General features: G+C 39.2%; 5 protein-coding genes and 3 pseudogenes across 15 annotated transcripts in view; 4 read left to right on the top strand and 4 right to left on the bottom strand.

Annotated features, from left to right (window-relative positions):
* The window catches only part of TLR10 (toll like receptor 10), a 17,631-nt gene extending 10,328 nt beyond the window's left edge, over positions 1–7,303 (bottom strand). For 3 of the 4 annotated variants that reach the window (XM_058299655.1, XM_058299654.1, XM_004459376.3), the window contains exons 1-2: positions 7,224–7,303; positions 5,225–5,283 (exon numbers count right to left, since the gene is read on the bottom strand). The gene's annotated coding sequence lies outside the window, so the exon portion shown is untranslated. Of the gene's footprint in view, positions 1–5,224; positions 5,439–7,223 lie in introns of those variants that run through there. The other variant, XM_071216975.1, reaches the window with a different exon arrangement.
* Positions 7,304–14,280: 6,977 nt separating this feature from the next.
* TLR6 (toll like receptor 6) lies at positions 14,281–84,680 on the bottom strand. The gene is given in 4 exon segments (NM_001281307.1): positions 14,281–15,353; positions 83,381–83,410; positions 83,412–83,417; positions 83,420–84,680. Coding segments are annotated over 4 exon segments (2,370 nt in total).
* Positions 39,836–41,097, top strand: LOC101432691 (tyrosine-protein kinase Lyn pseudogene; annotated as a pseudogene).
* A 17,203-nt stretch (positions 84,681–101,883) lies between the features above and the next one.
* On the bottom strand, positions 101,884–103,761 carry LOC101429774 (protein regulator of cytokinesis 1-like; annotated as a pseudogene).
* Positions 103,762–119,692: 15,931 nt separating this feature from the next.
* FAM114A1 (family with sequence similarity 114 member A1) lies at positions 119,693–209,691 on the top strand. Of its 2 annotated transcripts, XM_071216958.1 has the most exons (15): positions 119,753–119,776; positions 122,234–122,399; positions 128,906–129,261; positions 141,017–141,104; positions 164,813–164,926; positions 165,054–165,160; positions 167,850–167,984; positions 180,219–180,371; positions 190,073–190,196; positions 195,116–195,207; positions 196,948–197,109; positions 197,958–198,097; positions 200,546–200,618; positions 204,458–204,511; positions 206,275–209,691. In XM_071216958.1, exons 3-15 carry the CDS (start codon positions 128,914–128,916, stop codon positions 206,374–206,376), a joined length of 1,692 nt encoding a protein of 563 aa, XP_071073059.1. In that variant the 5' UTR covers positions 119,753–119,776; positions 122,234–122,399; positions 128,906–128,913; the 3' UTR covers positions 206,377–209,691. The 2 variants fall into 2 exon arrangements, with proteins under 2 accessions (XP_004459437.1, XP_071073059.1); XM_004459380.4 differs by lacking the exon at positions 122,234–122,399 and having other exon boundaries at positions 119,693–119,776.
* Positions 209,692–228,682: 18,991 nt separating this feature from the next.
* Positions 228,683–273,869, bottom strand: TMEM156 (transmembrane protein 156). 5 transcript variants are annotated; one of them, XM_071216954.1, is made up of 8 exons: positions 273,794–273,869; positions 267,414–267,510; positions 250,037–250,303; positions 248,134–248,394; positions 245,132–245,251; positions 242,712–242,795; positions 231,709–231,814; positions 228,683–229,208 (listed from the first exon to the last, which is right to left on the bottom strand). In XM_071216954.1, exons 3-8 carry the CDS (start codon positions 250,296–250,298, stop codon positions 229,196–229,198), a joined length of 846 nt encoding a protein of 281 aa, XP_071073055.1. In that variant the 5' UTR covers positions 250,299–250,303; positions 267,414–267,510; positions 273,794–273,869; the 3' UTR covers positions 228,683–229,195. The 5 variants fall into 5 exon arrangements, with proteins under 5 accessions (XP_071073055.1, XP_071073056.1, XP_004459442.4 ...); XM_071216955.1 differs by having other exon boundaries at positions 267,414–267,506; positions 273,794–273,860; XM_004459385.4 differs by lacking the exons at positions 267,414–267,510; positions 273,794–273,869 and adding an exon at positions 262,197–262,420 and having other exon boundaries at positions 231,709–231,811.
* Positions 273,870–274,164: 295 nt separating this feature from the next.
* Positions 274,165–381,026, top strand: KLHL5 (kelch like family member 5). Of its 3 annotated transcripts, XM_058299645.2 has the most exons (13): positions 274,165–274,336; positions 298,838–299,314; positions 300,442–300,540; positions 313,694–313,873; positions 321,536–321,672; positions 322,208–322,404; positions 327,731–327,943; positions 353,265–353,451; positions 358,527–358,751; positions 362,623–362,785; positions 367,166–367,378; positions 374,707–374,878; positions 379,821–381,026. In XM_058299645.2, the coding sequence occupies exons 2-13, from the start codon at positions 298,932–298,934 to the stop codon at positions 379,875–379,877; spliced, it is 2,226 nt and encodes a 741-aa protein (XP_058155628.1). In that variant the 5' UTR covers positions 274,165–274,336; positions 298,838–298,931; the 3' UTR covers positions 379,878–381,026. The 3 variants fall into 3 exon arrangements, with proteins under 3 accessions (XP_058155628.1, XP_058155634.1, XP_071073120.1); XM_071217019.1 differs by lacking the exon at positions 300,442–300,540 and having other exon boundaries at positions 274,205–274,336; XM_058299651.2 differs by lacking the exons at positions 298,838–299,314; positions 300,442–300,540 and having other exon boundaries at positions 274,184–274,336.
* A 3,001-nt stretch (positions 381,027–384,027) lies between these two features.
* Positions 384,028–387,501, top strand: LOC101411143 (oxysterol-binding protein-related protein 9-like; annotated as a pseudogene).
* The last annotated feature ends 39,525 nt before the right edge of the window (positions 387,502–427,026 follow it).

The raw sequence follows: 427,026 nt of genomic DNA, 5'->3' as shown, positions 1-427,026 counted from the left end.
TTTTAGAATTGTTGAGAATTGATGTCATTCTGTGATTTTTCGATCTAGCTCCACCATTTTAATTCTTCACTTGCTTATTTTTGTAATGCAACTGTGTTTTTTACAGTCAACAAAATCTAACACGTGTAGCACTTTGTGCCTTTGCTAAATGTATGAAATGCATTTGTTATCTAAGTCTTGTCTTTGCTCATTCAAGATTTTCTTTATTTAGAAGTGTTTCACGTGCATATGACCTAAATTTCAAATATAAACCACCAAATAGTTTCATTGTGAATGATGTACAGTGAATTTAGATGCCAATGCATTTAATGGTTTCCAGGAAGGGAAAGAGATTGGGTTACTTGATGGTGGTGCATATGAGGAGGGATGGCTATTTACCATAATTATTCAATCTCTTAGAAGTAGTTTTCTTTAGTTAGAGATGTGCTTTTGGATGGAAGGTCCCAATATATACCTTATAGTTCACCTTTTCACCTTGGGACATTGTTTAGAAATGCAGCTTTCAAAGGCTCCAGCTGAGCCTTACTAAATCAGAACCCAGTGGTGATGGGGTGGTGGAGGTTGCAGAATTTGGATTTTAAAAAAGCTCTCTGGGCAGCAGACTTGGCCCAGTGGTTAGGGCATCCGTCTACCACATGGGAGGTCCATGGTTCAAACCCTGGGCCTCCTTGACCCATGTGGAGCTGGCCCATGTGCAGTGCTGATGTGCGCAAGGAGTGCCGTGCCACGCAGGGGTGTCCCCCGCATAGGGGAGCCCCACATGCAAGGAGTGCGCCCCGTAAGGAGAGCCGCCCAGCGCGAAAGAAAGTGCAGCCTGCCCAGGAATGGTGCTGCACACACAGAGAACTGACACAGCAAGATGACGCAACAATAAGAAACACAGATTCCCATGCCACTGACAACAAAAGCGGACAAAGACGATGCAGCAAATAGACACCGAGAACAGACAACAGGGGTTGGGGGGAAGGGGAGAGAAATAAATAAATAAATAAACAAATCTTTGGGGGGGGGGAAAGCTCTCTGTATTAGTCTGCCAAAGGGGTGCTGATGCAAAGTACCTAATATCTGTTGGCTTTTTAAAAGGGTATTTATTTGGGATGAAAACTTACAGTTACAAGGCCCTAAAGAGTCCAGCTCAAGGTTGCTTTCTCACCAAAGTCAGTTGCCACCTGTTGAAGGAAGATGGGCGCTGATCTTTGCCTGGTTTCCCCTTTCCCTCTGGGCTTCCAGTCCTCTCTTCTGGTTAGGGCTTATCTCTCAGGGCTTCCTATATCTCAGCTGCAGGCTGGCACAGGGCTGGGTCTCTCAGGGCTTCCTCTCTTTCCTGGCATAGGGCTCATTTTTTCCCAGGTTTTGTACATCAGTCTCAGCTTTCTTCCCAACAGCTTCTGTATGCTATCAAGCAATTGGCTCTTCTCTCTCAGGGTCTGCAGGATCAAAAATGACAAAGCTCTCTCTTTTTCTGTGTGTCTTCTTGAATGATGTCTGTTTATATAGCCCACCAAGGGGGCGGGGACTCAACCTGTGTCATGCCTTATTGATGTGTTCAAATCAAAGCCCTAATCTTAACAGGTAATTTAATCAAGAGCCCCTCAACTGAATTCAATATAATCAAATTGTATTACACCCAGAATAGATTAATTTATAAACAATCTTTCTCTTTGTGGGATTCATAAATAATCTCAAACTGCCACACTCTCCAAATGATCCTAATGATGAATTTGTTAGGAAAGTATATTCTAGCAATTTGAATTTTAGAGAGAACTGGAATGTAATTTAGATACTATAACTAGGTTCTGGGAGGTTGGTAAGCAAAGAAAAAGGAAGAGCTGATGGGGTCCCCGAAGAGTAGCACAACCCTTGACCACAAAGCAACTTTTGGAAAATCCAATTTTGCTTGGTGCTGGCCTTTATGCCCTGATCTTGACAGGAGATATTTCTAGGTTATTGTACTGTCTACTGTGACTAGGTGTATTGTCATTAGTTTTCACTAGTGAATAGCAGAAAAATGAGGAGACTTGGAAAGAGAAAATTTGTTTTTCCACTTGCTTTTTCCAGCAACTAAGAAAAGGCAGCTGCAAACTTGGAATTTTAGTTTGCTCAAATTAGGTCAGTCCTTATCTCTGACAATAATATCTTGAGTTTATACAGCACTTTCTAAAGCCCTTTCAAGTCTCAGACAGGTAATCACAGAGATTATCATTTCATTTTCCTATTTGAGTCTCACATGAGCCTCATGTCAGAGTCAGGTAGATGTAATCACCCCACTGCAAAAGTAGGGGAGAAACTCAGCATTCTTTCCCAAGCCTTCTGCAGGACCATGCTTCAATGTAAGTGATTATGATGTTGTTGGGGGTCCAGCCAGTGGAAGGTATCAGCCACCCATGCAAGAAAGGCTCTTGGAACCTGGGACTTCATGGACTCAAATCACTGCAAATAAACTCTTCACCTGGCTAAACTCAGGTCTTACATTTCAATATCTTCTTCTATGATATCTTCCAACATTGCCCCAAACCTGGGTGGTGCACTATCCTATATGCTCCCCCAACACCCTCTGTATAGCTCTATCAAGGCAAACATTACAAACAATTTTCCTGTTTTGGTATAAATATCTGTTTACATGCTGTCTCTTTGTGAGAAAGCACTTTCTGTGAGAAAGGGATTCAGATTACATTACAATATAGTCTTCCCTTCTTCCTTAGCAGTATTTGTTTTGCTGGGCACATGCTCACACTGCTAACGACTACAATCCCAGCAATTAGGTGTGGCCACATGCTTATATTCTGGCCAATGGATAGTGAACGGAAGTGAAATGTGCGCTCCCAGGAGATGCTTTTAAAGGGAAAGGAACGTGCCCCTCCCTTCAACCCCTTCTTGTTTTCTGTACCCTGGACTGTAATGTAGACATGGGAGAAAGCTGTTTTTAACTACACAGAAAGGTCAACATGCAGAGATGGCAGATCAACAAGATAGTAGGAACTTGGGTTCCTGACCCTGTTAAACTGCCATTACACTAAGGTCATATATGATAGAGAAAAAAATCACTATCTTATTTAAGCCATTGTATTTTGGGGTCACTTGTTAGAGCAGCTAGCCTGAGCCCTAACTAATGCACTATCACACTTAGAATAAAATCCAAACTCCTAATACTGACTGCTTACAACACCCGCCATGAGTTGCTCTTGCCTCCTTCTAGAACATCATTTCATACTGCTCTTTTCCCTTGCCAGCCACACTCTCTTCAAACTGTCTTTCTTTTTGTTCCTTGGCCAATCCCAGCTTATTCCAACCTTAGGGCATTTGCTAATTTTCACCTCGGCTTCATGCTCTCCCCCCTTGATCTTCCCTTGGCTGTCTCCTTCTTTTCACTTAGATCTTGACTTAAAGTTCATCTCCTCTAAGAGACCCACCTTGACCACCTAACCTAAAGTGGCCAACTTACTAGTAGTTACATAACCTTATTTTATTTCTCTATGGAGCAGAGTACTTACCACTATCTGAAATTTTGCTCATTTATTTGTTTTTTGACTGTCTCCTTCACCCCTTGCCCCCCCATGAGAGCAGACACCTGTCCATTTTGTTCAATGCTATATCCCCATCACATAGAATAATGCCTGGCCTATGGCACAAGCTCAGTAAACACTTGTTGAAAGCATGTATGTATGAATAAATAATGAATGAATGCCTTCAACTTTTTAATCCCCTAGTGCAAGGTGGTATATAATATACTTTAAAAATGTGTTGAATGAATGAATCCGTATTGTGAATTCCTGATATGGTATAATGCCTGGCAGTTAGAGAATGAATTAGGTGTTAGGAATGGATATTATTATGTTCAAGTTCAATGTTAACCACTCAGTCTCTGTGTAACTTGAACCTCTTAAAGGCTTAGTTATCTCATCTGTAAGATGGGGTTGATGCTGAGGAGTAAATCAGATAATATATGTAAATCACATAGTACAAAGCCTAGCATAAAACTGTTAATATCTTGTACACTGGCCCTTTCTGTCACTTTTACTGAACCTATCGTTGGTGCTAGGGTTGGTGTATACTCAGGAGACTTGAATCTTTGGACTAGTCATGTGCCAGCTGGGCCCTTAGTCTCAGCAGAGTTGCAACGCCTACTCTCTGGTTCATTGGTCTTACCCAGGTCAGCTAAGAGAGAAGTGAAGATGGTCAACTACCACACCAGGGAACTGAGAGTGCCTACAACTGCAAGCAGGAGAATCACATCCATCAACCGTGTGGGATCTAAACCCCCTCTCGATTTAGACATGGAGTGGACATTACCATCCCAGGGTCCACAGAATGGAGGAATAAAATATGAATTTGAGTGGACTCACTAATATTCTACTATGAAACTATTGTGACTAGTAATGGAAGAAATTGTGGCATTGATGTGGAGAAAGTGGCCATGGTAGTTGCTGAGGGCAGGGAGAGGGAAGAAGAGATGTGATGTTGGGGCATTTTCGGGACTTGGAGTTGTCCTAAATGATACTGCAGGGTCAGATGCTGGGCATTGTATACCCTGCCATAACCCACTGAATGTATTGGAAGAGAGTGTAAACTACAATGTAAACTATTATCCATGTGGAGCAGCAGTGCTCCACAATGTATTCACCAAATGCAGTGAATGTGCCACAATGATGAAAGAGGCTGTTGATGTGGAGGAGTGGGGTGGGGTGGAGGTGGAGTATATGGGACCCTCTTACACATTTTTTAATGTAACATTTTTTGTGATCTATGTATCTTCAGAAAAATACAATTTAAAAAAAAAATGTTGCATTAAAAAAAAGTTTATAAATGGTAGCAGTTCTGAGGTCCAAGAATTAGGGTAAGACAAGAAAGACACTGGTTTCAGCCACAAAATTTAAGGGGGCACCAAAAAATCTCATTAGTAAAAAATATGATTTTTAAGTGCAAAAAGTCCATGATGAAAAAAGTATCAAAATTTTAAATAAAGACAGGATCAATATCACCAATATCCCTTTTGCCTCAAGCTTCAGTATGACTTAGAGTTATGTCATGCCACTTGTAACTGACAGTTATAGTCTTTAAGTCGTCAAAGGTACTTTCAAATTTACCATCTCAGAGTACTTAAATTTGCAGCAATTTACTTTAAGTTTCTAGGTCTGAGAGCTAAGGCCTAAAGAAATGCAGCAGGATCTCGCCCTCTTGATTTAGCCCATATCTGGGTTGAGATGCCACAGCTTCCATCTCTTACCTGACCCTGCAAACCCTCTGCTCAGCACCACCATTTCGTCTGGAAACCTTGTTGACTGCCTATAAGGAAGGGAAGGAGAGAAGCTAACTTTTTTTGAACTTCTCTTAATGTACTTAAATAAAAGGTATCTATCTCACAGGCAATGCATAATTATTACAGCATTTCATTGAAACTTTTTAAAAAATAGCACATAACCTTTGATTAAGGATACATTCAATAAATATTATATAGTATTATCATGTTACTACTACTACCACTATGCTGAAAACAAATGAAAAACAGAAAATGACTTTCCTTAATAGTTTATGATCTAAAGATCAGGTCAAAGACATCTTGAAATGTCAAAGAATATTTAATCATTCAATTTCTCTTTTCCCAATGATGCAAAGAAACAGAGAGGTGTTAAGTACCCACTGAATGTTGATCTTTGCAATATAAAGGTTAGAATGACTAACATTTTTTCAGTGTGTCCTATATGCCGGGTATAGGACAAAGTGCTTTCCATACATTACCTTCTTCAATCCCCTAAACAACACTGAAATGGTGGCCATTGTTATCTCTGTTTTATAAATGGAACAGCTAAAGCCTGGAGGTTAAGTAATTTGCCCAAAATGAGCCAGTGAAAAAGTGGTAGAGCAGGGATTCCAAGCCAGATTTTTCTGGTCCCTTCGGGATGGTAGACAAACCCAAACCAAAGGCATCTCAAATGCTGGGATGAAGTGGCTTAGGCTATGATTACTAAGGTCAACTCCGTTGACCTGGCTAGAAGCAAAGGTGGCCTCTTCCTCTCTCTTCACCCCTCTGCCTCTCTCCAAAGCAATATGCAGCTGCTCTGTGACACTCTTCTAGGTGCTCAGAGTTCAAGAGGCTTTGCCTTTGTGTAAATATATTCTTAAAACAGTTATAAATTTACAAAAAAAATTGAAATAAACTCGAGGAGTGCACACAGCCCTAATTAAGAGCTCTGTTTACACAATCTCTGAGAAACCCCTTCTAAGAATTAAATGCCTTGTAAAATAGAGCTATCAAAAGGTTGAACTGAAAAAATAAAAATACAAAGAAAAAAAAGGTTGAACTGAAGAAATGGAGGAGAAAGGGAAGAAGAAAAAGATGATGATGAAGAAAACCAGGATGGTAGACTATGAAAGTCCTCATCATGTGAAGTGGCATCATAATAATCACAAAAACATTAACTTTGACTGTCAGGGACCAAACATAGCTAAATCCAGCCAGAATTTTGTGATTTAGAATTTTAGCTTTTTATTGAAAAATATTTGAAATTCTGAAGTCCAATAAGATGATCTATGAAGAAAAATGTTTGAAATTCTGAAGTCCAATAAGATGATTTATGAAGAATATCTAAAATCATCGCATTAATGAAATGAGTAGGCATCAAAAAGGAACAGATAGTCTCTGCAATAAATACGAAGCAATAAAAAAGAGGATTAAATGCCTAGAGGATTTGAATCACCCTCCCCTCTACAGCAAGCACATGACCTTCTTTGGCCACTTTGGAGTTCTGAGGGAAACTGAGCAAGAACGACATTGCACAAGATCCAGCAAGATACCCTCGCTTTTGGAGGCACAACACAAATGCAAAACTTTTAAAACTGGCTAAAGAATCAACAAATATGCTTCAAATAGCCAAAGATCCCATCTATCAGATGTTGTTTACATGTATGCAATAAATAAAAAATGGGCAAAAACTTGCCACAATGTCTGGGAATGTCCACTCTGGATAGAAATGCTACCTAGAGCTGATCAGCAACCTGTGAAAGGAAACCCAAACCCTCACATACCTACAAGAAAATTCCTCATATAAATAGCCCCAAGACCACTAAACAGGCATCTTTAGATTATCGTAGGCAAGATAATAAATAGTAAGAATATTTATAAGACTACTTACGTGCCATCTACATTAGTGGAAGCTCTCTCCTTTTTAGAAAAGACCCAAGCTACTCATTTCTTCTCCATGAGTGTTAAAGATAACAGCTCTTACCTTCAACTTTGTGCCTTCTCAGTCAGAGCTGCAGGTGTGTGTGATTCAATGACAGGACCAGAGTTGTCTGTAGAAGCAGACTCAATCAGGTTTTACTGGAAGCTTTAACCTCCTTTGCCCTCTACTGCCTGCTGGTGGCATTACGTGTCACGTAAGTTCATTCTAAACTTAGAGCACTTCAGTGCCACCTTACCTCCAGACCAGTTATACCACTAATCTAATTGTTTGGCATGGTCAAGTGGTGATGAGAAGGAGTAGGAATCATGGCTCCATAATTTCAGCTATCTGATTGGAACAGCTGGGAAGGGGTTAGCTACAGGGCTTGTCTCGAAGTGAAGTGGTAAAACAAGCATGGTATTTTTCATGTATAATAGATTGCAGAACACAGATCAATTTTTAAAAAGCAAGACTTTTTGAGATGTTTTTATTTTTTACTGGACATGCGATTCAGGTGATGCTAATGGAGATCACTGGTGAAGATGGATTTTCCAAATGGATTTGTCTGCTGCAGGGTTGGGCATTTTAAAAAGGAATAATTGTAGTAGGTTTATGTAAATAGGAAATTGGGGGGTACGGTGGGTTCTTAAAACAAGAATTTCCTTTTTAAAGTATATATCTATATTTCTAAGTAGAAATGTAATGAATGCATTTCTACATCTATTGGAGGGGGAAATTAATACAATAAGTAACTGTATAAAGCAAAACAACAACAAAAAACAAACAGAAAAAAAAATCCAGTCCGCTCTACTGCCAACCTCTCTACGTAAATGTACACATGAAGACAGGTGCTGCAAGCATACCCATCAGGAATGTTGGAGAAGATATTCTTCATTCATTTGATGAACTAATCTCTAAAATCTCTTTAACCTCAGAAATTCTCAAACTACTATGATTAGTATACTCTCATTCTCTACTTGCTTCTCAAGAAAAAAACAATCATTCAGTGTTTCTGGTGTCCAAAGATGTGTTCTTCCTTGTCTAAGAGCCCAGCATGTTCAAACACATGACAGTGATTGGAGAAGGTTTCTTTAGCCATTTTTAAATTAATTTGCAAGAAGTTGATCCAAGTTAAGGAAAAGTATTCTGTGTCATCACCATTGTCTTCATCATCACCATTACCATGCTTGTCTTTATTTCCTAAATACTGGAAGTGTTACAGGACAAAACCATGATTCCTATTTGAAAGATGAGAAAACAAGAAACTTGCCCACGGTTGCCATCCAGTTAGAGATGGAGCCGAGATTTTGTATCTTATCTGTCTGTTTCCAAAGCCCCTGATTTTTTTCACTGCTCCAGGGCCCCAAGAGATTATATTCCCCTCTCTGTGCCTTCACCTGGAATCTTATTCCCAATTATAAAGAATAGTATGTTCAGAACATGAGCACGTACCGATAACCTTGTAATGAAATATTTTTATTCCCTTTCAATCTTTCCCCCATTCTCTCCTTTCCTCTTTTATTACCCTGTGCTTCAGAAATATCTGCCATGACCTCTCCCTGTGTGTGTGTCTGTCTTTCTCTCTGTCTCCTGTAGAATTTTGAAGATATCACTCTATTATTTTCTAGTTTCTAGTAGCATATTGAGAAGTGCCATGCCATTTTTATTTCCAAAACTTGTATGTGACCAAAGTTCTTCTCTCTCTGGAAGTTTTTCATTATCCTTAGTGTTCTAAAATTTTATAAGGAAGTATGTGGGTTGAGTCTTTATCCTATGCATTTTGCTAGGCACTATGAGGAGATTCTTATCCTTAAGTGGAATGTGCTTGTATTATTTCTTTGAAAATGTCTTCCCCTCCATTTTCTCTATTCTCTTTTCCTGGAATGCCTATTAGATGAATATGCACCTCCCAGGTTTAGTGTCTAATTTCTTCTTCTTCTTCTCCTTCTTCTTCTTCTTCTTTGTTCTAATTTCTTAGAAATTTCCTTAACACAACTTCCAACCCCTCTATCTCTTTTTGGGAGGAGATATAACAAATGTTTTGAGTTCCAAGAAGTACTTGTAACTACATATTGTCTTGGGAGCGAGGCAAGCATCTTCAAAAACTCTGTGTCTATCTCATCAAACACACAGTACTCCTAACCCCCGATCTCTCTTCTTCCAGACTCAGAGGCAGAGGACCTGAGAACATGTTAATTGACTTTAAACATGGATTTTCATGGAAACTTGGTGCCCTCCTGTGTGGATGTTGACTTGGGGAATGCAAGGAGGGGCTTTGTGCTAGTTTGAGGATGAAAGCTATCAGAAGGTCTGGAAGAGTGAGGCAAGGCAGTAAAGAACCAACTCAAAGTGATGGGAGCAACTGGAACAAACAGTTCCAGAGGAGAGAATGGGGGAGACAAGGGAGCTGAACTCAGCTCTCTTCCCAAAACCCCAGCAAGTACTGCTTCCTGTAAGCATGCAGATGAGGAACTCAAGTTATTTTACTTAAAAATAAAAGGAAGTGGCAACTCTGAGGGCATATGAGTGGCACTAGTGAGGTTAAAATTTTGCATATGTTTCTTTTCTAACTGAATCCTGTTTTGAGCTGTCCATGCTCACTGCCAATATATCAGTTGGCATCTTAGTGCTTTCCTCTTAGCTCTTTATATTGAAAAAGGAAAAGAGCATTTTCTTTGTGATATATGCTACCTGTTTACTCCCAACTGATTATTTCCCCACTTGCCATTTTAAACTGATTTTTGTTTGTTGACCCTTTTGCTTGTTTATTTAGACATAGAGCTGTTTCCAGTTTTTTATACAGTTATATTTTCTATCTTTTCTGATTTTATTTAATCTTATAAAGCCCAGGACAGTCTACAATGAACATGAAGAGCAGTTCAGGTCCAATTCCACATTTGGCAGAACAGGATAATGAGGATAGTAATAATAAAAATAATGATGGGGAAAGCAGATTTGGCCCAGTGGTTAGGGCGTCCGTCTAACACATGGGAGGTCCAAGGTTCAAACCCAGGGCCTCCTGACCCGTGTGGAGCTGGCCCATGTGCAGTGCTGATGCACGCAAGGAGTACTGTGCCACTCAGGGGTGTCCCACGTGCAAGGAGTGCACCCCATAAGGAGAGCTGCCCAGTGCAAAAAAAGTGCAGCCTGCCCAGGAATGGCACGGCACACAGAGAGCTGACACAGCAAGATGACGCAACAAAAATGAGACACAGATTCCAGGTGCTGCTGACAAGAATACAAGTGGACACAGAAGAACACACAGCAAATGGACACAGAGAGCAGACAACTAGGGGCGGGGAAGGGGGGAAAAATAAATAAAAAATTAATCTTAAAAAAATAATAATAATAATGATGGCATGGCAATAGGAAGAACTAACATTTATTGAGCTTTTGCTTTGTGCCAGGCACAAAAATACACATCTTATGTGTATTAACATCTTTAATCCTCCTAACAACCTGATGAGGCAGATATTATCCTCATCCTTCCTCCATCTGGGATAATAAAAGTAGAGAGCAATTAGATAGCCATCTGGGATCACCAGTTGGAGGTGAAAGAGGCAGAATTCAGGCTGAGGCAATGGTCTCTGGAGTGCTCCTCCTACCCACTGCCCTCTGTTTCCTCTAGAAGGAATAGCCACCGGGCATTTGCTGTGTGCCAGACCTTGACATAGTTGCTGTACACATACTCCACCATTGATTTCTTACAATGACCACATGAGAGAGATACCATTATTACAGCCACTGTCAGAGGAGGAAAGGAGGATCGGAGAGGTGAGGGGGTTCACCCAGCAGCATAGAGCTACAGGGAAATGGAGCCAGGATTTAATCCCAGAATGACTGTGTACAGAACCAAGCCTTACAACCTTAACTTGCTACTGCTCCCAGCTCTGGAAGGGAACTAGTTTTGATCCTGCCTTGTTCCTGGGCCCCACTTCCTTATTTGTTGGCTGTAAATTTTCCAAGTACAGAGCAGTATAAAAACGGAAACAAACAGCAACCAGCTGAGCAGCAATAATGTTCTTGTATATTTTCATGTAATCTTTTTTATGCATATTTTAACATAATTGAAAGCATACTGTACATACAGTTTTTATCCCTATTTATCATTTAATATTGTAATGTAAGTATTTCATGTAACTGAAAAGAGTCTTCATATGCATTATTTTTAACGGCTGTGAAATTTGTCATTAAAATGAGCATGGGTACTTTCCTCCCTTGTAGGAAATTTGGAGTGTTTCTCATTTTTTTCACTGTTACCAGCAACCCTGCAATTAACATACTCATGAATATTATTTGTTCACATTTCAACTTATATGAGTTGAAGATTCAAGAAATGGAATTACCAGGTCAAAGAGCATGAATATTTTTAAAGCTCTTGATGTATAATGCTAAATTACTTTGCCCTCCTGTTATCACTGTATAAAATGTCTATTCCCCTGTAATCTTGCTGGTATAATAGGCTGATAAAATGGAACAATTTTAGTCTCAATTTTGGCTGAGGGCCCCCAGAGTTAAGTGTGAGACCAGTGAACTGGTATTGTAACCCATTTCTGACCACCCATCTCTAGCTTATAAAAGGGGTTGGGGAGGCTGAAAGGTTTAGAAGAGGATTTTGGAGAGAGTTTTCCACATGTTATGAATCTCATTTACCAAGAAGAATGGGCATGGAGGCTCCCTCTTACCTCAATCCTAGGAAAAGTGTTTCAATGGTACTGTGCAGAAAGCTTGCTGTGTAAACTCTGCAGTATGGATACACATTGGACTGGTCTCTAACACATACTTGGAAATCTAAAGGGCTTTACTACCTACATTAAGAGTTCATTTTGCAAATAATAAAATGTAAGCTTAGAAAGTTTAAGTAAACCGTCCAACTTTACATGCAAATAAGTAGAAGCTAGAGTTGAAACCTAGACTTGCTGAATCAGAGCTTGCATATTTACCCATTCTTCAATACTTTTTTTCAAGTACTTGTAAAAAATCTTCCTTATTTTCACTACTATATATTTGTTTATACTTTGAGCTGAAATTTTCCTTTCCCAACCTGTAATTCTTTGACATGAGACTCCACTAATGCAATTTCAACTTCCTAGCAGCCTCCTAAAATTCACTTATGAGATCAGAGATTTATATATAGGATTGATTTAACTTGTTTTCTCAAAATCTTGAGTTTGTTAGATAACCTCTAAGTGACTTTATGCCTTCCGCTGGGGAATTTTTTTTTAACTTACAGTCAACATCTGCTACTTCTGAGCAGTCAAAATTTGGTTATGAAATCTTGAAGTTCAGTACAGGAAGTGCAATCATCTAAGAGAAAACAGGAAAATCCAATTCTAACGAATGTTGCGACTTCCATTACAGAACAAGGGTTTTCATACTCTTTTGCATACTTTTTATGGTTTAAATTTGCTTTTCACTATTATCCCTCTTAGAAGTTTAAATGAAGATTTCCTATTATACCAAGGTTCTTGACTTTCAAGGCATTTGACAATATGGCCCCAAACTAACTTTCTGTGCTTATTCCCACTGTCATTTTTCACAAACCTCATTATCAAGACAAATTGGGAGACCAGTCACAGAATAGGCTGGGTATATTCCTGCCTTTGCTTTCTTCATCTCTGTTTAGAGTGGTTTTTCCATTCTTCATCATCACACATTGAAAAATGCAAATTTAAAGTCTTCCTTCAAGACCCGGTGCTAAAACCATCTCTTTAATAAAGATGTTTTCATTCAATCTCATTGATCTCTGAAATTTCATTGTATATATTTGATTCACCGGCTTTTATTTCAATTTGGATATGTACTATACCCTTTGATTGATTGTAATTTCCTTAAGGCAAGATGTTATTACTATATGTCTGTCTTAACCGAGTTTCCCCCACAAAGTGGAGACTGAAACAAGAGTTTGTGTGCAGATGATCTGTTTGGCTAAGTTATCCCAGTGTTCAAAGGGGTGGGGGTGGGGAGAAAAACAAAGAAAGAGGGGAAAGAAAGAGGGAAAGTCAACCCAAAAGGGAGTTATTGCCCTGATTACACCTGTGGATAAGTTGGGGACCCTTTGAGGAATGGGGTAGATTATGCCTCGCTTTTCAACAAAATTAAAAGAGAGGATTATTTATCTGTCTCTCATCCTCTAATGGTCAAGGATTACATCAGGAGTTGTCCCTGGCACTTTCTGGCTTGTGCATTACAAAAAGACTTAACAGGCTTCTATAATCATCCCATGCAATGATAATAGTGAAGCCGCAGGCAAGGAATGACAGGTACAGGATGCAGCTGAGGCAAGCTGCTGCCAGACTACATTTGCCCAGAAGTGGTTGTAGTAACAATGTCTGAAGCAAAAGGTAGACTGAGAACATGTTTGATGGGTATGAAAAGTATCTGACACATTACTTTCTTTGAACTGTTCCAATATGGTCATGCTCTACTTAAATAATTCCCCCAAAGAAAGGGATACCATATATAGAAGCACTACATTGACTATATTCCTCCTTGTGATTTAAAGAACACAGGCTCTCTTGCATGCCAATTCATGCAAGTAGAATCCCAGAGAGGTCTCCAGCAATAAAAAATCAAACTCAGATGTGAAGCACTCTCTTGGTTTGGGTTGCCCCAAAAGCAGACCCTTAGACAAGTATTCCACTGCAGGTAGTTTATTTCAGAGGTAATCCCAGGAAACACCAAGAGAGGAATAAGGAAATGAGACAGAAAAAGAAGGAAGCCAATAAAGAGTACTTTATCAAGCTATTGCTACTGTGGGAAACCAGAGTTCAACCCTAATGGGGAACTCAGGGAGAGTAGAGAGCATACCCCAGAGTTATCCCAAAAAGTAGGTGAGAAAGTTGGTATATTTATTGAACAAATTTGACATTGGTTATCCAAGGGCATTAACTATCCAGCACTTCTGAATTGCCCTAAGGATGGGCCAAGTGTGTTCCTTTGGGCCTGGAAAGACATCTTGTAGGTATAGAGTCTCCATCACTTGTAATTGGCAGTCCTCATGTAGAAGTGAATCCTGAGTGAAAATGGGGAGGCACCAGCAGTATCTGCTAGAGAGGCCCATCAAAAGGTGCAAAAGTCATAGGGCTTCCAAAATTAGCAATATTGAAAAGAGGAATAGCTATTTCTTTTCTTCCATCAACTTAATATTAATGGCTGCTCTTAGGTTAGCCCAAAAGAGTCCATGTTTGCTCTTTTCTTTGGGCCATTCCAAATAAGTCCTCTGTGCTATAAGAGATTTGAGCTTGTGATAGTTGTTAGGAATGGAGTACTGTGGAATGGGTTCCAGCAAGATGAGGATTAAGTTATCAAAAGCCTCATGAAAGAGATTGTGATGGGCAAAGTAGAGTTCATAATGGCACCACTCACTCTGGACAAAGTTGGGAGACAAAACAAAGATGGACTTGTAACTCTTCTCAATGAAGTTTATGATATTTTCAATGATGCTCTTACCAGGAACAAAATTTCTCTCATGAAGGCAAATCTGTATATCTTCTTTCTCTAGGTTTGGTAGTAATTCAGTCTTCACCCAGGCAGAATCATGCCCGCTGTATGAAATAAAAGCATGGAACTGGAGAGTTCTCTGGAGTTCTTCCAGGGGTATGTTCCTAGCCCTGCGTCGGGTCTGTGTCCACTGATACACCATCCTGATATACCAGGGCAGATCCAAGTAGATGCAGAGGAAGGTCACGGTAACAACCAACACTAGCATGGTGGCCCCAATGGTGACAGTCAGCAGAGAGGTGCTGCAGGATAACTGAGAAATGTGAAAGTCCTGTAGGAGGGTTCCCTTATAACTTTCTGGGTAGTCACACTTATAAGAATCAGGCCAGTCCTTAACCACTTCACTGGACATTTGACTTATGGTTTTGATAAATTCTCTTAAGTCACATGTACATTGGAATGGATTTTTCCCTGCTTTTATTGATGTAATGTTCTGGCAGCTCTGGATGAAATCAGTAGATGGGTGGGAAATTAAATTATAGTCAATGATTAGTACAGAAAGGCTGCTGAAGGTTCCACATCCAGGAAGGTCAGTTAAAGAATTGAAAGCAATATTTAGTTCTTGCAAAGTTTCCAGACTGGTGACATCTTTAGGGATGCTCATTATTCTGTTATTGTGAAGATCAAGTACTGTGACCCTGGGAGGTAAACATCTGAAAACCAGATCTGTAAGTAAATTTGAAGACATATTTAAGGTTAATAAGCTTTTAGTCCAAAAGCAATTTCTTTCATTTTCATCATACCTCAGAGAATTCTGGCTAATATCTAATTGTTGTAGAGATTTCATCTCCTTGGTCATATAAATGATATTTGCAAGTTCTTTTAATTGATTCATTTGTAAATTAAGGGTCTCCAGTTCAGTCAAGCTTCCACAGTTTTCAAAAACTACGTCTGTTAAAAGGTTATTGGAAAAATCCAAATATCGAAATGGGCTAATCTGGGATGGGCAAAGCATATGGACCATGTGTGTACCAGACACTGTGAAATTTCGAATGTTCATATTTGAAAAGATACTGTAGATATGACTCTGTGGAAAACTGAAAACATCACTGACAACTTGGTGTATAGACAAGGCCTTCAGTGAAGTACCAGAATAATCAAAATCTCTGAAATTAAGTTGACCATGTAGTTTCACATTTGAAATTGAGAAATACTCTATTGTTGTATGCCAAACCAATTGGAGGATTGTCATGAAAGAAGTCCAAGTTGTTTCGATGTTGTTTAACGTAAGATTTAATAATTTTGCATTATTTTGAAGTTTTGACAAAACATTTAGGAAATGATATATGTTATCATTTGACACACATTTGATATTAGACAGTTCCAAACTTACTGCATTGCTGACTGACACATCCAAAATAAAATGGAATTCCTTTCTTATAGGGAAAACAATGTGTAGACTGTCTGTGTTAAAGTCTTGAAGACTCTCACGGTCTTCATTTTCCCCATAAAGTTCTCCTAAGACCAACAAAACCTTACGGATATGCAAATGAGCAATTGGCAGCATGCTAGATTTATCTAACCGTGTAGCACTCAATCCCAGAAAATCTAGTCGAGACATGTTGCCAAACTCTTTGCAGATGGGCAGGGCATCAAATTCATTAAGTGAGAGGTCCAAGTGCTTGAGGTTTACAATAGGGTGGCAGGAAATCTTCCGCAACTTGTTGTAGGACAAATCCAAGTATTCCAATTTCTGGTTGAATTTGAAAACGCTGATATTAAGATACTGGATTCTATTATGAGAGAGTATCAAAATCCTCAGCTTTGATAGTGATGAAATGTCAGAAGTCTGAAGCTTGGATATATAGTTTTGTGATACATTTAAGACTGTTGTTCTCAAAGATAGGTCTTTGGGAATTTGGGTGAGACCTGATTTTGACCTATCAACTACAAATTCAGTGTCATCAGAGAGCTGGATTCTGATCTTGAGCATTAACATGAAGATGATGGAAAAATGGAAGATGCTAGAGTTAGTTTTAGTCATTTTGTAACAGTAGACATTCCTATGGGTAGTAGCTATTCTTCAAAGCATCGTGATACAGATACATACCCTAGAAAATAAATCCACATTAAATGATTATATTGAATCAGGCAGATTTGACATTAAAACTTTTTATTAAAAATTCATAAAATGAAGACTATGTTTGTAGGGGTTAACAATCTGAAATGAGGAAAATATAAATGTTGATAAATAAGCATTCTAGCTATAAACAAATAACCTTTAATACAGATAGTGTAGTAGGTTGAATGGTGGCCCCCCAAAGACATGTCCAAATTCTAATCCCCAGTGCTTATGAATGTGACTTAATTTGGAAAAAAGATCTTGCAGATGCAATTAAATTAAGGATCTTGAGATGAGATTATCCTGGATAATCTAGGTGGGCCCTAAATCCAATGAAAAGTGTCCTTATACTAAAAAATTCCAGTGGCACATACAGCCAGGGAAAGTTGTGTTGAGAGGAGCTCTAGAGAGTATATCACCACAAGGGACACTTTCACCTGAGGTTGTATGGCTACCCAGCTCTTTTAAGGAGTTTATTAGAAAACCCCTACAAGTGCATTAGGCAAACAAGCTTTCAGAATCAGCAAAGCATCAAATTCTTCTTCACATGTCTCCTCACACATCTCAGTGGGCACAAAAGGGCCTAAATAACTCAAGTCCCTGAAACAAACCAGGATTGCAAAAGTTCCCCAAGGAATGCAACTTATCTAGTTTTCAGAGCTTTCCTTGAACTTACCCTTTTGTAGAGCTGTCTAAGGATACATTGGTTGTCCTGATTTCTTCTAACAGAAGAGGGGATGGTACTCCCATCAGTGTTTCAAAGACTCTGAGAAACCAAAGGGATACAGGCATTAAAATGTTTGTTGAAAGTAAAGGTGGAAGAATTATATAGCATGATCAAGTGGGATTTATCCCAAGAATGCAAGGGTAGTTCAACATAAGAAAATCAATTAATGTACTACACCACACTAACAAAATGAAAGATGAAAGTATGATAATCTCAACTGATACAGAAAAGACATTTGAAAAAATCCAGCACCCTTCTTGATAAAACACTCAGAAAACTAAGACTAGAAGGAAACTTCCTTAACATGAAAAATAGCATATATAAACAACCCACTGGTAACCTCATATTTAATGGTGAAAGACTGAAAGTTTTCCCCCAAAGGTCAGCAACAAGAAGACAAGGATGCCCACTTTGACCACTGTTATTCAACATAGTACTGAAAGTTCTAGCCAGAGAATCAAGGCAAGAAAAAGAAATAAAAGATTTCCACATTAGAAAAGAAGCAAAACTTTCCCTACTTGCATATTATGTGATCCTATATATAGAATAATGCCCAAAAATCCAGAACAAAGCTACTAGACTAATAAATGAATTCAGCAAAGTGGTAGGGTACAAGAGGGACATGCAAAAATCAGTGGTATTTCCATATGCTAATAATAAACAAACTGAAAAGGAAACCAATAAAAATATTCCATTTACCATAACAACTAAAAGAATCAAATATCCAGGATTAAATATAACCAAGGCTGTACAACATTTGTTCATGGAAAAGAAAGAAGTTAAAGAAGACCTACATAACTGGAAGGACATTCCATGTTCATGGATTGGCATGAAGACTAGATATTGCTAAGATGTCAATTCTACTTAAAGCAATTTACAGATTCATTGCAATCCCAGTCAAAATCCAATAGTTTGTGAAGTGGCTGTGGCTCAATTAGTAGGGCTTCCATCTCCATATGGGAGGCCCTGGGTTCATGTCCCAGGGCCTCCTTGTGAAGGCAGGCTCGCCCGCACGCTGTGGAGCACTGCCGGGCCCACAAGTGCCATGGAGAGCCAACACAGCAAGGTGACACAACAAAAAAAAAGGGAGACAAGCAAAAACACAGAAGAGCACTCAGTGAGTGGACACAGAGAGCAGACAGCAAGAAAGCTGCAAGGCGGGGGGGGGGGGGGGGGGGGGGAATCCAACAGCTTTCTTTGCAGAAATAGAAAAGTTAATCATCATATTTGTAAGGAAGGGTAAGGGGCCCTGAATAGCTAAAACCATCTTAGAAAAGAACAAAGTTGGAGGACTCACACTTCCCACTTTTAAAAACTTGTTACAAAGTCACAGTAAACAAAACAGCACAGTACTCAAAGGACAGACATGTAGGCCAGTGAAATAAAAGTTCAGAAATAAATCCTCACATCTATGGTCAGTTGATTTTTCACTACGGTGCCAAGTCCACTTAATGGGAAAGAATAGTCTCCAATGAATGGTGCTGGGAAAACTGGATATCCATATATATAAGAATGCAAGTGTACTCATACATCATACCATATACAAAAAATTAACTCAAAATGGATCAAAAACCTAAAGATAAGAACTAAAATTATAAAATCCCTATAAGAAAATACCACTTCCAGTTATATATCCAAAAGAATTAAAAGCAGTGACTCAAACAGATATTTGCACACAGATGCTCACAGCAGCATTATTCACAATTGCCAAGAGGTAGAAGCAACCCAAGTGTCCATTAAAAGATGAATGGATGAACAAAATGTGGCATATACATACATGACATATTATTCGGTTGTAAAAAAAGAATGAAGTTCTGATACCTGCAACAACGTGGATGAACCTTGAAGAGACCATGTTGAATGAAATAAGCCAGACACAAAAGGCCAGGTATTGTATGAGCTCATTTATATAAAATAATTAGAATTTGCAAATTCATAGAGTAAGAAATTCAAATACAGGTTATCAAGAACAGAGGTGGTGGTGTGGAATTGGGTGTTAATGTTTAGCTGGTATGGAATTTCTGCTTGGGGAAATGGAAATGTTTTGGTAATGGATGGGGGTTATGGTACCACAACATTGTGAATGTAATTAACACCACTGAATTTTATTCTTGAAAATGGTTAAAATGGGAAATTTTATTTTGTATATTTAATACCAGAATAACTTTTTTAAAAAATCCAAAGAACTGTACAACACAGAGTGAACATTAATGTAAACTACGAACTATAGTTAATTACATGATTATACTATAACAAAGGTACCACACTAATATAAAATGCTAATAATAGGGAAAATGGGGGCATGGTCGTATATGGGAACTCTGTTCTCTCTGCATGATTTTTCTGTAAACCTAAAAATGTTCTAGCAACAAAAAAAATCTACACTTAAAGAGAGAAAGAAGTAAAGGTAGTATTTTTTAAAAAGACTTATTTATTTATTTATTTATTTCTCTCCCCTTCCCCCTCCCCCCCAGTTGTCTGCTCTCTCTATCCATTCACTGTGTGTTCTTCTGTGACCGCTCCCATCCATATCAGTGGCACAGGGAATCTGTGTCTCTTTTTGTTGCATCATCTTTTTATGTCAGCTCTCCGTGTGTGCGGTGCCATTCTTGGGCAGGCTGCACTTTCTTTCGCGCTGGGCAGCTCTCCTTACAGGGCACGCTCCTTGTGCTTGGGGCTCCCCTACGTGGGGGACACCCCTGCGTGGCACGGCACTCCTTGCATGCATCAGCACTGCGCGTGGGCCAGCCCCACACAGGTCAAGGAGGCCCGGAGTTTGAACCGCAGACCTCCCATGTGGTAGGCGGATGCCCTATTCATTGGGCCAAGTCTGCTTCCCAGTAATTATTTATTTATTTATTTTTATGGCATTGATTGTACTTTGCTGGAGGGTTCAGAAATTTCCCAATTCTTCTCCAGCTTTCTGAAAGAGCTTCTCACAGAGGGAATGATAGTTAAATGAGAAGCAAAATAATACCCAATTATTGTCCTGAACCAGTGCCTAATTTCTCAAATCAAAACCATCTGATAAGGGAGCAGAGGTGGCTCAAGTGACTGAGTGCCTCTCTCCCACATGGGAGGACCCAGATTCAGTTCCCCATGCCTTCTAAAAAAGATGAGCAGACACAGAAAGTGCACAACAAATGGACACAGAGAGCAGAGAAAAGAGCACAAATCTTTAGAAATAAATAAAATAAATCTTTAAAAAAAAAAAACCTTCTGATAAAAAGCTGAGTTAAAGTAAAAGTGGTCAGGACTTATTTACTAGGGCTGCCATAACAAAGTACTAGAAACTGGGTGGCTTAATACAACAGAAATTTATTGGCTCACACTTCTGGAGGCTGGAAGTCTAAAATCAAGGTGTTGACAGGGCCATGTTCCCTCAGACGTCCATAGGAGTCTGGCAGAGGCTTCCTGGCAACCCATGGTATTCTGTGGCTTGTGGCATAACTCGGACTGCCTCCATCATATGGCCGTCTTCTCATCCTGCTTCTACCTGTCTATGCCCAATTTCTTCTTCTCGGGCACCATTCATATTGAATTGGAGCCCACTGTCATTCAGTTTGGTCTCATCCTAACTAGTACCATCTTCAAAAATTCTATTTCTAAATAGGATCACATTCTCAGGACCAGAGGTTAGAACTTCAACACATCTTCTTGGAGGACTCAATTCAATTCTTAACAGAACTTAAAACCACAAGTTGAGTTTCCTACTTATTCCTCAGCCTGAATCCAAATCTGGGGATATTTTGACCTTCTGGCCAACTACAGAGTTCAAGGAGTAGAAGCAGCTGTCAGTGTAGTCAATGTTGGTATTAGAGAATGAACGGAGAGACTGAGGGGTAGAGAAAGGACCTTGTGAATGGATGTGAGTACTTGGCACAGTGAACCCAACCACAAGCAAGATGAAATTGCCTTTACTTCCCTGACCACCACCACCACAAAAGATTTAAATTTATAAAATCAAAGGTTCCTGGCCATTTAATGAAAGCACTGCTTTAAATCTAGTTTTAAAGGTAGCTAAATTACCTTATTGATCCAAATACCTTCTATTTGCCTGACCTCTATTTTGCCCTTTCAATAAGATCATTACTTTGAAGTACTCAGTTTATGTAACAATCTCTATTTCTGTAATTGGGAAATCAAAATATTGTACACACGAGGAATTCATTTTTAGGAACTTACCAGGAACTTTAAATTTTATATACCATACTTGCTAAATCAATAAAAATCACTCTCATTTCCCCTGACCAAACAAAGTAATTAATTTTTTATCTGAGTCCTAATAGACCATCCCAGAACCTCATCTATACCAGAATTTCAAAACTATTTTTACAACTAAATAAAATAATTATTTGCTAAGTTGATTAGTTAAAGGATGCTTTAATTTTGAAAGTATGCGATATCTCTAGGAGTGTTTATGTCAATTTTCATGATTATGGTAGGTTTAGCTTCACATTATATGATACAATGGGTCAATTGAGTTACATTTGTTTTGGAGACTTAGTTCAGCATAAATCAGACCTATGACTGGTCTTAATAGATAACATCCATCCATCAGTTTGGCCCATCAAGTTCGGTCCTGCAAATATTTTTTGACTCTTCTCTGCACCAGACCAACCATCTATTAACCACAGGTTGAAAGGGTCAGGACCAATTCAAGAGCGTGTCTGCTTTGTTTCCCATGTGGTTTTGCTGTTTTGTCGTACAGACCCACTCACTTTCAAATCTTTTGACCTACTTGGGTATAGCCTGGGAAACATTTTCAAAACCAACATTCCCACCTGACTTCTAGGGTCCCAGAACAGTGTCATTTGGCTGAGAAAACAGAAAAGATAGATGGTGGGAATAGCTCAGAGGAATAATTAAAGTAAACCTGTCCATAAAAGAGGAGTTGTAGGCAGTGTGCCATTGCCTCCAGGGGTAATTTGCTTACTTTTCATTTTCCTTATCATTCGCATTTCAAAGACAATATGGGGGCCGGGAATGAGGGATGATGGTGCAGAGAAGCAAGGATGTCTTAAATAAAAATCTAGCAGCTCTGTAAGAAATCCACAAGAAGACATTTGTGACCCAAATATTCTTCTCTTGACTTAAAAATATCTTTTGAAAGCAAATCATGTGTGAAATGTCATTCAGAAAGAAAAAAAGTCCTTTGTCTGACTGAGAACTAGGAGTTGATAAATAAATGCTAGTTCAAACCAAACAATAAGTATATATCAGAAATAAAACCCACTTGGAAGAATACCCAGGACTAAATCATAGAAACTTTTGAGATTTTTGCAGATGATGACTAATTATACTAATACTTTATTTTGTAGAATAATAAAAGAAGATTGTGCTTACCAAGAGATGCCACCCTTCTGAGGCCCATGGGCAGTCTGATGGAAAGCGAAGCACTTCCGTGAACATTTATTTCTCTTTTGGTAACCTTATTTGGTGTTTGGGGGAAAAGAAAGTGCTTTTATGCCATCTACTGAATTCCACTGAAATTACATTAGATAGTGAGCGTAAACCTATTTTCTCTTACTCATAGACAGGCTAGAGTTTGCCGGTTAACCGACAGACCTGCTTTAAAATAGTACCATGTTTTTGTGGTTCTGTATTTCACTACAATCAACTCACTATTGTCCACACTGACAAAGCGAAGGAGGCAGTGTTAATAATCCACAGACCACTTTTGGCTGAATCCAAAATGCTTATGGTTGTGGCCCTGGTGGTGGAGTTAAAAGTGAGGGCCTGGGCGTGTTTCAGGCACTTTGCTTTTCCTCTAGCATTTTGATTGGTTTACTCTGGAAAGTGACCGCAAGTGGAAAGAGAGAAGGCTTAAGATCAGAGTTTTGCTATAGCTCATTCATAAAAAGATAATTCATGTGCTATGGAATGGAGGCTAATCGTGTCATCTTAGCAAACTTGTTTTCAGGCAAGGCCTTGCGTTCCGATTTATTCCTATTGATATCTAATTTTCTTCAAAAAATGACTTTTTAAAAACTCAGGAAAACATGCCATCTAGAAATATCCCACTCAGATAAGGTCTAAGACAATTTCTTTAGGCTTTAAAAACTCCTAATATCTCTTACTCCGTTTTGGAGAGTTAGTTGTCAGCATGCTCAAGGAGTCCATTTGATAGTGCCACTCTTGTCTCTTAGAATAACAACAACAAGAAAATAACAGGAATGGGGGAGAGTGTGGGCCATGGTGTGAACCGTTGACCATGGGGTGCGGGGGTGCCCAGAGATGTACTTGCCAAATGCAATGGCTGTGTCATGATGATGGGAGGGAGTGTTGCTGAGGGGGGGGGAGAGGTGGGGTGGGGGAGGTAGGGTTCAATGGGACCTCATATATATATATTTTTAATGTAATATTATTACAAAGTAAATAAAATTTAAAAAAAAAAAAAAGAAAATAACAAAACAACAAATAGGGAAATAAAGCTAAGGAATGTCAGTCTGCTTCTGCACTTGCCCTCAGCCTGGCATTGAATGGTGTCTAGTCAAACTGGGCGTGAAAATGACAGAACGCTTTGCCTTCTTTCCTTTCACCATTCTCTGTTATAATGAGCTTTTCTACCACAGTGAGCAAGGCCTTGTTCCCTAAACTAAGAACTTCGGGATTCTTTTTTGACTTGTAATAGGCTTTTCTCTCTTTCTTTCTCTCTACACACTTAAATATATATGTATATATGTACATATGTGTGTGACTGTATATATAGATATATATAAGTATATATCTATATATAAACTTATATAGAGATATATAAGTATAAATCTATATATATACTGTGTATATATTTCCCTCCACCATCACCCTTCATCATAGTAAGTTTTTATAGCATTAAAGAATAAAGACAGTTCAAAGGGAGAAAGTCTAGTTGGCAAGCAAATAGAATTTTAGGAGTTAAATCCTGCTTAAATCAGTAAGTGCATACAGGTTTCACTATAACATCAAATTTTCCTGATGCAATCAGTGGATTACCAAAAAAAAAAAAATTTGTTGCTTTATTTCCTGATTATGAAAGTAATTCATGCCCATTGAAAGCATTTTAGAAAAAAATGGAAAGCAAAAGAGAGGGAAATAAAAGTCATACCTAATCCCACCAGTCAGAAGCAACCATTGTTACGCTGTTACACACTCCTCTTCAAAAGTCTGTATCTATAAGATTTTTAAAAATTGAATTTTCATAATGGTTATGTAATTTTAAATCCACTTTTGAAATGTTAAGATTATATTCAGACCACATCAGCAAATATTCTTTAAAAACATCATTGTCACTGCTGCATAGTATTCCATCTTTTGGTTGTAGCCTGACTTACTTGTGATGTGGGCTATGGGTGGAAAGCTCTGTGTCTCTTCAGAGATAACTAAGTTGTTTGACTTGTGGGTGTGGAACGGTAAGAGGCTGCAGTCCTGCCCTTAGGGACAGTGACAGCGGCTCCAGTCCCAGGAAATGTTTAACAATGCAAGGGCTATAAACTTTAAGTATTTAGGGGAAATGCAAAAACCAAGGCTTATCTAGAATGTCTGGAGTCCATGCTAAAAGCTTACCTAAGATGTGGAAGAGATATATGCTAATTGAAGCCTATTGAGAACTGAAACAAAGGGACCATTTGGCCTTTCCTCTCTGTATAAAAGACGTTTGAAAATCTTATTCGGGGCTCGGGATTCAAACTGAAAGCTCCCGAGTCCGGCCGGCCGTCAATAAACCATTTTTCCTTCTCAAAATCATTCCTGAGTCCTGGCCTCTCTATACTCAAATAATTGAACTTCTCTTAAATTCCACAACATTTTTGGCGACCCAGATGGGACTACAAATGAAAGCCAGAGACGGTAGCATTTTGCTGCCCCTTCCAAATCCCCAAGGAAGCCGGGAGGACTCGGGTGAACCCCAAATCTGGGCGCCCCTGGATTAAATTTAATCCAGAAAAGATGTGGGCTCCACCGGAATCTTCCCGACAAAAATCGAGGGCAATGGAAGGTCTGAAGAAAAAGATTCTGGGAACGAAAAAGAACTCCGAACATGGAAGAAGGTAAGACTCCCCGGGTGAGCACAGTCTGGAAGGCCCTAGCTTTAATTGCTAGGAAGGGGAGGCTGATCACCTCCCGAGAGAACCCTAGTAGCCCCAGAAGGCTGGGGGGAAGCCGTTCTCTCTAGGCTTGGGAAAAGGAGAAAAACTGGGGAAAAGCCCTGGTGTTTTGGGTTTGTCTAACTGCATGTTAGAATCTGGTACTGGTCTTATATCCACTAAAGGAGTGGAGTCTCGATTTTAATAGGAAGGGCTATTTATAGGTTCAAGTCCTAATGTCCTAGAAATTGGTCTAAATTAAGAGAAACAAAACTTGGTTACAGGAAAATGGATCGGCTTTTCTGGTGGAGCTTGGTCTGGGTGTAAAGTTTAAACAGTGGAAAAGTCTAGCTGAAATCTTTTGTTATGGTGCTAATTTGTGAATAAATTCGCTTTATACCAAATGTTAAGTGTTCTGAGGTTTGTGATAGCTGTGGGGGCAGCCATGGTGAAAATAAATACATAAACTTGTGGGTCAGATTAGTGACCTTTGTGCTTCTGTCTGTGTCAGCTCAAAGCTAGTGTTGGAGTTGTGTCCTTATGTAAAGTAGAATTACAGCTGAGCTGGAGCCCTCCCTTGCCATTGGCAAGGGAGTGAAATGATTCTGGGGCAAAAGCTGAGGAGTCTGGATGTTTGCGGAGTCTAGACGTTTGTGCATGCTCTGCTGTCTTGTCTCTGGTCTGGCCCTTTGCCGGGGCTTGGAGGCCATCTGTGTCTGCGCCACGCACCCAAGTTTGTTGGGGATGTCCCAGTCAGGGTGGCTGGGTCCCTGGGAGAGTTGCCAAATTAGAGTAAGTTCTGTCTGCCCATTTTAGCTGAAAGCTGGAAAGGGGGGAGCAGCTTGCCCCTTTCCAGTGAGTCCACCCTTCTATTCATAAGCCGCATTCCTGTTTGTTGTGCGCCTGACTGCCTGGAAGGAGGGAGAAGTGAAGAGGGTGAAAAGCAGAATCAGAATAAATGCGGTAAAGTTCCCTCCTTAGGGTGTCAAAGCCAAAATACGTTTGCATTCTGCTCAGGTTCTTAGAAGGTATTGTAGTAACCTTAAGTAAGAAAATGTGTTCTGTGAAGGTACAATTTGTCGTAAGGGTATAAATATAAAAGTTTTACAAAGCATTGTTTAAGGTATTTAAGTGGCTAATTGCAAAAAGTCATTATTTAACAAAACTGAATTAATAATAATAATAATAAAAGGCAATTTTATAACAAACTTATTCGGCAGCCAATCTCCCCTGCCAACTTGCTTCAAAAAAACTGTTTCTGGTATTACATGCTACTAAGTATTTAAAGTAAAGAAAAGTTCATTATTTTAACAAACTTGTTTAGTATTAATGGCAATTATATGTTGTAAAAAGTTTGCCTGGTAACTTAGTTTGTGAGATATATGGAGTGTGTTTTTATTGTTAAAGAAACAGAAGATGATTTTGTCCTAAGATAAAATGATTGATTATTAGAAAGAGTAGAGTGTGGGACAGAACCTGAATGAATACTAAAAGTGTAAAAAGTTTGTAGAAAGAAAATTTTTATGATTAAAATTGAGTAAGATCAATATACAAAGAAAATCTTTTATCAATAGCTTCTTGTGCTTTAACCTCATCATATCCTCAATGTTTGAAGAAGAGTCTTACCTCTTTTAAAAGAACATTTTATGTTCTAGAAATCAAATCCTGAAAAGTAGCCTTTTATTTCAAACTAACTGCAAGAGATTTATTCTTTTACTTTAAAAGAAAAATTAAAGTAATGGTTAAGTTCATTTAATATGTTATAAGTTGAATGAAAAGTATTTAAAGGTGTTATAAAATTAATAAGTTTTTAAAAATTAATAAAAACTGTAACTAAGACTTAAAATCATTTATAAATGCGTTTATATTATAAAACAGTAGAAAGACAATAACTGAGATTATAGGTGGGTGAATTTAGCCTGAAACTATTTAAGTGTAAATTCTACACTAACCTTTCCTTTGTTTATGGTTACTTCAAGCCTAACCTCACCCTTTGCCTTTGCCTATGGTTATTTCATAATTGAGAAGAGATGGAACATCACTGTCTCCTCTCCTGTTATTAGTAACCCTTTCTCTCATGAATTCAAGTGTAAACTAAATAAATTGCTGCCTGATAGAATAAGGTTAAATGGCCACTGGAGTTTTATTATCTCCAAAACCAAAAAGGGGGGTGGAGAGGGAGAAGTCTCCTGCCTTGACAGTCAGTGTTCCTAAGAGTGGCAATTCATGAGAGAAAGCAGTCTGTCTCCCTGAGGCTTCAAATAGCCTCAGTAAATATATATAAAATTAATCTTGTTGCTTATCCAAAATTCTGCTAATTTCAAAGTAAAATATAAAGTTCTAAAACAAAATGGTGCTAAGGCATTGAGAACATTTTGGTTATTACAATCCATTAAGTAAAAAAGAAAATTCTTGTGGTAGACTGCATGGTCATAGTGCAAATTAAGAAGAGTTTCAAGAGTCTTTAAAATGTTTGCAGTCACACTTGTTTTGTAAAAATTAGAAGTTTAAAGTAATTAAAGTTATGTTTTTGTCTCAAACTATTTATATCTGCCTATTTGCTCAAATTGTTAAAAATTAAATATGCAGTTATATTTATAAATATTCTTAAAGCCCAAATTGAACTAAGCAGGATGAAAAAGTCATAGAAATCTGATTATGGAAACAATTGAGAAAGGGCCTCCTCTTTGCAAGAGCTTTTAAGGCAAGACTAGGTGTGGCAGATTAAACCTATCTACTAGGCTAGGGAATTAAAAATCAGTTTGCCTAGTAATTTCCCAGTTTAAACCTTTGTCAGCCATAAATTGCAAAAAAAAAAAACAACAACAACAAAGATTAGGTTAATTTTCACATAAGAAAAATGTTGATGTAACCCGGCGGCCTGCTGCCTCAGTCTCCCACTCCCGGGTTAGACAGCAGTAGAAGAGACCAGTTTTAGGCCAGTCCTATGGGCAGTGGAAGGATGCCCAAGAAGGAGCTAACTAAGTCGGTGCCATTTCAGCACTAAATTCTATTCCTTATTTGAAAAAGGAGAGAGCAGGTAAAAACTAAAATAGTTGGAATGTGATAGAAGAAGCAGTTAAATCAAACTTTTGCGTGGGAAAGTTAAATCTCAGATAAGCTGTAACTTCTGAAGTATCCAATCTATGGAAAAACAAGAAGAGCTTGCATGCTAGGCTTAGAAGTATATATAAATTGTGTCATTTTTCTTTGTTCGTGGCACCAGCCATATCTGGCTCTGCACCCCTTCTTGCAAGATTGAAAATAAATTATTTTCTTCTCCACAATCTAGTGAGCCTTAATTTCTTCCAGAAAATTTCTTTCCAACAAAATAAAGGTAATTAGTGGCTCTATTAACAAATTTCAGTAAGTAAAGGAAAGTCCATAAAAACTATGGAGAAATCTTTCCTGAGTTATGATTTTTAAAAAATTAAGTAATTGTGTAATGTGTTTTAAAACCTAGTAGTCAGTATGCATGTGTTTTAAAACCTGGTAGTCAGTATGCTTTTAATTTAATAATTTTCATAACTTAAAAAAGTTTTTAGCTTCCTGTAAAGGAAAAAGAGAACATTCCTTGCATAAACTATTATGGTTTCAATTTTATTTAACTTGAGTGTAATCTCCCATAGTTAATTTATAAACTAAATTAACATTATATGTACAAAATCTTTACAGTAATGAAAATTGTAAGTTCACATTGGTGAAATTAGGCTAAAAAAAAAGATTGTAGATATGCTCTCTTAAATAAAGAGTAAATTTCTTTCATTAGTAATTGTAATTTAGTAAGTTTATTTAAACATGAGGTAGCTAGTCAATGTGGTTATAATCAATTATAAAGAGTTTGTAAAACATCTTCCAAACTGAAAATGTTTAAATAGTTCTAGTTGTAAAAGTCATTGTTAACTAAAGAAACTTAGATTGGTATTGGTAGCAAAAATAACTTCATGATAATAAACCTGTCTGAAAGCCACTGCAAAATACACATTTAAGTAAACGGTAATAAAAAGTTGTCTTGATTCTATTAGAAATATTGTTTTCATTCTAACAATGAAAAATAATATTTTTCCTCTATTACTAAAGTAAAGTACCTACTGTTATCTTCATAGTAAAATTGTGTAAGTAAATAGTCATTTAATATATGTATTGCGTTGTTGTTTAAAATATATATAAAACAAAAAATAAACTTTAACATTGTCAAACTCTTGTGCATTCGAACCAGGCCTTGTATACATTACAGGTGGCCTCTCCATGTGAGTTATTGGCTAGGCTAGTCACTGACCCCTCAATTAAAAATATGTGCTATATCAGTCTCTGGTTCTGCTCCTGAAGTCGATGGAAACTATATTGCAGTTTCAAGCTCCTGCAGCAGCCAATAATGACTCGGTACAGCCAAGTGTACAATGGATATCGCCTCCAGACTGGCACTGTTCCATGGTGCCAGAGAGCACTATGCACCAGGCTAGTAAAATACTAAAAAATCTCTCTAAGATAAAAGATGCTGCAACTTGCTCACTGCATTGAAGAACATGCTAAGTAGAGCCATGATACCAGGATACTGTAAGTAAAACTTAAACACAATTAGCATTATGGCCTGCTCTCATGGAGAGATAACATGTAAAGTATTACAAACCTTTAAACTCAAAACTAATAATTGCAACTCTGAATCCTTATGCATTAAGTAATACATTAGTTAATATTAAGTGCTGTACTTTTATCCTGTACTAAATATATGCCTAATAATTATAATGTTATCTTTTCTATTTTAGATCAAGTGCAAAAGTATATTAGACATGTTAAATTCCTGGTAAAATCATTTTCTAAACAGTTAATAACATGTCTATAGAATAAGGTGGCAGTCTCAGCCAGTCTCAGTCAACTTCTATATTCTGCTGTACTCTGCTGTGTAGCAAAAGTAAAGCTTGCTTGCTGATAGTGAGTCACCTATTGAACAAGTCAAAATTGCTAGAAATTGTACAATGAAAACCAAAGTGTAAAAATCTTTATTCTGTAGTTCTGATCACTCCCACAAGTGAAAACTAAGAGTATTTCCAAATTAGTGTTCTAATCCTGAGTAAAGCCAGTTGCCCAAGGAGTGCCAGTTCACCAGGAGCATCTGACAGAGCGAATGAGTGTCAATCATTGAACAGCTTGGAATGTGTCTTCAGACAAAGCTAAGTGTCTGTTGCAATTTCTCTCTAAAGATAGATAACTTAAAAAAGAATATATATGCTGTTCCCACCAGCTTTTAAGAAATGCCATCTTTATAAGCACCTAACCTTGTCTACCTCTGTAATCCAATGTGTCCTCTTTTAAAAACAGGTATTCCAAATTTTTAATTAAGTTTGTTTCTTTCAGAGTAAACATCTTATTAACCATATAAAAACTTCATCCAACTTCGTACAGAATGCCAGATCCATCTTCCTCCAGTTAGAATAAATTAAAGAGTTTTACACCTTATTAGGCAATGACTACAGCCCATGGCCAGCAGGAAGCAGTTACAAAAAAGAAATCGTCTCCCTTCAGCACCCCTTTTAAATTAAAGGTGTAAACTCTTTAAGAGTAAAATAAAAGTAATAGATGAATCTGAAACCTGACTGGAAATCCACGTGAGTGCCAGTGGCAGCAGAATAACTGCAGGAGGCCCCTGCCCAAGATTCTGCTGTCCAGAATGAAAAGTTCTGAACTTCTAAAAACAGTCCTAGATGCTGTACTAAAGACTGATAAATAATCAATCAAGACAACAAACAGCCATCCACCTCATAGCTCCAACAATAATTATGCCAAAGCTTAGCAAGTAAACTTTGGCAAAAGGGGGGAATGATGTGGGCTATGGGTGGAAAGCTCTGTGTCTCTTCAGAGATAACTAAGTTGTTTGACTTGTGGGTGTGGAACGGTAAGAGGCTGCAGTCCTGCCCTTAGGGACAGTGACAGCGGCTCCAGTCCCAGGAAATGTTTAACAATGCAAGGGCTATAAACTTTAAGTATTTAGGGGAAATGCAAAAACCAAGGCTTATCTGGAATGTCTGGAGTCCATGCTAAAAGCTTACCTAAGATGTGGAAGAGATATATGCTAATTGAATGAAGCCTATTGAGAACTGAAACAAAGGGACCATTTGGCCTTTCCTCTCTGTATAAAAGACGTTTGAAAATCTTGTTCGGGGCTCGGGATTCAAACTGAAAGCTCCCGAGTCCGGCCGGCCGTCAATAAACCATTTTTCCTTCTCAAAATCATTCCTGAGTCCTGGCCTCTCTATACTCAAATAATTGAACTTCTCTTAAATTCCACAACACTTGGACTGTCTCCTTTTCTTTGGAAAGCAGTTTGCAGGGCTTTGAGTTATAAACGTTGACTAAGCTTGAGCCTTTCTTATTTGCAAGTCCTCCCATTAGCAAATATGGAGAAGAGAGTTCACCTTCTGCCCCCTGGATTGCCCACTCCACAGTTGCTCCTCAGGATTGGGTGCTCCTCTGTGGACCACTCTTCCGTCTGAACAACCTGGAGCTTTTCAGCAAAGTCCCCAAAAAAGATGTCCTTCTTCATCAGAACCACCAGGCAGGGGCAGGTAGGTTAGGCCATATTTCCCTTTACTTCCCCTTCCCTTTATTCTTCATAAAAACACTGCACAAGGCTACCAGGTATGTCACACCCTATTGAAGGGTTGAAAGGACAGAAAGGAACTACATTGCAGAAGGGGAGAGTTGAAAGCAGTAAGCACCCTTCAGTCCTGAACCTTGCTGCCTTGCCTTCAGGAAGAAGTGCTTCCTTCTTCCAAACTCTGTCACCCAGCTCTCACTCCACCTTCCTGGAAATCCATCAAAATTGTTCTACCTTAGGAACCATCTGTCCTCTGGCTGGCAACACATCTCCTGACTAGGAAAGAGGTTTTGCAAGCCAACCATCTGTGGGCTGAATTTGGCCTGCAGACATGTTTCATTTACTCCACACAGTGGAGATTTAAATTTGAATGTCTTTAAAACAATGTTATTCATACTACAGGTTGCAATCCAATACAGGGGTCACAGAATCATTCCATGAGTGAGTTAAGACCAGAATTTTGTTGAATAGGATAGAATAGGAGAAATGTGTGGTGACCTTTTGAGGTTCTTTTATGAATCCCGAAAAGACAACTAGTCCCTTCCCGTGGGTGTGAGACCCTTTGATCTGGGTTACCTCAGTGAGGCGTGACTCAGGTTGAGTCTCTGCCCTCTTGCTGGGTCTGATAAAAACGGAGACACAGAGAGGGAGACACGTAGGATAAGGGAGCTGCCATATTATATTGATCCTGCCATGTGAGAAAGAGGACTCCAGGAAAACAGAAGCCCCGAGAGGCTCAAGGAGCCGAGGCCCAGGGAGAGATGAGCCATATGCCTGATAACTCACAGCTGAACTCAGGAAGAAATTGGGGCAGACCAGGCTGAGAGAGGAGGCCCTGAATGAGACAAGCCCAATGCCTGGTTGTTCACGCTGAGCAACAGAAGACGGTAGATTCTGGACGGGAAGGCAGAGACCTCAGCAGAGCTGGGTGGTCATCTTGCTTCACCATGTGGCCACACAACAGGATCACCAGGAGCTGACTTTGGTGAGGAAGCACCTCTGAAGGTGCCTTGATTTGGACTCTTCAGAGCCTTGAAACTGTAAGCTTTTACCCCAAATAAATCTCCTTTATAAAAGCCAACCTATTTCTGGTGCTTTGCATTGGGAGCCCTCTGGCAAACTAAAACATGTACTATAAATCAATTTCTGATTTATATGCCCCTTCCTTTTCTCTGATCCGTAATTGGGGATGAGGGTGTTCTTTGACTGAGCTTTTAGTTCTTGGTTCCGACAGGGATTGTGAGTTCAGGTCTAGAGAGTAAAGCCCAGAAAAGTGTCCGACAGCAGGGCAGTCATTTACGCACTTTCCTCTCCAAGTCCTCTGTGTTCCTTCATCCATCCCCATTGCTCTGAGTTGCCCACTTGCCTCTTTTTGTTACTCTACTGATTGCCCAGTGGATAACCATTGAACATACACACACTGGCAAGTGCGCACACACACCTAGACAAGGAAAAACTTTAATTCTCAGGGTGTGGTTTCTTAATCAATAAGGAAGAAAATACATGCCCTGACCACAGCGTCCTAATTTGCGTAGCACCTCCCACAATGGGGTCACTGGCGTGATGATGTGCAGAGCAGTCGGTGTCTTTCCTTATGTCCCTTCCACTCTCCCCCCACCCACCCAATGCCACAATTCCCCGAACCGAACCGATCCCAGCATTTCAAAGTGTGCCTCATAAAGCTTGTGGGCATGAGAAATGGCATTGCTGGCACATTTACCACTTAATGAATTCCTCCTTGACAAATCAGTTTTCCAAACCAAAATTTTGAAATCACCACCAGTATGTCAGGACCCAAGGAATCTTAGGCTGAGGCCAGTCTCATCCCCTGGTATCTGCCTGAGGCAAGTTTCACTCTTTCAGTTGCACAGAATGTCAACAAACACCTGTAGACATTAGCTTTGACTTTTTTGCTATCATTTTAGGATTATGTCAGGGGAAAGAAACACCTGTTACCACCTCCAGGGTAGGGAGTCTCGTGGCATGGAGAGTTGCAAGAGCATAACAATACCTGCCACCAGGAACAGCAGTCCTGGGACTCAGCCCACCTGCACCATGGCTTGCAGGTGTTGGGGTCATCAACGAAAGCATGACTCACACAGGCCCTGGAAGGAACAATGTTTTCTCACGTGAAAAAGAGGCAACATGAGGCCCGCTTCACTAGTGGGTGTCGGTCCCCCATGGCGAGTGGGTTCTGATCCACCACCAGTGTAGGGAGATGGTCTATCTGTACCTATCTTGTGCCATAGTGAAAGGATTCCCCTCCCTTCCCACCAGGAATAGGTAAAGCAGTGGGGGTGGGCCAGGTGCCATAAAACTTACCCACTTAGCCTGGGAATGTTTACCTGTGCTCACCGCAAAAGGGAAGGAATGCATGGGCAGACCATTATCTGATGGGGATGTGTTTTGCCCCAAGACACTCCCTGGATGGCACTAAGCCCACATTTAGCTCCTGTCCTAGGAACCAGGCTAACACATCTGGTCCTGAGCAGAGGGCTTCTCTGCAGGCCACGTGGAAAGGCAGCAGGCTGCACTGGGACCATCCTCTAGCACAGTCCACCTCCTGGCTTTCCCTAATAGACAGAGACATGACGTTAACTAAAAATCTTGGTATGCTCGCCGTCCTTTTAGGTCTGTGAGCTGCATGTCCGTGGCACTTCTGTGCACCATCTATTTTACTTATTTTTTTTTAATTTTTAGGCAACATTAGAAGAGGGCAACTAATGATTCAGGGTCTTCCTGGCCCCCCTCCAATAAGAAATTCTTCGCGGAGGTTCCTGAGGAAGGCTTTGGTCTGGGATGACAGATAAGCATAAGAGCATGGCCCAGGGGGCCCTGTGACCTTGACTGCCACTCCCTTCAGAGACTGCAGTGCGAGCTGGGTACCAGCCTGCCTGGGGAGGACAGCTTTCCCCCGCGAGGCCTCCAGGTGAAGCCAGTGCTCAGGCCTGAAAAATCATGCATAGGATTTTTTTAAAAAGCAATTTATTGAAATATATTCACAAACCATACAATACATCCAAAGTATACTTTCAACGGCTTTTGGTATAATCACAGAGTTGTGCACTCATCACTGCAGTCAAAATTACAGCATTTTCATTATGCCAAAAAGAAGCCCCCACACACACCCCTTAGCAGTCACCTCTCAATTCCACTATCCTTCCCCTGCCATACATAGCCAGTAAACTAATTCCATCTCTATAGATTTATTTATATTTACATATTGTATAGATGGAGTCAAACAATATGTAGTACCTTGTGTCTGGTTTCTTTCAATTTGTATAATTCTTTTTCTATTTTTCTTTTTTCCTTAGGATTTTAATCAGGAGCCAGACTCTTCAACTCCACGACTTGATTTATTTAAGACCTGAGCAAGAAACATAGCTTACCCCATTCTGGACACAAATGGATTAGACTTTCAGGGTCTGTGTCAAAAGCCAAGTAATTAATCTAAGGCCACAGTACCAGGAATTTGATAATAATCACTCCAAGCAGGATGATCAGGCCTCACTGGAGACTATAACACAACCAGAAGTCCCAACTCTTGCCGAGCTGGAAAATGCTGCCTCATCTTTTTTTAAGAAATATCAATGTTATAAGTTACTCCATTAACACAAGATAATAACTATAATAACAACAAATCTGCTTTGGTCTGCAGTTACCCTCCCTGCTTATTTTTGTTCATTCTTCAATCTTGAGGGATTTGGGACTATGTCCACTCTGACTGCTTCGGGCTAAGAAGGGACATAGATATTATGGGGCAGAGAAAAGGAATTATTTTTCTTACAGTTGAAGATATTCTTTGTTTTTCAGGACAAATATGGGAACATTCTCTCGTGAATTATAACACATGTATAATACTAATACAGGGCATTAATTATCGAATGGGTTGGGAGAAAAATACACCAAATGTAAAATATGGGCTATGGTTAGTAGTAAAAATATTTTGACAATGACCTTTCATAGTTTGTAACAAATGTTTCACAACAATGCAAGGTGTTGGTGGGGGGGTGGTGGATAGGAGCTCTGTGTTATGATACACAGGTTTGTTTTGTAAGTTCACAACTTTTACTATGAACTTATTGTTTATGTAATGTTCATGTATGAAGGATATGCTTCAATAAAATTTTATGTTTTTAAAAAGAGACTCTTTGTTTTGGGGATGGGGATGGTCCATCATCATAACTTTGTTAGTTGTCCAGGACAAGCACAAAGAACTGGAAATGAGGAGTTGGCTGCAACTCTGCTGGATTCCAAGGCTCAACTGGCATATGAACAATCCAAAGATCTGTCTCTGAGAAATATATTTAACAGGTAAATTGAAAATTATATGTTAAATAAAAGGAGTAGAAGAATCATGATTAGGGGAATTATAAATGAGTATAATTACGTTATATTGGGGAGATAGATTTTCATATATTCCCAGATAGGGCCTGCTAAGGGGGTATTGATTTCATGAGGCTGTGTGGCTTGCCTATGAAGTCCAGACATCCCTAGAGCCCTCAGGAGCACTTTTGTTTGAGATTTTGTTTACTGTGGCAGTTTGTGAAGTCTGACTGAGACCTGCATAAGTGTAACCTCTAGAATGACCTCCCGACTGACTTTGAAATCTCTTCCCATAAAAACTCTGTTTTATTTACTAGTTCCCACTTTTGGTCAAGGTCTTTCTCCAAATGCATGGCTGATTAATGCTTGGCAATAACCCCTTGATGCCGGGGGGTGCTCATCCCTGGGAGTCATGTCCCGTGTTGGGGGAAAGTAGTGAGTTTATTTGCAGAACGTGGCTTAGAGAGAGGCCCCATGTGAATAACAAGGAGGATTTCAGAACTCTTAAGAGCTCATTATAAGCAGGCTTAGTTTCTTTATTACAGGAATAAGGTTCAAAAGTGCAAGTGTTAAGATCGAGGGCTTGGCTTATTGGCCTATTTTCTTTTATGAGGCAAGGCTTATATATTCCAGAGGTTTATGTCATTTTATTTGAGAAAGGAGCAGGACTTCTCCAGGATGGAAGCTTAATATTTTGTTAGTACCTTTGTCTATCCAGAAAACAGACCTGGGCAGCAAGGATACTTTTATATCCCATGGAAGTATGCTTCAGATGCATTTCCCCTCCATGTACCCACCCCCTTGATCAATCCTTTTTTAACTGACCTGAGGCATCCATTCAGGGACAGTAAGCTGACCTGAAAGTCCTCCAGAGCTGAGGCAGTGCTACAACAGTCAGGGTACACACAGAAGTACAATTTCAGGGGGTACCTATGTTTCCCTGGAAACAAAGAGCTTACAGTGTTAGGGCCCCATACAGGACACATATTTATCAGGCAGTCAGGTTAACAGGACCCAGCATGGTCTCCCATTGTGGGAGCCTCTGCCAAGGGTTCTGTTTGAAGCTGAATGGACCCCAGAAAATTGTGTTCTTTTTTTTTTTTTTTTTTAAAGATTTATTTATTTATTTAATTCCCCCCCCCCCCCCTCCCCTGGTTGTCTGTTCTTGGTGTCTATTTGCTGCGTCTTGTTTCTTTGTCCGCTTCTGTTGTCATCAGCGGCACGGGAAGTGTGGGTGGCGCCATTCCTGGGCAGGCTGCTCTTTCTTTTCACGCTGGGCTTTCCTCACGGGCGCACTCCTTGCGCGTGGGGCTGGCTCCCCCACGCGGGGGACACCCTTGCATGGCACGGCACTCCTTGCGTGTATCAGCACTGCGCATGGCCAGCTCCACACGGGTCAAGGAGGCCCGGGGTTTGAACCGCGGACCTCCCATGTGGTAGACGGACGCCCTAACCACTGGGCCAAAGTCCGTTTCCGAAAATTGTGTTCTTAAAGTCAGTCTATTCCTGTGGGTGTAAACCTATTGTAGGTGGAACCTTTTGATTAGGTTATCTCAGTGGAGGGTCTTTTGATGAGGTTACTTTGGTAAGGCATGACCCAGGGTGGGTCTTAATCCTCTTACTGAAGCCCAGTTATAAGAGAATGAAACTCAGAGGAAGAGAGAGAGAAAGCCACAGAGACAGAAAGCCACAGCAGCCAGAAGCTGAAAGCAACAAAACCCTGAAGAGAAGGGAGAGACCAGGTGACATGTGCCTTGCCATGTGACAAAGGAATCCAAGGATCACTGGCAACCAGTTTTCAGGGAGAAAGGATCACCTGATGAAACCTTGATGTGGACATTTTCACAGCCTCAGAACTGTAAGCTAGTAAGCTAATAAATTCCTATTGTAAAAGCCAGCTGAGTTCTGACATCTTACCTTCGGCAGCTTTAGCAAACAGGTTCTGTTTAAATTTAGTTCAGTCCTTGGTTCAGAGGGACTGCCTGAAGCAGTCAGCTGCAAAATAATCTTATTTGCCCCTATGTCAATTCCTTTGTCCCACGAGTGTGAACGACATCTGGAGGTGTTCTGAGTGGAAAGTGTAGTTGCTGAGGACATCTCGGCCGTCTTGTAGTCAGCTGTGTCAGCTGTGACTGGAGAACAGCACTCGGTCTCACCCAAAATGTTTCACAGCAGTTTGGAAAGGCAGCATGGGGGGCTTCTCTTCAGGAGGAAGGAAACATTTTTAGGAATAGTTTTGAGAAGCAAAGATCATCAATGTGCCTCCCATGCCTGTTTGTTGTTGTTGTTATCAACAAACACACGGTGTAGGTGGGAAGTGCTCTCTTCCACAGCTTTGCTGCACTGAAACTCCAGGCTTTTCCCTGGATATGTGTGATCCAGGCCTCCTATCAGCCGCTTTAAGCCTGTCCTTTAATTGTCCATCACACGCTCAATCACCCCTGTGGCTTCAGCTTGAGCAACAAATCTAAGGCCATTATCAGATGTAACGTGTTCAGGAAATAACTGAACAGGAAACAAATGTGGTCTTGCAGAGCCTGGACAGTGTGGTCCAAGTCCAAGGAACAGGAAGGAATGCCAGGCCAAACCCACAGAAAGTGTCAGCTGCGGCCAGGATCCAAGGAAATCCTCTTGTTTATGCAATGAGCGGTCAATGAGAAATGACTTTGCCGTTGGGTGGGAAGTCTATCTCTGGGCAGTATTTTTAGCCCTGGCCAGGGTCTGGCAGGCAGAACAGTTTTTCCATGTGTTCCAGTCTCTTCTGATGACTGCCAGTCCCGACATGCAGTTACAGTCAGGGATGTGTCTGAGCTCCCATGGGCTGTCCAGGAGGTGATCCCAAACACATCCGATTTTTTGAGATGGAAGATATCCCCTCATCAGATGGGACTTTGGGATGAGCATCCATGTGGGTAACAAAAAGCTTATTAGGAGCTCCTCTGGACCCTCAGGGCCTCCCCGCTGCTCACTCCCTGCAGTGGCGCCTCCTGGCTGGATGTGCTGTAGCCTCCAGCCCAGGGCAGCCGGGCAGCATGCCCCTCGCCAGCCTCCTCTCCCATCTGCCAACCTCTGGCTGTGAGCTGGGCTGGGCTGGGCCGCCCTGTCGCGTCAGCTTCCAAGTCACCGAGGAGCTCCACCGTCACCCTTCAACTTGCACCACAAACAGGAAATACAGGGTGTGTAAAATAAAAATGGAAAGACACTCTGTATGACAATGGAGTATATTTGAAGACCCAACCAGTATATAATACTGATGCAACTATTCATGTGAGAGATCCAGAAAATGTCAAAGGTCGGTTCCAGAATCTCAGCTTTTGCCAGGACAAAGGTTCCAAATAAAGATCCAGAGGAGCAAGGGAACATTTGGTAGTCCTATACACGTTTGATGGCATCCATCTGATGACTTGTCTTTCAAGAAAGGAGAGAAATGAAAGTTCTGGTGGAGCAAAATCTCTTTCAACAGAGAAAGAAGGCTTCACCCCCAGCAATTACATAGCCAAAGTCAACATCTTAGAGACAGAAGATCTTTTCAGATGGTTTTTTAAGAATATAACAGGGAAAGACACTGAAAGGACAGCTTCTGGCTCCAGGAAACTGCTGGAGCTTTTCTTAAGAGAACATAAAAATTAAAAGGAAGCTTCTTTCTGTCTGTCAAAGATTTTGACCTTCTACATGGTGATGTTATGAAACACTACAAAATTAGGAATCTAGACAATGGTGGCTACTACATCTCTCCATGACTCACTTTTCCCTGTATCAATTACATAATTAAGAATTACCAAAAGCAGTCAAATGGCTTGTGTAGAAGACTGGGGATGGTATGTATTAGTCCAAAGCCACAGAAACCATTGGACAAAGATGATTGGGATATCCCATGAGAGTTGATTAAGTTGGTTAAGAGGCTGGGTGTTGGCTGGTTTGGAGAAGTCTGGATGGGTTACTGAAATAATAATATCAAAGTGAAAACCCTGAAGTCTGTGCAAGCATTACTATGAGGCAAATCTCATGAAGACCCTTCAGCATGACAAGATGGTGAGGTGCTATGCTGTGGTCACCAAAGAGGAACCCATTCCATCATAACCAAGTATAGGTCAAAGGCAGTTTACCAGATTTCTTGAAGAACTAGAAAGGTGGCAAAGTCCTGCTTCCAACATTAATTGACTTTTCTGTGCAGATTGCAGAAGGGATAGCATACATCAAGAGAGGGAACTACATTCATGGGACCTAGAAGTGGTGAATGTCCTTGTGGCAGAGTTGCTAATGGGCAAAATTGAGGATTTTGGCCTTGCTTATGTGATTAAAGATAATCTATACACAGCAAGGGAAGGTGCTAAATTCACTATTAACTGGACAGCCCCAGAGCAATCCATTTTGAATGTTCACTATTAATTCTGATGGGTAGTCCTTTGGAATTCTCCTGTATGAAATGGTCACCTACAGGAAAAACCCCTACCCAAGAAAAACAAATGTAGATATGAAGACCACCCTGCCTCAGGGCTACAGGATGCCCCACATGGAGAACTGCCCAGATAAGCCCTATAACAAAATGAAGATGTGCTGGAAGAAAAAGGCAAAAAGAGAGGCCAATGTTCGATTATTTCCAGAGCAGGTTGGATGACTTCTACACAGTATCAGAAGGGCAGTATCAGCAACGGCCTTAGAGCACAGGGACACTCTGTTTGGGCATGGATAGCCACCTCATTTAAAAGGAAAAAATAACAAACACTGGTCATACTGACATTTCATGTGTGGGGGGCATCTGTCATGCCTGGTTCCAGAAAGTCGAGGCTGAGGTACTCAGGAAGTTACCCTCTACAGGAAAAACTGTTTCTTTTCTGCTAGATTGTTTTTGACCACTGGCTTGCAGCTAAGATAGCTGGTCATCTTGCTCTGCTAGACCAATATCTGAATAATCTTCTGAGGAAAAATCCCTGTCCTCTCCCAAATGTATGCACCGTGGGTCGCAAACAGCCCAAATCAGGTGGGGCTCTTGTGACGTAAGTGGAAGGACTCAGCTCCCTGGCAGCCAGGAACAGATATAGCAGTGGGGGGGTGGGTCAGGTGCCATAAAACTTACATACTTAGTCTGGTGTCAAGCTGTAAAGCAACAAAAAGGCATTATTTGGGGTCTTAGAAATGCAATTTAGGGAGCACAGTTTCAGATAGGAACCTAAATTGTGTCTCAAGTTGGTGTGGTCAGGTGTGAGTATTCAAAGGGAAAAAGAGGAAAAAGAAAAGAGAAGTTGGTTAGGGCCAGGGTCTTTAGAAATAAGTTTTGTTTTCCCAGAAGGAGTTTTGTTTTTTGTTTGTTTGTTTTTGGTTTTGTAAGTTTTTAGGTTTCACTTACAATGGTGGTTTTGGGGGCAGTGGGGAGGAGAAAATCATGAGGGCCCTCATGTATACATTGCTTTCCGACTCCATTTTGAGTCAGTCTATGTTAGACCATTTTGTTTTATTTCTTTTCACATTTCCCCCTTTTGGTCAAGATCTTTCTCTGAAAGCATTTCTGATCAACACTGGGTTTTAATCCCTCAGTGCCAGGGAGGCTTACCCCTGAGAGTCATGTCCCATGTGGGGGGAAGTAGTGAGTTTATTTGTAGACTTTGGCTTAGAGAGGTCACATTTGACTAACAAGAGAGCTAGCAGTGGGTAGGAGGGTTCTTAGGCATTCTTATGGATTTTCATAAGCATGAGTTTCAAGATCAAAGGCTTGGGTTTTGTGTGTTAGTATGATTCAGGAGATGGCTGCAGTTGCTATACTGGAGATGAGACAGTGAATAAGTGATACTGTAATGATTATAAGAAGAAGAAGGACTGTAATATCTGAAATATACTGTGAATCCAGTTTCCCCAGGTTCCAAGGTTTAGCCAACTAAATAAGCCCTGTCTTTTAGGTTCTCTATTTCATGTAATATTTGAGTTTTCTCTTTGGTGTTTTTAATGTTGTGTTGAACTTTGCCAGATTGAGTTACATGGAAGCAACATTGTTCTCCCAAGATAGTACATATTCCTCCTTCTTGGGCTGTAAAGATATCAAGTGTTCTGTGATTTTGTAGGACAAACTTTGCTATACTATCTACTTAGATTTGTAAGTTTTCAATTGATTTAAAGGTATAATTAATAGTGCTTCCAAGAGTCCTATATATGTTTTTGGATGTTTTTTCCCTACTTGAAATACCATGAAACCAAATAAAACTTCTTAGAAATTTTTAGACATCACCAGGTATTTTTAAAAGTGTGTTATGTGCTGGTTCTGTGTTGTCTCTCTTAAATCTGAAAAAAAATCTTTAGTTCAATAAGCAGAAGATCTTAGGTTAGTTATATCTTTTGTTTCTAATTTGTCCTTCTTCACTAGATCAGGGATTAAGGCTGTTATTGTATAGTTGCCACTACAGGCTGGTGATAAGGCTAATTATAGAGACATTTTTTCCACATAGGAAGAAATAATCTGTACCAGCCAGACTGAGAGTTAAAGTGTTGCTTTTAATCCAGTGGTTTGGTTCATGCCTTTCTCAAGCTCCAGATATGGAGGCACCTGCATCTTTACAAATAAAAAGTAAAAATTTGTAGGACTTGGTAGGATACCAGTAATGGACACTGTGGTGTTTTTAATGTAATGGCTGTGTGAATGATTGTAATGGAATGAAGAATGATTAGGAACTTATGGCTAAGTGATGCCTGAAAATTGATCTAGATGATAGTATGATTGTCAGAGTTATTAATAAGGAGGATACTGGCATTCCAATGCCCTGAAAAACTTCCTGTTGTAGAAGAGGCTGTTTCAGTTAAGTTGAGGTAGTAAGTGTCAAGTTCATCTTCATCAGAGTTGTATTTGATTTTGTGTTATTGTAGAGAGGATACGTTCTGCCTTCGTCTTGGTCATACCAAAGGGTTTCATTACAGAGATTTTCTGGGATAGTGCCTAGATAAGGTCTTGTGTCAATATTTTTGTTTATGCAGAGAGAGAAGTTCATTATAGTTTAAGCATTTTATGTTACAGGGATTCTTTTCTCTTCAATATAAAGGTGTGTCCAATGGGGTGACCATCTCTGATATCTATCTATTGAACATCAATTCTTCTTGACCCAAATTTGAGCTAAACTGACTATGCCTTCTATAATTTTATAGGCGTAAATGTCTGTGGGGGTGCACTATAACTGGGGCCTTTCTGTGGAGTCTAAATTAGCACAGACACAGCAGTTTGATATATTGCCTAGATCAACAACTCTTTGTATGGCTGGGAAAAAGACGGTAGATGACAAGGAACCAGGAAGAGAGGGTAAAGCCAAGAACGGAAAGTTTAAGAGGAATAAGATGCATTACAAGAGAGGCAAAGATGGAGTAAGATACAAAAGAAGGGGTGGGGAAAGAAAATTCAAATAAAAGGGATAAGAAAATGATGACGATTATGGCAGGGATTATTGAGTCCATTCCCATCTGATGAAAATCAGGTCTGGTTTTAGCCCTTGGGTTAGCTATCTACACTAGATGTTGAATACTTCTGGATGACTGACTTAGCATAAAATCACCAGTAAGTATTAATTATATAGGCCTTGTCCTCATTCTTGGGTTAGTTGTCTATCTTGGGTGTCATCTGCTTCAGTTGCTTGGTAATTTTGAGCTTTAGGTCCCCAGTGGGAATGGATTTCTAGGGAGGGCTGGGAGCTTTCTTTAAATGGGAAATATGAATCCTAGAATCAATTTAGCTACACGTGAGTTAGTTAAAAGTACCTGATCCAGTCCTTTCCAGCAAGGTTTGACTGCATTTTATGGAAATGTTTTTTCTAATACACAAAGTCACCAGGCTGAAAGTTATGGTTTTGAGTTGCTTCATCTCCCAGAAGCACACTGCAAAAGAATTCTTCTACTAAGGCTTCATTTTTGTTTAAAGTTTTGATTAGTTCCTGGCAATATGTTAGCATATTTCCTTTATGAGGCTGGGCTCATATATTCCAGAGTTTTTGTGTTTTTTTTTTAATTATTTATTTTTTTTAAATTTACATTAAAAAAAATATGAGGTCCCATTCAACCCCACCGCCCCCCCCACTCCCCCCACAGCAACACTCTCTCCCATCATCATGACACATCCATTGCACCTGGTAAAGTTCATCTCTGAGCATCACTGCACCCCATAGTAAATGGTCCACATCATAGCCCAGCCTCTCTCACGTTCCATCCAGTGGGCCCTGGGGGGATCTACAGTGTCCCGTAATTGTCCGTGAAGCACTATCCAGGACAACTCCACATCCCGAAAATGCCTCCACATCTCATCTCTTCCTCCCGTTCCCCACACCCAGCAGCCCCCATGGCTACCGTTCCCACACCCATTCCACATTTTCTCTGTGGACATTGGATTGGTGGTGTCGATTGCACACCTATGTCAAGTGAGGGCTTAGATTCCACATGGGTACTGGATGCACTCCTCCCGCTTCTAGTTGTAGACACTCTAGGCTCCATGTTGTGGTGGTTGACCTTCTTCAACTCCATGTTAGCTGAGTGGAGTAAGTCCAATAAATCAAAGTGTAGGAGCTGAAGTCTGTTGAGGCTCTGGGCCTGGGTGTCATATTATCAGTCCAGAGATTCAAATCCCCTACATATATCTCAAACCCAGAACCAACTACAATTCCAATAAAGTAGCATGCAAGTCTTGTGAAAAGAGATCCCCTCTGAGTCCAATTCCATCACGCAGACTCAAAAGAACCAATACCTGGGGTTGTATCTACCTTATCTGTCTCTTAGACTCTGTTCAGTTGTACATAGGGGTATTCCTTGTGACAACCTCCAGACTCTTTTTTAGAGACTCACAGCCTTATAATCTCATTTCTCCTTTCCATTTCCCCCTTACATTAGGTCAAACCGCTTCCCGAAGTCATGTTATTATATGTAGACAGGTATATTCTGCTGTTCCATATTGAATCTTTAATTCAAGGTCATTTTCTAGTTGCTTCTTCAGCTGGTATGTGGTAGTGATCCCTCGGTGCCAGGGAGGCTCATCCCCGGGTGTCGTGTCCCACGCTGGGGGGAATGCATCACATCTACAAGCTGAGTTTGGCTGTGAGAGTGGCCACATTTGAGTAACATGAAGGCTGTCAGGAGGAAACCCCCAGGCACAATGCTACTCTAGGCCTTGTTCTTATTGCAGATGTATAGGCTCAAAAGTGTAGCCATTAGTATCAAGAGCCCACTGTTGGGCCCTCCTTCCTTCCTGGTTCTTGCCGTTGCACCTGGAGGATTGCCACTGCTCTCCCAGGGCCCACAACAGTGACCCCCCAGCCAGGAGCCCAGTACCCCCCCAGCTGTTGTTTTTAATTGTTTCCACTATAAGTATATATAGACATTACCATATACCCTGGGCATATGCCCTGTATAACTCCCTGTCAACCATATATATCTTGTCAATAACATCCCATATCAGTATTCCTCCGCTGCCATTGTTGAACCACTCTGTGATCCAAAACTTCCTGTAAAGTGAATCCCAACATAATGTCAGCTTCAGAAGAGTCTTAGATCACCGAAATTCATATATACAATATACAGTATTTCCCCAGATCCACCATAAAACCTTTTCCCTTCCACAGCAATAATCTTTTAACTTATTCATATCATATTTCCTGAAACTGATGTACAGATTCCGAAACTATAGTTTTCAAACAAGGTAACATTTGTGCTTACTATGTGGTCCATACTTTAGGTTGTACAGTTTTCTAAATTTTTTAGTTATCCTATGTTTTGTCTTATGGATTTCATTATTAGTCTGTCATCCCCTATATGTTTTTGGCGGAATATTAGCTGTTTTATATTCATCCTCGTGTACTCTCACATAACTCCTCTTTTGCCCCCTTATTTACCTTTGTTCCATCCATTGCACATCCATTTTCCCCTCCCCTTAGGGCCCACAACGCCTGCCAATCTAATGCCCTGGGAGCCATCCTTTCTCACGAGAGATACAGCTCTCTCTATTCGACAGCATTAGTCTTCCCCAGGATATGGGTCCACCCCACCCAATGGTAGAGCCCACCTTGGCAAAATGAGCCTTCAGCCATTCCCTCCGGAGTCCGTGCCGCATCAGACCATACCCCCTGAGCGTCCTAACCAGGTAACCCTCCTACTTATACTTTGATACGTTTTACTCAACATTTAGTTCTCAATGAACTTCTGACACTCTCCCATGTTTGTATGTTGCCCCTCCCTCCCACCTATTTCTTGGACCATATTACCCCTCTTCCCATCCCCAGCCACCCTCAAACCCAGAAAACCCCACCCGAAGGTAACCCCTTGCCCCCATTTTGTCCCTTCTTTGTGCTCATACTTACCGCCAGCTCATCACAGATTCCACCCCTGCAGACATTAACTCACATCCTTCCTCCACCCCCCGATTTCCAGTAAGCCACTTTTCCAGACTCTAGCTCTCTGAGGCAGTTAACTTATTTCATATCATTGAGGTCATATAGTATTTGTCCTTCAATGCCTGGGTTGCTTCATTCAACATAAGATTCTCAAGGTTCATCCATGTTATCACGTGCGATTGTAGTGTATTGGTTCTTACAGCTGAGTAGTATTCCATTGTGTGTATATACCACATTTTATTGATCCACTCATCTGTTGATGGACATTTGGATTGATTCCAACTTTTGGCGATAGTGAACAATGCTGCTATGAACATTGGTGTACATATATCGGTTTGTGTCCTTGTTTTCAGATCTGATGGGTATATACCCAGCAGTGGTATTGCTGGGTCATATGGCAAATCTATGGATAATTTTTTGAGAAACTGCCAAACTGTCCTCCAGAATGGTTGGATCCTTCTGCATTCCCACCAGCAATGGATGAGTGTTCCCTTTTCTTCACATCCTCTCCAGCATTTGTATTCTACTGTTTTTTTCATGGCTGCCAATCTTATGGGAGTAAGATGGTATCTCATTTGTAGTTTTGATTTGCATTTCCCTGATAGCTAGAGATTTGGAGCATTTTTTCATGTGCTTTTTAGCCATTTGTATTTCTTCTTTGGAGAAGTCTCTGTTTAAATCTTTTTCCCATTTTTTAAATGGGTTGTTTATCTTTTTGTTTTCGAGATCTATGAGTTCTTTATATATGCAAGTTATAAGTCTCTTATCAGATATATGGTTGCCAAATATTTTCTCCCATTGTGTGGGTTCCCTTTTTACTTTCTTGACAAACTCCTTTGAGGTGCAGAAGGCTTTAATTCTGAGGTAGTCCCATTTATCTATTTGTTCTTTTGCTGCTCGTGCTTTTGGTGTGATATTCATGAAGCCATTTCCTATTACAAGGTCCTGTAGATGTTTCCCTACACTGCTTTCTAAGGTCTTTATGGTCTTGGCTCTTATATTTAGGTCTTTGATCCATCTTGAGTTGATCTTTGTATAAGGTGTGAGATGGTAATCCTCTTTCATTCTTCTACATATAGCTATCCAGTTCTCCAGGCACCATTTGTTGAATAGGCCATTCTCTCCCAGTTGGGAGGGTTTGGTGGCTTTATCGAATATTATATGGCTATATACATGAGGTTCTATATCTGAACTTTCAATTCGATTCCATTGGTCTGTGTGTCTCTCCTTATGCCAGTACCATGCTGTTTTCACTACTGTAGCTTTGTAGTATGTTTTGAAGTCAGGAAGTGTGATTCCTCCTATTTCGTTTTTCTTTTTCAATATGTCTTTGGCTATTCGGGGCCTCTTTTTATTCCAAATAAACTTCATAGTTAGTTTTTCTAGTTCCTTAAAGAAGGCTGTGTTGATTTTTATTGGGATTGCATTGAATGTGTAGATCAGTTTTGGTAGGATAGACATCTTAATAATATTCAGTCTTCCTATCCATGAACAGGGAATATTCTTCCATTTATTTAGGTCTTCTTTGATTTCCTTGAACAATCTTGTATAGTTCTCGATGTATAAGTTTTTTACCTCTTTAGTTAAATTTATTCCTAAGTATTTGATTTTTTTATTTACTATTGTGAATGGTATTTGTTTCTTGATTTCCTCCTGATCTTGCTCATTATTGGTGTACAGAAATGCTACTGATTTTTGCGCATTGATCTTATAACCTGCGACTTTGCTAAACTCATTTATGAGTTCTAGGAGCTTTGTTGTAGATCTCTCAGGGTTTTCTACATATAGGATCATGTCATCTGCAAATAATGAAATTTTGACTTCTTCCCTTCCAATTTGAATGCCTTTTATATCTGGTTCTTGTCTCAGTGCTCGAGCAAGTACTTCCAAGACAATGTTAAATAGGAGCGGAGACAATGGGCATCCTTGTCTTGTTCCTGAGTTTAGAGGGAAGGATTTCAGGATTTTGCCATTGTAAACAATGTTGGCTTTAGGTTTTTCATATATACTCTTTATCATGTTCAAAAAGTTTCCTTGTATTCCAATCTTTTGGAGTGTTTTTATCAGGAAGGGGTGCTGTATTTTGTCAAATGCCTTTTCTGCATCTATAGATATAATCATGTGGTTTTTTTCTCTCAATCTGTTTATATGGTGTATTACATTGATTGATTTTCTTATGTTGAACCATCCTTGCATACCTGGAATAAATCCCACTTGGTCATGGTGTATAATTCGTTTAATGTGTTGTTGAATACGATTAGCAAGTATTTTGTTAAGTATTTTTGCGTCTAGGTTCATTAGAGAAATTGGTCTGTAATTTTCCTTTCTTGTGGTGTCTTTGTTTGGCTTTGGTACTAGGGTAATGTTGGCATCATAGAAGGAATTAGGCAGTGTTCCTTCTGTTTCGATTTTTTGGAATAGTTTCAACAGGATTGGTGTTAGTTCTTTCCGGAATGTTTTGTAGAATTCACCTGTGAAGCCGTCTGGCCCTGGGCTCATCTTAGTTGGGAGATTTTTAATGACTGATTCTATCTCTTTGCTTGTGATTGGTTTGTTAAGATCATCAATTTCTTCTTTCGTCAGTATGGGCTGCTTATGTATTTCTAGGAATTTGTACATTTCCTCTAAATTGTCATTTTTGTTGGAATATAGTTTTTCAAAGTATCCTCTTATGATAGTCTTTATTTCTGTGGGGTCAGTGGTGATATCACCTTTCTCATTTCTTATTTTGTGTATTTGCATCTTTTCTCTTTTTTTCTTTGTTAGTCTCGCTAAAGGTTTGTCAATTTTGTTGATCTTCTCAAAAAACCAGCTCTTGGTCTTGTTTATTTTTTCAAGTGCTTTCTTATTTTCTATTTCATTTAGTTCTGCTCTTATCTTTGTTATTTCCTTCCTTCTTCTTCCTGTTGGGTTACTTTGTTGTTGTTTTTCTAATTCCGTCAAAAGTGCAGTTAGTTCTCCAATTTTTGCTCTTTCTTCTCTTTTGATATATGAATTTATGGCTATAAATTTCCCTCTCAGTACCGCTTTTGCTGCATCCCATAAATTTTGGTATGTTGTGTTATCATTATCATTTGTTTCAAGGTAGTCATTGATTTCTTTTGAGATTTCCTCTTTGACCCACTGTTTTTCTAAGAGTGTGCTGTTTAATTTCCAAATTGTCATGTGAAGTCTGGGTCTCTGTCCCTTGCAAATTTCCAGCTTGACTCCACTGTGGTCAGAGATACTGTTTTGTATGATTTCGATCTTTCTGAATTCATTAAGCCTTTCTTTGTGGCCTAGCATATGGTCAATCTTGGAGAATGTTCCATGTGCGCTTGAGAAAAATTTATATCCTGCTGTGTTTGGGTGTAATGATCTATATATGTCTATTAGATCCAGCTCTTCTAATATACTGTTCAAATGTTTTGTTTCTTTAGTGATTCTCTTTTGAGATGTTCTGTCCAGAGTTGATAGTGGTGTATTAAAATCCCCCACTATAATTGTAGATGCATCTATTCTTTCACTTAGTTTTTCCAGCGTTTGCCTCACATATTTAAAGGCGCCCTTGTTAGGAGCATAAATATTTATGATTGTTCGAACTTCTTGACAGATTGTCCCTTTCACTAAAATATAGTATCCTTCTTTGTCTCTCACAATTGTTTCGCATTTAAAGTCTATTTGTCTGATATTAATATAGCTACTTCTGCCTTTTTTTGGTTGTTGTTTGCTTGTATGATTGTTTTCCAGCCATTCACTTTCAACCTCCATGAGTCTCTGGGTCTAAGATGTGTCTCTTGTAGGCAGCATATAGATGGGTCGTATTTCCTTATCCAGTGTCCCAGTCTGAATCTTTTGATAGGTGAGTTTAATCCATTGACATTCAGTGTTATTACGTTTAGAGAGTTATTTATGGTAGCCATATTTTGGTTGGATTTGTGTTTGTTATATTTTGTTTGTATTATTTTATTTTCCCCTTCTATTTTTGTCTTTCTTGTTGCTTTTACACTCTCCTCCATCTCTGACTGTCCTGTTTCTTCCTTTCTTCCTGCAGAACTCCCTTAAGAATTTCTTGAAGGGGAGGTTTCTTGTTGATATACTCTTTCAGTTTCTGTTTATCTGTGAATATTTTGAACTCTCCATCATTTTTGAATGCTAGTTTAGCTGGATAGAGTATTCTTGGTTGGAAATTTTTTTCCTTTAGTACCTTGACTATATCATACCACTGTCTTCTTGCCTCCATCGTTTCAGATGAGAAATCAGCACTTAATCTTATGGAGTTTCCCTTGTATGTAATGGTTTTCTTTTCTCTTGCTGCTTTTAGAATTTTTTCTTTGTCTTGAGCATTGGATAATTTGACAAGTATATGTCTTGGGGTGGGCCTGTTGGGGTTTATGACCAGTGGAGTGCGCTGTGCTTCTTGGATATGTACATCTGTCTCTTTCAGTAGATTTGGGAAGTTTTCATTCATTATTTCCTGCAACACTCCTTCTGACCCCTTTCCCTTCTCTTCTCCTTCTGGAATGCCTATAATACGTATGTTTGAGCGTTTTGCATTATCATTCAGGTCCCTAAGTCCTATCTGGATTTTTTCTACCTTTTTATTGACCACTTCTACTATCTGTTTGATTTCTAATGCACTGTCTTCCACATCACTGATTCTCTGCTCTGCCTCTTCTAGTCTGCTGATATTTGCTGCAAGTGTATTTTTGATTTCTTGAATTGTGGTGTTCATTTCCATCATATCTGTTATTTTTTTGCGCATGTCTGCAATTTCCCCTCCAAGTGTTGTCTTCACGCTGTTAACCTCTTTCATTACTTCATCAAATTTGTCGGTGATAAATGTTCTGAGATCTTTCATTGCTTGTGCGAAGTCCTGCCCCCCTTCCTGATTTTTAGTTTGTTCATTGGATTCAGCCATGTTTTCCTGATTACTGGTTTGGTTTGTAGATTTTTGTTGCTGTCTTGTCAACATTTTTTCTTGATGGGTTTAATCAGTTCCTTAGCTTCTTTGTCTAGTCTTGGAGATTAATTAGCTGTTCTTTTTGCGTAAGTGTTATATCTTCTCTTTGTCACTTTGTTCTTCTTATTCCAATTTCTTATTGCTAGTTAAGCTCACTTTAAAGGAAAGTATTAGTGCTGGGGAAAGGCAATTGTGTAAGGAAGGAAAAAGTGTGAAGTAGTATTGGTGATATATGTTAACAAAGCAACAATATGAGTTCTGGGAGGATGGAGGTTAGATTATGTAAATTGTGTAGAGTTATAGTAGTAGGAAAGTACCTATAATGAGGTAGACGACTGAATATGGGAGGAATGTGGTACGTACTAAGAGGCTATTGTGTTCGTGAGAGAGGGAAAGAGAAAAGAAAGGTAATAGTTTCAGGGACGAATACCAGATGGAAAACTAAACAAAGGTATTAGAAATTAAGAGTTAGACACTTTGTGGATCAAAGAAAGGGAGATGGAATGTAGGAGAGATAGCAGATGGTGGAGGATATCAAGTTGTAGGGGAAAGGGGATAGTGTAGATAGGCTAAATCTATTCACAGAGAAATGAGGCAGTGGAGGGTGAGGAAACCCAGCAAATGTGAGGTATTTCCTGCAGGACCTATTGTATTGTTAAGGTAAAATAGTATAAGAAGAATATTGGGGACAAGAAAGAGAGGATTAAAAAAAAAAAAAAAAAGAACAACAACAAAAAAAAATAAAAAATAAAAAATAAAAAAAAAACAAAAAACAAAGAACAGAAACCCCGCTGCCAGGCTCCGCTGGGCTCGGCTGGGCTCCGGACCCCCGCCCACCACCCGCCGCGGCTCGACTGGGCTTGGCTGGGCTCGGCTGGGCTCCGGTCCCCCGCCCGCTGCCCGCCGCGGCTCGGCTGGGCTCGGCTGAGCTCGGCTTCCCTGCCCGCCGTGGCTCGGCTGGGCTCGGCTGGGCTTGGCTTCCCCGCCCGCCGTGGCTCGGCTGGGCTCGGCTGGGCTCGGCTTTCCCGCCCGCCGCCCGCCCCGGCGCAGCGCGGCTCGGCTCTCCTGCCCTGCCCGGCGCGGCGCGGCTGGGCTCGGCCGAGCACGTCTGGGCTCGGCTCCCTCGCCCGCCGCGGCCCAGCTTCCCCGCCCGCCACCCGCCGCTGCACAGCGCGACTCGGCTCTCCCGCTCGCCGCCCGCTGCGGCGCGGCTGGGCTCGACCGAGCTCAGCTGGGCTCGACCGAGCTCAGCTGGGCTCGGCCCCTCCCGCCCACCGCGGCTCAGCTGGGCTCGGCCGGACCCGGCTTCCCCGCCCACCGCCCGCCGCGGCGTGGCTCGGATCCCCCGCCCGCTGCCCACCGCGGCCCAGCTAGGCTATCCTGGCCGCCGCCCGCCGGGGCTCAGTGCTGTGCTAGCTGCCTCGGCTCCGCCTACCCAAGGAGGGAATCCTCCACACGTAGCTGGGATCTCCGTGTATATTTCACAGACGGATCCTCTCTCTTACCTTCCCTCAAATTCGATGTCCAGACACCTCCGAACCAGGAAAAATCCGAAACAGCCCGGTCCTAAAGAGTCTCCGACGCCTCCCAGCCGATTCCCCCCAGTAGCTAGTAACCGGGAAGTTCACTCAGCCGCCATCTTGTCTCCAACTCTATTCCAGAGTTTAATTTCATAGATCTTCCTGTTACAATTTCCAATGGGGATAATTTATGTTTTTCAAATGGGGTAGAACTTAAATTCAATAAAATTGTAGATAGAACCTTTGGCCTTGGTCAATTGAAATGTTCTGTAAATTTTGCTAATTAAGTTTTTATTATGCCATTGCTTCTTTCACTAGTGATTAATGCAATGAAAATGTTGGAGAATGAGCCATATTTTACATACGTTTTTCATAATTTGTCCTGTGAAATAAGTTCCCTGGTCACCATGGCGATCTGAGGGTATTCCCCAGATAGGTATAATTTTTTCTAATAATATTTTTGCTCTAGTTGCTGCAGTGGGCTTGTCTGCAGGGAAAGGCTTCAACTCAATGGGAAAATATACAAATCATTACTAAGACTTATTGATAGCCTTGGGATGGGAGTAGTTGAATAAAATCCAGTTGCCAAATTTCAAAAGGTCCATTTGCTATAGGAAATACCCTTGTGAACTCTGAAGGGGCATCCCTGAATTATGTTTACAGCAGATTAAGCAATTGCAATGTTTTGTAGGGCAAGGTTTCCAAAAATATTACTTTGCCAGTCTATCATTTTATCAGAATCCAATGAGTCATATTGTGAATAATTCCCAAGATGGTTTCCTGGAGGCAATTAGGGAGGGCAGGTTTTCCAGTAGGACTGATCCAGAGGATGACTCTCTCGTCCTATGAAAACCTTTGTGAATCCATTTTTGTTTCTCCTTAGGTGGGTCATTTTTGTGGGCCTCAGTAAGCATTGATTTTAGTTCCCTGGTGGGGTTATAATTCTTTGTAGAGGCAGTTTTAGAGTTTAAAGTTGTTTGTTTTGCAGCTTTGTCAGTCTTATTATTCTCAGGACTTTCTTCCTACTTGCCTGAGAATGCAAGGAATTTTGATTATAGCTAGACCTTTGTTAACAATGTAGCATCAGATAGTGCTGTGATATAGGAACTATTTTTAATTTTTCCTCCATTTGAGGTCAGAAAACCTTGTTGTTTCTATGGCATACCAAGACCATGAATAACTCCAAAAAGATATGACTGTCAGTGAATATGATGGCTATTTTATCTTTTGCAAGAGCGCAGGCCCAGGTAAGGGCAAAAAGCTTTGCCTCTGATGTGGTTTTAGAAAGCGGCTTTGCTTCTATTTTTTTCATGGTTTGAGGTAATGGCCTATCCAGCTCAATACTTTCCTGAACTATTCTTTAAATAGGAACTATTGGTATGCCAGAAAATATCTGCATTATTGATTGGGGTTTCTTTAAGTCCATTTTGGGAATTAATAATTGGTCTGTTAAAGTTATACAATCATATGGAGTTTCATCAGCTGTAACAGGAAGCAGAGCAACAGGATTAAGTTTGTGACAATGAACAAAGGAGACATTGAAAGGGAAGTGCAAAAGACTTCCATAGGAAGTTAATCTATTTGTAGAGAAAGGTCACGTGTGATGAGAATTAAGAAGGGCTTCAACAAAATAAGGGACATACGTGGTTAACGGAGGTCCCAGATTAATTTTTCAACTGATTCTAAGAGTTTCGCTGTCACAGCAATGGATCTCGTGCAAGGGGAAGTCCTCTGGCTACAGCATCCAGTTGCTGACTATAATATCCTGTGGTCTTTGAGTAAAGACATCAAGACATTCCCTTCTCATTCATGGACAAAAAAGAAAAAAAAAATTGTAATTAGGAGGTCCTAGAGCAAGAGAGATGAGAAAACTATGCTTTTTCTTTTTTTCCTTAAAGAAATTTTAACTAGTCTCATCCCAAATAAGGGGCGCAATTTGTCCATCTTTAATCAGGGTGTATAAAGGTCGGGTTAGTAAAGAAAGGTTAGGGATCCAATTCTTAGACTACCCTGCAAGGTCTAAAAATCCTTTAATTTCCATTTGGTTTTGGGAAAAGGAATAGTAAAAATACTCTAAATTTGATCAGGTCTAAAAGGAGGTCATGAGGGGTGATTAAATGCCCTAAATATTTAACTTCTTAGGAATTAAATTGGAGGTTTCCTTAGAGACTTTATGGCCTTTTGCTACTGACTGAGTAGGTAAATGTCCTCAAGACAAGCTTCTTCAGAAGGGGAGCAGATTAACAAATCATCTACATGTTACAGCAAGGTTGATTTTTTTCTGAAAATATTAAATCTGCTTTAAGAATTTGGGAAAAATAAGTTGGACTTTCAGTATACCCCTGGGGCATGACTGTCCAGGGGAACTGTTAGTGGCCCCATATAAAAGCAAAAAGGAATGGACTTTCTGAAGCTACTGGTATACTGAAAAGGGCACTACAAAGGTCTACAGCTTTGAAAACTTGCTTTCTGGTAGAATGGCTATAAGCAAGGTATGTGGATTAGGTACAAGCTGATGGCAGGGAATTACTATATTAATAATTGCTCTTAAATCTTGTACAAATCTCCATCCACATCCATTAGGTTTACAGTTGGGGAGAATGGGGGTATTGCATGGGCTCATGTACGGAATAATTAACGCTTTTTGCATGTATTCTTTCATTATGGGCTTAATTCCTACAATTGATTCTGTGTTTAAGGGGTATTGTTTTATATAAGGGAGGAGGTCATCAGGGTCTACTTAGATTTTGATAGGCGGGGGCAGAGAGAAGGTGGTGGTTAGACTTTATTTCTTTGACTGAAAAACAGGTTACAGATGGCAACCAATTCCTTATCTTGGTCTGTTGAACTTGGTTCTAATGATTTTAGGAGTTGTAAATTAATTTACCCTTTTTAGGAGAAAGATACATGGACTTGGAAAAGTCCAAGAAAGTCTTTGCCAAGAAGGTGAATTTGGGCGGAAGGGACTAGTGACAATTGATGAGTACCTTGGAAAGGTTCTAGTTGGAAAGGAACTGAAAGAGATCTTTATTAGAAATCCCCTCCATTTGAACTGTTTCAGTACTCTAGGGAGGAGGATCTGTGAAGGCAGTGGGGTTTAGGACAGAGAAGGTGGCCCCAGTATGTATTAGAGACAGTATTTCCTCATTTCCAATAGGCTTTTGCCTATTGGGGTGGTGTGAGCAATTGGAAGTCCTCTCTTTTATCTCCGGAGCATCCCTAGCAGTCGCGTTTAAAGCCTCCTGCTTTTCTAAGAGGTTAAAGAGGGCATTCAGAAGACTGGGAAACTTGTTGCTTCCTTTGATGAGTTTTGTTTTGATTTTTAAGTTTTGGGCAATCTCTTTTCCAATGCCCAAGTAGTTTACAGTAATGGGCATGTGCCAGTGCCTTGGACCTTGGTTCCAAAAGGGTTTAGGGGTAGTGCAGGGTTGTTTAGCTATTGTTGAAAACTCATGATTTGGGCTAATTAAATTTGAGCTATTTTGTTTTGGGATGATTTTCCTTTCTTTTTTTTTTTCAAATGCTAAATTTTTCTAATTTACTTTTAAGATAAAATGAAAATTCAAAAGCTCCTGTACTTTGGCTATTATCTATTTCAAATCACTTTCAATTCATTTCACAACTCAAGATATAATCTAATCCAATTATTCCTTTTACAGATGAGGAACTTGAAGCCCAAGATTGATTCCCCTGATCTTCCTTCATTCTTAGCCATTGGAACTTCGGTCTCTTTTCTCAATCAGAGGTTTAAACATTTGGTTTTTAAGCTAGTGGTCACATTTCCTTAAGGAATAATCTTTTCAAATAATGAACTAATTCTTCTACCAGTAATCCAAGTCACCTAGGGAGGAAGTATTTGGACCCATTTGGCTTCTGGTCCCAGTTCTAAGGCAGGGCTGCCACTGCAATGCATGGAGAGCTGCCTGGCTGATTTGGCAGCTTGAGGGTCTGATTACAGGAAAGAGGTCAGAGTGGAGGAGAATTTCAGAAGGCAGTCAGGTTAGTTTCCCATTCTACCACTCCCACATTTGGGCTACTGCAGGCTGGTATGCCAAGTACCTCTCCATAGTGGCTTGGAACAGTTCGCACAGTGGATGGCAAAGTTAGGGGCTGCCCAACGGTTCCCTTCTCTTATGATTATTCTCTTCTTTCTTTCCCAGAAAAAACAGAACACACTCCATTCAAAAATGGCTTTCACCAGACTCCTTGAGCTCCACAACACGTGGCGGGGAGGGGGGGGGTAAGGGGGGCACTATTCCACTGCTTTTTATGGAGGTGGGCCCCAAAAGAACAATTCTTTAGCATATAATATGGATGATATCCCTCGAATTAGGCTATGTAGCAATCTCTAAATTATTGGGGGTGGGAGGTGGGTTTTTTTAATACATTTCTTTTAAAAAAATTTTTTTAATTAGAGAAATTCTAGGCTTACAGAAAAATGATATAGGTATTCCTATATAAAAGTCCCCCAATTATTAACTCTTTGCATTACTGTGGTACCTTTGTTACAACTGATGAAAGAATATTCTAACTATATAGTCCATAGCTTACATTAAGGTGTATTTTCCCCCAGTATACCACCCCATTATTAACACCTTGCATTAGTGCAGTACATTCATGAAAGAACATTTTAATAACTGCACTATGGACTATAGTCTATCATTCATAATAGGGTTCACTGTGTTGTCCAGTCCTATGTTTTATCATTTAATTCTCATTCTACTAACATATATATGGTCTAAAAGTTTCCCCTTTAACCACATTCACATATATAATTTAGTGCTGTTAATTACATTCACAAAGTTGTGCTACCATCCCTACCATCCAGTTCCAAAACTTTACAATCAATGCAAATATTAATAGAAATGTGTGCAAATTAAGATTAACTCCCCCTTCCCTACCCACAACCCAGATCCCAGTACCTGATATTCTAGATTCTAACTCTATGAATTTGCTTATTTTAATTATTTCATATCAGTGAGATCACACAATATCTGTTGTTTTGCATCTGACTTATTTGACTCAACACAATGTCTTTAAGGTTCATTCATGCTGTTACATGGACCAGAACTTCATTCCTTTTTAAAATTCTTTCTGTTAAACATATTTATTAAGATTTATTGAGATGTAAAGTTCATACCCTTACAGTATCACCCTATATAGAAAACTGGTATCATTTAACCGTCATCCCCCATTCCCTCCTATTCTGTGCATGGCTCAGCCTTAGGTTATCACTCTACTTTCTGTCTCTATAGATTTGCCTATTCTTAACATTTCATATACACATGATCATATACTACGTGGTCTTGTGTGACTTGGCCTCTTAACTTAGCATAATGATTTTGAGGCTCATCTATGTCATAACATGTATCAGTACTTCCTTTTTATTAATAATATTGCATTGTTTGGATATACCACATTTTCTTTATCGATTCTTCAGTTAGTGGACATTTGGGTCATTTCCAAATTTCAATACTACTGCTGTGAACACTTGTGTATGAGTTTTTGTATGGAAATGTGCTTTCATTTCTCTTTGGTGGAGACCTAGGAATAGAATTGCTGAGTCATATACTAACATTATGTTTAACAGTTTGTTCAACTGCCAGACTGTTCTCAAAGTGACTGAACTATTTTGTATTCTTACTAGCAGAGTATGAAGGTTTTGATTTCTCCACATCCTTGTCAATGGTTATTTTCTGTCCTTTTGATTATAGCCATTCCAGGAGATGTGAAGTAGTATCTCACAAAGGGTTTGATTTGGATTTCCCTATTTACTGATTACTGTTGAGCATATTTTCTTGTATTTACTAGTCATTTATATATTTTCTTTGTAAAAATGTCAATTTAAATATTTTGTCTATTTTTTCAATTGAGTTGTTTGTTTATTATTATTGAGTTGTAAATGTACTTCTATATTCTGGATTCAAGTCCCTCACTACAATTGCAAATATTTTCTTCCAGCCTCGTGTTGTGTCCTTAGCAATTCCTTATGAAAGACATGGGCTGCCTCAAGTAGTATTCCTAAACCCGTTCTCCTTCTTCCACAAAGTCCCTGTGGTAAATAAATGTATCAACACATCATTACCTGGTTGTATTTCATTTTTAAACACTTCTCTTCTCAATTTCCTACAGTAGCTTGATTCAATGGCCTACTCCTTGTTTTCATTCTTTTCTTAAAAAAGAGCCTTATTGATTTTATAAAATTAATACATATACACTACAAACAACTCAAGCAATTCAGTAAAGTGACAAGAAAAAAAAAATCACTTCAAATTCCACTACCTGAACATAACCAACATTAAGATTTTGATGAACTATATTCCAAATGCATTACATGTCTATGTACACATAAAATATATATATAATATGACTGTACATAAATGGGCTAACCATGCATGCAGTTTTTTAAGCTGCTTTTTTTAAATTAAGGAAGTTGTGAGTTTACAAAACAATCGTGCAGAACATACAGGATTCCCATGCACTACCCCACCAGCAACACCTTGCATTGTTGTGGAACATTTGTTACAGTTGATAAAAGAACACCCAAATATTACTACTAACTATAGTCTATAGCTTACTTTAGGTATATTTTCCCCCAAACCACCCTATTATTAACACCATGCACATTTGTTATGGTTCATAAAAGAAGGTTCTCATATTTGTACTGTTAACCACCATCCATCATTCACCACAGGGATGGATATCATATTTTGTTTATGCGTTCATTGGTTTATATTCATTTGGGTTGTTTCCATCTTTTGGCAAATGTGAATAATGCTGCTATGAACATCAGTGTGCAAATATCAGTTCAAGTCCCTGCTTTCAATTCTTTAAGTATATACCTAGTAGAGGGATTGCCAGATCATATGGTAATTCCATACTTAGCTTTCTGAGGAACTGCCAAACTCCACCATTTTACTTTCCCTCCAGCAATAAGTGTTTGTTCCTATTTCTCCACATCCTCTCTAACACTTGTAAATTGCTGTTTTTTGTTTTTTAATACTAGCCCTTCTAGTGGTTGTGAAATGGTGTCTCATTGGGGCTTTGATTTGCATTTTTCTAATAACTAATGATGTTGAGTATCTTTTGAAGTACTTTTTAGACATTTATATATCCTCTTTGAAGAAACATCTGTTCAAGTCTTTTGTCCATTTTTAAAAATTGGGTTGTTTGTCTTTTATTGTTAAGTTGTAGGATTTATTTATGTATTCTGGATATTAACCCCTTATTAGATATGTGGTTTTTCAAATATTTTCTCCTGTTGAGTAGGTTGTCTTTTCACTTTTGTGATAAAAGTTTTTTTATTTTAATAAGGTCCCATTTATCTATTTTTTCTTTTGTTGCTTGTGCTTTGGGTGTAAAGTCTAGGAAAGCACTGCCTAACACAAGATCCTGAAGATGCTTCCCTGCATTTTATTCTGTGAGTTTTATAGTCCTGTTCTGATATTTAGGTCTTTGATATATTTTGAGTTAATTTTTGTATATGATGTGAGATAGGGGTCCTCCTTCTTTCTGTTGCATGTAGATTTCCAATTCTCCCTGTGCCATTTGTTAAATAGACTATTCTTTCCCAATTGAGTGGACTTGGCAGCCTTGTCAAAAATCAATTGGCCGTAGATGTGAAGGTCTATTTCTGAATTCCAAATTTAATTCCATTGGAAGCAGACATGCCTTAACTGATAGAGCATCTATTTATCATATGGAGGATCCAGGGTTCGATCCCCAGGACCTCCTGACCCATGTGGTAAGCTGGCCCACATGCAGTGCTGCCGCATGCAAGGAGTGCCATGACATGAAGGGGTGCCCCCGCGTAGGGGAGCCCCATACACAAGGATTGCACCCCGTAAGAAGAGCCACCCCATGTGAAAAAAGTGCAGCCCACCCAGGAGTGGCATCACACATACGGAGAGCTGACACAGCAAGATGATGCAACAAAAAAGAGAGGCAGTTTCCCAGTGCCCCTGGATAATGCAAGTGGACGCAGAAGAACACACAGTGAACGGACACAGAGAACAGACAACAGGAGGCAAGGGGAGAGAAATAATATATATATATATATATATATATATAAATTCGATTCCATTGGTCTATATGTCTGTCCTTATGCCAGTACCATGCTCTTTGACCACTGTAACTTTGTAAAAAAATTTATTTTTTTAAAAGATTTATTTACTTATTTCTCTCCCCTCTCCCCCCACTCCCATTGTCTGCTCTCTGTGTCCATTTGCTGTGTGTTCTTCTGTGTACACTTGAATTCTTGTCAGGCGGCACTGGGAATCTGTGTCTCTTTTTTGTTGTGATGTCATCTTGCTGCATCAGCTCTCCACGTGTGCAGCACCACTTCTGAGCGGGCTGCACTTTCGCGCGGGACAGTTCGCCTTGCACAGGGGGCACTCCTTGTGTGTGGGGATTCCCTACATGGGGGGCACCTCTGTATGGGACACCACTCCTTGCGCGCAGCAGCACTGCGCATGGGCCAGGTCACCACACTGGCCAGAAGGGCCTGGGTATCAAACCCTGGACCTCCTATATGGTAGGCGGAAGCTCTATCAGTTGAGCTACATCCGTTTCCCTGTAATATGCTTTAAAGTCAGGAAGTGTGAGTCCTCCAGCTTCATTCTTCTTTTTCAAGATTTTTTTGCCTATTCAGGGCCACTTAACCTTCCAAATAAATTTGATTTTTGGCTTTTCCACTTCTGCAAAAAAGACTTGGAATTTTTATTGGGATTGCATTAAATCTGTAAATCATTTTGGATAGAATTGACATCTTAATATTTAGTCTTCTAATCAATGAACATAGGATATTATTCCAAAGATCTTTGATTTTTTTTTTTAGCAATGGTGTGGAGATTTCTGTGTATAAGTCCTTTACATTCTTGATTAAATTTATACCTAGATATTTGCTTCTTTTAGTTGCTATTGTAAATGGAATATTTTTCTTGATTTTTTACTCAGATTTCTCATTTCTAGTTGTGACAGTTTGAATTTTGTGAATCCAAGGAAAAGATTATGTTCTTAAACTAATCCGTTCCTGTGGGTGTGGGGTCATTTGATTGCATTAGATTCCATTAAGGGCCTTTTGATTAAATTACTTGATAAGATAGCTTTAGGGCTTTTGAACAGGCTATGTCAGTGAGGGGAAGCCAGCTTGGGTGTCTGTCCTCTTGCTGGGTCTGATATAAATGGAGACACAGAGAGACACACACACACAGAGAAAGGAAGCTGCCATTTTTTATCCTGCCATGTGAAAGAGGACTTGAGGGTCGCTAGCAGCCAAAGTTTAAGCATGAAGCCCTCTAGAAGTTTGGCCCAAGGGGTAGCACAAGCCTGAAGAGATGAGCCCTATGCCTGGTTGTCCGCAGCTGTGCTCCAGGAAATGATAGACTCTAGAAGGGAACACGGGGAACTTGGCAGAGACAAGTGGCCATATGTTTTGCCACATGGCAGGACCTCAGGATCACCAGTAGCTGAATTTGGTGAGAAAGCATCTCTGGTGACTCCTTGATTTGTACCTTTCATGGCCTTGGAATTGTAAGCTTTAACTCTAAATAAAATTTCTCCCTCACTCCTGGTGAAGTGGAGCCATTTCTGGTACTTTGCATCCATAGCCCTGTGGCAAACTAAGACACTAGTGTATAGAAACACTACTGATTTTTGCATGTTGATCATATACCCTGGTACTTAGTGAATTCATTTATTAGCTTCAGTAGCTTTGTTGGAGATTTTTCAGGACATTCTATATATAGGATCATTTCAACTGCAAATAATGAGTTTTACTGCTTCATTTCCAGTTTGGATGCCTTTTATTTCTTCTTCTTGCCTAACTGCACTGGATAGAACTTCCAGCACAATATTTTATGACAGCGATGACAGTGGGCATCCTTGTCTTGTTCCAAAACGTCGGAAAGCTCCCAGTCTTTCAACATTGAGTGTGATGTTAGCTGTGGAGTTTTCTTATATGTCTTTTATCAGGTTGAGGAAGTTTTGTTCTATTCTTATTTTTAAGTGTTTTTATCAAGAAAGGATTCTAGATTTTGTCAAATGCCTTTTCTGCATCAATTGAGATGATCATATTTTTCCCTTTGTTCTGTTGATATGATATATTAATGGATTTTCTTATGTCGAACCACCCTTGCATACAGTTGGATATAATTTGGAAGTATATTGTTGACGATTTTGCATCTATATTCATAAGAGAAATCGGTCTGTGCTTTTATTTTCTTGTAGTAGCTTTATCTGACTGTGGTATTAGAGTAAAGTTGGCCTCATAGTATTAGTTGTGTAGGGTTCATTCCTGTTCAATTTTTGAACGTGTTTGAGAAGGGTTTGTATTCATTCTTCTTGGAATTACTGGTAGGATTAATGTGTGAAGGCATCTGGCCCTGGGTTTTTCTTTTTGGGGTGATTTTTGATAATTGATTCAATCTATGTACTTGTAATTGGTCTGTTGAGATCCTCTAGAGTCAATGTATTTTGCTCCATTTGTCCATTCCAGCTAGGTTGTCTAATTTGTTGGCATACATTGTTCATAGAATCCTCTTATGATCCTTTTTATTTCTGTTGAGTCAGTAGTAATGTTTCCCATCTCATTTCTGATTTTATTTGCATCTTCTCTCTTTTTTTTTTCTATGTCAGTTGAGCTAAGAGCTTGTCGATTTTATTGATCTTTTCAAAGAACCAATTTTTGGTTTTCTTAATGGTCTTGTTCTTTTCTCTATTTCATTTATTTCTGCTCTAGTCTTTGTTATATCTTTCCTTCTTGCTTCGTGTTTAGTTTGGTGTATTGTTTCTTGTTGCTCAAGGTGTGCAGTTAGCTCTTTCTTCTTTTTTTATTTATGGATTTAGAACTACTAATTACCCTCTCTGCACTGCTTCACTGCATCCCATATGTTTTGGTATGATTTGGTCTCATTTTAATCCACCTTAAGATATCTACTGACTTGTTCTGTAATTTCTTCTTTGGCTCACTTATGATTTAAGAGTGTGTCAGTTAACTTCCATATATTTGTGGATCTTCCACTTCTCTTTCCAGTATTGATTTCCAGCTTCATTCCATTATGGGCAAAGAAGATGCTTTGTATAATTTCGATCTTTTAAAAAGTATTGAGACTCATTTTGTAACCCAACATATGGTCGATCTTGAAGAATGATCCATTTCCACTTGAGAAAAATGTGTATCCTGCTATATTTGTTTGCAATGTTCTGCATATGTTTGTTAGGTCTAGTTCATTTATCATTTTATTCAAGTTCTGTTTCCTTATTAATCTTTTGTCTAGATATTCTTTCTATTGATGAGAGTGGTATATTTTTGTAGAGGTATCTATTTCTTCGTTCTGTTTGCCAGTGTTTGCCTCGTGTATTTTGGGGGCACGTGGTTAGGTGCATAAATATTTATGCTTGCTATTTCATCTTGGTGATTTTCCCCTTTTATTAACATATATTGTCATTCATTGTCCCTCATAACAGCTTTGGCTTAAAGTCGATTTTTTCCAATATTATTATATCTACCCCAATTCTTTTTTTTTTTATTATTATTTGCATGGAATAACTTTTTCCATCCTTTCACTTTCAATCTATTTGTGTCTTTGGGTCTAAGGTGAATATCTTGTAAACAACATGTAGTTGGATCTTGCTTTTTTGAAAAGAAGTAATTCTTCTAATTTGTGTCTTTTGTTTTTGTTTTTTTATTATTATTATTTATTTATTTCCCTCCCCTTACCCCTCCCCCAGTTGTCTGCTTTCTGTGTCCACTTGCTGCATGTTTTTCTTTGTCCGCTTCTGTTGTTGTCAGCGGCATGGAAATCTGTGTTTCTTTTTGTTGCGTCATCTTGTTGTGTCAGCTCTCACTTGTGTGTGGCACCATTCTTGGACAGGCTGAACTTCCTTTCGTGCTGGGCGGCTCTCATTATGGGGTGCACTCCTTGCGTGTGGGGCTCCCCTACGCGGGGGACACCCCTGCGTGGCATGGCACTCCTTGCACGCATCAGCACTGTGCATGGACCAGCTGCACACGGGTCAAGGAGGCCCAGGGTTTGAACCACGGACCTCCCATGTGGTAGATGGACGCCCTAACCCCTGGGCCAAGTCCACCTCCTAATTTGTGTCTTTTGATTGGAGAGTTTAATCCATTATCATTCAGTGTTGTTACTATATACTCAAAATACAACATTCAGATGTATATTGAGGATATAGTACTCTTGGGTTTTCTTTTACCCTTTTAGTTATCTTTAACCTTTTAATTACCTTTACTTGAGATCTTCATTTCTTCACAATATTCCAAGCCACTCTTTTCTGATTTTAAAATTTCATTCTGCAGAAACTCCCTTTATTAATTCGTGTAGGGCAGATGTTTTGTTGACAAACTCTCTCATTTTTTTGTTATCTGTGAAGATTTTATTTATTTATTTAGGATTATATACTTTAATCTGATTGACATGGAAGGAATGGGGAGGACATGAAAGAAATTCAGTTTTAGTTTTGCTGTATGCAAAATGAGATGCTCTAACCAAAAATAATAGTGAGGCTTTTGTTGTTGTTTCTTCCCCTCCCCTCACCCTGCTGTTTTTGCTGTCTGACCACCTGATGTGTGATGTTTTGTATTTGTTTCTTTTTGTCTTCTCTCCTTGTTTTCTCCTCAAGGCTTACGGGATTCGATCCCAGGGACCACTAATGCAGGAGAGAGGTTCCCTGTGGTTTGGGCCACCTATCTCTCCATGACTCTCCCCTGTGTCTCTCTTTTGTTGCATCATCATCTTGCTGCGTTGCTCACCCTCATTTTATCAGAATACCTCTGTGAATATTTTAAACTGTCCTTCACTTTTGAAGGACAGTTTTTTTTAATAAGGAATTTGAGGCCAGCAGTTTTTCTCTTTCAGTGCTTTAAATATTATCAGACCAATGCCTTCTCATACCCATGGTTTCTGATGAGAAATTGGCACTTAGTCTTATTAAGCATCACTTGCATGTGACAAAACACTTTTCTCTTCCTACTTTCATAATTCTTTTTTTATATTTGGCATTTAACATTCTTATTAGTATGTGCCTCTGAGTAGATCTATTAGGATTTATTCTGTTTGGAGTACGTTGCAGTTTTTGGACATGTATATTCATGGCTTTTAAAAGAGTTGGGAAATTTGGGGCTATTATTTCCTCAAATATTTATTTTTAATTTTTATTTTTTAAAGGTACTTAGATTACATAAACGTTACATAAAAAATATAGGAAATTCCCACATGCCCCACTTCCCATATCTGCCACACTTTACCACATTAACAACCTCCCTCGTTAGTGTGGTACATTCATTGTAATTGATTAACACATTTTGGAGCATTGCCACTAAGCATGGCTTACAGTTTACATTGTAGTTGTAAGTTATGGCGAGATATATAGTGGCCTGTATCTGTCATTGCAATGTCATTCAAGATGATTCCCAAGTCCTGAATATGCCTCTGTACTACACCTGTCTTCCCTCTCCTTGCCCCCAAAAACCTCCAGTGGCCACTGCCTCCACATCAATGATATAATTTCTTCCATTGCTAGATCTACAATGAGTCTATAACAGAATAGCAGTACGTCTACTTTAGTCCATAATTCATTCCCCAATCCTGAGGATTCTGGGATGGTGATGTCCACTCCATTTCTAATGGAAAGGGGGCTTCAGTCCCATAGGGCTGATGGAAGGGGCTCTCTGCTTGCAGAGTAGACTCTCTCAGTTCCTTGGTATGGTGGTTATTCATCATCACCTCCTTGTTAGTTGTTCTGGGTGAGACCAATGAACTGGAGAGCAGGTGTTACAACTGCCCTCAAATATTCTTTTGCCATTTTTCCTTTCTCTTCTACTTTTGAACATTCATAACACAAATGTTTGTATGCTTCATTCTGTCACACAAATCCCTGAGACACTGCTCAACTTTCTCAGTTCTGTTCTCTATCTCTTCTTCTGACTGTATGATTTCAATTGTCCTGTCTTCTAATTTCCTGATTCTTCCTTCTACCTGTTCAAATCTGCTGTTATATGTCTCTCATGTATTTTAATCTCCAATATTGTGCCTTTCATCCCCATAATTTCTGTTGTTTCTTTTTAAACTTTTAAATTCTTCTTTATGTTCACACATTGTCTTCTTTTTTAAAAAAAAATATTTTCTCACATTCTTTTTTTAAAATTTTATTTATTTCTCTTCCACCCTCTCCCCCCAGTTGTCTGCTCTCTGTATCCATTCACTGTGCATTCTTCTGTGTCTGCTTGCATTCTTGTCAGGCAGCACCAGGAATCTGTGTCTCTTTGTTGTGTCATCTTGCTGCATCAGCTCTCCATGTGTGTGGCACCACTCCTGGGTGGGCTGTGCTTTTTTTGCATGGGGCGGTTCTCCTTGTGAGGGTGCATTCCTTGTGCATGGGGGTCCCCTATGTGGGGGACACCCCCGTGTGGCACAGCACTCCTTGCACACATCAGCATTGTGCGTGGGCCAGTGCACCACATAGGTCAGTAGGCCCTGGGTTTGAACCCTGGACCTCCTATGTGGTAGGCAGATGCTCTATCAGTTGAACCAAATCCACTTTCCATTAATGTCCTTTGGCTCTATATCCATATTTTCTTTCATCTCCTTGGACTGTTTTAGGAGACTTGTTTGAACTTCTTTGATTAGTTGTTCCAAATTCTGTGTTTTCTCTGAAGTCTTAATTTGTTCCCTTGACTGAGCTATAAATTCTTGTTTCTTAAAATGGCATGTGATTTTTTTTTTCTCTGATGTCTGGGCATCTGATTATTTTAATGTGTTAACTGTGAAGGTCAGTTTCACCCTCTTGTCTAGAGTTTTATTGTTGGTTGACTTTGTGTTAAGACTCTTCTTTAATGCTTGGCCCAACTTATCCTAGACCTTTAGAGTAGCCTGTGTGTAACCTTTCAGATTTCCTCAACTTTTGTTCTTCTGTTTCTTGCCATGGATATATGGTACAATTTTTAAGATTGTACTTTTTGTGCAATTGTTTCACTTCCACAAGAAAATTCATTTCCTCTGTTCCTTCTCCAGAAATCTTTATTTGTTGTATTTAATTTTGTGCAGAATTTTCTCCCCATCATATGATTTGTTAAATTCTCTCCTTCACCCAGTGCCCCCTTTTCCTTATACTTTTCATTTCTGGGACACTTCTTGTCTTGCAGCACCTCAGTTTCTCACCTCCCTTTTTCTTTTCCATGAGGCTTTTCTGCTTCCCATTTCATCCCTGCTATGGTATCCCATCCCAGGTACCCAGATGGGGTCAATCCATAAAGAAGAGTCAATCCAGAAATGTCCATTTTGCATTTAGGTGGTCTAGCAAACAGTGACTAGATTGAGCAAGCACACCTCTTACCAACGATTCTGTTGAAGTCTCTCTCTTTTTTCTTTCCTCTGCATGCCCTTTTGTATGTAGCACTCCTCAGTGGCTTATGCTCCCTCTTGGGCCTCTGTGTACTTGGATCCCTGTGCCTGGATATTTATGGGGTTCTAACTCACTGCAGTGAGTGATTCTATAATCTGCATCCACAGCAGGATGTACCTGGGCCATCCTGACTCTCACAACTCCCAAGCTGCATGGGACTGAGGGGGGTCTAGCCTGTGCCTCTGGGAAGAAAATCTCCTACCTGCTCTTGGAGATTCTTCTTCTTTTTCTTGAAGTTAGCATTTGTGGAGTTCTCCGGTCTCTAACATCCTCCAGAATTCTAAGCAAGTAGTATTTACCCTTTTATTCACTGATTCCGAGGGAAAACTTTTCCAGGGGATGTCTTATGCTGCCACATTGATGATATTACCTTGGGATGATTTTCTTTTTTCTGCCCTTTTAAAGGTGCAATCTAATTGGTCTGCAAAATTTACAAAGTTGTTTGGTTCTATTGTGCCCAGTTTAATTGTTTGCACTGGAACATAGCACTTACGTCTTCTTAGAGGTCATTAACAAAGGTGGAATTGGATAGGGTAGAAGTTTCATAATTAATGTGGTCAAGACCTGACAATTATTTAAAGGTTTTGTCTACTCTATTGTTGTAGTCATATATGGGTTCATCAGGTTTTTTAATACATTGTTGAATTTTTTCCTAATCAATGATTTGAGGAAAACTGTCAGGTATAGCTTTGTATAGTTCTTTGGCTAGTTTAAATTCTTCACTTTCATCATTAGTCAGTCATTTAGGAAAATAATTTAGGAGATCTTTCCACATAGCTTTGTTCACTCAAATATTAGCATGACCTTTGACAGAAGTCATGTGAATTAGTTGGTAAAAGTCTGAGTATTCCTTCTTCAAAGATTTGGGTAATAAGATTAAATTTCTTTGCACAGCCTTACTAGGTCTTCAGTAGGAGTTGAGAAATCTTTGATAATTCTCTTAAAATCTGCCTTTGTCCAGGAGATATATGTAACAGATGAAATTTTGGTCCTCCCTCATCTGGTTCAGTTTTAAACGGGGCAAGGAGATGTAGAGGGTTTAGAGGAGCTTCACAAGGGTCGTGGAGAAAAAGAAGTTCAGCTAAGGTAGTGTGTAGAGGGGAAGAAGGACAGGAGGTTGGTACAGAGTGGTATACTACTAGAATTTTTTTAAAGAATTAGAATCCATTGTTTTTGACTGAGATCATCTAAAGGCTAAAAAGCCTGATAAGATTTATCTTAGGGTTAGGTTAATGAGATTTTTTACACTGTGCCTTACACAGGATACTCCTTTGACCTGAAGACAGTCTGTGCTCTAGTTGTCCAACCCATGACCAGGTATTCTAAGCTGCAAAGAAATTGTCTTGAGGGTAGCAGGTGACCTACTGTCAATCTTGCCTATCTGTGACCACCTTATCCTTAGAGCGGCGTCTTATTTAGCCCTTAAAACCAAAGCTTCAAAGAATGTAGCACATGCTCTAATAGTGTTGAAATACCCAAACTATGCCCACCCAATAATAATGTGATTGTGCTCAGTCAGGACAAGGTCAATTAAAATATTAGTGGGGAGCAGATATGGCTCAAGTGGTTGAGTGCCTGCTTCCCCTAAGGAGGTCCCAGGTTTGGTCCCTGATTCCTCCTAAAAACAAAACAACAAACCACAAACAAACGAAAAAACCAACTCAGGAGAGCCAATGTGGCTCAGTGATTGAGTGCTGGCTACTCACATACAAGGTCCCAGGCTCATTCCCTGGCCCCAGTACCAAAAAAAAAAAAATTAGAGAGGTTTCCCTCCATATAATTTCCCAAAAAAGGGGGGTGAGGGAGGAGAAAGAGATTCTGAATATGTTGGATACTCACCAAACAGGAGAAATATCTGTAAACCAAAAGGGGAACCAAAAGGACTGCTTCCACCAGTCCAACAAACCAAAGTTCAAAAGCCCTTAACCAGAAAACCACCAAAAAAGGTTAGACCCTCAACCAAAGAAAGGGAGGCTTGGAGTCAAGAGGATTCACCAACAGAAACCTGGGGACATTGGGAGATGATAGAGTACAAGGGGCTCTAGCAGTTACTGTGCTCAAATCCAATGGTAGCTCCAGATTTCAGGTGGCAGTCACTTCAGATCCTACTTCTGACATCAGATATGTCGACCAAGAAAAGAACTGAGTTGCAAAGTAACAAAAGGTGTTTATTTGGGGTCTTAGAATTACAATTCAGGGAGAAACCTAAATTGTATCCCAAGTTGGAGTGATCAGGTAAGAGTGCTTCAAGGGAAAAAAAGGAGGAAGTAAAGAGAAGTTGGTTAAGGCATAGGTTTTAGAAATAAGTTTTGTTTCCCCAGAAAGGGATCCTTTTTGTAAACTTTTAGGTTATTACTCTCAATAAAACTTCTACCAATTTGCCTATCCTCCCAAGGTGTGTTAGAATGCACATTCTATGTACCCTCCACAAAGGTAACATTTTAGAGAGCTGTTAATCTGATAGATGAAGAGTGGCATCTCATTATTGTTTAACTATAAATGGGCTTACACATTTTTTAATGTTTTTTGGCAATTTATAAGCATTTAGAAAATTACCTGTTCATGTCATTTGCCCATTTTTGTGTCAGTATTGTTTTTACTATTGAATGTTACTGACATTAATCCTCTGTCCAGCTTTCTGTAAACATTTCCCCCATTGTTTACCTTTTCATTTTGTGCTCTTTCAAAACAATAAATATATGTATTTTATGTATGTAAACAAGTTGACTTTTTCTTTGCTATTACTGTCATTCAGTAATGTAGCATTTGCCATTTTCTGTGGTATAAATATTCCCACCGAGGCTGATTTTCTAGTTATCAACTGACCTGTTTGCAAAATTCCTGAATATTTTACAATTAGCTCTCACAAGCTAATAGTCTGTAGTCTGTACAAGCCAATTCTAGTATACCACTGATATACTGCTTTATATTTAAAAGTTCTTCATAACTCATAATTTATGTATATATTCATCATAAACATTAGTTTTTAGTTTTTCTTCATTGTCCAAGTGATAAATGTTTACTAAAGAAATCTCAAGAATTATAAAGAGAAAAAAATTAAATAAAAAATAATCTTACCACCTAGAGATACACCATTATTATTTTCAAGAGCAACCATGCAGAATTTTTTTATACATATAAGCATGTTTTAGTTCTTGAGGTACACTGTCAACTTCCTATCCAGAAATTTTGTACCAGTTTGCTAACGTACATACACACATATGTATGTATACACACACATGCATGTACACACACACATACACTTGGATGGTATCATATTATATATACTGTTTTGTATTCTGCTTTTTTCAATCCACAGTACATCATAAATATCTTTTCATATTCACAAATATCCATCCACAATTTCATTCTTGTTAGCTAAAAATATTCCATTTTACTTATAAGTTCTTTTTAAATATTTTATTTGCAATTTATTTAACCAATCTATTGTTAAGTATTTAAGTTATTTCCAATTTAGTTATTATAAACACCTCTGCAATAAGAAGTATTGTTTATACATTTTCTCAGGATGCATATGAACAATTATTTTATTAGGAGATATTCCTTGAAATGTACTTTCTGGACCAATGGACATAAATCTATGTGTTTATTCTCTGTCCTTTATCCTATTATTCTGGATATGTATTTTTATTGATTATTTAGCATAAATTTTTGTATTGATCATCTGCCTACTGTGCAAGCTTGAATTATGTACCTCAAGCTTGAATTATGTACCTCAACTCACATGGTCTTTTTTTTTAAGATTTATTTTTTTATTTTTTATTTATTTCTCTCCCCTCCCCCCATTGTCTGTTCTCTGTGTCCATTCGCTGTGTGTTCTTCTGTGACCGCTTCTATCCTTATCAGCGGCACTGGGAATCTGTGTTTCTTCTTGTTGCGTCATCTTGTTGTGTCAGCTCTCCATATGTGCGGTGCCATTCCTGGGCAGGCTGCACTTTCTTTAGCGCTGGGCAGCTCTCCTTATGGTGTGCACTCCTTGAGCGTGGGGCTCCCCTACACAGGGGACACCCCTGCGTGGCAGAGCACTCCTTGCGCGCATCAGCACTGCGCATGGGCCAGCTCCACATGGGTCAAGGAGGCCCAGGGTCTGAACTGCAGAGCTCCCATGTGGTAGGCAGATGCCCTATCCATTGGGCCAAGTCTGCTTCCCCTCACATGGTCTTAATATTAATCTGCATGCATGTGGGTATGACACGATCATAAATATGACCTTTTTTTTTAAGATTTATTTTTATTTTTATTTATCACCCTCCTTGCAGCTTGCTTGCTATCTGCTCTCTGTGTCCATCCACTGTGCACTCTTCTGCTTGTATGCTTCTCTCCCTTTGTTGCATCATCTTGCTGCACCAGCTCTCCATGGGCGTGGGCCGTCAGCTCTCCCCGGGTTCAGGGCAGCCTGCCTTCACAAGGAGGCCCTGGGATGCGAACCCAGGGCCTCCCATGTGGTAGACGAGAGCCGAATCGATTGAGCCACAGCTGATTCCCAAATATGACCTTTTGATGTCATTTTTGGGTAATGTGTGGCTAACTAAATTAGGGTGGGTCTTAATCTATATTACTGAAGGCCTTTTAAGAGAACTCATAAATCACAGAAACCAGAAAGAAGAGGACATCATAATGTCAGAAATAGAAGCTAAGGAATCCCAAGGATTGCCAGCAGCCAGCACCAGAGCTATGGACTCAGGGAGAAAGCATAGCCTTGCCAATATTTTTACTTTGGGTTTCTTGCCTCAAAACTGTGAGCCAATAAATTCCTGTTCCTTAACTAACCCATTGTGTGTTATTTGTCATAGTGGCCTGGCAACTTAAGACACCAAAAATTTTGGTTTCCCTTCCCAACTCTTGGTTCTACCTGATTATGTTATAGAGTGATGACAAGAAGTTTTCCTGTGATTTAGGCAAAACGGAGGAAAAACGGAGGAAAAAGTAGTGTTTCCTACCCCATGTTCTAAAGAGAACTGCCCACAATTGGGGTTAGGCATGTCCCTCAGAGTATTTTAAGGAGCAATTGAACCCAATTGTACCATTCCTACTGTCGCCCAATCCTAACTTTCCCAGTTCACCTAAGTAAGCTGGAAAGGGCAGTGAGTAAGTCATAGGGGCAGCATTGGGATTCCAGTGTTTATGATATAAGGCTGTTCCCTCTTCTCCTTCTCAAACCTAGCAAATAGGGAGTACAATTAGGATCACAGAAGATGGAAAGGGACACCAGGCATCTCTTTCTTCAGAAGGATGCTGACTTTGATGCAGAAATGTGCTGGAGCACCCTGGTTTCCCCCATTCTCTCCATAAGCAGTCATAGGAGAACATTACACATTTCACAGGAGTATAAGTGAATAGAAGGGCTGGTGTCTACTTCTAACCTGGAGATTTCGTTGGAGCAATCCTTCACAACAGGTAATTAGAGATTGTGGTATCATGTATCTGGAAAAGGTGGTTGTTTTAGTTTCTAAAGGCTGCCAAAGCAAAATACCAGAAATGGATTGGCTTTTATAATGGACATTTATTAGGTTAAAAGCTTACAGTTCTGAGGCTGTGAAAATGTCCAAATCAAGGCATCATCAGAGAGCTGTTTTACCATAGGTCAACTTCTGACAATCTTGGAGTCCTGCCATGTGGCAAGGCAAAATGGTGGCTGGTCTCTGTTTGCTTTCTCCTCCAGGCTTGCTTTCTTCCCAAGCTATGGGAAATCAGGCACATAGCTAGTTTCTCCCTTCTCTGCCAGGCCTCGTTTCTTTGAGCTTTGAGCTCAAGTGGCTTCCTCTCAGCCTCTGTGTCCATTGATTCCAGCTTCTGTGTTCTTCTCTATCTCTCCCGCTTCTTTTCGTGTGTCTCTGTGCTTTCAGTCCTTCATTTATAAAGGACTCCAGTAAGAGGATTAGGACCCACCCTGATTCCTGCAATCTAATCAAAGGCCCTTAATGGAAGTGATCTAATCAAAAGATGCCATAACTAAATCTTACCATAAGGTCCCACATACAATAGGTTTATATGCACAAGAATGGATTAGCTTAAGAACAAAATTTTCTGGAATCCACAAAGGACTCAAAGCAGCACAGTGGTATATCTCTACCTCAGCTTTCCTGGGTATATGACACTCAGAGAAATTTCAGGAGGATTTTACTAGTTCCTGTGACTCCATGTAAAGGATTATTTAAGAAAGAAGCAAACTTCTACTTTCCTTAAGCCCCTGTGTTTGGGGTCTCCCTGTCCTACAGCTTAACCTGTATTTTAACTAACACAATTTTATATAAAAGGCTAGCTGCCTCTCATCCCTCATCTCTGGTCTCCACTTGAGAAAAGCCAGACCTGGAACAGAGAAGGGCAGGAACTGTGTATCTCAGAAAAATATGCCAAGCCTCTATATACACTCCAAGGTCTAGCAGTAAGCCCAGCCTAGGGCATAAGTAGAAGCTATGAGAATTAGATGGAGTTAGAGATAATTTTTTTAACCAGATTGAACTATTAATATCTCAAGGTGATTAGAGAGATATGAAAGCCACACGAAATGTCATTAAGAGTTGGGAAGGGGAGAATTTCAGAATCCAGTTGATGGACCTACTAGAAAAAAATCAAAAATACTTCATACTTAGACTTGGCAGTGTTGAGATTTTTAAAAAACTGACTATAATTTAAAACCCTCAGAAAGTCCCCATGACTTTAGAAATCCTCTTGGTTCTCTTTCACTGCTTGTAATTTATTCTCATTCCTTTCTAATCAAATCCATCCCCAGAAATCCAGACACAAATAGACTTCCTCCTTTCCTGGGATTGTTTTTTGTGCTCTCATTCTCATTAAAATTTATACACTCTCCTCATTCACAGCCTCTTCCCTGGTCTCTCACATACATCCATTCTATACTCTTTGCTTATCCCTCTCTTCAATCCACCTATGACTTCCTAATCATCTTCTTTCATATTCTTCTTCCTCCCTAAAATACAGTTTATTTTTCTACTGCCACAACCTCCTGAGTCTCCAGCCCCCCCAAAACAGTCTTACCCAATGCCCCAGGATGCATTTATCAATTGCAATGAAGGTGCTACGCTAATGAAGGATGTTGTTTATGTGAAGGTGTGGGAGGGTGGGGAGTGGGGCATATGGAATCCCTGTGTTTTTGGTGAAACATTTATGTAACCTAAATATCTTTTTAAAAATAAATATATATATTATTAAAAGCAAAAATAAAAACAAAACAGCCATACCAATTCCAACAAAGGACCCAATTTGATGCTTTATTTGCTCATGGTGGCTTTTCAGTTCCATCTTTTCTCCCACTGTTTACCCTTTGAAAGACCGTCCCAGTCAAAGGTCCACAACCTTCATGCTGCCCCAGGGTGGCCCAGAGACCTTTCCACAGGGCTCATCCCAGCAGGGGTCCCTGGTGGATACCAAGGTTTCCCATCCATTTTGCCATCAAAGCTGGTCTTTGCTGTGTCCCATTTCTTCTAATCTAGCACGTTCTTTTTTCTTTTTTATAATACATTTTTTATTTATTTTAAAAATATACATAGATCACACAAAATGTTACATTAAAACCTATAGGAGGCTCCCATTTACTCCATTCACACACCCCCACTTTTCCCACATCAACAACTTCTTTCCTTAGTGTGGTATATTCATTGCATCTGATGAATACATTTTGGAGCACTGCTACACAGCATGGATTATAGTTTACATTGTAGTCTACACTCCCAGTCCATTCAGTGAGTTATGGCAGGATATATAATGTCCTGCATCTGTCCCTGCAGTTATCCAAATCCCAAAAATGCACCCATATCACACCTCTTTTTCCCTCTCCCTGTGTTCAGCAGCTTCCATGGTCACTGTCTCCACATAAATGATATAATTTATTCTATTGCCAGAGTCACAATAATTCTACAGTAGAATACCAGTAAGTCCACTCATCCATATTTTATTCCTCCATCCTGAAGGCCCTGGGAGTCAATGCCCACTCCACCTCTCAATTGAAAAGGGGCTTTGATCCCATATGTCTGGTGGATGGGATTCTCATGCCTGCTGCTGTAGACTCTCTTGGTTCCCTGGTGTGGTGGTTGTCCTTCCTCACCTCCCCACCTCCCTGTCAGCTGACCTAAGTAAGTCCAACAAACTGGAGAGTAGGTGCTGCAATATCACTGAGGCTCAGGGCCCAAGCCGGCACATGGACAGCCCAGAGATTCAAGTCTCCTGGGCATACACCAACTTCAGCACCAACCACAGTTTCAACAAAAGGGACAGAAGAGGCATGTATAAAGAAGTCATATCTGAGACCAACTCCCCCACACTCAGGAGCACAAATCCCAAAGTAGGACCTACTGGCAAGGCACTAAACTCTGGAGCCATCCACCGTGACCATAGGACCTGGGTGTCTCTGAAGCCCTCAGGAGTACCATTACCTAGGGTTGTATCTGCTTTGGCTGCTGAGAAGTGTTTAAGCAAGACCCTTCTGATGACCTCTCAACTCATTTTGAAGTCTCTTAGCTATATAAACTCATTCATCTTTACCATTTCCCCCTTTTCATTCAAAGGTCTTTTTCTAGTTGCATCACCAGTCAGTGCCTGGTGATAATCCTCGGCACCAGGGAGGCTCATCCCTGGGAATCATGTCCCATGCTGAGTTTGGCTTAGAGAGTTAACCTATCACTTTCTTAAAGACCTTGATTTTGATTTTCTTATCACAGTTTTCATAACTGAAAACATCTTAAGGCAAAATTTGTAAATTGTGGTATGACCAGAGATGCACAGCAGTCAATCAGGGCCATTTGAAGGCACAGAAATGTGGGTGGATGGAGGACAAGGAAACTGTGTCTGTACGGGTTTTTTTTAAGGAGGCACCAGAGATTGAACTAAGACCTCATACACGTGAGGTAGGCACTCAACCACTGAACTACATCCACTCCCCTGTATGGGTTTTTTAAATGAAACCGAATACTTCAAGGACATTTCATGCTTGTGGCCATTCAGAGCTATTCCTTCATCCAGTTATCTACAATGGGCCACACACTGTTCTCAGCACTGGGGATAAGAAGTGAACAAGGCAGAGAAGGTTCCTGTTCTCCCAAAGCTTATATTCTATTGGAGGGAAACAGACAACAAGTAAATGATTAAATAAACAAGACAATTTCAGAGAGTGATTTGTGCTGTAAAGAAAATGGAGGATAATGTGATGGAGAGTGACAGGTAGGGAAGGGGTATACTACATTAGATTGGAAATTCAGTGGCGGCACTTCTCTGAGGAAGGGATAGTTGAGCTGAGACATGAATGGCAAGAATAAGCTAAGCAAGTTCTAGGGAAAGAATATTCTTAGCAGGAGTGGAAGGTGTAAAGTGCAGGCGTGGCAGAGGTGGCAGAGGTGGGGGAATCTATGTGATGAATTTGAGGAACAGCAAGAAGGCACGTGTGGCCAGAGTGCTGTGGGCAGGGGGAAATTGGGATAAGAGTCAGGGGTAAGTTCAGAGGAGGAAGGCAAAGCATGGGAGCAAAATGGACCATGACAAGGAGCTTGACTTCTATTCTAACTGCAGTGGGAAGTTACTAAGAGGTTTACACTTTAAAATCAATCACTCTGATTGCTTTTTGGACAATGTGTGAGGCAAAAGTGAAAACAAGGAGGTCATTCAGAAGTTTATTGCATTAGTCCATGTGAGAGGTAATGGCAGCTTAGCCAGGATGGTGAATGCTCTGCTCCAGGTCCCAGAGGGGACCACATATACCTTCTTCATAGTGGGTAGATATGGGTAGAAAATCTGAGGCAACCATGCCACTAACAGTGTGTTGTAGATGTGTGTATTCAAGAGGGTACAGACTAAGGATCTCTGTCAAAGGGATCTAAGAATACAGTGGCTTAAACAAGATGCAAGTTTATTTCTCTCACACATAACAGAAGTGAGCAGTCCAGGACCTGTTGGGAGGCTGGCCTGAAAAACCCCAAATGCAGAATGAGTAGTATGCCCTCAACAAGTGGCTTCCATCTCTGGGTTCCAGATGGCTCCCCCAGTTCTTATCTCTTGACCAGTGGAAAGTGGAAGGGACAAAGGAATCCATGCTTATCTCCTTATGGACATGGACCAGAAGTGGCACATAGGTTCCAGCTACATCCCATTGTACAGAATGTAGTCTCACATCCACATGAAGCTGCAAGAGAGGCTGGGAAATAGTCTCTAGATGGGTTGTTGATGCTGTGATAAAACCCAATCTGTCTAATATTAAATGAGGAGAGAACAGATTTGGGTGGGCAGCTATAAATCTCTGTCACATTTTTCAATTCATCTGCATAGCCAGCCTTCTCAGTAATGATCATGGGGCAGACTCTCAGCAGTATTGCTTATACAGTCCCACTTCCTCCTCCTTAACTGGACCCCCACTCAAAACCACCCACAATGGCAAATTGGTTGGGGCTGGAGAGATTAGTGATGGAGGGAAAATTTGAACAGTTTATGATACCTGCTTCTAAACTTTCCTATAGCTCAGTTGTGCGCCAGCCTTTGGATGTTGCGAGATACTTCTGTAGGCTTCAAATAAACTTCTCTGATCTTAAGTTGGTGTTCACTACTTGCAACCAGAGAATTCAGCAAAGGAAAGGGAAAACTCCTGGAGATAGAAAACCTTTACTTAAAGAAGAAATGATTCCCTTATGACAGAACTTTCAAATGTGTAACAAAAATTTAGATTGTGTTTAGTTCTATTTTAAGATGCTAAAATTCTATATTTTCAACATCAACAATAATTTGGAGAAAACATACTGATACCTTTTCAAAGCATTTGATCATTTGGAATATGTGATATAGTTTTTGGTTTTTGGTTTCTTTATTAGTGAAATTGTAGGTTTACAGAACAATCATTCATAAAATACAGGGTTCCCATATACCACTCCACCATCGACACCTTGCCTTGGTGTGGAACATCTGTTACAATTTATGATAGTACATTTTTATAATTGTACTATTAATAAAAGCCCATGGTTTAACTAAGGATTCATTGTTTCTGTAGTATAGTTCCATGAATTTTAAACTTTTTCGTTACCATATATACAATCTAACATTTCCCCCTTTAATCGTATTCATAATAAATATCACCTGAAAAAAAAATCGTATTCATATATATAGCTCAGTGTTGTTTGTGATATGTTTTTTTGTTGTTGTTGTTTGGTTGGTTGTTGAATTTGTATGTACTTGTGGGTACTAAAGGGGTGCTGATGCAAAGTTCCAGAAATCTGTTGGCTTTTATAAAGGGTATTTATTTCGGGGAGAAGCTTACAGTTATCAGGCCCTAGAGAGTACAACTCAAGGTACTCTAAGAGGTTTTCTCACCAAGAGTCTGTGACTATGTGTTCATGCAAGATGGCAGGCAATGTCTGTGAAAGTTCAGCCTTCCTCCTTCCTCTTGAGTCTCCATGGTCCCAGTTTCTTCCCATTTCAGCTGTAGGCTGGCATGGAGCTTGTTTCTTTCCAGGTTCAGCTGCTCTGGTCTCTCCAAAAGGTCAGCTGTAGACTAAGAGGCTCATCTGTCTTCCTGGGGCCATGTCTGTGGGGCACTCTCTCCTCCTGAGTATCTGCTTCTGTGTGTATTTACTTCCATGTGAGAGTATGTATTATCAGCCCAAGGGAGCTGGGACTCAATACTGACTCTCACTCTAATGACGTGGTTGAATCAAAGCCCTAATCTTACCATAATTTAACAGATGTCTCAGCTGAATCTAATTCAATCAAAGGATTATCATGCCAGAGGAACAGATCAGTTTATAAACATAAGCTATACTTCATTCTAGAATTCATAAATAATATCAAACTGCCACAGAGTGGTTGTTTTCTGTTTGTTTTGTTTTGGAAACAATCCAATAGAGGCTGTGGAAAATTTACCAGTTGGAAAGAGCTTATGAAGGAAAATAAGTCAGGAAGGGCAGAGCTAGGAAGGGCAAACAGAAGTTGGCTATAATCCTATTCCATTAAGGCTTTCTTTACAATTACTAATTATGAAGTTTGTTTACTGAATGAACTTAATTCAGAAGAAAAAAGATTTATTTTTCTCTAACCATTGCTTTACAACCAGGTTCTGTTGGACCTCCTTCCATCACTCCTGAATATTGGGAAGATCCCACAGATTTTAGTGACAAGTCTCATTTGGGTAATTATAACTCTATTTCAGACATTAAAATATCCAGGCCAGTCCAATTTAACATCAAATCTCACATCTAATTCAAAACTTCTGCTCTACCCCAGATCATGCCCTGCCTTGCCAAGAAGGAGGGAAGGAGTATGGTCAGTTTCTTTGCTCAACTTCCATCTCCTCTGTATTCTCTATATTCTGGATATCCCCCGACCACTGCAAGTTAAGCCTGACAATGAGGGGCAACTCACCCTGCAGTTAAATATTGGATAAGTTACATGGGTCACCAGGTCCCTCTATCCTGTTATAACAAGTCCAAATGTTGGCTCTTTTATGGGGTACATCTGTGGGTCACCCTAAAATGGAACTCCACACTACACAGTCCCTTGAGGCCAGTGGTAGACTCTATGGCTGACCTCTTGCAGCATCCCCTCCTGACACACCTCTTACCCCTGATGACATGACTTCTTACTGTTCAAATCCCTTTGTACAACAAGCTGCCGGTTGGTTGAGCGCTCATCAGGACAATTCGAGCTCAGCTACTTTCCTCATCGTCAACATGACCCATAGGAAATTCATGTTTTTGTCATTCTAAATGGTGGAGGTACAGGCTACAGACACAGCTTCCCTTCTCTGCTCAACCTGTCATTGTGGGTTGCCCAAGCCAGTTCTCTTACCTTCTAAATTCTCCAGGTAAGAATAAGGACCCTTTCTTCTACATCTTAGTAAATCTAGCAAGGCTGTGTCTAGTACCTCTGGATAACATGTAGGGCCACTTACTGCCTTTTTCAGCATTGAGACTTTAGCCTAAGACAACCAGAAAGGTCCCATTCAATATCCAATTACATAGGAATTTGCCTCTGAATTTCTTTGACAACCAGGTAGGTCCCATGTCTTTGTCCTCAACAGTCTATGACTATAAGCCAAGGCTATATTTCCCTTTATACACATAAATTATTATGCCATGAGTCCCATTGGTCAATTGCATGTTAGTGTAGCAGGCTCAGAAATTTAATAAACTATTATTCAATATGAAACAAATATCTTCTTTTACTTTCCATTACTGATTTCATTTTTTCCCAGGCCCCAAAGTTGAATAGAATGATGAAGTTCACCCAGAGTCCAATGTGGATCATTCCAAAGATCTGTACATATAATTCTGAGGGGGATTCTTTCTTTGTTGCCATAAGGATAATAAAATCCTGCATTCACACAGAATACATTTGGGAAAGGAGAAGAGAAGATAAAGTTCCTTTATGACTGAGTATTTACTCAAAAGAGACTATTTCAATGTGAAAAAGAATGTTTAAACCAGATGAGACTGAGTTATCTCTAACCAGGAAGTTTGAGCACGACCTCACCTGCCAGCCTGATTCTCCAGCACTGAGATACAGTTTTCAGTAAGTCTTTCTTGAAAGCACCAGTAACTTAAAACCAAAGTGCTCATCAAAATTCAAGTGGAAAATGCCTTCTTAAGTTCAAGTAGACGTTCTAATTTTTTTTAAGTTTTCACATCATTGTTTTCAGTGACTAGTGTTAATTTTGTACTAAAAGCAGCTCTAATATTAGCCCAAAAAAGTCCTTGCTTGCTTTTCTCTGTGGGCCATTCCAAGTAAGTCCGCTGTGCCATGAGAGCCCTCAGCTTGTGATACTTGCCAGGAATGCTGTTCTGTGGAATGGGTTCCAGCAAGATGAGGATTAACTTATCAGACCCTTCATGAAAGAGTTTGTGGTGGGCAAAGTACAGTTCGTAATGGCACCACTCACTCTGGACAAAGTTCGGAGATAAAACAAAAATGGATTTGTAACTTTTCTCAATGCAGTTTATGATATTTTCAATGATGCTCTTGCCAGGGACAAAGTTTCTTTCATGAAGGCAAATCTGTACATCTTCTCTTTCTAGGCAAGGTACCAGCTCATTCCTCACCCAAGCAGAATCATGTTCACTGTACGAAATAAAAGCGTGGAACTGGAGAGTTCTCTGGAGTTCTTCCAGGGGTATGTTCCTAGCCCTGCGTCGGGTCTGTGTCCACTGATACACCATCCTGATATACCAGGGCAGATCCAAGTAGATGCAGAGGAAGGTCACGGTAACAACCAACACTAGCATGGTGGCCCCAATGGTGACAATCAGCAGAGAGGTGCTGCAGGATAACTGAGAAATGTGAAAGTCCTGTAGGAGGGTTCCCTTATAAATTTCTGGGTAGTCACACTTATAAGAATCAGGCCAGCCCTTAACCACTTCGCTGGATATTTGACCTATATTTTTTATAAATTCTCTTAGCTCACACGTGCATTGGAATGGATTATTTCCTGCTTGTATGTTACTAATATTCTGGCAACTGGAAAAGAAATCAGCTGATGGGTGGGAAATTGAATTATGGTCAATGATCAATACAGCAAGACTGCTAAAGACACCACACCCAGGAAGGTCATGTAAGTAATTGAAAGCAACATTTAGTTCTTGCAAAGCTTCTAGTTTCATGATTTGTTTAGGAATGCTTTTTATTCTGTTATCATGTAGATCAAGTACCTTGACCTTGGGAGGCAGACATCTGAAAACAGATTCAGTAAACATATTTGAAGACAAATTTAACATTATTATACTTCCAACCCAAATGCAATTTCCCTCCTGTCTATTAAATTCCAAAGAATTCCAGCTAAGATCCAGTATTTCCAAAGACGGCATGCCCTTAGTCATGAGACCTATTTTGAAAAGATCTTTTAACCCATTCTTTTGTAAGATAAGAGTCTCCAATTCAACTAAAGTAGAGCAATTTTCAAAAATACTATCTGTGAAAACATTCTGGGTAAAATTCAAAAACTTAAATGTGCTTCGTGTCTTTGGACAAAGCATGTGTATAAACGGTGTATCAGTTATGCTTAACATCATAATGTTCATCTCAGAAAACAGTGTGTATAGCGATGACCATGAAAAGATAAAAACTGTTTTTGTAATATGTTCAATTTTCAATGCTTTCAATGCAGTTTTACAATAAATAAAATATTCTTTATTGATGTCATCAACTATTGTTAAATTGTAAATATTGAGATATTCTACAGGTTTGGTCCAAAGGAACTGAAAAACTCTAACCAAGCATTTCCAAGTTGTTTCCATATGGTTCAGAGTAAAATTCAGTAAGCTTGGGCCTTTGGTGAGTTCTAATAAAAATTTCATTAAAAAGTAACAGTTCTTATCATTCAATTTAATATTAGTCATTTCTAAACACCCTAAAGTGTTAACTGACATATTCACTTGGACAGAGAAAAAACTTCCCGTATGAAAAACAAGGTGAAGTTTTTTTGTATTCAGAATTTGAAGACTTTCCGTCTCATTTTGTTTCACATAGTAGCCCTTTAAATCCAGAAGGATGCAATTTAGATGCAAATGAGCAATTGGCAGCAGATCTAATTGTTGTAATTTAGTAGCACTTAATCCCAAGAAATCCAGTTGTGTTAAATTGCCAAATTCCTTACATATGGGCAGAGAATCAAAGTCATTGAATGAGAGGTCTAAATGCTTGAGATTTACAAAAGGGTGGCAGGACATCTTCTTCAACTGATTGTGAGATAAATCCAAATATTCCAAATCCTGGTTAAACTTGAAAACACTTAAATCAAGGAGCTGGAGTCTATTGTGGGAAAGTACCAAAATTTTCAGTCCTGACAGAAAGCTGATATCAGAGATCTGTAGCTCAGATATGTAGTTTTGAGACATATCTAAGACTTTAGTTTTTGGTGGCAGGTCTTTTGGGACATGAGTAAGGCCTGTTTTCGACATGTCTATTGCAAATTCATCTGCATCAGAGAACTGGATTATGGTTCCAACTATTAAGGTCACAATGCAAACTAAATGAAAGTTTTTGACAATAGGTTCTTTGTCTTTGGTCATGATGTTGCAGTTGGTATCCCGAAGGATTGTTGTTATTCTTCAGAATATCTTGGTATCAGTCCAAATTCTAGAAATATAATATACATTGTTATAAAAAGATGGATGATTGCCCCCAAATCTCCACTTATTAAACTCAGAATATCAGTGATTACTTTATTCACTAGGGAAATAAAGGTTTTGAAAACCTCCTGCATATTCCAGGGAATATAGACCACCAAACGCATGTGCATGGCTGTGTGTCTACTCAGAAAACATCTGAGAAGACCCGAAGCTTTCACCTGTGACTGATCTTTAGGCTCCATGCAAATAAGAAGTGATGGCTCAGGTACAATGGTAAATGGCCTGGCTAATCATTGAAGGAGTGACCCAAACAGAGCCAATCTGCACAGTTTGGGGGAGCTTTGTTTTTGTTTGCTGCAGGCATTAGTGTCAAATCAGTAGCTGACCACAGAGCTAACAAAATAGATTTCAGTGGCCACACATAAGAAAGTATAAAGTCTTTACAAAAATAGTGTAGAAAGTCAAAAAAACAAAAGCTATAACTTGTAGCAAAAGGCAACAATAAACTGGGGAGGAGGAGAAACTGATTTCCAGAGTTACCACATTATACTATTCAAAATTTCTTGTTTTCAACAACCACAAAAAAATGTGAGGCATGCAACGAAACAAGAACATATCACCACAAGGGGAAAAAAGGAATTAAAAGAAAGCCCCTCCCCCCCCCCAAAAAAAAAGAACAAAGCAGAGGCTGGACACTGCCCTCTTCAAGACTTACTATAAAACCACAGTAATCAAGATGGCATGGTATTGGTGAAAGAATGGACACATAGATCGAAGGAACACTATAGAGAGCCTATAAATAGCCTACACACAAAAAGTCAACTGATCTTTGACAAAGGAGCAAAGGAAATCGTGGAAGAAGGATAGTCTTTTCAACAAATGGTGCTGGAACAATCAGATATCCATATGCAAAAAAACGAATCTAGACAGTCCTCACACTTTTCACAAAATCTAAGTCAAAATGCATCATATACCTAAATACAAAATGCAAAACTATAAAACTTCTAGAAGAAAAAATAGGATAAATTCTAGATAACATTGGGTTTGGTGATGACTTTTTAAATACAACACTAAAACCACAATCTATGAAAGAAAAACTTGAAAAGTTGCATGTCATTCAAATTAAAAACTCCTGTTCTATGAAAGACACAGCTAAAGGAATGAAAAGCCAAGCCATAAACTAAGGAGAAAATACTTGCAAAACACATATTTGATAAATGAATATCCAAAAACAGAAAGAAAAATAAACAAATACCAAAAATACAAAGAATTCTTAAAACTCAGCGAGAAAACAAACAACCTAATTTAAAATGGGCAAATGATCTGAATAGATAACTCACCCAAGATAGCCAATAAGCATGTGAAAAGAAGCTCAACATCATATATTATTAGGGAATTGCAACTTAAAACAATAATGTCATACCCATACATGTCTACTAGAATGACTAAAATCCAAAAATTGACCACAGATGCTGATTAATATGTGGAACAACAGGAATGCTCATGCATCAGTGGGAGAGCAGAATGATACAGGAAGAGAGTTTGACAGTTTCTTTCAAAGTTAAACATAGGTTTACCCTATGATCCAGCAAGTGTGCTACTGAGTATTTACCCAAATGAGTTGAAAACCTATGTCCACACATGAAACTGCATGTGAATGTTTAAAGGAGCTTTATTGATAATCGCCAAAAACTGGATGTGGCCAAGATGCCCTTCAAAAGATGAATATATAAACCAACACTGCGGTACATCTATACAATGGTGTGCTATACAAAGACAAAAATAAATGAGCTATCGAGCCATGAGGACATGCAAGAACTTTAAATGCATATTCTTAAGTGAAAGATGTCTGTCTGGAAAGGCTACATGCTATATGATTTCAAATCTATGATACCCTGAAAAAGAAGAGAGACAAGGAAAAAAGTCAGTGGGTGCCAGAGGGTCAGGGGGAAGGAGGGAAGCATGAATAGGTGGAACACAGGGTCACTTTCAGGCCATGAAACTATTCTTTATAATAATGTAAGGGTGGATACATGACATTGTGCATTTGTCAACTTCATAGAACTGTACAAAACAAAAGTGAATCCTATGTAAACTATGAAATTAGTTAATAATAATGAGGGTTTTTTGGGTTTTTTTTTTTTTTTTTTTTTTTTGGTTTGTTTTGCTAGGAGGTACTGGGGATTGAACCCAGGACCTGGTACATGGGAAGCAGATGCTCAACCACTTGAGCTACAGCTGCTCCCCTAATGTTTTGCTATTGGTTCATCAATTATTACAAATGTACCACACTAACGCAAAATGTTATAATAGGAGAAGCCTCTGGACTATCTGTTCATTTTTTCTGTAAATGTAAAACTGCTCTAAAAAACAGTCCATTAATTAAAAAGAAAAAGAAATTAATAGAAACTATCCTTGAGGAAGCACCAACATTGGACTTACTAGAGACAATAACTTTAAATCAACTCTCTTAAATATTAACTACATGAACACAGTCCCTTTTAACTGGGCTCAGAAAATACTCCCTTTGAAGAGGCAGTCCTTTTCTCCACCCCAAAATTTAGACAGTTTGAACATCTAAAGTTGTGGCCAAGGAGCCAATCCCAGAAACCATAAGGCCAATTTAGGAATCTAAGCTAGGATCTAATTTAGCACTTAACTCAGCCATCTGTTGTAATCAGTGATTCCTTGCAGGTGAAGGGTTAATAAAACACTTTTTCTCCTTCTCCAGGGACTAATCTGACCTCAGGTTACCTTTCTAGCTCAGTTCTCTGAAAACCTGATACAAGTAGAGTGTCAGCTGTTATTTAGCAGCTTTGCTTATGGTAAGAAGGACCCCTGGCTGGTAGGCGGCCTTTGGGCTGGCAGGACTATGTATGAATATAAATGCGAGTTAGGAACCCTGAGCTAGGATTCCTCTCAGTCAGCTGGCATAAGTGTGGTCTGTTTGGGACTTGTGAGTCTGAAATTTAGCTGAGCCCGAGATGTCCTAGTGGGCATGCAGAGTGGTGCCAGTAGTGGGCTAGACTTTCTGATCCTCAACTCAATTTGGCCAAGGCACCATGATGCGAAAAGGATGGGGAGGGAGATGCTTGATAAGATACTGATGTCTGGGAGGGAGGCTGAGCCCCCTGTGGATTGGTGGCTAAAGCTCTGTGACATATGATGGGGGATAAATACCCTTGTGGGGACAAATGATGGCTGAAATGAGGCCAAGGTTGTGTCATAAGGAAAAACTACCTCCTCCCTTCATCTCCATAAGTTGAACCTGACTAAAACCAGCTCTGTTTCTGGAGTCATTTGAGTAGATAGAATAATATAGGCAAAATCTGTATTATTGGGTGGAACCAAGTGCATAAGCCCCAGACCCTGTGTTTATGCCTGGAACAAAGAGGTGGGGCTGCCAGGTTGGCTCAGACCCACTCAGGCTTTGATTCAAGGGTTAAAAACTGGCAAGCTTCTATGTGCCATCCCAGGAGACCAGACAAGGCTCTATGGCCACTAACTTCCAGAGTCACATCCTAAGAGCACAACATAGAAGCATTCCTGCATATTCACAAGAGTGCCTTCAACCACACCTGCCTAGAGGAACCTACAGGTATTAAAAGTTTGAAGTGCCCCTGTAGACTGGCGAGGTGCAGCTGAGACAACACATACCACTCTTTTCGATGACATAGAAGGATCTGCCGCTCTCACTTTGGGGGAACATAATTTCCATAAAGATGGATAAGTGTGTTTTCCAACCCACATAAGACCAGAAGCAACAAATGCAGGAGGACGGGATTCCACGCTTGATAATCTGAAAACATCAGGTTCTTACCGTTGACATACTGACAGAAAGGGAGAAGTCAGAGAAATATTAAAGGATCCATTGAAGAACTCAGAAGGGATGTCAGGCCAAAGCTGCTGTATGTAAGAGATCACAGCTTTCCCAGAGCACAAAAGGCCTCACTGCATTACAACAGACCATGCACTGATGTTTACTGCAGCGATGCTGAGTGGCCGAGAAGAGATTAGCTGGCTTAGGCGTGGAGACAGGTGCACCAGTCCACAGATCCCATGTTTGACCGAGACACAAGGGCTAGAGCTCCGACCCCATTCAGGCACTACACAGAGAAGCATCCATGACTCCCCTGGGGAACAAAAGCAGGCAACAGCATTTGTTAAAGCAGGGCCTAGTATAGCGTGAATAATTGAGAACTGATCTTTAGTGCTTGATGTTCAGTTTTATTTTCAAAAGAATCCACTTTTCATTACCAGCAGATATGTTGCAAATAATAGGCAAGAGATGAATAGGGTTTCAGTAAACCAAACTTCCTAAGAATAAAAACTCTTCTGGGTTGGGGAATTTTCATTACAAAAATGGTTAAAAGCCCCTCATCGCTCCTCTCTTAGCCTCTTCATTGGTATTTCCATGAAGCCACAGAAAGATTTCAAAACCCATGTTGTCATTAAAAAAAAAAAAGGAAGATGGAAAATTAATTGCAGAATTAAGGAAAACCTGGCATGCCTGTGTTTTGCCTCGGGGAAAAAGACTACCTGCCAAAAGATAGGATGAAATGTTGGCCATTTCTTGATCTGTCTCTGATTCAAACATCAACAATGAGTACGAACCAGGTAATTAAGCAGCATTCCTTTTACCCCAATGGTACAGATATGAGTGGGTCAGAATACTGTTTTCCTTCTATAGACCACCACCCTCCACTCCCTCCAAAATTTCTACACCCAGTCAATGATAGGCAATATCAGGTAATAACTGGGCAAGAGGTTAAGGACATACTGAATTCTGAGATGTGTAGTTATAGATGAGGGCAGAAATAAGAATCCTAGTAGCTATGTGCATCAGAAATTGCAGTTTGCATATGTAATACTCCATAAGGTCCAAGTACCAGAGAATTGGACAATAGGGGTAGGGTAAGTTATTACTTCATATTGTTTAAATGGCCACAACAAATAGTTCACAACAAAGATATAAGTGACAAGAACACTTACGCAATAATTAAAATTGTTTCAAAATATGTAAAGCAAAAAAGGTTGATAGTAAAATGTTTAGTAAATTTCTGAGTATTAGTTAGATCAAGTAGCGAAAAATAAGCATATATGGAGGATTTGAATAAAATAATAATAAAGAATTTTATAGGTACCTATAAACTTTATAGCCTACAAAAAGAGAATACTGTATATCTACATGCCCAGGTTTATGGAGTATTTACTAACATTGATTGTTTATTAGGTCAAATAAACTGTACAAGTCGTATTTATAACTACAAAAGAAAGATTTAAACCATTTTTAAAAATTATTCTAAATAATTTCTTTTTTTTTTTTGCCTTTTGTCTATTATTTTATTTTTTGAGGTTGAAATAAAATTAACTATTTTAAAAAAAGAAAACAAAAATAATCCAATAAAATAAACTTCACAGTAAGTATCTAAATTTTATGTGAAAAAGTATATATGTGATTTTTAAAAATATATTTTTTACTTATTTTTTAAAGATGCTTAGATTACAAAAATGTTACATAAAAGAATATAAGGGATTCCCATATGCCTCACTCCCCACATCTCCCACTTCTCCCACTTTAACAACTTCTTCCATTCGTGTGGTACATTCATTGCAACTGATGAACACATTTTGTTTATTTTTTTTTTTTAATTTCATTTCTCTCCCCTTCCCTGTCCACCCCCGCCCCCCCCCCCCCCTCCCCAGTTGTCTGCTTTCTGTGTCCATTTGCTGTGTGTTTTTCTGCGTCCGCTTAAATTCCTGTCAGTGGCTCCAGGAATCTGTGTCTCTTTTTGTTGCATTATCTTGCTGTGTCAGCTCTCCGTGTGTGTGGTGCCACTCCTGGGCAAGCTATGCTTTCTTCGTGCTGGGCGGCTCTCCTTATGGGGCACAATCCTTGTGCATGGGGCTCCCCCACACAGGGTGTCCTGCATGATGCACAGCACTCCCTGCGTACATCAGCACCTCACATGGGCCAGCTCACCAAATGCGTCAGGAGGCCCTGGGTTTGAACCCTGGACCTCCCATGTGGCAGGTAGACACTGTATCCGTTGAGCCAAATCCACTCTCCTGATGAACACAATTTGGAGCATTGCCACAGAGCATGGATTGTATTTACACTGTAGTTTACACTCTCTCCCACTCCAATCTGTAGGTTATGGCAGGATATATAATGGTCTGTATCTGTCTTTGCAATGTCATTCAGGACAATTCCAAGTCCCGAAAAAGCCCTCATATTACATCTCTTTTTCCCTCTCCCTGACTTCAGCACCTCCAATGGCTACTGTCTCCACACCAGTGATATAAGTTCTTCCATTGCTAGAATCACAATGTCTACAGTAAAATACCAGTAAGTCCACTCTAGTCCATATTTTATTCTCCAATTCTGAGGATTCTGGGATGGTGATACCCACTCCACCTCTAATTGAGAGGGGGCTCTAAATAATTTCTTGATCAATAAAATCATGTTTTAAATTGCAACCATTAAAAATTAAGAGGGGAGCAGATGTGACTCGAACAGTTGGGCACCCACCTTCCACAAGGGAGGTCCTGGGTTTGGTTCCAGGTGCCTCCTAAAGAAGACAAGCAAGAAAGAGAGTTGACGCAATGGGCTGGCATGGCAAGCTGACACAATGAGCTGATGCAACAAGGAGACACAACAAGAGATACACCAAGCAGGGAATGGGTATGGTTCAAGCAATTGAGCACCTCCCTCCCATACAGGAAGTCCTGGGTTTGGTTCCTGGTACCTCCTAAAAGAAGATGAGCAGACACAGAGTGCACACAACGAACAGACATAGAGAGCAGACAGCAAGTGTAAACAATGGTGTGGGGGAGAAATAAATAAATCCTTTTTTTTAAACATAGTTTTTTTAAAAGATACTTTTCTAATAAGTTTTCTTTCATTTCTATGTGTTTTGTTTTTTGTATTTTTTTTAGATTTTTTATTTTATTTATTTATCTTTCCTTAACCCCTCATTGTTTGCACTTGCTGTGTCTGTTCATCTTCTTTGTTTCTTTAGGAGCACTGGGAACCACACCCGGGAACTCAGATGTGGAGGGAGGCACCTAATTGCTTAAGTCACCTCCATTCCCCCTAGAAATAAATAAATCTTAAAAAAGAAAACTAAAGAAATAAACTTTAAGAGGATTGAGAGGGCAGTGTGTACATGCTCTGGCCTCCTTCTCTTGCCTAAGTCCCTAAAATGAAAAAAAAAAAAAATACAAATATAAAAATTTTAAAAGTCTAAATGTGCTAAAAATCCAAGAGGGAAGCCCTTAGGGGAAAATGTACTGATAAATCCTGATAAGTAATGACAACAAAAATTTTAACAACAATCTGGAATTAAAGTTGCTAATGTTAACTAGGGAGGGAGAAGGTGATGGGGGAAGAGGGAACGCTTGAGCCAAAAGCATGTCGAGATCCTTGCCTGATTGAGTGGAAGATCTAGATAACAGTTAACTCAGGATACTATTAGGAAAAAATGTTTAAGTATGGATATTATGAAATTTAGAGTAATTAAGGGAAAATAGTAATAAAAACATAAATTCTAAACATTTGAGGGAGAGAGGATCAGAATGAAGAAGCCCAGTCAATCTAGCTCTATATGGAAGCAATAATGAATTAAAATATTTCAGGGATTGTTAAGAGTGGTTTAATATTAGCAATTCTAGAACAATAATACATCAATAAGTCAAAGAGAAAAACAGATGAGCATCTCCATAGATGCACTTGATAAAATTCAGCATTCATCTTTATCAAAAATAAAACTATAATTAAACTAGATACTAAAAAGATGCCTTGAAAACATAATAAAGATTACTTCAAATACCTAACTTAAACCAATACCAACCCCCAAACATTTCCATTAAAGTTAGTGTCAAAGATGCCAACTATTATTTAACACTGTTCTGGAATTTCTAGTCAATGTAAAAAGGTGGGAAAAGGAGATGTAGAAATATTGAAATGGAGGAAATAAAATAACTATTTTAGATTATATGATTGAAGTGGAAAGCATTAGAAGCAATTGAAAACTGTTACGATCAAATAAAATAATTCAATACAGTAGCCAGGACAAAATTATTTTTGAAAAAGAAATCTAATTGTCCAAAAATTGGAAGTTGTCAATAAATTATGGTCCCTCCATATAAATATTACTATGTGGCCTTTAAAAATAATGAAAATCTAATACCAGTATGTGATGGTTAGGCTAATGTGTCAATTTGGACAGATAATTGTGCCCAGTCATTTGGTCAAGCAAGTACTGGGCTAATTGCAATACAAGGACATTTATGGACTTTAGTCACCAGTGAGTTTACTGCATAGATAGCTGATTGTATCTATGTCAATCAAGGAGATTTCCATCAGCAATGACTGCCACTTTAAACAATCAGTTGGGGAAGGAGACTTGGCCCAATGGATAGAGCATCTGCCTACCACACGGAAGGTCCGCGGTTCAAACCCCGGGCCTCCTTGACCCATGTGGAGCTGGTCCATGCGCAGTGCTGATGCGCGCAAGGAGTGCCCTGCCATGCGGGGGTGTCCCCCGCATAGGGGAGCCCCATACTCAAGGAGTGCGCCCCGTAAGAAGAGCCACCCAGTGCAAAAGAAAGTGCAGCCTGCCCAAGAAGGGCACCGCACACATGGAGCGCTGACGCAACAAGATGACACAACAAAAAGAAACATAGATTCCTGGTGCTGCTGATAAAGATAGAAGCGGTCACAGAAGAACACACAGCAAATGGACACAGAAAGCAGACAACTAGGGGGGAGGGAAGAGAAATAAATAAAAAATAAATCTTTAAAAAAATAAAAAATAAACAATCAGTTGAATACCTTAAAAGGGAAGGTAATTTCAGCATTCAGAAAGAATTTCCCAGCTTGTCTTTGGACAGTCAATATCTCATGGAAACTCATCAAGGACCTTCACTGGACTTCCATTGGAGCCCTGGTTTGCAGCCTGCCTGCAGAACCTAGACTTGTGCATCCCCACAGTCACATGAGAGACTCATAAAATTGCATGCTATTTACACATACCTCCTGTTGATTCTGTTTCCCTAGAGAATCCTAATACATACAATATTCACATTTTTAAAAAATGTTCCCGTGGTTCCTTGGAGTTTTGATGCTGGAGTTTTGAGCTGCAGCCTGGGAGTGAGCACACAGCAAAGCAGATGAGCTGAGCTTGGAGACAATTGAGCCCCGAGGAGAGAGACAGAGCCAGTCACCTGATAGTCTACGGCTGGCCTTGTGGAGTGAGACAAAGCCTAGAGAGCCTCATGGTGTATAGCTGACCTTGTGGAGAAAACAGAGGCATTGAGCCAGAGAGAAATGTGCACTGGGAAGAGAGGAACCCAGGAAGCCTGAATCCTGGCAGACGTTGTCAGCCATCTTGCTTCAACACATGGCAATAGACTTTGGTAAGGGAAGTAACTTCCGCTTTATGGCCTGGTAACTGTAAGCTTCTACCTCAAATAAATACCCTTTATAAAAACCAATCAATTCCTGGTATTTTGCATCAGTACCCCTTTGGCTGACTAATAACACGGTACAAATTTTTTTTTAAAAAAACCATGGAACCATACATATAAAAAGTGAACCTAATGTAAACTATGGGATATAGTTCAGAGTATAATTATAATAATATTTTTTCATCAATCACAGCAGTAGTATCACACTAATGCAAAAGTGTTAATAGGGAAAACTGTGTGGGATGGCAATATTTGGGATCTCTCTACTTTCTGCATGATTTTTCTGTAAACCTATGCTTCTCTAATAAAGATTAAAAAATTTTTTTTTAAATAAAGAAAATCTAATTCCATGGAAGAATGCTCACTCTCTATAGGCAAGTGACAAAAGCAGTTTAAAATAGAAAATATACAGAGGTAAATATATGTACGTACATGTGGAACATTAGGAAGATACAAAGATATTACCAGTGATGATCTCTGCATACTTAGATTATAGGGTAGTTTACTTTTGTCCTAGTTGTTACCTTTATTTTTCAAATTTTCAACATTCAAAATTAAAGACAGCACATTATTTACTCAGTAATTTACATCCTAAAATGCCAATAGCCAATAATATGAATAATGGCCAATATCACACAAAAATAAAATGCATAGTGAAACAAAATAGTACATAACACCTAGGTGAAACTCATGATCTTGGGTTGGATCTCAGTTTAGACAGAACCACTGTAAAAAATATTTAGGTAACAAGGGAAGATTTTTAAATGGGCTAGGTATTAGATGCTATTAAGAAATAATTTAATATTTAATAATGCTATTTGACTATGTAGGAAAACATACTTTTTTAAAGTAATACAGAATAAAACATTAAGGGGTGGAATGTCAGTAGGTCCATAATGTACTTTAACATATTTAAGCATAAACAGGTAAAGTGAGCCTAATGGGAATTTTTTTCTCAGAGATATAAAAAGGTACTTTTTTTTCATATGTAAAATTTAAAAATACAGTTCCGAGTGTTGGTAGGTAGGAACTAAAAAACACTCATTTACTATTGGCAGAAATGAAAAATTAGCATAACCTTTCTGAAGGACAACTTGGTCATTTATACAAATTCCTTTAAAATATGCCTACCCTTGTTTTAGGAATTTCATTTGTAGGAATTTTCTTCTAAAGAAATAATCAGGAAACATGCAAAAATATGATCATGACATTCTTCATGACATGATGAAAAAAATTTTTTAATTAGAATGTCTGGTGTAGAAAGTGGCTAAATGAATTATGGTACACCCAAAACAGGGAAAGACATGCAGCCTCAAATATTGTGCTTTTGAAAAAAAACAAAATGCCTATAATATAATATTAAGTGAATAAAAAGATACAAAACTGCATATGTAGTAGGATTCTCATTTTGTAAAATATGATTAAAACTCAATTACACAAAGCCTAGTGGAAAAATAAAAAAATGGGAAGAAAACACACCAAATGCTAATAACAATGGCTATGTCTAGATCCCTGAATTGTAGATGAATTTAATTTTTTTCTTATCCTTCTGCATATTTTTGAGATTTTAAATTTTAAACATCTTTTATAAGCTGAAAAATCTTAGGACAATTTAAGAGTTATCTTAAAATATAGCTAATATATAAAGGTTTTATGTTTAAAGGAACACTCAAATTATTTGCAATATTAGGATATAGAGAAAGAACCTCTATGATGCTAGATCATTGACATTCATGGATAAGACCCACCCAAGAGGTCTCCTCACAGTGTCTGTGGGAAAGCTGCTCAGCTGCTTTTATAGCCTTCTGCCTGGCCATGCATAAACCTATTCCTCTTGGGAAACGGACTTTGGCCCAGTGGTTAGGGCGTCCGTCTACCATATGGGAGGTCCGCGGTTCAAACCCCGGGCCTCCTTGACCCGTGTGGAGCAGGCCATGCGCAGTGCTGATGTGCGCAAGGAGTGCCGTGCCACGCAAGGGTGTCCCCCGCGTAGGGGAGCCCCACGCGCAAGGAGTGCGCCCGTGAGGAGAGCCGCCCAGCGTGAAAAGAAAGAGCAGTCTGCCCAGGAATGGCGCCGCCCACACTTCCCGTGACGCTGACGACAACAGAAGCGGACAAAGAAACAAGACGCAGCAAATAGACACCAAGAACAGACAACCAGGGGAGGGGGGGAAATTAAATAAATAAATAAATCTTTAAAAAAAAAAAAAAAACCTATTCCTCTGGGACTATTTAAGCCCCAGGTGGTTCCTGGTGAACACCCTTAGTTAAGGAACAAGCCAGGGACTTTTAATATTTAAGAAAGAAAGGAAAAGAAAGAAGGCAGATGGGGCTGCAAGGGTAGAGTCCATAATTTTTTTTTCAGGGAAGTGGAAAGTCCTTTCTCAGCCGGAACCAGTCAGAGCAGACATCACCCCAAATCTCTCAAGTTTAAGAAATGAACGTTTAAGGGGGGGGAGTGTAACCATGGACCAAAGTAAATTTGCTGTTATTGTGGATGTGATGTTATTGTGGAAGTACTTCAAACATTGATATAAACACAGTGGTTGCCAGGGGTTCAGAAGGGAGGGGGAGGGTGAAGAGGTGGGACATGGCATATTTAGGGCAGTGACACTGTTCCATATGGTACTACAGTGACAGGCACATGACATTATACATTTGTCAAACCCAAGAAAACTGTACGGCACAAAGTATAAATCATAATGTAAACTAAAGACTTTGGTTAGTAGCAGTGCTTCCATAGTGGCTCATCAACTGTAACAAATGTACCACACTAATGTAAGATGTTAGTAACAGGAGAATGGTATGGGTGGGTGGGTGTGGGTGGGGATAGATGGGAATTCCCTATACTTTCAGTGTAAGTTTCCTGGAATTCCACAACATCTCTAAAAATAAAATTAATTATTACCAAAAAAAAAGAGGTGAAAGAGATAAAAGATTACTTTTAAATGCATCGAATGAAAAGAGGTAGAAAAAAAGGCAGATGGATGAAGCTCTATTTGAAGAAACAAACAATGGTGGATGAGACCTCTGAAAATTAGAACTACCAAAAAAAAGGAAAATAAATAAATAAAAATAGCTACAAGAAAGGAAAGACCAGGAAAAAGAAAATTAAGAGTAGAAAAGATGCCATGATCAAGACAACATGCATGCAAGAGAAACATCGTTTCGTTTTTCAACATTAGGCGAGAGACCTCCAGACTCAAGACAAAAGCTAGAGGCAGTGTGGGATTCAAATTTAGGAAGAGCCGGTCCCCTCCACCTCCTCCAGCTAATAATTGTTTATTCAGGCTACTACGTGCCAGCAGTGTACTAGCAGCTAGGCGCTGGGGTTATAAAAATGGACCGACATAATCTCTGTTCTCAGAGAGCTTGTAAATTAGTGATAGATATAATCTAGACAATTATAGTCCCATGTGACAGAGGACATCAAACACACAGTTCTACTAAAAAATTATGTCATATGTGATCAGTGCTATGTGACTAATAGAAACTGAATGTTACTAAAAACAAGGGACGAGAGAAAAGTGGAAAGAGAAAGTGTAATCGGTGAAAGTGCAAGAAATAAATGAGTTGTTTTTTCCTTTACCACTTCGAGTTCTAGTTATTCTTATACCTTTTAAAGATAACTATAAAGGCACCCTATTTTTTAAATCTTTCACACACAATTGGAATGACTTTTACAACATTTAGATAACACTTAAAATTATGTAGCAAAAACTTTAAAGAAATGCTATTTCCCATATAATTGATAGCAGTTTCTTATTTTAAGTAATTATACAATAATGTGAAAGAGCCACAGAAGTCATCTTACTCACCAACATTTGTTTCTCGGGAGAGAAAGCGTCCTAAATGCGTGGAAAAGTAAGTGCTTGATAAATCCAAGTCCTCAGTTGAAATTTAATATCTTAGAAACGGTTTATGCCATCTATTGGACCTTACTGGAATTACACCTACATGGGAATTTCCCGTTCAAAAGTAACAGCAATAAATGCGGGATTTTTTTTTTCACTTCTTTGTGCAAGCAGCTTATGATAATTTCAGTATGAAGGAAAATATTTTTCTAAGGTAATATTATTCTAAGGTAAGAGTTTTCATTCTGAATATTAAATTGTCATTAGAGTACAGTTATTGAATTTTGCCTATTTTTGGTTATCACCATGTTTAGCTTCTCCAAAATAACTCTACCTTCCAATTATCCAGCTATTTTGGAACATTATTTTAGTTGGATAAAATACTTTAAAATAAAATAAGCTTCGGTCCAATCATTTTTTTTAATCGACTTTCAAGGATAGTTGATAAATATTTAGCCATACCCAAGCACCAGACTAGGAGAAACTGCACCCAGTTTCCTACCATTTTGACCAACACTGGCATTATTACATGTTTTAATTTTTAATTCTTGAATAAGAAATAACATTGTAATTTTAGAACGATATCAACAAGGCTTGATACAAAAAGGGGATGTCTGGTTAACTGGATACTTCAGTTAGCCAGAATACCCTATTCCAAAAGACTTTTGACTTTAACTGAGGTTGTATAAAGAACTTAACATATGAACTAAACAGTCATTCCATAACTAGTCCGATTATCTGGCTTTATCTAATCTCCACAGAAAACAAGTTAAGACACTGAAGTCTGGGCACTGGCAAATTGGCCGTCTGGGTAGGAACCACTTCTGCTTTCAGCAGGCGGGGCAAGGCCCCTTCTTCTAATTCTTCCTCATCAAATGTGACAGGAAGTCTTTTCAAGTGGGGGGGGGGTAGCAAGGAGTGGTTGGGTCTCTGCCTGACGAGAAAAAGGGGAGAGAGAGGGCGCAGTGGGAATTTATAACAGCGGGAAATCAGATTTGTGAAACAGGCAGAGGAGAAAGAGCCAATGGTGGTTTCCAGGGAATTTCAAGCAACACTGGGCTGAAGTCTTAAGGAAAACACACACACACACACACTTCCCTGTAGCTTTGGTCACAACGCACAGTGACTTTTCATAAACTGTCGGTAGGGCGTTGCATCATAACACTCGTGCCCAGGAACAAGGGAACTATTCTTGTTGAGGCAGTTACAACTGAGAAACGTCTTTAAGGGAATCACAAACCCACAAAACTTAGCTAATACAGAAGACGACACGGCAGGGGAGCACAGAATCAAACGGAACTGATGTTTCAGCACTCTGCCACGTAACAGCTGTGTAGCTCTGGGCAAGTTACTTACCCACATGAAGACACCTTTTATTCTTCCATAAAATGGGGATATTTGTGATTTTTAGGGAAGATAATGAATATAAAGTGCCTGGGATATTGCCTGGCACAAGAAGAGATATCATTATAGTAATTAGGTTTTTTTAATTAAAGCAGATTTACAGAAAGATCATGCACAAAATACAGAGTTCGCATATACTTGTGCCTGTTTGTTTGGGTCTTTTTTTTACCCTTTGCAGTAGTGTGGTACCTTTGTTACAAGCAATCAAAGAATATTATGATAATGTACTATCAGCTATAGTTCACAGTTTACGTTAGGGTTCACTGCTTTTGTTGTACAGTCCTATGGCGGAAGCAATACATTTATTATATGTTGATGTGGAAAGAGCTTCAGGATATACAATTAAGTAAGAAAAGTAAGGAGCAGAACAGGAGGGAAAGTATGCCACCATTTGCATAAAATCTGTTCTATCACCCATTTACAACCTGCCGTCTGGCTAGGCACTGATTTGACTACCCGACACGAATTAAATCAATCCCCACGAAGTTCCTGTGAGGTAAGTACGGATGGCTATCCCAGTTAACAGATGGGAACACTGGGGCATGGAGCAGTTAGTTAACTCATCCATACTGCAGTGCTGGCCAGCGGTGGGGCAGGAGTTGGAGCCCAGGTGGCCCAGCCCCAATGCCTGTGTGTTTAACCATTACAGTGTTGCAGCAAAGCCAGGAGTTCTGAACCGCAGAAAAACCCAAAACTGGCTTCTCAGAAGTGGTGGAACAGATTTATTATGTGTGGGCCCAGTGGAGAGTCAGTCTCCAAATTCTGAGCCCTGTTTTTCAGTTTTCATAGGTTTACATTGGATTTTAGGTGGGATCAGCATTACTTTTGTTCATTGGCTAACATGTTGCTAGGCAAAATTTTGCAAGCGGGGTTACAGAGGCAGAAGGCAGCTACAAGGTGGCAGGCTGATTTACAGAAGTGGGGGGAGTCACTCGTTTGATATCTTCCTACTAGGCCATGTTTTCACAGGCTGATTTACAGAAACAGGGGGCAGGAGTTATTTATTTGATATTCTTCTGCAAGGCTATGCCCTCACAGGCCAATCCACAGAAGCAGGGTCAGGAGTGACTTGTTAGATATTTTACAAGGTTATGCTTTTTATTTCTTAACAACAACAGGCTATCTCCCAGATTTCTAGGAGGCACTACATACTTATGCTGCTATACACATTTTTTTTTTCCTGAAAGGATTCTAAAGAAAATGTTAACTTTGTGCTAACAAAATAAGAGTGAGACCTTTTTTCCCCACCATTTTATGTCATCTGTCCTCGCTGCGTTTTTTGACTATGCCCATGCTTTACTTTTTTCTTTCTGAAATATAAGTATACACATTTTGGTTTATTTTTAACAATATATTTATATTTAAAACAAGACATGTATACGTATAACTAGACAGCATGGCTGCCACAGTCCACACAGGTAAGCTTCCGAGAGCCATTTACTTTGTTGCACATAGAATTAATGCAAGCAGACAGAGTGAAAATAAATAATGGTGCTTTGGGGAGAGCAGTAATGACTGACTAGGTAGAGAAAGAAGGAACCGCACTGCGGAGGCTCTAACAGGAACACCTCCCCAGCACTGTCATGTGGAAAGTTCCACATCTGCACAGCAGAAATGGCCTAACCCATCCAAACAGCCTCCCAGCTTGGCTGGCAACTGCAGCAGGGAGAACTCAGGCAGAGCAGGCACAGGGATGCGGGGCCCGGACCCGGGGAAAAGCTCTATAATCAGAGAGTTCAGACAAGCACACGTGTTCACACCCACATAACCCCGCAAAGGGCATTGCACTATAATAACAGAACTGTACGCAATTTAACAAAGGTGCTCCCAGCCGGTGTCACTTCTTTGGCAGTAGGTCAGGTTTCTCAATTTCTGATATACAAAGCCATGCTCATGAGCAGGAGGGCTGTCCTGTGTGTGGGGCACAGGCCTTCAGGTGAGAGCAAAGCTAACACAGCTACAGCATTAATTGAACATCCCTAAATTTAAAAGATCTTAATTGTAAATTACATATACAAGCCAGAATTACCTCATGCCCCATACTCCAAGGATGGACCCAGCCTATCACATTCTTCCACTATGGAGATAAATAATAAAACAAACCCTTGATCATGTTTTAGTAATTTCGAATTATGGGGTAGATCAAGAAAATAGGTCACCACATGCAAAAATTTCCACTTACTGATATAAACTAAGTTTTAATGTATTTCTTGAGTGAAAATAAAACCAAGTCTCTAAAGGACCAACTGAGGAAATGATATAGCACTCATTTATGTCTCTAAGTTAAGCCCATGGTCATGGAAACCACCCAGGCTTTCAAGCAAACCTAAATTGAAGAATAATTAAAGCTACCCCGTATCATTATGTCCAGTCAAGGCACAGGAAGCCACAGCTGGCTGGCCAGTGAGGGCTTCTCAGGACTGGAGGTTGGTCAAATTGAGGATTCAAGAAGTAGTCTCAGATTTGTCAGCCTTTGAAAGGTCTTGAGCAAACTCAGAATGGCAACAGAATCAACATTGAGTTTGTGTTGGAAGGGAGCCGAGTCAGACCCACCGCTCAGGATGCTGCCCTTGACCTCTAGGTTCTCCTTGATGGCTCCATGCTTCATGGCATGGGGCGTTTTTCCTCCCTTGAACAGGTGGAAGTGACAACTGGCTTGCTGCTAGAAGGTGGAAGTCGAGACACCGGGTAGGGGTAGATTGTCCCCCCAAAGACAGATGGAATGCTGCTATTGGCTGTGGCACTGGAGGTGGTGGTAACGCTCAGCTTGAGAACTTTGCCTGGTGTGCAGAGCATCTGTCCCTGCCGCTTGCTGGGTGTGCAGGGAGCACTGCCATAGAGCATCTCGGACTCTGTCTGCTTCTTGTTCTTTAGTTGTCTTTCCTGCTGGCCTTTCTCCAAATGATGCCATTCCCATTGGTTCTGTCGCATACTCCATGAGTTTCTGCTCATTCACCACAAGTGCCTTTGAATGCTCCCGTTCCCACACGTCAATCTGTGCCTTCACCTCTTCCAGTTTAGGGGGTGCTTTTTGGAGCTTAGCTTGTTGCTTTTCTTCTTTTAAAAGACTTCCCCCATGGTTTGTAAACCGGCTTGGATCTGAAGCTTTTCTCTCAAACTCCAAGAAAAGTTCCCAGCTTTCTTCCCACTTCTGAACACCTTCAAAGAGTTCTTTGTGAACGTCATAGTAAAGCTTTAACCATACATTTTCAGAATCATGCAGCTGAAGCAGATTTTCTCTGTAGTCCTCAGCACAGTGAGGGGCAAAAGCTTGACTCTGCTCCTGCCTATGAAAACACTGTCCCAGCCCTGAGGCAGCTCCACTCAAATTGCCTCAGTCACTTTCTTCACGTTTTCATCTTCAATTCTTCCAAAGGATCCACTTCCAGTCGAAGCGCTTCTTTGACCTTGGCCTTTGACCTAGTCATAACCGTGATCACTGCGTCTCTCTCTTCTGCAGGTACTTGCAGCCTGTCCCAGAGCTCGCCGGTCCAAGCCCAACCCCTCACACACAGCTTCATTTTGGAACTTTAGCATCTCCGCTGCCATAGTAATGTCTGCAGCATTGCAGTATTCTCCAAAGATAAACAAAAGGCATCTTCATCTTCACACACTACATCTCTTTCAAAACTTGTGTCTGGGGTGTAATCTAATTCTTCCATACACAGTATGATCTGTCTCGTTATGTTGGCAAACTCTTCACGTCTAGGTGCCTTATTCCCTCAAAGTTGCCACATGTTGTCTGAACATGCCAGCTCTTCTAAGGCGGGAACTGAGGCGGTATTACAGTGGGGCACGCAGCGAATTTCACATAGTTCTTGATCTTGTCCTTGAAGTAGTTTCAGCTCCTGTTTCCTCTCCTGTTTTCACATCAATTCCACCCGTGTGTGCAAATTCTTTCTATTCATAGTTGCAAGATAGTTGTCTCTCCTTCCTGACATGGCTTGAAGTGATATATATAACTCATTACAGAGGGTATTCAGCTCTTCTGACAGACCTATATGCTTTTTTTTCAGGAGGTACCAGGGATTGACCCTGTACCTTGTACAAGCGAAGCAGTGCTCACCCACTGAGCTACACCCGCTCCCCTTAATAGGCGTCAATGAGCCTTTCCTTCAGGCTTTTCTCTTCAGCAGTCATCATATACAGGAGGTGTTTGATATGTTTCTTTACAGCCTCAGTTCTCCGTAACTGCTGGTCCTCTGAATCCTAATTAACTCTCATATTTCCCAAAGGTGATTCAGGGCTTTCTGGAGCCATACTGTTGCGGTCAGAACCTCACTTCTCCTCATGGCTGACACTCCAAGCATTGGACCTGCTCCACAAGGGCCCAGATGCAGCATCCACCAGCAAGCACCAGTGATCTCACTCCCAGTCACCACTCCACGTGCCACTGGGCCCCGGGGAATTTCAAAACAAGCCTGGAGGCAATGCAGCCTGGCAATTGGTATGCACATCTTGCTCACAGTAAAGCCCTGCCTTCACCTAGCCCTGTTAATATCAGGCCACACGTGCCCGTGCTTTACTTTTATTTAAAAAATAAATAAAGTTACATCTCAGTGGTATAAGTAAAATATCACAATGTAAGTTCAGCCAATATACTGTCCAAATATGGACAGAGGCAATACATTATTTTGATGCTTTTCCTTATTAAAAACTGACTTTCTGTGGTTACTAAAGCACAAGCAACAAAGAAAAGAACAGATAATTGGGACCTTATTAAATTTTTTAAAAACTTGTGTGCATTAAAGGACTTTAAAACAGAAATGAAAAACAACCTACTCAATGGAAGAAAGTATTTAGAAACCATATATCCAATAAGTGTTTAATATCTGGAATATGTAAAGAACTACTACAGTTCAACAATAAAAAGACAACTCAATTTAAAACGGAGCAAAAGACTTGAATAAATATCAAGAAGATTATACAAATGGCTAAGAAGCACATAAAAAGATGCTCATCTTGGAAGATGGTGTCTGAGTAAGTAGGTAGGGCTCAACTCATAAAAGCAAAGGAGGAAGGGCAAAAAACTGAGTGAGCTGTTTTAGGGATCTACAGACCAGGAGAGTGCTGTGCATCATCAGGAGGGCAAGGCACAGAGACATGAAGAAGCCGAAATGAAAACCATTAGTTCCTAGTCCCCACGGTGGGCAGTGGCACCCATCCCGCATCCTCAAGGTGAACAGCTTGGATAAAACCTGCAGCTTGGGAAGCAGACTTGGCCCAATGGATAGGGCATCCGCCTACCACATGGGAGGTCCGCAGTTCAAACCCCGGGCCTCCTAGACCCATGTGGAGCTGGCCCATGTGCAGTGCAGATGCACACAAGGAGTGCCGTGCCATGTAGGGTGTCCCCTGCATAGTGGAACTCCACGCGCAATTAGTGCACCCTGTGAGGAGAGCCACCCAGCATGAAAGAAAGTGCAGCCTGCCCAGGAATGGTGCCGCACACACAGAGAGCTGATACAACAAGATGACGCAACAAAAAGAAACACAAATTCCCAGTGCCACTGATAAGGATAGAAGCAGTCACAGAAGAACACACAGTGTTCTTTCCTTCAGGCTTGGACACAGAAAGCAGACAATTGGGGGCTGAGGGGGGAGGGAAGAGAAATAAATTAAAAAATTAAAATAAAAAAAAAAAAAACCTGCAGCTAACTCTAGCCAACTAAGAGGGAAAAATACATACTTCTCCCTGGAAAGAAGGGGGTTGAGGAGGCCAGACAGTGGTTTTTCTTCAGTGAATTTGGCTAGCAGAGCACACTTTGCATCTGACCTCTGGCCAGACCAGAATCACTGGCTAGTGGAGGTTGAGACACCACCAAGGAAATATTTGCCAAAAAGTGCCATCTGCTGGCCACTAGGGAAACTGCAAGAAGAAGAACTGCTTTTAGGATTCTCTCATCCCAGCCTTAGAGGGGAGTTGCACCCCATTAGTGGGTCTCTGGACTTATTTTGATAACTTAAGCTAGGAAATTTTAAAGACTTAGAATAAGTTGAAACAAAAATCAAAGAAGAGCTGTGAAATAAAACCACCAGGCAGGGGGAGGGGCAAGATGGTGCAGAGATAAGAGCTCCAAGAGTTAGCTCCTCCTACAGGGCAGTTAGTAATCACTTAGAGCTATCTAAAGCACCTGTTTGGGGGGCCCAGGAGACCAGAAAAGCATCCTGCAACAACCTTGAAAGAATGGAAGATGGAGACTGCCCATCTGCAGTGATGATTCATGAGTAGAGCCCTCCATACTGAGAAGGCTGGTGCCCATCCTCCATTGGAGGCACAAGCTGCCTCACGAGCTCCATTTCCCAAAAATGGGGGGAGGAGGAGACAGTCAGGCACCAACTTCAGCTGGCTAAAATATAATCTTAAGGACAGTTTAGTTTGAACCTGTTCAGGTTGGAAGGAGACCAGTAGCTGCCATTTTAACTCTGTCCCCAACATGAGGGGAAGCAGGGCAGATTGAAAATCACACTGATGGTAGAGACTGGCTTTTTTCCATCCAGTTCAGATTGCAGCCCTAGTCTAAGCTCCAGTCCCTCCTCCCACAGGGAGGAAGCTGGGGTGTCCTGCACCAGCCTTTCTGGGTAACAGGCACTTTTGACCAGCACAGACTCAATAGTTGGATACCTGGCACTCCATCCCTACATCCCAGTAAGATAAGAGGAGAGTTGTGTTTCTTCGGCCTCTCTGGGAAACTGCAGGTGCTTTCAGTCTGCACAGACTGTTGGTTGAGCACTTTCTATACCATCCCTGCCCCTCCCCATAGGATAGGAGGGAGCTGGTGTTTCTTCAGTCTTTCTGGGCAACTGCAGGTGCTTTTAGCCCACACAGATTGTATACTCAGACACCTGTAGCTCCATCCCCTCCTACAACAGGATTGGTGGGAAGGTGTGTTCCCTCAGTTTCTCTGGGCAACTGCAGGTGCTTTCAGCTCACATGGATTGGTTTGTTGAGCACCTGAGGTCCACCTCTGCATCCCCCACAGGATAGGAGGGAGCTGGTGTTTCCTCAACCTATCTGGGCAACTACAGGCACTTTGGGCCTGCACAAATTGGACTGTTGGATGTGTGTGGCTCCACCCCTATTCCCAATAAAGCAAGAGGGAAGCAGTATCTCCCCAGACTCTCTGGGCAACTGCAGGTGATTTAGCCCACAGAGATTGAATAGTTGGACACCTGTGGCTCCAACCTGCCCCAACAGGATAGGAGGGGAGTGTGCTTTCTCAGCCTCTCTGGGCAAATGCAGGTGCTTTCAGCCTGCATAGATTGGTCTGTTGGGTGCCTGTGCTTCCATTCCCACACCTTAAAGGGCAGAAGGGACAGTATTCCCTCCACCTCTCAGAGCAACTGCAGGTGCTTTCAACCCACAGGATTAGATTGTTTGGGCACACTGATGGGTCCATCCCCACCCCTGGCAGGGGAGGAGGGGGGATCAGTGCTACATCAGTCTATCTGGGCAACTGCGGTCACTTTTGACCCTCATGGCTTAGTTTGCTGCCCACACCTGTAGAGCTATCCCCCCCCCCCCCCCAGGCAGGGGAGGAAGGGGCATGAATATCCATAAGTCTCTCTCCGGGCAACTACAGATGGTCTTGGACTGCATGGCTTGGATTACTACAGCCATGCAACTCTGGCTGCATCCCTACCCCTGGCAGAGTAGAAAGGTGGGAAGACTTCTGGGACAATGGCAGACTAGAAAGACATGGGACTCTCTTCTCTCTCAGAAAAAAATAGCTAGAGGACAGTTAGAAACAGCCTGGGAAAAAAATCTTCTAGGGTTTACGACACCAGGGGAAGGCTGGACACTACCCAGAAGAAAGAGGGGTAAAGGAAAAGAATCACAATGGCAATGGCAGCCACAGCTGCCGACACCCTACCCCTTACTATAGACACTTTGTAAGTACAGGTCTTGGGGTTGGTGGCTACAGACAAAGGGGCTGCCAGGGACCCACATCCCCAGGACAGGGGAGGGAGGAACATAGCCTAAGGCTGACTCCACTTTTGATTCAAACATTTGATCTGCTGTGTCCCAAGAGCCCCTTCAGGCTGGGTAGGCTGTACCATTGTTTGCCTTGGGAGCTGGCAAGAGACTAAAGAGATCTCCTTCTCTACTGACCAGGACTGGTTCTTGAGGGTGCAGAGGGAAGTGAAATTACTTCCTACCTGGGAAAAGGGAGAGGACTGCCAGAAAAGGTTGGAGAACTGCCTCTGATGAAGTTTGAATTATGAGGCTTTAGCCCCCAGGAAGAATCATATTGACCCCGTCTGTGTTATAGCAAACATGCTCTGACAAGACATTGACCTGAGAGGACTGCCAAAGAGCATCATCTGCTGGCACACCAAGGAAGCAAATGTAAGGAAATTAAAAGTAAATAAGAGGGAAGCGGCTGTGACTTAATCAGTTGGGCTCCTGTCTACCACATGGGAGGCCCTGGGTTCACATCCTGGGGCCTCCTTGTGAAGGCAGGCTTGCCTGCATGCTGTGGAATGCCACCCGGCCCCCAAGCACCACAAGGAGCTGACTCAGCAAGGTGAGGCAACAAAAAAAAAGGGAGACAAGTAAAAACACAGAAAAGCACACAGCAAATGGACACAGAGAGCAGACAACAAGCAAGCTGCAGGGAGGGGGGGAGGGAATAAATAAAAATAAATACAGACACACAGAAGAACACACAGCGGATGGACACAGAGGGCAGACAGCAAGCAAGCTGCAAAGGGGGGGGATAAAAAATTTTTTTAAAGTAACGTAAATAAGAGATTTTTTTCTGATCTCTACAACCTCCCTCCCCAAGACCCTAGCAAGTGGGTCTGAAACCCATTACTGGGTCCAAGGCCCAGATTTGAGCAACTAACTGGGACAATCCTGAAAGACCTAGAAAAGGTTGAACAAAGAATCAAAGAACAACTGTTGACACACAGACTTGCACCACTAAATCCCTACAAAAGAGAGAGGAATTGAGCATCTGAGTAAACTCACCATCCTAATCAGAGACCTAGATATCAGCAAAAATTACAAGCCATACTAAGAAAATGGAAGAAATGTACCAAAAAAATGAATATATCAAAGCCCTAGAGAGTCACAGGATTTGAGACAACTAAACAGTGAGGTGCAAACAAATTTCAAAATCAAATTAATGAGCTGAAAAACAATATTGCTAAAGAGATAAAGGACATCAAGTTGAGCAAGCACAAGGAAGAATTTGAAAACCTGAATGGAAAAGTAACAGAGCTCATGGAAATGAGAGACACAGTAGGTGAGACCAAAAACATTTCAGAGGGGAGTGGATGTGGCTCAAGTGGTTAAGCACCTTCTTCCCACAAGAGAAGTCCCAGGTTCAGTCCCTGACATCTCCTAAAAAAAAAAAACAACAACAACAAGCAAACAAATGAAAAAACCAACTCAGGGGAGCCAATGTAACTCAGTGGTTGAGCACCAGCTTCCCTCATTAAAGGTCCTGGATTCAATCTCTGGCCCAAGTACCTCAAAAATGAAACAAAACAAAACAAAACAAAAAAACTTGTTACAGGAATAAAACAGCAGATTCTGAATGATAGAAGAACAAAGCATGATACAGAAGACGAACAGCTGAAATAGAAAAGGTAAAAGAACAGAGAGAGAAAAGAAGGGAAAAATTGAGCAGGGACTCAGGGAGTTGAATGACAACGAGAAACGTAGCAAGATACATGTCATGGGAGTTCCAGAAAAAGAAGAGAAGGGAAAAGGAGTAAAAAGAGTATTTGAGAAAATAATAGCTGAAAATTTCCCAACTTTCATGAAAGAAGTGAACTTACATGTCCAAGAAGTACAGCGTACCCCAATTGGAATAAATGCAAACAGACCTAACCCAAGACACATACTACTCAGAATGTCAAATGTCAAAGATAAAGAGAAAATTCTGAGAGCAGAAAGGGAGAAGCAAACCACCACATACAAGGGATGCCCAGTAAGACTTAGGATTGATTTCTCATCAGAAACTATGGAGACAATGAGACAGTGGCATGGTACAATTGGGATACTGAAAGAGAAAAACTGCCTGAGAATTCTTTACAAGCAATATTGTCCTTCAAATATGAAGATGAGTTTAAAATAATAACAAACAGAAACTAAGAGAGTCCATAAAAAAAGAATCCACCTTTGCAGGAAATATTAAAGGAAGCCTTAGAGCCTGAAAGAAAAAGACAGGAGAGAGAAGCTTAGAGGACAGTATAGAAGAAAGAATAGCAGAAAGGATAACCAAAAGAGTAAAAAGACAAATGAAAATAAGATATGACATATAAAAAGCAAATAATAAACTGGTAGAAATAAATAATGCATTTACAGTAATATCATTGAATTTGAATGGCTCAAACTCCCCAATCAAAAGATATAGGATTATAGAATGGATTAAAATAAAAAGACGAGCTATCTATATGCTGCTGACCAAAGACTCACTTTAGACCCAGGGATACAAACTGGAGGAAAGAGAAAGGTTGGAAAAAGATACTCCATGCAAATAGTAACCAAAAAAGTAGGAGTAGCTATACTAATATTGGACAAAACAGACTTTAAATCCAAAAATGTTATGAGATACAGAAGGCCATTATATATTAATAAAAGGGACAATCCACCAGGAAGATATAATAGTCATAAATATTTATGCACCTAATCGGGGTGCTCCAAAATACATGAGACAAATTCTGGCAAAACTGAAGGGAGAAATAGGCATCTCTACAATAATCACTGGAGATTTCAACACACCACTCACATCATTAGATAGAAAACTAGACAGAAGATCAACAAGGAAACAGAGAACTTGAACAATAAGATAAACAATAAGACCTAACAGACATATACAGAAAGCTGCATCCAAACTCAGCTGGTTATACATTATTCTCAAGTGCCCATGGATCCTTCTCCAGGATAGATCACATGTGAGGGTAAAATGCAGCTCTCAATAAATATAGAATTATTGATATTGTACAAAGCACCTTCTCAGATCATAATGGAATGAAAGTGGAAATTAATAATAGAAGGGAAAGAAGTAAATTCACAAATGTGTAGAGGCTGAACAACACACTCCTAAATAATTAGTGGGTCAAAGAAGACATTGTAAATGAAATTAGTAAATATATTGAGATGAATGAAAATGAGAACACATCAAAACTTATGGAATACAGCAAAGGCAATCCTGAGAGGGAAATTTATAGCCCCAAATGCCTATATTTAAAAAGAAGAAAGACCTAAAATCAGAGATGAAACTGAAAACTGGAGAAACTAGAAAAAGAACAACAAACCATTCCCAAAACAAACAGAAGGAAAGAAATAATAAAAATTAGAGCAGAAATAAATGAAATTGAGAACAGAAAAACAAAAGAGAAAATCAACAAAACCAAAGGATTGTTCTTTGAGAAGATCAAGAAAACTCACAAACCCCTATGTAGACTAACAAAGAAACAGGAGAAAAGATGCAAATAAAATCAGAAATGAAAGGGGCAAAGTTACAACTGACCCCACAGAAATAAAAATGATCGTAAGAGGATATTATGAGAAACTGTATGCCAACAAATCAGACAACCTAGATGAAATGGACAAATTCCTAGGAATGCACAAATTTACAGTGACTCCACAAGAAATACAAGAACTTATCAAACAAATCACATTTAAAGAGATGGAATTCATCATCAAAAATCTCCCAACAAAGAAAAGTCCAGGACCAGATGGATACACAGGTAAATTCTAGAAAATATTTTGAGATGAATTAATATCAATCCTGTTTAAATTCTTCCAAAAAATTGAAGAGGGAAAATTATCCACCACATTTTATGAAGCTATCATCCTAATACCAAAGCCACATAAAGATACAACAAGAGAAGACAACTACACACCAATCTCTGTAATGAACATCGAAGCAAAAATTCTCAACAAAATACTTGCAAATTGAATCCAACAGCATATCAAAAGACTTATACATCACGACCAAGTGGGATTTATTCCTGGCATGCAAGGTTAGTTCAACATAAGAAAATCAATTAATGTAATACACTACATTAATAAATTGAAGGAAAAATGCCATTTGATCATCTTGATGGATGCAGAAAAGGCATTTGACAAAATCAAGCATCGTTCTTGATAAAAATATTTCTAATGACAGAAATAGAAGGAAAATTCCTCAATATGATAAAAGGCATATATGATAAACTCACAGCCAACATTGTACTCAATGGGGAAAGATTGAAAGCCTTTCCCTCTAAGATCAGGAACAAGACAAGGATGCTCACTGTCACCATTGTTATTCAAAATGTGCTAGAAGTTCAAGCTGTGGCAATTAGACAAGAGGGAAAAAAGGCATCCAAATAGGAAAAGAGGAAGTAAAACTCCCACTATTGGCAGATGACATAATCTTATAATTAGAAAACTCTGAAATGTTCACAACAAAGCTACCACGTGAGCTAATAAACAAGTTCAGCAAAGTGGCAGGATACAGGAGCAACATGCACAAATCTGTAAAGTTTCTGTACACAAGTATTGAACAATCTGAGGGAAACCAGGGGAAAAATTCCATTTACAATAGCAACAAAAAAACTCAAATACTTAGGAATCAGTTTGACCAAAGAAATATGGGAACTATATGGAGAAAACTACAAAACAATGTTAAAAGAAATCAGGGAAGACCTAAACAAATGGAAAGACATTCTGTGTTCATGGATTAGAAGACTAAATATAGTGAAGATGTCAATCCTACCCAAACTGATTTATAGATTCTGTGCAATACCAATCAAAATTCTAACAGCCTACTTTATAAAAATGGAAGAGACAATTACCAAATCTGTTTGGAAGGGAAAGTGCACCCCAATAGCTAAAAGCATTCTAAAAAAGAAGAATGATGTGGGAGGAATTTCACTGCTTGACCTTGAAACATATTCCAAAGCTACCGTGGTCAAAACAGCATGGTATTGGCATAAAGATAGATCAATTAATGGAATAGAATTGAGAATCCAGAAATAAACCATCTCCCCTACAGCTAACTGGTTTTTGACAAACCTACCAAATCCATATTAATGTAACAAAACAGTCCGTTTGACAAATGGTGCTGAGAGAACAGGATATCCATAACTAAAAGAATGAAAGAGGACCCCTATCTCACTCTCTATACAAGAGTCAACTCAAAATGTATCAAAAACTTAAAGCTAGGACCATAAAACTACCAGAAGAAAATATAGGGAAACATCTTAAAGACCTTCTGGTAGGTAGTGGTTTCTTGGACCTTACAACCAAAGCACAAGCAACAAAAGAAAAAGTAGATAAATGGAAACACCTCGAAATTAAACACTTTTGTGGCTCAAAGGACTTTGTCAAAAGGGTGGAAAGGATATGGGAGGTCCGCGGTTCAAACCCCGGGCCTCCTTGACCCGTGTGGAGCTGGCCATGCGCAGCGCTGATGCGTACAAGGAGTGCCGTGCCACGCAGAGGTGTCCCCCGCGTGGGGTAACCCCACGCGCAAGGAGTGCGCCCATGAGGAAAGCCGCCCTGCGTGAAAAGAAAGAGCAGCCTGCCCAGGAATGGCGCCGCCCACACTTCCCGTGCCGCTGACGACAACAGAAGCGGACAAAGAAACAAGACGCAGCAAATAGACACCAAGAACAGACAACCAGGGGAGGGGGGGAAATTAAATAAATAAATAAAATCTTTAAAACAAAAAAAAAAGGGTGGAAAGGCAGCTGACTCAATGGGAGAAAATATTTCAAATCACATATCCAATAAGGGTTTAGTATTCATGATGTATAAAGAGATGCTACAACTCAACAATAAAAAGACAAATGACCGGATTTAAAAATTGGCAAAAAAAGAATGGCTGTGACTCAAGCAGTTGAGTGCTTGCTTCCACATTGGAGGTACCAGGTTCAGTTCCAGGTGTCTCCTAAAAACAAGAACAACAACAATAAAAACAACAAAAAACAAGCAAACAAATGAAAAAACACGATGCAGCTCAGTAATTGAGCATTGGCTTCCCACTTACAAGATCCCAGTTTCAATCCCTGGTCCCAGTACAGCAAAAAAAAAAAAGCATTTGTCCAAAGAATACACATGACAAAAAAATACATGAAAAAATGTTCAATATCACTAGCAATTAGGGAAATGCAAATCATGGCTACAGTGAGATATCATTTCATACCTATTGGCCACTATTTAAAAGAGAGAGAACCACAAGTGTTGGAGAGGATGTGGAGAGATAGGAAAAGCTTATTCACTGTTGGTGGGAATGTAGAATGGTGCAGTCGCTGTGGAGGACTGTTCAGCAGTTCCTAAGGAAGTTGAATATAGATTTGCCACATGACCCAGCAATACCACTACTAGGTATAAACACAGAAGAAATGAGATCAGTGACACAAACAGACACCTGCACACCTATGTTCATAGTGGTGTTATTCACAATTGCCAAAAGATGGAAACCACCCAGGTGCCCATCAGCTGATAAATGGATACACAAACTGTGGTGTATACACATGATGGAATATTATTCAGCCAGAAGAAGAAATGAAGTCATGAAGTATATCACAGCATGGATGAACCCAGAGGGCATTATGCTGAGTGGGGCCAGCCAGGTACAAATGGACAAATATTGTATGATTGCACTATTATGAACTAAATATACTGTGTGAATTCATGAAGTTAATAATTATAATATAAGTCACCAGAAAATAGAATGTGAATAGAGAATGGAAAGCTGAGGGTTAATCTGTGAAGAATTGGTAAAAAGATTGTACATTAGTCTTTGGAAATGAAGAGAAAAGATGAAAGTACATCATGGTGTCTGTAACCAGAAGTGCTATTAACAGTGGTTGAAAAGGAGGTCTAAGGTCTTGTAAATTACTAGACAGAAAGCTAAAAAATACAACATGGAACGGTATAGCATAGTGAAACCTCATATGAAATATGAATTTGGGTAATGCACATATAAGACTGTTTATCTTTGAACAAATGTATTTTAATGTTACAAGTTGTTAATATAAGGGGGGGAAAACATTATACTATGTGAAAGAAACCAAACACAAAGTACTACATATTATATGAGTCAATTTATATAAAAAGTAAATATAAATCAATTTATAAAGATGAAATTAAATGAGTGGTTATGTAGGGATGGGGAAGGATAGAGGGGTTGAAAGGTGGCTGCTAAGGGGTGTGGAGTTTTTCTTTTTGGAATAATGACATTGTTATAAAAATTTTTGTGGTGACGAATATACAACACTGTGATTATACTAAAAGCCATTGATTGTACACTTTGGATAGATTGTATAGTATGTGGCTATATCTCAGTAAAACTGCTTTAAAAATGAGATTAATTATAAAAGTGTGGAAAGTAATAGAGTTCACAGCATGGTTAGTATAACTAACATTGCTGATTCATAAATGTGATTGTGGCTGAAAGGAGTATACTGCCTGTGGACATAAATGACAATTCAAAGGAAGCTAGAGAATAATCTAGGGACTGTATAACAGTGATTTCAGTGGTAGATAAAGATTGTGCTATAATGTAAATATAAGAATGCTCTTGTACAAAGTGTTAAGAATATGGTGATACATGGGATAATTACAACTAATGATGGATGACAGTTAACAGTAATATTGTAATATTTTTCCAGCAATGGCAAAGAAGATATATCATTTCTAAGAGACAAAAATAAGGGGATAAAGGGAGTGTATTAGTCAGCCAAACGGGTGCTGATGCAAAGTACCAGAAATCAGTTGGCTTTTATAAAGGTCATTTATTTGGGGTACGAGCTCACAGCCCTAAAAAGTCCAACTCAAAGTAACTCCCTCACCAAGGTCTGTTGCCACGTGTCAAAGCAAGATGGCGGTGACCTCTTCCTGGTCTCTCCTTTCTTTCTCTTAAGGCTCTGTGGGCCCGGCTTCTCATGCATGCGGGGAGATTCTGATTTAAGAAGTTTGGGACGGGGCCAGACATGAGTCTTATTTTAAAAACAACTCCGGTTATTCCATTGAAACCCTGGGAAAATCCAGGCAGGCAGAGACGCATGTACGTACCTGCTCACGGTGCTCTCTAGCAGCGTCTGTCTTCTCAAACTTGCGTCTGTCTTCTCAAACTTGCCCTCACACCTCAGGGTCTAGGGGTGATGTAGGGGACCTTGATTTTAACGGTACATCGGCAGTCCCTCCCTCTTCCCCTCAAAACTCATTTCTCCCTCTTGCGGTCATCCACAGACCCCAGCACTGCCTCATTCGTTGAGTATTTTAGCACCAGCTTATTGGTTAAGTCCAACAACACTCCTGTTATAGTTCTAGTGATTTCAACAGCTATTCTTACACTCCCCTGGCTTCTCAGTGCCTTGACCTTCTGTCCTCTGATGAACTTGTCCTGCCCTCGACCTCACTACACATTCCATTAGGATACCCTAATATTGTCATTGCCAATGGCTCCACCCATTCATGATCTCAATCACTAGGTTCCGCCTTTCTAAATTCCATCTCCAACTCCTTCCCACTGATGCCGTACATTCCCCAACCCCACTGAGCTTAACAATGGACTTAACAATGGTCATCATTCATCCTTTTAGACATCCCTCTGCTTTCACTCTCAACAACTTTCCTTCTCTCTCCTCAGCCCAGGTTAAATCTGACTCTCTAGCAGCTCCAATGAGCTGAGTGGCTGAAAGTAAGGAGAGAAGATAACACACCCCTGCTGGATGCCTCAGTTTAAATTCATGACTTCTCTCCGAGTGAAAGCCCAACTCCTTACTGTGGTTTGCAATGCACTACACGGGCAGCTTCATCTTTTACGCTCCACTTCCTCTCTGGTTTCAGCTCCTTCCACTCTCCCCCAACCTCCCTCTGCTCCAGCCACACTGGCCACCATACTCCCCTTTGAGTGTACCAAATAACCTGCCACATTTGCTCTTGAAGTTCCCTCTGCATAGAACTGTCTTCTCCCAGATACTACCATCATTCCCTTCCCTTTCTTCCGTAAGTCTACACTGAAATGTCACTTTATGAGGCAGGCTTTCATTGGCCACCCTATATATGAGATCATTCTCATCCATCCTTCTCTAGACCCTATAGACCCTAGACTCTGTTTTATTCCACTGCCTGATATGTTATAAATTTATGGTCCATCTCCCTTCTAATGGAGTGAAAATTCTTTAAGAGCAGAATTTTGCTCCCTATTTTATTCCCAGTATCTAGAGCAGTTCTTGGTATATTGGACATGCCCAAGACGGTTTTGTTAAATGAATGTTTGAATCACAAAGGAGGACAATTTGGGAATTTCCAGTAAAGGTGACCCAGCTATTCCATTTCCAGTGGGGAATATAAAAAAAGCATATACAAAGATGTTCATTGCAGGTATGTTATGTACTAGTGAAACACAAAACACCTGAAGTGTTCATCAATTGGGGAATTCATACAATGGAATCCTAGACAGACTTGGAAATGAATGTACCAGAGCTACATGGACAAACATGAATGATTCTTAAAAATACAGTGTTACATAAGTATACAATATACAGGATCTAATTTATAAAATTTTAAAACATTAAAATATAATTCTGCATATAGGGCTTGTGGAAGAGGATATGTGTGATAAAAATATAGAAATATGGATGGGAAGGATACGCAGCAACCTCAGGATACTGGTTACCTCTGGGAAGGTGGAAAATGGAAGGGAGAACTGGTTTTAACAATATCTGTAACTTTTTTTTCTCTTACAAGGTTCTAAAATAAATATTTCAAATTAAAGTTAAATCTGCATATTATCACAGTAGTCTCTTTTTTTTTTTACTAATAAGTATTTGTCACATTGCCTTCTACTTTACTATATATTTGAAATACTCTGGCACTTTTAAAACACATTTTTAAAATTTAAGGTGCAAAAGAATAAAATTTTTGGTATAAAACCTGATGGACTCAGACAAGGGACATAATTTGCACTGGGGAAAAAAATTGTGGCTAGAATTGATTGGCTGATTTTTTAATTGGACAGGTGTAGCTTGGATCAAAGGAGAAAAGGAAACCAACATTTAGTAAAGGAATGTCTGGGTGGGCTGTTACGGCTCACACAGTAGGGGGAGATACTTGCTGGCTCCAGGCGCTTTGGGGTCCCACGTCACAGGCATGATGGTCTGTGTTCAGGGTACATCACACATCTGCCACACCTGGAATACAATTTGACAGCCCGCAGAATTTCAGAACTGGAAGGGATTGCGCAGAGCAAGGTTCTATATATTTTAGAAGTGGAAAAAGTAAGGCTGAGAGGCAAAGTTTTGTCTAAGGTTCTAAGCTCTGGCTCAACTCAAAAAGGTTGATCTCAATTTAAAATAATTTCAATTCACCCCTCCCGCATCTTCACATTAAGATAATGTTCCAGTGTTTGTCTAAATAAAAAAACTTTCATAATTATAAAAAAATTTTTTTTCTTTGTAAAGTAGAAATAAAATAGAGTCACTATGGCTAAGAGATTTTAAATGGGAGTCTGGAGAGTATTCTGGAGGTTACTCTTGTGGATGTCTCAGTCAGATACCACAAACTGGCAAAGTAAGCCAAGCCTCCATCCACAATGCTCCTCAAAACCCTAAGGACAGCTGGACACCATAAACAAACCACAGGATAAAGAATTCAATAAATACCTAACCTGAAGGAACTCCCCAAATATCCACCAAATACAAACAGCTTATTTAATCTTTTTCTTTAAAAACCCTTGCCTGGAAGTGAAAGTGTCAAGACTAGACACAATTTGGGTGGCTACCCGAATCTGTGCCCCTGAATTGCTTTTCAAAGACCCCAAATAAACACCGATGTTTCTTTGCAGCTTAGTTTGCTATTTCCCAGGTGACTTATTCTATACAGAAAGTATAAAGAAGGAACTGAAAATTATCTGTTGTCCATCAATAGGCAGATGACTGAATAAATGGTGATGCAAATATATTATGAACTACAAGGCAAATATTAGAAGAATAATTACATATTAACCAAGAAATATATAATAAAGTAGGAAAAACAATTTACAAAATATTTCAATATCTTGTCATTTTTGTTACTAGCAAATAAAAAATTATATACGTACACACGTGTTTATACGAATTTAGAAGGTAGATGGCAGGAGTCACACAATATTAAAAATGATAGTGAGGAGCGGTGTAGCTCAGTAGTTTCTGTGGTTGCTTCCCATGTACAAAGTCCCAGGTTCAATCAGGTTCAATCAGGTTCAATCAGATTCAATCAGGTTAAATCCCCAGTACCTCCTTTTAAAAAAAAAAAAAGTGTTGTTCAAGGGAAGAGAGTGGGACTATTTCCATTTTTTTCTTTAATTTTGAATTCTTGCAATTGGCATGTGATACATTTACAACTTTTTTTAAAGAAGAGGGTGTGAAGATTCGCCTTGAACACATCACACGGAAAGAACCATTGTTTTTTTAAAATTATATCTTCCCTAGTTTTTATATAAATATACAGATATATATTTACAAAAATACGTTCATATTCTGCATACACTTGTAATCCCCTCCTCTCCTCCACACACATTCTTAATATTCCTTTATTGTCGTCCTCCCTTGTCGACAAACACAGATGTGGCTACAGCATATCCGAATGTTTTGAATAGCTATAGTTTACTTCCTCAATCCCTTACTGTGGGACATTTAGATTATTTCCGGTTTTCCCAGTTATCACACACAAACACACACACACCCCCCTCGCACATACGTATTTGCACATTTGTCTGTTTACTTAGGACAAATTCACAGGTGTGGAATTCCTGGGCCCAAGCTAATGCTTAGGAATTCTGACCCACTTTTCCAAATCGTCCTTCTAGAAAGTTCGTGGTTGTTGCTAATCAGATTACACTCCCCCCTACACGGGTAGGAAGAGCTGTTAAATGCAGAATCAGAAGAGCACAAAGTCTGGTTGAATTGAGCAAGTACTTCCCGGTGAAAACGCCTGCGGGGTTTTCCGGGCTTTTAAAAGGCTGGAAAGGGATTGGCGAGCCCCGAGGCCCGCGCGGGTCGGGGAAGCGTCCCTCAGCCCTGCCCCGGGGCGCAGAGCTGGGAAAGGCTGACTTTCCCAGGGAGGGCGGGAAGGCGTGGCCCGGGTCGCCGCCCGCCTGGCGGGAGCACGCCGGTGCGCGCCGGCTGCGCTCCCGGCTGCGGTGGGGCGCGCGGCGGGTTGGGCGGCCTCTCCGGCCCGCCGCGGGGCGGGGCAGCTGGCCCGGCCTCCCCCTCCCGGTCCCCGCCCGCCTCCGGCCGCGTCCCCGCCAGCCCTGCAGACGTGGCGGGGCGGGACCCTCCCGGCGCTTCTGCGCGCACTCGGCCGCCTGAGCGGTAAGAGCCCCGGGCGCTCTCTCTCCATCCCCTTCCCCGGGCGGGCCTTTGGAATGCGGGGCGGCCGGCAGCGGGGTGGTGCGGAGACCCGCCGTTGCTTCTTGCCCGGGACCCCCCGAACCTGGCGAGCTGCGTTAGCAAAGCGCTGTGGACAGGGACTTGGACCCGGCTTGGGGGTGAAGGTCCGGCGAGGCGCGAGCGGCGCGGCCGAGGGCCCTGCGTGGGTGCGGGCGTGTGAGTGTGTGTGTGTGAGTGTGTGTCGCTCCGAGTCCACGCTCATGCACACACCCACACGCCCGCACGCCGGGTCTGCCCCCTCGGCCGGCGGCAGCCAGCATCAGAACCTCTGTGGCGGAGCCTGTCTTTGCCTTGCAAAGTATCCAGTCCTGGCACCGAGCAAGTCGGAAAAAGTTTCCCCAATGTCCCGAGGCGGGCTGCAGAGTCTCCGCAGCCCGGGGCACGGCCTCTGGCGGGCAAAAAGGCCTCCATCCCGGAGTGTGCCTGGCCTTGGCCGCAGGCAGCGGAGCTCGGGCCTTGACCTTCCACCCCTGCTCACCACGCCTCCGCCTGCAGACCGACGCCCTGTCTGCTCTTGCACCCCAGCTAACACCTGCGGCGGGCACCACCTCTATTCACAGCCCTCGGGTTGGGTTCAACTCCCCACCCCAACCTCCAACCCCACTTCCACCCAATCACGTCGTCTTACCCACGAATCTGGTGAGTATTTCCAGCTACCTCAGATCAGGTGCCTGAAATTTACTGGCTTTCCCTGGATAAAAACACGTCTCTTAGGGAGCCGATGTAGCTCGTGTGGTTGAGCGCCTGCTTCCCATGTACAAGGTCCTGGATTCCATTCTGTTACCTCCTGAAAAAAAAAAAAAAGATATCTCTTGGTATGGCGCTATGAGGGCAGTACCTGTGCCGGGCTGATCTTGAGGTCACTGTGATTGCCATCCTACACATCTTGAAGACATACAAGCCGGTGGCTTTTTAAAATCAATGTATTATGAACTCATGCGACCTCGGTCAACCGAAGGTCACTGTCAAGGAGACAGGCTTAATCTTCAGAGGCCTCTTTCTACCTTTTCCCTCCCAGCTGCCCTAGTCCTGCTCCACCCATGTTCCTATGCTCCTGGCATCCTTTCTTCCATCAAACCTGAGCTCAGGAAGAATCTGATAAACTTCTTACACTGTAAGCTTTCTGCAAAAAGAATAAACTTTAATGGTGGAATTTGAAGCACGGTGAGCCAGGGCAGAAGGGATTTAAGCGCGGGAGGGGGGACCTCTAGCATCTCCGGGATTCAGACCCTATACGTAGCTAGCCATTTATTTCTAAGACCAGACCTATCTCAGACATTGTCTCTCTTTAATTGATATCAAACAACATTTTTCGTTTCAGCAAGTATTTGAGGGGTCGATTCTAGTCTAGGCGTCAGTTGGTCACAGTCTTGGAGGACAGACAGACATAGAAGCAAATCCTTATAAATGCAGGAGCAGAAATCTGCACAGAGCATCGCAAAAAAAAAAAAACATAGAAGAGGGAGCAATTAAGTATCTGGAAGGAGCAGGGCAGATTAAGGAAAATTTCAGAGGAAAAGGTGACCTCAGACATTGAGAAGGGAAAAGGAATGTGCCCGGCAGTTGGCATCAGGGCTGCTCAGAGGAGCCTGCAGCGGGAGCAGATGAAAGGAAGTGTGCAAGTTTGTGTGCTGGGTAGGAAAGGATGGAGTCTGGTGAGGCAGAAGGGTGCTGTGTGTTGAGAGTGGCAGGAGGTGGACAGAGAGGTGGGGGGTGGATTGTGAGGGACCACGGAGGCAGGGGAAGATATTTAAAACGAATGATTTTTAATTGGGAGCAAACAGATCCCATCTAAGTTTCAGAAAAAAAGGCCTGAGAGTCTCGTGAAGGCTGGCCTGGAAGCCTGGGCCCAGTGCTTGTTAAGCTTCTGAGGAACTAGAGTTTTCATTCCTGGTCCTTCACAGACCAGCCCTTTTTTTTAAATTGGGGGAGGTGATCTCACATAGGCCATCGCCTTACCTAATTTTTAGTTTGCCAAGTCAGGCCATTAAAAAAAAAAATCCATCCACTGTCACCACCATTTCATAAAATAAAAGACATTCTCATGCCGAGAAAGGCGGGAAGGCCAAACTTTCAAGACAAAGGCAGTCCTTTACCCTTAATAAATTTAGACTTATGGAAAATCCGCTATCTTGTCCTCATTTTCCTCTGTCGTCATGGACTGGCTCCTGTCCTGCAGTCTGACATGTGGGAACCACATCTCCAGATCATTTTGTCCAATGTCCTTGCTTTGCAGAGGGGGAAGTGGGGACGCACAGTGAGAATGAGTGAGTTCTCTACCCAGGAAGGATGGAGGGACCACAGGACTAGATGCCACAGCTCTTGACCCCCAAGGCAGGTTCTTCCCACTGAGCAAACCGCCTCTCCCACCCCTTGCAGTATCTCTACGTGGACCCTTGGCCCAGCCGCCCAGATGTCCATCCTGAATACCTGGAATTCGTTCCTGATGCTGGACATTTGCATAAGCTCTTCTCCTGCAGTACCTTGAAATAACCATATCAAACCCCTTCGGGGCCCTCCCTTGCATGAGGTCTGTCTAGTTCAGGTACATCTTTCCCTTATTTGATGTGCTGTTCTGCATCAGTTTTATTTTGTGTTAGCGCCTCAGACAGATTAGGCATTTTCTAAAGCATAGTGACCATGTCTCTTCTGTTTAAACTTGTTTTTCACCATTGTGATGTTGCTGCTTCAATACCTTGCATAGTTCTGGGAGCGATTTAGGTGATGAATGAATTTACTCATGAGAAACTATTCCCAGCCCTACAAAGGCATCTTTATACACCACCCTTCCTTTCCTTAGAGTTTACTGAAGAAGCCTCCTTGTTTCCATGGATTGAGTCTCCCCAGCATCAAAGCCATGAGACATGGCTGCAGTGATCAATGTTCCAAACCCAAAATCAGAAAAGGTTTATGAGGTGTCGGACTCTGCTTATGGGGCACCCAGGCAGAGTTGGGAGATGTCTCAGGAAACACATAGTGTATCAGGGCAGAAGTTCCGGCGCACTCCAGCAGTTCCTGCTCAGAAACAGGTGTGTATTTGGAACATACGATCTCTAATGGCTTGAGACAAATGGGCATGGTCTGAAAAACAATTACATTTCCCCTGTCATAATAACACCTAAAGTAGATAAAAGGCATACCAGAACAAACACAAATTTGTCTTATTTTTGTGGGTTTTGTTGTTTGTTTTAGTTTTTATTTAGGGGAAAGGTAGACCTGCTACAGGTAGAAGTAAATACAGTATTAGAGATATGTATAATTAAAAGTTGAAATAGAGCTGATGTTATGGTGAACATTTCTCTTTTTAAAAGAAATTTACAAATCTAGTCTTTCTGAAGTGTGTGGGTTTTCTGTAAATATTTCTTAGCAGTATCAGCTTAGCACATTATAGCTGATTCAGGGGCTATTTCTGAAGGAATGACTTTCTGTTGCTGGTTGTCTGCAGAGCAGCTGCTGAAGAAAGGGAGGTTTCCTTGCAGCACTTTTGCTGCCCTTGAGGTCAGCTGACCTAAGGCAATTGGCCAGACATGGTCAGAGGTGGGTAGGGTTGGAGCCTTCACCAGAGCTGTAGTATCGTGACACCAAGTTCTCAGATGGAACTCTGCCACCCAGTCACACATACGTTAGCAACCGGGCTTCTTTATACACCCTTACTTGTAAGTGTGATGAAGTCCTAGCTCCCTGTCCTTTTAGCCCTTCTGGGGAGAAACACTGTTGAGGCAGCAGGACTCAGCTAACCTGGTCAGCTTCAGGCTTTGGAATTCTCCCGTAAGCAGCTAGATGCTCTAGAAAATACTCCAAAGGGCAGTAGGCTACTGTACTCTATATACTCTCCAACCCCAGTCATCCAGGAGCAGAGGCCCCTGTACATTGTTTCTCACCAATCCACATATCTTATGCACCTTCCGTCTCACAAATGGAAAATGATTTTAATATTCATGATGTTAATTAGCATACTCTGGAGAGCTGATTGGAGAAGATGATAGTTGAGCCCTCTCTGAGAGGTAGACACCCAATAACAGATTTTGAACTAAATACCCCTGGAAAGTACAATCCTGAAGAGAGAACTTCAGATGTTAATCAACCACTTGTAGGCTGTAAATTAAACTAATTAACACACACGTATCACATGGTACCTGCTGTAAAGTAAATTGTGAACAGTATAGGGCAAAGCAGTGTACAACAAAGTGTACGTGGTGCTTTTTATTTGTCCATGAATGTTTCTCAGTGCCAAGTTTATTCTCTTGTTCCTGCTTGTAGATAAGTATAATAGTTTGGAGCATCTAAATAATCCAGATTAATAATAGGGATTTTCAAATCACACTGCAAAGATATATAAATATCAGACAATATCTATGTCCAGCCACTGATGAACAAGTCATGTCGAAGCATCATTTTTTCATGGATCCATCCTCCTTATGGCCCTGCCCCCAGGGCCCAGATGAAGATAGGATAAGTTGAGGCAGGGAGATCTTTGGTCTAGGGCAGTCAAGCAAAGTTCTTGGCCACAAGTCAGCAAAATGTTTCTGTAAAAGGCCAGATAGCAAATATTTTAGGTTTTGCTACTTTGAGGTCATATAGTCTCTGTTGCACCTGCTCAACTCTGCCCATGTAGGGGTGGAAAAGCCATAAATAATATATAAACAAATGGGCGTGGCTGTGCTCTTATATAACTTTTTTAAAAATTTCCCCTCCCCCCTTGCCGCTTGCTTGCTGTCTGCTCTGTCTGTCCATTCGCTGTGGGCTCTTCTGTGTTCCTGCTTGTCTCCCTTCTTTTTGTTGCGTCACCTTGCTGAGTCGGCTCTCTGCGGTGTCTGCAGGTGAACCTGTCTTCATAAGGAAGCCCCAGGACACGAACCGAGGGCCTCCCATATGGTAGATGGGAGCTAATCTGGTTTAGCCACAGCCGCTTCCTCCGATACAACATTTTTACCAAAATGGGACACAGACAGCTTTGGCCCCCCAAGACTGTAGTTTGCCTACCTCCTGTCCTAGGCCAACCCTGACTCAGAGAGGTTTTCACAAAGATTTTATAAGCCTCCAAATCATAATAGTTTGTCAAGTACCCTTCCACCAATCCCCCCAACCCTCGCCTTAGACCATAATAACTGCCTGCATCCACAAAAGGAAGAGCCAGAAAGCAAAAATGAAGTGTTTCCAGGACAGAGCTTGCTGATGTTTATACTAAGACATTTCTGACCCTTTTCTGTACACTAGCCTCTCATCATTTTTTACTATTTCAGCTCAGCCTTGACTAGACTCCTTGACAGCCCATTGCCAACCTTGAATACCATACACTTAATATATCAGCTAAAGGAAAGAATATAATTTTTGACTTTAACATCTATAGACTTGTTCACAGAAGTGTTATCACTGAGTTCAAGGTCTGACGGGCATCTTTGTTAAAAAGGAGACATTCTAACTCACGTTGGGAGAAGGAACAAAAGACAGTATGGAAATGTTGAGTCATTTGGAACCGCCTGTTGTGAGATAGCTCCTGAGCAGTGAATAAGGGAAAGGTCTTTGTGCTTGCTTTCACTTCAAATTACATTTTTAAAAAAATATTTATTTCTCTCCCCTTCACCCACTCCCCCGCCCACCCAGCCCGGTTGTCTGTCCTCTGTGTCTGTTTGCTGTGTCTTCTTTGTCCCCTTCTGTTGTTGTCAGCGGCACGGGAATCTGTGTTTCTTTTTGTTGTGTCATCTTGTTGTGTCAGCTCTCCATGTGGGTGGCACCATTTTTAGGCAGGCTGCACTTTCTTTCGCGCTGGGTGGCTCTCCTTATGGGACGCACTCCTTGCGCGTGGGGCTCCCCTACAGTGGGGGAGACACCCCTGCGTGGCAGGGCACTCCTTGCGCGCATCAGCACTGCGCATGGGCCAGCTCCACACGGGTCAAGGAGGCCTGGGGTTTGAACCTTGGACCTCCCATGTGGTAGATGGACGCCCTAACCACTGAGCCAAGTCTGCTTCCCTCAAATTACATTTTAATTTTAAATCTCCACACAAATATTAATAAAGACCAGACACGGATTTATTGAGCTGCCTGCTATGCACAGGAAACCGTAAGTGCTGTGTCAAAAATGAAGAGAAAGAAAACAAGACAGACCCTTGCCTTCATAGAATTTACAGTGTAATAGGAAAAAGTACAAACAACTCTAATCAAAGTAGATTTTAACTACCCAAGTTAAGATAAATGTAAATCACTCTGGGAGTTCAGATGAAGAAAAATTATATCCTGTTGGGAGGAACAAAGAATGGAGGAGGTGGTTATTTTTAGCTGTGCCTTCAGTGTTTAAAAAATCAACATATTGAACACTGGCTACCTGAGGGTCTATTCTGGGTGTGTCAGGCATCAGTGGATGCTTGTATTGTCTCATTTAAAGTTGGGGAAGAGAATAGTGGAAGATAAGCCTAGAAAGCCAGTTGGGATCAAAGTACAGCGGTCCCTGTGTGCCAGCTCAAGCATATGGCCTCACATCAAAAGGAAGAAGGGAGGATGTATGAGCAGGAGAATGAGGTGCCTCGAGCTGTGGGTGAAGCATAGGAGAGTTAGGGGGGAGAGCAACAGTGGAGGGGAAGGGGAACCACTGGAACACTGTTGAAATAGTAAAAACTGTAATGACGGCAGTGAGAACAGGAGTAAAAGAATGGACATAGACTCTAGAAAAAGAGCCTCTATGATTTGGCCACAGGTTGACTATGAGAGGAGAGGCAGTCAGCATTGTGGATAAAGCTCTGGATTCAAATAGAAAATCTGCCACTTACTCTAAACTGGTCTCTAAGCACAGTTTTCTAATCTGGAAAATGGAGCTCATAATCTATCTATCGTAAGTTAGATAACTTACAGGAGAGAAGACATTTATTTTTTAATTTTTTAAAATTATCTTTTTTTAAAGTTAATAGGTCACACGATACAAAGAGCCTGGACAGAGTAAGCACTCAAAAAAAAATTACTATCATATTATATAATATTGAGATGGTGATGGTTTAGTCAGTGACAGTTCTGAGATTTTAAGCCTGCATGATTGGGAAAATCTAGATACCATCAACAAAAACACAAAAGTCTAGAGGAAGATCTGTTATTAATGGTAAGACAACAGATTTCCTTTTAGACAAGAAGAGATGAGTCCAACTGGTTGTTGGAACTACTTGTCTGGAGGTAGATTTTATATATATAATAGCATTATTGAGACAATTCACATACTTTAAAATTCACCCTTTATATTTCATAATTTTTAGTATATTCACAGAATTGCACAGCCATTATGATCACCTAATTTTAGAATATTTTCATCATCCCCAAAAGAAAACCCACACCCATTAGCAATCATTACCCACTATCCCCTTCCTTCAGCCCCTGGAAATCACTAACCTATTTTCTATCTCTTTGGATTGGCAGTAGATATGTGAGAGTCACAATATAGAAGTGGTATGTGAAACATTGAAAAAACAATGTATTTCACCAAGGGAGAGAATGTAGTGGAAGAGAACCTAGCCAGATAACCTTGGGGAAGAGCTTTGAGGATACAAGAGGGTTTACATAAGATGTGTGAATTCTCAGCCTTTCCACCATGTGACCAGGATGATAAATGGCTCTTCACATACCATGATTTTAGCAGCAACCCGAGATTTGACCAGGTGGTAAGCACTGAGGTCAACAAAAAGACCCACTGATTTGCCTGAGACTTGGCTTCTTCTGTATCTTTATTTTAGCCTGAGCAAATTATCATCTTGATCCAGCCTTCCAAATCCATGCTGTCCAATAAGGTAGCCACTAGCTAGCTACATGTGGGTATGTAAATTTAAGTTATTTAAAATTAAATAAAAATTTAAAATTGAGTTCTTTAGTTTCACTAGCCACATTTCAAGTGTTCAGTAGCCATGTGTGGCTAGTGGTTACCATATTGGACAGTGCAGATACAGAACATTTTTATCTTCACAAAAAGTGTATTAGCACTTTCTAGATGATATCAATGACTTGGTAGGCTACTTTGTAATGACTACATTCCTCTTTTGGCCACCTGCTCACTTCTTCCCTTCCATATCATCCATTGTTTCTCTCTCTCAACTATTGTCTGATCACTGTCCAGGCCTTCACCAGGGGATTGGTACTGATAACCAACATGGCACACTTGTGTGTATGTCTCTTTCTCAGGATGAATCTCTGGCATTGCCAAGCTAAATATCAAGTATTGTTTGATAAGCTCTTGGGTATTTTCTGTGCCTCTTATTATTATTGCTACCAATACAGTTAATAAAGTCAGATTAAATAAATAATTGTGCAGATACAGATAATTCTCTGAGTTCCCATATGCCTATCCCTTCATGCCAAGTAAGAGATCCATGAAAGTTTAAAGATGGTACTGTAGGTTTGTATTAGTTTCCTATGGCTGCTCTAACAAACTTAAGTGGCTTAAAATAATACAAATTTATTCTCTTACAATTCTGGAGTTCAGAAAACTGAAGTCAGTTTCATTGGGCTGAAGTCAAGGTATTGGCAGGACTGATTCTTTCTGAGGACAGAATCATTTCCTTGCCTTTGTCAACCTCTAGTGACTGCCTGTGTTCTTTGGTTTGTGGCCCCTTTATCCATATTCAAAAGACATTACTCCAGTTCCTGCTTCTGTCATCACATCACCTTTTTTGTTGTTGTTAGCTTTGTAGAATGCTTTATTTTTTTTTTCATTAAAAAAAAATTTTTTTTTCATCACATTACCCTTTTGTCTTCACAATCAAATTTCCGTCTTCCTACTTGTGATGACATTTAAGGTATGCCCAAATAATCCAGGATAATCTCCCCATTTCGAGATCCTTCACTTAATCACATCTGCAAAGTTTTGCCATCTATGGTAAAGTTCAAAGATTTCAGAGATTAGGATGTGGCTGTCTTTAGAGGCCACTATTCAGCTTACCCCCAGGTGACATAATGTTTCTTATTTGTAGAAGCAAGCTTACCCCTACCAGATTTAATCTAATTATCCAGGACTTTGAATTAAAGATCAGCAATTCAGATGAAAGCTGAAGATGTTTGTTTTAATTATGTTGAACAGGTGTAAAAATGTCTGATGATGCCAGTGATACCTTTGCCACTGGAGACAAAGCAGAAAGTACGGAGATGCCCAGTAGTGATCCTTTACCCAAAGATGCAGAAGCACACTGTGATTCAACTCCGATTTTAAACGAGCCAACACCAGCTGATCACCAAGAACATGTGCACGGGAATGCATCTGTTCAAGGTGTGGAAATTGCTGACACCAGACTCCTTGAGGAGCCCAAAGACGCCGGTGCCATGGAGCCTCCCCTCAATGGAGAAGTGACTGAGGACACACTTGACGAGTGTGTTGACTCAGTCAGCCTCGAAACAGAACCTGGATCGGAAATACCCCTGAAAGAGCAGAATAACCTGGTAAGAGTGGTTCACTCTATTCAATTCAGCGTCAGCTTATACTGATACCTACCATGTGCATAGCTTGGTCCTAAGCTCTGGAGGCGGGGGTTGAAGGCTCAAAATATAATATGACATCATCTTTGCCATCAAATCTCGGGTACGTGGTGAAATAAGACATACACAAGAATATCATTACATATTTGCATTTCGATAATTGTATTATTAATGATAATACCAGCCTTAAATTATTGGAAACATCCCATGCACCAGGCATTATGCTAGCCATTTTATATGTTACAGAATTATTTTCATACAACAGTTCTTTGAGATTCTAAGTAGTTGTTATTAACAGTAATAATAGAGGAAGCAGCCAGGTTCATAGGTGTTAAGCAACTTTACTGGACCACCCAGTAGTAAATGGAAAATGTAATGTTGAACAGAATGAGTCCAAATTAATAATGTGCTCTTCAAAACTACCTTAAACAAGTCAACGATTCTCTAAGATCACTTAAGTTCTAATGCATATTTGCAAACCACGGTGAAGGTTTTAAATGTTTTGCTTTTATCGGCTTTTTTACTACATATCATATTCAAGGGAAACAGGCAGAACACACTGCCCTTTCCCCTCAGTGCCTGTACCCATGTGTCTCAAGGCGATAAGATAGGCCAGTGTCTCCTATGTGTACCTCATGCCACACCAGTCCTACTTCCAGCTGGGTTCTCCTGGCATCTTCATCTCCAGCCATGTGGGGAAAAGCACTTTCACCTTCCTTAAGTGATGACGGCTGGGTGGGGAGGCACTCAGTGTGAAACCCGTCAGGGTTGGACTGCTTTGTAGGGTAATGGTACAGAATGGGCGACTTGGGGTGCACTCAGCTGGCCCCAGCCCTGTTCACCCTGAAGTGTGCCACCACTGTTACCTCCACAGGGTGAATTTGCTGCATGCAGTGAGGGAAGGGAACTAGACAGGAAACTGGGGGACCTGGACTCTTATGCCTCAAACTATCATTAACTCTGTTAGTTTGGGCAAGACACCTGATTTCTCTGTACCTCAGATTTTTCCTCTATAAAGGAAGAATCCACACATGACCTCTGTGTAACCTAATGTTTTGTGATTCTTTTCTTGACAATCAGGCTTCTTGTGCCTCAGTTTCCTCAAGGGGTTTCTCTCAGGACTGTTTAAAGATGAGATAGGCTGCCTCAGGGAGTAGGGTGTTTCCCATTGCTGGAAATGTTTAAGCAAAAGCCAAACAAGCGGTTACAGAGATGTTTTGGAGGGAATTCAAGGGCCCCCTGAGAGTTTGGAACACATATGGTGAACATACATGCAAAATTTTTGCTTGTGAGTTCAGGGAGTTCACAGACCCTTTGAAGCCATCCAAAGGTCTCAACTCTGACTCAACATTACAACCACTGGGAGAGCTTTAAAAAGTACTGATGTCGGTCGCAGCCTAGCGATTCTGATTCAATTAGTTCAGGGATAGGGTTCGGATATCAGTGCGCAGACTTCTCCCAGGAAACAAAACTAACAGGGTGTATGTACTTGTGTGTGTAAATGTAAAGAGATTCCTTACAGGGATTGACTCACATAACCATGGCGTTTGGCAAGTCTGAATTCCATAGGGCAAGCTGTAGTTGAAAACTCCACTGAAGGTGACACTGAATTCCTCAGGAGAAGCTGGCTGGCTGAAGTAGAGGCAGGAAGTCTTTCTGGCTTCTGACATCCTCTGTTCTGGTTTTAAAACCTGCAACTGATTGGATGAGGAGACTCCCCTCATTGTTGGTTGTATTTACTATAGATGCAATTCCATCTATGAAGTACCCTCACAGTAACAACCAGTCCAGGGCTTACTTGACCAAACAAGTAACAGAAACAATCGGTCCAGTGCTTACTTGACCAAACAACTTGACCAAACACAGAGGAATAGAGGTGGCTCTGTAGACATGGCACCATAACCTAACTGAGTTAGTGTGTGACATTAACCATCACAATCAGTATTTTTTTCCAAGCTCTCCAGCCAGGATTGAGAATAACAACTCCAGCCTAAAGAACCAGAAAGCCTCTTTTATGACTCTTTGACTAGGTAATCTTTCAGTGTCATTCTAGCTCTAAAATTCTATAGTGCTAAAATAACTTTTCAAAAATACTTGGAGAATAAGCACATTCATTATTTTGGGCCACTAAGATATTTTTTTCTTACATTAATCTTAAAAGAAAATCTCCTTTGTAAAGAGTCTCTCCAAAATAGGCAAGTTGCAGAGTGTGAATTTGACTCCAGAACCTGTTTCCCCCTTGCTATCTATTGTGGGGAAGCATGGGTTGCCAATTTTTAATACAAGTGCTGCTGTTAATAAATACCTTTGTACACTAAAAAAAATACCTTAGCTGCACCATTCTGATGATTTTAAGGAACTGCACAAGCTCCACTAATTCAAAATTTATACGCTGTTGACAGATAGGTAAAGATGGCATAATGAGAAGTTAATACACTTCTAACACATCTGTCTTTTCAAATGTTTTTGGCAAGATTGACTGCATCCTGCTTTTGAAAGCACCTTATAAACCTCCTTAATGAATGCTATAGGTGTGGAGCCAATTGGCAGGCAGATACTCCCCCCCTCTCCGTATAACACTGATAGCATTTTAGGAACTTTTTAAAATGTGAGAACATTCTTAGAATGAAGTATCTGGATACAAAGTACAAACATTGGCCACAGAGTTGGGACAGTGGTTCTGGATGTATGTGTTTGGCATTACATCATGAGCTCAGCTAGAGCCAGGGAGCAATAACCGTGAGCATATTTGATTTGCACCAGGCAGAAAGCTGACACGGCTGGCTGGAAGAGGGGAGAGGATATCTCTTTCACACAGGTCACATTTAAACCCTTTCTAAGTGTAAATGTTTCTTTTTAAGGATTAACTGTAAAGAGGATTCTGATCCCTCTTGGTAACCTATTCTTTTATCTTAAATTAATATTAGAAGTCAATTTTGTGCCTAGTCCTTGAATGTTAGTCATATCCTTTTTAAAAATAATAATAAAAAACTTTATTTTTAGAGAAGTTTTAGATTTACAGTAACATTATCCTGAAAGTATAAGGAGTTCTTCTATAACCCGCCCCCCCCCACGTACAGTTCCCCCTATTATTAACATCTTACATTAGTGTAAGATTACAATTGTATATCCTTTATTTTATTTGACTTTTTTTGATGCTTATAAGAAGTCCTGGAGAGCATGAATTCTACAAAAATTCTTGAGTTAAAAGTTCATTTACTAGTTGGTTATTTGGATCTTGCACATAGTTCCCCTAAGGAATGGTAGGTTCATTAGGAAAATAGCCATGTCCAAAAGGTTATATTCAACCCCAGGTATATCTGAACCTAACATAATCTCATCATCACTTTAAAAAAGTTTATATGGGAAAATGTCTGCAGAACAGCCTTTGAGAAAGTACATCCAGTATCTTCTACGATACACTAGATTTTGTGATGATGTGCACACGGGGACATATTTTTCTATAGTGATTTGTATCTGCATAGTTCCTTTGGGTCTAGGTGCCCTTAGAATCCACACCATTAACTTCACCTTGTCTGAGTCAGTATGGTGGCTGCACAACTTGGCAGGTAGGGTGGTGTGACTAGGAGGAGGCCCTGAGCAGAAGGTAAGGCCGGTGGTTCTGCCAGCTGCTCAGCTGTCACCTCTGCTTTGAAAGATTATACCATTCACACTTATGCACTCAGGGAAGCTATCTCTGTCTTTGGGGTGCCTTCTCTCTCTCGTACATCTGATGAGCAGATGTAGAAGTCATTGAGTTGCGTCTTCCTGCAGGAATCCAATTCCACAACATCCATGAGAGGTAGTCCCCACCTCCACTTCAGCACTGGAGGTTGAATGAGATTCTCTCAGGCTTCTACCAGCGCCATGAAACCATGTATTGTGTCCAGGAATCCAGGCGCCCCCAAGTCTAGTTGGGGTAGGGCAATGTGTATAAAAGCAAATATAGCATGATATGTGCTAGACAGGACAGGCACAAGGAAAGCCTTAGTTGGAACACTTAACGTAAAAAGTCAAGAAAGGCTTTAGACTCAGTTCAGAAATGTTTGTCTTGGGTGTTGATCAGGGGTGTCTTGTTCTCAGAGATTGTAGGACCTTATACTAGCCAGTTGACCCAAACTAGATAGAATTTCTCTAAATTCTTAACATAGAGAAATGTTGCCTAGAATGAAAAAAAAGTTCTCCCTACTATCCAGTACCAATACACAAGGCCAATTATGGAGAAGGTAGAGAATTTCAATGTTACCAATAAAAGTGCTCCTAAAGGAAAACATAGACTGTCTATCACTGGATGGTTCTCTCCCTAGAAATGGAAAAGTAGAATGTTAAGAGCCATAAAATTGCTGGTGAGGAGAACAAAGAGGAGGGAAGATAGGGCAAGACAGCTGGTAGCAGATTTCTGCTCTTAAACTGAGTGAGGATAATTTGCTCCAGTTTTGTTTTTTTTTTTAATTATTTCTGCTTTTATGCCTGCCCTACATGATAACACCCAATTTTTGGCTTAGGCAACCAGGTAGATGGCAGTGGTGCCCAAATCTAGTGTGCACTGGAGTCACCTGGGGGGGCTTATAAAATACAGATTCCAGGTTTGTACCTTGAGAAATTCTCATTAAAGGATCTTAATGGAAGCCAGGACTCTGTATTTTTAATAAACTCCCCCCAGATGAGCCTCTTGCAATCATTCTTTGGCCAGGACACACAAAGAGCTATTTGTGTGCTGGGGTGGGGTTGAGAAGATGGTGAGTTCAGTATTGAACATGCCATGTATATTAGTCAGCCAAAGGGGTACTGATGCAAAGTATCAGAAATCTTCTGCTTTTATAAAAGGTATTTATTTGGGGTAGAAGCTTACAGTTACAAGGCCCTTAAGAGTGAATCCAACTCAAAGTTGCTTCCTCACTAAAGTCTGTTGTCACATGCTGAAGCAAGATGGCGGGTGACCTCTTCCTGCTCTCTCCTTCTTTCTTCCTCTTAAGGCTATGTGGGCCCAGCTTCTTCCCATCTCAGCTGTAGGCTGGCATAGGGCTCATCTCTCTTCCCTGGACTTTAGCTGTTTGAGCCTTCTCCTTTCTATCACATGGCAAGACTGGAATGACCAAGTTCTCTACTATTCTGTATCTTCTTCTATGTTCTCCTGTGTGTCTTCCTGAGTGAGTGTTTATATAGCCCACCAAGGGGCAGGGACTCAACTCTGAGTCACAGCCTGATGATATGGTCAAATCAAAGCCCTAATCTTGATCGAATCAAGTAAACATAAAACCTTTGAATTTAATACAATCAAAGGGTATCATACCCAGAGGAGCAGACAAGTTTACAAACATAATTAATATCTTTTCTTGGAATTCATAAATAATAACAAACTGTTACACTCCACTGTCTGAATTCCAAAAAGGAAATTATAATATTTTTTTAAAAAACTAAATCAGTGTAGCAGTTTGGCATTGTTTATGAATTCCAAAAATGGATACTGGATTATGTTTGTAAACTGTCTGTTCCTCTGGGAGTATTACATTGTATTATCTTCAGAGGTTTCACTTTTACTTGATTAAAATTATGATTAGCGCTTTGATTGGGCATGTTAGTTAGTTGTAGTCTTTGGATGCTGGAGCCCCAGAAAGTGTAAACACACAGGAGAAGAACACAGAGGAATAGAAATGGCTCCATAGACATGGCAGAGGCCCTGGGAAGAGAGAGAGCCTGATAGGCTACAGCTGACCTTGTGGAGAGAACAGACCAGCTGAGCCCAGAGAGGAATGTGCCCCAGGAGAGAGACAAGACTTATCTCAGCCTACAGCTGATATTGAAGGAGCTGGGACCAGGAGCCTTAGGAGGAAGAGGGAAGCTGAACTCTTGCAGAGACTGGCAGCCGTCTTGCTCCAATACGTGGCAACAGACTTTGGTGAGGGAAGTAACTTATGCTTTATGGCCTTGTGCCTATAAGCTTCTTTCCCAAATAAATACCCTTTATAAAAGCCAACAGATTTCTGGTACTTTGCATCAGCACCCCTTTGGGTGACTAATACAGGCAATAACAATGTTATATACAAAATCACATCACAATTAGTTTAAAGGAATCAGTTTGTCTTGGGGCAAATTCCCCTCTGTCTGTAGACTTGTGAAATTGACAAAACCATTTATCTGCTTCTAATATACAAAGAAACAGACATGTGATAAACATTTGCATTAGCATAAGGAAAATTCAGGAGGGAAACATGAGTCACCAGTTCCCTATAGTTCCAAAAACCTGCTGGGCATACTTGTATGGATTTCAAAGTCTGAGAGTCATTCTTAAGATGGTTTATTCTCCCTGGAACCTCATGGGGCCCACCCTTTCCACAGGCTTGTCCAATGGCCATTTTCTTGGTTTCACCCTCATTAAGCATCTGGGTGGTAACTGAGCTCCAGGCACCTTCCAAGGGGGTGATGGCCACTGTATCCAATCTCTGGGGTACAGTCTGAAACCCCTTAGTACAATGAGGTGGTAGCAACATTATCCCTAATCTCTGGCGTACAGGTCCAACACTCTGAGAACAATGGGGTGTCGACTTCACTCTCAGACCTATGGGGACTAGGTCTACCCCTTTCGGAGTACCAGGGTACCACCCTCACTCTCACCAATGCTTGGGGAATGTGCTTCATCCTATCTGTAGCCTGGAGTGGCAAAACTCACTGAACAGTGGGCTGAAACATACACCCTCTTCAACTGCTGGGGCAAACTCACCCTCTCTGTACACAAGGGAGGGATTCCTCTCTTGGCCCAAGGAGATGTCTTAATTCCAAGCTCAGTTTCCATGGTTTTCCTCTTAAAGTTGTTTTCCCTTCCATCTCTCCCCTCTACATCCCTTTCAGTCCAGGCTGCAGTGGTTTTGTTCATACTGCTCTCTCAAAAAGCTTGTTGGTTTAGCATGTAGAAAGCAGGGGTCCAAGCCATCAGACAGTAAGGCTTTCCACAAGTCTTTCTTGGATACTTGCATTTTCAATCCTGACTTACAACTTCCAAGTTTAGTTAATTCCTCATATGGGGCACTATCTTCTGGAGACTTGATTGCCAGAGGCTTAGAATTTCCAGAATCAGTTTCTCATTTCTTTGTGCCCAACAATTCAGTAATATTTTGGTGATGTTTCTTTCATAATCTGTAACAAATATTCCAGAACAATGTAAGGTGTGGGTGGGGGCAGGGGTGAGGTATGGAAATTCTTCACATTATCCACATTGTTTTATCAGCTCACAACTTCTGTAATAATACAAAAACAAAACAAAACAAAAAAGGTGAATAGAAGAACACTTAGCACAGGGCAAATCATTTCCTGTAGTTTACTCTATGAAGGTAGGAAGAGACTCTAAAGTATTTTTAACTATCTACTAATTTTGAAAACCTTTAATTTCACTACTAAACACCTTTCAGACATTCAGAATGCTAGTCAATAGTCCATCATGTTCACCAATTAAAACCCATCTCTTCTGCCTGAGTATTCTAATTAGGAAAGCATCAAGTTTCACTAGAAATATAGATAATGGAAGCATTAAATAGTAGCATGCCAGCCAACCACCCTGCATATTTTATTGGAATGCTGGCAGCACTTGGTTTGTAGCTTAATCTAAGAAGCACCCATAATACCAGAATGTTTATGTAGAAACATTCGAAAGTAAATAACTGAAATCATAATACTAAGGGATAGGCAAAAAATAAGTCAGGAGACAGGCATGGAAGCCATGGGAATAGCGTGTTTTAAGGTTGTGAAAGTGAATAAGCTTCAGATGCTATTGACAGGTTGAAGTAATGAAACCACTAAAAGGAGCTATGGGCTTTGACAACAGGGAAGCCCTTGTGACCTTGGTGGGTGGAGGAGTGATGGTAGATGGGTGCAATGGGTGGACACCATTTTTTAAGAGGTGATGGAGAAGAAAGACATGGAACAGAAACCAAATAAGACAACAAGTTTGAGAGAGAGGTTTTGTCATGCTTGTTGTCATTTTCACTTATTTTAGGAGACAGGGATTTCTTGCATGATTAAATTTAGAAAATCACCAGTAGGGAGGGCACGGTTGAAAAGCCAGGAGAGAAGAGATAACCAACTTACCGAGGACCAGAGAAGTTTAGGTGGAGGTGATGAATGAATTCAGAGGAAGACTTCACTTGCAAAATGGTAGAAGAGAAGGAAGTAATTATGAATGGGAGTGTGGTGCAGTAAAGTTAGATTTGGGTTGAGATGGACTTTTGGTGTAGGGCAGGAGGGTGGGTTTTGGGCATTAAAAGAGCTACTCAGATGTTTAATTTGGTTTAAACAATTACTGTTCTCTTTATTAAGGTTGTAGTTCTCATAAAACCAATTCTGCCTTAGACTTTATGTACATCTCATAAATCTTACTCGATTTAGAAGTCTAGCAAAATTTATCAGTCACTTTCAAGGGGCTTTGATTAATGTTTGGTCCTTTTTACCAACTTAAACACCTTCACATATTTTAAACTGTACTTATAAACGTAATAGAATCTATTTCCTTTTTAAGTTCAACTTTGTCAGAAATTTAGTAATTCAATTATTATTTTAAATTTGTTTTCAAGAACTTTCGCTCTAATAGGTCAAATTCCCTTAAATGTTGGTAGTATAGAAAACTCAAACACACACAAATATTAATAGCTTGGCATCGATGCTTTGAACCATTCCATATGTCATTTTAAGTCTTCCCAGAGTTGGAAGTGCATACCTACCAAGGAAGAAAATTACCTGGAAATAGTGAGTCCATTTTCAACCAGATTTTGATAAAGCAGTAAGCATCAGGAGCAATTTACATCATCCCAACTGCCATACCGAGACTTTTCTTACAGTCCCTATATCATGAGTTACAAAACTTAAAAAGGGTTTGGTCTCATAGCTTACATCACCCACATCCCTGGATGCAAGTTGCATACAATATCTAATTCTCGAGCTACTCAAGGAAAAGTTGATCTTTGATGTTTAAGATAGGTACATATTTTTTCCATCTAAATGTTTTAGGCCTTTGAGTTTGATGTAATTCTAAGATTTGTAAATATATTTTCTATTTAATGTTGTCTTTGAACTTGATATGAACCTAAAATAAATATATTTTCTATTTTTTATAAAGACATTTGAATAGGATACTTGATATATAAATGTCCTTTCTGTTTAACTTTAGAGAATTTTGAAATTGATGGAGTCTTGCATTCTTTCATATTCTTAGGTCTACACAATGGTTATAGATATTATATTATGAAGTCATTCTTCTGAGAGCTTATCTGGAAGGTGCAGGAAGTTGAGAGTTCTCATCTGATGGCTTGTTTTCTCTGTGAATTAGGATGTGAAGTTGCTAAAGGGAGGGGGGTTTCAAAAGGGAATGGGGTTGATAGTGAGGAAAAAAAACCTTCAAAATAATCCTCTTGGATAATAGGAGATCAGAGTAGATTCATGTTGCCTACCATATAAGCTCATAAATGTGTGCCACTAAAACCGTTTGAATTGGAGACTATATTCATGAGATTTATTTATAATACATGGTTACCATTTAGTTTATATGGTTTTTATATTACATTTGTGCCTTTTTAGTCTAAATTTGGGTATTTGTCATTAAAAACAAATATTTTTTGCAGTTCAGCAAGAAAAGTCACAGCTCAGTGTCAAGGGAACTTTACTAATAAAGCAATTGAAGTAGTCACTTTTTATATAGCAAAAAGTTCTAGACTTATTTAACATTTATTTCCATTTGCTATTCAGTTACCAACTGTCAGAGCATATTAAGTATTGAAAACTTGAGTCAGAGTATTAACTCTTCCTAATCACATTGGTAGTGATTTCTCCCATGAGAGAATATTAATCACCAAGTTACATCTGTCTTCATGATGGTATAAAGTTGCCACTGGCTTCCATTACTGAAGTAAAGTAAATCAGTGTAGACACCAAAAACAAAAAGCAGACGGTCATGAGTCATGAGTATTTTCATTCATGCTAACAAGCTTCTCATAGTTTCCAGATTGAAAAAATGCCAGCACTGTCAAAGTGTTTTGCTTCTTAATCTTAAAAATGTAGGTTCTTCTTACTATTTTATTACTAACTAACATTTATGGATTATTTATTATAAGCCAGGCATTATGCTCACAGCTTCATATGAATGATTTCTTTCCATCTTTACAACATCCATGTAAGATACAGTACTACCATAACTCACATTTTGTAATGAGTAAATGGTTTTTAAAAGAAAATAAAAAATTCTTCGCTCAAATAGCAGAATCTGGAGTTGAACCCAAGCAATTTAATTCCATAACAATTTCCCCTGACCGGTACTCTACACTGATGGGTGATGTTTGATATTTACTTGGTGGATCAGTTAGGAATGCAATTGCCTGCAGTAACAAAAATCCAATTTATAGTAACTTTAAAATACCCATTTATTTTTCTCAGTTAACAAAAAGCATGAGCTAGGCAGCTATTTGCAATGGTGTAGTAGCTCAACAATGCCTGGACCATTGACTCTGGGATTCTTTCATTGATGGCAACAAAATGACTGCTTGAAACTTCAAGCATCATGTACACATTCAAGGCAGGAAGAAGGGAAGGGAAAGAATTAGGACCAGTCTTAACTGTATCTTTTATTATGAAAGCAAAAGGCTGCCTATTTATATCTCATTGGCCAAAACCATTTCCCATAGCCATCTTTTTCTGGAATTTCAGTAATTTATTCAACAAATATATATAAACATTATATGCCAAGTACTCTTCTAGGCTCTGAGGATAAATCAGTAAGCAAAAGCTTTTTTTGAAAAAATAAATAAAAGAATATGTGGGAAATTCATGGAACCTAAAGGTAGGAATACAAGAGGGCCTCAGAGAAGGCTGGCACCCATGTCTAGATGTCTGAGAAGCTATCAGGAATTTATACAGCTTCTCTGAGCAGATTTCCTTCAATTTGCTCACCCTGCTTTCTCTAATTCTTAGTCTGCATGGTGGGTAGAATATGGTAACACCATATTGCCTGAGTTTTCATCTTCTGTTCAAGCAACCAGCCCAAGCTGAACCAGAATCTCTCCATCCCAATTCCAGATTCCTAGGCAAAAGAATTTGCTTCAGCCAAGGCTGGAGACAGTCTTACCCCTGTGGGTAAGAGATGTACTTAGAGGTATCTTTGTGAGTAGAGCGGACACCTCAAAAGATGCCCACCTTGCAGGGCTTGCTGTGGCTATAGCTCGTCTCCAGGCTTATTAAGGTTTTTCTGTGCACTTTGCCCATCGGCCATGCTAAAGCTCCCTTCTACCACCCCAGAGGTTTGAAAGTTGACTGTATCTGGGAGAGCACAGGTGTTTGGCTCTGTCAGAATTTCCTAGGGTAAGGTGGGTTTAGACTTTTCCACATCACCCTTTTGCTCTTGTGTATTTTATCTTTTTCCCCACAACAGTCCTTGTCTTTGTCTTTTTGTGCCTGACTTCCAGATAATGGGAGAACTGGGGCTCAGGTAACAGTGAACTCCTTTCTTCTCACTTCAAATCAAGCCCTAACAAGCCAACTCCAGCACTAATCAATTCGATTCCAAAGTTCACACCGCAGTGTGGGTTGGGATATTTTTATGGCCCTTACAAACTATAAGCCAGGAACATACAGTGGTTGCTGATTTTTTCTTTAACTTTGTCTTTATTTCAAACCAATGAGTGTTTTTCTAGTCAGGGATAAACGGAATCGCTGACATTGTGACTAATTTGTTTTCCTACAGGCTGTGGAAGCCTCTCCGCAAGGAGGGGGATGGGCAGGCTGGGGCTCCTGGGGCAAATCTCTGCTCTCCTCTGCATCTGCCACAGTAGGTAAGCATTCTATGTTGCATTTGAATATAATGATAGAATGTAACATTTTGATCATACCATATACTGATAGAGTTTAACATTAATTAGCCCATGAAGTATAGGAAAAAAATTTTTAATGCTTTCAAGGTATTGGCACTCTTCTCAGTGCTTCACATATGTTAATACATTTGTTTGCTAATATAACCCTATAAGGTAGGTACTCTTGTTTTCTTCATTTTACACATGAGGAAGCTGAGTCACAGGGAGATTAAGACCTTTTCCAAAGTCAGCAGTACCTGGGCTGGGATTTGAACCACTTAGTATGGCTTCAAACTACTGTATCTTGTTGCCTCTCAAAATATAATGTTTGAGCTTCTATAATAAATCCTTTTTTAAAAATTATAATAATATGTTCTTAAAGTTTTGTGTTTATCATCCCACTTGAATTTTTTTAAATGTACAGCTCACCTACTCACTAGAAGGATTTGACATATCTTGGTAAAAGGCACTTCACCAACAAGGCATTGAAATAAAAATAGGAAAAAAAATGCAGATAAGATGGCCAAAGCTAATTAATAGAGTTACTGTTATTGATTACTGACCTTGACTCTGAACTTCTTGGATGCCGGTAGATTATCTTTCTGTTTCTCATTGGTGGATAAAACAAAATTTAGTTATCTAGGTAAATTTTTTCTGGTATTAAGTTTTCAAAGAAATTTACTGTATTATTATACAAAGAGAAAGCATAGTGGACAATACCTTCATCAGGACGTTTGTGAAAATAATCTTCTTGTTACCATTTCTTATATCTACGCTTCATGAAAGCTGAGGGCATAACTCAAAATGTCAAAGATAATTTAGCAAAGGTATTTCATCTGGAAGGTAGGGACTGAGAAGACCAAAGCAGCTACAGGTAATATTACTTAAAGATCATTCAGCTCACCTATTCCCAGATATAGTTCACATTCCACAGCTCTTAAGTGTCTTGTGATGGCCCAGGAATTGGTCCATTTTGTTGTTATTACTGAAACCAGGAGGGATAAGAAGGCCTTGAGGTCACAAACAGTTCAATGGCCAGGTATCATTTAATGCAGCTTAGACTTTCTGGAAAAATGGATAGGGTGCATTCACCTAATTCCATCTCTGTCAACTATCAGTTTTCTTAGGAGGGTTCTTGCAGGAACTCGATAGTGGACAAATCTGTCTGGTGAGAGCCTGGGGAGCGAATTTACTCTTGCTAATTGAAGGGATGAGGTATGCCTTGAATACCATACATGCAGATGACAAAATGAACCAAATTAAAGCAGAGGAGCTTGTTTCATTTTCTGAAGAGAACATCATCTGTCCATGAGGATGAGGTATAAGCACTTGTAAGCATCCTGCTTCCTAGGAAAAACATTTGAGTCTTTAGTACCTCCCTTTGAGGTCTCACCATTGCATTTCTAGCCCAGATGTGATCTCCTCAGAGAGGATGTCCTTAGCTGCCCTACCCAAAGGTGCCCACCTACCTTCAGTTGCTTTCTATCATATTTCCCTATTTGATTTCCTCCATAAATACTATTACTCCGCGAACTTCTTATTTACTATTTGTTTACTTGCTTATATTCGGTCTTCCTTCACTGGAAGGTAAGCTTCATGAGAGTAACACCTTGTTTGATTGTTCACAACTGCGTCTCCAGTGCCTAAACACTGCTTGACACTTTGTAGGTACTTAATACATTTTTGTTGATGAATGAATGAATTTGGTTCCCGAGTTCAGAATTTATTATAATTTATTTTATTTTTCATGAACTATTTTATTTACCTTTCTGCTATAATAATATATTCACATGGTACTAAACTCAAGAAGTACGAAGCATTGTACAATTAAAATGAAGTCTCCTTCCCCTGTCCCTGGCCAGCCACCCAACTACCCTCCTCCAAGAGGCAGCCACTATTTTTAAAGTCCTCATTTTAAATTTGATATTGTCAAATTCATTCTAAGTGATCCCAATGTATTTTAAATTTTATTATTTCCAAATTCCCTCCATGGAAATTGTAGCTCTTTACATTCCCTATTGGCAAAAAAAAATGTGATCCTTGGTTTCCTACACACTCACCCTTATACCATATGATCAAACATTTTGATCTTTGCCAAACTGATAGGTAAAATACAAGTATTTCTCTTTAGGAAATTAACTTTTTTTCATAAGTTAACTTTTTTTTCCCTGTGACCTATCTGTTCTAATTCGTTCTTTATTTTTCTATAGGTTGTTGACCTTGTTTTAGTTTGCCAAAGTGCTGCGGATGCAAAGTACCAGAAATAGGTTGTCTTTTATAAAGGGGAAGTACTTGGGATAAAGCTTACAGTTCCAAGGCAATGAAAAGCCCAAATCGAGGCACCGTAAGAGGTGCTTTCTCACAAAAGTCAGCAACCATGTGGTGAAGCAAGATGGCCACTGATCTCTGCCGAGGTGTGCGCTCAGCTGAGGGCAACCAGGCATAAGGCTTGTCTCTTTTCTCAGGACCTCCTCTGTCCATCTTAGCTGCTCCACATTCTTCCTGAGTTCAGCTGCAAGCTATTGGGCATATGGCTCATCTCTCCATGAGCATCAGCTGTTTGAGCCCTCAGGGGCTTCTCTCCTGGTAGCTCCTTGGAGTTTTTTCCTCCCACCGCAGGATCAAATATGGCAGCTTCCTTTTCCTGTCTTGGTTTCTCTCTCTCTCTGTTTTTATCAGATCCAACAAGAGGGTGAGACACAACATGAATCACTCCCTACTGACTTGATCCAACCAAAAGCCCAAAATCGACCTTAGCAAGTAATCTAATCAAAGGACCTTCAACTGAATTTAATGCAACCAAGGGTGTCACACGCACAGGAATAGATTCATTTAAAAACATAATCTTTCTCTTTTGGAGATTCATAAAATAATTTCAAACTACCACAACCTTGATTATGAATTGCTTATAGATTAAAGAAATTAGCTCTTTGTCCCATGAGTTCCAAATATTTTTTCGATTTGTTGTCGTCTTCCCATGCATAATTTAAAAATTTTTAAGTTAAAATTTATCAACTTTTTCTTTTGTGGCTAGTGGGTTTCTTGTATCATATTTATACAGGCATTTTTCACTGCAAGATTATGAAGAAATTCTTACATGTTTTATTCTATAATTTTACGGTTTCATTTCTACATTTTATGTTTGAGCTGTCTGGAATTTAGTTTAATGTATCGACTGATACAGGAATCTATCCTTTTCTCTCTCTGTCTCTTTCTGTCTCTTTCTCTTTCTCTATCTCTATATATATATGAATTTTTTTGGATTGCTAACCATTTGTCTTAACACCATTTATTAAATAACCCTGATCTTTTCCCTGTATGAATGTCCCATATGTATTTGCATTTATTTCTGGACTTTGTTTTCTGTCCTTTTCTGTTTGAACATTTTCTCTATTCATGTCATGCTTTAGTAAATATTATGTTTTTACAAAATTACAACTACCCTATTGAAACCACTCTGGCAAAAACCCCAAATGTCTTTTTAATTGTTAAACCCAATGGCCACTTTCCGGTGTTTGCTATATCACCATCCCTCCCCACTCTTCTCCTTTGCTTTACATTATTCTAATCTTTCCTTCTCCAGTCTCTCCAGTTTCTCTTCTGCGACGGCTTGCTCAGTCGGTAGAGGTGGGGTCTGGCTGCGGACGAGGGGTCGGTCCAGCTCTGGACGAGGGGTTGGTCCCACTTGGGACGAGGGGTCGGTCCCACTTGGGACGAGGGGTCGGAGCCGGTGGGGCTCCGACGGTGGTCGCGGGCCAAGAGAAGGCCCCGACGAGGGGAGGGCGGGACGACGAGCAGTGGAGCAAGGCAAATGGGAGCAAGCGCAGAGGGGAGGAGGCAGAGGTGAAGGCAGGGGTGGAGGTGCTCAGGCACGCGCTCCTGAGAGTTTTATTGGCGCCTCTTAATCATAGCGGGTCGGTATAAGCCCCCGACATGGAAGGAGAAAGCCATCCAGCGATTCTCCCAGACCGCCGTGGATCGTATGAGGTCACCAAGGTTCAGGAGCAGCAATGCAGAGCGAAAAGATAGGGCTGAGAAGAGAGGAGGGCTTAGGGCTATGGTAGGGTTACTTCAGACGTGCAAGCGCGTGCTCCCGAGAAATCCAAGGCTCCTCTTAATCATAGCGGGTCGGTATAAGCCCCCGACATGGAAGGAGAAAGCCATCCAGCGATTCTCCCAGACCGCCGTGGATCGTATGAGGTAGCCAAGGCTCAGGTAGCAGCAATGTTGCACAAGAGAAGTCCCAAGGTGAGAAGAGAGGAGGGCGTAGGGCTGTGGTAGGATTACTTCAGACGTGCAAGCGCGCGCTCCTGAGAAATCCAAGGCTCCTCTTAATCATAGCGGGTCGGTATAAGCCCCCGACATGGAAGGAGAAAGCCATCCAGCGATTCTCCCAGACCGCCGTGGATCGTATGAGGTAGCCAAGGCTCAGGTAGCAGCAATGTTGCACGAGAGAAGTCTCAAGGTGAGAAGAGAGGAGGGCGTAGGACTGTGGTAGGATTACTTCAGACGTGCAAGCGCGCGCTCCCGAGAAATCCAAGGCTCCTCTTAATCATAGCGGTTCGGTATAAGCCCCCGACATGGAAGGAGAAAGCCATCCAGCGATTCTCCCAGACCACCGTGGATCATATGAGGTAGCCAAGGCTCAGGTAGCAGCAATGTTGCACGAGAGAAGTCCCACGGTGAGAAGAGAGGAGGGGGGGCCGCCAGGTTATGGAGTGAGGCTGTGGTGGGGTTGCCTTGCCCCACGTTGGGCGCCAACTGCGACGGCTTGCTCAGTTGGTAGAGGTGGGGTCTGGCTGCGGACGAGGGGTCGGTCCCACTTGGGACGAGGGGTCGGTCCGGCAGCAGACGAGGGATCGGTCTTACAAGGGGTTGCGCGGTTCGGCTGATGGGGTCGCCCGGCGAAGCCGGCGACGAAGGGGTCGCCCGGAGAAGCAGGCGACGAACTGGGGACAAGGGAGGCCAGGCCCTTGTCGGGGGCTCTCAGGACTGGAGGGCGCACGGCAGAAAAACTACCGTGGAGACAAGGTAAACACGTAAGTCCAACTTTATTGAGGGAGAGGCAACAGTTTTATAGGGGCTGGGGAAGGCTGATTGGTCGAAGCCATGCCCTGTTCTGATTGGTTGCCGGCGAAAGGTCAGTGGGCGGTACCGGACGGGGGAGGGGTGGTGGTTAGGGATTGGCTGTCGCTGTTGCTGGGGGAAGGGGCAGGGTTTAGGGATTGGTGGCTGCTGTTGCTGGGGTGGAGGGCAGACTTGAGTTTCCCGCCCACGCCTGGCTGTTGCTGCTGTCGGGGGGAGGGAAAAGGGCAGACTGGATTTTTCCGCCCACGCCTGGCTATTGTTGCTGTCGGGGGAGGGGAAAAGGGCAGACTGGAATTTTCCGCCCTGCGCCTGCGCAGGGAGAAGGAAGAAGAAGGGTACTGCCCCACAGGCATCGTGTGGCGCCACCCGGGAGGAGGGGCGGCCGCGGAAGCATGGCTGCCGAGAAGGGGAGACCTGAGGGCACTCTGCGCCCATGCTGAGCTCCCTTCAGGGGTGGCGGTGAGTCCGACCAACCACCCTTTTATGGGGGCAGCGGAATTAGGCCTACCGCGGCCGCTCCCCTCGCCAGGCCAGCAAACCACACTTCAGCCCGAGGGGTGACCGCACTCTTCCTCTTCACAACCCATAATATTGCTATTATTCCACACACGGTTCCTACTGCTCTTTATTTTTTACTGTATAGTCTGTGTAGCAGTTTGATATGGTTATGAATTCCAACAATAGATATTAGAATATGTTTGTAATCTAGTCCGTACCTGGGCATGATTAAATTATGATTAGGGCTTTGATTGGGCAACGTCATTATGGCATTGAGTCCCCATCCTTTGGTGGGTGGGGACTCACAGATAAAAGGCATGGCAAAGGACAGAGTTGAGGGTTTTTGATGTTGGAGTTTGATGCTGAAGCTTTAAGTTGGAGCCCTGGGAAGTAAGCTCACAGAGGAAACAGAAGCAACCCCCAGGAAGAGAGGAACCCAGAGTCCAGGAAGAAGCAAGCTCCGGGAAGAGAGGAACCCTGAACCCAGAGAGAAGCAAGATCCTGAAAGAGAGGAACCGAGGAAACCCGAAACCTTGTAGATGTCGGTAGCTATCTTGCTCCAACACGTGAAAATAGACTTTGGTGAGGGAAATTACTTATGCTTTATGACCTGGTATCTGTAAGCTCCTACCCCAAATAAATACCCTTTATACAAACCAAACAAATTCTGGTATTTTGCATCAGCATCCCTTTGGCTGACTAAACTTACCTGTATCTCATTGACTGATAAAACAAAATTTAGTTATCTAGATAAATTTTTCCTGGTATTAAGTTTTTAAAGAAATTTAAAACTTAGTTTTGGTACCGAGGAGTGGGGAAGTGCTTTTGCAATTACCAAAATACTGGAATGGTTTTATAAATGGATAAGGAGTATTTTTTGAGGGAATCGTGAGACGCTTGGAAGAAAAGACCTACAGTGCTTTGAAGAGACTGTTGAAAGCAGTATGAATGCTAAAGAGACTTTTTATGATGCCCTAGAAGTAAATGATGGGAAGCGAACTTGGCCCAATGGATAGGGCGTCCGCCTGCCACATGAGAGGCCTGCAGTTCAAGCCCCTGGCCCCCTTGACCCATGTGGAGCTGGCCCATGTGCAGTGCTGATGCGCGCAAGGAGTGCCATGCCACTCAGCGGTGTCCCCCGCATAGGGGAGCCCCATGCTCAAGGAGTGCGCCCCGTAAGGAGAGCCACACAGCGTGGAAGAAAGTGCAGCCTGCTCAAGAATGGCACTGCACACACGGAGAGCTGACACAACAAGATGACGCAACAAAAAGAAACACAGATTCCCGGTGCCACTGATAAGGATAGAAGCGGTCACAGAAGAACACACAGTGAATGGACACAGGGAGCAGACAACTGGAGAGGCAGGAGTGGGGAAGGGGAGAGAGAGAAATAAAAAATCTTAAAAAAAAAAAAAAAGTAAATGATGAAACTATTACTGGAAACTGAAGAAAAGGTGATCCATATTTTAAAGTTGCAAAGAACTTAGCAAGATTAACTCCTGGTGTTTTATGGAAGGCAGAATTTGAAAAAGGAGAGCTTGGGCATTTAGCTAAAGAAATTTCTAAAGTAAACCTGGAGAATGCTACTTGGCTTCTGCTTGCAGCTTATAGCAAAATGGTAGATGAGAGAGAAATACTGAGGACTGAACTATCAGGCATAAAGAAAACAAAAACTGATTCTGGAAATTCCAAGCTTCTGGAAATCAAGCTCCCAGAAAAAAGTGCCCCATTGAAGGACTTAGCTAAACTTGGAACTTGTAAATCAGGATTGAAGATGCAGCTGTCTCAGAAAGACTTATGGAAAGTCTTACTGTCTGTTGACTTGAACCCCTGCTTTTTGCATGCTAAACCAACAAGGTTTTTTGAGAGAACTGTATGAACAAAATCACTGTCAGCTTGGACTAAAAAGGACATGGAAAAGAGAGATTGAAGGAGAAACAGCTTTAAGAGGAAAACCATGGAAACTAAGCTCTGGAATTAAGACATCACCTTGGGCCAAGAGAGAAACCCCACCCATGTGTACAGAGAGGGTGAGTTTGCCCCAGCTGTTGAAGAGGGTGGATGTGCCTGCCCAATGTTCTGGGAGAGTTTTATCACCCCAGGGTACAGAGAGGGTGGAGCACATTCCCTAAGGATTGTGGTGGTTAAGGTCAGCACCCTACGGGTCTGAGAGGGGTGGACCTGTCACCCATGGATTAGGGAAGGCCAGGTAGTCAACTCGTTGCTCTGAGAGAGTTGATCCTGTTTGCCAAAGGTTAAGGAAGGCCAGGTGGTCAATTTGTTGCTCTGAGTGGATTGAGCCTGTATGCCAAAATTTAGGAGGAATATTGTCTTCACGTCACTGTACTAGGGGGGTTAAGACTCTAACCTAAAAATTGGGTAAGGTGTGGCAATCACCCCAACATTCTTGGAGGGTGAGGTCTGGAGCTTGGTGGACCTTCACATACTTCATGAGGGTGGAACCAAGAAAATGGCCATTGGGCAAGCATGTGGAAAGGGTGGGTTCCCATAAGGCACCAAGGAGAAGAAACTAGCATCTTAAGAATACTCTCAGACTGAAATCAAATGGAGAATGCCCTGCAGGTTTACTGAACTATAAAGGACCCATGACTCATGTTTCCCTCCCAATTTCTCCTTATTGTAATGAAAATGTTTATCCTTTGTCAGTCCATTTGTATATTGGAAACAGATAAATTGTTTTGTAAGTTTCAGAGGTCTATAGCAGACAGGACTTTGCCCTAAGACAAACTGTATTTTCTTAAATTGATTGTGATATGATTTAGTACTTGCATTGTTAACTGATTTAAGGTTTTTTCAAATATTGTAATGGCTTTTTGGAATTCAGAGGGTAGAGTGTAGCAGTTTGATATGGCTATGAATTCCAAAAACAGATATTGGATTATATGTTTGTAATCTGTTCTGTACCTGGGTATGATTAAGTTATGATTAGGGCTTTGATTGGGCCACATCATTAGGGTGTTGAGTCCCCACTCCTTCATGGGTGGGGACTCACATATAAAAGGCATGGCAAAGGACAGAGTTGAGGGTTTTTGATGGAATTTGATGCTGAAGCCTTAAGTTGGAGCCCCAGGAAGCAAGCTCTCAGAGGAAACAGAAGCAATCCCCAGGAAGAGAGGAACCCTGAGCCCAGGAAGAATCAAGCCCCAGGAAGAGAGGAACCCTGAACCCAGAGAGAAGCAAGACCCTGGAAGAGAGGAACCCAGGAAGCCTGAACCCTTGCAGACGTCAGCAGACGTCTTGCTGTAACATGTGAAAATAGACTTTGGCGAAGGAAGTTACTTATGCTTTATGACCTGGTATCTGTAAGCTCCTACCCCAAATAAATACCCTTTATAAAAACTAACCAATGTCTGGTATTTTGCATCAGCACCCCTTTGGCTGACTAATACAGTCTGTATACCTTGGGTAGTTTCATCCACTGGTAGATGTTGTCTCTCACTTAACTGAATGGCTACCTCTACCTAAAAGTCCCATGGACATCTCAAACTTATCATGTCCAAGCCTAAGCTCATTTCTTCTTCCAAAACTTGCTTCTCCCCCTACCTCCTCTAATGACATCATTGCCATTCAGCCTCAGGACACTCCACAGTTAACCTTTGTTTCCATCCTTCACATCCAGTTGGCATGGCAGCCATGTATCCTGCGTCCTTGGTACAGACTAGTTTCTTATTATTTTATTACTCCCAGTGAAGAAGATCTGTTATATATATATCAAGTTGTTATTTAGTTGTATGCTGTGTAAGGCTAGCTATATCACTCATTTTTCGAAATTCAGAAAAAAATATCTCATGTCCTTTTGGCAAAGGTCAATATTGGATGAGACCATATTGGGCACCATCTTTGTCCAGTCCTTAGAAATGTTGTTCATATCCATTCCTTCCTTTGCCTCCCATCAACCACTGCCCTACCTCAGCCTTTATCAGTTTTTGCTTCAAAGATTACAGTAGCCATCTCTATTCCACAGCCCCTACGCTACTACCAGTTTTCTTTTAGAAACACAGATCTCCCTCTGGGAACCACCTTCCTATTCAGGCTACAAAGTCAACAACATTTTTAAAGAAGTTATCTATAATTCATATTTTTTTCCTAATTTATCTTGACCTTCCCTTCTAATTCTCCTAAATTAGTGTTTTATGGGTGTTTTTTTCTGCTACAAGTCTATGATGTTTATCACAGCATCACTCATTCATTCATTCATTCAACAAACATATATTGAGCACCTACCAGGCACCTTGCTAGACCCTGAAAATCTGGTGTTGAATAAGATCAATAGTAAGCTTCCTATGGAGCTGACATTCTACTTAATTCATCATTCATGCAGTAGACATCTGAGCTAGCCATATACATGATTTTATATAAAGTCCTCAAAAATATTTTACAGCTTAAAATATATCCCATTGTATATTCCATTCCCTATAGCAAAAACAATTCTGATATCATTTTAAGTGGAAAACAAGTACTGTGGGTCAAATTTTAAATCATTGGAATTCCTTATCTGCTGTGTTTCTGTCCAGACCAAACTCTCCAGTCTCAGCCTCCTCCTCCTTCCCATTTATGGCGTACTTGCTAAGGACTAGGCATGATGCCTAATGCATTACTGTAAGTGATAACTCACTGATGCTCATGAAAAACCCACTGGGTAGGTAGAGTCTGTAGTTATTATTCCCATTTTACAAAGAGGATGAGTAATATATCCAAAGCCATATTACTGCCAATAAGAAAGCCAAGAACTGAGCCTTGGGCTCCCCTCTCCAAAACCTGTGCTCCAAACCATTGGGCCAAACTTGCTGCTCCAAGAGGCCATGGTAGCACTTAGGAGTGGCATGCTCTCTAAACCAAAAACTAAAAACTTAGAGTCTAAAAGTTTGTTTCAATTGGAATAAGTCATGGAAAAGTAAATGATATGGTCGTCATAATTATACTGCTCTCTTCATGGTTCGTGTTATAAAATAGCAAAATTTTCCAAGTGATTCTAGTTATAATGGTATACAAAACTGCCCTGGCTTATAATGAATTCAGGGCTTCATCAGGTTTTATAATAGATGGAGGACTTTTGTTCTTACCAAAACTTTAAATGTAAGTTCCTTCCACAGTAAACACAGGGATCATCTGCCCCATGTATAGCAACACAGATGTATTTGGTCACCTGTGAATTTTCCCCTTTCTCCACATATGTTATATGGAAGCTTTTCCACAAGAAAGCCCTCCTGCCTGTAACAGCTCTGACCCTGGTTGGTCTAGTTGCTGTGGTTTCTCATCAGTCAGAGTTCATTTGACTCTGTGCTTCACTGGGCCCTTACAAGGTTTTCTATGCACTAAATGACAGCTCATCGATTGAGTTTACCATCCAGCATCTTCTTTTGCGTCCTGTTGTAATCTGATTTTCACATGTGTGGAACCTAGTACAGCCTTGGACTGGCTGTGCTCCAAGGCCTCTGGGTTCTGTTACCTGGTTCAAGCATAACCAGTAGATGATGCTGGATTTATTACGTAAAAAGCTGGATGTGATTTCTGTGGTCAGGTCCTACCCCTACACAGAAGACACTCAATATTTGGCTTGATTTGAAGTCAGTGTCTTCATCTGTATCCTGTGCTTGTGTTTGTGTTGCTGTAGAAGTTTCCCTGTGTCTGAGGCACCACAAAACTTATAAACAGTCTCTTGTTCTTATAGCAGCCCCTTTAAAATTATGGTTCTCACCTGGTTCTGTGCAGTAATTTATCCAAAAGAGTCTAGAGAGGGTCTTGCCCGTGGGCCAGCATGGTTCATTTTGTCAGTCACTTTGACCGCTTTCCTTCTTGTGGTTGGTAGACATGTGGTCTCTCGGAGATTGTATGACATTTGCATGTTGTTCATGAAATACCAGAATGAAGTTCAGTATACCCACTTGCTTTAGTTTCTATTGCTGTGTAACTCTTATGGGTTGAATTGTGTCCCCCAAAAAGATATGTTCAAATCCTAAGCCCTGGTCCTTTGAATGTGACCTTATTTGGATATAGGGTATCTGAAGATGTGATTGGTTAAAATGAGGCCAAGCTGGCTTAGAATGAGCCCTAATAACATGACTCATGTCTTTATAAGAAGGAGAGAGGACAGGTAGACACTGGGAAGAAAGCCTTGAGGAGATGGAAGCAGATATATCTATAAGCCAAGGAACACCAAGACTTGCCAGCAGACCACCAGAAACTAGGAAAAGGAAGGAAGGATGGTTCCCTAGAGCCTCTGGAGGAAGCACAGCCCTGCTAACGTCCTGATTTTGGGTTTCTGGCTTCCTGAACTGTGAGACAATACATTTCTGTTGTATAAAGCCAGCCAGTTTGTGGTACTTTGTTACAGCAGCCCTAGGCAACTAAGACAGTAGCCAGTTACAACTTCATGGACTTAAAACAGCATATATTTATTATCTCACAATTTCCCTGGGTCAGTAGGCCAGGTAGGGTTTGCTGGGCCCTCTGCTCAGAGCCTTACCAGGCAAAAATCAGGGTGTCAGCTGGCCGCATTTTTATCTTGGAGTCAGGGTCATCTTCCAAGGTTGTTGGCAGAATTCATTTCCTCACAGTTGAAGATCTGATCTTCCATTTTCTTGGTTGTCAACCAGAAGTGACTCTCCATTTCCCAAAGGGTGTCCCTAGGTCTTCCTTCAAAGCCAGCAGGAGAATCTCTCATGCTTCAAATGTTTCCCTTCAGGAAGGGTCCAGGGCCTTTTAAAGGTCCTCCTGATTAGATAAGGCCAACCCAGTAAGATCTCTATATTGACTAACTCAGATTCAATGGATTAAGGACCTGAATTATATCTGCGACATCCCTTTACCTTTGCCATATAATGTAATCTCTACTCATAGGCATGAAGTTCCATTATCTTCACAGTCCTGCCCTTTCAGGGGAGCAGGTGGCACAGGGTGTGTGTTCCAGGAGGCAGGACCCTTGAGGGCCTTCTCACAAAGCTACCTGCCATACTGTTTGAAATCCTCACCAGTTACACCACCAATTCCAGAAGCTTAGTGTTTTTTTATGGCTCTGGCTACATACTGGACTTTTTTAAAAGGGAGAGAATCTTGGCATTTTTCTCTTGTTTGCACCTTATATGAGAAAGGACTCATGAAAGAAATCGTGAAGATTTTGAAATGTTGCTTCCCATTCTAAGAATCCCTTTGGAGACATCTTCAGAAAAGCAGGTACTAATTTGTTCATCACCACTGGACATCGCAACCCCAGTGAATGAATTAGAAATATAACTATGAATACCATCCCTAAATTGCTTCTAAGGCATATTTTGGAGAATTTGGTCAAAACTTGCTGTGACTTTACATAGTAATAGTAGCCAAAATAATAGTAATATGTACTTGTAAAACTAGATAGTATCTTTGTGGACCTGATACAGAACGAACACATGTAGTGCCAAAAGAGACTGAAGTCATAGGTTGCAAAGCTGGCAACAGGCAGAGGTGGATGGGAATTTGACTCCCAAGAAATAATAGAGATCACAAGTACTCTTCAGTGGAGAGGTGCCCTACCAGGCTCATAGCCTGAACAGGGTATTGATTGGGATAGGGCTCAACCATCTGTGAACAGAGGCTTAAAAAATTACAGGTGCCATCCTAGACTGTGGTCTATATTGAACTGCTTCTCGGGATTACAAGGAATAGGAACAATTGGGCAACCAGGACTTGGCCAAGCTACCCACTGGCTCAGAAACTGGACTGAAATATCCCCATGGGATGGGAACCCCAGTCTACCATCTAGGGACCCAGGTGGTCTAGGTGGAGGGGACCAAATCAAATGTGAAAGGGTGAATGTGAAGAAGGAAACCAATCATACAAACTCATGCACAGACAAGAAACTCCTGTTTAAAATGTTACTGCAAACTAAGATTCTCAAACATCATGAAATAAGATCAATAAACTCAACAAGTGGGAGAACTTACTCCTGAGGTACAAAAAACAATAGAGCAAACTTCTGAAAAGGGCTTTAAAATATATATCCTTGAACTGCTAAAAAGATAAAGGAAAGGATAACATCCATAAGGCAGGAACAAGAGATTCTGGAACAAAAGCAGCTTATGTGAACGGAAACAAGTCAAGAACAGGTGACAAAAGAATTGATCAGAAATCCTGGAAACAAAAAATGTGGTCATTGGAGTTTTAAAAAGAAATATATTTCAATAGACAAGATAAATATTAGACTAGATACAGCTGAAAGAAAATCCATAAATTAGAAGATAATGATAAGGAATGGACTGACCCAGATGGCAGCCCAGAGAGATAAAGAGATGGGAACAATCACAGAGGAGTTAAGAGACCTGGAGAGTAAATTGAAAACTCTAACATACCCTGACATAAGTACCAGGAGAGGAGAATAAGGGGAATGGTAGAAAGGTAATATTTTAAAAAGTAATAGCTGAGGAATTTTCCTGAATTAAGAGAGAACAAGAGAGAAAAGTACACTGCACACAAAAGGCAGTGTAAGATAAATAAAAATAAATCTAAATTTAGACATCTTATAGTATATCAGTCAATTATAGCCACAATAATGCTGTGTGACAAACAACTACAAAATATTAATGGCAAACAATAGTAAGCATTCATTTCTCATGTATCTTCAGCTTGGCTGGGTCAATTCATGGAGGCTGGACTTGGCTTGGCTGGGGAGACTGCTCCACATATGTTCATACTGGAACCCAGGCAAAAGGGGCAGCACCTGCCTGGGAAGCAGCATTCAGCAGCTACCCACTCCAGGGAGGTTCTTATGGCAATGGCCAAAGTACAGAGGAGGGCATGCCTAATATGCAAGCATCTTGTCTACTGATATTCCATTGATCAGGGCAAGTCACATGGCTAAGCCTAAAGTCAGAGAGTGGGGAAGTATACTCCAACCACGAAGAAAGAATTTCAAAATTACATGGTAAAGGGAAGTGGCCCAATGGATAGGGCGTCTGCCTACCACAGGGGAGATCCAAGGTCCAAACCCAGGGCCTCCTGACCTGTGTGATGAGCTGGCCCACGCGCAGTGCTGATGCACGCAAGGAGTGCCATGCCACACAGGGATGTCCCCTGTGTAGGGGAACCCCACATAGAAGGAGTGCGCCCCATAGGGAGAGCAGCCCAGTGCAAAAAAAGTGCAGCGTGCCCAGGAATGGTGCCGCATACACAGAGAGCTGATACAGCAAGATAATGCAACAAAATGAGACACAGATTCCAGGTGCCACTGACATGAATCCAAGCAGACACAGAAGAACACACAGTGAATGGACACAGAGAGCAGACAACTGGGGGGGGGGGGGAGCAGGGAAAGGGAGAGAAAAAAATAATCTTAAAAAAAAAAATTACATGGCAAAGGGCCAGGATATAGGAGTGTAGGGCCGGAGACTGAGGCTGGTTATTCAATCTATCACATGAAGTAGACGAAGTGGATGAACATTAAGAATTAGAAGAACCTGAGCAGAGTCTCAGAGACAGATAAAGTAGATACAACCCCAGGTATTGGTTCTTTTGAGGGCTTAAGAGACCCACGGGTTCTATGGTCATGGCAGATGGGGTTCACTGCCATGTCAGTTGGCCCTTCTTTGGAGCTGGTGTTTCTGCGTGATGGAACTGGACTCAGATGGGATCTCTTTTCACAAGACTTTCATGCTACTTTACTGGAATTGTAGTTGGTGCTGGGGTTTAAGATATATCTAGGGGATTTGAATCTCTGGACTGACAATATGATAGCCACGTCCTGAACCTCAACAGACTTCAACGCCTACACTCTGATTTATTGGACTTACCCCACTCAGCTAACATGGAGTTGAAGAATGTCAATCACCACACCATGGAGCCTAGAGTGCCTACAACTGAAAGCAGGAGGATTGCATCCAGTATCCATGTGGAATCTAAGCCCCCTCTTGACATAGATGTGCAATGGACACAACCAATCCAATGTCCACAGAGAAAATGTGGCATTGGTGTGGGAAGGGTGGCCATGGTGGCTGCTGAATGCGGGGAATGGGAGGAAGAGATGAGATGTGGATGCGTTTTCGGGAATTGGAGTTGTCCTGGGCGGGGCTTCACGGACAATTACGGGACATTGTAGATCCCCCCAGGGCCCACTGGATGGAACGTGGGAGAGTGTGGGCTATGATGTGGACCATTGACCATGAGATGCAGCGATGCCCAGAGATGTACTTACCAGATGCAATGGAAGTGTCATGATGATGGGAGAGAGTGTTGCTGTGGGGGGAGTGGGGGGTGGGGGTGGTGGGGTTGAATGGGACTTCATATTTTTTGAATATAATATTTTTTTTAAAATGAATAAAAAAAAAATTAGAAGAAAAATTATAGAATAATCTGAAAGGTCAAATATTACCCCAGTGAAGTCTTCCAAACATAATGGCCTTTGCGTTGTTATTATTGACTCAAACCTATGTGACATAGTGATCCACTAGAGATGAGAGAGGCAGGCTAGACTCAGTGTCTGTTATGTAGAAATGGAATATCAACCCCAGGGTTTTGCAGCATTAGCAGTTCATTATCATAGGGCAAACAAACATACTGGGACACAGAGCACTCAACAGCAGTAGACAAGCTCTTGAAGGTTTATCAATTGCCTATGGAGAGCAAAGGGAAAATAACCCTGGGTTCAGTTACAATTGATTCCCACTTGGAAATCTCGTGTTATCTCCCAGATAATTCCACTTGTACACAGGTGTGCAAAAACACATAGTCCTTTAGAAAACCCAGCACTGTCAATTGAGGACCAGAAATAGAAACCATTACTTCTTATAGTTGTTGAAAAACTGCAGTCACAATGGTAGAACTGTTCAGAGTGGGCAGGAGAATAATTGGAGAACAGGAACAGTGGAAGGTGGTCCTCTTTTGGAAAGATCACTGTATCAGGAACCATAGACCTGAAACCTGATCTTGATCCTGCTGCAAACTTGTGATCACAGGGGACTATCACGAACTAGCCACAGTGAGCACTTAGCCTCTCTTAAGACTTAGTTCCTTTGTTTGGAAAAGTGTGAGTGGGGAATGTGATAAATTCTAAGGTTCCTTCCAACTGCCAGAATATGATTCCATATTCTTTGGCCCTCTAGAGAAGGGGAAAGATATTTCTAGCCACTATGCTAAGTGAAAAGAGGCATAAAGTCAAATGACCTTTTGCTACTCTCTATTTTTATCTTTTGTCTTTTGCCTCAGTACTTTGGGACTAAGGTTAAGAGAAAATGAGAAAAAGCAATCTCCCAATGTATGAAACCAAACATTTCTCAGCTAACAGTTATTTCTGTAAACACCGTAACTCTTGCACTGGCTTCATACACAGCCTCCCTGTCATCGCATTTTAAGAAGACTCGATCAACTGTCACCCATGCCCTTGGACAAGTTCACGAAATGCAATTAAAAATGGGTATTGTTTAAGATCTAAGCAGAAACCACAGTGTGTGAGAGGAAAAATATTTTTAAATGATTTTGATGATAATTTCAAAGCAATGTTGTAAGAACTAGATGTGATTTCCCACAAGCGTAATAGACCTGACATATTCCTAAAATATATGGCTAAGAGCAATAGAACAATAATAAAAATGAAAGTCAACAATGCTGAAACATATACGGATATACCAAAGTGAAGGCTTTGTGGAATGTGAGTACCTGAGTAAGGGAAATAAATGAATCTTCACCTTTTTAAAATTACTATTGTTCCCCTTCCTCACTGTCACCCAAGGTACACAATCTTCTTCTTCCACACTTTTTAATGAAACCCTTCTACCAGCACTGTCACAAATAATGACAGAGACTATTATGGAGAATGGCAAACTTGTCAAAATAGTACTATAATGAGAGCACTTTGATAGCGATAAATCGCTATCAGTATCTCCTGGATTCATTTTTTAAGGTGACATTACTTATAATGTGAAAATTCTCAAGGATCACTGATACAAAAGATAGTAGGCCTGATGCATTGAGTTTGTCCACAGTCCTTTACAATCTTTGAATAAGGCACAGGGGTTAATGAATTTCTATTTGAGGGCAAGGTAAACATTACCAGTCCACTAATACTTCCTGTCATTTTAGAATCTAATGAGAAGTGAGTACCTGATTACAGAGTGGACACCAACCATTATTATGGAAAGTGAACACTTTTCTAAAAGGAAAGGTTATTGGCTCCTTCTCTTTTTGCTGTGCTGTGGTTTGTTTTAGTTGAGTGCAGCAACATCAGCCATGTGTTTTTCTGGACAGTTGCTCTTTACAGCTTTTTCTGTCTTGAATTCTTTGATAGAAGAGATCAGAAATGCAGTCAGTATTTAAAAATCACCCTATTTCTCTAAAATTCAGCTATAAAGGATATAAATTGGTGCAACCTTCACAAGATCAATTAGAACTATCATTTTTTAATGCACTGAACTTTTAACCCAGCAGTTCCTCTGTTGAACCTTTACAAAAGTTCATTAAGATATATGTACAAAAATGGTCAATATGGAATTCACTCAGCAAATAACTTATTGGGCCAGGCACTTTTCTAAGCACTTCAACCACAACAGTGTACAAAAGAGACAAAGATCCCTGCTGTGGTAGAGCTTACATGCTAGTGCAAGGAAATAGACAATTAACATTAATTATAGTAAAATGTGTGTGCAATAAACAATAAAGTAATGAGTAAGGAAATTATATAGAGTGCTAGAAGGTCATATGTTTGTAAGAAATTAAAAGTAGAGCAGGATATGAGGAATCAGGAGTACAGGTTTAAGTTTAAAAGAGGGTGATGAGGGGTAGACCTTAGTGACAAGGTGATATTTGAGCAGACTTGAAGGAAGTGAGGGAATTCTCCGGGAATATAAGAAATACGTGAAACAATCAAAGTATTCACCCATGGGGAGCTGGTAAAATATGATATATCCACTCAGTGGAATAACCCACAAAGCCATCAAAAAGAATGAGGTAGATCTACCTACGTCCTAGGTCGGATGCCTGGGAGAGAAACTGAGGCAGAGATTTGGGTCCTGCAGCACTCTTAGGAATAAGCCTTGCAAGAAAGTGAAGAATTGGGAAATGGGATTGAGCCAAGGGAGAAGTTGAACTGTGATACAGTTGTAGCTGACGTCTCAGCCTGTTGTTCCACAGGGAGCTTGGGGCTCAGATGACTCTTCAGTGATGTCCCCCATTGATGCACAGGTCCGTGCTTTTGTATCACTCACTTCCCCATTTACCAGTCACGGTAGTTCAGTCGTAGGGAAGCCCCTCCCTTTGACCAAGGGCAGTTCCCAGGGAGGGCCTCAGCTGAGAGCTGTCAGCCAACAATGGTCCCAGCAGACTGGGGAAATAAGCGCAGTGATTCCGGCAGCACACCTGGCATCCGCCACCATCTGTATGTGCTGAGACCTCTGAAATGCATTCCCAGGTGGAAGGAAGCCAAGGTCAGATGCTTATAGGTAGACATATGCCTTTTTTATTGAGGGAAATCAAAAGAAACAAATTAGAGTTGTTGACTTTAGAAGGAAATTTGGAGGGTGGGAGGAAGGCAGTGCCACTTTAATTGCTTTAAAGGTTCCAAACACTACTCCTTTTGGAAGCCCCCTGCCTCCCAACAAATAGCATAAAATGTAACCACGTCCCTCCCTAAATATTATTTATATATCATGATGTATGAGTTGAATGTACTAAACTGTAGTTGACTTAATATTTACATTTCTAGTACATTTAAATAAATATTTAATTTCTCATTTGCGACCTTTTATGTCGGTGGAAGCTAATTTAGAGAGAAAAGAGCTGGTCCACCTTCTGTTGTCTGTTTATATACTCTTTGGACTTGCTCATATTATCAGTATTTTTAATTTAAAAAGCAGAAGATATATCAGGGAAGTCAGATTATGGATTTTTTTAAGTTTTATTATATATTGTCATTTTTCAAAAGAAAAAAAAGAAAGGGGAAATTTATATTAAAGTTAAAGCATCTAAACAGGTAACCCTTAATGTATTAACTGGTGACCTCCTAGGGTTCATTAGCATATGAAACCAGTAGAAAATACCTCATAGAGCTGCCCAGTCATCAAAGGCACTGCACAGAACTGCAGTTGTTCTCTAAATTACCCTTCTGTCAGAAAGAACCAACAAATTATTTCCATCTGGAAAGAGGTAGCACATCTCTCACAGGGTTTCTGAGTTTAGTAGAACTCACATGAAGAGGACTTGGTGAAATCACAGGGCCTGCCTTTATTTATTTATTTGTTTGTTTGTTTATTTATTTATTCAACTCCCTGCAGCCCCACTTGTCTGCTCTCTGTGTCCATTTGCTGTGTGTTCTTCTGTGTCCACTTGTATCCTTGTCAGCAGCACCGGGAACCTATGTCTCTTTTTTGTTATTGTTGTTGCATCATCTTGCTGTGTCAGTTCTCTGTGTGTGCGGTGCCGCTCCTGGGCGGCTCTCCTTATGGGGCGCACTCCTTGCGCATGGGGCTCCCCTACGCGGGGTACACCCCTGCGTGGCACGGCACTCGTTGCATGCATCAACACTGCATGTGGGCCAGCTCATCACATGGGTCAAGGAGGCCCTGGGTTTGAACCCTGGACCCCCCATGTGGTAAGCAGACGCTCTATCCATTGAGCCAAGTCCACTTCCCCACAGTGCCTTTAGAGAAGAAAAATTAAAGTGGAGGTCTAAGATAGCGCCACACAGTGTCTCAGCCTACGCAACACATGCAAGCCCAAGGTATTCTTTGGAGGGAGTCAGAGCAAAGTTTCACCATGGAGTAACGGTAATGTAAGTCAACCTAATTTTTGCGGTTTAGTTATGGTAATGTAAGTCAAACTAATTTTTGCCTAAACCAATGTTTTAAGTAGGAGGAAGGTCCTGGCCAAGGATGTTATTTCCACAGAGTTATAGAAATAGGACCGAAATGATGTTTAATCAACTATAAATGGTATATAAAACGTTCTAAGTGTAACATAGTGACTGAGGATGTGGGTTCTAGAGTCAAAGGACTGGATTCAAATCCTGCCTCTGTCATCTCTTGGCTCTGTGACCTTGGACGAGTGATTATGTCTTTTCATGTCTCAGGTTTCTGAATTGTGAAATGGTTATAATAATAACCTTTTCTCGTAAGGTTGTTGAGAAGAGTAAATGAGATAATTTATGCAAAAATATTTGGTAAAGTGCCTGGGACATAGTAAGTGCTCAATAAGTGTTGGCCATACCAGGGGTTTCACATGTTTCTTCTTGGGGTCCCCACAAAACCATGGGAGGTAGGGATTAAAATCCTCCCTTCACAGAAGATGCAGCAGAGACTCAGAGAGATTGGGAAACTCGTCCAAGATCACCCAACTAATAAAACGATGAAGCCTGAATTCTACCACAAGACTACTGACTCCTATGTTTAGAAGTTTCCACTAGAGCATAGGTGATAAATCAAGCACCAAACAATTGTTTAACCTTTGTTTTAAAGTATCACAGCATTTACACAACATCTTTATCTTACTTCTTTGTAGTCCTTGCCTTCTTTTTACTGTAAAAAGTCAATGGGTAAAGGATATCCCATCTTAGAACTATGAAATTTAGAAGCGTTTGTGTTCCTTAAAGGTACTTGGGGTTCATGATGGCATGTTAAGAAACTAAGCCATGAACTACATCATATGGTATTATTTATAGTTTTTGTTTTTCTCTGTCACTGCTCTGATCTTAACTGCCGTAGATGTTGTTGATGCTACCGGATCCGTGGCTCTGGGAATGAATCACTCCAAGTCTAAAGGCTTCAGCGACTCCATTGTATTAATTGCTCGTTGTGAACACTAGATGTCACACTAAGTAAAATGATAGAAGTTACTCTTCCAAGTAGGGTGTGGCATAGTATCTAAACCTTAGCTATGAAAATCCATAGCTTTGTATTTCTAATGGAATGCAATAAAGCTGTACTTTCACCAATAAAAGTAAAGTTCAGCAAGTTTTTCAGAAAAAAAGAATTGTTAATCAGAAAAGATAGTTGGAGGAGAAGCCAGGTGTCATGACTGTTAGACACATCCCATTCCTATACATATAAAAAATGGTATCGCTTTTCAGAAACAAAGCAATTTTTCTACAGACGTACATATGTGTGATAATTCATTTTCTGAGTTGGTAAGAAGTTGTTCTTCCCTGAGAAAAGAACAAGACATGGCCTTAACCTGCAAGGGGTGGAGGAGGTGGAAGAGGAGGTAGTGACAGTGAGGGTCATTAAACCATGAAATAGTCTTAAGGAAGGATGTAGGGTCATCTCTGAAAAGATGAGAGCTTCATCTTTCTTGTATGGCTTAAAAAAAAATGATGGACAGATGATGTCTCCTAACCTTCTCAAACTCATCATGTATTCCTTGAATTTAGCTTTCAGGATTTTAGATGAGAATCATGGGTTGAGATTTGGATACACATTATTTCCTTTTGGAAAAGATATGTATTATAAAAGATGGCAAGGAATTCAGACTCAATATGTGAATAAGTTAGATCATTATATCCTGTAATGTAAATGTATTGCTGCAACTGCAGTAAGTTTCCATTGAAATGTTTGGACTTCATTGGAAGCTGGAGAGAATGAATTCAAGTCTTAATTTTAGCAATTAAACTAGAAGTTGATTTTTTTCAAGTAAGTCAATAATGACTTTAAACTGTGTCTAATGATCTTCACATAAGTGTAGACATAGCTTTGGTTTATATATTGTAAATAGTATTTCTTAAGTTCCAGGGTTTCCTACGTGATATATAATGGGAAGTGATTTCCATTGGATATAATTTGTCCTCTGTTTGGTAGATGCCAGTGCCCTGAGTATGTTGAGACCACTCTGATAAATATGGATACAGTTGATCATACACTGTCATTTGAGTTTGGGATTCATTCATGTCTTTTTCTTATTCAGGCAGTGGGCAGTGGGTCATTGTAACAATGCCTTCTAAGAAAGTGGCGCTTTAGCTCCAAATCCTGCCGTGCCTTGGGACGTTTTCCTCATGTGTTAGTGCTGCTGCTGCCTTGTGCTTTAACAACTGAGTTTGTCCAGGACCCTAGAGATAGCTTTCATTTTCTCCCTGAGTGCTAAGGCGGTAGGTGTACGCTGTGATAATGGCAGCCTGTGCTATTCCTCCTTGGAGAACTCAGATAGCCATTTGGACCATCAGCAGGCTATTAATTCTTTCATTCGGATCTGAAAAACACTGTCGCTTGTCATTGGGACTTCTGAGGGGGGAAAAAATCTCTCCAAAATAAAATGTAGACAAGATGTTCTCTGTCAAGTCAAGGGTTTGTTTTTCTGGATCTGGATGGGAAGGGCAGCTCTGTATTCACCAAGTATTTGTTGAAGCCCCATTTTGCTAGGTTCTGAGGAATACAGGTATCATCCCTGTTCAGAGGGAGTAAAGCCGGTGCCCTCCCTCCCTCCTTACTACTTTTATAAATATGTTTGGACTGTTGCTGCTAATGACAGCTGAGCTGTCGACAACCGTTGGGAGAACTGTCTCGTTTTCTTGCTGACTTGCCTTTTAATTTTGGCACATCAGCTCCAAACCTTGAAATCTCCATACCTAAAGGAAACGAACTATTAAATGACTAACACCCTGAAAGGGCAAGTTGAGGATCAACTGATTTCAGTTCAACAAATATTAATTGAGCACCTGCAACATGCTAAGCCTGCAAAGGATCCAAAAATGAATGAGCTCCTTAAGGAGCCCTGAAAGAATAAAGATTATAATACAGGTACACTATTCAAAGATAGTGTCTTGGGTTTGTAATCCCAGGTTGATAACTAGGTGATATAAGAAGGAAAATGGAATAATAAAGCATCTGTGAGCACTTTATATATATTTATCACTTTTACTCCTCCCAACAACCCAATGAGGTATAGGTGCACATGAAGAAACTGAGTCACAGAGGGGTTAGGTAACTTTTCCTGGGTCATTCAGTTAGGCAGTGGTGACACTGAGCTCATATTTGAAAACCTATATCTGAGCAATCCCAAAGCCTATGCCGTTACCCACTGTGCTTTTCTTAGGATCAGGGTATGCATCTGCAATTTAAACAGCTTTGTAAGATTAGCCATAGGAATTGCAGTCCGTAGATTTTGACTGCATGAACTGTATTTTAACTTCCCAACAGGTCATGGACTGACAGCAGTCAAGGAAAAGGCAGGGGCCACCCTACGTATTCATAGTGCAAATTCTGGATCTTCTGAAGGGACACAACCCGACACCGAAAATGGAGTCCCTCCAAGTGAGTGATGTGTTTACTTGGGGGTTCTTGGGCTTGTGCTTTATTACGTTGTGTGTACAGTTCTGAAGGGTTTCAAGTGAAGATCAACAAAATGAACTCTGAATGGGTTGTTTTTTTTTCTCTTTAGCAACAGATGCAGCCTCAGACCAGAGCCCCACAGAAAGCCCCCCCACTTCTCCTTCCTCGGGGTCTCGGGGTATGCTGTCAGCCATCACCAATGTGGTTCAAAACACAGTGAGTCGTTCGCTGCTTCCTGTTTTCCTTTGTGTTTCCAGTGACTTCTTTTGATATTTCTGTTTATCAGTGACCTAGATACATCAGAGAAAAAATGGCCTTGCTCATAACTTTGGATTATGTTTTCTTTTATGCTTTCAACTACGGAGCGGGCATAACCTTGGAACAAAAGTAGTAAGGGCAAAATGAAATATGTTTTAGGTTAAAAAGAAAGGAGCTGTTTAGAAGGAGCATTTTCCAGTCTGATTTAACAGTATCCTTTGCAACTACTGCCAAGGACAGCCTCTGGTTGGGGGCAGAGAGACACTTTCTCAGAGCTGAGACAGCTGTTTTACTTAGTTGGTCTGTGTCTCTTAACCTTCTGTTTGAAAAATTATTACACCATTTCAATTAAAAATTCCATCAAGGAGTCAGGAACTACACCCCAGAGATGTTTCTGAAGTGCTTCCAAGCAACTGAGATCAGTTTTGCCCCCTCCCTCCATCCTGACTTCTCACTTCCCACCGTCCCCTTTCTTCCCTTAGCCCTAGGTAGGTCCCCCCAGATTCTTGCCTCTTAAAGGAAGCTTGTTAAGCCACAAAACACTGATGAATAAGGAGAAAAGAGGAGGCAGTTAAAGTGAGGTGAGGCAACTGGCTTTCTGGGTCAAAAGGAAAAGACTTATTTTCTCTTACGTAGAACCACCTACTAGCTTTTCAGGAACTATGACTCATGTCCCTTATATTCACTCCTTCATTTTTATAAAGCTGATTACCCTCACTGCGTACCAGGAGCTCTTCTGGGCATGTGCTGGTAAACGAGAGAACACAATATCCTAGAAAGTGGAGACAACTCAACAGGCAAATAACAGTGCTATTTGGGAGGAACCGGAGGCTGTGGACAAAGGGTCAAGGCATGCCAGAAATACAGAAATGATTCTGCCCCTCTCCTTGTTACTGGAGGACCTCTAGGCTGGATGGGGAAGGAGAAGCAGCAAAAATGTCATTGGAGTCAAATGGAAGTACAGCTCAAGTACTCCCATGGGGAAGTTTGTAGGGTTAGGGATGGAAGGGACTTCCTTGAAAATCTGTGGTATAAGAAAGAAATTCAGGGAAGCAGACTTGGCCCAGTGGATAGGGCGTCTGTCTACCATATGGGAGGTTCGCGGTTCAAACCCCGGGCCTCCTTGACCCGTGTGGAGCTAGCCCACACGCAGTGCTGATGCGCGCAAGGAGTGCCATGCCACACAGGGGTGTCCCCTGAGTAGGGGAGCCCCACACGCAGGGGAGCCCCACGCACAAGGAGTGCGCCCCATAAGGAGAGCTGCCCAGTGCGAAAGAAAGTGCAGCCTGCCCAGGAGTGGCACCGCAGACACAGAGAGCTGACGCAGCAAGATGACGCAACAAAAAGAAACACAGATTCCCATGCCGCTGACAACAGCATAAGTGGATAAAAGAAGAACATGCAGCAAATGGACACAGAGAACAGACAACTGGGGCTGGGGGGAAGGGGAGAGAAATTAAAAAAAAAAAAAAAAATTCATGGCCTCTCTCAGCTACAATCCAGGGTACTCTGAGTTTGTCTTTAGCATCCTCACATTCCTTTTTGTGTTCGCTCCAACCTTCTGGTACCTTTTTTTTCCCCAAGCTCTAAATATCTCCCTCCAGGTGTGCCCTTTTTCAAAGTCTGTGTGCTGCCTTCTTGCATTTTATTCTCAGCTGAAGTAATCCTAGGAGCTGAGGAGGAAATAAATCAAATTATGCTAAAGTGTGAATTACTGATATCCCACAATCCTCCCAGAGTATGTGCATTTTAAAATCTTTCTTTAGCTTGAATATTGATTGACTCCAAATTCTGAAAACAGCCTGCATATCCAAAATGATAATCACTAATAAAGTATATTAATTCAGTAAAATTGAATTTTGCTATTTAAATGATAATTTTGAAGATTGGAAAATACATATAAAGTATATAAACTCATACAAGGTGGGAAACATCACAGATAGATATAGATATTTAAATAACAATTATGCAGGAGAATTTGCAGGAAAATGTAAGCAGTTCCGTTAAGAAGAACATCTTACATAAGTAAATCTTGGTTGTCTTAATATTCTTTTAAAGAAAAACAATGACTGACAAAGGAATTTTCTGGAAGATAACTGTATAAGAGAACTGGAAGTACATGGAAATCAACCTGTCTTATTTCATGAATTTACTAATTTACAGGCAGTTCTTGCTGTTTCTGAAAATATGCAAGAGCCACTTGAAATAGCCTGAGGGTCATATACTCCAGGGCCCTAGATTAAAGAAATCCTGAAATTGGCAAGAGTATTTGACATTTTAATAGACTGCTCCAAATAAATCTGTTAACTTTGGTTAAAAATTTTTCAGTAATTGGGTCACCGATTATTAATTTTATGTCTTAGACAAGGATCTGTTTATTCACATAAAGCCAGTGAAATTAATCTCTACTGTGCTTTGTTTTTTTTCCTAAACATCATTTTAAAATAACCTTGTTTGTCCTACAAATTGTATGACATATGCTCTTCTAAGGAAAATAAAATAGGATTAAATTATGACAAATCTCACAATGAGAAAAAATTTTTGACTCTATATTGATTTTAATACTGGAAAATCATGCCAATTACCTAGGACTTGATGACTACTGCAAAATGTAAAATCTAATCTCATGCAATTCTCTCATCTGCAGGGTAAAAGCGTCTTAACTGGTGGTCTGGATGCTTTGGAATTCATTGGCAAGAAAACCATGAATGTCCTTGCAGAAAGTGACCCAGGCTTTAAACGGACCAAGACGCTCATGGAGAGAACCGTGTCCTTGTCTCAGGTTGGATTATATACTTTTACAATTTTTTCTCTCAGTCATATTTCAATTAAAATTTTTATATCTTTTTTGAATAGGTATTATAAAGTACGTGACTCAAATTCAAATAACATATAAGGGCAGAGTGAAAATTGAATTTCGATTACCCCCCTTTTCTCAGCCACTTAGTTCTTTCTGAGAGAGAGCCACTGTTACCTGCTTTTAATGGATACTACTAGAGAGAGAAAGAAAGGGAGAGAAATAGAGAAAAAGAGAGAGCGTGCTATTCATAGACATAGAGAGATATATACACATATGCACGTTTATACATATATACTTTTCATCCCAGTGTTAGCATACTAATCACACTCATTTACACCTTGCTTTTTTCACTTAATGTCTTTCACTTTCATTTATGCCATTGTATGTATTCCAGCTCTACTGTACTAGCTGCATGACCTTGAGCAAGTCACTTAATCCTTCTGTGCCTCAGTTTACTCATCTATACACTGGGGATAACAGCAGTACCTAACAAAGGGAATTAAATGAGTACTCATAATAAGTACTCAGAAATGTTGGCTATTGGTACTGTCATTATTACATATCAGTGTAATAGGTGGAAATGCTACCTGATGGGAATTTTAATTTATATTTCTTTTAATATGGGTAAGGATGGGCATTCCCTCTCACACTTCTAGTTATAAAGTTTTCCAGTCCCCCTGGACTTCTCAGGATTGTACTTTAATATTCTTTCAATTATTATGTGGGTCACTACAATAAAGCAATGCCTGTGACCACTTGAACATATTCATATGCCATAGAGGCATACCTTAGGTGCACCCCTACCCGTACATCCCCCCATGACCGACACCCCACACCTGAACTCTACCCCTGCCACAGTTGTGACTCTTATGGGATCAAAAAACCTCCCCAAAAAACAAAATTTAAAAAACATAATAAATAATATTATTATAAAAATAATAATAAAATAAAATAATAAGTAACAAAATAAAAATAACAAAATTTTTAAAAATTTCAGTGTGTCCTTCATCACCATAAGATCTGTTATCCTTTTTTAAAATATTTATTTTATTTTTTTCTCCCTACCTTGCTGTTTGCACTCGCTATCTTCTCTCCATGTCTCTTCATTGTGTGTTCTCTGTGTCTGCTTGTCTTCTTTTTTCTTTTGTTTGTCTTTTAGGAGGCAGCAGGAACAAAACCTGGGACCTCCTATATGGGAGGGAGGCACCTAATTGCTTGAGCCACCTCCGCTCCCTGCTTATTGTGTCTTTCATTGTGTTTCCTTGTTATGTCATCTTGTGGCATCATCTTCTTGTGTCAGCTCACTGTCTTGCTCCTCTTCTCTAGGAGGCACCAGACTCATCTTCTTTAGGAGGCGCCAGGAACCGAACCTGGGACCTCCCGTGTGATAGGCAGGCACCCAACTGCTTGAGCCACATCTCCTTCCCAAGATCTGTTATCTTTAATGTACAGTGACAGTTTCTTCTGTATGTTCCCCTAGTGTCTTATTTTTTCACTTTGTCTTCAAAGAAACTTTAAGTTACAGAAAAGTCACATAGAAAATATTGCAGATTCCCATATACCCAAACCCCTCCCCCTCTCTCCTCTCCCCTTTTAATAACATTTTACATGTGTATGGTACATTTGTTACAACTGATGTACAAATATTGAAGCATAGCTACTAACCATGGTCAGTGGTTTACATTATGGTTTACATTTTGCCCATATACTTTTATAGGTTTTGACAAATTTGAAAATGGCCTGTATCTGTCATTGCAAGATCATGCAGAGCAATTCCAATGTCCTAAAAATGCCTTATATTCCATCTATTCTATTCTTCCTTCCCCCTCCCCTCACAAACTGTTGTAACCACTAAGTTTCAATTTTTGAAGAATGAAGTTCATAGTTACATGCAGTAGTTTTGAGGACTTGACATATTGGGTATGTTTTCTTTTAATAGGCACTGCCTTTGTTCTCAAAAGATTCTTGCCCTCTAATTGAGAACATAGCAGGTCTCCCCAGGATAGGAGTTTAATATTTTCTTGTTTATTGTGTGGGTCTCCACCCACTGAAATAATACTTGATGACAAGATGAACACTTACATGTTCCTTAGTGGGATGCCCCATGTGCACCCTATCTCACATATCCCCCCCGCCCCCGACGCCTGACACCAGTGACCCTCCCCTACCATATTTGCCAAAAGAACATTTGTACCATTGAAGATTTAACCTGCAAATCCCCAGAGTTCACCTGCTCCTTCTTCCATCCCTCCCCCAAGTTCCATGGATAGCCCAACACATGCACCCACCCTGCTCCCCTTCACATTCCTGCACCATGAAACCCAGTCACATCGCTGCACCACTATCACCCCCATCCACTGCCCATCCACCCCCTTCCACCTTATCACAGATCTTGCCCATATTGAGCATCAGCTCACCACCCTCTACTCCTGTTCTGTCTCCTGATAACCCATCTTCCAGACCCTAACTCTAAGTCTGCTCATTTTGCTTAAGTCATATCAGTGAGGTTATGTAATAGTTGCCCTTCAGTGACTGGCTTACATTACTCAACATAAGGTCTTCAAGATTCATCCATGTTGTCTCATGTGTTACTATTGCATTATTTGTTACAGCTGAGTAATATTCCATTGTATGTATATACCACAATTTGTTTATCCATTCATCTGTTGTTGGACAATTGGGTTGCTTCCAACTTTTGGCAATAATGAATAATGCTGCTATGAACATTGGTGTGCATATCTCTGTTCATGTCCCTGTTTTCAGTTCTTCTGGGTATATACCCAGAAGAGGGATGGCTGAATCATGTGGCAGTTCTATAGTTAGTTTCCTGAGGGACTGCCAAACTGTCCTCCACAATGGCTGCACCATTCTACATTCCCACCAGCAGTGGATAAGTGTTCCCTTTCCTCCACATCCTCTCCAATACTTGTAGTCCTCTGTTTTTTTAATAGTCGGCAGTCTAACAGGTATAAGATGATATCTCATTATAGTTTTGATTTGCCTTTCCCTTATAGCTAATAATGTTGAGCATCTTTTCATGTGCTTTTTAGCCATTGTATTTCTTCTTTGCCCATATTTTAATGGGTTGTTTGTCTTTTTATTTTTGACATGTAAGATTTCTTTATATACGCTGGATATTAGACCCTTAAAAGATAGATAATTATTAAATATTTTCTTCCATTGAATAGACTGCCTTTTCACTTTTTTGCAAACTCCTTTGAAGCACAAAAGTTTTTAATTTTGAGGAGGTCCCATTTATCTATTTTATCTTTCACTGCTCACACTTTGGGTGTAAAGTCTATAAAAGCATTTCCTTCTACAAGATCTCATAGGTGCTTTCTACATTATCTTCTAGGAGCTTTATGGTCTTGGCTCTTATATTTAGGCCTTTGATCCATCTTGAGTTAATTTTTGTATAGGGCATGAGATGGTGATCCTCTCTCATTCTTTTGAATGTGGCTATCCAGTTTTCCAAGCACCATTTGTTAAGAGGCCATTCTGTTCCAATTGAGTGGGCGTGGTGGCTTTATGGAACAGTTGACCGTATATATGAGAATCTGTATCTGAACTCTCAGTTCTGTTCCATTGAGCAGTATGTCTATCCTTGTGCCAATACCATACAGTTTTGACCACTGTAGCTTTGTAGTATTCTTTAAAGTCAGGTAGTGTGATTCCCCCGATTTTGTTTTTCTTTTTCAATATATTTTTGGCTATGCAGGGCCCCTTACCCTTCCAAATAAATTTTGTAATTAGCTTTACCAATTCAGTAAAAAATGCTATTGTAATTTTTATTGGGATTGCATTAAATCTGTAAATCAATTTGTGTAGGACAGACATCTTAATGAGTTTAGTTTTCCAATTCATGATTATGGAATATTCTTCCATTTATTTAGGTCTTCTTTGATTTCCGTCCCCAATGTTGTATAGGTTTCTGTGTACAAGTCCTTTACATCTTTAGTTAAGTTTATTCCTAGATATTGGAATCTTTTAGTTGCTATTGTAAATGGATTTTTTTTCTTAATTTCCTCCTCAGATTGTTCATTGTTTGTGTACAGAAATGCTGCTGATTTTTGTGTTGACCTTATATCCTGCCACTTTAACTGAACTTGTTTATCAGCTCTTGAAGCTTTGTTGTAGATTTCTCAGGGCTTTCTATGTATAGGAATGTGTCATCTGCAAATAGTGAAATTTTTACTTCCTGTCCAATTTGGATGCCTTTTATATCTTTTTCTTGCCTAGGTGTTCAAGCAAGTATTTTTAACACAATGTTAGCTAAGAGTGGTAACAATGGGATTCTTGTCTTAATCCAGATCTTAGAGAAAAAGTCTTTAGCATTTCACCATTGAATGTGATGTTAGCTGTGGGTTTTTCATATAAACCCCTTATCGTGTTGAGGAAGTTTCCTTCTATTCCCATCTTTTAAAGTGTTTTTATCCAGAAAGAATGCTGTTTTTATCAAATGCTTCTTTTAAATCATTAGAGATGATCATGTGATTTTTTTCTTTTGGTCTGTTAATGTGGTGTCTTACATTGATTGACTTTTCTTGTGTTGAACCATCCTTGCATACCAGGGATGAAACCCACTTGATCATGGTGTATAATTTGTTTGATTTGTTGTTGAATATGATTAGCAAGTATTTTTTTGAGGATTTTAGCATCCAGGTTTATTGGAGAGATTGGTCAGTAGTTTTCCTCCCTTGTGCTATCTTTATGTGGCTTTTATATTGGGGTGATGTTGGCATCATAGAATGAGTTAGACAGTGTTCCCTACACTTGTATTTTTTGCAAGAATTTAAGCAGGATTGGTGTTAATTCTTTCTAAAATGATTGGTAGACTTCACCTGTGAAGTCATCTGGTCCTTGGCTCTTCTAGTTAGAAGGTTTTTTATGACTAATTCAATCTCATTACTTGTGATTGGTCTGTTGAGTTCACCAGTATCTTCTTTTGTCAATGTCGGCTGGTTGTGCGTTTCTAGAAATTTGTCTATTTCATCCAAGTTATCCATCTTGTTGGCACTCAGTTTTTCAGTGTTATCTCCTTAATGATATTCTTTATTTCTGTGGGATCTGTAGTTATATCCCCTCCCTTGTTTTTTATGGTTATGTATTTGTATCTTTTCTCTTTTTTTCTTTGCTAGTCTGGCTAAGGATTTGTTAATTTTACTAATATTTTCAAAGAACTAGCTTTTGGTTTTGCTAATTTTTTCCAGGTTTTTTTAAATTCCCAATTTCATTTAGCTCTAATCTTTGTTATTTCCTTCTTTCTGCTTACTTTGAGATTAGTTTATTGTTCTTTTTCTTATTCCTCCAGATGTGCAGAGTAAAATCTTTTAGCTCTTTTTTCTTTTTTAATATAGGCATTTGTGGCTATAAACGTCCCTCTCAGTACTGCTTTTGCTGCATCCCATAAGTTATGATACGTGGTGTTCTTATTTTCATTTGTTTCAAGATAGTTACTGATTTCTTTTGTAATTTCCTCCTTGACCCACTGATTGGCTAAGAGTATGTTGTTTAACTTCCATATCTTTGTGCCTATTCTGGTTCTCTGCCCCTTACTGATTTCCAGCTTCATTCCATTGTAGTCAGAGAAATTGCTTTGCATAATTCCAATCTTTCTTAATTTGTTGAGATTGCTCTATGACCTGGCATGTGTTCTATCCTGGAGAATGATCTGTGTGCTCAAGAAGAATGTATATCCTACTGTATTTGGGTATAATGTTCTGTATATGTCTATTAGGTCTAGATCCTCTAATGTATTATTCAAGGTCTCGGTTTCTTTATTGACCCTCTGTAGAGATGTTCTGTCTAATAGTGATAATGGTGTATTAAAGTCCCCCACTATAATTATAGAGGCACCTATTTCTCCACTTAGGTTTTCCCATGTTTACCTCATGTGTTTAGAGCACCCTGGTTAGGTGCATGTTTATGATTGTTCTTTCTTCTTGATAGATTACCCCTTTATTAATATATAGTGTCCTTCTTTGTCTCTTACAATAGTTTTGCATTTAAAGTCTATTTTGTCCCATATTAGTATAGTTACTCCCACCCTCTTTTGGTTATTGTTTGCATATAAAATCATTTTCCAACCCTTCACTTGCAACCTCCTTGCATCCTTGTGTCTAAGGTGAGTTTCTAGTAGACAGGATATAGGTGGGTCATATTTCCATATCCATTCTGTCAATCTATTTCTCTTGACTGGGTAGTTTAATCCATTAACATTCAGTGTTATTACTGCCAAGGTATTATTTACATTAGCCATATTTTCATTTCCCTTTTTATCTTTTTAGTTATTCTTACTAATAACCTTCCTTTCTACACTGTTCTCCAACCCTCCTTTTCCTATTTTTTTTCCTTTCAACCTGCAGAATTCCCTTTAGTATTTCTTGAGGGGCTGGTAACTCTCTTAATTTCTGTTTATCTATGAATATTTTGAACTCTCCCTCATTTTAGAATGATACAGAATTCTTGGCTGACAGTTTTTTTCTTTTAGTACCTTAACTATATCATACAGTCTTCTTACCCCCATGGTTTCAGATGAGAAATCAGCACTTAATCTTATCAAGCTTCCCTTGTATGTGATGGATCTCCTTTCTCTCACTGCTTTCAGTATTCTCTCTTTGTCTTGAGCTTTTGACAGTTTGATAAGCATATGGCTTGGGGTAGGCCTGTTAGGATTTGTACTGTTTGGGGTGTGTTGTACTTCCTGGACGTCTACATCCATGTCCCTCAAAAGAGTTGAGAAATTTTCAGCCATTATTTCCTCCAACAGTCATTCTGCCCCCTCTCCTGTCTTCTCTCCCTCTGGGATGCCCATAATGCTTATGTTCGTGGATTTCATGTTTCATTCAATTCCCTGAGTCCCTGCTGAATTTTTTCTTTTTATCTATCTGTTCTGTCTGCCTGATTTCAGGTGTACTATCTTCTATGTCACTAATTCTTTCCTCTGCCTGTTCTTCTATTGCTAGAATCACAATGAGTCTATAGTAGAATACCAGTAGGTCTACCCTAGTCCTTCGTTCATTCCCAAGTCCTAAGAATTCTGGTATGGTGATGCCCACTCCACCTCTAGTTGAGAGTGAGCTTAGATCCATGGGCCAGATGGATGGGACCATATTGCTTGCAGTTGCAGTCTCTCTCTGTTCCTTGGGATGGTCATTGTCCATCATCATCTCCTTGTTAGTTGTGCTAGATGAGTCAAATGAACTGGAGAGTAGGTGTTGCAACCCTATTAAGATTCAGGGCCCAGCTGGCACATGGACACCCCAGCAATTTAAGTCTCTTGGACATAAACCTTTCAACTCTAGTACAAACTAAAGGCTCAAATAGAAGGGGCAGAAGAGCCATGTATAGGGAAACCATAACTGAGTCCAACTCTGTCACACTGAGGAGCGTAAATTCCAAAGTAGGACCCTCTGGCAGGTCACCAAACTCCTGAGCTGTCTGCCCTGCCTTTATTGTCTAGATGTCTCCAGAGCCCTCAGGAGCCCCACTATTTGAAGCAATATTTACTTTGGCAGTCAATGAGATCCTCCTGAGACATGTATAAGCATAACCTCTGGAATGACCTTCTAACTCACTTTGAAGTCTCTTAGCCATATAAATTCATTTGTCTTTGTCTTTTCCCCCTTTGGTCAAGGTCTTTGTCCAGTTGCATTGCTAGTTGGTGCTTAGTGGTAATCCCTCAGTGCCAGGGAGCCTCATCCCCAGGAGTCCCACACTGGGGGGAAGGTAATGCATTTAGATGCTAAGTTTGGCTTAGAGAAGGGCCACATTTGAGCAACAAGGAGGCTCTCAGGAGGTACTCTAATGTATTTTTAATCTCTACTATTGTGCCTTTCATCCCCATAATTTCTGTTATGTTTCTTTTTATGCTTTTGAATTCTTCTTAATGCTCACACATTGTCTTTTTAATATTCCTTATCTCTTTATGGATATTTTCTTTCATCTCCTTGAATTGATTTAGGAGATTTGTTTGAACATCTTTGATTAAGTGTTTCAACTTCTGAGTCTCCTCTGAGGTAATTTTTTGCTCATGTTTAGGCATCTGATTATCTTAATGAGCTAAACTCTGAAAGTTCGTTTCTCGTTGTTGTCTAAGTTTTTTTTTGTTTGTTTTGGCTTTGTGTTAAGGCTCTTCTTTCAGACTTGGTCCAAGTTATTCTAGACCTTTACAGTAGTCTGTGTTTAATTGTTCAGATTTTCTCAGCTCTTCTTCATGTGATTCTTGCCTTGGATATGCAGTCTAATTTTTAAGATTGCACTTTTTGTGCATTTCACCTCCCAGAGAAAACTTCCTTTGCTCTGTTTTTTCTCCAGGAATCTTCATCTGTTCTGTTTATTTTTGTCCAGATTTTTCTCTTCAGCACCTATGATTTGTTTAAATTCACTCCCTTACTCAGGGCCCCATTTTCCTTACACTTTTCCCTTCTGGGACCCACCCTATCTTACAGCAGTTCAGTTTAACCACCACCTCCCCCCTTTTTGCTCTGAAACTTTTCTGCCTCCAGTTTCTTCCCTGTTAGGGGATCCTGCCCTGGGGAGCCACATGGGGCCAATCCAGAAAGGTAGGTCACTTCAGAAAAGTCTATTTTGCGATTGTCTTCCAACCTACTGAAACTGGATTGAGTGAGGGCACAGTAGTTCCTGCCAACAGTTCTGCTGTGGTCTCTCCACCCCCATCCCCACCCTGGGAGCCTTTTTGTATGCAGCACTCCTCAGCAGCTTGTGTTCTGCCCTGAGTTTCTGTAGACTTAGGTCTCTGTGCCTGGGTATGTGTGGAGTTCTAACTCACTTTTATGAGTCGCTCTGTAGTCTTTGTCCACAATCAGAGGGACCCCAGCCGTGCTTCCTCTGTGTGAGTCCCAAGCTGTGTGGGACCAAGTGAGGGGGAGGGAAAGAGGAACTGGGATGGAATTTTCCTACCTGATATTTTTCTTTTTCTTCAATTCAGCATTTGTGAAGTCCTTCTTCAGTCTTTACTGTCTTCTAGAGTTCTCAACAAGTGGGATTTTTATTTGCTAAATCTTGGGAGGCTTTTTTCAGAGGATCTTATATTGCTGTGTTGAAGATGTCACCCATATATCACTTATCCTTGTTCCTTTGGCCAGTATTCATCAGATCGTCCACCTAACTGAGAGGTGCTGGGATATAGTTTAACTGTGTGTCTAGGACAAAAAGGATGTTTGTTGGGCACATAGAAATATCTTTGCCACAAGATTTTATAAATACATACATACATACACACACACACATACATACACATATAATTTATTCTAGTTAATAAGGAGAGAAATGAGTTTGTGTCTAGAAATTGGCTAATGGTGGCATTTTTGTCTTAAGTTTACACACTTATAAAATGACAACCAAAAATGTCTCAAGGAATTGCTAGATATCCCTTGGGGGTATAATTACCCCTGGATGAGAACCACTTTGCTAAGACTTCACTTACCTTAAATCACTTAGTCTTCATAACAGCCCTATGAAATAATTACATCATTATTTCCCTTTTATTCTCTTCAGACCATTTCTACCCTAGGTAATATAATCATCCAGCAAGTGAATTTAAAAAACATTTCATAATCTATATCAACCTAATTCCCTTTAATTTATTTGCAGATAAGCTATCTTGTTTGGCAACACAGCAATATTTGGATTAACATTTTGCCAGGGATGGGGTGGGATCTCTTAATAATAAGGTCTGCCTGAGCACAGAGAAGGTTTGGGGAAGTTCCTACCTCCTCATTCATTTTTCAGTAAATTCAACAAATATTTATTGAACATTTTTTAAATGTCAACAATGTTCCAAACCCTGGAGATACAGCAGCAAATGAGGCAAAGTCCTTGCCCTCATGTTTTAAAGGGAATGTTACCTTTGAATGAGAGATAATAATCAGGTCAATAATGATAATTTATTTTCAGATAATATTAAGTGTTTGTTAAAAATTAAGACAAAGTATGAACATGAAGCTGCCATCAACTTAGCCTATTATATGTTTCCTGATCCGTACTAAATAAATATGTAACTATAGAAGTCCAAAATATTCATACATATACCACCTAAATATCTTACATATTCTACCCAGTAATATATAGAATATCTGGATGTAGGTCTTCATAGCATCCCTCTATTTCCAGGGAAAAATAGAATCAGCATCCTTTGTTGGCAACTTAAATCGCTCCCCATTTTTTAATGAATTCAAATCATTCCACAGTGACATTCACCCTTTACTTTCCATGTCCTTCCTTCTTTCCTTTCTTCTAGAAAGTACAAATTTGGAGATAGACGTTGGTGCAGAGAAAGACCGTAATTTTGGTGTCACCCTGAGATCAGTGGGGTTGTTGGGTATTATAGCAGGAGTTAAAAAGAATTCCCAGTGATGACTTGATTGGGTTGATTTGAAAACTTTAAAATTTAGAGCTTGTACTAATTTAGTCTCAGAGACAAACAGGAGAGTGAATTCTCCCTGCAGCTCAGTAAGTTCTTGGCTGACAACCTCATGAACCCAAAAGGAATATGAGGGTGATTTTTTTATTGATGTATAATAAAAACCAAAATCTATTCTTCAGTCATCTTCCCTCTGTGACTCTGGTGAGCAGTAAATTTCTGGTGCTTCCCAAGGATATTAAAGAGCCCCATAAACTTAATGACCCAGTAAACAATGTAAAATCAAATAAAAGATTCTTAGAATCAAAGAAAGCTAGTGCAGAAAATTGAAAATGATGGACAAACTTAGGTTCATTTTATTGTCTTTTAATTTAATCAACAAAAAAAGAAATTGCAAAAAAATTATCAACGTGGAGGGAAACTTGGTTCATAGCCATACTTCTAGAGACCAAACTAAGAATCTGTGAACTAATATTCTTTTAAAAAACAAAAACAAAAAAATTTAGATTATACAAATGTCACATTAAAAATATAGGGGATTCCCATATGCCTCACTCCCCACACCTCCCATATTAATGACATCCTTCATTAGTGCGGTACATTCATTGCAATTGATGAACACATTTTGGAGCATTGCCACTGTGCGTGGATTAAAGTTTACATTGTTTATACTCTCTCCCACCCAATTCTGCAGGTTATGGCAAGATTTATAATGGCCTGTATCCATCGTTGCAATGTCATTCAGGACAATTCCCAAGTCCCAAAAATGCCCCCATATTCCTGTTTTTCCCTCTCCCTGCCATCAGAACCTCAGTGGCCACTGCCTCCACATCAATGATATAATTTCTTCCATTGCTACAATCACAATAAGTCTACATTAAAATCCCAGTAAGTCTACTTTAGTCCATAATGCATTCCCCAATTCCGAGGATTCTCGGATGCTGATTTTTACTCCACCTCTAATTGAGAGGGGGCTGATCCCATAGGGCCAATGAATGGGATTCTTTTGCTTGCAGTTGTAGACCTAACATTCTTATTTATATTAAGTATCTGGTGCTGAATACATTATGAGTCTATATGTTAGTAAATTTTTTTTCAAGGTACTGTGGGCTGGGGAATGAGCCTGGGACCTCTGTATGTGGGAAGCCAGTGCTCAACCACCAAGCCACGTCGGCTCCCTTGAGTTGGTTCCTATGCTTGTTTTTGCTCATTGTCTGTTTCCATTTTCCTTAGGAGGCACTGGGAACTGAACCCAGGACCTCCCATGTGGGAAGCAGGAGCTCAACTGCTTGAGCCACATCTACTCCCTTATATGTTATTAATTTTTTATTGAAGATGATTAATAATGCCCACACACAAAATTTAAAATTTTTAAAAATTGTAACAGATATAATCAAGCCAGTTTATTTCTGTTTTGAAGTCTTCCTTGGAGCAGATGTTGCATTCAGTCCTTTTGCAATAGATAAAATTTTCCCAACGTACAGAAAACTTTCACATAATAGAAAATATAGGCATTTTAGAAAATAAGAAAATTAATCACACACTTTAAAAACACTTCAGTGGAAGTAGAAAACTACTGTTAAGCTTTTAATGTGCTTCTTTCCATGGAATTTTTGTTTTTTTTATTTTGTATCTAATAAACATGTGCAGTTCAAATTTGAATACCATGTAAAAGTATTAATAGAATCAATATCATTTTTTAAGAAATTCCAAAGTGGCTAAAACCTGCCCTTTTTAAATATAGAGCCTCCCCATCTCCCCAATGTGTTAGGCAGGAAATGGGCTGGAGTGCATTTAAGCATACATCCAGGGTACATTGTGTATTTTTGCAGATGTTAAGGGAAGCCAAGGAGAAAGAGAAGCAGAGACTGGCACAGCAGCTCACTGCAGAGAGGACCGCGCACTACGGGATGCTATTTGATGAGTATCAAGGCTTGTCACACCTGGAAGCCCTGGAAATTCTGTCCAATGAAAGTGAAAACAAGGTATGTCTGCACTGGTTATCTGGAATAATGAGTTTATTCATGTGTTTTCTTAAATAGCAAAGAAACCTGGAAAACTTAGCATGAAGATGTCTTGGTTTTGGAGCTTCATCCTTGTCATGCTAAGGTCACAAATACTGTATAGTTAGATAACCCCTTGTGCTTCATATTATTTCTTCTCTTTTGCCAAGCTTTTACCCCTCCCCAGCCTCCATATGGTCAACACAGTAAGAGTCATCACCACCCCCATCTCTTGGTATAAAATGCTGTGTAAAAATAGGGCTCCTGGCCTTCGTGCCGCCGTTTGGTGACGTAGTACCCAGAGCAGAGACCTTCTACCAGCCCACATCTTCATGCTGGTGCGGTGAAACAAAGCAGCTTTTTTCCAGACTATGAGTTTAAATAAATTGCGTTTTATGAGTTATATGGCTATTTATTTATTCATTCATCTTGTTAGAATACTTGGGCCACAGAGGGCAGGATTATCTTACTGGGAGTTCAAGTTCTGTTTGGGAAAGCTCCTGTTCAGGAACCTATGAATCCTTCCTTGCCCAATGGCTCTGCATTTTCACACTCGCCTACAGTGGCCTCAAGGAAACAAAACATGAGCAGCAGAAATCAGCAGAGTTTGCTGACTTTTTAAAAAGGATCTCCAGCAGTGCATGTGCGTGTGCTTAACAAACACTTGCATAGCACTTACGTACTCACTATTCTAAGCACTTTGGAATCATTAATCCATCTAAATTTATGTAAGAGTTTTTGGTAGGGAGGTCAGGCCGAGTGCCCTCTGGGGTGATTTCCCTGGACCGCCGATGGGCCATCCCGATGACACGCACTGGAGAGAGGCAGCTCCTCAGACAGGAAGTGGGAACTTGGAAGTGGGCCTCTCTCTCGGCCTTCAAGTTCTTTTATACTCAGCCATTAGAAGGCTGAGACATCTTGAGACCTGCCTAGTCAGGGAAAGATGGCCTCTGCCACATACGGACAATCAAGGACAGAATGAGAAGCAACTCCCCAATCCTCAAGATTCTCATCATGCCTGTTCCTGTGTTTATTTCCTTTTTGTTATCCATGAACCATCAGTGAAAGTCCTGAGGTTAAAATTATTAAAGGATAATTTTGAAAAAAAAAGGTAAAATCATGACTCTCATACAGCTACAAAATGAACAGGTGTTAAGGATTTTATTTAACTCATTAATAAGGTGAGGAAACCAGGCAGATGTTAGAACCAGTTCACAGGAGAAGCCAAAGAAGCATGAATTTATATGGAGTAAAGGACTGTTGGAAAGAATATGCAAATGGACCTGACTTTCCCACAGGTGGGGAGGCTTGTCCCTCTCTCAGACAAAATTCGTTCACATGTCTATAAACAAGAATTATTTTGCATTGCTATCAGTTATCTACAATTTGCAGAGTATGTAAAATAGCTCCTGTGTAACCAAAATCTGATACTACAGTAAGATGTACTCTAGCAGATGCAGTTTTCCACTGAAGCACAAACTTTTCCTACAAAAGCTGGTTCTGGAGTCAGATGTCTTGTGATTAAATGCAACTCACTAGCTGTATGACATTGGACCCCTCTTACCTCAAACTCCTAAATGGAAAGAATATAGAACATACCTCTTAGGATTGTTAAGAAGAATTAAATGAGATAATCTGTAAAGCTAGTAGCAGGATCCCTAATACATTATAAGTACTCAATAAATATTAGCTACCATTTTGTATATATGTGTATATATTATGACATCTATTATGTATTCTTATGTATGATAGTTATTATTAAAAACATTTTTAAAAAGTAAAAAAGAAAAAAAAGAATAAACAAAAAAAAAACATTAAGGGAGTGGATGTAGCTCAGTGGTTGTGCACCTGCTTCCCATGTACAAGGTCCTGGGTTCAATCTATAGTATCTCCTTAAAAAAAAAAAAAAAGAACAAGAATATTACAGGGGGAGCATGGCCTCCTTCAAGCCATCATGGTGGTAGAGATAAATTCTACCAGGCCATCTGATTCCATTACAGGTCTGATCTTTGAAACAGTCCCAGGCTCCTGGTAAAGATTCCCAAAGGACTTAGGTTGCTAGGTAGGAGGTTTAGTCCTTGGAGAGGTACATTTCCCTCTGTTTAACTGCTGCTTCAACAAGCTTTGCCTTCTTTCTCCAGCCTCAAGATTTTTATAATATTCATAGTAAGGAACCCAGAATTTTTCATTAACTTAGTAATGATAGTTACTGGGTGCTATAAGAGATAGTACTAAACATGTATGGGTCAAACAGAAGAAGTTATTCCTCATTGCTGTAGCAGCCTAAGGTAGGAGGTCCCTCGTTAGCAGGTATCTTTCCTCCATTTAGGGATTTAGGGATCCAGGATCTATCCATCTTGTGGCTCCACTACACTCATCCACCCATAGGCCTCAGCAAGAATATAAATGGAGACTGTAAACACTAGGGTTGCCAGATTTAGCAAATAAAAATACAGGATGCTCAATTAAATTTTGACATTAAATAAACAATAATTTTTTAGTGTAAATATGTGCCATGCAATATTTTGGACACACGGTAAAAATTATTTATTGTTTATCTGAAATTCAAACGTAACTAGACATCCTATATTTCATCTGGCAGCCCTACACATACTATATGTCTAAATATTTAGAAGTTGAAGAACTCTTGACACCAACTTAAAGTAAATATATTCTGTTTCGTATCTCGACAAATATACCTTCAAAATGACCTGAAAAATCAGGTTCCCATTTAGAATTCCCAGACTCCTCAGAATTCCACACCAGCCCCCTAGCCCTCTTGCCTTATCCTCTTATTTTTATCTCTGTCAGTCTACTTCAAGGAGTCTCGTGTACACATGTAAGGACTCTCTAATCCATGCATCCAAGCTTCATCCATACCTCCTGCAAACAGCTGTCTCTTGGCCATTGCTTGAGCCTCAGGGCACACATGCCAGTGGTATGGTCCGACCATAAGGGAATGAGGCCCTTGCAGGCTTTGGAAGCAAAGGCCAGGGTCTCAGTAATGTGGAGGGTGGTCTAGAAGGGAATGTAGGCTCTGGGAGTTCATATGCCTTTGGCCCTATGGGCTCTCTTGTGATCAAGTCTAAAGGCAGAAGTGGATTCCACCATCCTTTAGGACCCCATTGTTTTCTTATTACCACCAACAGAAGGAAAGTATAAAGGGGCCAATCCCACTTCTTAAAAGCCTTGGCTCAGAAATGATATGCATCACTTCTTTTCACATTCCATTGGCTGAAACTCGGCCACAGTGTATAGTAAAAACTATATAAATATAAGGAATTATTATCATTTGTATTCTACTAGATTGGTTCTGTGGTGGTTTGGAGCTGTATTTTGCCCAGAAAAACATGTTCTTAAACTTAATCCATTCCTGTGGGTGTAACACACTGTGGGTGTAGGACCTTTTGATGAGGTTACTTCAGTTAATGTGTAGTCCAACTCTATCAGGATGGTTTGTAAGTGGAATGGAGTACTAATAAGTAGAATGAAATTGAGACACAGAGAAAGCCATGGGAAGCAAGAAAAGAGCTGAAGGTTAATGGAACCTGGAAGTGAAGTGGGAGGCTGCCATATGCATTGCCATGTGACAGAGGAGCCCAGGACCAAGGATCACCAGCCATCAGCCCTAGAATCATCACCTTGATGATGCCTTGCTTTAGACTGTTCTCTAGCCTCAAAACTTTGAACTAATAAATTGCCATTGTTTAAGCTAACCCATTGCATGTTATTTGCTTGAGCAGCCAAGGAATCTAAAACAGATTTTGGTACTGGAAATGCCATTGCAAATACCAAAAGTGTGAAAACAGCTTTGGAATTGACTAATGGGTAGAGGCTGGAAGAACTGTGAGGTGCTTGATAGAAAACGCCTAGATTGCTCTGAAGAGACTGTTGGTAGAAATATGGATGCTAGAAGTACTTCCAATAAAGCCTTAGAAGGAAATGATAAATGTGTTATTGGAAACTGGAGGAAAGGAGATCTTGTTTTAAGTGGCAGAAGACTTTGTGAAATTGAGTTCTGGTGTCAGATGGAAGGCAGAACTTAAAATGATGAAGTTGGATATTTAGCTGGAGAGATTTCCAAGGTAAGTGTGGAAGATACAGTTTAGTTTCTCCTTGCAGCTTATAATGAAATGTGAGAGGAAAGGGATAAACTGAAAACTGAACTCTTAAGGGCACAGAAACCAGAAATTGGTTGTTTGCAAAATTCTGAGCCCATGCAGCTAATGTGATCTAAGACTAAGGCCAAAAGAGGCTCTATCAGCATCTCCCTGAGCTTCCAGAATGCAGGATCCCAGAGAATAGGGCTCCATGTGGCAGTTTAGCTGAACATGGAACCAGTCAGCCATTCCAATGGAGCTAGACTGGAAATGAGGTTATGTAGCAAAGTTCTATTTTCTGAAGGTTTGGACCCCTGTGAACTACAAACAAAGGTGTAAGTTTTACAAAATTTGTATGAGTAAACCACTGCCATCCTGGACAGAAAGGGACAGAGAAGGGGCACACTAAAGGAAAAATTATTTCAAGGACAGAACTATGGAAGCCAAGGTCTGGACCAAAGACATCTCCTTGGGCCAAGAGAGCAGGCCCACCGATGTGTGTAGAATGGGTGGGTCTGCCCCTGTTCTTAAGCAGTCAGGCCATCTGCCCCAGTGCTTGAGAGAGTGGATCTTCCACCCATTGTTTGGGGAAAGTGTTGCCACTCCATTGCTCAGAGATGGTGGGCCTCTGCTCTGGCATTCATGAAGAGTCTGGCCACCACCCCAAAGCTTAGAGAGGGTAGGGCTTGTGCCCTGGGGTTTGCAGAGAGCCCTGCTGCCACCCACTGCTTGGAGAGGGTGGGGTCTGTGCCCCGGGGTTTTTGGAGAGCCTGGCCACCATCCAAATGCTTAGTTTGGGGGAGATTATGGCCTCTGCACAAGCACTTGGAAGGGGTGGGGCTGCCCCTCCATCAGGCTAGAGGACAAAATATCGATCCATAGATGACTGTCATTCCTTTAAATCTAATGGAGTTTGCCCTTATGGGTTTCAGAATTGTTTGGGACCCATGACCTCTGTTTTCCTTCTCATTTCTTCCACTTAGAAAGGGAATGTCTCTCCTATGCCCATCCCTCCATTGTATATTGGAAGCAGATAACTTGTTCTCTTTCTTTCACAAGTCCACAAGCAGAGGGAAATTTGCCCCAGGACAGACCAAACCCACAACCAATTTTGATGAGACTTTGTACTTAGTCTTGTTACCAAAATGAGTAAGGCTTTGGGGACATAGTTATGGAATGAATGTCTTTTGCATATAAAAAGAACATGCCTTTGGGGGATCCAGAGTATGGAGTGTGGTGGTTTAGAGCAGTACATACTCTAAAAAAAACCATGTTCTTAATTTTAATCCATTCCTCTGGGTGTGAACACATTGTAAGTAGATTTTGATGAGGCTACTTCAGTTAATGTGTAGTCCAACTCAATCTGGATGGGTCTTAATGCTGTTACTAGTCTTTTATAAGTGGAGGAAATTCAGAGAGAGAAAGAAAGCCACAGGAAGCAAGAGCTGAAGATCAAACAGAAGTGGGAAAAGAAGAGGGAGGCCAGGAGAAGCTGTTACATGCACCCTCCCATGTGACGGGGGAGCCCAGAACCAGGGGTCACCAGTGTTTCAGTCTTTGGGAAAAAAGCATCACCTTGATGACACCTTGATTTGGACTTTGCTCTAGCCTCAAAACTGAGAGCTAAAAAATTGCCATTGTTTAAACCAATCCATTACATGTTATTTGCTTGAGCAGCTGAGGAAACTAAAACAAGTGATAACAAGCATGGTGATGTCGTCGTCAATAAATATTAAGGAAAAACAATAATTTTTATGGCCTCTTGTGATGGTAAGTTCATGTGTCAGCTTAAGTAGCTTATAGTGCCCATTTGTCTGGTCAAGCAAGCACTGGCCTGATAGTTGATGTGAGGGTATGGCATGGATTTAAATCATTGGTCAGTTGATTGCATCTGTGGGTGATTACATCTACAACCAATGAAGAAGATTGCCTTCAGCTATGAGAGAAGGCCCATCCAATCAGTTGAAGACCTGAAGGAAGAACTGATTATTTCCACAGTCAGAAAGAAAGAATTTCTCTCTCTACTTCAGCCAGCCAGCTTCTCCTGGGTGATTCAGCAATACCTTCTTCAGAGCTCCCAACGTATGGCCTGCCTTAAGGAACTTGGATTTGTCCATGTGAGCCAATTCCTATAGTTAATCTAATATAATTACACACATGTGTGTATGTAGTCTGTGGGTTCTGTTTCCCTGGAAAACCCTAATACACCATTATACTCAATAGTGAGCAAAAATAATAAACAAAAATCTTCAAAATGGCACCACACACTTTCAGGGAAAGGATTTATGAGGAAGGCAGCGTATACTTGTGTTCCTGACAACACCTAATACAGAGCCAAACATGGAGTCTACATTCCACATATATTTATTGAGGAGTTAGTGGTTATTTATTATTGGATTGAACTAAAGATTCAATTCACATCACCATGACATAATAGTATATACTAGTAGGAATCATAAAGATGTAGAAAGATGCTGACAAGAGTCCTTCACTACACAGAACTCTTCTTAGGGGATTCCAAAACATAAAACCTCGGTTCATTCATTCCAGGAGGGTTCCTACACTGCAAAAGATGCAGGGAAACATGTTCCTCATGTGTAATAGATTTTCATTAAGCATTATATTCAAATGCGTTTATCTGAGAATTACTCTTTTATTACTGTGAGAAAACTGCTGTTTAGAAAACATATGATGTATGTGCATCTAGGACCCTGGGACCGAAACATGACTGAATTTTGCATGAGCCGAAATGAAGACCAAAAAAGTCAAGAAAAAAAGGAGTGGCCAGCAGCCACCATGCAGGGCAAATTGGCTTCTACCTGCTGAACTCTGTGGCTAATGGGTTTTGTGTTGATGACTTCTCGCCCTGTTTCCTTTGAAAGCCTCAGTGTGGTTGCATTATGCTGCATTATGTGTGCATTAGCAGCCTTTAGGAAAATGGTATTCTGGCATCCCAGATGCCCACTCTAACTCTCTCACCCATTCTGGATGTGTTAATTGATTACCATAATAAGTATTAAAACATATTTCAAAGGGGATTGAGAGTCTTCTGCTGACTGTCTAGAACAAGTGTTTGGCGTGCAGAAAGAAAAAAATAAAATAAAAACCTTATTACTTAACAGTCATAACACACTTTTTTTTTTTTAAGATTTATTTTTTATTTATTTCTCTCCCCCCTCCCCGCCCCTCCCCCCCAGTGCGTTCCTCTGTGACAGCTTCTATTCTTATCAGCGGCACCGGGAATCTGCGTTTCTGTTTTGTTGCGTCATCCTGTCCTGCCAGCTCTCTGCGTGTGTGGCGCCATTTCCTGGGCAGGCCGCACTTTCTTTCGTGCTGGGCAGCTCTGGTTCTCCGTCCTTTTTACCATTTGGAAATTCAGACCAGTCTTCAGAGGATGACTAACTATCTGTGCAAATGAATTTCAAGTGTTTGCAGAGGGCACTTTTAAAGGAGAGCATATGAAGACAATGAGCAGGGACAGCATGCCTACTCAGTTCAAGCATCTTCTCCTCTGTGAAATCTTACCTGCTCACCCTCTTATCCTTTCCTGGGGGGACTGACATCCCTCTCTATATTAGTCAGGGTTCTCTAGGGAAACGGAATCAGCAAGAGTTACCTGTTAATAGTATGCAATTTTATAAGAGTCTCTCACACAGCCGTGGGGATGCACAAGTCCAGGTTCTGCAGGCAGGCTGCAACCAGGGGCTCCAGTGAAAGTCCAGTGAAGGTTTTTGATGAGTTCTGGGAGATGTTGGCTGTCCAAAGATGAGCTGGGAAATTCTCACTCAATGCTGGAATCCCTTCCCCTTTTAAGGCATTTAGCTGATTGAATAAAGCGTCACTCATTGCTGATAGCAGTCTCCCTGACTGATGTAATTGTGATCAGCTATCTATGATTTACCACTGCAGTAAAGTCAATGGTGACTAAAGTCCTTTTTTTTTTTAAAGATTTTATTTTTTATTTATTTCTCTCCCCTCCCCCCCAGTTGTCTGTTCTCTGTGTCCATTTGCTGCGTGTTCTTATTTGTCCGCTTCTGTTGTTGTCAGCGGCACGGGAATCTGTGTTTCTTTTTGTTGTGTCATCTTGTTGTGTTAGCTCTCCGTGTGGGCGGTGCCATTCTTAGGCAGGCTGCCTCTTTCTTTCTGGCTGAGTGGCTCTCCTTGTGGGGCGCACTCCTTGCATGTGGGGCTCCCCTATGCGGGGGACACCCCTGGTGGCACAGCACTCCTTGCGTGCATCAGCACTGCGCATGGGCCAGCTCCACACGGGTCAAGGAGGCCCGGGATTTGAACCGCGGACCTCCCATGTGGTAGGCGGACGCCCTAACCACTGGGCCAAGTCTGTTTCCCTAAAGTCAATTTTAAATGCCCTTGTATTACAGCTAGCCCAGTGCTTGCTTGAGCAAACAATTGGGCACGGTTACCTGGCCGAATTGACACAATAGCCTAACCATCACACCCTCTGTTGGGGCTTGAGTCATGTCCCCACAAAAGACATGTTTAGGTCCCAGTCCTTGGTCCTATGAGTGAGAAGCCATTTGTAAATAGGACCTTTGAAGAAGTTACCAGTGAAGGTGTGCCCAAGCTGAATGGGGCGGGCCTTAGCCATTTGACTGAAGTCCTTATAAGCAAAGGAAATCAGACACAGAGAGAAAAGCGCAAGAAGCTGGAAGTCACGGAACCCAGAAGAGAAAGAAGAAGACAACTCTATATGCAGTACCATGTGACAGAAAAGCTGAGGACAGAAGGCTTGCTGGCAGCCTGCCTCACAATGCCAGTCTTGAGGGAGAAAGTATCACCTTGCTGATGCCTTGATTTTGGACTTCTAGCCTCAAAACCATGAGCTAATAAATCCCCCCTTGTTTAAGCCAACCCACTGTACGGTGTTTTTTTTAGCAGTTTTTAATGCACTCTCCCTGGGAGACCCCCAGTACCCTCCACTGACGTGCGTCATGCCATTGTGGGTTGACATGGGCCTCCCTCCTCTAGACTGCAAGATCTCTGAAAGACACCCACATCTAGCAAGTGTATATGTGTGGGTGGCAATTATTTAGTTATATATTTGTTTACGTGCGTATACATGCATATTGAATTTACGGAGACTTACTCTAACTACATTATTTCACCTAATTCTCAAAACAGCCTGATAAGGTAGATGCTATTTTGATCCCCATTTTACAGATAAAGCAGCTCAGGCATAGGAAAGTTAAATTAATTTCCCAGGGTCATGTAATTGGGAAGTGAAGAGCTCACCACTTACGAAAGAAGAGCTGCCACCACCCTTTATTTAGCATCTACTGTGTGCACTCGTGCAATGCACTTCATAGTCTCTGTCTCATTTTCCTTCCAAGCATCGCTATGAAACATGGATCTCATTTTAAAAGCAAGGAAGCCTAAGCCCCAGGAGCTTATGTAACTTGCCCCAAGTTGCAGGTAGGAGACAGTAAAGCCAGCCTTCTCACCCAGTACAACTTCCCACACCATGAGCCGCTTCAGCTCCTGAGAGAGGGAGGGACCTGTGTGTAAATCTTATTAATGAGACGAAAAGATGACAGTTATGCTGACCTATTTCTTTTCTTTCAGGTTCAGTCATTTTTAGCATCACTCAATGGAGAGAAGCTGGAACTCTTTAAACATGACCTAATTTCCATTAAAGACATCTTTGTAGCCAAAGAATTAGAGAATGAAGAAAATCAAGAAGAACAAGGTAGAGGAAAATAGCAAGTTGAATCGCAGAATGTCCTGTTGGTATAGGCTTTATGAAACTGCTGTTAATAAGCACAGCTGTTTGAGCAGGGTGGAATTATTTAATTCAAGTGCTCCTCCTCCATGCTTCCAAAATACCCTGTGCATCTGCTCTTGTTACAGGAGCTTGTCACATTGATTTATACTTCTTTCACTGGATGGGAACTCCTGTCTTTGGCATCTCTATTTTTCTCACGATCCCAGCATTAGCTTGTAGTGGAATGAACAAAGAACGCAATGTGCTAAATAGGCCCCTGATGACTAGCATTTACGTGTCAATTTCTAATCTTCATCTGCATTTGGAAGTTGTTAAATGTGATTAATGTTGATGGTGAGCAAGTCCATAATTGGATTTCTTTTCGTATTTTTTTATTCCTTTTCATTTATATGTGTAAGAGTTAGGGGGTATTCATAAGTGCCCTACATGCCATCCAAAAAGTAAGGTTCTGACAAAGATTGTGCAATCTTTTCCCACAGTTTGGCAGTCACTGAAGTGACCCTGGAGACAAAATTCCAGCCAGACAATGACTTGACCCCGAGGACACTAGAACCTGTTCCGTGAGAAGCAAGGCTTCCTTCCCTAAGAGGGAAAACATGTTCTCAAAGTGGGGCAAGCTCCATGATTGCTCTAGGTTGTGCGTTTGGGAGAGAGTAGAGTGAAACATGCTATGTACATGGGGAGTGATTTCTTACTGTAGCCAAAACCAGGCAGTACAGCCACCAGTTGTTTCATGTGGGTCATGCTGAAAGGTCAAGGACACAAGTCTGGCTTCTCCTGGGACAATCTGCCCCATTTGAAACAGAATTTTCACCACTTACCTTCTATATGACCTTTAGCAAGTTATATATCCTTTCTGAAACTCAGTGTCTTACATAAAATGCAGGCAATAATTCATACTCCCAAGGGCTATTGTAAGGATCAAATTAAATAATATACATAAAATATTTATTAAAAGTGCCTGGCACACAGAACTGCTCAAAATGTTTACTGTTATTGTTATTATTTAAAGTGTTAACACAATGCCTGGAAAATAGTGTGTAGTAAATTGTAGCTCTTTTTTAATATTGTTGTTATTATCTACTATGCAGAATAATAATAATGTGCATTCACATGGTCACATTGCTGGCAGTATTTTGTGATCAAATATGTTCCATACATTTAATCAAAGCTCAAACACAAGAGCCCAAATACTGTAGCCTCGATGCATGGGGAGAAACTTTTTAAAGAATTTTCAAGCTGTCGCATAAACACCATCTCCCTCGTTAGTCCTATATACTGACCTCATTTACTTTAGGGATAATGAGATTTATGTTCATCGTTGTGTCAAAATAGAAGAATCAATTATATTGAATAATAGAGGCCAATATCAAAGAGGTATTTTGGGATGTTATTGGGCTTTTGTATGTTTCTTTAGAATAAGTCACAAAGGATGACAGTCTTATCATTTTTCTAATGAAGAAACTAAAAACAAGCTGTCAAAGGTCACCCAATAAGTATTGTGGATCCAAGATCAACTAATACAGAAGTCTCTTTTCCAAATTAACAATGACCAAATGAATCAGACCATTTCTCTTTAAGTTATATTATGCATTAAGGAAGACCTGGTTCTTTTGGGGGTGTCATTTAGGCAAGATAAAGAGAGGAACCCAAATTCCCCCCTAAGATCAAAGAAAACACTGTTGTCAGTGTAAATAGTTAAGACAGTATCCGTCCCCAACTGTGGCTATTTCTTGGAGAGGAAATTTGATTCAATACTGTTAAATAGAAAATGTTACTACCTGTGATATGTTCAAACGTCGTATACAGCTTCAGTAAATGAAGAATTTGAATATGACCGAAAATACCAAAGTCCTGAGCACCATGCTTAATGAAAATGATAGGTTCGTCTGCCCCTTGAATGACAAAACCCTGATATCTTCCATAAGATATTCATTTTCCCAAAGGGCTTCTCTGGATTATCAAAACACTATTAATTTTAATTAATTTAATTCATAAATGCCATTCAAACACTCAGAGAAGAACTGGGAGAAAATAATAGAGAGGTTGTTATTAAATTAGCTGAATTATGATGGAGTGTTACAACTCCAGAAAGACTGAGGAATTACCCAGAATGTAAGAGCAGAGTCTTATCAGTGGGGGTGAGCAGACAATCCAGAAGCAAAATTCTGGAATAAACCAGAGCATTTTCATCTTTTTTTTTTCCTGTAAGCACTTACATTCCTACAAACCTCCTAACACCAAAATAATTTATTTGGTCTTGTCAGAAAATGTAATAAAATGTCATTTTTAGACAAATTTAATATCAGACTCCTCTGCATTTAATAATGTTAGCTAATGATTTGCACATTGGTCTTTCCAGCAGAGTGTAATTTTATCACACTGTCATATGTTTCTAATTTGCTTTACCGTCATTGTGAAGAGATTTTAAAGGCTGTTATCTATTTTTACTGCCTTGGTGAGTATCTTCTTGGCCATATGTACAAACTAGGAGTTGTAGTTCTAGGTAATCTTTACTGCAACATTTTTTATCATCTATTTTTACAGACTTCTCTTTCTCTGTGATTTTCTCTCACCTGAAATACTTGCTAATAGTTCTTGGTTTATTTTTTTTGCTTTATAGAGATAAACAGAGTATTTGTATTCTAATTTCATATTGATTAATTCCTGATATTTTTAAGCTACCTGCGTTTGTGTCTATGTGGCATATAACAATATATTTACAAAAAACTTTAGTGCTTACACAATACTTTCATCTTTGTTTTATTATTTGGTCCTTACAACAGCTCTGAAGAGGAAATGGGTGAGGTTTTTACTCTTCTGAATTTACAGAGGAGGCAACAGAAGCTAAGGAAGTTGTGTGGCTGTGTCCAGGTCACATGACAGTGAATGCAGGAGCTGGGGTATGCCATGCCTTCCAAGTCTCAGCCCAGGGCCCTTCCTGCCCTATACCACTGCCTCAGGCTGAAAAAGGGCCAGGTGGTTTGGGAATGGACCTTGTCAATGTTGCCCAGGTGTGCCTTTGCCCCTTAATAACTTCCTTATCTCGAGAAGAAGAGACCAAATCTCTGTCCAGAAGAGAGCTTTTGATGCAATCTCTGTATCTCTCCTTTCTCCCCTCCACCTCCTTCCCTTTCACCTCTCTTACCTTCTCCTCCTCCCCCTTTCCTTTCTCTACTTCTTCCTCCTCCCTGTCTCCCCATCTTTCTCTCCAGCCACTGGCTCTCCCTTTAAGTAACTAACGCCTTCTCATTCTTGAAGATTCGGTTGCTGCATCAACCACCTCCTCTAGGAAGCCTTCTTGAGACCCCTCTTAGGACTGGGGTAGGTGCTGCACTGCTGCTTCAGTTAGAGCACTCACTTCATTGTGTTAAAACCATCTGCTTGTTTCTGCTTCCTTGCGAGCAAAGACTGTCGTCTTTCTATCCCCAGTACACAGCCCACAGCCCTCGCTCCCTCTGCTCCAGCCCCACCGGCCTCCTGATTCTTCCCTGCACAGGCCAGACACACTCCTTCCCCGGGCTTGGTTCTGGCTCGCCCTCTGCTGGGAAGGCTCTCCCCCTCGATAGTGAGATGGCTCACCGCTTCCTCCTCCAGGTCATTGTTCAAATGTCAGCTCAGCCACCCTCCTGTTTAAAATTCTCCAACCCCAGCTTTCCCTACTTCTCTTCCTTGTTTTATACTTCTCCATAGCTCTTACCACCTAACATACGTATTTTACTTATCTGGTCTGCTTATTCATTTGTCTTCCTCCTGAGAATATATGAATTATAGGTGACAGTAAACTGATCTCAGCCAAATGTTTTGAACAAAGACTTCCAAGTTACCCTGGCTGCCTTCACAAGCTGCTGATTAACCGTTGGTCTATAAAATAGAAAACAGCATGTTCAAATAAGCAGTAGATCAGCATTTCTCAGGTGGTTTATTCATCTTTGAAGGTATCACCTTCATCTACTGGCATAAGCTGGAGTATTTTCCTCTTAAAATGTTTTGAGACCACATACTCAGGCCAGATAATAATGCCTTCATCCCCCCCCCCTAAACTGGCAGTACACCCACCTTGTAATCAATTCTTTAGTACTCATGAGAATCTTTTAAAATGACATTGTTTCATAGCTACAAATGAGAGAAATGAGACTGTAGCTTTTAAAGATCTCTCCTTCCCTTCATTGCCCAACAATGATACTAATTTTGTTATTCAATAAATATTCATTTAGCACCCTTTATGTTCGAGACACTGTTTTAGATGCTCTGGATTCAGGAGCAAGCAAAACAAATCTCTCTGTCTTTAGGTCGCTTCCAGCCTGGAGGGAAGACAGATCATTAAGAAAAACTGTTGGACCAGACAGATATACTAAATCACTTTGAGACATTTCCCCCAGAGATATAATATTGTTACATCAGATATTGTATAGCCTGTTAAGACAGATTCCACTTAGCACTGTGGTGCTGCAGACATAAAAGGGCACCCCGGGTACCCTTGGGGTTGCAATGCCAAGCATAACAATACTCTGAGTCATTAATACACTGTTGCCCCAGATCTCTCAGAAGTGTCATTCATTTGTTTATTCAGTCATTCTTCCCACAAACAGCAATTGACCACATATATAGCAGTGAACAGGGCAGCCAAGGTCCCTGCCCTCCTCTTGCCTTTAGACCAGCCTGGGGGTGTCCCAGCTAGAGCTCGACTGGCAAGGCTTCAGCAGCCCTGCCCCCTGCAATCATTGCCTCACTGCTGCACTCATGAATTCATAGCACCTTTGCCCAGCAGCCTCCGTTTACTCCGTCTACCCACACTGCAGACTATCAATTTGGGGGAGCTGCCACATCCCGAAGGATAAAAAATAAATCCTCTTCTTACGTCTGTCATTTTCTGTTTCTAGGCTTAAAAGAAAAGGAAGAAGAATTTGCTAGCATGCTAACAGAACTTCTCTTTGAATTGCATGTTGCAGCCACTCCTGACAAACTCAATAAGGTCAGTGCCATCTGACTCTGAGTTTTTGTTTTTAAAAAAAGGGTCTCAGTTGTAAAAGTCCAGAAATCCACCTGAAACAGAAAGATCCCCCAGCCCCCTGTAGCATGGTGCCAGGAGAGGGGTTTGGGGTCGGCAGGTAAGATTTGAGGAGGCAACATAACAAAATGTGATGGTAGAGAACATGCTAGACTGTGTCATGAGACCTGGACTTCAGTTCACCTTGACCAGTAATTACCTATGACCTTGAACAAGTCACTTCCCATCTCTGGGCAAAGGAGGGTTTTCTATCAAAGCAGTGGTTATCTTGGGAACTGGAGAGGAAAGAAAGGGTGCAGACCAACCAAGGGCTTTTTTTCAAATTTATTTAAATTCTGCTTTTAAGGATGGCATGCCAGATTTGGGCAGGAGAAGGAGGCACATCAGCCACGCAACCTGGGACACTGGTCCCACATCTTGTGTAAGAATGTTCCAGCCTTAACGGTGTTGGCTCCTCTAATAATATCTTAATTTGCTTTGCAAGTTGGTACAGGGTCTTGCTGTGGAGCTTCTAAATGAGAACACTGATCATCAATTACTTAAAGCCTCTCTCCTCTTTTTAGCAAGCAGTGGTTTACCCAGGTACTTACCCAGGTGGGTGAGGAAAGGGTAGAATGTGGCAGCAAAGTGGAGAGACAAGTAATTTCTTTATCTCCGATAGGGGTCACCAATCTTGGCAGGTCAGTGATGCAAACACAGTGGGGCATTGCCTCATTCATCTCCTGGCAGCACCTGCCGCTGCTTGGAGGGTGTGTGTGGTGGCTCCAGGAGTCCACTGGTTTATTCACAGAGTCAGCGTAAAGCTTTGTCCCTAAAAGAGGACGTGTCAAGGAGCTCTCTGCAGGGATAGCTGGATAATTCTGTCAAATTTTCTCCCACAAACCTTTTTGCTGTTAACCATTCAACACTCTGACATCTTAAACTTTGTTGTATAAGCTTTGAAATGAGCATTAAGTTTAGCAGATGCTCAGAAGCAGCTTTCACTTACATAAACAGCTTGAACTTAATGACAAAAGCTAGATGAGTCTGTACTTTCTAAATTCAGAGAATAATGGAGGAGGGGAGGTGGTCTCTGCTTGTTCAATTTAGCCATGATTTTTAAGGCTACAGGTTGCTTAATCTGCGCTTATGGATTCATGTGCCAAGAAACCAGTCACAGACCATCACCAGGCTCTTTCCAATAAATCTCCTCTTCTCCCCCTTGAGGTGGAAAGATCAGTTATGAATATAAGAAAAGCAGGACCATTCTTCATCTTCCCAGCAGGATGCATTATTAGGTTCACGAAACATTAAGAATTTCATGAGACATATCAGATGAGGAAATTTACTTTAGCAACGGCCATGGTCATTTAAAAAATACTGCTATTCTTTTATAGTTGGTCACGAAAAGTGAAAAATATACCATAGCTTTTTCTTTCAATGTGACTCATTTTTATATTTTATCAGGATGCCATTTTTAAATACTTTATAAAAGGTTCTCAGGCCCTGCAGTGTTCTCTCTGTACTTTCTTCACATTTTATCCCCTTTTCTTACTTTTCACCTACTGGAACGCAACAGCAAGGCATCTTTTAAGGAGGTGGAGAAATTGCCCCACCACTCTGTAAACCTACAGGAAACCATCCTTGCAGGGTTAGAGCAACTTGGTTCTAGTCTTGGGGTTGGAATTACTTAGTCTCCATACTTTCACTATATGTGGTTTGCAGGCAATGAAAAAAGCTCATGACTGGGTGGAAGAAGATCAAGCCATGATGTCAGTAGACGTGGCAAAAGAATCAGAGGAGAAAACTAAGGAGCAAGGAAAAGAAGAGAAGCCTGAAAACCCTGAAGAAGACAAAAAGGAAGACAGGAAAACTAAGACAATAGAGGTAAATTAATTTTAGATTGTCCAGTAGGGCCATGTGAATTTTCTTAGCAGCTTAATTTTTAGTGTGGAAAAGCCCGTTTTCTTTTCATTATTACTCCATTCTGCCTAATAAAAGTCAGAGTGGTAAGGTAATAAGCACTAAAATTTCTCTGTGTCCAGACAAATTTGTGGATTAGCATAGATTTTTGTAGCTTTTCTCTATAGCTTTAAAATTACAATTTAAAGGAAAAAATATCTTTAAGGACATAGTTGATGTATATTCAAGGTAAAATTCTGTCTTATATGCAAATTTTTTAATAGAAAATGTCATTATGTCCCATAACTAATGAGATAATTGAAATTAAAATTTTTTTTATTACTATAGCTCTTATTCTGTAGTTTAATAAATTAAGTGCATAATTTATACCCTCTATATTTAATAAATGGAGTTTCCAAGAATGTCATCTTATGTCGAATTTCAATTTTAAAGAAAGTACCTTTTAAAATTAGATTACTAAATTAGATTCCACTAAGGAAAAATTTCTTTGAAGTCTATTTATTCATTCTCCATTCTACATGAATCTGTGAGCACCTGCCTGCTCTGTGCGCTAAATTTCTCCAAGTTCTGGGGACACAATTGTGAATGAGACACTCAGTTTCCCTGAAGCCCCAATGGAGCTTCCATTATTATGGTAGCATTTCCACTTAGAAAAAGTCTTAACACTCCCATAATCTTTGGGTAAATGTTTTTCAGTTCATAATTGTTTTGTTTTGTTTCCCCAAGAATTATATCACTTTCTGATGTCACAGGGTTTATTTTTTAAAATCTACTCAGTGCATAATTTTCCTACTTGTATTTATTTATTTCAGGATGTGTACATGTTGTCCATCGAAAGTCTGGCAGAAGTAACAGCACGCTGTATCGAGCAGCTTCATAAAGTAGCAGAATTAATTCTTCATGGACAAGAAGAGGAAAAACCAGCTCAGGACCAAACAAAAGTTCTGATAAAGTAAATGTTACTAATAATTCTTATTTTTCCAAACACATATATATATATATATATATATATATATATATATATATATATATATGCCATTCAAATATTTCTATCCACCTATCTTTCTACACACACAAACACTAACACATACTCTCTGCACCTAAAGATTCAGGTTTCAAGTCAACAACTTCTATCATTCTATAGTCATTTTAAGAAATAAGGACTCTCTTAAGACATACATTATGTTAGCAAAATGCAGAAGTAACTAGATATTCCAAGAATTGTTTATGAAGAGGTTTGAGAGAAGTCTTACTATATCAGTCAGAGCTGTGAAAATGTTTATTTTAATAGATCGAGGTCTTGAAAGTATAGACCTTTGAGGATAATTACATTTTCAACATTCCACACAAAAATATGCAAACACACCCCACTGTTCCTGGGCACTTCTACCAGCATTGCATGTTCTGAACTCTGGTGTTAATGGCTTCTAATGTAAGCCAATTCACTCTGAATTGCATGTGTGTACATGTGCACTATCATGTATTATGTTCTTCAATGAAGAGTAGGCTATTATTATTCATAGTGAAATAAAAATGTGTATGTATGTATCTCTGTATGCACATATACATGAAAATAGTTGGTATGGAACTGAAAAATAAGCCTTTAATTTTTATGCACATGACTGTGTTATGATATCAAAAATTAGCACAGCCCCAAATACCCACTCCTTATTACACAGACAAAGGAGTCAAGATAGGAGTCCCCTGTAAGATATAGGAACACATACACAAACACATCTCCAGCACATTCACTTACTTTACTAGCTGACTAATCTTTGCTTATTACTGCATTTTGCACTATAGGTGTGGAATAAATTTTTAATGGAAGGACCTTCCAGAAAGTTGATCGATATGAAGGTCTTTGTACAGGTTGCATTTTCCTCACTTGTCAGGATGTGTCATCTAGTCTAAATTTTCATATCTAAACATGTGAAAATCAAAGATGTTATAAGAACTGCATAATCATGCCCTTAATATGCCTAGAAAGAATGTGTATTTACCTCACCATATAAAAGGAAGAGGAAAGGGCAAAATAGGAAAAGTTTAAAATATTGAGGAAAATACATGGGTAGTTATTTTATATTTGTGGCACCAATTTGAAAGGGGAAAGCTGAAACTCAGAAGTCCCTGATATGAATAGCAATAAGACCTTACTCTATACTTCTTTCTGAATCCCAGTCCCAACTGTCCGAGCTTGACAAGCTGCACCAAGCAAAGGGCAATAAAGCCCCACATTTATCTGTATATTAAGTGCCTCTCCATCCACTGCCACGGCTACTTAGAATGACTCTGGGCTGTTTCCTGGTCTCCTCCTGCTCCTTTCTCCAGATAAGCTTTAGATGGATGGATGGATGGATGGATGGATGGATGGATGGATGGATGGATGGATGGATGGATGAGTGAATAGATGAGTAGATGGATAAGTAGATGAGTGGATGAATGGATGGATAGATGGATATAGCTCAACAAACCTGAAAACATAGGTTAGATACAACCCCTGTTTATCAAAACAAAATGTTTTCTCTAATGACCTCACTTGATCTCTAACTTGGGGTTATTATTTTTCTAATAGCATTTTAATCACTATCCGTAAACGTAATATATGCAAATTGTAAAAAAATAATTCAGACAGTACTCACATTTTTGGGTGTTCATATTGCTTTCAGTTTTTGTCATCATCTAATATTATAAATGTTTTGGTTAAATCTTTGTGTCCACCTTGCATTGTTTCCTTGGGGTAAAGTCCTAGAAGTGGAATGGCTAGAATAAATTTAGTTTTGATATAAGTCTTAAAAACATATTCCACAGGGGATTTACTTTGAGGCATCTAATAAAAATGTAATCAAAATATTAAGAGACACTAGAGTTTGAATCCTAGCTCTGTCACATACTATGGCATGTACTAGGCAGACTACTTAACCTTCTTATATGTCAGTTTCTTCATCTGCAAAATGGGAATAATAATAGTACCTAACCCATATATGTCACTGTGAGAAGTAAATATGATTATACATACAAAAGTACTTACCATAGTACCTCTGTGAATGTTTGCTATTACTAAAAAATGGCATAGAGTTGGAGAAAACCACCTTGGCAAGAATTTTATACACTTATACATGTGGAGCTCAAGCTGTGTATTGGTCCTGAAAACAGTTTTGATTCTGAAAAGAGGTCTAATGAGTTAGATGATTGTTCTTTACAGTGAAAACCAGGATTAGATCAAGCTGTGATTCTGAATCATTGAAAATTATTGAGGAAAGCCTGTCTGATTGCACGTTTCTCAATAGAGCATCTTCAAACTTGTGTACCATTCTTTTAAATGTAATACTATGTTAAGTATCAGTAATTGTCATGCCAGTTATTTTTTTACCTGCAAACATCTGTTTTTTTCTTACTTCAGATTAACTACTGCAATGTGCAATGAAGTGGCCTCCTTGTCCAAGAAGTTTACAAATTTTTTAACCACTGTTGGGGTAAGATTATAATATTGTTTCTTTTTTTACCTGCTAAATGGGAGGTGGGGGCTGCAAGGGGCTGTAAAAAAAAAAGTGAAGGAAGCACCTTCTTTCATAGCTCCATAAACAGATGTTTACTAACACAAGGCCAAGAATACCTTCTCTGGTGACTGGCAGCTCCAGGGCTGTCATCTGACTGGGTTCTCACCCTGAGAGCTCTCTCAAAGGTATGCGATGCTGGATGAGTTTTTGAACTAATCTGAGCCTCATTTACCTTATTTGTAAAAAAAAAAAAAAAGCGTCAAGTGAAGCTTCTCCCATTTCTTAATATCTGTAATATATAATTCAAGAGTCTCTAGTAAAATAACTAATTCCGAACAAACACATTTATTCTTGCCCTCAGAGCCCATTTAGTAAGCCTGACAAGGTAAGTTTCTTTGCTTTATTGTCACACCTCAACTTGAACCAAAAGAAAAAAAATTTTCCAATTGGCCTAAGTGTTTTTTTCAAGGTAACAACTTTGAAAGGTTTAGCTTTCATTTGGAAGTGTGGCTTCTGGTTGTTGTTGTTTTAGATATCAACCACATTATATAATACCCTTTTAGTGGGATTGGAGAAGACAGGTAGAATATGTTCCCTTTTAAGCTTTCTGCCTTTTCTTCCGCCTGTCCCCCACCCAAAGAAGGCTCCCTCATCCATTTGCTTACTGTTTGTAGTTGTTGTTTGTGCTCATTGTCTGTTTAGGTTTTTTTCTTTAGGAGGCACTAAGTACTAAACCCTGGACCTCCCATGTAGGAAGTGGGTGCTCAACTGCTTAAACCATGTCTGCTCCCTGCTTGTTTTGTTTTTGCTTTTTGTCTGATCTTTGTTTTGCTTGCTGTCTGCTCAGTTTTTTGTCTTGTCTGCTCTTTGTTTTTGTTCATTGTCTGCTCATTGTTTTTGCTCAATGTCGGCACATTGTCTGCTCATTGTTTATCTTCTTTGGGAGGTACCAGATACTGAACTCAGGACATCCCATGTGGGAGGCAGGCCCTCAATTGCTTGAGTCACAACCACTCCCTCTACCTTTTCTTTTAAGGTTTTGGATGCAAGGGCTGGTGACTCCTCCCATGAAAAACAGCAGATTTTACTTCCTGTTTTAGTTATACTGTCTTTGGTTACAAATAACAGAGCCAAGCTCTGAATAGGAAAGGGACTTTATTAAAGTCAGTGGAGCATCTAGGAGAGCACTGACTAGCCATATCCCAGGAAGGAGCAACATGAGCAACTCTGGGGACCCAGCGTCAGAGTTCTTGGACTCTTGCTCTAAACTGTTGCTATTAAATGTGATTTAGCTGCAACAGTCCCCAGACCTGTGTCTTTCCATTAAAAATTATGAGTTTCTAGTTGAGAAAGTATAACTGTCTCATTAGCTTGGAGCAGACATCCACCTCGGCATCTCTCAGTATGGACTAGAGGCAGTGTCAGATATTCAGACCTTCTTGTCTGCTCAGGTGCATCCCTGAGGTCAAGGGCAGTTCTCAAAGAAGCGGGAAATGATCGTGAACCTGGTTGTCATTCCAAGTGACATTCCAGTCTAAGTGACTTGGTTAATAAAGGATGAGCTATACACCACCTATTCACTCTGCTGTCAAGGAATCTGGTTTCTGCTTTTCCTGTTTTATGAAACAGCAGCTTTTATATAGTTGTCTAACTTTTTGCCTTCAGCAATTGAACGTCACTGTATGCAGGTAGAGTGACTGGGGAGGTAGAAGCTCATTGATAAAACAGGCTTAATAAAATGCATTTGTGTGCTCAGTATTGTCTAAGTTAACTGGAACCCACGGACTTTGGTGTGAAATGCTAGGTTTGCAAATCAGGAACCGAGAGGTGTGAGGTCTTAATGAGGATGGGATGGCCTTGGCAACTTGGGTTCCCAAGACTACCGTACCCTCTCCTCACTTCTCCCTGAGAATAGTTCCATGGTTCACTAGACAAGGAAGCCCAGGATCCCCAACTGATGACTCAACTCCCAGTCTTCTGCCCACCAACACATCAGAGAGTCAAATGCTTGGTTCTGCATGGTTGTCTAGTGATGAGGGTGTCTATGTCTCTGTGTGTGCATAATGTTTTATGGGATAGGCATTAAACATTAATTTACCTAGGTAAGTGGGTTATTCATGGTACTACTTTCTATTCCTTTTTATGTATTGTATTCCAGCACAGTGCTTCTCATACCTTAATGTGCATGTGAATCACCTGGAGAGCTTGTTAAAATGCAGATTCTGATTCTTTAGGTCTGGGCTGAGGACCAAGACTTTGCATTTCAAATAAACTCCCAGGTGATGACAGTGTGCCACACCTGCATATCGCATTTTGAGGAGTAAAGCTCTAGCAGATGGGTGTATACTTAAATTTATGTATGTGCATATTTACATATATACAAAGTTTGAGTGCATAAATCAGGATCATACAATTTATCATTTTGGAGAAAGAAGTACCTAACTCTAAAATAGAGTTTACCATGAAATGCCATCACATCACAGCAATATCCCTGATCTTGTGCTATGATGAATTATTTGCATCAAGTCATTGTTTCTGTTCCCTAAAAGAGCCATTACTCATAACTTGAAGTTAATGAGTGTATATCGCCCTCCAGACTCCATTTAAATTGCTCACAAATCTCATTGATTCGAAAAACCAATGTCATTTTATTGCCCTCATTTTGATTATATTTTAGAGGTTTATTGATAATCAAATAAACATGAAAACAAATACCATAATGGGTTTTCTGGCTACTTACTGAAATGGCTGGGTTTTTAAAGAGATTTTCCCAAGACTCCATTATCGTTTCCCCAGTAAAACATCACCCTCTGTAGAGTAATGACAAGGAGAGCAGACTGTTCTGTAAAGATATTTAATTTATATACTTTCGTTTCCCATCAGCTCTTCCAGGTACTGTAAGGGAAACCAACCTAGCCTATTAAGATTGCTCTCATTCTTTCCAGTGACTTTAATGATTCGTAGTCTGAGTAGATTGAACACTTTAGAGAAGACTGTTGACTGACTGACCAAATAGTCGAAATAATAATAATGATACTAACACTAACTCTCACTTTCTAAGCCCCTATTTTATTCAAGGTTCTGTACTCTGCACTTTACGTAAATTTGTATTTTTCAAATTAGGAATGTGCAGACCTATTTAATAATGTTTTAATTTTGTTGCTAATCTGGAAGACACCTTATAACCAGGGATACTTGTTTGCACTTAAAAGGAAAAGGAAGAAAAGACCACAGACCAGGGTGAAGCAACTGAGGGACTTGCCTCCATGGCAAAATTTAAGGGAGCATACACGAAAAAAGCTGTCAGTCATCACAACAGACCATATTTTAATGCACTATTTTAAAAAAATCAAAATAGTTGCAAAAATCCGTGATAAACAAAATACCGCAATCTTACTAACAACAGGATCCAAACCTGCACTGGCACAGTGCCTCACTCACTCACCTCACCCTAATTCCAAACCTGCTACACGCTTTAAATAGGTGAAAAGGTCTGAGTTTCCATTTCTACTGGGTGGCCTTAAACAAGTTACTCAAACTTCCAGATCTATATCTTTTCACCTTTTAACTGGGAGTTCTGATGGGACCTACAATTTGTGTTCCTAATGTTCCCATAACGATTCCTGGAATTTCTGTTGAAATTAAATGAAATTGTGTAGGTGAAGCATCAGATACAAAGCTTGATGTATGGGAAGCATTCTGCTTCTCTCTTTCCATCGGAGATCCCCCAACAAAGCCAGTTTATTACATTTTTTTGTGGCAAACCTTGTAGTATGGGCACCTAATCTATCAATTTCATACCTTTGATTCCACAGAGCAACAAGAAGGCTGAAGTCCTTAACCCCATGATCAATAGTGTATTGTTAGAGGTAAGTGGGCTCCGGGGAGAAAGTGCTTCTGAATGAAAGCTAATATTAAAAAGTTACATTTTCTTGTCTTTCTCCCCAGGCAGCAAATGTTATTGCGATTCTAAATCTTACCAACCGTCTTTTTTGAGTATATTTGCGGTGCTGTAACCCCTCGGGTAGTGCAACACTACCTAATTTTCAAGAATTCCTGATTATAAAAAGAAATGTGAATTGTGCACGTTATTTCCTTTACTGTGTCCTCCGGCAGAAGCAGATGTCTGTGGCCAAGTTTTACACCCGATTTAATGCTATGATAACTGACTGCCGTGAGAGGTTATTGTCTGATGGGGATTTTACATAAAAGTGGGTACTTCACTCCATTCACAATAATCTTTGATTTAGCTGGGTCTAGACTCCTGACTTACAAAAACAATGAGTAGAATGTTTAACCTCTGCCCATGGCAGAGGCATCATCTTCTGTGCCCATTCACTCTGTGACCTGCTCACAAGGACTTTGCAATATCAGTTGCATGACTATGAAATTGTCATAAGCAGTGATGTAAGAGAGAAGAAAAGGGACCCAAGAGTCTTCGTCACTCTTGAGTCGTAGGCACTCTCTGTAACTGGTGAGAAGAAACCTTCCAATAGGGAACAAACTATAAGAAATGGATACATCTGCAGCCACAGGGCAACCAGCTGCAGCCACAAGGTGCTAACAAGCTAAGTTTGAGCATGGGGAATGTACATCCAGTGGGGTTTTGTTTGTTCAGTTGCTTGGTTGGGTTTTTGTGTGTTGTCCTTATTTTTTCCTGTCTGGGGTAGCTGGAATTGCAAAACTGGGAATAATCACAAAACTTCCAATCAGGAGAGCTAGTTATATGTTAAAAGCCCTGTGTTGGGGAATCAGGCCTTGCTGTTAAGGAAAACTATGAAAGTACGAAAGTAGCAAGATGGCGGCACCAAGTGTTAGTTTAGGACACAGCCATACAGTGGACAGGAACTGACCGGAAGAGTCAAGGAACTAGAGGAAAGGATCTGGAGGGATAGACACAGCTAAGAGGAAACTCTGGAGGTCAAAGGGAGAATTATGGTGCAAGAAAAATCTCTCCCTTGGCCACCCAGAAAGGATTAGCAGATTAATTTACTAAGTCAAACATGAAGAATATGAGGTCAAATGTTTGTTCACTCCCCCAGGAGTTTTTGCATGTTTCAGTGCCCTAAACGTTGTGTGGCTTTTCCACCTAATACTGTATCTTAGCCCACGACAGAACATGAATACTAATATCAGGTAGCCAAACTAAGTGTGGAAAGTGCCAGTATGGATGGGAAGAGATGACAGTATGCAAGGATTTGCCATGAATAATTTCACAATAATATCTCCTACTTGCTTTATAAAGACAATTCTTTCTTATTCGTCAATTGATTAGGAAAAACTGGGTCCTCCTTCATATTTGGCTTTTGTGCTATTTCAAGAGTTGTCCTGATAAAAGGACAAATAGGACTAGACACTTTGGGTCCTGGATATACATACACAAGTGCCCTAAAAGTCCAGGGAAATGACTTGCCTCATTTTGAGTGAATTCTTCTGTTAGTGTGGAGAATTAAGAGCTGGACTCACTCCATCCAAAGGGAAGTGTATACATTTGCTTTAAGCACCAACATTAAGAGGAACATGTACTCAACCTGGTCTAGTTGGAGAAAAGGGAATATTAGCACACTGAAAGCACTGCCAAGATTGAACTCTGAGAATAACCCTTCAACTGCATATTTTTCCCTCTTACCAGGGCTGCAATAGCACAACATACATACAAGATGCCTTCCAGCTGCTGCTGCCCATTCTACAGGTTTCACATATCCAGACCAGTTGCTCAAAAGCTCAGCCATGACCTCACCAGACTCCATCTAAATACAGGAAACGGCAGGCCTCATAGCTTCAACGTGGGCCAGCTAAGGGGATGTCTTCTAGGCATCTGGCCACCGAAGGCCCATCGGAGGACACTACAAGCAATTTTGTACAGACAGTATTGAGGATGCAAGTTTAAAGAGTTATTTCTCTTAATGTATATGGTTGTTTTTTTACAAATAATTGTATTTTCTTTGTTAATTTAAACTTACACTGCTTGTATTGAAAACTTCCTTTAATCTGAAATTCATCCACAGATATTCATTTCCATTCCCCTGATAAAGCATGCTATGTTTAGAAATTTATGGGCAGATCCTAGATATTTGTAAAGCCTTTAAATTTCCTATTCTTATAGTATTGTTTTAAATCAGTTTTTATACTGAACTTTGTTATGTTACATAATATCATGAACAAAGATAATATTACTTACAGATTTTACTGATTGTGGTTAAAAAAAACACAAATGTCTCTTGATAGCCATTCATTCTCGCAACAAGCGTTATTATCATTGAGTACCTACTGTGTGCTCACAATAGAGAAGTGAGATCTTACCCCAACAGAACTAGAAATTCTGAAAGAGGGTTTATAATAGTCTTGAAAATGCTTTAAAATAACTGCAAATTTTCTAAACCCTGAAAAAATTGAAGAGCAAGGTAAATGAGTGATTTTTAATGTTCTATCAAGCAATTCATTGTATTTTCCACATTTTTTCAAATCTTTTATCCCAAATTTTATATATAAGATAGAATATATGTGTATATACACACACAAAGGATGTTAAGAGTATTTAGTTTAATATTGACTTGTTTTGCTCTCTAGTTTCCTAATTTCCAAGGCAAATTGTATACAATGAGTTGGGTTAACAGTAGGAATTTATTGGCTCACAGTTTCAGAGGCTAGAAGGCTTGCTTCCTGCCAGGGTCAGTATCTGCTGGCTGACTGGCAATCTGGGTCCCTTGCTTTTGCATCACCTGGCATCTTCTCCTTTCTTTTCTGGGTTCCATTGACTTCCAGCTTCCGGCTGCTCTCCATGGCTTCTTTATTGCTTTGTCTGACTTTCATTCTGCTTATAAAGGACTCCAGTAATCTAGATTAAAGCCCAACTTTATTCAGTTGTCCACACCTTAACTAAAAATAACATCATCAAAAGGCGCTATGGACAATGGGTTCAAACCGACATGAATGGATTAAGATTAAGAACATGTTTTTCGGGGGTACGCAATTCAGTCTGGCACATGATCATAAGACATGATGGCACAGTTACAAAGCTTGAGCCTATTCAAGTAGAAAATGAAAGAGGTTCCAACACAGCAGAATCCAAGGGCTGAATTTTAAAATTGACAGGTTCAGTTGCATCAAGGTGTTGCCTACACAGATCACACCTACTGATAGCAAACGCCATCACTGTATTTGTGCGGGTGTTCTGACTGGTCTGTTGACCCCTGGGAGGCTGCACAGGAAGCCCTGCAGCCGGGAGAGACATCACCTGTGGGTCCTTCCTCTCTTGAGGACCACACCTTGATCCCAGGTAGGGGTTCCATGTCACATTCCTATTTCAGAGCTTCATCTTTATTCCTTGAGGTGTCCTGACAAGATAGTTTGCCCAGTGGCTCTTTCCAGGGCAAATAAAGATTGTAGATTCGCAGGAGTATAAATCCCCTCATATTTGCTTTTATTCCCCTGATAGAGTAGACTTCCTTTTTCCCATGCAGTCAAAGTAGGCATATTTTAATATCATCCTACTTCTTATTAACATTTCAGCTATCTAGTGTGTATGTTCTGAAACAGCCAAGTAGAAAACAGGAGAACAGTTTATTTTGGGGGGAAAAATTTATCTGAGGAATCAATTAATGATCATATTTTTCCTACTTGCTTTTTCCTTGCCTGAAATGTTTCTGTTATTAAGTCTAGAGAATTATTAACTGATGAAACTGTTATATTTACCTTTCCATAAATTGTAAATTGTTTATGTATAGAGCAGAGGAAGATGTTTGGATTTACACTTTCTTCAATCAGATCCCAGCATCAGATGGATTTATAGGCATTAACTGGAAATGTAAAAGAGAAACAAATATTTTCAAAGGAGCTCATCTGTCTCCCAGGTTTAGATTTTAAGCCTAACTGCACCCATTTAGTACATAGCATATTTTCAAATCATAAACTATATAGAAAACTTTAAAAGAATGAGAGGTAATTATTCTGAAAAAAGTGGTTGGCATTGTTCACCTTGTATTTACATATCTCTTAATGATAGAATTTAAAGGTAGGCAAGTAGTGACATGAAAACCAAGAGGTGATCTGGGGGGGGGGGGTTTGGGGGGCGCAGCCAGCTGCATGGCTTCTGAATTAAATTTATTGGGAGGGAATAAGCCACCCTCCAGTTTAGTTATTGCTCTCTTCCAATACTGTTTTTCACTATCACTTTTAATAATTGCTTCTTTGCTTTGCTTTAAAATCTTGCAAAGCACAGGATCCAGATCTGGACAAATGCCAGTCAGCTACTGAATGACTGATTTAAGAGGATTCCTTTAGAAGTTTTATATTCCTTCAATAATCCTTTACATAAATGGGGTTCATTTCACTCTATGCAATTACTCTGAACAAAAGTGCCAGTTTTTTTTCTTACATCAATATAAAATAATTTCTTGTCTAAATAATGGATGTAGTCCTGTGCCTTATTAAATAAAAAGCCTCAAAAGCATATTTCCAATTCCAAGTAAAATGCATTCAAGAAAAATTGCTCTTGGGTGTTGATATATACAGATCTAAAGAGCAAAATTGAGTCCCAAATCGTAAAGCATAGGCCTAAGCTTAAATATTCTATCCCACTGAGAACACAAGTCTCTATTTTCTGTGGTCTCACACTGGGCTGAACATCAAGCTCATGGTTAAATGGATAGTGTGACTAGCTGAGCATTGGCAGGAGTGAGCTGGGATGTGAACGAAGGAATTATGGACTTCAACTGCAGAGCTCAAAGGGGTGAAAGAAGTGCCAGTTTTGAGCAGGCTAAAGAAAGTGCTAAATATAGACTAGAAGCCTGAAGCCCGAAACGAGAAGTCTCCTTGTGCTTTGTAGAAATCAGCTGCCCCGAGGTGCGCGTATATCTGGGAAGATACTGTCTATGCAGGCTGGCCATGATGTGCTTGTGTTAGAAACAGAAGCAGATAGATTCCTGTTGCAGCCATCCAGAGGTCCAGAACATAACATTGCATGGAAGCAGTTTGACAAAAATTTGAAATGAACATATCTTTTCCTCTTCTTTCTTAAAATAAAAAAAAAAAATTTTTTTTTGGAGTACATGCTGAACAGATGGGATGGATCATTAATACATGACTTAAAACGGTATTTAATTGTATAAAAGAAATTATTCTTCAGGGTCGAGCTAATTTTTCCTGATGTGAAAATTGTTCTTTGACCTTCCTCTTAAATGTGCCCTGCATTCAGATATTTAGACCTAGGAGTCAAGCTGGTTACTCAAATTACTGCATTTGTAAAGACACATTGGAAGAGATCATATCACAAATGATTCAGTTCATTTTAGAGCTGCAGTTTTTTGCTCAGGTTTTGTAGGCGATTAGAATTCAAAACATCACAGGAGGGAAGCGGATTTGGCTCAACTGATAGAGCATCCGCCTACCACATGGGAGGTCCAGGGTTCAACTCCAAGGCCTCCTGACCCATGTGATGAGCTAGCCCACGTGCAGTGCTGATGCGTGCAAGGAGTACTGTGCCACGTAGGGGTGTCCCTCACATAGGGGGGGGCCCACGCTCAAGGAGTGCACCCCTTAAGGAGAGCTACCTCACATGACAAAAAGTGCAGCCTGCCCAGGAGTGGGGCCGCACACACGGAGAGCTAATGCAGCAAGATGACAGAACAAAAAGACACAGATTCCTAGTGCCGCTGACAAGAATGCAAGCAGACACAGAAGAACACACAGCAAATGAACACAGCAGACAACTGGGGGGTGGGGGGAAGGGGAGAGAAATAAATTTAAAAATCTTAAAAAAAAAAACAAAAAAAAAACACAGGAGTGGATTCAGACCAGGCATTCTTGGAAAAGGAAAACACGTGTGGTTAGCTATTTGTTTTGTTTTTCTAGGTATCTCATAACTTATTTAGGTTTATATTCCTTTTCTCTATGCTCCCCCATAATTGATACTCTACCACAATATCTGCTATTGAGCAAATCTGAGGAAAGATACCATTTTGTTCCTTTTTTTTTCCCTTAGACTCTGAAAATAATTTTAATTAGTCTGCCCTTTGAGCATTTTACCTGTGGAAATGATTAAATTTTACAAGCCAAAACAGTAAGAAATGCATTGATGGTGTTTCTGATATTTCTGTGTCTAAGATCATCATAGACTTGGAATAGAAGCTGATTATGGAGGGACAGAATCTTGTGATGAGATTTAAGCTACATTTACCTTTGTCTGGATCAGAGAATATTTTTCTCTGCATGAGCTGTCAGCCAAAAGGCAATAGGATTAATGTCAGCCTGTGGTCACTGCGGATTCATTTGACAAGCTTGTCTCTCTGTTAGTCTCTAAGGAATTCTATACAGTAAAGGAATTGTATCTACATTTCTTATATACCTTCACTGAGCACAGGAGTTTAAGGTGATTCGGAGATGGTCTAGCTCCTCATCCTGGGTTTCACCAATGGGCTTCTCGATCTGCCATTTGGAGGGAAAAGTGAGCATAGAAGCCAAGACCGGATGGATGAAACCTTGGCAGAAAACAAAGCTAAGCCTCTGCCTTTGAGTTCCTGCCATCTTTATCCTTTTTCTCTCCCAGGCTTTTTTTTTTTTAAGACAGTCTTTATGTGCATCTCTTCCAGCATCAGCTTTTAACTTCCTACCTCTCTTTTCCATATCACATCTTCCCTTTCACTTTCTCTAAATTTCTACTATTCTTTCTCCACTTAACTCACCAGAAAATGATTGTCCAGAATATTTCAATAATAATCATTTATTCATGTAGAGAACGTAATAGGTGCTGGGCACCATGCTAAGTGCTTTATATGCAGTATCCCATTTAATCTTCCCAATCACCCTATTGGATAGGTGCTACTGGGTAGAAACCATTACAGTCTCCACTGCACACATGACAAAATTGAGACCCAGGGAAGTTACATAAGTCATCAACTAGTAAAACAGAGCCAAGATGCAAAGTTTAATCATTTTATATGATTATACAGAACCTCCCAACAAAATAGAAATGTTACCTGTTCTTCTCAGAGAAATATGAACACTCAGATTTATATGTTTAGCTTTTTTATAAGCTGCAGGATAGATTTGTAGTCCAAAGATTTGGTCGTCAACTTGGTCCATGCAACTGAGAACAAACGACACAGAATGAGGTCGTCTGAGGCTTCTCTGCCCATCGGTTTCCTAGTCATTTACGTCAAGCATCCTCGCTGTCATCATCCACACAGTATCCTTTCTCACAGATCCCTTTGACATTACTAAGACATCTCCATTTCCTCTCCCCTTTCCCTTCTCTGGTACCTGGGGAGCCTGTTTTTAATTTGCCAACCTCTACCAACTTCCTGGCTCACAGGCTTTTGTTTTGTTTTAACTTTTTTCCTGCCTTGAAGATTACAGACGATTAGATAGCCTTTCAGCTGAATCTTCCAGTACCAAGTGCTGTGAGATATTAATAAAATATATTAAATAAGTACTGAAGAGTGCATTCTTGTCCCTGAAGTTGGTGCTGTTCCTTATTCATCCTAGGAAATGACAACGCTGGTGATAATGATTGATGGCAAAGATGATGATGACTGATGATGATGATGGCATACTTATCTATTGAGTAATTACTATGTGCCAGACACATGGTACAAGCACTTTACCTCTATGACCTCATTTAATCTCCCATATTAACCCTATGAGATTGCAACTATTATTATCACACCCATTTTACAGATGAAAAATGATGCTCAGAGAGATTAAGTATCTGCTTCAGGTTACCCAGCTCCTAATGAGATCCTTAAGCCAGGCTTCTTATCCAGGTGGTATGTAAAACTGTAGGCAGAGTCCACAGATAAGCAGATACTTTGCCATAAAAAGGAAAAGTTGCTCTTTTTCCCTTGGGCTGAGTTCTCTTCCAACTAGTACCAGTGTTCCCCTTATCCTTTGGCCTCAAGCAAAGAAAGATTGCTCTGCAAATCTCCCTGTCAGTGCCTGTGAACCCAGGAGAAAGTGCGTAGCCTGTATACCCATTCTATCTCACGTTAAAAATCTTACATGTTGATTGATGGATTTCTCAGTGAAGACTATGATTGCCATTTAAGCTCCTGTAGGAAAGCTCTAGTCTGCTATATTGGGGGAAAGGGGGGAGGAATCTGCTAGGAAATATGCTAAAGGACAAGCAACCAAATGATGAACTGCAGAGCAGAGCGACTGTGGTTACTTCTCAGTCAGAAGGAATCTTTTGGTCCTGGATTGTACCTCGGTCAGAATACCTGGGATGCTTTTCCTCCCTTACCTCCTTCAGGTCTTTATTCAAAAGCCACTTTGAGAATGAGGTCTCTCTAAGCTAAATTTCAACCCAATGTGTTATACTCCCTCTTCCTGCTTCATTTTTTCCCCCTTGGTTTGTATCACTATCTAACATCTTTATATTTTACTTCTTTGTCAATTATCTGTCCCCTGCAGTAGGATGTAAGTTCCACGAGAGCAGGGACTTCCGTTAGTTTTGTTCATTACCATATTCCCAGTACCCAGAGCAGTGCTAGCACATGGTAGGGACTCAGTACTTATTTGTTGAATGAATAATATATCAAAATCTTAAGTGTATCATCTATAAAGGCTTAATAAGAATATGGAGACAGACATATTATAGAGTAATTGATAATGGAAAAATGTCTGGTTAAGTTACGTTATGAAATGTTAACAATGGAAATAATTGTGTCCATTTTAATGTTGGAATTGCAGCATAAATGTGTGTGATTTGGGGACTTAGAAATGCACAAGCATTTTTCCAATAAAGCTAATGGAATTTACATTTTTCTCTAGAATAATTCACTCTGTGAGGGGTCCTTCAAGACTCTCAAACAAGGACATACTGTAGTGAAAAATTAGAAACCATCTAAATAAGTAGCTGTAGTATCCCAACACTATGGAATACTGTGCAACAGTTAAAAAGAATGAGATAGAATTCTTTTACTGGCAGAGCTCCAAAATGTAGTGTTGAGTGAAAAAAGAAAGCTACAACATGATACTTGTAGTGTGATTTTTATCTAAAAAAACCCAACAACACATGAACACACATATAAAAGATCTGGAAGGGTACTCATAAAAATTAGCAGAATTTATGACCAGAGGTAGAAAGGTGAGTAAGAAATCAGAATTTACATGGTAGTCAAGTACTGGAGGAGACTCAAGTATTATTTTTAATATTTTAATTTTTATAAGGAAAGTTTATTTGCATATTATTTATATAACTAATTTTTTTATAATTTACCCAGTAAGCAAATGAATATTGCTTTTGATTCCAAAGAGGTGAGAGGGTAGGTTACTGTGAGAGAATTGAAGTGTAAAATACAAAGTTATTTAAATGAGTCATCAGTGCGAGTGAGAGCATCTAAATAACTTGAATTTCTTTGTCATCAAAGTTCCTAGATGTTTCTAAGACAGTTTTGATGACTGTTCAAATCTCTCTTTGCTTCTTCAGAAAAGCCCAATCCAAGCAATTCCAAATGTATAGTTTATGGAGATTGTGATGTAAACAGGAAAATTTTTCATTTCCATCTCATTGGAAAAGGCCTCCAACTTCCTTAGCCAGATAGTCTTTCTAATCGTTCTACTAAACCTGAACAGCTCTGGATACATAAAGACTACAGAAGCAATTTCAGAAACTTCTGGAGGGAAACACCACACAAATCAATGAGTCTGTGGTTCACAGTTATTAGCTTGATGCCCAAATGCATATCAGATTTGCAAGAGGCAGTTTACAATCTGCTCATCTAAACAAATGTAACACAAGGGGATTTGAATTCCTGCATTTGCAGTTTCTGTCTCTCCTGCTCCAAATTTATGGCAAAATTGTAGACACAAATAATGTGTCAGGGTTGAATGAATTGAGGTCTCTGCTCGTATGGCTTCATTTCACTCAAAGGAGAGTAATAAATGGAAAGCAAAAAAAAAAAAAAAAATGTCTCAGCAGATAATGAGTCTGAGTCCTAATGACCTTCCCAAAGTACAAAATGGGATTGTAATTTACTTGGCATTGCCCAAACCATTTGGTGTGTGTAGTGAGGTGTAAAAAGATTTTGGTCATTTAAACCGTGCATTTAAACATTTCTTCGACAATTTATGAAGTGTTGGAGCTACCATACTCTGTCAAGGTGAAAATGATCCATCATTGGTAACGGAAGACTTACTTCCAACTTCCCTATTTACGGCCTTGATGGTGGTGTGTCATTAAGCAGCCTTGGTCCAGTCTGCATCCCCTGGGACCATTGTATGGCCATCTATATAAGGTATGGGTGTTATAACCCAATCCCTATCTCTGGCAAGGACTGTAGGGTGAAGATTCACATTTATTCAAAGGAAGTCATGTGCAAAATAGCATTTTTGCTTGCCGAACGGTGCCCAGTCTGTCACCTGGCTGATCATCTCCATCTGGGTTTGCTGCAGAGACAGCAGTTGGACATCAATACCAAATGGGAATAATTAACATCCAATGGTCTGAAATTGGTAGGCTTAAAAGATGAAAGGCGCATTGATTTTTAAAAGGAGGAATTAAAATCTTCCATGTATTGCCTCCAAATGTTGCCTTTTGCTTCTTCGAGGTAATCACATTTTTCCCTCATGCCAGAGCTGAAACTGAAACAAATCATCAGACTAAGCAAAGAAAGAGAACATCAATTGGTGTTCATGAACCTATGCTCCTCACTTATTTAATTTTCCATGCATCCATACATATATCCATCAGATCAGTCCTCAAACATTTATTACAACTGTTGTGCAACTGCTGAGTAGAAGGGGGCTCAGACAGTGAAATTCACTGTCACTTTTCCCATCCAAAATTATGTAAACCAGTTTGACCAGAAAAAGCCACTAGGTATATATTCATGCTGATGATACTCAGATTTCGACTGCAAACTTGACATCACTCCTGAACTCCAGCCTTATAGTAAACTTCCATTCAGACATCTCAGTATTTGGGTAGCCCACTGAACTTAATCTGAACATGCCTTCAAAATTCATGTCCACCCAGAACATCAGAATGTGAGCTAGTTGGGAAATCCGGTCATTGCAGATGTGATTAAGTTAAGATGAGGTCATACTGGATTAGATTCAGCCATGTTTTAGTTTCCTGGCTGCTAAAACAAATACCATGAAATGGATTGATTTAAACAATGGAAATTTATGGGCTCTGAGTTTTGAGGCTAGAAATCCAAAATTGAGGCATCAACAGGGAGAAAGAAAACTATGGTGTTCAAGACTGGCTGCCAGCAATCCTTGAGGTTCCATGGCTTTTCTGTCACCTGGCAATGAACTTGGTGACCTCCTCTCCTTTTTCTCTTTTTTAATTTAAAAAAAAAGATTGATTGATTTCACCCTTCCCCCACCCTGCTGTTTTTGCTGTCTGTGTCCATTCGCTGTGTGATCTTCTGTATCTATTTCTCTTTTTGTCTTCTCTTTTCATTTTTTCTCCTCTAGGATTCACCAGGATTTGATTGGGAGGAACTCTGATGTAGAGAGGTTCCCTGTCAACTGTGCCACCTCAGTTCCTGGTCTCTGCTGCACTTCACCTTGACTCTCCCCTTTGTCTCTCTTTTGTTGCGTCGTCATCTTGCTGTGACTTACTTGCGCAGACACTGGCTTACCACGTGGGCGCTTGGCTTGCTGTGCAGGCAGTAGCTTACACACAGGCACTCGTGTGGGCACCTGGCTTGCCACGTGGGCACTCATATGGGCATTGGCTCACCTCAAGGGCATCTCCTCGTTCTCTTGATTGCCAGCTTCTTCCCATAGCTCAATCTGTGTCTGAATTTCATTCTGCTTATAAAGGACTCCCTGATTCAGTTGGCCAGACCTTAACTAAAAACATCTTCAAAAGGAGCTATATACAATGGCACAACCACAGGAATGGATTAAGATTAAGAACATCCAGTGACCACTGCTTGTATATCAATGTTACAAGTCACCAGAGGTTCCAAGGGGAAGGACAGTGAAGATTGGTGTAACATTGGGGCATTTTGGGGACATCAGAATTATTCTGCATGATATTGCAATGATGGATACAGGCCATTGCACATTTTGTCAAAACCTATAAAAACGTTTGGTACAAAGTGTACACCATAATGTAAACCAAAGACCATGATTAGTAGCAATGCTTCAGTATGTGTTCATCAATTGTAATAAATGTACCACCCTAATGAAAGATGATGTTAATGAAGGAAAGCATGGGGGGGGAGGAATGGAATATATAGGAAAACCCTATAATATTTTCAATGTAACATTTATGTAATCTGAAGCTTCTTTAAAAATAAAATAAAAAAGATTAATAACATGTTTTCCTAGGGAACAATACTTCAACCTACCACAGGCCCTACCAATGACTAGTGTCATTGTAATTAGAGGAGAGGGTACGGACACAAGGGAAGAGGCCACATAAAGATGGAAGCAGAGATTAAGTGATGCTGCTACAAATCAGGAAATGCCAGGAGTCACCAAAAGCTGGACAAGGCAAGGAAGGATTGTCCCCTAGAGCCTAGAGGTGCATGGCCCTGCTGACACCTTGATTTTGGACTTGTGGCCTCCAGAGCTGTAAGAGAATGCATTTTGGTTGTTTTAAGCCTCATTTATGGTACTTCATCATGACAATCCTAGGAAACTAATATGTCCAAAATTTATCTCAACATCTTTCTCCTTTCTCCTCCATTCCCTGTTTTAGCTGAAATGTATAGTGTTACCTCTTCCAGAAATCCAGCGATTGCCCTAGGTTTGTGGCTTTTCCTCAGCCTCAACGCCCAATCGGTTTCTCAGTTCTGTCGGTTACTCCTTCTTAGCATCTTCTTCCTCCATCCCTGTGCCTCAGCATTGCTTTCACTCTCTTCTCATCTTCCCTGTGAACTGGTGTAATGGACCCCAGCCTGGACTCCGTGCTGTTCTCACTCCCCTGCCAATCCATCCATGACACTAATAGGAGTGTGGTCTCTCCGAAAGTGCAAATATGGTTGGTTATTCCTCTGATTAAAGCCTTCCCTGGCTCACCCCAGCATTCAGGAAAATGCCTACTCAAGGCCCTTTACAATCTGCCTTCCTTTTCAGGCGCCTTCAACAAGTCCTCCTATGTGTCTCAAGCCTGAGACCTACAGAGATCCTTTCAGTTGCCCTTTGCATTGTGCTCCCCTCACCTATGTGTGGTGACAGGTTAACTCATGCCGCTGCTGCTATGCATTGATTGGGACCCAAGAGAGACCCAGATCAATGGAAAGATTCAACAATGTTCATGATGACATAGACCAATGCATCGCTAAAACCCGTGTAGCATCATGACCACAAATAAAACTGTGCTTGCATGGAATTCATACTTGACTGGATTTTTTTTTAACCTGGCTATAGTATAATGGTCTAGCAGACTACACCTATTTTAATTTGATGCTGGGCCTCCACCACAACAGTGGGTGGAATTCCATATGTCTTCCAGTGTGAAGATTAGGCTAATGTGTCAACTTGGCCAGGTAATGCTGCCCAGTTGTTTAGTCAAACAAGCACTGGGCGAATTGTAACACAGTGGCTTTTCATGGGCTTCAGTCATCAGTGAGTTGATTGCATCTGTGGCTTGATACATCTGTAATCAACTGAGGAGACTGTTTTCAGCAATGAGTGATGTCTTTAAGTTGAAGGAGAATGATTTCAGTATTCAGTGAGAGAATCCCCATCTCTACTTCAGACAGCCAGCATCTCCTGGGGAACTCATCGAGGACCTCCATCAGAGTCCCTGGCTTGCAGCCTGCCCTACGGAATTTGGACTTGTGCATCCCCACGGCCATGCCAGACAATTTTATAAAATCTCATACTATTTACAGTTCTGTTTCCCTAGAGAACCCTGACTAACACATCGTGTCTCACTATTTCTTTCAGTGATGATTCAAGAACTGGCATTGAGCGACCACTGTTTATAAAGGAAAAACAAGGATTTTCCTGGCAAGTGTGTTTGTTTAGCCATTAATAAGCTTTTTTTTTTCCTTTAACTTTAGAGACATTCCCAGCCCTTTAGTTTACTATTGTGCAATGGAACTCTCCAAGTGGGGGTTTAAGGTGCAACATTTCCCAGGTAGGGAAGCCTGGTTCTGGAGCACGTCTTAACAGCTGCCTATGGTAGCCATTAATAAGCTTTTTTTTTTCCTTTAACTTTAGAGACATTCCCAGCCCTTTAGTTTACTATTGTGCAATGGAACTCTCCAAGTGGGGGTTTAAGGTGCAACATTTCCCAGGTAGGGAAGCCTGGTTCTGGAGCACGTCTTAACAGCTGCCTATGGTGGTAGTTTTCAAAAGGCAATCCGGCTTCCCTTTATTTCAATAGTCTTTGGTGTAATAAATCATTCTTTCAGATGTGCAGTAGCATTTAAGGCTTGCCTGCTTAGCTTTAATTGGCTAAGCAGTTACAATCTCAAATCATATAGTGTGAAAATATCACAATAGATCACAGTATTGTCAGTTTTCCCCTGCAGAACTCCAACACCTCCCTCACATGTTAATTGCTACAATGTCCTTGGAATAGAGAATAGCATAGTTACTGTTTGCAATGAGAGCATACCTGTATCTTCACGGCACTTCAAGAGCGTGGGGGTGGGGGGGAGGGCACATTAGACCTTGAATTAGAACCCTCTTTTCTATACATCATTGTCCAATTGCCTTTATATGTGATCCTTCCTTCCTGGCAACTTATCCTTCAAGACTAGGCTTGTATCCCCTCTTCCAGAAAGTCTTCCCTCATTTCTGTCTTCTACCTTGATTTAGGTGTCCCTTTTCTGAGCTCGCATATTCATCGTGTCAACAAACACGCATTCGGGCACCTGGCTTGACACTGGAAATTGAGAATAGATTAAAAATTCTCAAGGAATTAAAGCCCAGGTTATCCCTTTCAGACAATATTGCAATTGTTTGGGTTACCTGTCTCTGCTTTCAGACTGTGCCTTGCATACGAAAAATGTTAGTATTCACAAATGGATGGATAAATAAAATACTCCCACTTTGGCAATATGTTAATAATCAAAAGGCAGCTCATCCAGGGCTTGAATACATAATGGACATAAATTAAATTTCACTGAAAAAACTTCTAATAAACTAGTCCTCAGTGCCAAGATAGTAGGTGTAGTGGATTAAATTATGTACCCCAGATTGGACCTGCTCTCAATCCACACTCTGGTGGGTGTGGCCCCACTGTAAGTAAGGGCCTTTCAAGGTGTTAACTTCAGTTAAGGTGTGGCCCAACTGAATCTGGTGGGGCTTTAATACGGATTACTGGAGTCCTTTAAAAGCAGAGCGGGGAAGCAGATGTGGCTCAACTGATAGAGCTTCCACCTACCACTTGGGAGGTCCAGAATTCAAACCCAGGGCCTCCTGACCCATGTGGTAAGCTGGCCCGTGTGCAGTGCTGATGTGCGCAAGGAGTGCCAGGCCACACAGGGGTGTCCCTTGCATAGGGGAGCCCCATGGGCAAAGAGTACACCCCGTAAGGAGAGCCGCCCCGCGCGAAAAAAGCTCAGCCTACCCAGGAGTGGTGCCACACATGGAGAGCTGATGCAGCAAGATGACCCAACAAAAAGAGACAGATTCCCAGTGCCACTGACAAAGAATGCAAGCGGACACAGAAGAACACACAGCAAATGGACACAGAGAGCAGACAGCCGGGGGGGGGGGCAGAGAGGAAGGGGAGGGAAATAAATAAAAAATAAATCTTAATAAATAAATGAAAGCAGAGTGAAAGTCAGGCACAGAAGGCAGAGGGAGCAGCCAGAAGCTGGAAGTCAACAGAACCCTGAAAAAAAAGAAGCTGCCGTGTGCAGTGCCATCAGAATGGACTAGCCAAGGAACCCCAAAGATTGCCAGCCAGCCAGAAGATACCCCCCCGGGAAGGAAGCAAGCCTTCTAGACTCCGAACTTGTGAGCCAATAAATTCCTGCTGTGAAACCAACCCATTGTGTGGTATTTGTTTGAGCAGCCAGGAAACTAAAACAAACAGTGGGTGAGGTTTAAATCTCTTCTACTGTTGTGGTGCAGTTAAACTGGAAGGAAGGATGCAGTCTCGGGCACTGGCTTGTTTGGGGCACAGTAGGCCAGCCTGGGCCCTCAGGGAGGGGAGGCCTACATTCCCAGGGCTCCTCCGGCTGCTCCCTAGAGAAGCAGGATAATCGTCTCTCTCCTCCTTCCCTCGCCTTCCTCTACTCCAACCCCCACCCATCCCAGTGCAACCAGCTGAAACAGATTCTCTAGGATTCTGTGTGCTTGCTGTCTCTGAGGAAAATTCTAGCACTAAACCATGGTTGTGAAACCAGTCTTTTTCATTCACATTGATCTAATTATTCTATAAAAAAGGAACAATTACTGTTTCCTGGAAAAGTTTTCTTTTAGTAGTAGTCTGTTATGTAGACAGCTGGAATAAAATAAGCAAAATGTTTTTTTAAAAAATCTTTTCTTTCTACTAGTTTTTTTACTGGGAATAAGGAATACTACCAAAAAAAAAAAAATCTCATTATAATGTAATCATTAAGTACTGTTGTTTTGTTTTGGCACAGTGGAACTCTGTTATGATAAATTGTTCTTTTAAAAAAACCAACATTGTCTGTTTGCCAAAACAGAAATGAAAGAGGGACGATTTCCTGTCTCTCTGTAGCAAATGTTAAGTAGAAAAACATGTTTTGAACCCAGAGTGGGGAAAGAGGACTTTTCAAGCGCTCGGTTCACAGCCCTTTCCTCATCATTTCTTGGGTAATTTTTCACTGTAATTGGTGTTTTTCACACAGAGGATCTTGAGATGGGTTAAAAGAATTAAACTCTAAAAAAAATCAACTAAACAATTGCTTATTGATCCTAACGTTACAAACATCTAGAGCAAAAAGTTTCATTTTGTGCAATCTGCTCACAATTACCAAATAATTGAGTTCTTTAGTTAGAGATGCTTTGGTTCGTGAGTAGAGGCAAGAGAAGCATTTCCTGTGTAGGGGTTTTTGTGATAGAGTATTGTTTGTCAGTAGATCTTCCGAGCATTGTTGGGATGTAAAAGATTTGTGATACATACCCATTTGTCTATATCAGACATTTTTTTCCCTAAGAAAAATAACCTATTTTTACCTCATGGAAAGAGATTCAGTGATAAAGACCCAGTAGAGCATAGTCTAGATCATGTACTTTGAAACCAGACTAACTGGGTTCATAGCTCAACTCTGCCACTTAAATGCGGTGTGACCTGGTGGAGTAAATTACTTAGCCTCTCTTGGCCTTAATTTCTTCAGCTGTAAAATGGGGATGAGGATAATAATATTTACCTTTTAGGGTTTTAAGAAGTGAATGAATTAATACACCTAAAGAACTTAAAATAGTGTATGGCACATAATCAGTACAATTACTTTCATTTCCTCACCAACTGCTGCCCCACCCTTGGGCTTTTTGAGCTAACTTTGTGTTGTGTGAGCTACCATTTCTATGATAACTCTGTCTTTGGGACAGCCCTAAAGCAACTGAAAATATATATGAGCCAAGGAAAGGCTCCCAAAAGCACACAGCTAGCAGAGGCAGATTTAGGAGTGGTAAATGATTACTTTCAGAATTCTAGCCCATATATTTCCCTAGAACAAATCACTTCCTTTCCAAACATGAATTGCATGTAAGAGGAGAATAAATATTTACAGATAGCTGGAAAGAAGCAAGACTCCATATAAGGATATAAACCGATGCCTGTCTTCACCAAATGCCTAATCCCTGAAGGATTATCTCCGAAAACAAGTCTTTAAACCACACCAAGCAAATTTTTAGTTTGGATGGGGGGTTTATTTTTAAGTCACTGTCCTCCATTAAACACTGCAGTTTTGTTATAGGGTAGGAAGAGAAAGAGAGAGAGAGAGGGATAGACTGAAGTTTTTACAGTTTATACTAAAGAGGCATTAAAATAAAAACCATGAAGCAGCAGCCTGCACCTCCCTGGGTAAAAGAAGATCTTTTCTTTATTCCCAGTTATGCCACTGAGGAGCTCTGTGATGTGAACGTGGGTGAAACCCTCATCTTCTAGGGGCTTCAGTTTCCTTAGCTGTAAAATGAGGAAGTTGAATTAATCTGTAAGATTTCTTACAGCTCAGACATCCTGTGCCTTTATGAAATAAAATAGATGTTTGATGTTGTGGAGAGCAGGCAACAGAAAGCAACTCTGGAAACTTAAACAGGAAGAGGATATTTTTGCAAGGATGTTACTGGCAGCTCCCGGAATCAAAGGGAGGCCGGAGATCCAGGCTCAGAACCTAGGCAGTTTGGTGGTGGCAGGAGGTCTACTGGGGATGTCTAGAAGCAGGAACGACTCTGTTGTGCTACGGAAATGAATAAGTTCCAGGCATTTTTTCCATCCTCATGTCACTGCACCCATAATTTAGAGTCCTGAGATAAAGGATCAAATTGGCCTAGATTAGGACACATGCCACCCCTTGGCAGGCAGACAAGAAACCTTGATTTGCAGTTCCACCAAGATGCCATTCAATGAGTGAGAGAGGCAAATCCCCAAGAGGAAGTCTGAGTGGGATTTCTGGAAGAAGGGTAGTGGCTACTGTGCAGCATTTCACTACAGTGTTGAGTCCGTCCGTGTGATATCACTCACTCATATCACAGTCCATCTGAAAATGGATGTAACTTAGCATAGAGATGATGGCCCACGTCAACATTGTCTCCACACGCAGTGGTGGACACCCATCAAGAAATGCTGAGCACTGAGACATGCTTGCAGAACAGCCTGAGCCTGCCTCAAGAGATTGTTCTGGTGGAAAAATTAGGTCTGAGTTTCCAATCCGTTTGTCTCTGCACATCTCCTTGGAATGGAGGAGGAGCTTTCCGAGAGGCAAGCAGCAGCCATCTCTTCTTCTTCCATGTTTACAGAGCCTGTTTTTATCCTGATGGCCAATTCCCCTCCTGCACTTAAATACTGATTGGATCTAAACTAGTCATGGTGGTCCCACCTCTCCTGCCATTTACTGGGTGGGTCTGTAACCCAGTTCTAGTTGCCAGGGCATGAGGACAAACTGCTGGGGGTTGGAGTGGGATAACCTCTGGTCAAGGTGATTTTACTTTTAAAAAGGGCATTGTGGTGTAAGGATGTGATGATTGTTGGTGCTGTGGCACCACCATTTAGTACAATTTCATCTTGAGACCATGAGAGGGAAGACTGAAGCAAAAGCCATCAAGCTGAAAATGGCCTTGAGAATAAGGGGAAAGAAACTGGGTACTTGATGATGTGCAACTTTGACTGAACCAACCCCGGATGTACCTGATTCAGAACTTCCTGTTAGGGAAGGTAATAAATCATCTTATCTTTAAGCCATTTTGACTTAGGCTTGTGTTTTGTGCAGATGGAGGCACAGATGACCCACAAAGTGTTACTCTTTCAGGAAACCACAATGTTATCCTTAGCTGCCCCCCTGGTAACTGTCTTAACTCTCAGGGGAGAAATTTAACTAACCCTTTTTTTATTTTATTTTTTGAAATAGTTGCCACATGCCCGGTTTTCTCCTTGCTCATGTATGCACACTTCATTTTATCCTTCAAATCACAGAAGTTTCTAGACCAACTACTCTGTCTTTACTGCAGTAAGTCCGTGATGCCCAGTTCACAGGAATTTTTAAATTTTACCCTTTGATTGTCTTGCTTCTAGGTTAATGTGATAATATAGCTTTAGATCAAAAAAATTTAAGAACTTCTTTCCACTCATTATCCTAAGATCTCCATCCATCAGAATGGCACGAATAATTGGAGATGGTTAAGAAAGAAATAAACAAGGAGACAGAGAAGAAAGTAAGCCAAGTCAAATTCTGAGAATAAACCACATCAGAAAATTGAATCCAAGTCTTTATCTCACAAGTCTCACAGGAAGAGAAAGAGAGAGAAGTTATGTACTGACAGAGGGAGAAGAGAAAGAAGCATGCAGTTCAAAGACCATTGTCTTTTTCTAAGTTGTGTTTTATTAAACATCGAGTAGATACAAAAGAATATTTTTATTATAGGTAAGCTACATGGAATCATGGCCCAATGAGTTCTCATATACCCACCACTGAGTTTCATTGTTCCTGGTGTGTAGATCCCCAATCCCATCCTATTCCCCACCGCCTTAGAAGAAACCACTATCCTGCACTTACAACCAACATCTGTCGAACTTCATTAACCAAGATGAGCATTACAAGGGAAGAGCAGATGAGGGAGAAGTGAGTTCCTATCACACAAGACACGAATACCTGGATCTGTGGTTCAAGGAAGGATGCAAGAAGTACTGTGGTAAAAGTACTAAATCCTAGGGCACACAGCAAAAAGACATTCCAACTGGGGTGAGCAGGGGAAGCTTCATGGACAAAGCAACTGATCCATCTCAGGTAGAGAGGATTCCCGAGATAGACAGGTAGTAGCCCTAGGAAGAAAGGCAGAGAAGGTGTGTCTAAAGAGGGACTGCTTCGTCCAGGATGACTAAGTGGAGGAGAGGCAAGGGAAAGAGTGGAACTTAAGGCCAGGATGAAAATAGAGAGGTTGGAGGGAATCCTCTGGCAAGTGAAAATTCTTCTAAAAACTAGCAGTTATAATTTGGGGCACTACTGTTTTCTCCACATAGAACTCAGGAGGGCTGCCATCTGTGTCTCTTCCCTTGCATTTTCTCAGCCCCAAGCACCACCAATTCTCTTTTCACACCCTCTTCTCCACCTATCTCTCTTCCACCACTCTAATTCCACAATGGCCACTGAGTTACTGAACAATTGGGACAGCTTTCTTGCAGGTACCATGTTCCATACAGAGTGAGAGTCCTGGCTGCTCTGCAGCCCACAGAGCTAAGGAGGTGAGTGGGAATCACAGCTGTGGAGGAAAGGCTGGGTGACGGCCAGAAAAATAGGACTAAGTGGTAGGTCACTGGGGGTGGGGTGAGGGCAGGGTGCAGGGAGGGAGATGCACATGAGACTAGGTCAAGGTCAGATCTGGAACTGGATGGAATGCAGGATGTGCTAAAGCCCAGGGTTAAGGGTGGGGATTGGAAGCTATGAATCATGCCAGGAGCCAGGGCAGTTCATTTTTATCTGGGTTTGTTGGATGAGGAGGGGAGCAGAACTGCAAGCTACGGGAGTCCCTTGGCACCAGCCACCTAGCAGCAATTCCCCTCAGGTGTCTTTTTCTAGAGCACAATTAACTCAGCCACTTCTGACGCCGAAGAGGGAGACTCGCTGCTGCTCTTGGCGGGAGCCTGGTTTCTCAGGTACCCCCTCCTACCTGCTCCCTTTGCCCTGTCTCTCCCTCGCAGTGCTGGACATAGGAGGAGGACAGGCTTTTCAGACCTAGGACTGAATCCGCGTATTGGTCGTGAGGCTGGCAAACTGGTGAACTTCCATTGGCCTCGGCTTCCTCTGGGCTATTGCACATGTCTCGAGAAGTCATTGTGACAAAGAAACAAAGGGACACGTATCACATGCTGACGTGTAATGGGGGTTCAATAAATAGTTCTTCATCCAACATACATTTATTAAGAAGCTACTGTGAGCGGGACATGGTACTAGCTACCAGGGATACATGGGGTGAGCCCCATGTAGTTTACAGTCTAGAGAGGGAGACAGACATTAATTAATAACCACAAAAATCACTGTAAATACCAAGTACAAAAAGGACTGTAGGGGAGACAGACTTGGCCCAGTGGTTGGGGTGTCCGTCTACCACATGGGAGGTCCGCGGTTCAAACCCCGGGCCTCCTTGACCCGTGTGGAGCTGGCCCACGCGCAGTGCTGATGCGCGCAAGGAGTGCCGTGCCACGCAGGGGTGTCCCCCACGTGGGGGTGTCCCCCGCGTAGGGGAGCCCCACGCGCAAGGAATGCGCCCCGTAAGGAGAGCCGCCCAGCGCCAAAGAAAGTGCAGCCTGCCCAGGAATGGCGCCGCCCACACTTCCCGTGCCGCTGACGACAACAGAAGCGGACAAAGAAACAAGATGCAGCAAATAGACACAGAACAGACAACTGGGGGGGGGGGGGGGGGGGGAGGAATTAAATAAAATAAATAAATCTTTAAAAAAAAAAAAAAAAGGACCGTAGGGGATGAGAAAGTACATGCTTGTGAGATTTGATCTATCTAAAATTGAAGACCCTGCTCAAAAAGTTACCCTCTGGAGAAGGCTGCCCTGCCTACCCCCAACTGGAAATTATTCTGTTAACCCCTGAATTTCCAGCAGGAAGCTTGCACCCTTTAAATGACACCTATCTTACCCTATCGTGTCTGGTATTACAGCTAGTGGTATGCATGTCTTAACTCCTCTACTGGATTGTAAGCTCCTTGTGGGCAGTGAGTAAGCCATCCACATTTTCGTATGCTTCCCAGTATCTGTTAAAATATATTCTTTTAATAAATAAGTGAAATTATTAGCTTCCAGAAAGCTGTCACAATTTAATGAAAATTGAAGTTTCATTTATGCCTTTTGTAAACCAAGTTCCTATCAATTTCCACGTAATAGGTGATGTGCTGGGAAACACTGATTTGACCCTCAGAAATTGTAAAATATCCATACACAAAAAGTGTGATACCCCTTGTATTAGTCAGCCAAAGCGGTGCTGATACAAAATACCAGAAATTGATTGGTGTTTGTATTTCATGAAATCTTAACTGCTACTATAGTTTACTGATGAGTTAGTTTTGGTGTAACCAAAAAGCTGACACTTTGGGAACCAGTGAAGTGGAGTATACTTTTAGGATGTCATCACCCAAGGTGAACTCTAGCATGGAGCATTGGGGGAAGGTGGAGGCTTATTGAAACAGGAAAGGCTGTGCAGATTTTAAAATAGGTTGCTAAGATAGCTAGCTGGTCAGTGCCCATTATTAATATGGCAACCAGAGCTTTTGTTTGAAATCATTATCAGACAGTGAGCATAATTACTTCCCTCACCAAATTCTACTTTCATGTGTTGGAACAAGATGGCTGCCGACGTCTGTGAGGGTTCAGGCTTTCTGGGTTTCTCTGGGCTCAGCTCCTGTTTTCTCCACAAGGTCAGCTGTAGACTATCAGGTGAATGGCTCTGTCTCTTTCCCCGAGACTCCAGCTTCAGAATTCAGCATCAAACCCCAACATCAAAATCCAACGTAAAGAACCCTTAACTCTGTCCTTTGCCATGCCTTTTATCTGTGAGTCCCCACTCACCAAGGGGCGGGGACTCAAAGGCCTAAGACGTGGCCCAATTAAAGCCCTACTCATAACTCAGTCATGCCCAGGTACAGACCAGGTTACAAACATAATCTAATATCTATTTTTGGAATTCATAACCATATCAAACTGCTACACCCCTAAACTCCTGCTGAAAACTACTAGGCCTGAGGTTGACTCACCTACTAATTAGGGATATATAGACTAGTAAAAGCAAGAATAGTAGAATACCTTTTGTCAAAACTTCAACCCTACCTAAATTTTACAGTTAGAATCTCAGTTTGTGATCTAGCAAAAGAATAGAGAGCCAAAAGAAAAAAAATTGTGAATATGCCAAAATATTCATTTCCATTCAGTTGTCTAATATGAAATCTGACCCTCCAGCTAAATAAACTCTAGAAATCTACTCAGATAAGCATTTTAACTGTATTAGAGTTCTCCAGAGAAACAACTGACAGGCTATATAGATAAAAATATAGATGTATATATTGGAGATGTAAATATTAAGAGATTAATATAGGAATTGGTTCATATGACTGTGGGGATTGGAAGTCCAAGTTCCAAATGGCAGGCCACAAGTTGGACTCAAGGAAGGTGATGTCGAATTCTCAAGGGTCAACAAAATACCCTCACAGTAACAATCAGACCAGTGCTTCCTTGACCAAATAACTGGACAACATAACCTAGCCAAATTGGCATATGAACTTAACCAAATAATGATACCTAGAGATTAGGGGTCCCCTTAACTTTGGGAAGATTTTTATATTTTTCTATGTTAAGAGCTACCCTCTTGCCTAAATATGCTTTTTATTGTAATTAATAATTATACTTACTATTGATACAATGAGAGGTATAAAAGATACAAAAGACAAAAGAATCAGAGGAAATATTTTTGCTATTAGTTTTAAATACTCAAGAATTTAAATTAAATTCATTTTATTTGGGTATCTTTGAATTTTTAAAAAAGTATTCCCAGTGCCAAAGAACCCAGGCCCTCCTAAGTAATGTTCCAAGTAGAAGCAAACTATTTGGATGGGAAATATCATCAAATCAGAATCTGTAATGTGGGTCAATGAGAGGAAGGATTTTCATCATTGACCCTGTCTTTGGCTCCTCAAAATAAAAGCTTGGGACCATTCCAAGCTGTACAATGACAGATAAACAGGGAGAGTGAGTATTTGCTTACTGTTTCCCTAAGTTTCATCAGCTTATTTTCCATGACTCATAACGGTTTCCTGGAAAAGCTCTTGTTGCCTTTATCTTGTGGGTCAAATGAGTGCTATTCAGCTAGTTTCCATCACCCAGTCAGCATTCCTATTGCTTTCCTATTGTGCATCCTCAGCTGGACCCGAACATTTACCAGTTTACTCACTCCCAAAGTAAAACTATGAGTATTCTTCAAAAGGGATCACCCCAAATTGTCCAGAAGTATTCAAAAGGAAAATCTGAAAGTGAAAAACAAAACAAAATAAAAACAGGGCAGATATTTACACAAAACTTTTAAGTATAACCTGAATTAGAATTGGTGGAAAACTATTTAAAAGCCATTTACTCAAACTGTGACCCACAAGAAAAACAAAAACCTTCCTGAGTCATTGATGAAGAACTCTTTCTGACCCTATGTTATGCAATGGAACTTCCTTATATTCCTAAGAAGGGAGTGTGGTTAAAGTGGTTTGGTCATAAACTTCTAAGCCTGGGACTTAGGAAACCTGGGGTCTCCTCCAGCCTCTGCCACACAGTGTATGTGTGGCTTACTTTTCACATCTATAAAATGAAACTGACTGGGGAAGCAGATGTGGTTCAAGCGATTGGATTACCACCTACCACATGGGAGGTCCATGGTTGGGTTGCCAGTACCTCCTAAAGAAGACATCGAGGGAAGCGGACTTGGCTCAATGGATAGGGCGTCAGAAGGAGTGCCATGCTACGCAGGGGTGTCCCCTGCATAGGGGAGCCACACACGCAAGGAGTACACCCTGTAGGGAGAGCCGCCCAGCATGAAAGAAAGTGCAGCCTGCCCAAGAATGGTGCTGCACACATGGAGAGCTGACACAACAAGATGACGCAACAAAAAGAAACACAGATTCCCAGTGCGCTGATAAGGATAGAAGCGGTTACAGAAGAACACACAGCGAATGGACACAGAGAGCAGACAACTTGGGAGCGGGGGGGAAGGGGAGAGAAATTTTTTAAAAAATCTTTAAAAAAAAGACATCAAGCTGGCACAACGGGCAGGCATGACAAGCTGACACAACAAGATGATGCAACAAGAGACAGAGGAAGAAAAACATAATGAGAGATACAACAAAGCAGGGAGCAGAGGTTCCCAGTGCCTTCTAAAGAAGACGAGCAAGACAGCGAGCTGGCTGTCCATTCATTCAACAATTATTGAGCATCTATTACATGCCAAGCACCATGACCTCTGGATTAGATGTCTCTTCATTATACTCTTCAGCCCCCTGTGAATACTTCTAGCATGTTACTTAACACCCTGTATTGGAATTGGGGGTTTCCTAATGCAATTCCTCCACTGACTGCATTGTTATTTTTGCCAAAGCGTAGCAGAATACCTGGTGCTCAAAAAGCAGTTGGTGAATGAACAAAAGCGAGCTCTCCGTATGCAAGGTTGAGCATACTAGAATGAGGTCCAGAGTGAGGGGCATCAAGCATAAAATCCAGTAATATTTCATTGAAACAGTGATATGATTACATTAGAGTCTACTTAGGAATCTCTGAGACAGCAGCAGACCTTGATCACGCCAAGGCCCAAGCCTCTCTCTAGTCCGCAACACCAACATAACCTTGGCACTTAGTTTCCAGGTTGGCGTATCGAGTCAGCGGGGCTGATATCCTGAGCTGCCCCTCCAGACCTGCTCTCCACTTTTTTCCACCCATCTTGCTACTCTGGGAAGTCAGTCTTTAAGGGCTGCCTCAACAGGGCTCTGAGTACTGTGCTTCTGGTTGGGTTTGGCCAATGGGGGACACCAACAGGAGACAGGAGAATAGAGAAGTTGAGATATTTATTTCCTCTCTTCAGGTCAACCACAGGCTATTGGACCCTGTGACCCAAGGTCACAGTTCCTATCACAGTTCTCCCCATCCTCATTCTGTAGGTGTGACTCTCTGTCTCTTTCTCTCTGGATTCTTTGCCCTTTAAGTCTTAGGGAAGGTAGCAGTGCCACTGTCACTACTTTCAAGATACAGTATTCCATGTTTTGTTTTCCTATATCCTGGCTTAAGAGTTCCTTTATTAAATTCTCCTCAAATTATTCAATTTGAGGATACCATCAGTTTTCTGCTTCAACCTCAACTGATAACCACCCAAGTATTATGAAGAGTAAATAATATCACCCATCAGCACATGATGCAATAAGAAGGCACTAATAAACACCGAGTTTCCTCCTCTTCTTTGTTATAATTTTATATTGCGCTCAGCCTTTGAAATAGTAGCTACTTAATAAATATTTATTAAGTGAATCAAAAAATTTCTAAACCATTTCTGACCACAGTTTTGGATTCAAATATATGGAAACTAATGCACGTTAATCTAGATGATCAGCTATTAAATTCAGAGAAAATTTCTGTTTCAATATTTGGGGGCAGAGGTATTCTACTTTACAGATCTCATTCTCCTTTTTTCCCTCAGTCTGACATCAACAATGATTAGCTTGCTGGAGTTTTGGCTCAATCCTAGGAAAAACAGTGTCAAGGGAGGAGCTGACATATCAAAAGCGCATGAAATTAAACAGACTGAGAGATTCATTTCTAGACCTTGGAGGAAACAGTGATTTGGTTTCATGTCACCTAATTTATACGAACCAATTTCACAAGTGTATCATTTCCTTCCTCCTACACCCAGAGAGAAATGCAGTTTGGGGTAAACTATACCTTCTAAAATCTATTCACATTGATAAAGAACAATAAAGCTGAATTATCACTCACCGTGAACACTGTTCTCGCTGATGCACCGTGGAAGTAACTTCTAGTTCTGGTATTGGAGTAAGTACTTCCTTAACCAGAGTCAAAGGTTGCCTCTGTGTGGTCTCTGCTGTTTAAGAAGGCAAGCTGTTTTAGTCTATATTTTTTCATTAGCAGTGGAATAAAAAACAGACAATATATTCTAGTATAGTAAGTGTAGTAAGAGAACCATAGCTTAAGTCTAGAAAAAAATTTGACTGTTTCTACTACTCACTAAATTTCCTGTCTACAGGAAATTTCCTGCCTGACACTTTTGACCCATTTCCCTTAACTGTTTTTTGCCTTCACTGCCCCCACCCCCATCCCCCACTCCATTTCCTGAACACAAGTCATGAAATATAGTTAAGGAGGAGAAACATAGAGTAACCCTTTAAAAGTACAATGACAGGTAGCAAGAAAATGTTTGGAAAATGACGGCAAACCGTTTCTTCTATGGCATTTTGTTGAAATATGTCCCTAAGGAGAATACAAATAACATCCTTGATTTCAGAGACAATTAGACCTATAAGCAAAGTTTTTTAAAAATTAGATAAATTCTAATTTGTCGTCCTTTTCTACACCTACGTGACATTATAAAATTCTGCTAATATCAGTCTCTAGCTGACTAGAGATGAAATTGCTCACGGCATCAAGAAAGTGTCTCTCTCATATCCCTGGGATCAGTTTTGTTTCTCTGGTGTTTCTGTTGACTTGAATTTTATGTAGTATATCTACTTTTTGCTTCATAGAGGTCTATACTCCTTATACAAAGCCCTGCTATAGAAGGAAGGAGGTAGCCTACAAATGAAAGGGAAATTTGAGTAGTTGTTTCTTAGAAAGAGAAATGAAAAGGGGGGGTTAACTGTATTCAAAAATATTATACTTATCCATGAAGGGGATTAAATGTTGCTACAAGTTACTAAAAGAGAAGTATTCTAGAAACTTCTCTTGTATTTTTTTTTCTTTTTACTAGAAATTTCTTTTTAATAATAAAAACTTTATTTGGGGGAATTTAACTTTCTGAATAAAGAATATATTCTCATGATTTAAAATTTTACAACTGTGAAATGTCTCCCTTCTATGCACTGCCCACTTACTTCCCGATCACATCTCATAGTTCCTTCGCTTCTTCCCTTCCTCTGCCACAGGCAGCCAAGATTGTTAGTTTTTTCTGTGTATGATAAATATAAATATGTGTGTGTTATTCTTCTCCTTTTTAGCCCAATTGTTAACATACTACACTTATACATACCTAACAATCTGTCTTAGTGATCTTTCCACATGACCACTTCCTTATTCTTTTTGACAACTGCCTGATGTTCATACAAGTGTATCATGGTGGATTTAAATAGCCTTCTCTTAAGATGTGTCTAATCCCTTCATACTACAAACACTCTAGCAATAATCACTGTGAATACGTCATTTCTCACCTATACAAGTAAAGCCAAAGGATAAATTCCTATAAATAGAATTGCTGGCTCAAAGGGCGTGTGCATTTGTTATTTCGATTGTTATTGCCAAGTGTGATGGTTAGGTTATTGTGTCAACTCAGCCAGGTAATTGTAACCAATTGTTTGGTTAAGCAAGCACTGGGCTAACTGTAATACAAGGGCATTTATGGACTTTGGTCACCGTTGACTTTACTGCAGTCAATAGATAGCAGGTTATAATTACATCAGTCAGAGAGATTGCCATCAGCAATGAGTGACGCTTAACCCAATCAGTTGAATCCCTTTAAAGGGGAAGTGATTCCAGCATGGAGAGAGAATTTCCCAGCTTATCTTTGGACAGCCAACATCTCCCAGAACTCATCGAGAATCTTCATTGGACTTTCATCAGAGCTACTGGTTGTAGCCTGCCTGCAGAACCTGGACTTGTGCAACCCCACGGCTACATGAGAGACTGATAATATCTCTTACTATCAACAGATATCTCTTGTTCATTCTGTTTCCCTAGAGAACCCTAATACACCAAGTCACCCTTCAAAGAAGTTGTACAAAATTATCCCCTGGCCAGTAAAGAGTACCTGTTGCCCCTTGACATAGAGTGTGGCATCAAACTTCTGGATTTTTGTTAATTTAACAGATATTTAAATGGCATTTCAATGTAGATTTAACTTGCATTTCCACTAAGACATAAGCACCACAAAAGCTGGGAGTTTTGTTTGGTTGGTTCACTCCTTTGTCTCCTGCACCCAGAAGGCCAATATTTTTAGCACATAGTAGGCACTCCAAAACATACTTGTTTTTAATTTTAAAAACGGAAGGAAAAAAAAATACTTGTTTTTGAAAGAATTAATTCTGAGTGAGACTTAATACCCTTTCATGTTAAAGAACCATTTGCATTTTCTTTTCTGTGAATGATCTGTTCTTACTCTTTCCCATTGCCTATTGGGTTGTGATCTTTTCTTAACTATTAGAAGATCCTACTATGTTAAAGATTTAGCTGCTTATCTATGATGAGCTACAAATAATTTTTCCCATTAACTGTCTTTAGACTTAGCTTGTGATGGTTTCTTTGCTGTGTACATTTTTTCCACATGTTTAAATGCATCCATCTTTCATCTGTTTTTTTTTTTTTTGGTCACAATTAGAAAGGCTCACTTTGTAGTTATAAATAAATTTGCCATTGTGTCTTCTACCACGTTTATGGTTTCATGTTTACATTAAAATCATTTGAAATTTGCCCTAATGTTAGTGTGAGCTATGGATCTAAGTTTACATTTTTCTAGGTATTTATTCAGTTGTCCCAGCACCATTCATTCACTAATCCTTCATGTTCCTACTAATTTAATTTGCCATTTTCATAATTTACTAAAGTTCTGGACTTTCTAATTCTTCAACTGATATGTTTGTCTAGCCATGTACTGGCCCCATGCCAGAATGGATAGTTCCCCCTCTTTATTCCCCTTTCAATATTTTCTTGGCTATTATTGACCACTTATTTTTCATGAGGATTCATGAAACTAAATAATTATTTTAGGAAATGAATAGTTATTTTGGGTGGAAAGTCAAACTTTTCACATTTGCTTATTCATTCAAATGAATGGTGTTTTGTAGCACAGTATAACCATAATTTAGTATAAAGGCTCTTACCTGTCAAAATGATGGCTAATCCAAAGTAACTCCCTAGTGCTGCATTATCTTTCTTTTCTCCTAGTATCCAAAGTCATGTAACTTATATACGAATAGCAAAAATTCTTTAAAAATTGATAAAAAGGCAAACCTGGCATTTTAATACCTTCTTCAGAACAGCTAAAATGGGTAGAATTTTTTCCTAGTTCTACACTGGGAAAGAGAGTTTCTTTCAAATAATATTAATTCACCAACACTAGTTAAGGCAGCAGAAGCAGTGAGAAATACTTCAAAACTTCAGAGACGTCTTTTCATGAATTTCTCAAATCTCTGAACCAAACATTTCTTTGACTTTTTTCAGGAACCTCAGTAGAGCCTAAAAATTTAAAAAGAACCCTAATCTGAATTTTGTCCTGGCCAAATCTAGTGAACTAAATGGATTTCCAGCAGTAGACACTTTGATTAAAAATAAAACTCCATAGCTTATATTCTCAAATAAAGCCCCTGTCACACTGTCCATGACAATGGCCTAGTTGCTCTTTGATGCTACTTCTTTTTAAAGTCTTCTATCATTTTTAAAATGTACTTTATATCTGACGTCTGGTATCTAGCCTCAATTCATCTTTTCAAAGTAATTTTTTTATTCCCACAGAGTAACAGAATCTTGCAAAATGTTTTCTTCAATTCGTTCCTGGAGATTTTCATGTCAAAGACAAGGTTCAACTCCTACTGTGAAGGCATATGTAAAACTTGCTAGTACTAGCCAGACTCTCTTGGCTGCTAAGGGAATATACCCTATCAATTTTTAAAATTCTTATCTCCAAGATTACTTGTTCAGGTAACTATTACTTGGTTTTTAAGCTGAAAAGCCAAAACTAGCTCAAAAAAACAAAAAAAAAAAAATAGTAGGACTAAATGATGTTAGGTGTCTATGCTATTCATACACCCCTAAACCTTCCCCTTTCCCCCCGCCCCACACCCGTGACCTCTATGTTCCTAACAATGGAGTTAACAAATTTTGTTATAATTTGTTTATTTGTCTACATCCTTGAGTTTTTTTGCTCTGTCTCCTTGAGTTTTTTTGCTCTGTCGATTGTCTAGAACCCACCTTGGTGCATGGCACATAATAGGTATTCAATAAGTATGTGTTGAATGACTGAAAGAATGTCATTGAACTTCTCTGTGCCTCATTTTTCTCCACAAAATGGTGTGGATTTAAACAGTACAAGAAGGCTACCCCAGGGTACAGCCCAGTAATGTGGGAGTTATGAAAATAAGCTTGCCCTACCAGAGTTAATCTATAAAATTAACCCATAATCAGAGCACAAACAAGCAAAGTGGCCTTCAAATGATTCCCAGGCCAGACTGAAAGTGCTGTGTTAGTGAGCCTTTCCGGCTACTACTAAAATGGGGAAGAGGGTCTCAAGATATATTGGCAAATGAATCTACCTTGGGCTGTAATTTGACTTCCCACAGGGCTCTAAGAGAGAACACATATGTTTGCTGCCAGAAATATTTTGTTTTGTATTCTCTCAATTGTGCTACTTTTTGTGAATTAATACATTGGGCTTCTGGCTTTATAAACCAGTTAGATGAGCTGGGTAACAAAAGGGATCCTTCTTGATGTGCTGGCATTGCGGGGGGCTGAAACTTGCAGGCCTGAAGGAAAGCACTGCACTCAGTAAATTCACCAACGAGTGATCTGGTGGGTGACCTGCAGCCAAGCAGCCTCTCCTGACACAGCTCTGACCCCTTCCCATAGTTTTGGGTTCAAAGATTCAACAGTGAGTAGTAACAACTGAACTGCCAGACTTGACTCAGTCAATTCCCTTGTAGCTTTAGTAAAGCTAATGTGGCTGCCCTGAGGCTAAAAGGAGGAAAATAAAAATAAGCTAAAATCAGGTAATAAAAGTATATTTTGATATATTTTGAAAAATGAAAAGGACTACTAATTGCAAAGCAGAATATTTTTACCAGTATCTTTTTAAGCATGTATTAGTTTCTTAGAGCTGCTATAACAAATTACCACAAATTTAGTGGCTTAAAACAATAGAATCGTATTGTCTCACAGTTCTGGAGGCTAAAAGTCCACAATGTGTTGTTGAAAGGGCCATTCTCCCCCTGAAAATTTGAGTGAAGAATGCTTCCGTGCCTCTACCCTGTTTCTGGTCATCCCAAAATGTCCTTGGCTTGTGGCAGAGTAACTCCAGCCTCTACCTCTGTCTTCACATGGTCATCTTCCCTCTGTTTCCCTGTCTCTACATCTCTTCTCTTCTTATAAGAACACCTGTCACTGGATTTAGGCCCCACCTTAGTCCAGTATGACCTCATCTCAACCAATTACATCTTAATTAATTGCAACAACCCTATTTCCAAATAAGGTCACATTCTGAGGTTCCAGGAGTTAGGACTTCAGCATACCTTTTTTGGAAACACAATTCAACCCAAAACTGGGGGTCTTCTCAGAATTTAATAGAACTAATATGTGCTCAGCAGGGGCAGTCTATGGGTAGCTAATCTTGGAAATCATTGCCCTCAAATCTTCCTTCCTCTTCTTTGTACTTTAAGAGATTCAACCATAATGACTTTTCATGAAGATGCCTAAACTGTTACCCACAAAGTATTTGGTTTCCTTGCAAAAACTTCTCCAAAAATCAAGGAATCCAGGGTATCTTCAGAGATTACTTTGGTCCAGACACTTGTGAAATTTTTCAGTTTGGTGGTGCTTATTCAGCTCCCTAATCTGACTTCAAAAAACCTACCAGTCTGAATTTATTTCTTCTTATTGTCACAGGAATGCAGAACTTCAGTATGTCTATGCAGCCTGCTGACTTCATCACATAAAAACATTGGCACTTTTGTGCAAGTCCAAGATAGGTAGCAGCCTTTTGGGGCAAACAGAACCAATAGTGACAGTTTAAAATAGATTTCCATTATCCAAGGTGCCAACTCCTTTCCTTGTTCAAAGCTCCATCTGTTATTACTGACAGTTATCCTAGAACTACTCATCTGTTCCAAATCTGGCCAATGTGAAAATCAAATGTGAATGGGAAAATAAAAGACTGCAAAATTGTCTAGAACTAACAACTAAAGAGAGAGAAAAAAACTGTATTTGAGCCACTGACTCAATTCCCAGTTAAATCACACTGCAGAGATCCTCCTTAATACTCTAAGGAGTGAGATTGATGAAGTGCTCCATTCATTTTTCTTTCATTATTTTGGATGGGCATGATCAAAAGTTACAACTCAGAAAAGCAAATTTTTGAAAGGTCTCTCTAAGACAGCAATAGCCCTTCTTTCAACATGGTCAGTGCAGAGTTGTTGCTGTTTTAACTATATGGACTACCTACCATGCACTAGGTCCGATACTAGGAGACGGGGATGCAGTGATGAGTCTCGTCGGATATTGTCTCTGACCTCAAGGAACTAACTGCCTCATGGGAGAGACATCGGTCAAAGAATGACACCAAAATATAAAATAGCAACAGTGATCCTTGCCGAAAGAGAGGTCTGTGGTGTTACAAGGGTGTGTGAGAAGGGGAGTTGACCTAGCCCAGGAGACGTCCCTAAGGAAGTATTCGTTAAGCCAAGTTCAGAGGGAAAGTTGAAGTTAACTAGAGAAAGGCAGAGTTGCAATGGTGTCGGGGGAGGTGGCATCCAGGGGTGACAAGAGAGGCAGGATGGTTCATGCAGGGACAGTCTGTGTAAAGATGAAGATTTTTATCTGCATAGGTTTTATCATCAATTCTTCCAGACGCAGCATAAATGGCTGTCACATATGACATTCAAGAGAATAAATCATCATATTCTGCCTGAGCTGCTTCACACTTGTGAATTTCTTCTTGCGTGTTGAGTCACCCTCTGCATTTTGATCTGTTCTGTAACCAAGCAGATGGCTATAACCTTTACTGTTTTATGAACCCAAGTCTGTATTTTAAGAGTCATAAATATTATAGTTAAGCATGTAAAATTAAATTTTAACGTTTCTTGCTTGGTTGCAGAACGTCTGGCACGAGTAACGGATCTTCTCTTTTGCAGGAAATTGAAAACTGCTTGGTCTTTACTATGCTGGCCATAAACATGTTGCAAATTATAATTTTACATTGCCATTGGTTTTATTTTGGGAATAATATAAATTACTGGGTCACCCACTTACTTTTGACATTTAGTAATTCTCTTTCAACATAAAATTCCATTTTCTCGGCCTCATGTTCCCTTAAAACCCACCCACAACCAATGCTGAAATGTTACTTTACCATATGACTCATATTGTCATGCACAATCTTCTACAATCTTATATAGAGAATCCACTTCATCTCATCTTTCAGTGTTAAATGTAAAAGAGCAAGAAGAGTTTTGCTCTGTGGCTTGAACCAGCAGTAGTAAACTCTCCAGATCACCATTGCCATGAAGTTGTATGCTGGGAAAAAGGCCTGGGTTTAAACCCTTACCGTGCTAAGAACTAGCTATGGGTCAGCTACGTAAGCTCTCTTAGCTTCAGTTTTCCCAGTAGGAAAAAAAAGTGAGATTCTTATGAAATTAAATAAAATTATGCACATGCAAGCACTGTGCCTATGGAAGGTGCTTAATGAGATACAAGTTTCTGTTCTCTGGCAACCAGAGTAGAATCCTGTTAGCTACATTGAAAGTCCTGTGAAAGAAGGGACTGTTTCTGCACTGTGGGCTGCTTTATTGCCAAGACTTGGTGTACTGCCTGGTGGTTGGATATTTGAAGGTGAAGAATTTCAGGTTTTAAAAATTTCACCATTTTTGATGGACATAGAGGGAAATATAAAATGACGCCTTCACTGACCCACACAGCAGGAGGATGCGGCAGCTCTAATACTCTAAACCTATTGTTGCAGATATTTATTTATTGACTGTCCAGCATATGGACACCCTTAGAGCTGAATTCCAAGTATACAGGGAGCCAGAAGAGAGATAATCTCTCTCCCGCTTTCCTGGCACCTAGAATGCCCGCTTGTGGCTTAGACTCAGCTGATCAGATCCTCCTCCTTGGACTTGAAATCCGGGGAGTAATACAAAACTCCCAGCAGCCCAGAGGGAATGCCCCATGGTGGTGACCCCAGCAAGGGACCTTATCACCACTTAATTCCTGTGGTGACTTTGGCTGGTTGGCCTCCCTTAGCTCCTGGTTATTTTCCAAGTTCAGATGCCCTGACCTTCCGGTTGTTTCTATGGGCTACCCCTTGGTTTTCCAATAAATTCTAATCCAGCCAAATTGGTTTCTATTGTTTACACCCAGCAATCAGGTCTAGGACACGGCTCCTGCCTTTGAGGTCTTCCCGTTAAGTACTGTTTCTAAGGATGCATTTCAGTTACTTTTGGATATTTCTCAAAATCCATTCAAGATACTCAGAGTTTTTCTTTTTCAATGTTTACTCTTTCGTATCCTTAGCAACTCTATCAAGTCCGTTACATATTCTTTAATGAAGCGGAATTATGTTCCCTCAATCATTCTTTGTCTCCTCTATTGTTTTCACCTTTACCAACCCCTAACATTGATTTCTTTCTCCACTCATTTCCCTGATTGTTTGCACAATTTAGTAAGTTTTAAAAGTGGTACTGGGAATCAAACCAGGGGTCACGTACATGGGAAGCAGAGGCTCGACCACTTGAGCTACATCCACTCCCCAGTAAGCTTTTATGGTGCACAAACCACTTGCCAGATATTATGCTGGGAACAAGGATACAAAGAAGAATAAGACAGTCATCACCTGTGGGAAGATAATAGTCAAAAGAACAAAACATAAAGTAGGTTCATTCCAAGGCAGGCAACATAAGCCATCACGCTTCTCAAAGCAGGGAGGAAAATACGAAAGGCACATAAAAGGTGGGATTTGATTGTGTGCAACATCTCTTTCTACAACGATGAGACCTGTCCATTCTATCACTGTGTACAGTTCTCCTGGTACATGCCAGAGCCTTGGTCATCTCTCCTTATTTTTCTCTTGTAGGATGAATAAACAGTGTGAGGCTACCTGTGTGTGTGTTGTGTGTGTGTCACAATACTGACTTTGATACTAGAATGTATAGCAGGAGTTGACGACAAGCTGCTCTGCAGAATGTGACACATAGTCACTGCTTCCTTTGAACTGCATTTTTTTAAAAACTCATGTTACTGTTACTCCAGAGAACCAGGCCAGCACATTTCTTCCCTACATTCTCACTGCCACCTCTAATCCATCATTGCAAAGAGAGGTCTTAAAAATGGCACTCGAGGGAGACATTATTTCCTTTCCATTTCTCTTTCAGAAAGAGCAACTTATAATGGGGAGGAGAAAAAAATTGCTTTTAGTTTAAAGGAATATAAATAACAAAGAATCTGCTTCTTTCCCTCTTTAAGATGCTAAGCCTCAGAAGGATTCTTGGTTTTAAAATAAGGCTATCACCCTTTGGCCTGCACTAAACATTAATATTATATACCTGGTAATAAAGGCAGAGGATTTTTAGTGAGAGCTATTAAAGGAAAAGGATGGCTGAGACAGGTCTCTTTGGTAAGTGAAAAATCGCAGGCTCATAAATACAACTTGCAAGATTAGTCTTGTGGTTAGCTAGTACTTTAAATGTGTGATTCCCCTGACTATCTGGGTTGACGAGAACTATTGCCTTTTTCTCAGACAAGATTGCAGTGCTCAAAATGATGACCTGAAAAAAGAAATGACCAGGGTTCCTAGGGCAATGAGAAAGTCCAACAGAACTGAGTTTAAGCATTCCTGGTGTAAGAATGTAAGGCAAACAGGCTGACCTTATAGGGAAGAACAAAGAAAACACCATTTTCTACTCTTAAAAATTTTGCCATTTCAAACAACCTTCTGGCTTTTATTTCATTAATCAAACAAAATTTTCATTGACCGCACAAAATTTTTATCAACTTCCCCCATATTTAGCAGATGACAAACAATTAGACCACCGCTTTATAATTTTCCTGAGAATAAAAGATCTAAATTTCATTTTTAAAATTGAGCTCTTAGGGTACACCCAAACTAATTTTGTTTCTCAGACTTGGGATCTGAGAACCTGCTAATTTAAATAACTAACAAAAGCCTCGGAAACAGGGTCCAAGTGACACGTTGTGCAAATCTCTGTGTGGCTGCAGATGCAGCTGTGGTAGAGGTTTGTTCAATTTCCTTTCATTTTTAAAAGCTGTTTACACACAGGACATGAAGCTTCATTTTCTAACTTCTCACAAAGTACAAAGGGACATGCTCGCTGATATGAGTACTATCACTCACAAACCTGCAGTTTTTCAGAGTGAAAGACATTTCTCCCTGATGAAGAAGAGGCTTTTGCCCATGTCACGTTCTCCCTCACATTCTTTTAATGTCATTTGACAGCTTGAATTCAGAAGGAAGCCTCACAATTAGGAGGAGATTGAACCACAGCATCTGTGCTAAACTCCCCCTTAGCTAGTCTAATTAGGATTCCCCTCTTCTATTTCTTTTACTCAGGAGAGGACAGGGGGCCTTTTAATTGGGCTATTAGGAGTTCTCTTTACACAATGACACCCTCTGCTAAGTGAAGACTCCAGTGAAAGTCATGCCCACTCTGCAATTACTTCTTGCAATTCTGAGGAATAATGGTATCTTGTCTCATTTAAAAATAAATCTGAGGCTTATTCCTTATTGCCTTCTCTACTCTGCCTACTCACATGAATTTCTTCTTGCCAATTAAGCAAACTTTCCATTATTTAAGGAGGTAGTTTTGATCGTAACTGTCCCCTGATAATAAGACATATTAAGCTGGATTTCATTTGCCCACAGCTCCTTTCTTCCAGAAACAAGGCTAATTTAAAGGAGCTCAGATATCTCGATCCTGAGTTCACTCTATGGGGATATTGTGAAGCTTTGGAATTTCCTAAGCGGTATTCCAGTAGCCTGTCACAGAACTCACCTGAAATAACCCGCACATTCAGAGCTCTCAGCTTCTCAGAATCGCTTCCTCTTAAGAGGACAGACGTAGGTCTGTATTTATGTCCTATTCCAAAAAAAGAAATTAAATATTTAGAAGAGAAACAAGCACATTTTTAATGTGTAGTCGCCATGTTGATTCAAAGGATTACCAAGGAAAATGGGCCGTGTGCAATCAGGCCTGGAGAAACAAGACGTTAAGAGTTTTTCCTTTAAGTTATTTTCCATGAACAAATAGAGGCTCTTTCTAAGACCACTGGTTTCTCTACTACCGTTAATGCTCTGATGCCATCTCATCTAATGAAAAGCACCAGCTACTGTGCACAGAATATTACTATATTATTTATACTACTATATTTACATGTATCATGGACAGACTATTTAATGTATATTTAATATTTAATAAAATGTATGGTTTACGTTTACATATATTACACATAATATTTAACTAGTTGTTAAGTATTTTGAAAGGTAAGCCTTTGAAAGCCACTAAGACTGTCATTTGGGTAGATATTCATAAGAACTTAATGTGACTCCCCACATACTGCTCTCTTTCAGACATTTATTCTGACTTCTCCCTTTCGCAATATGTATTCATATGATAAAAATGGGTCAAGAAACTCAGATCTATGCAGTATTTAATATTACACACATTTATTTAAAGTAATATAATTTTCAAAACTAGGAAGACTGGATCTTTTGACATTTTGCTAGCTGTATAATTTGGAGAGAACAGTCAACCTCTCTGAGTCTCAGAGTTTTGTTTTGTTTCATCACCCATAAAATAAAAATTATAACTCATACCCCATTTACTTACTGGAATCTAGTGGAAAACTTATGAAAGTCCTCTAAAAATGGTCAGTCTACAAATATTCAATATTAACATTGTGGCTTGGAGCTAGATACCTCAGAAAAACAGATGTTTAATCTTAATCCATTCCTGTGAGCGTGAATCTCTTGTAAATAGGAACATTTGATGAGGCTACTTCAGTGAAGGTGTGGCCCAGCTGATCAGGATGGCACTTAATCCTAATCCTGAATACCTTACAAAGAAGGCTACAGAGAGAGAAAGCCTGAGGAGCAGCCAGAAGCTGGAAGTCAGTGGAACCCAGAGGAGAAGGGGGAAGCCAGGAGAGGCCGCCATGTGCATTTCTACGCGGCCAAAAAGTCAAGGACCAAGTCAGCAGCCAGTCCAGCACACCACCGTCTTCCGGGTGAAAGCACCACTTTGAGGATACCTTGATTTTGGACTTCTTTTAGCCGCAAAACCAGGAGTCAATAAATTCCCATTGTCTAAGCCAACCCATTTCATGGTATTTAAACAGCAGGTAACAAAAACAATGGTACGAATAACCAACACATTAAAGTTCTCACATCCTAAGGTATAATTAACAAGACTTGATATGAAACTGCTCTCAGAAATATCTGCAAAAAATAATTAATGGCACCTTCACTCATACCTAGGAATAACCACTTGCTCTACTTACTTTACAGAGCCTTGCCTGCAAAAAAAACTAAGAGCCTTGGGAAATAGTACTACAAACACAATACTACTGTCATTTATTTAGAACTCTGGACCAGACGCAGTGCTAAACTTCTTAAAAAATCTCTTTAGTCAAGCCTTACCTCAATCCTGTGTGGTGGTAATTATCCTTATTTTATAGAGAAGTAAAGGGACGCCCAAATACAGTAAGTAGCTTGCTCAGTCTCACAGCTAGTAAGTGATAGGGTTAGGATTCTAAGGTATATTCATCTGTCACCAAAATGTATTCTCATAATGATGCACTCTCATATTATACACTGTCCAGCAGGCCTGACATTCCGCCAGTATATACATGGGTACACACTTGTGGGGTCATGCCAGTAGTTTGCCATCAATGTCCAGCCAGACTGATGGATGTCTTTGTCATATCAGTTGTTAAATATTTTTAATATCACTTCTGCTGTCCTGATTTCCAACTACACATTTTAGCTCTGCCCCGCTCTCAATCCACTGATACCCGCATACTTATTACAGATTGACTTCAACCCATGCTCATCATCTAGAATGACTCTTGCTCAAAATCTCCAACCCCGAAATTCTTTATCCACTTCTTTTCCACCCTCATTTCCACTAAGCCCCTACTTCTTAACTTCCAGTTTATCAATTCCTTCCATTCACCCAATATTTCTTCCCCTTCTACTTCTTTGTCTAGGGAGAAGAAAGACACATGAAGCTCCTTGAATGCTGCTCCTGTGTCTTATGCTTATATTCCTTGGGGTACCTAGAATTGCCACTTATACACAGTAGGTATTCAAAAAAATGTTGAACTAAAAGAAAAATTACATCCACAGGTAAGATTAGGATTTCCTTGACAGTAAATGGATTCTCCCAAATGATTAATTTCATTCTCAAATACTTACTCTGCCACTTCTGCACTGTCCTGTGGCCTTCAAGTATTTTGTAGATAATGATGATGATCAAAAATAAAAAAACTAATAGAACTAAAATATACCAAGTGATCTTCATGGAACAAGTGAAATCTGTAAAGAAAAAAAAATACCATAATAAAATGTTGTCACAGTTAAGAGGCAGTATGGTGGTATGGCAGGTTTTACTACATGTTTTGCCCTTACCTGAAAAGCTGAGTCTAATACCAAGACTTTTATAGGATAACTTGCCCTCCTGAATCCTGTCCTAGTATATTAAATGAAGAAACTTGACCAAGTAACTTCTAAGGTTCTATTTATGTCTAACAATTTTAGAATTAATTTCATGTACAGGTTATGTTGATACTAGTTTCCTTATTATTGCTATCATTAGGTTAAGTCTGCACAGCATGTCAGCACTCCTGAGTCATAGCCATTTGTAACTTGGCCCTGGGCCAAGCAGCACAAAAAAAATATGTCCTTAAATCAACAGAGATGCAGTGGGTATAAGGAGAATGAGGAAGAAGGGGAGAGATAAGGCAGAAAGAGAAGGCTGGACTGAAGTATGTAAGTGACCAGGGCAGACCAGTTATCAGACCTCCTGCCTGCAAGTTGATAGAAGATTCAGTGGCTGGCACTCCAGTGATCAGATCAAGCGCATGCATTTGACTAAACATACAGTTACCACGGCTTAGATTTAGTAAGGATACAGGTAAAAACTTGTTCATTCAGATAACAGTGAGGCAACATGGAAGGATGCTCAGCATCCAGCAATAGCATTGAATGGCTCCCCAAGCTCCTTCAAACCCACAAAGACACACTAGCCAGCAGACCTAGAAAAGAGTGACTTACACAAGGGTGTCCGCATCATCCAAGGCACAGCTATCTACTCACTCTCTTAGTCACGTTTGGACCTTATTCCTTTGCCCTCAAAACAAGGCTTAACAAGATGCATAACTTGGTTATATCCTTGGATTACTGGTTCCCTTCCATAGGCAGATGTGCATTAAAGAGGCATTCAACATTTATTTCGAGAAGAGACTAGATGGAAAAAGGGCAGAGGTTGACTGGGATGGCAGTGCTCAGCCCCCTCCATATCATTCTGTGCTATTCAGTTCTGACTCAAACTTGCATTCCTCACCCAGCAAAATAAAATCATGCAGTTAACTGACCTAGAAGATTTACAGTGTCAGCAAGACACCGAGATGGCACTGGGCACTGAACAAGCTTTGAAAAGCAGACTATGCATTCACCAACTTTCAATTGCAATAGCAGAACATGCAGGAAAGGGGCAGTCAGTGCACCCACCAAAGTTCCAACATGAGCTCAGTAGAGTATGTCTTCCAGACTCCTGAGCTGCTCACTTCCCCTCACCCTGTGTCCATTTTGAAGAGGAGCCCTTGGAAAGGGACAGAAAAAACCTAAAAGGACGTGTAAATTAGTGTGTCAGAGTCCCTTTACCAGGTTGGATTAAATTTTAGTTTCACGCCCCCTGCCCCCCCCCGCCAGTGGGTAGGGCATTCAAGGGAGATCAAATTATTCTTTGCAGAACTGAGTAAATATGAAAAAAATTTTAAACTTCTACACTTCTTTCAGAATACAAGATATTTGTATACTCTATCTTTCTGAATTATGGATTCAAAAAAGTCTTTAAATATCATATACTTTGGAGTCTAGAATTTATGGATTTTTCCATTAATTATATTAAAATTATAATTATGGAAATTTTTCATTATGCTTTAGAAAACAAGAAAAGCAATTAGATGGATATGTAAACATACATTGAAATAAACATAACTTTTTAGTGTCTATAATCCGAAACATCTTTGTCTCTAAGTTTTTACTATAGTCCCCTTCTCTGTGCAGTCTTTCTAGAACACACCTTTACCCCCTCTCCAGAACCAGAGGGAATGGACCCTAGTGTTCAGATTGCCCCAACACTTCCCCCACTCCTCCATACATACCTTGAAATAATCCTAATTACAGAATTTGTAGGTCCCTAGGCAAAATAACTCACATGAGAAATTTCTTTGAAGTCTTATATTTTACCTTTAAAATGTAAACATATCACCTATTTGTGTTAGCTTGAAAATAAAATAATGATTTAAAATTAATCACCATTAAAATACTTAAAGTTTTGGAAAATCATTCCAAAGCAATCTGAAAGCTTTCCTTATATCTAGAATGTCAGAAAGCAACGCAAGTGATGCTAGCAAAGCACCAATAGCGCTAAAACACACTGATTGGTTTATGTGCAGTGTCTCCCTCTCCCAGACGGTTTTATATCCACCTATCTCTGGGTCCCCAGTGCCTGGCACAGGACTTGGCATACAACAAGCACTCATTAAATGCTTATATCATGAGATGCTCTCCTGGACTAGATTTTACGGGTAAAGTGGTGGCATACTTTTGGCCAGTAGAAAGGATGAATTATGATAGTTCAGAATAGGGTGAGTAGGAAGTTAATCAGCCTTAAACAAAATTAAGGCATAGGTAAGTTTTATCTTTTGGGCTCCCACCTTTGCTCAGTATCCAGTGACCCAAAGTGCCTGATCAGCACCTCACCCTAACTCTATGGAACTACATCAAAATTCCCATTTCCTACAGACCTGGTTCCCAGCAATAAGCAGGGGGCATGTTAAATCAATTCAAAGTAAGATTTTAACAGTGCATCACTGTACATGAATATTTACATTTTAAAAGAAATATAGCCCTTTAATACCCAAATGTCATGGTATTACTTGGAGAAGTTATGCTGGAGCAGAGGGCCTTTTTAGTGCCCCTCAAATCAGTTTATAGCTGGGTCCCCAAAGAAAGCACATTTTTAAAGAAAAAAAGAGAAATAAAGGGACTAACACTCTTTCAAACCATATTATTTCATCAATAAAATTTCCCACCAACTTGACTTTTAGTGAAGTTAATGTGGTAGTCCTTATCTAATTACATGTGTCTATTTCCAAATTTACCTTTTCCCTTGAATTTCCTTGCAAACTTACTTTTCACATTCATTTCTATGTGCAGAGAAACATGTATACACTTATTCAGGTCTTCCGTAATTCCACAAGTATAGTTTTTAGACTTTTCCTTAGTTAAGGCTTCCTCAGTGATTGCTGACTTTCTAGTGTGCGTTTTTAGAGTACAGGTAGCAGTGGATTTCTCCAAAGAGTCAATTACTGGGGCTACAGTGAAGTTAAAATGTTGACAAGGTGAATGAAAATCATTTGCTTTCACTTCCATTGATTCCATCATGATAAGAACTAGAAAGAGAATAAGGAAACATTATTAACAAAATAGTAATACATCATAAGACAGTACATACAACTCAAAAGTAAATCTTTTTCTTACTCAAGGAAGTGGAAACGAAAATTCACTGCACTAAAAACAATGATCAAAGTAGTTTACATTTTTCATGTAATGAAATAGGATTGGAGTATCTCAAAGAAAATACAGACATTTCCCTGGTGACTTGTGGGGCAGATTGTTGCAACCATATTTCCCATCCCACATGTTACCCTAAAATTGTGCCACTCCTCCATGAATAGGGGACGACTATTTCCTTTCCCTTTGAACATGGGAAGCTTTGTGACTTGTTTGTAGCCATCAGGTGCAGAGGAAGCGATGCTGCAAGACTAGGACAGAAAAAGTACAGCAACCACTCATGCTGGAGTCTGGTTCTGCTAGGTAAGCAGTCCAACTGGCTTAAGACAGCCATGCTGTGAGGGAGCCTAGACCTACCCAAGTGGAAAGATCACTTAGGAAAAAACCCTGAGATTACATGGAGAGAGATGCCCCCCGGCTTGCAGCTGCTCCAACAATATAAAACACCCCAAACCCCATTCTGAATTCCTGATCCACACAGAACATAAGAAAATAAAATGATTGCTGTTGTTTAAGCCACTGAGTTATTTGCTATACAGCCAGAGGAACCGGGTCAACCATTTTCCAAGGAGTAGCATCTGTGAGCTACCAATCATTAAGACACTTCCTAGTTCTTTTATCCATCCTTGGAGTAGTTCCCCAATTTGCTTTCTGGTGAATTCAACCCAGAGCACTGGACTAGTTGCAACACTACTTGAGTAAACATTAAAAGACATATCTATTGTACTTCATCCAAAGTCCTTTATCCCCTTCTCAAAGAATGGAAAAAAATGCCAACATGGAGTGATAAAGGAAGTAACTTAGCTAAACTAAGGTAGAGGCAATAACTTTGATACTTAGGCTTGAGGCCACCAGTGTATGACATCACCGTAAGTGAATTATTTAATTTCTCAATGATCCAATTTGATTCACTTTAATTAACTAACATGCACTGACTTCATAATAAATGCAAGCAAGGTTCAGTTAGGCAATGCAGATAATATTTACTCTCTTATTTGTTCATTTATTCATTCAACAAATATTGTCTGCCTCCTATGTGTCACACAATATGCTATAAGCTGGTGATATAGAAGTAAACCAAGATAAAATCCCTGTCATCAAGAAGTATGTTGGAGAGTCAGACAAGTAAAAAAGTAAGTCATATATAGTATGATAAATGTTAAGCAAGAATAGCTACAAATGTGTCAAGAGTTCGGTGACTCCTAAGGAAAACAGAATTTGATTTTACTATGAGAATTTTTTTGAAAAACTTCACTACTTTTGAAGAGAACATGCTAAATAATCCATTAACCATCAAATGTATGTAAATTACAGTAGCATTTTTGATGTGTTTTAAGAAGAGCTATTTTGTTTTCAATAAATCAAAGTAAACCAAGAATGAGTAATATCCCAAGGTTCTGCAAGAGTCACACCACTGGGTGTTCGTTCCAAGGTCTCTGGATTATAAACTGGAATTTATTATTAATTTTTTTTTACAGAATTATGTATTTATCCTTGATTTCTTTTTCTCTTTGAGTTTACCTGTTGATGTTTGCTCCTGAGAAATAAAATCCATGTTTCCTTTGGACTCACAAACCAAACATGAGGAAAGCATTTTAAATTCACTTGTGTTGCCATTACAGACCACGGTGAAGTTTTGAAAGTTGGAATGATTTAGAAAGATTCCCATAAGAGTCTGAGTTTCCCTTACTGGTTGCAGGAGAGTCACGAAAGAAAAATTCGAGGAGAGTGAATAGGTGAAATTAGGTTGTAAACACACTTCCAGACATGATAGCTCCAACATGTTTCCTGTAAAGAAAAGAAAAAAAAAACTTTCTTTACTGTGAAATTTTGAAGTTTTGGCTTTCAAATAAATACATAATGAACTCCCAGTTTTTCATAGGCAGAGTCAGTACATTTTAGCTTCAGTGACTTTTTTAATATGAATTGACAGTATCTACTCCATTTAAGTATTTCCTTTTTAAATTTGTCAACATTCCCTATTACTTTTCAGAGAACAAATCCCCTTATAGACAGCCAAGCACTTTAACCATTCCTTATTCTGAGAAAGTTTTTATGGACAATCTTAGGTGTCTCTGAATCAGTCTATTGCAAAATGGATACTCAAGTCAATTGCATGGAGTTGAGCAGGGGATGGAAAACTCGGAGAAGGCCTTCAAAGATGAAATTTAACAGAAGATATCATAATTTTTATTTCTGTCTGACAACAAACATCAGACATGGAAATGATGGCACAATAGAAAGAATACTGAGTTCAGAAACAAAGACAAAGATTCTATTGCTGTATCTGTCACTTGCCAAGATACCTGGACAATTTAATTAATCTCCATGAGATTTTGTGTTTGCAAAATAGAGATGATAATTCTGGATCCTGCTAACCTCATAGGGTTATAGTAACATCAAACAATATATTACATAGGAAAACACTTTGAAATTTGTAAAACTATACATTTTTTAAACTGCAAGGCTGTATTTCAAAGTAAAAACTATAAGGTAAAAAAATTCTTCCTTCATTTAACATAAAGTCATCTTTCAGTTTATATGAGTAATCAAAGTTCACTACATAAAAATTAGGAATCCCTGTTTAGCTGTAATAACCAACTAAGGAATTAGTAACCACTCTTTTCAGATAATCACAGTCATTTTTTTAGCTTGAGATAATAACTGAAATGGTTAATTCTACCTTTGTGGTTTTCATTACCATATCTCATATAACCATATAGGGCAAAATATATTTTTCAGATTTCCAAATAATGTGGAGTACAATGCAAGAATTATTTCATTTTTTAGAATGATTTACTCAAACTTAAAAGGAAATCAAGCTATCAATTCATAACTAACTAGTGATCTTATTTCCAATACAAAGCATTTTTTTATTTTGTGGAATTCATTTTTTTTTAATTTTTAAAAGATTTATTTTATTTATTTCTCTCCCCTTCCCCTCCGTTGTCTGCTCTGTGTCCATTTGCTGTGTGTTCTTCTGCATCCACTTTCATTTGTCAGGTGGTACCAGGAAATTGTGTCTCTTTTTTGTCACATCACCTTGCTGCGTCAGCTCTATGTGTGTGTGGCGCCACTCTTGGGCAGGCTACACTTTTTTTAGTGCAGGGCCGCTCTTCTTGCAGGGTGCACTTCTTGCATGAGGGACACCCCTACACTGGGGCTTCCCTTCATGGTACAGCACTCCTTGCACACAGCAGTACTGAGCATGGGCTAGCTTAGCACACAGGTCAGGAGGCCCTGGGTATGGAAACCTGGACCCTCCATATGGTCGGCGGATGCCCTATCAGTTGAGCCACATCCACCTCCCTGGAATTTATATTTTAATAGTAGTTCCACAAATTACTGCTAGTTATTATGTTTTTATTAGTTAATAAATTAAAGGCTCATTTACCAGCTCTTTACATTTGAAATGACACCTGAAATAATTCACGTTTAATTTTCAGCTATAAAAAATTTCAAACAAGTTGCTGTAAAGATTATTTTGGGGAGGGATGAAATCTTATTCCCATACACAATTTAAAATGTCTGATATATTTATAATCAAGGTTGTAATCAAATTTTAACTGTATTTTTAAAAAAGATTGGCTTCAGTAATAATGTCCCAGGAAGGAGACAGAAATGTATTATCTGATGGAACTCTATAATCTATTTTTTAGAATACTTAAAGAAAAAACTTATTTCTTGCCATCTTTCCATTTCCTCACTGGCACTTATAATCTTATGAAATTTTCAACTTCTTGAATTTATATTGCTACGATATGACCTAGAAGGGAACTAGAAATATTTTTCTGTCAATATTGCAATCTTCTTACCCAATAAGTGACCAACTGGGCTTTCTGGAATGTATGATATAGCCTTTATATTTGGCTCTGAGGTCATTTTATGATGTTTTTAAACCTAAGTTTTAAATAATTCAATTGGAAAAGAAATAAATAGAGGAAGCATCCTTCCCCAGTATAATTTGAAGAAATAAATAAAATCTGCTCAATCATTTTGGCCATCAGGTGAGCTATATTCTCATCTCCATACACAGGGATTTATGAATTTAACTACTGTCATTGATATTTCTGCGAGTCTGACCTCTAAATTCTCATTCCCAGAGATAGAAATGTACTCCATAATTATTTCAGGACTAAGACTGCACCCTCTCAGAAGAAGTATATAGAATACTAAATAGAATTGGTAAAATACATTACAGTATACGATAAATGCCCAAGTCAAATATTTTCTCTTTTTAAAGAACAACAAAAAGTAACACTAAAGAAACATTAACTGCCTCTATTTTCTTTTTAAACTTTTATTATTAAAATATATCCTTCATAAGCATATGTACCATTTAAAGAATAATATGAATAAAACAAACATCTATGTACCTATCACCCAGCTTAAGAAAGAGGATACAACCAGCATCTTTGAAGCACTTTACCCCTTACCAGCCCTACACCCTCCAGAAGTTAACCACTATTGTGAATTTTGTGTTTATCATTCTTTTGTTTTATCTTATAATATTTACAAAATGCATGTATTTTAAAAAAACATATTGTTTCATTTTGCATATTTTAGAACACACACGTGCAGAATATACTGTATGTGTTCTTATGTGACTTGTTTCTTTGGCTTACTATGTTTCAATCATGTGGATGCATATAGCTGTAGTTAATTAATTTAACATTGTTTAGAATGAATTTACAAAACTTGTTTTTTCATTGTTCTGACAGTGAACATTTAGATTGTTTCTATTTTTACTCTTATGCATAATTATGCTGCTATTAACTGGAACTTTCGCACGTCTGTTGGTGGGAATGTAAAATAGTACTACCTCTTTGGAAACAGACTTGCCTTTTCTTACAAGGTGAACGTATACTTACTCTATGACCCAACAAGTCCACTCCTAGCAGTTTACACAAGAGAAATAGCATGTCCACATAAAAATTTGTACGTGAATTTTCATAGCACCTTTTCATTTATAATAGGCAAGAACTGGAAACATTGCAAATGTGCAACAACTTGTGAATGGATGAACAACTCCTCATGCAGCCATATAATGGACTACTACTCAGGAAAAGAGAGCAAGAAACTACTGATACAAGCAATAACATGACTGAATCTCAAAAGCATGCTAAATGAAAGTAACCATATATAGTTGACTATATATTATGTGATTCCATTTATATGAAATTTTACAAAATGGAATACTGTAATGGCACTGGGAGAAGAACTCTGCTGCAAAGGGTCAAGTGAGACCTTTTCAGGGTGATGGATGGAAAGTTTTATACTTTCATTTTGGTATAGTTACATTGATAGATGTGTTTTTCAAAACTCACTGAACTATACATTTATAATGGGAGCATTTTATTGTGTGTAAACTACATTTCAATAAAAAATTAAAAAGAATGCTACCGTGAATATTCTTAGAAATAACTTCTGATGTATAAATACAAGAGATTCTCTAGGATACACACTAAGAGTGAAATGGCTTGTATTTGGTTTGTGTATCTTTGACTTCACTAGATAATGCCAAAGCTTTATACAAAGTAGTTGTACCAATGCATATCCCCACCTACCATGAATAAAGATTCCCATTGCTACTCATTCTGGCAGTGCTTTTCAGTTGCTGCCAATTTGGTGAGTGTTAAATGGAATCTGATTGTAGTTTAAAAGCATATTTAAATGTATATTTTCCTGGTTTTCCCTACTTTTTCCAATTTTTCTATTTTTTTCTGTTATATTGTTCATCTTTTTTCTCATGAATTTTTAGATCTTTAAATTTTCTGTTTAAAATTTTAATACTCTATTTATTGAAATAAAATTATAGTTATTTTATATTTTATATCTTATAACATTTTTATCTGCTGCTTATTTGTCATTTTATCTGAATTCTGCTGTTTATTGTTTCTGTTAACTTTTGTCTGTCGAGTCTCCATGTATTTCATGATTTCTAATAGGGCCCAAACCATTTTAAATTAAATTCTTTGACTGGGCTTTTCACACCTCAAGGTAAAAGAAAGACCTCAAATATACAAATTACTGCTAATTTACCGTTACAGAGTCTCAAGGGAGACTTTCTCCCTGCTCCATCCATGGCCAAGATAAAGACGGTTAAGTTTCCTCAAAGCCAGACAGGTTTTTATTTAAATTGCCTTTTAATGGAGGCTGTCACCTTTTAGAGTCTTAGTCTTAAACTTTTACTTCTGTCCTCCCACGTATGGCACAATGAAACAGAGACCCTAGACCATCAGTGACTGACAGGTGACCCAGAGGCAACCAACTTGTACAAGTTTGCCTGCTCCTGTGGATTCGTCATTTCTAGTCATTTTTTGCCTCTGAGATGTTTTATTTTTTATCAGTTCAGGCTATGCATTTTAAGAGTTTTTAATAGGCTTTACCTCACATTTCATATTTTGTGGGCTAAGAGTGTTTTTCAGGGTATGACTGTCAGAAACAGAAGTCTCAACTATCTCTGACCTTATAGTAAAATCTTCACTGTTTGACAATAATAGAAGCTCCAGAAACCCCTCTATGTCAAATCATATTTTCCTAATACCTGGGCTCTTCCTCTGTTTATTAGCTCTTAGGCCCCTTTGGAAAAGGTTTATTTCAGACTATACAAAGTCTAAGTGTTATTGCTTCAGTATATTAAGTGTAAGCTAGGAAAAAAAAAATATTTTTTTGCCATTGGAAACATGGTAAAACCACTCTGGAGACGTGTTTGACCGTTTCTCAGAAAATTAAATATATCTAGCCATTCCACTACTAGATAGTTACCCAATAGAAATGAAAACATATGTTCACACTAAAACTTGTACAAGAATTTCCATAGAAGCATTATGTATAATATCCAATAGCTAGAAACAACCCAATGAATGACTGAATGAATGGGCAAATTGTGGTGTATTTATACAAGGGCAACTTAACCATTGAAAAAAAGGAAATACTGATTCGTGCAGTAACATGAGTGAATCTCAAAAACATACTAAGGTAAAGAAGCCAGACCAAAAAACAGATACTGTGTGATAATCCCATTTATGTGAAGTATAAGAGGAGAGAACACTAATCTATGGTGATACAGGTCAGAAAGTTGCCTTGGGAGTGGGGAAAGATTTGACTGTCAAGGGCGTTAAGAATCTTTCTGGAGATGATGGAAATCTTCTATAGCTTGCATGAGGTAGTAGTTACATGGGCACATACAGTTGTCAGAATTCATGAAACTGAACTTAAGTTCTTTCCATTTTATTGTGTGTAAATTATACTTCTAAAGACCTTTCATCATCATTAGCTAATATGTGACATAATTCAGCAATTCTAAAATGTTGGCTGCCAGAATAAGAGAGAGCTTATGGTTTAGCTACCTAATTTTAAAAACATTGATTGAGATATGTTTTCCTTTGGTCGCAGATCTATTTCTTTAACAATTCACATAAATCCAAAAATAGTGTCAATTTCAACTGCAAAAAAAAACCTAAAACCATTATTTTTCCATTTTGAGTCCAATAATTGCAACCTCTTAGGTAATACTGAGAAATTTTCCATGATATTGAAAAATATAGGAAAGCAGATTTGGCCCAACAGATAGGGTGTCTGTCTACCACATGGGAGGTCCAAGGTTCAAACCCAGGGCCTCCTGACCCGTTGATGAGCTGGCCCACATGCAGTGCTGATGTGTGCAAGGAGTACCATGCCACACAGGGGTATCCCCCACGTAGGGGAGCCCCACACGCAAGGAGTGCACCCTGTAAGGAGAGCCACCCAGTGCGAGAAAAAATGTAGCCTGCCCAGAATGGTGCCACACACACGGAGAGCTGATGCAGCAAGATGACACAACAAAAAGAGACACAGATTCCGGGTACCACTGACAAGAATACAAGTGGACACAGAAGAACACACAGCAAATGGACACAGAGAGCAGACAACTGGGGGGGAAGAGGGGAAGGGGAGAGAAATAAATAAAAATAAATAAATCTTTAAAAAAAAGAAAGGAAAACTATATCATGTTGTGTATGGTAATATATCTGTGATGTTAACCAGATGAGGTACTAAGGAATCTATAGAGGATACAGATTTATTCAGAGAACTTTGGAGGAAGACTATAAATACAAGTGAGGGAGGGGTGGGGCAAAATTTGGGGCACCTTTTAACTTATTGCAGCATTATTTGAAAGGCAGGTTTGAGACATAAGAAAGAAACTGCTCATTTGACTTGTCAAAACAAGGGAAGTAAAGAGCACTATGAAATTCCCCAAGGATAAAGAAAGTGGCAGGAAAAAGTCTCAGGGTAACAAGACACATATCTCTTAAGTAAAACATTCTGTGAAAGGAATTTCACAGACTGTGCAGCCTAAAAGATTTAGGTTTGTGATGAAATTTTATGTTTCAAAAATGTAAGACGAGGATAATAACACCTGGTCAGTCTAACTCACAAGATAGTTGTAAAGAGCAGATGAAAAATCGTTCCTTCAAAAATGTTACCTTTTCCTTTTTATTGCCTTTATAATATGACTTGGAATAGTAACTCAGTCAACAATGAACTTGAGTGCTTACCTCCTAATGTGACAGATACTGCCATAAGTGCTTGGAATACATCATTGAACAAAATAGACAAAAGCCCCATTTTTCACGGTGCTTATATTCTATTTGGAGAAGTCAGACAATAAAAAATATACATAACAAATAAGTACATTATATAGGTGATAAGTGCTATGGAGAAAAAGAAATAGAGCCCTGTAAAGAGAAAATAAAGCTCCACATTAATGTTTTAGAGAAAGTCATGTTTTCTATGAAGACATGAAGATATACCAAGAGAGAACTTATTCACCAAAGCAAGGAGACAAGCAGTTAAAAAGCATCCCAAGCAAAGGTTGTTGGCATTATAACTTAATCAATGAGAGGAAAAGGCCTGTTCTGTCCAAGATGAAAAATATCATATTCAATAGTATTTCTTTTTTTGCCAGCACATGTTGTCTAAAATAAAAATATTGTTTCATATCATTAGTCAATTTGAAGCTATGTTTCAGAAATTCAATAAGAAGTAAAACCTTATAACAAAGTATATTTATATATCTAGTTTTATTCCTTGCTTCCAAAGATTTTCAGAACATCTTCTCTTAAAAATTCCGCTCACCAAAAGTGAGTTAAAATACTTAACACAAATTAAAATGAATTGCTATTGGTAAAAGCACTTGGCACATTACCTGACACATGTAAGTATGAGTATTCGTTCAATAAAAAATTTAACATAGATGTAAAACAATATCCCAAACCTTTTTAGGGAATTACTGATTAAATTATAAATGCTCCCATCAATAAAAAGAAAATAAACTGATTTTTTTGAGAGCAAAGATAACACTTTTAGGCAGATTTATTGCAGGTATGCTTACTATGATGTTCTTCATAACATAGACAAAGTAATGTGTACATATGCTCACTTTTTCAGAATTTATTCTATAGTTTGTAAGTCTTTGAATTTCTTTTTCCTTTGATTACTTCAATTTCACTGCTCATTCCACTACCATTTCCATCAGAAAGTATGCAATGGAGGAGAAAATGAAAGTTGGCAAACAGTTTATGTCATTTTCGCTCTTAAAAGTATCTGAGGAACAAACATAGATAAAATTAGGTTTGAGGTGTTTTCATCTGTGCTATAATTTCTGGTTTCAGGAATATCTGAGATATTAATATGAAGAAATTTTATTTGAAAATCAAGAATAATTGCCTCTCTTACAAGGTGCTTCTGCAAGCAGGTATAGAGAAGTAATAGGCTATCATTCCAGTTCTGACAGTTATTTCTCTTTGCAAGCCAAAATGGCAGGAGCTTCCTCCCCCAGGCTGGTCTGGAAGCAACTTTCTGTTGCTATCACACCTTTTACACATAGCTACTCAGTAATTACTGTATTGTACTTAATTGCTTGCCAGTCAGCCCCTCCCCACTGACAACTTCTTGAAGGAGGAATTGCCTTCCCATCTTCGTAGTCCCAGATTTTTTGGCATGAGTTCCTAACATACAGGAGACAGTACTGATGAGTGGAAGAATAAATCCGTGATCACTGGGGTTTTTTTGCAACACGAGGGTTAACCAGGTCTCTCTCCCAAACACTCTTAAGTCCAGCAAAAGCCAGGTTGGTAAGGTCCCTTGTTTGGAAGCAACTCAGCTCCCTTAATTGCAAGAAGCTCTGATGTAAAATGTATCCATTTCCTTTTAATATCTCCATTATCTGCATCTAATATAAGGGTATCAAGTTATTATGTTCATTACTGTATCTTAGTATTGCTGCCTTTCAAATAAACTGAAAAGTTAAAAACACTCCTATAGAATAAAGTGTCTTCACTGAAGAATTTAAGTTCCCCTTCTTTGGTCAAGTTAGACTAAATAGCTTACACTGTGTCATTGTCATATTTGAATATTCCTATGCTTATTCAGAGATTCAGATACACTCTTGTAAAATGATCAAACATGGTGCTCTATTTTTAATGTAGGCCTTCAGAGGATTTATTATTTTGAAATCAAATCTATTAAACCTCATGAATACATTATTCTTCATTAAGATTCTTTTTTATTTCATTTGACAGATAAAAGACAGGGTATTGGTGAATAATTTATAAGTAAAAATCATTTTACAGTATTTATCTTAGAAATTAAAATGAATAGAGAAAATAGGGTGGGAAAAAGACATAACAGATAGAGAGGGTCAGACTAGACAGGGTAACGTCCGGATTAATTTCAGCATTTCTAAATGAGCACTCTCACCCCATCTATATAATTTCTCCAGATATTTTATTTTACAAAACAAATTGGTTGACAGAAATAAATAAAATGAGTAAATAAACTCATTTAATAGACCAGCTGTTATTGTGATTAAAAATTACTAACAAAAAGCATAACAAATATGATCTAGACTCATTAGTTTTAATCAAGATAGGATTGTATAAATGAGGCTATAGGAACATGTTGCTGATGATTCCTAAACCATTAACAATGTAAAGCATTATTTTTACACTACTGCACATGTAAAACATCTTGCCTAATAATCAATTTATCATCTATGGTAGCTTAGTATCTAATTCTTTAAACCACTAAATGACATCAAGATAAGGCAGTGGCTCTCAAACATTTTTGTTTGTTGGCCCCAAGTAGGGTTCCTCTGAAATGAAATCCCCATACAATTCCATCACCTTAAAAAGAGTTCTGGGAAATATCTGTACCATTCTTGGACCAGAAAAGAGAAATGGAAATTTTAAATTTGGAGAGAAGGAAAGGTAGTGCTGAGAACTGATGTTAATCCCACCTGTGTCTTTCCCCACCCACCCCCGTGAATTTTTCTGTGCAACTGTCTTTTTCTGCCCACCACTGCTTCACACTTTAAGGAAACAGAACTAAAAGAACAATGCATCTGACAGAAAAAGGAAAGTCTTTAATATGTTCTTGTAGTCACCAATTCCAATACTTAGCAAATAATTTGTTAAATCTCTTTCAAGTTTACTACCTGGTTTTCATTAGATCAACCTAACTTGATCTAATGGAGGCTAGGTACATTTACATGACCTACCTTAAATAACTACCTAGTGAACTTCCTCTCAGCCCACTATCTTATAACAACAGTTTAAGCATTGAAATAGGTTATCTTCATTCTAACTATTCCCTTTATAACATATTTTCACTTGAATTTAACATGAATTCAAACATTAGAAATATATGCTCTGGTTGCTTAATCTAAGCAATACAAAGACAGAAAACCAAGAGAAATTTTTAAAATTCAGTCATTCACAAAATTGCACATTGTGCTTATTTAGCAAAGAATGTTTTTATCACTCACAATTGTCAAAAGATGGAAGCAACCCAAATGTCAATCAACCAAAAGATGGATAAACAAAACATGGTATATACACACAGTAGAATATTATTCAGTCATAAAAAGGAATGAAGTTCTAGGGAAGCGGATATGGCTCAAGCAGCTGGGCGCCCACCTACCACATGGGAAGTCCCAGGTTCGGTTTCCTGTGTTTCCTAAAAAAGATGAGCAAGATAGCAAGCTGACATGATGGGCTGGCGCAGCGAGCCAATGCAACAAGATCATCACTCAACAAGATGACGTTGCAACGAGGAGAAACAATGAAAGACACAAGCAGGGAGTGGAGGTCATGCAAGTGATTGGGTGCCTCCTTTTCACATGAGAGGTCCTGGGTTTGGTTCCCGGTACCTCCTAAAAAGAAGATGAACAGACACAGAGAGCAGACAATGAGAACAAAACAACAAGGGAGGGGGGGGATAAATAAATAAAATATATCTTTAAAAAAAAAAAAGAATGAACGAAGTTCTAACACAACAGCCCAGATGAAACTTGGAAGACATTGCATTGAGAGAAACAAGCTACACACAAAAGAACATATATTGTATGATCTCACTGGTATGCAATAATTCAAATAAGCAAACTCATGGGGCCAGGGTGGGGGCAGGCAATAGTGTGAATGCTTAAATTGTACAACGTTTCTATTTGGTATGATGGAAAAGCTTTGATAATGGATGGTAATAGTAGCACAACAGTGTGAACGTAGTAAGCAGTACCAAATATCTACTTGAAAGTGGTAAAAGGGGGCAATTTTAGGTTGTATACATGTTATTGTATAACATTTTCAAAAATATCTATAAGACAACATGACACAAATGGTGAACCTTAGAGTTAATCACGGACTGTAGGTAATAGTACAATTGTAAAAATATTCTTTCATCAATTGCAGCAAACGTACCATACTAATGTAAGGCATTATCTGGCTACCTAGCATCATGTACATTCAACATTAAATAATCAATGCAATATGTCATCAAATATATTAGCTAAAATATTTTATATAGCTAGTTAGCATCATATATATACAACATTAAATAATCATTATGGTAAATCATCAAATACAGTTTTTTCCTCTGGATTTTAATGAAATTCATATGATAACTTTTTAATAGAATACAGCATTTTCCATCTTTGCATTTTCTTATTATTAAATGGTAGGGAACATAGTTACTGTCCAGTCACATTAATACATTTTCAAATCTTTTACTAACATGCAAAAATAGTTTACATTTACATCCATTTATTTTCCTGATCTAGGTTATAGCAATCATATCAGGCAGGATTCTTGTAAATGTTCAGAGTTAATTTTATTACATTTTGCTCTAGTTACAAACACACAACACACACACCCGCTTAAATTTGCACCCATCTTATTTTAATTTCATTTTGGAAATGTACAAATATTCCTGTTTTTCAAAAAGTAGTGGTAAATTATTTGTGTGAAATAGTGTGAGGGTGGGAATTCGAGCATTTTTAATATAATAAATGCCACTTTCTTGATTAGATAATTCTAGAATGTAAAAACATATTTTAAACTGTTTTGAAGGAAACTATTGCATAATGCAAAATCATGCGATGAGGTTATTGTAAGCTTAGTGTTTGAAATCTAGACTATAGATTTTAAGTGCTTTTTTCCATTTTTGTAAATAAGCAATATGAATAAGGTCCCTGTGCTATGTAACTGTTATCTAAAATTACAATCTCATTTTATTAGTGTTTCAGTCTTAGAACTTTAGGCAATGCAGCATGTATCCAAACAAGAGACCTTTTCTTTGATCATCAGCTGACACAATTTTATAAAATTTTAAAAGGAAATATAGATTACGATGATACACTCACCTTTTGGTGTCTTGAAATAGTCTGGCAAGATTAAAATGAATGTGATCAGTAGGGCCATACATAATTTAAGCGGGGCTGTTTTTGTCATGTCCACATGACACTAACGTGCTCCCATTCAGTACATGGATTGTGTGTTTCTTCCTGCTTCAAGCCTCATCTGGTGCTTTAAGTTAACGCAGTTTACCTCAGACTTCCTTTCCGGTAAGACGTTAAAAAGAGGCCTTGAACTGACACTTCTTCGTTTGAGTCACTTTCCATTAAGAAAGCGACCCTTGAATAATAAGTACTTTCAAGCTATCTTCTAAACAAAAAAGATAAATAAATGACCTCAAAAAGCAAAGGAGTCTCCCTTCTAATTCTGAAGCTACTTTTCCATATTTAGTAATCTATGTGAATAAGTATAAACCCTCAATATAGTCACCAAAAATAAAAGGCTGAAGGTCAGTCGCGTCCAAGTTGTATGTATGCCATTCATTCATTTATTCATTAAATAATTGTTGCCCTTTTCTCATTTTTTTAAAAATTAGAGTTTAGGTTTACAGAAAAGTCATGCAGAAAGCACAGAGTTCCCATAAACTAGCCCCTCTCCCAGTTGATGCCCCTTTTAAAATGCCAGTTTTATTGAGATATAGTCACACACCAACCATCCATACGAAGTATACAATCAATGGCTCTCAATATAATCAGAGTTGTGCATCTATCACCATAATCAATTTTAGATCATTTGCATTACTCCAAGAAGAAAAACCCCTTACCCCTTAGCAGTCACCTCTCAATCCCTCTATCCTTCCCCAGTCCTACATAACCACAATTCTGTCTCTATATATTTACTTGTATTGACGTTTTATACAAATGGAACTATACCATGTAGCACTTTCTGTCTGGCTTCTTTTATTGATGCCCTTTTAAGGCCCAGGCACCGTGCAGGATTCTGGTGTTTAGAAAACACTATGTCCAGAAGGCAGTAAACAATAAAAAATGGGAGGCTCAACTAAAAGCAGTACAAGAATACGCAAGCAGTAGATTGGGGCTCATTATCATTACGCCTAGAAACACAGTGACAATCCTTACAGGATCTGCATTCTCTGTTCCCATGTCAAAGAAGCCTCCTTCATTGTGATAATCCCAGTGAAATAAAATCCTTTGTCTTAGCATATAGATAAAGGGTAGGGAAAATACATGGAGAATAAAGGGTATGTGCAAATAAATATTTTTACTTCGAAAGCCCAGTTTTCCAGTGTTTTGATGATTCTTGCTTTACTGCTTACTCCCTCCTCTACACTTCCCCCTGCCCCCATCTCAGGCCAGGATATGATATAGACTTTCCTACCGATTCTTCTTGAGGACGTTCATAAAATGTCTTATGCTTGACGTCTTACTCCCGTTTTGGCTTTTTTAGCCTCAGATCTAAGGTCTCTTACTCTGTTTTCCTCCTGTCCGTCAAATTGCCACCCCCAACCTGTGGCAGAGATGCTGGTGGGGAGGGGGGAAGGACATGGCCTGACGCCCTCCCTGTCTCACAGGCTTCATCAGTGGAAGTTCTACTCCCTATTTTAACTCTGTTTTGGTCCCCTGAGACATTCTGACTCATCCAGGATGACAAACATTTCAACCACAATTATTTTATCCATGGCAATGAAATTTATCAAAAAAGCATTTACTTGATATAGCACCATTAATTCAAGTTTAGTTCCTTGATCAAGTTTCTCAACAAGACAGTTAAAATTTCTTTCTTCTTCCACTTAAATTTTTATTTTACCAAAATTAGTGTGGTTCATATCTATTCTTTTCTATGAAATTTTACAGTAACGTTTTGGTGTTTTAATTATGTTCTTATTCATGTTAAATTGTATTGATTTGTGAGCCTTCGTTGTGGTCATATTTCTCCCAGACCTTTCCCGCTCTACCCTGGCCTCAGTCTGGGGATACTGTCCTTGGGCGCTTGGGAGATGAACTTTTCCAGCAGCTCCCTGGGTCCCTTGCCTGTGTTTGGCAGGCCCATGTGTTCTGTAGTTGACTATTCTAGTGACGTCCACAGAGTGGGTCAGGAGGCTGGCTCAGGGAGTCCGAGTCTCAGGCCCTACATGGCACTCTAAAGAGGGTATGCCCTCAGAGATTCACCTGCAATCCACTTGCTGGACACCAGTGTGCCATCTCTGAGTTAACAGACCCGTGAGAAAATTACAATATGACCTCAGATATTTTAGGAATCTTTTGTTGTCCACAGTTATTCTATTATAAATGCAATTTTCTCTAAGATTCAATGGCAAGAGATAAAATTAAAGGATCAAAACATCTTGCTTCTTTTGACTGTCATAATTCATCCACTAAAATATTATAATTACAACTGCTACACAATAAGATATATCATTAAATATTTCTATTTTAAACACCAACAATCACTAAGAAATAAGAATTATGTTGCAGTTTCTTGTAGGTAATCCAATTTAAAATTACACTGCCACAGAAATGAATGAACATCACTTGTGCTAATCCTTGATTTTATGTTTTAATTTTATTTTGAAGATAGAGCTGAGGTAACAGAAAAGTTGGAAACATAAACAAACTTGGAATAGACCAGCAATGAATGGTGTGTAAGAAACTTTCTGTAACGATGCTATTTGTGGCTTTGATATACATACTGGGAAGGTCTGAATTGTAGCAAACTCTAAACCTTTAAGTGTATGATTCTATGTTATTGTTAGACACTAATGAGGAATTTACCATGTGAAATTATGGGAAACCATGGTTGCTCCCAGAGCTTGAGAAGTGAGAGTTCTCTTTGTTTCCCAACACTTCCTTTTCTTGTCCCCTACCTTGGATCTGTGTTCTCCTCTTTCTCATATTTCTGTTAGATGTGTGTACCATCATCATCTCTGAGTAACCCACACTTCAAAGCTCAGTAGTATCATTTATTTTTAAAGACTGACCCATAGATAGATCATAAGTCATTTAACCCTACTCCAATTACAGTAATTTTTAAAAGTTATATATAGTGGCAGGGGAAGGATAGAAAGATTGAGATATGATTATTAAGGGACAGAGTTTTTTGGTCTGTTTTTTGTTTATCATTATTATTATTGGAGTAATAAAAATGCTCTAATAGTGATTGAAGTGATGAATGCACAAATCTGTGATTATACCAAATACCAATTGCATACTTTGGATGGATTCTATGCTTTGTGACTATGTATCAATAAAACTGATTTTTTTAAAAAATAGCACCACAGTGCGAATATTCACATATATAAATCTCTGTGTGAATCTATGATTATAGAGTGGAATTACTGAAACAAAGTATAAAGATTTTTTGAAGTCTTTGATTCAATAGCCAGTTGTCTTCCAGAAAAGTTATGTCAACATATATTCTACCACCAGTGTATGGGTACCTAAATATCACCAAACTTCATCACTAGTCATTTTATAACTTTTGTCAATTTGTAAGAAAAAACTAGTTTCAATTTGCATGTCTTTCCTAGTGTGAACTTTTTCACGTTTGCTAGCAATTTGAATTTCTTCGCCTGTGAATTTCCTATTCATGTCTTTTATTTGACCATTCATATTTTCTTGTTGATTTATAAGTTTTTTCCTCAATTGTTATACATGCTGTAAGCATTTTTCCCAGGTAGTCATTTGCCTTTTCATTTTGTACATGGGTGAGGGGTGTTCCCCTCACTATTTTGTGAAAGCATATAAAATATGGTAGATTATGTACATAAATTTTATGCTGAGAAATATAGCTCTTCCCCATTGTGTTTATAATATTATAACAATTTATAGTTTATCAAGTAGTTATTCTTAAACGCAAAATTTACTTGCAATATGATTTTGTTGCCTGGAATGCATACTAACAAACATAAAAAGCAGGGCCATCTCCCTCTAAAAACTTGTAAGAGTTGATAATAATGGTATGGCCCACATTTCCATGTTTTGTTTTGCAATTTCCAAAGCATCTTCAATATACTGGATTATAAAAGGAGAATCTAGGAACTGCTGAGGGCTACAAATCTGTGACTACTCACCCACTGTAGCTTCTCCCTCTTATCTCAATGAAAGAATAAAAGATTAATAAATCTAAAGCATAAGTAGCTGCTACGACTGATTAGTGTTTAACTTTCCTAAGTCGTATTTCATTTCTGAAACCCAAGTTCTTAAAATACTTTAATGTATTTAATACTTCTAATCAAGAGTGAACAATTGCACATTGCGTGCTAGATTCAAATTTTTAAAAATTAGAGAATCCTCTATTTCAAAGAGCTGCTCAACCTGGAAAGCAAAAACAACATGCATATATTTTTAAATGATAAGTAATGGCGTTAAAAATGATGGTTTCAAATTTAACGTTTATGTAGTTATATATTTATTACATGAAATATATACTTCTTTAGAGTTTATAATATGATCAGTACATATTCTTTTTCTTTTTTCTAATGAAGCCAAGCGTCTCGCTCAAAGCCACATCGTTAAAGGGTAAAACTAGGATTCAAACCGAGAGGGTCTGACTGAAGACTTAATGCCTACAACCACGGTGCCATCCTGTCACCCAACTTTGTCTGCTGAAACTCGGGCTGAGTGGCATTTGTCAGGAAGGTTCACTTATGCCGCAGAATAACAATCATAGCAAACACAAATGTAGCCCTAACTATGGGCCAGACATTCTTCTAGCCTGGGATTTCCCAACAGCTTGCACTACTGACATTTTAGGCTGGGTAATTCTTTGCTGGAGGGACCGTGCTGTGCCTTGTAGGATGTGTAACGTCTCTGGCCTCTACTCTCCAGATGCCAGCAGCCCCCCCTCAAGTCGCAACAACCAAAAATGTCTCCAGACATTGCCAGACATCCCCTGGGGGCAGAATCAACTGGGATGAGAGCCACAGCGCTCAGCACTTCACTTTACGGTAAGCCCTGTAATCCTCCTAACAGCGCTATGAAATAGTTGCATCATTTCCCCTTTCCTCACTTCGGACCACTTCTACCCTGGGTAATCTAATCACCCAGAAAGTGAGTTTAAAAACCAAGTCATAATCTGGATCAGCCTAATTACTTCTAATTGTTACTTGCAGATAAGCCATCTACTCTGGCAACACAGCAATACTTGGATTAAGATATTCAGTAGGGGAGTAATCTCTTCTTAATCACATCTGCCTGAGTATGCAGAAAGTTCAGGAAAGTTCCAGTCTCTTCCTTGATTTCATGATTCATTCAACAAATATTTACCGAAGACTTAAAAAATGGCAGGCAATGTCCAGACTCCTGGAGACACAGCAGCAAATGAGTCAAAGTCCTTGCCTTCACGTTCTAGTGGGCGTGCTACCTTCGAATGAGAGAAAAAAATCAAGTGTATAATGATAATTTATTTTCAGATAATGTTAAGTGTTCTGAAAAAAAATAAGGCAAAGTATAAGTGCTGAAATGTGTTAGGAGAGAGTTGGGCAGGGCACATGTTGGTTAAATAAGAATGTTAATGTAGGCCTTGTATGATTCCATTTATATGACTTTGGGGAAAATGCAAAACTACAGGGGCAGAAAATGGTGGTTGCTAGAGGCTGGAGGTAGAGGGAGGGGTTGACTACAAAGGGCACAAGGGAGTTTTTAGGTTGACAGAAATGTTCTATATCTTGATTATGGTAGTGGCTACACAACTGTATGCATTAGTCAAAATTCAGAAATGTGCACTAAAAAGGGTGGGTTTTACTATATGTAAATTATAACCCTAAAAACATCTCCCTCTCTCTCCCTCCCCCTCTCCACACAGAGCCTTCTTGCTGTTTTAGAAAAGATTATTAAGAGAGGGACTGTGGTACCGTTTCTGAGGCTGGCGGCTTTCCCCTGGGCCAGAGTCTGACCTTAATTGAAGAGAAAGCCAGAGGGAGCCTCGGGGCAGAAGATTCCCTGGGCAGGAGACGATAATGACACTCTAACAGCCGCCTGGTTACCTTCCGTGGTTGTGGCGAGGTTTTTGCAAAGAAGCCCTGAGCCATGAGGGCTCAGAACAGGTCACCCCTTCCTCCGGTTCAGCTCAGCCCACCACGGACTGCACAGCCAGCCCCTCAGAGAGCAAAAGAAAGTAGTCAGTGTGGCTCAGACCACAGGCTGCGGTTCACTGAGCTGCCTTCTCTTCGCTCACCTAATTTATTTCCTCTGCAGAGGGTCTGGTAGAATACGCCACTACGGTATTTAGAACGCTGGGGACTAGCAGAGTCCACCACGGTCCTTTGCATTCACACCCCACCCCACCCCAGAGGTGACTGGCCTTCTCCAGCCCGGCTCCTGCACACCCGCTTTGCTGGCACTGGCCTGCCCCAACCACCTGAGACCGGGAAAGGCAGTTTGTCTTCACTAACAAAACGTGCGGCAGGAGATAGCAACCTATGCAGGAAAAGTTGAGGCTGCTTTCCTTAAAAGGTATGAAGTAGGCTTGTCTGCCCAGCCAGGACACTCAGAGGAGGGGAGGCGAGAAGGGGAAACCATCCTGGAATGGATTCCCAAGCCCCCTGCACTATTTCAGCCTCTGGGAACAAAGTTTCTGGCAACAAATCTGACATTGAAATGCATGGTCTTGTTTATTATATGTGTCAAGAGACTAAGAAGCACAAGCAAAACATTCTTCATGATGCTAGAAAATAACCACCTTTGACACATTAGGAAAGAGTAAAATTAATTACTCAGGGTCTGAAAATATTAGTTCAAAAGATCCAATCTCAGATCAAAAGAATCGGCTGCAAGAAGAGACATCTTCTAAATCTGAGTAATGATTTTCTCGGATTTTCTTGGGGATAGGTGGGAGGGAGCAGAGAGAATGAAATGTTCATTATCTTCCCCCTTGTATTGCTCAGACCATTACCTCTGTGAATGTCTTGGGATGTGTACAGTGCGTGCCACCTTCTATTCATCCACTGTTTTTTGTATCTCAGGTCAGCTGCTTGTTACTCAGTCAGAATCTTTCCCCAAGAATTCTGCGCTAAGTGTAGTTACTGAATATAGAATGGAAGTGTGAACACAGAGGAATGTGTGCTTTTAAAAAGATGAAGAAAATGGTGGAGAAAGAGTAAGCATAATGCCTGATACGAACTTTTCAGTTCATGTATCTGTCTGATTCATCTTTGTTCATTCTCTCCCCCACAGCAAGTAACACAGTGCTTTATGTGCCATAGGCTTCTTCATACTATTTGTTAAATGTTGCTAAATGAATATTCTATAAACAAACCATCAGGACTGTAACAAGCCTAAATGCTCAATCTTGTTCAGTGGTTACAAACTTGTTGCCCCAGAACATTAAAAAAGAATCCAGACTGGGCAGTTCCTGTTGAACAATGAATCAGGAAATTATATATCAAATAAAAGATACATCCTGGAACACTTTTTTAAATTCATGGGACATCAACTAGTAGTACTGCAACTGTTATTTTTTATAAGGTAAAATAAGTATATGGAGATGCTGGAAGATATTTTTTAATGCATGGAAATAAATACAAGTACTTTGTGACCATTTCCTTCCCCTTTTTGAGTTTATAGCACCCTAAACTAAGGACCTAAAGTTTCATGAAACGGATAGCATAACACTAAATTAAAGGAAGAGTCTTATCTGTATATGTTATAATGTTCAGAGAAAGAATGGTCACATTTCTAAGGCGCTGTTTCTCAAAGCTTCACAGGCAAGGGGTGATTCTTCATTCATTCATTCACTCATTCAATAGCAAATATTTGAGTGCCTGCCATCAAAGACCTCTGACCTAGTCAGGGAGCCAGACAAGAAAACCAATGTTCACAGCACATCAGGTAGTTTAACTGATACGATGGGGGCTGGCATACAGGGTATGTGGGAGCAAGGAGGAGGAACACTGTCAGTTTGGAGAGATCAGGATAAAGTTTGCCAGAAGAAATGGTCCTTTAGTTGAATCCTGCAGGACTGAGCAAGCAAAGATTGGACAGGGATGGCACTCCAGATGGAGGGTATATATTTAGAGTATAGATGTGGAAGAAATGGTATGTTCTGAAAACTACAAGCAGTTTAGACTGTGCACAGAACTAGAAAGGTCCTTACAACCATGCTAAGGTGTTTGAACTTTATCTTGAAGGCAATGGTCACTTAAGTGTGAAAATCAGGGTCCTGGAGGAATGAATAGTTAGGTTTGTAGTTTAGAAAGGTTAGGGAGGCTGGCAGGAAGTGTTTAGAGCCTGCTTTACCAAAACCAATTTCCAGTTAGATAGCATGGCCTGATTTTAGAAGTCCTATTTATGAATGGAAACATGTGCATGAGAGAATGCACATTCCTTTCCTGTGCACCCAACACTGTGTGTGTTGGGGCCAATTCTTACAAGAGGGTGCTGACAGTGGGCTTATAATGGCCTTTCCTCTGTGTGCCAAGAGTAGTTTCACCTCAAAAAGGGGCTTGTACATTGTGTCATTCATCACAGTTCTGCAATTTGACCATGCTGAAGCCATATCCTGACCAGAAGTAAGAACTGAACAGATGTGTAAGTGGGACTTTTAGCCTAAAATGTGATTGGGACACATTTGATGGCTCCCATGTGAAAGACAGGAAAATGACCTTACATGTAGGGAAAGAAAGGGAACCAAAAGGAAAGCAAAGTAGCTGAGTAAATGAATGAAGTTATTGGTGTCACTTGTACTTTCCATAATCTCATTTTTTCCCATAATTTCATTCTTTTCTTCTTTCTATCTTAAAGTTCATTTTGAAAATTTTAGATCGACTTGGCTGTGGAGAAGGGAACCATAACTTTTTTTTTTTGGTCTGTATTTGGGCAAAATTAAAAGGGGAACAGTTACCCTGGAGATCCAAGAGTAACAGCAGTGATATTCTGAGATGAACTTCAGCAGCACAAAGTTGAGTTTATTTAGCCACCTATCTCTCCCTACCTGGAGATTATAACTCCAGAGGTATGATCTGTTCATACCTTATTATATAGCTCTATATTTTAATAGGAGGCAGAGACATGTCAAAACATGGTCAGCAGAAATACTTCTGAAAGAAATCCTTGTTCATATCTGAAAAGAACTAAAACCCATTCCTGGGATCATATATACCGCATATAATGACAGTTTAAGCTTTTAATGCCCACACCTACACACCCTGTAATCAGAGCAGAAAATGAAAAGTCAAACCATTTTGCTTTGTTAAGAACATCTATACACTAAGGATAAGTTCTGTTTGCTGGTTATCCATACTACACTGTAACTAGATTACAACATTAATTGTTCACCTCACCTCATGATTACTGTCAATTAAAATTATTCAAGCACTCAGGACATCATATTGGTGCCATCTATCAAGTTGTCAGTAGAGTAATCAAATTTTAGGTTCAATTATTCCACTTCTGATCAGTGCTATATTGCTCCATCTTGAAAAATATTGAGATTTTCACAGCACTTATTGATCTGTCATTACTCTCATTTTATGTAACCATTTATGGGCCAAGTTGTAAGGTCTCCGCATAGATTCCTAGCTGTGAGTGATTCTTCAAATACGGTTTCTATTGCCAGAATGATAGAGAGAAAGAGATAGACAAAGTCTAATTTTAAATGGTAATACTGAGCTGTATTTTAGACCTGTTTATTAAAACACCTAGGTTACATGATTCAGTTTTAAGATAAACTGAATGAAATCCCTTTAGCCATTGCAAAAAAGAGTATGAGCAGTCTTTTCTATGTGGAATCATTCATCCATTAAAAAAAATATTGAGTATCTGCTATGGCATGGTAAGTAATAGATATTGGAAATGTAACAATGGACGAATCAGACAAAGTTCTGAGCTCACGGAGCTTATATTTCAGTGGAAATAGAGAAATAAATAAACAAATATCTGTCAAGTGGTGCTAAGTGCTGTGAAGGGAAGGGACTGGGTGGGGGACATTCCAGGTTTACCTCAGGAAGGGTAAGGAAGAGGGAGCCAGCTCAGTGAGTAGTCAAGAGCCTTCCAGGAAGAGAGACACTGGAAGGTTTCACAGGCAAGTGTTTTGTGTATTGTTAAGAGAGGGCACCAAGGTCGGAACAAAGGTCAGCAGCAGGGAGCCAGATCATAAAGGGATGCTTTATTTGACTTGCTTTTACAGGAGTGATGAAGTAAATAAGCTGAAAATGCACATTAGTAAAACAAAGGGAATAGATTTCAGGACAGAGCAAATGACGTTTGGGAATGTTAGGGGGAAATGAGGTGGTATATGGGAATTCCTATTTCTCAGATTAGGAGTCATCTTTTTATTGTAATTGTAATCTGATTAGTGACACTTTACTAGTCTTTCTCATACGAACCCAAAAGAAAAATGCTCTTATATTTCCAAAATAGAACAACAAACAAGTATGATAGGGAAAAAATAGCTATGAGAAGAATGTCACTTTGCTGTTCATGTGCACAAATGTTAGCACTGAAAAATCAAGTGAGGGCTGAAGAGTTATACCAGATTCCAAAAGCTCAAGCTATTGTATCACTTAATACAGTAGTATTAAGTATTGTAATGCTTAAAGATAATGCTACTGAAGCATTTTTTATCTGCGTGTTAAGGTGTGCCTGCAGAGGGGGAAAAGTCTTTCACGTTACTCCATTGAAAACGTATCCTGTGCTTTGTGGTTGGAGCCCTCAAAGCTAGAATTTGCCATGCATCTCCTTCCTGATTGTAGCATATTAAATAAGCCCTTTCACTTCTATTTGAACTAGCAGCCCCTGTCAGCGCTTCGTTGTTTTACATGATGTTGCTTTTTCTGACCACTTCCCCAAGTGAGAATGTAGGAAACATCCTTAAATGGATGTCAGCCACCCAGGCAGCTGTCACCATTTGGCTGTTATTCTACTAGTGCCTTGACCACCAGTCTTCCGGACCCCTTGCTCATACTGGGTTTTCATTCTGGAGACACACTTTAGAGCTCTTGGTCAAACATCCTCTCGGGAAACTACCACATTCAACCAGCACAGTAAACAGCTGGCTCAAAGTAACAAACACTGAATCTGAAAAGAACCAAAAGCGGGCGGTATTTCGTTTATACATCACTTCGAAAAACTTCAGGAACCTCCTTTTTATCCTGCCCCACGAGAACAGGAACGACAGGTATTTTGTTCAAGCCTGATTATGAATTAATGTATGAAAAGCAGTTTAGACGAGTGTTTGGTATATAGATGCTCGATAGATTAGTTACTGTTCTTCTCAGCATCTAGCATATACAGTTTGGTAGAGAAGCAAACAGGGAACATACTATTGTCTGATTCCTAGTAGCCCACCATTGGAAGAATAATGATTCTGGCCACCGTGTCAATGGTCAAAACTGCTATGGCCCAAACCCACAGTAATTATCAGGTCATTGCAAAGGGAAGAGTTGCAGAGGTTGAAGAGAGGCCCGCCCCGAAGCTCTGTTCTCCAAGGAGTTAAAACCACAGCCCGCTCTCTTTTCGCCTTCCAGCCCTGCAGAGGGACCTCTTCCTAAACTTCCACCCTCGGGAATTCCCACATCCCGATTTCCATGGGCCCGGAACACACCGAACCTTTGCCAAGTCCGACGGGCCCCGCCCCCTCCTTCCCGGAGCCCCGCCCAGCCTGACGTCCCGCTCCCCCCGCCCCCCACGGGCTCCCCTAGCGCCCCTACCCGGGAGCCGCGCTGGGAGGGGAGAGTGGAAACGGCCGAGCGGGCGGCGGCGGCGGCCTCCGGGGGCACGCGGCCCGGCGGGAGGGGGCGGGGCCCGGCGGGAGGGGGCGGGGCCGGCAGCGGGGGCGGGGCCCGGCGGCGGGGGCGGGGCCCGGCGGGAGGGGGCGGGGCCGGCAGCGGGGGCGGGGCCCGGCGGCGGGGGCGGGGCCCGGCGGCGGGGGCGGGGCCGACGGCCGCTCGCGCTCGGCCGGGGCTGAGGAACGAGCGGGTCTGTGGTTCCCCACCCCGGTTGCCTGTCCGCCCCCTTCGGGGCTGCCCCCGGAGTTTGTAATCCCGGCCCAGGCGCAGCCAGACGGAGGGGGAGTGGCCCGCTGCGGGCCGGCCGGCGCCGGGGGTGAGGCTGCCGGGAAGGGGCTGGGGGCGCTCGCGGGGCCGAGCCTCCCTCTCCTCGGCGAGCCGCCCCCCGCCCCCCGCCTACCCTCCTCCTCCCGCCTGGCCGCCCCGGCCCCCCGTGGCCCCCGGCCGCCTCCGGAGCCCGACGCGGTAAGTGCGACTGACTTCCTGCTCGGCGTCGGGGAGGGGGCCGCAGCCGGCCGGCCGGGCCGGGGCCGCGCGCCCAGGCCCCCTCCCCGCGCCCGCGCGTGCCTCCTGCCCGCCGCGGCGGCCCGGAGGGCGCGGGCCCGAGGACTCGGCCCTCCGCGGGGAGGCGGCTCCGGGGCACCTTTGTCCTCAGCGGGTGGGCCAGGCGGGGGCCTCCCAGATGAGCGCCCGGGTCTCGAACCCGGGGCCGGCGGAGCCGCGAGCCCGGGAGCCGCGTCCTGCGCCGCGCTCGAGTTGCTCAAAGTTGGAGGCGCGGCGTGCGAGGCCGGCGCGGGAGGAGTGGACTGCTCTTCAGGATCATTGCTTCTTTCACGTGCCATTCCAACTCATAAGCACCCTGGAAACCGTGTCGAATGATTTTTCCTCATTGTTACCTGCAGGCTGTCATAACGTAAAGTTTCAAGCTTGTATTTTTAATCATTGCCTCGACCCCGGAATGTGCAGAATCAGAAGGGGTCTGTATTTTGGTGAGATCGGGCGGACCTGGTTGAAACTTTTTCACGTAGGCATTTCAGAGCATACGCTGGGATTGGAAGCTGAAGAAAAAAGTTTGCAGTGTCAAAGAGTAAAGCATTATTGCCGGCTTTATTATCGCTTCATTTGATTTTTTAAAGATATTGTTGAATAGTTGGTACATCCACAATATCCAAAAGGCACAAAAGAATAGTTGTACAAAAGTCCCTCTCCCCATCCTTCCCGGAACCCTTAACCACACCAATCAGTTTCTTGTGCATCCTTCCAGAGATAATGGATATGCAAATGCCATTTCTGCTTTCTTTTAAAAATGGAGCTCCTGCTTCTCAAGTAAAGTGCCTAGCAGTTAGTAGATGTCCAATACATGTCAGTTCTCCTTTCACTTAGAAAATAATCTAAGTCCTTTTGGTTATTAGACCACTGAGAAAACAATAATGAGGTTTTTTCCTGGGTTTAAGCATTTATGGGTTTGGCTGTATTGTGAATATGTATCTTCTATTGGTTTGTCATAACTAATTTGAGTACTTTTACACAGATGTAAATACACTGGTATTTGGGTGTAGGGAAGGAGAAATCAATATGAAATTGTAAAAAGATTGACAATATATACAATATAGCTCCAAAAATGATTTGAAGCAGCTTAGGATCCAAATAATACAGTAGGGTAAAACAAAACTAATGACAGTTTGAGGCAAAGCAGGAAAAAAGTAAGGAGAGGAAGCCAAGGGGAAAAATAATGCCAAGCACATGCTATAAGATCCTGTATTAGAGTTGAGTCACAGTTTTGGCTCTGAGCTTCCTAGTAGGAAAGAAAAAAAAAAAGGGAGAGATTAAGAGGAACAAAGTAAGTTTCAGTGTGTTTCTAATTCGAAGATAAAAACAAACCAGTTCTTCTGGCAAAGCAGGACATTTTCTGATAATGAGGCCTGTTAGGAACATTTTCTCATGGACCCTAATATAAAGGGATATTGTGTAAAAGAATTGACAACATCTTTAAACTATCCCTACAGAAAATAATGAGTTTTAGACATCTGTTTCTTCAGTGTTCTTCCATACAGGGCAATAATAAAACTGTACAGATAAGTTCCCTGAAGACTTGATCCATTCATAACATTTAGAATTACCTGGAATGGTCCTTACCAAATTGTGTTCTAAGGAATGAGAAATGAATAGTTTATTCTTGAAAAAAAATTCCTAGCTCAAATAACTTTGAGATAGCTGGGTTAGACATATTTCAGTAGTATTTTACTATAGCATTCCTTGGAGGTTTAATATAGTAATGGTCAAGTTTATTCTCTTAAAGGGAGATATATTTTATAGCCTTTTCCAGATTTATTTGGTGCTCGAACACAAATTGAGAATCACTGAACCTACACTAAACGGATGAATTGCCTATCCTTCAAGCAATTCTTCATTAGTATTTCTTACAACTGAGGTTTTACGAAAATTGGAGAGCACAGAATTTGAGGATAGGCAATTTGATAAAGACCAAAAATAAAGAAAATCTAAAAGTCAGGATTTTAATATGGTGCATATCAAATGAAAGGCTACTTTCCCTCTGAATTCTTGCACAGTTCCTCATTGCTTGTCTGCAAGTGGCAATTTTGGACCAAATGACCTCAAGAGCTCCCTGTTCTGTACTTCAGTGTAATTGGTGTCTTAGATTCAACTAGGTTTATGCAAGTAGAAGTCCTTGAAGAGTAACTTTAATTATTGGATGTAAATGTATGAATAGTATGCTCTTTTTAACACAAATACTATTTCTATTTTTAATTTACTATCAAATCATAGAATTTTGTAGCTATAAGAGACCTTAGAGAGACAGTGTGGTACACAGTGGACAGAGAAAGGGATTTGGAACCAGAAAACCTAGGATTGTACCACTGATGTGCAGGGTTATTTCCAGCAAGTTAATGAACCTCTCTGAATCTCTTTCCTCATTTGTAAGATTAGAGTAGTGATAGCATACAATTCATTTATGGAATAGATGTTGAGAGTCTACTGAGTGGTGGGTAAACTATAGAGCTATAAAGGTACAATTGAAACAGTGTATCCAGAATACCTTATTGTCTAAATTTCTTCCATTCCTGAGTACAGATGACAAGAGTTTGGAGGATAAGGAAAATCATGTCCAAATGTTATTTGGTTCCTGAGTTTCAGATAGCAGTAGTGAGAGTTGAGGGAATGAGCGATTTGTCCAAAGATTCATCTGAATTCATTCAATTCCTGTGTTTGGATAATGAGAAATACTTTTTTAATCCAAAGTACTTCTTGATTAAAGTACTCTCTAAACCATGGAGTGCTATACAAAATGTTATTCTACCAGAGTTATTTTTTTCTTCATTTATGAGAAAGGGGTTTTCTAAGCATATTAGGCAGGATAAGTTGTGCTGTGGTTACAAAAGACCCCCAACATCTTAGTGGTTTAAAACAACAAACGTTTACTTCTCAGTCATGCTATGTGTCCATTGAAGGTCAGCAGGAGAGCTCTGTTCCAGGGAGTCATTCAGAGAGAGCCCTAGGCTGTAAGATAATCCATCTCAACTGAAACATCCACAGTTGTTAGAACAGGGGAAGGGATGTGATAAATTGCACATTGGCTCTTAAAGGTTTCTACCTGGAAGTGACACATGTAACTTCCGCTATCATTTCATTGGCCAAACAAGTCACATGACCACACACAACTTAAAGGGATTGGGGAAATGAAGTCCTACTTTGTGCCCAGAAGGAGGAGAACTGAAATAGTCTTCAAATAGTCTTAATGACTACTACACTTAAGCCAATTTCATAATTCCTTGAGTTAACTCAAAATATGAATACATCAAACTCCAAATTATGTTTTCAGTAGCCTATTTAGAAAAGAAAAAGCAGAACTTCTTTGTATTAGTATTTGTGATTTTAACCATAGGATTATGCTAGTGAGTATTTGAAAGAACATCCTTTATTAATTGGAAGTGAAGTGCTTTTGAAACACCACAATAGATGTACTATTTTGACCAAGTGAATTTCATTCTTTTTGAATTATATTTCCATTCAATAGACATTTGTTAAATGTGGTGTGTATAAAGCACTGTGTTAGGTCCTATGAAGATACAAAGATGAATGGGGGAATTTTCAATCCCAACAGAAAATAGCTGTAAATGAGTTCTCTCCTGAAGTCAACAATATAACAGAATTTTTCAATGTGATGAACCCTGATTATGTATATGTACATTGTTACACCACCACCCCTTTCCTCTTTTTTTTTTTTAATTCTTTAGTTACAAGTTACAAAAACCTACTTAAACTAGCTTATGTAATGAGAATATTTTGTTAGAAGGAGGGTATAGCTTTATGTCACAAAGTTTGGCATTAGTAGTAGAAAATGAAGAACTGGGATTATTTTCTGTCCTCCAAGACTATATGATTTCTTGTCAATATCTCTTGCTCCACATCTATTTCTTTTTTCTTTTTCTTATTTGTCCAATTTTCTCTATTTTGCTGTTATGTGGATGTCCTATCCTAAGAGTTTGTACACTTAAACTAAGCAGAGCCTTTAGCAATGCCAAAGAATTGAATTTTTTTGCAAGTGCCACATCGTGGCTAGCTCTTAAATTAACCACTGCCAAGCTTGGAAATAAAGGAGTTGGATCTAAGGCATAAAAGTTAGGATAATTGGCAAGTACTACCTAGGAGAGCTTTGTAGTAGAGAAGGAGGCAGTTTTTAATAGCTTGCAATTAAAGAAACTTGAGATGCCATTGAAAGTTCTGCTAAACAATTAACATCAGCTTGCAAGTTCTAGTGGGATCACTGATTGCAATAATCAGAGTAAGAAGGTAGAACTGGAGCTGACTTGTAGCAACAGTATCCCTTTCCTGAACCCTGGCAAATGCCGTCTCCGTTGTAATCCCTTTATCCATCCCTTCTCTGTCTCCCAAGGACAGATTACTGATACTCTTAACTCTTATAAGTCACCTGTCTCTGATCCTGATAAAAGGTTCCCTGGTTTCTCCCCATACAGGAAGAGGGGAGCACTTTATATACTAATTGCTGGGCTCTTTTCTACCATATTGGTCTCCTAGACCCTCTCTATTTGGACATTTTACACCTTAACATGCTATTGCCTGTCTCCTCACCTTCTTAACCTATTTTCAGTCTTGTAAATTTCCATTCTTTTTTTTCTTTTCCAGTAAGCTGTGTATACTTAGCCTCTCTAGCAAAGTTCTCTTGCATTCTTTACCTATGCAATATTTCCCTTCCTGGTTGAAAAATATTCGTACCTTCATCTCAGCAAATTGCTGAAATGGTGAGCCATAGGGGGAGTAATAGGTGTTATTTTGAAGAGGGTATCCTCAAAAAAAGAATATTATCAGAGAAAGACAAGTGAAAGTTGTATATGGGATTAAGTGGGATTTATCAGGGATATATGTTAGGCTAAAGGATCAAACACAAAGGGAAAGGAGTTTGAGTTCAGATTTAGAAGATGTAGAATGTCATTCTAAGATGTTCTTAATACTTCTGTTGTGTCCACAAAGGGGTCATCTAGGTTCTACTAAACATTCAGACTCAAAACTACCATAGACTAATTTACTCAAAAAGATATCACAGCTTGCCAGCAGGACAGCATCAGATATTGTTCATCTGTGGGAGTGATCCTCTCTGCAGTTAACAGCTCAGGTACTAGATGAGACATCTGGTAGGTGTGGGAGCCACCCTGGTTAAAAGCTTTGTGTCCCCCAGAAAGTTAAAGCTATGGCTTCCTATCAGGTATTTGTAGTTCATTTCTAGTTCATCTGAGTCTAGATGCAATTCACTACTCAGGGGAATCGTCTTTACTATTATAGAAGCAATGTTGTCCAGTAACATAGTTGATATACCTACTTCTTTCGGGTTGCCAGAGGAACAGAGCTGAAGAGTTAACCAAAGAGCAAATGGAGAAGGAGAAAAGGTTTTGTTAACTCTTTACTCACACATTTATCCACAGTGTCATTTTTAGTCCTTTTTATTTCATTGTAATATTTGGTAAAATTTATTTTGCTTGTTTTGATGTAATGTGTTTTAACTCTTTTTTTAATGATGATAAAATGTGAAATAGGAGTAAAGGTTGAGAGAGGAAGACAAGACTGGAAAGGTAAGCAAGAACTACTAGAGCCTTAAAAACACTGCATCCCATATCAAAGATCTGGCTTTTATATACTTGTAAGTGATGGAAAACAAAAAAATAAAAGTTTCAAGTAGGAAAGATGTAGTCAAGAATTGCATTTTAGAAGGTACTTTGGCTGGAGAGGGAGAGTGGATTAGAGGGGAATTTTTAGATTTGGGGCTGGTTGGTTCATTTCCACTATCTTTGGGTAGATATTTCTCTGATAAGAAAGTAGGAATACTCAGTTTTGTGCTTTGGGGGTTTAGAATTGCTGGACAGGTTCAGCGTGATCCTTTGGGGGTCCTGAACCAATTTGTCCTTCTAAACTTATTTGCCCCTCTCCCCTCCATTTGAGGCTGGAAGGACTACCCAGAACTCCCTCCTAACAACACCGGATTTAATTGAATATGCTTAAGAAATTCTAGCCTCCACTGATCTCCATTGATTAACTGACAGGCCTTGTTTTGCTGTTTTTGCTAGAGTTAAATTATAGAACAGTCTTTTGGTGGTTTTTTTTTTTTTTTTTTTTTTTTAAGTTCCAGTTTTAGGGCAAGCCAGGGAGTTTCTTTAATGGTTAACTGGTTTAATTACATTTGTAGTGATTGTAGTGATTAACCATTTCTAATTATGAGCAGTTGAGAATAGTGCTTCACATTTTTTTCTCTCTAATGCTCATATTGCCCATTACTACCCTTTCCTACCTAAGTAGGCTGCTCTAACATAAGTATCCAACTTGTAAAATTTGATTGCTCCTCAGTAGAATCAAGTTGATCTGTGATTAGCTAATTATGTGCCCAGAGAATCTAGGCAACTTGATTACATTTGTGTCTAGAAAGTACTGATTGATTGCTTTTTTCATCACCATCACCATAAAGCTACATGGAAGATGGAAGCACTTAGTGGATTTGGTTCAGGTCAGTAAAAGACAAAATTATGGTTATCCATATTGCTACTCTTTATGGCACATAAGACAGTTGGGTGTATCAGCATATGCCAAACATCATGGGTCAGGCAGGAATTTAGCAGTGGTTTCCCATTATTTTTATCATGTTGCAATTTTTTCCTGTGCTACAACAAATATATACTTAAATTCACAAAATGTAAGGAATGAGTGGGAAGGAAATCTTTCTTTTTCACCAGCTATTAAGTCAAAGGGCTATTTTTTAAAATAAGTGTTTTGTTATGATCATGCTATAGTCATCATGGTATCAACTGTAGTAATTTTTATAGATGCTCTTTTAACAAAAAGACCATATAATATTAATTTAACCATCTTTTAAAAATGTTTGATACCAGATATTGGTACTGATAGGCAATTGAGGGATGAAAAGGTACTTTTGAGGTTACTGTGGATTAGCACTTAGCACTATAAGAAATAGTGACAGAAATTGGGAGGTAGGGAGAAATCTGTGAGGTACTTGTATTTGGTGCATAAATGCCATTTAAGGATTTAATTGCAGTTATGAGGAACTCAGTAACAGTATTTTGTTACATACAGAGTGATGTGTTCTTTAAGTCCTCTTTTTTTCTATTAGTGCCTTATTTGCTTTAGGTTTGGTTGGATCTTTTCAGTATAGTCTGCTTGACTACTTTCTACCTCTGTCTGACCTTGTACAAGTCTACTCTGAATCTGCCTCCTCATCCATAAAATGGGGCAATACTTACTCTGCCTTCCTCACATGATAGTTTTAAATAGAAAATGAGAATATTTTGAAAGCAGGAAGCATCTTGTTATACTTGAAAGTTCAGGGTCTTTAGAATTGAATCAGGATTCAAATTAAACACTACTAACTCACTAGATATATATGAATTGGGTCTAGTTAATTGACTTCATGGTACTTGAGTGCCTCATCTGTAAAGGGGCTTGGCCCCCTGTTTGGTAGAGTTTTTGTGACTCTGCCCATTGAGTGTAAGGTATTTCACATATTATCATGCACATTTATGCAATTAAGAAATAGTAGTTACTGTTACAAACCTAGACTCTTTCTCAGTACTTGATATTTTACTTAATCCCATTTCACTGAAGATGAAACTGAAGATCAAGGAGATGAAGTGATTTCCCCAAATTATACAGCTAACTGGTGAGTGGTTTAGCATAGACTCAGGCTCTTTTTCTGCTATATCACTTAGGCTACTATTTATAAGTGATAATGTGGAAAAATAATAGCAGAAGCACTCTTCACCAGCTACTTCTTAGCTGACTCATGAAAATGAAGTTGAATGCTTTGGGAAGTCTCAATATCTGTGAGTTATTAAAACCATTTGCTGTCAAATTGTATAAAGTCCAGGTAACTATAAAAGCAGTGCCTCTCAAAGTCCTTGGACCAGCTGATGCTCTGCAGACTGTTTCCTAGTTGTCCAAAAGAAATAAGGAGCTCACACCAGACTGTAAATGAACTATATGACTAAACACACTGTTCCATTCAGCTGGCTTTTTCATGGTAAGACTGCATCCGCAAAGAAAGCAGTGTGTTAATTTATATCCTGCAACAAGCTTTTTATCTCAGCACAGACAGACCTGGTCTAATGGATTCTGTACTCATATTCCTTCAGAAGTGTTTTAATGTTCTCTCTCCAATTATAGCAACTGTAATTAGAAGTCATTGATAATAGGTAATTATGGGCTTAGCTTATGCAAGAAGGAAGGCCCAAACTCCGTAGTAGAACTATATCAAATATATGGCATTAGCTCCATATTAAAATTTTTATAACTGGATGTACATTTATATGTTCAAGTAAAAATGAAATGCTTAAGGGTATATAAATATTTTTATGATTACTGGCCTTTTCGTTTGATAGACCAATTGCAGGGAAGTGGATGTGGCTCAAGTGATTGGGCTCCCACCTACCATATAGAAGGTCCAGGGTTCAGTTCCTGGGGCCTCCTGGTGAAAAGCAAGCTGGCCCGATAGGCAAGCTTACTTGAGTGGAGTGCTGGCGCATGCAGACTGCTGACCCACACGAGTGCTGGTCCATGCAGGAATGCTGGCCCACACAGGACAGCTGGTGCAGCAAGATGATTCAACAAAAAGAGCTGCAGCATACCAGAGAGCTGAGGTGGTGCAAAAGAACCCACTCCAGAAGGTTCCAGGATTGGTTCTGGTACTGCCTAAAAAGAGAAGACAAGTAGACACAGAAGAACACAGAGCAGACAGCGAGTGCAAAACAACAAGGGGAGTGGAGGGAATAAATAAGTAAAATAAGTCTTTAAAAAAAAAAAAAGACCGATTGCAGGTTTCTTCTGACAAGGGGTCTTGTACTGTACTCAGAATTCCAGCTTGACTAGAAATACATCTTTGACCTTTGTAGTCATCTTAGTATCTTATGCATACTACCTCTGTATTGCTTTATCATGCTGTATTACAATTTTAAATTAAATGTCTGTTCCTAAATTGTAAGTACTTTTTTTAATAAAAATTTTTTTTAATAAAAAATAGTCATTTTTTGTAACCCTTCACAGAGTTTCCAGTCTAGGACAGAAAGCAGATTTTAAATATATAATTTCAAAAAATTACTGAGTTATCTGAGCAGGTAGTTTGGGATGCTCTGTAATCATATGGCAAGAGGACCTAATTAGAGACTAAGTTTTACTCTGCATACTTTTCTCTGTGTAAGATACATAAGTAATAGTGCTGCTTTTTTAGGGGGAGGGAGGAAGGGAGGAAGTTCCTGTTTTCAATGTATATAAGCGTTCTTGACTGCTGAATTTTTGATCTACCATGTAGACAAATCTCTTCGCTTGTTACAGCCCAATTTAAGCTTGATATCTATTTTCAATTTTCATTTACTGATAAAATCAAATATTTTTCACTTATTTTTAACAAAGGGAAAGATTTAACATTGTGCTAGAAACCTTCATTTTAGATCTTAAAGTCTGCTCCACTTTTTTTTTCCTAATTACAGAAGAAATTTTGATGCCACTTGTTTGTACTAATAAGTGAAAAGAAAGCAAAGACACTGTGCTAACAGCCCAGGGTTCATCGATCCATACTTTAAATTTCTGATTTTGTAAGCCAATTGATTTTTTTAAAAAGATTTATTTATTTATTTATTTATTTCTCTCCCCTTCCCCCCACCCCCACCCTGGTTGTCTGTTTTCTGTGTCTATTTGCTGCATCTTCTTCTTTGTCTGCTTCTGTTGTTGTCAGCAGCACGGGAATCTGTGTTTCTTTTTGTTGCGTCAGCTTGTTGTGTCAGCTCTCCGTGTGTGCGGTGCCATTCCTGGGCAGGCTGCACTTTCTTTCGCGCTGGGCGGCTCTCCTTACGGGGCGCACTCCTTGCGCGTAGGGCTCTCCTATGCGGGGACACCCCTGTGTGGCAGGGCTCTCCTTGTGCCCATCAGCACTGCGCATGGGCCAGCTGATCACGGGTCAGGGAGGCCCGGGGTTTGAACCGTGGACCTCCCATGTGGAAGAAGGACGCCCTAACCACTGGGCCACGTCTGCCGCCGCCAACTGATTTTTAAGTATAAGCTAGATATGGCTCTAGACCCCCTATTCCTAGCTGTTTGGTTACTAAATATATAATTAAAACCAAACCTGTCTAAAGCCTCACTCAATCCTCCAGAAACTATATCCTTATTACTTCCTTATTTATGTTAACATTTTCATTCTTCTTCAGTCACCCAGATTTGAAAAAGCCATCATCTTTGGCTTCTTCCTGTTTGGTTGCCATAGCCATCCAATAAACTCTGTCTCTGTATTATCTTTAACCTCCATCCTCCTTCTAGATCTTGTTACTTCCAGCCCAGTTTAAACTGTTTGTACCTCTCTCCTTAAAGAGTTTTCTTAACTGGTTTCGTTGATGGGAATCTTTCCTCACCAGTCCATTCTTCATTATTGCCAAATAGTCTACTTGAGGACACTTCTAAATCCTCAACTCAAGAACCTCATTCTCTCCCAAATTTAAGGACATATTTACTCCTTTATAATTCAGTAAGAATTTTTTTCAAGACTCTCTTCTGCTGAATTTTAAGATCTGTCAAGTCAAAGCTTGTGTCTGTCAAAAATTTATTCATTCATTGATTTAAATTCAGTAAATATTTGAGTTACTCACTAAAGTTGTTAGGGATATAGTGGTCCCTGCCCTGGTGTATTTTACAGTCTGTATTCTTTGTTTCCTTCTGCATGCAGCACAAATATTTGTTGAAATACCATAGTTTTTTCATTTATATATATATATTTTTTTCTGAGGTTGGAGAAGAGGTACAGAATAGATGATATTTTCCCCAATTTAAGCCAAGTTTAAAAGTAAATAATTCCCATATCTTTTCTAATGTGGGTAAATATTAATAGATATCTTTGGTCATCATATATTTTTAAATGTTAGTGGAATTAAAATGTTAGTGGAATTATGTTCATATTCAAACTTTAAAATAAGCCAAATTCGGATAGAAGACCTAATTTAACGAAGTTTAAAAATATCCCATGCAAAGCCAATGTAGTTCAGTGGTTGAGTACCTGCTTCCCATGTACAAGGTCCTGGGTTCAATCTCCAGGACCTACTAAACAAAAAGTATCCCATAATGCCAAACTATAGAAGATTCTTTGAAATCAAGTGGTGCATGCCTTTTTATAGTTGAGGAAAAACTTGGGCAGGTGAAGTAACTTACCTCGTCACACATCAAGTTAGTTACAGAGCCAAGAGTAGAACCAAGGTTTACTTCTCATTCACCCATGCTAGTGCTTCTGAGTCAATAATGGTTGTTTTTGATGTATAGTAAAAGTTGTTATAGTAAAAGTTTTATGCAACTTAAAATTTTAGGAATGTATATACTTTTTCTATCAGAGTAGAGCCATTAAAATTGATTACTGATAAAACAAATGCTATTGTCCAAAAACCTTATAGGAAGAGAGATTTGTGTAATGATGGATGATTTAAGTGAAGCTATAGCATTAAAAGCCACACTATTGAAATGAGCTCATCTGCCTCTATCTTACTTACATTTCCATGTTTCTCTTGTACTAAATAATGTCATCTTTTAAATTCACAAACTAACACTTGAGCAGGTTTGAAGCAGAAATTGCATGTGGATCCCTTAATTGCTTTTTTTTGGGGGGGGGCGGGGATTGAACCAGGTACCTCATGGTGCTCAACCAGTGAGCTACATCTGCTCCCTTGAGTTGGTTTTTTTGTTTGTTAGCTTGTTGTTTGTTTTGGTTTTCAGGAGGCATCAGAACTGAACCAGGCCCCTCAGGTGGGAAGAAAGCTTGAGCCACATCTGCCCTTAATTACATTTTGAAAATTTATTCATAATTGATATTTGCATTTCTATTTTAAGGAGCACCTCAGCTTTACCTCAGTTTAACTTGAAGTAAAGCATTTAAAATTTAAAAAAAGGGAGGTACAGAATGTAGTTTTATTATTAGTTCAAAGAAAGTATGTCAGTTTGAAAAGGTATCTGCAATTTAGCCATTGTATTTGAAAGTGACACAATTTTATGCCTTGAGGATGAAATAGAAAAAAGAAAATTTTAGAATAATATATTGTGATTTTTCTCTTCACTTGAAAAAATACTGAGAAGATTTTTTCACTAGAGGGAAATGTTTTTCTAATATATATATGTATTTAAATATTGTGTTCTTAATTTTATAATTTTAAAAATTTATGGTACAAATATATACTCTTTATTATTGTTGTTATAATTTGGATTCATTCATTCATTGAAGAAATAATTATTGAATGGCTACCATCTGCTAGTACTGTGTGAGGGCTATAGAGCTCAACTAAAACAAAGCCCTACTGGAACTAACTTTGTGCTGAAGAGAAAGACAATAGCAAATAAACATCTAATATGCCAGGTGGTGATAAATGCTATACAAAATTAAGAAGGTGGGGGGATAAAGAGTAGTCAATGAAGACCACTGTGAAAATTAAACAATGTAATGAATAGTCTTTAATATGTATTGATCTTTCATAAATAACTCCCTTATAAATACTTCTCATGAGAATTGCATAAATTTGGGGGAGAAACTATTTATTATATGGCAGAGGTTGATGGGACAGAAGAAAAAGTGTTACTTACATAAATGCTGAATTTCATGCCATGAAAGCATTAATGTTTAAGTTTACTACATGTTTTTTATAAATAAGTTATTTGGTCTAAGAATTCAGTTGAAGCTGGGAAACGTTTCTGTAAACTACTTCCTAACGTGGGAGTTATAGCAACCTACAGTAGGCATAGGTAATAGATACTAGGTAATTTTTTAACGAAGTGTTTCGTTAGAATGAAATTTCCACCCAAAATACCCATGCTCAGGTACTAATCTTAGGCAAAATTATTAAATAGAGATCTAACCATACAAGATTTTGAGCAAAATCTCTTTTTGGGTAGTATTTTCCAATGTGCTTATCTAAATTCTTTCCGTCAGCATTTCCCCTTGTGAAATGTTCAATTTGATTAGTATTTAAAACTTTTGTGACAGTACTAATCCTTTATTTTTAACCCTTACTTAAATCTATTTTATTATAGCTGTTTTATCCTTTTTCTAAGTTCTAACTTATTTTTTTCTTTGCTGGAAGATAACAGACTATATTGGCAAATATTTAAAGAACTAGTCTTTTTTTTTTTTTAAGATTTATTTATTTTTTATTTATTTCTCCCCCTCCCCCGTTGTCTGCTCTCTGTGTCCATTCGCTGTGTGTTCTTCTGTGACCGCTTCTATCCTTATCAGCAACACTGGGAATCTGTGTTTCTTTCTCTTGCCTCATCTTGTGTCAGCTCTCCGTGTGTGCGGCACCCTTCTTGGCAGGCTGCACTTTCTTTCGCACTGGGCAGCTCTCCTTACTGGTGCACTCCTTGCACATGAGGCTCCCCTGTGCGGGGGACTCCCCTGCGTGGCAGGGCACTCCTTGCGTGCATCAGCACTGTGCGTAGGCCAGCTCCACACGGGTCAAGGAGGCCTGGGGTTTGAACCAGGGACCTCCCATGTGGTAGGTGGATGCACTATCCATTGGGCCAAGTCCACTTCCCAAGAACTAGATCTTTATTAATTCGTTTGATTTCTTAATTCTTTAGTTTCTCCTTTAATCTTCATTATTTCATGACTCCTTTTAGAGGGCTGATTTGGTTTTCAACTTGAATAGACTGCTTAGTGCATGTCTTTTCCTTTTAAAATACTCATTGCATTTAGAAAGTTATAAAGACTATAATCCCTCCTGTGGATAGTCAATCCTTCCACTGTGCTGAAATGTCATTCCCTTTCCTTTTCTCAAAAATCTTCACTTTTCTGGCCACCACCCTCTCCTATCATCTATCTCTTCTTCCTGCTAGATCATTCTCATTATGCACACTAATATTTTCCGTATTTTACAATATCAACAAACAAGGAAGCAAATCCATTAACTCCAAAAGCTACTGCTGGAATGCCACTCTACAATCTCACTACTTGGGCAGAAAACTTTTTGAAGGAGTTGTCTATATATGCTGTCTCCTTTGTCTTACCTTCAATTAACTCTTCAGTGCAGTCTGGCTCTGGTTTCCAACTCTTTACTGAAACTGCTCCTATCTATTTGATTTGGCAAAAATTCCATGTTACCATGTCCAATGGATATTTTTCTTTGTACATGGTTCTTGATCTCTTATTTGACTTAATGAACACGCTTTTTGTCTTGAAACGTCTTTATCCCTTGGCTTCGCTGATACCATAACTTGCTGATTTTCCTCTATGTCATTAGTTGGCCCTTCTCAGTCCCTCTTGCTGGGTTCTTCATTATTAGATTTCTACATTAATGTTTCTTAGAGCTTGGATCTGAGCTCCAGGATTTATTCAACTGTCTGCCTGACATCTCAACTTAGATGCCTCAAGCTTAGTATAACTAGCACTGAAAACACTCATCACTTCTCAGCCTTTTGGCTAAGATCGAGTGTAGAACTGAACACTAATTTAAAAATATAACTAATGAAGAAATGTGATAAAATGACTATAAATAAGAGAAATATACTTAATACCTTTATTTTAATAGCAATAACAATTGGGAAATGAAACTAGAAGAAGTATTGCATTTACATCAGTGACAAAAAAATAAAAGAACATGATCAAAAATTTGATAAGAAAGGATGCATATTTATTTTGTAAGTTCACAACTTTTACTTATACTTATTGTTTATGTTCATGTATGAATTGTATACTTCAATAAAATTTTATTTGAAAATTTTTTTGGTAAGAAAGAGGACCGAAAGTTGAAAGATTATAAAATCTTATTGAGAGCATGAAATCTGAACAAACTAGTAAATGTGTGTTCTTGGATGTGAAAACTTAATATCAGAAAATGACAATCATCCCAAAATTAATATACAAATTTAATATAATTCCTACTAGAATCTCAATAAAGTTAGCTTTCTACTGAAGGGGGAAACTGGATATTATTTTAAAGTTCTTGTAGCAGAGTATATATCCAAAATTAACTTAAAAATTATGAAAAAGAAGAGATATGGAGATACAACTTGATTTAACAAATATTAAAACATATTACAAGTGTACTATAATTAAGACAGTATAATATTGACATGTAAATTGACAAATTGTACAGCAGTATTAGCATCCTGAAATTGAGCTCTACATATGTGGGAAGCTGAATCATAACAAAAATGTCATCTCAACTCAGAAAAACATGGTTTATGTTAAAAATGATCTTTTGTCATTGTAGCAGTTTGATATTATTGATGAATTCCAAAAAAGAAATATTGGGTTATGTTTATAAACTGATCTCCTCCTCTGGGCATATTAGATTATATTGGATTCAGAGGTTTACTTGATTAAGTAATTAGGTAAACCTCTTGTAGGGCATTGAGTCACCACCCCTTGATGGGTGGAGACTCACAGATAAAAGGCAGAGCAAAGGACAGAGTTGAGGGGTTCTTAATGTTGGAGTTTTGATGTTGGAGTTTGATGCTGCAGCCTAAGCTGGAGCCCTGGGAAGTAAGCTCGCAGAGGAAACAGAAGCAAGCCCCAGGAAGAGAGAAACCCAGGAAGCCTGAACTCTCACAGACGTTGGCAGCCATCTTATTCCAACTTGTCAAAATAGACTTTGGTGAGGGAAGTAACTTGTGCTTTATGGCCTGGTATCTGTAAACTCCTACCCCAAATAAATCCCCTATATAAAAACCAACCAGTTTCTGGTATTTTGCATCAGTACCCCTTTGGCTGACTAATACAAGCATTTATAACAAATGTGACGCAACAATGTAAGGTGTTGGTGGTGAGATGATGTATGAGAGTCCTGTATAGTATGCATAATTGTTTTGTTAACTCACAACTTCTGAAATTAGAAAAAAAAAATGTTAACCATAGAGGGCTCAAAAACTACAAATCAAGAAAATAAAGACAGACAACTTATTAGAAAAAAGGCCAAGACACCTCAACTGCCATTTCAAAAAGAAGATATCCAAATGACCAACAAACATGCAAAGTTATTCAATCTCATTAATAATCAGTAAAATACAAAGCAAAACCAAATGGGATCCTACTATATACCTACCAGAATGGCTAAAATTATGAAGAATGACAATATGAGCCTTGGGTAGATACGAAGTAACTGAAATTCTCTTGTACTGCTTGTAGGGGTATAAACTAGTAACAACAAAGTTAAACATGCATACCCTACCACCCAGCAGTTTCATTTCTGGATATACACAACCGGAATGCATATACATGTATATGTACCAGATAACATGTACAAAAATGTTCATAGCAGCATTATTTTTAAAAGTGTAAATCTAGAAACAACTCAAATGTCAGTCAACAGTAAAATGGATTTTGATGGTAGTGTAATTATATAACGGCATACTATATAGCCTTTAAAAAGAATCATCTACTGCTTCGGACAGCAGCATAGATTAGTTTCAAAACGGTGGTGAATAGGAGAGCAGATGTGACTCAGGTGGTTGAGACCTGCTTCCCACATGGCAAGTCCTGGGTTTAGTTCCCAGTGCCTCCTAAAAACAAACAACAAGCAAATAAACGGAAAAACTAACTCAGGGGAGCCAATGTGGCTCAGTGGTTGAGTGGCAGTTTCCCATATATGAGGTCCTGGGTTCAGTCCCTACCCCAGTACCTCAAAAAACAAACAAACAAAAAAACACAATAAAACAATGGTGAACAAAAGAGTGCATTTATATGAAACTTGAAAGCAGAGAAAACTAATTAATGCTAATGATGGTGTTATTTTTGGGAAGGGGCATGAGGAAGACTTTCTTAAGTAATATTCTATTTCTTATCCTGGGTGGAGGTTATGTGCTTAGGTTCGTGTTGTGACAATTCATTGAGCTCTCTCCACTTGTGATTTGCACACTTTTCTATTGTATATCAAACTTCATTTGAAAAATGTTTTAATATATATACATTCAGCCGTGAAGAAAATGAAGTTTTGATACATTCTACACGTGGATGAACCTTGAAGACATCATGTTGAGTGATAAAAGCAGATACAAAAAGACAAATATAAGAAATATATGAAATATCTAGAAGAAACAAATTCATCGAGATAGAAAGTAGATTACAGGTTACCAAGGCCTGGAAGAGGGAAACAGGAAAGACTAGAAAGTTATTGCTTAATGGATACAGTGTTTCCATTTGGGTGATGAAAAGTTTTGGTAATGGATGGTGGTAATGGTAGCATACATAAAATTTTGACTGTAATATCACTGAATTGTGCACATGAAAATGATTAAAATGGGAAAATTTTATGTTGCGTATATATTACCACAATTAAAATTTCAAAAGAATTTTAAAAGGGCACGTTCCAGTTGTTATTCATATAGAAAATAGATTAGATATTTGCAAATAAGACAACAGAAGAGTTATATCTATAGTAAATAAAGAACTTCTACATATTGATGAAGAAAAGCTCAATAGAGAAACAGGAAAGGATATAAATAGGTAGTTCAGAAAACTAGAAATCAAATTAGCCAATTAACCTATGAAAATAAGTTCAAGCCCCATATCATTTGGATAATGTACCCTTTTCCCCATTTATTATTTAAAAGCAAGAAAGCTAAAAGAATATGATACTCATCCTTGATTTTTGGCCTATAAAAATAAATGACAGGGAATGGACTTGGCCCAATGGAATGGATAGGGCCTCCGCCTACCACCTGGGAGGTCCGTGGTTCAGAACCTTGGGCCTCCTTGACCCGTGTGGAGCTGGCCCACGTGCAGTGCTGATGCACGCAAGGAGTGCCCTGCCATGCAGGGGTGTCCCCCACATAGGGGAGCCCCACGTGCAAGGAGTGTGCCCTGTAAGGACAGTCACCCAGCATGAAAGAAAGTACAGCCTGCCCAAGAATGGTACCGCACACACGGAGAGCTGACACAACAAGATGACTCAACAAAAAGAAACACGGTTTCCTGGTGCTGCTGATAAGGATAGAAGTGGTCACAGAAGAACACACAGCAAATGGACCCAGAGAGCAGACAACTGGCAGGGAGGGGAGAGGGGAGGAGAGGAGAGAAATAAATTAAAAAAAAAAAAAAAAAAGAATAAGCTATGCTATATGCAGAATTTAAAAATAAGTAAATAAATGATAAGAGTACACTCACTTCTTCACTACTGAAAATGTGAATTTTTAGGGAAGTATATTCATATTAAAAATAAAAATATCCTTCACAGAAATTTCCTTCCTGTAAATAAACTCTATAATGGCTCTGCAAGGATGTTTATTTCAGCATTATTTTAATAGCAAGAGACCAAAACCCTAAAGTCAACCCAAATCTATATCAGTAAGGAGATAGTTGAATAAATTGTGGTTTACAATTATGAGATAATATGTGGTTGTTAAAAAGATTAGTAAATAATTAGGTGCAAAAAACAAAGTGTCAAAGAAGTATACAATATGATCTCTCTTTTATAAAACAATAATTTAAACTCCTATATACATGTATATAAGTTTGTATATAATTTTATGAACATGGAGAAGGGTGTGTAAGGATATATATCAATTTGTCAGCATTGATTACCATTGAGAATGAGTGAAAGAGGGTTGACCCAAAAAAAGTGTCAATGAATAAAAGCATGTATGAGTCCACTGATGTAAAAAGTTTTTTGGTATATTTATGTATGTGTGTGTGTGTGTTGTGTGTGTGTTCTTGCATAGGGAGATTAAGGAAATGATGGTCATCACAATATTAATGGAGATGTTCTCTGGATGGTAGAATTTCAGGTAATTTTTACTTTTTTTCCTCCCTTCCTCCCTTTTTCTTTCTTCTGTAATAAGGATGTATTATTCATAATTCAATACCCAAGGTTTTTTTTTTTTTTTTTTAAGACTCAAATCAATAATAAAAAAGACAAACCTTGGCATTAAGACATCTAAACACACACTGGTACACACACCTTTAAGGATTTAATTTTTACTGTTGCCTACAAAGTCCTATATCTTCTGGCTCTTTTCAGCCTGTCATTCTTTCTCTCACTCACAGTGCTCCACTCATACCAGCCATCTCTTAGGTCTTTCCTGCTCAGAGATTTTGCACTTGTTATTACTTATACCTGGAATGTTCTTTTTCTGGGATTTTGAGTGACCAATTCTTCATCTTTCAGGTCTTGGCTTAATTGTCACCTCCTTAGAAAGATTTTCCTGGCCTTCCCTAAATAAATCCATTTCCCAGACCTTCTCCTCTATTGTTCTCTATCCAAGTTCTCTATTTTCTTCCTAGCATTTGCTCTCTAGGAACCACTAATATAATGCCATCAAATTTAGTAGATCACTGTGATATGCCTTAGTATGATGAGACAATCAAGATCCCTATGGGCAGGGAGCAGATGTGGCTCAAGGGGATGAGTGCCCTCCTCCCACATCGGAGGTCCCGGGTTTGGTTTCCGGTGCATCCTGAAAAAACAAAAACAACAAACGAAAACAAAAACAAAAACAACCAACTCAGGGAAGCCCATGTGGCTCAATGGTTGAGCGCCAGCTTCCCACGTGCGAGGTCCCGGGTTCAATCCGTGGCCCCTGGTACCTCGGGGGGGGGGGGGGGGGAGATTCCTATGAGCTAAATTGGAGCAAAGGACAAGAGGCAAGATGTAGCCCTGAGGTAAGGTGGTAAAGAGGAACGGTTGTCTCTACCAGGTAAAGTACAGCTGTGTGCATCAAGTACCATGTATTTTTAATAACATGATTTGTTATTTTAAAAAGGCGTAGGGCTTGGCCCAGTGGTTAGGGCATCCGTCTACCACATGGGAGGTCCGCGGTTCAAACCCGGGGCCTCCTTGACCCATGTGGAGCTGGCCCATGCGCAGTACTGATGTGTGCAAGGAGTGCCGTGCCACACATAGGGGTGCCCCACGTGCAAGGAGTGTGCTCCGTAAGGAGAGCCGCCTAGTGCGAAAGAAAGTGCAGCCTGCCCAGGAATGGTGCCGCACACACGGAGAGCTGACACAACAAGATGACGCAACAAATAGAAACTCAGATTCCCATGCCGCTGACAACAACAGAAGCAGACAAAGAAGACGCAGCAAACAGACACAGAGAACAGACAATGGGGGGGGGGAAGGGGAGAGAAATTTTAAAGAAATAATAATAAAAAAAACATCTGGGAATGCAACTGTATTTGGGGTCACTACTTGATTGAGTTGATAAAAATTTATTGTCATTTTCAAAGACTCAACTATTTTCATAGGCTAAACAGTCAAATTAAACAGAGATGTGATAAAAATCACCATCCCTACATTTTCCCATGCTTAGATGGTGGCACTAATCTCTTTGCTTTCCCCAGGTATGTGGTATTTGTTTTGGCTTCCAATTTTGATAAGAAACGACAGCTATAGAGACTTCTACCTATCCCTTCTAATCATAAAGCCATTGTTTTATGAGACTTGAAGCAAATGTGGATATTATTCTACTTCCTGAATATGTCTGTTATTATAATTATCTACTCAGGAACTGAGGAACTAAGTGTGGGGTGAGTCCTGGAATCCACATCCCCATCCAGTGGGCCGGAGCCTGATCCTCATAAGCCTTGCACTGACCACTGGATTAACGTGATATTCTGGGTCCCCAGAAATTAATATTAGAGTCATTATCCAATAACCCCTGAAAAGTTTGGTTTTTTTTTTTTTTAAGGTTTATTTATTTATTTAATCCCCCCCACCCCACCCCCCCCCCCCCGTTGTCTGTTCTCTGTGTCTATTTGCTGCGTCTTGTTTCTTTGTCCACTTCTGTTGTCGTCAGCGGCACGGAAAGTGTGGGCGGCGCCATTCCTGGGCAGGCTGCACTTTTCTGTCGTGCTGGGCGACTCTCCTTACGGGCGCACTCCTTGCGCGTGGGGCTCCCCTACACGGGGGACACCCCTGGGTGGCACGGCACTCCTTGCGCGCATCAGCACTGCTGTGGGCCAGCTCCACACGGGTCAAGGAGGCCCGGGGTTTGAACCGCGGACCTCCCATGTGGTAGAGGGACGCCCTAACCACTGAGCCAAGTCCGTTTCCCGGTATTTTCTGTTTCCACTGTGTAGTTACTCTCATCAATTTGGGAAGTGCTAGGGAGAAAATATATTTACTTGTGATGTTATCACAGAGGGTTTCTTCAAGGGTATCTGACCTCCTCTTTGTTCAAGGGGCCTTGGCTCTGTTTATTCAGGACTGAGAATTTAGTAAGAAGCCATGACAACTGCAGTGATTCAAGTCACAGCTCTCTGGCAACCCTATAGTTTTTCAGTTAAACCCCTTCAAGTAGAATGTAGTGGGCTGCCCATATTATTGCCATCTTAGGGATCCGAGAATCAATTAGCCGCCAGAAGATGCTTGGAGGTCGGATAATCCTGATTACCACTGAGACCCTTTGCCTATTATGGTAACGAAATGCATCATCATGTTAATTGCAGCTACTTTGCCATTGCCAACCCAAGATCCTGGTATCCCTTTAAAACAAGGGAGCCTATTTCGGTGGCTGCTCTCCCACCTACAAGCCCAACCTACTCAGAACAGCCCCAACAATAAAGAGTGTGCCTTAGCATGGGTCTCAACAACTTGGTGACAGGGTCTCTAGGCCCTCTTATGAGTGGAGCATGGCTTAAGTTTTTTTTAAAGATTTATTTTATTTTATTTCTCCCCCACCCCCCACCCCCCACCCCCTCACCCCAGTTGTCTGTTCTCTGTGTCCATTCACTGTGTGTTCTTCTTTGTCTGCTTCTGTTGTCAGCAGCATGGGAATCTGTGTTTCCTTTTTGTTGTGTCACCTTGTGTGTCAGCTCTCCGTGTGTGCAGTGCCATTCCTGGGCATGCTGAACTTCTTTCACACTGGGCGGCTCTCCTTCCTACATGGGGACACCCCTGCGTGGCAGGGCACTCCCTGCGCACATCAGCACTGCGCATGGGCCAGCTCCACGGGTCAGGGAGGCCTGGGTTTGAACCATGGACCTCCCATGTGGTAGACGGATGCCCTAACCACTGGGCCAAGTCTGCTTCCCGGCTTAAGATTTTAACATTTACATCTCCTTAAGTCTTTGGATTTCTTTTCTGTATTATATCTGGAAATGTCTGGCATCTCTGTGGCTTCTACAGAAGGCAACTGTTGGGTTCAGGTGTCAATCAGTCAACCAAACAACAATTAAAATCACTTCCAGCTATTAATATTAGAATTAGCACATTGTAGCTAACATCTCTGTCTCACATTGACAGACTGAATCTAATTTAAAGTTATATTTGTATAAAATTATATTTAGTAAAATTTCTTCTTTTCTATAATGTTCATTTCACATATCGTTATCTTTTCCTCTGCCAGAATGTGACGGTGTGAAGTTGTTTTATGCATCCCCAAAAGAAAGTATTACGTACTTGAACTAGTCCATTCCTGTGGGTGTGGGGCCCTTTTGATTGGTTATGTCAGTGAGGCCTGACACAGGTTGGGTCTCCACCATCTTACATAAATGGAGCTTTATATAAATGGAGAAATCGAGAGACACACAAGAGAAAGGAAGCTGCCATTTTTTATCCTGCCATATGAGAGAGGACTGGAGGATCACTAGCAGCCAAAGCTGACGCAGAAGCTCCTAAAAGGCTATATGGCTGATAACTCATGGCTCTTCTAATGCATCCTGCATATTACCACCAAATTAATTTCCTAAAACATTTCACTGTTCAACTGTCCACTTTATATTTCCTGCTAGTCTTTACACCTTTGCTTTGTGCTCAAGACATTTTATCTCATAATATCCATCCAAATTTATCTCTTACTACTCTTTAAAATCAATTAGGTATGGCTGGCGAGCTAATCAAACTGATACTTTCCCCTCCTTCCTTGTCAGTATGCCCACTTCATGCTTATATTAATAATATCTTTGTTACTTTCTAAAATTTGTTATGATTCTACCTAAACAGTTTCTTATTATTAGAATACTTAGAAGCCTTCTCCATAATGAAACTGGCTCAGATCACTACATCTTGAAATCTCCTTTCTCCTTATAGTATTTTTGGTTTATATACCTCAGTATTTAGCACAAAGTTTACATGGCTTTTTGTTCTCTTATTCTTGTTTCTTAATATTTTTATTCTTCTCAAAAAATACATGAGGTTACAATATACAATTCACAGTATTTTTGTAAGCCCCCAAAACGCTGGTTTTTTTGGTCAGTTGATCTAGGCATTGCCTTTTGAGTAAATTATTTGATATAGTAGTAGATATTGAGCACCCTGAAACTAAAATTCTATATTTGTAAATAACAAAATTTTAATATTGCAACATTATAGTGTTTCTTATATTTAACTTATTGACTATTTTTGTTTCAATAACTATATCTCATTCTTTCTGAGAGTAGGAACCTTGATATGTCCCCAGCAATACTTAGTAGAGTGCCTTGCTCACAACAACTACTCAATATTTTTAAATGTGATTGCATTTGATGGATTTTTTATTTACTTTACCAATTTGCATTTCATCTGTAACATGTTCAGACCATAACTTTGTTTTGCTAACAGAAGGCACCATTAGGATATTTGTAGACCTGATAACTAGTCCCATCCCACGCAGCCCTTGGTAACTTCCTTGAGCTACACTTTCCTTATCAAAGTAATGTCATAGAAAATTGGATATTATACTAAATGGAAGTCGACCAGTCCTAATGACAGAGCAATATTGGCTTTGGGTTATTTGAAAAAGAATAAATACTGTCACATTTTCATCCTTTGCAGTTTTCAAACTTTTTCTTCTGCTCATTCTTCTCATTCTTCTTTATTCAAATAAGATCTTATCCAGCATCTTGGTAAATTTCTCAGATATACTCTCTTTCTGGTGAAAGAGAGAAAATAGAGGTGGAAGGTGACAATCTGAAACCCTACTTTTATACTGCTTTTTCCTCCTCACCCCCTACCCCCCCAAAGAGTACACCTTGAAAATCAGTATAACTCATCTAATTTTAAAATGCATTTTAAAAACTGATGTTTATGATGTCTTGTTTAGGAATTATTATGCAAATTAGCAGCATTTTAGTTTTAAAGTGATTTTTAAGTACAAAGGAAAATGCTGTAGGTTAAATTTTGTGTTTCAGCACTGAAAGAGTTAATATTTAAGTAAGCAGTAGAGACTGAGAGCCTGGGGATAGTGCTTTTTGTCTCTGTCATTTGTGGTGGTAGAAAAGGGGGTGGTGTTCTGCATTTGAAAGGACTTTAATGAATGCTGTCAGTGTTTGTGGGAGCTAATGGTCAGTACGGGAAAGGAGAGCAGGGGAAAGTGGTCTAGCTGCTTCAGGATAGGTGGATGAGAGTTTGCTCTGATTGAACGGAATGTTCCACCGTGTTTCATCTTTATTCATTATCCTTTGTTCTTTATAAACTGATATATTGGTATAAAAGTAAATGTAGATATATATGCGAATGTGATTTATTTTCCTTTAAATCTGTTTGTTGTGTACAGCAGGGCATATACTTCTCTTGTCTTGGTCGGATGCACAAATCTGTGTGCAGTGCTTTTTGCCCGTTGCCTAGACGATCACTTGGTTTCTCTGAGGATGTCTGGTTCTCGTAAAGAGTTTGATGTGAAGCAGATTTTGAAAATCAGATGGAGGTGGTTTGGCCATCAAGCATCATCTCCTAATTCTACAATTGACAGCCAGCAGGGAGAATTTTGGAATCGAGGACAGACTGGAGCAAACGGTGGGAGAAAGTTTTTAGATCCATGTAGCCTACAATTGCCTTTGGCTTCAATTGGTTACCGAAGGTCCAGCCAACTGGATTTTCAGAATTCACCTTCTTGGCCAATGGCATCCACCTCTGAAGTCCCTGCATTTGAGTTTACAGCTGAAGATTGTGGCGGTGCACATTGGCTGGATAGACCAGAAGTGGATGATGGCACTAGTGAAGAAGAAAATGAATCTGATTCCAGTTCATGCAGGTTGATTATTTTCTTACTGTTAGAAATGGGGTGTGTGTGGGGTCTATAGCATTTTAATATGATTTAGTATTTATTATTTAAAACTTATTATATATGTATACATAATACATATATAATATCTTAGTAGAACATGTCATACTTACACTAGGATTTTTTAAATGGTCTTATGTTAATCCTGTAAAATTATAAAGACAACAGACAGCATTCATTTTGAAATATCTTATGTTCCATTTATAGATATCTAGTTTTGCTTTGAAAATAATTTATAGTAGCAATTTTATGCATCATTGCCTTATGGTTAGCTTTGTTCATTTACCTTCTATAGTCATAGCAAAACTATAGAAGGTATTTGTATAATATAAAATGTTATATGACATTTTACTTTACAACAGATTATAAAAGCATCTTTTAATTTTAATGAAAGTGAAAGGTTTTATAAGGAGATGCACATTTTAGTTGTCATTTTTTTATACCACTGTAGTTAATAATATTATTCTTAAGGTTATTTCTCTTTGTCCTATCTATGTTGCAGCTCTCCAGACTAATACAAAGAATACAGTAACACGCCTTACTAAGATGACAGCTACTAATTCATTTTATCTTCACTTTTGCTGAAATTTGTGCTGACTATATAGAGAAATGAAGGACATTCCTTCAGGAGTGGTTAAGGGAATGTAGAGAGGCTAGATGTGGTCAAATGGTGAAAAGAGGGCAAGAAGAAAGGGAAATGAGTTAAAGGAGAGAAAGAGAAAGCATTGGTAATTTCATAATGACTTTGTTCATGTTCACCCTTGCAATCTGGATATTTGAAATAGATCTTCTTGTTAATCTGTTTTAAACTACTATAACATTAAATAACAAGTTGGAGCATGAAAGTCATCTTTCTGATTTATCTTCACTCAATATTTAATTCTAAATATTGAACGGCATAAGTAGATTATCATTTGTCTAGTTTGATTACTGGATTCATTTTCTTTTTAAATTTCTTTGCAGGTTTTGATAACACTTGTAATTTGCAAGCTGTTTATTATTAATATAGACATCATAAGGGATTGAGACAGTATGACTTCATATATTCCAGTATCTCTTACTTGGGAATATTTACTGCCTTCTGTTCTAACCTTTAGAAAATGGAATTCTGAACTGTGGTATTGGGATGATAATAAATATGCACCATTCATCTGTAATCATTTGTATAAGGGAGAGAGGAGTATACCTTTAAATAGGTAAATAGTATATTTAATTTTAATTTAAACATTAGTTCATGACTTGGCTTCTATCTTAAGGGAATAGGAACCACTAATTTTAATAGGCAGATCAATTGAGCTAATGGGGCTTCATTGTTTTATATTTTCTTTGGAGACTTGTTGACTTAGAGAGTAATTTATATAGTAAAAGTTCATGGTTCATCATTTTTGTAGTAAACCAAAGAGTAATTATCTTTCCATATGAAAATCAGTATAATGGCTCAGGAGTATTTTAACAGAATTAGAAAGGACAAAACATTAAATTCATTTAGCAGCATACGTCATAAAAATTTTAACATGTATATACTGCTTGGAGAGATTATATATATATATAAGTATAAAATGTATATAATCTATAATCTTGGAGAGATTATACACACACTGGTTGATATAATTTACCTCCATACAACAAAGATAACTTGGCATAGCTAAAGATTACTGAAATTAAATGACTTTATTCTTTAATATCCATGCTCAATTAACATCTTAGTGAGGTATTCATTATGAGAGAAAAAAATATTGCCTTTTTTGACTGAAAGGTGTTATGTGTATTCTTTAGGAATATAAAATTGACATTTCTCTTTATGGAACATTTAAAATTAGAGAATGATATATTTTTAAAAATCTGGAGTAAATGTAGTTGTTTTGAAAATGCTAATCAGGAAGGTTGATAAAAGTAAGTAATAAGATGGAAGTAAACGGTTCACATCTGTAATGACCAAACTCTTCCTAAGATATTATCATCTCAAAATAAAATGTATTGACAGAAAATGTCTCTGATTTTAGATATTGGGGGGGGGGGGGGGGAGTATGCTGAGGCAATTTAATATTCCTGATAACTTGAAATTTTGATCTTAACATCATACTGTAAAAAGGAAAAAAACAAATCTTCTAAATTTTAGAAATGTAATTTATATGTATGCTTTTACTTTGCTAATTTTTTCTAGATTAAATATATCTTATTCTCACATCTTCTGTCTTCCTGCTCTTACTCTTTGATCTCTGTCATAAGGATACATTTATTTGCCCTTAGCTTTTTGCTTAAGTAAGCAGTATCTCTCAGTGATTGCCCTTCTATGTAAACAGATCAAAGCCTGTCGCTATTAATTACATTAATCAAATTTTTGTATATAACTTGGGAACAATTCTTTTTCTTATATAATATTTACAGATAATAAAATATATAGTTAACATTTTGTGTACATTATAGATTGATATCTTACAATATTAAGCTATTAAAGGTAAAATGGGAAAATAGATAACATGCCCTGAGAATTTCTTATTTAAGCTGTCAAATATTTACATAACTCTCACAACTTACATGTAAATTTTGAGTTATTAGAAAAAGGGGATGACAGCTGAGTGGTTTTATATACTGAGAACCACAACACCCACAGTAGATCTGGACAATTTATAGCAGGAATTGAGAGATATCATATGTTGGTAATATGTTCATCAGTTGTATTCTAGCTAGGGGAAATGTCTGCCTAAGGCTTAAACTTAATATAATTTTTGCTGTTACCCTTCTAAGGGATTTGAAACCTTCTCATCTTTTAACCTTGATCTTTGGTCTGTAGCCTGCCTAGCACCTTTTCTCCATGGGACTATGTAAATCATTATTTTGATATTAAAATATAAACTTTGTTTTATTACACAATGAAGAATTTTTGATCCCAAGTAACAGTAGTCACCTTTTATGTGAGTGATGAATTCTAATGCCTTAATTCGGAGGAATTCTTACCTGGGCTAGCAAATTTACTAGTTGAAGTAACCTGTTGTGTGACAAAGGTATAAACACAGTTTACCCTTCACTTGACTTACCAGCTTTGAAATCATGTGGTTTTTTAAAATATATTTTCATTATTTGAAATATTTCTTTATTTCAAATTTTGCTTATAAATTTAGAGGATATTTTATATGTTGTACTATTTCTAGTTTTTTGAGCCAATTTGCATAAAATGTTTCTGCAATTTTAAAATATTCAAAAATAATGATAGCTAATACTGGGTACTGCCAGGCACTGTTCTAAACACTTTAATATATTAACTCATTTAGTCTTCACAACAAATCATTGCCACTTGTATGTGGCAAAGATTGCCACTATTATGATTCTAATTTTATAGGTGAAATGAATGAGGCACAAAAAGGCTAAGCAACTTGGTCAAGCTTAGGAAGTGAACTAACTGCAATTTTTAAGTACACATTTTATTTTTTTAGAACAGTTTTACAGAATTGCAAGGATAGTACAGATATATATATGTATCTATGTATCTGTGTGTGTGTATATATTCCACAGTTTCCCCTATTAACATATTATATTTGTTATAATTAATTAATCAATATTGGTACATTATTAATAACTGAAGTTCATTTTTTATTCAATTTTCCTTGGTTTCTACCTAATGTGCTTTTCTGTTCCAGGATCCCATAAGGATATCATGTTACATAAAGTCATCATTGTCTCCTTAGGCTCTTCTTGGCTGTGACAATATCTCAGACTTTCCTTGTTTTTGATAACTTTAAAAATTTTAGGTGTACTGGTTGGACGTTTTGTAGAATGTCCCTCCACTGGGATTTGTCTGATGTTTTTTCTCATGATTAGACTAGGGTTACAGGTTTGGGGGAGGAAGACCTCAGAGACCTGAAAATGGCAATCTCAGTGCCTTTTTCATCACATCATATAAAGGGTACATAATATCAACCTGACTTATCACTCTTGATGTTGACCTTGACCACCTAGAAATAACTGTATTTTGAACCCAAACAATTAACGTCTAGATTTCATGCTCTTCACCTCAACTCTGTACTACCTACATACCCATGGACTATTATTTAGTCACAAAAGTTCAACTTGCATTAACATTTGGCTCATTATTCATTCTAAACAATTTCACCTTCTCACCCCAGTTAATTCTCTTAGTCTGGTTCTTGAGAATGTCATGCCTGGCTAGGTTACAGTTATAATCTCTATACCTGGTCCTTACTCTTATCCACAGTCATTCAATCCATCATACTGGTTGCTTGTTACTCAGTGTTTCAACTCCAAATTTCCTTGAACTCTTCTATTCCTTTGTCAGTTGATTTGCTATTCTTTGACCCATCTTGAAGGCATGTAGGCCCTCTTCCTCTACCAATAAGGTTATCTTTATCACATCACCTTTACTCAAGGGCTGTCTTCTTTTTCTTGACCTTCATGTTGTCTCTGAATTTCATTGTTTATGCAGTCTATTAATTCTTAATCATTTTAAAATTAAAGACCTCTATAATTCCAATGGAAAATAAACTTTTGCCAGGGACAGCAAAGAAGTTCAGCTCTAATGTACTTGTATCTAAGAAGGATGTATTTGCGTTGTCCTCCCTCACACAGATATACCCAAGTTATATCATGGACTACCTTGAGAACCTGACAAAAGCTATGGCACCTCTCTCCAGGAAAAACTGTGTGTGTGTATTAAATATTTTGTATACAGCTTGAAAAGTTATGAATCCCCTGAGCCCTGTATGTACCCTGTGTTCTTCGGGGTTCTTAGTTTTAAGTAACTGGAACCGGCTAATATAAACAGAAGAGGAATTTATTGCAATCATATTGGTTCTAAGAGCTGCTGGCAGCTGGAGGATCTGCGTAGGGAAAAAGCTAAGCACTAGAGTTGCAGTACTGGCCTTGTCTAACTCCAAATTTTTAGAGAGCCTGTTTTTATGCTGCTTATTCCTCACATTTTAGCAATTTTTTTTTTTTTTTTTACATTCGGGAACTGGGTGTTGATGTTTTCAATTTTTAGACTTAGGTATATTTGGCATGAAGACAGTGGAACACACCACATATACAACCACATACACATAGCCATTTAATTTGGTAATTTAACTTTAGGGAGCATATTAGTAGGGCATAGACTAGGATGATATAACAACAACAAAAAGACAAATACGGTGACTCAAGATAGACATTGATTTCTCATTCACCTAACACGTGGGCAGGTGGCCCAGGGCAGACAGGTAGCTCTGCTTCACAACTTCATTCAGAGACAGTTTCCTTGTGTGTTGTTTCTCAGCCATCCTGTACAGTGGTGTCCTTCCTGCATGCGCAAAGCTTACTCCGCTCCCCTCTGCGTTCCAGCCTGCGGAAAAGGCCAAGGAGAGGGAAGGGAGGACAGTAAGCAACTGACACAAGTGGCAGGTATCAGTTCTGCACATTCCATTGGTGAAAACTCAGTCACATGACCACAACCAGTTGCTAGGGACACTTAGAAATGTAATCTCTAACTGAGTACCCATGTGTCCAGCTAAAACTCTTCAATGTTTAGAAGTGAAAAATAGATTGGGATATAATCAACAGGGAGCAAGAGATAAAGACAACTGAAAAAAAATTCTTCTGAGTTTTTTGGATCTGATTTTTTAAATTAATTTTTTCCATATTACATAATGTATTTTTATCATAGAGATGTTGGAAAATAGAGATAAGCAGAAATGGAAAAATAAAAATCACATATTACTAATCTACCCAAAAATAATGACCATTAACAATTTGGGGAGTGTCTTTCCAATGTATTTTCTATATACATATATAATCAAATATTTTTAAAAATAAAAATCTGAATCTTACTGTATATGATGTTTTGTACCCTTGCTTTTTCCGCCTATTATTAATATTAAAAACAGGGTTCTTGGTTGTAAGTGACAGAAACCCAACTCAAACTGACTTAAGCAAAAACTGGAATTTTTTGGTTCACATAAATAAGAAGTCCATGCAGAGTCTAGCTTTAGACATGGCAGAAACGCAGGCACTCAAATAACAACAGAAATCTATTTTTCTTCCTCTCTAGACTCTCTTTTCCTTTGTGATGGCACTGTCTTAAGCATGCTCTTAGTTTAATAGCAAAAAAGCCACTGGCAGCTCCAAGTTTGCTGAACCCCTTAGCAACCCCAATTGAAAGAGAGTGCCTCTTTTCCAGGAATGCCAAAACGCCATCATGAAATTGGCTCTGATGGGATTTGTTTGGATCATGTGCCCACCCTGAACCAATCAATTCTAACTAGAAGGATGCGCTGCTCTTATGGCCAGGCCTCAGTCCTTTGCTCACTCCTGCTCATGAGGGAGAGTCAGCGCTGCCCAAGCCACTTGGACTGGGGTGAATGTGGTCCCAAGAGATAGAGATGGGTTCTGTTACCCTCAGAAGGAATTCCACATAGGCAAAAACAATAAATGTCTCCTGAAGCAGCTTTCCATGCTATTCCGTATTCTCTGTCTATATATATATTTTTACAAGCAGTTTATTTTTTTCTGTCACTTAGTATAATTTTTAATTTATTTTTTAAAAAAGATATTTAGGTTACATAAATGTTACATAAAAAATATAGGGGATTCCCAAATGCCCTGCTCCCCACACTGCCCACATTACCCCCATTAACATCTTCCTTCATTAGTGTGGTACATTCACTGCAATTGATGAACACATTTTGGAGCATTGCCACTAAGCATAGATTATAATTTACATTGTAGTTTACACTCTCTCCCACACAATTCTGTAGGTTATGGCAAGGTATATAATGGCCCATATCTATCATTGGTAATTCAGGACAATTCCCAAGTCCTGAAAATGCTCCATATTACACCGTTTTCCCTCTCCCTGACCTTAGAACCGCCAGTGACCATTGCCTCCACGTCAATGGTATAAGTTCTTCCATTCCTAGAATCACAGTGTCTATTGTAGAATACCAGCAAGTCACTCCCCAATCCTGAGGACTCTGGGATGGTGATGCCAACTCCACCTCTAATTGCAAGAACGCTTCAGTCCCATACGGCTGATGGATGGGACTTTCTTGCTTGCAGTTGTAGGCTCTCTTGGTTCCTTAGTATGGTGGTTGTCCATCATCACCTCCTTGTTAGTTGCCCTGGGTGAGTCCAATGAACTGGAGAGTAGGTGTTGCAACTCCGTTGAGGCTCAGGGCCCAGCTGGCACATGGACAGTCCAAAGATTCAAGTCTCATGGATGCATACCTACCAACTCTAGCACCAAATATAAGTTCAAATAGAAGGGACCAAAGAGCCATGTGTAGGGAAACCACAACTGAGTCCAGTTCTGTCACACTGGGGAGCACAAACCCCAAAGCAGAGCCCTCTGGCAAGGCACCAAACTCATGAGCTATCTCCCCTGACCATAGTGCCTGGGTGTCTCCAGAGCCTTCAGGAGCCCCACTATTCTATATACTTTTTAAGTTACTATATCACACTCCCATGCATGGACCAAGCCTTTGTTTAATCAATATTCTTTTTTTTTTTTTTTTTAATTTAGATCATTTCCTTTTTTTTTTTTTTCCACTCTCCTTGTAGCTAGATCTCTGCACATATTGATGACTATTTCCACTGGATAAAGTCCCAAGGGTGTTCATGTTTTTAGGATCTTTGGTTTGTATTCTCAAAGTTATTTCAGGCAAATTACAGCCATTTTAACTCTCACTAGCATTGTATGAAAGTGCCCATGGGCACCTCTCTTTCATACTGGTTATTATTTAAGAAAATTTGATCAACATTTACCTCTCTTCACCTCAGGTATTCTGGCCACTGTACCAGGAAAAACCTACTTAAATTCCCAAATGGAAAAATATTAATCTTAAGAAGAAAAGCAGGGAAGTGGACTTGGTCCAATCTATAGGGCGTCTGCCTACCACATGGGAGGTCTGCAGCTCAAACCCCAGGCATCCTTGACCCATGCGGAGCTGGCCCATGCGCAGTGCTGATGTGCGAAAGGAGTGCCGTGCCACGCAGGGGTGTCCCCTGTGTAGGGGAGCCCCACGCACAAGGAGTGTACCCCATAAGGAGAGCTGCCCAGTGCTAAACAAAGTGCAGCCTGCCCAAGAACGGCACCACACACACAGAGAGCTGACACAACAAGTTGACGCAACAAAAAGAAACAGATTCCCGGTGCCACTGATAAGGATAGAAGCGGTCACAGAAGAACATGTAGCGAGTGGACACAGAGCAGACAACTGGGGGAGGGGGGGTGGAGGGGAGAGAAATAAATAAAAATCTTTAAAAAAAAGAAAAGAAAAGGAGTGAGGGTGTTCTTTTTCCTTGGCTCTTGCCATTTCTCTTTATATAGCTCTTGTCCTTTCCTTACCACTTGCCTATCCAAACTCCTTCCTCCTCACCCATTTAAACTCCAAGACATATTTCAAATCTCACCTGTCTTTCCAAACACTAACCCATACTTGTCTTTCCCTTTTCCATATTTCAATGGCAAATACAGTTCAGTTGGGATGCACAAGATGATCCACTGGGATAACAGTAATAAAATATTAAAACTTCTATTTGTATTTTATATTATCCTTTAAATCTCTAATTTGTCTGTGCTTTGTATGTAAATAATATTTGTACAATGGCAGCTGTATATCTTTTATAAATTATAAATATACTTATATTTGGGCACATGCGCAAAGGTATACTGAAAAGGGTACACATAAAAAAGGTAGACACTACTAGCCTATACTAATCATTTTGCATTCTTATTTTACATTTGTGGTTTTGCATATTTGTAAAATCTGCCAGAAGATTCCTGATGTAGTCATTTGTAATTATGCTAAGGTACAAATTTTGAATGCCACAAGCTGTGAGGCAGGTGGGAGACGTAAATCACTTACCTAGGGAGTGAGCCAAAGAGACCATTTAGAGTTTGAATGCAGTTTTGTTGTTTACTCATAATCATGTACAGTATAATTCTCATGAAGTGATTTTTAAAACTTCTTTTGAAAAATTACTTCAGTAAAGAAAGCCTAATGCAAATTCTGGTGCTGAAAGAGAAGAAATCTATTATACCTTTTTATATTAAAATGGTATATTGGTCATAGAGTGTATTGTGTGTGTGTGTATGCATGAGAGAGAGGGAAAGAGAGAAAGAGAGTGAGGAAGGAAGGAAGAAAGATCTGGGGAATTGCAAGAGTTTGTAATACTACCCTGTGTTGCTCTTCCATTTTTTCTAGTTTATGAAACTTACCTCTTCAAATTCCAAGTCCCTTCACTGCAGAAATATATCTTTCTTTGCATCCCACAGTTTCTAACAACTGACACAATGCTGCATATGAGGAGTTACTCTGAAACATAATTGATGACTTAAATCTATTTGATATTTGCCTCTTTTCCATGTTAAAGCATTTTTCTGGCCTACAAATTCAATGCTCACTGCAGAGAGACATAAGCTAGAAATTAAATAAGCCTGGGAGTATTCAGCATGTATAGTTCATTACAGTGAAAGGCTAATATAATTAAAAAATATTAGAACAATCTCATGCAATTCTTCGAAATATGATTTACCATCTTAGTAATATCATTTAAATGAAGCTAAACAGAATTGTTAGGTGAGTTCCCTCTGTTACCATGTAAAAGATGAAGTAGAATTCACAGAGAATATATTTTAAATACCTCAGAAATGGCCTATTCTCAGACATTTGTACTGTGGGCTAGAACATCTACTGAGTTTACTAAAGTCCTTTTAAAATAGGAAGTATGAAATTTAGTTATAAAAATTGATAATGCTGGAGATAATTTTTTTTTTTAAGATTTATTTATTTCTCTCCCCTTCCCTGCCCCAGTTGTCTATTCTCTGTGTCTATTTGCTGCGTCTTCTTTGTCCGCTTCTGTTGTTGTCAGCGGCACAGGAATCTGTTTCTTTTTTGTTGCGTCATCTTGTGTGTCAGCTCTCCATGTGTGCCACGCCATTCCTGGGCAGGCTGCACTTTCTTTCGCGCTGGGCAGCTCTCCTTGGGGCACACTCCTTGTGTGTGGGGATCCCCTCCGCAGGGAACACTCCCGCGTGGCATGACACTCCTTGCGCGCATCAGCACTGTGCATGGGCCAGCTCCACAAGACTTTGAACCGCGGACCTCCCATGTGGTAGGCAGACGCCCTAACCACTGGGCCAAGTCCACTTCCCTGGAGATCATTCTTAATAAGAGAACCAACTAACCAAACAACCAAACAGAAAACTACATTATATTAAGACAAAAGACTGAGATTAAAGGCCTCTTTATTGGACGGTGAAATGTGAGATTCTCCTAACAGTGGTTTACCTTGATTCTCTTCTTTCTCTGGGCTGGAGCCCGATATGTATTATTGCATTTAATAATCCTACCATTAGATTTCCTGTGTATTTCTCCTGCTTTGCTATTGAAGAAGACGAGTTTTAGCAAGGTTAAATAACTTTTCTGGAGTGATACATAGTGAGTGGCAGAGGGAGATTTGAACCAGATCTGTGGCACTCTCTGTACCAGCACTGTGGAATAGAACTTTTTGCAGTGATGGAAATATTCCATATCTGCACTGTCCAATTTGGTAGCCACTAGCCCTGTGGGGCTCTTAAGCACTTGAAATAAAGCTAATAAAACTGAAGAACTGAATTTTCTATTTAATTTTAATTAATTAAAAATAGTCTCATGAGACTAGTTCTGTGACCTTCCTAAAATGCTCTTAATCCCTACACCCTACATTTCCAATTCAGCCTCCTACACCAAAGCACATAATAGGAAAAGAAAGAGTGAGGAAGTGGTAACATTGTAAATTACACGGAGCCAGGGAATTAGGAGCAGTTTGATTAGCCAGCACTACCAGGCTAATGTGAGTGATCTTGCTTGTCACCTTCTTTTATCTAAATCTTCCTTTGGCTCTTCCTTACTTTAAACCTTCAACTCCATTCAACCAGTGGATAGGGAAAGAAAGCTCTTAGCCACTCTAGCCTTAGTCCACACCTATCTGCAGGAGAGGCTGAAGAAATGTAGCTATATTTCCAAAAGAAAAAAAAGATTTTGGTGAACTAATAGCGAGAGGTCTCTACCATAGCCTTATCTCTGCCGTGAACAAACTTGATCACTCTTGGCAAGGCACTTAATCTCCCTTGGTTCCAGTTTTCTTTACATTAAAATTAAGAGATCCCATGACTTTTTCTTTTTTGGTAAGGTTATTAGAGAGTTGCATTAAGAAAATACTCAAGATATAGTGAGTGGTTGATTCGACAAAGCATATGTCAGAATCATAATATCCTTAAAAGTAGATCTGACAGAAATGAGAGCTAGGTTATACACAGTTGGTGGTTTTCTAGCTAATTGCATAATGACCAACAGGTGCGATTTCTTTTTTTTTTTAATTTGGTAATGTTTATTGACAAGGTACATTTAAAAACATATACAGATGCCTCTACTATCTAGAGATCTCAGATACAGATGCTCCAAAAAAATTTCCCCTCTTTTTCTTGCTTTAGGAAACTTCTTGCCCCTGATATCACAAATATGCCAGTCTTTTGAATACCAGACTTAGAAAGAGAGGCATGGGGGCCATTGCAACATAGTCGGTGAAGAGAAAGGCTTATTTTTCCATTATAATATCGTTTGAATCTCTCAAAACATTTAAATGCTCAGTTTGGATAAACAATCAAGTCCTCATTCATTTTTTTCATACATAATAAACTGTTCTAGGTTTTTTTCCCCAGAAAAATGCAGAGGAATGTATTTTTATTCAAAACAGCAACCATCTATATATTAGTGCCCTAATTAGGTTTTCTTTTCTTTTTTCTTTTTTTTAATTGTATTTTTCTGAAGATACATAGATCACAAAAAATGTTACATTAAAAAATATAAGAGATTCCCATATACCCCACACCCCACCCCACTCCTCCCACATCAATAACCTCTTTCATCATTGTGGCACATACATTGCATTTGGTGATACATTTTGGAGCATTGCTGCACCCCATGGATAATAATTTACATTGTAGTTTACACTCTCCCCCAGTACATTCAGGGGGTTATGGCAGGATATATAATGTCCAGCATCTGTCCCTGCAGTATCATTTGGACAACTTCAAGTCCCAAAAATGCTCCCACAACACATCTATTCATTGAACCATCCTTCCAGGACTTGGAGTTAAACCATCCTTCTTCACTGGTCTTTGCCCTTGCACTTGGGGGATTGTTGCTGTTCCATTGGAGAATGTAACAGAGCTCCCCTGGCTAGAAACTTAGCACTCCCTCACTTGTCATTTGTAACTGTAACTACTATGAAAATACCCAACAAATATGCCAACATTTTTATATACCCTATATACATGCCCTGGAGAACTCCCTCCCAACCATGTGTCCCCCATCAGTAACACCCTGCACCAGCGTTCCTCCCCTGCCATGGTTGAACCCCTTTGTGATCCAAAACTTCTTCAACAATGAAGCCTAATATATTGCCAAATTCAATTAGTAGGAAAATGAAATAGTAATTATAGGTTTAAAGATGAGAAATAGAATACATACTAATTTAGAAAAACTAAAATAAAGTAAAAATTAATTGGGGTACTGAAAAATGAAAAATATCATAAAACTTTGTTTTTGACTTTTTGCCTTTCATCACTGTAATAGATGTTGCCCTGTATGTACAGTGGCAAGGCAATTTCTTTCATTCCTTCCTCAGTGTCTACATCCTTTTTTTAAAACAAATTTTTAATTTTGTCTTCAAAAAAGTCTTAGATCACAGTAAAGTCACATATGCAATACAGAGGACTGCAATTTCTTGATTCAAGTGGTCCTAGAGGGGAGCTCTGTGAGAGCATGTTCTTAGGACTCCATTCTTAATCCTAACCTTTTTACCTTTTCACCATTTCTACCAGTAAATCAGATGAAAATATAGAACTCATACTCCTCAAATTACAAATTGGAAATTTCAAGTAAGTTTTTAGACTCTTGGATTAGGCCATCAAATTGCTTTAACCTATAAGTTATAGATTACCTGGACTTTTAAGGTCTTGCCAGGGAATCATATGAATTTTTAATAACACTGTTTTTGTGACTATATATATTTATTTTTTAAAGATTAATTTATTTTTATTTATTTCTCTTCCCTTCCCCCCGACCCCGCCCCGGTTGTCTGTTCTCTGTATCCATTTGCTGCATCGTCTTCTTTGTCCGCTTCTGTTGTCCTCAGTGGCGTGGGAATCTGTGTTTCTTTTTGTTACATCATCTTGTCGTGTCAGCTCTCTGTGTGTGCGGCGACATTCCTGGGCAGGCTGCACTTTCTTTAGTGCTGGGCGGCTCTCCTTACGGGGCGCACTCCTTGCGCGTGGGGCTCCCCTTCGCGGGGGACACCCCTTCGTGGCAGAGCACTCCTTGCACGCATCAGCACTGCGCATGGGCCAGCTCCACACGGAGTCAAGGAGGCCTGGGGTTTGAACCGCGGACCTCCCATGTGGTAGACGGACGCCCTAACCACAAGGTCAAGTCCACTTCCCATGTGACAATATATTTTATATTCAGTTATTTTATAAATGAACTGTGGACATAACCCATTTTAAAAATACAGCATGGCCTGGATTTAATTGCCTTCCTGCCTTCAAAGATGAGAATATAATGATTTCTTAGGCCCTTAAATATGTTAGGAGATATGACTGTCAACATGAACATAGGTTGGCTCTTTTTCAGCAGAAATGTTGTGTTGACCAGAGGACAAGAAGATAAGCCCTACAAAGAAGAGGTATAACTCTTAACTAGCAGCTGGATGTCATATTTACTCACAATATTTACAAGACACACATATGACTAGAACCATCATTGATTATAAAAGAAAAAAGCGTGATGCATGATTATGCATTAAATGCCAGCATGATTATGCTGGTAACAATGATTACTTCTATTGCATTTACAGGTTTTAAAAGGACTGGGGGGAAACGGACTTTGGCCCAGTGGTTAGGGCGTCCGTCTACCATATGGGAGGTCCGCGGTTCAAACCCCGGGCCTCCTTGACCGGTGTGGAGCTGGCCATGCGCAGTGCTGATGCGCGCAAGGAGTGCCGAGCCACGCAAGGGTGTCCCCCGCGTGGGGGAGCCCCACGCGCAAGGAGTGCGCCCGTGAGGAAAGCCGCCCAGCGTGAAAAGAAAGTGCAGCCTGCCCAGGAATGGCGCCGCCCACACTTCCTGTGCCGCTGACTGACGACAACAGAAGCGGACAAAGAAACAAGACGCAGCAAATAGACACCAAGAACAGACAACCAGGGGAGGGGGGGAAATTAAATAAATAAATCTTTTTAAAAAAATAAATAAATAAAAGGACTTGGTAGGAAATATCCTTTTAAGGTGATGGTAATGTTTCAAACTGATCTCTTTCTTTTCAGGACTTCCAACAGTAGTCAGACATTATCCTGCCATACTATGGAGCCATGTTCATCAGATGAATTTTTCCAGGCTCTTAATCATGCTGAGCAAACATTTAAAAAAATGGAAAACTATTTGAAACATAAACAGTTGTGTGATGTCATTCTAGTTGCTGGTGATCGCCGTATTCCAGCTCACAGGTAATCACTTTCTAAATTTCCGTGTGTGAAATATTTTCTTGCTAATTTATTTTCTATATGTTGAGGTAACTCATTCCAGTTGACTAGTATGATGAAATGCATTGGAAAGGGCTATTTCATGGAATTTTTACAAAGGAAAGAGTACGTATTTGCACATGAAATTATTACATACGAAATAACCACTCTTTTTCCCCGTTGATGCACAAAAATTGAAACTTACAAGCCTCAGAGCAATCGGTATTATTTGGCATATACTTTAACTACTATAAGGTTTTTTTTGTTGGTTTGGGTTTTTTTGTTTTGTTTTGTTTTACCACATTCTACCTATTAATAACTTTAAATAAACTCGATGGAAATTAGAGCTGAATGGAGCTCTAATTGAATGGAGTGGCTAAGAAACTTAAGACTTCTGAAACAGCCACATCTGTCCAAAAAAGTATGAAAATCAGTGGTGCTAGGAAACTAAAGCCTTTAACATAAATGAAGTATTATTTCTTGAAGTAAGAAAAGGAAAAGAGATCTGTTTGATAAAGAACAATTCATTATTTTCCTTGTGATAGTTATATATTAAACTGTTTAATAGTAATCACCATTATGATCCCAAAAGATTTTTATACCCTCCAAAACTAATGAACACTCTGTCCCAAAGGTTTTTTAACATTCAAAGTAGAAGTAAAATCATTAAGATGGAATGATGTTTGGTCTTAAGAGTTTTCAGTGACTCAATCAGCAAGCACTTACTGAGATACTACATACACTGTGACATGTCCAATCAGCAAGCACTTACTGAGATACTACATACACTATGACAGAAAGTCCATGTTATGAGCATGGACTTATGAACTCATTACCTTACCTGTTCCAACCTGTTATTTCTGTATTCTCTGAGTGTACATCATCATTTTATTACCCACAGTGGAAGTCTCAGCCGTTCATATCCCATATGATAACAACGAATACACCCCTGTTAACATTATGTTTTATGTTCATCCAGATTTTTTCCTAAGCACACAAGTCTAATAAAAAACTATATATTATTATATACTATTACATATAATGATTTAATTACTATTTTAAAATATATAATTTTATGTAAACTATTTTGAAACTTGCTATTTCCATTTCATAGTGAATCTTGGACATTTGAACTGTGTCTCCTAAAAGGACACTTGTCATTGGAGTTAGGGCCTATCCAGAAAATCTAAGATTATCTCATTTCAAGAGCTTTAACTTAATCATATCAGCAAAGACCCTTTTTCCAAATAAGATTGCATTCTCAGGGGTTAGGCCTTGGACATATCTTTTGGGGGTGTATCATTCAACCCGTTTCCCTTGTTTTGGAGATGCAGTTGGTCTACCAGTAAGAAATAGACTTTTTTTTTTTTGCACAGGCCTTTGTGTCTTAGCACAATTACTTTTATGGAATTGTATCGTAGTGTGTTCTTTAGCTAGAATGAGAAAGAGAGCTCAAGAGAGTGAGAATGAGAGACAAAGTATAAATATGATGGGCGCTTCTGCTCCTTGTTCCCTTCAATGATTGTAGTCCTTGCAGTGAATGTAAGGATGTAAGGTGAGAACATCTCAGTTGCCATATGCCTCTCGTTGTGTGAGCATCTCATTTTGCTGAATATGATTCTAATATTTAAAGCAACTTATTTTTTCATGGCACTTAAAGTAAGCCAACTACTTGTAATTCCTAAATTGAAGAAATAGGTGATCTCTTCCAATGCTATAGGAAAACACTGGTTGTATAAGACTAACCATGAGATTGAATAGCAGTCTCCAACATGGCACCTACCTAATGGATTTTTGAGTAATTTTAACCAGTGCAGTGTTTGCCCTACATATGAAAAGGATGTAACTCTGCTGTACTAGATATAACTATGTACAAACTATTTATGAAATTTGGTTTATCATCTGCCTTAAGGATTTTTGTAAGGATAAGAAATTATATATATAATACACTTACAGTGACTAGTATACAATAGCAATTGCTAGTAGTATGAACAAGTAAATTTAAAAAAAAATTGAATCAGAAACAAGCTAGTATAATTTTATTCTATAAACCAGCACTTGCTTAGAGAAAAGCAGATTAAACTGCTTTTTCACTACTCAGAAATGTTCAGACTGTAGCTTTTGGGAGAAGAAAGAGAAAGAAAAATAATGATTATATTATTTGTAATTTATGTGAAGAATAACTGGATGTATTTTATGAATTCATAATTCATAATTATTCCCTGAAAAAATGTTTTATAACTCCTAGATAATTCTCTTAAGCCTATAGTTTAAAAGTTACATTGTAGATGCAAAAAGATAGTCCTCATAAAAAAAAAACAATTTTACACATTTAAGTTCTTACCACTTTCAATGAATGAAAGGGAATCACAAGACAAAATGTTTATCATCTCGGTATAGAGCAGGGCATAGGAAAATTTAGTTCTGTTGGAGCTTGTTTCAGTTTGATTAATCAGAACTTGTTACTTAATTTTAGTTTCTATACCAGCCCAAATTACACCTCTCACATCACCCCATATATATAAACAAAGTATCAATTCAGAGACTACATCTTCTTTGTGAAGAATTTTTGTCGAAGTTATTTCCTTTTTAAATTATAATTTTTATTCCATAATATAATACACAAATTTAAAGTTGTATATTATATTTAAAATATTAACATGGAACCAGGTTGCTTATTGCTGCTATATTTCCAGCATTAAAAGAGCTGTTTTCCATATTTTGGGGGTTGTATATGAAAACAAACTGTGGGGGAAAATAGATTCTTCATTATTCAGTGCTGGCACAACTGGCTAATATTAAGGAAAAAGTAAAAATTAAATCCTTACCTCATACCAATACAAAATTAATTCAGGATAAATTAAAGATCTAAATTTGAAAGGCAGAAGAAAATATAGGAGAATATTTAGAAAAGGTATTTCTTAAATAAGATAAGTCATGTGAACCTTAAAGACTTAGATAAATTTACATTTTAAAATTAAAATCTTTTGCATCAAAAAAGACCTATATTAAACTGAAAAGACAAACCACATACTTAAGAAGATATTTACAATCGATTTTTTAAAAAGACCAGCATCCTGAATTTTTAAAAAATGCATACAAGTGAATAAGAAAAAGACAAACAGTGCAATAGAAAAATAAGATGTGCTCTTCTGAAAACTTTATATTGCCCTGCCTACTCAGCATCTTTACTCAAATGTCAAATCAACATTTCAAATTTAATATATCTAAAACTGAGCTATTACTCTTCTCTCACAAACCTTCTTCATACCACTCTTCCCTGCCATCCTTCAGTTGTCAGGTCTAAAATCTTGGCATCATTCTCAACATCTCTCTTTGTCTCATAACCCACATCCAGTCTGTTTGGAAATCCCCCTTGAATTGGACAGCTTCTTCACCTTCAGTAGTACCACGCTGAGGTGAGCTGTTGCCATCTCAATTAGATTACTGCCAGAGCCACCTCACTGGTCTCTTTGCTTCCATTCTTCTCCCATACATTCTATTTGCAGCTCAGTTACCTGGGTGATCCTTTAAAATGGAACTCAGATCCAGTCATTCCTCTGCTCAAACCTTTCAATGGGCTCATTTCACTGAGTGTGAAAGCCAAAGTCCTCACAGTGTTCTATGTGATCTGGTCAGCTGTTACTCCTTTTTTTATTCCTTCTTTATTTTTTTTTAAATGTTACATTCAAAAACTATAAAAGGTCCCCATATACCCCCCTCACCCACTCCACCCTCATCAACAACCTCTTTCATCATCATGGCACATTCATTGCATTTGGTATTTTGGAGCACTGCTGCCCCACATGGGTAGTGGTTTACATTGTAGTTTACCCTCTCCCCCAGTCCACCCAGTGGGCCATGGCAGGACATACAATGTCCAGCATCTGTCCCTGCAGTACCACCCAGGACAACTCCAAGTCCTGAAAATGCCCCCACATCACATCTCTTCTTCCCTCTCCCTACCCTCAGAAGCGTCCAAGGCCACTTTCTCCACACCAATGCTACAATTCCTTCCATTCCTAATCACAATAGTTCCATAGTAGAATATCAGTAAGTCCACTCTAATCCATACTCTATTTCTCCAGCCTGTGGACCCTGGGATGGTTATGTCCACTCCCCCTTTATATCAAGAGGGGGTTTAGATTCCACATGGGTGATGGATGCAATTCTCCTGCTTGCAGTTGTAGACACTCTTGGCCCCCTGTTGTGGTGGTTGACCTTCTTTACCTCGCTGTTGGCTGGCCAGGGTATGATCTTGTGGAACAATGGGAGTGTTCCACAAGATTATGCAATGATGGATATAGGGCATGTTAAATTACACCAAAAATGTATAAAAGTCTATAGGCTAAAATGTAAACCATAATGTAAAACATAAGATAACTAAAAATTTAGAAAATTATATAGTCTAAAATATAAACCATAGTGTAAACCCAAGTGAAAACATGCTTGAAAGCTATTGTTTCAATATCTGTACATTAGCTGCAGCAAATATAATATGAACATGTAAAAATATCATTTCTGGGGAAGGAACAAAGGATTTGATGTTGGATATGTGGGAGTACCGTATATCGTATATGTGAATTATTGTGATCTAAAACTTCTGTGAAGACAAACTTAATAAGTATGAAAAAAAAAAAGGATGTAGACACTGAGAAATAAATGGAAGAAATTTCCTTGCCACTGTACATACAGGGCAACACCTATTACAGTGATTAAAGGCAAAACATCAAAAACAAAGCTTTTTCATTTTTTCATTTTTTGATACCCCAATTTATTTTTACTTTATTTAATTTTTCTAAATTAGTATGTATTTTAAATCTAACCTTTAAACCCATCACTAAATTCCATTTTACTATTAATGGAACCTGGCAATATATTAGGCTTCATTTTCAAAGAAGTTTGGATCACAGAGAGGTTTAACAATGGCAGGGAGGAATACTGGTGTGGGATATTATTGATAGGGTTGGGAGGGAGTTCTCCAGGGTACATAAAAATGTTTGGATATTTTCATAGTGGTTACAGTTAAAAACGACAACTGAGGGAATGCTGAGTTCCTAGCCAGGGGAGCTCTATCACATTCCCTAATGGAACAGCAACAATCCCCCAAGTGCAACGGCAAAGACCAAAAAAGAAGGATAGTCCAACAATAAGTCCTTGATACTACTGACTATGCTTATGAACCTGTGCACCTAAAATAAGAACTAGGCCTAGAGCTGCATAGTGCCTAAGAGTTACCTCCTGAGAGCCTCCATGTTGCTCAAATGTGGCCAGTCTCAAAGCCAAACTCAGCATATAAATGCATTGCCTTTCCCCCAGCGTGGGACTTGACTCCCGGGGATAAGCCTCCCTGGCACCAAGGGATTGCTACCAAGTACCAGCTGATGATGTAACTAGAAAATGACCTTGAATGAAAGGGTCAACTCAGACCAGCAGAATATCTCAGCCTACATGTAATATCAGGAGTTAAAAATGCTTTTTGACCTTGAATAAAAGGGGGAAATGGAAAGGACAAATGAGTTTATATGGCTATGAGTCTCCAAAAAAGACCTGGGAGGTCATCAGAGGGGTCGCCCTTATGCATACCTCAACGAGTCCCAGAGACATCTAAAGTAGATACAGCTCCAGGTATTGGTTCTTCTGAGGGCTACATGGTCATGGCAGATGGAGTTCAGTGCCATGTCAGTTGGCCCTACTTTGGAGTTTGTGTTCCTCAGTGTGATGGAGTTGGACTCAGATGTGATCTTTGTTCACAAGCCTCTTCTGTTACTTTTACCAGACTTGTGGTTGGTGATGGAGTTTAGTGTATACTTAGGGGACCTGAATCTCTGGACTGTCCATGTGATAGCCAGGCCCCGAACCTCAACAGACTTGCAGCATCTACCCTCTGGTTTATTGGACTTACCCCAACCAGCTAATAGGGAGGTGAAGAAGGTCAGCCACCACACCAGGGAGCCAAGAATGCCTATAACTGAAAGCAGGAAAATTGCACCCATCATCCATGTGGAATCTAAGCCCCCTCTCGATATAGATGTGGAGTGGACATAACCATTCCAGGGTCCACAGGATGGAGGAATAGAGTATGGATTAGAGTGGACTTACTGATATTCTATTCATGAACTATTGTGATTAGTAATCGAAGAAAATATAGCAGTGATGTGGAGAAAGTGGCCATGGTAGCTGCTGAGGGTAGGGAAATGGGAAGAAGAGATGTGATATGGGGGCATTTCCAGGACTTGGAGTTGTCCTGTGTGGTACTGTAGGGACAGTTAATGGACACTGTATGTCCTCCCATGGCCCACTGGGTGGACTGGGGGAGAGTGTAAACTGTAATGTGGACCATTGACCATGTGGTGCAGCAGTGGTCAGAGATGTATTCACCAAGTGCAATGAATGTCCCATGATGATGGTGGAAGTTGTTGTTATGGGAGGAGTGGGGTGCGGGGGGTGTGGGGGTATATATTTTTAATGTAACATTTAAAAAAATAAAAACAAAAGGAAAAAGAAAAAAAGGAATGAAGTAAATCTATATGCTGACATGAAAATATCTTTTAAGATAGAATTATTATGACTCTAGCAATAGAAGAAATTATATCACTGATGTAGAGATAGTGGCCATGGGAGCTGCTGAAGGTAGGGAGAGGGAAAAGAAGGTGTGATATGGGGGCATTTCTGGGACTTGGTGTTGTCCTGAATGGTATTGCAGAGACAGATGCAAGACATAATATATCCTGCCATAACCCACTTAATGGGCTGGGAGAGAGTATAAACTACAATGTAAACTATAATCCATGCTGTGTAGCAGTGCTTCAAAATGTTTTCATCAAATGCAGTGAAAGTACCACACTAATGAAAAGAAGTTATTGATGTGGAAAAGTGGAAAGTATGGGGAGTGGGTCATATGGGAACCTCCTGTATTTTTTAATGTAACATTTAGTATCATCTATGTATCTCTTAAAAATAAATTAAAAATATATTTTAAAAAGACATTATTAAGTAAAAAATACATGTTCAAAATATATATATATATTTTTATAACCTATTTTTTGTTTATATGTAAATATCAAAACCTTGGATAGAGACATAGCTAATATATACTATAATGTATTATTATATCCAAATATAGTTTTATAATACTATAACAAATATGATGTTATAACAAAGTACAAACACTGTGTATGTGTTATAATAATAAAAATGTTATCATAAAAATTATACCTGCTGAAGCTATTCTCAATAATGAGAATAGTAGTCATTGTAGAATAGTAGTAAATTCCATATATTTACTACTATGGTCATTAAATTTTAAATAAGTTAGGTTATTTTCAAAAGTGATAAGCAGAAAATAACTTTTACATTGTTTCCATTTTACATATATAGTTGATTTAATACTGTATGCTTGTGGATTTTTTTTTTCCTGGAAATTATAAAGCAATATTTTAGTGGTGAATGGGTAAATCATTTACTTGGCAGATAAAGTTTCAGTAATAGTAATTTACTATTCAAAGGAAGATAATAGAGCAAAAACATTTTATCAAATTTTAAATGCATTTCCAAGTACTGTGTACTTTCTATGTGTAGCAAATTGAAAACAGAAGCATTTAATAATAAACATCAACTTTTTTCCCTCTTTTAATATGTTCTCAGATTGGTGCTCTCCTCTGTCTCAGATTATTTTGCTGCCATGTTTACTAATGATGTCAGGGAAGCAAGACAAGAAGAAATAAAAATGGAAGGTGTAGAACCAAATTCACTATGGTCTTTGATTCAGTATGCATATACAGGTAATAAGTCTGAAAATATAAATTTATAACCTCTTAGATTTATGTTATATTATTAGGTTTCAGATTTCTACTATCAATTAGAAAATGCCACAGCTGATGTTAATTCTAACTACCTCTAGTAATACCTCTATAGTTAAAATCTCCGTGTTAAAACCTTTTCATTGGTTATTATAATTAAGCTTGTGAATGTTATTTTAAAATATTAATATAGTAAGTAATTTACATAATATTTTAAATTATTGCACTAAAAATTCAAAAGTTAGGGATGGTAGATACATTACTAATTAATCCATCATTTAAGATTTGAAAATAAGCCATTAGGATTTTTTTTTTAGTTTCATAGAAGTTGCAAAGCACTAATCTTTTTTTTCCCCATATTTTCTACTTTTTTTCCTTTATGGAATGTCTTAAACCATCTAGGTCTAGACTGCAAGTGACAAGCTCTTATTTAGAAATGTTACTGTTAACATCAGTTAGCTTATAAACAAAGGTTCATATCGTTCCATAGCTAATGAGATTTCTTTTTATCATTAAGGCCGGCTTGAATTAAAAGAAGATAATATTGAATCCCTGTTATCTACAGCTTGCCTTCTTCAGCTTTCACAAGTAGTGGAAGCATGCTGTAAGTTTTTAATGAAACAGCTTCACCCATCCAACTGTCTTGGAATCCGTTCTTTTGCTGATGCACAAGGTTGTACAGATTTGCATAAAGTGGCTCACAATTATACTATGGTATGTATTTTTTGAAAAGTTGGAAGGCATATGCTCTTTGCCTTATTCTTAGTTGCAGGCTTATCTGTGTTTTGCTGTTTTCCATTGTTTTGCCACATGCCTTGAAGTTCAAATTCACTATCTAGCTTGTCATATTTTCACTGTTATGAAAGAAAAACATCAACCAGTATTTCTGGATATACGAGTCAAGCCCTAGGTTATTACAGTCACTAGGAAACAAAGCAGTAGCCTAAGACTATTCCATTCAAGATTTTCAGACCTGCCGCTTATTAAAGCAGGGCTTCCCAAACAGTTATTTTGTAGCACATGTTAGAATTTCAGAATTGGCCATGATTCCTGTCGAAGTTGATGATAGTGGTTGTGGTGTATTAGTACAGTACAGAAGACAGGAGGATGAAAGAGGCTTTTGGCTAAGAATACATCTGATTATATGATTACATTATATGTAGCCACATAGAACTACATTCTCATTAATTGTAGCAAACTGGTGCTCAAAATAAATCATAAGAGGGGTTGCATCCACTAGCCTGAAGAGCAATGGATATTGATTGATAAAGGCATGTTGAGCGTATATTGTTAGGATCAACCTTTGGTCTGAATAGTAGAAGGGCGGAAGGAGGGAAAGTGTGTGGAATTTTAAGTGGAATTTTTTGCCACACTACAGAAGTTGATGACAGGTGAAGGCTGTTGCTTTAAAAACTTCAATTAGGACAATACAGCTTCTAACAGAAGAAAAGAATATAAGCATTCATGTACACATATACAATTATCTATATAATTTTCTCAACATTTAGGAGATTTTTTTTTTCTCTACACTCTCATCCTCCTATGGAAAGATTGGTAGTACTTTAAGAATCTTTCACTGGAGAAATTGGGAAAATTATAAGAAGAGATATTTTAAACTATTGGGTAGATAAATTATACCTACCTCATGAGCTTGATGTAATGATTAAATGAATTAATAGAAGGCTAGCACTTAAAACAGTGACTGTCAACATAGTATATCCAGGCAATAAATGATGTCATCATTATGTAGAGTAACTCTGTTTAACACCGTGGGGATTTATGTAGGTGAACAAAAGCACTCATAGAAATGCACACCCTTTATGATTGGTTTTTCCTCCCTGTGGTATAATCTTCTCAGGAATTATTTTTATTTATGATGGTCCCAGGGCCCCAGGTGAGAAAATAGACATTCTGTGATAGGACTATACCATACAGCCTTAGCATGGTATTAGATTAACATCTTTTAAATTACCTCCTTTGAAAGATTTCCCCCCCCTCAGCCACTATCCTATATAGAGTTCTCATTTTAACCTTGCACCTGCAGTTTCAAATACTTTTTGGAATAAGATGAATATAAAGAGGTAAAATCCGGATTTTTTTTCCTCCATAATCAGTTCATAATTTAAGTAATATCTGTTTCTCAGGAAGGAATTTTATTCACATGAAAACATTTGTATGCATTTAGGTCATTCCTTTTGTTAGAGTAGAGACACAATTGCTTCTTTAAGGCTTAGATATAAATTAAATTTAAATTAGCTGGATGTTTTTAAAGCTATTTTCATAGCCAATTAGTTGTAGTAGATTTTTTTCTGCAAGGCCATTATTTGACATTATTCAGTTTCAACAGAGACATGAAATTGAATTCTAATAACAGTAAGTAATTTAGAGGCAGATTGTCTGATTTGAATTGTTGCTATGGAAACTGAATGAAAATATATAGCAAAATTCAATCTTCAATTAAAATAAATCCCTCAGTAATTTTATTTGCTTAAAAACTATTCTAAAGGGGAAAAGGGCGCAATGCTACCTAGTGTTTGGTTGCATGATAGCTATTGGTTTCATAAAATGGCTTTAAAATACAAAATAAGCATAATGCCACACAGTGAACTCGATTGTCCCAATCAGTAAATGGTATGTGTACTTAGGATGTTCACTGGTCCTGCACAAATACAAGTAGGAAGGATGATGGTTTCCCTCTCATCATCCTGGAATCTGGAAACGTTTGTTCTCATTTTGACTACCCCTGAATGTGACCTGGAACACATCATTTATTTAATAGCTTCTTTTTAAAAATCTGACTGGTTATATCATTATCACTATTTAGTGCCATTATGGATTTTTTAAATAAAAACATTTTGGTTTTTTAAAATCAGCTTTACTGAGATATACTTTACATACAATAAAATTTACCTACTTAAACATATATTTTGATAGGTTTTGACAATTCTTATATGCCTCTGTAATCACCAATACAATCTAGATTTCTGTTCTGTTATTCTGTATAGTCCATTCCTTTTTATTGCTGAATTGTATCCCATTATATGGGTATACCACTTTTTTTTTTTACCCATTTTCTGTTAATGGACATTTATTTCCACTATTCATTTCTCTCCATCTCTTGCTTGGACTACTGTGATAACCTATTAATTTGGTCTCCCAGCCTCCTCTTTAGCCATATTCTCCACTCTCCAGGCAGAGCAAACTTTAAGGTGTGAATGTGACCAAGAATCACTACCCCACCCCAAAACTCTTCATCTTGGGGTAAAGATCAAAAGCTACATTTTGGCCAGTGAAGCCTTGCATGGCCCAGCTCCTTCTACCTGCAGGACCTGTCTTATTTATAGTTGTTTTGTCCAGTGACACTTTGCTTCCAACCTTGCCAGCCTTCTTTAGTTTCCTCATATGCTGCCCACAGCTGCAAGCCTTAATGCTTTTGCAAGTGCAGTCTGTCTCCATCTGAAATGCTCTCCTCTCCCCAGACCTCATGAGCCACCCTCACCCTACCAGCTAACACCTACTAACCTTCCTCAGAGCTCAGCTCAAGTCTCATTTCTTCAGGGAAGCTTTTCTTAAACCCACATGGTTGAGTCAGTTCACATGTTTTCTCAAAGAATTGCATTTCTTTTCTTCAGGGTACTTTTCTTGGTTTGTAATTTTATCTTCTGAAAGGGGATTGATTAGTAATCATTTCACAGAATATAGATCCAGCAAGCAGGGACCCTGTCTACTTTTTAGATAGTTATTTATACTAAGTAGAGGGACTTTGTTGCTCCTAAAGAGATTTACTCACCCATTCTTTCCCCCTTTTTAAAGAATTGTGATAAAATATATATGACATAAAATTTGCCATTTTAATTATGTTTAAGTGTACAATTCAGTGGCATTAATTACATTCAAATTGTTGTACAAACATCACCACTATTTCCAAATATTTTTATCACTCCAAACAGAAACTCTGTACCCATTAAATAACCTTTCAGTTCCCCCCTCCCATAAACATTTAATTTAAATTTCAAAATTTTATTTCTAGATCTAGAAAACTTATTAAAAAATTTATTTCTGTTAAAATAACTGCTTCAGAATCAAATTAAACAAGTTTGTGTCTAACCTTGAGTTTTGGTAAATTATTAGAAAACTCGATTTTCACTTTATATAAATTACAGTAGAATGGCATGGGCGTTGTTCTGAAATTAATATATATTTTTTCTCACTGATGAAATTTAATATCATTTGCATATAGCAAGAGTTATAAAAATAGTATAAAAACTGATTATGCTATACATTGTGTATACTATTTCTATTTCTTCAGAACCTCACATTATATTAAAAATATGCTTCCATGTGGATTTGATCTTTATCCTTTAAAAAAAAATTTTTCCAGGAGACACCAGGAACCAAACCCAGGACTTCCCATGTGGGAGGCAGGTGCTCAACCACTTGAGGCACATCCACTCCCTGTCCTTAAAAATTTTTAATGCCTGCTTAATAATCAATTGAGTTACAACCCCCTGTAGTTGGACATTTAGGCTCTTTTCCATCTTTTACTAGTGTAAGTCTTACAGAGAAGCATCTTTATGTATTTAGTTTTGTTTCTCTCTCTTGTGAATTATTTATTAGGGATTGAACTAATAGTGGGATAGCTAGGTTGAAAGATTCAACATTTTTATGGCTCTTGCTGTGTGTTACCAAATCGTTTTATAATGTCAGTATACAATTAAGTAGAAGAGTTTGCTTGAAGCCATTCAAGCACTGAGATTTTATTAAAATATATTTTTGAAAGTGATAATCAGTCATTTAAAATAGGCTCATTTGGGCATCTTTAACAAATCATGATGAATTGAAGCAATTGAAACTAGTTAATTATTCATGTATGGTTTCCCTCTTGAGAATTTCCTGTGAAAGGAAAGTCAGTCTGATATATATATTTAGATCAGTGCCTAACTTGGGTGGCTACAGGCTCTATAGAAAACATAATTCTCATTTTTAATATAGCAGATAGTTATTGGTACTCCTTATCTCCAGCTTCAATTTAAACAGCTATTTTTACTAAAACTCTGCATACTGAGACAGTGATAGTACATTTGGAAATATAAGAAAAACATGAAGGGACAATATGCCTAGCAGTTACATTTATACTATAACTCTGTAAAATAGCTATGCATTAAGACTTGTAACCTTGCACACCAAGGGTAAGTGTTCCATGTCTCCAGATTATTTAGTATAATAGCCAAGTAAAGGTTGTTGTCTCATACCTAAGGGCATTTCTCACTCCCATTTCAAATAACGGGGCTTGATTCTAATCTGAGGCCAAGACTTGAGTCCTCTTCAGTTTAAGGTATTTTCTAGGGCCACCCTTTTGCATCATTTCTTTTTCTTATAAGGGCAAATGAGTTTTGTCCATAAATCAGATTAGAAGAAATAAAAATTCTCAGAACAGACCAAAAAATCCTGCATAGTCTTTCAGATAGCATTAAATAATTTTAAAGGCCAGTTTGACCCTAGGATAGACCTGAAAAAATATTCTTCCAGGGCAAGCTCTGAGAAGACTTCTGTGATCCTGAATGGCCCTGGAAAATCTAACCAGCTTAGAGACTGTTTCTGGGTAAGAGAAATAACTTCAAGGAGCACCCTGGTATTTGACTCCACTGTTGCCCAGATTCTTCAGCAACCACAAATCCAAACTAGCTTCTGATATTAGAGTACTGTTTATTTCAATCTAATTCATTTTTTCTATCTTCCTTTAAAGCACCTGCCAAAACTATTTTGGGCAAAGCACTATCTAAATGTTCCAGATGCATTTTTAAAATGTAATAAGTGATGCAACACTGTAATTCTACTTCTATAGAAAATGTAACTACATAATTGCCTTTTAAATGTCATTTTTCACCCTTTCTTTCTTAGGGAGCAGTAATACTTTAGAAGGAAAATTTAAAATGTAAATGGTGTTTTGGCATCTAATTCAAAACACTCTTTATTTTCCTTTAAATAAATTATGATGACCAGAAGGAATAATATTGTTTGTATGCTATTTTTCCTCCAGGAGCATTTCATGGAGGTAATTAGAAACCAGGAATTTGTATTATTACCAGCCACCGAAATTGCAAAGCTCTTAGCCAGCGACGACATGAACATCCCTAATGAGGAGACAATATTGAATGCACTTCTTACTTGGGTTCGTCATGATTTGGAACAGAGACGGAAAGATCTCAGTAAACTTCTAGCTTATATTAGGCTACCTCTTCTTGCACCACAGGTAAACCATTTTAATTTGTGTCATCATTGCAACATTTGAGCATTCACTTTATGCTAATCACATTAATAGGTATATATCTATAGATTAATTTTTTTCTTTGCCTGTTCTATCTAATAAGGTAATTTTCTGTATAGTCCTATGAAATGTATAGGTAAACCTATGGAGCACTAAAAAAATTCTGTTTATGTTCTCCACCCAGGTCTAGCTACCTGACTTCATAATAATGTTGATTTGGGGGCAGAAATTTTATTTGACTCAGCTGCAAACGTATCCTAGCATTTGAAGGGTAATTAGTAAAAATGCCAGTGAAAGGAACAATGGACTCTAGGAATCAGAAAATTTAGATTAATTCATTTGCCAGATATTCATAAAGTACCCACTAAATGCTGGATTCTGATGCTAAATAGAATTAGTTTTTACTGCTCAAGGTCAAATTTTTTTTCTTTAAAGTGCCATGAATTTTATCTCACTTGTATTTATCTTGAGGAGTGTGTATACTATTTTCTCCTGTTTTAAGTTAAATTTTGCTCTGTACCTTATAAAAATGGTAATGTTTTATAAGATGCTTTATAAGAAGCATTTCCCTCTTCAGAGGTAGGATATTCATAGGTGTGAAAATGCATAAAATAATGGCAATTCAGGAAACAAAACGAAGTGTTTCTCTTGAAATCAGACTTTAAAATGGAAACTACTCTTCTTTACTTCTCTACGGCTACCTGGCAGAGTTTTATTTTTATTCTTTCCTAGATTAAAGAAAATAAAAAACAAAAAATCCAAAAGATCTATCTTCTTAAGTAACCTGACAATTTACATGAGTCAGTTTAAAATATTTATACTATATTTACATGACTGTCAGAAACCTGTAAATTTCTGTTATCCAGTATACTGCTGATAACCATAGATATAAGATCTTAGCGTTAAAAGCACTTCGGAGATCATTTAGTTCATCCCCTGTTGTACAAATGAAGTAACAGGCGACAGACTTGGCCCAGTGGTTTGGGCATCCGTCTGCCACATGGGAGGTCCGCAGTTCAAACCCTGGGCCTCCTTGATGAGTGTGGAACTGGCACATGTGCAGTGCTGATGCGCACAAGGAGTGCCATGCCTCACAGGGGTGTACCCCGTGTAGGGGTGTCCCCCGCATAGGGGAGCCCCACATGCAAGGAATGTACCCCGTAGGGAGAGCCGCCCAGCGCGAAAGAAAGTACAGCCTGCCTAGGAATGGGCGCACACACGGAGAGCTGACACAACAAGATGATGCAACAAAAAGAAACACAGATTCCCGTGCCACTGATGACAACAGAAGTGGACAAAGAAGATGCAGCAAATAGACACAGAGAACAGACAACAGGGGTGGGGGGGGGTAGGGGAGAGAAATAAATAAATAAATCTTAAAAAAAAAAAAAAGGTGAAATAACAGGCCAAAAAAGTAAAACCATATATTCAAAATTGCAAAGTTATTGCATAAATTCCTGACTTTTTGCATTGTAGTTTTATTTGGCTTTGCTTCTTGGCTAGCATCATAGAGCTAATAAATGGTAGAGGTAGGAGCTGAACCCAAGTAAAGTTCTGTGCTTTTTCTACTAAACTATTCTGTCTATTGAATGTACTATGTATTAAATTTCTACACAAGAGGAGGAAATATCAGGTGGAGGAAGAAATAAATTAAAAAAGAAATCAGTGATTACCATATAACAAGAGGAATGTTGTGCTAAGTATAAGTTGGTGTTATGAAAATGATAGGAGTAATTCACTCAGACTGATGGTAGGAAGGAGAGAGAACTTCTGGAAGTATCACTTGATCTGCAGAGTCAGCCACCCAAAGAAATGGGAATGGTGGTCCAGGAGAGATAGGAGGTTGTACCCAGTGGAGTCATGAGCAAATGTATCGTGATTTGGAATTTGAATTTAGTTCGTCTGGCTAGAGTGCAGAAATACAAAGGGACAGTGTCACAGAGATGAGGTTGGAGAGGGGAATGGACCAGATCATGAAGAACCTCTATCATGCCAAGGAGTTTGAATTCTATCCTAAAAGCAACAAGGAAATGCACTGAAGGATTTTAAAGAAGGGAATGGCATGATATAATTATAATTTTATTTTAGAATGGATTTAAGGTGTCCAAACTAGAAACCCTTTAGGAGGATTTTGGAATTCAGACAAGAAGCAAATTAGGCACTCTGGCAGTGGAGTAAAGAGAAATTACCAGACTTGAGAGTATTTAGGAGGCCAAACTGACACAACTTAATGACATTGAATGGTGGGAAAGATGAGAAAAACAGGGGTCCAGAATGATTCTGATTTGTGCAACTGCTTAATGAAGATGCTGCCAATTGAGATGAAGAATACAGGAAGAAGAAATGATTTGGGAGAAGGGAGGAAGCAGGAAAATCAAGATGTTCTTGGCACCTTTAATCCTCTTGAATTCTAAAAAGAAATTTTATAAACTACTTATTTAGGTTACTGAAGCCAAGAGAAAAATGATGACACTGGCCAAGAAGAGAGCTAGGTGTGGAACCCTGGAAAACACTAATGTAGTAGTTTCCAAACATGGTTAAATATCTGGAGTGCTGTTAAAAGTAATTCCCGAGTTTAAGAAGGAGGACACTTTAACAGCATCACATGCTTCAGAGAAGACAGATAAGATAAGGATGGTAAATTGGCCCAGCACCACCTGGAAACTAGTTTGAAATGCAAATCATTAGTCTCCACCCCTTACCTACTGAATCTGAAACTCTGGGGGTGGGGCGTAGCAAACTGTTTTAAATAAGCTCTCAGGTGCTGCTGATTCACACTCAAGTTTGAGAACAATTATCATAGTCTGATAAGTATCAGTGGACTAATGGGGATAGAAGGCACATTAGCCTGTATAATTTAAACAAGTTAGTTCTCCTCTCTGAGCAACATTTTCTTTTCAACAAAGATATTACTACTTTGTAGTATTGTTAAATTTAGTGATAATAGCAGGGTTTTTTTTTTTCCCCTTGCTAAAAGTGAATAGCAAGATTGTAGAATTAGAGTTAGCATATTGTTGAAATGTTGAAATAGAATCAAGAAATCATCAAGAAAATGTTGGAGGAAGCGGACTTGGCCCAGTGGATAGGGCGTCCGTTTACCACATGGGAGGTCCATGGTTCAAACCCTGGGCCTCCTTGACCCATGTGGAGCTGGCCCATGTGCAGTGCTGATGTGCGCAAGGAGTGCCGTGCCACGCAGGGGTGTCCCCGCGTAGGAGAGCCCCACACGCGAGGAGTGCACCCCGTAAGGAGAGCCGCCCAGCACGAAAGAAGTTCAGCCTGCCCAAGAGTGGTGCCACACACACGGAGAGCTGACGCAGCAAGATGACACAACAACAAAGAAACAGATTCCTGTGCCACTGATAACAACAGAAGCGGACAAAAAGAAGAACATGCAGCAAATGGACACAGAGAACAGACAACTGGGGTGGGGGTGGGGGGGAAAGGGAAGAGAAATAAATAAATACATACATACATAAAATGTTGGGTTATATTCTGTGTGTTCTATTTTAGAAGGCAGGACAATATGACAATTATTAAAATTGTCTAATGACTATCAAATGATAAATGATTAATTTTTAAAAATTGGCATTAGGTTCCATTACCTGAAATATTTACTTTTGTGAAATAGTTCCTTTCCCAATGATGACAACAAAGTGTTTTACTTTATCCTGTTAATGTGAAACATACTATTTAATCTTGCTAGAAGGGGGATTCAACTTAGGTATAGTAATTTTATTGTAGTGATTCCCACAGTCAATCCTTAAAATGACATGGGAAATAATACATGTAATTGTAATCCTCTACTGAGTGATCATTTTTGTGTGACTTTTTAAAATCCTGAATGTCTCAGAACCAAGTGTTTATGATAACTTTATTTTACTTTTGAAACCATTCAAACATGAATTTGATCAAATTTTATTTTATTTTATTTTTTTTAAGATTTATTTTTATTTATTTCTCTCCCCTTCCCGCTCCCATCCAGTTGTCTGTTCTGTGTCCATTTGCTGCCTGTTCTTTTTGTCCACTTCTGTTGTTGTCAGTGGCACGGGAAGTGTGGGCGGCGCCATTCCTGGGCAGGCTGCACTTTCTTTCGCGCTGGGCGGCTCTCCTTACAGGCGCACTCCTTGTGCGTGGGGCTCCCCTACGCGGGGGACACCCCTGCGTGGCAGGGCACTCCTTGCACACATCAGCACTGCACATGGGCCAGCTCCACACAAGTCAAGGAGGCCCGGGGTTTGAACCGCGGGCCTCCCATGTGGTAGACGGACGCCCTAACCACTGGGCCAAGTCCATTTCCCCCTTCAGAATTCTTTCAATTTTCATGTGTTTGAAACGAAAACATTTTTTAAATTAAAGATTTATTTTATTTATTCTGCGCCCCCCCCCCCATTATTTGCATTCACTCTCTGCTCTCTGTGTCCATTCTCTGTGTGCTCTCTGTGTCTGCTCATCTTCTTTTTAGGAGGCACTGGGAACTGAACCTGGGACCTCCAGGTTCTCCAGGTTCTCAGGCACTCTATTACTTGAGCTGCCTCTGCTGCCTGCTTTGTTGCAACTCTCATTGTCTTTCCTCTTTTGTGTCTCCTTGTTGCATCATCTTGTTGAGTCAGCTCAGCACCCCTGCCCATTGTACCAGCTCATTGTCTTGCTCGTCTTCTCCAAGAGGCACCGGGAACCAAACCAAGGACCTCCCAGGAGCTTGAGCCATATCTACTTCCCTATAACGTTTTTTAAAAAACCTACAGGGGAGGGAAGTGGCTGTGGCTCAATCAGTTGGGCTCCCGTCTACCATATGGGAGGCCCTGGGTTTGCGTCCTGGGGCCTCCTTATGAAGGCAGGCTTGCCCGCACGCTGCAGAGAGCTGCCCAGCCTGCAAGCGCTGCGGAGTGCTGCCTGGCCCGTAAGCGCCACGGAGTGCCGCCAGCCCACAAGCACCATGGAGAGCTGACTCAGCAAGGTGACGCACCAAAAAGGGAGACAAGTAAAAACAGAAGAGTGCACGACAAATCAACACAGAGAGCAGACAGCAAGCAAGACGCAAAGAGGGGGGAATACATTTTTTTTAAAAACCCTACAGGGGAGCAGATGTAGCTCAGTGGTTGAGCACCTGCTTCCCATGTACAAGGTTCCAGGTTCAATCCCTGGTACGTCCTAAAAACCAAAAAACAGAAAGAACTACAGAATTCATCAATACATTAAGTAGTATTTTGGGGGAAAGTAATTTTAGAGAAATATTCATATGGTGAATAAGTGTGGGAGTGAAGATAAAAATTTATAAATTGAAAACTTTCCTATTTTTTTAAATGCTTTCATTTTAGTAATTTGCCATTCTTTTGTGGTAGAGGAAGCACATAATATTCACCTAAAATGTGGAATATATGAGAGTATATATTTTGTAGTGCTTTCTTAGTGCCTTCTGGATTATTTTTGAATGCTGTCTAGTACCTTCTATTTGAATAATCTGATTCTTGGCATACTGGCTTTATGCTTCTATTATTTTCCTCTCTATACTTAAATATAATCAATAGCATTTATTCATAAAATATGGATTTCCAGCATCCCAGGAAATATATTTTATTCTAAATTGCACTTACTATTAAGTCTCCAAAGACTTTACTTTCTATTTTTTTCACATTTAATTTTAATTAGAAAGGACTAAAGTAATTATGGATAGCAGAAATAATATAAACATTAAGATTAATCAAAGCAAGCCAATTTAATGCATATTCATTAATGGCTTCGATAGCAATTATAACTATGGTTTGTGTATGTAGAAAAACTATGGAATAATTAATACCAGAATTTACATTCTGGCATAGTTCCTAGACTTAGATCTCAACTCGTTGTTGTTTTTTTTTTAATTTTTGCCTTCAGCATGCTCTGTTTAGTGTCCAAATGCTGCAAACTACTTTTTACAGTGACTTTTGTTAGAGAGTCCTTCTCATCTATTATTGAAACATAATTTTATATTTTTGGAACTGTGAACTGTATAACTATTTGTCATTTATGAAAGACCAAGTAGAATGTAAAGCAGTATATTCAAATCATAGGAATATAGGGTCTGGGAAGTGGATGTGGCTCAGGTGATTGAGCTCCCGTGTTCTACATGGGATGTCCAGTTTCGGTTCCCAGTGCCTCCTAAAGAAGATAGGCTGCAGCGGTGGGCTGGCGCAACAAGATGATGTAGTGAGATGATGCAACCAAGAGATAGCGAGAAGCACAATGAGAGACGCAGAGGGCAGGGAGTGAAGGTGGCTCAGGTGATTTGGTGCCTCCCTCCCACATGGGAGGTGTCCTGGGTTTGGTTCCCAGTGCTTCCTTAAAAAAAAGAGAAGACCAGCACACAACAGACACAGTACATGCAAACAACAAGACAGTGGGGGGAAATATATAAATAAAATAAATCTTTAAAAAAAAATAGGAACATAGGGTCCTTGTGCATTACACCCCCATTAAATATTCAGCCATTTTCTCTCCCTGTATTCGAATGGGGATTTGGCAGCTTTAGGGAACCTAAGCTACCTTTCTAAGTATTCTAATAAGATGAAGTTGGTCCTTCTTCCCAATAACCTCAGTGTCTTGTGGGTTCATAAGCCTTATTGCCTGTGATAGAGTAAGGGAATCATATATGGTGTGGCATAGTTTTCTGTCCAAGAGGAAACATTATACTACTTTTTTTGGCTATTCTCCAAACATTTAATTCTAGAAGGACCACCTTGATTCCTAATTGTTCCATGTTCAGGAAAGCATATGTTTTCCTCAACTCAAAGGGGAAAAAATAAGTAAATATAATGAAGATGCTCTTCAAGCTTTAATAAAAAAATTAACATATAAACATTGGGGCCTATTTAATAATGGATTTTTTTTTTTTTGGTTTTAAATTATCTTTGATCATTGTTAGCTAAATTTTAATAAGTATAAATTTGCTGTATTAGGCACTATCATAATAAAAATTTTTTGTTTTGCTTATTTCTATTCCTTTACTAATTCCATAATTAAATTTTAATAGTTGAGTATAAAAAAAATGTAAACTGCTGAATAATTGCTCATTTTTAAAAGTCAATATTCTTTTTATGCTTCAGTTAGGATTTTATTCTCTGACATGGGGAATTTTCTGTATAGATAGTTTTGATAATTCCACAAATCTCAACTTAGTATGAGAAACATTTTAATTCTTTTAAATGAAAATTAGTAGAATTTTTAAGATTTCTAGTTAGCAAAGTCTTTGACTAGCAGTAAAAATTTAAAAAGGTGTTTTTTTTCTTTGATTAACACAATTTTTTAAAACTTTTATTTGAAAATATATATGGGCTTTCAAAAAGGTTGGCAAAATATGTTTTGCTAAACTCCAAATGTTTGAAAAACCATTTTAAATAAACTTGATTTGAGTAATTTTTTTAAAAGATGATAATGAATATAATAATTGGCACATTCAGCTAATGCAATACGCTGATCACATAGGTGCTTTCAACAAAAGGACCCTGATTCAAATAGCTTAGTTGTTTTTTTTTTAAGATTTATTTTTTTTATTTCTCTCCCCTTCCCTCCCCCCGCCCCCACCCCCAGTTGTCTGCTCTCTCTGTCCATTCGCTGTGCATTCTTCTGTGACCGCTTCTATCCTTATCAGCAGCACAGGGAATCTGTGGTTTTTTTTTGTTGCATCATCTTGTTGTGCCAGCTCTCTGTGTGTGGTGCCACTCATGGGCAGGCTGCACTTTCCTTCGTGCTGGGTGGCTCTTCTTATGGGGCGCACTCCCTGCACGTGGGGCTCCCCTACGCAGGGGATACCCCTGGGTGGCACGGCACTCCTTGTGCACATCAGCACTGTGCATGGGCGAGCTCCACACGGGTCAAGGAGGCCCGGGGTTTGAACCACGGACCTCCCATGTTGTAGGCGGACACCCTATCCATTGGGCCACGTCTGCTTCCCAAATAGCTTAATTTTGAGGAATGCTGTTGTCATGAAATTTTCCCTTGCAAATGAATTTTGGTCAAAATTCTATAGCATATTAGTCTCCTTGAATTACTATTTTGATAAATCCAAAATAAAAATTTTTTAAAAATAGATTGTAAAACTTAGCTAATGTGAGCTAGAATTAACTTTCTGTCCTGCCTGCTAACAATATTTGCAGCAAAGTATTTGCCTTAATCATCTTCATTTTTTCTGAATCTTTTCTATTCTTAAAATACAAATATCTGAAATCTAGAATAAGCATCTGTTGAAAAGCATCTGTTGACAAATCACTAAGCAAGTAAGGGAAACTTGAAAAAGTCAAATTTAAGAGAATAAACAAAGAAGGAAAGGCAGAGGAAAGCTCACATCCCAACATAGAACATACTACTATCAGCTTCCCCCCAGCAGAGAAATAGAGACAGAGAGAGAACAAATTGGGACATACCATTCTACCATTCTAGAATCAGTTCCTGTTTAGAACACAATTAAGCCAAAACTCCAAAAACTGTAACCTTTATCCTCATGCATTCTCCATCTTTGCAAAGATAAACTCTTTCTTTAAATGCAGTAAAATCTCATATCATGTTATTGAATACTAACAGGTAAGATTCGTATTACATGAAAATTTGGATTCAAAACCAAAAAAGTAAATAGAGCCCTCACAAGCTTGATAAAGGAAAACCAAGAACAAACTTAGAAAACACTATGGATAAGAAACTGTACAAAAGAAATTGTATGCAATCAATTTTTAAAATTTAGAGAGAATGGAGCCAAGATGGCAGCAGAGTAAGGAGCTCCTTGAGTCAGCTTGTGCTACAGGGCAGTAATCACCCAGAGCTAAAGCACCTGTTTGGGGGCCCCAGGAGACCAGAAGAGTATCTTGCAACATCCTTGAAAGTATGGAAGGAGGAGACTGCCCATCTACAGAGTAGAGCCCTCCACACCTTGGAGGTCGCTGCCTGAGGTGCAAGCTGCCTCAGGAGCTATTCTGTGGCTCAAGTTGAAAGCTCCATTTCCCAAAAAATGGGGAAGAAGACACCGTGTGACACCGACTTTGGCTACTGATTAGTAAATTTGGCAGGCTAATGTATAAATCTAGGAACAGCTAAACTCTGAGCCTGTCCAGGTCAGAAGGAGGCCATTTTGATTCCACCCCCTGCAAGAGGGGAAGCAGGGCTGATTGAAAATCACAGTGCTTTTAGGGACTGGCTTCTTTCCACCCAGATCAGATTGCAGCTCTAGCCTAAATCCCAGCCATGCCTCTGGCAGGGAGGAAGCTGGGAGACCTGCACCACCTCTCTGGGAAACTGCAAGCTACGCTGCAGAGGTCAGTGCCCATCCTACTCTAGGGGTGCAAGAAGCCTCAGGAACTATTCTGTTGCTGGAGGTAGAAGTTCCATTTCCCATAAACAGTGAAGGAAGAGATAGTTGTCTACCGACGTCAGCTACTGATTAGTGGACCCATCTGACTAAAGTATAATCCTAGAAACAGCTAGGGTTTGAACCTGTCCAAGTTGGAAAGAGTCCAGTGACTCCCATCTTGACTCCACCCTCAGCATGAGGGGATGTCTGGCTGACTGAAAATCCAGTGAAGTTAGGGACTGGCTTCTTTCCACCACTGCAGCCCTAGACTCCAGCAGAGAGGAAGCTGGTGGGACCTGCACCAGGCTTTCCAGGCATCTGCAGGTGATCTTCCCCAGCATAGATAGAATAGTCAGATACCTGGGGCTGAATTCCTGCACTCCAGTAGGAAAGGAGCGGGGCTGGGTGTCCTCAGCTTTTCCGGACAATGGCAGGCATTTTCAGGCCACACGAACTAGTTTGCTGAGTGCCTTTGAGTCCATCTCCACTTTTGTCCCCTCATAGGATAGCAGGGGACAGGTGTTCCCTCAGCCTCTCAGGGCAACTGCAGGCACTTTTGGCCAGCACAAACCTGACTGTTGGACACCTATGGCTCCACCTCCATTCCCATAGGATCAAAGATGGACTGCCTTTGGCCAGCCTTTCTGGGTAACTGCAGGTACTTTTGGCCCACACACCCTGGACTGGTGGGTACTTGTGGATCCACCCTTATCCTCCAGTAGGAAAGGATGGGGCTAGTGTTGCCATAGCCTTTCCGGGAAACAGCAGAAATTTTCGGCTTGCACGGACTAGACTGTTGGATGCCTATGGGTCTACCCTCACCCCCAATAGGATAGAAGGGGTCTGGTGTCTCCATAGCCTCTCCAGACAATGGCTGGTACTTTCAGTTTACAGCACTGAACTGTTGGGTGCCTGTGGATCCAACCCCATGCCTTAATAGTATAGGAGGGAGCTGGTATTTTCTCAGCCTCTCCAGGCAAGGGCAGGTATTCTCGGCCTAAAGGGACTGAACTGTTGAGCACGTGTAGGACCATCCCCACCACCTAATAGGATAGAAGGGGGCTGGTGTTTCCTCAGCCTCTCCAGGCAATGGCGGGTACTTTCAGCCTACAGGGACTGAACTGTTGTGTGTTGGTGGTTCCGTTCCCATCCCCTAAAGGGCAGAAGGGGAAGTACTCCCTCAGCCTCTCAGGGCAACTGCAGGCATAATCAGCCCACATGGATTAGATTGTTGGGCACTCCAGAGGAGCCACTCCCACTCCCAGCAGGGAGGGGATCTGGTGCTACATCAGTTTACCTGGGCAACTGGGGTCATTTTTGACCCACACGGCATAGATTGCTGCCCACAACCATAGCTCCATCCCTGCCCAAGTTAGGGGAGGAAGGTGGGTGAAGCTTCATCTCTCTCTCTGGGCAACTACAAATAGTCCTGTCCTGCCCAAATTGGATTATTATACACAGCTACAGCTATGTCACTATCCCTGACAGAGGAGAAAGTTGGGAGAAGCTTCATCAATTCCTGGGGCAACATGGGGAGCTTTAGCCTCCATAGCTTACAGCACCAACTACATCCTCTACTCCTACTACACAATGAGCAAAGGAGAAAAGACAAGAAAGCCCTAAACTAAAGGGAGAAACTGAAGCCAGAATAAATACATCTAGCAAGCCAGATGTGAAAACACCAACAAAACATTATAATCCATACCAAGAAACAGGAAGATATGGCCCAGTTAAAGAAACAAGATAAGCCTGCAGATGACATAAAGGAGTTGAGACAACTAATCATAGATGTTCAAACAAATCTCCTTAATAAATTCAGTGTGATGGCTAAAGAGATTAAGGATATTAAGAAGACACAAAGAAGAATTTGAAAGCATACACAGAGACATAGGAGACCTTATGGGAATGAAAGGTACAATAAATGAAATTAAAAATACACTGGAGGCATACAACAACAGATTTGAGGAAGCAGAAGAAAGGATTGGTGAGCTTGAAGAAATGACCTCAAAAGTGAGCATATAAAATAAGAGATGAAGAAAAGAATGGAAAAATTGAACAGAGTCTCAGGGAACTAAATGACAGCAAGTGAAGTGCAAACATACATATCATGGATGTCCCAGAAGGGAAAGAGAAGGGAAAAGGGATAGAAGGAATATTTGAAGAAATAATGGTGGAAAATTTCCCACCATTGAAGGACATAGATATCCGTGTCCAAGAAGCACAACATACTCCCATCCAAATAAATCCAAATAGACTGACTCCAAGACACATACTAATCAGAATGTCAAATGCCAAAGACAGGGAATTCCAAGAGCAGCAAGAGAAAAGCAATGCATAGCATATAAGGGACATCCAATAAGATTAAATTCCAATTTCTCATCAGAAATCACAGAGGCAAGAAGGCAGTGGTATATGTATTTAAGATATGGCCAGGCAAGAATTTTTTATCTGGCAAGATTATCTTTCAAAAATGAGGGCAAAATTGGAATATTCACAGATAAATAGAAACTGAGAGAGTTTATAACAAAAAGACCAGCTTTGCAGAAAATATTAAAGGGAATTTTACAGCTGAAAAGAAAAGACAGGAGAGAGATGCTTGGAAGAGAGTCTAGAAATGATGACTGTATCAGTAACAGTAACTAAAAGTGTCAAAAGAGTGGTGAAAGTAAAATGACAGATAAAACCCAAAGATCAAAATGGGTGAAATAAGAACTGCCTTTACAGTAATAACATTGACTGTTAATGAATTAAGTTCCCCAGTCAAAAGACACAGACTGGTGGACTGGATAAGAAAATATGAGCCATCTGTATGCTGTCTGCAAGAGGCTCACGTTAGACCCAAGGATGCCAATAGACTGAAAGTGAAAGGTTGGGAAAAAATACTCCATGGATGCAGTAACCAAAAAAAAAAAAAGCTGGAGTAGCTATACTTATATCAGATGATATAGACTTTAAAAGCAAAACTGTTTTTAGAGACAAAGAAGGATATTACATATTAATAAAAGGGATGATTCACCAGGAAGAAATAGCAATCATAAATGTACCTGCACCTAATGAGGATGCCCCCAGATACACGAGGAAAACACTGGCAAAACTGAAAGAAGAAATAAACATCTCTACAAAAATAGTTGGAGACTTCAATACACCACTGTCATTATCATAGAATTTGAATAATATGATAAATGGACCAAACTTAATAGACATATACAGAACATTGCATTCCAAAACAGCAGGATATACATTCTTTTCAAAAGCTAATGGTTCTTTCTCCAGGATAGGAAAACGGACTTTGGCCCAGTGGTTAGGGCGTCCGTCTACCACATGGGAGGTCCGCGGTTCAAGCCCCGGGCCTCCTTGACCCGCGTGGAGCTGGCCCATGCGCAGTGCTGATGCGCGCAAGGAGTGTCGTGCTACACAGGGGTGTCCCCCGCGTAGGGGAGCCCCACGCGCAAGGAGTGCACCCATAAGGAGAGCCGCCCAGCGTGAAGGAGGGAGCAGCCTGCCAAGGAATGGCGCCGCCCACACTTCCCGTACTGCTGACGACAACAGAAGCGGACAAAGAAACAAGACGCAGCAAAAAGACACAGAAAACAGACAACCAGGGGAGGGGAGGGGAATTAAATAAATAAATAAATCTTTAAAAAAAAAAAAGCTAATGGTTCTTTCTCCAGGATAGACAATATGTTGGGTCACAAAGGAGATCTCAGTAAATTCAACAAAATCAAAATTATATAAAGCACTTTCTCTGATCATAATGGAATAAAGTTCGAAATCAACATGTGGCAGAAAAAGAGAAAATCCATGTATATATATGGAGATTAAACAGCATACTCTTAAATAATCAGTGGGTCAAAGAAGAAATTTCAAAACAAATCGATAAATATCTCGAGACAAATGACAATGAGAACACAACATATCAGAACCTATGGGATGCAGTGAAGGCAGTGTTGAGAAAAATTTGTAGCCCTCAATGCTTACATTAAAAAAGAAGAAAGAGCTAAAATCAATGACCTAACTACACAGCTGGAGGAACTAGAAAAAGAACAGCAAACTAATCCCAAAGCAGGTAGAAGGAATGCAATAACAAAGATCAGAGCAGAAATAAATGAAATTTAGAACAAAAGAACAGAGAAAATCAACAAACCCTTAGCTAGAGTGACTAAGAAAAAAAGAGAGAAGATGCAAATAAGTGAACTAACCAATGAAAAAAAAAAAAATAACAGGAACATTACTACTGACCCCACAGAAATAGGAGAGATCATAAGAAGATAGTGTGAACAACTTTATGCCAAAAAACTAGATGATGTAGATGAAATGGAAAAATTCCTAGAAACGTACAAACAACCTACACTGACCCTAGAAGAAATAGAAGACCTCAACAAAGTAATCACAAGTAAAGAGATTGAAGCAGTCATCAAACGGCTCCCCAAAATGAAAAGCCCAGTACCAGATGGTTCCATAGGTGAGTTCTACCAAGCATTCAAGGAAGATTTAATACCAATCTTACTCAATCTCTTCAAAAAAATTGAGTAAGCAGAAACACTACCAAACTCATTCTATGAAGATAATATCACCTTAATCAAAAGCCAGATAAAGATATTATGAAAAAAGAAAATTACAGGCCCATTTCTCTAATGAATACAGATGCAAAAATCCTCAATAAAATACTTCCTAATCAAATCCAGCAACACAGTAAAAGAATTATTCACCATGATCAAGTGAGTTTTATACCAGATGTAAGAGTGCTTCAACACAAGAAAATCAATCAACATAATATACCACATTAATAAATAAAAAAAGAAAAATCACATAGTCTTGATTGACACAGAAAAGACATTTGACAAAATCAGCACCTTTTCTTGATAAAAATACTACAAAAGATAAAAATTAAAGAAGACTTTTTCAACATGATAAAGGCCATATATGAAAAACACACAGCTAACATTGTACTCAATGGTAAAAGACTGAAAGCTCTCCTGTTGAGATCAGAAACCAAGACAAGGATGCCCATTGTCACCCCTGTTGTTCAATATAGTGCTGGAGTTTCTAATTAGAGCAATTAGGCAAGAAAAGAAATAAAAGGCATCCAAATCAGAAAGGAAGAAGTAAAAGTTTCATTATTTGCAGATGATATGATCCTATATCTAGAAAGTCCCAAAAAATCTACAACAAAGATGCTAGAGCTAATAAGTGATTCCAGTAGAATGTCAACATATAAGGTCAATACACAAAAAATCAGTTGTGTTTCTATAAAATTGTAATGTGCAATCTGAGGAGGAAGTCAGGAAAAAATTTCCATTTACAATAGCAACTAAAAGAATCAGATATTTAGGAATAAACTTAACCAAGGATGTAAAGCCTTGTGTTCAGAAGATTATAATTCATTGCTAAAAGAAATTTTTTAAAAACCTAAATAATTGGAAGAACATTCCATGCTCATGGATTGGAAGACCAAATATCATTAAGATGTCAATTCTACTCAAATTGATATACAGATTTTTTTAAAAAGATTTTATTTATTTATTTATTTATTTATTTATTTATTTATTTATTTATTTCTCTCCCCTTCTCCCCCACCCCCTGCCCTGGTTGTCTGTTCTCTGTGTCTATTTGCTGCATCTTCTTCTTTGTCTGCTTTTGTTGTTGTCAGCGGCACAGGAATCTGTGTTTCTTTTTGTTGTGTCATCTTGTTGTATCAGCTCTTTGTATGGGCGGCGCCATTCTTAGGCAGGCTGCACTTTCTTTCGCACTGGGCGGCTCTCCTTATGGGGCGCACTTCTTGCGCATGGGGCTCCCCTACGCGGGGGACACCACTGAGCAAAGTCCGCTTCCCATTATACAGATTAGATACAATCCCAATAAAAATTCCAACTGCATTTTGTAAACAAATGGAAAACACAATTATCAAATTTATCTGGAAGGGTAAGAGGCCCCGAATAGCCAGAAACATCTTAGAAAGGAAAAAGTGAAGTTGGAGAACTCTCACTTCCAGACTTTAAATCATATTACCTAGCTACAGTGGTAAAAAAAAACAGCATGGTATTGGCATAATGATAGACACAAAGACTAATAGAGGGAAGCGGACTTGGCCCAGTGGTTAGGGCGTCTGTCTACCACATGGGAGGTCCGCGGTTCAAACCCCGGGCCTCCTTGACCCTTGTAGAGCTGGCCCATGTGCAGTGCTGATGCACGCAAGGAGTGCCAGTGCCACGGAGGGGTGTCCCCCGCGTAGGGGAGCCCCACACGCAAGAAGTGCGCCCGTAAGGAGAGCTGCCCAGCGCGAAAGAAAGTGCAGCCTGCCCAAGAATGGTGCTGCACACACGGAGAACTGACACAACAAGATGACGCAACAAAAAGAAACACAGATTCCTGTGCCACTGACAACAACAGAAGCGGACAAAGAAGAAGATGCAGCAAATAGACACAGAGAACAGACAACCGGGGCGGGTGGAGGATAAATAAATAAATAAATCTTAAAAGAAAAAAAAAAAGGACCAATGGAACTGAATTGGTGGTGTAGAAACAGACCCTCACATCTCTGGCCCAGTAATTTTTGACAATACTGTCAAACCTACCCAACTTGGACAGAACAGTCTATATATAACAAATGGTGTTGGGAGAACTGGATATCCGCAGCCAAAAGAATGAAGGAAGACCCCTCTCTCACACCTTTTACAAAAATTAATTCAAAATGGATCAAAGACCTAAATACAAAAGCAAGTACCATAAAGCTCCTAAAAGAAAGTGTAGGGAAATGTCTTCAAGACCTGGTGGTAAATAGTGGATTCTTAAACCTTATACTGAAAGCATGAGCAATGAAAGAAAATATGGATAAAAGGGACCCCATCAAACTTAAACACTTTTCAGATTCAAAGGACTTCATCAAGAAGGTGAAAAGACAGTCTCCTAAATGGAAGAAAATATTTGGAAACCACATATCCAGTAAGGTTTGATTTCCATTCTATATAAAGAGATCATTCAACTCAACAATAAAAGAGCAAGCAATCCATTTTAAAAATGGGCAAAAGATTTAAATAGACATTTCTCCAAAGAGGAAATACAAATGGTCAAAAGCACAGGGGAAAATGTTCCATATCACTAGCTATTAGGGAAATACAAATAAAGACAATAATGAGTTATCATCTACCACTGCATAGAATGGCCATTATTTAAAAAGCAGACAACAATAAGTGCTGGAGAGGGTGTGGAGAAATAGGAACACTCCTTCACTGTTGGTGGGACTGTAAAATGTTGCAACCTCTGTGGAAGACAGTTTGGCAGTTCCTCAGGAAGCTAAATATAGAACTGCCATGTGATCCAGCAATTTCTCTACTAGGAATATATCCAGAAGAACTAAAAACTATGATATAAACAGACATCTGCACACCAGTGTTCATAGCGGCATTATTCACAATGGCCAAAAGATGGAAACAACCCAAGTATCCATCAACCAATGAATGGGTAAACAAAATGTGGTTTATACATATGATAGAATACTATTCTGCAGTAAGAAGAAATGAAATTGGGACACATATGATAACATGTATGAATCTTGAAGACATTTTACTAAGTGAAGTAAGCCAGACACATAAGGACAATACTGCATGGTCTCATTTATATGAACTAAATATTCACATGGAGTTAAAACCTAGAGTATAGGTTATTAGGAGATAAGAGGAGGGTTGAGAAGAACTACTGGTATTTTATGTTGAAAGTTTTAAATAACTTGATTTTAAAAGTGTGGAAATGAATGTAATTGATGGTAACACATTATAATGAGTAGGAGCTGGATAATAAATGGGATTGTCACTGAAAAGGGTAGTCTGGGGAAGTAAATGTCAGCTGAAAGAAAGCTAAAGAATAATCTAGGGACTGAATAGCACAGTGAACCCAGAGGTGGATGAGAATTTTGGTTGAGGGTACAAATGCAAGAATGTCCTTCTGTGAGCTAGAGCGGATATGGTGGGAATATGGAGAAGCATGGGAAAACTACAATTGGTGTGACCTAAAGACTGTGGTTAACAGCAATAGTATAATATTCTTGCATCCATGCCAAAGATGTAGTGTGTTGAAAATGGAGGTGTATGGAAAAAGTGTGCCAAATGGACCCTGTGGACTGTGGTTGGTGATAATAGTCAGATATTATCTCGTAATCTCTAACAAATGTTCCACCACAGTGTGGTGTGTTGGTGAAGGGGTGATGTATAGGAATTCTAGACATGTGCATGATTGTTTTGTAAGTTTATAACCTCTGTAATAAAAATATATTTTTAAAAAATAGCGTGGGTTGGGGTAAAATACACCAAATGTAAGATAAAGACTATAGTTAGTAGTAATATTTCAACAATGCTCTTGCATAGTTTGTAACAGATGTTTCACAACTCTGCAAGGTGTTGGTGGAGGGTGATGTATGAGACACCTGTATAATGTTATGCATGTTTATTTTATAAGTTCACAGTCTTTACACTTATTGTTTATGCTTGTTTATGTATGAATGATATACTTCAATTTTAAAAAGCTTAAAAAACTTTTTAGAGGGAATGGAAATGTAGTTAGACACCAGGCCCAGAGTTATAGCTGAAATTTTCAATTCTAATGTTATTTAATTATTCTAGTCCATTTAGGAAAAGCCTCCACTTATTTTATAATGATAGAATAACTTTAATACCAAAATTTGATAAATGTAGTATAAAAAATGGAAAATTATAGATCAGTCTTACTTAAGAACTTGTAAGTAATTTTATAAGTAAAATATTATCAAGGTTAATAAGCACATTAAAAGATTCTCAACATTGTTATTCATTAGGTAAATGCAAATTAAAAATACATTTTACTGCATTAAAACAATACCCATTTAAATGACTAAAATAAAAAGAGTCAGATGTAACAACTGTTGATAGGGAATTGAAGAAATGGGGACCCGTGTCATTGCTAGTGGGAATGTAAAATGTGCAGACACTTTGGAAAACAGTTTGGCAGTTTCTTACAAAGTTAAAAATAAATTTACCATAGTATCCAGCAAATCTACTCCTAGCTATCTATCCAGGAGAAACAAAAGCTTATATCCAAACAAAAACTTGCACACAAATGTTAGTAATATCATTATTCATAATATCCAAAAACTGCAAATATTCATTGACTGGTGAATGGATAGCTAAATGCAGTAAATCCATACAATGGAAGAGTATTCAGCAATAAAAAGGAATGAAGGATGCTACATGCCTTGACATGCATGAACCTAAAACATTATGCTAAGTGAAAGAAGCAAGATACAAGTCACTACTTTTTTTTTTTTTTAAAGATTTATTTATTTATTTAAATCCCCTTCCTCCCCCGGTTGTCTCTTCTCTGTGTCTGTTTGCTGCGTCTTGATTCTTTGTCCGCTTCTGTTGTCGTCAGCGGCACAGGAAGTGTGGGCGGCGCCATTCCTGGGCAGGCTGCGCTTTCTTTCGCGCTGGGCGGCTCTCCTTACGGGGCGCATTCCTTGCGTGTGGGGCTCCCCTACGCGGGGGACACGCCTGCGTGGCAGGGTACTCCTTGGGCGCATCAGCACTGCGCATGGGCCAGCTCCACACGGGTCAAGGAGGCCCAGGGTTTGAACCGCGGACCTCCCATGTGGTAGATGGACGCCCTAACCACTGGGCCAAGTCCGTTTCCCCGAAGTCATTACTTATTATCAGATTCTGTTTTATGAAATGTTCAGGAAAGATAAATCTATAGAGACAGATGAGTACTTGCCAGGGATAAGGGATGGGAACAGAGTTAACAGGCATTTGGGCTCTAATTGGGGTGATGAAAATATTCCAAAACTGGTTTATATGATGGTTACATAGCTTGGTAAGTTTATTAAAAATCACTGATTGGCACATGAAATGGTCATATGAATTATATGATATGTAAATTATGCCTCTTTGAAATTGTAAAGAAATATATTATCAAATAGAAGCTTAGCAGTATATCAAAGGATAATATACTATGACCAGGAAGGGCTTTTTCCAAGAATACAAGAATGGTTGCTTATCAGGAAATCTAGAAAGATAATTCTTATATCAGTTAATTAAAGGAGAAAAAACCATATGATCACATAAGAAACAGGAATACCCTTTATCACCATAATTAGTTAATAATTACTTTGAAGGTTTTCACAACTGCAGTAATAAATAATTGGCAAACACATTAGAAAAAATGTAAAACTATCACTGTTTTCTGATGATCATGATTGTATTCATGACAACTAGAGCATAATAAGAAAATGCAGTAAAGTAGTAGGATAGAATATAAGTATACAAAAATCAGTTATTTCCTCTACCTAAAAAAAAATACATCAATTAAAATTTAAAATTTCATTCATAAGAGCGATAAAAATAAAATATATAGGAATATGTTTAATAAAAGAAAGGCATAATCCTACACGAGGAAAACTATACAATAGATAGTCTCCTTGAACAGAAAGACTTAATATCATAAAATGTATATTCCCCCAAAATTAATAAATTTAATGCACTTCCTAATCAAATCCCATTAGACTGTGGTGGTGATAAATTTTCTTAAGTTTAAATGGAAAATAAAGTTCACCAAATAGCCAACAAAACTATGAAAAAAATAGCCATGAGGAAAGAGTTATAGATAATCAATGCTATATAAAGACATTGTAATAAAATATGGTATCAGAATAGAAAACAAAATGATCGATAGAACAGAATAAAGAATTCGGAAATATATGTATTTTGATATCTGTTTATGAAAATGTAATATATGACCAAGGTTCAATTCAGTTAGGGAAGAGAAGATATTTAATAAATGGTGCTGGCTGTCCATATGGAAAAAAATTAAAATGTTCCTCCACTCATACTCTATATAAAAATTATTTTTACATGGATCAGTGGCCTAAATGAAGGAAAGAAAACAATGAAATCTTGCAAGACAATCTAGGAGACTATATCCACAAACTGCAACAAAAGAGATTTTCTAACCAGGACTAGAAAAGAAAGATATATTTGATGTCCTAAAAGGAAAATTGTATGATAAAAGTATTATAAAACAGCCTTCAATGGACAATTGATAAGTCTAGAAAAATATGGTAGAAAGACAAAGTATTAGTGTATGCATGTGTATTGTATGTGTTTATGACAGATACTTTTAAAAATTGTCAGTCAAAAGATAAACTACTTAGAAAAAAGGGAAAGACATAGGGAGAAGGACAATTACAGATAGCCAAAAATAATGGAAAAAATCTCTATTTTCACTCATCAGGAAAATTCGAATTAAGGAAACAATGTGATATCACTGGCCAAAATTTTTTAAAAAGCTGTAACACTTATCCCCAGCAAGAAGGTTGTGCTTTCAAACATGGCCAATGGGAGCATGAAGTATTACATCCTCTTTGGAAAGCAATGTAGCAACATTTATTTTTTTTAATGTCCATATTTTTTGACCCTCCTAGGGTCAACTGAATTCCTGAAAACCTATCCCATAGAGGTAAAATCAATACATAAAGACATATGTACAAGACTTATTTGAAGAGAACAAAAGGCATGTGTGAATATATGTGGTGTGTGTGTGTGTGTACGGATGTATAAATATATGTATGGGTTGAGTATTGAATCAGGTCCCCCACAAAAGGCATGTTCAGGTCTCAAACCCTGGTCCTGTGGGTTTGAATCTATTTGTCAATAGGACCTTTGATGATATTATTAGTTAAGTTCCCAAACTGAATGAGAGTAGGCCTTAATCCGATATGGCTGAAATCCTTAAAAGCAAAGGAAATTGGACATGGAAAGAAAGCCATAGGGAGCAGCCAGAAGCTGGAAAACAGTGGAACTGGAAGAGAAAGGAAAAGATGCCACCATGTGACAGAAGAGCCAAGGAACCCCAAAGATTGCCAGCAGCCAAATATACTGACCCTAGGAGGAAGCAAGCCTTCTACCCTCTGAAACTATGAGCCAATAAATTCTTGTTGTGAAGCCAACTCATCGTACGAAATTTGCTTTAACAGCTAGGGAACTAAAACAATAGGTATATACTGTAAACAAAATAAATAGCCATAATAAATGATTGAAAAAATATTAGTATATCTATAGTATGGAATATTATTCAGTTATTAAAAAGAATAAATCAGAAATACACATATTCTAGAAGATGGAGCTATTTCTATAAGGTATTGTTGAGAAAAAATGGCAAGATGCAGCAAAGCATATAATAAAACATAATTGCTACAAGAAAAATAACCTATTACATATGTATATATATGTGTGAGAATTATGTCAGCATAGGATTATGTAAATTTGGAGAAAAATGTGAAAGGATGTACATTATTTGTTTGCAAGGTATGAAAGGAGAGATGGGGAGAAGTGATGGAGAACTAAATAAAAAAAGGAAAGAATTTCATTTTTAAAATGGCAGGATAGGACCATATTCATGCATTTATGTGAAATTACATTAAAAAATAGGTTCAGAAAGTACAAGGGAATTTAATTTTTTAAAGAATATTCACCATTTGGAGTTGTCTTTTGAGAAGTTAAGTTTGTTTTGTTCTTGTTTGAACTTTATTTAGAGAAATCAGGTAAATATAGCCTAATTAGTCAACTTCCATTTATAATTATGCTTCCTTAATTAAGTTTTTTCTAACTAAGAAGTAAAATGATTTATTTTAGAAAATATATAGAAAAGTAGTAAAGAGATTATTGTAGGGGAGTGGTTGTAGCTCAGTGGTTGAGCACCTGCTTCCCCTGTACAAGGTCTTGGGTTCAATCCCTGGTACCTCCTTTATATATATATATATATAAAATATAGTTAAAAATATATAATTTAGTTAAAAATTTGTGTTCAAACTTAAATACTGTTTTCCACTTCAAAAAATTATATTGAAGTATATCATTCATATATGGACATACATAAAAAATAAGTGTATAGTGAAAGTGGTAAACTTACAAAACAAACATGCATAACATATAGGACTCCCATACATCACCCAACCACCTACACCTTGCATTATTGTGGAACATTTGTTACAAATGACGAAAGAGCATTATCAAAATATTACTAACTATAGTCTGTATCTTACATTTGGTGTATTTTTCTCACAATCCACCCTATTAACACCTTGGACTAGTATTATTAATATATATTTGATATAGTTCATGAGAGTGTATTCTCATTTGTTCTATTAGCAGATTCATTGTGTTATACAGACCCATGCCTTATATGATCATTCATAGTGTACATTTAGTGGCTTTTACTTGTATCACAGAGTTGTGCTGTCATCACCTCAGTCAATTTTAGGACAATTTTAGAACAAGGGTACATACCCCTTGTACCCTTTTATTGTTGATCCTTAGAATTGATACAGTATCTTCTTTGCCATTGCTGCAAAAATATTGGAATATTACTGTTAACTATTAGCATTATCTAGGGAAACAGAACTGACAGGAGATATCTGTAAACAGTATTGAGGTTTTATAAAATTGTCTCATGTGACTGTGGGGATACACAAGTCCCAATTCCACAGGGTGGGCTGCAAGCCAGAAACTCAGATGAAGGTCTTTGTTGAATTTCTTAGGAGATGCTGGCTATCTGGAGTAGAATGGGGGTTCTCTCCCTGAATGCTGAAATCACTTCTCCTTTTAAGGCCTTCAGCTGATTGGATGAGCTGTCACTCATTGCTGATGGCACTCTCCTCAGTTGATTGTAGATGTAATCAGCCATATATGCCAACAACTCACTGATGATTGAAGTCCATGAAGTGCCACCGTATTGCAATTAGTCCAGTGCTTGCTTGACCCAACAACTGGGCATCATTCATTACCTGGCAGAGTTGACTCATTAGCCTAACCATTATAACTATCATCCATAAGTTAAATTAGTTGTAATTTTCCCATATTTCACCATATTCTTACCACTTTGTAATAGAAGAGCATTTGTGTATTTATACTATTAACCACAATATTCACACACCACAAAATCACTATGTTTTATAGTCTCTAGATTATCCTCTAGCTTCCTTTTTTTTTTTTTAACTTTATTTTTAAAGAAGTTTTAGACTACAGAAAAGTTACTCAAAGTAGATAACAACCCAGGTACTGGTGCTCCTGAGGGCTACAGAGACACACAGGTTCTATGGTCATGGCAGATGGCTCTGGTGTACAGTGCTGTGTCAGTGGGCCCTACTTTGGAATTTGTGTTCCTGAGTGTGATGGAGTTGGACTCCGATGTGACCTTTCTGCACATGCCTCTTCTGTTACTTTTACTGAACCTGTTGTTGGTGCTAGGTTTGGTATATACTCAGGAGACTTGAATCTCTGGACTGTCCATGTGCCACCTGGGCCCTGAGCCTCAGAAGAGTTGCAACTCCTATTCTCTGATTTGTTGGACTTAAGCAGGTCAGCTAACAAGGAGGTAAAGATGGTCAACCACCACACCAGGGAACGAAGAGTGCCTACAACAGCAAGCAGGAGAATTGCATCCATCATCCATGTGGGATCTAAACACCCTCTTGTTATATTGTGGATCTAAACCCCCTCTTGTTATAAAGGTGGAGTGGACATCACCATCTTAGGGTCCACAGGATGTAGGAATAAAATATGGATTAGAGTGGACTTACTGATAGTGTACTATAGAACTATTGTGACTAGTAATGGAAGAAATTGTAGCATTGATGTGGAGAAAGCGGCCACGGGAATTGCTGAGGGCAGGGAGAGGGAAGAAGAGATGTGATGTGGGGGCATTTTCGGGACTTGGAATTGTCCTAAATGATATTGCAGGGACAGATGCTGGACATTATATATCCTGCCACAACCCACTGAATGTACTGGGAGAGAGTGTAAACTACAATGTAAACTGTTATGCATGTGGTGCAGCAGTACTCCAAAATGTGTTCACCAAATGCAGTGATTGTGCCACAATGATGAAAGAGGTTGTTTTTGTGGGAGAAGTAGGGTGGGGGTGTGAGGGGGGTATATGGGAACCTCTTATATTTTTTAATGTAACATGTTTTGTTATCTATGTATCTTAAAAAAATACAATTAAAAAATGATGGAGTGGGGAGTGGGGTATAAGGGAACCTCTTATGTTTTTTAATGTAACGTTTTGTGTGATCTATTAACTTTTAAAAAAAAGGTAATTTAAAAATTAAATTAAAGAAAAAGAAAATAAAGGGAATTTCCATATGCCCCATTCCCTCCCACTCTGACAGTTTCCCATATTAATAACATCCTACATTAGTGTGGTCATTTGTTACAATTGAACAGATACTGAAGCATTGCTACTAACCATGGTCTATAGTTTACATTTTAGTTTACAGTTTGTACCATACATTTTATAGGTTTTGACAAAATATATAATGGCCTGTATCTGTTATTGCAATACCATGTAGAACAATTCCAATGCCCTAAAAATGCCCTGTGTTCTACCTATTCTTCCTTTTCCCTCCCCTCAGAATCTCTGGTAACCACTATGGTAATATCAGTGTTACAAGTTCTTCGATTACTTCAATAATAAGTCTACTTTGCTCTATGGCTGCATTCCCACCTTATATTTGTTCATTCCTCAATCTTGAGGATTTAGGGATGATGATGCCCACTCTGCTTCAGATTGAAAGGGGGATCAGATCATATTGGGTAGATGGAAGGACCTGGTTTGCTTGCAGTTTTAGATACTGTCTGCTTTTTGGGATGGGGATTGACGATTATCATCGTTTTGTTAGTTGACCTGGGTGAGTCCAATAAACTGAAGAAGTGTTGGCTACAACTCTGCTGAGATTCAGGGCTCACCTGGCATATGAACAGCCGGAAGATTTAAGTCTCTGGGGCATATATTTAATGGGTATAGTGCTAATTATGGGTTCAAATAAAAGGGGTAGAAGAATTATGTGTAGGGAAGTTATAAATGAGTCTGTTTTAAAGCATTTAATTTCTGTTTTGAATTATATAGTTTATTCTTTTAAGCTCTTTCCTTACTCATTGAGAATACATACTCATTACTCTTTTCTAGTTCCTGGCAGATATGGAAAATAATGCACTTTTTCGGGATGATATAGAATGTCAGAAACTCATTATGGAAGCAATGAAGTATCATTTATTACCAGAGAGACGACCCATGTTACAAAGTCCTCGGACAAAACCTAGGAAGTCAACTGTGGGTACACTATTTGCAGTTGGAGGAATGGACTCAACAAAAGGTATTGGATGAACTTTTATTTGGGGGAACAGAAAAAAAAAAGGATGTTAATAAGTAATATGTATGCCCTAAAAGTTCTTTGGCGAAATGGCTAGTTCCGGGACTGGGGCAGGAAAAGTTCAAGATAAGCCTAAAAATGATGCAGTGATCAAAGAATGATGAAGACTAGTCAGAAGGAAATGGGGTGGCTTGTGTGGACCTCCACTCTCCAAATATGGGACAATTTGAGCATCAAAATACATAATGATTGTTTTAGTTTGTCAAAGACCTGCCTATACAAAGTACCAGAGATGGGTTGGCTTTTATAAAGGGGATTTATTTGGAGTAAAAGCTTACAGTTCTCACCAAGGTAAGCTACTGTTGGTCCTGTTGTCCATGTGGCAAAGCAAGATGGCCACCTATTTCTGCTGAGGTCTCAGCCTTCCCCTCCAGGCTCATAGTTCCTCGGGGCCCAGCTCCCTGGAGCTCAGCTGTGAACAACGAGGAATAGGGCTTATCTCTTTCTAGGCCTCCTCTATCAGTCTCAGCTGCTCCACTTTCTCCCTGAGTTCAGCTGTAAGCCATCAGACACATAGCCGAGCTTGTCTGCTCTTGAGCTGCTCTGCCGGCCCAGCCTCTTGGGGGCTTCATGCTTAAGTGATCCTCTAGTCTTCTCTCACATGGCAGGATCAAAAATGGCAGCTTCCTTTTTCTGTGTCTGTGTCTCTCTCTCTGTGACTCTATTTTTATCAGACCCAGCAAAAGGGTGGAGACTCAACCTGAGTCACACCTCACTGATGTAGTCCAATCAAAAGCCCTTTAAATCAATCTTTCCAAGTAATCTAATCAAAGGACCCTCAACCAAATTCAGTGCAAAGGGTATCATGCCCACAAGAATAGATTAATTTAAAAGCATAATTCTTCTCTTTCAGGGATTCATAAAATAATCTCAGACTGCCGCAATGATAGTAAAAGATTTGACCTATTAACACAGATACAAATAAAAAAGGAAAAGCTCTTCCTTACACTAGAATGCCAACTAATAAATGTGTACAAGGAAAAATGGGATTAGAAAAATCACCATTTGTCAACCATAATCATAATGATTGATTCAGGCAAGAATCATCGACGGATGCTATATTAGCCAAAAGGGGTGCTGATGCAAAGTATCAGAAATCTGTTGGCTGTTATAAAGAGTATTTATTTGGGGTAAAAGTTATAAGTCCCTAAAGTTATAAGTTCCTCAAGTCCCTTGAGTTGTCAAGGTTAATTTCTCACCCAAAGTCAGTTGCCATGTGTTGAAGCAAGATGGTGGGCTGTGTCTGCAAGGGTTCAGCCTTCCTCCTTCCTCTTAAGGCTCCATGGATCTAGCTTCTTTCTATCTCATTGCTTTCCCAGCCTTCTCAGATGCTCAGGGCTCTGGTCTCTCAGCTGCAAACTATCAGACAAATGGCCCAGCTCTTTCCAGGGCTCCAGCATCAAAACTAAGTTCTCTCCTCTGCTGTGTGCTCTATTGTGTGTCTCCTTGAGTGAGTGTTGGTTTATCTAGCCCACTAAGGGGGCAGGGATGCAAACTTGGGCCATGCCCTACTGACATGGTCGAGTCAAAGCCTTAATCTAATCAAGTAAATGCAAAACCTTTGAATTTAATACAATCAAGGGTATTACACTCAGAGGAACAGGCCAGTTTACAAGCATAATCTGTATCTCTTTTTGGAATTAGTAAATAATATCAAACTGCCACAGATGCTAAGACTAGTGGATGAAAGTTTGAGAAAAATAGGATGTTTAGTCTCAAAGTATCTCCCCACAACATGCTTATTAGTCACAAAGAGTACAAAAGTATCTTTACAGTGGAGAAGCCTGCCCCTTAGCACCCTAACCAAATGGCCAAAGTTAGCATTGCCCCTGTTTCTTTCTAATAACACTTCAGATTCTAAATCCTAGGTGCAAGTTCCCAGTGGGCTGGCCTTAGGTCCTTTGTCCTAAAGTGCCAGGGCCAAGGAGAATTTATCTATATATGTCTTTTCAGCTTTCTGTTGTATGAGATGGGTTTCTGTCTCTCATAAAAACTTATACCTACAGTGGAAAATTCCCAAGAATGGAAAGGGAGCTCAGTTATTAAGCAGACAGAGAAAACAGTAAATATCTGCAGTCTCTCTTTCAAACTCTAAATTCTCACAGTCACCAAGTCTTCCTTCGTACTACTTCCAGATTTCCACTGTCATCTTCCTCATTTCAGTTACCCTCTTAGACACCATGCTCTATAGCCTGTCAAATATCGTACATGCTTTAATCTTGTTGATTTAGGGGGAATAGCATTCATTACATTGTTAATCTGTGTCAGAAATATTTCTAAGCAATTGACCAATATCATTTCATTTCATCTTCATAACAACTTTAAGAGGTGATATTGTTATTGCCCTGTTTTATAGATGAGGACACTATGACTTAGAAAAGTTAAGTAACTTTTCCAGGATTGCACAACTAATAAGTAATGGAATCATGATTCACGCACAGGCATCCTGACTCTGGAGACTGCTATATTCTCTGCTTTCTTAACTGTTACTTTGCTCACAAACTCCAGAAATCATTGTATCTTACCGTTTCATGTGTAAATTCCTCTTTCTGGTGTCAAGACTTTCTGTAATCTGGCCCTTATGTTTATCAACTTTATTTCTGAGTCTTTCTTAATAATAAAATAATGTGACTTTCTACACTACTCAAGCTGTCTTCCTTGACCTTAAATTATTCTCAATGTCTTTATGATGAAGAGCCCTTTACATTTGTTGGATGGTAGTCTGATCACTGGGCTCTTGGTCCCTTTCTTCATATAGCTATTTAGTATAGAGCCCAGCAAATAAGCTGGTGATGACCCTAACCAGACATGAAGAAAATGTTAGAATATATTTGTGCTTACTTTTATAAAGTTTAATTCTTCAGTATAAATTAAAGAAGCTTTTCCATAGATTTTTGTATTTATTAGTACTTTTTTTATTTTTAAATATTTGGTTTGTAAGATACATTTTTTTTTATTTTATTTTTTTAAAGATTTATTTTATTTATTTCTCTCCCCTCTCCAGTTGTCTGTTCTCTGTGTCCATTTGCTGCGTGTTCTTCTTTTTGTCTGCCTCTGTTGTTAGCGGCACGGGAATCTGTATCTTTTTGTGTCAGCTCTCCATGTGTGCGGCACCATTCCTGGGCAGGTTGCACTTTCTTTCACTCTGGGCGGCTCTCCTCACGGGGCGCACTCCTTGTGCGTGGGGCTCCCCTACGTGGGGGACACCCCTGCGTGGCACGGCACTCCTTGCGCGCATCAGCACTGCTCATGGGCCAGCTCCACATGAGTCAAGGAGGCCCAGGATTTGAACTGCGAACCTCCCATGTGGTAGGCAGACACCCTATCCACTGAGCCAAGTCCGCTTCCTGATACATGTTTTAGATTATGTTTTAAGATTTTATGTTTTAAAAGTTGTGTTTGAAATTAGCAAAAAAAACTTTTAGTTCAACATAAGACTATGATATTGTTTAGTGAACTAGATCTAAAAGAAATAACTTAAAAAATTAAAATGAAAAAATATTCTTGAAATGCATTAGTGAAGAGAGATGATGAGAGATGATTAGCATTGCCATTTTATTTAATGGAGGAAGCTTTTAAGATGAAATTTAGAATGATGAATCAAATATACTGTTACAGCCAATGATCTGAGCATATAAAATCTCATAGCAAAAAAAGTCATAAGAAAAGATTATTCAAATTTGGATACTTTTTGAACAGCTACTATGTACAAGGGACTGTATTTGAGGCTGTGAAATATACAGAGGTGGAGAAAGACTTGATATCTATACTCCAATAACTTAGAATTTTTAAAGGTAAATACAAAAAAACCTAGAACAGAAAATATAATATTCTACATATAACAAAACCATTCTAAATTTTAGGAGATGGTTCTTAGAACTCATGCTCTGCTGACTAATTGTAACAAATACCTTATAAGTGTCTGTCATGCTCTTTATCAAGGAAAAGTAATTCTATTACATAAGGATTGGATTGATTTTGTGTTGTATTAAAAGCTTAGAAGAGAGAAATGAAGTAGAATCTAATTGAACTCTTTAAAATTGGAGGTTTTGGTTTTCTTTTAGAGATGTGGTGCTTTTCTCTTTAACCTGGTCTCACCTCATGAAATAAAAAGAGTTCCTATAATCTCCCAATTATTAAAAAAAAAATATATATATATATATATATGCCAGCATACAGTATCTCCTTCAGCTTCCTATACTCAAATTCCCAAAGTGTGTAAATCTGCACTTATCCTCTCGTCCCTTCTTACTGCCATAGAAGAATGAGTTACCCCCTCTGTTCCTATGAGAGCCAGCCCCTCGCCCAGTGCTCTGGATCCCACCCTTTCCTGCCTCCTCTGGAACTCCACCTGACCAATTATGATCCCTTTCATCTCCTGTCTTTTCACATTCTTTCTTTTCTACTAGATCTTTCCTGTTAGCAGTTAAGCAAACTCACATCTTTCCAATTCTAAAAGGAAATGAAACAGAAACCTTCCTCAATCTACTTTTTTCCCTCTAGTAATTCCTACCTCTCTCCTCCCTTTTATAGCCTAACATCTCGGAAGAACCATCCACTGACGGTCTCTCTTTCCTCCCCTCACAGTTCCACCTCAGCCACTCTAATAAGGATCCACTCAGTAAAGCCACCCATGATCTCCATGTAGTTAAATCCAATAACACTTTTTTAGTCTTAATCTTACTTGATCTCCCAGTAGCATTTGATATTGTGAGGAGTCCCACCTCCTTGAAACTTTTTTCCTTTGGCTTTCATGACACTAAACTATCCTGCTTTTCCTCCCGTTTCTGCTATTGCTTCTCGGCTCCTTTTGATACATGATCTTTGTCCACTGGACCTTTAAATAGTGAAGCCTGCTGAAGGCCCAGGAGCAGAGTAGGAGGTGAGGTTAGACATCTAGGCAGGAGCTTGTCAGGACACAATGAAAGTATTGTCAATGCTAATAAAATCGTACTTCTGTATGTATAATTTCATAAAATGCTCAGTCATTTATATACATTCTATATATTACTATTTAGGCGCAACAAGCATTGAAAAGTATGATCTCCGTACAAATATGTGGACTCCTGTAGCAAATATGAATGGGAGGAGGCTACAGTTTGGTGTTGCAGTGTTAGATGACAAACTGTATGTGGTTGGAGGAAGAGACGGACTGAAGACTTTGAATACTGTAGAGTGCTACAACCCCAAAACAAAAACTTGGAGTGTGATGCCTCCTATGTCCACACACAGGCATGGCCTTGGTAAGTATGGCTACACAGATTTGTTCATTGTGTTATATATTGCACTTCCACAATATTTATATTCTACACCAGGCAGAAAAGGACCAGTATGGCAGCTGCAGAGACAGCAACAGGCCATCGCCAGGTATTCCTTCCCATGCTCCCTGTTATCTAAGTAGAAGCAGAGAAAATAAGCATCTGTGTTAATGTGGCCACAGCCAATGCCAATAAAACAATGAATATTAAAGGATTTTAGTGTAGTATGATGGTCTGACAAGCCACTTTTGTACATATGTATTCTGTGTTGACAATTATTATCTAACTTAATTGAAATGCTTATTTTAAAATCTTTAGAATTATTGTTTTCATCTCTTTCTCCTAATTTTTAAGCAGAAGTAAGAGAAAACCTAGAAGATTTTGAGGTGCCACTGAGAATGGAATGATGGAGACTTTTCATTCTTTTATTCAATAATTCACTAAGCAGACATTTATTGAGCATCTATTATGTGCCATGCTCTTTGCTCTATAAGTATACAAAAATGAGAAACACTGTCTCTACCTTTAAGGAACTGATAGCCATTCTGAAATGGATAGAAAAGAATTTACAGATCCTGTATCAGATGACCTCTCCTCTTTTATTGAAATAGGGGAAAGAATTGTTTGATGAGAATGTAGAAAGTGGAAATTACATTAGATAGGGGCTTTTGCTGTATAATAACCCTGTTTAGCCCACAATTTAGTGGTTTAAAATAGCAGCCATTTATTTAGCTCCTGGATCTTTGGGTCAGCTGGGTGGTTCCTGGGGTCTGGTTGTCTTGGCTGATCTCTGTTGGGTTTTCTCATGAATCTGGGGTCAGCTAGCAGGTCAACTGGATGACCTGGCAGGGCCTCACTCACATGTCTGGTTACAGGCAGATTGTCAGCCGGGACAACAGAGACAAATGGGGGCAGTCACAGGGTTTCAAAAGCAGCGAGAGAAGGCAGGCCCCAGGGCACAAACACTTTTCAAACTTCTGCTTGCACCCTATTTGCTAATGAAAAATGTCCCACTGGCCAAAGCAAGTCAAATGTGCAAGTCCAAATTCAAGAAGTGAAGAAATAGACCTCTTCTCTGAGGAGAGTAGCTGCACAGTCACATAGCAAATAGGCATGAATTCAGGGATAAGATGACTTTGGAACCTTGTGTTTAATCTCTCAAAGGTTTATAATAGTTGCTATAAAGAATATGATAGGTCATCAATAAAAGATGAATTAAAAGATGGATGGGTAGCAGTGAAGGCACAGCTGAGTTTATTTTTTTAAAGATAAGTATTTTTTAATTTATTTATCCAGCCCCCCATTTGTTTGCACTTGCTGTGTCTGTTCGTTGTGTGCTTGTCTTCCTTTTTTATGTGGTGCCAGGAACTGAACCTGAACCCGGGATCTCACATGTGGTAGGCAGGAGCTCAGGCACTCGAGTCACATTCACTTCCCCAAAGTTAATAGCATGGTTTTGTACTATACCCAACGTATTGATACTGAGCACCAATGCACTGGCTGTGCCAAAAACCAGTAACCAGTAATGACAGTTATCTAGGGGTGAAGTTTGGCATGGTGTTGGCTACAGTAAAAGGCCGAAGAGACAAGGGAGTCTAATAACTGTAATTAGATCTCAGTGAAAGGTGACCTTAGGTTTTAGGTTCAATAAAGAAGTAAAACTAGAAGGTTAGGGCTATGGTACTGAGAGAAGGAGCTTAAAATGAGCTATATGAAATTTAACAAGGGGAAATATAAAACATTACTCTTGAATCCATAAAATCAACCATTACATAGACACAGATTGGGAAAATAGGTCTTAAAAGAAACATGAATGAGACATAAATTTGGATTAACCATAAAGTACCCCCTCCTTCCACCATAGGGAAAAGAAACTTAATTTTAACTTAGAGTACATTTTTATAGATGTTGTACATAGAATGAGATTGCCCATCAAACTGTAATAAGTTCAAAGGAGAACAATCATTTAGTTCAAACTGTCTTTAAGCTCTTATTTCAGATATCTGTGTCCTTCAAAACAGTCTTATTCTTACTAATCTACCTTATAATAAATAAATGTTACAAAGTTGAGCTTATAAAATAAATTTATGTTTAAGGAACACTCCTTTTATATCTTTATGTATGCGAATCCGATGAAGATTTCATTTGGGAAAAAAAAGGACTCTGCTGCTAAAATTTATTTTCAAAGCTATTGTTTAAGGGCATGGACTAGATGGACCCTTTAAGTTTGCTTCCAGCCCTTAATTGATTTTGTGTGTATGTATATGTACATATAAAATAGCCAATAATGTTAGGGCACAATATATTATATAACAAAGGAATGGTTTATAACAAAGAGATGTGTTGGTTTGGGTCATGAATGAATGAAGAATATTTATATCTCAAATGAAAATATATTTTTACAATAGAGTTTATTAGCCCTCAAGTGAAATGTATTTGTTTCTTGCCTGGCCATCATGTTGCACCTCTTCTCAAAATCCTCTATTGACTCTCCATCTCATCAGAATAAAATCCCAGGTCTTTTCAATAGCATCATGCATGGTGGAGCTGCACACTGTCCCTGCCCCTTCCCCTTGGTTCACTCTGCTTAGCCAAACTGGCATCCTTGTTGTACCAGCACACTAAGCATGCCTCAGAGCCTTTGACATGCTGTTCCCTCAAGTCACCTCCTCTTCTCCCAAAAATTTGCATGGCTGGTTTCCTAACTTCGTTCAAGTTTCTGCCCAGAGATCTCCCCTGACCCTCTCTATTTTCTTTATCTGCTCCATTTTTCTTCTCAGCACTTATCAATATCTAAAATAGATAATGTATTTTATCTATTCCTCTCACTAAAATGTAAGATCCATGAAGGCAGATCTCTGATCTATTTTCTTCTTTTAAATGCCTGCCACTTACTAGAAGCCCAATAGATATTTATTCAATAAATGAACAAATGAATCTGACTCAGTTCCCTGGTGATGAATCACACAAATAGATTGTGGTAACAAATCTAACTGCAGTAAAATCTCATGAATTTGAATGAGTAGGGGGAAAGGAGGAAAAATGCTTTTTCAAAGATGTGTTCAATCCAAATTACTGAAAAATGTATTATGTAATGACAGTGCATGCATCTGCAGTTTTTATTTTTATTTTTATTTTTTTTAAGATTTATTTATTTATTTCTCTCCCCTTCCCCCACCCCACCCCGGTTGTCTGTTCTCTGTGTCCATTTGCTGCGTCTTCTTTATCTGCTCCTGTTGTTGTTAGCAGCACGGGAATCTGTGTTTCTTTTTGTTGCGTCATCTTGCTGTATCAGCTCTCCATGTGTGCGGCACCATTCCTGGGCAGGCTGCACCCTGTTTCGCTCTGGGCAGCTCTTCCCACGGGGCGCACTCCTTGCATGTGGGGCTCCCCTATGCGGGGGACACCCCTGCATGGCATGGGGCGTGCTCCTTGCGTGTGGGGCTCCCTTACGAGGGGGACACCCCTGTGTGGCACGGCCCTCCTTGTTGGCATCAGCACTGCGCATGGGCCAGCTCCACAAGTGTCAAGGAGGTTTTTGAACCGCGGACCTCCCATGTGGTAGACGGACGCCCTAACCACTGGGCCAAGTCCGCCGCCCCCATCTGCAGTTTTTGGTAACTTCCATTGTTGGACTTCAAAATACTGCTTGTAAACCTTTCAGACTAGAACTATGTGCTATTCTCACCAACTCCCACTGAGAAGAGGAATGAGGAAGCCAAATATCTATACCATAAATTTTTACTTAGTTAAATTTGCATGTGTAAAGTTCATTGTATTATATTATAATAAAAATATGGTTTTTAAGACTCAACAGCAAATCTTAGGTCATTACGTCTTTCCTGTCTCTTTGTAGGTGTGGCTGTATTAGAAGGTCCCATGTATGCAGTAGGAGGGCATGATGGCTGGAGCTATTTGAATACAGTTGAAAGATGGGACCCTCAGGCTCGCCAATGGAATTTTGTTGCTACTATGTCTACCCCCAGGAGCACAGTAGGTGTGGCAGTACTAAGTGGAAAGTAAGGAAATATTTACAGTTCCACCTAAAACACAATAAGCCAAATTCGTTAAGCGACATCGTTTCCAATTGAAAGATACACATAAAAAATAATGAAAGAGGAGGATTTCAAGTGATTTTAAAGTCATTCTTTTTATAATAGTTCTAAATATAAATAACACAAAGTTAAGTTAGACTTTCTAATATGTATATACTGTAAATTTCCGCTTATCCTTTTTTTTAATAGATTTATTTTACTTATTTCTCCCCCTACCCCTTGTTTCCACTCACTATCTGCTCTCTGTGTCTGTTCGTTGCGTGCTTGTTGTCTTTTTAGGAGGCACTGGAACCAAACTCGGCACCTCCCATGTGGGAGGGCAGTGCCCAATGGCTTGAGCCACCTCCACTCCCTTGCTTATCCTTTTGAGTGAAGAAATTATATATATATTCAATATTAATAAACTATAGAGTAAAAAATCTGGTGATTTATATAGTATGATCTCAATATTTCCCTCAATAATTCTTCCATATCTTTTACAAATTTATCTTTACTTTTTTCTTATCTTGGTAAACTGAGGAAACTAGAATTGATTTAGAAAGAGGGGCTCTCTTTCCTCCTTTCAGATCTAAATAGAGAAAGCAGATTTGAATAGAGCTATATCCAAAAACACTTGGTTACTCAGAACCTGAATATATATCTTTCTTCTATAAAATGAAGCCCTATACATTACTTTTTAAAGTTATTTGTCATATACCTTTTACTCACTAAAAATGCTTTATCATCACTTCCAGAAAGAGTAAGGAATCAGAGTTAAAATATAGAGATTTACAATTATTTCTAGAATGCTGTTGTTGATTATCAAAAGAAAAATAAGAAAATATTGGTTACAATGTCTATTTTATGGTAGATAGAAGAATCAGTCACCAAAGAATCTTAACTAATGGGAAAAAAAAATGAAACAATATCTCTAAGTTTTGACCCTTTCCTTTAAACTTTGGGGATTAGTGCATTGGACTAATTTTTGTACAGTACACATTTCTTAGCCCTTATTTCTAATAGAGGACAAAAGAATAACTGCCTTCTCTAAAACCTGATTTCCAAACCTCTGTAACCTGGACTTTGGCATGGAAATACCTTACTTTCTTACCTCTTTTTGCTCTAAAGAGAATTAAGTATTTAGTCTTTCATCTACCTAAAGTACAATTTATTGAATATAATTCTGAGATAGCCTAATTTTCATACAAGAAACTAAGGACCTCTAGTCTACTAAATATTAAAAAATATCCTTTTGAAAGTATTTCTACATTATGATTATAACTGTGAAAAAACATTAATATTAGTAAGTTCTACAGTGGAACACCAAAACAACACATTTGATGTATTCAGAGGTAGAATTTCAAGTGAATTTTTTCATTTTTAATTTTTTGTTTCTTTAGTGTTGTTATGTAACGAATAAAATCAGGGAAGAAAAGACTATCATTTTAGAAATACCACAAAATAGTAGTACTAAGAGACTAAAATTACTTTGGCTTCTTTTAACCTCTACTGCGCCCTCTCTTTAGTCTGGTCCCACTATCTTTTCACTTAGTTTGGAGCCGAAGTCCACCCACTCTCAAGTCCCTCATACCATCCACTCACCCTGAAGACCTGCAACCCTGAGTTCTCCTGTGCACAGTGGCCGAGCCCTTCCAGAAGACTCCTACAGTCACAAATGCAGATCTGTGTTTTGTCTCTCCCTTAAGCCCTCAAGATCTGCTCTGAAGAGTTAATACTGTCTGCCTATCTCCTTACATTCTTCCATGATCTTGCCTTTTCCTTACAGTAGAAAGCATGGCCCAGATGAACCCTTTGAATGTCATGTACACTTCCCTTCCTCTAAGCCCCACCGTCCTTCATAACTATTTTCACACTCATAATCCCCTTCTTCTTGTGTTAAGAGATGGCACATCAAAAGCCAGCGCCTTTCCTTTGCTTGTTATCCCCTCCTTCAGGAGCTTGCCCTATTAATATTATTTCTGCCTCTTGTATTCTTTTTCCTATCACATGGATCCTCCTCTTCCTTTACTTCATGAATTCATTCAAGTTTCTCCCATTCTAAAAATAAAAACAACATTCCAACCCCACATCTAGACCTATTCATTCTCATATATCTTTATTGAAGTTGGCTGCACTCTGTTGCCTTCTCAAAAATCTAGAATTTGTTAAACTTCTATATCCTGCCCCCAAATCACATCAATTTTTAACTTCTAAAGATCTTTCAATCCTATCCTGTCTTTCGTCTATCACTGTCTCATCTCTTTCCTAATCTATTAGGCTGTCTCCCCAACTGGTCACCTTGCCCACAACCTTAACTCCCTCCCTTTCATTCTTCATTTTATTTTATTTTATTCTATTTTATTTTATTTTTAAAAATTTACCCCCTCCCCCCCCCCCCCCGCCATTCCCCCTGTTGTCTGCTCTCTGTGTCCATTCACTGTGTGGTCTTCTGTGTCTGCTTGTATTCTCATCAGGCAGCTCTGGGAACCAATCCTGGGACCTTCCGGAGTGGCACTCTCTTGTGCCACCTCAACTCCCTGTTCTGCTGTGTCTTCTTATTTTCTGTCCTCTGTGTCAATTGTTGCGTTACCTTGCTGCGCCAGGTCTCCGCGTCAGCTGGCACTCCTGCTCAGGGCAGCATTCCCATGTGGGCCGGCACTCCGTGTGGGCCAGCTCACCACTTGGGCCAGCTTGTCCTAACCAGAGGCCCTGGGCATCAAACCCTGGACCTCCTATATTATAGATGTGGTTGAGCCACGTCTGCTTCCCTCATCCTTCATTTTAGATAGCCTTACCTAATGTTCTCCTTAAAGTACAAATAGGATATGTCACTTTCCTACTGGAAACCTTAAAGTAGTCTATTTCACCAAGTCTCCTTTACCATTTTAACTCTATCCACCTCTCACCTCTTCTCTCTCCTCTACCCTACTGCATATTATGCTCCAGACTAATCTATTTGTGAAAAAGACATTTTGTTTCACACTCCTAGTATTTTTTAAACCCATACCCTCTGTTTTAGAATGCCATTTCCCCTACTTCCTTACCCGGCAAACTCAATCATCCTTGAAAAAAATTAGCAATCTTTTTACTTAGTTGGGCTTCCACTTTTAAGTACATATCCAGAATCTGGAAAAAATAGAAATTATGTTGTTAGAAAAAATCATGCAGCTTAATGAAAACAAAAATTATGTATCTTCTCTCTGCCACTCCTTTATGATTCAGAATAAATTATTTTTTTTTGTGCCTCAGTTTTTCTATCTACAAAAAGAAGAACCTAGATTAAACTCTTTTTATATCTTTCAATTCCTGATGCAAAAGATAGTAGTCTCTTTAGGGAAAAACTATTTCTGTTTTACATTCTGTATGTAAAATATTTCCAAGTGTTAAATTTTTCTTTCCACCCTTTTTGAGAGAAAACCTTTATTTAGACATCCATTTGCTCCGGTTACCTATAAGCCATGACTGGCAAATATTTTTAGCATCTCTCTTTCAAATGAAATTTGTACAAAGACTTCAATACTTAAAGCAAGTGAAAGTTTAAGTTTATTAACTTATTTTAAATTTATTATAAATTCAAGTTTATAATATTTACTCATTATGAAAATCATTCAAGAAAGAACAATTTAAATAAATGAAGAATCACTATAAATAATAAGTAGTAATTTATATGCCATTGTTTCAAGCCATCCTTTTATTCCCTTCTTATATATTTTAAAGTCAGATTTAGGACAAGTGCATACCAGTTGGCTGTTGATTATACAAATGTTTATTAATATAACTCTGTGTTCTGTTTCTGCTTCTTTCTGGGTGACCTTGTGCAAGTCTCTTAGATCTTTTCCAGCCCCAGTTTCTTCACCTGTGAAACAGATACAAATGGTTTCTCATAGTATTGTGTTCTATTAAATAATATACTTACAGTGTCTAACCTGTGGTATGTGTTCAGAGAAAGTTAGTTTCTGTCCTTCACAACCAAGTGCTGCCTTAGCTATTTTAAAATTAAGTAATGGTGTATTTAGACACCATATTTTATCTAGTCTAAGATACATTTTAACATCTCTAAAGTCGGGATTCATCTTACAATCAGTGGTGACTTACAATTGCTGTTAAACAGATGGTAGCTGTGAAATAGTTATCATTGCCTTCACATTTATGTTTTCTTTTTATGTATACAAGGCTCACGTATGATATATATATGTGTCATTTAATTGATAGCATATCACCTGCTTTAATGGTACATAAATTAACAGCGTGTCTTACAATTGATGGCATCTTAGATTTGATGAAATACAGTAAGTGTACCTTCTTTTTCTTCAACATAATAAAAGCACTGTTCCTTCTTTATAGTTTCCTTTGTTCATTTTACAGACTGTATGCAGTTGGTGGTCGTGATGGAAGTTCTTGTCTCAAATCAGTAGAATGTTTTGATCCTCATACTAATAAATGGACACTGTGTGCACAGATGTCAAAAAGGAGAGGAGGAGTAGGAGTAACTACCTGGAATGGATTGCTGTATGCTATTGGAGGGCACGATGCTCCCGCGTCCAACTTGACTTCCAGACTCTCAGACTGTGTGGAGAGGTAATTTCTTATGCAGGAAAAGTAGGAACCTATATGTATATAAGCCTCTGACATTTGCAGGCAAATTAATAACTCTTTGTTGCGCATGTAGAATGGCTCCTTAGGAGCTTCATCAACTCTGGGCTCTCTGCTCTGGCCGTTCCTCTGCGTCTCCCTACACTGCCTACTCAGATTCTCTCATCCTATTATTGCCAACTTAAACCTTGCCTTAGGACTAATAGCATAATTTATTAATTCAATCGTTAAAACAAATATTTATTGTGTCCCTATTTTGTACTGGACATCGTACCTAACAAAAATAGAAAAGGGGCTTGATGAATTTCAGAGAAAATAAAGTAGGGGCTGGAAGCTAAAAAAGAAGTGCAAATTATAGGGACATTTCTGACCCATTTTAATATAAAATTAATAACATTAAAACACACACATGCATATAGATAGTAGAGATAGATAGAGATAGAGATAAGCTTAAACAACTCATCCAAACTCTGGCCTCATGAAATTCAAGTATGGGGCCAGGTGGAGAGGCTAACAGCAGTGGAAGATTCAGAAGGTATTTCACATTCCTATTATGTTCAGTCTAGGTCAAGGAATGGAGAGAATTGAACAGATTTAAGAGGTAGAATCAAAAGGACTTGGTGGCCAATTGGATATGGAAGATGATGGAGAAGGGGGGAGATCCTTTAAGCTCAAAAAACTAGGTAAATGATGGTTATAGAACTTTTGCAGAGCAACACCTTTTTAAATAACTTGCTAGACATCTAAGTGAAGATGCCAGCTAGTTATTTAGGTACATGAGTTTGGAGCTCAGAGCAAAGATTTCAGCTAGAGATGTACATTTGAGAGTCTTAAGTATACATAACACTCAGTATAGTGAGATAGTAGAGAGAGAGAGAAAAAAAACAGGACAGTGGTGTGGGAAATTTCAATATTTAGACACATAGTATATAAAATAAGAAAAAGATATGTAGCAACTGGAGGAATAAAGGAAAACTGAGTGAGTCTAGTATCATGGACAAGAAGATGGAGGAAATGTGCCAGCTGTGTCTAATGCTACTGACAATTCAAATGAAATGAGAATTGAACAGACGTCCTTGAATTTGGCAGCATGGAAGTTTCATTGAAGCAGTAGAGGTGGACTCCGGACTGGAAAGTCTTAAGGAGTTAAGAGGAGATGATGAAGTGGAGGCAGTGAACATAAATAGCTCTTTCTGGGGAACAGATGTACCTCAAGTGGCTGAGTGTCTGCTTCCGTATATGGGTTTAATCCCTGGTACCTCCTAAAAAAAAAAAAAGCTTTTTCTCTTACCTCTAACTACTGCATAGTAATTATGCATAAGTATTACTGCATAATCCTTCAAGGTGTACATCCACCCTCTCTATTTATATCTATCTGCTATCTATCTGTCTATTCCTCCATCCAGTACTAAGATACTGCTTTCCAAATGATGACTGCACCACTCCGCACTCCCACAGGAGTGTACCAGCCACATCCATCAATACTTAACATCATCTGCCTTTCTGGTTTTTGCCATTCTCATGCATCTAAGGTGACTTAAATTTATATTTTTCTGATTGCTAACAAGTTTGAGTACCTCTTTTTCATGGCTATTGGCGTTTTGAGTTTCTTCTGGTAAACTGCTTGTTCATATCCTTTGCCCATTTTTTTCTCTTGGGGTTGCTTTGCAGGAGTTCCATTTGTTTTCTAAATAGTAGTCACTTGTCAGTTTTAGACATTGTAGATTTCTTCTCCCAGTCTGTCATTTGCTTGTTAATTTTGTTGATGATATTCTTCATTGACTAGGTCCTCTTAATTTTGAAAAAATCAAAATGGTCTTTTTGGGGGACACTTGTATTTTGGGGAATTTGTTTATGAAGTCCTTCTTCACACCTATTTCCCGGATATATTTGCCTACATTCTCTATGACTGGCTTTATTTTTTTTACCTTTTACATTTAGGTTTAAACCCACTCAAAGTCAATCTTTGACTATGTTGTTAGGCTGGGATAACATGTCCAATGCAACAGACAGTCAGAACGGAGCCTTCCTGCTTGTGAGAGACTCGCTGTCTGGCTTCTGAATCCCTGGGAGAGGCAGGGGTCCTAAAGAAGCGCTGGCAACGTCTGGGGCAGCATGGGGTGGGGCACTCAGCGTGCTCCAAGAAGCAGGTATTTACCAATCAACACGGAATTATTTAGGAGTTTTTAAGCTGGTCTAGCCTCACTGGAACACGTCCAATATCAGCCCTAGTGTTAGAGATCCGTTTTATTTTTCTCTGTGTAGTGGAGGAAGCAGCTTTCCCAGCACCATCTGTTCAACAGTCGCCATTTTTCCCTATGATTTGCAATGACATCATTTTAGATCGTTCAAGAGAGAAAAACTACACAGTAATTTGAACAGGGAAAGTTTAATTTGAAGAATTATTAACTCTAAAAGGGAATTGGGTAAGGAGACTTTGGCTAGTTAGAAGAAAAGAGAATACTTTCTTTAGAAAATATGTATTTTCTTAAATATATAGGAATAGCATACAGAAGGAGCAACCACTGTCCTACAGCTGGGAGAGTTGCCCAAGGAAGATTCCACGCACACCTGGGCTGAGATCCAGATCTCCTTGGAAAGGGCACAGCCGTGGCTCACTGGGTGGCAGAGCAGTTGCCATGGTGCCATGTCAGTGGGACTTGCTGCCAGCAATGTCAGGGAAAGCTCTCCACAGAGAGCTGTCTCACCCAAGGCTGTGCTACAAAACCGCCCCAGGGTGGGAAGCTGCTGGTTCCTGGGTGCTGCTAGCTGCCAGGAACCGCACAGAACTAGGAAGCCAAATCCTTATCTCCTGCATGGTCTCTCTGGCGCCCTCTCCTGACAAATCTTATATCCTGCCAGCTGGCAAAGGGAAAATTATTAAAGGGCCAGATCCATTTGCACAGTGCAGGAGTAAAGATAAATTTGGACCTGAGAGGCATTTAGATAGCCGGCAGAGACACCTTCATTGTAAATTAAGGTCCCATAAAAACGGGTATCTTAGTTCCCTAGGGCTGCCATAACGAAGTACCACAAACTGAATGGCTTAAAACAATAAATTTATTGTCTCCCAGTTCTGGAGGCTAGAAGACTGAAATCAAGGTGCTGGAATGGCCAGGCTGCTTCTGAAGTCTCTTAGGGAGGACTCTCTTTCATGCCTCTCTCCTGGTTTTTGGTGGTGGCCAGTAATTCTCGGCATTCCTGAGCTTGAGGCAGCAGAACTCCAGTCTTTATCTCTGTGGTCACATGGCGTTCTCTCTGTGTCCAGTTCTCCCCTTCTTATAAAGGCACCACTCATGCTGGGTTGGAGCCCACTGCTCCAAGTCTGCTTCATCTTAACGAATAACATCCTCAAAGACCCTGTTTGCACATAAGGTCACATTCACAGGACTGGGGATTAGACCTTGAACATGGCTTTTGGGAGGGACACAATTCAACCCATATCAGTGGGTCTATCTCCAAGCTCTTTATGCTGCTCCACTTACATTAATTAGTCTGTTCCTGCCCCGAACCAGTACTGTTTTTAATAGTAGGCTTTGTAACGTAGCTTAATAACCAGGAGGGCAAATGCTCCTCTTTGCAGTTCTTATTTCAAAGTGCCCTCAATTAATGGATCCTTATTCCTCCATGTAAATTTTTAAATTTTGAGTTTCTCAAAAACCATAGTTGGGGGGAGCAGACTTGGCCCTGTGGTTAGGGCATCCGTCTACCACATGAGAGGTCCACGATTCAAACCCCGGGCCTCCTTGACCCGTGTGGAGCTGGCCCATGTGCAGTGCTGATGCGCGCAAGGAGTGCCCTGCCACGCAGGGGTGTCTCCCGCGTAGGGGAGCCCCACGCACAAGCAGTGCGCCCCATAAGGAGAGCTGCCCAGCGCAAAAGAAAGTGCAGCCTGCCCAAGAATGGCACCACACACACGGAGAGCTGACACAACAAGATGACACAACAAAAAGAAACACAAATTCCCTTGCCGCTAACAACAACAGAAGCAGTCAAAAAACACGCAGCCAATAGACACAGAGAACAGACAACTGGGAGGGGGGATAAATAAATAAATAAATCTTTTTTAAAAAAACAACACCATACTTGGAATTTATATCAGAATTGCAGTTATTTTATATATTAATTTGGAAAGAATTTATATCTTAATAAGTCATCTGATTCAGAACTATATTTAAGATGTTCAGATTACCTTCTAAGACCTGTATTAGAGTTTTGTGTTTTGTTTTGTTTTTAAAGATTTATTTTATTTATTTATAAGGTTTTATTACCACTCTTGCTAATCTTATTGATTTTATTGATCTTGCCAAAAAATTCATTTTACCATGAATTGCATAGCAACCTGAAGCCTCTACTGTTTCTTCAGTCTAGTTAGTATAATTTTGTGCAAATGTCTAATCAAATTTATTTTATTTAAAATTTGGCTAATTGATTTCATTATTATGAGGAGCTTGAGCCTTTTTCATGATTCTTTTCATATTATCTACAGAGTAAAAGTAAAGATCATTGCATTTCAGAGGTTTCTTTGTAGTTTTTAGCAAATCATTTAAGAAATATTGACTTCTTAGAATTGTTGTTCTTTACTTTTTAGTATTTCTAGGAGAGTAATTAGAATTATTTATTTCTATGTAGAAGCCTTTGAAAGTCTGCTTGGACTGAGTATTCCATATAGATTTAGCATTTTTGTTTTTGTTTTGTTTATAAATCATGATGAGAAATTATTGTTACTCACAATGTATTAGGAATTCACTTCTTGATTTTCTTTTAAGTCCTTCAAACTTATTCCTTAAGTGTGGCATTCCACTAGGATAGAAGTTCCATGAAAAGATAGATTTTTCTGTTTTATTTCACTGTGTCCCAGGCACCTAAAAAAGTACCTGGTACACATAACTTGCTTAGTAAATACTTGTTGTTGTTGTTGTTGTTAATAAACCTTTTAGTATTACAGAATTAGAATTACAAGCATTTTTAAAAAATAAAGTATAAATAAAAGCAAAATTTTACAATTATAATGTAACATTCCCAGTTCTCAGAGATCGCCACATTTAATTCCTTAGCCCAGCTCTTCTGGATCTTTCTTTGAGCATATATATAATTGTATTTTATGCCAAATTGAGATACTATGTTCATACTGTTTTGCCACCTGCCCTTTTTAGTCAGTGACCTCCATTTTTCTATTTTTATAAATTTTCAATCTCATATAATATATAGAACACATTCAGATTTCTCCAGTTGACTCCAAATAACCTCTGTAGTTAATCTGTTCAAACCAAAGTATACAGACCACTATTACATTTGCTTGTTGGGTCCCATAAATCAAGTCTTTTACCTAACATTTGTGCTTTTGTATGATACTGACTTATTCAAGAGATTGGGCTGGTTGTCCTTCCAATGTCCTAGTTCAGATTTGTCCGACTCCTTCCTTGTGATGTTTAACATTTCTCTAGTCCCCGTATTTCTGTGAAAATGGAAGTGATATCTAAACATTTGATGGATTTATATTAAATTTTTGGCTTGCCTGTCACAGTTGTCATTATATACTTCATGTGGCTACACATCAGGAGATATAATATTTGCTTTTCCCACCATTAGCAATTCAAAGATTGAATCTGATTTGTGATGATAATGGTCAGAAATTTTCAATGCATAATGGTGACTTTTTCCATTTATGACTAGAAAGTTGTTTGTGAGTTGTACTTCGTTACTAGGTAGCTATCTAGTCCCCCATCACCCGAACATTTTAACAACGATTGATAATCCTTGCCTAGATCAATAATTTAATTAGAATTTGAAAAATTTGTTTTTCTCTAGTTCGATTATTCCATCTATATTAGTAAGCCTGAATTGCTCTATAAAGTAGAGCTTTCCCTATCAACTTGGGGCCTTTAATTATTCTGACATACAATTCCCTCTGGAAACACAAGAAAGGCATTTTTTCCCCTTTTATTACCAATATTCAAAATAAGAAGTCATTTTAATAATTGCCTTGGAAGTATAAATGGATCAGATCCCCCAGGATTGTATTGAGATTATCATTCATTCAACAAATACTTCTTTATGTGTTGTAATATTTCTTTATGCATTGGGATATGTGGTGAATGGAAAGACACTGTCCCTGTCCTCAGAAAGGCTATAATCTTAACAGTAGAAATGAAAAAATGTAATATCCTATTGTAATAACTGGTCTAAGGGGGGGAAACAGATGCTTCTGAGAGCCTGGGAACTTAATTTCTGAAGAAAGTGACATTAAAAGTAAAACTTAAGACAGCAGTAAGGTTTAGGCACCAGCCCCCTATTACATTGAAAGCAAGCTGGCTTCTGGGTCCCGAAAAGGATGAGGAAAATGACTAGGATCCCTGCAAGTCGGTGTGAGAGTAGGTGCCTCCTGCAAACCCTGGGATGGAAAAGAGTGGGGAAGCAGGTGCAAGGAGTCTCGGCCTGCAGCTCCCACACCACAGCCACACCTGCTGTCCATTGCGATTCCAAAAATGGTTTATCCATTCATTAAGAGTACCTTAGACCTCCAAGGGAAAGGAAGTCATTGTGTGCAATTACTCTGTAGGAGTAATTGTGTGCAAGGAGGAAAATGAAAGAAAAATTTCATGTGAAAAATAACTACCAAAAAAATGAAAAGTGACTGGAAGAAGGATGAGTAGAGAAACCAAGGTTTGCTGATGACAATGTGCTCTCTCTGTGAAATAATTAACTTGGTTGCTCTTTTTTTAGAAAGTTGCGCCTGTAATTCACCTGTTTTGGGGTGAACATTATGATCCAGTAAAGGTAGTGGAAGTCTTTATATGCTGTGCCCCATAAATTGTGGGCTGACTAGTACTACACCCAATGAAAAGTAGTTCATTGATACAGCAGGTATTTGAGGCAGCGCAGAACATCTTAGCATAGTATATCTGCTCCTAGATAGACAATTTGGAGTAGTTCTAGGTACCATAACTCATGAAAGGATCAAGAAGACTCAGAGATGGGCAGCTACAATGATTGAGGCTAGAAGTTATCTTAAAAAACTTCACTTACTGATTTCCTCCAGATTTCAGTAGGTAATCTAAAGCCTTTAAATTACTTTTCAGTATTTACATGAGCTCCTTTGAATAGTTAAGTGTTGTGTATCCACTAAGTGAATGTATAATATTGAAAGAAAGAAGTTTTCAGGAAAATATTGATATTTTTCTCTAAAAGATGTTCAGACATATTCTATTTCTATCACAGGTAAGGCCAAAGATAGACTTGAAGAACTAAACTGTTTTCACATCAAATGTTTTGAGAACAATGCCAGCAGCAGTTGTTAAAATTTTTTTCAGGTATGACCCCAAAACAGATATGTGGACTGCAGTGGCATCTATGAGCATCAGCAGAGATGCAGTGGGAGTCTGTTTACTTGGTGACAAACTGTATGCTGTTGGAGGGTATGATGGACAGACTTATCTTAATACAGTGGAAGCTTATGATCCCCAGACAAATGAGTGGACACAGGTATGGCATTTTCATTTTTCATTATTACACTTCCTCTCTTTTTGTTAAAATAATTCTTTTGGTAAAAAAATCTTCTCAATTTTGTCCAATACTGAAATACATAGCATAAATATAAGAAAGTCATCTCTTGATTAAATATGAGACTACAAGAGGGAATGTTCAATTTTATAACTTAATTAAAAATCCAAAATTGCCCTTAAATAATAAGATGATACTCAGAGAAATTATTATTAGCTGCTTTGCCACCACTTGCTTCTTGGGAATTGATGAAATGTTCTAGCAGTGATAAGAGTTGATAGGACCACAAGAAAGCTATTATAAAGGGAGGAAGAGTGTAGAAAATAGTAAGAAAGGATAGTAGTAAAAACAATGTAAGCCACTTTCCCATACATGGGTAATAATTTTTACATATTAAAGCTACTGATATTTGGAAGCAAATCAAATTTCTGGTTATAACCTAATAAAGATGGCAACCTTAAATTTCATTAACAAGTAAGAAACCTGGCCTGGCAAGCTTATTAATGGAAAGAATTCCAATTTTGTCTATTTCTGGGAGGGATCAGCACTTCTAAGAATGATCTTTTAAGATCTCTGCTTTCATTGTCACCAAGAAGAGAATCAAGAATTTTGTGCCTGTAATACCCAATTGAGTATCTGGTACATACAAGACAATAAATGCTTTATTGAGCCAATGTTCTCCTGAGTACAAGGAACAATGCAAAGAACTGTCAAGAAAACAAAATTTATGAGAAACCACCTTATCAAAAAACTTAAACTCTACTTTAGTAGGTAAGATTTACATGTGCAAGGGGAGAACCCACAATATAAGGTGGTTGGTATTAAATGTCCAGTGGTACCGGCAATGAGTGGTATAGGAAGGCAAAGAGAGAAAAGAAGGTGGTTGTTGAGAGGGATTTAGTGAGAGAGAAGTGGGATAGAAACTAAGCTTTAATGAACTGCTCCAATTTAAAAAGGTAGAAGAAAGGGGAAGGAAATTATGTGAGACATGAAAGAAATGTCAGTGAAGCACAAATACGCAATATAGAGAGGAAGTACAGCTCTTTATAAGAATCCATGCTTGAGAAGAGTAGGAGTTCTGACTGAAGAAGTGTAGGGGCAAGATGGAAGTCTGTAAAGGTAAGCTAAAGAGCTTGGTAATAAGAAGCCAGCAGAGGCTTTTAACCAGAGAGTAATGTGATAATAGAAAGTTCAGGGAAGCAGAATTGGCCCAATGGATAGGGCGTCCGCCTACCATATGGGAGGTCCGTGGTTCAAACCCCAGGCTTCCTGGACCCATGTGGAGCTTGCCCATGCACAGTGCTGATGCGCGCAAGGAGTGCCGTGCCATGCAGGGGTGTCCCCGGCATAGGGGAGCCCCACGCTCAAGGAGTGCACTCCATAAGGAGAACCAGCACGAAAGAAAGTGCAGCCTGCCCAAGAATGGCGCTGCACACACGGAGAGCTGACACAACAAGGTGGCGCAACAAAAAGAAACACAGATTCCCGGTGCTGCTGATAAGGATAGAAGCAGTCACAGAAGAACACACAGCGAATGGACACAGAAAGCAGACAGCTGGGGGGGTGGGGTTGGAGAAATTAATAAAAAATACATCTTTTAAAAAAAAAGAAAGTTCAATGTGGTGGCAGTTGGGGGACAGGATAAATTGGGGTAGAGGTGGGGAGAAGTGAAAGCTGGTTTAGAAGACTTTCTATTGAGAGACTTGAGGTAGTCAGTAAACTAGTAGGGAAGGAAGGAAGGATGGATTCAGGAGATAATACCAAGACCTGTCGATTCTCTACAGATACACACATATTGGGTTGGATTAGGAGGTGAAGCTTCTGAAATAAACAGTAAAGGAATAATCTGGAATTTCTTAAAATAGAGCATTTAAGGGAGGAGAGAGTATTTCCATAATATAAAGAAGAGTGAAGATGATTTGTCATCCTAAATTTGTAGGGATTTGGGGGAATGTGATAGAAGCAGAAGCCACAATACAGAGATTAAAAAGTAAGGGTGAAGAAGCAGATGTGGCTCAAGCGATTGGGCTCTCGTCTACCACATGGGAGATCCAGGGTTCGTTTCCCAGGGCCTTCAGGTGAAGGCAACCTGGCCTGTGTAGGAAGGTGTCCCGAGCAGAGCACTGACTACACAGAGGTGCTGGGCCACGCAGAAGTGCTGTCCTGTGCAGCAAGCTGGTCCTAGTGGAGAGCTGGCACAACAAGATGACACAACAAAAATAGACACAGGGGAGAGACAATAAGAGGCATAGCAGACCAGGGAGCTGAAGTGGTGCAAGAGATTAAGCATCTCTCTCCCACTCCAGAAGGTCCCAGTATCGGTTCCTGGTGCTGCCTAAAGAGAAGACAAGCAGACACAGAAGAGCACACAGCAAATGGACACAGAAAGCAGTCATGAGGCGGAGAGGGGGAAATAAATAAATAAATCTTTTTAAAAAGTAGGGGTGGGAGTTCAAAGGACATGCAATTTTAAAATATTTATGATGATATAAAGTTAACATTTATTGAGCACATTTTATGTACCAGGCTGCATTCTAAGCACTACATTAAAGAACTTATTTAATCTTCCCAACAACCCTGTAAGTTAAGTACTATTATTATTTCCCCTACCGTACAGGATGAGAAATCTGAGACCCAAAGAGGTTAGTAATTGATCTAAAGTCACCCAGCAAATGAATGATGGGGTTAGAATTTGAGCCAAGGATTTTTTTTTCCACAATAGGAGGGACAACAAGACAGTAGAGAGATATTCCAGATGTTAGAAAGAAAAAGCAAAACTGAAGGACACCTTCTTGGAAGTTGGCTAGAAAACAGAATGAAAGCAAAGATTGGTCATCCTTAGACTAGAGGAAAGATCTTTTAACCTCTGAGATTAGAAAAAAGATGAGAGGGTGAATGTAGACAGATACAGGGGATTTTTTTAAAATAAAATTTTATTGAAGTATATAATTCATGCATGAACATACATAAACAATAAATGTATAGTAAAAGTATCTTACATTTAATGTATTTTCTCCCAATCTATCCAGTTATTAACATTCTATATTAGTATTACATTTTCGTTATCATTCATGAGAAAATGTTTTCATATTTGTCCTGTTAATCATAGTCCATCATCCGCCACTGGATTCTATAGGGAATTATTAAGTAAAGAGAAAGAAAAAGTGACTTACACTGTTTGACCCTGATCTTTTGTCTTAAGTAAATGAGATCCCTTGGTAGAGGGAAGAAGGGATGAGATTGAGGACTGAGTTAGAGCATTTTGGAATAAATGCTAAGAGATTTCTTTAGAAATTATATGTTTGCTTACCCTCTTGTTTGTGAATGACAAATAAGAATCCAAAAAAAGAGAAAAAAACTCTTTTTCTGAGATGAATTTCACATAAGCTATTAGCCTAGATATAAGGAATTCTCTAGCTAGTATTTCAGGTTTGTTATTACAGATAATTAATATTTTATACTGAATCATTCAGTGTCAGAATTAACTGTGACCACGTAGCTGTTTTGTTTGCTTGCCACTGATATCATTATTTTAAAGCAGGTAACTTATTTGAAAAGTAAACATCCTCATTTCAATGTTCTGATAAATAGACAAAAGGACATCTGTACAGGGACTGAAATGAGGTGTTACAAAGTCTTAAATCACAACCCATCCCGCTACCAGGCTTGACCCAAGCAGGAGGTGACTACACTGTATTTAATAAATATTCTAAGTTAAACTTTCTAGCTGGTTGTCATGACAACCTCAGCTATTCACAATGTGCCACCTAGTGTCCTGGGTGTTTTGAGGAAAGCTGCTTAATTACAGACATGTTGATTTAAATGATTTAGAGTTTACTCCTAGAATACTCTAAATAGATATGGTTTTAATATAGACTATTTGATTGTTCAAGGAGATATAACAGTGAGGACAACTGCCAAGTCTCTTAAAATGGAAGTCTGGATCTTTTACAAAATCCACTCATTTGTCCAGGGCCACTTACTGATTACGAAGTCATTTCGTATCTTGTATTTGAAAAAATGCTTTTTTACATACCCCCACAAAAATTAGTTCAAAGCAAACTTTCTTAGTACTTTGCATTAATCACCCCCCACTGAATGCTAACATTTTAATTCTCTTAGGTCAAATGCATAGTAATATTTCTTTAAAAAATATCCTTGTCTACACTTTTCTTTCCATTGTGAATTGCCTAGTATCTAGGTTATTTTTTAAAAAGCAATGTTAAAGATTTAAGAATTTTTCCTTATCATGGATAAAGATTATATTCCTCCCCCTCTCACCCTCCTCTTCTATCTCAACTGCCTTAGAGTTTATTCATCCTGTTTGTTTCTAGTCCTAGGAAGTTGGATGATGGTATTCATTCTATTTACTCTGCTAAAAAATAGTCGAATGGGTTTAGCTCTCTCAGCCTTGTACTTAAAATGCTGTCAATAAAAATGAATTCCCTGGTTCCTCAGGAGTGAACAAACCGCCAGCCTGTAGTGTGTTTTGTGTCTGGTCTCTGAGAAGACCAAGGCTGTTAGAGGGTCTCTGTAGCTTGATAGTTTCTCCACACTGCTACCAAGTTACTTTAAGTGTTCAGCATTTCCTTTTAGTCATAACATACATCATTTTGACCAAAATGTAGTGTTTCATATGGACCACTTCCTGCCCTATTTTTAAAAATCATCTTTAACTAGGAGTGGACATGCTTAATCATGATATACTCAACAATTCGGTCTATGAAAATTGGACATGAGGAGGGGGTTTTCTTGGGGAAGGAGCCAGGTGGGCAGAGGGCTAGGGCAGCAGGAGGTCAGGACAGCAGCTCTTTGCCAACAGGTACAGGACTAGTTTAATTATTTCATCAACTGATGTGGTATTAGCAAACTTTTAGCTTACAAATTCAACATGTATCTCTTTTTTGTTTCTATTTTGTTTCAGGTTGCTCCACTGTGCCTAGGAAGAGCTGGGGCTTGTGTTGTCACTGTAAAATTATAATTTAGTGCTGTTTTCTAGATGAAGATCTTCTCCTCCTCCTCCTCCTCTATGAATTTAGTTCAGTTGTTCTACTACCAATGGATACATTCTTTTGTAAATGTGCAGTTCCACATGCCTGGGTACCAAGTGCCTGATCTCAAAGTGAAGGTGTTAAAAGAAGGGAGGAAGGAGTAAATGAACCAGGAATAAACATTTTCATTTTCTTAGGTAAAAACAACAGCTGATTGATTGTGGACATAGTTCTTGAAATAAAATTTGAGGACAGATGCACTGCTTCTGAACATAACCCAGTGAAAACTGGGAATTTCACTTCATAGCCAAACACAGTTTTTTATTTTATTTTATTTTTTATTGCAGTACAAACATATCAAATAAAATTTCTAAAGGTTTACTTATAACTTTTTTTTTAATTATGTATAAGTTGGAGTAATTTTTGTTTGTTTAACCACAGTCACTATTATGACATGCTATGCTATTTAGTATTTTCAGAAACAGACACATTATATGTGCTCTGGTTTTGCATTTTATTTCTAAAATTGGCTTAGTCCACTGAATAAGAAAAACATTTAAGAGTCAAGAGAATAATGACCAAATAAAAACTTGATGCTATCATTCCTTTACATCTAGTCTCACCAAGTACTACAAGTTTATGATATTCCTAAATTGAAGTAAAAAATGGTGTTTTATAATAAATTTAAGATATGCAAATTTATGTAAAAAAAGTAAATGTTATATATTCTATAATATCCTTTCACCTAACTAGTATTTCATTATAAAGATTTGTTTTCTTTACATTATCAAAAATGTTTTGATTTTTATCTTTTGGATATTAACAAAACTGCTTGGATATTCCTACAGTCTCAAGTCTGTATTTGCCTCCCTGCCTTGTTTCTTATGTTTTTGTCATAGGTAGTAACCCATTGTGCTTCTTTGTAATCAAATAATTTTGGGTGAATGGGCTTATTGAATATTTGAAAAATAAGTTTAAAATGTGTTATCCAAAGTTTTGTACATTTGTAAACGTTAATTACATATGTGAATGTTAATACTCCCAGTGAATTATTTATTGTTTGCAAAATGCACTGGGCAGCAACATTTTGTGATAAATCCTCTAACAAATAAATCATTAACTTATATCTTAATATAAAATGAGTATAAACTAAATTTCCATCTTTTAAAATACAATGTTTTAGTTAATGTGTTTTTATATTTTACCTCAGGATAGCTTTTTTAAATGAAATTGATTTTGAATGTTTATGAAATATTTCTGTCTTAGACCCTAAGACACTGAGTACCTCTGCTCCTAAAACAAACCTGTATTCATTTTACTGGTATGGCCACTAATGAAATAATGGTGATGGTGACAAATACATCAATACTGCATATACCCATAAATTACAGGTATGAATTCAGGTTTTTTTCCTAATAAGGAAGGATTAGTGTGGAATATATTTATATATTTAGGGAAAGGGAGAAATATATAAGAAACAAAGCAAAAATTTCAAAAGCAGAAAACATGTTGCAACATCATCATGTCCTTATGCTGGCTTAGATCTGTGATTTGAAAGGAAGAATTCACATTTGTGATCATTCCTTTGAACACTCATCACCTACTCTATAATTCCCTGCAGCCCACAGTGAAGGCCAGAATTCATGTTAAAGTAAAAGAACTGATTTCTCTTTCTCAGGACATTCCTTTCCTTTAGGAAATTCATCAGAAGAATATTTTCTTTGATTTTCTGGCCTAATGGAGGGCTTCTCTGATGCAGTTTTTAGCCCATTGGCTTACTCTCATGGATACTAGTAAAGGGATCTGTTTCTTTTCTAGTGACAGGGAATCAGCCAAGGCATTTACTTCTCTCCTAGTCAGGAGTTTTATAAATCAAGAAGAAAGAAAAAAAAAAAATATATATATATATATAGCTCTTCCTTATATCCACCAGCCAGCATTGCTGCCTTGACTTTCAACTAGCCTGTCCAATGGTTGGTTTTTTTTTTTTAAGATTTATTTTATTTATTTCTCTTTCTCCCCCCAACCCCCCACCATTGTCTGGTCTCTCTGTCCATTCGCTCTGTGTTCTTCTGCATCCACTTGTATTATCAGGCAGCACTGGGAAACTGTGTCTCTTTTTTGCTGCGTCCTCTTGCTGCGTCAGCTCTCCATGTGTGCAGCGCCCCACTGCTGGGCAAGCTGCACTTTTTTCACGTGGGGTAGGTCTCCTTATGGGGCACACTCCTTGTGCGTGAGGCACCCCTACACAGGGGATACCCTTGGGTGGCACGGCACTCCTTGCGTGCAGCAGCACTGCGTGTGGGCCAGCTCACCACACGGGTCAGGAGGCCCTGGGGATCAAACCCTGAACCCTCCATATGGTAGGCAGATGCTCTATCAGTTGAGCCAAATCTGCTTCTCCCATTAGGTGTCTTGATGCTCTTTACTTGACCCCAATTAATGACAACCTGATGAAAACAATAGTATCTGCTAATAATTATTGAGTGCTTATGAACTCTGAACCAATTTTTTGTGTGTATTAATACATTTAATTCTCCAACAACCATATGAAGTTTGTTCTATTACTATTCCCCTTTTTACAGATGAGTAAACAGGTGCAGAGAGGTTATACAGAAAGTAAGTGCCAGAGCTGGGATTCAAATATAGGCCATTTGGCACTGAGTTCACACTCTATCGTTCCTACCTCTAGATAGAGAAAAAGGAGAATTTCCTTTTATATGAGGAATCATTTATTTTAATAAAAGAAAAATTTAGAGGATTTATGCTATTTAGAATTAAATTTTATACTAGTCACACCCCTATTGGAAAATTTGGGTTCCTTAGGATTTGGGGGAAATTTTGTTTAAATCTCTTATGAAATTTTATATGCATTTTGCTTTAGAAAAGTAAATGCAATAAAACATGACATACATTTCAAGTTTTATAAATATTGGATTAATTGTTTGGTGTTTTGCATGACAACAAATTCATTCATCAAAAATAAGGTTGATTTCCAACAAATTAGATAACCTAGATAAAATGGATAAATTCCTGGAAACACACAAATTACCAAAACTAACTCATGAAGATATAGAAAATCTGAACAGACTTATAATAAGTTTGAATCATTAACCAAAAACCTCCCAACAATGAATAATCCAGGACCAGATGACTATATTGGTGAATTCCACCAAACAGGTAAAGAAGAATTAACACCAATGTTTTCTCAAACTCTTCCAAAAAATAGAAGAGGAAGGAAAACTTCTTAAATCTATGAGGTCATCATCAACCTCATACCAAAAACAGAAAAGAGACACCACAAGAAAAGAAAACTGCAGACCAGTCTCCATTATGAATGCAGATACAAAAATCCTCAACAAAATCAAGCCAACTCCAACACCATGATTTATTCCAGGATGAAGAGATTTATTCCAGGAATGCAATTTGATTCAATACCACATTAATAGAATGAAGGGGGGGAAAACCACATGATCAAAAGCATTTGATATAATCCAACACCATTTCATGATTTAAAAAACACTCAAAAATCTAGGAATAGAAGGGAACTTCCTCAACATGATAAACAGCTTATCTTCCCCATCAAATTAAGAACAAGGCAAAGATGCAAAGATGCTAAGTCAACATTGTACTGGAAGTTCTAGCTAGAGCAATTGGCAAGAGAAAGAAAGGCATGCGGATGGGAAAGAAACAAGTAAAATTATTTGTAGATGACATGAACCTATATTTAGAAAATCCTACAGACCAACAAAAAAACTATTAGAACTGACAAGATCTATTAGATCTTGGGTCCTACAGACGCACAAAAAAACTATTAGAACTAACAAGTTGGAGGATTCAGGATCAACACACAAGTCAGTTTATATTACACTAGCAAAGTATAATCTGAGAAGGAAATTAGGAAAACAATTCCATATACAGTAACAACAAAAAGAATAAAATACATAGGAATAAATTTAACCAAGGAAGTACAAGCCTTGTACACTGAAAACTAAAAAACAATTGCTGAATGAAATTAAAGAGCACCTAAATAAGTGAAAAAACATCCTGTGTTCATGTATGGAATACTTAATATTGTAAAGATGGCAATATTCCCCATGTTGACAGATTCAAATACAATGCCTATCAAAATCCCAATGGCCTTTTTTGTAGAAATAGAATGGCTGATACTAAATTTCATAAGGAAATACATGGGATCCAGAATAGCCAAAAGATTTCTTAAAGAAGAACAAAGTTGGAGAACTCGCATTTCCCATGTCAAAACTTACTACAAAGCTACCCTAATCAAGACGGCATGGTTTTGACATAAGGATAGATGTGTAAATCAATGGAGTAGAATTGAGAGTTCAGAAATAAAGTCATACATCTATGGTCAATTGATTTTTTATAGAGGAACCATGGCCATTCAGTGGGGAAAGACTAGTCACTTAAAAATGGTGCTGGGAGAGAATTCCCCTCTCTACTTCAGCCAGCCAGATAGCGTCAGCTGGGGAATTCAAGGAGAACCTTCATCTGAGTCCCTGGCTTGCAGCCCACCCAACAGAATTTGGACTTGTGCATCTGTATCTGCCTCAGCCTTGACACACAGCAGCTCAGGAAATAGTCTAAAACGTCCAGATACCACAGAATCACTGAATTCTTCCATGTCCAATGGAACAAGTGATGCTGAACTTTTCGATTCACATGATGACAGAGATGACAAAGAGGATGCAGGGTCAGTGGAAGAGCACAAGTACATTATCATGTATCTCTTATCACATGTTAGGCTTGGAATGGATCTTACAAATGTAGTTCTTCCAACATTTATTCTTGAAGAAGATCTCTTTTAGACATGTATGCAGACTTTTTTCACATCAGGACCTGTTTGTGAGCGTTAGTGACCAGAAGGATCCCAGGGATCAAATGGTTCAGCCTTTCATGCAGGAAGGAAAGGAGCAGTTGCCAAAAAAATCATACAACCCTATTTTAGACAAGATCTTTCAGTGTCATTAGACATTACCAAATGATATTGAAGAGAACACAGAGCTAGTTTCAGGAGGACCAGTTCCTTGGGTCTCTAAAAACAATATAACATTTGTGGCTGAACAGATTTCCCATCATCCACCTATTTCAGCATTTTATGCTGAGTGCTTTAACAAGAAGATACAATTCATTGCACATATATGGACCAAATCAAAATTCCTTGGGATGTCGATTGGTGTGCACAACATAGGGCAGCGCTGTGTCTCGTGTCTGGAATATGACAAACATTACATTCTCACATTTCCCAATGGTTATAGAAGATCTATTCTCACTATGCCCTGGGTGGAGCTAGGAGGAGAATGCAATATTAATTGTTCAAAAACAGGCTATAATGCAAATATTGTCTTCTATATCAAACCTTTCTATGGAGGCAAGAACCACAGAATTACTGCTGAGATTTTTTTCTCCAAATGATGATAAATCTTTTTGCTCAGTTGCAGGGGAATGGAATGGTGTAATGTATGCAAAATATGCAACAGGGGAAAAACAGTCTTTATAGATACCAGGAAGTTGCCTATAATCAAGAAGAAAGTAAGAAAGCTGGAAGATCAGAATGAGTATGAATCACGTTGCCTTTGGAAGGATGTCATTTTCAACTTAAAAATTAAAAATATTGATTGATGTGGCAACTGGAGCAAAGCACAGACTTGAAGAAAGACAAAGAGGAGAAGCCCGGGAAAGGAAGGAGAAGACCGGAAAAGGAAGGAGAAGGAAATTCATTGGGAGACAAGGTTATTTCGTGAAGATGGAGAATGTTGGGTTCATGATGAACCGTTACTGAAATGTCTTGGGCATGTCAAGCATCAGGCAAAAGCAGTAGGCGTAATTAAGCAACAGTCTTCCTTTGGGAGAAACTTTTCTCTCCCTTGTTATTGCAGTGGTTCTATCTCAGGGATACTGGACTTTCTGATGCAGACACACAAAGTAAGGAAAGCTTCCCTTTTTCCCTCTTCTATGACAGTTAAGATATTGACTTGAGTCTTGAGAAAAACTTCAGGTTTTGGAAACAAGATGTCTGCTCCTCCAAATCCCATGCTTTGAAAAGCATTCATAAATCCCCTAATACTACTGTTGAGAAATACAACATTTATTTCCTAGTTCATATAATCTTGGGTTCAATATATTCACAAACCCACATGCACATACATACACATATGTAATATACCTGGTGTAAGAATTTGCATAAATACTACATCTACTGTAAATACTGATTCCTTTAAGTTGTTATCAAAAAATTAGTTCAATTATTTAAAATCAAGTGTTAGGAAATTTCATGGTCTTGCCTACAATAACTTTTTGGGGGGGGGGCGGAATTAAACTATTATTGTATCTAAAAATAAAATTTGCTGGGACAGCTAGATATTCACATCCAAAATAATGAAGTAGGGGAGTAGATGTGACTCAAGCAGTTGGGTACCCGCCTACTACATGAGAGGTCCCAGGTTTGGTTCCTGGTGCCTCCTAAAGATGAATAAGACAGCAAGCTGACACAAGAAGATGATGCAACGAGGAGACGTAACGAGAGATACAAAAAGCAGGAAGCAGACGTGGCTCAAACAATTGGGCAGCTCCCTCTCACACGGGAGGTCCCAGGTCCCGTTCCCACTGCTTTCGAAAAGAAGACAAGCAGACACACAGAGCATACAATTAACAGACACAGTGCAGACAGCAAGCACAAACAACAGAGAGAGGGAGGAGAAATAAAAGCTTTAAAAAAAATAATAAAATAATAATGAAGTTGGACCCTTACCTCAAACCATATACAAAGATGAACTCAAAATGGATCAGACCTAAATATAAGAGCTAAACCCATAAAACTCTTAAAACATAGGGGTAAATCTTCATGACTTGGGATTTAGCAGTGGTTTCTTAGCTATGTCACCAAAAGCACAAGCAACAAAAGAAAAAAATAGTTAAATTTGGACTTAAGAAAATTTAGAACTTTGCATTAAAGGGCACTATCAAGAAAGTGAAAAGATAACCCACAAACTGGGGGGAAATATTTGCAAATAATTTATCTGATAAGGATTTAGTGTAAATAATTCTTAGAACTCAACAACAACAAAAAAGACAATCCAATTTAAAAATGGACAAAGGACTTGAATAGACATTTAAGCAAAGAAAATATACAAATGACCAACAATGCATAAAAAGATGCTTAATGTCATTGGTCCTTAGTAAATACAAATCAAAACCACAGTGAACTGGGCTTTTTGCTCACTGAGCTTCTCCAGCCTCTTCTGATTAACTATGGTTTTAGTGTGTATTATTGTGTACCTATATATGCCTGCTTTTTACTTCAAGTATTGGGAAAAAATAGCTTGGTCTCAAAAAACTTCTTAATGAAAAAATAAAGCAGTGTCAATGGAGAAGTCAGTTCTTAAAAAAACACATGAGATACTACAGCACACCTACTAGGATGACTATAATCAACAAAAGGGAAAATAACAAGTGTTGGCAAGGATATGGAGAAATTGGAACCTTTGTACATTGCGAGTGAGAATGTAATATGATGCAACTTCCCTGAAAACAGTTTGGTGGCTCCAGAATTAAATTAAACATTCCTGACTATATACCCAAAAGAATTAAAAACAGATATTCAAACAAAACCTTGCACATGAATATTCATAGCACTGTTCACAATAGGCAAAAAGTGGAACCATCCAAATGTCCATCAGCTGATGAATGGAGAAACAAAATGTGGCATAAAATGGAATGTTGTTCATAAAAAGGAATGAGGTACTGAAACATGGCTGCAGCTTGGATGAACCTTGAGAACATTGTGTTAAGTGAAAGAGGTCAGAAACAAAAGGTCATATTTCATGATTCTATTTATATAAAATGTCCAGAATAGGCAAATCAGAAATCAAATTAGTGATTGTCAGGGCCTGGGGGTAAGGAAGAATCAGGAGTGACTGCTTAATGAATACAGCATTTCCTTTTGAAGTGATGAAAATGTTCTGAAACTAGCTAGTGGTGATGGTTGCACAACATTGGGAGTTTACTAGATGTTACTAATGGTAAATTTTATTTATGTGTGTTTCATCACAATAAAAATGTTTTGTTATGTACATTAGAAATTATTTTTTACGTGTGACAACAATAGCATTCTGTACACACCACTAGGATTAAACTCTATATTCATCCCAAAGAGAACTTTTAAAATTTTAATTTGCAAGTGAGTTTTGTTTTAGTCTGTTAAAAAAGCTCTCTAGATCTTAGTTCTAGTCTAAGAAGATAGTGAGAAACAAATAAAAAGGAAGGTTTGATTGGGAGCTCCTCTCTAATACCTAGTACATAATAGGCATTCCATAAATGTTTGCTAAAAGTCAAAATAGATATCATTTCATAAATTATAATTGTATAATAATACTTGAAATTGTTGATAATACCTTAACTCTTCTCACTCAGGAACATATTTAGTAAAGTGATAATTTATTGGTACAGGATTATAAATTCCCATGTGAATTTTCATCTATTTCATTTCTAAATTGGAATAAAAAATTGATTGCCATGAAAAATTGAAGGATACTTTTGGCATTAGCATCCTTCTGGGTCTCAGATACCTTCTCTAGAAGGCACCAACTCTCCGCTTCAGAGCATCTGTCCTCATTATTAAGGCCTAAGGAAGGATCACATTTATGGTTTTTTAAAAATATTTTATTTATCTCTCTCCCCTTCCCCCCCACCCTGGTTGTCTGTTCTCCGTGTCTATTTTCTGAGTCTACTTTGTCCTTTTCTACTGTTGTCAGTAGCACAGGAATCTGTGTTTCTTTTTGCTGCGTCATCTTATTGTGTCATTTCTCCATGTGGGTGGCGCCATTCTTAGGCAGGCTGCACTTTCTTTGGCGCTGGGCGGCTCTCCTTACGGGGCGCACTCCTTGTGCATGGGGCTTCCCTACGCGGGGACACTCCTGCGTGGCAGGGCACTCCTTGCGTGTATCAGCGCTGCGCGTGGGCCAGCTCCACACGGGTCAAGGAGGCCCGGGGTTTGAACCACAGACCTCCCATGTGGTAGACAGATGCCCTAACCACTGGGCCAAGTCCGCTTTCCAACATTTAGCTTATAATTTCTCCTGGTCCTGAGCAACTCTGACATTTTGTGACTTTCATGAAGAAATGCAGAAAAGTTATTCAACTTGGCATCCAAAAGAGACTGCAAACATAAATTCAGTGTGGAATAAAAAGAGGAGGAATAGGTTTGGAGAAGATGATCAAATGATATATTTTATTCCTGCTGTCTTTGAAGTACCAGTAGATCCTCTATTTATTCATTTCTTCAACAAATATTCATTGAGGGCTTACAATGTGCCAGGCACTGAGAATCTAGCAGTGAAGAAAACAAACAACCCCTACCTTCATAGGGCTTACGTGCTAGTTTTGAAAATTTAGTATGTCAAGGATAGTCCTGCCTCTGTTTCCACAAGATCAAAAGGAAGCGCAGGTAGACTAAATAAATGGAGATCTGCAGATTTCATCCTTTGGGCAGTTATTTCGACTATCTGCACCTTTTCCATATTATTTAGAGTCATGTACAGATAGAAGGGGTGGCTATAAGCCTTAATTTGAATAAAACATCAAATTATCCTACATTTCCCCCATTTCTCTGCATGCATTCCTATGCTGCAGTCTGCCTGGCCTGCTCCTTACTTCCTGAACATGCTCTGGCGTTCCCATATCCATGCTCATGCCGCTTTCCACGCCTCCCCTAATGCCACTGCCCACCACCACCACCAAATACGTGAACAAGGAAACCTCATGAATTCTTTTTGTTCTGTGATCCAGAATCTGTGATACTGCAGATCCACATGCCAGCACCTCAGGCAATTTACTTCAAGGACTAAATCTATATCCCATATATAGTCAACAAATAATCAGTGAAAGCCTATGATATGAAAGTAGAATAGTAGATAATAAAATGCCAATACAAAATTATACCCCAGTATGTGCCCTTACAGACCTAGCGTCCTTTCCCCTCCCTCCTTTGCTTTATGATCTGTTGTATAGGATTTTAATCTTCCTACTGTTTTACTCAATATCTTATTGATCAGAAAGTTTCTGGGATAAATGAATTCTCCATTGAATTAACGCACTCTCCCAGCCCTTCTCTGCAACTTTGCTACTGAGTTTCTAATATAGAATCAGACGGAGAAGTAAGTCAGCTTTTGCCAGACTTCTTACCCAGCATTTTCTTCTGAAGTCCTCACACAGCATAGTGATTCCTGTGCTTTAGAGCCAGCTCTTTAAATGACAGTTTCTTCCCAATCCCATAGCTCCAGCTAACATTAAACAAGGACTTCTTTCCTTTCACAAAGTTTATCCCATCTATAAACTTTTTTGAACTGCTCATTTTATTCTGTAGTTAGATTTATAAAGATACGTAACTTTAAAGAAAAACAATGTATTTTCTTAATTTAAGTTAATTCGACTTCTGAATTTCAAGTAGGATGTTTTTGCTATCTTAAAAAGTGACCCCAGACCTTTTATGAGTAGAATTTATTAAGGAAAATACAAACAGCCTGACAAGTTTTTAAACACAGCATAGTTGTGAGAACTTATGCTTTGAACATACCATCACTGACAACCATAATTTTTCACCAAATCATCATTTGCTTGCCTGACCCATATTATCATTTAGGCACATGCCTATTGTACAAGTAATACTCATTCCACACATAAAACTATTTTTAAATGCCTCAGTCAAATATATTTGTTTATTATCCACAAAGAAATGTAATCAAATAGAACCCACTTCAGCCTGGGCAAAGGCCCAGGGCACTGAATATGGTATCCGCACTTCCCTGGCCTTGCACCTCATTAGCCTAAAGGAAAATAACTACCCAGGACTGGGAGAAGATGGGTCACAGTGAAGGTGATTCCATGATGCTAATATCCACACAGCAATTAACATGATGTTGCAAATCCAATAATAATAAAATAGCTGATAGTTTAATAGCTTTCTGTGAGCTGGACAGAGTTTTAAGTGTTTTATATATTGTAACATTAAACCTTCGTTACTGCCATGGACACTGTCATCATCATCATCATCATTATCATCCCCATTTTATAAAAAGGAAAACTAAAGCTCCAAGAAGGTAACCACAGCCTAGGCAGCAGTACCCAGATTAGGACACAAAGCTCATTCTGCCCCTCTTATAGGATCACAGACTAGCAAAACACATAGTCATGGCAACCTAACCTTTAGCTTGTATTAGAGAAAGAAGACAATAACTAAGGATTGAGTAGGATAGTGGAGGCAAACTGAGTATCCCATAGGTCTTTGACATAGTGAGTCATGATGAATAAACAGGTGTGTGCAACTATGTTAGATTCAGCAAAAGGACACGTAGGTATGTGTCTCATGGGAGTAACTCTATGTGCAATTAATGATAGCTGATGCAGGGTTAATGAAAACATTAATAAGCCTAAAATGTTTTCCTAACTTTTTGCAAATATAATACAGGATCCTTTCCCTTTACACACAGAACATACTCTAAAGACATTGTGATTCAGCTACCACATATAAGGCTTTGATAATGGGAACAATTAAAGTGTTTTTATGCCATACAAAGGTTTATAATCATAAATAATTCTCTTCTGCTTGCCTCCATTATAATATTAACTAGTGCTTTAAAAAAATTAAGGGAATGTGGAAGTGTGTATCAGTGAGCATTGAGTTAGGCAGCACATAGCAAACCAGACAAGAGACTTAACCTCATCTGGGGCTTTATTCTCCTATAAGAAGGGTAGACTGTACAGGGCTGGTTCAGTGGCTCCACATGTACCAATGTGGAGCCTAATCTCCTTCTACCTTTCCACCTGCTGTTTTTACATGGCTTTCCGTGCTTTTTGCTTTATGCTTGCAAGACAGCTGCTCAATTCCAGCTTCATCTCTACGTTCAATGCCAGAATTAGGGGAAGGAGAAAACAGGTCTGCCTATATCAGGAGAGTAAACACCACTCCTAGAAACACTTTGCAGACATTCACTTGAGTGTCATGAATCAGAACTGGTCTCTTAGCCACCCTAGCTACAAGGGAGCCTGGGAATTAACTATTTTAGCTGAGCATGTTGTCACACTGAACCAACTAGAGACTTGTTAATAAGGAAGAAAGGAAAAATGGATATTGGGTAGGCAATTAGCCATGTCCTCCACAGAAAAGGACAAGTATTTTGTATTAATTCATAGGATCGAAGGTGTTAAAGCTGGCAGAGCGAATCAGGGATCCTTACTATTACACACAAAGAACAAAGTAGACCTGGCACAAAGTAGGCCCTCGGGGTTTTTGGCTAACTGCACATCATAGTCAAGGCCCAGAGAATATAAATCACCTTCCCAGGGCCAGCCAATGGCTAATACTCCAAGCAAAATCAGACCCTAGTTAGGTCTCTGACTAATGATCAGTTCTCTTTTCATTATCACAAATATGATAATAGATTAACTTTTGATTAACAAATACATAAAATATTAAACAATAATATTTATACTTGAAGATGCAAACAATTCATAGATTAACTATGAGGAGAAAATGAAAGTCCGTAAACAGACACAAATATGAAAGTACTCTTCAGACTAATACCCTAGCCAATGTTCACCAATAAATCAGCAATTCATTTAAGAAAAAAAAAACAAATTTGAGAAGTAAATAAACAAGCATGATTTATCAACATATTCTAGGGAAGCAGACATGGCTCAATTGATAGAGCATCCGTCTAACATATGGAGGGTCCCAGGTTTGATCCCCAGGGTCTCCTGACCCATGTGGTAAGCTGGCCCACACACAGTGCTCCTGCGCGCGAGGAGTGCCCTGCCACTCAGAGTCGCCCCCCGTGTAGGGGAGCCCCACATGCAAGGAGTGCACCCAGCAAGAAGAGCTGCCCCGCGTGAAAAAAGCGCAGCCAGCCCAGGAGTGGCGCTGCGCACACAGAGAGCTGCCGCAGCAAGATGACGCAACAACAACAAAAAAGAGACGCAGTTTGCCAGTGCCACTGGCTTATGCAAGCAGACGCAGAAGAACACACAGCGAATGGACACAGAGAGCAGACAACAGGGTGGGGAAGGGGAGAGAATTTAAAAAAAAAATTCTAAAACTCCAAATCAGTAGAATTACCAATTATTTATTTATTTAAGGACAATTTTGGCCCAAGCACTTTACAGTATTGATTCATTTGGTCTGTAACAATCTAGTACTAACATTTTTGTTTTAGAAATGAGGAATCTGACATAAATCCCCAAGGCTGGTAAGTGGTAGACTTAGTATTAGAGCCCAAGCAGTCTGGTTCCCAAGTACATGTTCTTAACCATTACATGGTGTTTGCTTTCTTGTTTATCAAATTTCCTTATTTTTATCCTCTGTTTAGAAGTATTTGAAAAGTTAATTTAGTTGCATGAAAAAGTTAATTTAGCTTCATCTGTTCTTCTCCATTACAGAATTTGAATAAAGTAAAATTTTAAAAAGCTACCAAATATTTAGGATCTACTAAAATATCAGAAATATTTGGAAATATTTTGAAGGGCTTTGAGGTTTAAAAAGAGAGAGAGAGAGAAAGAGAGAAATGCTTTAAAAGTAAAACATGAGAAGGGGACTTCCAGTAGTATTTTCTGAATGCAGAACTACATTCTAATAAGCTGTTTTAGCTATTACTTGAGTTAAAGTACATTTTGCAATTTCTATGCACCTTTGAAATAGGCACATACTAAAACATAAGCATTTCTACTTCTAAATATTTTTCCAGTAGAAATGTATGATATATCTATCCACCAAAGAAATGTACAAGAATGCTCACAAAAACACTTATTCATAATAGGCAAAAACTGAAAAGTACCCAAATGCTGTCAACAGTAAAACGGTTTAAGAAATTGTAATATTTTTACATGATAGAATTTATACAGTAATGTGAATTTTTAAAACTACAACTACACACAACATAAATAATTCTCAAAAACATAATGTTGGAAAAAGAAGTCAGACCCAAAAGATTATATACTATATGATTCCATTTATATAAAGACAAAATTAATCTTTGTGTTAGAAGTCTGAGTAGCGGTTACTCTTGAGGGTACAATGACGAAAAAGGGACATGGGTAGGTGGGGGCAATTTTCAGGTATGCCATAATATTCTATTCCTTAATTTAGATACTAGTACATAAATGAGTTCACTTTGTGAAAATTCATCAATCTCTACCCTTATGATTTGTGTAATTCTTTGTATAAATGCTTTAAAAAAATTAAAAAATGTTTAAATAGATAAAATACATTAACTAAACAGTGTATTTTCTCTTCTACCAGCAACATGATGACAGATTTTCAAATATTATTGACATTTTACTTAATATTTAGGTAGTGGGGAAATTTTATAATAACTCTTCTATGTTACATAAATCCTTTACGATAAAAAGTAGTTGTTGCAAAGATTGTACCAGATGATTACTATGGTCCCATCCAGCTCCAGTATTCAGTGATGTAGGTTGAATATTATCTGAACTTGAGTGTCCCACTTACCAGATATGGCATCTGGAGTTATCAATCCCAGCCAGACCCAGAATGCTGCAAGAGTTATCTCCCTGTTCCTTAACCTATTGAGCCCAGTGGTTCTCAACCACGTCTTCACATTAGGATTATTTGAACAGCTTTTAAAATACCTAGATGCCTGGACTGTATGGCAAATACAAACTCTTAGGTTATCAATCCCAGCCTAAACCCAGGAGATTCTAGTGTGCAGCTACAGTTAAGGACCATCCTCTAACCCCATCCCACACGATGGTGGCTTATTCTCCTTCTCTCAGTCTGTATCACTAACTTATCAACTTCTTCAAATCAGTTCCCTCTGAATTAAATCAAGAGCAAACTTCTCAAGCATTCTAGAAGAGTTATTTATTCACATAATTAGGATAAGGTTACAAATCATTCTTATCTGCCCAATCAAGTCCCTCAAGGATCACTACTAGATAATACTTCACTAGCTTCATCTACTATGTGCAAGATATGCAATTTAATTTCTTTTAAAACATCATTCCATGTAGAAGTTTTCACAAGTTTAGATGGACTTCTCTCAAATTATACCAAATCAGTGAGGCTTTATGATAATTTTATAGAAGAAATGGGGTTTTAATAAAGTTACTTAAATTATTTACAATAGTCTAAAATGAAAAGTAGCTTTTAAAAACATGACCATTCAGAGCAAACTTTGATTTCTAGGTAATCTGGCTGAGTAAATTATTCAGCTCAATCATCTTGCTTATAATAACTTTTCCTTCAGTTTTGTTGACTTCCCAGGGCAAAGTCAAAACCCAAGACACACCTACATGGAGGCAAGTTTAAGAGACTTTGATTACATAGGACAATGCATACAGAATGCTGAGGTCAGATATGTGTGATATGTGTCATCCTCACATCTGCTCTACATTTTAAGTTTTCACTTTCAGTGGGTGGTAATAGGTTATATAATTCAATACATAAGTGCATATACATAATGTGCATAAGTGTATAGACACACACAGACACACATACACACACACAAGCAGACCCTTAATAGGTAACTTTCTGTGGTGAGAGGATGAAAGACGGGCATAGCTAATAACCTAGGAACAGAGAAGAATTATTGCTGTCAATAGAGCAAAAAAGCAGGGACACTGAATAGAACAATAACTAACGGAAATATGAAGATAAGCCATTGGTAGGAAGTCATAGATCCACAATTAGAGGTTTAGCATTACTTAAGCAATAAAGGCTTCAAAATTCTAAGGAAAATGACACAGTTGTATGAAGAAGATGATTCTGCCACAATAATATATCAATCAGAATCCAATGAGGAGACAGAAACCATGCAGTAATCTGAACAGCCGAGATGTAATATAAAGAATTATTTAGTAAAGCAAGGGATTGGAGCTACAAGGGATTGGCTAGTTATCAGGGTCTGGGATTTGCTTTTGCCTTACTTACAAGCTAATAAGTTAGCCTGTTATTGTTTCATGGATGCTGGCAGAAGACACGAACTCCTGGGTCAGAGAGACAGGACTTTATCACTCAAGGCACAGAGCAGTATGAGCATCATATTTGGGTCAGTTCCCCTTGCTGCCGCCTCCCCGAAGTCCCACAGGAGCAACACAGAGATCCAAGGTATGTGCTGTGTGTGCAGTGGCTTTGCATCACAGCCGAGGAACACCGAGCTTGGGAAATCCACTACCCTGATGTAAGTGATAGGTAAGCCTGCTCTTTGTCCTCTAGATTGTTCACTGCAAACACAACCCTGGGAATCATCCAGATAGGGACACTCAAGTCCAAGGCACACTGCCTCTCTCCTTTCTCCTGCAGTGTCTGTCCAGCACCCTCTAATGACAAAACTTAACATTGTGCCACCTGGCAAAAGAGAAATACTTAAAGAGCCTGTCTTTTCACAGAGCAGGCAGTGAAGGTTGGATTTGAAAATGAGAAGCAACAAATCAATAAGTGGAATAAATGATTATCTGTAGTCCCAGGCACAACTAAATTAAGATCTGATCTGAAATGATAGAATAAAAGGAAGAAGCAATCCAGTTATTTTAACAAATGTGTGTGTGTGTGTGTGTGTATGTGACACGGGGGCGGGGGTGGAGGGGCGAGAGAGAGAGAGAGAGAAAGACAGAGAGAGAGAGCTCAGCATTAAACAAACTAAGGAAGACATAGTCCCTAATGCTTAAAGAGCTCACAAGCTGATGTAGTGCAACACTATATACAACCAACCATAAAATAATGTCCCAGGCAGTCTTTAATATCCATGGTTCCATTTAATACAAAGGGGAGAAACAGAGAAAATAACACATTAACCTATAATTCCAGTACAAGGAAATAAGTAATAAAAAAGAGATCGATAATGAGGGATTCAGAAGAAGTACAGTATCTAACTTAAGAAAAATGGAAGTTCTTTCAATGGTCAGCACACATCAAGTACTATGTGTAACCATTTGGCATTATTTATGAATTCCAGAAAAAGATAGTGGATTATGTTTGTAAATTGGTCGGTCCCTCAGGTCATATTAGATTATATTGGATTCAGAGGTTTGACTTTTACTTGATTAAATAATGATTAAGGCTTTGATTGGGTCATGTTAGTAGGACATTGCATCCCTGCCCCCTGGTGGACGGGGACTCACAGAGAAACCACACCGCAGAGAAGGGAGTTTTGAGTTTTGAGCTAGAGCAGGGAAGAAAGCACACAGAGGAGCAGAGAGAAGGCTCAACATGGCAGAGGCCCCAGGAAGAGAGACAAGCTGTTCACCTGATAGTCTATAGCTGGCCTTGTGGAGGTAGCAGAGCAGCTGAGCCCAGAGAGAGGCAAGTCCTGGGAAGAGAGGAACCGAGGAAGCCTGAACCCTTGCAAACATCAGCAACCATCTTACTCCAACACATGGCAATAGATTTTGGTGAGGGAAGTAACTTATGCTTTAGGGCCTGGTAACTGTGGGCTTCTACCCCAAATAAATACCCTTTATAAAAACCAACTGATTTCTGGTATTTTGCATCAGCACCCCTTTGCTTGACTAATACACTATGTTAAGATTTATATACCATCATTAAATGGATTACAGAAAAATAAACACTTCCAGAAATGCAGTTTATTTCAGCAATATTTGTTGAATACCTACAAGGTGTCACTTAAAGAATTGCAATAATTTTATTAACTGAATGCCTAACTCACAATACTTTTCCCTTACATCTTTTGGCTGCCTACTTACTGATCACCTCCTAGGTGGCAATGATTTTCAAATCGTATTTTCTAAACAGAAAATAGGTAATACTATTGGTTGATCCATTTTTTAATTATTGATAGTTTAGAAAAGGCTCTTTTAGCTTCATAATTTATGATTTACCAATCATGTCATGTAAATTTTTAGGATTGTAATCAAATTTGGGAAAACACTATCAAGCTCCTTTCGTGCATATACTGCTTCTTTTCTACATTCCAGTACTTTCCTGCTGCCCCTACTTTAGGGCCTATTTCTATCATGATACAACCCCAAACCCTGCAACTACCTGTCATGACCTAAACCAACACAGCTAGGAATTACTTCCTTATATATGAAAGTGAGAAATAGAAAATTGACCACTGACTTTACCAATTAGCAATTTCTATGACAGAGGCAGTGGTATGCTAGTAAATACTGGTTCTCTGGTGGTGGGGGGCAGGGAAGGTTGAATCTCTGATTTGTTAATTCCATGTTTTAAATACTTCCACTGGGTCCAATATCAGACTACCAACAAGACACCACTGAATGCAAAGTTGGGAAGAGCAATGGATAATCAGCCCCCATGAGCCAGTGTGAATGGGCTCCAGTACACTTTTGAGTAGAGGGGATAAAAGCTAGATTGCACTGGCTTGAGGAGATAATGGGGAGAAGAATGACTGAAGTTTCATTGATTCATACTCCCAAAAGAATAACTTTATCTTATTTCTCTTTTTTTCTTAAACTTTTTATTCTGAAATACTTTCCAACTTACAAGACAGTTGCAAAAATAATACAAACTCGGTAGAGAGAACTCCAACATACCTGCCCAGATACCCAAATCAGTCAATTTTAACATTTTGTCCCATTTGTCCTACCATTCCATCAAGCTTTTTTCTATTTTCTAAATGTTTGAGAGGTTGTATACATCATGCTGCTTGAACACGATACTTCCATGTACATATTTTCTGTGTAATCACCTTAAGTACAATTATCAGGTTCAAGAAATTTAACACTGATGTAAAGCTTACAGCCTTTTTTTCTTTTTACAGCATCTAAAAAGGAGTTTAATGTTTGTGCTGTTAAATTCTGAATCATGGGTGCTGTTAACAAAGAAAAAGAATTTGCTCAAAATTGCTTCTTTTATCATTCAAAATATAAGTAATGTTCTCATTGTCAGAAAACCTATGATAGAAACATACTAGACTTGATAATTTCCCTCACAATTCCTGAGAGTGCTAGTTGTTTCTCTCCCACCTTTCATATCCAGTCCAACTGAATTTTTGCCTCACTTGAGCTGATGCTACTGCTCCACTCTCCAGGAAACAAGAAAGCACCTCTGCATGATTTAAGTATGTGGAGCTAACCGAATTTTTGAATGGGCAAAATCTTGAAGGCAATTACAAATGAGGATATCAAAATAGTCAATAAATATATGCAATGGTGTTCAACATCACTAATCATTAGATAAATGCAAATGAAAACTATGAGATAGCACTCACTACACACCACACTAAAAGAGATAAAATTGTAAAGGATCGCCATTACCAAGTGTTGCTGAAGATAGAGCAGTTAGAACTCTCAAGCAGTGCTGAGGGGAGTCTAAGTTGGTATAACTACTTTGTAAAAATGTCTGTCACTATCTATTAAGGCTAAATATAGATACACCCCACATTCTCTCAGATTCGGTCAAGAATATATATTCAACAGAAATGAGCACTTATGTCTCTCTGAAGACAGGCCCAAGAATGTTCACAGTAGCTTAATATAATAGCAAAAAACTAAAAATGATCCCAAAGTCCATCAACAGAAAATTGAAAATAAATTGTGGCATATTGATACAATGAATTCATCAGTTAAAAAGAAAAAACTACTAAATCATGCAATGACATGGATGAATCTCACAGAACTGATGTTTAGTGAAAGGGGAATAAAGATTACATGTTGTGTGCTTTGGAATGTTTCTATTTATATGAAACTCAAATAATGAAAGTAATCTATGATAGTAGAGGTCAGAATAGGTATTAACTTTAAAGGAGTGATGACTACTAGGGGGCAGGAGAGACTCTATTGAGATGATAAGATGTTCTACATTGACCTGGCAGTGGTTAAATAGGTGCAAAAATATTTTTAAAATGTGCGTTATATGTAAGCTACATCTCAAATGTTTTTGAGGATTTTTGCATCTATATTCTTTAGAGAAATTGATCTATCATTTTCTTTTTTCATAATATCTCTATTTGGCATTGATTTTTTTTTTATCATTAAAGAAATTTTAGATTGCATAAAAGTTACATTGAAAATACACGGGATTTCCATTACTCTACCCCTTCCCCCTCCCACACTTTTCCCCATCATCAACATCTTTCATAAATGTGTAGCATCTGAATTACTTTTATGATCTGATTCCCTTGCCCATCCCCAGTTAAACTTCAGATTCAGGGTGCAACAAGGAAATGCCTGTGCCCAACTAGAGGTGGATTTGGGGAGGAAGAGAATGTTCTCTTCCTTCTCTGCACAGACTAACTATAATAATAAAGTGTATTCTGGCATTCTCAGATTGTGTCATACTAACCAATGGACTCATCCTTGGAAGGAATGAAAAAAATGATCCCGATAAATAATGGAATAAGAGAAAGAAATAGAAGATGACAATAGTGTCTAGGGGAAATCATGGAGTTGAACAAATAGGGGAAAATAAAGAGGAGGGAGCAAAATATCAGGCTTTACATGACTTATGGAGACAAAACAGCAGCCCATGGAAAATCTACATTTTTTACCAATAGTGTCAGACCAAAGTCCATCTGATTTTGCTGCTGAGCCTATTTAAAACTGGATGAGAAAACGAAAATGACCCAACTGGAAGGTGAATCTATTTAAATAAAAACCTATCCATTGGGCCAAGTCTGCTTCCCAAAAGGTAGTATTTAAATCATTAAAATTTTATTTTTAAGAACTCCTTTTCCTTCCTACTAATTCAATCATAAACCAGACGGCGGAGCAGAGCATGAAAGAGATCTGCAGTGGTCGCAAAGGGAGCTGAGGGGCCCAGTGTTGGGTACTGGGGTTTAAGTGGGGTGATGAGAGCATCCTGTAGAGGGGCAGCCTGCCATGGGGTATCAGACCCCAAGCAGGTAAGGAGGGAATCCACACAGCAGGGTAGCCTGGCATGGATTGTCAGGGCCTGAGTAGGGTGAAGGGGCATCCACACACAGGTCAGCCAAGTGTGAGAAGTCACAGCCCAAGCAGGAGATGGTTACCACCTGGAAAGGAGTCAGCCCTAGGAGGAAGAGGAGGGCATTCAGGAAGAGGTGGATGTGCTGACAGAGATCGGAGAGTGGTGCATACAAGAGGCTTCGTCAAGTTTGTAAATATATTAAGAATAGTGAAAGACAAGGTTCTCATTGCTGTAGAAGGAAATTATGAATATAGTAAAGAAAAAACTAGAACCTGTGGTATTGAATTGGAAATGGATGTATCATTGTGAACTCATGATTTTCAACATATATAGATAGGTAGATATAGAAAGAAAGAAGTATATACAAACATGTGTATGCATGTATATATGAGCACATACAGGCATACCTTGTTTAACTGCACTTCACTTTATTGTGCTTCACTGATGTTGTGGGTTTTTTTTTACAAATTGAAGTTTTGTGGCAACCTCTATCGAGCAAGTCTATTGGCATCATTCTTCCAACAGCCTATGCTCACTTTGTGTCTCTGTTCACATTTTGGTAATTCTTGTGCTACTTCAAACTTATTCATTATTATTAGGGTCTCCCATATGGTAGACGAGAGCCCAATCAGTTGAGCCACATCCACTTCCCCACCCTATTATTTTTTTATTCATAAACCATACAATTTATCTAAAATGTACAACCAATGGCATTTGATATCATCAGAGTTGTGCATTTATCACCTCAATATTAGAGCATTTTCATTACTCCGAAAGAAAAGAAAAGAAAAAACAAAAAATCAAATGCCAAAAAAGCCTAACCCTTAGTAGACACCTATCAATCTTTCTATCAATACCCTGCCATACATAACTGATAATCTAGTTCCATCTCTGTAATTTATTTGTATTTACATTTTACATAGATGGAGTTAAACAACATGTAGTACTTTTGTCTAGTTTCTTTCAGTTAGTATGCTTTTTTTTTTTTACCACTGATGAAGGATTATTAATATATTACCATATGCTGTTGTCCATGGTTTGTTTGGGTTCTGTTTTTACCCAAATATTACCCTGGTATTAACCTCTTGTAACATTAACATACATTTGTTCTGTTTCAGAGAAAAACATTCCTATATATGCAATTTTAACCATATTCATTTTTCACAAGTAGGTTCACTATGCTATAGAATCCCATGTTTCATTTCTTAGTTTTCCTTCCAGTGATATACAAATCCTTAAGACTTTCCCTTTCAACCACGATCAGATCCATACGGCAGCACTACTAATTACAAATCCTATGATGTGCTTTCACCATCTCTATTCATATACAAACATTTACAAACAACTTCTTCCAATTCTGCACAGATTAACCTTTAGTTTTCCATTCTCTAGTAACATTCTTTTCTTGGTGACTTATATTCTGCCTACTGACTCCATGAGTTTGCTCATTATATTTAATTCATAATAGCGAAATCATGCAATGTTTGTCCTTTTGTGTCTGGTTTGCTTTACTCAATATAATATCCTCCAGGGTCATCCATGTTGTCATTTGCTTCACGACTTCATTTCTTCTTCCATTATTTGTATACACCACAGTTTGTTTATTCATTTATCAGTTGATGGAAACCTGGGTTGTTTCAATCTTTTGGCAATTGTGAATAATGCTGCTATGAACATCAGTGTACAGAAGTCTGTTATTGTACCTGGTCTCAGATCTTCAGGATGTACTTGTGTAGGTACACTACTGGTGTACCTAGTAGGGGATTGCCAGGTCACATGACAGATCTATATCTAACTTCCTTAGGAATCACCAAATAGTCTTCCACAATGGCTATACCATTCTACATTCCCACCAACAGTGAATAAGCTTTCCTATATCTCCTCATCCTCTCCAACACTTGTAGTTTTCTGGTCTTTAAAACAGTGATCATTCTAGTAGGTGTGAAATGATATGATATCTCATTGTAGATTTGATTTGCATTTCCCTAATAGTGATATTGAACATTTTTTCAAGTGTTTTCTTACCATTTTATTTCTTCTTTAGAAAAATGTGTATTCAGGTCTTTTGCCCTTTTTTTAATCGGGTCATTTGTCTTTTTATTGCTGAGTTTTAGGATCCCTTTACATATCATTGATATTAGACCCTTGTCAAATTGGTGATTTCCAGATATTTTCTCCCACTGAGTAGGCTGCCTTTTTGCCCTCTTCACAAGGTCCTTTGAGGTGCAGAAGTGTTTCATTTTTTTTCACAATTATTTCTTTATTAAGCAGTTTTATTGAGATATATTCACATATCTTACAATCTATCCAAAGTGTATAATTAATGGTTTATAGTATATTCACAATGTTTGCATTCATTACCACAAAAAATTTTGAAACAATTTCATTAGTCCAAAAAGATAAATTCTACACCCCTTAGCAGTCCTTCCCCAGCCCTACATAACAACTATTCTAACTTCATCTTTATAAATGGATTTATATTTACATTTTATATAAATGGAAGCATATAATATGTAGCACTTTGTGTCTGACTACTTTCATGTAATATGGGTTTTTTTTGGTCTGGTATTAACACCTTTTGGTATTAACATACATTTGTTCATCTTCAAAGAAAAACAGTCTTATACATATGTAATTTTACCCATATTCATATTTCATGTGTGGTTTTATTATGTTATACAATTCCGTGTTACATTTTTTAGCTTTCCTTGTAGTACTATACAAGATCTTAGATTTCCCTTTTCACCACTTTCATACCCACATAATAGTACTGCTAGTTACAGACATTAAATTGGGTTTTCACCTTTTCTATCCATTTCCAAATATTAATATACATCCTTTTTACCAATTCTGCACAAGTTAACCCTCAGCTTTCCATTCTCTAAACTCATTCTATTTTCTTGTGACCCATATTCAACTAACCAACTCCATGAGATTATACAATATATTCAGTTCATAGTAACACAATCACACGGTATTTGTCCTTTTGTGTCTGGCTTGCTTCATTCAACATAATATTCTCCAGGTTCATCCATATTGTCATATACCTTACATCTCCATTTTTTCTTATGGCTGCATAATATTCTAACCTCTGACTGCACCACAGTTTATCCATTCTTCGGTTGATGAACACCTGGGTTGTTTCCAACTTTTGGCAAAGTCAATGCCGCTATGAACATCAGTGTGCAGATGTCTGTTCGTGTACTGCTCAGTTCTTCTGGGTATATACGCAGTAGTGCTATTGCCGGGTCATGTGGCAAATCTATATTCAACTTCTTTAGGAACAGCCAAACACTCCTCCACAGTGGCTGTACCATTCTACATTCCTACCAACAGTGAATAAGTGTTCTTCCTCTCCACATCCTGTCCAACATTGTAGTTCTCTGTCTTTTTAATAGTGGCCATTCTGATAGGTATGAAATGATATCTCATTGTAATTTTGATTTGCATTTCCCTAATCACTAGTGATGCTGAACATCTTTCATGTTTTTGTTGGGTTTTTTTTTTTTTTTTTGCCATTTGTATCTTCTTTGGAAAAATGTCTATTCAAGTCTTTTGCCTGCTTTTAAATTGGGTTGTCTTTTTATTGTTGAGCTGTTGCATATCTTTATATATCATGGATATTAGAGCCTTAGCAGATGTGATTTCCACATATTTCCTCCCATTGAGTCAGCTGCCTTTTCACTCTTTTGAAAAAGTCCTGTGAGGTGCAAAAGTGTTTAATTTTGAGGAGGTCCCATTTATCTATTTTTTCTTTTGTTGCTCATGCTTTGGGTATAAAGTTTCCCTACATTATCTTCTGTGAGTTTTATGGTTCTGACTTTAAGTTTAGGTCTTTGATCCATTTTGAGTTTATTCTTGTGTAGGGAGTGAAACAGGTGTCCTCTTTCATTCTTTTCCTATAAATATACAGTTCTCCTAGCATCATTTGTTGAGGAGACTGTTCGAACCCAGAAAAGTAGACTTATCACTTTTGAAATATATGCTTATCAAAAATCATTTGACCAAAGAGGTGTGGGTCTTTCTAAACTCTCAATTCAATTCCATTGATCCATGTGTCTGTCTTTATGTGAATACCATGCTGTTTTGACCACTGTAGCTTTATAGTATACTTCATGGTCAGAAAGAGTGAGTCCTCTGACTCTACTCTTCTTTATTCAGTTATTTTTGCCTTTTGAGGACTCCCTTCTGTTCCAACTAAATTTGGCAATTGACTTCTATTTTTCAGTAAAGTAAGCTGTTGGAATTTTAATTGGTATTGCATTGAATCTATGAATCAGTTTGGGCAGAATTGACATCTTCACAATATTTCTTCCAATCCATGAACATAGAATGCCCTTCCTTTTGTTTAGGTATTCTTTGATTTCTTTTAGCAGTGTTTTATAGTTTTCTGAATACAGACCCTTTATATACTGGTTAAATTAATTCCAAGATATTTGATTCTTATTGTTGCTATTTTAAATGGAATTTTTTTCTTGAGTTTCTCCTCCGCACCCTCCATTACTAGTGTATAGAAACATTGGTGATTTTTGCATGTTGATCATGTATCCTGCCACTTTGCTGAACTCATTTATTACCTCTAATAGCTTTGTTGTACATATTTTGTGATTTTTCTAAATATAGGATTATGTCATCTGCAAATAGTGAGAGTTTTACTTCCTCTTTTCCTATTTGGATGCCTTTTGTTTGTATTTCTTGCCTAAGTGCTCTAGCTAGAACTTCTAGCACAATGTTCAATAACAGTGGTGACAGTGTGTATCCTTGTCTTGTTCCTGATCTTAAAGTGAAAACTTTCAACCTCTCCCCATTGAGTATGATGTTGACTACGGGATTTTCATATATGCCCTTTATCATGCTGAGTAACTTTCCTTCTATATCTATCTGTTGAAGTACTTTTATTAAGATAGGATGCTGGATTTTGTTAATACCTTTTCTGCATCCATTGAGATGATTATGTGGCTTTTCCCTTCAATTTGTTAATGTGGTATATTACATTAATTGATTTTCTTAAATTGAACCACTCTTATATATCAGGAATAAAACCTGCTTGATCGTGGGGTGTAATTCTTTAATATGTTATTGGATTCAACTTGCAAGTGTTTTCATGAGAGTTTTTGTGTCTACATTCATTAGAGAGATTGAACTGTAATTTTCTTTTCTTGTAGTATCTTTATCTGGTTTTGGTATTAGGGTAATGTTGGCTTCATAAAATGTGTTGGGTAATTTTCCCTCCTTTTCAATTTTTTGGAAGAGTATAGACAGGATTGGTATTAATTCTTCTTGAAATATTTGATAGACTTCACCTGTGAAGCCATCTGATCCTGTAATTTTCTTTACTGGAAGATTTTTGGTGATTGAATCTCTTTGCTTGTGATGGGTTTGTTGAGTCCTGTATATCTTGCAGAGTCAATGTAGGCTGTTTGTGCATTTCTAGGAATTTGTCCATTTCATTAGGTTGTCTAACTTGCCGGCATACAGTTTCTCACAATAACCTCTTATTACCCTTTTTATTTTTGTGTGGTCAGTCATAATGCCCTCTCTTTCATTCCTGATTTTATTTGCATCTTCTCTTTTTTTCTGTTAGTCTAGCTAAGGGTAGATTTTATTTAATTCAAAGAACCAACTTTTGTTTTGTTGATTTTCTCTGTTGTTGTTTTGTTGTTATTATTCTCAATTTCATTTATTTATGCTGTAATCTTTTGTTATTTACTTCTTTCTCTTTTCTTTGTGATTGGTTTGCTGTTATTTTTCTAGTTCCTCCAGGTGTTTGATTTTAGCTCTTTTTTTCTTTTTTAATATTGGTATTTAGGGCTATAAATTTCCCTCTCAGTCTCAAGATAACTACTAATTTCTCTTGAAATTTCTTCTTTGACCCACTGATTGTTTTGGAGTGTTTTGTTTAGCCGCCATATACTTATGAATTTTCTCTTTTCCTGCCTGTTATTGATTTCTAGCTTCATTTCATTATGATCCAAGAAGGTGCTTTGTAAAATTTCAATCTTCTTAAATTTATTTTATTTTATTTTTTTTTAAAGATTTATTTTTTTTTTTATTTAATTCCCCCCCTCCCCCGATTGTCTGTTCTCTGTGTCTGTTTGCTGCATCTTGTTTCTTTTGTCCGCTTCTGTTGTCGTCAGCGGCATGGGAAGTGTGGGCGGCGCCATTCCTTGGCAGGCTGCACTTTCTTTTGCGCTGGGCGGCTCTCCTTACGGGGTGTACTCCTTGCGCGTGGGGCTCCCCTACGCGGGGGACACCCCTGCACAGCAGGGCACTCCTTGCGCGCATGAGCACTGCGCATGGGCCAGCTCCACACAGGTCAAGGAGGCCCAGGGTTTGAACCGTGGACCTCCCATGTGGTAGACGGACGCCCTAACCACTGGGCCAAGACCGTTTCCCCTTAAATTTATTGAGAGATGTTTTGTGACACAACATGTGGTCTATGCTGTGTAGAGAAAGATCCATGAGCTCATGAGAAGAATGTATAACCTGATGATTTGGTATTCAGTGCTCTATATGTGGGTCATGTCCAGCTTGTTTATTATATTGCTCAAGTTTGCTGTTTCCTTGCTAGTCTTTGGTCTAGTTGTTCTATCTATTGATGTGAATGGCATGTTGAAGTTTCCAACTATTATTTTAGAGAGGTCTATTTCTCCATGTTCCAGAGTTTATCACATGTATTTTGGGGCACCCAGGTTAGATGCATAGATATTTATGACTGTTACTTCTTCCTAGTGGATTGTCTCTTTTATTAATATATAATGGCCTTTTGCAGCATCTCATTACTTCTTTGCATTTAAAGTCTCTTTTGTCTGATACCAGTATAACTACCCCTGCTCTCTTTTGGTTATGTATGGGTGAAATATCTTTTTCCAACCTTTCACTTTCAGCCTATTTTCATACTTGGGTATGCAACAGCATATGAATGGATCATGTTTTTTTATCCATTCTGTTAGCCTATATCTTTTGATTGGGGAGTTTAATCATTTCATATTCAATGTTATTACTGTAAAGTCATAACTTGTTTCAACCATTTTATCCTTTGGCTTTCATATGTCATATCTTATTTTGGTCTTTTTACCTTTTTGGCTACCCCTTCTGATAGTCCTCACTTCTACACTCTCTTCTAAACCTCTCTCTCTCGTCTTTTCTTTTCTGGCTGTAGAACTCCCTTTAGTGTTTCTTGTAGAACTGGATTTTTGTACATGAAATCTCCTAGTTTCTGTTTATCTGTGAATATTTTAAATTCACCATCATATTTGAAGGACAGTTTTGCCAGATAAAGAATTCTTGGTTGATAGTTTTTCTCTTTCAGTACCTTAATTATATCATACCTCTGCCTTCTTGCCTCCCCATTTTTGAAAAGAATGCCACACAGTCTTACTGGCTATCCCTTGTATGTGATATTTTGCTTCTCCCTTGCTGCTTTCAGGATTTTCTTTTTATCTTTGGCATTTGGCATTCTGCATATTATGTGTCAAGAGGTAGTTCTATTTGGATTTATTCTAGTTGGAGTATGCTGTGCTTCCTGGACACATATATTCATGTCTTTCGTGAGAGTTGGGAAATTTTTGGCCATTATTTCCTCAAATACTCTTTCTATTTCTATCCCTTTCCCTTCTCTTCTCTTTCTGGAACTCCCATAACACATATGTTGGTGTCCCTCATGCTATCATTCAACTCACCGAGCCCCTGCTCAAATTTTTGCATTCTTTTATCTCTCTGTTCTTCTTGCTTTTCAATTTCAGCTCTCCTGTTCTCTACACATCACTGCTTTCTTCCATGATTTCAAATCTGTTTTTGTATACCTCTACTGTATTTTTAATCTCATTTATTGTGTCTTTCATTCCCATAATCTGTTATTTTTTTATTCAAAGTTTCAAATTTTTCTTTGTGTTCACCCAGTGTCTTCTTAATGCCTTTTATCCCTTTAGCCATGTTGTCCTTAAACTCCATAATTTGATTTAGGAGATTTGTGTGAACTTCATTGATAAGTTGTTTCAAGTCCTGTGACTTCTCTGTAGTTTTGATTTATTCATTTGCCTGAGTCATATCTACCTTTTACTTAGTATGGTTTGTAATTTTTTGCTGATGTCTAGGCTTCTGATTATGATGAGGAGTTTAAGCTTATGTTCAGTTTCTCCCTCTTCCTTTGGCATTTACTGTTAAGTAGCTGTGTGCTACCACTGTTCTTTTATTCTTGGTTCAAATTGTTCTAGATATTTAGAATTGCCCCTGTTTAATTGCTCATATCAGGGCTAAAGACCCAGTAATGTGGTGCAGACAAGTTTCCAAGGGCTTTGTAGAGGGGGCAGTAAAGGCACCTGATTACCTCTTTTATTTATTATTTTCCCCCTTCTTTTCATGCACTTTTCAGATCTACCAGCAGATGGCGCTCTTTGGCAGACCTCTCCGTTTAGACCCCTGATGCTAGGGGGAAATGGATTCACTGTGTTCCCACTCTGGCAGGTGATGCAGAAGTGATGTCCTCAGGGAGGGCCAAGACTTGCAAGGTTTCTCAGAAGTTGTTTGCCTCCATTGGCTAGCCAGTTTCTCTCACTCTGCCTCCTCAACCAGCCCAGGGCAGTAGGGAAAGTGTAAAGGCAAATTATCTTTAGCTCCCTGCCAGCTCTCAGGGTAAACAATGTCATGATCCCACTAGCCTGGAAGTATAGGACCTCTCCAACACAGTAGAAAAAGTTCATTGGCCAATATTTGAATTTGCTGGAGGCTGTGTCCCTCCCTCTCCCCTCTCTTGGGGAAGAGGGTCCCTGCAACCCCTCTCAGTCTGCAGCCACTGCAGTCCACTTACTGCCCTTTGCTCCAAAAGTGGGGGCATGGGTACCAGCACTGCTACTGCAGCTGTACTCAAAGGATTTTTACAGCCAGCCGAGACTCCTTTCCTTTGCTCCCTCTTTTTTTGGGTCATGTCCAGCCTGCAGGCCTAGAAGAGTTTTCCAGTTTCTGCCTGTCCCCTAGCCATTTTTTTGGGAGAGAAGTGAGCCTTATGCCTCTCTAATCCTCCATCTTCCCAGAGGTGTCTCTAATTGATTTTCTTATTTGAACCACCCTTGCATATCTGGGATAAATCCCATTTGATCATGCTGAATAACCCTTTTAACATGCTGTTGGATTCAATTTTCAAGTATTTTGTTGAGGATTTTTGCATCTATATTTATTTAAGAAATTGGTCCATAATTTTCTTTTCTTGTAGTAACTTTTTTTTAAAAGATTTTTTTTCTTGTAGTAACATTATCTGACTTTGGTATTAGGGTGATGTTGGCCTCATAGAATGATTTAGGGAGTGTTTACTCCTTCTGCTTGTTTGAATCTTTTATAGACCCCAGAAAATCATGTTCATAAGTGAACCCATTCCTGTGCCTGTAAGCCTAATATAGATGAGAACTTTTGAATAGATCACTTCAGTTAAGGACCTTTGATTAAATTGTGGGACCCAGGGTGGGCCATAGCCTCTTACTGGAGTCCTTTATAAACTGAGGAGTAAAAAGTCACAGACACTTAGTTAAAAGGTCGTAGAGACAGGACAGAAGCCAGAATAGATGAGCTGAAACTACCATTATGCCCTGTAATGTGCCTGGTGGACCACAGCTGAGCCTGGGGAGAAAGCAAGAATGGAGGAAAAGGCAGAGACTGGCAGAGCCACCACTGGCAGGAGTCCAGGATTATTAGCAGTCAAACTTCAGTGAGACAGCATTTCTGATCATTTGGACATTTTCACAGCCTCAAAACTAGAAGCTTTTAACCTAATAAATTTCCATTATAAAAGCCAACCCAGGGAAGCGGACTTGACCCAATGGATAGGGCATCCGCCCAATGGATAGGCCCATGGGAGGTCCATGGTTCAAACCCTGGGCCTCCTTGACCCATGTGGAGATGGCCCACGCGCAATGCTGATGCATACAAGGAGTGCCATGCCATGCAGGGGTGTTCCCGGCGTAGGGAAGCCCCCCACACAAGGAGTGCGCCCCATAAGGAGAGCCACCCAGCGCAAAAGAAAGTTCAGTCTGCCCAAGAATGGTGCTGCACACAGGGAGAGCTGATACAGCAAGATGACACAAGAAAAAGAGACACAGATTCCAGGTGCTGCTGATAAGGATAGAAGTGGTCACAGAAGAACACACAGCGAATGGACACAGAGAGCAGACAACTGGGGCGGGGGGGAAGAGGAGAGAAATAAATAAATAATAAACCTTTAAAAAAAAAAAAGCCAACCCATTCCTGTTGCATTGCTCCCAGCAGTCTTCAGCAAACTTAATTTTGCGGTAGAGTTTGAGTAGGATTGGTATTAATTCTTCTTGGAATGATCGGTAGGCTTTCCCTGCAAAGCCATATGGCTCATGGGTTTCTCTTTATTGGGAGGTTTTTGAAGATTGAGTCAATTCCCTTACTTTTGATTGGTCTGTTGAGAATCTTCTATTTCTGCTAGAGTCAGTATAGTTGGTTCATGTGTTTCTAGGAATTTGTCCATTTCATTTAGGTTTCAGTTTTTTGGCATAGAGTTGTTCATAGTATTTGCTTAGGAGCTTTTTTATTTCTGTGGGATCAGTAGTAATGTCCACCTTCTCATTTTATTTATTTGCATCTTCTCTCTCTCTTTTTTCCTTTATCAGTCTATCTAAAGAAATGTCAATTTAACTGATCTTTTCAAAGAACCAACTTTTGGTTTTGTTAATATTGTCTATTTTTTTAAAAATCTCTATTTCATTTATTTGTGCTCTAATTTCTGTTGCTTCTCTCCTTTTGCTTGCTTTGGGTTTAGTTTGTTCTTTTTTCTAGCTCCTCCAGGTATGCAGTTAGGTCTTTGATCTTAGCTTTTTCTTCCTTGTTAATGTAACATTTAGAGCTATAAATTTCCCTCTCATCACTGCCTTCACTGCATCCCATAAGATTTGGTATGTTGTGTTCTCATTTTCATTTGTATCAATATATTCCGTTTTCCCTTGTATTTCTTCTTTGATCAATTGATTAAGAATGTGTTATTTAACTTCCATATATTGTGGATTTTTCAGTTTTTGTTGTCTGTTATTGATTTCTATTTTTTTTTTATGATTTTATTTTATTTAGTCCTCTCCCCACCCCCCCACCCCCCGTTATCTGTTCTCTTGTGTCCATTCGCTGTGTGTTCTTCTGTATCCTCTTGCATTCTCAGCAGCATCAAGAATCTGTGTCTCTTTTTGTTGCGTCATCTTGATGCGGCAGCTCTCCATGTGTGGGCAGTGCCACTCCTGGGCAGGCTGTGCTTTTTTCACGTGAGGCAGCTCAATGTGGGGTGCACTCCTTGCACGTGGGGCTCCCCTACACGGGGGATACCCCTGCGTGGCACGGCACTTGTTGCGCATGGCAGCGCTGCATGTGGGCCAGCTTACCACATGGATCAGGAGGCCCTGGGTTTGAACCCTGGACCTCCCATATGGTAGACGGACACTCTATCAGTTGAACCTCGTCAGCTCCCCTGTTATTAATTTCAACATTCATTCCTTTGTGATTAGAGGAGACACTTCGTATAATTACATTCTTTTAAAAAATTTTTTAAAGATGTATTTTTTATTATTTCTCTTCTCTCCCCACCCCCCCTCCCAGTTGTCTGCTCTCTGTGTCCATTCACTGTGTGTTCTTCTGTGACTGCTTTTGTCCCTATCAGCGGCACCTGGAATCTGTGTCTCTTTTTGTTGGGTCATCTTGCTGTGTCAGCTCTCCATGTGTGCGGCGCCTTTCTTGGGCAGGCTAAACTTTCTTTCGTGCTGGGTGGCTCCCCTTATGGGGTGCACTCCTTGCGCATGGGGCTCCCCTACGCGGGGGACATCCCTGCATGGCATGGCACTCCTTGCGTGCATCAGTACTGCAAATGGGCCATCTCCACACAGGTCAAGAAGGCCTGGTGTTTGAATCGCGGACCTCTCATGTGGTAGGCAGATGCCCTATCCATTGGGCCAAGTCTGCTTCCCTCTTTTAAAATTTATTGCAAATTATTTTGCGACCCAACATGTGGGTTATCCTGGAGAATGTCCCATGTGTCCTTGAGAATGTATATGCTGCTGTTTTGGAGTGCAGTGTGTTGTATATGTCTGTTAGGTCTACCTCATTTACATGATTCAAGTTCTCTGATTCCTTATTGGTTTGCCGTCTAGGTGTTCTATTTATGAGGGGGTTTGTTGAAGTCTCCAATTATTATTGTATAGGTGTTTTTTTCTCCCTTCAGTTTTTCCAGTGTTTGCCTCATGTATTTTAGGGAACAATGGTTAACTGCAGAAATATTTATGATTATTTCTTCTTAGTGGACTAACTTTTTAATTAAAATATAGTGTCCTTCTTTGTCACTTGTAACAGCTTTTGACTTAGTCTATTTTGTCTGATATTAGTATAGCTACCCCAGCTCTTTTTTTAAATTTTAGTTTTATTTTTTGGTTCCTATTTGCATGGTTTTCTTTTTCCATAACATTATTTTCAAACTATTTGTGTCTTTGGGTATGAGATGAGTCTCTTGTAAATAACATATAGTTGGATCTTGCTTTTTTATCCATTCTGCCAATCTGAGTCTTTACACTGAGGAGTTCAATCCATTAACATCCAGTGTTATCACTATAAAAGCAGTATTTCAACCATTTTGTTCCTTGATTTTGCTATGTCATATCTTTTTAGTCTCTTTTTCATTATTGTAGCCTCAATTTCCTGTATAGTTGATCTTTTGTGATATATCTGACTTATCCCATTCTCATTTTCATTTCTGTATATTTTTAAAATACTTTATTTGAATTTTAAAATATAAGGAAAGTATTTTATACCATTACCCTGTGGTTTCTAATTGCAAAACCTATTTCTATAATCTACTAATTTGAATAGATATCAACTTGACTTCAATAGCATACACATTCTCTAATCCCTTATCCCTTCGTTTCCTCTCTTTATGTTGTTTTTGTTCCACATTACCTTTTTTTTTTTAAGATTTATTTATTTAATTTCCTCCCCTCCCCCACAGTTGTCTGTTCTCTGTGTCTCTTTGCTGCATCTTGTTTCTTTGTCCAATTCTTTTGTCATCAGCAGCACGGGAAGTGTGGGCGGCGCCATTCCTGGGCAGGCTGCACTTTCTTTCGCGCTGGGCGGCTCTCCTTACGGGCGCACTCTTTGCGCATGGGGCTCCCCTACGCGCGGGGACACCCCTGCATGGCAGGGCGCTCCTTGCGCGCATCAGCACTGCACATGGGCCAGCTCCACACGGGTCAAGGAGGCCCGGGGTTTGAACCGCGGACCTCCCATGTGGTAGACGGACGCCCTAACCACTGGGCCAAGTCCGTTTCCCCCACATTACCTCTTTATGTGCTGTGTGTGTCCACTATCAGGAAATATGTCTTTTTCTTGTTCAATTTTATTCTGACTCCTATAGGAATTAAAGAATAGAGTTATAAATTGAGGATACTGTGCTATTGGATTTTGCATATATCCTTTTAGTTACCCTTACTGATGATCCTTATTTCTTCACACTACTCCAAGCAATTCTCTTTTGTCTCTTCCTTTTAACCTGAAGAACTTTCTTTAGCAAGTCTTGTAAGGCAGGTTTTTTGTTGACAAACTCTGTTTCTGTTTCCCTGTGAATATTTTAAACTCTCCTTCATCTTTTATTCAAAGCAAACTATATACAGCCTTATTAAAGATACTTTTCATAAACAATCATGGTATTATAGGGAGGACATGGACAATTGTTAACAGGACACAACAATTTTCAAACTCTCTTCTTCTCCAATGGACTAGCAAAATCAAAAAGACATTATAAAACCCAATGAATCCTTCATCTGATGCTCTCAACAAAGAAAGCTTAGAGTGAGAGTTGACATTTCACATTTAACATGTTGTTAACTTTTCATGAGCCAGCCCTTGTGGAAATGAAATGAAAATGACAGAATTATCAGTTTGAAAATCCACATTCTAAAAAAGATATCTCTGTTCTTTTGAGGGATGCCATCTCAATGGCATCACTGGAAAGTCTACATTGCTGGGAATCCTGAAAAGCAATTTTTTGGGGGGCCAGGCCCCAATAGGTCTCTGGGTTTAAGGGAGTCATGTCTGTGCTAAAGACAGAAAGGGAGAAGAAGGCATCAGAAAATAAAAATGAATTTTAGTTTTTACATACAACAAGGCATTTGTGCCAAAGTGGCTAATGTGTGTCAGGTTTATTTATTTTTCCCCCCATCCCCCCATTGTTTGTGCTTGCTGTCTGCTGTCTGATAGTTGTGTGTTCTCTGTGTCTACTCATCTTTTTTTTAGGAGGCACCAGGAACCAAACTCCCATGTGGGAGGGAGGCACCCAATCACTTGAGCCACCTCTGCTTCCTGCTTGAGTCTCTCATTGTGCCTCCTTGTTATGAATTATCATTGCATCATCTCGTTGTGTCCTCTTGTTGCATCAGCTTGCCACTCCAGCCCCTTGCATCAGCTCGCTGTCTTGCTTATCATCTTTAGGAGGCCCCGGGAACCAATCCCAGGACCTCTGATGTGGTAGGTGGACACCCAACTACATGAACCACATCTGCTTCCCTTGTTGGCTTTTATAAAGAGTATTTATTTGGGGTAAAAGCCCTAAGGAGTCTGTCTCAATGTTGCTTTTTCACCAAAGCAGTTGCCATGTGTTGAAGCAAGATGATCATAGAGTTCAACCTTCCCCTATGGGCTTCTCTGTCAGCTGCAGGCTGGCATATATATGGCTTGTCTCTCAGGGCTTCTTCTCTCCCCTGGCATAGGGCTCGTTTCTTTCTGGGTCTTCTAGATCCGTCTTGACTCGCTTCCCAAGGTCAGCTGTAAGCTGTCAAGTAAATGGCTCATCTCTGGGGCCTTAGCTGTTTGAGACTTCTCCTTTTAGTCATACGGCAGGATCAAAACAACAAAGTTCTCTCCTCTTCCTGTGCATTTTCTTGAGTGTCCACTTATATCAGCCCACAAGCGGGTACGGATTCAACCCGAGTTACACCTGACTGATGTAGCCCAATCAGAAGCCCTAAACTGATTTTATCAAGTAAACTTGATCAGAGGCCCCTCACTGAATTTAACACAAACAAAGGATATCACCCAGAGGAACAGATTAGTTACAAACATAATCTTTCTCTTTGGGGGATGCATAAATAACCTCAAACTGTCACAGAAGTAAAACAAAATTCTGCATTTTTATAATACTTGATAAAAAATAGTCTTTCAAACTATACAGTCATCAAAAGTACAGTTATCAAAAATGTGCAGTTCTTCTGGCATCCCCAGCACCTTCAGCTTTCTGTGCCTGGTCTGTTTTGGCACCTCCATTTTCTACAGGGTTCTTCCCATCCTTGCCAGTATTAGCTTTCTCCTTTTTCCTTTTGGGTACCTTCTCTCCCTTCTTTCAGGGGTCTTTTTAGGCTCGGGTTCTGGTTTTGGAGGAGCAGGCTCAGCAGATAAACTTTCAGATCTTCTCTGTGGCTCGGCTTTGTCTCCTATAGTATCCCCTTCAGGCTTTCTCTTGCACATGGTGGTGACAGTGGTAGGACCTGGGCACAGGACATGGTGATGTAGTGGTGCATGGGCTTTGGCCAGTCTGGGGATCATTCTTGCCTCTTCACACTGCTCTCCCTCATTTCTGAGGGACAGTTTTGCCTGATAAAGAATTTTTGGCTGGTAGTTTCTTTCTTTTAGTACCTTAAATGTATCATACCTTTATCTTCTTGCCTCCATGGTTTCTGATCAGCTTAGTCTTATTGAGGATCCCTTGTATGTAACAAATCACTTTTCTCTTGCTGTTTTCAGAATTCTCTCTTTATCTTTGGCATTTGATGTTCTGATTAGTAGTGTCTCAGAATAGTTCTATTAGTTCATTCTGTTTGAAGTACATTGTGCTTCTTGGACATGTATATTTAATTATTTCATAAGAGTTGGCAAATTTTCAGCCATTATCTCCTCCAATATTTTTTCTGCCCCCTTTCCCTTCTCTTCTCCTTCTGTGACAACCATGATTCATATGTTTGTATGCTTCAGGCTGTCACTCAAGTCCGAGACACTGCTCATTTTTTTCTAATCTTTTCTCTATCTGTTCTGACTGTATGATTTTGATTATCCTGTCTGCTGTTGTATGCATTTAGTGTATTTTAGTCTCCATTATTGTGCCCTTCATCTCCATGATTTCTGTTATATCTCTTTTTAAATGTTCAAATTCTTCTTTATGCTTACACAATTTCTCCTTTATCTCCTTGAATTGATTTAGGAGATTAGTTTGAATTTCCTGGATTGTTTCAAATTCTGTGTCTTCTTTGAAGTTTTTTTCCCCTTGACTGAGCCATATCTTTCTCCTTCTTAGTATGTCTTGTAATTTTTTCTGATGTCTGGACATCTGATTAATTTCATTTGTTAACTTTGAAGGTCAGTTTCTCTCTCTTGTCTAAAGTTTTATTTTTGATTGGTTTTGTGTTAAGTCTCTTCTTTGACAACTGATCTAACTTACTCTGGACCTTTAGAGAAGCTCAGGTTTAATTTTTCAGATTTCCTCAGCTCTTTTTCATCTGATTCTTGTCTAGATATGTGGTACAAATTTTTTCCGTTTTTTAAAAAATAATTTTTTCTTTATTTTTAAAGGAGCTTTAGAATATATACACATAACATAAAAAATATAGGGGATTTCCATATAAACCTTCCCCCTCCCACACTTTCCCCCATTAACAACATCCTCCATTAGTGTGGTACATTTGTTACAAATGATGAACACATATTGAAGTGTTACTACTAACCATGAGACCTATAGTTTACACTATGTTTTACTCTTTGCACTGCTCAATTTTATAGCTTTTGACAAAATGTATAATGGTATCTGTCATTGTAATATCCAGAGTGATATTCTAATGTCTCAAAAATGCTGCATGTTACACCTATTGTTCCCTCTCCCTCCCCTCAGAACCTCTGCTGACCACTGTCTTTATATCAATGTTACAAATTCTTCCATTACTAAAATAAGAATAAGTCTATTTTGGTCCATAGTTGCATTCCCCTTCCCCCCCTTAAGTTTGTTCATTTCTCTGTCTTGAGGATTTGGGGATGGTGATGCCCACTCTGCTTCCATTTGAGAGGGGGGCTTAGATTCCTTGAGGCAGATGGATGGAACTGTCTTGCTTGCAGTTGAAGATACATTCTGCTTCTTGGGTTAGGAGTTGTCCATCATCATTTTGTTAGTTGTCCTGTGTAAGTCTGATGAATTGGAGAGTAGATGTTGGCTGCAACTCTGCTGAGATTCAGGGCTCACCTGGCATAACAGAAGATTAAGTGCTGGGACATATTTTTAATGGGTATAGTGCAGGTTCTAATAAATGGGACAGAAGAACCATGTGCAGGAAAATAAATTAGTCTAACTTGGATACATTGGGGGAGATGGGTTACCATATATTCCAAGGTAAGGCCCACTGATGGGGTGCTTATTTCCTAGGGTTATGTGCCCTGCCTATAGTGTCCAGATATCTCTAAAGCTCTGAGAAGCACCCCTATTCAAGGCACTGTTTACTGTGACAGACAATGAGATCTTCCTGAGACATGCATAAGCATAATCTCTGGAATGACCTCCCAACTCACTGAAATCCCTTGGCCATAAAAACTCATTTGCATTTTTAAATTTTATTTATTTCTCTCCCCACTCCTTGTTGTTTGCACTCTGTGTCTGCTCGTTGTGTGTTCATCTTTCTTTTAGGAGGCACCAGGAACCGAACCTGGGACCTTCTATGTGGGAGGGAGTTGCCCAATGGCTTGAGCCACCTCCGCTCCTGCTTGTTGTGTCTCTCGTTGTGGTTCCTCATTGTGTCTCTTTGTTGAGCTATCTCATCGCATCATCTTGTTGCATCAGCTTGCCATGCCAGCTCACTGTCTTGCTTGTCTTCTTTAGGAGGCACAAGGAACTGAACCTGGGATCTCCCATGTGGTAGACAGGTGCCCAACTGCTTGAGCCACATCTACTTCCCTCATTTATATTTAATATTTCCTCCTCTTTTGATCTAGGTCTTTCTCCAAATGCATCCTTAGTTGGTACTTGATATTAATCCCTCGGTGCCAGGTAGGCTCATCCCTAAGAGTCATGTCCCATGCCACAGGGGAGGAGGCAGTGAATTTATATGCTGAGTTTGGCCTAGAGAGAGGCCACATTTTGAATAACAAGGAGACCCTCAGGAGGTAATTCTTAGTCAATATATACTACCAGGCCAGATTTCAATTTCACAAGAACAAGGTCCATATGTACAAGCATCAATATCAAGAGATTGGTGCATTAGTCTGCCCTCCTTTGCTAGGCACTGCCCATGTACTCCAGAGGTTCTCTCCATGCTATGAGAGAAATGTAGCAGGACTCAACATCATGGAATTCAATATTTCATCAGTTATTCTGTGGGTCTCAACCCACTGAGACAATACCCCATGACCACATGAGCATACTCACACTCTAAAGAGGCATGCACCAGGTGCACCCCCACACACATATCCCCCACCACTAACACCCCAGTCCAGTAATCCTCCCCTACCACAGCTGCTGCCCTTCTGCAACCCAAAATCTCTCCAAAACCAAAGCCAACAAAAAAATAACAATAATAAAATAAACAAAAACAAAAAAAATTAAATTTTGCATTGTGCTTTACATCACACATGAAAGATCTCTTATCTTTCATGTATATTGACAATTTCTTCTTTATGTTCCCCCAATGTCTTATTTTTCACTTTATTTTCCATGAAGCTTTAAGGTACAGAAAAGTCACATAGAAAATACAGGGGATTCCCATACATCCCATTCCTTCCCTCCCACATCCTCCCCTACCAATAATATCCTTCATACAAATGGTACATTTGTAACAATTGATGAACAAATATTGAAGCACTGCTACAAATCATGGCCAGTGGTTTACATTATGGTTTACCTTTTGCACCATAAACTTTTGCAGGTTCTGACAAAATGTATAATGGCCTGTATCCATCATTGCAAAATCACACAGAAAAACTCCAGTGCCCCAAAGATGTCCTGCTTTCACCCATCCCCCCCCCCCCACCCCCTCAGAACCTATGGCCACCAATAAGTTTCAATTTTTGACCAATAAGGTTCATAGTTACATGCATTCATATTGAAGGCTTGACATACTGGCCTGTTTTCTTTTATTAGGCACTGCATATATACTTGAAATGTTCTTAGGAAGCAGATGTGGCTCAAGTGATTGGGCTCTAGTCTACCATATAGGAGGTCCCAGGTTCAATTCCTGGGGTCTCCTGGTGAGGGTGAGCTGGCCCCCATGAAGAGATGGCCTGCATGGAGAGCTGATACAACAAGATGATGCAACAACAACAAAAAACGACACAGAGGAAAGACAATGAGAAACGCAACAAACCAGGTTGCTGAGGCGGCTCAAGGATTGAGTGCCTTTCTCCCACATCGCAAAGTCCCAGGATCAGTTCCTAGTGCCTCCTAAAGAGATAATACAAGAAGACAAGCAGACACAGAAAGACATGCAGAGAATGAACACAGAGAGCAGACAGTGAGTGCAAGTGGTGGGGGAGGGAGAATAAATAAAATCTTAAAAAAAAAAAAAGTTCTTGCCCCTCATCTGAGAATGTTGTAGGACTCCACAGGATGGGAGTTTAATATTTTCTTGTTTATTGTGTGGGTCTCCACCCACTGAGATGACACCATATGACAAGATGGAACACATTCATGTTCCATAGAAGGATGCTCCAGGTGCACCCTTTCCCACATATCCCCCAACCACCAATGCCCGGCACCAGTGACCCTCCCCTGCCACATTTGCCAGAAAAAGCATTCCCACCATAGTAGTTTCAACTGCAGACCTGCAAATCCCCAAAATTCACCTGTTTCTTCCTCCACTCCTCCCCCCAGTTCCATAAATAGTCCATAACAACGCTCCCACCCTGAGCACACTCACATTCCAGCACCATTGACCCTTCTCACATTCCTGCCCCACTATCACTGCCATCCACTGCCATACCACCCCACCTTCCACCTTATCATAGGTTTTGCCCATAGTGAGCATCAGCTCTCGTGGTACAATTTTTAAGATTGCCTTTTTCAGTGCAATTCTTTCACCTCCATGAGAAAGCTTCCTTTACTCTGTTCCTTCTCTGAGAATCTAGATGTTCTGTTTGTTTCTGTGCAGAATTTTCTCCCCAGCTCCTATGATTTGTTTCAATTCTCTCCCTCTCTCAGTGCCCCCTTTACATTAAACTTTTCATTTCTGGGATCCATCTTGTCTTACTGCAGTTCAGGTTTCCCTTTTTTTTTTTTCCCATGAGGATTTTCTGACTCTGGTTTCCTCCCCAATAGGGTATCCTGCCCTGGGGATCCAGATGGGGGTCACTCTAGAAAGCTCCCTTTTGTGTTTAGGTGGTCCAGCAAACAGAGAATTGGATTGAGTATGTGTACCTCTTGCCAAGAGTTCTGCTGCAGTCTCTTTTTCCCTGGAGGCACTTTTGTACATCGCATTCCTTAGCTGCTTGTGTTCTGCCCTGGGTCTCTGCTGACCTGGATCCCTGTGCCTGGACATGTGGATATGTATGGGATTCTAACTTGCTGCTGTGAGTAGTTCAGTGGTCTCCATCCATGGAAAAAGGGACTCAGGCTGTGCTCTTTATGTAACTCTTAAGCTGCACGGGGCTGACTGAGGTGGGGTCGGGGGGGGGGGACTGAACTGTGGTGGGTCTAGAAGGTAATCTCCTAGCTGATTTCTCCACTGCCTATCATACTCCAGGGTTCCTTGTACATTTTTCAGACATAATGCTATTGCACACTTATTAGACTAGAATATTGTGTAAACATAAGTTTTATGTGCACTGGAAAATTTTTTAAAAATGTGTGACTCACTTTATTGCAATATTCACTTTATTGTGATGGTCTGGAATTGAATAAACAATCTCTCTGAGGTAGAATATGCAAATAACTAAAATTAGTAATGAAAGGGGGTACATTACTACTGACCCCACAGAACTATAAAAGATTATAAAAAGATAATATAAACAATTGTATGCCAACAAATTAGATAACCTAGATGAAATGGACAAATTCTCAGGAGCAAATTAACTACCTATACTGACTCAAGAAGAAATAAAAAATCAAAACAAACCAATAACAAGTAAAGAGATTGAACCATTAATCAACAACTTCAGGACCCAATGTCTTCACTTGTGAATTCTAACAGTCAAAGAAGAATTAACAGCAATACAGATGAAACTCTTTCAAAAAATTGAAGAGGGTACAGTTTCAAATTCATTCTATAAAGTCAACATCATCCTAATACCAAAACCAGATAAAAAATATCACAAGAAAATAAAATTAGAGTCCAATATCCCTTATGAATATAGATGCAAAATCCTTAACAAAATACTAGCAAACTAAATCCAACAGCATATTTTAAAAATTATAAACCATGATCAAGTGGGATGTATCCTAGGTATGCAAGAGTGGTTTAAAATAAGAAAATTGGGAAACAGGCTTTGGCCCAGTGGGTTAGAGCGTCCGTCTACCACATGGGAGGTCTGCGGTTCAAGCCCCCGGCCTCCTTGACCGTGTGGAGCTGGCCCATGCGCAGTGCTGATGCTCACAAGGAGTGCCGTGCCACACAGGGGTGTCCCCCACGTAGGGAAGCCCCATGCGCAAGGAGTGCACCCCGTAAGGAGAGCCGCCCAGCGCGAAGGAGGGAGCACCCTGCAGAGGAATGGTGCCGCCCACACTTCCTGTGCCGCTGATGACAACAGAAGCGGACAAAGAAACAAGACGCAGCAAAAAAAGACACAGAAAACAGACAACCGGGGGAGGGGAGGGGAATTAAATAAATAAAAATAAATCTTTAAAAAATAATAATAATAAAATAAAATAAAATAAGAAAATTGGTTAATGTAATACACCATATTAATAGAACAAAGGAAAAAAAAACACTTGATCATTTCAATGTTTGCAGAAAAGGCATTTAACAAAATTATGGCATGAATAAAATGCTAGAATGATTTTTTTTAAAAGATTTATTTTTTATTTATTTCTCTCCTCTTCCCCCCCCCCCCCCATTGTCTGCTCCCTGTGTCTATTTGCTGTGTGTTCGTCTGTGTCTGCTTGCATTCTTGTCAGTGGCACCAGGAATCTGTGTCTCTGTTGTTGCGTCATCTTGCTGTGTTAGCTCTCCATGTATGCGGCACCACTCCTGGGCAGGCTGCGCTTTTTTTTTGCATGGAGCGACTCTCCTTGCAGGGCACACTCCTTGCACATGGGGCTCCCCTACGTGGGGACACCCCTGCGTGGCATGGCACTCCTTGCACACATCAGGACTGCATGTGGTCAGCTCACCACATGGGTCAGGAAGCCCTGGGTTTGAATCCTGGACTGCCTTTATGGTAGGCAGATGCTCTATCAGTTGAGCCACATCTGCTTCCTTAGAATGATTTTTAAAATACACTAGGAATAGAAGGAGAAATCCTTAACATGGTAAAGGGCATATATGAAAAAACTACAGCTAACATCATACTTAATGGAGAAAAATTGAAAGTTTTCCCCATAAAATCAGGAACAAGAGAAGGATGTCACTATTATCACTATTATTCAGCATAGTATATTAAAAGTTGTAGCTAGAGCAAATAGGCAAGAAAAAAAATAAATAAATAAAGGCATCCAAATAGTAAAGGAAGAAGTAAAAGTGCCCCTATTTGAATATGACAGGATCCTATACATAGAGTATCTGAAAAATCCACAACAAATTAATAGAACTAATAAATTCAACAAAATGGTGGGGTACAAGATCAACACACAAAAATCAGTGATGTTTCTATACACCAATAATGAATAATCCAAGAGGAAATCATGAAAAACAATTCCATTTATAATAGCAATAAATTATGTTTATCTGGCAATCTTACTTTCTCCCTCATTCTTGAATAACTGGTTTGCTAGATAGCAAATTCTTAGTTCATAACTTTTTCCTTTCTTCACTTTGAATATTTCAGTCATTTCAACTGCTTTCTTGCTTTTATGGTTTCTCATGATCTTATTGAGAATTTCTTGTATGTGAGAAATCATTTTTCTCTTGCTGTTTCCAAGATTTTTTGTTTTTGACTTTCCACTGTTTGAGTATGATATGTGAGTTCATTTAGCTTCTTGGATATGCAGATTAATATTGTTCATCAAATTTGAGAAGTATTCAACCATTATTTCTCTCTCTCCTCTCCCTCTCAGACACCCATTATGAACACATTATTTTACCTGAGGCTGAGCTTTTCCATTCTTTTTTTCTTTCTGTTCCTCAGACTGTATACTGTCAATTGATCTATCCTCAAGTCCAATGATTCTTTCTTCTGCCAGTTTAAGTCTGCTTTTAGTCCCCCTAGTGGCCCTTTCATTTCATTTCCTACTCCATTGATTTTATGGGTTTCTTTGGGTTATAATTTCTTTCCCTTTATTGATATTCTCTATTTGGTGAGGCATCATTCTCATACTTTCCTTTATTTCTTTGGTCTTGGTTTTCTTTAATTATTTGGATATATTTATAATTGCTGATTTAAAGTCTTGGCTCAATATCTGGGCTTCCTTAGGGACAGTTTCTGTTAACTGTTTTGTTTTCCTTTGGAAGGATCATACTTTTCTGCTTCTTTGCAACACACATAGGAATGTGTTATTTAATCTCCACATATTTATTGATTTCCCAAATTTCCTCCTGTTATTGATTTCTATTTTTTATTATGTTCAGAAAACATACTTTATATGATTTCAACCCTTCAGATTTACTGAAAGTTGCTTTATTGTTAGTTTTTTTGTTGAAAAAACTGGTCATTTAAAATAATAAAAGGAAATCAGATTTCCTTCCTTCCCAGTTTATTGTTACTGTTTAGTTATTGTAGCTGCTGCTGTTTGTTTGTTTAGTGACTTTCCTAGACTAATTTCGTAAGGTCTGTATTCTTAGTCATGGTAGCCACTGAAGTTTCTGTTCAATTAGCTTGGTAGTCAGCTAAATTTTGGAGAGATTTCCATAAATGCCTTGAGCCAATAAGTCTCCCACCTTTTAACAAGGTCCTCTATGTGCGTATTGGAGCATACTTCCAGTGCCTGGCTTTTTAAAACTCTGTCTTGGCTCTCAGTTCCTTCCTAAACAGAACCTCAAGGTCAGCCAGAAGTGAGAGAATTGAGCCTTCTCAGGTCTTTCTTAGACCTGTGGATGGCCCTGCACATGCACAAGTCCTTCTAGAGCCCCATAAATATGTCAGACCTTTCCAAACTTTCTCATGGACATATCATTCCCCAGATTTTCCTGTAAATTTTTGCTCAGACTCCTATTTTCCTTTTAAATTTTTGCTAATCCCATGTTTGCCCCAATTGGTATCACCTCTCAAGCTTCTGTAGTGTTAAATAATTGTTGCTGATTGGTTTGATAAATACCCTAGAAGTAGGGTTTCTCACTGAGCAAGCTTTGAGTAAGGTAAAATAAATTCCCTGTTAATAGTGATTTTCCAGGGACATGCTAGACAGGTCAAATGGTGACAATTCTCTAAGAATGGGGCCTTTTAGGAATCTCAAATCCACTCTGCCTCCAAACAGTGGTTGCTAATCTGCTGGCTTTCAAGGCAACTGCTGGGCTGGCAAGAGGTGGAATGGGAATAGGGCAAGTTAAAACAACACAAAAACTCTTCTTACAAAATCCAGGTAATTTTGTTCTTGAATAAATACTCGTTGGATTGTTGCAAGCCTTTGGCTAATTTCTAGAGCTATGCAAAGTTGATTTTGGTAATCTTTGTTAAAAAATTTGATAAGTAGATTTTAAGAGTCACTTATTCCACCATTCCCTCAAGTATCTAAAGGATGATTTCTTGTCAGCCAGTTTTTAATCTTGTGTTTTCTTTAGGAAATCAGTCCACAGTTTCACAGAATCTTACTTGTTCACACAATCTGTGAAGCCCAAATGCAGATGTTTTCATTATTTAGTCTAACTATTTCTAAATTCTGTACCACTACTCTACTTGAAAGCTGAGGCAAAGACTTAGAAATTCAGACCAAGTTATATGATTACCTAAACATTTGGAATTCTCAAAATAAAAGCTTAGAAAGCTAAGAAAACATTGTACCATGATATAATCTATCAACGGCTTGATTTATTTTCTGTAATGCAGGGATTTGAGGGGGAAACACAGTTAAGAGAAACATGTTTTTATACTACAATGTAATCATTTTTCTATCTGTTTTATTAATTTTTAAAGATATAAGAAATTGAACCAATAAAGCTTATGTACAGAACTTGTCAACTCAGCATTCAACTTCAAATTTCATAATTTATTAAAAGTCCTGTGATGGTTAAGTTCATGTGTCAACCTGGCCTGATTATGGTGTTTGGTCAAGAAAGCACAAGCCTGGTTGTTACTTTGAGGATATTTTATGGACTTAAATAATCAGTAACTCAATTGCATCTATAGTTGATTACATCTACTATCAACTGGAATCACTTTCAACAATGAGAGAAGTCTCATCCTATCAGTTGAAGGATTTAAAAGAAATGATGATCTCAGCAGTCAGAAGAATTTCCATTTCTACTTTAGCCAGCCAGCTTCTCCTGGGAATTCATCAAAAACCTTCACTGGACCTGTAAGTAGCATTATACCCATTAAATATAGGTCCCAGAGATTTAAATCTTCAGTCGGTTCATATGCCGGTTGAGCCATGAATCTCAGTAGAGTTGCAGTCAACACCTACTCTCCAGTTCATTGGACTCACCCAGGATAACTAACAAAATGATAATGCTAGGCAACCCCCAGGCCAAAAAATCAAAGAGTATCTACAACTGAAAGTAAAATAGTTCCTTCCATCTGCCCCACAGGATCTAAGATCCCTTTCAGTCTGAAGCAGAGAGGGCATCACCATCCCCAAATCCTCAAGATTGAGGAATGAACAAATAGAAGGGGGAATACAACCAACCATGGACCAAAGCAGACTTATTATTGTAGTAATGGAAGAACTTGTAACATTGATATAAAGATAGTAGTTATCAGGGATTCTGAGGGGAGTGTAAGGGAAGAATAGGAGAAACATAGGACATTTTTATGGCATTGGAATTGTTCTGCATAATATTACAATGACAGATACAGGCCATTATATATTTCGTCAAAACCTATAAAATTGTATGGTACAAAATATAAACCATAATGTAAACTATAGACCATGGTTAGTAGTAATGCTTCAGTATTTGTTCATCAATTGTAATAAATGTACCACA

Source organism: Dasypus novemcinctus, chromosome 1 (assembly GCF_030445035.2).
Source record: "Dasypus novemcinctus isolate mDasNov1 chromosome 1, mDasNov1.1.hap2, whole genome shotgun sequence".
Lineage (NCBI taxonomy): Eukaryota > Metazoa > Chordata > Mammalia > Cingulata > Dasypodidae > Dasypus > Dasypus novemcinctus.
The sequence above is the reverse complement of the archived record's forward strand: the minus strand, read 5'-3'. Positions and strand labels throughout refer to the sequence as shown.

Excerpts from the sequence above, each read along its gene's own strand:
- FAM114A1 (XM_004459380.4), top strand. The coding sequence starts at position 128,914 with ATGTCTGATGATGCCAGTGATACCTTTGCCACTGGAGACAAAGCAGAA. Across the intron at positions 129,262-141,016 it reads TGAAAGAGCAGAATAACCTG|GCTGTGGAAGCCTCTCCGCA; the intron begins GTAAGAGTGGTT and ends GTTTTCCTACAG. Across the intron at positions 164,927-165,053 it reads CGAAAATGGAGTCCCTCCAA|CAACAGATGCAGCCTCAGAC; the intron begins GTGAGTGATGTG and ends TTTTCTCTTTAG.
- TMEM156 (XM_004459383.5), bottom strand. The coding sequence starts at position 262,284 with ATGACAAAAACAGCCCCGCTTAAATTATGTATGGCCCTACTGATCACA. Across the intron at positions 245,252-248,133 it reads CATAGAAATGAATGTGAAAA|ATTTCACTTGTTCCATGAAG; the intron begins GTAAGTTTGCAA and ends TTTTCTTTACAG. Across the intron at positions 242,796-245,131 it reads GACAGTGCAGAAGTGGCAGA|GACATAAATACAGACCTACG; the intron begins GTAAGTATTTGA and ends TTTTTGGAATAG.
- KLHL5 (XM_058299645.2), top strand. The coding sequence starts at position 298,932 with ATGTCTGGTTCTCGTAAAGAGTTTGATGTGAAGCAGATTTTGAAAATC. Across the intron at positions 327,944-353,264 it reads TACCTCTTCTTGCACCACAG|TTCCTGGCAGATATGGAAAA; the intron begins GTAAACCATTTT and ends ACTCTTTTCTAG. Across the intron at positions 353,452-358,526 it reads AGGAATGGACTCAACAAAAG|GCGCAACAAGCATTGAAAAG; the intron begins GTATTGGATGAA and ends ATTACTATTTAG.